At 43.9% G+C, this 576,716-nt stretch overlaps 1 protein-coding gene across 1 annotated transcript; it reads left to right on the top strand.

Annotated features, from left to right (window-relative positions):
• The first annotated feature begins 188,626 nt into the window (after positions 1-188,626).
• On the top strand, positions 188,627-486,257 carry EPAS1 (endothelial PAS domain protein 1). The gene is made up of 16 exons (XM_085612765.1): positions 188,627-188,925; positions 339,566-339,756; positions 376,837-376,988; positions 378,442-378,526; positions 379,709-379,827; positions 379,928-380,130; positions 409,027-409,133; positions 424,034-424,181; positions 437,051-437,253; positions 438,701-438,888; positions 447,112-447,225; positions 451,326-451,807; positions 465,599-465,722; positions 467,218-467,335; positions 477,154-477,312; positions 483,257-486,257. The coding sequence occupies exons 1-16, from the start codon at positions 188,900-188,902 to the stop codon at positions 483,406-483,408; spliced, it is 2,571 nt and encodes an 856-aa protein (XP_085468891.1). The 5' UTR covers positions 188,627-188,899; the 3' UTR covers positions 483,409-486,257.
• Positions 486,258-576,716: the final 90,459 nt, after the last annotated feature.

Raw genomic sequence — 576,716 nt, 5'->3', positions numbered from 1 at the left:
TACTTTCTCTCTACTATTCCCTCTCTACTACTCACTCTACTACTCTCTACTCCTCACTCTCTACTACTCACTCTCTACTACTCTACTACTCTCTACTACTCACGCTCTACTACTCACTCTCTACTACTCACTCTCAACTACTCACTCTCTACTACTCTCTCTACTACTCACTCTCTACTACTCTCTACTACTCACTCTACTACTCTCTACTACTCTCTACCACTCACTCTCTACTACTCTACTACTCACTATCTACTACTCTCTACTACTCCCTCTCTACTACTCACTCTCTACTACTCACTCTCTACTACTCTACTACTCACTCTCCACTACTCACTCTCTACTACTCACTCTCTACTACTCTCTACTACTCACTCTACTGCTCACTCTCTACTACTCTACTACTCTCTACTACTCTCTCTGCGACTCACTCTCTACTACTCTCTACTACTCACTCTCTACTACTCACTCTCTACTACTCTACAATTCTCTACTACTCTCTCTACTACTCACTCTCTACTACTCACTCTCTACTACTCTCTACTACTCTCTCTACTACACACTCTCTACTACTTGCTCTCTACTACTCACTCTACTACTCACTCTACTACTCACTCTCTACTACTCCCTACTACTCACTCTACTACTCACTCTCTACTACTCTCTACTACTCACTCTTTACTACTCCACTACTCTCTACTAATCACTCTCTACTACTCACTCTGTACTACTCTCTACTACTCACTCTCTACTACTCTCTACTACTCTCTCTCTACTATTCACTCTCTACTACTCACTACTACTCTCTCTTTACTACTCTCTACTACTCTCTACTACTCACTCTACTACTCTCTACTACTCACTCTCTACTACTCTCTCTCTACTACTCTCTACTACTCACTCTACTACTCATTCTCTATTACTTTCTCTCTGCTACTCAGTCTCTACTACTCACTTTCTACTACTCTCTACTACTCACTCTCTAATACTCACTCTCTACTACTCACTCTCTACTATTCTCTACTACTCACTCTACTACTCACTCTTTACTACTCTCTACTACTCTCTACTTCTCACTCTCTACTACTCTCTACTACTCACTCTACTACTCTCTACTACTCACTATCTGATACTTTCTCTACTACTCTCTACTACTCACTCTCTACTCTCTATTACTCGCTCTCTACTCTTTACCTCTCTACCTCTCTCTCTACTACTCTCTACCTCTCTACCTCTACCTCTCTACCTCTACACCTCTACCTATACACCTCTACTTCTCTACCTCTCTGTACATGCACACATATGCACATATATATATGCATATATATGCATATGCATTTATATATATCTATGTGTATATATATAGACATATATAATCATATAAATATAATCTGCATATCCATATAAATATAAATGCATGCAAACATATACATGTATGCATACATATGCATGGTATGTACATGAAAGTTTGAAAAACTCTAATACAAATATAAATGCATGCATACATATACATATACATATATGCATGTTATGTACATGAAATTTTGAAAAACACTAATAAAAGCAAAGCTACAAAGCTACCTAATTACAAACAGAATTGCTTTAACTTAAACGAGGGCGGGACCGATTCCATTTTCAATGCTTGTTTACTTTGATTCCATCAAGAAGGCATTCAAATGTGTCACACATTTTCCATAAATTCTGAATGGTAGCACTCTAGTTGCTCATTAGATCACTGTAGTAAAGCTACTGCTCACCAGGCAAGTCTGCTGCTGGTATTGAAAGTGCATGTTTAAGTCGGCATGTCAGAATGTTTTAATGAAATGGAAGAGGATTTGAGAAGTCAAAATGTGCCCTAATCTTTCTTTCTGCAGCACTTACCATAATTTCTATGGCAAAATTAACCCCCTCATTTTGTTCCTTTGCAAATTAAATGTTTTAAGTGTTACCACTTTATTCCAATCAAGATGGCATCAGGTGTGCCATACTTTTGTCATAAGTAAGACTGTTAGCGCTCTAGTTGTTCTTTAAAACACTCTGGGGCATTCTGTCATTGGGCTATAATTGAGCTACATCTCGGTGATATTTGTGCTACATTTGGGCTCTTTTGTCTCTGGTGGCCATCTTGGGAGACTTATTTGTTTTGAAGTTTCCTAATTTCCTCATTTACAACAGTCTCCTCAGTAGGAAATACTTTCAGGTTTTTTACTTTCATTCCATCAAGAAGGCATTCAGATGTGTCACACATTTGCCATGAATTCGGAATGTTAGCACTCTAGTTGCTTATTAGATCACTGTAGTAAAGCTACTGCTCACCAGGGAAGTCTGCTGCTGGTATTGAAAGTGCATGTTTCAGTCTGCATGTCAGAATTTTTTAATGAAATAGAAGAGGATTTGAGAAGTCACTCAAAATGTGCCCTAATTTTCTTTTTTCCGCACTAATCATAATTTCTATGGCAAAATGAACCTCCTCATTGTGTTCCTTTTAAATTAAACTACTCACTCTCTACTACTCACTCGCTACTACTTTCTACTACTCACTCTCTACTACTCTCTCTCTACTACTCTCTACTACTCTCTACTACTACTCTCTACTACTCACTCTCTACTACTCACTCTCTACTACTCACTCTACTGCTCTCTACTACTCTCTACCACTCACTCTCTACTACTCTACTACTCACTACTACTCTCTACTACTTTCTCTCTACTATTCCCTCTCTACTACTCACTCTACTACTCTCTACTCCTCACTCTCTACTACTCACTCTCTACTACTCTACTACTCTCTACTACTCACGCTCTACTATTCACTCTCTACTACTCACTCTCAACTACTCACTCTCTACTACTCTCTCTACTACTCACTCTCTACTACTCTCTACTACTCACTCTACTACTCTCTACTACTCTCTACTACTCTACTACTCACTATCTACTACTCTCTACTACTCCCTCTCTACTACTCACTCTCTACTACTCACTCTCTACTACTCTACTACTCACTCTCCACTACTCACTCTCTACTACTCACTCTCTACTACTCTCTACTACTCACTCTACTGCTCACTCTCTACTACTCTACTACTCTCTACTACTCTCTCTGCGACTCACTCTCTACTACTCTCTACTACTCACTCTCTACTACTCACTCTCTACTACTCTACAATTCTCTACTACTCTCTCTACTACTCACTCTCTACTACTCACTCTCTACTACTCTCTACTACTCTCTCTACTACACACTCTCTACTACTTGCTCTCTACTACTCACTCTACTACTCACTCTCTACTACTCCCTACTACTCACTCTACTACTCACTCTCTACTACTCTCTACTACTCACTCTTTACTACTCCACTACTCTCTACTAATCCCTCTCTACTACTCACTCTGTACTACTCTCTACTACTCACTCTCTACTACTCTCTACTACTCTCTCTACTATTCACTCTCTACTACTCACTACTACTCTCTCTCTACTACTCTCTACTACTCTCTACTACTCACTCTACTACTCTCTACTACTCACTCTCTACTACTCTCTCTCTACTACTCTCTACTACTCACTCTACTACTCATTCTCTATTACTTTCTCTCTGCTACTCAGTCTCTACTACTCACTCTCTACTACTCTCTACTACTCACTCTCTAATACTCACTCTCTACTACTCACTCTCTACTATTCTCTACTACTCACTCTACTACTCACTCTTTACTACTCTCTACTACTCTCTACTTCTCACTCTCTACTACTCTCTACTACTCACTCTCTACTACTCACTCTACTACTCTCTCCTACTCACTCTCTGCTACTCTCTCTACTACTCTCTACTACTCTCTCTATACTCTCTACTCTCTATTACTAATCCTCTACTCTCTACCTCTCTACCTCTCTCTACCTCTCTCTCTACTACTCTCTACCTCTACCTCTCTACCTCTACGTCCCTACCTCTACACCTCTACCTCTCTACCTCTCTTTAAAACACTCTGGGGCATTCTGTCATTGGGCTATAATTGAGCTACATCTCGGTGATATTTGTGCTACATTTGGGCTCTTTTGTCTCTGGTGGCCATCTTGGGAGACTTATTTGTTTTGAAGTTTCCTAATTTCCTCATTTACAACAGTCTCCTCAGTAGGAAATACTTTCAGGTTTTTTACTTTCATTCCATCAAGAAGGCATTCAGATGTGTCACACATGTGCCATGAATTCGGAATGTTAGCACTCTAGTTGCTTATTAGATCACTGTAGTAAAGCTACTGCTCACCAGGGAAGTCTGCTGCTGGTATTGAAAGTGCATGTTTCAGTCTGCATGTCAGAATTTTTTAATGAAATAGAAGAGGATTTGAGAAGTCACTCAAAATGTGCCCTAATTTTCTTTTTTCCGCACTAATCATAATTTCTATGGCAAAATGAACCTCCTCATTGTGTTCCTTTTAAATTAAACTACTCACTCTCTACTACTCACTCGCTGCTACTTTCTACTACTCACTCTCTACTACTCTCTCTCTACTACTACTCTCTACTACTCACTCTCTACTACTCACTCTCTACTACTCACTCTACTGCTCTCTACTACTCTCTACCACTCACTCTCTACTACTCTACTGCTCACTACTACTCTCTACTACTTTCTCTCTACTATTCCCTCTCTACTACTCACTCTACTACTCTCTACTCCTCACTCTCTACTACTCACTCTCTACTACTCTACTACTCTCTACTACTCACGCTCTACTATTCACTCTCTACTACTCACTCTCAACTACTCACTCTCTACTACTCTCTCTACTACTCACTCTCTACTACTCTCTACTACTCACTCTACTACTCTCTACTACTCTCTACCACTCACTCTCTACTACTCTACTACTCACTATCTACTACTCTCTACTACTCCCTCTCTACTACTCACTCTCTACTACTCACTCTCTACTACTCTACTACTCACTCTCCACTACTCACTCTCTACTACTCACTCTCTACTACTCTCTACTACTCACTCTACTGCTCACTCTCTACTACTCTACTACTCTCTACTACTCTCTCTGCGACTCACTCTCTACTACTCTCTACTACTCACTCTCTACTACTCACTCTCTACTACTCTACAATTCTCTACTACTCTCTCTACTACTCACTCTCTACTACTCACTCTCTACTACTCTCTACTACTCTCTCTACTACACACTCTCTACTACTTGCTCTCTACTACTCACTCTACTACTCACTCTACTACTCACTCTCTACTACTCCCTACTACTCACTCTACTACTCACTCTCTACTACTCTCTACTACTCACTCTTTACTACTCCACTACTCTCTACTAATCACTCTCTACAACTCACTCTGTACTACTCTCTACTACTCACTCTCTACTACTCTCTACTACTCTCTCTCTACTATTCATTCTCTACTACTCACTACTACTCTCTCTCTACTACTCTCTACTACTCTCTACTACTCACTCTACTACTCTCTACTACTCACTCTCTACTACTCTCTCTCTACTACTCTCTACTACTCACTCTACTACTCATTCTCTATTACTTTCTCTCTGCTACTCAGTCTCTACTACTCACTCTCTACTACTCTCTACTGCTCACTCTCTAATACTCAATCTCTACTACTCACTCTCTACTATTCTCTACTACTCACTCTACTACTCACTCTTTACTACTCTCTACTACTCTCTACTTCTCACTCTCTACTACTCTCTACTACTCACTCTCTACTACTCACTCTACTACTCTCTCCTACTCACTCTCTGCTACTCTCTCTACTACTCTCTACTACTCTCTCTATACTCTCTACTCTCTATTACTAATCCTCTACTCTCTACCTCTCTACCTCTCTCTACCTCTCTCTCTACTACTCTCTACCTCTACCTCTCTACCTCTACGTCCCTACCTCTACACCTCTACCTCTCTACCTCTCTCTACCTCTCTCTACACGCACACATATGCATATATGCATATGCATTTATATATATGTATGTGTATGGATATATTCATACATCTCTAAACATATATATAATTTGCATATCTATATAAATACAAATATAAATGCATGCATACATATACATATATGCATGTTATGTACATGACATTTTGAAAAACACTAATAAAAGCAAAGCTACAAAGCCACCTAATTACAAACAGAATTGCTTTAACTTAAACGAGGGCGAGACCTATTGCATTTTCAATGCTTGATTACTTTGGTTCCATCAAGAAGGCATTCAGATGTGACACATTTGCCATAAATTCTGAATGGTAGCACTCTAGTTCCTCATTAGATCACTGTAGTAAAGCTACTGCTCACCAGGGAAGTCTGCTGCTGGTATTCAAAGTGCATGTTTCAGTCTGCATGTCAGAACTTTTTCATGAAATAGAAGAGGATTTGAGAAGTCAAAAGTGCCCTAATTTTTCTTTCTGCAGCACTAATCATAATTTCTATGGCAAAATGAACCCCCTCATTTTGTTCCTTTGCAAATTAAATGTTTTAAGTGTTACCACTTTATTCCAATCAAGATGGCTTCAGGTGTGCCATACTTTTGTCATAAGTAAGACTGTTAGCGCTCTAGTTGTTCTTTAAAACACTCAAATACAGTCTCCTCAGTAGGCATACTGTCAGTTTTTTACTTTGATTCAATGAAGAAGGTATTCAGATGTGTCACACATTTGCCATAAATTCAGAATGTTAGCACTCTAGTTGCTCATTAGATCATTGTAGTAAAGCTACTGCTCACCAGGGAAGTCTGCTGCTGGTATTGAAAGTGCATGTTTCAGTCTGCATGTCAGAATTCTTTAATGAAATAGAAGAGGATTTGAGAAGTCTCTCAAAATATGCCATCATTTTTCTTTCTGCAGCACTAATCATACATTCTATGGCAAAATGAACCCCCTCATTTTGTTCCTTTTTAAATTAAATGTTTTAAGAGTTACCACTTTATTCCAATCAAGATGGCTTCAGGTGTGCCATACGTTTATCATAAGTAGGAGTGTTAGCGCTCTAGTTGTCCTTTGGAACACTCTGGGAAGCTGCAGTAGAACACAAAGGAATCAACTGACAGTCTCTGCCCTTGTTGGATGTACATGTTTTACTGAGAATGTCAGACTTCATTCTCACATGACTAAGAAAGATAATGTGAATTTACAGAAAATATGCTCTCAGTTTAGAATATAGATCACCTTCCAAACCTCTGTGGGAAAAGCATGTGAAAATAGTTTTCTCTCAAACATGATTCATGATATCCCAGCAGAAGGCTTTTTCACATGGTAAAATCACCTTAGAACATACCACAATTCCTAAAATGAGTATGGTACCATCAACAAATGATTTATAATGTAACTAAAGTATTAAAACCTTCTATTAACTGCAATGCATTTTAATGAGGTGCTATCATGTATATTGGCCCCAAGATGGCTGGCAACACTTCTTGGATGAAGTGCTGGCAGCCAATCAGATCTCACGATGAGATGTGTGGTTAGGCTCCGCCCAGATATATATGTGATTTTACTTTTGATTTTCTCAGGAACTACTGAACGGATTTACACCATTTCAGCAAAAGGCATGACTCTGAACCAAGGTCTACCTTTCTGCCAAATTTGGTGTAATTCCGTTCAGCGGTTCGGGCTGTAGCTGCATCAACAGGTCCTATGGGAAATTGCATGGGGAAAAAGCGTTTTGGGACCCCCCTTTTTTCTCAGCCCCTGCTTGATGAATCACCACGAAACTTTCAGGATAGGAGCGGACCGGAGCTAGCCAAAAGTTTGGAAAAGTTTGCGAAGATTCGTCAACCGGCGTCAGACTAATTGGGAATAGAATGTTGCGGATATCCTATGGAAAATAGGTCCTAACTATAACTACCTACTGGCGACTGCCAGTAGGTAATATATATATATATATATATATATATATATATATATATATATATATATATATATATTATATATATATATATATATATATATATATATATATATTCACCGAAAAAAACAAAGGTTACAGAGACGTTATGTTTAGGCTCAGGTTTCACACATGCAAAACCAGAGAAATTCAGCACCCCTGCAATGCACTGCTAATGACCTCACATATTACATCATTCATGACGTGGTCAGTGACATCACTGCCAACATCACTGAGGACATCTCAAATGATATCACTGATTACATCATTCAGTGACTGTTTTAAAAAAGTTTCTGAGTGTTAAATATGCATACCAAGGTGTATTGATGAATCAGTGGTTGTATGATTGCCTGTATGGATGTGTGATGGACTGTATAAGTGAGTGATTAGGTGTCTCAGTGAATGTATGGGTGAGTGACTAGGTTGTGTGAATGTATCAGTCTGTCCATTAGTGTCTAAGTGGCAGTATGGGTTGGTGTGTGGGTACCTGAGTGGCTGTATGGGTGATTGGTTGTCTGAGTACCTGTATGGGTGTATGGGTGTCTGTTTGGGTGGGTGAGCAGGTGAGTCAGTGGCTGCTTAGGTTATTGTGTGCATCTGTGAGGGGCTGTATGGGTGACTGAGTATGTGTATGGCTGTGTCGGTGAGGGACTGGATCTGTCAGTGGCATATGGGTGAGTAACTGCATATGTGAAAGGCAGTATAGTTGAGTGTTGGAGTATTGAGTGACTGTATGTGTGAGTGGGTGATTGTGAGAGTGGCTTTATGGGTGAGTATGTGCTTATGTCAGTGACTGTATAGGTGAGTGAGTATGTGTTAGTATCTGTATGAATATGTGAGTGTGTGTGTATAACTTTATAGATGAGGAAGTGGCTGTGTGATTTGCTCTATGGGTGAGTGAGTAGGTGTGTGAGTAGCTCTGTCGGTAACTGACAGTGTGTGAGTGGCTGTATGGGTATATAAGTGGATATATCAATAGCTGTATTAGTGAGTGAGTTATTGTATGAGTGGCTGTATGGGTGACAGCTGGTCGGTGGTGGTCTCACTGCCACTGTAATCCGCCCCTAAGTTACTGACCTGGGGAGGAGGTGGTGTCCTGGGTTGCGAGGGAGGCCATAGGGCCGCCCCCGCATAATTTTTAAATAGCATTTTTGCCCTCCATTTTTATACAGCAGTGTCCTGGTGAGGTGGCAGTGCCTGGGGCAGCAGGAGAGCAGCGAGGCTTCCCCACATATAATAATTAAGGGGGTCATTATGATGGCAGAGTGTCTGCCACTGCCTGCTGTGCGGTGGTGGTCCCTCCGCCATCGAACGGCTATTTTCTCCCCGCCATATTACGATGGTGGGGGAATAGATACGGAAGTGTGGCGGTCGTAAAAACCACCCGCTACGGTTCCACAAGGCGGTCGTTTTCCGGCCACCTTGCGGAATGAAAACATGGGCCAACATTGCCGTAGGGATTACGATATCCCTTTCCGTCGGTCTTTTCGCGGCAGGCTCCCCTTCATCCCTGGGCCTTGGACAAGTGCCCTTGGACCAGTGTACCGGGAGCACCTACATAATCTTTCACCATGTGGCAGGCACCCAACATACTTGGAGCTTGGATAAATACGTGGCACACCCTGCCGCAAAGGAGCACCACCCTAGGATGTGGGGGCCACGCGGTCTGTTATCGAGCAGGGTGATTTCGTGGGGCAGCAACAGATTTGGCATATCCACTGGCACAGCGAAGCCCATCTGGGGGTATTCAATGTCACAACAGTAACATCGCGTGCTCCATTTGGAGATAAAGGACACTACAAGGCCCATAATGCTCTGCTAGTCGCGGCAGAGCGTCCCATTCAGGGCATGCATTGGAGCATTTAAATGATGAGGGCTGTGTCCTATGCGCCTTCAATTGACAAAGCCTCTGAAAAGAAGTGGGGACACTTCGAAACGCGTCAAGCATGCATGGCACATTGAACTACTTGTTGTACTGGTGGACTGTATACCATAAAGGCTCTTTAGGAGCATGTTGCCGCTTGAGTGCTCCTTGCATATTGGGTACTTGGAGCTTCGATAAATATGCGACACACACTGCCCCGATGGAGCACCACTCCAGGATGTGGGGACCAATCTGTCTGTTATCAAGCAGGCCAATGTCGTGGGGCAGCAACGGATTTGTAGTAGTAATCCAAAAGGAGGAACAGGGGGCTATATTTAAGGAGGTCCAATGTACTTGCCCCAAAAGTCTATATCCAAAGCGGGGTACAGAGTTCCTCAAGTACTAGAAGGAAGAGATTAGCTAGGTAGATGGAAAGTTCAGTCAACAAAGGATTGTTGGAAATCAACAGGAGACCAGGGAAGTTCCCTTAGGTGGAACTAATTCTCTCACACACCCAGCAAGCTAGGTGTCATGCTTCATCATATGAGCATTGCCCCTCGTCAAGTCGGCGCTGCAATCCTTGACGGGCTCCCGAAACCGGGGCTCTTTGTCGGGGATCTTTTGTTCCTGCCGATATATGCTTGGGTGTAAGGGGCCTGGTAGAATGAATGTAGCAGAAAATGGAAGTTTATATTAAAAAGGGTTGGTCAGTCCTAACAGTGTTTTATTCAAAAGGTAGACTACCCTATTCAAATTGTGTAGAGTGGCTAGGTGCTAGAAATAAGGTGTCTAGACGTGAAGCTCTACTCTAAAATGATCGACATGTTTCTTGCCATGTTTGTCAGAAGGATCAGGGCAATTCATCAGGATCAGGAACTGTCTACATAAAAAGTGGTGATGTGTGCTCTACATACCACATCCAATGCTGCTGGCCTGTAGAAATAAAGTAACAACATCAAGAGTAAAACCAATTAGATCTCTTCAATGAGTACAAAATGTCAACAGTGGAGTTGCAAGAATCACCGTGCATAACGTGAATATAACAACCTGCTTCAAAGTGCACTATTTCAAAGGATAAGTGAACATGAGTGGGGGGGTGTATTAGATCTACTAATACGCTAAAGCCATTCTCAAGGACAGAGGGGGTTCACTCACCTAATACATTGACTAGACAAGCTAGCAACGGAGCTGGCGGCTATAAAGGACACCGATTGGGTCCTAGAGTAAAAGAGGGTAAAGAGAAACAACTACTGACAATCAAAGCACAAATGTGAAAAAGACAGAGCTTAGTATCAAAGTTATTGCCTCTAGTCAAGTTCACACGATGATATTGTCGGACCTTTAAAATGTACTGATTGAATTCAGAGCGTGTCTGACTGGAGCTCTCGCTCAAGCTTATGCCGTCGTTTGTGGTAACCGGCATGGTCTAATCCATTCGAGAATTGTTTCCAGGTAAGAGTAGCCAATCAAATATCAATCGACAAGTTTAAAAAAATATATTAGAAAACAGGGTACCAGAGGTACGAGTATTGGCCGTACTCACCAGCGCTAACGAGCGCTTCTCTTGCAGACCTACCCAAGCCGCCAGAGTCCGGGGTGGTAAGGGACATCTGCCGCTGTGGCTTAGATATACAAAAAAATGTGGGAGTGAGCCTGACGTACTACCACGTATCGTAACATCGCGTGGTGACGTGTCTGGTTGCTAGGAGATGAATGCAGACGCCGGGGCGTGAAGGAGTACGCGTCTCCATGGCGTCATCAAGTCGAATATCATTGGTTACTGGAAACGTAAACAGTAACGTCACGCTACAGTCTTATGGAGAATGTGGAAAATAAGATTCTCACAGGGTCTGTAGACCCATTCAAATTGGTTGCGCAATGTAGTCCGGCATCAGGTGTGGTGTGAACTACACTCGTCACACTCGACTAGGTATGCCAAGAAGTTACATGTATGTAAACCAATGTTGTGCAAAACACGGGGGCGTGTGGGGAGGTCTTATTGAGTGTAAATCGATTCTCTACACTCTATCTATAGTGGTGTTATGAATTGCCCTGAATTAGGTGATAATTCTGTGATAATCGATGCGCTACCTCTATTGTACCGTGCTGTCGTTGTGACTGATGTCTATTTGTTGAGTGGATCGCAATCGCCTCAAACGCTTGTTTGCGATACGCAACAATAAATGTGAAATAGTGTATATGATTCACTGATAGGCTAGCCCCAAGAGTAAATAACCAGGTGTCATGTGGATTATTCACTCAGAGAAAGGTACTCCTGGGCAGAGGATGGAGATATCATAATGGGCAGACAATGTGAGGTGGGCTGCTGGTGCATAGTTGATGATATTAAAAGTAGCTGGTCACAGTTCAATAATAATATATATGTTGATGATATTAAAAGTAACTGGTCACAGTTCAATAATAATATATATTGAGGTGTCACAGACCACGAAGCGGAGTATCCAGTTTATGGAAGAGCACTCCAAGGGATATCATCATTGAGTCCACTAGTGTCACATGACAGTCTATGTACCCATCTTTGTTCTACTCTAAACAAAGAAGTTTTGGAAATATGAGTGTGGGATTCTAGTATAATCCAATGCAATGAGTCGGGAGAGTGATTTGACTCCAAAAACTGCCTGTAGAGTTTGGTTGTGGTGCGTTGGCAAAGTATGTTGCTCCTGTGTTCTATTATGCGGGTTTTGACTGGCCGCATAGTCATACCTATGTATTGCAGCCCACAGGGGCACGTGATCAAATAAATACATTGTTTGGTGTTACAGTTGGTATGTTTCTTAATACTCCATTTGAAACTGGTAAGTAACGTGACCTCTTCGGTGGTTGTGGTTAATTCACAGACAGTACATGCACCGCAGGGAAAATGACCTTGGACTGGTGGTAAGCCCCAGAGAGTGGTCTGTGTTGGGGTAACCTTTTTTCTTGGTCTAGTGTGAATCAACATGTCTCGTAGGCTACTTGTTCTCTTGTAAGCAAATCTAGGTCTTGGTATTTGGAGATCTGCTGTATTGAGAATCCCCCAATGTTTCAAAATGGTTTTCTTGGTCCAGACTGAGTTGGGTGTGAACGAGGTTACACATGTCATGATGTCCTCAGGTGGTTTGTGGTGTACCTCTAAAAGGGACTCTCTTGGATTATTGAGGGCCCTCTTCATAGAGTCTCTTATCACTTTATGAGGATAACCTCTAGTCTTGAGGTTGGTGGCTAAAGAGGTTGCTTCTTCTATGTAATCTTTAGTTGAGGTACAGTTACGTCTAATACGTAAGAATTGGCCAACGGGGCGGTTGTCTCGAAGGGCTTTGGGATGGTGGCTTTGGTATAGAAGGAGACTGTTGCGATCTGTGGGTTTCTTAAATAAGCTAGTTGAGAGCTGTCCCTCTGCTAGTTTGATGTTTAGGTCCAGGAAAGCAACTATCGTGTCTGAGATAGTGTGGGAAAACTTCAGGAAAGGGTTCTGTTGGTTGATCCACTGTACGAAGGTGTTACAAGTATCAGTGGAGCCTTTCCAGAAGATTAAGATGTCGTCAATGAACCGTTTCCAGAGGACAAGATGTTGTCGAAATGGGTTACGGTCAGTGTTGATGATTTGTGCCTCAAAGGCTGCCATATACAGGCAGGCCAGACTAGGAGCAAATGTGCTCCCCATCGAAGTTCCTTGGCATTGATGGTATAGTTGCCCCTGATATTCAAAGAAGTTTTCAGTCAGTGCTATGGAAGCCAGGTCCATTATGAATGTGACCGGAGTTGGGGAAGACCATTCCAATGAGTTTAAGGCCATCTCCACTAAATGTGAGGGTATCACCCTGAGGAATATTCGTGTAGAGGGCCTCCACGTCAAGGGTTATTAGTAGATCAATGCAAGTAGGGTCTTCTATTGAGTCAATCGTTCTAAGGATATCTGTTGTGTCTCTGATAAAGGATGGTATTTCTCTCACCAAGGGTTGAAGAAAATGGTCCACAAATTTGGATAAGGGCTCAAGTATAGAGCCAATCCCTGAGACTATGGGTCTCCCTGGGACCGGACTGGTACCTTTGTGTATCTTAGGGAAGGTGTAAAAGTACGGGGTCCTAGGTTCTGTGGCGTTTAAGAATGCTGCTTCTTTTTTACTTATCCACCCATTGACAAGTGCCTCGTTAACTAATATCGAAATGGTATTAGCGAGGCGAGGTGTGGGATCAACAGAGATAGGGGCATAGTACCTATCATTGTTTAATTGTCGTTTGCATTCTACATCATAGTCATCTCTAGACTGGATCACAGTGGCCCCACCCTTGTCCGCCTGTTTGATGATAATCGAATCATCATTGGCAAGAGTGTTTGCCGTTTGTATTTCATTCCTAGATAAGTTGTGGAATGAGGTAGGTGAAGGAGTGAGGGCTAAATCCTTCAGTACCGCCTTCTCAAAAGTTAAGATCTCAACCGGGACCATGGCATTATGAGGTGTAAAAGTAGAGGGGTTACTCAACCCTGAGTCATTCTCCTGGTGGATTGGTTTGTCCAAGAAGTATGACCGTAATCTTATTTTGCGGAACAGATTTAGCATATTCACCGGTAACCCGAGGCCCATCTGGTGCCATTCAATGTCGCAGCAGTAACATTGCGCGCTCCGTTTGGAGATAAAGGACACTACAAGGCCCATAATGCTCTGCTAGTCGTGGCAGAGCGTCCCATTCAAGGCATGCATTGGAGCATTTAAATGATGAGGGCGGTGTCCTATATGCCTTCAATTGCCAAAGCCTCTGAAGAGAAGTGGGGACACTTCAAAACGCGTCAGGCATCCATGGCACATTGAACTGCTTAAAGTTATCGTGGTACTGGTGAACTGTAAACCATAAAGGCTCTTTAGGAGCATGCTGCCGCTCGAGTGCTCCCTGTACGTTGGGTAAGATATATATATATATATGTGAGATCAAGGCAGTTGATGCTGAATCGCGTTGCAGTTTAATTTGGGAATAAAGATCTTCATTGGCAGAAATCTCCCCGTGTCGGTGTCCGGTTGCATGTTGAAAGGAATCAGATGTGGTGTTTATATATATATATATATATATATATATATATATATATATATATATATATATAGTTGAAAAGCAAGAAGCACCATCGTGGCCGTCACTCCAGGCAGAAAGGATAAAGACCCTTGTCAGGCTGACGGTGTTCGCTGAGATCGCCTCCTCTGACAGGTCCGACGCATTTCGGGAACACCTCCCTTCCTCATGAACCTTTTCAAAAGACAAAGCGGCAGGCAATACGGCTGCAGGTAAGCCTTCTTTTATTTCATTGCACAGGAAGTCTGTCTCAAGTGAAAAGCAAAGCATTATGGGGCATGCAGTCCTTGAAAATTTGATAAACCCCCAAGTGGGGTACCAGCCACAGTGTCTTTAGATCAATGTTATTAAAAACAGGAGGAGGCAACAAAACACCGCCTACAGCCATCCACAAGGCAGCCTCCTGGCCACCCAAATCCTTTCTGCCTGGAGTGCCGGCCACGAGGGTGCTTCTTGTTTTTCAATAATATGTGGCTTTAACCCGGCCACGGCATGGCACTGCTGCTATACCCTTGCGGTAACCACTCCTGTTTCACTTGACAGGAACGCGGTTTGGGTGGCCAGGAGTGCACCATCTCATTAAAAAGGAGAGGCTGTGGTAGGAACGATTCCCACCAATACGGCACTGCTGCTGGGGCACAATGGAATCAGCGGTCTACCCGGAGCCCTACAAAGGGTAAAAACAATTGCTGCCAGAGAAGTCCTAGGAGCCCACGAGGGTTTGTACTACACGTACCAGCATGCTCCTGTGCACTATGCAAACACCCACAATGGGTGGGACAATATAAATAATCATGCTGGTCTTCCTTGTGACTCCCACGTAGCTGCCCATGAAGAAGAGGTTCAAATACCTCGAAACGCGTCGGCACCATGGTTTTAATTGCCGGGATGTCTCTGCTGGCCGCCATGATCAACTAAATAAAAACCTTTGGTTTGCAGCAGCAGTCGAGTGCGTCTGGATATGCTTGGGCATTTGTTTGAAAAAAAAATATATATATATATATATATATATATATATATATATATATATATATATATATATATATATATATATATATATATATATATATATATATATATAATATATATATATATATATTATCTACTGGCGGTCGCCAGTAGATACTTATAATTAGGACCGTGTTTCCAAAGGAAATCTCACTATTTTATTTTGAATAACCTTCGCGCCGGTTGACGACTCCTCGCGAAATTTTAAAAACTAATGGGGCGCTCCGCTGAGCTCCTACCCTGAAAGTCTCGGGGGGATTCGTCAAGGGGGGGCCGAGAAAAAAGGGGGGTCCCAAAACGCGTTTTCCCTATGCATTTTCCCATAGGACCTTTAGTCGAAGGTACAGCCCGAACAGCTGAACAGAATTACTTGAAATTTGGCAGAGAGGTAGCCCTCAGGTCAGGCATGTGCCTTTTGCATATATGGTGTCAATGTGTTCAGTAGTTCCTGAGAAAATTGCAGTTAAAAGCACATACATATCTATATGCGCGCACCGAACGTGCACGGTACATGCACGGTGCGCGCACCCTAACGTGCGCAAGCGTAATTCTGATTGGTGGATTTATGTCAGTCAACATTCGAATCGGTCGAAATCAGGAAGTGTCGGCCGCCATTTTGTTTGTTTTCAGTGCGAGAGTGGAAAAGGAAGGTGGCGAACGTGAAAAGGGGGCAGGGTAGAGAGTTCCTGACCCCCTAGCCTTTGTCAGGGGGTCCCTGAAGGACCTCGAAGGGTGACATTTTTTTTGATTTTTTTTTCAAAAAATCGCGGTGTGCGCGCACGGTGCGCGTGCCCCATCCGCCATTTTGAGTTTTAGAGCCCCCGTCCGCCATTTTGAGTTTTAGAGGTAGAAGAGAGTTAAAAACAAAAGAGGAAAACGTGAAAAGGGGGCAGGGTAGAGAGTCCCTCACCTTCTAAGCCTTGTCAGGGGGACCATGAAAGACCTCTTAGGTGTCAAAAAAAAAAAAATGTAAAAGAATATCGCGGGGTCCGTGCACGGTGGCAAAAAAAACATTAAAAAAATAGATTAAAAAATTAAGTGTTTAGATGTTGGTTGGCTCTAAAAGAGCCATTGTGTTTATTGAGAGTTTTTTGTACCTACAAGTAAGTACCGATGCAGAGTCTAAAGTTCAAGAGGAAGACTCTGTTGCCTCCATCAGTGAAATGAACACCGTCTCCTCTATAAATGCTTTGCATGTTGTAACGCAAGTTGTTGTGGTATATAGAACCCATACCATAGTCTCTGAGGAAAGCAGAAACATACTTATTGACGTGCTTTCTTGCTTTGTCAATCTGTGGACAATATTGGTTAGACCAGTTCCACTTTTGCCTTTGGCATATATTAGAATATACAAAGGTAGTTTGTGGAAAAAGTGACATCAATTGCACAAAGGTGTCCTTAACAAGCATTTCCAGACCTACCCCAGTTAAAGTGCCTTGGTCATTTCCACCACAGTGCACAATTAAAAGGTCAGGCTGTGGGAGATGTAGAAAGGATTTCACCAAGGGCATTAATTGGTGCCTCTCTGACCAATCCATTTAATGTCTACATTTGGCAAAGCAATATCTTTGAAAATACCTCTTTTTCTGCATACTTTTCACTCCAGAAGACATAGCTATGACCTACAATCCACACTGTGAACATCTTTCAAGGAGATCTGGATGCACTCAGAAGTTGTCTTTCAGTAGAATGGCAGTATGAAAAGAAAGATAGTTGTAAAATGGAGGCTTACATACTTGTTTTACATAAAAAGAGCTCATTGGCTATTTCAGATCATTCTACACAAAAAACTAGGCTGTAAGTTTACATTTTTAAAAGCATGTTTTGTATTGGTTCAGAAAAATGTGTACCCACAGAACATTACTTTAGATTTGCTGTTAGGTTTGAAAAGTCAAGCACTCTTGCTCTTTGGATTAGAAACATTGTGTGCTGAACTTCTGACCTCTCTGCTCACACCAGTGTTCCATGACCTGTTGCTATGGTAGCAGTCATGTTGGGGGTAGGAATCATTTGGAAAAGGGTTGAAATTTGCAACCAATAGAAATGTGTGTTTCCATTTGAAAAAATGTGGGAAGCACTATGATTTGAAGTTAACATGTATATGTGTGAAAAAAGAGAGGGAAACATTGCCTTTTACTGGTTCTGCTGAGAGGTGTACAGTTCAGAGATTCTGGCTCTGATAATCTGCTGTGTGAGTGCCACATTTCTTTCTCAACTAACTACTTTTAAAGGTGAGTTATGAATTTGAAAGAGGATGTATGTGGTGCATTTTGATTAAAAAAAATGTAAATGAGATTCTTGTTTTAAAGTTGTGTTTTACATTTTATGTTTTGGAAGAAATTTAACTGCCATGAACTTGTCAGATAATATGGAGTATGTCTTCAAAATAAGTCAAGGTATACTGGTATCACCCAGGAATTCTGTTTTCTGTCTAGAATGACACCATGAGACTGTGTGCACACAGGAATTTGTTGTCAGAGATTTAATTTGTGGTGGTCTGGTTCTGTACGACTTGCATTCGTAGGAAAGGGGCAGCTTGTTTTCTTGAACTGTGATGGTTTGCACTGTGTGGTATTTCAGATAGCAGTGTGTAACGCTAACACATTTAATGTCTCTAAGGTTAATTTCCTTTGCTGTAGTCTAATCACTCACCCAGGTTCCACATGCTCATGCTCTCAAGTAGCTGTTAGGACATGTGCTCTTTTCTACCTCTCTAAACTATAAGGAAAATGAGTCAGGCTCTTACAGTAAATATCACTTGTAAAACCATAGCGGTAAATGTGCTTTGAAATTGCCAATGAAAAATCCTTTTCTGCCTAGAATGACAACATGAGTCTGTGTGCACAAAGGAATTTGTTGACAGAGATTCAATTCGTGTTGCTCTTGTACTGTAAGACATGCATCCGTAGGAAAGGGGCAGCTTGTTTTCTTGAACTGTGATGGTTTGCATTCAGCAGAAATCACTATCTCACAAATGAGAGGCAAATGCTAACACATTTTAAAAAAAACAGGGTAGATTTTCCTTCCACACCTGCCATGGGTGAGGTAGATCCTACATGTTCCAAACTGCAATTAACCCTTACCCCACATCTACTCTTACATACATCTGTGCAGTCTTCATGCAGTTCTGCAAGCGTCCATACAGATCTCTCTTTCACCTGACAATACACAGTCTCCAGAAGCACGCTCTTAGAACACAGGCAGTTGCTTCTCTTGCACTCCCATGCTAAGTATTCAGCACTGTGTGGTATTTTAGATAGTAGTGTGTAACGCTAACACATTCAATGTCACCAAGGCTTATTTCCTTTGCTCTAGTCTAATCACTCACCCAGGTTCCATATGCTCATGCTCTCAAGTAGCTGTTGGGACATATGCTCTATTCTGCCTCTCTAAACTATAAGGAAAATGAGTCAGGCCCTTACAGTAAATATCACTTGTAAAACCACAGCGGTAAATGTGCTTTGAAATTGCCAATGAAAAATCGTTTTCTGCCTAGAATCACACCATGAGTCTGTGTGCACACAGGAATTTGTTAACAGAGATTTAATTTGTGTTGCTCTTGTACTGTAAGACATGCATCCGTAGGAAAGGGGCAGCTTGTTTTCTTGAACTGTGATGGTTTGCATTCAGCAGAAATCACTATCTCACAAATGAGAGGCAAATGCTAACACATTTGAAAACAACAGGGTAGATTTTCCTTCCACACCTGCCATGGGTGAGGTAGATCCTACATGTTCCAAACTGCAATTAACCCTTACCCCACATGTACTCTTACATACATCTGTGCAGTCTTCATGCAGTTCTGCAAGCGTCCATGCAGATCTCTCTTGCACCTGAAAATACACAGTCTCCAGAAGCACGCTCTTAGTACACAGGCAGTTGCTTCTCCTGCACTCCCATGCTAAGTATTCAGTACTGTGTGGTATTTCAGATAGTAGTGTGTAACGCTAACACATTCAACATCACCAAGACTAATTTCCTTTGCTCTAGTCTAATCAGTCACCCAGGTTCCACATGCTCATGCTCTCAAGTAGCTGTTAGGACATGTGCTCTTTTCTACCTTTCTAAACTATAAGGAAAATGTGTCAGGCTCTTACAGTAATTATCACTTGCAAAACCACAGCTGAAAATGTGCTTTGAAATTGCCAATGAAAAATCGTTGTCTGCCTAGAATCACACCATGAGTCTGTGTGCACACAGGAATTTGTTGTCAGAGATTTAATTTGTGTTGCTCTTGTACTGTAAGACATGCATTCGTAGGAAAGGGGCAGCTTGTTTTCTTGAACTGTGATGGTTTGCATTCAGCAGAAATCACTAGCTCACAAATGAGAGGCAAATGCTAACACATTTGAAAACAACAGAGTAGATTTTCCTTCCACACCTGCCGTGGGTGAGGTAGATCCTACATGTTCCAAACTGCAATTAACCCTTACCCCACATGTACTCTTACATACATCTGTGTAGCCTTCATGCAGTTCTGCAAGCGTCCATGCAGATCTCTTTTGCACCTGAAAATACACAGTCTCCAGAAGCACGCTCTTATCATACAGGCAGTAGCTTCTCCTGCACTTCCATGCTAAGTATTCAGCACTGTGTGGTATTTCAGATAGCAGTGTGTAACGCTAACACATTCAACATCACCAAGGCTCATTTCCTATGCTCTAGTCTCATCACTCACCCAGGTTCCACATGCACATACTCTCAAGTAGCTGTTAGGACATGTGCTCTTTTCTGCCTCTCTAGACTATAAGGAAAATGTGTCAGACTCTTACAGTAATTATCACTTGCAAAACCACAGCAGAAAATGTGCTTTGAAATTGCCAATGAAAAATCGTTTTCTGCCTAGAATCACACCATGAGTCTGTGTGCACACAGGAATTTGTTGTCAGAGATTTAATTCGTGTTGCTCTTGTACTGTAAGACATGCATTCGTAGGAAAGGGGCAGCTTGTTTTCTTGAACTGTGATGGTTTGCATTCAGCAGAAATCACTATCTCACAAATGAGAGGCAAATGCTAACACATTTGAAAACAACAGGGTAGATTTTCCTTCCACACCTGCCATGGGTGAGGTAGATCCTACATGTTCCAAACTGCAATTCACCCTTACCACACATGTACTCTTACATACATCTGTGCAGTCTTCATGCAGTTCTGCAAGCGTCCATGCAGATCTCTCTTGCACCTGACAATACACAGTCTCCAGAAGCACGCTCTTATCACACAGGCAGTAGCTTCTCCTGCACTCCCATGCTAAGTATTCAGCACTGTGTGGTATTTCAGATAGCAGTATGTAACGCTAACACATTCAACATCACCAAGGCTCATTTCCTATGCTCTAGTCTCATCACTCACCCAGGTTCCACATGCACATACTCTCAAGTAGCTGTTAGGACATGTGCTCTTTTCTGCCTCTCTAGACTATAAGGAAAATGTGTCAGACTCTTACAGTAATTATCACTTGCAAAACCACAGCAGAAAATGTGCTTTGAAATTGCCAATGAAAAATCGTTTTCTGCCTAGAATCACACCATGAGTCTGTGTGCACACAGGAATTTGTTGTCAGAGATTTAATTCGTGTTGCTCTTGTACTGTAAGACATGCATTCGTAGGAAAGGGGCAGCTTGTTTTCTTGAACTGTGATGGTTTGCATTCAGCAGAAATCACTATCTCACAAATGAGAGGCAAATGCTAACACATTTGAAAACAACAGGGTAGATTTTCCTTCCACACCTGCCATGGGTGAGGTAGATCCTACATGTTCCAAACTGCAATTCACCCTTACCACACATGTACTCTTACATACATCTGTGCAGTCTTCATGCAGTTCTGCAAGCGTCCATGCAGATCTCTCTTGCACCTGACAATACACAGTCTCCAGAAGCACGCTCTTATCACACAGGCAGTAGCTTCTCCTGCACTCCCATGCTAAGTATTCAGCACTGTGTGGTATTTCAGATAGCAGTATGTAACGCTAACACATTCAACATCACCAAGGCTCATTTCCTATGCTCTAGTCTAATCACTCACCCAGGTTCCACATGCTCATGCTCTCAAGTAGCTGTTAGGACATGTGCTCTTTTCTGCCTCTCTAAACTATAAGGAAAATTTGTCAGACTCTTACAGTAATTATCACATGCAAAACCACAGCAGAAAATGTGCTTTGAAATTGCCAGTGAAAAATCGTTTTCTGCCTAGAATCACACCATGAGTCTGTGTGCACACAGGAATTTGTTGTCAGAGATTTAATTTGTGTAGCTTTTATTGTGTAAGACTTGCAGTCGTAGGAAAGGGATAGCTCATATGATATGTTTTGAAAAGCTCTTAAAAAATATAGTAATATATATAAATTACATAAAGGTATTTTTTTGTTTGTTTTTTTCAGGTATTGCTGAACAACACTGAAATAAATTAAAGATGCCTATAAAATCAAGAAAGAGAAAAGAACAGCAACAACATCTATATTTGAAGACAACTGGACAAAAAAAATAGTTGAAGAACCTCATGTTGGAAAAAAGAAAAAGCCTTCTGGTAAGCAGACTAAGGATTTTTTTTTAAATTTCTTCAAGCAAAGAAAAAATGTAAGAAATATATCCACTGGAAATAGTGTTTCAAGTAGAAAACAACCAGACAATCGACAGAATATACTAAATGCTAATGTACAATCAGAAGTAAGAAAGAATGATTTAAAAAGAAAAATAGATTTTAAAAACATTCGTAGAAAAATGTTTGAGAGAAGAGTGATGTTCAATTTGTTGAAGGATGTGAAAAAATATAGGAAGAAAGCCAAATTTTATAAGAAAAGGAAACATATTGAATCAATTGCTGCCAAGGCTTTGGAATTAAAAAGAAAACTATTCATTTTAATTTTGAACAGGATCCGTACATTAGATAAATTACTGAATGTAATGAAGTCAAAAAGCAAAAAAAAAGATAAGTAAAAAAAAAAACTTTTGGAAAGTGTTCTTAGGAGAATGGAAGCATAGTTGAAGTACTGAACCATTTTTTAATGAAGAGAGTTATCTTCAAAGTAATAGTTTGCTGCATGCAGTTGACACTAGTGGTCGAGCTTATGAAGTTAAGGATGGTTGTGTAATGGAAAAGGAGAAAATGGGTCCAAGAAATGAGGAAGGAGTGTTAGCTGATGAGGTTATGGGGAGACGTCCTAAAGCCCCAGTGTACACTTGGAATTGTCGTAGTATTTGTACTGTACGACAGGAATCAATTGATAAATTTTGTGATTTTCTAAGAGAATATAGTAAAATAAAGTGTAAAACAGAAGATTAAGGTGCTTCAAAGACTAGATCCATGCAGAGTGAGAGAGAATACTGGTTTGCAAGGACATTCTCTGGCTTGTCTTTCTAGGAAGGTTTGCCAAAGTGTTTTTCACCATTTTAGGATGCTGGCTGTTCATCATACTGAAATGAGAAAGTTTGTGAGAAGATTGTATTTTGCTAAAAGTCCAGCTTTAAAGTTAAATGAGTTGAATAATGCTCTGTTCCGTGGATCTGTAACAGATGTGAAGAAGGTTTGTGAGGATATTGAGTTTTGTTACTTTGGTCCAGAGCAAGAAAGTGCAGGAAATGACACAGTTATTGAAGAAAATGTGGAAGAGAATGTAGAACCCACTGTTAGTAAAACATTTGAAGATCAAATGACAAAATTTACTATCTTCTCTAATGAAAGACCAAATATTACTTGTATTTGTTGCCGGAGAAGCCATTATAAAAATCAAACAAGGTATGTTGATCTCTATAAAAAAAGTGAAAAAGAAAATAATACTAAGTGGATGGATTTTGCTACATATTTGTTTCTGGAAAATTGTTTTGATTTGGGTGAATATCACCGTATTTGTAAATACTGTTATAACAAGTTAGAAGAAAATAAAATGCCAGCAAGAGCTGTACATAATAATTTAGAATTGGTTGAAATTCCTGCAGAACTTAGTGATTTAAATACGTATGAGTCTATACTCATTCAATGTGTCCATCCTTTTCAGACTATAGTTCGTATGGAGCCCAAAACAGGCAAATTACCTCCTTCAGATTTACAAAGAGGTTTAAAAGGAAGAGTTGTCTATTTGCCATTAGATTTGAAAAAAAATATTGAAACAATTGATGCAGATAGTTTGGAAAGTGAACCATTAGTTATTCTGGTTAATGGTGTACCTACAAAGAACAAGAAAATTTGGCAGGAGCTAGTGGATGTACGAAAAGTACAAAGAGCAAATTTATATTTGAAAAGAAATAATAAATGGTATGAATCAATTTATATGGAAGAAGATGAAGAAGTTTTACTAGCAGACTCAGGAATACCAACTGGGCAAATTGAAAAAGTGGATAAGTCAAAAGAAGAAGAAATTTATGAACATTTCAGCATACATCCTCTTCATTCTAAATAAGTTATGGGAAACACTATTGATCTCTTTCAGATGAAAAAAGCTAAAGGAACTCCCGTGAGTGTATGGGAGGAGAACTTGGAAGCTCGTTGTTTTCCCCAGCTGTTTCCTACAGGAAAAGGTGGACGATATGATGAACGTCCAGTACAGATTCCTGCTTCTGAGTATCGGACTACAAGGTTATATGCAGACGATCCAAGATTTCATCAAAGTATTCCTTATTTGTTCTATCTTTTATTTGAAAGTGACTTATCAGCACTATCTTATGCAGTAAATCACATTTTGAAAACTGGAGTACATCTACATAATGTGTCTGCAAAGGATTTTCTGAACAAAGTGCAACAGCGAGATGATCATTTGGAATCACAATTAATAAATCTGATGGCTTGTCAGCGTGGGACTAATGAATATTGGTACCGACGCCATGCAGAATTGAAATGTATGTTACGGAATTTAGGAACTCCTACATGGTTCCTTACCCTAAGCTGTGCAGAGTACGCTTGGGATGATTTACTGGATTTTCTTCGAGAGGCAAATTCAAATATTGAAAACATCCAATACAAGACAGCAGGAGAATTGTGCTCATTGGATCCGGTTAATGTTTGCAGATATTTTAATCACAGATTTGAGGCTATGATGTCCTTCATCTGCAATAAAAAAAATCCACCTCTTGGAGAAGTTGTGGATTTCTTTTGGAGAAAAGAGTACCAAGCAAGAGGTGCTCCTCATATTCATATGCTGTTGTGGATCAAGGATGCTCCAAAATTTGGAACAGATTCTGATGATGCAGTTTTATCTTTCATTGAAGGATATGCAACATGTGCTATACCTAAAAGCACAGAAGAAAAAAACTTAAAAGTGTAAGTTTTACGTTTCCAAAGTCATTGGTGTGGAAAATACTGTAGACGAAAGTACAAGAGTAAAGATAAATTCTACACAAAATGTCGATTTGGATTTCCACGACCTGTTCTTTCAAAAGGAAGAGTTAACAATTTTATGTCAGCTATGCGACATACTATTACAAGAAAATCGCCTAAGAATACCTACAACCTAAGAAGAAAAGAAGAGTCAAAATATATAAATGACTACAACCCAGTCATTTTATCCATGTGGAATGCTAACATGGATATACAGTATGTAGCTGACAATACTATTGCTGTTGCTCGGTATGTCACATCCTACATCACTAAATCTGAGAAAACGGAATTGAAAGAAATGTGGGAAGAGATTTCTCACGAGAAGACTGTCAGTAAAAAGCTATACAGTTTCAGTCTAAAGATGTTATCGCATCGAGAAATTGGATCCTACGAATGCTCAGATAGGTTATCATCTGCAAGTCTGTACTCCAAATCCAGAAGAATAATTTGGGTAAGTTTAGGCCTTGCAGGAATGAGAAATCGGGTACTGAAATCTATTCGAGAAATTGAATATTTAGCAGAGTACGAACCTGAAAGTACAGACATTTTAAGAACAAACATGTTGGACACATATTACCCAAAGAGAAGTCGTCATCTTGAGAACATGTGTCTCTATGAAGTGCTGCAGAACTACATTTATAAACGGAATGCCACAGAAAACATCAACAATGGAAAATATAAAGTCATTGGTGAGGAAGGATGTTTGGTAAAACAAACAAAAGGAAGTTTGATTAATCACAGAAAGCTGAGTTGCGACACTACTGACAAGAAAGAATTTTACCACTTGGCACTTTTACAGTTGTTTAAGCCATGGCGCTCAGAGGATGAATTACTTGGACATTTTCAAAGCTATGAAGATTTCTTTAATGCACGCAAAGATACCATCGAATGCAGTACTTTCACAACTTATGTAGAAATGTTAAATGAAGAAATTGAACAAGAAGCAACAATTGCAGCTGAAGTAGCTAGAGACAGTTCTCAAGACAGTCAAAGTTCTGGGACGCTCAGTCAAGATCCCCTAGGACAACCAATCGTAGAAAATGAAGCTGCAATAGCCATGACTGAAGTGGAAACAGCTATGAATCAAGCTCAGGAAGATTTAATAAACTTACCAAGTTTGGAACAGCAACTGAATGATGAACAAAAACTAATTTATGAGGAAGTCAGAAAACAAATTGATCATGGATTACTACATGAAAATAAAGAGTGCTCATGCACATCATTTGAACAAATCAGAATGTATGTGAGTGGACAAGCCGGAACTGGAAAAAGTTTCTTGATTAAAGTAATTAGAAGCTACCTACAGCAAAAAACAGATTCAACTTTGTCTTGTGTTGTTACTGCTCCAACTGGGTTAGCAGCATATAACATAAAAGGAATTACCCTCCATCGTTTGCTAATGTTACCAGTAGAGCACGAGAACAAAATACAATACCACAAGCTAACGGGAGAAGCATGTTTTGAAGTTGCAAGAGTATTGAAAAAAATGAAAGTTCTCATCATTGATGAGGTAAGCATGGTATCAAACTTAATGCTTGCCTTTGTGCATTTAAGAATGCAGCAAATTCTAAAGACAAACTATGACGTGCTATTTGGAGGAAATCATGTTATAGTTTTTGGGGATCTTCTGCAGCTCACTCCAGTTAAAGGACAACCAGTATTTCAAACCCTTACACATGAAGACACGAAAAAGTCGTTCGGAAGTATAGGTAATGTGAATATTTGGACATACTTTGAGTATAAAGAACTCATTACCAATATGCGGCAGGCAAATGATGATGATTATGCAAGTATTCTCAAAGATATCAGAATTGGACTACTCACAGAACATGGCAGAAAAGCTTTACAGAGTCGATTGCTATGTAATTTGTTCCCAACAGAACAAATTGTTCCAGAGAAAATATACAAGGAAATTGCTGGAAAAAATACTGTAATCTGCTTAATGCCAACACTACATAAATGCTCTATATTCAATCAAGAACTTTTGAAATTGGAAAATGAAGAGATTGTCAAACTGGAAGCTGTGGATAAAATACAACATGAAGGAATAACTATTATATTGACAAGCAAATTGACAAGTAAATTGGATTCTCTAGAGAAAAACATCTCGAAAACAGCCGGTTTAGAAAAGAATCTTTATGTATGTATGAACTGTCGAGTAATTTTAAGACGTAATTGGGATGTAGAGAAAGGTTTAGTGAATGGAGCTATGGATAGAGTTGTGGGTTTTGTTAATTACCAGAAAAAAGTTGGAATTGAATTTTTAACAATAAAATGTGATCAGATTGAAGAGGTTAAAGACATTTGTCGTTGTTCAGTTCGTTTCTTGCTTGTGAAAGACTTATATGTACGTAGGAAGCAGTTTCCATTTTCTCTAGCATATGCTGTAACTATTTACAAATCTCAAGGATTAACTGTAGATAGTGCTTTTGTAAACATTGGATCTACTGTGTTTAAAGAAGGTATGGCATATGTTGCTTTGTCACGAGCGAAAAAATTATCTGGTTTTTTCATGATAGACTTTGATGACTCAAAAGTTAGTGCTGATGCAAACTGTGTAAAGGAATATAATAGATTAAGAAGAAGCTATGCTCCTCATTTAGGTCAGTATCCTGTGTTTGAAAAACGTGTTGTTTGTCGGAAAAGGAGAATTGAGAATATCTGTAATGAGGATGTACAGAAGAGAAAACAAAAGGAGAGTGATGTGATTCCAAGCAAAAAGAAAAAGGACAATGTTGAAGAGGTTGTTGGTTGTCATTTTGAAAATAGCTCTGGTGTCAACTGCTACGCTAATGTAGTGCTGAATGTTATATTTTATCTTGAAAGTTTGCAAGAGCAGATAATACTAAATCATGTAAAAAGATTCTGTTCTCTGCTGATCTTTCTTTTTGAGAAGCTGAGTAATGATAAAACTAAAATAGAAAGTGCTTCTGATGTTAGAAAACTTTTAGATGTATGTTCAGGATGTACACAGTTTACTCAAAATGTCCAGCAAGATGCACAGGAATTCTTGATGTACATGCTTATGGTACTGGAAGATGAAGGGGTAGAAATAGAAAATATGTTTGGTCTCTCTTATAAATGGGAACATAGTTGTGAAAACTGTTTCAACACATGCAGCTCTAATGTTGATTCTGAAAGGTACATATATTTAACATTCCCAGAGAGTAAATCAGTGACTTTTAGCAAATTAGTTAAAGATGCCAATCACAACATGGAATGTTCTCAATGTAAATCAGACATGTTTTCAACGTTATTTTTAAATAAATATGGACAGTATGTAATTTTAATGATGCAACGTTGTAGAGCTGATGGTACAAAATTGGACTCTTTAATAAAGAAGTTTACAGGACATCAATTATCAATATCTGGAAAAACTTTTGTTGCAGTTGCAATAATTTTCCATGATGGACCTTCTATAACTTCTGGTCATTACACAGTTTATCTAAAATGTGAAAAAGGCTGGACACTGTGTAATGATTCTCAATTGATTTTCAAGCAACGTTTGCCTGCAGAATTACCAAATTCCTACTTAATTTTTCTGAAACCAAAATTTTAGATACAAATTGCAGCATCTGAACAAACCATTATTGCGATTTTATTGGATTACCATTGGATATTTTATCAAAAAAGAATTTAAAAATTACCATTTGGCCTCATGGAAAGGTAAAAATTTCTCTTGTGGACTTCTTTGACAGATATTATTTTGGTGTATGTGCTTAAGCAACAAGATTTACAGACGATATTTATTGCAAATAGTTATTGTTCTTAGATTATATTTTTATTATATATGTTACATTTCTATCAAGGTATGTTTTACTGAGAAGAGAGTCAGGGCTTTTTTTAAACAATCTTTCAGATTGTTAATTTTTTTGCCCGCTGTTAAGTGATGAATGCAATTGGTTTCACAATTTGCAGTGAAATTCAATATATTCTGAAAACAGCACAAAAAGGGCAAAAAATTACATTGTTAAATATGAAAATATGTGTACTGTATTCTAAAATGTATTATTAAATATTAATACTTTTGTTCTTTTTTTCAGATTGAGAAAAAAAATTTAGGAAAATTAATCCTTTTTTCTAGCAACTAAAAAAAAAACCATTTATTTATAATTAAGTTATTTTGTTGGTCAGGTAAGTTTGAAATATCTGTATTTCTCACCCCTTTATTTTCTTGCTCCCTTTTTTTCACTTCTCCTCACTCTGCTTTTCTCATTCCCCTTGAGGTCCCTCAAGGACCATGAAGGGTGAAAAAAACACAAGGGGTGCGCGCACCGTGCGCGCACGGCGGGAATTTTTTTTAAAAAAAATGATTAAAACATTTTTTAAAATGTAAGAGGTAAGGTGGCTCTAAAAAGAGCCGTTGTGTTAATACAGGGACAGAGGAAGGAGAGAATGGCAAAATTATATGGTGCCGCACTTGTGCTGCTGTATCTTATTATCTATTAGGGGAATACTGGACTCCCCAAAAGCAATAAGAGCATAGCAAGTATTGCACCGTATATGCACCCTCTCAAACATAGGGTGAATGTCCAGAGGAGCAGAAGAGGGTGACGCTCCCACTGCAGAGGAAGTGCTCGGCTGAGCTGCCGATGATGTACTCGGCTGAGCTTCTGCGGATGTGCTCGGCTGAGCTGCTGGAGGGGTTGCTCTAGTAGCTCGAGCAAAAGTCGCAGGATGTACATCCCTAATGTGCCTGAACATAGTGAAGATACTAAAAGAGTACTTCTTCTTAGGATCTCCTGTAGATAAGACACGCCCACAAAGTTTGCAGGTGACTTTTGGAGCATTGACTTTCTTCTGCCCCTCTGGAAATGTAAAATATTGCCAGACAAAAGAATCTTTCTGTTTCCTCTGTCTCTGTCTGAAAAGGCTCTCCAGCTCACTCCCAGAAGATGACTGCTGCTCTGCCATTGTATCACAAAAACAGTTCAGCTCCTTCTCCCAGGGAATCAGAAGAAATAATGAGGGGAATGGGTGTGGTGTTGGAAGTTTCCGGAAATGAAAGAACTTTAAACCAATGAAAAGTGTTGTTTCTTGATCACATGACTTACCGTGCGCACACGTATGCTTGCGGTGCGCGCACGGTACAAGTACGCATGCGCGTACGTAAGACGCGTGCATGCGCGTACGGAGCACGTGCGTACGACGCACGCGCGCATGCGCATTAGGGGCAAGGGTGCATGCGCGTACGGTGGACCTGCGTCAGGAGCACGCGCACATACGCAAAAAGAAAACGCGTGCATGCGCGTACGGAGCCCGCACGTACGCATCGCAGACGAAGTACGCATGCGTACGTAAATCGCATACGCATGCGCACACGGAGCACGTACGCATGCAAACTACGTGCACGCACCGTACTTGTACCGTACCGTGCGCGCACCGTAAGCTTACGATGCGCGCACAGTAAAAATCCCTTAAAGAAAAAAAAAAACAATGTTTAAAGGTTTGTAGAAGATATTAACTGTGCTGTTCAACTATATCTAAACATTTTTTTAAAAAAGGTGAGCCATTCCATATTGCAGGATACAGTAAATCTATGATTATATACATAGGTAGCATATTGTTAAAAAAACAAATCTCAAAAAAAGTAATACATTAAAAAATTAGCATTTAAAAAACCTTGCAAATTCACTGAAAAAACCATAGGTTTCACACACGTTATAGTTAGGAATTAGCATTTAAAAAACCTTTGAAATTCACTGAAAAAACCATAGGTTTCACACATGTTATAGTTAGCTGGACATTTCGCTCGTAAAAAAACAATGAAATTCCCCTCTTATAGTTAGTTCAGCTAACTATAACTCGCGCGCCCGCAATCCACTGCTGATGACGTCACATATTACATCACTCATGACATGGTCAGTGACATCACTGATGACATCACTGATGACATCTCAAATGACATCACTGATGACATCACTGATGACGTCATCCATGTGATATATTTCCACATTTTCTCACACCCTAACATAACCTTTCAAACACCGACTGAAAATTTCAGAGTTACATTCTCAAAATCATTCGTAATCAAATACCAATAACTAGATACTCACTTATTAACTCTTAGGTCTACATACAACTCCACTCATTCACATGTACAGTCACTCATACTTACAGTCACTCCATACAAGACTACCATATGTATTTAGACACCTATATAGACACTCACACACCGCCAATCATCCATTGAGGTACTAACACACCTACTCAGTCGTGCAAGTAATTAAACACAGTCCAATTTACTTACCTATACAGTTAAACACACTCAAGTTCACTTACTCTTAAAAATAGTACCACATTCTTACGCTCTTATACAATAATTGATACAAGCACACACGCATCCATACAGCCAATCTCACAATCACACACTCTCAAATATACCCACTTATATTCTCTTACACGCATATATACTGCCTTTCACATATGTAGTTACTCACAAATGTACCACTGAGATATACATTCAATCCCTAACACACCCATACATATACTCACTCAACCATACATTCCATCACAGATGCACTCTTAAAACCATGCACCCATAGAATCACCCACTGAAACACATCTATGCACAGAGTAACACACACCCTACCCACACAAACACACAGGCATACATACAGATACTCAGACAACCAATGAATAACTCATAAAGACACTCATATAGCTAATCATAAAACCATGGAGCAACTTAGACACCAACACACAGACACATACAGACATTTACACAGTTTAGTCACTAGTGTGCAGTAAGATACATGTAATGACTCACTTATAGACTCAGTTATGCACCACAGAAAATCTACCATATACACACTTGTACACCCACTCATTCTTCAACAGGCCTTTCCCTATATATATTAAACATATTAAAATTGTTAAGAAACACATACTGAATGGATGATGTCATCAGTGATGTCATCAGTGATGTCATGAGTGATGTCACTGACCATGTCATGAGTGATGTAATATGTGACGTCATCAGCAGTGGATTGCGGGCGCGCGAGTTATAGTTAGCTGAACTAACTATAACGGGGGAATTTCATTGTTTTTTTACGAGCGAAATGTCCAGCTAACTATAACATGTGTGAAACCTATGTTTTTTTCAGTGAATTTGCAAAGTTTTTTAAATGCTAATTCCTAACTATAACGTGTGTGAAACCTATGTTTTTTTCAGTGAATTTCAAAGGTTTTCTAAATGCTAATTCCTAACTATAACGTGTGTGAAACCTATGTTTTTTTCAGTGAATATATATATATATATATATATATATATATATATATATATATCACTCCAAAGTTACTCCTGTAGCGTCCTCAGCCATTGATTGGTGGCGCGAGACCGGCGGAGAAACCGGTAATCAGGTACATCGATGAAATTTTTGTGGTTTGGCAAGGTACAGAGAAAGACGCACTACTTTTTATAAAAAAGCTGAATAACAACGATAAGAACCTTACCCTTACATGTACCATCATCAAGGATAAAGTAGAATACCTTGATACACAAGTGGTAGTGAGAAATAACATCATCCACACAATTTTGTATCGCAAGTGTACAGCGGGCAACACCCTTCTCCATGCTCTGAGCAGCCATCCAGATAACCTCAAATGGTCTATCCCCTATAGGGAGTTGCTCAGAGCAAAGAGAAATTGCAGTTCTTCCTTGGATTATCTAAGTGAACAAAAAATCATGATTGAGAGATTTAAGTCAAGAGGCTATCCAACATGGGTTCTTAAAAAAGCAGTAGAGAGGGTGATGGAAGTAGAAAGAGCAAGTACCCTAGCACAAACTGAGAAGGTAACACCAGAAAATGAGAATGAAGAGGGCAAGAATACCCGTATGATTATGACATACAATGGCAACTCCACCCAGATACGTAAAATAATCAATCGACACTGGAGCATTCTCAAAAATGACCCTGTAGTTGGCAAGATCTTACCAGAAAGTCCCAGTATAACATACAGGAAAGGGCGCAGCCTCAGAGATTCCTTGGTGCATAGTGATCTGACTGCCAATTGGGATGAGAGGGGCATTGACTTACAGGGCTTCTTTCCATGTGGCCACTGTAAAGCATGTGGTAACAGTAATATGGTCAAAGAGTTTTGGAACACCAGCACCAATACTATGATAACTATCTCTCAATTCTTAACTTGCACTAGTACATTTGTCATTTATGTCTTGGAATGCCCATGTAATCTACGATATGTGGGCAGCACAACACATATGGCAAAAAAACGAGTTCTTGAACACATGCGGGCTATAACAAACAATGATAGACAATATCCTATTGCCCGCCACTTTGCCAGCCACCATTTTTCAGATCATAAGAAATTAAAATATTATGCCATTGAACAGATACCACCCAAAGCGAGAGGTGGAAACCGGGTCTTGAGACTTAGACAGCGGGAATCAAGACATATAATTGGCATGTGTACCCTTTTTCCGGGAGGCCATAACCTGGATGAGGAAATGGCCATACATTTGCAAGAGGAATAAGGGTCAGGATGATCAAGATTTTGGAATAATTTTTATGTTTTTGAATGATGTCTATTTCTCTTGAGGGATAATTTCATATGTGTTTTCTGGAATGTGTTTTGTTATACAATCTAATTGTATGTATATATTTCTGTATTTTTCTATTTCCCACAGGAGGAAAGGAAGGGAATTGTCGTTATTGGTGCCAACGAGATCCCTACCCTTTTCTTCAGACCATCCTTCGGTCACATGAATCAAGATAAGATTTTAACTTGCACTTTTTTGTGAACATATCGAGACTGCTCATTTGGGGGTGGTGGTATAGATGTATTGTGTTCATACATAACCGTGAGATCCTGGATGATGACAAATTGTATGTACAGATGGTCACTTTCTTATCGCCAATAAGATTGGAATCCCACTAACAAGGGTATTTTTTTATTAAATGCAATTCAAGGTATTATGACAGAAAGAGGGCACAAGAATGGATGTTCCACACATGCCGTAATGTTTATCATGAATTCTCTGAGGAATAGAGATGTTGTATTTGTTTGTTCTAAAACTGTAAACACCCACTAATAAGGGTTCTTTGCAATTCCTACTAAAGCGCAACCAATGGGGCGAGCTGACAAGTTAATTAATGGGTCGGGTGAGGCGAATAACGCCTTCATGCACATTATATCTGAATACGGGATACAATATCCACCCACCCATTAGGGATCAATGAATCCTCAACATTTTGTATATTTAAGTTTCCACACTTGTTAAAAAAGATAGGCGACTTTGGTGAAACCAGGGGAACTACAATAACCATCTGTCACCGTAACAAGGCTACGTCACGAGTTACGTAACCGGCACGATGGTTTAAGTCCACTTAGGAGTTTAATATGGGAAAGATGTTTATTTTCAATATTATTTCATTTCCTCCTCATCTAGTGGGATGCTTTCCATCGCATTACCGTGTAATCATGATATAATGACATTTTTTGAATCAAATGCACAATGCAAGATGGCGCTCATGTTTTCAGTGACCACTATGTACAAAGTCCTTTTACTGTGTTTACGATCCCAGTGATCGCGGAAATGTATGTATTTGCAAACTTTATGCACTATCGCTGTGTGAACAAGCCACTATGGTGGCGAAACGCGTCACAGCGGGTTTATGGCTGAAATAAACCCCCACTTGTTTGTGAACTGAGCTTGGTGTTGTTTGTGTCAGAAGACTCTGAGAGCGCGAGTGGGACCTCGTTTAAAAGTTATATATATATATATATATATATATATATATATATATATATATATGAATGCTCCAAGACTCATGTAACTCGCAGTGAAAGTCCAGCACTCGGAGGGTCGCTTCATAGATGTTTATTAAGCCACACAAGAAAACAGACGCGTTTCGGAAATTCCTTCGTCAGTGTTTACAAAAAGCGCGGTGAAGCAGCATTTTTAAATTAACAAGCACGTGATTACGGAAGTGACATTTGTATTCAAAGACCACTTAAATTCATATGTGAAAGTGGCGGCCATCTTGGCATGGTGTAACGTATCTACAAAATACTGGGGGAATCCATGGAACGATCCTCTTTAAATCCCAACATAAAATCACAGTATATCAATATATACACATATGCTTATGCTCAATTGTGAGTACTCCACTATCGCGCTTAACATATTTAACATATTCGGTGTCCACTAATGTGGAAAGGTTACAACCGACATGACACCGTGTATCGGTGTAGTCAAAATATAAAGCAGTGAAAACTACATAGTATATTGCCTCCTATCATGGCTAATCACTCGGAGCTAGCATCAGTGGATCATTCATCAACAACATAACACCGTGTATCGGTACAATTAGATATGACAATCTCAGTGTAAATACTCAATAGTATATTACCTCCTATAGTGGATCTAAAATGTAGGGCACATGATCGGCATCAATAGATCAGTCATAAACAACATCACACCGTGTATCGGTTAAAATCAAATATGAAAATTTCACAATATTGCATAATACATTTACTGCTATCACAGTTACCATATTTCCCACTGAAAATCAGTGAGAACAATGACAACTGTGAGTGAGAGGGTTTAAAAACATGGCTCTCCCCTAGGATGTTAAATCAACCATGATAATATATACTTTCAACAAAAAATGGAACAGAAGAACATAAAGAACATTCGGTTAGATCAACTTCCTAAGTGTACTGTGAGTTCCTCCCCGCTATTCAGTCCTTTAGGTGCCTTAGTCTGTAAATCAATGATATAACGGGATTCTAATCTACGTAGCTTTAGAACCCTGTCTCCCCCTCTTGCGTTCAAAGGGACTTGATCGACCCCAAAATATTGCAACAGCTCCCTGTTGCTTTGATGTTTAATCGCAAAATGCCTAGCAACAGGATAATTCGCATCCTTATTTGCTATGGCTCGTTGATGTTCGAGAATGCGTAACTTGACACTATTGATGGTGCTGCCAATGTATCTAAGCCCGCAAGGACAGACTAAACAATATACAACATGTGATGTAGAGCATGTGATAAATCTTTTGATCACTTTCTGTTGTGTGACACCCGAGATGTTATATGTGAGGACTCTTTTACTATTGGCACAGGCCCTGCATTTACCACACGGGAAGAACCCTTTCATCTCTTTAAAGTCCCTGTATTGGATGTGATTGGTGACAGATGGCTCTGGACTAATCGGTCCTTCAACGATCTAGCTTTACGGAAAGTAATCAGGGGTCTAGATGGAATATCTTTGCCTATTACTAAATCCGTTTGGAGGATATGCCAGTTTCTTTTTAAGCATACTTCTTAAGGTGTTCGCATCCTCTGAATATGTGGTAATCATGCGAAAGGTACCTGTGTCGGGGTCTACATTGTCCCCTACCTTTGCTTTTGTTTGTTCTTTGTTTTTAAAGAGCTCTTTGCGGGGAATTCTCTGTACTCTTTTATATGTGGTCTGTAACAGATCCAGATCATAACCTCTCGTCCTAAATCTAGCTATACAGCCAATAGCTGCTTTCTCAAAATCTTTGTCACAGGAACAATTGCGTTTTAGGCGGAGGAGTTCACCATACGGTATGCTGTTGATTAATTGGGGAGGATGGCAGCTATCAGCGTGTAGAATCGAATTACCCGCCGTGGGTTTCCTAAACAGTTCGGTCTCTAACCTGCCATCCTTCGCATACACTCTGAGATCTAAATAATTCACTTCCGATGGACTGATGTCATAAGTAAATCTCAGGTTCAAATCATTATCATTTAGTTCATGGATGAACTCCCTCGCTTGTTCGACAGATCCCCTCCACACCACGAAGAGGTCGTCGATATATCGATACCAGACGACCACAGATTTTGCCCATTTCTCCCTGTTGCCGGTCATGGCCACCTGCTCCTCCCACCAGCCTACGAATAAATTTACATAGCTGGGGGCGAAGCAGGTGCCCATTGCTGTACCGGAGACCTGTCTAAACAATTCATCCTGGAACAAAAAAATGTTGTTGAAAAGACAAAATTCGATAAATTCGATCAACATACGACTATGTGTCAGAAACTTCAATGGTCTTTTATCGAGAAAGTATTGCACCGCTTGTATCCCTTGTCTATGCTCTATGCACGTATACAGACTTGTTATATCTAAAGTCAAAAGTACAAAAGTTGGTTCCCATTGTACCTCATCAATATGGATAATGAAGTCTTTAGTGTCTTTCACGTACGAGGGGAGTTGTAGAACAGACTGAAAAAGAAAAGAGTCAATGTATCTTGACAAATTCTCTGTTAAACCTCCCTTAGATGAGACAATCGGTCTCCCCGGTGGATCAACCTGATTTTTATGGATCTTCGGGAGCTGATAAAATGTCGGTAACAAAGGATCATTATTTCTCAGAAATAGGAATTCATCAGTGTCCAGCATGGATTGGTCACGCCATCTATTAATGAGATCATGATATTTGGAGATACTCTCCTGATATTGTTCTCTCGTGGTTATTTCATAGGATTTGACTTCATTCAGTTGTCTTAAAGCTTCTCCGCAATATTGTTTCCTGGTTAGCAGCACGATATTGCCACCTTTGTCTGATGGCTTGCAAATGATTCCTTCCTCCTTGCTTAATTTGTCCAAAATCTCACTTTGCTCCTTAGGGAGATTATTCCGTCTGTTCTTATTCAGTTTCTTGTTATTGCGGAATTTTACAAGATCTCCTAGAACTGCATCCGAGAAAGTATCGATTGCGTCATAGGGCATTTGTGGATTGAATTGGGACAAGGGTTTAAACGATGTCACTGGTGCCGCCTGTTCAATGCCAACTTGTCTAGTTCTTGTCACCAAATCACTTCCTTCTTCGACAACATTTCTTTGTTCCAACCTGAGTTCTTCAAGTATTTCAAGCATGTTAAGATCTTGTATAGTGAGGAGGTCGGTATCTTTTTTTTTTTTTTTTTTTAAACCTTTATTCATCAAAAATAAGGACACAGCTATTCAGCCGACAACCCGGAGGTGCGGCAGCTTCAAGAGAGCAGTACAAAGAAGCATCCACAGTGCATAGAAAGGAGAAACAAAAAGGTTCTATTTTAAATAAACACAAACACAAACCAAACCCAAGCAAGGCGAAGTACACTGAATACACCTGGTGATTGCCCCTCAGGGGAGACCGGACCCCCTTCGTCTATCAGTCACAGCGCTGTGATAAGAGGAAAAAGGGGAAAAGCAGAGGCCCAAGAAGTCAATTAACAATCAAAACATATGTACAGAGCTGGAAAGAATGCTAAGGAGAGAGCTGCTCCTCGGGGGGATCCAGATCAGGGGCAAGGCATATGCCCCCCCTATATTGGTTCCACCGCCCCCAAATGGCATGCCACTTCCGAGGGCGCCCTCTAGCGCAATATACCGTCTTTTCCCTGAACATATTCCAGTCCATGTTTTCCTTCCACGCAGCCAATGTGGGGGGTCCCGCGGAGCCCCACAGGCGCGCGATGTCTCGCTTAGCCACCATGTTACCCAGAGTCACCCACTGGGTCTGTGCCTCATCGTGATCAGCAGGCCCCCAAACGTTCAGGAGACAACACCGCGCCTCCGGCTGCATAACAATGCCCGTCACCTCCCCCATTACCGCATGGACTCTCCTCCAGAATTCCATGATGATGCCACATTCCCAAATGATATGCAGGAAGGTACCCACCATACCACAGCCCCTCCTACATAAGCCCTCCTCAGAAAATCCCATATGAACCAACCTTGGCCCCGTAACATAGACTCTGTGGAGTATTTTGAGCTGCACCAGCCGCAGACGCGACGGGATCGCAACCTCCTTAGGAGAGGAAACCGCAGACTGCCAGTCCTCGTCATCCAGCTCAAGTCCGTCCCTAATCCATTGATCCCGCAGCCCCAATAGCAGGTCAGCCCGAACATTAATCAATTTCTTATAGATAAGAGAGATCGTACTCTCCGGCATATGGCCATCGAGGATTCGGTCCTCCAATGGAGAGGATTCAGGCACCTTCTCACCTTCTACAAGAACTGACCGCAGGGCATGACGCACCTGAACATAGCGGAAAAACTCAGAATTCCCCAACTCATACTCCTTCTGCAGCTCTTCAAAGGACTTCACCCTCCCCTTGATCAGCAAATCTCCAACCCTGGAGATACCGATCAAGTCCCATTTCTCAAAACCTTTGGTATGCCAAAGCTTCCCTAATTTGTCAGACTCAAACAACGGGGTAGCCAGGGTGAGCCTATCCTTCCAGCCCAGCGAGTCAGTCGCCAACTTCCACACCCGCACCGCCACCCCCGTGGGCCCTGTGAGGGACGAGTCCAGCGATCTCGAGTACAACGCTCGGTGATAATTACCGCCGCGCAACAACCATCGGTCCATGGCGTAGCCGGGGCTTAGAGCCGGACCATAGAAACCATGATTAATCGCGCTCAACTGGGTGGCCCAGTAATAGCGTCGAATGTCCGGAAGCGCAATACCCCCGTCGTACCACGGAAGCGTCAACTTAGCTATCGCAATGCGCGGCCGCCCATCCCACAACAACGATCGTTGGAGGCTCTCAACCTCCCGAAAGTAACTGGCCGGTACCCAGTCAAGAGTATTCTGCAAGGCGTAGAGGAACCGAGGAAGAGACATCATTTTGAACAAAGCGGCGAGTCCGAGGAGGGAGACCGCATCCTCCGCCAGGCCGCAACATCCCGCCGCAAACGCGCCAGGGGAGGGAGCAGGTTCCGCTCATACCGCAAAGTGGAGTCAGTGGAGATAAAAATCCCCAGGTACACGAAGCCCTGCTGGACGATCTGAATCGAACAAGTTCGCGGGACAGGTGGGACGTCGCCGCTCAGAACATACAAATATGATTTACTCCAATTGATGACGAGACCAGAGTTCTTACCAAAAGATGTCAGAACGTCACAAACCACTATAAGCGAGTTCTTGGGCGAGGCGAGATATAACAGGATGTCATCGGCATAGAGCGAAATACGGTCCTCGTGATCAGGCGACCATCTAAGTCCACGTATATCCGGGTGCCAGCGTATCCACGCCGCCAGCGGCTCGAGGGCAAGGGCGAACAACAAAGGCGACAGGGGGCAACCCTGCCGGGTGCCCCTCCCAAGCTGGAACGGAGTCGACGCTCGCCCATTTACCACAACACTCGCAAGAGGACCCTCATAAAGCAACCTCACCCAGCTCACAAAACCAGGGCCAAAGCCGAACTTGGGAAGCACCGCCCACAGGTATGCCCATTCCACCGTATCAAACGCCATCGTGGCATCAAGAGACGCCACAATAGCTGGTTCATGCAGCGTGCTCGCCCTGGCAATTACTCCATGAAGTCGCCTAAGGTTTAACGCAGTGTTACGGTGTGGGATAAAACCCGATTGATCCGGGTGGATCAGGTCTCCAAGTACCCTGACCAAGCGGCCCGCCAGGATTTTAGCCAGAATTTTCAGCTCAGCATTAAGGAGTGATATCGGCCGATATGAGGCACACTTATCCCGGGGTTTACCATCCTTATGGATCACAACAATCGTCGCCAGTCGCTGGTCCAACGGAAGGGACCCACTCCCCCGCGCCTCCACAAACATGGCGCGCAGGTGAGGAGCGACCCTATCCGGAAACAGCTTATACAAGTCAATCGGCAAACCATTTGGGCCTGAGGCCTTGCCCGAGTGCAGCGCGCGGATAGCACCCGCCACCTCATCAACCGTTATATCTCCATCGAGGTCATCTCTATCTACGTCAGAAAGGCAGGGCAGAGCGATGTCACGCAGGAGGTCACGCGAATCCTCAGTTGGCCTATCCGAAACCGAGGTGTAAACCATACGGAAATAATCCGAAAAACACTGTACTATACCCTCGGGGTCAACAACCACCTCTCCCCCCTCTCTCGTCAGCTCCGGCACCACTCTATTAACACGTTCTTTTTTGTCCAGCCACGCTAGGAGTTTCCCGGCCTTATCGCCAACATCGTACAAGCGACCCTGCTGTTCCCTACTGAGGGTCTTGGCGGCCTTCGTCACCAGGTCCCTATATTCCGCTTGCTTCAAGCTCAGATCATGCAGTGAGGCCGCTGTAACCTCCCCCTCCAGGGCCACCTCTAAAGCCGCGATCTCATCCTCAACCTGCATAACCTCGCCATCTCTCCGTCGCTTGGCGGCCACTACCAAGGAGAGGGCCTCCCCCCTCAACACGGTCTTAAATGCTTCCCACAACGACACAGCCGAGTCAACGGAACCCTGATTGTCCTTAAAATAGTGATCAACTGTCTTCAGCAGCACACTGCGCATCTTGGGATCACGGAAGTACCAGGGGTTAATAGGAGCAACCCTGACCCCTCCCTCGCGGCCGACATCCAGCCGGACCCACACTGGCAAATGATCAGATATGCCCCGCGCCATATGCCTAGCCTCAGATACCAATGAGGCGTGCGCAGCCAGAGTGAGCAGATAATCAATCCGAGAGAGACTACCATGCGCCCCGGAGTGGAAGGTATATTGGCTCTGTGTGGGGTGCCGGAGCCTCCAGCAGTCTACCAAACCGAATGTATCTATAAAGTCTGGAAGCCACTTCTGAGGCCCCCCGGTGTCCCTGGGCGGGTACCTATCCAGCAACCCAGAGCCGACAGCATTAAAGTCTCCCCCCACCACTAGCATACCCTCCAGGAGGTCCAACAAGGCCCTGCCCAGATCTGCAAACGTGGAGGCCTGCAGGGCAGGAGGGACATAAACCGAAACCAACACCAACGTTCTTCCCTCCCACCTCCCCGCCACCGCCACAAACCTCCCCCTATCATCAACAATGGTGGAGTCCACCTCGAAAGGTAGTGAAGCTCTAACTAGGATACCCACACCCCTGGAGCCTGAGGAGAATCCCGAGTGAGCGATGAATTTGTAACCTTTTCTATTAAGAGCATGGCAAGTATTACCTATAAGGTGTGTCTCCTGCAGTAGGGCCACATCCGGCAAAGACCGTTTCAAGAACTGCAAGACTATCCCCCGCTTAATACGATCTCCCAAGCCATTAACATTCCAGCTAATAATATTGAAGCCCCTACCCCCCATCCCCACACACAGAGAGGCCCACCCCACACCCGAAGTGCCACCAGTAAACAACCCTGACAACCATTACTACGCCTTGCAAAAACAAACCCCCAACAACAACCCCAAAATCCCAACTCCACCCCCCACCCTGCACCCCTGCTGCAGCTTACAAAGCCCCCCCAACTTGCAGTGTGCCTGTCGCCCTACCATAACGCAAAACTACAAAAAGTACCCTGAGGGAGGAAAGAGCTCCCATCTTCCTCCCGCAACCCTCTGTATTACTGCAATCAGCTCAAGTCATTGTCCGGAACCAAAGCAAGTCAGACTGGCCCCAAAGGCATCAACCCTGCCCATCCCGGTCACCCTCCACGTCTGTGGCAGCATCCCCGCCAGTCCGTCGTTGGGGCAAAGCGTCCAACCAGTCTCCGGCCATAGCAGGCGACTCAAAGAAGAAAGTCCGGTCCTCATACACCACACGTAATCTGGCAGGGAAAAGCATAGCATACTTCAGGTCCCGCTCCCGAAGACGTCTCTTCACCCCCAGGAAACTCTGCCTTTGCTTTTGCACCAGCTGGGTGAAGTCAGGATAGAAACTCACTGATGCGTTCTGATAAGGGACCGGGCCCGTCACCCACGATGCTTGCAGGATAGCGTCCCGATCTCGGAAGTGAAAGAGCCGGGCGACAATCGGTCTCGGAGGGGCTCACGCCCTGGGCCTCCCGCCAGGAACTCTGTGAGCCCGCTCGACTGCAAAAAATTTCCCAAGGCCCTTAGGCTTCAGATGGTTAAGCACCAAGTCCTCCACGAGCAGATCTGCGGAGATCTCGTCCGAGGATTCCGGGACCCCAGTAATGCGCACGTTGTTGCGCCTGGCCCGGCCCTCAAAGTCCTCCAGCCGGCGGGCGGAGAGGTCGTTCTCGGCCCGCAGCTTACGAACTTCGGTCTGAAGTTCCGAGACATCATCAGCGAGGCCTGTGGTCTTGAGATCAAGGGATTTAACCCGCTCATTAGTTTTGCCCAAATCCGCGCGGATCAGGTTGACATCCACCAAGATAGTATCCACTTTATGCGCCAGGGCATCAAACTGTCTCCCAATCGAGGCCTGCATCCCCTCGAGCGCACCCATGACATCCTGCAACGAGAGCTCCGAGGTCGGGGATGAGGCAGCCTTCTGTACGTCCAGCGACTGGCCCGATCCACCAGGCGATCCCTTCTGCCTGGTGGATCGGGCAGCCTATCCACCTCTGCTTTACCCGACATATCTGGCACAGAGCAATCTGGTGCAAGGAGACGACCCTCTCTCAGTCAGAGGGAACAGGAGAAGCCAGATCTGCAATAACCAGGCAGAGTAGGGCGCAAGGCGTCCAGAGGATAATAAAGCATCTGAAGGCACTCCCGGGCCAACGCAAACAAAGGGCGAGAAAGTGAAAGTGAAAGTACGGCGTTCTCCGTCTGCCAGTTCACACCTCGCCAGGCCGCTGTTGTTCAATTAGAGGCCGGGCATCCTGCCAACGCCAGCCCCTGGCATCCCTCGGAGATAGGCCTCAATCTTCCGCCATGCACAACTCCGGTTCCCGGTGGGCGATCCGAGCCCGGGCAGCATCAATCGCCTCAGCAATGAGTCATCTGCAAGATGCCGTGCATATAAAACAGGATTTAAGACAGGATAATCGACGGAGGGCGCGTGGGTCCCGGGAGCTCAAAGCTCACGCGGCCATCTTGGTCAAGCGCTAGGCTCCTCCCCCGAGGTCGGTATCTTTAGGTGTTGGCTTTAGTTCCAACCGACGTGCTTCAATGATCGATGGCTTCAATTTGAAACATTTATGCAATTTCAGTTTGCGGATAAATTTGAACAAATCTATCCTAGTCTGCGTGAATTCCATTCTCTCATTGGGGCAGAATGTTAAACCAAGTTGTAGGGTAGATTCCTCCGTAGATGAAAGTGTTCACGATGTTAAATTCACAATGGTAAGATTGTTTTCCACTTCTACCATCTGTTGCCCCTCTTGCCGCGTTTTCCTCTGCCTCTTCCCCTGCTTCTTCCAACCGCCTCGTCTCGTTGGTCGTCTCTTTCTGGTGGCTTGCTCTTTCCATCTCTGAGCCACGTTTGGCGGATTAGATTGAACTCCAGATGAAAAGGAGTTTTGGCTTGGTCATTGGCTGATGTTGCTCCGTCATCCCCTGACTGTTCATTTTCAGTAAGGTCTGATTCGGAGGTTTCAATTCTCGGGGGTGGAGGAGCGGTCTTATCTTTACGTAGTTCTTTACGGGGTGCATCAAATTTTTTGGCAAATGTAAGAATTCTGCCTTGAGTGTAATCACGCTCGTCTCTCTCGAATTTATCTTGTTTTCTTTGTCTGATCTTGAGTTCGTATTTCTGTAGACGTTTTTTCATTTGTTCTTTCAGTTCCTTAAATCGGTCTATGTCACTATCCCTACCAATCTCCGCTTCCAGCTTCGCAATCTCGTCTAGGGCTTTCTGTCTATCGCTCCACGCGAATTTGACCAGAATACCCAGCATCCCTTTACATGACGCCGCAGTATATTCGGCCCATTGCTCCAACAGCTGTGGATCAGGGTTCTCATACGCCGGTACCGTGTAGAGTCTTAAACCGCGGGGGACCCTCTCAACATCGATGTAATTCTGGAGAGAGGTGGCCTCCCACCATTTACGGATCTCTCTCTCGTAAAGTCTCTCCAATTTCACGAGTTGTTCATGTCTGAAATTGCGGATGGTCGGATTTGATGTCGTTGCTATGGACCCTGCTCTGGTCCTGTTCTTTTTGAAAATATCCAATGCTGCCTCACAGCGATCAGTTTCATCAAACATGCTGGCTTGCTTCAATGAGCGTGAGTAAGATTGCTTACTTACTCGCCATACCCTCACACGCCTTGTGCCGGAAAAAGATACAGTGACGTATTCGATGGGATATCACAGTCATGCAGCTTACCCGTCAACCACGGTCCTCGTGAGACGGTCCCTGACACTCTGTTCCCAGAATTTCAATCCTTCACTGTTGCTTCCGGACACGGTGCCCCGCTAATAAATCCAGCTCCAAGGTTTCACCGAAAACCAAGGCACTCAGAGGCGGGTGCTCGTCGTGGCAGTGCTCCACGTAAAGATGAATGCTCCAAGACTCACGTAACTCGCAGTGGAAGTCCAGCACTCGGAGGGTCGCTTCATAGAGGGTATGGCGAGTAAGTAAGCAGTCTTACTCATGTTCATTGAAGCAAGCCAGCATGTTTGATGAAACTGATTGCTGTGAGGCAGCATTGGATATTTTCAAAAAGAACAGGACCAGAGCAGGGTCCATAGCAACGACATCAAATCCGACCATCCGCAATTTCAGACATGAACAACTCGTGAAATTGGAGAGACTTTACGAGAGGGAGATCCGTAAATGGTGGGAGGCCACCTCTCTCCAGAATTACATTGATGTTGAGAGGGTCCCCCGCGGTTTAAGAATCTACACGGTACCGGCGTACGAGAACCCTGATCCACAGCTGTTGGAGCAATGGGCCGAATATACTGCGGCGTCATGTAAAGGGATGCTGGGTATTCTGGTCAAATTCGCATGGAGCGATAGACAGAAAGCCCTAGACGAGATTGCGAAGCTGGAAGAGGAGATTGGTAAGGATAGTGATATAGACCGATTTAAGGAACTGAAAGAACAAATGAAAAAACGTCTACAGAAATACGAACTCAAGATCAGACAAAGAAAACAAGATAAATTCGAGAGAGATGAGCGTGATTACACTCAAGGCAGAATTCTAACATTTGCCAAAAAATTTGATGCACCCCGTAAAGAACTAAGTAAACATAAGACCGCTCCTCCACCCCCGAGAATTGAAACCTCCGAATCAGACCTTACTGAAAATGAACAGTCAGGGGATGACGGAGCAACATCAGCCAATGACCAAGCCAAAACTCCTTTTCATCTGGAGTTCAATCTAATCCGCCAAACGTGGCTCAGAGATTGAAAGAGCAAGCCACCAGATAGAGACTACCAACGAGACTAAGCGGTTGGAAGAAGCAGGGGAAGAGGCAGAGGAAAACGCGGCAAGAGGGGCAACAGATGGTAGAGGTGGAAAACAATCTTACCATTGTGAATTTAACATCGCGAACACTTTCATCTACGGAGGAATCTACCCTACAACTTGGTTTAACATTCTGCCCCAATGAGAGAATGGAATTCACGCAGACTAGGATAGATTTGTTCAAATTTATCCGCAAACTGAAATTGCATGAATTTTTCAAATTGAAGCCATCTATCATTGAAGCACGTCGGTTGAAACTAAAGCCAACACCTAAAGATACCGACCTCCTCACTATACAAGATCTTAACATGCTTGAAATACTTGAAGAACTCAGGTTGGAACAAATAAATGTTGTCGAAGAAGGCAGTGATTTGGTGACAAGAACTAGACAAGTTGGCATTGAACAGGCGGCACCAGTGACATCGTTTAAACACTTGTCCCAATTCAATCCACAAATGCCCTATGACGCAATCGATACTTTCTCGGATGCAGTTCTAGGAGATCTTGTAAAATTCCGCAATAACAAGAAACTGAATAAGAACAGACGGAATAATCTCACTAAGGAGCAAAGTGAGATTTTGGACAAATTAAGCAAGGAGGAAGGAATCATTTGCAAGCCATCAGACAAAGGTGGCAATATCGTGCTGCTCACCAGGAAACAATATTGCGGAGAAGCTTTAAGACAACTGAATGAAGTCAAATCCTATGAAAGAACCACGAGAGAACAATATCAGGAGAGTATCTCCAAATATCATGATCTCATTAATAGATGGCGTGACCAATCCATGCTGGACACTGATGAATTCCTATTTCTGAGAAATAATGATCCTGTGTTACCGACATTTTATCAGCTCCCGAAGATCCATAAAAATCAGGTTGATCCACCGGGGAGACCAATTGTCTCATCTAAGGGAGGTTTAACAGAGAATTTGTCAAGATACATTGACTCTTTTCTTTTCAGTCTGTTCTACAACTCCCCTCGTACGTGAAAGACACTAAAGACTTCATTATCCATATTGATGAGGTACAATGGGAACCAACTTTTGTACTTTTGACTTTAGATATAACAAGTCTGTATACGTGCATAGAGCATAGACAAGGGATACAAGCGGTGCAATACTTTCTCGATAAAAGACCATTGAAGTTTCTGACACATTGTCGTATGTTGATCGAATTAATCGAATTTTGTCTTTTCAACAACATTTTTTTGTTCCAGGACGAATTGTTTAGACAGGTCTCCGGTACAGCAATGGGCACCTGCTTCGCCCCCAGCTATGCAAATTTATTCGTAGGCTGGTGGGAGGAGCAGGTGGCCATGACCGGCAACAGGGAGAAATGGGCAAAATCTGTGGTCGTCTGGTATCGATATATCGACGACCTCTTCGTGGTGTGGAGGGGATCTGTCGAACAAGCGAGGGAGTTCATCCATGAACTAAATGATAATGATTTGAACCTGAGATTTACTTATGACATCAGTCCATCGGAAGTGAATTATTTAGATCTCAGAGTGTATGCGAAGGATGGCAGATTAGAGACCGAACTGTTTAGGAAACCCACGGCAGGTAATTTGATTCTACACGCTGATAGCAGCGATCCTCCCCAATTAATCAACAGCATACCGTATGGTGAACTCCTCCGCCTAAAACGCAATTGTTCCTGTGACAAAAATTTTGAGAAAGCAGCTATTGGCTGTATAGCTAGATTTAGGACGAGAGGTTATGATCTGGATCTGTTACAGACCACATATAAAAGAGTACAGAGAATTCCCCGCAAAGAGCTCTTTAAAAACAAAGAACAAACAAAAGCAAAGGTAGGGGACAATGTAGACCCCAACACAGGTACCTTTCGCATAATTTGCACATATTCAGAGGATGCGAACACCTTAAGAAGAATGCTTAAAAAGAACTGGCATATCCTCCAAACGGATTTAGTAATAGGCAAAGATATTCCATCTAGACCCCTGATTACTTTCCGTAAAGCTAGATCGTTGAAGGACCGATTAGTCCAGAGCCATCTGTCACCAATCACATCCAATTCAGGGACTTTAAAAGAGATGAAAGGGTTCTTCCCGTGTGGTAAATGCAGGGCCTGTGCCAATAGTAAAAGAGGCCTCACATATAACATCTCGGGTGTCACACAACAGAAAGTGATCAAAAGATTTATCACATGCTCTACATCACATTTTGTATATTGTTTAGTCTGTCCTTGCGGGCTTAGATACATTGGCCGCACCATCAATAGTTTCAAGTTACGCATTCTCGAACATCAACGAGCCATAGCAAATAAGGATGCGAATTATCCTGTTGCTAGGCATTTTGCGATTAAACATCAAAGCAACAGGGAGCTGTTGCAATATATTGGGGTCGATCAAGTCCCTTTGAACGCAAGAGGGGGAGACAGGGTTCTAAAGCTACGTAGATTAGAATCCCGTTATATCATTGATTTACAGACTAAGGCACCTAAAGGACTGAATAGCGGGGAGGAACTCACAGTACACTTAGGAAGTTGATCTAACCGAATGTTCTTTATGTTCTTCTGTTCCATTTTTTGTTGAAAGTATATATTATCATGGTTGATTTAACATCCTAGGGGAGAGCCATGTTTTTAAACCCTCTCACTCACAGTTTTCATTGTTCTCACTGATTTTCGGTGGGAAATATGGTAACTGTGATAGCAGTAAATGTATTATGCAATATTGTGAAATTTTCATATTTGATTTTAACCGATGCACGGTGTGATGTTGTTTATGACTGATCTATTGATGCCGATCATGTGCCCTACATTTTAGATCCACTATAGGAGGTAATATACTATTGAGTATTTACACTGAGATTGTCATATCTAATTGTACCGATACACGGTGTTATGTTGTTGATGAATGATCCACTGATGCTAGCTCCAAGTGATTAGCCATGATAGGAGGCAATATACTATGTAGTTTTCACTGCTTTATATTTTGACTACACCGATACACGGTGTCATGTCGGTTGTAACCTTTCCACATTAGTGGACACCGAATATGTTAAATATGTTAAGCGCGATAGTGGAGTACTCACAATTGAGCATAAGCATATGTGTATATATTGATATACTGTGATTTCCCCATGTACGTAATTTTATGTTGGGATTTAAAGAGGATCGTTCCATGGATTCCCCCAGTATTTTGTATATACGATACACCATGCCAAGATGGCCACCACTTTCACATATGAATTTAAGTGGTCTTTGAATACAAATGTCACTTCCGTAATCACGTGCTTCTTAATTTAAAAATGCTGCTTCACCGCGCTTTTTGTAAACACTGACGAAGGAATTTCCGAAACGCGTCTGTTTTCTTGTGTGACTTAATAAACATCTATGAAGCGACCCTCCGTGTGCTGGACTTTCACTGCGAGTTACGTGAGTCTTGGAGCATTCATCTTTACGTGGAGCACTGCCATGACGAGTACCCGCCTCTGAGTGCCTTGGTTTTCGGTGCAACCTTGGAGCTGGATATATATATATATATATATATATTTATTGCTGCGACTCTCCTTCTCACATCCACCATCCAAAGAGAAAGACAGCACTCGCGGGGGCCGTTTCCAAAGTTCATTAACTGGAAACTGTCACGTAAACAAACAGACGCGTTTCGGTAACAACCTTCATCTATGTTTACCGAAGCGCCCGCCCGCCATGTTTTTAAACTATCATATTGTACACAAACATCGATGAGGGACCAACGTCAATCACGTAGTCTCCAACATTTCCTCCCCAATGTCAGCGCCATCTTAAAATGTCAGGTTACCAACAAGCCTGGGTATCTATACTCTACTTGCCAATGCGTGCAGAATAAAGGAAGAATTAATCCATGCACGTTAATCAAGCCCTGAATGGGCATACACTTGGAGAAATTCTCCAACAAACAAAACATGGCTAGGGCTGCCTACTACTAAATACTCTATACATTCATTAGCATGAATAATAATAACAAAAATACTGAGAGGGAGAACAACTACTGAGTCTATACATCTAGGGATACTATATATAATAAAATATACACTGCGTAATATTTCTACAGGAAGCATCCAAGGTAAAGTAACGGGTCCTATACTCGGGTTCAAATACAAATACAAAGCAATCTCTGCGAATATACATATATACATATATACACATATACACATCATATATACACAACATATACAATATATATACACCTTATATATACACAACTGCCAGATCGAGTGTCGTCAGACTATAGTGAAGGAAGGGGAAGATAGAATGATGGGTTTCATTCCCCTAGATGCACAGCTAACTCTTCACTACTATTGAGGCCCCATGGTGTTTTTGTTTGAAGATCGATAATGTACCGTGACTCCAATCTCCAGAGTTTAAGTATCCTATCTCCCCCTCTAGGATTCAACGGTACATGGTCCAAACAGAAGTAGCTCAACTCATCTCGATTGCGATTGTGAGTTTTGTCAAAATGACGTGCTACGGGGTAGGTCTCGTCTCCTTTACTGATCGCCCGCATGTGTTCTAAAATCCTGATCTTCGTAGGATGGATAGTGCTGCCCACGTAGCGCAGGCCACAAGGACATACTAGGCAGTAAACTGTATAAGGAGTGGTGCATGTTAAGAACTTCCTGATGTTCCTACTGATTCTCATAATAGGGATTTCATAACTAAGCACTCTTTTACTCCCTTTGCAGGCTTTGCATTTGCCACATGGAAAAAACCCTCCTAGTGCCCCAAAAGGTGATCTGGGGGCATCTCTCAGGTAACTGCACACTAAGTCATTTTTGATGGACCTGGCTTTTCTAAAAGTGACAAGGGGATGGGATGGAAGATCAGTCCCTATCACGCCATCAGTCTGTAAAATGTGCCAGTTCTTGCGCATTATCCTTTTGAGGTCCCCCGCATCCCTCGAGAAGGTAGTTATGAGTCCGAATTTACCCCCATTGATGGTATCACCCACATCCTGGATTTTTACACTTTTAAGCAAGTCCGCCCTTTTGATGACCTTCACCTTTTCAAAAGCTTTCTCAAGGACCCCTTTACTGTAACCTCGGGCTTCGAAACATCTGATGCTATCTTTGGCTGCCTCTTGAAACTCTTTATCATCTGAACTGTTCCTTTTTATACGGAGCAATTCCCCATAGGGGATGCTCCTAACCAGATTAGTGGGGTGGCTGCTAGAGGCATGCAGGACAGAGTTACACGCTGTCTCTTTGCGGAAAAGTTTGGTTTTCAACTGTCCTTCTTCTACAGTAGTAGGCAGCCCTAGCCATGTTTTGTTTGTTGGAGAATTTCTCCAAGTGTATGCCCATTCAGGGCTTGATTAACGTGCATGGATTAATTCTTCCTTTATTCTGCACGCATTGGCAAGTAGAGTATAGATACCCAGGCTTGTTGGTAACCTGACATTTTAAGATGGCGCCGACATTGGGGAGGAAATGTTGGAGACTACGTGATTGACGTTGGTCCCTCATCGATGTTTGTGTACAATATGATAGTTTAAAAACATGGCGGGCGGGCGCTTCGGTAAACATAGATGAAGGTTGTTACCGAAACGCGTCTGTTTGTTTACGTGACAGTTTCCAGTTCATAAACTTTGGAAACGGCCCCCGCGAGTGCTGTCTTTCTCTTTGGATGGTGGATGTGAGAAGGAGAGTCGCAGCAATAATTTAATGCGGGTACACCCCCGCACGAAGAAGCACCCGCCTGCGAGTGCACCTGACTGGTGTTTTGAAGCAGCAATATATATATATATATAGATATAGATATAGATATAAAATTTTGTTTCCCTTCAGTTCCAATTTCCCAATAGTAATCGGACACCGACACAAGGTACGACACTCCAATGGATATTTTTCGCACTTTTAATTATATCGCTGTAACCACTGGTATGGCTACGATACATTGATGGCATATTTATAATATGGAATGCAGGAAGTAGAATATTTGAACAATTTACAGCTGATACCAACAATATCCATCCTGCCATTAAATTTACAAGTAGCAATACTAAACAGAAGCATCATCTCCCTTTTCTGGATGTATGTATGTATGTATGTATGTATGGCATATTTGTATAGCGCGGGCTGTCACCCGAAGGGTATCCTGGCGCTTTTAGACAGTTATACCTACACCACACAACCTGCTTCAATGAAGCAAAGCAGATTGCTTTTCCAGTAGATAGTTATAGTTAGGACCTATTTTCCATAGGAAATCCGCAACATTCTATTCCCAATAAGTCTGGCGCCGGTTACCGAATCTTCGCGAAATTTTCCAAACTATTGGCCAGCTCCTACCCTGAAAGTTTCTAGTGATTCGCCAAGGGGGGGCCGAGAAAAAAGGGGGGTCCCAAACCGCGTTTTACACATGCAATTTCCCATAGGATCTGTTGTCGCAGCTACAGCCTGAACCGCTGAACGGAATGACACCAAATTTGGCAAAGAGGTAGTCCTCAGTTCAGACTCATGCCTTTTGCATAAATGGTGTGAATCTGTTCAGGAGTTCCTGGGTAACATGGTTAGTGATATCTATGGCCGGGGAGGATCCGCAGACCCTACCCGCACCGTAAGCGCACCCTCCCCGAACCGAGCGCGCACCCTCCCAATCACGCACTGAATGCTAATTGGCTGTCGAGTGTCTCTCTACATTCGAAACCAGGAACTGTTGGCGGCCATTTTCTGCCTCGGTAGAAGCGAGGCTGAAGAAGCAAGGGGAATAAGTGCGTAAAACATATAAAGGGGGCAGAGTGGAAATACTCTGACCCTCTAAAGGTGCTTAGGGCCCCCTTTTTAAAAAAAAAAAACGGCGAAATACGCGCAGGGTGCACGGATTCTCACGCGTTGGGTGCGCGGATCCACGGCAATGTTTTTTGAAAAAAGACAAGAAATCATTGGTTGTCTGACTAGTTTCTACACTGAAAGGTAGGGTGTATATTTCTGTTTTTTAAAGGTATGATTCTTATTGGTTAACAAAAATAGATTGCAAGGAACATTATATATGATAAGCTGATATGTTGAAAAGTCAAGCACACTTCCTGTCTTGTTTAGTAACATTGTGTGCTGAACTTGTGACGAGTGAGCTCAGTGCAGTGTTCCATGACCTGTTTCTATGGTAACAGGCAGAAGGCAGATTGGGGGAAGGGTTGAAATGTATTTCAGTTGGCAAGGGTTGAAATGTTTAACCAATAGAAATGTGTGTTTGCTTTTGAGTTTATGTGTGAAGGATTGTGATTTGATGTTTACATGTATATGTGTGGAAAATGAAAGGGAAACTTTTCCATTCTTTGTTTTTGCTGAGAGGTGCACAGTGCAGAGATTCTGTAAAAGAAAATATGGTGAGTGATTGATATACTTCTTAATCTACAAAAGAACTTGAAAGATGAGTTATTTAATTGTGAGGGGATGTATGTAGACTATTTTGATTTTAATCAGACTAATGTATTTCTCCTGCTAAAGTGTAGGGAGTACTTTTTTTCTCTACAATGTGTGTGCATGTAGAAACCATTCTGTGATATGCATTTGTGTTTTTCATGTGTTTGTAGACAGATAACTGTGCTGTTTTTATATTTTGGTAGAATTAGAAACCAGTCATTGTTTATGAATTTGTGAAATGAGTTATGTTATGTTTCTATACTAAAATGTAGTACTACTTCTAGATGAAGAAATGTGTTTTGGTATAGTGCAAGGGATAGTGTTGTTTGTCTAGAATCACACAGTGAGTCTGTGTGCATTTGGGAACCACTGTGAGAGAAGCATTTGGTAACAGATAACTGTTTTAACTTGTCATGTTGTTAAGTTTTAGTAGAATTAGAAGGCAGTTTTTGCTTATGCTTTGATTAAATGAGTCAGGCTTTGACACAAAAGTGCAGTCCTGAAATATGTAGATTGTGTGCAGTTCCCTTACCACTTGCACTGTAGTGAATGAGTTTTGGTAAACTCCTAGGGATAGTGGTGCTTGTCTAGAATCACACTGTGAGTTAGTGTGTATTTGGGAACCACTGTGAGAGAAGCATTTGGTAACAGTGTGTATTTTTTAAAACCTGTCATGTTGTCAAGTTTAAGTAGCATTAGAAGCCAGTCTTTGCTTATGCGTTGATTAAATGAGTCATGCTTTAACACTAATGTGCTGTACTTAAATATGTAGATTGTGTGCAGTACCATTACCTCTTCTAGACTAGTGAATGAGTTTTGGTAAACTGCTAGGGATAGTGTTGCTTGTCTAAAATCACACTGTGAGTCTGTGTACATTTGGATAAGGATTGTGAGAGAAGCATTTAGTAACATAGTGTGTTTGATGACAGATAACTGTTTTAAAATCGGTCATGTTGTCAAGTTTTAGTAGCTTTAGAAGCTATTCTTTGCTTATGCATTGATAAAATGAGTCAGGGTTTGACACTAAAGTGCAGTATCATATACTATTCTCTTCACTGTGCCAGAACTGAAAATTTAAAAGTTTTACCCAGGCACTAACCTACCACTAGTCTGATGATTTAGTCAGTTTCCAAGTACTCTTGTTGTGAACCATACATTACCACATAGATTGCTTCAAATGTCTATGCAGTATGCATGCAGTCGTCTAACATACTATACACTTGTCTTTCACATTTTCAATTCAATAGTCAGTATCCATACACTTCCAGGAAACACCCTGTAACTCCCTTTGCAGTCCTCTAGTGACCCATTCAGCACCATGTACTAATCCATTCACTGTGCTAAAACCTAAACACTTATAAATTCACCAAGATACTATATTTGCAGTACTCTAATCATTCAGTCAGTGCCTCAGTATTCATGCACTCAGCCAGGCCTTAGCACATGGACTGCTTCAAACCCCTATCCACTATGTATGCAGTCTTCTAACCACCTAGACACTTGTCTTTCACACTTTCAATTCCCTAGTCAGTATCCATACAGTCCAGCAAACATCCTGTCACTCCCTTTGCACTCCTCTAGTGACCCATTCAGTACCAAGTACTAATCTACTCCCTGTGCGAAAAGCCTACCACTTATAAATTCACTTAGGCACTCTCCTTGCTGTACTCTAATCATTCAGTCAGTACCCAAGTACTCATGCATTGAGCCAGGCCTTAGCACATGGACTGCTTTAAATGCCTATCCAGTATGGATGCAGTCCTCTAATCACCTACACAGTTGTCTTTCACACCTTCAATTCCCTAGTTAGTATTCATACACTTCTAGCAAACACCCTGTCACTCACCCAGTGTGTCTCCTTATAGTACTGTAATCATTTAGTCAGTTAGCATGTAGTCTTTTAGTGAGGTAGGCTTTAGGGCATGAACTGCTTCAAAGTAGTATGCACTATGCATGTAATGTTTTAACAATCGTCACACTTGTGGTTCAGGGCTATAGTTTCTTAGTCAGTTTTTATATAAAATGTGTTTGTACAGTAATGGACTAGTATAAATTTGAAAGTTATTAATATACATTTATTTGTGATTCTTTTTTACAGATACAGAACAGGAGTGTTTCTCATCCGTTTGCACTCTTCTCGTGCAAGATTGTTTGGATGAAGGGTCCTTAGGTGTTTCATCATACTTGCCGTGCCGCACGAGTATTTTTTGTTAGGATCCCCTCGTAACAGAACTCTTTTGCAAATCTTGCGCGTGACGAAGGTGGCATTGGTCTTTGTTTGACCCTCGAGAAAAGTACAAATTTCCACACCACTGAAGGAAAACGTTGTGAGCGTGGTGCCTCCTCCAAAAATTCATCCTTAGATTCTGTGAATATTTTAAAGCAACAACATTTACAGTTTTTGTAAGTTAAACTTATAAAATTTTGTTAGCTGTATGCATTTTATATATCTGTGATTTGTATCTTGTTTTTTTGTTTGAGAATAGAATGTTGTTTTTTTTAACAATCTTTGAGATTGTTTTTTTTTTGCCCGCTGTTAAGTGATGAGTACGATTGAAATCAATATTTTTAGTGAAATTTAATATATTCTGAGAACAGCAAAAAAGGCAAAGAAATTACTTTGTGGAAATTATGCTGTGTTGTAAAAAATGTATTATTACATGTTATAATTTTGTTTTCCTTTTTTTTCACAGATCCAAAATTTTAAAATAAGCAATTTTTATGAATTTAGATTGGAATGAAAATGTGAAAAAAATGTGTACCATTTTTTATTCCTATTACTGTGAAGGTAAGTTTAACTAAGTCTCAATATGCAGAATGAGGAGGTCTGCAAGAAGCTACAAAGTTGAAACATGTTTCTAAAAACACTCTGTTTATACCTATGTAGTTTTGAAATCTGACCATAATCAGATATCATGTGACCTGCAAAAAAAGAGATTTGAGGGGTTCATAATATTTCCCATTTTAGCTATTGATGGACCGCAATTATTTCAATCATTCTTCTTTGAACATCTTTGCAGACAAAACTCTGTGCTTAACTTTTATCATTCGCACGGAATTTTAAAAATGGAAATATGTCACTTTTTGTAACATAGTTATTGTGTAAGATACTCTTTCATATTTACAAAGAGAGGAAAAGGCACTCTGTGCACTTTTTATACTCCATGTAAATACAACCTCATCGTTTAGACCACTTTGTGTTGAAAGGGTGTTCTATAAGTGTTGTTGTGCATGATTGCACTTAATACTCATAGAACAAGACACATGTCTAGATTTATCAGAAATCATAAATCTCGATATGTGTGTGAATGGTGCACCATTCTAAAATTGGTGTAGGAAAGCACAACAAAGAGAATTGTTTTAATTTCTCCACATTTTTATATCTTCAATGCATGCTGAAATGTTCAGCATACATTGAAGGAGAGAAATGCATTTTCTCATTGTTTTTGTGCAGGAAGGTGTGTCTTCATGTAGAAAAACAAACAGCACATGACACAGATATCCAAGGGTGCCTGTGTCACCACATGGCTGCAGTTTAAGCAGCCGTGCAGACAGAAGCATAGATTTGCAACATATTTATGTACATATGTTGCATCCCTGTGCTTCGGAAGTACTACAGCACACTGCAGTTAAAGAGGTTACTGTGTGATGCTGCAGCACTTCCTCATAGTTCTGCACTTATACATTCACCATACGCTACTAATGCATTCATTCAGTCAATTACGTACTACACATACATTCATCTAAACTTTCACACACTAACAAAGAAATTTTGCTCTTTTTTAAACCAGGAAAGTTAGTTCTTACAAGAACCTTTTTTTTCTTCTTTTATAATTTTTGGGGGGTTTTCTGAACAATTTTTAATTTTTTTTGTTTTTTCTGCAAAAAAAAAAACAAAAAACAAAACAGGAGAAACCAAACAATGAACTTCAGGGAACAATAAAAAAAAAAAACTAGCAAATGTGACTTTCTTGCCGGCGGCAGATCAGATCGATCGACTGCTCACCATAGCACAAAGTCGCACTGCACTTAGTGCAGAGCACTTTTAAAAATTGAAATTGAGGACGGATGTCCAAGGTTTGGGCTGATGGATGCACTCTTGATGTGCTCGGCTGCGATGAGGTGGAAGGCGCAGGAGCAGGAGTGTTTCTCATCCATCGGCACTCTTCTCGTACAAGATTGTTCGGATGAAGGGTCCTCATGTGCTTCATCATACTTGCCGTGCCGCACAAGTATTTCTTGTTAGGATCCCATCGCGACAGGACTCTTTTGCAAATCTTGCACGTGACCAAGGTGGCATTGGTCTTATTCTGCCCCTCGGGAAAAGTAAAATATTTCCATACCACTGAAGAAAAACGTTCTTTGGGTAGTGCCTTCTCCAAAAAATCATCCTCAGAAATATGAGGAGATGCAGGTGATGCCTGCTTCCCTGAAGCCATTTTTGGTTGAAAAAAGTTAGAGCTAAGTGTAAACTTAGTCTAAAAAATCTTCTTCTCTCCAAAGAGATGGTTCTCTAAAGAAGGTCAAAGAAGAATGATTGAAATGGGTGGGGTCTTTCAATAGTTAGAAGAGGAAGTGTAATGAACCAATCAAATCTCTTTTTTTGCAGGTCATATGGGATCCGCGCACCCTGCGCTTATGCAGCACGCACCCAGCGTGCATCCGCGAAAGTGAATTAAAAAAACTTATAGGATTAGATGTAAAAATACATTACTTTTAAGACTAGTTTAGAGTTTGTCTTCAATTAATATTCACATGAAATACATATATATTTTTTTTAATGTTAAATACTTCGCAGGATCCGCGCACCTACCGCGTCATAGACGCAGATGACGCATTGCGGAAGCGCGTACACGTCACGTTACGTACATCGAACGTGTCGCGTATAGGCTGGGAGTCGCGTACCGGTCGCATTGGAATCGCGCACTAACCACGTTCCCCGACGCATACCATGCGCGGATGCTAACGCGTAGCAATCGAGAACGGTTCGCATAGGGTGCACGGATCCAAAAACATTGGAAAAATATATAAATTAAAGTTTTTAACATATAGTTAAAAAAATATTTTGAAAAATATAAAATATATGTTTGAAAAACCCATTAAGTTCAAATATTATTTCTTAATTTTTAAAAGTATTAATTGAAAAAATAAGTTTAAAAAATGGTGATAAAAAAGTATATTAAAAAAACGTAATTAATAAAATTGACACACTGAATTTGAAAAATATACAAATCCGATCAAAATCATTAAACATGATATCTTCAGAGATAAGTTATGGTTAGGAATTGGCATTTAAGAAACCTTTGAAATTCACTGAAAAAACCATAAGTTTCATGCACGTTATAGTTAGGAATTGGCATTTAAAAAACCTTTGAAATTCACTGAAAAAACCAAAGGTTTCATGGGACGTTATAGTTAGGAATTGGCATTTAAAAAACCTTAGAAATTCACTGAAAAAACCATAGGTTTCAGGGGTGTTATAGTTAGCTGGACATTTCCCTCGTACAAAACCCTAGAAATTCCCCTGTTATAGTTAGTTCAGCTAACTATAACTCGCGCCCCTGCAATGCACTGCTGATGACGTCACATATTACATCACTCATGACATGGTCAGTGACATCACTGATGACATCACTGATGACATCTCAAATGACATCGCTGATGACATCACTGATTTTTTAAATGCCAATTCCTAACTATAACACCCCTGAAACCTTTGTTTTTTTTTCAGTGAATATATATATATGTATATATATATATATATATATTCACTGAAAAAACCATAGGTTTCACACATGTTATAGTTAGCTGTACATTTTACTGATAAAAAACCAATGAAATTCCCCCGTTATAGTTACTGTAGGCAACTATAACTCACGCGACCGTAATCCTCTGCTGATGCTAATACTGTATTTAGACACTTATTTGCCCATGTCTTCTTCCATTAAATTTTAGCTATACATATATTACAAATATTTTTTTTTCATAAAGACACATATGTCATCAGCAGAGCATTACGGTCGCGTGAGTTATAGTTGCCTACAGTAACTATAACGGGGGAATTTCATTGGTTTTTTATCAGTAAAATGTACAGCTAACTATAACATGTGTGAAACCTACGGTTTTTTCAGTGAATTTGCAAGGTTTTTTAAATGCTAATTCCTAACTATAACGTGTGTGAAACCTATGGTTTTTTCAGTGAATTTGTACGTTTTTTTAAATGCTAACTTACTTTACGCCATTCGTGGCGTGCGCGCCCAGTTAACGCAGTTCGTTCCGTGCACGCACGGTGCGCTTCGCGCACCGCGCGCCCACTTTACGCAGTTAGTGCCATGCACGCACTGTGGTCACGCGGTGCGCGCAGCGCACCGCGTGCCCACATTATGCGGGATGGGCCATGTACGCACGATGCGCTTCGCGCACCGTGCGCACATGGGGGACATATTATGCGCATCGTTGTGAAATGTTTTGTTTATTATTTTCGTTTAGTTGTTAAGCCATGCACAAATGGTGCCATTCGGGCACCATTTGAACATGGGGTGGGGAGAGTGTGGATAATTTTTTTTTTTTTAAACAAATTTTTACCGTACGCGTACGGTGAGCGTAATCGGCGATTTTTCGGAAAAAAAAAATTTTTTTTTTGGCCTTGGGGGTTGTTTGGGGGCCCGTATATCACTGCTGGGTGATTATTATCTCAATATACTGCCCCTTTACACATTTTTGGGCTTCATTTATGCTGCCCCACTCAGAGTGCGAGAGAGAAAATGGTGGCCGCCGCTTCCTGGTTTCGGCCGATTCGAATGTTTACTAAGATCTAAGAGCCAATCAGAATCGCGCTCGCGCACGTCACCGTACGCGTACGGTAAGCGCACCGTAAGCGCACCGTAAGCTGGCTCAGATATATATATTGATTTAAAGGCTATTTTCTCAGAATCTACTGAACAGATTTACACCAAACCTACAAAAGGCACTTCCTTGACCTGAGGACTACCTCTCTGCCAAATTTCAAGTAATTCTGTTCAGCCGTTCGGGCTGTAGCTGTGTCTAAAGGTCCTATGGAAAAATGCATGGGAAAAACACATTTTGGGACCCCCCTTTTATCTCAGCCCCCGCTTCACGAATCCCCCCGAGACTTTCAGGGTAGGAGCGGAGCGTAGCGCCCCACCTATTTTGAAAAATTCGCGAGGATTCGTTGACCGGCGCAAAAGTTATTCAAAATAGAATGTTGCGGATTTCCTATGGAAACGTGGTCCTAACTATAACTACCTACTGGCGACCGCCAGTAGGTAATGTATATATATATATATATATATATATATATATATATATATATATATATATATACATATACACATATGGTACTGTATTCTAGTGATATAAATACCTTCAATTAAAAAACAAAGGTTTAAGATTAGTTACAGTTAGGAAAACGTTGTTTATTGTTTAATACCAAATTATACTACACAAGCCTTAGAAATTGAAATGTTATGGTAATAACTTAAAGTTATAATTTACCCCCAAGTAAAATTTACTATAGCTCAGACACCTCCCTACACGGTGTTGTCAACTTGCTAGCCAGACTAATTTAACAATATTTCTTCGACCATGCACAGTGTTCTCCTAAATTTTATCATTGAGATCCCATGAGTGTTGTTATGAATGCTATGATTTAACATAGTATAAGTGATGTAATATGAAAAGGGTATAAGAAGTTCAAGGTTATGCTGCGTGTTATAGTTTCTACCATTTTCTAATTCTTCTACTCCATCAGCACATCCACCAACACCCAGTCCATCTGTATCTCCACCTGTACCTGCTCTGATACCACGGTGAGACAGAACTATGAAAACGTAGAGCAATATGGCAGTATAGTAACATACTGGCTCCTCTGCCGTTCTTTCATCGTTGTGGAACAGAGAGATATGTCTATCCACTGTGAGCTTCTCATGGCTCACAAGTGTCTTCCCCAACAGCCTTAGTATTTTTTTTAATTGGTTCTACTTCTGTTTCCTGATGAGACTATTGTTTTGGTTGGTCATATTGACCTTGTAAAAAAATAAAAGCCTCAAGATGTATTTTTTTTTTTTTAAAGAAGAAAAAATTGTGAAAAGTTGTGTGCATGAGTTAAGCATATGTTTTATTCTGGAAGGGTAGCCTTCCCATATGTTTAACTAATTTTAAAACATTTCCCACGTTGCATGTTTGCTGTACTATGCAGCACATATGCAAATTGGGAGAAAAAATAAATTGACCTTAAATTGCCCCTTCCTCAAAGATGTGTACTGGCCAAATACCTGATTATGTGTAGGAAGAGACACCTTCTTGTACATGAACAATCACTTGTGCCGTTTTGTTGTTTCTCTGTGTGTTGAAGAATGCAGCACACATAGAAACAGCAAAAACAAGGAGAAATTAATAATTTCTTCTCGTTTTGCCAGGTTAGGAACAGATTTTCTCTGGTCCTATTTTTCACGCTGTCCCATATTTCCCCACCCTGGTAAATAGGGGGCAGCGTCAAAATGGGTGTTGTGGCGGAACGCCCACCGCAATACCCACTGCCTGCCCCTGTCATGCTAAGTACTGCATGAAAGGGTCCTTATTTACAAGGTGGCATGGTGAAGGGCCTATCGCCACCAGAATGCCATAAAAATTGATTTTCTGGTGGTGATAAGCCCTTGTTAATATGCCCCATAGACTTAAAAGAAAGTTGGACTTAAATGCAAGCCCTGTGTAACTCTGCATTTAATTGAGTAGGTGGCTGAAAGACATGGATTGCCGCAGACCTAAAGTTTCTGTCCTTGAGCCATTTAAGGGCTGAACCAGAAATGCCAGCATGTTCGAGTCTGGGCCAGAATACAGTGAGAGACAGTATCGAAAGCACCACTCCACCTTCCCTTTATCTCATTCTACCTCTATTGCCTCTTCTTTGCCTCTTTTAATGTCTTATTCGTTTCTGGCAACCTTGATTTCTCCACTTCTATCATCAACACCTGTCTCTCTTTCTCTCTTTCTCTCTCTCTCTCTCTCTCTCTCTCTCTCTCTCTCTCTCATGCACAAACCCATATCTCTGGACCTCCTTCTCCATTTCACTTCACCCTCTAAACCTCAGATATGTTTTCTCTACCTCCTTCATTATAGATCTTTCTACCTTGCCCTCTCTTCTCCTTTCTGTATCTCACAACTCTGTCTAAATCTATATAACCTCATCTCTCTTTCTCTATTTCACGTATGTCTCTCAACTTCCAGTTTTTCCTCTACACCACCTTTTTCTTTTGACCCTTTACTGCTCTCTCTGCATTCTCTCGTCCCAACTAATCTCTTTACCTACATCTTCCTCTGTTTTCCTTTCTTTATCTCTCCTTCTGGCTACCTCACCTTTCTCCATATACCTTACTTCTCTCTCTACCTATATATTTTGTATATCATCTCTAGCTCTACCATATTCTCCCTCTATTTCACACCTCTTTCTGTACTCTTCTCTTTAAGTCTCTTTTGTTCTCAGGTATCTTGTCCTGTCTAATTTCTCTTACCCCTAGGAAACTGTCTAGTGAGAGAAGTACATACCTATAAAGAGAAGAAGATGGACAAGGCAGGTAAAGAGAAATTAGAAGAAAATTATCAGATTCTAACAAATGGAACTGTTTGCAGCAAGAATGGCAGCTATGAAGGGGATAGATATTTTGATACAAACATCCGGCAACTAAAGTTACAATTTCAAATGGTATGTGCATATGTCTTATTTTAATACTATGCACTAAACCACTAATAGTCACACATAGCATATGTTCCTACAATGGGAGCAACAACCTGGTTAGACACATAAAATGGATCAAGCACATTTTCTGCTAGATTCAAACGTAAAAAGAAGTGACTTTATTATTGCTTATTTAAACTTTCCTTTGATACTATTTGGCTGGTGGACACCAGGCAGCTTGAGCTTAAAGCTGTGTTTGTTTGCCCATGTTTCCGAAGGTTGAACACAAAATTCAATATTATTTAGTATCACAAGGGCTTCAATGAGCTGAAAAGGGGAATGCATTCAAATGTATTCCATTGAAGGTGCCTCAAAATCTCGTGTTCTACAAATCCTTAAGATGTCACTGATGCACTCCATTTTCTTTAGGAGTAATACATTCTATTTAGTCATATAGCACTGAATATGATGCTCCTACATAACCTCTTTAAATAACACTATTTTATGATGTAGTACCAGTCCACCACCCACATACCCCCCCCCCCCCTTTACATGTACACTGGATCTTTGTCTTTGTCCCTTTAACATTCTTGGTTGTCTTTCGGCTGGTTCACGCTATACAAATACAATGTACATATATACATGGGTATAACAAAATTCATCAGTATAATTTAGTATACTACCTCGTGCACCGATTCATTTAATTTATTTTAGCATTTAAACACCTTTGAGGATATATTTTGATAGCATCTCCGGATTTTCCTTAGCAGTAAAGTCAACTATACATTCTCAACACAATCTGAATGAATGAATGAATGAATGAATGAATGAATGAATGTACTAATCTTTTGAGCACACATCTTGTTAACATCTTTATCAGTAAAGTCAATTGTACAGTCACCATTCAATTTAATGTGCAGCCTACCAAACTATTGAGTTGGTTGTCTTTATAGCAATTTAAACATTCTGTCCTGTTTACTCTGTATTTATTTATTATTATTAACATGATGCTACCAAAAATGAATTTATGAATTTTTGAATTTTAAACTATCAGATTCGAGCAACTAAGATAACGTGTTTATAGCTACAGACTCTTTAAATATCCATTCCTTAACTCAGTTTAAGCAAATGTCTAGCTATTTGACAGTTCTAGCGGGCATCTGAACCTTTTACAAATACACTAGTTACTTAGGGGCTTATTTAAAAGACCCTTGCGCCGTCGGTGGGTCACTTTTTATATGGGAAAAAGTGATGCACCGGCGATGCAAGAGGCCTATTAATAAGCCCCTAAATCAGCTTCTTTGCTTTAGTAAGTATAGCACTGAGGGGCATATTCACAAGACAATTGCGCAGGGTGATGCCGCAAGCAATTTAGCTGTGCCGAGCTGCGTCTTTGTCTAAGTGCAGGAATGCGCCGTGTTTACTAGAGTGTGGCGCATTCCTGTACTCACTCCTGCGTCGGCATAAAAACAGCAGCCTTGTGCCAACGCAGACTCCATTGCTCTATTGTGCAAGGATGCGCGTGTGGCAGGAATGATTGTTGTTGTGTAGGAAGGGACACATGCCGTAACATGGGAAGGGTACATGGTAGGTTTATACATATAAAACTCCACCCGAGGACTATGTCTATGGAGGTCCTTCAGGTGCAACTGTCATACAGCTCCTTGCAGTCTCCAATCTCATGTCTAACTGCTTTACACCCATGTTCTGTCAGGCTCAAATCACATCCAGCATTTTATGGATGGTATCACAACGACTCAGCTACACTGTTCTTTTGAACATTCTAGCACCATCCACACTGCACTCACCCAGACAAAACGTAATCACGGATTAATATAACAGTCAAGCAGATACTAGTTGTAACTGTAACAGTGTCACTGATGCCAAAATTCTTCCAGACCAAGCAAAAACAATCTAACTGTAATGCCTCCTAATGGGGGACACTTGTCCTAGGGTTGCTTGATCCCATGACAAGCTTCTGATGGACTTGTGAACCTCACTGGAACTGGTGCTCATCCTTTTCAATAAATGTAGCTGCACATACTCGGCAGCTGGTGGAATTTGAAACTGGTGGGGCGTATGCATAACGAATCAACGTATGCGAGCGTGCCCAAGCCCGACGGCAATAAGGGGGGTTCGGGGGGATCTCCCCCATGAAGACATTTTTAAAAAATTGGCATCTTTTTGGTGCGAGTTTCAGCACTATTTCTGCAATAAATGGGCTAAAAATTCAGTTCTAGGCATTCATAAAAGAAAACTCATACATTATATCAGAGAATTTCTGGGTTTTCAAGTCACACACACCAACAGGCTCGGCACATTTGTTAACTCGCAGAGGCGTTGAGACAGATGCACTGACACACACCACTGTCAGACAACTGACACTCAGGCTTGTGTAAGGAGAACTACACAAATCAGCATTCAGACACACAGGTTCAGAAGATACAGAAAAATTGGGCAAGTACAGAAGAGGGTAATAAAAAATAAGAAACACCGACCTGAAGGAATTACAGTCTTGCAAACAAACGTGGTACAAGAAGTACAACGTCGCCATAATGGTGAAAGGATAAGATGGCCATGTCAGGATTTGAACCTGAAGCTGGCAGAAATCACCCTTCTTTTTGCACCGCGGACATTACATCACAGGGATATCCTAGTGCCAACTGCGTGTTTGACCTGCAGAGCTACTTCAAAACACATTTGCATCAAGCACACGCAGAAGCAAAACAACTACTGGCGTCTGGCAAAGCCAATAGGCCTGGCATGCATTTTGAGCCTCAAATAAAACATAAAACCCTGCTGCAGTGTAAAATCAAACAAAACAATCTGTATGCAGTGTATTTAGGAGATAAAACATCATTAGTAATGATTCTAAATAGTTTTGAGAAAATCTTGCATTTGAAAGCGATAACATCTTCCTGAAACACATACAAAGCACTAGTGAAACGCTGTTTTGCTCGGCGACCCACCAGCCCCTTGGAGACCAGCTGGGGTGCTCGCAATCCAGCTAAACAAAATGGCAACCCCCTCACCACGAGAACTTCGAGCCAGGGACTTGGCCAGAGGGGTCATTAAGCTCAGGGTCAAGCAGGTGGAGAGGCTGTAGAGCTGCAGGTGCGAAGGTAGCCCGAGAGTCGAATGGAGTCTGGGGGTCCGGGGATACACCGGTGTGCAGGTCAGTAAGACGCTGCTCAGGAACGATGTGCCGGTTTTCCAAGGAAGCCACTTGCTGCCATGGGCGTCCGCAGGGGGGGGGCAAGGAGGGGCGCTTGCCCCCCCCCGGAGTGCCCCTCCTTGCCCCCCCTGCAGACGCCCTTGCTTTTACAGACGCTGTTTGTCTGTAATTCCGGGCCCTGCAGGGAGCAGAGCTGTTCCCTGCCAGAGGCCTCAACTCCCTGATGGCGGGCGCCTCCCACTCCTCCTCGCAGCCCCTCCCGCCCATTGTCATTCTGTCTGTGGCTCATTATCACATACAGAATTACAATGGCCAGTTTGGGCTGCTAAGGCATACTTCCCACCCTGGAACCTCTATAGCCCTTAGCTTAAAACAGAGGTATTCAAACGGTGGGGCGCGCCCCCCTGGGAGTCCATGGCTGCATTCCCAGGGGGGCGCGAATGCGTCTTCAACTAGTTGTTATTTATCACAAAGTGTGTGGAGCGCTTTGCTTGGGAGAACCTGATATCAAGTTAGCACGACAGCGTGTCCCCCCCTATAAACGGAATGGAAGTGTGTGTGTCCTTCAGTACGCCCCCCAGGCAGGGGAGCCACAGCATGCAACAGTCCTAGAGTTGAGTGCCACTTGGAGTCACCATCCCTCTGTATGCAAAATTGCCATCAGCCACTAAAGAACCCCCCCTTGCAAGGCCGCGCCTAAACGAAGCTGCCTGGCTAACAACCTGATCTATGTCTAAGTATGTGGGCCGATCCAGCCGATCGTTTGGAGGCTTGAAGACTCGCACTCCTGCGTGCATGCACAATACTGGTGTGTGAGCGCTGAAACTCTGGGCATGATGGAGGGGCAGCGCTATCTCCACTGCCGTCCTGGAACCTCGGAAGGCTGCATTACAATACCGCAGTCGAGCCCCAGAGTCCCTGAGAAACACTGCCAATCTCATCCCCAAGGTACCGGGAGTGCTATGGGCCCAGAGGGTGATGGTGGCACGTTCAATACAGCTGAAGCCCTTGATTTTATGAGACGCAACACGAGCGGTCTTCACTGTATTGTGCAGCGCCTCGTGTTCTGTGCTCTGTTCACCTGGATTGGGATTGGAAAGGTGAGCAGTAGGGGATGTGAAAGAACAGTAGTGTGCACGTGTGCGCTGTCCGTGGGGTTTCCCACCCTTCACACCACCAATTATGAAAGATGGATCAGTAAAAGGATGGATTGATGAGTGAAAGGGTGGATGATGGGCGAGTGAATGGGTGGATGGATGAGAGAAATGATGGATGGATTGATGAATTAATAAGTGAAAGGGTGAATGAATGGATGGATGGATGACTGGATGGATGGGTGAAAGAGTGGATGGATGAGTGAAAGGGTGGCTTGGGTGAAAAGGTAAATGGCTGGCTGGATGAGTGGGTGGATGAGTGAGAGGATGGATTGGGTGAAAGGGTGGATGGGTGATGGATGAGTGAAAGGATGGATTGGGTGAAATGGTGGATGGTTGATGGATGGATAAGTGAAATGGTGGCTGGAGGGGTAAAAGGGTAAGTGGTTGGATGGAGGAGTGGATGGATGGGTGGAAGAGTGGATGGATGAGTGAAAGGATGGCTTGGGTGAAAGGGTAAATGGTTGGATGGATGAGTGAGTGAATGGATGGATTGGTGGAAGAGTGGATGGATGATGGATGGATTGGGTGAAAGGGTGGATGGATGAGTGAAATGATGAATGGAAAAATAGACGTTGGATAGGTTTGCAAATGGTTGAAAAGGTTTGGATATGGATGGGAACACAGTTGGAAGGACAGAATGAATGGTGAAAGACTGAATGGTAGATGAAAACACTAATAGATAACAGAAAGTAAATTTGAAATGGTAGCTGTCAGGGGTTTGATGGAAGGATGAATGACTAGATCCCTGGACAATATACCTCTTCTGGGGAGGGTTATGATGACTTACTTTGCTTTCTTGGTGCCATAAGAGCTTTAGTTCAAAGTGGGAGGTATTTCAATTTTCTGGCTACTCCCTTGCCTATGTATTACTATTCTGTATTTGCTGTGTGCTTATGTGTGGGATCCATACATCATACATACGACATTTTGAGTGACACCCAACTACTACTTGAATATTACACTAGTAATTGTTTGCATGCTTTGTTTTAGGTGTAAGGTTTTAGGGAGAGCCTCCTAGTGCCATAAGCTGCGCTTGAGATGTATATTGTGTTTGTAACAATAGGCAAGGTGTCAAAAATAAACTGTGTAATAGTGTATTGACAGTGCGGTACAAAAGGGGGTGGTGATAGACGGAGCATCAGAACTAATCAAACACTCACACCCAGTCAACAGATCTGGGTTTGCTCCATCACCGTTCTTTAGCCCACTCTGCCACCCCAGTTCAGGCATGGCCATATGCAAATCAGTCTGACCCTGTGCCTCATGGGAACAGTCCAGCCCGAACTGCCAAGCCATGCCTTCCCTGGACCGGAAACAAGCTTCCTAGAACCGGTTTCTGGCATTTCAGCCGTCTTCAGCCAGGCTTGCTTGAATCCAGTGGCAAAGTGAGCAAGGGACTCACGTCTGAGCATACCCTGCCAACTTATGGCGAACAAAGCGGTACAAAAGGGGGTGGTGATAGACGGAGCATCAGAACTAATCAAACACTCACACCCAGTCACCAGATCTGGGTTTGCTCCATCACCGTTCTTTAGCCCACTCTGCCACCCCAGTTCAGACATGGCCATATGCAAATCAGTCTGACCCTGTGCCTCATGGGAACAGTCCAGCCCGAACTGCCAAGCCATGCCTTCCTTAGACCGGAAACAAGCTTCCTAGAACCGGTTTCTGGCATTTCAGCCGTCTTCAGCCAGGCTTGCTTGAATCCAGTGGCAAAGTGAGCAAGGGACTCACGTCTGAGCATACCCTGCCAACTTATGGCGAACAAAGCGGTACAAAAGGGGGTGGTGATAGACGGAGCATCAGAACTAATCAAACACTCACACCCAGTCAACAGATCTGGGTTTGCTCCATCACCGTTCTTTAGCCCACTCTGCCACCCCAGTTCAGACATGGCCATATGCAAATCAGTCTGACCCTGTGCCTCATGGGAACAGTCCAGCCCGAACTGCCAAGCCATGCCTTCCCTGGACCGGAAACAAGCTTCCTAGAACCGGTTTCTGGCATTTCAGCCGTCTTCAGCCAGGCTTGCTTGAATCCAGTGGCAAAGTGAGCAAGGGACTCACGTCTGAGCATACCCTGCCAACTTATGGCGAACAAAGCGGTACAAAAGGGGGTGGTGATAGACGGAGCATCAGAACTAATCAAACACTCACACCCAGTCAACAGATCTGGGTTTGCTCCATCACCGTTCTTTAGCCCACTCTGCCACCCCAGTTCAGACATGGCCATATGCAAATCAGTCTGACCCTGTGCCTCATGGGAACAGTCCAGCCCGAACTGCTAAGCCATGCCTTCCCTGGACCGGAAACAAGCTTCCTAGAACCGGTTTCTGGCATTTCAGCCGTCTTCAGCCAGGCTTGCTTGAATCCAGTGGCAAAGTGAGCAAGGGACTCACGTCTGAGCATACCCTGCCAACTTATGGCGAACAAAGCGGTACAAAAGGGGGTGGTGATAGACGGAGCATCAGAACTAATCAAACACTCACACCCAGTCAACAGATCTGGGTTTGCTCCATCACCGTTCTTTAGCCCACTCTGCCACCCCAGTTCAGACATGGCCATATGCAAATCAGTCTGACCCTGTGCCTCATGGGAACGGTCCAGCCCGAACTGCCAAGCCATGCCTTCCCTGGACCGGAAACAAGCTTCCTAGAACCGGTTTCTGCCATTTCAGCCGTCTTCAGCCAGGCTTGCTTGAATCCAGTGGCAAAGTGAGCAAGGGACTCACGTCTGAGCATACCCTGCCAACTTATGGCGAACAAAGCGGTACAAAAGGGGGTGGTGATAGACGGAGCATCAGAACTAATCAAACACTTACACCCAGTCAACAGATCTGGGTTTGCTCCATCACCGTTCTTTAGCCCACTCTGCCACCCCAGTTCAGACATGGCCATATGCAAATCAGTCTGACCCTGTGCCTCATGGGAACAGTCCAGCCCGAACTGCCAAGCCATGCCTTCCCTGGACCGGAAACAAGCTTCCTAGAACCGGTTTCTGGCATTTCAGCCGTCTTCAGCCAGGCTTGCTTGAATCCAGTGGCAAAGTGAGCAAGGGACTCACGTCTGAGCATACCCTGCCAACTTATGGCGAACAAAGCGGTACAAAAGGGGGTGGTGATAGACGGAGCATCAGAACTAATCAAACACTCACACCCAGTCAACAGATCTGGGTTTGCTCCATCACCGTTCTTTAGCCCACTCTGCCACCCCAGTTCAGACATGGCCATATGCAAATCAGTCTGACCCTGTGCCTCATGGGAACAGTCCAGCCCGAACTGCCAAGCCATGCCTTCCCTGGACCGGAAACAAGCTTCCTAGAACCGGTTTCTGGCATTTCAGCCGTCTTCAGCCAGGCTTGCTTTAATCCAGTGGCAAAGTGAGCAAGGGACTCACGTCTGAGCATACCCTGCCAACTTATGGCGAACAAAGCGGTACAAAAGGGGGTGGTGATAGACGGAGCATCAGAACTAATCAAACACTCACACCCAGTCAACAGATCTGGGTTTGCTCCATCACCGTTCTTTAGCCCACTCTGCCACCCCAGTTCAGACATGGCCATATGCAAATCAGTCTGACCCTGTGCCTCATGGGAACAGTCCAGCCCGAACTGCCAAGCCATGCCTTCCCTGGACCGGAAACAAGCTTCCTAGAACCGGTTTCTGGCATTTCAGCCGTCTTCAGCCACGCTTGCTTGAACCCAGTGGCAAAGTGAGCAAGGGACTCACGTCTGAGCATACCCTGCCAATTTATGGCGAACAAAGCGGTAGAAAAGGGGGTGGTGATAGACGGAGCATCAGAACTAATCAAACACTCACACCCAGTCAACAGATCTGGGTTTGCTCCATCACCGTTGTTTAGCCCACTCTGCCACCCCAGTTCAGACATGGCCATACGCAAATCAGTCTGACCCTGTGCCTCATGGGAACAGTCCAGCCCGAACTGCCAAGCCATGCCTTCCCTGGACCGGAAACAAGCATCCTAGAACCGGTTTCTGGCATTTCAGCCGTCTTCAGCCAGGCTTGCTTGAATCCAGTGGCAAAGTGAGCAAGGGACTCACGTCTGAGCATACCCTGCCAACTTATGGCGAACAAAGCGGTACAAAAGGGGGTGGTGATAGACGGAGCATCAGAACTAATCAAACACTCACACCCAGTCAACAGATCTGGGTTTGCTCCATCACCGTTCTTTAGCCCACTCTGCCACCCCAGTTCAGACATGGCCATATGCAAATCAGTCTGACCCTGTGCCTCATGGGAACAGTCCAGCCCGAACTGCCAAGCCATGCCTTCCCTGGACCGGAAACAAGCTTCCTAGAACCGGTTTCTGGCATTTCAGCCGTCTTCAGCCAGGCTTGCTTGAATCCAGTGGCAAAGTGAGCAAGGGACTCACGTCTGAGCATACCCTGCCAACTTATGGCGAACAAAGCGGTACAAAAGGGGGTGGCGATAGACGGAGCATCAGAACTAATCAAACACTCACACCCAGTCAACAGATCTGGGTTTGCTCCATCACCGTTCTTTAGCCCACTCTGCCACCCCAGTTCAGACACGGCCATATGCAAATCAGTCTGACCCTGTGCCTCATGGGAACAGTCCAGCCCAAACTGCCAAGCCATGCCTTCCCTGGACCGGAAACAAGCTTCCTAGAACCGGTTTCTGGCATTTCAGCCGTCTTCAGCCAGGCTTGCTTGAATCCAGTGGCAAAGTGAGCAAGGGACTCACGTCTGAGCATACCCTGCCAACTTATGGCGAACAAAGCGGTACAAAAGGGGGTGGTGATAGACGGAGCATCAGAACTAATCAAACACTCACACCCAGTCAACAGATCTGGATTTGCTCCATCACCGTTCTTTAGCCCACTCTGCCACCCCAGTTCAGACATGGCCATATGCAAATCAGTCTGACCCTGTGCCTCATGGGAACAGTCCAGCCCGAACTGCCATGCCATGCCTTCCCTGGACCGGAAACAAGCTTCCTAGAACCGGTTTCTGGCATTTCAGCCGTCTTCAGCCAGGCTTGCTTGAATCCAGTGGCAAAGTGAGCAAGGGACTCACGTCTGAGCATACCCTGCCAACTTATGGTGAACAAAGCGGTACAAAAGGGGGTGGTGATAGACGGAGCATCAGAACTAATCAAACACTCACACCCAGTCAAAAGATCTGGGTTTGCTCCATCACCGTTCTTTAGCCCACTCTGCCACCCCAGTTCAGACATGGCCATATGCAAATCAGTCTGACCCTGTGCCTCATGGGAACAGTCCAGCCCGAACTGCCAAGCCATGCCTTCCCTGGACCGGAAACAAGCTTCCTAGAACCGGTTTCTGGCATTTCAGCCGTCTTCAGCCAGGCTTGCTTGAATCCAGTGGCAAAGTGAGCAAGGGACTCACGTCTGAGCATACCCTGCCAACTTATGGCGAACAAAGCGGTACAAAAGGGGGTGGTGATAGACGGAGCATCAGAACTAATCAAACACTCACACCCAGTCAACAGATCTGGGTTTGCTCCATCACCGTTCTTTAGCCCACTCTGCCACCCCAGTTCAGACATGGCCATATGCAAATCAGTCTGACCCTGTGCCTCATGGGAACAGTCCAGCCCGAACTGCCAAGCCATGCCTTCCCTGGACTGGAAACAAGCTTCCTAGAACCGGTTTCTGGCATTTCAGCCGTCTTCAGCCAGGCTTGCTTGAATCCAGTGGCAAAGTGAGCAAGGGACTCACGTCTGAGCATACCCTGCCAACTTATGGCGAACAAAGCGGTACAAAAGGGGGTGGTGATAGACGGAGCATCAGAACTAATCAAACACTCACACCCAGTCAACAGATCTGGGTTTGCTCCATCACCGTTCTTTAGCCCACTCTGCCACCCCAGTTCAGACATGGCCATATGCAAATCAGTCTGACCCTGTGCCTCATGGGAACAGTCCAGCCCGAACTGCCAAGCCATGCCTTCCCTGGACCGGAAACAAGCTTCCTAGAACCGGTTTCTGGCATTTCAGCCGTCTTCAGCCAGGCTTGCTTGAATCCAGTGGCAAAGTGAGCAAGGGACTCACGTCTGAGCATACCCTGCCAACTTATGGCGAACAAAGCGGTACAAAAGGGGGTGGTGATAGACGGAGCATCAGAACTAATCAAACACTCACACCCAGTCAACAGATCTGGGTTTGCTCCATCACCGTTCTTTAGCCCACTCTGCCACCCCAGTTCAGACATGGCCATATGCAAATCAGTCTGACCCTGTGCCTCATGGGAACAGTCCAGCCCGAACTGCCAAGCCATGCCTTCCCTGGACCGGAAACAAGCTTCCTAGAACCGGTTTCTGGCATTTCAGCCGTCTTCAGCCAGGCTTGCTTGAATCCAGTGGCAAAGTGAGCAAGGGACTCACGTCTGAGCATACCCTGCCAACTTATGGCGAACAAAGCGGTACAAAAGGGGGTGGTGATAGACGGAGCAACAGAACTAGTCATAGTGTATTGACAGTGCCTTCTTTAAGAAAGCTGCAGGGAAAAGCACCTTTGTGACTTCCGTCAGCTAGTGCAACTCTCTGCGAAGCCCCCATAAGCAAAGTCAGATTCCATATTTTAAGTTCCCCTTGCTGAAACACCCATAATGCGTTCCCTACAGTGGGTTCATCACAGCAATCCTCCCTTTAGGTCACCTATGCTTGCCGCGTTACATCTCACAATGGCACTCAGATATGAGATGCTAGTAACAAAGTCTATCCGAGCAGATCTTCCCGACCACTTCTCTCACCAAACATGCCTGCCAGGACCATGAGTTGTAAACAAAACATCAGACTGGCTAACCCAGTGCAGTAACCACATAAATAGATTATTATCATATGAAATACCACAAAAAGACCTGCACAGTTTCTCAAAGCTGTGCGCATACCAAAAAAACGTGAAGTGCACGATTGCTTCAAATTGATATAAACTTATTTTGACTTGTATTTAAGTGGTTGTCTATTTACTTTCTTTTATACTATCGCGCAACTTCCTATGATGTTTCTGTAAAACGTACCTTTTATCCTGAATTTTCGTCCTGAATTTTGACCCTTTGTCCTTAATTTTTACACTCACCATCCTGAATTTGCAGCCACGTCAGTTGGTCACCCTACATTAACTGGTGAGTTCACTTCGGGGCGCAGCGTTCACACATGACGTCACCAAAAGTACAGAGTTCACCCGAACGTGTCTGCAAAGCATTCACCAACGCATCCATGGTACTTACAGTGTGAAACGCTGGGATGCGCAGATCAGGACAGGACTGAAGCCCAGAAGCTTGACTGAAGCACGCACCTCCACTAGCAGGGAAAAGACACGCTACAAGACGCGCAGGAACCATGAGCCTCCTTCCCGCCACAAACGTCCTGCTCAGTCCCATTCCAGAACAGGAATTTCTCAAGAAATCTTCTGCATGTGGGGGGCCCTTTTGTTGCCGATCTTCATCTCACATTGAAGTGACCCCTCAGCCAGGGCTTTAAAGGGGCCGGGTCCCCCGGGTCGCAGAGGACGTTGCAACGGGTCCTTATCGGGCTCTAACGTCATGCCCTTTATTCTGACATAAACACTGATCGATTTCTAAATAATGAATATTAAAAGGCAATCCATGTAAGCGATTTAGTTCCTGTTTGTGTTTGACGTTTTACTTAATATTTCATTCCCTTAGAGCGTTAAGGATTTCCCGGAGGTTGTGTTTCTGTATTTTTTCCATGTAGCATATTACGCTTGTAAAGCGCCTACTTTGATCTTAGCCACCACCAGGGCAGGTATGGGTTTTGGAGTGCCAGGGGGGGTAATTTTAGGGTTCAGGGTGAGTATGGGTTTTGGGGTGCAAGGGGGGGACATTTTAGGGTTCAGGGCGGGTATGGGTTTTGGGGTGCCAGGGGGACAATTTTAGGGGTGAGGGCGGGTATGGGTTATGGGTTTTGGGGTGCCAGGGGGACAATTTTAGGGATCAGGGAATGTATGAGTTTTAAGGGGCCAGGGGGTAATTTTAGGGTTCATGTGTGCTCTAATTGTGGTCCAGTTTCAAATGCAGAATTCACTACTTTTTTTTCTCAGCTTGGCCTGAGCATTACCCGATCCTGATTGTCTGCCATTTTAGCCCCGCCCCTATTGATTAACATTAGCCACGCCCCTTAATTTGCCAGGTTAGCCCCCCCCTGGAAAAATTTCTGCGGACGCCCATGCTTGCTGCGTCAGAGCAGAAACATGTTAAATATTAATCTGATGTACACACTGCAAGAGATGGAGCCGGCTAACTCTTAAAGCAGCAGCGCAGCCTGTAATTCACAACCAAGGTGTTCTATACTTTGTACAGTCACGATGTTTCAAAATACTTAGCAATTGCGCATATTTCATCCTGAAATACTTGGCATGTACCATGTTGTGTTTCTCCAAAATCCCCCGGCCTCGCCCCCCAAAAATAATATTTTTTTGCACTCTGTACAACGTAGTTCAATGAGTTTTCTGAGCTATAAGCTGAAAATAAATCTGAAATCTTTTAGAAATTTGGCGCTGAAACATCAAACCATCGACGGAGCACAATGATTCTTTCGAGTGTCGAACACATGCTTTCATCCACAACTTCCTCCAAAAAAAGTCACACTTGCCACAACATAGGCTTTTCTTTTGAAACTTGGCAGAGAGGCCAAACATTGAATGGGTATGAAATCGGACCTCTACACTCACCATTAGGGCCAGTTAGTTACACTCTGCAAGAATGTCAGAGATACTTAAGAGTGCAGGACGTCAGCACCCTCAGCTCTCGGTTCAGCACTTTGCATGCAAACCAAAATTCACGCACTACATCTACATAGTCCCTAGTACCTAAAGCAAATGCAATCTGTAGAGAGCACCGTGTAGGAAACCCGCACCCTTCCTTGATGTGGTGCCGTTCACTCCAGGGCAAGTAAGACGACTCCATGTCGTAAATAAAGGCAGGAACAGCACCAGCCGTGGAATGGGCTCTGAAACCAAACGAAACCGCTCCCTGCGCCTTTATACCCATGACCCTGTGAAGATGCAAGGATATCGCTGGGTCTCTCGCCCCTATAGCAGGGGCTTGGGGTGATTTTGGTATAACCTCCATTGCCTGGCTGAAACAGGAGCGCTGCAAAGCTGAGCTTCCGAACCATCCCATTTTCCAGGCTATCGACTGTGCGCACAGTGCAATCAATAAATCCATAGGAAATGCAGAGAGATTCATAAATCTTGAGGGGCCCTTCGAGCTTGCATGCAACTGAAAAACTGGGCTCACATTCTAAAAAATTCATGGACAGCGCGTGATTTTTCCATGCCAGGAAATGAGCTCTATCCAAGTGCGTTTGTCTTTGCCAGTTGTTTTCGGAAAGCCTTCAGTCGCGGCTCGCGGGGAGGGGGGGGGGGGATGTCGTGCGGGGGTGGGGGCCGGGGGGGGAGTGTTAAAATAAATTTTAAAAAATCCTACCTGAGGTCCTCAGCACGTCCGCGCTGCCTCGGGTCCGTCCATTGGCGCCTACAGCCCCTCTCAGGCTCTCAGCCAATCCTGGCGCTGCCAGTAGCGCCAGGATTGGCTTAGGGCACGGTTACTGCTCGCCCGCCTGCCCATTAGGAGACCGAGGTTTGAGCCTTTGCTCAACCCTCGGTCTCCTAATGGGCATGTGCCAGCCAGAGCAGACACTAGTGCGCATGACTGGGCACGGAGCAAAAATTTGCTCACCTTCCCCAATCATGCGCACTTGTGCTGCTGCCTGTTGCCCCTGCCTGGTCCGTCTGACAATCATGTCAGCCAACATGACGCCGGACCGCCCACCCCCTTCAGACTCTGAAGGGGGTGGGCGGTCCCACATCATGCTGACTGACATGATTGTCAGTTTTCCTTCTGCTTCTTTGAACTTAAGTAAACTGATTCAGTTTACTTAAGTTCAAAGACGCCGACGCTGTGGGCGATGCTGCGGGCGGGAGGGCTACGCCCCAACGCCCTAATGGACGCACCGCTACTGATTACTCGGTGGTACAACGTTTCCTCATTGGAACTGGGTCTTAGTCCATTCCACGCTCGTAGGGCTCAGCCAGAATGTGCATAACATGATCAGTGCCTTTGCACCATGTGCAGAATGCTGTTCATTTTGTACTGGGTGCACTGTCCCTGTTTGCGCCACTGTGCACCTTTCAGCAGTTGTTATGGGTGCAAACAGGGAGAGTGCACCCTATTACGATCAATGTGCTGCCCCCAGGATAGCCATGAAGCCATACCTGCCCTGGGACAAGAGATTAGTGAAAGGCTCTGCATTTTACAATGTAGGTGGCACCTACCTGCACTTCAAAGAGGGACAGAGATCTCTCACAGGTGGGTGCAGTGAGGGGCTGCATACGGCTGCCGGGAAATGCTTGGGGGTGTCAATGAGACCCCCTTTCCCACCTCCTGAGTGCTGCCCTCAGGAAGCAGACTGGCAGTGCGCCTCCTGAAGGCCTCATTGACTCTGCAATCAGGTACATAATGTAGCACGAGTGTAGAGGCAAAGTTTTTTCTAATTTACATGGGGTCACACCATCATGCAAATGAGAAAAAGTAGGGAAGGTGCCCTATGTGCACTGGCGCTATTTGTATTACAGAAGGGACAGTGTTCCGGGGTCACAGACAACAGGTGCACATGCCCGTTGCGCCCGCAGGGCACTAATTGTCATACAGACCCAGGGCTTTGATTAAGCTCCCCAGCGGAGCATTAATCCAGTTAGCTTTGTCCATGTTTACGAGGATTTTCCTTTCAGAACCACTCGACTCCTGAAGCACAGAATGGCAACCTCAAGCCTGCAGAGATATCACACCTTCCAGAATATGGCTATATGGCCTAGGTTGAAAATTCGCTCTGGTCACACACAGAACTGGGTGCACAGACATAATATCGAGTTGGGAATATTGAAGTCCCATAATATTGAGTTGGAAATATATCGAAGTGACAGAATATCGACTGCAAGAATATCGTGGACCAGAATATCGACTTTAAGGTAAGAAATATTGTTTTTGTTAATATCGAAGTTGGTAATATCGTTTGTAAAAATATCGTTGTTAATAATATCGATGTTTATATTAGTGTTTTGTATTTTAGTATGTATTTTAAATGTATGTGTTCTATATTTTTAAGTATTGTTTTTTTTATATATGTATTACATTTTTTGAAATTATTTTTAAAAAAATTAAGTAAATTTTGCGTTTTAGTTCTGTAGCGGGTTGTGGGTTTATAGGGGAATAGGGTGGGAAGTAATTTAATTCTAATGAATTTAATAATAATTTTTAGAAGTTATTAATTATTTGTAATTAAATTTTGTGTTTTTATTCCTTAGCGAGTTGTGGGTTTATAGGGGAATAGGGTGGGAATTAATTTAATTATAATTAATTAATTAATAATTTTTATTAATTAATAATTAAGTATTTATGATTTTATATTGTTAATTGTGGTAAATAATTTACAATTAATTAGTTATTCATTGTTTCTTAATAATAAATTAATTGGTAAATATCTTAATTGTGTTATGTTTTTTAGGAGCGGGTTGTGGGTTTATAGGGGAGATGGGTGGGAAGTAATTTAATTATAATTAATTAATTAATTAATTCTTTTTATTAATGATTAATTAAGTATTTATGATTTCTTATTGTTTATTGTGGTAAATAATGTATTAATAATTCGTTCTTAATTGTTTGTTAATTATTAATAATTCATTGGTAAATATGTAAATTGTGTTATTTTTTTAGGAGCGGGTTGTGGGTTTATAGGGGAGTAGGGTGGGAAGTAATGTAATAATAATTAATATATTTATATTTTTTATTATTTAATAATTATGTATTTTAAATGTTATGTTGTAAATTGTGGTAAATGATATGTTGTTATTTATTTATTAATTGGTTATTAATAATTATTAAAAATGTATTAATTATGTTATTTGTGTCATTTTTTTAAGAGCAGGTTGTGGGTCGATAGTGGAGTAGGCGGGAGAGTAATTTAATTTCAATATATTTTTTTATTTTTTTGTATTATAAAATGTGTTTTAAGTTGTTTTATACTGCTAATTGTGCGAATTAAATAATTATTAATTGTTTTTAAATTGCTTGTTAATTTTAATTAATTATTAATTAATTATGTTAATAGTGTCATGTTTTACAAGATTGGTGGTGTCATTTATAGGGGAATTTGGTGGGAGGCACTTTTTTATTACTTAATTGTTTGTTAATTAATTTTAATTATTTTGCGTGAGTGGGAATAGTAAATTATTCCCCTATGCAATCCAACACTTTCCTTACTGTTGCACTTGCTGGAGTGGTAAAAGTAAATTATTCCTCTTCGTTATCCAACACTTTCCCTAGAAATAGAAGAAACTTTATTGCATGATTTGTAAAAACCCTTGAAAACACTACAAATAAAAATGTTTCAATATGTAAAATTGATAATAAATCCCAGGTTCCTGTAGATAAAAACACTTGACATCCTAACATATAACACTCTATTGTAAGTGCACTATCCATAACTCCTATAGTTGTGATCCCATAAGGAGACGGCAGTCCTAGTTTAAAATAGCATTTGAGACCCGGATCAGCTAACCTGTGGGCTACTCCCCTTCTGATGACAATTGTATTTCATTTTTTGTCCAACAACTGTCTGTGTGCCTGTCCGCTCCGCAAAAGGTGTTAGTTCAGCAACTGATACAGGTAAGTAAGGGCTAAGTAAGGTCTAGGTCTCAGGCAGAGGAAGCGTTGAGCATCTCACCTTCGCGAGTTTTTTTGCAAAGCGATCCATGAACCTAACCAAGGTTCAATTTAAGATGAAGTTCCGGGGATCAAAGCAGGCTAACACTGCACCTCTACATGATCTGACCTCCTTGTCGATCCGACCCCTTATTAGTAGAGCCCTTCTTTCCTTCAAGAGGTTTGGACACAAACACAGTACATGCAATAGATCTTCCCTGTGTTGTCCGTAAAGCCGGCATGTTTCCAGGGCACAGTCTCTTTTCCATTTGGGAAGATGGCAAATCTTTGGAATCACCCCCATTCTTAGTTTTAAGAAGTGGAGCTTGGTGCATGCACTGAAGGTGAAAGTTAGATAACTCTGAGGTTTCAACTGTGCGTAAGTGCTGAGAGTCATCCAACCGTGACTTCTAGCAGAGAGACTAGCCATGTCTTTTGCTGAGGAAAGTCTTTTCGCGCTGAGTTTTTCTAGCCTCTTTAATTCGTTTTGGCCTGCACGTAAGTCCCCGAGCTCGCTCAGGCCGAGGATGCTAAGCCCACAGGACAAGTACCGCTGCCCCGCTGGCCATTGTCTTGTGTTCAGCTGGGCCCATTAGTGGTGAGCCAGACTACCCTCCTTTGATGCCCTCAGCTTGTGGCAGCTCATTAGAAAAGTCGGCATTCGACCCATTGACTGTCTGCAGATGCCGAATTCCAGCCTGATTTGTGCCGGAGAAGTGTGGGAAGGTAGCTGGAAGATCATTCTAAAAAGAATTTCGACTAATTTGTCTAGTTGGCCAGTGTCCAGCCATTTTAGCACCTCACTTCCGTAGGTTAGAGTTGGAAAAACCTTTACCTGGGCCGTCTGAAGGGTTGGAGCGAAAGTTGGGCCAAATAATTTCTTGTGAATGGAGCTGAGTGCAAATGCTATAGCAGTTCCTTTCTTTTTTTGTTCACCCAATTGTCTCTTGTATCAGCCATTGTTATTAAAGAAGACTCCTAAATACTTGTGGCAGCTGGTTTCTTCTATTCTTTCCAAGTTTAAGACCCATGCCAGCTTCTTGGGCCTTCCTGAGCGAACCGCCAGGATTTTAGTTTTCTTGTTATTAATCTGAAGCCCATTCCTGTTTGAATATACGGGGGTTGCATCCAGGAGCCGTTGTAGTCCTATCTTTGTGTGGCTTAAAAGAACTACGTCATCGGCATACAATAGGTTTGACAGGTGGAGACTACTTATTTTAGGTGGGTGCGAGACACTTTCCCTACTGTTGCACTTGCTGGAGTGGAAATAGAAATTTTTGCCCCTATGCTATCCAACACTTTCCCTAGTGTTGCACTCGCTGGAGTGGGAATAGTAATTTTATCCCCCCCGCTATCCAACACTTTTCCTACTGTTGCACTCGCAGGAGTGGGAATAGTAATTGTTACCCATCCGCTATCCAACACTTTCTCTACTGTTGCACTCCCTGGAGTAGGAATAGTAAATAATTCCCCTCCGCTATCCAACACTTTCCCTACAGTTCTACCTGCTGGACTGGGAATAGTAAATTATTCCCCAACGCTATCCAACACTTTCCTTACTGTTGCACTCCCTGGAGTGGGAATAGTAAATTATTCCCCTCCGCTATCCAACACTTTCCCTACTGTTGCACTCCCTGGAGTGGGAATAGTAATTTTATTCCCTCTGCTATCCAATATTTGCCCTACTGTTGCAGTTAATGTAGTGTAAAATGTAATTGTAAAAGAATAAAAATATTTTAATATTTTAATTTCATATATACTCTAATTTTTATTTTACTGGTATATCTATATATATATATATGACACGACACAGCATCTCCAGTTACCGGAGCCCCCGACCCTATAGGGCAGCCTCTAAAACATGGGCATGGAGCAGCCCATCATATTAATAGCAACGAAACAGAGGCCCAATACTGGTAAAAGTTTGGTTTATTCAGTCTTTATAGCACCACTGAATACTCCCAGTTTCCTCCTAACGTTTCGGCCTCCTGGCCTTGCTCACAGGTGGGAGACATGAGGTTCATGGCACCATTGTGCTCACGTGATGCTTTTAAAGTTCGTAAAGTCACGTGGCTGCATGTAAATAATACAACTCCCACAGTACACCACTAATATTATTATTATGCAAGCTGGAAGTCCCCATGGTAATTAATATCGACCCTTAAAGTTCGTACCTTAAAAGTAGTGCACTGTTGTTGGTGTGGAATAATGCATTCAGAGCAGCCAGGTGAGTATTTCTCGTAGCACATTGCTTCGTTTTTTTGGGAAAAGTCTGTAAAAAGCTCCATTTCACCAGCACGATCAAAAAATGAAATAATCCATTCTTGAATCCCTTCCAAACGCACGCAGTTGTTTTCACCCTTTGGCATCTCCTAAGTAGGCTGGGTGCGTTCGTGGGTCATGCTCCTCGTAATTTACGACACAGCATCTCCAGTTACCGGAGCCCCCGACCCTACAGGGCAGCCTCTAAAACATGGGCATGGAGCAGCCCATCATATTAATAGCAACGAAACAGAGGCCCAATACTGGTAAAAGGTTGGTTTATTCAGTCTTTACAGCACCACTGAATACTCCCAGTTTCCTCCTAACGTTTCGGCCTCCTGGCCTTGCTCACAGGTGGGAGACATGACGTTCATGGCACCATTGTGCTCACGTGGTGCTTTTAAAGTTCGTAAAGTCACGTGGCTGCATGTAAATAATACAACTCCCACAGTGCACCACTAATATTATTAATATGCAAGCTGGAAGTCCCCATAGTAATTAATATCGACCCTTAAAGTTCGTACCTTAAAAGTAGTGCACTGTTGTTGGTGTGGAATAATGCATATATATATATATATATATATATATATATATATATATATATATATGTATTTATCATGTTAATTTGTTTCTAACATTGTGGGGCTGATTCCGATCCTGTATTTTTTTTCCCGTCCGACTCGTATCGGTACATTTTTCCATACAAATCGTACAAGTCCCGTCCAACCCATGAAGTACGATTCGTACGGGAAAAATAAAACTTTTCCCGATCCGATTTGTACGGATCGGCCCGATCCTTACAAATCAGATCTGGAAAAGTTGTACTAGACGGACCCGGACACTTTTCCGTACAAATTGTAAAAATGCAGTCCAACGGTACTAGTACGATCCGGACCGGCTTTCCGATTTACGATTTGTACGGAAAACGTCCCGTACACGGGCAATGCCATCACCCGCTACGAAGCGAACTTTGTATGACTCGTATCCCGGGAAAAGATGTTCCCGGGGTGCGAGTCGTAAAGGGGTACGAGTCGCACAGGCATACACCCGCGTGCGTTGTGTATGTACGGTGCGTACCCCAACATTGCGTATGTATAGTGCGTATCCCCAACATCGCGTACCCCAACATCGCATACCCCAATATCGCATATGTACGGTGCGTACATACGCGATGTTGGGGTACGCGATGTTGGGGTACGCGATGTTGGGGGTACGCACAGTTCATACACGCTGTGGGTATGATGCGTACATACGGGGCTGGGGGTACGGCGCGTACATACGGGGCTGGTGTTACGGCACGTACATACGGGGCTGGGGGTACGGCGCGTACATACGGGGGGCTGGGGGTATGGCGCGTACATACGGGGCTGGGGTACGGGCATACATACGGGGCTGGGGGTACGGCGCATACATACGGGGGGCTGGGGGTATGGCACGTACATACGGGGCTGGGGGTACGGCACATACATACGGGGCTGGGGGTACGGCGCGTACATACGGGGGGCTGGGGGTACGGCGCGTACATACGGGGCTGGGGGTACAGCGCGTACATACGGGGCTGGTGGTACGGCACGTACATACGGGGGGGCTGGGGGTACGGCGCATACATACGGGGCTGGGGGTATGGTGCATACATACGGGGCTGGGGGTACGGCGCGTACATATGGGGGGCTGGGGGTACAACACGTACATACGGGGCTGGGGGTACGGCGCATATATATGGGGCTGGGGGCACGGCGCGTACATACGGGGGGCTGGGGGTACGGCGCGTACATACAGGGCTGGGGGTACGGCACGTACATACGGGGCTGGGGGTACGGCGCGTACATATGGGGGGGCTGGGGGTACGGCACGTACTGGGCCCCCTTTTCCTCGTGCATCGCGGCGTACTTAGCTTTTCCGGCACTTTTTGGCTCCCGTAAAAATATAGCCATGCGGAGTGCTGTGGGTACGAATCGTACTTGCTGGTCCGTCAAACGCTGCCTGACTCCGTGCGGACATCGCGTACGCACTGTCCAGGATCGGAATTGTATGTATTTTTTAGCCGTATGGTGTTTTTTACGATTCGTACGGAAATGGTATTTCTGTACGAATCGTACTTGCTGGTTTGTACGATGGAATTCCCGGGTACGAGTCGTACGGAGAAAACGCTCCGTACGACCATTTGTACCCGGGTTTTACAGAATCGGAATCGGTACCCTTATAATAATTTTATAATAAAACTATCTTTTTTTAATTATATGCATTATTGTGTTTATTTTATATTATTCTTTCAACATTTTAAAAAAACGATATTTTTAACATTTATATTTTTTACAACGATATTTTGTTCTATATATTTTTGTACTTACCATGATGTAGATAGGATGCCAATATTCTTGACATCGATATTTAGGTTTCGATATTTTGGGGCATCGATATTGTGGTCGTCGACATTCTGTCAGTGATTCACAGAACTGATTGCACGCATACCGCACCCTGGCCATCATCTCTAGTTTCAACAAGCAGGTTGTCTCAAGACAAGGGAAGCCTTCTTCTATTACACTGTCTGTTCTGGTGTTCCTGGCAGAATACCCCTCGTGGGTATTCTGGGAATTCCCAAAATGTTATCAAGGAACCAAACAAAAATATGCTGAAGAGCCCTCTCAGTTGCTTTAGTTGTACCCCACTCTAATCATGACCTTTTCAATCATTTATGCAGTCCATGTGCTCTTTAGAAAAACAAGAGTTTAAAATAGTTTTAATCTCGCATTCAGTGGCGCTGTCCACCATAGCTGCATCTAGAAATGCATTCACGCTTGGCATATGCAATGGAACTGGGGTGAATACTGGAAAAGGCAAAGATGGATGTGCCTTGCTAGAATAAACAGTTTGAGGCTTTTATCTAGAGAAGGGCCCACAAATCACTGTTGGAACATATTATGGGTTTTAGAAGTACTATTTGTGCGCAGGCATATCACAAGCTGTGCCTGTAATCTGGTGCTGCAGGCAAGTGTCAGCGTCACAATGTCCTTCTTTTCCAATTAAACCCCGAACTCTTGGGACCGAGCATCTGGGCAAAATGATTGTCACGCGTGCGGGTTGGTGACCTTTTTCCAATAAAAATGGCACTACTGACACCGATAGTACAGTCATCAAATTCAGCCAACTGCATTAATTAGGTCCTGTTGCCTTTGTGATCATTAGTAAAACTCCCAAAGTAAAGATGATGTGTCTGTTGTGCTCTTATCACGTGAATGAGTGTGAAATGCAGAAGATAGGCTACTAGTTTGAATCAAGGGACTCGTCTCTTTTTGTAAGTTAGGTATGTATGTGTCAATCATCAGTACTTACAGAACGGGCAGCAGCACATCTGAAAGCGATGCCAACGTCAATGACAATAGTATCCAGATCGGGCAATAAAAGGTGCAGGTTTAGAAAATGAATCCATTACTGCAAAGATTGTTGAATTTTGCCTTTGTAATGCATGCTCTGTAATGTTTTTCAGCGAGTCCACCAGTACCTCGCTAGTCTTTCGGTAGAAGAATTTACTTGTGCACAAACACTACATAGCTTTACATACTCCTCAATGTCGCTGTCCTCTGTAGATCATCAAATCTGATTTTTGGTTACCCGGGAGCTCGCCAATTAAACTTTCATGGCCTACTTTAAATTCTTTTCGTTGCGTCTGTTAGTCAGAACGTACACACGCACTCTTTTTTGCTCCATGTCCTTCCATCTAAACTGTATTTACTGTTTCCTTACGTTGTTTTGTATAGAAAATAGTTTACTTGCTCTCCGGGGAGTACAATGCATATTTTCTCAACCACTAAAATTGTTATTAGGCAGGGATATTATTTTTGCTGAGTAAGCATGTGTTTCTCATGAAACTTCACAAGTAACTCATACTTAAGGTAGATGAAGACACAAGTACTCACATGTATTTTTTCATAATCTTGCCTAGATATGTGGGTGTAATTAATACCTGAGAGAGGATTAAGACACAACGACTCATACCATTTAATAGCTTATTATACAATAGTCTGATTCCTGCAATTGTGCAATATCTTGCAAAAATTGAAACTGAAGTTAAACCTATTGATTGATGCCTATGATATGATTTTCATCCAAAAAATGATTCCAGCATGTACTGAGTGATAACATGCATTTTGAAACCTGTATCATTCTGGTGAAGATAACTTATTTGAGGGCCGCTTTGTGCAAAAACAGCCAAACAACGCTCAAAGACTGACCATAACAATTTTTCATACATTACACCTCTGTGGATTAACTCTAGGGGCTCAATTCACAAAGGCAATCTGAGACGAAAGTCTAACTTTATAACTTTTGGTATTCACAGAGGTCATTTACAAGTTGTATCTTTTTGTTTGCAGTGCCGCCGGAATCTCTGGCTTGGGCCGTACTCTCCGCACCCGGACTGTGCTCTCCTGTTCGGGCCGTACTCTCCAGCTCGAGCACGATGAAGTGTAAACAATGGTTCGGAATGCAATTTTTACAAAAAGGAACATTAGGAATGTGTGATAAATAGTGGAGGAGTTCATGAAAATCAGTTTGAGGAGGAAAAAGGGTGTGGCCGGACACTACATCATATCCCAGAAAGGTTTGCTCCTTTGGATCATGGTACATGCAGTCCACAATTTGCGCTTCCCTCAGTGTTGACTGTAGAGCCCCTTAGTGTTGACTGTAGTGTTGACAGTGTTGGCAATCCTAAGGCAGAGCACCCTGACTTAGTGTATGCATAATCAAACCTCCCTCGTTGCTTTAGTTAATGGGACCACAGTACCACTTTCTCGTCTTTGGACTGCAAAACACTGTCCTCTAATTAGTACAGTACATGGTCACACACATTATTTATAGCTGTTTTGCTGTGATTTATTTGCGCAGTGAGGCACTGACATGAAAATCAGAACAGTGTCGCAGCTCATGGATTCAAAAAAAGGTATCTTATATGCTATAATGTATTATGTATTATTACATTTCCCCCTGCACCTATTAATGCGAACACCCTTGATAAACTTTTAGGCTTTCAAGATACGAAGGGGTGAAACACGTGCTTGGAGTAAACTGTGCAAAAAGAACAAAAACAATGCTCTAGCAAATCATGACACATGTTAAATAATAGACCTATGGATAAAGCTTTGCCTCTTTGATTTGACATTCGTTGGTGCATAAATATGTGTAGACTTAATCTATGTTTATTCATAACTGTTTTACACTTGCTTTATTTATAATAAGGTGTATATTATGTTTAACTGAGTGGAGGCTAAACCCACTACTCATTGTATGACATATCCAAAAAGCCTAGCCCATACCCGCAATTTGAATGAATAGTTCTGAAAGTAACTAAAGGTCCCTCATGACGCTTGTAAAACATATACCTGAAGAAGCCAGCTTAACCACCTGGTCTTGTTCCCAATTTGTCTCTGGCATCCAAGCACACAGCGGATAAAGCACGCTTAGATATCAACTAGCGACTCGTAGGGCTGATGACAGGGCGCTAGCGGCGGCCACAGCATGGGAGGGTTTGGTGCAGGCCCTGCGCAATGACGCGATGGAGGTGGACGAGACGCCATCTGACCCCGAGGGGGACCCCCCGGTGCATTCTACCCACAAAAACACAGGGAATGGTTAAGTACTTCTGAAATGTACCCCAGACTAAATCCTACGGCCGGGAACAGTCGCAGTCGCGGGCGGGGGGGCACGGGTGGTGGGGAGGGAGGGAGGGTGGACTGGGGGGGTAGGGATGGAGGAGGGGTAGTGCTGAAGGGGGGGGACGGGGGTGGAGGAAAAACTCTAAAGCGGAACGCAGACGCCCTCCTATGTTAGTGGCAAAAGTGTAGTTCACAATATAGTTCGGTGTTATGATACCCTGAATGTCGCTGCCCGGCCTCCGGGATGTGGGCTCATGAGCTGTGTACGGCGGCCTACATGACCACGAGGAATGGGGCACTGGTAGAAGCGATGCAGGAAAAGTAAGAATGTACACTGCTGATAATATTGTTCTGCAATAAAAACGGTTTAAAAAAAAAAAAAATCCAAGCACACACGTTTATGGCTAGGCCCTGCACACAACCTGCCACAGATGACTCCTGCAGTGCACGGCCTACTGCCATACACAGTAAGAAATGGCTACACTGGTTGGCCTACTGCCAGGCCTGCACGCAACCCATCATGCATGAAGAACCCCCAGTGCACATAGCCAAAGTCCAGGCACAACAGGGTTTGCCAAGCACAGCTGTAGTTCTTTATTGCAGGATTCACGTTCTTCCTACTAGATTCTCAATCCTGAAACTCTAGTAAGGTTTGTGGGACTCTAGGACGGTGTGTAACCTGCCAAGCACACATTTTGTTTCGTTTGAAATAAGTAAGAGAGATATTAACTAGTCTGGACTGTTATCATTCGGCAAGGTGGTGGACAATGTGATTCAGTGATGCACCAGCAGGTATATGAATATTTCTAATTGCAACATGTCTTTTTCTAAGGATTTCTATCTTTCAAAATTGCAAAATGTATTACTTGGGATATCCTTTGCTTCCTTGGAAATAAGGATGGTGTACTCAAGGAAAGATGAATAATGTACTCTGGTCCCAATTCCTCACAAAAGCATCCAATGCAGAAGTTGAATCTAGCCAGAGCACTAAGAAGCGATGAAGAAATACTAGAATACTTTTAAAGGAAAACATTTTCCGTAGAAGGTTATGGGAGCTAGTGCATTATGGGTAATTAAAACCTAACACTTAACATTTTCAAAATAAAGAATGACCTAGATGTCAATCATATGATGAGGTATAATGCAATAAGAGCTCAAATTAGAATATGGCCGACCACAGATGTGCCCTATTCAGATAGGATAGCATGAAAATGAAGGGTGTAGGAGTGGCTTTGTATGAAATAATAGCAGTAATACAATCGATGTTCAGAGAATGAATACCAGACAAAGATGCTTTCTGCGGATTCTTAGTAAGAGATAATAGAAAAGCTATTCTCATTGGTGTACTGTGAGAGCCACCTTTACAGAGAGAGCAGTAAATAAAGATTAGCTAAAGCATTTCACACTGTACAAATTTAAGTGGAGCTGCCACTGACCATAAACATATGTTTTACATAGCATATATAGTAGTATGCATTTATCACTGTGTTGTACAGTAATTTTAAAAAGGAATTTCTCCTTAACAGTGCTCGGTTGGTTGAGAGATGAAGGATATGTTGCTAATGCAATTCGGTTGCTGTTTGTAGCGATAGTTAGCACACATACAGACCTCAGAAGGGAGCTCCTCACTGTATGACACATTTTGCTGACATATGTGAGGAGAAGCTTATCAAGAGAGTTTCAAAAGTTTCTTCAAAACAGAGCACTGCTAACCTATGTTTCCTGCAGGGGGGCAGCACAAATAGCTAGGAAGTGGTCCCCCTTAAAATAATGTCTGTGAGAAAGTGATTATTAATTGAGAGGTGGATGGTAGTCCACCATAAGTAATAATTTCACTATTCATGATAGGTCCAGTATTGGTTTTAGTAATTTAAAGCAGCACTCAACCCAGGTGGCTATGGCACAGAGCAGACAGGCTTAACTTGAGAAAATGTGGAAAGCGTTTAAAAGTACCAAAGCAGTTAAAAAATCAAAAACACGGGGGCGTGGCTAGCGGCCAGCGAGAATGGCTGCTGCCTGAGAGGGCTCCTGAACCCCAGCTAAAAATCCTAAAATATCCGCTACCATCCACTGTTCAAAACCGCAGTAATATAAAGTAGCTCACGCCTTACCTTCTCGGAGAGACTCAACAGGTGCAGCGACCCGGCTGGTGACTTCGGTGACCCCCTTGCTGCGTCCCTGACGAAGCGGTAATGGTGGCGATGGTGGACGCTTACAGAATGGAAGCGTCGATACTGCCCGGGGAACGGTGACAAAGCCAGGCAGTTGTGTGGTCCGCAGGGGGCCCCAAAGCGTTTTAGCCCTGAGCCGAGCCGGGTGCGGATGAGGACAGGCTGAACGCTCCCGCGCTGAGCGGTGCTGCTGTGAGGGGGAGGTCCCGGTGAGTGCCTGAATCACCTGAGCCCCGGTTTCGAGGCTTTTGGGCGCCGCTGTCATCGGCCGTGTTTATCCTGGGGGGCTGCAGACTGAAAGACTTCCAGCGGCGAGTGGCAGCATAGCGGGGATCTGGTGCCTGGGTCTTATCGCGTTGCGAGGACCGGCGCACGATTGACAGCCTGCGGATTGGAGGGGGCGTGGCAGCCTCAGGCCTGAAAATTTCTGCTACAACTGAGAGGCGGGGCGGGAGAACTACTTGATCACCGCTGGAGCGCAGGCCCTATACCTGAGGTGGGGCACACAGCGCGGACCTGCAGGTCCAGAGGATAGCGTTGGTGACTCTGTAAGAGCCCATAAGTAGTGGAAGGCACCGCCCTGTGGGACATAAAGCCCTGCGATTTGGTCCAGAACGATCTGTACTAGGGCTGGTGGCGGAAGACATTGGGGGGACAGAGAGCTGTGGCACACAGGACATTAAACCGAGAGGAGTAGGATGGCAATGATACATGAGCATGGCCATGTAATATACCGATTTCCAAAGGATTGAATACTGCTGATACATCCAAGTAGTGGCCCTGTGGGCCAGTGGCTGCACTGTGGGGGGCGTCTGCACTGGATCCCCGGGCCTACGTTCGGATGAGGCCATAACTGGAGGGTCTCTTGCCCAGCCAATTCTGTGGGTGCCTTGAACTTGGTCTGCACTGCCGCTAGATGGTGCTGCAGGCTTCAGTTCCGCAGAAGCCTTAGAGATAAAGTGCTGTGGATAGCGGGAGGAGAAGCTTTCTGCAAAATGCTGACGAAGATCATCGAGCCGTACTGGTGTGGGCAGCGGAGTGGGTGGAAGCCCAGCCACAACAGTCCATGTTCTGAGGCCAAAATACCCAGACTTCGAATCCGACGGTGATCCTTGGGAACCCAGTCACTCTTGTCAAAGGTTTGCTGTCAACTCTTCGGAACTGGCCCAGATTTGCACCTAGGAAGGCGTCCATTGCCACGAACCCATGGGCGCTTCGGTGGACTCGGTCACGGTGGAAGTCTCTCTCATCAGGGCTGACTTCCGAAAGATGGACGAGAAAGTCAAGGAGCTTAAGGTGGTCACTAGTGCCCTACAGTCGGACACGTCGGAACTTCAGACGCAGATGCTTGAAATGCAGAAGAAACAGAACAGAATGGAACGGCAACTGGACGACTATGAAGGTCGAGCCCGCCAAAATTACATTCGCATCTTAGGGGTTCCGGAAAGAACGGAGGGGCCGGCAGCAGACCTATACGTAGAAGATCTCATCACGAAGCACCTGCGGCCTAAGTCTCTGTCTAATTACTTCTCTATTGAAAGAGCTCATAGAGTACCAGGAGGTAGACCAAAACCAGGAGCACCTCCGAGGCCCCTTATTGCTCGAGTATTCAACTACCGAGATAGAGATGTTATACTGCAGACGGCGAGGTCCGGTCCTCCATTGAAAATAGATAATTACGAGGTGGCTTTCTTTCCAGATTTCACGGCCAAGGTCCCAGCCCAACGTCGCAGCTTTCAAGCGGTGAAGAAGGAACTGCGGGACCGAGAAGGGAAATACGCGATGCTCTTTCCTGCGAAACTGAGGGTAGAGTCGGATGGCAAGTCATGGTTTTTTGATTCACCGGATGCAGTCTGGGACTGGATGGAAGGATGGAGCACGGTGGGAGGCCAGAGACGTGAACGCCCTGAATGGACTAGCCAGCGCAGGGGTTTCTGTGCAGGCGAGACGCGGAATGGCCCTGCAGAGACAGAAGGTCCGCTGAAGGAACAGGAATAAGGACCCTTGGTATCATTGAGGGAGAGCTGGTGCCCAACTGAAAGCGCAAGTAGGGGGGATCGGGGGGGGGGGGTCGATATACCCATAGGGTGCGAGACTTACAAAAGGGACCCAATACAAGGTTTGACACCAATGGGGTTAATAAGATGTGATTAGAATGTGTCTGGACTATGCGATCAGTGGATGGGAGAAAAAAGTCTAGTTAGCTGTGACGTGAGCGGGTGGGGATGGGAGTTGTTCGTCCCGTGCATTCCTAGCATTTCAGGGGGGGAGAGAGGCACTCTGCCATGTTTGGGAGTCCACGGGCAGGGGGGCAGGGAGGGGGGATTGTTGAGGGGTTTGGGATTGGGGGGGTTTGAAGGTGCATCGTGCTGTTGATCGAGGGGCGGGGAGGGGGGGGGGACCAGGGGGCCGAGAATTGGGGGAAATTTCTTTTCTGACTGTGTTATTGGTAAGCAAGGTGATACTGTAATTCGAAGGCGTAAAGCAGTCATATTGACCATTGGACGGCGATTATTGAGTGGGCAGGTTCATGCTCTTTCCTGCATAGCGTTGGTCCGAGTACTGGCTTTGAGTAGGTTACACAGCAATGGAGTAGGATAGAGATCGTACCCTTTCAGTAATGTCCTGGAACGTCAATGGGGCTGGGGATAAAATGAAATAGGGAATAGTGCAACAATACCTGAAGAGACACTCACCGGATGTGGTCCTGTTGCAAGAAACGCATCTGTTAGGTCAGAAATCCAAGGCCCTTACTAGGTGGGGATACAAACTTCTGGTACACGCAGACTACACCTCGGGCTCGAAGGGGACGGCTATATGGGTGAGGAAAAATATGCCCCTTGTAGTTCATAAGACATGGGTGGATACAGGGGGTCATTTCGTGAGAATGGAGGCCCAATGGGATGGTAAAGACATAAACATACTCTCTGTATATCTACCACCAGCTCTGGGCAAGGCGGCATTGGAAGAACTAGGGAAAAGGCTGACGGGACTCCGGGAGGGCACACTTATAATGGGGGGAGGATTGTATGACATAATTTCGAAAGACAAAAATTCGACCTACAAAAATATCGCAACAAAAATATCGTGGTCAAGAATATCGACATCCTATCTACAACATGGTAAGTACAAAAATATCGATAATTTAATATCGATGTCAAAAATATCGTAATTCAAAAATATCGTTTTTTTTTTAGTTTAAAAATATATGTAAAATAAACCAAATAATACTTATAAATCAAAGAAACATAATTAAATATATTGTATAATATGTAAAATTTATAACAAATATATATAATTAAATGAAACTTTAATTAAACATATATATAATATATAATATATACACTTACTTAATAATTACTTTTAATAATAATTTCTGTAACATATAAATTATTAAATATTTATTTAAATTACCAATACATCTATACACATAAAACAATAACATTAATAAATATTAAATAATTACATATAGCAAATAATAATCATTAATTTTAATTTGAATTTTTTTTATTATTAATTATATATTACAATAGCTAAAATATTACAAAACATATTTAATATCAGACACAATAAAACTACTAGTCCAACTTCAACAAAAACAACAGTAAGGAAAATGTTGGATAGCGTAGGGGTAAAAATATCTATTCCAACTCCCGAGAGTGCAACAGTAGGGAAAACATTGGATAGCGTAGGAGTAAAAATTACTATTCCAACTCCAAAGAGTGCAACAGTAGGGAAAGCGTTGGATAGCGTAGGGGTAAAAATTACTATTCCAACTCCAGAGAGTGCAATAGTAGGGAAAGTGTTGGATAGCGTAATGGTAAAAATTACTATTCCCACTCCAGAGAGTGCAATAGTAGGGAAAGTGTTGGATAGCGTAAGGGTAAAAATTACTATTCCCACTCCAGACAGTGCAACAGTAGGGAAAACGTTGGATAGCGTAGGGGTACAAATAACTATTCCAACTCCAAAGAGTGCAACAGTAGGGAAAACGTTGGATAGCGTAGGGGTAAAAATTACTATTCCAACTCCAGAGAGTGCAATAGTAGGGAAAGTGTTGGATAGCGTAAGCATAAAATTTACTATTCCCACTCCAGAGAGTGCAATAGTAGGGAAAGTGTTGGATAGCGTAAGGGTAAAATTTACTATTCCCACTCCAGAGAGTGCAACAGTATAGAAAACGTTGGATAGCGTAGGGGTAAAAATAACTATTCCAACTCCAAAGAGTGCAACAGTAGGGAAAACATTGGATAGCGTAGGGGTAAAAATTACTATTCCAACTCCAGAGAGTGCAATAGTAGGGAAAGTGTTGGATAGCGTAAGGGTAAAATTTACTATTCCCACTCCAGAGAATGCAATAGTAGGGAAAGTGTTGGATAGCGTAAGGGTAAAAATTACTATTCCAACTCCAGACAGTGCAACAGTAGGGAAAACGTTGGATAGCGTAGGGGTACAAATAACTATTCCAACTCCAAAGAGTGCAACAGTAGGGAAAACGTTGGATAGCGTAGGGGTAAAAATTACTATTCCAACTCCAGAGAGTGCAATAGTAGGGAAAGTGTTGGATAGCGTAAGCATAAATATTACTATTCCCACTCCAGAGAGTGCAATAGTAGGGAAAGTGTTGGATAGCGTAAGGGTAAAATTTACTATTCCCACTCCAGAGAGTGCAACAGTATAGAAAACGTTGGATAGCGTAGGGGTAAAAATAACTATTCCAACTCCAAAGAGTGCAACAGTAGGGAAAACATTGGATAGCGTAGGGGTAAAAATTACTATTCCAACTCCAGAGAGTGCAATAGTAGGGAAAGTGTTGGATAGCGTAAGGGTAAAATTTACTATTCCCACTCCAGAGAATGCAATAGTAGGGAAAGTGTTGGATAGCGTAAGGGTAAAAATTACTATTCCAACTCCAGAGAGTGCAATAGTAGGGAAAGTGTTGGATAGCGTAAGGGTAAAATGCACTATTCCCACTCCAGACAGTGCAACAGTAGAGAAAAGGTTGGATAGCGTAGGGGTAAAAATTACTATTCCCACTCCAGATAGTAAAACAGTTGGGAAACCACTAGATAGCATAGTGATTCTATTAACATGATAACCAATTCAATAATTTCTTATAAAAAAATTGCATGTTAACAATGTTTTAAAAAAAAAAATATTATTAAATACCAATTATGTAAAATAAATATTTAAATAAATAAATTTAAATTACATCCCACACTATTCCCCCTTTAACACACAACACACTACACATAAAAATTCACATAATTAATTTAATTATCAATTAATCACTTAATAAAATTAAATCACCAATTAATTACTAATTAACAATTAATTAACTATAACAATAAAGAAATATTATTAATAAACTAATTATAATTTATATAATTAACCAAATAATAAAGTAATTTTACAATTAATAATTAATTAAAAATTAATTATTCTATTAATCAAATTAATTACCAATTATTAATTGATTACCAATTAATTAATCATAAATACCAATGAAACAATACATATTAATTCATTAATTATAATTACATTACTTCCCACCCTATTCCCCTATAAACCCACAACCCACTACACATAACAATTCACATAATTAATTTAATTATCAATTAATCACTTAATAAAATAAAATCACCAATTAATTACTAATTAACAATTAATTAATTAACAATAACAATAAATAAATATGAATAATAAACTAATTATTATGTATATAATTAACCAATTAATAAAATAATTGTACAATTAATAATTAATTAACAATTAATTAATCAATTAATTACCAATTATTAATTAATTACCAATTAATTATTCATAAATACCAATTAAACAATACATATTAATTCATTAATTATAATTAAATTACTTCCCACCCTATTCCCCTATAAACCCACAACCCGCTCTGATACTAAAACGCTAAATTAAATGTAAAATAATTATAAATCTCTAAACATTTATTTTTAAATGTATTAAAATACATTACAATAATCTTTAACATACAAATAAAATACATATTAAATGACATTACACTAAATAAATATCGATATTATTGACATCGAAATTTTTACTTACGATATTACTTACATCGATATTAATTACTTCGATATTATTAACTTCGATATTACTTACCTTGGGATCGATATTCTGTCCATCGATATTCTTGACTTCGATATTCTGTACCTACGATATTAAAAACACGATATTATTGTAGGTCGAAATTTAAAACTCGATATTTTGGCTAAACACCGGGGGGAGACTACAACATGACCTTAGGTGACACTGTTGACCGCCACCCACCGAAGTCTAGGGAAAAATCTAACGACCTAATGGCTGATTTTGTGAATGCGATGGGTTTGACAGATGTAGGTCGGGCACTTCACCCCACTGATAAATTATTCACGTATCTTTCGAGTGTCCACCGCAGTTTATCATGTATTGATTATTTCCTTACGCATCTATCCTCGATAGGTTATTTCGGCCATTACAAAGTTCTACCCAGAGGTATATCAGACCAATCCCCGGTTTGGACGGAGTATACGCACTGGGAACGACAACCGCGCACCACCATTGTCCTTAATCCATGGCTCCTACATATACCAGATATAAGAAACGAACTCCGTACTCAAACGGAGAACTATTTTACTGAAAATGTGGGCTCAGTCGATTCCGCACAAATAATTTGGGAAGCATACAAAGTGGTTCTTATGGGACAAGCTCTATCACTAAAGACGAGTTATATCGCAAAAAAGCGTGAACTCTTGGTCCAGGTAGAGTCCGACCTTCTCGAACTAGAGCTGAAACATTGACGAGACCCCTCGCCGGACACTAGCCATAGACTCCTACTGAAACAAGACGAGTACAGGATAAAAACCAGGGAACAAATGGTGGCTAAACATCGTGCCACCCAACATAGACTCTATGAACTTGGGATAGAGCTGGCAGGACACTGGCATGGTTAGAAAGGCGAGAACAGGGGTCTAGATGGGTACATAAATTGACGACAATAGGGGGTGAAGCAGTGCTTCATCCGCAAGAAATAGCAGACAAGTTTGCTGATCACTTTGAAACTGTGTACTCCCCCTCTATTCAATACACGGCGGAGGACTCCCGTCAGCTCCTCCAGGACGTTAATGTGCAAGGCCTCTCGGATGTGGAACGGGAAACCCTGGAGGCAGACCTTTTGAATGAAGAAATAAGTAAGGCCTTGTGGCAGTTTAAGTCCGGAAAGGCGATGGGGCCTAACGGCATTCCGGTAGAATTTTTGAAGGCTACTGCCTGTCTGACTGTGCCGCACTTGAAAGCCATGTATGAAGAAAGTTTGGAAGTTGGTGGGCTACCAGTAGATCAGCGGCTAGCCACCATCATGGTCATTCATAAGCAGGGTAACCCAGCAGATCACTGTGGCTCATATCGGCCAATCTCACTGCTCAATGTAGAGACGAAGGTGTTGGCAAAGGTCTTGGCGAATAGATTTATGTCAGTCATTACATCACTGGTCCACCCAGACCAATCTGGCTTTATACCAGGTAGAAACACGGCCCTTAATATACGGCGTTTACATAATGTGATGGCTCGTAGGAAGTATATCGAGGAGGATGTGGTGGTGCTGTCTCTCGACGCCTCCGTGGCATTCGATTCCATTGAATGGCCATATCTATTCGAGGTCCTAGGGAAAGTGGGAATGGGCCCTAAATTTATAGCCTGGGTAAAGCTTTTATATACTGGTGTGCTGTCACAGGTGAGGGTTAATGGTTTTACATCTAGGACGTTTGAGCTACGAAAAGCTACTAGGCAGGGGTGCCCGCTCTCCCCGCTGATTTTCTCTCTCATGCTTGTGCCTCTCGCGGCCTGGGTGCATGGAGACGTGATGGTGCGAGGGTTGCGCTGGGCAGATGACGTGGAAGATCGAATATCCCTCTATGCGGATGATATATTGCTATACCTGGCATCCCCATATAAATCGATCAGGGTGGCATTGGATATATTCACGAATTTTAGTAAATATTCAGGGTACGCAATAAATTGGCACAAGTCCGTATTGTTTATGTTGAGAGGCGCAGTTCCCCGCCTTCCGGCAGACTACACTGTAGCGGTCGCGACAGAGGGGTTCCGTTATCTGGGGATCTATGTTACCTCAGATCCGGCTTGTTTCTACAGCTCCAATTTGGCCCCCCCTTTGGCCCGACTACGAGCGGATGTAAAACATTGGAGGTCTCTGCCCTTAACGCTGGTGGGGAGGGCGGCACTCTTTAAAATGCTAGCCCTTCCTTGTTTTCTTTATATACTACACAATTGTCCCCAAAGGGTTCCGGACTCATATTTTAGAGCAGTTGAAGGGGAGATTCTCACGCTGCTCTGGGATGGCGGGGCCCCTAGAATAGCACTGCAGAAATTGACAAAAGGCTGGTACGATGGGGGCATAGCACTTCCTGACCTACAGCGTTATTACTGGTCGGCGCAACTGGTGACCGTCAATCACTGGATGTATCACCCCCCCAGATGACCCAGCGTACGCCGTGGACCGGTACCAAACCGACCACTCCGGATATTTGGGGCCCCTATACACTACTGACAGAAAAATAGGGGGAGGTTCTTTGGACCTACCCAACACACTTTGGAAATCTGGCGTGTGGTTACCGCCTGGCTGGGATGGAAGGGCGTTCTCTCGCAGGCTACACCGTTGTGGATTACCCAGAAACTGGGAATGCTGTGCTATCAGCCCGGGTTTGGTAAATGGGACCTCATCGGGATATCATCAGTGAGGGATCTGGTGAAAAAGGGAGCAATGCTCACCTTTGTTGAGCTTCAGAAACAATACTGTCTGGCGCAGGGTGAAGTGTATAGGTATTTACAGATCAGGCATGCACTAAAGGCGGCGTTTCCATCTCTTAAAGATATACCAGAGTCATCACCTCTGGAAGACCGCTTGCTAGACGGGCGCCTCACTTCAAAGGCAATATCTCTCACGTACAAAAAATTGAGTAATAACCTGCCAGACACCTTCCCGAAGCTCAGGGAGCGGTGGCAGGATGACATCGGTCCTATAGATGACGAGGATTCGCAGACAGCACTCATGTCCCCTCGAGAAGCGGCTATTACACAGAGATTTCGGCTGATCCAATTTAGGATACTTCACTGATCATACATCTCCGGGACAGTTTTGGCGAGAATAGGAACTAGACCTGACGACCGTTGTATGAGGGGTTGTGGACAGCAGGCTACATTCTACCATACCCTGTGGACTTGCCCAAAGATACGTGCCCTTGGGAGGGAGCCTCAGACCACATGTGTACGGCTTTGGGGAAGGAAGTAATATTAACGCCACAACTGGGACTGTTGAACGTTTGGGAGGAGACTGATCTTACGGAGGTTGTACAGCAATTCATGACACTGGGATACACACTGGTGAAACAGGAGCTGGCTAGAGGCTGGGGGGAGCGAACCCACCACTTGTCACCTTATGGGCCAAAGAAATGGATAGATGTATGCTGGCTGAGGTATTTAAAGCTAGGGGGTGTCCCAAGAAATGGGATAGGAAGTGGTCACACTGGAATAAACATCGAGGGGAGCCCTGTGTGTCGCCTACTGTTGAAATGGAGATGCATAGACCAGCAAGTCTAGTAGGAAATGTTTAATGTGTAACCAAAAGTAATGTCTGCTTACCAATTTTGTTGACATCCATGAATATGTTGTCCAATTATGTTATGTATGGCTGTGATTGAAACCAATAAATAAAGTTTAAAAAAAAAAACACAACAAAATAAAAATCCCACACCAATTTATAAAAACTGAGAATATTTCAAATGAAATTTTAGCACAAAAAAGCACAAAGCACCAACCGCAGGCAACTGGTTGCACTGGACTGGGACATGGGTAAGGTTTTAGGGCCCAGTAAAATAGTTACCTTCTGACTTAGAAATTTTCTGGAGAAAAGGTGGTTGTCAATGAGCCATTGGCAGGCCAAGCTGCAAGCTGGATCCAAGTCGAGGTTTGATGACTGTGGTTGCTGTAGATTGGTGTGCCAGTATGGTCCTCGATGAAGGCAGGAAAGCTCCGAGCAGATGAAGTCCGGTGTACATGCCCAGGAAAGTCTCGACATCGATTAGCTTCAGCCCGGGTAACTCTCAGTGAAGACCTCAACATTCAGACTTACAAACCTTTATGGAAGTCAGATCTCCATCAGCAGGGCAGATTAGCAAGCTGGATTCGACTGATGATTCACAGCTTTGGCTCAACGGCAGTCCTCTACAGTTCTTCAGAGGAAAAGTTGGCAAACGTTTCTAAGCACCAGCTTTTGCAGTTTTGGCAGGAGGAGTACATCCTGACACTTATCTAAGGCCCAGCACCTCAAGGACACCACTTAGGGATCAACACTCACTCCAGTAGAAGCTCCCAGCAGGGTCCACAGCAGTTTCATTCGAAACTTGTTAGCAGGCAGGTCCAGTTGAAACTTGTTAACTAGACTCAACAGTAAAGTGGGCTTCTTGCAGCGTTTCTGTGTCCCTGTAACTTTACAAGAGGTCAGCCAACTACACCTAAGAGTGCACTTCTTTATCCCGGGTACAAGTGGGAACCCGTTCAGCCATTTGAGTTCTCCTCACAGGTCACAGCAGCAGATGCAGTCCTTCTTCTGCCTTCCACAAGTCAAATACTGTTCTGAATAGGGCAGAAAGGGCAGTAGGGGTGCCACATTTATGCCCAGTGCCAGCTTGTGAGTGCAGGAAACTGTCCACTCCCACAATGGGGTTAAGGTTCCATGGGGTGACTCTACCCACTTTAGTAACACACCCTGTTTGTTTTACTGTAAACTATCCCACAATGCCCCTCTCTAAATAAACCAACATGTCAGAACCTTTCTTCCCCTCTGCAGAGCTCCCTGTGCCCAACCAGAGGTATGCCTATGATAATGGGCAAATCCTCCCTTGTGGTCATGCCAAACCAATTCTGGGGACAGCTCTTCTCCCACTGGGATTAGTGCCTGGCTGTCTAGCGGGACAATAAAGGGGGAAAGCGCAGGTGTGAGCTACATCTGCCTATGACAGGGTAGGGATACTTTGAAGTTAATTAAGTTCCTGGGCACATCCTGTCAGGGGAAGGTCAACCCCTCTCCCTTTGTCTCTGCTCCTTGAGCCACTTCACACCTAATGAATAAGCCATTCAGCTCCTGGATGACAGTGAACACTGGCAGGAAGGCACACTTAATTCAGGCAGGAAAATGACAACTTTCTAAAAGTGTTGTTTTCATAATAGAAAGATAAAATCGGTCTTGACAATTAGGTTGGGTTTTAAATTGCCAGTTAAAAGGAGTCTTGGAATAATTTTTCTAGTATTTCTAAAGTGAAGTTAAGCATTATATGGTTTTATAATGTAACCCAGTGCTTTCAGATAGGAAAAACAGCCTTGATACAGTAAAACATGACTGTGGAGGGTTTTCACTGCCAGGACATGTAAAACATAAAATACACATGCCCTGATTTTAACAAATCACGCATCCCGCCGTATGGGCACTTTGTGCCCATCGTAGGTGGCTGATTAGTATTAAAAATTAAAGGTTAGGCCTGGCAAGAGGATTATTTTGCCAGGTCAAATTAACACTTTTGAAACTGCATACCCAGCCTGTAAAGGCAGGTCTGGAGACTTGCTTTGCATTGTCACTTTAGCGGTGGCACAATATGTGATGCAGCACACTAGTGACATTAAAATTATATTTTATACCAAATACTAGAGCCTTAGAGGTAAGTTAAAAATCCCAATTATGAGTACAGCAATTTTGACTTGTTTTAGGGTTCAGAGCACATACACAGCAGTGTCCCAGTGTGCAAAATGAAAAAAAAACTGGTGCATCAGTACAGAAAAAAATGGGGTTGACCATACAAAAAGAGGCATTTCTTACAAAGTCATATTGGTCGGGGAACTTATAAATGGTGATAATGTTATAGGAGGGAAGATAAGGAACTTCTGGGGCCTCCAGACAAGTAACGGGTGGTCACAATTCACAATGGTAAGTATTTGATCGTGGAACAGTGCAGACATACAAGCATGCCTATGACTGGGCATAATACTATGCCTGGATGCAATTCACAAACCACAGGTGTAGTTTTATGCCTGGTAGTAAGCATACATGTCCCCACCCCTTTACAACCGTGTACTGGAGGAGTTGGGAAGATATAGTGCTCTAAATACAATTGTAGACGTATTAGGAGCAACTTATTATGCGTATTTTAGACCTAATTCTGCCAAACTTTGCATACATGGAGCTCTATACTATATAGAATAACAAACTGAAAACAATAGGGAAACAGGCACCATCTCAAAGACACAACTCACCGGACAATCATTACAAGTGGAAGCGCATAAGGGTAGCCACACCCTGGGCTCCGCCCTCATCTACTTGAGCTGCATGAAATCATGAAGACAGAAACCAGTTACAGCCCCAAGGATGTAGACCATCCAACTCCCCAGAAAGAAGAACTTCCCTGAGGAGGAAACAGCCATTGTTGTAAAATACATATTGTATCTCCACATGCCATCAGTGGAGCTGACAAGCCACCCATGTGACAGGAGGTTACAGATAGCATGAATTATTTCTAAGTGGAGGTATGCACCAGTGGGTGAAATAAAAAAAATGGCAGGATGAGAGGAGGTACCTGAAGAATATCTTTGCCAAGATAGTGGTAGCAAAGGCTGTATCTTGTGGTGGATCCAGAGCAGACATCCATTTCTTCCATTGAATAAGCATAACCTCTTCAACAGACACCCTGACCTGTTGTGTGGCCTGCCTGTACCAGGGAGTCCCAATGTCCAGCTAGGTAAAGTCAATAGACCTCTAACTATTACCTATCCCCTGACTCTCAACTCATGTCATCCTGTCCACCTTCACATATAAGCATACATCCCACACATGCTGTAGCCACGTAACCTGCCCCGTTATAAATACACAGATAAGGCAAGAAATATTCATGTTGACCTCTTCTGACTTACCTTCCTACAGTCCTTATGTATGTTGCATTGAAAGGGCCAGCAGCAGCAGGAGCACTTTGACAGGTTCTTTTCGATATTGTTGTTACTTACCAATGCTCCATTACTATCTAGTTTACATGTACTGAAACAATGTTCTACCTCAAAGGAAAGGTAACAATATACGTATTGCAACATCAACACTAAATGTACTTCTTTGTAGGACTTGTATTGGCAGCTACTTCCCACTATCTGTTGTAGCATGTGGACTGGCTTCTCACACCAGATAAATGACAGGGCATGGCTCGTCAACATGCATGTCAACCTGTAATTGTCCATAGCATTTTTAATCTGTTATTGATAGCTTGTATAATCCGATTGAGATAAAGACAATCAGTATGTTTGGTCCAAAGTGCGTTTTTTATTCTGTGACAATCTTTTGTTCAATAATTTAAAGCACAGCAGAAAGGTACCCGCCAAAACATGCTTTGTCCCACTCGGTGCACAGACCTGGGGCTTTCTACAGGCTGCAAATACATGTATATATATATATATATATATATATATATATATATACATACATACATACATACATACATACATACATACATACATACATACATACATATATATATATATATATATATATATATATATATATATATATATATATATATATATATTACCTACTGGCGGTCGCCAGTAGGTAGTTATAGTTAGGACCCCTTTTCCATAGGAAATCCGCAACATTCTATTTTGAATAACTTTGGCGCCGGTCGATGAATCCTCGCGAATTTCTCAAAATAGGTGGGGCGCTACGCTCCGCTCCTACCCTGAAAGTCTCGGGGGGATTCGTCAAGCGGGGGCTGAGATAAAAGGGGGGTCCCAAAACGCGTTTTTCCCATGCATTTTTCCATAGGACCTTTAGACAGAGCTACAGCCCGAACGGCTGAACAGAATTACTAGAAATTTGGCAGAGAGGTAGTCCCTATGTCAAGGAAGTGCCTTTTGTAGGTTTGGTGTAAATCTGTTCAGTAGATTCTGAGAAAATAGCCTTTAAATCAATATATATATCTGAGCCCGCTTACGGTACGCTTACCGTACGCTTACCGTACGCGTACGGTGGCGTGCGCGAGCGCGATTCTGATTGGTTCTTAGATCTTAGTAAACATTCGAATCGGCCGAAACCAGGAAGCGGCGTCCGCCATTTTGTCTCTCGCACTGAGTGTTATTTATCAAACACGATGCCCAAAAACATGTTACGGGGCTGTTTTGACAACTCCCTCCCACATAGTCATGTTGAGGGAGTCCCCAAACATCCCCCAAGAGCAAAAACGGTTTTAGTTTTTTTTCGGCAATTTCGCCGAGTACGCTTACCGTACGCTTACCGTAAGCGTACGGTAAAAAATAGAAATAAAAAAAACACTATCCACACTTACCCCACCCCCTGAGCTTTTGGTGGCCGTAGGTCACCAAATGTACAGGGCTTATTACATCAGTAAAAAAACTATATTTTGGCAACATGAAATTATAAAATCGAAATAAAAAAAACACTATCCACATTGACCCCACCCCCTGTGCTTTTGGTGGCCGAAGGCCACCAAATGTACAGGGCTTATTAAAGTTGATAAAAACCGTGCACGGAACGCACTGCGTTAAGTGGGCGCGCACGCCTCGAATGGCGTAAAGTAACTTAGCATTTAAAAAACCGTACAAATTCACTGAAAAAACCATAGGTTTCACACACGTTATAGTTAGGAATTAGCATTTAAAAAACCTTGCAAATTCACTGAAAAAACCATAGGTTTCACACATGTTATAGTTAGCGGAAATTTTACTGATAAAAAACCAATGAAATTGCCCCGTTATAGTTAGTGCTGGCAACTATAACTCACGCGACCGCAATCTTCTGCTGATGACATATGTGTCTTTATAAAAAAAAATATTTGTAATATATGTATAGCTAAAAATGTATGGAAGAAGACATGGGCAAATAAGTGTCTAAATACAGTATTAGCATCAGCAGAGGATTGCGGTCGCGTGAGTTATAGTTGCCAGCACTAACTATAACGGGGCAATTTCATTGGTTTTTTATCAGTAAAATTCCGCTAACTATAACATGTGTGAAACCTATGGTTTTTTCAGTGAATATATATATATATATTTATATATATTCACTGAAAAAACCATAGGTTTCACACACGTTATAGTTACGAATTAGCATTTAAAAAACCTTGCAAATTCACTTAAAAAACCATAGGTTTCACACATGTTATAGTTAGCTGGACATTTCACTCGTAAAAAAACAACGAAATTCCCCCGTTATAGTTACTGCAGGCAACTATAACTCACGCGACCGCAATCCTCTGCTGATGACGTCAGATATTACATCACTGTATTTAGACACTTATTTACCCATGTCTTCTTCCATTAATCTCTAGCTATGCATATATTACAAATATTTTTTTTTCATAAAGACACATATGTCATCAGTGATGTAATATCTGACCTCATCAGCAGAGGATTGCGGTCGCGTGAGTTATAGTTGCCTGCAGTAACTATAACGGGGGAATTTCATTGATTTTTTACGAGTGAAATGTCCAGCTAACTATAACATGTGTGAAACCTATGGTTTTTAAAGTGAATATATATATAGTTAGGACCTAGTTTTCACAGGAAACTCATTTATTGTTTTCGCAATAACTTTGGCGCCGGTAGACGAAACTTCGCGAAAGTTTCAAAACTTAGGGCCCGCTACGGTCAGCTCCTATCCTAAAAGTTTTGGGGTGATCCGCCAAGCGGGGGCCGCGTAAAAAGGGGGGGCCCAAAACGTGTTTTCCCCATGTTATTTCCCATAGGAAACTTTAGACACGGCTACAGCCCGAACTGCTGAACGGAATTACACCAAATTTGGCAAAAAGGTAGCCGTTGGTTCAGAAAGAACTCTTTTTGTTAAATGGTGTAAATCCGTTCAGTAGTTCTGGAGAAATTTAAGAAAGGAGGTGAAAAAAATCTATTTCCCATAGGAAACTTTAGACATGGCTACTGCTCTAACTGCTGAACGGAGTGACACCAAATTTGGCAAAAAGGTAGTGCTTGGTTCAGAAAGCACTCTTTTTCTTAAATGTTGTAAATCCGTTCAGTAGTTGCTGAGAAAATGAAAAAATAAAAGTTTTGATATCTATGGCCGCGGAGGATCCGTGCACCCTGCCGATCAGGAGCTGCATTCTAATTGGCTGTCAGCACTTCCAACCAGGAAGTGTTGGCAGCCAACTTGTGCCTCGGTAGAACTGAGGCACAATAAAAGAGAAAAACTAGCGCAAAAAGCAAGAAAAGGGGGCAGGGTATAAACACCCTGACCCCCTAGGCCTGCTCAGGGGGTCCCACAAGGATTTTTTTCAATCATCCGAATTCGCGCAGGGTGCGCAAATCCGGCCGAGAAAATAAAATGGGTGGGCCAGGTCCTGGGCAGTAAAAAAGTGTGTAAAAAAATGTATGAGTGACTGTATAGGACTTTTGGTGAATGAGTGGATGTGTGTGTAGATCTTTGAATTAGTGAATGGGTATGTTTTAACTGGTATTGGTGTGTCCATTGTTTTGAAAATTGTATTTTGTATTTTAGAGTGCGTGTATCAAAGGTTATATTAGGGTAAGAGGAGGTCTGCCACTCTATCACAAGGATAATGTCATCAGTGATGTCATCAGTGATATCATTTGAGATGTCATCAGTGATGTCATGAGTGATGTCACTGACCATGTCATGAGTGATGCAATATGTGACGTCATCAGCAGTGTATTGCAGGGGCGCGAGTTATAGTTAGTTGAACTAACTATAACGGGGGAATTTCTATGATTTTGTATGAGTGAAATGTCCAACTAACTATAACACTCCTGAAACCTAGGGTTTTTTCAGTAAATTTCTAAGGTTTTCTTAAATGCTAATTTCTAACTATAACGTGCCTGAAACCTATGATTTTTTCAGTGAATACATATATATATATATATATATATATATATATATATATATATATATATATATATATATATATATATATATATATATATATTACCTACTGGCGGTCGCCAGTAGGTAGTTATAGTTAGAACCGTGTTTCCATAGGAAATCTCAAAATTCTATTTTGAATAACCTTGGCACCGGTTGACGAATCCTCGCGAAATTTTCAAAACTAATGGGGCGCTACACTCCGCTCCTACCCTGAAAGTCTCGGGGTGATTCGTCAAGCGGGGGCTGAGAAAAAAGGGGGGTCCCAAAACGCGTTTTCCCCATGCATTTTTCCATAGGACCTTTAGACACAGCTACAGCCCGAACGGCTGAACAGAATTACTTGTAATTTGGCAGAGAGGTAGTCCGCAGGTCAAGGATGTGCCTTTTGTAGGTCTGGTGTAAATCTGTTCAGTAGTTCCTGAGAAAATAGCATTTAAATCAATATATATATCTGTAAGCGCGCTCCGTGCGCTTACCGTAAGCTTACCGTACGCGTACGGTGCCGTGCGCGAGCTCAAATCTGATTGGTTGTCACATGACTGTAAACATTCGACTCGGACGAAATCAGGAAGTGTCGGCCGCCATTTCGTGTGTTTCACACAGAAAAAAAAAGGGAGATAACGTGAAAAGGGGGCAAGGAAGAAAGTTACAGACCCCCTAACATTTGAAAGGGGGTCAAAGAAGGACACAAAAGTACGAAAAAACATTTATTAATTTAAAAAAAAATCACGGGGTACGCGTACGGTAAGCTTACCGTACGCGTACGGTAGAAAAAAAAAAAAAAAAAGAAATAAAATTCAGATTTAAGTGTTTAGATATTAGGGGGCTCTAAAAAGAGCCGTTGTGTTTATGAAGTGGTTTTTTAGTGGTACCTACAAGTAAGTACCGACGCAGAGTCTAAGGTTCAAGAGGAAGACTCTGTTCCCTTCATCAGTGAAGTGTACACCATCTCCTCTATAAATGTCTTGCATGTGTAACGCAAGTTGTTGTGGTAAATGGAACCCATACCATAGTCTCGGAGGAAAGCAGAAACAGATTTGTTGACGTGCTTTCTTGCTTTGTCAATCTGTGGACAAAAATGATTGGACCAGTTCCATTTTTGCCTTTGGCATATGTTAGAATACGCAAAGGCAGTTTAAGGGAAAAGTGAAAACAGTTGTGCAAAGGTCTCCTTCATAAGCATTTCCAGACCTACCCCAGTCAAAGTGCCTAGGTCATTGCCACCACAGTGCACTATTATGAGGTCAGGGTGTTGGATTTGCATGAAGGATTTCATCAATTGGTGCCACTTCAACCCTCTCTGACCAATCCATTTAATGTCTACATTTGGCAAAGCAAGGTCTCTCACCATACCTGTTTTCTCTGCATACTTTTCACTCCAGAAGACATAGCTGTGCCCTACAATCCACACTGTGAACATCTTCAAAGGAGATCTGGATGCACTCAGGAGGTGTATTTCAGTAGAATGGGAAAAAGAAATGAAAGACAGTTTGGAAATGGAGGCATACATATTTTTTAAAAATAAAAAGAACTCATTGGCTGTTTCACACCATTCTACACTAAAAACTAGGCTGTATGTGTAAATTTATAGAAGCATATTTTGTATTGGTACAGAAAAATGTGTTACCAAAGAACATTACTATGGATTTGCTGTTAGGTTTGAAAAGTCAAGCACTCTTGCACTTTGAAAATGAAACATTGTGTGGTGAACTTCTGACCTGACTCCACACAGCAGTGTTCCATGAGCTGTTGCTATGGTAGCAGGCAGAAGTCAAGTTGGGGGAAGGGTACTAGGCAGAAGTCAAGTTGGGGGAAGGGTACTTTTGGAAAAGGGTTGGTTTTCAACCAATAGAAATGTGTGATTACATTTGAAAAAAAGGGGGAAGCACTGAGATTTGAAATTAACATGTATATGTGTGGAAAAAGAGAGGAAAACATTGCCATTATCTGGTTCTGCTGAGAGGAGAGAGGTGTACAGAACAGAGATCCTGGTTCTGATAATCTGCTGTTTGAGTGCCACATTTCTTTCACAACTAACTAATTTTAAAGGTGAGTTATGAGTTTGAGAGGGGATGTATGTGGTAAATTAAGAAATGAATAATAGAATTGGAATTCCTTTTGTTGAAGTTGTGTTTATCATTTTGTGTTTTGGGAGAAATTTAAATGTAAGGAACATGTAAAATATTATGGACTATGTGTTCACCATAAATTAAGGTGTACTGGTATAAATGAGGAATACTGTTTTCTGCATAGAATCAGAAGATGACTCTGTGTGCAAAGAGGAATTGTTGTCAGAGATTTATTGCGTAATACTCTGGTAATTTTAGATTTGCATTAGTAGGAAAGGGGCAGCTATTTTTCTGCAGAAGCAGACTCTTTGCACACACCCAGCTGCTTATCCTGTAGAAACATGCATAGTATTCACAACCGAATGGGGTTTGAGGTTGCAGTGAGTAATGCAAATACATTCAACATCACTAAGGCTGGTTGCCTTTGCTGGAGTGTAGTCATTCACCCAGGTTACACATGTTCCTGGACTCAAAAAGCTGTTTGGACATGTGCTGTTTTCAGAATCTGAAAAGTGGATTGAAAATATGTCAGACTGTAAAAGTACTTATCACTTGCCAAAAAAAGAGTTGTAAGTATGCTTTCAAATTGGCAAAGAAATTTCGTTTTCTGCCTAATATCAAACCATGACTCTGTGTGCAAAGAGGAATTGTTGACAGAGATTTATTGCGTATTACTCTGGTAATTTTACATTTGCATTAGTAGGAAAGGGGCAGCTATTTTTCTGCAGAAGCAGACTCTTAGCACACACCAAGCTGCTTACCCTGTAGAATCATGCATAGTATTCACAACCGAGTGGGGTTTGAGGTTGCAGTGAGTAATGCAAATACATTTAACATCACTAAGGCTGGTTGCCCTTGCTGGAGTGTAGTCATTCACCCAGGTTACACATGTTCCTGGTCTCAAAAAGCTGTTTGGACATGTGCTGTTTTCAGAATCTGAAAAGTGGATTGAAAATGTGTCAGACTGTAAAAGTACTTATCACTTGCCAAAAAAAGAGTAGTAAGTGTGCTTTCAAATTGGCAAAGAAATTTCGTTTTCTGCCTAATATCAAACCATGACTCTGTGTGCAAAGAGGAATTGTTGACAGAGATTTATTGCGTATTACTCTGGTAATTTTAGATTTGCATTAGTAGGAAAGGGGCAGCTATTTTTCTGCAGAAGCAGACTCTTAGCACACACCCAGCTGCTTATCCTGTAGAATCATGCATAGTATTCACAACCGAGTGGGGTTTGAGGTTGCAGTGAGTAATGCAAATACATTCAGCATCACTAAGGCTGGTTGCCCTTGCTGGAGTGTAGTCATTCACCCAGGTTACACATGTTCCTGGTCTCAAAAATCTGTTTGGACATGTGCTGTTTTCAGAATCTGAAAAGTGGATTGAAAATGTGTCAGACTGTAAAAGTACTTATCACTTGCCAAAAAAAGAGTAGTAAGTGTGCTTTCAAATTGGCAAAGAAATTTCGTTTTCTGCCTAATATCAAACCATGACTCTGTGTGCAAAGAGGAATTGTTGACAGAGATTTATTGCGTATTACTCTGGTAATTTTACATTTGCATTAGTAGGAAAGGGGCAGCTATTTTTCTGCAGAAATTCCTATTTAATTCCTAATTAATCTTTCGGAAACCAAAATTTTAGAGAGAATCGGTAACATCTGTACAATTTAAATTTTGGAATTTTATTGGATTACCATTGGAAATTTAATCAAAAAAGAATTTTAAAATTATCATTTGGCCTAAAGGAAAGGTAACCAGATGTACTGTGGAGTTATTTGAGATATATTATTTTTGTGATTATGCTTCGGTAACAAAATTGTCAGACGGTATTTTTTAGAAATAGTTATTGTTATTAGATGATATTTTTTTTGAATATTTTGCATTTCTATAATGTTATGTTTAAGTGAGAAGAGATTCTGGGCTTTTTTAAAACAATCTTTGAGATTGTTATTTTTTTTTTGCCCGCTGTTAAGTGATGAATGCAATTGCTTTCACGATTTATAGTGAAATGCAATATATTCTGAAAACAGCAAAAAAATGGCAACAAATTGTTTTTGGAAAATATGTAAATACGTGTACTGTATTATAAAATGTTTTATTAAATATTAATACTTTTTTCTTTTTTTTCAGATTGAGAAAGAAAATTTTCGAAAAATAAAACCATTTTTTCAAGCAATTTCAATAAAATTTAAATTGATAATTAAATTTTTGGGTGGGTCAGGTAAGTCAGAAATTTGATGGTCCCTTTTTTCCACTTCTCCTCAAACAGATTTTCAGTATTTCGTTATTAATCCCTCAAGGACCTTGTAATGTGGTAATTGTTTTTTAGTGTTTTTTTTAAAAAAAAATAAATAAATACGCTTACCGTACGCGTACAGTAAAAAAAAAAAAAAAAGATTTTAAGAAAAAATTAAAAAAAGTTGAGAGGTAAGGTTGGCTCTTAAAAGAGCCGTTGTGTTCATGCAGGGACAGAGGAAAGGAAGAATGGGAATATTAGCTGGTAGGACAAATGTGCTGGTCTATTCTGTTGTTAATTAGGCGAACACTGGTCTCCCTACGAACAATTAGACCATGGCAATTTGAGCACCGCATTGTAACCCTCGCAAATCGATGGTTAGTTTCCAGAGGACCAGAAAAAGGTGAATCTCCCCCCACAGATGAAGGGCTCAGCTAAGCTGCCGAAGATGGACTCGGCTGAGCTGCTGTGGATGTGCTTGGTCGACTTACTGAAGGGTTTCCTCCAGTATGTCGAGCATGTGTCCTAGGGTGTACATCCTCAAGGTGTCTTAACATAGTGTGATTCCCGAAGGAATACTTCTTGTTAGGATTACCTCTAGAAAGTACACGCTGGCAAAGCTTGCAAGTCACTAAAGCAGCATTTACTTTTTTCTGGCCCTCAGGAAACGTAAAATACTCCCATATAAAAGAGCTCTTCTGTTTCCTCCTTCTCTGCCTGATGGTGGTGCTGCTAGCCTCACTCTCAGAAGAGGAGTGCTGGTCTGCCATCGTATCCCAAAGACAACTCAGCTCCTTCTCCTAAGGGATCACAAGCAGAAATGAGGGGAATGGGTGTGGTGTAGGAGAGTTCTAGAACTGAAAGTACTTTAAACCAATCAAAAGTTTTGTTTCTTGATCACATGACCCACCGTGCGCGTACGTTACGCTTACGGAGCGCTTACGGAGCGCTTACGGAGCGCTTACGGTAAAAGTACGCATGCGCGTATAAAAGACATGCGCACGAGCGCATGCACATAACAGGCACGCCCCAACACTTCCGCGTAACGTACGCGTGTAACGTATGCACTTACGCGCCGCGTACACAGTACGCACTTCTACGTAAATTGCGTAACCATACGCAAAAAGAGTAGAAATATTACGTACATTATGCAAAACGTACGCTTACCGTAAGCTTGCCGTACGCGCACGTAAAAAAAAAAAAAAATTGTAAAAAAAGAATCACTATGTTATACTAATATATCTTACCTGTTTGGTACAAAAAAAAATGAGAAAAAATAATATATTGCAGAATTTTTAAAATTTAAGCATAGTGTTTAAAGAGAATATAAAGTAAAAATAAAAAGATGTAAAAAACCTTGCAAAAAAAAAAAAAAATCACACGTTTAATATAAGAATTTGTATTTAAAAAACCATACAAAATCACTGAAAAAACCATGGGTTTCACACACGTTATAGGTAAGAATTTGCATTTAAAAAACCATACAAATTCACTGAAAAAACCATGGGTTTCACACACGTTATAGTTAGGAATTAGCATTTAAAAAACCTTGCAAATTCAGTGAAAAAACCATGGGTTTCACACACGTTATAGTTAGGAATTAGCATTTAAAAAACCTTGCAAATTCAGTGAAAAAACCATGGGTTTCACACACGTTATAGTTAGGAATTAGCATTTAAAAAACCTTGCAAATTCAGTGAAAAAACCATAGGTTTCACACACGTTATAGTTAGCTGGACATTTCACTCGTACAAAACCAATGAAATTCCCCCGTTATAGTTAGTTAAGCTAACTATAACTCGCGTACCCGCAATCCACTGCTGATGACGTCACATATTACATCACTCATGACATGGTCAGTGACATCACTCATGACATCACTGATGACATCTCAAATGACATCACTGATGACATCATCCTTGTGAGTGGCAGACCTCCTCTCACCCTAATATAACCTTTGAAACACACATTCAAAAATAGAGACTAAAATTTTCAAAAAAATGGACATACCAATTCCAGTTACAACAACCTCTTGAGTAATTCTAAGATCCACATACACATCCACTCATTCACGAACAGTCCTGTACAGTCACTCATACATGTACTCACTCATCATATGTACTCATACACCTATACATCCTGCTACACAATGCCACTCATCCACAGAGTTACTGACACACACTCACTCATGAAAATAAAGAATCAAACATAGATTTATTTGCATATACAGTTATACACACACCACCACACTTACTTCTACGGAAACTTACACATACTTAGTCTTTTAAACAATCACTTATAGAAACACATATTTATTCATACAGGAACTCTTTCAATCTCTCACTCTCACATATACTCACTTATATACACCAATAGTCACATATACTAGTTTAAAACATATGTAGTTACTCATAAAGACACTATTGAGACAGTCATTCACTCACTAACACACCCATACACACACTCATCCACCCATACAGTCCTGCACACATGCTGTCTTCAACACATACAACCAGTGAGTCACTCATTCATGCACCTATGCACTACGTAATACCCCCCACCAAACCATGCAGACACTCAGACTGATACTCAAAAAACCACCTAATATCCTATATAAACACCCATGTAGCTACTCACCAACCCATGCAGCCACTTATACACAAAGTGAGAGACTGATATAGATAATTACATATTTAAACATTACTCAGTAAGCCATATATTCACTAAGATACACTTAATCAATCAGTTATACAATCAATTTTTCAAAAACAAATCATCCATTTAGACACTTATATACCCATTTATTCTTCCATCGTCCGTGAGATATACATATATAAAACATATTTAATTTTCAGAAAAATACACATTCACTGGATGATGTCATCAGTGATGTCATTTGAGATGTCATCAGTGATGTCATGAGTGATGTCACTGACCATGTCATGAGTGATGTAATATGTGACGTCATCAGCAGTGGATTGCGGGTGCGCGAGTTATAGTTAGCTTAACTAACTATAACGGGGGAATTTCATTGGTTTTTTACGAGTGAAATGTCCAGCTAACTATAACGTGTGTGAAACCTATGGTTTTTTCACTGATATATATATAGATAGATATATGCGACATTTTAGAACATATTTAGAAACAATATATAAACATAAAGCTTGCTTACTTAAATTTCTGTATGGAATCTTGAAGAGAACCTGTTGTGATTTATGATGCTTGTATCTGCTCAGGGACACAGTACCCACCGTCCTCTGTCAAGTCATTAGCTGTACATTCTGGAATGTTGCCAGATGACAGCTGATGACTGACCTGAACGGGCGCACCGCTTGTTTCCCCCTGACCTAAGCATTATTTCGTGTGTTCGAATAATGCCTACAATAAATACTTTATTTCCTGCAATCTGTGTGGAATCGTCTTTACAAATTGGCCATTCCAACACAGCGGACACTTTTGAGCGTGCATTTCACCACATTCTGCTGGCGTTGAATTTCTACTTTCTGAGACTGCTCTAACACTCAACTGTATTGACTTTGCCACCCTCTACCAGCGTTTCTATGCTCAGGTCAGTGTTGGCGCTCCACAAATAATTCAAGGTGCAGAGGGACAGGCATTAGAAACTTTGTGACAGTTCAACTGCCACTTCTACGGTGCACAAGCCTGCGTTACGTCAGCTGCCTGCTGTTTGGAGAAGCAACTGTCAGTCCTTATCAGTTGGCTGTGTGCAGCTGGTTGTTGCTTAGTTACCGGGCTGCCAGCTGTGACGTTTTCAAGTTACGTGCCCATCATATTGGAAGCATTGTTAGGTCGAGCCTGCGCTAGCGTGCAAGCGCTGCTCTGGGGAATCATGATCTGTTGTAGTTCAGCACGGGAGAGAAGCCCCACCCATATTTTTGATTGGCTTGTGTCTTTGTCCTTCATAAATGCTGGCTTCTGATTCCTAAATAGGCTTGTTAGTCCCTCCTTAGTACGGCCAAGTCTTCATTTGTAACCTGCCATGGTTACTAGCCCCTTTACTTGGTTGTTACACGGTGCATGTACTATTTATTTATTGAGTTTTCCCTACATTAGGCAAGAGGACGTACTTTGCTAACATTTAGCATGCCACGCCCGCTTTCACTTTTGAAGCAGCCCAGGCGTTTGTTTGCAATGCTATAGGTCCTGCATTTAAATGCAAGACCTATAGCATTGCAAATTTTCTGTTTGTTTTATTTTGCAGTCTTCATTGGAGAGCAGCTGCGGTCCCCCTTGCAGGACAGCTTTGTGCCAATATCCAGGGAGCAGTCGTGTAACCGAGGTGCCCTCAGCCGGCGCTCGAGCTGTTTTTTTTTATTGCCAGCATTCTGTGTTTTTTTGTGAACTTGTCCGCGCCTCTGGGACATCTTTAGAAGAAGAATGGGGATGGAGGCCGGGAAGGACTATGACCATCTTTTCAAGCTGTTGATAATTGGCAATTCCGGTGAGCCGAGCCCTATACTTAGACCTTTTCTGTCCTTTTTCTGCCCCCAGCTCTCAGCTCACTTTCCCATTTGTTTTACCTTTATCCTTTTACTCCAGGTTACTCAGTCATTATTTTTTCCCTTTTCCTGATTTCATTTGTCTAGTTAAGAAATCGGTATTTTTAAGCCCCCTGTCAAAGGAAGGTCTCTCGTGAACTCTGTGTCCTGTGATTAAAAGCTAAAGATCCTGCAGTGTGCTTATGACGAGGAAAGTCTCGATGGCATGGCACAGTCACGTGGTGCCAGCAGTTCTAAGCAGAGCAGTCCATTTTCCCAGATGCATGCACGAGTAACCCTTCCATTTCAGTTTTGGTTGCCTCACATTCTGGTAAGTGTAGTTTATTAGGACTGCAAATCCCTGAATGCAAAGCAAACATTCAGCTTGAATGCAAACTAGCGCTTGGACCTGAACAACTTGAAAGCAAAGGTTGAATAGGAGACAGGTTGGAGGCGATTTAGGGTCTGTGGGTAAAAAGATGACGCGAGAGGTACTGACAAGAAGGCACTTTGGAGTTCTAATGAGACTGGGGTACCCCAGGGCAGACAGACGCTGCTGCTGTGGAACCAGTAAAATGATGGAGACCTCGTGTAGGTGTTACTGGTAGTCCACCACCAAACACATTGCAACCATCAGTTGCAATGGGTCAGCAGACACATATTTCACACTTGTTGGGATCGCTCCTTGGACTTTTTCAATGCTGAAAGTATAGGGTCATGAAGGTAATTACAAGGATCACAAAATGAACACTCTAAAATAATTACATTGGTGTGTACACAGTGGTTGTCACTGGCACAGCAAACCATGACATTGCAATTCATTTTCTGTGGTGTAAAGAAATACATGGGTAGGTGATGAACTACTTCCTCGTTTGCTTAAAAAAACCAGTTATACTTCCAGGTGAAATTTGCTCATAAAAAGGGGTGGTTTATCTTTAGAAAATTTAACTCAAGATAAAAAATTCAATAATAAGACCTGGGTGGGAATAAAGTCAGCCAATAATCGAGTGCAGATATCTCGATGAGGATGGGGTTGAGGCGGGGATGGGGTGTTCCGCATTGAGAAGCATTTGGAGTTTTACTGTTTGTGCTGTCCTGTGTGTGTTTGAAGGGACGCACCTCCTTGTCAGCTGGGGTGGGTCAGTGCTCGTGGGTATGAATGACATTGCGAGCATCTTGGGGAGTCTTTCTGAACCTGGGCACCCGATACCATATTGGAATGACCTGTTGGTCAACAAATCATATTAAAGGTCATTAATCTAAGTACGATTCTTGGTAGGAGGGTACTGTAGAGATTTCTCTTGTGGTAAAAATATGTTTATGTAAAGTAAATGGTACAGATGAAAGGCTGTTCAGAGTGAAGTAGGGCCGCATGGGATACATTTATTTTTGGAAGTATTAGGAGGAAATAAAGTAAGAAGTGGGAGCCATGTAGGATTTGGCTATCTCTTGTCCTGAAGCATGCTTATTCAACAATTCCTGGAGATAGTTGTCATTTATTGACATTCACATTCACAAATGGCCTTAAACCAACTGCACCAGTCTAGCGTGATAGTATGTAACATAGTCAGGCCCACTGAAATTATGTGGCAGTGAAGGGATAAAATATGCAAGAGGGTTGAGTAAATTATGTGGCAAGAAACGGCAAATTATGCTGTGTCATGCAGCATATTTTGTGATGGTATTACTTCTTTATTTTGTCAGTTCTACACTTTTTAACACTCTCTGGGCATAGGTGGCAACGGAGTCAACCTTTGCAAAGGGCCTTCCACTGTGTGACAACACGTGTCGCTGTGTTTATAGTAACCTTTGAACCATTTGAGCTACAAATGTTTTTTTTTTGTTAAAATCATTTTTTTTGTTAAAATTTGCAGATTAAACTGCAAAAAAAATACATGACAAATGCGGCAAATCCGTAACTATGCGAAAAACGCTATGGTCGCACAAGTGCATAACTCCAGTGGTCCTGAATATAGAAATAATACAGTTATAGCTCAAACGTTGTAGGGCATCTAACTTCAGATTGGAAAATATTGGGAAATACATTATTTAGAAAGGATATGCTGTGAAATTCGTATTTGAATGAACAATTGCTGCTCAATAGCGCAATACAATTTCAGAACATCCGGATGTCAGTTTCTCTTAATAGTAATAATCATGTAACTGTCCTGTATGGAGTCCTGTTAAGGAAGATGCCGATCTCGTGCTAAACGTTTTTATTGCCAAATGCCTGCTTTCTTTTTACAAGCAGGGCGGGACAATGGCGGCAGCTTCTTTGCAATGAAATAGGTCTTGCATCTACATGAGTTTGAGCTATTGGCATTGTAAAGGACAATGCCTTTTTTTTGTATATGTTAATTATCAAAATAGATAAATAAAAGGCATTGTCCTTTACAATACCAATAGCATTAACTCACGCAAATGCGGGACCCACTGCATTGCAAATGCTTGTTTTTCTTCATCAGTGGGTGTAGCGTTTGCTTCGTTACAGTTTCCTTTGAATTGTGGCCTCCGCTCTTCGCTGTTATTTAAGGTTGCCTTCCGTCACGGTGGGAATTCATCGAGAGGTGCTTTTCCACACCATTTCATTTGTTCTGGTTTCCACTTCTGACTCTTATGCACGTCTGGTACCATCGCTGATTGGCACAGTTTACTTTACAGTGCCAACAAAGTTTGCTGCACACAGCTCCGCATTTCTTGTGATGCCTTTTCTACTTCGCTGACAGGCACAGCTTACTTTACGGGCTGGTAAATTTTGCTTCAACTTAACTCCGCACTTCAGATTTTGCCATTTCTCCTCCACTGATAGGCACAGCTTTAGATGCCGGTTACACCGCTGCAGTTTGCAAAGCTGGCTACTTGAATTGTTCATCCTTCAACAATATATATATATTTCTGTTTCCTACCCACTGTTAACTGTTTGATACCTGCACGCTGACAGGCACAGCCAAGTTGTTGCATTTTAGACTTAGCCTCTTTCCATTTTGTTGGTTGTCTAAACTACACACATACGGCTTCTGGGTGTCTATGGAATCTCTCTCCTCCCCAACCATTTCTTCCTGCTGTTGGCCAGCCTGTGCCCAAGTAGGAGGGGTGGAGGGAATATTTCACAAATTACTTCTCGACTTTCGATGATGAAGAGGAGTTCACTGCTGATAAGAAATTTTCAATTCATTTACATTGCTTAGGCGTTGGCAGTATAAAAGTATACAACGGTATTAACCTCTTGTATGCTCATGACGAGCCCAGCTCGTCATGAGGCACAGTGGAGCTGTGCTCATGACGAGCTGGGCTCGTCATAAAGGTCGCGCCACTCCCACGCGTAATTGATTCCCCGCCTGTGCGGGAGAATCAATCAGTGGGCGGAGTCGTGACGAGCCCAGCTCGTCATGAGCACGGCTCCACTGTGCCTCATGACGAGCTGGGCTCGTCACGAGCCCAGCGCTGCCGCAGCCGCCCCCCGCACCGCGGGGGAGTTACTCCCACGGCGAAGAGGTTAATGAAAAAACATTGGGCTGTGGGGGAGGGTGATGTTTACACCAATGCTCTAGAAGATTTCAACAGTTACTATAAACCCACTATTTGCGTTGCTGTAGGCAGGTATACATTTTTCCACAGGAAACAAAGTAAAGAACAACCTATTGAAGATTATGTTTCAGCTTTAAAGAATCTGTCTCTCACATGTCGTTTTGGTGGCCTTCACTATGATCTTATTAGCGACCAAATGGTGATGCAGAGATCTAATTCTAGTATCCAGGAGAATTTCTGGGCCAAGTGTGAGAGTTCTTTACAAAATGTGATTGACATTGTTAAGAGGGGTGAGCTTACTGGTAGATATGCAAAAGCCGTTCTTGCGCAAAGCAAGAGAAAAAAAGAACAAGGTATTGTGGCTAAAATTGGGAACACCAAACCCTTTACTAAGCAGAAGAACTAAATGCCTAATAACAGCTCTGTTAATGATAAAATGTATGCTAGTTCAAGAAAACGTTGTTTTAGATGTGGTAGTTTCAATCATTTGGCTAAAGATAAGAAATGCCCTGCCAGAAAACAGATGTGTTCATTTTGTGGGGTTATGGGGCATTTCCCAAAAATGTGCCAGAAAAAACCTTCTGGTTCTGTTAAGTTGGTCAAGGTGGACCGTGAAGCTACAACTAGCACTTCAGATGAAGGCAACGTGAACATGTGTGTTCTCCATATTGAAGACGATCTAGTGTTGCAAATTGATACAGTGCAGTTAGCCAGGAAGAAGAAACCAGTTTGTGATATGTCTATTGGTGGAATTTACATCTCCATTGTGGCAGACTCTGGTTCTCCCTATGCAATTGTAAACAAACAGGTATGGGAAGAGAAGTTTGCACTGTTTTTAGGTGAACAGTTGGAGACGTCTGACATTACCATCCAGACTTTTACTGGCAATCCTATAGATGTTTGTGGCTACAGGAAGCTTACGTTTGATTTCAAAGGGAGGAAAACGTTGGGCAAGTTGTATGTGCACATGACGGGACCGTCCGTTTTAGGATGGATGGACCAAGGTAGTCTTGTTGTTGTTTTAGATCCGAACAGTTCTGATCCAGTCCTCATTGTCCAATCTGATGAAGAGTTTAGCAAGTGTGTGCTACAAAGGTTCCCAAGCATATTTTCAGAGGAAACAGGCCAGTTAAATGGGTTTGAATACAGGATTTGTGTCAAGAAAGGGCAATACCGAAAGTTCACAAGGTTAGGAACATCCCTTTTGCCATTAGGAATGAAATTAAGGTACAATTGGAGAAATTACTAGAAGAAGGTGTTTAGAACAAGTGGAGTCTTCAGAGGGGGTGGCTCCCTTGGTTTTGGCAAAGAGACCTAACTGCAAATTGAGGTTGTGAATTGACTTGCGCGACCTTAACAACAGCATCTTAGATCAATTCCCTTTGCCACGAATCAGCGAAATGTTAGCTCTCACAAAGGGTGTGAAGTTGTTTTCCACCATACACCTCAAGGTGGCCTACCACCAGGTTCCTCTACATCCTGATGATAAGAGCCTTACCACATTCATCACACCTTTTGGATGTTACAGAATCAAGAGGGTACCATTTGGTCTAGCCTCTGCAGCGGCTATGTTCCAGAGGTTGATGCATCACATTTTCAAAGGAGTCAAGAACAAACTTATGTTTCAGGATGATATTTTGGTTATGGGCAAGACCAGGGAAGATCATGACAAGAAATTGTCACCATTTCTTAGTATCCTTGAGTTTAAGGGTTTAACCGCTGAGCATAGTAAGTGCAAATTTGCTTGCAAAGAAGTGACAGATCTGGGACATGTAATTACTGGTGATGGTAGTATGCCTAAGAAGGAGTTACTGGATGCCATACGGAAGGCCCCAGGAACTGAGATGAACTGCGTTAATTTCTGGGTATCATTGAGTTCTACACCAAATTCATTAAAGATTTCTCATGTAAAACGTACAATTTGAGACAGCTACTGAAAATTAAGAGCGGGTTTTTGTGGTTGGAAGCATGTCACGAGATATTTTGTTCTCTTAAGGAGGAAATGTGCATGGCAGCCCCGTTACAAGGTTTAGATCTAACTCTATGTAACATTATCACCACTGATGCGAGGGGTAAAGGCCCGAGGGCTGTTCCCACCCAGAAAGATGCACATCGTAAGGGATGTACGGTTGCATTTGCTTCCCACTCTCTGACGCCTGCTGAAGTGAAATATTCCCTCATAAAGCGGGAAGGTTTGGCGTGTGAGTGGGGTTTGGGGCATTTCCGTCAATTTATATGGGAAAATAAGGTCATTTTGCGCAGTGACCACAAGCTTTTAATGAAAGTTTTAACCACTAAAGGACTCTATGCTGCATCTCCTAGACTTGCCCGAATGTTGTTTTTGGTTGTTTGACTTTAATTATGAGGTCCAATATGTACCTAGCGTCAAAAATGTGGTTGAGGATTTTTTGAATAACATGCCTGTACTTCTGTGTGATTTCAGCAACAATGCCGAGGAAGATTTCTGTGTGGCAAACATTCACAAAGAATTGCATGAAATATCTATGGCTGAGTAGAAGGAGGAGCAGAAACATGATGTGTTGTGTGTAAAGTTCTTGGAATGTTTTCAAGGGGTTGGCCAGATCTGTACCTAAGGAGTTGTATCCTTTTTGGGAGGTTAAACATGAATTGACAGAAGAAGGGGGGTTGTTATTGAGGAGTGGTAGAGTTATTCCCACATCCAAGTTAGAGAGAAGAATACTGGAAATTTGTCATGAGAGACATTTGGTTATTGACAAAAGCAAATGCAGGATAAAGAATTGGTATTGGTGGCCCGGTGTAAATATTGCTATAGAAAGGACAGTTAGGGACTGTTTTTTATGTGTGAATTCAGATAAGGCATAGGTCATGTTCAGTCCCCATCTGCACCCAATCACTTGTCTGAGTATGACGTAGGAGAGAGTTGGCATGGACATAATGGGGCCTATTCAGGAACAGGATGAGCAAGTGTTTGTCATTGTTCTTATCGATTATTTTTTCGAAGTGGCCTGAAATTGGTTTTGTGCATAAAGCAGATGCTAGCATTATTGTCAGGTTTTTGGATGACATATTCATCAGGGAAGGTTTACCCAAGTGCATAGTTAGTGGCAATGGTGCACAATTCACCTCTGACGTCTTTACTGCCTATCTATCTTCCACCTCATACTAAACACCAAAAAAAGGAATTCCTTCTCATCTCCCCCCAATCACACACCCAAGATAGACTTATGGCTGAAGCATCTAACTTCCTTTGACTGCACTCTTCACATCATCAACTCAGCGAAATCCTTGGGAGCCACGCTAGAGAATCACTTGAATATGCAAGTGCAAATCAATAATGCCACCAAGGGAGCTTATCATCAGATGAGTATCCTAAGGAAACTTGAACCCTTCCTGCCACAGACTGCCTTAAAAATGGCGGTACAAGCCCTAGTGCTACCAAGATTGGACTATGGAAGCACCACCCTATGCGGTCTTCCCAAATACAAGCTGGCCCCGCTGAAGGCATCTGTAGGAAGGTGGATATCTGACTATGGTTACCCCCAACTTTTTGCCTAGTGTCTAGCTGGTTTTTCGACTTAGTTGGCCTGAGATCCTGCCATTCAGGGTCTCAGGCTGTCTGCTCTCTCTTTAAAATGGACTCCATGTACCCTAGGTACATTCCCAATTGGTAAGGATCACCTTATTGGACCCTGTACAGAGTACCCTAGGTACCCAGGGCATAGGTGTACCCTAGGCCTCCCAGGGGCTGCAGCATGTATTATGCCACCCCTGGTCTGGCCTTCCAATCAGACACAACTGGCTGATCACTCAGCTGGGGCAAGGTCGTGTAATCACCCCTTGCTTAGATATAGTATGCCTATATCTACCCTTATATATAGACACATGTGTACCTATCAGTCACTCCTATGGCAGGCCTTAACAATCCTGGAGGCAGAGTGCTTGGTAACATGTGAGATGGTGCTCTAGCATGAGCTGAGCCTGTCTGCAGCTTTCGGAACCATGTCCTTATAGCTGTTCTATGATATAGCCTACCATATACTCTTAAAGTGCCTTATAATCTTAAACGGTTATGGTAACTATGGTTTGGCTTTATCAAAACATGTCGTGTAAGGTGTCTAACACTTTGGAATAATACCCCCATACCATTTCTGGTGATGAGGATATTATTCCTCCCTTCTAGAGGGAGAGACATGTTAAAATCCTACTTTGCTGTTTATCTCTAACCAAAGCCTCAGCATCACAAAATGGATGCTGCTGCCACAGACACAAGTCTGACCTCCTGCTGCTGGGAGTGATCCCAGCCAGGGAGGCCTGGACAATAGGTTTCCTGATTGGGGAGGTGCTAGCACCTCCCCAGACAGCCTTTAGTGTATTGGGGCAGGGTGGGCTGAAAGGAATGAGACATGCCTGGGGCACACAAGGTGTTCCTTGCATAGTCCAGTTCAAACCGGCGCTGGGGCACTCCAGCCCCAGCTCTGGCGCGAAACTGGACAAAGGGAAGTGGGTGTAACCACCCCCTCCCAGGTCCCACCCATAAGGCGTGACCTAGCAGGTATCCCAGCCCCCCAGATTAGTATAAGAGTGGGAGTTGGGCCTCAAGACTTTAGATTATCCTGAACCTGCAAAACTGAACAGAAACTCTGGACCTTCGACATTCGACAAAAGAAGAAGACTGAAGAATCTCCCTTGTAGCCAAGGAGTGGCTACCCTGTGCAAACAGGCACCATCAAGAGACTACCCTTTGCTTTGCGACCGTTCTACGAGGAACCGACTGCAGAGCCCGACCAGAGCCTTGACTTCCAGACTTCTCCGACCCTCATCCACATCTGCAGCAGAGCTGAGATCCGTGGAGGCGACGAGCGACGTGGGACCGGCTACCTGGGAAAAGTGGCTAGTAACTTACAGCGCAGCTTCTGAGGTACCCTCGAAGTTGTGCACCGGGGATTGAGAAGCCCCAACCCCAAGCACCATCTGCACCGAAGATCAGCCCCCCACACTCCACGAGTCCTGCGTGGGGCCCTTCAGCATTTTCCTGCTTGCCGCGTCTGTCCGGTTGCTTGCCCGCTGGCTAGTGGCCTCTGTGACGACGCACCCTGAAATCTTCTGCGCTGGTTTGGCTCCTCCAGACTGGCTCCCGCTTCTCTGCAAAGAAGAAGCACCCCAGACCTTCCTGGTCTGCACCAGAAGCAAGTCCTTCGTTCTTCGTGGGTTCCGCTTGCCAAGGCTTGGTGAGTCCTAGTCCAACTTCGACGCCGCCGACAGCAAGAGCCTTCGTGGGACAGCTCGCCTCCTGGTCGTCCTCGACGCTTCCTGGTCCTCCTGGCTGCAGCGACAAGCTTCACCTTCACCTGCAAGTCTTCACGACATCGCCTGGTTCCTTCCTGGTTCCACGTGGTCACTGGCTAGTGACCTTGACTCTGTCCCTTCTGCTTGCAGGTTTCTTCTCTTCTTGATCCCAGCCTTGGGATCCACCGGACACTCTTCACTGACTACCTGTCAGCATCTTTCTTCAGGCATCCATAGGAGTCGACGACGAAAACGACGCATCTTCACCCCTATGCACCCGCAGCCTGTGGGCTAGGTAACTTGGGTACTCCGGTGCTCATCAGGATAGTGACTATCCTAGTGTCTAGTTTTCAAGTCTCAACTTCCTAGCTACTCCGGAAGTGTCCTAAATCTACCGTTTTCTAAACTGTACTATTGCTATTGACTTTTACGCATTACGCGTGAGTGTTTCCACTCTGCACACGAATCCCGTGGGCCTCCCACTTCCTAACTAACGCTAGTGTAGTGTAGCCCCAGCGATTCCCTAGGCCTAGGCCTATTCTATTTCCGTGACAGTGGTTCTTATACCACTTACTTAGTATATGGTTTGCGTGGCCCCTAGGGCCTAACTGTATTACTTACCTGTGTGACTTACTGTATGCATTAATAAGACTGTGTTGTACTTACCTCTAATCTCATAAAGAGTGCTGAGGGTTTGCTTAGAATAAATACACTTTATTTTATATATATATCTGTTGTGGTGTCCTTTCATTTGGTATTCAAGGGATTATATATGGTATCACAGCTGGCTTCACATGCCATTCAGAGTTTAGTCTAAGACTGCTCTTGTCCATGCTACCACTAGGATAGCTGGTCTATAAGGTTGACTTTACAACCAATCACCATAAGGGTATTTGGACTGATATAAGGTGTACACTAGAACTAGTGACATCATACATCAGGCCAACTTCTCACATTGGTGAGCAGCGGTTGGGATCTGAGCTTGCTGTTGTAATACCATTGTAATCTTGAGATACTAAATTGAAAGATCACACAGATATTGTCTAGGTACATATAACATAGATTATTATACTTAAGTCCTACTGGACTTTGTAGTTGTAGGTTGAAGGGAGTAACACACCCTGACTACAACTACTAGAGAGGTTTAGTAGATACAACTAGTGTAGGTAGGTGCACACACCACACCCTCACTAGATCATGTCTCTGAGAGGAGATCAAGTAGATGCTCTCTCAGGAGGATCAGGTCTGCAAAAGATCCCCTCTAGATATGATACCTTAACATTCCAGGAGATGAGACACTTGTGTACCTCCAGAGGAATAAAACAGGGTGCAAACCCTACCCTCCTTCAGTTAAGACAACTCCTAGAGGAGTATGATGCTCATAGGGCATCTCAGGCAGGTGCCCTAGGCACAGAGGAGGGTCTACCCACCACAGAGGAGTCAGAGGAGACTTCAGATGAAGAGGTAGACAGCCAGGGCCAAGTAGGAAGACTTAGCCAGGCTAACCTAAGCTTACATGGGAGTTTGCATGGGGTCCCCCCATACAGACCCACAAGTAGGCTTACACAGAGAAACAGGAGGGACAGATCCCCTTCAAGGGAATCCATCCACTCCCATGTCTCTAGCATCTCTAATGCTTCCTCTCACAGGGGAATGACTTCACCTGAGAGAAAGGAGCATAAAGCCAGAATGAGGGAAGCTAATCTGAGGATTCAGAGGGAAGAAATTGCCCTTGCCAAAGAGAAGCTTGCTCTGGCTAGAGAGCAAAAATTGTGTGGGTCAGAACCCACTGGTGGCAGCAACATTCCTAGAGATAGGGATAGGTCTTATGACCATAGAAACCTAAGCAAGATAGTCCCCCCATATCAGAATGGGGATGACATCCACAAATGGATGACTGCTTTGGAGAGGGCCTGCAAAGTACAGCAGGTACCCCAAAGTCAGTGGGCAGCTATCTTGTGGCTCTCCTTTTCTGACAAAGGTAGAGACAAGCTCCTCACAGTCAGTGATGAGGATGCAAACAATTACAAAGTCCTGAAGAGTGCTCTGATAGATGGGTTTGGCTTAACCACTGAGCAATATAGGTTGTTGTTCAGAGACACCCAGAAGACACAGACACAGGACTGGTCTGATTTTGTGGGTTGTGCCACTAAGGCTTTGGAAGGTTGGTTAAATGGCAGCAAGGTGCAGGACTATACAGGATTGTACAACTTGATTATGAGGGAGCAGATCCTTAGTAATTGTCAGAACCAGCTTCTCCATCAACACCTGGTAGACTCAGATTTGACCTCTCTCCAAGAATTGGGAAAGAGGGCAGATAAATGGGTCAGGACCAGGATTAGGCCTAAAAATCAGGGTGGTGACCAAAAGAAAGATACCACCAAGCCTCAAGAGAAGGGTGGGGATAAAGCAAAAGAGAAATCTTCCTCAGGGCCCCAAAACTCCACACAGGGTGGTGGGTCCCAAGCTCCCTCCTCTACCACAGTTAAAAAGCCTTACTGCCATGTGTGTAAAACATCTGGGCATTGGAAAACTGACAGCAGTTGTCCACAGGCTAAAAACAAAACTGTTCCTCCAACTACTCCTGTCACACCACCTATTACTGTCAGCAGTAATCCCCCAGGTGGTGGGAGTGCCCCCAAAAATTTGGTTGGGTTTTCTTGGGGAACACAGAGGGATCCTGGCTTAGCCAATTCCCCTGCAGCAGCTACTCTTGTCTGTGATGGTGGCATGGGGTTTGCCAACTTCACTGCCTGTCCCAACACTTTGGGTAGGTACAGACAGGAACCCTACATCAATGGTAGAAAAGCTGAGGCCTACAGAGACACTGGAGCTAGCATCACTATGGTGGCCCATAGGCTAGTTCCCTCTGAGCAGCTTTTGCCTGGTTTCTCATACCAGGTCACTAACATTGATGGCAAACAGAACAGTCATCCCATGGCAGAGGTATGTCTCAGCTGGGGAGGTGTCACTGGCCCTAAAAGGGTGGCAGTGTCTCCAACCTTGCCTGTGGACTGCTTACTGGGGAATGACTTAGAACTCTCAGCTTGGGCTGGAGTTGAACAAGACACCCATTCCAAAATGGTAGGCCTTTCCAAAAAGGGTAGTGGGGTTGTGCCAGTCACAACCCCTGTCCAAGTAGCTTTCCTCCCTGAAAAGGTTGGAAGGGCAGTGGTAGCCACCGCCCAGGCACAGACAGACTTCCCTGTAGAAATTGGCAGAGCTGTGACAGTCACAGCTCAAACACAAACTGAGTGCCTTCCTGAAAAGGTTGGCAGGGCTGTAATGGTCTCAGTCCATACTCAGACTGACCTAGGTGTAGTGAAGCCTGAAACTATGGATCACTCCACACAAACAGAGAGTAGTGGGGAGGAAGAAAAGTCTCCCTCTCCCCAGACATTAGGAAAAGGTCAGCCTCCTCAGGGATCTGACCTCACCCCTTGTGAAGGAACTGCCCCAGAGGTAGCCAGGCCTGGCCTGGCAGAGCCTCTGATGTCAGTGGCCCCTTCCAAGGTGGGACCCAGTCTGGTGCAGGTAGCCTGCCTCTCTCTACCCTGCCTCAGTCAGCCCAGGGCTGCAGAGGTCAGGGAGGCCAGTGGACCCCAAGAGGGCCCCTGTCCACAAGAACCCCCCAATCAAAAGACTGAGGATTGCCTGGCTAGTAGCCCTAGCCAGGTGATGGGTAAAAACATTCCTGAGGGATCCCCTTTACAGGTAGTTAGGGACCTCCCCCAGAGGGATTCTGTTGGGCACAAGCAAACATGGGACCTTAAGGCCCCAAACCTGACCTGTCCCTCCAGTAAGCCCACAAAAGGGACCCAGCCTCCAGCTTTAGGTAGCCAGAGGCTGACCCTGAGAGCACAGTGCAACTCAGTTAGAGAAAGAAAGGCATCCATGGTGGAGGATGATTGGAGGAAGCTGAGGCCTCACTTTGAGGACACTCACTTCAGTACTCCATCTCAACACCAGCCTTTTATTTTGCAAAGACACACCAAAGGTAGAGATTCCCTATGGTGGAGACCCTATGATATCTTTAGGATGAGGGATTGCTTAGTGGACCATGAGACAGGGGGTAACCATGCCAGTGCTGGTTCTTCCTTATATGGCCACTCAGGCAATAGAGGCTTACCTTGTCAAGGCCAGCCTTATCTCCTTTCGTTTGGGGGGGGATTGTGTAGGAAGGTGGATATCTGACTATGGTTACCCCCAACTTTTTGCCTAGTGTCTAGCTGGTTTTTCGACTTAGTTGGCCTGAGATCCTGCCATTCAGGGTCTCAGGCTGTCTGCTCTCTCTTTAAAATGGACTCCATGTACCCTAGGTACATTCCCAATTGGTAAGGATCACCTTATTGGACCCTGTACAGAGTACCCTAGGTACCCAGGGCATAGGTGTACCCTAGGCCTCCCAGGGGCTGCAGCATGTATTATGCCACCCCTGGTCTGGCCTTCCAATCAGACACAACTGGCTGATCACTCAGCTGGGGCAAGGTCGTGTAATCACCCCTTGCTTAGATATAGTATGCCTATATCTACCCTTATATATAGACACATGTGTACCTATCAGTCACTCCTATGGCAGGCCTTAACAATCCTGGAGGCAGAGTGCTTGGTAACATGTGAGATGGTGCTCTAGCATGAGCTGAGCCTGTCTGCAGCTCTCGGAACCATGTCCTTATAGCTGTTCTATGATATAGCCTACCATATACTCTTAAAGTGCCTTATAATCTTAAACGGTTATGGTAACTATGGTTTGGCTTTATCAAAACATGTCGTGTAAGGTGTCTAACACTTTGGAATAATACCCCCATACCATTTCTGGTGATGAGGATATTATTCCTCCCTTCTAGAGGGAGAGACATGTTAAAATCCTACTTTGCTGTTTATCTCTAACCAAAGCCTCAGCATCACAAAATGGATGCTGCTGCCACAGACACAAGTCTGACCTCCTGCTGCTGGGAGTGATCCCAGCCAGGGAGGCCTGGACAATAGGTTTCCTGCTTGGGGAGGTGCTAGCACCTCCCCAGACAGCCTTTAGTGTATTGGGGCAGGGTGGGCTGAAAGGAATGAGACATGCCTGGGGCACACAAGGTGTTCCTTGCATAGTCCAGTTCAAACCGGCGCTGGGGCACTCCAGCCCCAGCTCTGGCGCGAAACTGGACAAAGGGAAGTGGGTGTAACCACCCCCTCCCAGGTCCCACCCATAAGGCGTGACCTAGCAGGTATCCCAGCCCCCCAGATTAGTATAAGAGTGGGAGTTGGGCCTCAAGACTTTAGATTATCCTGAACCTGCAAAACTGAACAGAAATTCTGGACCTTCGACATTCGACGAAAGAAGAAGACTGAAGAATCTCCCTTGTAGCCAAGGAGTGGCTACCCTGTGCAAACAGGCACCATCAAGAGACTACCCTTTGCTTTGCGACCGTTCTACGAGGAACCGACTGCAGAGCCCGACCAGAGCCTTGACTTCCAGATTTCTCCGACCCTCATCCACATCTGCAGCAGAGCTGAGATCCGTGGAGGCGACGAGCGACGTGGGACCGGCTACCTGGGAAAAGTGGCTAGTAACTTACAGCGCAGCTTCTGAGGTACCCTCGAAGTTGTGCACCGGGGATTGAGAAGCCCCAACCCCAAGCACCATCTGCACCGAAGATCAGCCCCCCACACTCCACGAGTCCTGCGTGGGGCCCTTCAGCATTTTCCTGCTTGCCGCGTCTGTCCGGTTGCTTGCCCGCTGGCTAGTGGCCTCTGTGACGACGCACCCTGAAATCTTCTGCACTGGTTTGGCTCCTCCAGACTGGCTTCCGCTTCTCTGCAAAGAAGAAGCACCCCAGACCTTCCTGGTCTGCACCAGAAGCAAGTCCTTCGTTCTTCGTGGGTTCCGCTTGCCAAGGCTTGGTGAGTCCTAGTCCAACTTCGACGCCGCCGACAGCAAGAGCCTTCGTGGGACAGCTCGCCTCCTGGTCCTGGTCATCCTCGACGCTTCCTGGTCCTCCTGGCTGCAGCGACAAGCTTCACCTTCACCTGCAAGTCTTCACGACATCGCCTGGTTCCTTCCTGGTTCCACGTGGTCACTGGCTAGTGACCTTGACTCTGTCCCTTCTGCTTGCAGGTTTCTTCTCTTCTTGATCCCAGCCTTGGGATCCACCGGACACTCTTCACTGACTGCCTGTCAGCATCTTTCTTCAGGCATCCATAGGAGTCGACGACGAAAACGACGCATCTTCACCCCTATGCACCCGCAGCCTGTGGGCTAGGTAACTTGGGTACTCCGGTGCTCATCAGGATAGTGACTATCCTAGTGTCTAGTTTTCAAGTCTCAACTTCCTAGCTACTCCGGAAGTGTCCTAAATCTACCGTTTTCTAAACTGTACTATTGCTATTGACTTTTACGCATTACGCGTGAGTGTTTCCACTCTGCACACGAATCCCGTGGGCCTCCCACTTCCTAACTAACGCTAGTGTAGTGTAGCCCCAGCGATTCCCTAGGCCTAGGCCTATTCTATTTCCGTGACAGTGGTTCTTATACCACTTACTTAGTATATGGTTTGCGTGGCCCCTAGGGCCTAACTGTATTACTTACCTGTGTGACTTACTGTATGCATTAATAAGACTGTGTTGTACTTACCTCTAATCTCATAAAGAGTGCTGAGGGTTTGCTTAGAATAAATACACTTTATTTTATATATATATCTGTTGTGGTGTCCTTTCATTTGGTATTCAAGGGATTATATATGGTATCACAGCTGGCTTCACATGCCATTCAGAGTTTAGCCTAAGACTGCTCTTGTCCATGCTACCACTAGGATAGCTGGTCTATAAGGTTGACTTTACAACCAATCACCATAAGGGTATTTGGACTGATATAAGGTGTACACTAGAACTAGTGACATCATACATCAGGCCAACTTCTCACAGCATCTCTTAACGCTGCGGCCAGACTGGTATCAGGAACTAAAAGAAATAACCCCATTTCTCCACCCTTGAAAGTTCTGAACTGGCTACCCTACGAGGCAAGAATACAACTAAAGATCGCCTGCATGACCCATAAAGCCCTGCATGGCAATACCCCTAGTTACTCAGCACAAAAGCTTGAGCAGTCGGGAGGATGCAGACAATCGCAAAGTGCGAGTTCAGTACTACTGAAACCACAATCCTTCCATAAAAAGAGACCTGGTTGCAGAGCATTCTCAGGGATCGCACCGAAGATTTGGAACTCTCTGCCTCCAGATGTACGCAGAATCTCCTCCTTTACCTTCTTCAAAAAAGAAGCAAAAATGCTTCTAATGAACAAATTCACATCGTAAGACTTTAATTTCTTTAATGACTACTAGCCACCTATGCTTTCCATATACCACTATCTACCGCTTTTGCATTGAATGGCGAATTTTGAATGTATTTATATTACCCCAATCATCTAATGTTTAAAACTGTGTATTGTAAAGTGCTCTGATACCCTCGTGGGTCATGTTCGCTTTATAAAACTTTATAAATAAATAAATAAAATAAATAAATCTTAACAGGAATAGGGTTGTTCACAAAACAACGTCTATCTATCATCCCGCAGGTAACGGTGCGGTGGAAGCGTTCAAGGGGATTGTGCAGCTGGCTTGCAACAACAAACTAGCTTGAAATTCTGAAATTCACAAGACCTTGTGGGTGTATCGCATTACGCCGTGCAATAGCACCGGTCTCAGTCCTTTTAACCTCACGAGGGGCAGAACTCCCATGTCCAAGGACAATGTAGGTTGATTGGCCGCGGCTAGAAGAGTAGATTGGTCAGCATATGAAATTAGGGGTAAATTGGAAGAGGCGCAGTTCCTGCGTAAAGAGGGTTTTGACAAGAAACACAGCCTGTTCACTTGAAGACTGGTGATGTTGTAAGAGTCAAGAAAGGTGGCCATATTGGTAAGGGCTAAAACAAGTTTTCTCAACTCCTTACTATTAGCATGGTGTTTTGTAATTTTGCCTGGTTGAGCGATGGCAGGGTTTGGCACTTCTCTGCTTTGGCTTTGTACAGACGTGTTGAGGTTGCTGAGCTTAGGGTGACCATGGTTCAACTGCTTGTAATGGTAATGCTGATCATACTGGCAGGGATTGTGCATCTGTTTGTGAAGGTTTTCAATGGGGGGGACGAAGAAGATGAGCGATTGTGTGTATGAACCTGAGACTCAGCAAGAATTGTATTGTGGTACAGGGTCATCTGTCGTTGAAGGAGAGTTGTCCAGAAACAAAACCAGTAGTGTGGGTCATCCTGTGGTCTGGCCCAGGAAACTAACAGATTATGTATGCGAATAGATATGTTTATATCATCTGTGGTTTCTCTCTGGTGTCCTTCAAGCACTGCTTGGAAAACATGTTTTCATTCTCTCTCAGGATTCCTTTCATTCTTCAATACCTGAAAATGTTTCTTAGGTTCCTGTAATGTGGTTTAATCCTTGAATTATAGTCCTTAGTGCACCTACTTGCATAGTCTTCATGGTTTCGCTATTTGTTTTTTATTCTGTAAGGAGGAAGGTGGGTTGTGATTTATGATGATTGTGTCCAATCAGGGACATCGTACACACAATCACCTGTCAAGTCATCAGCTGTACATTCTGGGATGTTGGCAGGTGACGGCTGATGACCGACCTGAATGGACGCACAGCTTGTTTCCCCCTAAAGTGAGAATTATTTTGTGTATTGGAATAAAACTAACAATAAATACTTTAGTTCCTGCAATCTGTGTGGCATCGTCTTTACAGAAGCACACAAAGTAAGGAACAGTAAACATGTTTGTCATACTATCATGAGTTAAAACAGGGAAGGTGTAGGGCTTTGTGTTATGTGTCTTTATATTGCAGGCAATCTCCTCTGTCTTGTTGCCTTGGTTACCTTCAGTGTTCTTAGAATGTTTTATGTTATGAACAACTCCGACACTTGAAAGACACTCTGCTTCATCTTTTAATAAACAGCTTGACTCCTATCACATCTTTTACAGTAATTTTTACTCAATTACAACAACTATTTTGGCGACGTTCTGGTAGTCCAATGGAGACAGCCAACAATGGATGAATCAACAAGTCATGCAGCTGCCACATTCCTACTGTTTCTATTGCACTCAACGTTGTCAAAGTCCAGCCCGAACTTCCAAGCCAGGTCCTCCGTGGGCCGGAAACAAGCATCCTAGGACTGCTTTTGGGGTTTCACCCCGCATCAGCCAGGCTAGCTTGAATCCAGTGCACATCGAATAAGGGACCCATGTCTGGGCATAACTATCCCACTTAGGGTGAAAAATTCAGCATAAGCAAATGACGGACTGAATGCTGACCAAATCAAACATTCACCCACAGTCAAGAGATCTGGGTTAAATCCATTGTTCTTTTGCTCACTATGCCTCCCCAGTTTGGACTGCCAAGCCTGGAACGGGATGGGTATACCCAGACGTTGGGTCCTTTGCTCGCTGTGATACCCGAGACCGGTCCCAGGAAGCTTGTTTCCATTCCAGGGAGGACCTGGATTGGCAGTTCGGGCTGCACTGTTTTCATGAGGGTCAGGGCCAAGACTGATTTGCATATGGCTTGGTCCAAACTGGGGTGGCATGGTGAGCAAAAGAACAATGAACTTAACCCAGATCTCTTAACTAAAGGTGAATGTTTGATTTGTTCAGCATTCTGTCCCTCATTTGTCTACACAGCAAACATCTTTGTTAGGCCATTTCTTTTCAAATCAATAATAGTACATGCTACACAGACATAAGAGATATCATCTGTATTACACTTTGAGTGACCAGGATGCACACTGGAAGGAAGATTCTGCATTTAGTTGGCAAATCGTGGTGATGCATACACTACGATAAATCATCTTGGACTCATAAGATGCATGGGGGAATGTACTGTATTTAGATACTGCATCACGCTGATTCACATACCTTACAGTTTTTCCTTCACAGTCAAAAGTTACTACTTTAACAGTGATGAAAACACCTTGCACAGGTCCAATAGTGGATATTCATTGCGGTACAAGTGCATCACAGTGATGTGCACACCTTTATGAACAGATATTATATTCACACATTTTAACAGTGTAATGTAATATTATCTGCATTGTGAGCACCCCACACTACATTAACATATAGTCTCTGCGGTATACAGAGGACAAGTTAAGTATTATTTTATTGTGCGGTATCTTTTTATCTAATGTCACACAGTATAGTAGCAAAGTATTGTTGTATGTGCTGTTTCTTTATCTATTTAATTCCAAGAATATCTAGGTCTTTTTATTTGCTATTTACTTGCTGGTGAAATGAAGTCTGCAAACCGCCATGGAGAGAATGGTTCGATGCTTTTCACACATACCTAGGAGGAATTGGTGCTTCTTGTTTTAGATCAGCAATTTCTTTTACTACAGTCTTTAGGATTTGAAGATAAAGCTATTTTCAAACCTGGAAACATCGGTTACATCGCGGTGTTTACACCACAATACCTTTACAACGGGGGTATTACAATGCAAGTCATTACAATGACTTGGGCTGGATGGCGCTCTAAGGTAAGGAATAGTGTGATTTACTATTCCAACACCTTCCCTACTGTAACGTAGGCTGGAGTTGGAATAGTAAATCATATTATTACTAAGTCCAGCGCCCTACAGCGCAAGTCGTTGTAACGACTTACGTTGTAATGCCTGCGTTGTAAAGGTATCGTGGTGTAAACACTGTGATATAACGTCTTATATTCTTGCGCAACATATACCATACTTGACATTAAATGAGAATAAAGAGATAGATGAATAGGTTGAAGTGATCAAGAAACTCAAGCTAAGATTTGATGTTCAACCCAGTTTTCTTGTTCTCAGGTATAGATTTTTTTAAAGAAATCAAAAGACGGATTAAGATGTAGACACATGTATCACATATATCTGTGATATAAGAAGGTTAGATGCTGATTGTCAATTCGAAGAATTCAGAGACCAATTGGTTAAGGGATCAATTCATCTGTAATTGCACAGACAAAAATATCCAGCAAAAACTGCTTTTGATGGGTAACCCATCTCTGGAGGAAACTATCAGGACTGCGAAGAGTTTTGAGACTTCACCCAATTGTTGACTATGATAGGGGGTTTCTAAGTAAATCATGAAGCTTATCAACAGCCTGTTATCAAGTTGTTCTTGACCCTGAGACAAGACACATTTCAGAATTTTTTTCACTTATAGGTACTTTCCAATAATGCAGAATAAACCTTGGGTCAGCTTCTGCAGCTGCTATTTTCAGAGGATTATGTACCAAATGTTCAGGGGAGTCTAAGAAGGGGTAATTTTTCAATATGACATTTTGATAAGCCTCTACAAGAGAAGAACACAACGGCATCCTTAAAGACATGTTAAGCATTATGCACAAGCGAAGAGTTATTCTCATGGTTGAAAAACGAATTTCTGAAGAACAGAGTAGAGTAATAGGGACATGGGGAGTCTGAGAATGGTATTAAATATAAACCTGGTTTGGCAAATGCATTTATTGATGCTATACCACCTGTTGACAAAGCTGGTTAAATTCTTTTACTGGCCTTCATGCGTTTACTCACGGTTTATCCCCAATTACGGCTCTCACATCAAAGAACTAACCAATTTATTACAACAACAAAATTCATTTGAGTGGGACAAAACATATCAAAAAGCATTCAGCTAGATTAAAAGTCGGGGTAAAGGCTGTACAATTTGCAAGTGCCAACCCCAAATAGAAGGTAAAAATATCCTGATAGGGCGACAGAGGTAAATGTGACATTTAAGGGATTGTAAAATATGTTTCTAATGTAACTATGCCAGTCATCAATTAGTTAATTTGAGATTACATTTCTGTGTATTAACTGTGCAAAGACTGACAAATACCCCCTCAATATCAAGAAATATTATAAAAACAAGAAATCAAAAATAGTTTTTAATCAGGGATGTGAGAAGTTGTGAAGTTTATCTTTTTACAACATTCACGAAGATCTGTGGAACTCTGCAAAAATCCAAAACTGTGCAAAAATTCACAGATTTTGCATACTCATAAATGTTAAACTCAAAAGTGTCAGTAATGTTTGCAGCAAAATGGTCAGAATTGTAGTGCCATACTGGATCACATCAAAAGGTTGACCGAAATATATAATTAGAACAGCAAAGAGAAACATGGATGGCTTTCAGGGGGATAATGCTCAGGCAGAAGAGAATAAACAAATCCGAGAATCAAGGAGTTTTTGCTATGTTTTCTCTCTCAAGGCCTCATGTAGGTAAATAAATTTTACCGTTTCTTAAATACCGAGCCGTACCGAATCGGTAAATTAGAATCGGTAAGTTATATGTAGGTAAAAATTCGGTAACAGTTACCGATTCGGTAACATTCGGTAATCACGAATCGGAATTCACCGAATCGGTAAATACCGAGGTGGTATTTACCGAATCGGAAAATACCGAGGATACTACCACCTTCCCTTTACTAAGAAGCTAATATTATTATTATGCTAATAGAAGGTCTCTTAGGCTTGAATAGGGGACCCCATACCTCAAAGATCAGCTTAGTGAAATCACATCACAGGAGCATCAGGAGTCTTCTCGCAGGAAGGCTCGTCTTCGGTCTGAATAATAAACATGATGTCTGTGATATTAAAAGCAACAACTTTCAGGTATTTGCAGCTGCGCGTGTGTTATGGCTAAATAGTGGGTCGATCAACCTAGAGTGGAAAACATGCATTGTGTAATAATCCAGACTGTTTGTCACACCATGTACAGACCAAGGTCGCTGCGCAGAGCTTGGGATGGTAACAACAGATTGCTCTCGTGTGAAGCAAGTCTCGAGTCAGCAGTTTATTTAAGAAATAACATGTAAACGCAGTGTCGTGTGCAAAGACAAAAAGATGGCTTTCTAACATTTAACGTGGTTATGCTAACTTAACAATGTATGTACGTATTCAGGGAGAACTCACTACACGCCCCCTTGATCGAAGCACTATTTAATAGGCAAGAAAAGAGAGAACGCAGAGTTCAGTTTCGTCAGAGCAGAACAAGGCGTAACCAATGCGGCGCCAAAGTCCGAAACTACAAAAAATAGCAGCATAGAATTCTAAAAAAAAATGCAAGTATATAAAAAAACTCAAAACGACCATCAGGAAGAGAAAAAAGAGAAATAAAAGAAATAAACGTTGCGCCAGGGTGCTGTCCAGTAGCACAGGCGCAATGGACGACAGTCCAGTTAATCCATGAATGTATAGGCAGCATATGTGGCCACTGCTTCCAACAAAAAATCGTTTGCAGGGCCATTAAAAGTCTCAGCCATCCAATTAAGTAAAGAAAAGGAACATACGTGTTCTCCAACCATCGGAGCCTCTAGCACAATCAGAGGGCACCCGGAATGTTCCTCCAAATAGCTCATAGCCAAGAAGTCGTAGGCGGCCGCAGAGATGTCCCAATTACCCAGGATACCATGCGCCGCACCACAGGCCATAATCCGGACACCAGAACAGGCCAACTCGTGAGACACTAAGGGCCTCATCAGTCGATCGAAATCCGGCACCGGAGACACCATGTTGGTCAAGCACAAATCCAGAGGCCATTCAAAGGGACAATCCAGGCAGTGAAATACAGGTTGTACGCAGGTGAAGTAGGAATACCTGAAGGATAATCCATAAACCAGGCTCAAAGTCGCCATTGGCAAAGTACCATAAAAGTCAAGCATCCTATCACGAAGAAGATGCAGACGGGACAGGTGCTCGTGTGGCACAGAAGGAGCAGCCATTCCGGAGTATAGAAAGGAAAAGCAGCACACCTGCCACTAGCGCCAGAAGCAGCGGGACACCTCCAAAGATGCTCGAGAAAAGTGAATGAAAAAATGCCGGAATCACACCAAAAATAGTTTGGAAAGAGGTCACGAGACCCGAGCCTACAAGTTTAAAAAAATGAGCCAGGCCGGTCGTGGACGAGGCATTGAAAATAGTTTGGATCAAAGAGCCGAAATGCCGGGGGAGGTCAGTATTCAGAAGCGCCTGTACCTCAGTGCGCGTATTAGCAACGTGAAGGACAAATGTTTCACGAGAGGAAGTCAAAGGCACCTCTTTTTGGGACAATAGCGCTCTTATTCTGCTCAACTTGTTGAACTCTGCTTTCAAGGTTGGAATCGAAGGCCAGATGGAAACATCCAGCCGCCCATGCGGGGGTGGAAAAAGAACATTATTGCAGCAGACAACTTTCTGCGAGACAGTTACTATGTACGGGATTCCCACTAACATCCCGCAGCAAGCTTCATTATTCAAAATTAAATAACTACCGTTTGCAAGCAGCGTGAAAGAAGGTGTAATCACAGGCACTGGGATACCTCGTAGGACGCACGCCAAATTCGGGGCTTGTACATTGCATGCGCCGTGTAATTGAATGTGCCTACGTACCAAGGAATGGTCTGGTGTTGTGGTACATTCCTCGCCTTTCAAATAAACCTCAGTTCCGTCCCTAGTACATCTATACGTAAAGGGGAGGGACCAAACCTCATGTATGAAAGCGGTGCCCAGCGGTTCATACCTAGACAAAGCATAATGTTTCATACAAGACGTAAACTTAAAAAGCGCGAAAGGGAGAGTTATCAATCCGTGTACTAACCACGTAGCTGAATTGATCTCCGCTACAGAGAAAGGCAACGGTTCTCACTTTTCAATATGTAACAATGAATATGTAGCATCCTTCATGGACATAAATCGCTGCTTGTCAGTAAGGTTAAAGGGAAGGAATAACGATGTAGTGTTCAGATAGTCCCAGGGGACCCTCCCTGCCTTTAACGTCTGCAACGTCCATGCAAACTGCATAACAGAACGCAACTGGTTTTGACCATGATATAAAACAGACATATCATCATGCACAATATCAACAACCGAAGAAACAATATTGTCTAATGTATAAATCCTAGAAGAGAGAGTGCTAATGCTATTATCTATAACGGCTAAAACCTTCTCCATGTTTGCTTGGTCAATAGCTCTCAATCTGGAAGCCGCCTCAATCTGCGACAACTTCCAGACTTCGTTGTCAATAGCATACGCCCACCTTTTGGTTCTGCCACCCACAGGACCCTTAACAAAATCATTCAAATCGGTATGCACATTGATGGAGTGGGTGGACTTCCTGTTCCTGTAGATGTGCTCTGTGTCAGCTGGTGGACAGATTGGGATATGTGTACCATCAATACAGCCGATGACATGGGGGAACTGTGCCATGTGATAAAAGTCTGTGTTTGTTTTCTGCAGTGCAGCCTGTGTGTTGGGGAAGCTGATGTAGTGGTGCATTCTCTGCATCATGGCATCCAGGAACTTCCTGAAGAAACGTGACAGGCAACTCTGGGATACACCACCCACCGCAGCTATCACCACCTGATAACTGCCGGATGCCAGCAGATGTAGGCTGCAGAGCACCTGCACATGTGGGGGTATGGCGTGCGCCCTTCTTATTGGCTGGTCCAGGAGTGGGTGAAGGTCCCTGATTAAGTCCATGATGGTTTCGGGGTGTAGCCTGTACCTCTCATGTATCTCTGCATCAGTCAGCTGGAATAGTGTGATGCGCTGTCTGTAGATGCGTTCCTCCCGTCGCAAAACCCTCAGTCCTGCTGCCTGTAGACGTAGGCGCCTTGCAATGACATACATAGCGGCCATGTTGTCCACGCTGTTGCATTTTGGGATTGCTTATATGCACTGTTGATGGTTACCACCTGCTTTCAATCCGTGTTAATTACCGACTCTTATTTACCGATTTTCTTGGATTTCTTAATTACCGAGTGCTCCTACATGTCATTTTAATTTTTACCACTTCATATTTACCACTTCATATTTACCGATTCGTTAAGTATGTATTCGGTAAATCTGATTCGGTATTTTAGAATTCGGTAAATATGATTCGGTATTTACCGCCTCATATTTACCGAAAAGTCGTTTTTGGACTCCTACATCTCACTTGTCTGAATACCGGTCGGTAACGGCATATTTACCGAAAATCGGCCGTTACCGACCGGTATTTGGCTACCTACATGAGGCCCTCAGTCTTCTCGTGCTGGACTGTACATTATGTCATTTGGTTCATTGGTGAAATGTTCCTGACAGAATCCTGGTCAGTTAACTGGGACCTGGCAGCACTGTAGGAACTTTTGCTGTTGACCTCCTGAACATTCAATAAAGTTCCTTTCTATCTATCTTCATCAAGCCCGTCTTTACTTTGTGGGGTATGTCAGAATTCATACAGGAATGAGATTAGGACTCAACAGGGCACATGTAGAAATAGCAAAGAATAAATCCAGCATTCAGCATAATTTCTAAATCAATACATTCACCAGTATCCACATTAAGTGGCAATGAAGAGACACAGATAACAAGAAGCGCAACACAATGGCATGGTGCTAATGATAGGCAGTATATCAAAGAAAGCACAAATTGGAAGTTTGAAAAGCTCACATGGGATAAGGTATTATAATAAATGTTGTACAAGCCATCAAATGAGTGGGCCAGAACATCAGTGATGCCAGACATATCGAATTTAACTTTTAGGTCTGGCTTGACAGCACAGCTGTCTGTTAGACTATTGTTAACAGATCTTTGAAATATGCATAGAATTGACTTTAGTTCCACCAAGAGGATTAATGCTCCCTCACTTCATGCTAATGGAAACTTACTGTATCATTGCACGCACTATGGAGTGCCTGTATTGCAATGCATGAGAAGCCATTTCACTTTTGAACAACGCACTCCATCATGACATTCGATTCTTCAACTCACACATGCTTTTGTATAGGAAAGCCGTCTTATTTTAATGTATTTTTACTGCAGCATGAGTTTTTCCATATTTTTGTCAAGTCTTGAGTGTAAGCCATTACCACCACTTTACTACCATCATCACTACCAACATTATCACCACCAACAGTACCAGCAACACCACTACCACCATCACAGTTACCACTATTGGTACCATAGCTGTTACCACTAGTGCATTTTCATGCATTACCATATGAAAGTCAGACTTATTGGCTTTGCCAATTGTTTAATTTGAGAGACAGAGACAGAGGGCTCTTGTTGGCTCGATAGGCAGAAGAGAAGGCTCTTGATGGCTTTATGTTATTCTTGGGTCACTAAGGCCGGAGTGCAAAGCCACTGGGGCTGGAGGGGAGGCATCAGTTGGGAGGACCGAATTTTTAATTCCTGACCTAACAGGAATTTGCGGCACCATAGCATATCACCCCTTTACTTGGCATATCAAGCAGCCTCGTTAGCTTGAAGACCACCAGGTGCATATTTTCTAGCACCGTGGCAGAAGCCCTGGGTTATAGGGGAGCACAATGGTAAATTTGTCATTGTACGAATTATCTGACCAATGTCCAGCGATACTCTGCAGCAACTCTCGAGAGTTTATATTGACCAGAACCCATGGCGCATTTACTACCATCGTATTTAACTGAGTAGAATCCGGGGGTTATTGAGTATGACCATGGTAAATGTAGCTAGCTGGGTTAATTTAACAATACCCAGCTACATTGGGCAGCAGCCCTGAGGAATGCATAAAGGTGAGCATACTGGCCTAGAGCATCACACTGGAGTATTGTTAGCATCTTTGCATAGTAAACAGCAGCTCTTGCAAGCGGATCATTATCCCAGATATCTTCAGTGGGAAGAGCTGCGCAATAGCATATTTAATAGAACGCACAAGCTGACTGACCAGCCCCTCTCATTTATTGAATGAAACTGATATTTAAGCAGCACCCCGTTACGTGTGTATAGGTTATTTTGTCTTGGCGACCACCATTTGCCTGCCACTTACCTGTGGCCGAGGGACCACTGATAGTTCATTACAGTTGATAGGTTTTTTGGGCTTATTGCTTAATGCACATATTTTTGTAACAATGTACTGTTTGTGTTTTGTTTATCGGAATAGTGCATAGACATGTGGGCGACATAGCCTAGAGGCCTTTGTTGAACAGTCCATCTAGCATTAGATTTTTAAGCCACGTGAGAGGGAGGAAGTAGGAATTAAAAAATTGGCTTAGGCATTCTCCGCTCCCCGAAACATTTTGAAGCTGGTCTCTTTTTCGGCATAAGGCTTGAGAAAATAAAAAAAAATCACCTTACCTCAAAGCGGTCCTGTTGGAGTCCATTTTGTGTAACTAGATGTCACTAGGTCAATGAGGTACCCAGTGGTGTCGCATGTCACTTTGGTGAGTGGGGGCCCGCTCCTTTTTAGAGAAGACTATGAGTTTTGAACCTCATTTCAGTTTCCTGAACATAGTAGAGACCCTCCCCCCAGAGTGTCATATTTATTGGGCCATGTACTGCAGTGATAAATCAATTACTTGAGACAATGTACCCTGACACATTTCTGTAAGGACCCTCTCTCTCCCATTAACTGTCCAACAGTTCATAATAGTGTACCTTTACTTCATGTATTCATTTATGGTATAGTGTTCTAATTAGGCCTAAATGTGCTTTTGTATGTGAATTTATCTATATTTGAAAATAACTACAGCACCCGGATACCATCATGGGTAATAAGCAGCACTCTGCAAATCCACCTCACATTGCGTTACAACTTTTTACTGAGACTTCTGACATACATTTTGTAAAGTTCATCCCCGCAGTATTCTGAAGTGCTCTCTGGCAAAATGAGAAGGACCCCATGGCACAAAATCACACTCAGTGACATCTGAGGGCGCTTAATGTAAAAAAGAAACTGGCTTCATAAATTGTGCTGAATGTGTCTGTGGCACTTGATAGCTTTAATAATGGGGTGCTCCGCAATAATTTGGATAATTTAGATGGGAGAATGCTGAAAGGCATTCGCCTGATTGGGATCTTTCTGAATTACTCACATTAAAACAACTAAAATCAGACTCCTAAATGTCCCATATAAAACTAATATTTACTGGTGTTTCATGGATATCAATACTTTCCCCTGTCTTTTATTCTCACTATACATCCACTAAGCTAACTTATAAATGGGAACCCATGGCACCCTGAGAGTACCTTTGACATATTTTATATAGACATCATTTTATTGAGTTTCACGTCAACACAACATGAATTAAGACAATGAACAGTGAGGCAAGAAAAAATAAGTACTACAAGCATTTGTTTACCTGCAACAAGAAAAAGCAATGGGTCCACATGCCCATTTTAAAATAAATAATAATAATGAAAATACTGAATGCACAAGACAGTATGACTACCTAGGATTTAGAGAATGTCTTAATGACTCCTTCTTAGCCAAACTCTCATGGACATGAAATCACTCTGTCGACAAACATCTTCGTTGGAAATCGCCCCCTGGCAGTGTTGGAATCTTTGGAAATGAAATCAAGGACACAGCTCCAAGTAGTACTTAATTTAGATGAAGTTTCTCGCAATTTCTTTAATGGATGCAACAAATTGATCTGCAGCCTGTCTCTGGTCCTACATTTAGGGGTACTTCAGATTCAAGTAGCCAGGTGTAATTGAGAAACAAAAGAGCTACTCAGGTAACAGAAACCACTAAAAGTATTTAGTGGTAACTGCACATTGGTAATGGCCATGTTATGTGAGAGAACCACCTTCCATAATATCTGCATAATACCATATAACCACCATGTAACCTGGCTGGGACCACCTCCCCAACAATTAGTCAATGTACTCGTGTAGATGGACTACAGCTTAACAGGGGAGATGTAACATCTTTATATCTGTTTCTGTGAGCTAGCAACATCTATAGACCTTCAATCAATCAATCAATCAGGGAATTGTGAAGTGTGCTACTCACCCGTAAGGGTCTCAAGGCGCTGGGGGCGTTGGGTGCAGCTCCTGTCACTCAAAGAGCTAGGTCTTGAGGGTCTTCCTGAAGACGTGTAGAGTGGGGGCACGTCTAATGTTGATTAGGAGCTCGTTCCAGGTCTTTGCTGCGAGGTAGGAGAAGGCTCTTCCACCCGTTCATGCTCTGCGGATGCGTGGGGTTTCGGCGAGATCAGCAGAACAGATGTTTCTCTTGGGTACGTGGAAGGAGATTCTTTCGTTGAGATATTGGGGTCCAGTGCTGTGGAGGTATTTGTAGTCGTGGGTGAGTATCTTGAAGGTTACTCTCTTCTCAACGGGGAGTCAGTGGAGGTCCCGCAGGTGTTGGGTAATGTGTGTTGAAGGGATTCTGCTCATGCACAGTACTATGCGCAGGAAACCAGGATCTCAGTGAATTGTGGTGTACCAAAAAACTCACCTCAGTACCTAGAACCCCTAGCCGACTAGCATCAGTGTCTCATTCGCTCTCCGTACCATATTGAAGCTACCAATGATTAGACAACCCAGAACAAGTGACTTAGAATACTCTCAGGAATGGTGGGAATCAAGAACACCTTTTTGTTGTTATTCTCATGTCAGTCCACAACGTGAGTAATCAGAGACACGGAAAAGTTTAAAATGTTTATTTTTAACTATGTGCTCTAAGATGCAGTACTTTGGCTAACATAAGCAAACAAATGATTAGAAATAAAACCATTTGCATTGTTACAATTCCATAAAACACAAAGGGAGAAATCATATTATAATGATAGTGGGAACAGGTCCTACAATAGCTTGTGTACCACCCTCCCCTGGCTAGTAAGCTAGTTTTATAATAATAATAGAAAGTCTCTAGGTTTGAATGGGGAACCCCATACCTCCAAGATCAGCTTAGGTGAATCACATCACAGGATCAGCACTGCTCTCTGTGTCTGGAAAGGTTTTCTCCAAGAGTGCCAGCATCATGCATGCAATGCAATATTAAAGGCACCCGAGTTTCAGATATTTGCAGCTGCGTGCTTGTTGTGTCTAGAGGGTGGGCCGATCAACCTGAATTGAACGGCATACATTGTTATTTGACCTTGACGGTTTCTGCGCACAGTGTTCAGACTAAGGTCGTGGTGCACGTCTAGGGATGTGAAAAAAAGACCGTTCTCATGTGAAGAAAGGCAAGCAAGCAGTTTTACTTATAATAACAGCTACCTGTAGTGTCGAGTGCAAAAGCAGCAAAGTGGCACGATGGCGTTAACATTTAAAACGCTTATGCTAACATAGCAATGTGTGCAGGCAAAACCCTGTCTTCACTACACCCTCCGTTGATCTGACCACGTACAAAATAGGGAATAAATGTAGGAACGCAGAGTTCAAGTGAGACAGAACCAAGTTCATATGTTGCCAATCCGTATAATTGGTAGTGAAAAGTTCGAAAAGTTTGTTGGGAAGAATTAAAAAACAAAAACATCAACCGGGGCGTTACACAGCCCAGTCTGGAGTAAAAAATAAAAAGTTAAAAAAATTCGAGTTAGCACGTGCGGAAGATGGAAATCTGCCAATTTAATCCATCAACATTTAGGCACAGTATGCTGCAACAGCCTCCAAGAGGAAGTCATTGTACTCTTCAGTAAATGATTCAGCCATCCAATCTAATAAAGTAAACGAACATACATGTTCTTCGATTACCGGAGCCTCTAGCACAATCAGAGAACAACTTTCGTGTTCTTCGAGATACCTTCGCGCCAGGAAGTCATGGGCTGCTGCAGATATATCCCAATTTCCTAGGATTCCGTGCGCAGCTGCACAGGCCATTATCCCGATACCAGAACAGTCCAACTCATGAGCCACTAAGGGACTCATCAGTCGATCATAATCCGGGGCAGGAGACGCCGTGTTCGACAGGCACAAATCCAGAGCCCATTCAAATGAACCATCTAGGCAATGGAAAACAGGTTGCACACAAGTAAAGTGTGAGAACCGGAACGGCAATCCATAGGCAACGCTCAAAGTGGCCAGAGGTAGTGTTCCATAGTACTCAAGCATCCAGGTGCGCAGTTGGAGCAGCTGGGGCAGGCTGTCGTGTGATACAGATCATGCAGCCATTGCGGAGCAAACAAACCAACAGCAGCACACCAGCAGTCAAGGCGAGGATTAACGGAAGCCCACCGAAGACGCTGGAAAAAATAGAATGAAAAAATGCCGGTATCACATCAAATGTTGTTTGGAACGAGGTCAAAAGGCCAGACCCCACAACTTTGAAAAAATGCGCCAAGCCAGTTGTTGACGAGGCATTGAATATAGTATAAATCAGAGCACCGAAATGAAGTGGGAGATCAGTATTTAAAAGAGCATGCACCTCGGTGCGGGTGTTAGCTACGTGAAGTCACAAGAGGAAGTTAGGGTGACTTCTGGAGTAAAAAATAAAAAGTAAAAAAAATTCGAGCTAGTGCGTGCGGAAGATGGAAAACTGCCAATTTAATCCATCAACGTGTAGGCACAGTATGTTGCAACAGCCTCCAAGACGAAGTCATTGTACTCTTCAGTAAATGATTCAGCCATCCAATCTAATAAAGTAAACGAACATACATGTTCTACGATTACCGGAGCCTCTAGCACCATCAGAGGACAACTTGCGTGTTCTTCGAGATAACTTCGCCCCAGGAAGTCATGGGCTGCTGCATATATATCCCAATTTCCTAGGATTCCGTGCGCAGCTGCACAGGCCATTATCCCGATACTAGAACAGTCCAACTCATGAGCCACTAAGGGACTCATCAGTCGATCATAATCCGGGGCAGGAGAGGCCGTGTTCGACAGGCACAAATCCAGAGTCCATTCAAATGAACAATCTAGGCAATGAAAAACAGGTTGCACGCAAGTAAAGTAGGAGAACCAGAAGGACAATCCATAGGCAACGCTCAAAGTGGCCAGAGGTAGTGTTCCATAGTACTCAAGCATCCGGGTGCGCAGTTGGAGCAGCCGGGGCAGGCTGTCGTGTGATACAGATTGTGCAGCCATTGTGGCAAACAAACCAACAGCAGCACACCAGCAGTCAAGGCGAGGATTTACGGAAGCCCGCCGAACACGCTGGACAAAATAGAATGAAAAAATGCCGGTATCAAATCAAATATTGTTTGGAACAAGGTCACAAGGCCAGAGCCCACAATTTTGAACAAATGCGCCAAGCCAGTTGTTGACGAGGCAAAGAATATAGTGTGAATCAGAGCACCAAAATGAAGTGGGAGATCAGTATTTAAAAGAGCATGCACCTCGGTGCGGGTGTTACCTATGTGAAGGACAAATGTTTCACGAGAGGAAGTTAGGGCGACTTCTTTTTGAGACAATAGAGCCCTTATTCTGCTCATCTGGTTGAACTCTGCTTTCAAGGTTGCTATGGAAGGCCAGATGGATACATTGAGTCTCCCATGCGGGGGAGGGAAAAGCCCATTCTTACAACAGACTACTCGTTGGGAGACATTTCCAATATATGGAATCCCTGCTAGAATTCCGCAACACGCCTCATTATTTAAAATCAAATAGCTACCGTTAGCTAATAACGTGAAAGTTGGCGTAATTGCTGGCAAACTTAGTTGTAAATAGCATATACCCATCTTTTGGACCTGCCACCCACAGGGCCCTTAACAAAATCATTCAAATCTACATCGTCATTTAATTTGTACAAATTAAGTTTAACTGACGACAAGGTGGAATGTTTAAGCCAGTTTTGACATAATTTTCCTACAGAATAGGTAGCCCCAGAAAACGATGTTGACACGAGTCTGAAGTTTTCTGCCATAATAACCATCCTTGAGGATCCAGGGTGGAAATATTAAAGGATGTATTAGTAATTAGGGACTGCAATTCATCAAGGGACATATCTGTGTGATTATCCCAGGTTGGATAAGCGTCCAGATCAGGAACAGTAGGGGCATTCATCTTTTTAGAAGTAGCCAATGCAAAGCAGGTGGTCTGAAAAATGGTAGAATTAAAAAATAACATATGGTTCGGGATAAGGCACGCACGATGCAAAGCCTCACAGCCTTGCACCTGCCAGGTTTTAGAACCCCAAACAGATTTAAGATCAATGGTATCTTTCCACAGCTCATAGCCCCCTATAGTTAATTCATCCATAAAGGACTTTGAATACAGTAATTTAGTATGCGTCAGTCTAACTTTGGAAGCTGACCCAGTAGATATTTTAAAATAAAAGGCTTCAGGTTTAGATACACTGAAATCAGTAAAATATGTAAATTGTTTCACTAGAGTTTTGGAACTGCCTTCAATGGGAGCTGGACAATGTTCCCATTGTGTATAATTAACAACATTCCTAAATGTATTTGCTTTATGCAGGAAATGATTGCCATAGTGTTGGTAGCAAAACAACTCTCCATAATTTGCTGTGTCTAAATACAAATCTTCAGCATCAAAGGCAGCATAATATTTCAAATCAGAAAAAAGAGCCTCAACGGCTTGGACATCCCAATCATCAGATCGTATGTTTTGTTTCACAACATCCCCCATAGAAACACGAAGTACATTGGGGACATTAATCACCTCTGTAGGGCCATGAATTTGAAATTTTACAGCATCCCATACAATCCCATCTAACACAGGCCAGGCTGTAATATTAACAAAAGTCTGGTCCCTCTTCATGATGTGTGATGAGGAGTGGGGTGCCAAAGTTCAATCAATTAATCTAATTGCAGATCTTTCAGTTAGATAGTGTCCATTCACTAGACGAAAAAGACAACTACAAATCCAATCGACATGAACAAAAAAATAGATATATGCACCAGGCAAATGTAAATCCAAGGGGGAATTAAAAAATGTCTTTTAAACCAAACAGCAAAAATTGAAATTTTCGACGGGGCACTCGATGTTGTAGAGTTAGTGTCAAATGAAAAACGTGACTGGTCAACTGCACTTGATTGCACACCAGGAAAACAACACATCTGTAGGATAGGTACACTCAGTATCTTCATGAGGACCACCAGCCGGTGGAGTCAATAAAGGATTAGTAACTGTATGCATCTCAATGGCAATGTCAGGCCTGTTCGTATTTGCCGGAGCCAAAACAGAATTTCTCAGCATTGCAGGACAAGAGACCGCTGGAGTCATACTAAGAAAAATCGGCCACTCGTTGTAGTTTGACATTGTCAATGGAGATGTACCTGTTATCCTTGTGACCAGGAAGTGGAGGTAAAATTACTGTTCCTGGTACCCTGCACGCCAAGCACTGGAACAGGTGCATGATAAGAGAGGCCAAACTCCTTCTTGTTCTCTACCTTCTCACGGACCAGGTCACCAACTCGAGGTAGCCAGCCAACTACCGGAATCTGAAGTGCAGGATCAGTTGTGGAGGGCAAGTGTTTCTTTGCAAGACTGTCTCGAGTCTCTTGTAGATTCTGTAACACAGCAGAATGATCATCTACGTCAAAGGGTGCGGCCGACGCCACCATGTCTAGACCATCAAGGTCCGGGACAAACATTTTATGCCAAAGAGCATTTCGTATGGGGTCCGCCCACCCAGAGACCTTCTAGGGAGATTATTAAGTGCACGTTGAACGCTATACAAATGGGCCAACCAGTTCCTGCCAGTACCTAAAACCCTAGCTGTCAAGGATTGCATTAAGTCACGGTTCATTCGCTCCACAACAGAATTGCCCTCAGGTCTATATGGAGAAGAAAATTTGACTTGGACCCCCAAAGATCTCATGGCATCCTTGTACGCTTTAGAGGTGAACGCCGGACCCTGGTCCGAATGGAGGGTACCACATGCAAAAATTCCCACAAAGACACGCAAATCCCTGATGACTGTTCGAGCATCAGCACTCCTTTGTGGCCAGACCCATAGAAAACGTGTGCATGAATCCACTGCAACTAAGATGTACTTATACGCAGTATCAGAGGAGAAAGGACCGCAGTGATCCAAATAAACACACCCAAGTGGTTTATTAGATATGTACAACTGTGTTTGAGGTGGACGCGCAGCAGTCGAAGGTTTAATCTGCTGGCAAATGTCACAAGAAAGGACATAATCACAAGTCTATTTATACAATCCGCACCACCAGTAACGTTGTTGTAAGATAGTGACAGTCGCAGAGACGCCTGCATGGGCTGAAGCCATACCTTCGTAAGCGGCTGTTATCAAGGCAAGTCTGCGGTCCGCGTTGGGAATCAACCTGTCACCAAAGTCGTTAATTCTCACATAGGGAACTTTATCAGGACTTAAATAAGAGTATTTAGAAGGGAAACCCAAGGGTAATTGTCACCCTTCTCTGTTGCAGCAATGGCTGCCAAGATGTCATCATCAATCTTACTTTTGTATCTTGTAACTGCTGCTACCAGATATGTTGCCACTGCGGTTTTCGCTGCTTCGTCAGCTAAACTGTTGCCAACAGCGTGTAACCCTATGCGCTTGTGACCAAGAGTATGAATTACATTCACGAGCGGCAGACATTGTTTAAGTTCTGCGACTCGAACCCAAAGCATTTTATGTTTGATTGTGCTACCTTTGGAATCACGATATTCATTTTGAGACCAAAAGAATAAATTGTTGTTGAAAGATTTAACACAGTAGTATGAGTCACTCACAATAAGAGTAGTCACTCAAGGATCAGCAAACTCCAGTTCAAGCACCAGAGCACGTAGCTCTGCCAACTGGGTGGTACAATTGCCCAATGTCTGCATATGCACGAAATCAGACTTGAATTCTCCATTCACAAAAGTACCAGCCACTATTGCACTGGCCGCTGAATAAGCATGCTTAGATTCCGTTGCCGGTTTCACCGAACCGTCAGTGTAAATGATACAATGGTAATCCTCAAGCGGGCGCAATGACAGAGGAGCTGGATGGACAAATTCATATTGCAAATACACCTGAGTCTGCAACGAGGGATCAAAGATGAAAGGGACATCCGGAGACATCAAAGAAGTGGCCCGTTGTATCCAACGTGGATGCAAAGCTTTAGAATTCAGTACACTGGCCTTCGTCACTGCCTCAAGGGCAGGATACGGTGTGACAACCAACATGCGTTTCCCTTGCGATAGCGCTCTCTCTTTCAGAATCGCCATCTGTACTGCAGTCAATACCTTCTCGACAGTGGAAAAACACATTTCAGCCGAAGTGTACAAGTGTGGCTTGTAAGCAATAGGGACGGTGTCCCCTTCATTAAATGTCAAGTACGTCAAACCCACTGCACCAGGCACAATTCTGATTGCGAGGTTTGTGTGGTTATCACGTGTCAATAAGTATTTAGAAGCAAGAAGATCAGCCTGCAAAGAGTGCAGTATAGCTGAATGTTCTGGCAGCCAGCTTGATTTGGCAAAAGTAGGTTGTACAAAGGCATATAGCGGCTTGATACGCTGTGCATAATCGGGAATGTAAGTACGCCCGAAATGTTAAAAACCCAGCAGAGATTGTAGTTTTTTCAGAGTTGTTGGAGCGCGCAAACATGCGCATTTCTCCAGGAAGTGAAGTGCTAAACCTCGTCCTTCGTTGTTGAGTTCATAGCCCAAAAACAACACTGTATACTCTGCAATGTGTGATTTCGCAAAGTTAAATTTGTAACCGAAGTCCGTAAACATGACAATGATGCGGTCAACGCGACACAGATGCGGCCATAATTCGTCATCTGTGAGATAAATATCATCAACATACGAGTACGCATCAGGGTCAATGCTCTCTAACAGAGAGACTACATGTGCGGCAAAGACTCCTGGATTGTTTTTGTAGCCCATGGCTAATCTTTTAAACTGTTTTTGTTTGCCGCCAGAAGTAAAGGCTGTCCATTGACTACTAATAGAGGACAGGTTATGGCTATAAAAGCCATTGGAGATGTCAAGTGTAGTCTTAAACCTTTTTCTCACGAGACTATCAACGATGGCAGAACTATGGGTGTTTTGTACCGCACACGTTTGACAATGCCGATAATCCAAAACTAGGCGGTACGACCCATCAGGTTTGGTTACAGTGAAAAGAGGATTATTCATGGGTGACACACATGTTTCAATTACACCTTGATATTCCAATTGTTCAAGGATTTCTGCGACGTGAGATCTAGCTTCTCGGCGCATGGGATATTGGGGTTGTGGCTGTGGCATGGAGCGTAACGGAATCTCATGACTTGGTGATAATTTATCCCACCCAACCTGAGTACGGTACAACGCCGGAGCAAGCACTTGTGCCCACTCCTCTGCAAAGTTCTGAGCTTGCTCCTTCGGCACAGTGTGTGCAAAATATGGGAGGATTACCTCCTCCCCTCTGGAAGCGGCCAAAACGAAAGCTGGGGGCAAGTCTGCCTCTGCTAACAAAATGTCATATGGAGAGGTCCGATTTTCCCAAAAAATCCCTTTTATGGTACGTTGTATGTCACCTTCAATTAAAAGGACTATGTCATATAGTCTGTCAGGGGGAGCCACACTAGTGTCAGCAGTTTCTACAGTAATACATGTGTCAGTTGCTGTCACCTTCAGATATGGGCGCAGTGCTTGCCGCACTATTGTAACCTCCGCTGCGCTGTCTAGCAGCTTTGGTGCCCATGTCAGGTTCCGAAGCTGTGTTCTCACTATCTGTGGCATACCTCACTGTTAGTGCAGCAACTTTCTTTTTCTGAAACGGAGGTCGCTGATGTGCAAAGTCGTCCTGCTTGCCGTTACCATCAGCCGGTCGAGGCTGCTCACGTCCTTGAGGGCCCCCCCCCCCGACCTCTACCACGTTCACCTCCGCCGGCTTGCGAGACCGATGTTTCCTGTGAAGAACAAGGAGAACGTTGTTCAGGAACCTGAAATCTATCAGGAGACCTAATTCTTGTGCGATCGCGCAATTCATATGTGCGTTAAGTAGTCACTGGTATTGGTGATGCGGGACATGACCCCTGTTTCTGTTGCTGCTTCCCCTGTTTCTTGCCTTTCCAATTTTGTTTAGGAAAAACAGGACGGTCGTCTTTTGTAGACTTAACCGTCTGAGTTTGCGGTTGCGCTGTTGATTTAGCAAAAGGCTTAACCCCCAAACTATTGCAGCCAATGGTCTTATAAGCCTCCGTAATGATTTTCGGTAACTGCCGTGGCTTATCGACGTCATCGACGAGGCGCTGCACATTCGACATCTGAAAGTTAACCGCATCTCCCTTGACGTTAGCAAGGATGAGATCAGCAACTATATCGAACACACCGACAAGCCTCATTCCCAACTCGACTGCCGCCTCCGGACCGTGTTCATCCTGAACACGCTTAATCATGGAGGGCAGTACAGTCATAGACGGTGTGCCGAAGCACTTCGCGTGGACTGCTGCAAATACTTTACCCCAGTTCTCACAATCTGTTACCTCTGGGACTAAGTCTTTCTGCAAACTAATTGTAAGGATCCTGTGTTTTTCCACAGGAGTAGAATTAGGAAATACTACTTCCAGCTGGTCAAATTTCTCAGCAAGCCAAGATGGCATGTCGTCCTTATTCTGGGGGCGCTTGCCCATTACCGAATTAACCATGACGGGACTAATAGTGATCCCGGCCGGTCCAACTGGTTGCGTCGCAACCCCAGGTGCCCCCACCTGGACATTGCGTGAGATGTATTGCACCAAAGCCCTATGCACCGCAATCAAGGCGGTATGTAGTTGAAGTAAGTCATCCACCGGGGCTTGCACATATCGTGGATGTGGTGTAAACCCGGCCAAGACTGGCCAAGTGGCCCCAGGAATGGACAAGAGACCTAACCGAACCGGAGTTACGGTGTGGGGGAGGGTGCCATTGAACCAAATAAGATGCTGCCAAGCAGAAATAGGAATTTCCTGCGTCCTATACGGCGTGTAATTAGCTGGAACTGCCGTAGGAGTGTATGAGTGAAACGTCTTATCATCCGCATTCACCTCCGGAAAAGTAACCCAAGAGTAAAAAAGCTCATTGGGGAACGATGCATCGGCACTCACTACAAAGATAATTGACATTCCATCGTATGGCACCCCGAACTGCGTCAAATGACGCCAGAGAGGTGCGCGACTATGCGCTGCAACAGCAACTTCAGCCATAAGGACGCAGAGAAGAAAAACAATCTATATCAAACTGTATCACAAAAAGGGTAAGTAATTCAAAATGAACCTTTTTAATTGTCAAGCTTGAATGAACCTATATGTCAACTATATAGGTAGGTTTAAACCGTCACCCCCGTCAACCAGAAACAAGAGTGAGGGTGTTGTGGACAAATTTAAGCACTACTAAGGCGTCTCAATCATAAGACCAAAACGTTAGGTGCGCAATGTTGCAGGGATTCTGCTCATGTACAGAACTATGCGCAGGAAACCAGGACCTCAGTGAATTGTGGTGTACCAAACAACTCACCTCAGTACCTATAACCCCTATCCGACTAGCATCAGTGTCTCATTCGCTCTCCGTACCATATCGAAGCTACCAATGATTAGACAACCCAGAACAAGCTACTTAGAATACTCTCAGGAATGGTGGGAATCAAGAACACCTTTTCGTTGTTTTTCTCATATCAGTCCACAACGTGAGTAATCAGAGACATGGAAAAGTTTAAAATGTTTATTTTTAACTATGTGCTCTAAGATGCAGTACTTTGGCTAACATAAGCAAACAAATGATTAGAGATAAAGTCATTAGCATTGTTACAATTCCATAAAACACACAGGGAGAAATCATATTATAATGATAGTGGGAACAGGTCCTACAATACCTTGTGTACCACCCTCCCCTGGCTAGTAAGCTAGTTTTATAATAATAATAGAAGGTCTCTAGTTTTGAATGGGGAACCCCATACCTCCAAGATCAGCTTAGGTGAATTACATCACAGGATCAGCACTGCTCTCTGAGTCTGGAAAGGTTTTCTCCAAGAGTGCCAGCATCATGCATGCAATGCAATATTAAAGGCACCGAGTTTCAGATATTTGCAGCTTTGTGCTTGTTGTGTCTAGAGCGTGGGCCGATCAACCTGAATTGAACAGCATACATTGTTATTTGACCTTGACGGTTTCTGCACACAGTGTTCAGACTAAGGTCGCGGTGCACGTCTAGGGATGTGAAAAACAGACCGTTCTCATGTGAAGAAAAGCAAGCATGCAGTTGTACTTATAATAATAGCTACCTGTAGTGTTGTGTGCAAAAGCAGCAGTGGCAAGATGGCGTTAACATCTAAAACGCTTATGCTAACATAGCAATGTGTGCAGGCAAAACCCTGTCTTCACTACATGTGTTAGTGTCAGGGGATGACGAGGATGAGTCTGGCTGAGGTGTTCTGTATGGTCTGGAGCTTGCGGAGTAGAGATACGTTGATCCCAGCGTAGAGGGCATTTCCGTAGTCTAATCTGCTGGTTATGAGTGCATGGGTGACGTTCTTTCTTGATCCAGGGGGATCCATTTAAAGGTCTTGCAAAGGATGCAGAGGGTGTTGAAGCAGATGGAGGCGATGGCGTTGATCAGTCGGCTCATGGTGAGGGAGGAGTCAAGTATGATACCGAGGTTCTGGGTGTGGTCCATGGGGGTGGGAGGGTTGCCGAGGGCGGTAGGTCAGCAGGTGTTGACCCATGCAGAGGTGGAAGGTCCGAGGTCGAGGACATCTGTCTTCTCCGTGTTAAGCTTCAGGCAGCTGCTGCTCATCCACGATGCAATGTCCTTCAATCTTTCCAAGAAGCTGAGTCTGGTGGTGAGGGCGTCCTTAATTAGGGAGAGGATGAGCTGGGTGTCATTGGTGTAGGATACTATGCTGAGTCCATGCTGTCTGAGGATGGCGGCGAGGGGGGCCATGTAGATGTTGAAGAGCTTGGGCCCGAGCGCTGATCCATGGGATACTCCGCAGTTGATCTCTATGGGTTGGGAGAGGAAGGGTGAAAGTCTGACTCTTTGGGTTCTGCCAGTGAGGACGGAGTGGATCCAGTCGAGGGCGGTTCCCTGTATGCCGGCGTCGTGAAGTCTGGCTGTACGAGTGCGGTGGGAGACGGTGTTGAATGCTGCAAAGAGGTCAAGTAGGATCAGGGCTGCGGTGTGGCCTTGGTCAAGGAGGGTGCGGATGTCGTCTGTGACGGGGAGTAAGGCGGTCTCGGTGCTGTGGTTGCTGCGGAATCCTGATTGGGAGGGGTCGAGGATGGAGTTTCCTTCAATGAATTTCGTTAGTTGGATGTTGACGATCTTCTTGGTGACTTTGGCCATGAAAAGGAGGAGAGAGATGGGTTGGTAGTTCTTCAGGTCCGTCGGATCTGCTGAGGGCTTCTTCAGGAGGGGCTTGAGTTCTGCGAGTTTCCAGTCATCAGGTAAGGTACCGGCTTTAAAGGTGGCATTGATGGTGCGTCATAGTTCAGGTGCAATGGAGGCGGTGGCTCTGTGGAAGATGTGCGGAGGGCAGGGGTCTGTAGGGGCTCCTGAGTGGACGCCTTTCATGTCCGATGCGGTGTCTTTGGTGGCGACTGGGGTGCAGGAGAGGATGGTGGGCTGGTTGTCGTTTTAGGGGGGAGGAGTAGGTCCAGTGTCTGGAGTCTGTTCGTTGAAGTTGTCGTAGAGAGATCTTATTTTCAGGTGGAAGTAGGAGCCAAGTTTGTTGCAGAGGTCCTGTGAGGGTGTGATGTCTGTGGCTTCGCTGGGGGGCTTGGTAAATTCCTGAATGATACTGAAGAGTTTCTTGGAGTTGCTGGCGTTGGCGTGGATTTTGTTTCGGATGAAGGTCCTTTTGGTGGATCTGATGAGTTGGTGGTATTCTGTCATGGCGTTCTTATAAGTGGTGCGATCTTCTGAAGTTTTGCTGTTTCTCCAGTTCTTCTCGAGACGTCTGCAGATGCGCCTGGATTCATGGAAGTCAGGGGTGAACCAGGTGGCCTTCCTAGGGCGCTGTCTGTCAGGGTTGTGGAGGGGAGCGGGCTTGTCTGCGCAGTTGGTGATCCATCTGTGAAGTTCTATGGCTGAGGAATTGGCATTAGTTGAGGTGGGGGGGCATCGCTGTTGAGGGTGGAGTTGAGGTGCTCCTCAGTGACCTTGCTCCAGTTCCTTCACGGAGGGCAGGGTGCAGGTTTGGGGGTGGTGGGTTTGTCGATGTGGAAGTGTATGCAGTAGTGGTCCATCCAGGGGGGTTGCGTTGTGTGGCTGAAGTGGATGTTGTTACCTCCTGTGAAGATGGGGTCAAGGGTGTGTCCTGCCTTGTGGGTGGGGGTAGTGACGAGTTGTTTCAGTCAGAGGTTGGCGAGGTTGTCCAGGAGAGTGGCGGAGCTGGGGTCGCTGAGGTTATCGAGGTGGAAGCTGAGGTCTCTGATGAGCATGTAGTCCATGGAGGTGATGGCTTGGGGCGCAATGAGGTCGGCGATGGTGGTGGTGAAAGTGGTTCAAGGTCCAAGGGGTCTGTAGGCAAGGGTGCCACGTAGGTTTGTTCTGAGGCTGGTCTGGATCTGGAAATGGAGGTGTTCGTGGTGGGCGGTGAGTCGCTCGTGCTGGAGGTCATGAGTCGGAGGGAGCTCTTGTGTGCAATGGCGAGTCCTCCTCCTGGGCGGTTGGGGCAGTCCTTCCTCTGTATCTTGTATCCATCGGGGATGGCGGTGGTGATGTCGAGGGCGGAGGTGGGGTTGGTCCAGGTTTCCGTGAGGAAGGGACGTCTGGCGAGAGGGTGTCGATGAGGTCCCAGATCTCCACAGCATGTCTGTGCAGGGAGCGTATGCTGAGGATGATGCATCTCAGGGCTTCGGGGGTGGTGGCGTCTGGCACGGGGTGGCAGCCATGGGGGTTCGGAGGGTGGTGAAGGACTGTCAGCAGTGTTTTTTTGAACTGGGCAGTGGTATTTATAATAGATGATAGGCGCTTGTGGTGAGTGCACCCGGTATTCGTGAGATTCTAAATCAGTAACGGTGCTAGAGGGTAGGGGAGAACCACTAGCCTCCCTAAAGGATTTGTGGCCAGAGCAGATACTGATAATTAGACAGTGTGCAGGTCAGTTTGCTCATAGCTACAAGTTAATAACTTTTCAGCTTGACATACCCCACATTGATGTTATATGATTTGCAACTGCCCATTACCACCTACCTGGGTCTTTGGCTCTGCATATCGCATGCTTTATCAGTAGACATCACAAAAAAACGGATTTCTATCACATATATATATTTTCACTACACACCACACTCACGCTAAAGCTACATGTATCTGATTGGTCACAAACGGATATTATAAGGCTAGTACTCACCTGACCTCACGGTGCATGCTAAGTACACTATAGCCTTGGGATACCACCTTCCACGAAAAGAACCCATAATTTGTGACACTTACCCTGGGAGCACATTTGTTTACAATGTTAACAAATGTATGCATTTTCCTAAATAATCAGTTTAACTAATGTAAATTACCATATCAATTTGTACCTAGCCGTGAACAAGTCGCATGTACAATATTACTAGAGGCGACGAAACACGTGTTGGCTTGGAAACCACTGTGAAGACTGTGAAATTGCTATGAATCAAGAATATTAAATTGAAGAAAGCTACAAGAAAGAAACGGAAAATCACTTATTGTGTTACAATTGTTACTTGATGTAATAATCTATGCAAACTTTATTTCTACGTGTGCTTGGGTACCCCAACTCTTGACTTTTGTTGCTCTGGCCACAAATCCTTTAGGGAGGCTAGTGGTTCTCCCCTACCCTCTAGCACCGTTACTGATTTAGAATCTCACGAATACCGGGTGCACTCACCACAAGCGCCTATCATCTATTATAAATACCACTGCCCAGTTCAAAAAAACTCTGTAACAGAATAGAAGGCTGCTGTGGTGCACCATGAATTCCTTTGAAAGTGTGTTAAGCAGTAGAGCTAAAGAAGCAGATGACCTCTTCAACAATAGGGATGATAACTCATCACCTTCCTCAGCCAACCCAGGGGCTTCATCCAGACCAAATGAAGGTCTAAAAAATAAATTCCAACGCCTAGAGAGGCTACGAAAAAATGAGGCATCTAAATGGTGGGACGGTGCCACCCTACGACAATATATCAAAATAAAGCAAATACCCAGGGGGCTCCGTTCCCAAATCCTACCCACATATGATGACCTAGACCCAGATCTGTTAACAGCATGGGAACAAGAATTGACAGAAAATTCCAATAAATTAATGGGGATTCTAATCGAAAATTGTGATAGAAAAACAGCAAAGTTACAGGCAGAAATAGAGACCCTAGAGGCAGAAATCAAATCACTTAACCTCCCAGAAGCAACCGAGAAAAACTATAATATTTTAAATGACATCTTGAAATATCATATCTCAGAGATTAAAGCACGCAAAACTAAGAAACTTAAAAGAGATGAGGCTGATTACCGTAATGGTAGGATCTTTACCTTTGCCACCAAATACGATCACCTTGTATCCAAGGATGACCCTACCAAACCCAAACCGGCAACTTCCGTTAGCTCTAGTAACACCTCACTTGACACCGCAGCAACGAGTGGATCAGAACAGGGGGACACCCGTACCGAACCCTCAGATTCAGAGAATCGTTTTTTACAAGAGGTGTTACGAATCAAGAAAGGGAACAGGGAACAGAACAAACGCCCCCTAATAAGCCCAAGACAAGGAGAGGGAAGAGAGGAGGTAGAAAAAGAAGAGAAGGCAGGAATGAAAACAAGGTCCTGGAACAGGAAGAGATAGATACAGTGAGCATAATTAATCTATCCACCAAAACACTGACAAACGATGATGAAGCTCTCCTTAAGAAAGGCCTCAACTTCTGTCCCAAAAGTCACGGAAATGTGGTGGATCTGAAAATAGACTTGTATAAATTTATTAGGAAAATGAAAATTAAAAAGCATTTCATGTTTGACAATGTAGTCAATAAAAGAAACACTGTTGATCGACAATTACATCCGTTGAGTGAGATAACTATTCAAGAAATTGTTGACACTAAGCTACTTTTGTCACTAACAGACTGTGAGGATGAAATCACAACTGCAGATATTGTTATGCGAGATCTGAATGTGATAAGTGATGCACGAGTGGAGAGTGGTCTAAAGGAAAAATCAAAATGGACACCCACGTTACAGAGTGGAAACAGTATAGATATTTTCTATAAACTAGTTATCTGTCAAGAATTCCTGTCATGCGAGGGAAGGAAAACATGCCCTTATGTAAACAGGAGAGCTGTTACATAACTCAAGGAAAACACGCCCTTATGTAAACAGGAGAGCTGTTACATAACTCAAGGAAAACACGCCCTTATGTAAACAGGAGAGCTGTTACATAACTCAAGGAAAACACGCCCTTATGTAAACAGGAGAGCTGTTACATAACTCAAGGAAAACACGCCCTATAAAGGGAGGAACCGGGAGGTACAACGCTGTCGGATATTGTGTTTACACCGACGTACCTGCTTAGTGAAGAGCAGTGTTCCGGAGTGGTGCTCCAGTAAGGCAAGAACGGAGGTAGGTCGAGTCGTTACTCCCTGGGCCGTGTCTTGCCCCATCGTCACCTGTGAAGGACCCGGAAGCTCTACCGGATAACCATTGAGCTTCGCTTTTTGACTCTGCTGAGTCAAAGCGCAGTGCGCTTTTGCTGGTTGGAGTCGTAACTCCCAGCCCGACCAGAGATACAGGGACTGCCAGCTGTAACGCACACCAGGAGGTGTTTGCCGCGTTACAGACTCGGAAGTCCACAGGATCGATCGAGCGGCTGCTCTCGGTTCAGTCTTCTTTGCTTGTGATTGGGGTATCGGTGACGCATCACCAGGAGGTGACTCCGCGTCCCGGTGCAGTCTGAGGAAGAGGTTGAGCGGCTGCTCCCTTCAGGTAGAGACCCCGGCTGGGTGTTTCCCTGACTCCTCGATTCTCCCCAACACTCTTCGTGCCCCTCGCAGCCTACCGATTGGCATTGTCGGCCATTTCATTTCTGCCCTCTGTTGGCATACGCCGGGATCGGCGTATATGCAGAGGACGGTTAGGACCATCCGTGCTGTGGGCTGGTAACGTACTTAGCCTGGAGGATTCCAGTGACTATAACCTTTGTTTATTCCTTGTATTATTTTTGCCTTCATTAAAATAACTAAACCTTCACAAGTGGTTGCGTTCTCATTATCGTGTCTGTTAAACGATCCTGAGACGTTCAGGACGTTACAAAATATCCGACCTTAATAACACTAACTGTCTCCCGGTCGATAACAGACATGGCAACACTTGATGATGTGCTGGCTGCTTTAGCGACCGTGCAAATCGAATTGGCTGCCTCCAGGCAAGAAACAGCCGATGTAAAAACCGAACTGGATGCTATCCAATTGGACCCGCTCACGCCCAGCACCTCCCTCACGAACCAGACCCCTGCGGTAGTAGTGGAAATGCCGGTAGCCGTCCCCTTGGCAACACCAGAGAGGTACAGTGGGGATCCTAACACAGTGCAGGTATTCCTCACGCAAGTGGCGCTACATTTATCGTGCAAACCAAGGGCGTTCCCCACGAGTCAGGCTTGTGTGGCTTTCCTTATATCCTATTTGGCTGGAAACGCGGCACAATGGGCCGTACCTCTGGTGAGCAGGGACGACCCCATCTTATGTGATTGGGGTGCTTTTCGCGAGGAATTCCTGAAAGTCTTCGACAGAAGGGCTGACTCGTACACGGCGGACCGTGAAATGCTTGAGTTGAGACAGGGATCCAACGACCTGGTGCAGTATCTCAACGCGTTCCGAAGGCTGGTTGCGGAAACCAAGTGGCCTGTTGCTAAACAGACGGCGCTCTTCCATCACGGGCTGTGCGATGAGCTCAAGGACGCCGTGGCTCATATTGACCCACAACCCAAGACATGTGAGGGCCTTATCAACCTGGTATTACGGCTGGAACATAGGCTAAGTGAAAGAAAGGGGGATCATGGGAGAAAAGGAAACTCCCTTCCATCCTATGTGACAGTGGGAAGTCCTGAAACTTCCACCGCATCCAAGGGAGAACCCATGGACATCGGCGCAATACGAGCGAGCCTCACAGCCACGGAGAAAGAGTCACGCCGTAAACAAGGATTGTGCCTATATTGTGGCAAAAAAGGCCACTACATACGTGAATGCCCTGCCAAACCGAAGACGTCACGTTATCGGGCCAACCGGTCGGTAACAGCCGTGGTGGACGTACCGGCGGAAAACTAGAGGACTCCCAGACCAAAGAAGGGGCATCTCGGAGTCACTCATCCATCCCTTCACTTTCCTACTCGGTCTCTAAGGGACAACGACACCTGTTTCTCACGGTGCACGTGGGAGTGCATGACCAGTGGATACCCGTTGTGGCCATGGTGGATTCAGGGGCCACTGGCATGTTTATGGACCACAACGAGGCATGCAGGCTAGGGCTAGTGCTTCTTCCCAAAGCTGTACCCGAAGACGTCTATGCTGTAGACGGAAGGCGATTGGTGACGGGGCCCATCGGGCAGCACACGGGGGTCCTTCCGATGAGATGTGGGAGGAACCATTTGGAACAAATCGATTTTAACATCATCCGAGCGCCCCAATATGGCGTCATATTGGGATTGCCGTGGCTACAGAAACACAACCCCTCTGTGGATTGGCCAACACATCGCATCGAACTGACCTCACCGTATTGCATCCTGCATTGTGGAATAAGAACGGAATCCCTTGACGCAGATGAGAGCGGGAGTCAGACGGTGGCTACAGCGGCAGAAAAAGATGTGACTCTCCCCCAGGCTTATCACAAATTTGAGGATGTATTTGATGAGGTGAAGGCGGAAGTGCTACCACCACATAGACAGTTTGACTGCCAGATCGACCTGGTGCCAGGGGCCAGCGTTCCCAGCGGCAGGCTGTATGCCCTGACGGAGCCTGAAAACGTGCATCTCCGGGGGTACCTGGATAAACTCCTCAAGCTAGGATTCATCCGCCCGTCCAAGTCTCCGGCCGCCTCGCCACTCTTCTTCATCCCGAAGGCTAATGGGGAGCTGAGAACCTGTGTGGACTTTAGGGCATTGAATGCGATAACCGTAAAGAATCGGTACCCCTTGCCTCTCATCAGTGTACTTCTGGAACAGGTCAAGAAAGCTCGTATCTACACCAAGTTGGATTTGAAAGGGGCATACCATCTGGTGCGCATGAGGGACGGAGACGAGTGGAAGACCGCCTTTAAGACCAGGTTCGGCCTTTTTGAGTACCTCGTCATGCCGTTCGGTCTGTGCAACGCCCCGGCAGCCTTTCAGTACTTTTTGAATGAGGTATTCAGAGAGGAGTTGGATATCTACGTGGTCGTATATATCGACGACATCCTCATCTATTCGTCCAGTGTGGAGGAGCACGTACACCACGTCAAAGCTGTGCTCCAAAAGCTGAGGGAAAACATGCTGTTTTGTAAACTCAGCAAGTGTGACTTCCACGTCACATCCGTGGAATTCCTCGGAGTGATGCTGAGTCCAGAGGGACAGGAGATGGCAGAACGAAAGATCAAGGCGGTGAAAGAATGGCCGGTGCCCCAAAGCGTGAAGGACGTCCAAAGTTTCATTGGCTTCGCCAACTTTTACAGGCGGTTTATAGATGGATTTTCAGGATTGGTGGCCCCAATCACACAGCTACTGAGGAAGTCCAAGGAGTTTGTCTGGTCCCCTGAAGCGAACAAAGCCTTTGAGGCCCTGAAAAGCGCCTTTGGTAAGGCGCCGGTGTTGGCTCACCCCGATCCGGATCTCCCCTACGTGGTGGAAGCGGACGCATCGGATGTGGCGCTGGGGGCTATCTTGTCCCAACGCAACCACGACACAGGGGTGCTTCATCCCGTTGCGTACATGTCCCGCAAACTCAACGACGCCGAACGCAACTACCATATTGCGGAGAAGGAGCTTCTCGCAATCAAGGACGCCTTCACCGAATGGAGGCATTGGTTGATGGGGGCAAGACATGTGGTATCGGTGTACACGGACCATCGGAACCTACAGTTCATGACGGCCACAAGACACCTTTCTCCCAGACAGCTGCGGTGGATGATCTTCTTTGCGGGGTTCAACTTCCGCATCACATATCGGCCGGGGACGGAAAACCGGAAGGCGGACGCCCTGTCCCGTCAATCTGCAGTTAAGGAACCATTGCCTGCGACCGAGCATTCCATCATTTCCCCGAGGATGATATTGGGGGTTATCCAACCGGATACTTTCCTGAGGGGAATAAAGAGAGGGATCAGGTCATTCGCATGGCGGAGGTGGCTCCTCAGTCACAGAGAATGGCAGCTGAAGGACGGGATACCCCTGAAGGGCAGGTGCCTATTGATACCCACGCCTAGGCTAAGGAAACAAGCATTCATCTGGTGCCATGACTCTCCATGCGCAGGTCATTTGGGCTTTGAAAAAACGGTTGCTAGCATGGGACGGCATTTCTGGTGGCCAACCATGAGAGTGGATGTCAGGAGGTGGGGACAGGAGTGTCCTACGTGTGCTACCATGAAGGCCGACCATGGCCGAACCCAAGGGCTCTTACATCCACTTCCGACCCCGGATAGACCATGGGATAGCATATCACTGGACTTCGTGGTGGGCCTACCGGTAGACCAGGGGATGACGGCAATACTGGTGGTGGTGGATTACTTGACGAAAATGGGGCACTTCATCCCCTGCAAGAGAGTCCCTACGGCCGGGGAATTGGCGTCACTACTCCTAAAGAATGTGGTACGACTGCATGGATTACCTGGGGTGATCGTGTCGGACCGGGGATCGCAGTTTACTGCGCAATTCTGGAAGACTTGGTGCACTGCGCTGCATGTTAAGACCGCCCTGTCCACCAGCTACCACCCTCAAACGGACAGCCAAACCGAGCGCCTGAACCAAACGCTCAAACAGTATCTGCGATGTTTTGTGGACCAGGGCAGGGAAGAATGGGTCGACTTGCTATGGGTTGCAGAGATAGCCTATAACAACGCCACTCACAGCTCCACACAGTCATCTCCGTTCTATAGCAACTATGGCCAACATCCCAGGTTCTTGCCATTTCTACATCCGTTCAGAGAGGACAGGATTCCCGCCACAGCGGACAGGGTGGCACACATAAAAGACACGTTGATGCGCTCAAGGGCTGTCCTAATAGAGGCCAAGAGAAGATACAAGGCTGCGGCAGACAGGAAGAGAAGGCCCGGACCACTGTACCGCACTGGAGACTACGTCTGGATTTCCACAAGAAACATGAGGTTTCGAAAGAACAGTGTGTTCCATCCCAAGTACATGGGCCCCTATCGAATTACCAAGTGTATGGGTCCCGTGAACGTGAAGGTGTGCTTGCCCCAGTCATTGCGGATACACCCTGTCTTTCATGTATCATTGCTCAAACCAGCACCCTCCAAGCCGTCTGGGACACCTAGGCCGGTATGCGTGGAGTCTGAGGTGGAGTATGAAGTGTCGGGCATACGGGCGTCCAAATGGCGCAGGGGGAAGCTGTGGTACCTGGTTGCGTGGAAAGGCTATGGCCCGGAGGAGCAGTCATGGGAACCGGCTGAAGGGGTTCATGCTCCGCGCTTGGTCTCCTTGTTCCATCGGCGTTTTCCTGCCAGCGCTGGACCCGTGGGGAGCCGCTGAGAGGGAGGATGTACTGTCAAGAATTCCTGTCATGCGAGGGAAGGAAAACACGCCCTTATGTAAACAGGAGAGCTGTTACATAACTTAAGGAAAACACGCCCTTATGTAAACAGGAGAGCTGTTACATAACTCAAGGAAAACACGCCCTTATGTAAACAGGAGAGCTGTTACATAACTCAAGGAAAACACGCCCTTATGTAAACAGGAGAGCTGTTACATAACTCAAGGAAAACACGCCCTATAAAGGGAGGAACCGGGAGGTACAACGCTGTCGGATATTGTGTTTACACCGACGTACCTGCTTAGTGAAGAGCAGTGTTCCGGAGTGGTGCTCCAGTAAGGCAAGAACGGAGGTAGGTCGAGTCGTTACTCCCTGGGCCGTGTCTTGCCCCATCGTCACCTGTGAAGGACCCGGAAGCTCTACCGGATAACCATTGAGCTTCGCTTTTTGACTCTGCTGAGTCAAAGCGCAGTGCGCTTTTGCTGGTTGGAGTCGTAACTCCCAGCCCGACCAGAGATACAGGGACTGCCAGCTGTAACGCACACCAGGAGGTGTTTGCCGCGTTACAGACTCGGAAGTCCACAGGATCGATCGAGCGGCTGCTCTCGGTTCAGTCTTCTTTGCTTGTGATTGGGGTATCGGTGACGCATCACCAGGAGGTGACTCCGCGTCCCGGTGCAGTCTGAGGAAGAGGTTGAGCGGCTGCTCCCTTCAGGTAGAGACCCCGGCTGGGTGTTTCCCTGACTCCTCGATTCTCCCCAACACTCTTCGTGCCCCTCGCAGCCTACCGATTGGCATTGTCGGCCATTTCATTTCTGCCCTCTGTTGGCATACGCCGGGATCGGCGTATATGCAGAGGACGGTTAGGACCATCCGTGCTGTGGGCTGGTAACGTACTTAGCCTGGAGGATTCCAGTGACTATAACCTTTGTTTATTCCTTGTATTATTTTTGCCTTCATTAAAATAACTAAACCTTCACAAGTGGTTGCGTTCTCATTATCGTGTCTGTTAAACGATCCTGAGACGTTCAGGACGTTACATTATCAATGATCTTGATAAATTTGACCTAAAGAAACACACACCACACCTAAGGAATGACAACTTGACACACAGTGAGAGACAAGCACTCAGGAAGTTGAGGACTGATGATAGCATTATCATAAAGGAGGCAGATAAAGGGGGCAACATCGTCATTATGTCTAACCTAGACTATGATAACCAAATTCTCTCACAACTGGAAGACCTGGAATGTTATGAACATATCACCACTAATCCTATTTGGAAACTTACAGATCACATTAATAGACACCTTAAACAGTGGTATGGCATGGGTATCCTTGACAATGACGAGTATAGCTACCTACAAGTTAATAAACCAAGATTCCCTTGTATATACACACTCCCAAAAATACACAAGAATCTACCTTTCCCTCCTGGTAGGCCTATTATCTCTGGGATAGAAGGACCTACTGAAAGATTGTCTGAATATGTTGACATCTTCTTGAAACCATTGGTATACAACCTGCCATCATTTATACGAGATACCAAACATATATTAGGTCTTTTAACAGACATAACGTGGGGGCCTGACATGACACTAGTAACACTAGATGTTACAGCACTGTACACGAGCATCAAAAGAGAGAGTGGATTGAAAGCCATTAGGAAGATTCTCAGCACTAGATCTGCAAGCACATGGGAACATACAGAAATGCTCATTACCATGATAGAACTTATCCTTGATAATAATGTTTTTCTCTTTAAGGAGAAATGGTACCGTCAAAAACAGGGAGTTGCCATGGGCTCTAGATTCTCTCCTTCGTACGCCAACCTGTTCATGGGATGGTTTGAGGAGGAGTGGATCTGGGGCCAACATGGATCAGAATGGACAGAGTTCATTCTCTTCTGGGGCAGATATATTGACGACTGCCTGATGATTTGGACAGGAGACGATGATAAACTGATGAAATTTGTGGAACACCTTAACGATAACACATGGAACATCAGATTTACACACGCACACAGCAAGGTGAAGGTGACATTTCTGGATACGGAACTGTATATAGAAAATAATCAGATCAACAGCAGATTATATCGCAAAGAGACAGCGTGTAATGCAATACTGCATGCGTCCAGCGCACACCCCAAGCACCAGATAAATGCCATCCCCTATGGGGAATTTGTCAGAGCTAGACGCAATTGTAGTGTGGATTCTGACTTCATAAAATGTACTGAAGAAATGACTAAACGCTTCAAGTCTAGAGGTTACAACACAAACACCCTAAAGAAGGCTGAATCTAGGATTAAGAGGATCAAAAGAGACACGACCCTAAGGGACACCACTAGTAGAAAGAAAGACGAAAACAAAGTCAGGTTCATCACGAATTTTAACAACCTTTCGGACGTGCTAGTGAAAAGTCTTAATAGACATTGGCACATCCTTAAGAAAGATGAGACCATGACAGGGGTGATTGACAACAAACCAGAGATCACTTACAGAAAAGGGACCTGCCTTAGAAGTCTCCTCAGCCCCAGCTATCCCACACCTCGTATCAGCAGAAACTGGCTGTCTACATACATGGTGGGTTTCCACAGGTGTGGACATTGCTCAGCCTGTAAATGGGCATACAGCAAGAAATTAGAACACGTGGGTCCTAATGAAAGAAGCTACAAAATCCTTACAAATATCACCTGTAGCACAAGCTATGTAGTATACATCATTGAGTGCAGATGTAACAGGAAATATGTGGGGAGTACGATACGTCCTTTACGTGTCAGGATAGGCGAACACATGAGGGCAGTCAAGCAGGGTGACCGCAGATATCCCATCGCGACACACATCCTTGAATGCCAATCCCAGGGTGTACACAAGGACTTCCTGTTCTATGGTATAGAGCAGACAGTAAGAAACCCCAGAAGGGGTAACAGAGAACTTACACTTCGCAGGAACGAAGCATCCTGGATCCTTAAACTACGTACGACTGATATAGGGATGAATGTCGATGATGAAATGCATTATTTCCTTGGTAAATAAAAGAAGTGCCTCATATGTAACCATATAGACATATCATCTCCTGTCATGTATACACAGTAATGAAGTATCTCTGATAACTGCATAAAATTTTTTTTTACATATGCTATTTAAGTGTTTTAACATATACGTATATGACGTTTTAAGATGTCACTCATCCCAGCACCTTAGCCACTGAAAACCATAATTTACATGTTTTCACTAAATTACACACAGTGGTATGTTTAGCCCTTCATATATATAAGTATTCTCTACAACTTCTGAGGTTCGCTGATATAGACTATTTACAGTTTATGCCCAATTCCTCAAGGTTTATGCCAGCTCTGCCACTTTATGGGCAATATACCCATCCCCCAAGATAGTATTAATATTTAGAAGAGCCTGTATATAAGTGCAGATTAATTCCTCAAGGTTTATGCCAGCTCTGCCACTTTATGGGCAATATACCCATCCCCCAAGATAGTATTAATATTTAGAAGAGCCTGTATATAAGTGCAGATTAATTCTGATATACGCCTGTCAGCTCGAATACAAACTTTGCTTACCACATTTGGCTTTTCTGTGTTCATGTTAAATATCGAGTTTAACTGACCCCAGCGCCTCACTGCCATTTTTTTCACTTACTAATCTAAACGGGGGCACATCCCGACCCAAGATGGCCGCCGCCTTTCTATTACATATTGCTGCAACCAGACATTTTATTTTAGATTTACCTGGTTTCGACACTCTGATAATGGCCTTTGAGATATATTACGTATCCATGGATATTTTAGGATACGATCACTAACTTTATCATCTTTATGAACACCCGAACATACTTTCTTCGCTGTTTCGGGATTTTTATCGTCACATACACGCAAGTAAACATGTACGTCTTGAATTACCCACACGATGTACATGACCATATTCTGACCGCCTATACACATTGATTTTGCCATTCGAAACAGTCCTAGACATGGCGCCTGCATTTACCTGCATTGTGTTAGTACACATGACCGATTTCCGGTCATGTGACTTCCGATTCCGAGTCAAATACATGCCGAGTGTTTTCTACCGGCAACTCGAATTGGAGCCAGACGCGGATGGGGGCAGTCTTTTATTACGGACGTACTCTCCACTACTCGGAGGTAAGAGAGTAACTAGCAGCACTCGGGACGCGCATATTGGGTCCTTTTGACCACCTATTAATTTAAATAGTGTTTCCTTACACGGATCCTATTATTTTGTCTCGTTGACCGTAGATGGGATCTTTGCTGTTATACTGAGCACAGCCACCTACCGAAATTGTTTACCTTACAAGGACCGGGCCCCCCCCGTCGCATGACTGTATGACCCGGAATTATCGTCATACCCTAAGTATGTATCTCTCCCTGGCAGATGCCTGTGACGATTATTATGATCTCAGTGTCCCCTTACGTGGGTACTCATGGCCACATGTACTTTTCTTTTTTCCCTTTTTTTACTCATTGCAGATACTGATAATTAGACAGTGTGCAGGTCAGTTTGCTCATAGCTACAAGTTAATAACTTTTCAGCTTGACATACCCCACATTGATGTTATATGATTTGCAACTGCCCATTACCACCTACCTGGGTCTTTGGCTCTGCATATCGCATGCTTTATCAGTAGACATCACAAAAAAACGGATTTCTATCACATATATATATTTTCACTACACACCACACTCACGCTAAAGCTACATGTATCTGATTGGTCACAAACGGATATTATAAGGCTAGTACTCACCTGACCTCACGGTGCATGCTAAGTACACTATAGCCTTGGGATACCACCTCCCACGAAAAGAACCCATAATTTGTGACACTTACCCTGGGAGCACATTTGTTTACAATGTTAACAAATGTATGCATTTTCCTAAATAATCAGTTTAACTAATGTAAATTACCATATCAATTTGTACCTAGCCGTGAACAAGTCGCATGTACAATATTACTAGAGGCGACGAAACACGTGTTGGCTTGGAAACCACTGTGAAGACTGTGAAATTGCTATGAATCAAGAATATTAAATTGAAGAAAGCTACAAGAAAGAAACGGAAAATCACTTATTGTGTTACAATTGTTACTTGATGTAATAATCTATGCAAACTTTATTTCTACGTGTGCTTGGGTACCCCAACTCTTGACTGTCAGCAGTGTCAGCAGGAGAACTGGCTGTGGGTGGTGTTTGGCGTAGCCAGTCAGCAGTTGTTCCTTCCGGGGTTCAGTGCGAGGATGTCAGCTGAGTCGCAGTGGTGGATGGTCGGAGAACCAGGGTCCCTGGCGCTGGTCACGTTCGGGTCATGGACGGGCGCAGACGGGCTTGCCTTTGAAGCGCCAGTGGTGTGGCCGCACAGCAGTCGCCATTAAATAGGGGAAGGGGAGGGAAGGGCAGCTGGGAGACAGGAGCGGGAACTGGAAGGAGGGACCGCGGGGGCAGCAGCAGCGGGAAAAGAGTGGCAAAAACGGGCACGGAGGACACAAACAGGAACAGAGACAGGAAATTAAGAAAGAGGGCAGAATAAAATGAAAGCAGAAGTTAAAGCACAAAAAAAGACAAAAAGACAGACAAGAGAGAAAACGGGCACAACACAAAGACAGACAACAGCGGACCAGAAAAGGAGAAAGGCTCTCCCACTGGACCACCAGAGATGAGGCACAGGCAGGAGTCTGTAGGTGGAGGAGGGCCTTGAATACCTACCTTGCAGAAAGGTGAAAGGGGCAGTGGCAGGGGCACAACAGCGGAGCTGCAGGGGCGGGGAGCTAGGTCTCTGACCAGGAGGTCAAAGGTCTTGCTCAGACGCTCACGCAGCGGCCACCATTAAATAGGGGAAGGGGGAGGGAAGTGCAGCTGGGAGGCGGGAGCGGGATCCGACAGGGGGGAGGGGCTGCGGGGCAGCAGTGGCGGCAAAAACTGGAACGGAGGACACAAACAGGAACAAAGTCAGGAGCCTGCAGGTAGAGGAGGGCCTCGAACACCTACCTTGCAGAGAGGTGAAATGGGCAGCAGCACAACAGCAGAGCTGTGGGAGGACAGCTAGGTCTCTGACCAGCAGGTCAGAGGTCTTGCTCAGACGCTTGTGCAGCGGCCGCCATTAAATAGGGGGAGGGGGAGGGAAGTGCAGCTGGGAGGCGAGAACCGGCAGGGGGGAAGGGCCACAGGGTCAGCAGCAGCAGGAAAAGGGAGGCAAAAATGGGCACAGAGGAAACAAACAGGAACAGAGACAGGAAATAAAGAGGGCAGAATAAAATTGAAACCTTGAAATAACAGATCCAGATCTCCTGCTGGTGAGCTTTGTGGAGGAAAACATGCTCCTTCACATGTCTCAATCGGGATTTAGAGCCAAACACTCGACAGAGACCGCCCTCCTCCTATCAACAGAACTGCTACGAAGTAAGGCGGATAAGGGTCACACGGCCGCACTGGTCCTATTGGACTTAAGTGCGGCGTTTGATACCGTATCACACCCCGTATTACTTGACCGCTTGAATGAAAAGGGAATAACCGGTCCTGCACATGAGTGGCTGGTCTCCTTCCTTAACAACAGGAGATTTCAAGTGCACTGCCCACCATGTAAATCTAGTGTAAGATGTCTCAGGCAAGGGGTTCCTCAGGGCTCAATCTTGAGCCCCACTCTATTTAATCTGTACATGGAACCCCTTGCCAAATTGGTGGAGTCATATGGTGTTGCAATAGTCTCTTATGCAGACGACACACAACTGGTGATCAATCTATCCCGTGATCCAGTTGTGGACGCTGAGAATTTCTCGGCCTGCTTGGTGGCACTTGACGGCTGGATGAAACAAAACTGTCTCCGCCTCAATGGTAATAAGACGGAAGTTCTTATTGTAGGCCCCTGCCCTTCCATTTGGACCTCTGCCTGGTGGCCCACGGAACTGGGCTTGGTCCCGGCCCCAGCAGACACAGTCAAAAACCTTGGCTTTCTTCTCGACTCTAAGCTAGCATACACCAATCATGTTGGGAAGGTTACCGGAAAATGCTATGGACTCCTGAAGGTCCTGAGGAAAGTCCTGGACCTTTTGCCCCCCAGCTCCGGAAAAACTATGGTACACGCCTTGGTCACCTCCCACCTAGACTATGGGAATTCCCTTCTATGCGGACTTAGCAATAAAGGCCTAGCACAGTTACAACGCGTCCAGAACGCAGCTGCTAGATTGGTCCTTAACCTCCCTAGGAGAGCCTCTGGGAAACATGCATTACGCTCCCTCCACTGGCTCCCAATAAAAGAACGAATCAAATTTAAAACTATGTGTATAACCCACCGTATAGCTCACAAAAAAGCACCTCCTTATCTTCAGGACCTGCTTCCAGTCTATCGTCCCTCACGTCCTCTGAGGTCGATGGGCAGCATGCTTTTAGTGGCGCCTCGTATACATAGAGCAAGGATGGGAGGTCGTTCCTTTAGACATCATGCCAGCAATGACTGGAATAACCTACCCATCGATTTGAGGATGGAGCCGTCTGAAACCAGGTTCAGACAGAGGCTGAAAACCAACCTCTTCCCCAAGCTAACTTCAGCATAGCAGGCCAGGCTCTCCTTCTGTGATCCAGCTGATGAGATGTAGATAGGGCCGTCAGCGCGGGGACGCACTGTTCTCTGTGCAACCATGCGCTTAACAAATGTCATTAACCTAACCTAACCTAACCTGCTGCATGCCCCCTGAATTCTCCTGATCAAGTTGAATTCCCATTCAGGTTGGTTCAGTCCATTTTCAAAGAGGTCAATACACATGTATTCATGAGAGAACGTTATATAAGTGGGGATGTGTGAAGCATCCTTTAATAAGGTCAGTTCCATTGAACTGAGTCTCTTAGTTACAGGACGGGTAATCGAATGATGTAGAAACACATAATGGAAGCAGTCTAATTTGTCTAAGTTGAATGCTAATTTACATGCAGTAAAATATCCCTTTGTACATTCACACAATACTGAACTACACTCCTCAGTGTGTCCGGGCTGGAAGGATTTGGTTCTACACAGGGCTTTAAGTGGGATGAAAAAAGTAGGGGGGGTTCCTCTCAAAGGGGCGTGGCCAATGTAATTAGGGGCGTGGCTTAAAAACATGTACGCTAAAAATGTGTGCTTAGCATAGTGTGCTGCCCGGCTTGTATTTTTCTGTTTCTGTCATTGCATCCAGATATATAATACAACAAGTAACATCATACCTACAACAAGTCAGGACTATTGTCAATGGTTGTTAGTTGCATAAGATAAATAAGCAGCAACTATGGCTTGTATATGATATTGAAAAAGCTTCCACTTAAAGCCCTGGTGACACCACGACAATGTTGCTGCTCCTCAGTTTCAAAAAGAGAAGGGAAATCCAGAGAGAAAATTACTCTCTTTAAAGGATTTCCCTTCCCTTACAATGCTCACCTGGCAAACATGCGTGCATGCGAAGGAAATAGAAAGCCAGTCTGTATTGATACCCATAGGTTTTAAGAATAGGAAATGAATAGCAGTGCCTGAAAGGATCATAACAACAGAAAAGAGTAAATTGCTTTAGTGTCTGCAGAGAAGATTTGTCCCCGGGGCAAACTAAGATATTTTTGGGATTATACTGGCCTGTTGGGAAGCAAAGATAACTTCTAATCAAAACAACCCGAAATCTGGATAGCAAAGAATGCTCCCAAACATTTCTAACCAGGGAAAGGTATGGCGCAGGGCCATCACAGACTTCTGGCAAAGTATTCTCTCATCGTTGGTCTGGCCAATACACTGAGCTTCCTCGCATCTGAGGCAGAGTTCAGATATAACGCCTTTACTTCACCCCTCTCATCCTGGCCCAACCTGTGGGGAGAGGAGAATTAGATCAGGCCTACCCAGTGCTTTGGCAGTTCTCTGGATATAATCCAGCCAAGGGATCTTTAACCTGTTATTACATTTTGAGTAATCGATGTTGAGCAATGCGTGTGTGTTTGCTTCAGACCGCCAGCCACTAGAGGAGCAGAGCAACTTTAATTTGATCTTCAAAAAATGGTAAGCCCAGTTCCTTGTGAAGAAAGAATTGTGAGCTGGTAGGGCTAAGTCCCAATTATCTTCTGCAAAAATGAATCTCCTCCTGTTGGAGCCTAGAGCTGTCCCGATAGCCCCATATGGCTGCACCATATGTCAAGATCGGAAGACAATTAAGTCTGTAAACTTCCAACACAGACAGAATGGGTTTACTCCCCACCCATGCCGCCAGCAGAACTAAGACTCCTAGAGATTGGTTAAACCGCAGGCAGCGGTTTGCAAGATATGGCAACCAGCAGTTCCAGGAATCGAGGGTCATACTTAGGTATGGAATCTGTAGTATATGCTGAGTATCGTCAATGCTTGTAGAATGTTCCTTTCCCTATGTTCTCTGTTGCCTTATAATTCTAGGTTCTCTTCCATGGCAGTTGCGGTTGGCTTCTGCTGTGGAGAGTCCGCTCTTGTGTCCTCTCTGTACTTGAATAAACCACCTTACAAGAAGAAAGCTGGTGATGACCTATTATTTACTACAATTTTGGCGACGATTCATCCTTCAACCCACGCTAACTATTCAAGTCACACGATGCTTCTATCACAAGAGCGGAGCATCTTCACTCCTCCACCTCCACATCGGTCTTCACTGTTGCTGTTTTCGGGCTTTCGGTCTCGTCACAAGGGACGTTGACGAACACCGGCGCAAAGGAACTTAGCTCCTTCTTGGTCTCGAGCTTTCCTGATATGCATGTTTAGCCACTGGATGTTTCTGGATGTGATGTGAGGTGCGAGGCTAAGCCAAACTGGAGGAGTCAATATCTAGCTCAAACTCTTTCGTCCTACTCACCGTGGTTTCAGGATCTGCTTCCTGTGGTGACCGGCATTGGAGTGACAGTTGCTGCGGGAGGAGCTCCATTACTGTCGGTGTCTTTCCCTCCTCTGATGACATCATAGAATCTTCTTTACGGAATCCTTCGTGGCGAGAATCCTGCGGCACTGCGACACTGTGAGAACTCTCTATGTGTGTTTTACGTCGAGCGTCTCGCATACGCTCCTACGTCTGCACGTCATCTACGTGGCGGCCATCTTTGGTTTATGCGGTTGCCAAAACAACGCCTGCTCAGCTACAGCGCTCCGTGATCTTTCGGATCCGCGCAGCATATTGCTTTCAGCGGCGAAGCACACGCCTTCGTGTGTCACTTCGTAAAGGTATTTGACTCTTCAGCGGCGATGCACACGCCTTCGTGTGTTATTTCGTAAGGTATTCGACTCTGCTGGTCTTCAGGGTGTGTTGGTGTCATACAGGTACTGTCGTTCTTTGCCCATGCTGTACTGCTGGTTCGTTTTCTTACTGGTGGGGAGAAGATAAGAACGTTTTTCAGTGCTCAGTGGACTCCGGAAATTAATTGTTTTCTTTGTGCATTTCTATTGACTTTTACACATAGTGCTTTACTTTGGGGTTTATTCTTGTTTTGCTTGCATTTCGGGCCACTATGACGAATGAAAATCCATCCATAGTTCTTCCTCCAAGTTTTCTGGCCCTTCCTGGACAACCAAGCATTTCTTGGGATGATTGGTTTCCGATGTTCGAGAACTACCTAGACGCTTTAGATGCACAAGATTATTCCGCTAAAAGGAAAAAGCACTTTTATTAGGTTCCTTGGGCAAAGAAGGTCAACGCATTTTTCGCTATCTACCACAAGCATTACAGGCAAATGGGCAACCTGTTCCAGACGAGTACAAAGAAGCTATTTGTCGCTTAGAAGTCAGGTATGCGAAGGAGGAAAACTTAGTCATGAATAGATATAGGTTCTACACCAAAAGTCAGAAAGTGGGGGAATCAATTGATGACTTTGTGGCAAGACTGAGAGAAATGTCCGTGAAATACAAGTTTGGCAGTATGACGGATGAACCTATAAGGGACCAACTTATTGTGCAGTGCAATAACAAGAAAATTCAAGAGCGTCTTTCGGCAGCGAAAAATCCCAATTTACTAATGGCCATAGAATTAGCTAAAATTGTAGAAGAATCACAAGGGTGCATGAAAGAACTAGAAAGAAAGAGTTCCAGCGATGTCAATGAAATCTCTGGTCAAGAGTTTTTGGAACAAACCAATGCCTCTGGAGAACAGGTCGACGTAGCTGCAGTAAAAAATAAGAAGTTTATAAAGAAAGTTCCTTCTCCCAAACCCCTCACTACACAAAAGTTGCCTTTATCTCGCTTGGGTAACAGATGTGGCAGCACTGTTCATTATTCTGACTCAAAATTTTGCTTTGCAGCCAAACAAGAATGCTTAAAATGTGGTCGCATGGGTCATTATGCGAGAGTTTGCCGCAGCAAAATCTCGTTCTTCTATTGCTACTGTGGAAGATTATGCATTGTTTGATGAGGATGGTGACAAAATCTTAGTTGTCGATGGTGATTCTACTTTGGAGTCAGTTGAGAAGCGCAAGGTTAGGCCTAAGGCGCTTTTCACCATAGACGGTAAAGAAATGGTTGATACAGGTTCAAGGTACACTATTATCCCACATGAGCTCTTGGTGAACAAGTGGGGTACCAAAATTATTTTACCTAAAGATATCTCCCCGGGGGGTTATCAAGGTGAGACCATTGATATCTTAGGGTACTTTACTGCGAACATTGTCTTCTCACATAGGAGCATACAGGGCAAACTTTATGTTTCCAAGTCGGGCCCAGCAATACTGGGTTGGGTTCATCAGTACGATTTGGGAATTATTGTTAATCCTCGTGCTTCCCCACAGGTGATGATAATCGAGGATAGTGGGTTAGAGAAAATTTTGGGAGATGCTAGCTCTGTATTTAGAGAGGGTTTAGGCCAACTCAGAGGATATTCTCATCGAATTGTCCTGAAGGAAAATTCTGTTCCAATACAACACAAGGCCAGGCGCATTCCAATAGTGGTCAGGCAAGAAGTTAAGAATATGATTGATGACATGCTTGCTTCTGGAGTCATTGAACCTGTAGAAGCTTCACCGTGGGTTTCTCCCATTGTCGTCACGAAAAAATCGGATGGCAAGCTCCGTTTCTGTGTAGATTTAAGGTCTTTGAATGATTGTGTGGTTGCGGACACTTTTCCCCTTCCTAACATATCCGAGTTGGTCACTACACTGCATGGCGCTAAAGTGTTTTCAAAGCTGGATCTCAGAAGTGCCTACCACCAAATTAACCTTCATAAAGATTCCAAGCACTTAACTGCCTTTATCACGCCTTTCGGCACTTTCCAATTTACTCGCTTGCCATTTGGGCTCAATTCGGCAGCCAGTGTGTTTCGAAGAATGGTGTCTGATCTTTTTGAGGGGGTTGGCAATACTGTCTATTTTCAGGATGACATATTGGTCTATGGGCAATCTGTGGAGCAACATAATGTCACTCTTAAGATTGTGTTAGACAGACTTTCAGCTGCTGGACTGACATTCGCAAGGATAAATGTAAGTTCTTGTCGGAACAAATAGACTACTTAGGTTACACTATCAGTGCAGGTGGTGTAAGTCCGAAAGAAGACTTGTGTCGTGCTATTCACTCTGCTCCTCAACCTCAGGACAAGGACCAGTTGCGGTCCTTCATGGGGCTTATTGAATACTACTCTAAATTTGTGAGGAATTTTTCTGACAAGACTTCCTGCATTAGGTCACTTTTAAAGAGGGGTGTTAGCTTTGTATGGTCTACTCAGCTGCAGGAGTCTTTTGAGGCTATCAAAAAAGAGATCTGTGAGGCAAAAGTTCTTACCCCGTTTGATATAAAAAAGAGTTCTGTGGTAACTGGTCTAGGGGCTATGCTTTCACAAATCTCTGGTCAGTCCGAGCGTACTGTCGCTTTCGCCTCAAGAACCTTAACCGAAGCTGAGAAGAACTATTTGGTTATTGGAAGGGAGGCTCTGGCCGCTTCTTGGGCTGTGGAGCATTTTAGGACCTACTTGTGGGGCATGACATTTGTGCTTAAAACCGACCATAAACCTCTCATTAAAGTTCTCTCTCCGGGGGGGACGGGTAAAGGCTCTGCTAGACTAGCTAGGCTTGCTTCAAAGCTCCAAGAATTCCAGTACACGGTTCAGTACATTCAGGGCTGGAGAAACACTCAAGCTGATTGCCTTTCAAGGTTGTCCTTGGATCGGCGGACAGTGGCAGTTCCGTCTTCGTCTGGGGATGACATTGCTGTTGCTTCTGTTGAGGATGCTGTGTTTGTTGGGGAGGGAGTTTTTCAAGCAAGTGATTGGGAGCGTGAAATGTCTGCTGATGCTACGTTACAAGAGGTTGTTAAGCTTATCTCACTAGGCTCCAGAAGAGAGAGTGCAGTTTCAGTTTCTGTGCGTCCTTTTCTTAAAGTTTTGGAGGACCTTTCTCTTATTAATGATAATCTTATTGTTAAAGGGGAAAGGTGTATACCTCCTTGTGGTTTGAGGAGAAAACTTTTGGCTCTGGCACATGAGGGCCATTTGGGTCAAACTCTCACTCAACGTCGGTTGAAAGACCACTTTTGGTGGCCGGGTATGGACTCCCAAGTGGTGGACTGGGTGGAGAACTGTTCTATCTGTAGGGAGGGAGAAAAGAGTCTTAAGGTGGGTCCCAGCACCTCAAAGAGTCATATACAAAACCCTGGTTCACCATGGCACAGTATTTGTTTGGATTTTATTGGGCCCATGGGGGAACTACATGAGAAGGATAGGTTTGCTATAGTGGTTGTTGACATTTACTCAAAATGGCTTGTCGTGGATTTCACCAACAACATAACTACTGAAAGAACTATTAGATTTTTGGGTAACTTGTTTAAGGATGAGGGTCTTCCTTCGGTCATCATCACGGACAATGGTACTCAACTCACCTCTTCTGAGATGCAGTCCTTTCTTAAGAGTTGTGGAGTTACTCATCATCGCACTTCCTTGTACAACCCACAAGGTAATGGGATCTGTGAAAGGGCCAATAGGGTGGTGAAGGGCATTATACAAATGGCTTCTTCCGATGGTTCTATTGTAAGGAAGATGGTTGATGAAATGTTGTGGGCCTATCGTACTACGCCCTTAGTGGAGGGGCAGCTGTCACCTTTCCAGATTATGAGAGGGCGAGTCCCTGGTTCTAAACTAGTACCAGCTTGGATGAAGCGTGTGGTGTCCTAGCAAAAGAATCCTTCAACCTTGTCTCCTACTTCTCCTCTTCGTCCTTTCCTTGTGGGGGATTTGGTCAAGGTCAAGAGTGGTAGAATTGCCAAAGGGCTATCTAAGTTTAAGGGGCCTTTTACTGTCAAAAAAGTTCTGGATCATTGTGTTATCCTCAATAATGGGGAGTGTTGGAATTTCAGACGAGTGGCTCTTTATAAAAGAGGTGTACCAACGCCCAGCTGTAGTGAATCTGCTCCCTTGGAAGAGAACAGTGGTTATCTCTTGGCGTCATTGCCACCTGAGCCTAACTCTGGGGTTTCTGCTTCTCATGTGGTTGGTGGGTGGGGAGATTCGTGCACATCTGGTGTTCAGTCTGTTCCTGATTCCATTTCACTACCATTGCCTTTGGCCCCAAATCGTGTTCCACGGTTTCAAAGGGCTCCAGCTTATTTGCAAGATTTTGTACGTTAATTTGTGTTGTTTTTTTTCATTAGAAAGAAAGAAGATGTGTAGTACATGCTGAGTATCGTCAATGCTAGTAGAATGTTCCTTTCCCTATGTTCTCTGTTGCCTTATAATTCTAGGTTCTCTTCCATGGCAGTTGCGGTTGGCTTCTGCTGTGGAGAGTCCGCTCTTGTGTCCTCTCTGTACTTGAATAAACCACCTTACAAGAAGAAAGCTGTTGATGACCTATTATTTACTACAGAATCTCACTGACCCTGGTGACAGTTCTGCTCTTAATGGCAATTGGTCTCATTTTGGCATGTTGCTTCTCTATAGCCATATATTGTCTTAACCTTTTTTAATATTAACCTTTTCTTTCCCGCCTGAGAGGTGACGGAGGTAACATTACATCAAACAATTTCAATTAACAGTGTAACCCATTTAGCTACACAATAAGGACCGGCAATCAGTGACTACAGTTAAGAAGAGTTATTACAAGTTAGCAGTCAAGTTAAGGTAAACAAACCTCAGCACCATGCTATAAAGGTACAGAATAACAACTGGGAAACCCAACCTCCTAAAGAGGTTTAGGCCTACCAGTACTAAGCAAGCAAGAATTTCAGTCACAGCAATAACAAAAGGTCAGTAACAAGATTTGATGCTCAGAGAAAAGTTTCTGGTTCTCTCTTCTCTAAATGAGTAAATCTAAAATCATCTAAGTTGGAATCCAAACTAAAAAAGATGGATGTATCTAAAAGAATGTCAAACTAGGGAAATTTAATAAATGAGGAAAATAAGGCAATGCAGGATAAAATATGAAAAATGGTAATAATGGGAAGGTGTCATCATTTCAGAAGGTCAGTCAAGAGTCTTCAAGGGTTAGGGGAATAAGTGTTAGCCTAAACCACACTTAGCAAAGAATCAAGTGGAAGCATAGAGGTCTAAACCACTCAAACTTCAAGGGAAAATATAGTAAGGGTCTGCAAAGGTCCTGAAAGCGTTCTGGGACCGTTCTCAGACCAGACAGTTACGACTAGGTCATAACACGAGAGCCTCTAGAGCAACACCCCTCTGTACGCACCATGAGGGGTTCCATCGTCCTTTTCCATTCTCACGTAAGCTGTAGCATTTACAAAATGTCCTACACTGGACATGGGAACAACATTGTCCTTGTTTACTCAGACCATGTTGCGAAAATGCTGAATAAAGCTCCTCAGTTAACACTCTGGCTCTCCATGTGCTTCCGTCAAGGTCTTCTTCTCAGGCTCTCTCTATCGTTAGTGCAGTACCAGTACTGTACCTATTTTGAACTAACAAACCATGGGAATTGCACCTGTGAGGAAAAGTCACTTAAGCAGAAAACAGTATTGCATGTAGAATGGAAAACGCCTAGTCAAGTCAATTTTAAAAAAGTTTTAAATCAATAGTGACACTTTGAAACCCAAATGAATGTAAAACATCTGTACATTAGATTTGTATTACATGTGGCTTACAGTAAAGTCTTGAATTATGCGTGTATGTCTAAGAACTACATTTTAATGCAACATGTGATACATTAGTGTACACATTATGTAAATCATTATCGTTTCTAGAGTAAGCACATTTAATAAGTAGGATGAACAATTTATCAACTCTCTAATATATAATTTAACACAATTAAGGCACACAGTATGAATAAATTCTTTAATCCTACTGTGAATGAACTTAATTAAGTCAAATGCAACACTTCACATTAATTGTTAGATCACACGCGAAGCATGTGTTAAGTGTATGTTAAGTATTTGTGAGGATAAGGGTGGAGCTAAAATTACGCTGCACCAATACTGTGGATATGGGAGTCAAGGCCTACAGACCTATTGCAAGAATTCCTTTTTCAGCTAAAGTTTTTGAAAAAATATTAAATAAGCAATTGTCAACTTTCCTCGCTGACACCCATGCCCTAGACCATTCGCAATTTGGTTTCAGAGAGGGTCACGGGACTGAAACAGCACTAATTACGGCAGTTGAGGAACTTAGATACATCTTAGATGCCGGAGGAAAGGCCGCCTTGATCCTACTTGATCTCTCGGCGGCCTTCGACACGGTCAATCACGGCATTCTTCTCACCCATCTAACTGAAGCTGGAGTGCACTCTTCAGCTCGATCATTGCTTGCCTCCTATCTGTCTAACAGAACGTTTACAGTAGAGTTGGGGGAAGCAAAATCAAAATCCTTCAGCTCCCCATGTGGTGTGCCTCAGGGCTCCTCTTTGAGCCCCACTCTTTTTAATCTTTACGCTAAGCCCCTTGCTGCTATTATTAGAAACTGTGGATTTCTGCCAGTCTCTTACGCCGATGACAACCAAATAGTGGTGTCAATCAAAAATAACATCAGGGACACAGCAGAAAAATTTCAAGAGTGCATGACACAAATTAACCTATGGATGCAGAGGAATTGTCTAAAACTGAACGGAGACAAAAGTGAAGTCATGATGCTAGGCACGGACATGGAAATCTGGTCCCCGGATTGGTGGCCGAATGACCTAGGCCAGTGCCCACGTCCAGTAAACAAACTGAAAAATCTTGGCTTTATACTGGACAATAAGCTCACTTTTGATGCCCAGACCAATAAACTTGCATCTACTATGCGGTACATTCTGAAAGTAATCAGGAAACTCTTGCCTTTTATTCCCCTAGCCTCCCGCAAAACGGTGGTAACTGCCCTGGCCTTATCAAGGCTTGATTACGGGAATGCTCTGTTTGCTGGGATCCAGGCCCAACACTTGGCTAAACTTCAACGCCTGCAGAATGCTGCGGCAAGATTAATCCTTGATATCCCTAGATCTGAGCCAATCACGCATAAATTAAGATCCTTACATTGGCTACCAATAGACAAAAGAATAAAGTTTAAATCTGTCTGCCTGACATACAAGGCCTTGCAGGGGACCGGATCTAAGTTTTTGATAGACCACCTGCAACTGTACGAGCCCCCTAGGACCCTTCGTTCAAGTCAATCTAAACTCATTCAGACAGCAAGATACAAGCAGGTCAGATGGGGGGGAGAAGCTTTCTGTTACATGCAGCAAGGGCGTGGAATCTCCTTCCTATCACTATCAAAAACAGCCCCTCTATCCTGTCATTCAGGAAAGAGGTAAAAACCTGGCTGTTCTCTTCCTTGTAGACCAGGCCGCTTACTTTTTCACCAGGTAGTCATTGTCTCTGCTCAGCGCCAAGACGCCTATGGGCACACGTGCGCTTTATAAATTTTTTAAGCAAATCAAATCAATCAAATCAAGGCTCGTCTCAATTTCCATTTCAAACACTTGGTGGAAGGTATCGGCAGATACATGGACTGCCAAACTGGCAGGGGGGTGTAAGGTTGTGAGCATTCTAGTAGCTGGCGGGGGCGGAGCCTTGGGGTGAGGGGAAGAGGAGGAGCGAGGAGAGAAGTGGGCAGTTAGAATAGGGACGAGGTAGAGATAAGGAGTAGAGAATAAAGCTCCTGAGAAATCGTAAAGGGCGTCTGTCATTATTTGTAGCACGATGCTACAACTGGCGACGAGGGTGGGATGAGCAAGCCCACACCAGTTACAGAGCCCTGGAGCGTGGTGAAGAACCGGACCTGCCTGAGGCGATTGAGCACCTCTGGATGCCACCAGTGACTACGGAAGTCGGGAGCCTACCCCGACCCCGCCTCGTGTCCCCAGAGTGAAGGAGAAGGTGCCTGACGCTGGAGACGCTGTCTCCAAAAGCCTGCCTGTAAGCGCTGTTGAGCGCGCAAAAAAAAAAAATAAAAGAAAAACGAAGACCGAAAATCCCTCGCTGCCGGCTAATCTCACGCCCGATGCGTGAGCTTTGGCAGGGTCGGCGCGCAAGAAGAGCGGGAAGCTGCAGAACAAGGCGGGAGCCCACCCCGACCTCACCTGGTAGCTGTCGCCGCCGTGAATGAGCAGGGACTGGAGGGTGCCACCCCTGAAGATGCCCGCCGGTGAGTCCAACTTGTAGTAGACTGAATGAGCCGGGAGAGAGCCTCGCGCGTGTGTGCAGGGACGGCGGCCATCTTGAAGTCAGGCAATCCTCCTGGGACACCCCCCCATTAAAGTGAATTGGCGGCCATCTTGAAGTCAGGCGCCTAGGATTCACTGAGGGAGAACAAACAAGCATAAGCATACCCAGGATAAGTCATCAACAAGCACAAGCAAAGCCAAGATAAAGGAACAAACAAGCACGAGCAAAGCCAAGCCAAAGGAACAAACAAGCACGAGCAAAGCCAAGATAAAGAAACAAACAAGCACGAGCAAAGCCAAGATAAAGGAACAAACAAGCACGAGCAAAGCCAAGATAAAGGAACAAACAAGCACGAGCAAAGCCAAGACGAAGAAACAAACAAGCACAAGCAAAGCCAAGACAAAGAAACAAACAAGCACGAGCAAACCAGAGACAAGTGTGCTACAAACGCAGGTGCGAGCACGCAAGCCGACTGAAGTGAACTGACCCGAGCGCACGGGATTCACAATGTCGAATCAAGGATCACCGACCCGACAGGAGGCCAAACCCATCGTCATAGGGCTGTCACATCTGCGCCCTCCGGAGCCCCTGACGCTTGTAGTCGGTAGCAGCATGGGCCCTCGTTGGGAGGAGTGGATCGAGGACTTTGAGGACTACATCAAAGGTTCCAAGGTCCTCGGCGATGAGGACCAACTGATTGCGCTTCGAAACCTCGTGGGAAAGGACATTAGCAAGATAATTAAGGAAATCCCAGCTGCGGATGCAGGGACGTACGCCAAGGTACGGGAAGCCCTGGATAAGAAATTTTTACACAAAAAAAATGTAGACTACGAGAGGTATGTGTTCCAGCGGGCGCACCAAGTAAAGGATGAAGCGATGAACACATACATAACCCGACTACGACGGTTGGCACGCCACTGCAACTTTGAAGCATTCTCTACGGAGGATGCCATACGGCTGCGTGTCATTGACGGCTGTCAATCTGAGACCCTCCGAAGAAAATTGTTAAAGAAAAGTCACACCCTAGACGAAATAGAGGAACTGACGAGAGTGCATGACCAGACCGAGGAGCAGGCCAAGACCATGGAAGCAGGGCGTACGGAACGCCGAGAGCAGATATGTCAGGTGCGAACCGGTCGCCCTCGCCGAGGGTCCAGGGAGCGCGGGCGACACGATCGGCCATCATCGCGCCGGCGCCATTCTGGGCACCGTCGACCGGACTCGGGGAGAAACAACAGACGACATGATTATGTGAAGAAGGCGACAGCACAAAAATGTTACAGATGCGGGTACGACTTCCCACACTCCAGAGTGTGCCCGGCTATGGGCCAGCAGTGCCGCAAGTGTGGTCGGAGCAGTCACTTTGAGGCCATGTGCGGAGAGTATCGCCGCGAGAAAGGAAAGAAACCGCCCGTGACGTCGCGGAGTGACACTTGCCGGCAACATGCGCGAGCGGTGCATGGTCGCCCAAAGTCGTCATCAAGATCATCGCACTCCAGCAGGGAGTCGCGGACATCGCGATGGTCGAGGAGATCACCCTCTCGGGACTCTAGATCGACATCAGACGAACAAGAATATTCAATTGAATACGCGAGCATGGTTGCCGACCCGGACCAACTTAAGAAATATTCCCGACTGGACATCAGCGTCGGTGGACATGCCACAAAATTTGTGATGGACAGCGGAGCGTCACTAAATTACATTCCGGTGACGGAGTACAAAAAAATGAAACCCCTCCCGCGCCTGAGTCCTGCATTTGTTCGGGTCTACACCTGGATGTCCAGGAAGCCCCTCCCTTGCCTCGGGAAGTTTTCAACTACGCTGAGACACAACACAATGTCAGTTCCCGCTGTGATCCACGTCATAGAAGGGCCGGAGGCTGACTGTCTCCTTAGCCTGCCGACGGCCGAGCGGCTGCGTCTGGTGGAAGTTCTCTATCGCGTCAGCAATGACAATGACATCGTGTACAGGCCAGGCAAATCAGTCAACGTGGCTGACTACAAGTCGCGACACCCCAGGGCACCACACTCACTTGGACTGTCCGTTGTGGAGGAAGATGTCCACCTTGGGGAGGATCAAGCGCGACCGCCTGCGGGCCCCCTGGAGACCACCCCTCATGCCACCCTGAAAGAGTATCCACAGTGTCCAATAGTAGGGCACGGTGATCTTCCGGCCCCGAGTCAGATGACACCGCCGCCGCCTGGAGTGTGGCACGAACTAGCCCTGGACTTTTATGGCCCAATGCAATCAGGCAAATATGTTCTCGTAATAATGGACGAGTACTCTCGGTTTCCCATTGCCCAGTTTGTGCCGTCCACCAGTGCTGCCGCCACCATTGCGGTTCTAGATGAAGTCTTTGCAGCCTGGGGTGTGCCCAAGGAACTGAAAACAGACAATAGCCCATCGTTCACTGGACGGAAATTCAGCGACTTTGCGAAATCCGTGGGTGTCCGGCTTCGGCGGATAACACCTGTGTGGTCACAAGCCAATGGCACTGGTGAGAGGTTTATGGCCATACTCAAAGAGACTCTCCAGCAGGCTACCTGTGATAGACGAGATTTGCAAATGGCTCTCAACGAAGTGCTTCGAGCATATCGAACAACACCCAATGCCACGACAGGCAAATGTCCAGCGACACTCATGTTAGGGCGCCCCATCTGGACGCGGATACCCACTTGGGAGGGGGCATCAAGACCGGTGTCATCAGGTCATCTTCACCAAGAAATAGTAACTAACGCTGATCGCGCTGACAAGGAGAGCATGAGAAATTCTACGGACCACAAGAGACGAGCCAGATCTCTCTCGCCTCGGGAAGGGGATTGCGTCGTGGTCAAACAAGAACCAAGTAAGGAAACGGACTGTTGGTTCCGGGCAACGCCCCTCACAGTCACTAGACGAACGAGTACTGCGCTGACGGCTGAGTCGGAAAACAGGCGCACCACTCGCAATGCCCCCCACCTTCAAAGATGCGGTCTCACCATGAAAGAGACACTCACGCTGGGGCCTACAACGTCTGTGACTGGACACTGTGAAGGGCATGGTCGAACACCTATAGGTCAGGAACGGGACGCTGAGGGCGGCAATGGAACTGTGTCTGAAGGCCTGTCCCTCCGGCCAAGAAGAGATATTCAAAAACCGAGACGGTTGATCGAAGAGATGTGAGCACTGTCACAAGCTTTAGTAACAAAGGGGGAGATGTAAGGTTGTGAGCATTCTAGTAGCTGGCGGGGGCGGAGCCTTGGGGTGAGGGGAAGAGGAGGAGCGAGGAGAGAAGTGGGCAGTTAGAATAGGGACGAGGTAGAGATAAGGAGTAGAGAATAAAGCTCCTGAGAAATCGTAAAGGGCGTCTGTCATTATTTGTAGCACGATGCTACAGGGGGGTCAGACCATCAAGCGGGTCAAGGATAATGTTTTAGTAAACATGTAAAAAATATATGGCAACATCTCTTCCCTGCAGAGACGCTCCCAGATGACTCCACGTGTTCGGGTCGGGCAAAGTCCTCGGGCGTCTGTCCACCTGCCCCACAAGCTGGAGAGCCTGTTGCGGGCCAGAGGCACCTTCCCCTTTAACCTCGTCCTTTGGCCAGGAGGCCCGTATGCACGTGTGTAAGCACTGTTCTCTCCTCCCTCCCCTGCCAACAGACCCACGCCCCCTCCACCACCTCCCAACCCTCCTGTCAACTCGGTTGACCCTGTCAAGCGAGCCTTAAAGGGGGCGTGGTTTGGGCGCCCGGCTCTTGAAGACCAGCCCTCGAAGGGGCGGACCTTGGCGGCCGAGATCACAGAGACCGCCCCCTTTGCAGGCGGGACATCACTTCTGGCTCCGGAGAGGCCCGTGACGGCAGGAGGCGGGTCCTGCTGGCTGGAAGGCTGGAGCCTGAACTGTCACCGTGCCCGCACCAGGGCCGCCCAATGCCCGGCGCCCTGCCCGCCCAGCAGCCCGCAAAGAGCACCCTCCCTCCCCTCCTGGCGGCTGTGCGATCCTCAGCAGTGTCCTGAGACTGTACGGCCGCAGCAGCTCTCGGGGAGCCCCGGACGAACCAGGACCCAGTGGCTGTGCACAGGCGCTACCCCGGACTCGACTTTTCTGACCCCGCAGTACTTCTAGCGGCTCAGCTTCATCATGACGGCCGAGAAGGAGAAGAAGAGGTAAGGGCTCCCGCTGCGGCACAACACCTCTCCCGGGGAGCGAAGCAGCTGGCTGTGCGCTGACTGGCTCTGGGGGACCCTGCCCCTTCCTATGCAAAACTGTGCTGGCGAAGTGGGCACTTATATGTTTGGAAAAAGCACACGAAAGACTGATCTTCTACATTCGTGATACACTTTTCGCAGAGTTAAAAGTGTGTAATACAGAGGACTGACACTTGTGTGACATTGTGTATTGCTCTCTAAGCTGGTCTTAATTGGATTAAATGGGTCACGACTTGCCTCTAGCATGGAGTAGAAAATATAAAAGAGCGTATGTGGTGCTTGCGTCAAAATCACTGCATGTGATTTTTTAATCCCCTTTATACTGTCTTATTTTTGTTTACATTGACTATTTCTGTTTACAATTGCATCTCAGTGTTCAGTGTGTCCATCGTCTGGTTAAGCCATGATGCATGTCGGGTCAGGTGTCCATTTTCCGCGTGAGCTCGGTTGCATGCCATGTTGGGGAGTTGCATATGCGTTAGCCATGGTGCATATGTGTCCACTATCTTACATAAATCTCCTTCATATGTTTTAGCAGTAATTGGAATATGATCATGACCCCCTATTGCCTGACGGACTGTTTGATTTGTGCTGCTCTGTATGTGTTTAGCGTTGTGGGTCTAGTAACTGACTATGTTGGAGGGCTCTGTTTGTGCACTGTAAATCGGCATATCTGGGATGTACATGGTGCGTCAGTGTCTAGCATCCCCTATAGCTTGGTTATAAGTGTTTACTTTATACAATTATTATGGCGTCATGTGCGTTACTGTCGCATCTTCCTCGAGTTATTTAAGTTGCCAGCATCCTCGGCAGGCCGTATGGACATGTTTCCAGTTTCCCTGTTGTGTGCCGTGTTTAGTGTGTTAGGGTGGTTTGTGTGTTCCACTTCGACGGAGCAGAGTTCACACCGCTGCCCTAGCTGCGCATTGAGTCCGTGGGAAAGTATCGGACTTGTTGCAGCCAAGGGCCGGAGCCGACTGATGTGAGGAGAGCAGAGCCAGCTCTCGGGAAAGGTGGGCTGGGACTGGGAGTTCTGTTCGCCCCCTCTGGACATGCTCGCACCACCGGGCCGGTCTCTGTGGGGGAGTTCTGTTCGCCCCCTCTGGACAGGCTCGCACCACCGGGCCGGTCTCCGTGGGGGAGTTCTGTTCGCCCCTTGTGGAGAGGCTTACACAACCGTGCGAGTCTCCATGGGGTAGTTCTGTTTGCCCCCTCTGGACAGGCTTGCACCACCGTTCGGGTCTCCGTGGGGGAGTTCTGTTCGTCCCCTCTGGAGAGGTTGGCACCACCGCCGTTCTCAGTTGGGGTGCTGAGTGCCCTACTGACATATGATTGGTACTGTCTGTTGTCCCGCCAGCGCATAGAAGCATTCATTCTGCTGCCCAGAAAGCGTTAAATACGAGGTGACAGACTCCCGATTCATTAGTCACAGCGGAGCCTTAGTCTCGGTGACGTCGAAAGCTGCCCTACTTGTTGCATATGGGGGCTGCTGTCTTAAACTTGTGCCGTTTAAATGAATCCCTGCGATTTGCAGTATTTAGGCGCACTCTGTGATGTCAGTGTGACGCCGGCAGTACCTGCAGAAGCTCGTGTCAGCAGAAAGCGATGACATTTCCCCCGTGCGTGGTACTTGGGTTTCGTGGCGCTATCCGAGTCACTTTAATTTTAAGCAAGCATCCGGAGTCAGGCACAGCTCGGTAAAAACCGTTCTTCACGGCTTCAGCGATCGCCCCCCACCCCATTCTGGGGTTCCTGGCCTCTTTTTTTCTTATTTTTTCTGAAATGCCATACTGGATTATGCTGCAATTTCTAAAAAAAAAAAAAAATGTTGCTGAAAAGGCAGCACGATTTACCGGCAGATCTGCGGAGGAATCAATGTAAGGTTCCCAGGCCGAAGGACCAGCCATAGTCCCGAGGAGCTGTAATTTCTCTGTAATTGATAACTTATTATTATTAGGGCTCCTGATTGCGAGTGGTAAACAACTTAAAACGCATATTAGTTCAGGTAGTTGGCGGTGAAAATGTTTCCTTTAAATGCATTTGAGTCTCCTTGTTGACTTTCATGGCTCGACGGGCAGGCCATCCAGGTCTGAAAGCAGCCCCCAGCATGAATCCAAACCTCTGCCCCCACAAAACAACCCTTGGCGACGTTCCACAGCTTAGTAATAGATTCCACGTTTGTGCCGTTGTGCTCTGCCCTAGCTAGGTGATAAGGCCAAGGAATGTGGTCAGGGTGGTAGTTTGTTCCAGTTTGGTTTTTGCCTGCTCAGAGGTAGACTTTTGGTTGGTAGATAATGCCCAGAGGTGGACTTCTGGTTGGTAGATAATGCTCAGAGGTGGACTTTTGGTTGGTAGATAATGCCCAGAGGTGGGCTTCTGGTTGGTAGATAATGCTCAGAGGTGGACTTTTGGTTGGTAGATAATGCCCAGAGGTGGACTTCTGGTTGGTAGATAATGCTCAGAGGTGGACTTTTGGTTGGTAGATAATGCCCAGAGGTGGACTTCTGGTTGGTTGATAATGCCCAGAGGTGGACTTCTGGTTGGTAGATAATGCCCAGAGGTGGACTTCTGGTTGGTAGTGCCCAGATATGGACCTCTGGCTGGTAGATATCTGCAGTAGTGGTTTTCCCCTCAGTGACTGAGATGCTGAATTGTCCTATGGTGGAGATCCGGTGGCAGAGCCCAGACTATTACTTGTTTGTGGCGTGGTTGAGCTGGGTGCGAGGCATGCACAGTGGTAGTGAAGGTGCTCTGCATGGCTTGTTCTCCAGTTCATCTGAAAGGCCCTACTTGCGTTTTAACTGAAGTTGATCAAATCTGTCAGTATAGGATCTTCCAAGATCAAGGAAACTTCCAAATCTTCTTCTGAGTTCGCTCATGTGCCGCAAGATTAACCTTCTGTTGCACCAATAATGACATCCACGCTTCCTGAGTTTCAGAAAAAAACTCAGACCTTCTCGGCTGTTTCTGGCGGTTTTCTTGACTTGTATGTGGCCTCTTGGGTTGGCAGTATGAACAAATGGACAGATTGTTTTGTTAATATTCGATTTCGGTTTGTTTATTTTGCTTGTATTGCACAACACTGCATAACGTAATTGCTTCTAGTAACAGAGACTTAAATAGAATACTTGACGGCAGTAACAATGCTGTGAGATGGAGGCTCTGGTATGTGCAACATGGTGGCATAGATTACGGACAAGTTACAGTGTTGAGGTTCCACATTTGCAAGGGGTAAATAGTTGAGGTTGCACAGTTGCAATGTTTACAGAGTTGAGGTTGCAATTACAAGGGTTACAAAGTTGAGGTTGCACAGCTAAAAGAGTTACGTAGTTAAGGTTCAGAGTTGCATTGCTTACATCGTTTATGGATGAACAATTAACAAGTGTTTTATAGCTAAGATTGCACAGTTGTAAGGGTTACATAGTTGAGGTTGAGATTGCCGGTACAAGTGTTCCATAGTTGAGGTTGAGATTGCATGTTCAAGTGTTCCATTGTTGAGATTGCCGTACAAGTGTTCCATTGTTGAGGTTGAGATTGCAGGTTCAAGTGTTCCATTGTTGATGTTGAGATTGCCGGTACAAGTGTTACATTGTTGAGGTTGAGATTGCATGTTCAAGTGTTCCACTGTTGAGGTTGAGATTGCCGTACAAGTGTTCCATTGTTGAGATAGAGATTGCAGGTTCAAATGTTCCATTGTTGAGGTTGAGATTGCAGGGTCAAGTGTTCCATAGTTGAGATTGCCAGTACAAGTGTTCCATAGTTGAGGTTGAGATTGCCGGTACAAGTGTTCCATAGTTGAGGTTGAGATTGTCGGTACAAGTGTTACATTGTTGAGGTTGAGATTGCCGGCACAAGTGTTCCGTTGTTGAGGTTGAGATTGCCGGTACAAGTGTTCCATTGTTGAGGTTGAGATTGCCGGCACAAGTGTTACATCGTTGAGGTTGAGATTGCTGGTTCAAGTGTTCCATAGTTGAGGTTGAGATTGCCGATACAAGTGTTCCATAGTTGAGGTTGAGATTGCAGGTTCAAGTGTTACATTGTTGAGGTTGAGATTGCCGGCACAAGTGTTCCGTTGAGGTTGAGATTGCCGGTACAAGTGTTCCGTTGTTGAGGTTGAGATTGCCGGTACAAGTGTTCCATTGTTGACGTTGAGATTGCCCGTACAAGTGTTACATCGTTGAGGTTGAGATTGCTGGTTCAAGTGTTCCATAGTTGAGGTTGAGATTGCAGGTTCAAGTGTTACATTGTTGAGGTTAGATAGTTAAAAGTAGAGATGTGCAAACCACTTCTAGCTCAAGCCTTTCTCGAGCTTGGCTCTCGCTCAGCTCGCGTTCCTTTTGGACCCTCGACCCAAAAACGAGCCAAGCTTTCATTTGGCATCTGTCTGCCACACACACCCTAACTGCATGTGCCAAGAATTAAAGACATGTTTATAACCGTTGATGTAAACAATGATAGGAAATGAGCTACCCATCTAGTGGCTGAATGACCCAGTGTACAACCAGAAAATCTGGGATTTATGTCAGCTTTCCCACGTGGCCAAATTGTGCAATCCTGGGGAAATATGTTATTCTCATTTTTCTCAATATTGCATTGGAGAGCATTTTTCAATATGTAAGTTCAGGCTGTGTGCAATACAAATACCTCTCTTGTGTTTGAAATAGACTACAGATTGAGCACTGTAACATTGCTTGTATTAATTGCCGTGTGATTAATGCCGATAATGCTGCCAAAGAGGAGAGTAAAGTCTATAGAAAATTAAACAACGGTTAGCAATATAGTGACAACCAGAAGCCCAAAATATAATGAATAATGGGAAGCCAGGACAATACCTAATCACGCTGCAATGGATACAAGCGATGTTACAGCACTCAATCTGGACTTCAGTTGAAGCCCCAGCCTAATTAGAAAATTGTCCTGGCTTCCCATTACCTATTATAGTTTGGGTTTTCAGTTGTCTCTATATTGTGTACCATTGGTTTTATTCTCTATAGACCGAACCCTCACCATTGGATAGCATTGTTCTTCCGGTCGGTTTTGTTGGTGCAGTTACTTTTTCTTGATAGGTGATTGTTTTGGAGCACGTCATGCTGGTTGGCTGCGTCACACTCCTATTGGCAGATCCTAGGAACGCTAAGTCACCCGACTTCTCCCACAACAGAAGCTATTGCTTGCCGTTGCGATGCCTAGACTCTCCACAGGCTAGCGGTGCACGATTGTCTTGATTTAACCACCCTTATTGGCCACTGATTTTTCTTTCTCTTTTTTTCCCTTTCCTTCCTTCTCTTCCCTCTGCTGAGCTTTCTTTACCATTGTTGTATTGCATCTCAGGCATGAATTACAATGTCCTCATAATGATCATATTATTATGTAAGGATTGAAACGTTGTCGACACCTGCACACTGACCCTATTTATTGTGTATACATTGAGTAAGGGGCAGCAGTGTCATGTTGTGTTTATTTTTGACCAAATATTTTCGTATCTCTGTCACAAACTAACGACTGAGTTACTTTCTGTTGTTTGTTGTTGTTGTTGCGGTCTCCTACCGATCCCAATTTTTTAGTTGACTTGATAAATAAACGTGCCTTTTAAATTATCCATTGAGGTTGTCTTCTGGGAACTATTCATTTTCCATGGCAATAGTTATTGTATGTTTTTGTTTAGGTTCCTTATAGCAATTTTTAATGTCTTATCGCAGTGGAAGGGCCCGCTTATTTTTAAGTTTATGTTTAACAACTGACACTTTTAATAAATGCTTCTTATCTCATGTACTAAGCTGAAATGCTTCCCAGTGTTAAAGAAATGTTTTTAATTTTGAACAGATGTTGTCCTATTTGTGTATGGTGTTTGTTACATTATTTATATGCACACGTTTTTTGGGCTCGGCTCCTGCAGCCACACCATTAGTACAGTTTTTGTTCAGCTCTCCCTGTTATTTTATTGGCTTGCACACCTCTGGTTACAAGGGTTACACAGTTGAGATGGCACAGTTACATGTGTTACATAGTTGAGGTTGCATAGTAGTTGAGGTTGCACCACTCAAATTACTTTCATATTTTCACTATACGAATTCACCACTAATCCTTTATGGGTTCCGTAGTAGCGTGCTACTCGCCTAAAAAGCGCTTCAACACCCCCATCAGGGGTAGCAAGCGCTACATGAATGCAAAACCTTTTTCCCTCTTCTATCCCTCCACTAGCCTTCTGAATCCAAATCAATGACTAACATAGCCACCACTCAAATTACTTTCATATTTCACTATACCAATTCACTGTTAATCCTTTATGGGTTCCGGTGTTGCGTGCTACTCGCCAAAAAATCTCTTTGACGCCTCATCAGGGGTAGTAAGCACTATATAAATACAATTACTGTACAATGCAGTTACAAAATGTAGCTTGTCTTGTGCTGCTCTAGCTGGGAAGTTTTCGCTTGGACCACATGTAGTAAAATTTACAAGTCCGAAACTAGATCAAATAGGATGTGGATAATTAGACACGGATGTGGTTACAAGATAAATATACATTTTCATTTTCATGCATTGAAGTATGACTTTTTACACTGCAGGCAAGTGCCAACAGTTTAGGAAACTACAAAATAGATCAATAGCGTCTCTCCTCCTTTTCATAAACAACCGCAGGGTGTTCTAATTTGGTTTTATTTGGAAACCTGGCACTTTTTACGTGTTAATTTTCCGTTTCTATCCTCCTAGAATTTGGTCCCCGCTTCAAGGAGCTGCATGAGTGATTTCCAATTTGTATTTTATTGGCTCCCATCCCCTGGCCTTCAGAGAAGGACTGCGGTACCTTTTCCAATGAGCTGCGATTATATAACACTGTTAAACTCCAAATACATGCACTTGAAAAAATGTATTACTAGCGTCATTGTATTGTTATTTCTAAAATCCCGAATGGCGCCCATTTTTTTTATCCACGGAAATCGGATTGCTGATTTGGAAAAGTAGGCCCCAGTGGCGGCTTCGGATGTGCTTGCTGCGTTGCCCAGAGGGATGCGATTAAATACAGTATTTTTCCATTCTGACTGAGACACTGGCGCCCCGCATTACCGCATGTTTTGTTGCGCACCTACATTACTGGACCCTTCGAGAACTTTTCCTATTCGGTCTGCGGTGACCCTTTGCTGGGTGGCGCATACCCCGGCGCTAATCCTTTAATTCTGATTGCGAAACAGGTTATTTCATGCCTGCTTCCAGAACTGCAACCCGCGTGCGCGCCTTGCATCACAATTAGTCCTCTGGCAGCAGGAACTAAGCTGCACTAATGTTCCGTTTCTTCATTTCACTTTTCCCTCCTCGATTAACCGGTGGGGTATTTTACGCACGCACGCACGCGCCACGCACGCACACACAAATGCTTCACGCTTAGGCTGCTTGCAGCCCGTGTTCCGCGATCCGCCGTGATGCCCAGGTTATGGGTGATGCTGGCAGGCCACGAGGGTTGCTTTGAATGTTCCGTCCTGCAGGCTTCGAATACTTGGACTTGTTTTATTTGATGGGGAAAGTACCAGCGCTCCTCAGCTGAGATGCATTACCAGCTTTGGGAGAGTACCCCTAAGTGGGGATGCACTGCTACCAATGGGAGAGTACCAGCTCTCCTCAGCAGGGACGCATTACTACCATTATGAGAGTAAACACACTTCTCAGTGGGGATGCACTACTACCTATGGGAAACTACCTGTACCTCTCAGTAGGGATGCGTTACTACCCATGCAAGAGTACCAGCACTCCTCACCGGGGATGCATTACTACCAATGGGAGAGTACCAGCACCCCTCACCGGGGATGCATTACTACCAATGGGAGAGTACCAGCACTCCTCATCGGGGATGCATTACTACCAAGAGGAGAGTACCAGCACCCCTCACCAGGGATGCATTCCTACCAAGAGGAGAGTACCAGCACCCCTCACCAGGGATGCATTACTACCAATGGGAGAGTACCAGCACTCCACAGTGGGGATGCATTACTACCAATGGGAGAGTACCAGCACCCCTTACCGGGGATGCATTACTACCAATGGGAGAGTACCAGCACTCCACAGTGGGGATGCATTACTACCAATGGGAGAGTACCAGCACCCCTTACCGGGGATGCATTACTACCAATGGGAGAGTACCAGCACCCCTCACCAGGGATGCATTCCTACCAAGAGGAGAGTACCAGCACCCCTTACCGGGGATACATTCCTACCAATGGGAGAGTACCAGCGCTCCACAGTGGGGATGCATTACTACCAATATGAGAGTAAACACACTCCTCAGTGGGGATGCACTACTACCTATGGGAAACTACCTGTACTTCTCAGTAGGGATGAGTTACTACCCATACAAGAGTACCAGCACTCCTCACCGGGGATGCATTACGACCAATGGGAGAGTACCAGCACCCCTCACTGGGGATGCATTTCTACCAATGGGAGAGTACCAGCACTCCTCATCGGGGATGCATTACTACCAAGAGGAGAGTACCAGCACCCCTCACCAGGGATACATTCCTACCAATGGGAGAGTACCAGCGCTCCACAGTGGGGATGCATTACTACCAATATGAGAGTAAACACACTCCTCAGTGGGGGTGCACTTCTGCCAATGGGAGAGTAGCAGCTCTCATCCGTGGGGATGTGTTACTACCAATAGGAGAGTACCAGCACCCTTCAGTGGGGATGCATTACTACCTATGGGACAGTACTGTCTCTCCTCAGCGGGGATACACTACTACCTATAGGAGAGTACCGGCTGTCACCAGTGGGATATGTTACTACCAATGGGAGAGTACCAGCACTCCTCGGTGGGGTGCACTTCCGCCAATGGCAGAGTACCAGCAGCCCTCAGCGGTGATGGATTACTACCAATTGGAGAGAGTACCAGCACTCCTCAGTGGGGTGCACTTCTGTCAATGGGAGAGTACTACCTCTCCTCAGCTGGGATGCATTACTACCAATGGGAGAGTACCAGCACCCCTCAGTGGTGATGCATTACTACCAAGGGGAGAGTACCAGCAACCCTCAGTGGGGATGCATTACTACCACCTATGGGAGAGTACTGTCTCTCCTCAGTGGGGATACACTACTGCCTATAGGAGAGTACCAGCTCTCACCAGTGGAATATGTTACTACCAATGGGAGAGTACCAGCACTCCTCGGTGGGGTGCACTCCTGCCAATGGGAGAGTAACAGCTCTCATCAGTGGGGAGATGTTACTACCAATGGGAGAGTACCAGCACTCCTTGTTGGGATGCACTTCTCCCAATGGGAGAGTAGCAGCTCTCATCAGTGGGGAGGTGTTACTACCAATGGGAGAGTACCAGCACTCCTCGGTGGGGTGCACTTCTCCCAATGGGAGAGTAGCAGCTCTCATCAGTGGGGATGTGTTACTACCAATGGGAGAGTACTATCTCTCCTCAGCGGGGATGCAATACTATCAATGGGAGAGTACCAGCACCCCTCAGTGGTGATGCATTGCTGCCAATGGGAGAGTACCAGCACCCCTCAGCGGGGATGCATTGCTGCCAATGGGAGAGTACCAGCACCCTTCAGTGGGGATGCAATACTATCAATGGGAGAGTACCAGCACCCCTCAGCGGGGATGCATTGCTGCCAATGGGAGAGTACCAGCACCCCTCAGCGGGGATGCATTGCTGCCAATGGGAGAGTACCAGCACCCCTCAGCGGGGATGCATTGCTGCCAATGGGAGAGTACCAGCACCCCTCAGCGGGGATGCATTGCTGCCAATTGGAGAGTACCAGCACCCCTCAGCGGGGATGCATTGCTGCCAATGGGAGAGTACCAGCACCCCTCAGCGGGGATGCATTGCTGCCAAGGGGAGAGTACCACCACTTGTCACTGGGAAGCAGATACTCATGAGCAGTGAGCGCACACACCTCTCTCCGTCATTTAGGTTTTCATGGAAAGTAAAAGCTGACTATATTACTTTTGATATTCATATTTATATGAAATATGGTATTATCTGAATATTATATTAAATCTTTATATTGAATTCATATTGATAGTCATTTTATCGAGCCTGGAAGAATGAAAAGCGACTTGACCCTGCTTCTCTTTGAACTTCTGGCCTGTGGAAACTCAAGAGGGTGGATACCGAGACTCCAGGCTGCCCAAAGGGCTGTCGTCGAAAGCAGTGGCATTTTCTTAGTTCTTCCAAAATAGACACGACTTTTGTTTAGCGCGGAAAGCTGGACAGGCCGCAAACTTTATTGCAAACGCTACGGGGGTAGTTTTCGTGCACTCCTTCTGCCAACAAGCCGCATTTTTCTATTTCATACGTATGGCCCTGGACGTTTATACTGAGTTTTATCCTTCGGTTGACTGGATTTACTTCTGGAATGAAGTCGTTTCACGCGTCATCTGGAAGCATTCTCTTCATGTGTTCCCAGTGTGCAGCACCTATAGTGGGGACCGTCTGTGAATGTCTTCTCCTCTGTGATTGGTGGCAGGCGACAGCAAACACTGCATCACTCCCTCCCCTGCAGTGAGTGTCCGGTAAACCGGGCAGGGTTTAAACCCACATTTAAACTGTGCTGGAACCGGCTCCTCTTTTTCATGCAATGAAACCCGTTCTTTTAACAGTTTCATGACTAAACTAATTTACTTCCACACTTCTATCGTACAGACCTAATTAACTTACTGAAACCAACTCTTATCCATACGCTATTTTTCTTTATTCATTTTTTGACGTTCGATAGCGCCTTAATCGCAACAAGGACTCTTCATGGTGCCCCAGAAGCAACAATGAAACAAAAACCTGATTTATGTTCGGGGGAGGTTGGTGGGACGGTTTATTTCCAGTGTAGTTGTGTGGTGGCTGTGAGAGATTTTACGATTGTAATACTCCGCCCCACCACTCCAGACTTTTATTAACTTTCTTTGAAATAACAATACTCGTTTTCCACGTGACGTTTATTATGGCATCTTTAAGTACGAGTGGGAATTTGCCTTACTAGAAAGGTGTTGACAGAAGCAGGGGTGGGTGTTACGTGACAGCTATTTTACGTAACTGAGCTTGATGACACTTTGACCTTAGCTAAGCTAGTTTATAGGCTCGCGAGCACAAATTAAACTGTAACACGTACGAGCAGGCGGAACAGCACATGTACTTCTCAGCTGATACTTCTAAGACAGACCGGAATTTCAGGAGGATGACAGACAGTCCCAGTAGCCTGAAGCCTAAAGCGTGCTCTCTGGCGGCGGGAGGCCTCGCTCCTCTGGACTGTAAACAGTGGTTAATTTGTGTAAAAAAAAAAAAAAACGCACCGGTGCTCTCGTCAAGAGGCAGCTTGTACCAGTCCATCCTGTTAGCGCCGCCTAAAACAAAACCAATTACTAACCATGAGAGTGGGGAGAGGATGTGGCGTAACGGCCAGAGATGCAGACTTTCAGTCGCTGGGGAACCAGGTTTGAGTCTCGGCATCGGCTCAACATCCTGTGTTTCTGGGCAAATCACTTAATCGCCCTGTGCCTACCATAAATGAATGCGTCCTTAACTGGTGCTCATGAAAAGTGCCGGTGTTGATGATATGTCGTTGGGGGGCACTGGGCGGCTCTCTAGTTTTACCCTTGCATAGAGCTGTGGAAGCGCCTTGCACTGACAGTGCGTGGCCATGGTTCCTCGCACGTGTCCAGTATGCATATATGTTATTTATTTTTTCACAGTCCCTAGGATTGTATTAAAAGGGAACTAACATGGATGGCCAGATATTATCAAGGTGCATTCAAGCCATTGAACTTCTCCTGCAGTCTCATCCATTAGGTGTTGACTAAGACAACACGCATGCACTGCCGCTTGCAAGACATGTATTTAAAACAAGGGGCTTGGAACCGGCCTGCTGCTTACCATTCCTTGTCAATAACATAGACAAAGAGGCGTCCTACCTATATATATCTTTAGTCAGCAGAATCTCTCCCCATCTAACAAATGGCCACTAAGACTCCTAAAGGCGCCGAGAAATAAAGACATCTATATAAACAGTCATGGTGTCTAAACATATAATGAACAAACAAACGTAAACTTTGATTTTATTTTTGTATTTTTTGTTTCTGATATTTATGTAAAAATGGATTTGATATCATTTATTTTCAAAGACCTACGCTCTTACATGTAGCAAAATAACAATACCGTGGAACAAACACCAAAAAATGTTTATACCTCTGAACATACAAGCCTTACATACTCTCATTCATACCTCATTCATTACCCACTAAAACAAAAACTTAAAATATAAAGAACATCAGAAGTACAAGATGTGTCTTGTGCCCGAACGGGCCTAGAGGACAATCATTCCTTGTGTAATGTCTTTTTTATCTAAATTTTGAATGTTACAACTTTCTCCAATCACTCTATTTATGCATTCCAGACAGTAGTGAAGGTCCTCTGATCTTATCTTTTGAGATTGCGCCGAGGCTCGTTTTGGTGATGACTCAAAAATCCTGGTTGCACCATCCTCTGGGCACTAAAAACATGTATTGGTCAGAGGGTATAGGTGCCCATAGTAAATTAAAGTGTAAGGACACTGACAAATTGACACTATTTAATGAGGGCGCACCTAGCACAACCTCATCCACAGGTTGGCGAGAGTTACCCTTGGACGGGATGATAGTCTGGATATGTGAATGTAGTAGTTTGTTGTGTTCCAGGCAGTATTTCTTATTTAGTTACTTAGATTCTTGAATGGGACGTGGCACTATGAGGCCACATTTTACTCTATCGGTAAAGCTGCAGAGATGTAGTTTTCATGTAGCCCGGAGAAGCTGGACTAGCAGTGCTGTGCCGTAGTCACACACAGTGCACACGGGCTTCTGTGGTTACTGTAGCTTGAATAAAGATTGTAGAGGAGTGAAGAGTGGGTTGTGGGGAAGTACTGAGTAGTGTGTTCTTAAGAAGGAGGCCAGTTCAGCCCCCGTCACCATCGGTTTCTGTGTTTCTGAGCAGTGTGGGCCCAGGGATGTTGTAGTGAGTCTACTGTACGGAAGAGGGCTGGGGGCAATTTTGTTGGTTTGCAAAGCGATGTGATCTGAAGTGTTGGGTAGTTAAATGCATCCTATAAGGACAAATGATCTAAATTTTGGGTCAATGATGAAGATATTAAATAGTGGTAAGCGGAGCTTGGATCTGGAGGAAATAGAGCTGTAATGAGTGATAGTTTGCCGGCCGGTGCAGGATCACATAGAAGGGTGAAGTGGTCAGCTGGGACCTTGGGTCAGGCTAAGAACCTGAAGCACTGCATAGCCTCACAACTCTCATTCACACTCTCCCAGGTCTGCCCACCCCCAGGACCTTGCTTGTTTCCCCGCACACTCTTATTGGTTGAGAGCCAGCCAATAGCAATGCATTATGTAGGAGACCGAGCTAAGCTTGTTTGCAGTAGTCATGACAACAAAGTACACTGCCTTGATCCCTAGTAGAATACCGACTCTGGTCGATGGGGCCTTCCCTCACTTGTGTCTGCAAAGGTTGCCCCTGCACTGATGTATTTCAGGCAGTTCTGGAGCGGCGCCAAGCACAACTGTGCAGTGCAATTTAGTCCCCAGTCACGTTTCCGTGTATCCCGAGGTAAAGAACTGAGGAAACAGTCTTTATGAATCACTGTCCATTCCAGACTGTGATTCCAAGCATCAATAACAATTACGCTTTAATCAAGACATCACAAATACGTCAAAATCAGAGGGAAGTGTAATTTCAGGTGACTTTGTCAGAAAATACGAACTCTCTGCCTGTGTTTCCGTATGATCTGCGTCATCGGAGAAACTCCAAAAGGCGACGCACGCACGTCCATGAACACGAGTCTTCCTTTTGACAGGATTCTACTTCTAGTTGTTTCACCTTTTGAAATGGTCACCATATTGTTTAAGCATCAGACGACCATATATGTGGTCTCTTAAGGTTGTAAAACACCAGACGCCTGCCCAGCTGCCTTGTCGCCTAAACCGCGCGCTCTGCAGCAGTTGACGATGGATAGTTTAAAGGGCTCGGTGGTAATTTCTGCGAAAATGGCCGCCTCTCTTGAAAATTGTATTAGTATACGTCTGTGCTTACCAGAATACACACAAGACGAAAGTGGCTGTTAATATGTTGCACTTATGCACTCTGCGGAAGAGCAGGGCGCGAGCAGCTGGATTTAAGCCACTTACAAAAAGAGATAACCATCTCCCGTGCGCTCCCGTGTCTTGGTAACAGCCTCCTTCCTGTTAGCGCCTGGAGACATTCACGCCGAGGTGAAGGCGCTCGCTCCAGATATCATCTTCTGCATTATTCATATGAGTTACAGTCTCGGCTTATTTACTGTATTCTGGGTTTTAGTCGTGTCTTAAAATGTATATATTTTCTAGTCCGAGAACCGAGAGAGCCCCTAACTTTTTTTGTTCATTGTGCGACATGACATATCACACGTTTCCAGTAGTCGCTTCAGTAGACACTGCTTTGTTTTTTTTGTCAAGGAGCAAAGTTGTTTTAGTTCCTTTTTATATTTGATCTTCGGTCAGTGAAGTGCCCCGGCCCTGAACTGTCGGGTGCGTATTTTTGTGCCAAGCCATCATTTTCCTTTGACTAGAAGAGTGTTGAGGGAGTTCCATCAAGTTTGAAAAAGAATCCGTCGTGTAGGAACTGCGCATCTTTAGAAGAGACACTCTGCGGAGCTAGTAAGCTTTCACATTTGAACTTCACTGTATACGCTTTAAAGTCGGGCATTATATCTGCCTCCCACTTCGCACTGTACGTTAAAACATGTCATCTTATTTAAATATGAAATGTTGAGTAATATTGTTACATTTCCCATCACCAGGACAGCATTCGGGTCCCTATCGACGCTCTCAGTTGACTTCTCCTGGCTGAGTCCACAAAATGTGTAGGTAGAGTGTAGTGCCACTGTGAGTGCAAGACGATAATGTCATATTTGACATACATTTCAAAGGTAATTCACATTTAATTTCAGATTACTAAGGTCGTTCTAGGCAGGAGGGGTCTTCCCTGAGACAGACGAGGGATGGCCTGCTGTTTCATTTTACAATCCTTTTTTTAGGTCTCGCCTGAGCCAGCGCTTTAGCGCTGCTCTGGCGAGAGTTTTAGTAAGCGGGATTTGGAAGTGCAGACTAGTGGCTTTTCAGGCCTCCAGCTACAGTGCATGTGCGCCGGGCGCGCGCACCATTTGGCAGCTTGCGTGATCACTTTCGTGGCCGCTTTGATGTTCTCAGTGAGCCGCGCGGCCACTGAGAACATCAAAGCGGCCGCGAAAGTGCACACCATTTGTCAGCCTGCGTGCCTCTCTCTGCCAACCCCCCTCCCTTATCCCACTTCCTGCTTGTTTTGTGTGCAACTCACATAGCCCTCAATCGGCCATAAGACCAGCATCTCGGCGATTTTGGTTGTCCGGGGATCGCATCTGTACTGTGGCACAGGCTACTCCAGTTCAGTTACTTGTGGCCTCAATATTTATCTATAGATGACAGCTGTAACAAACTCATGGAGTTAAAAGTAACCGCTTGAAATAAATATCAAATACATTCAGCAAATAGTATATTTGTCTAAGCCGTTGGTCTTCGTTTCTTGACCTGGGGAGGATGATGGTGTGTGTGTCGGTCTTGCTAAAGGATAGTTCGACCTCTGACATGTGATGTCAGCCCTCGTCATCGGACAACGGTGCACCCTTTCTCATTCCGCAACTCATTACTGCTTTTTACACTCTCACAAGTCCTTTTCCCGTTGCTATCTTCTCTCTCCTATTATTTCTGTACCCTCTCACACATGCAGGCTTTGTGTCCCCGCCCTGTCAGTGTTTCATCCCTTTCTCTCTTCTTGCGTCCCTCTCTTCATTCGCTCCCCATTTCAGACTGCTCTCTTTATCCCATTATAAATGTTTTCTCCCCATTCTTTTTCTCCCGCTCCCGTCCCCACTTTCTTCCCCTTCCCTCTACATTGTCTTCCTCTCCTTGTCTCTCTTTCCCTATAACCTTCCCACCTTTCGCATCCCTATTACATTGGCTATTAAATCAGTAGCAAGGGAAGTTTGCATAGTCTGGCTTCTGTTTCTATTACCATTGACGGTCACCTCGTTTGTGTCGATGATCCTCGACTACGTTTACGCGCAAAGCTCTTGTTTTTCTGACCAACTTTTGTGATAACCCTGATCACATGATCCGAATGGTGTTATATTTCGGGAATCAGAACTCTACGTGCTGCAAAATTAAGTTAAAGAGCAACTACTAATGTCCGTAAAGCCTGGCAACAGGACTTGTGACATGTTACGCTGCAGCATTTTGCATTTAGTTATGCGTTTTTATATAGCGCAAACTTTACCCGAAGGTGTCGGAGCGCTTTACAATAGGACCAGTTGCATTACAAAAGGATGTGCTTAGTTACAAACGAAAAGTTAAATAGGCTGGAAAAAGGCTGTGTTATAACGTAAAGCGCATATTCAGCTTCGGGTGTCTTGGTGTCAAATTAAATAACAGACGTTTGCAATTACCCAACTCAATGCACTAAGTTTGTCGGACCTCTGAAGGATAAATGGTTAAGTGGACCCACTAGGAATCAAGCCTGTCACCATGAAGCCAAGCACATCGCTCTTTGCAAATTTAGAAAATATTCAGGTCTCTGAAGTCTCATGTGTCTTAGTGTCTAGACGCACTGAAAGGTCTAACTTGCTCTCACTTATTATACATGTGCATTCACTAAAACAACAGCCACACTCATGCCTATGCGCAGCTTCCCCCGAGAATCGTTTGTTAAACAAGCATTGGCATAGCCAATAGGTCGCGCCTTTGGAACCTTATAAGTATTTGGTTATGCAGTACAATATCCTAGGTGCAAATAACATCAACTGTTGCATGTCTAAACACTTATAAGGTCCCAAAGGCGAGACCTATTGGCTAAGCCAATGCTTGTTTTATTTGGCACTGTGATTGTGCTGCACTTTGCAGTGTAAATGGCCCTTGTTTCTTGCCAATGTGTAGATTCGCCTCATTAGGCTATTTTTAGAACACAGAAGGATGATGACTGTCAATACTCTTCATAGCTTTTTTTGGACAAATGGAAAACATTCTGATAATAAATCAATATGATTAGAACATCTGTTAAAAGAAAAAATCCGGATATAAAATCACTTCAGAATAAAAAAAAAAATCCCATCTGATAACGTTTGCATCAGTCAATTCAATGTTCTGTACATTTTAGGAAGCCCTCTGAGAACATTTAAGGTTGATACCAACTATATTTTGCCACTGATATTTTGTGTTTCTTTTCCCTTAAGATAGACTTGAACGTTGGGCCCATGCCATGTGCAGGAGAGAACAGTGTCACCTCTTAGTAATGATGGTCCTGATGCAGTATATCTTCCTTTACTCAATTCTATACAGGGCAGAGCGATGTGCTCCATCATCTTCTCATGACAAGAGCGTGCTGAGTCATAGTACTGGTGGCAAACATTTAGAATCATTTTACCCAGCATATTGTAATTAAATATTCATACATGTGCTGAAGACCCCCCCTCGGCAACCATTTCAGATGTTTCATGTGAGGTTGGCGAGTCATGTTAGCTCTCTGTAAGACACAATGTTCTGTCATGTCACGTTAATGGTATTCCCAGATGTTTTTTGTGGAAAGCCTTTTTTTTATTTTTAGATTTTTGCCATAAAGTAGTCCTACCTGAAACAAGCAGGCGAGTGCATTGAACAGAATAAGTATCAACTCGAAGATCATGTGCTATAGATCAAGCAGTAGTATGTGTGTGTGTGTGTGATCCATTTGAGACAAGATACCAGAAAGCAGGGTGTGTTGGGAGGGAGGGCATGACTAGGCAAAACCGCGTAGAGGTAAATGATATATCTTTACATTAGACCTTCTTACACTTTTGGGCCCAACAGATAAAGTGTTTTGCCCAGAATTACATAGTTTGATCAAATGCATGTGCAAGAATTAGAAAGTGGGTCTTCAAGTTCCTCAGTCATCAATTAGACAGTATGCAAGGGGCAAAACATCTATGCAGTGGTGGACAAAATTATGTGGTAGAGTTGTCCGAATTGCTCATCAAAGAGAGGCAGATTATGTGGCAAGGAAAGGCAAATTATGCAAAAGTTGTTAAGCGGAACTAATGCTACTCATTCTGTGGCGTTATTGTCTAGCCATTTTGACATTTGATAACCTTGATACAAAATAGGTTGCAGTTCTCTTACAATACGCAGGCTTTATAACAAATACCAATATACAGCAGATCCTATTCAAAATGTTATTCGCAAACACCTAATAATTTAGTGTTGCTTGAAAGCACATGAGCATCATTTCATTAAGATTGCCCTTTCTGCCTCACAGAGAAAAGCCGATTTTGTGAAACATAAAATGTTAGCAGTAGAAACAGGCCGCCCTTTGTACACTTTCTGTAATGAAAGTATGGCTCATTGTGAGGCGCATTCCAAATATCTCCTAATAGTTTTCTTTAGTTTTGAACCTTCTGTTAACAAAGGACCTAGGTAAGCACAGCTTTCCATTTAGAAACATTCATGCAGAAAAGTGTAGTTTATTTCATATTTACTGTGTGTCTCACTAGCAGTTACTTAAGGATCAAAGACTAGACCTTAAAAAGAGATGAAAAATGTACGAATTCTTTTGAAGTCCAAACGCCAACTTGAAATAACTGCTGCTTCCAAATCAGTTCTTGGAATGTAAACATGACATTGTGTGAATAATGAAACCAAGTATGTTTATGACCAGAATGCAATCCTTCTTCAAACCCATTGTGGATTATATTTAAATTTGTGGTGTGTCCAGCCAGAGACAAGTCCTTTGCCCAGTCCTTCAGCTGGGAAGTTTACACTTGATGGACAAGACTGTCACCTATTCATTTGCCTGAATGCAGTGATCAGTAGCTGCAAGTGAGGAGTTAACTTTTCTAAAATGTCTGGCTCAGTACTGTACCACATGCTCAGAATCTAATTAGCTTTTCATCTGCTAAAGGTAATGCCTTGTTTTTCACACGTGTCACTGAGCAAGTGGTAGAGAGTTCCACTAAGTTGATGCTTGCACCAACAATGAACAACTATATATCCAGGCCATTTATGACAAATTTGCAACAGTCTTGTCCCGGATGATGATGGAAGGTTCTTGTTGTTCTGAACATAGAAATTGTAATAGAAGAGATGGTTTTAATGGATGACAAATGCTTTCAAAAGCATTGTAACTACCAGTACAGAGTACTTTATGAATTATAAAAGACTGTACCCCAATGACGCTGGGGTGCCCTGCTCTTGCGTGTAAGGCCTTACTGAAACCAGTTCCCAAAGTGGTAATGTGCTGACATTTCTCTCATAGCTGAGTGAAGCTAATACCAAGCCAATGCTTTACTTTACCTTTAAACACACTGATAATAACAGGCTGCAATACTTGGCTGTTTTGATTTGTAAGTAGACTATGTCAGTAAGAGCTGAGTCAGTGTTTACATTGTTTGTCGCACGGACAATGATCAAATGAACAATGTATTTAACTGAAGTGTCTTACAAATATGTAGTATAGATGCCAAACTAATGTAGTAAAGGGGTATGTATATTTTTGGATAATTATTGTTACATATACAGATACATGTAGACCCCCCCCCCCTAAGAAACGATTCTCTATTTTTTAATTACTATTTGTTACTTAAGATCTGAACTTTAACTAGTTTATACTCCTCTTGTATCAGTTATCCCAGGCTACAACTTCAAAAGTTTGCTTCGTCAGTAAGATGAAACGGCTTACAAAACGAATAAATAATAAATGAATTCAAATTTGATGGCGTTCGCTGTTGACTTCTTTATTTGAAGGTTTCTTTGTGTTTTTTCACTTTTTCCAATTCTTCAGACACATGTAGGAAGCTCAACATTTTAGTATGTGGTTAAAAGTGACAACCAGATTACGTTTTATTGCATTTTGAAATACTCTGAAAAACACGTTATTTGTTTGCTGGACAACTGTTTTTTTTAAGCCTTTGAAATCCTTCAATTCTTGGAGGTTTTCAGCAGGATAGCAAGGCAGGTTTCTTGTGCCACACAGAGGTCGGCTTTCGTCACTTGCTGTGGGTATCTGCTCAATGATATATTCATCTCTGATGGACCTCCGAAGATGGGCCTTGAATATCTGAACATATCTCTTTAGGGATAAAACTGAACCTTACATGTGCATTCTACGGACTAATGCAAGTGCAGTATTAGTGATGCCTCTGAAGGGATGCTTGCATGTGGTTGCTGAAAGAATTAATTCCTGTGTGTGGCTCTTTTTTGTGGGTTTCTCTTGCATGAAGAAGTCTTTCAATAATCATGACCTCCAACCTCTATGGGGATTGGTAGGCATGTACATACTGTCAACCATAGGCTGCGTCCCCTTCTTGTAATGTACGCTGAAGCCACTTCTTCCTCTCCACAGTTTCCAAAGCGTTTTCTGCCCATTTACAGCTCTTTGCTGTCTCGCGATTCCATCCTACTTTTGACTTTGCTATCCCTCTTGGTTTTCCTGACAGTGCGTGGCTTGATGGCAGTTTTCTCAGTTTTGTGGCTTACTGATGAATTTATTGTTATTGGTTGGCCTATGCTCTGGTAATATTAATGCCTGTTTTATCTTATTTTCTCTGCCCATTTGTATTTGCTTAGTTCTCCGTTGTACTCTAATTGGTTAAACTGAATTGCTGTAACGCCCCAGAGTCATGTTGACGCTATTTAAAATCTCATAAATAAAATAAATGTAGGAAACTTGTGGTCCCAAGAAAGGACAAAAGTCCTTAATGCCATCTGTAGCACTGCCATGTCACCCTAATGAGGAAACCCTCTGTCACTTCATGGGCTGAAGCCAGAAGGACCTGACACACAGTTCCCAAAAATGCCCCCATTTTGGAGTCCATTCACAAAGCTCCAGCATAGAACCTCTGTTTGTAATGGAAAGTATGAACTTGTTAAAGTGGGTGTAATATCTCATGGTTGAGGGACAAGTGAGTTGTGAAAAGGCCTCCCTCCCTAGTTCATATTACTTATAATTAATATGTATAATACAAATAGAATTAATTCATAAGGTGTAAGAAAAAAAAAACATTTAACCAATTCATGGGAAAAAACCAACGAATGCCAGATTCTAGTAAACATCGATATTCATCCAGATTTCTTCTCAGCATTTGGCGAGGCATTCTTTATCCTTCCCAGTCTTGTCCAACAGCTGACATTTTTGGCATGGCTTGACGCTATATCCCTGCCAAAGAGTGGTGAATGGAAATCTCGAATGCCTGAACTATACAGCTGTGTCTTACTATGTATGAAGCTTTCTTATGATTCCAAGGAGTGTGCACCCTCAGGTTATCACCAGTTCCAGTAGGCATGTGTTGATCCTTGCTCTGCATAGTCCATTGTCCCTAAGACACTATTTCTTCGAATCCTAGCTGTCATTTATAGTTTTAATTAGAGTCATTTGCCTCCGGTCTTGCGTGGGTTTTCTTTAGATATTAGTTCTTAGAATCTTAGTTTTTAATTACAATCCGTTGCTTAATTACAGTTGTTGGCTCGAGGTTGCATGTGGGTTGTTGTGGACATTAGTTCCTAGAAAGTTAGATGTCCATTATATTTTTGATTATAGTCAGTTGCTTGCACCGCTGTAGGTGGTTTGTTTTGTTATCGAGGATGATCTGTCTTCTAGCCGAAGTAATTTATCAAAAGTCACCTGTTACCGAAAATGTACCTGCAAGTTTCCCCTCTAGTGTACCTTTTAATATTTATTTTTTTACAATTCATAATGTTGCCTTTCAAAAACGTTAAAGGGTTGATTATATAAGTAAAACATTGAAAAACAAGACTGTTAATATGTATTTCCAAAACACATTTTTCATGTAGCCTACTATACTAATAAATACATAATGTTAATTAAAGCAAAAAGTGAAGAAAAAAGTGCACTCTCTAAGCGAAAACACTTGGGTCCAATTCGCAAAGACATTTATTTTAAAACTGAAGTAGTACCATGCTAGTATTACTTCACATACTACAGGAGTAGTAATTTGGGTAGTGTGAACCGGCCCAAACTATTCAGGGATATTGGTAGAAACACACACGACTGGGCCCCCTTTGCACTTGTACTAAGAGTCATTTGGACATTCCAGGGCCCATTCACAAAGGCCTTCAAGAGTACTTACAATAGTACTCCTCTAGTACTTCTTCAGGTATTCATAAATATCTTTGTGAACTGGTCCCATTGTGTTTGAGTGTTTTTCATTCTGAGCAGTATTGTCTTTGTACAGTCAGGACGTGTTTCACCTACAAACTGTTTGTAGTGGCTTCAGTCCAAGAGCCCTAACTACCACTATGAGGAACAGTTCAACTGTTTGGGTGTTTCCATTTTCAGATTGGGATTAGTGGTGTCCCATTTATTATTTTGTAGGGGTGTTGAGTTCTGCTGATGTTAACTCTGTTGCTACTGTTTCTGCGAAACATGCTGCTGGGGTCTCTGTGACATTGCTGTCTCATGTTTAGAAGCATGTAAAGTGTTGTCTGAATAGATTTAAGAAATGACCTTTCATCAATGTGATTCCTCCAGCTTCGACTTTATCCCATCATTTTCCCACAGAATTTGTAGTTTGTTGATTCTACGTTTTGCGTTTCAGTCAAAGTGGCAATGTCCTGGCCCTTTGGACTGTGCAGGAGGGTTGCCAAGTTTAAAGGTACTATCATTGTGAAATAAACTCTGCCCTTATTTCAGATTCGTGGCATGCATGGAAAATAAACAGATTAGCAAAATACGCTGTTTCTTTCACATGTGACCTGTTATTTTTACTGCTGCAACGCACCACATACAATAAAATATGAAGTTAGTTGATCAAACATAAAAGCATAGGATTTATATGTGAAGGATATCTGTATTCCTCTAAATATAAAGGTATGTGAAAAGAGCCAGCGTTAAAGGCGCATGGCTGCTATTCATTTTTTTTAGAAAATCTGCTACGGCTTTCATTATTTTACATAAGGTGAACTGTTGGGTTTCATTTATTAAATGTGTGTTGTGTGTGTGCCGTGTGCGTGTGTGTATGCTTTTCTTACACACACTTATGCACGGATCATTCTATATATTGTACGTGCATTATAATATTATTGTTTGTATTGTACTGTTAGTCTTGACTCTGCGGTGCTCTTGATTCTACAGGAGTTAGGACCGCAGATGCAGGGAACCGGAGCTGGCGAGGCTGCGTCCTACCTTCACTCCGTATGCTGGTGTGTCGATCTTAATAAAAGCTATATCAAATCAATTGTTGCGGATTTGATCATTACAACAACCCCGCTCCATAACCATGTTTAAGGTCACACCGTAGAGACAGGCATGGTGTGCTGTGGAAAAGGCTGACGGTAGTCTGTAGTTGGATCAGCCTCCACCTCGGACACACAACATCCATCTCAACCCCAGCGATGCTGAGCTGCTGTCCGCTTCACCCGAGTCCCTGCTGACCATGTGAATTTGGGTCCCCTGTCTGATTGAGCACGTATTCTGTCAGAGAGTCTCCACCTGGTCTCTTTATACAAAGGATTCCCAAGAAACACTTTATTCTCAGTGGCCTGCTACTTTCCTTTTGGGAGTCAGTGGCCTTGATTCTGTTCTTGTCTACCGTGACAGCACAGCAGTGGAAGTCCTAGCTTGTTTACCATCATCGTGATTTCTCAGCACTTGAGAAAAGAGTTCTTCGTTGAATGCCATTGAGCAACATCATGGCTCACCTGTGGCGTGAGGCTACACAATGAAGACAAAATAACGCGCCCACTCATCACTCAGACATTCTGAAACTGAGAAGATGAATGAAGGTGAGTGAGAGCAAAGCGCGTCTGTTTACAAGTAACTACCTTAATCCATACTGCCTGCAGTATGACCACATCTAACACTGTTAATGTAAATACAGGTGACACATGGCATACCTGTGTAGGTGAATTATCCACTAAGAATGTGGAGCACTATTTTCACATCATAGGTTCCACTGCAATGTAACATTGTAGTGTGCACCCTTTCTAGATTGTCATGAGGAAGTGAAAGAAACACTTCATATTCTAGGGGTGTAGCCACAATCATGAGAGGCCAATGCTCAAGGAATCTAGCGCTGCCTGGATTGAAATGTCTGGCAGACCATACACACTGTAGAATGTGTTTTTTAGGTGTTGCTCTGTGTTTACAGTATTCAGAAGATTAGAGTAATTCTGCATTGAAGAGAGTAATGATAAGCACTAAAACACTTTACCACTAATTAACTATATGTGTTCACCCCAGTCAGTGACCCAACATCCCAGTCTGACAACCGTCCAGTCACCGGCTCATTATCTCACGCCGTGCTTAATTTGAGTCTGTGGTTGCAGGTGGAGCCCAAAAGTACTCATTTTTGGAGAGTGGCCCTTACTTTTCCTCATCAGACTATGACTCCGAGCAAGAGAGAGAAAAACACCAAGGGAGGAATGGAGGAGGAAGACAAAAAATAGAAAAACAGCGGCAAGAAGAGACGTAGGGGTGAGAACCTGCTAGATTGAAACAAAGGGACAGGGAATGTAGGGTGTTGGATGAAGAAGGCTTGAGCTAGAATCAAAACTACCACAGTCTTGGTATTCGGCACTACTGAAATTGGTCAGTGTCTGCCATGGATTTCTGAGAAAAACTTTGGGCACCGGCGGTTAATATTTTATGAAGTAAGTACGGCTCTCACGCCTGACCTCTTACCTACACACCCACCAACAAACTTGTTAGCTCTTTTACCCACTTCTTTAGCAACTCATTTATTCACCTGCTCAGTCTTTTATTTAACCAATCACTCCTTCACTTATTTACGCACTCACTCATGGTTCTCAACCCAGACATGCATTCAGTAACCTGCACATGCGTGCACTTAACCCCATCGCTCACCTGCTCATGAATCTGTCGCTCAACAAACCACTTGTCCACTTCCTTAACATGTAATCACTGTTCTTGCCTAAAGTGTCGAATAGCTGTGAGGTAAGAGTCAGTATATCCATTTTTTGTGGATTTCAGGGTTTGAAGGTTCCCGTCTACTTTCACTTTATAACTGGCGATTTTAACAAGACATTTAAAGCATAATACGTATGACGTATTTATTTCATTAAAATAGTTTTACGTTTAAGGTTTACAGGTCTCAATTTTGATCCAGAATTGGGTCTTTGTTCTACTACAGAACTGGGTCTTTGTTTCAATCCAGGACACAGGCCTGGAGGTCTGTTCTATTTCAGATGCGGGATCTTCATATTAGCACACAGATAGGTTTTTGTTGTGATCCAGAGTCGGGGCTTTGTTTTAATTTGTAGCTGAGTCCTATATTTCAATTCAAAGATGGGTCTGTGTTTTTATACAGATGTGAGTCTTTATTTGGATCCAGAAACATGATGATAGACATTGAATGGCTCAGTAGAACCATTGGCGTTAGGAGATTGGAGAATGCTGACCAGCGTAGTGTTTTCTGGGTTTGTCGGTAACTAGTGCTTAGCCAGTTAGCAAAGCTCCTGAAATGGAGTCAAGAGCAAGTCAAATTTCTAAGCGTTTTGCCCTGAAACTAACCACAGAGATTGAAAACGCAGGTGGTAAACCCCACAGGCAGCTGTTAAAACAGCCTAGGGATAGAGGTTTAAGTCTGTTTTTGATTTTGTTTTTTGTTTATGTTTTAGAAGCAGGGCAGGCTAGAATCTTTACCTCACCAGGGTGCCCATTCTCATGGGAAGAGGTAAATCCATTGAATATCTGGCAAGTTTTTAGTACAAAAGGCATCTTTCAAACAAAGAGATCCCTTTCACTTTAAGGGAGGATTGCTTGTGGTGCCATAGTAACTACAGGATTCTACTGTCATCATACTCTCCATACTTATTGCAACACGTGAACCACAAGTAATTTTAAATATGGAGATGATGATATTGATTGCTTCCTTGCGTGGACCATCAAAAGAAATTGTGATTTATTTAAGGATCACAGGTAAATCTTCTGGACTCCTGATTGCTTGCAAAAGGCAGTGGCCGAACAACACGGTGGTCCTCAAGACAGGTGTCCGACAAATTCTGACTCGGACACTTGCGTCTGATTGCACTGTACTTGGGATTCCAAGAGTCGCAAAATGTAATGCATAACCTGGGATCTTGAGGAAGACAAACTGCTACAAATGGTAAAACATGCACCAATTGAGAGCTCAAATTCTAATTGTATGTTGTCCCACTGTCCAAGTAGGAAAACTTGAAATGGTGAAGTAATTGCACACCCGGTAAATAGTGCACACAGTAGTGTTAGAATTTACCAGGTGCACAGTTACCACCCGATACTGTGCAGGTCTTCTAATGATTCCTGTCTCTTTGGAAAATAGTATGAACTCAGAAGCCAAGGGCTAATTTACCATACTTTTAAAGCAAGATTGCTTCATTAGTGTTACCCTAGCTGTGTTAACATTATTTGATAGTGCTATATGAAACTCTGATACTGAATATGCATGATTTATGTACTCCCGCCTGCTCAATTTGAAGGACTTGCATATTAATTGTAGGCCTACATACACATACATACACATGTATTTAAGGTGAGATTACAAAATAATCTGCAACCTTGATTGATGCCCCTGGGTGTGCTGTTATGGCATGCACGTACAATACAAAATGTACTGCTGCTCGCTTGATGCCTCTGTTCCGCCACACGCACATCCTGTTTACATAGGTATTGTGTAGGATGCTCTGTGTGTACGTAAGGACTGAATGTGTACATAATGTAGCCCTGGTTTCTCCAACGAGTGCCTCATGAGCTACTGGTAGCTTTTCAGCTACCTGTAAGTAGCTCTCCTACTTAGTTAGAAGCGTTTGCTGGGCTGAATTAATATATGGATGTCAAAATTTGGAATTTGTGTATATTCAGAACTCATAAGCTGATGTTTGGAGAAAAATGGGTAAAATTTCAAAACCTATTTAAAGCTGATATTTGAGCAATAAATCATGTGGTGTTTGCAGACGTGTTACCAATGTCCTACCCTTCTTGCCACAGGCATTGCAGCTATGACTGTAATGCATTTTACATGCAGCGGCGTGTGAAACTCACTAAGCCTTTTTCGGTCTCGCCTGACCCAGCGCAGACATGAACAGAGGCCTGATAATAAGTCAGCTCTTTTCAGTAAAGAGACCTGGGTTCAAATGATGTTGGTAGAGCTTCAACCATAGGAAATTCCTGGAAATATGACTAGACAAGGTGTTGTCTTTCCAGGAAAAGGAGATCGGTTTCCCATAACACCTCTGCCACTTTCGGGGTGCCACGCTTCACTACCCTTAAAAAGAAACAATGCCATTTTGAAACCAATATGACAAAAGACTGTCTCTGATGTAGTGTTCAGGGAATGTGTCAGACTGCTACCTTTTCTAAGAGGGACTTTCTGGCCATTCGGTCAAGATTTGAGTTTGATGAAGGACTAAGTTTGTTATTTGAAAAAAGTGATGCAAATGTTACTGTATTCAGGCTTCCCTACCAAGAATAGCGTGTGTTTGGCATGCAATAGATTTTGGGGTCGTTTTGTGCTGGGGTCGTCTTTGAGAGTGTTCGACCAGTATTCCTGTTTTTCTATTTTTTATTTGAAGGGGTAGATACCCCACAGACCCGTTTAAACATGTATGTAATGGACTTCAGGTATCCATACCAACACTGTAAAATACTGGCTTTTTAGCATCACTAGGACCCTAACTTAATGGTTGAGACTGGCCCTGAAAATCAGGAAGGCTGGAGACTTGAGTTTGCTCCCTGCTGCCAGCATGTTATTTTTTTAAGCGTTATTTATAAAACACAATTGTGTAGATTCTGATTTGGATATATTTATGCCTGTTTGGGGCAGGCTGGTCTATGCAGCAGAGTGGAAGGCTCCACTCTGCATTGTTAAATACATTTGAGAAACATAGAAGGAGTCAATAAGGATGATGAGCCGCTATCCGTGCTTACCTTTATTTACAACGTCACCAGCAAAGACGAGCATTTAATTGTGGAGCCATATTATAGCCGCAATTCTCAATGTTGGTGTTTTAAACTTTTATTCACAATTTTATTCTACTTGCAAGTACACATATCCAGTTATGTTGCTCTCTCTCATTATCCCCTGCACTCTTTCTCCCCTCCCACCTCCCCAGTCTCTGTTTCTTTGTCTCTCCCCGGTAATGACATTTATGTAGGCTGCTGTAAATGAACATAGACACATATGTCACAAGATACATTACAGAGAAGTGAAGATACTGGGACTTTGATGTCTGGATTGATGAATCATCAGTGATTAATTTAGCTTTAATATTTTATATACATGGAAACTGCGAAGACATTTAAAAGCATTCAAAAGAACTTTCAGTGAAATGTATGTCAAACTTTTAGGCAATACAATATTTATGCATAACTTCCATTTCAGGAAAGGGTTACTGTTTTCTAGCATTGTACGTCGCTGGTGTTACTATGGAGCACTTCTGTGGCATTTATTTTATAATTCTCAAATGGATGAAAGGATGATTCGTCTGTACTGGGATTTCCACCTTAAATCTTCAGGTTTAGTACAGATCTTTACAGAGTTCCCAGTGATAACCGTGAAGTTGCCCCCTAGATTAATTTCAGACGAAAATTTGAAGATAGCTCTGATTTTACCTAAAACGGATGGCCCTCACTTTTGGTCTACAACTATTTTTTTTCAGGGAAAATATGTCTGATGCAATTATTTAAACATTTTTTAGTCGGTTCACAGGGGATCAAATGTTCGTTTGCTTATTTCACCCAAAATACGGAAAATTGGTACATTTGTCTCCAAATGTTTGTACATTTCATCAAAATATTTTTCATAGATTTTAAAGCGTCACATCAACCTAATGTTTAATCAGAGTAGGAACAGAAAATGCGAATCCTGATTCACAAAATGAGGGTTGGTGGTATTTCATTATGTATGAGTACAAATGAGGACATTTCACCAACAATATGGTAATGTCACAGTAGGACGTTTATAGGGATTCTGAGCATTCCTATGTGGGCAACTTGCAAAATTAGGTGAACTCTCATAAGCTCCGAAGTTTGTAGGTACTGAAACTCATCTTGCAAATAGTTCCCACTGAGGAAATACACTTCTATCAGAGGCAGGAGTAAATGCATTTCTGTTGGAGGTTTAGGAAGTGGACACCCGCGTGGGAAATTAAATGCTAATAGAGGACTGAATTACTTATTGTGCCACTTAAAAAAAGTAACACTGCAAAACATAACTGCAGGTCTGCCATTGCAATCTGTGTGTGCAGTTTTAAGCTCTCATTTCGAGCCGGCAAAATATAACTTTTTTTAGGCCAAAACCATCCTTTTTGTAATGCTTATACGTTACCCCTAAAGGTAGCCCATAAATGCCCATAGAGCAGTGCCCAGGGTATTTATAAGGTGGGTCATGTATATTTAATGTTTTACATGTCCTGGCAGTGAAAAATCTCAAAAGTCTTTTTTCACTGTGGCAAGGATGGCCTCCTTTAGGTTTACACTTTTTTACCCCTACATTTAATAAGGGCAAAGTTCAGTTTGGGAGAAGCTACACAAATATTTCAAAGATTCCTTTTAATAGTAATTTAAAATCCAACTTAACTTAAAGTTTGATTTTAATTTAGTGTTTTGGAACTTACAAACGAAAGTTGTAATTTTCCTACCTAAAACTGCCTTCCTGCTAGTGCTCAGGTTTTACCTGGCCCCTCTTGGCTCCCTGGAGTAAGATGTGTATTGCTTCTAGACAGTAGAGAAATGGCCTGGACTGTGGGGAGGTGTGGGTCTTCCTGACAGGATCGCTGGTGAGTAGCTGTATCCCTGTCCTGATTAAACTTCAAAAGAGCCTGCCCTGACACACATAGAATAACTTGACAGCCGGCCTGCCCCAGCCTTTATTTCACTAGCACGGCTGGAGCTAAACCCATGGAGAGGAGACGATTCACCAGAACCAGTACAGGAGGTAGACAAAAGGATTGCCCCCACCCACGTCTGGCACAAGGCATAAAAGTGGCATCCCCAGGGTCTGAAATTAGATCACTTTAGGACATTTCAAAGAAAGGAACTGGACTGGTGGACCTGCTGATTGTTATATGAGAACAGCCTTGAAGACTGGACCTGCTCTCTCCCTCTTGTACCCAGCATGAAGAAGGGGACTCAAAAGGTCATATGGCTGACTTCCTGTTAAAGCTACAGGGACACAACAAGCTGCCAGAGGCCCTTTCCTGCAACTGCCTGGCTGGCCAGGACAAGAATCTGCTGTGGCCTCTACCTGCCAGCCTGTGAGTCTCCAAGTGCCTCCCTGAGGTCTCGGGGAGCTTTAGAAGTGTACTCCTGTGGTGCAATGAGACTTAAAGACCTAAGGCCAGGAGGTAAAATCTGATCAAGACAAACCTTGTATCTGACCTGTTGCGGTCAACGTCAAATTACATCTAGGTCCTGTTCTACCATGCCCATTGACTGTTACTAGCACTTTGTGCTTCTTGGTTCTATATTTTATCAACCTTCAACCTTTCCTCTTATTGGATCGATGTCATTTTGGTGTCATCTTGTTTATTAAATTATTCTCTATTGGTATTTTTGGGGGGATTTGTTATTGCTTTGCCTTTTGACATTATTACTGCTTTAGTACTGCATAAATACTTTACGCATTGCCTGTAAGTTAAACTTAGCTGTTTGTGTCAAACTACCAGAGGGCTAAGTACACGTTTTTTTGGTAACTTTTGTGGTTCACCCTGACAAGGATTGTGACTATTAATGGAGGTGGGTTCTCACCCCCTTAACTAATACTGCCATCTCTTAAAACCCCCATTTGTAATTGTGAGTGTAATGGAATGGGTTTCTGTATATGTACATTTTTTTCAGTGAAAACAATTTGTGTCCTTGCATATTTGGGTCACATTCTGGCATGCAGGATTTCCCCCCCTTGTGGGAATTACATGTGGTTTGATGTTAGATATTGTGCAATCCAGGGAGTCTAAATATGTTTCATGTATTTCCTGCAATATTCGTGGGGATCCTTTGTGAATAACTTAAAAAGTAAACAATTGCTCTGAATTCACAATTAACCTTAACGCATGAAATTGATTACTTTTTTTTTACACTTGTTCTTTGGTAGTTGGGACTTAATATCGACGAGGAGTTGTTTGAAGAGCATGTGCAATGCATAGCTTGCACTAAAGATGCATGCTGTGGTTCCTCATGGCTGCATTTAGTCAAGGGTCCCTGTGCTTTAAGAAGGAGCTTCCTTCACTTGTAGGAGAGTCTCTTGGAGACAGCAAGATTTTAAGGGATGGAAAAGAGTATGCCGTTAATATTGGTCCTTGAGCTGATAAATCGTTGGCACAGCTTGCACTTGATAATGGGGCATATTGTTAAAAAAAGCTATTTTCTGTAAGAAAAAAAAGTTACAAGTTAACCTGAGTGAATGAATTATGGCATGTTGATAATTTTCCAGCATATTAGCCTGATCCTCCATGAAAATGTGACAGTCATAGACACAGATGGCACAGTTGATGTCATGTCTATGATACGAAGAGTATGCTGTTCCCCAAGGGTGGACAAGAAGTACAGAGGCCGGAGGAGGGGAATCGGAACTAGAGTCCTCACACACCCAGCAAGTTAGGTGTCATGCTTCATCATATGGACTTGCTCCTTGTTGGGTCGGCGCTGCAATACCCGACGGGCACCCATAAAGGGGTTCTTTGGCAGAGATCTTTTGTTCCTTGCCGTATGGTGCTGTGGGTGTGAGGGCCCTAAAAGACAGTGTAGACGTGACGTGAGTGAGTGATGTTAAAAAAGGTTGGGTAATCCAAATACATTTTTTATTAGGGTGGTTATCCACCTTGTTAAAAGAAACGGAGAGTGGCCGCTCTCTGGCTATTTTAGTCCAGTGGAGCTGAGCGCAACTCTTACAGTGTGGTCGCCATGTTTCATACATTACGGTCAAATATGATTCATTGCATTTCATCAGGACCTAAGTGCAAAACTATCTACACGTGGTGGTGGGTGGAGGAGTTCCTACCTAACACTCTTCATGGTTGGGAGCACGAGGTCCCGCCAATCCTAGTTCTGACCTAAAGAAGGGTGACACGAAAGCAGAACAGGTCACTAAATACATCGATCTAGCAGGAGAGTCATGTCATCCCTTCAGCCTCAAAACAGTTGTCCATCTGGTATGTGCATAATGGTAGTGTAAGGCACCCCTTATTTAAAAAAAAAAAAGTATTTTAAGAGAGTGACTGGAATCAGATAGCGGTTAAAAGAGAGACAAATAGTAAAAACATGGGATCAACCCCTGGAAGGGGAATGGATAGACCAGAGCGCAGCTCACCTATCTGGGTGGTAGCGCTTACTCCATTCAGTCTTCCCAGCTCCAGACACCAATGTGGTGGTGCCCTGCAGAGTAGGAGGCAAAGCAAAAGACAATGCGATAACTCTTGTTGCCTGTTCCAACACCGTAGTGGAACTTGGCCTGAAGTTGGGTCCCAGTAGGAGTCCCACTGATAACCACTCCCCTATCGCACAACTCGTGTTGACAGGTTGGCCCCCGTGGAGCAAAACACGGTCCGTGGCGATGCCGGCGGGTCTACCCCCAGTGTGACTGAAGGGAAGTCCCGTCCTGGCATACCCACGTCTGCAAGTGCGCCCACGTAGTCATCCGTAACCCGAACCACACAAATGTCCGCGGCAGGGACCCAGATGATCTCAAGACATCAAAGGGTCCAACCCAGATGGACCCATTCGGTCCGTACACCAATGCTGCTAAGTAGCGGCCACAAAGACACTCCCTCACCTGTCTCAGAAGGATGTACACCAGTCATCTACCCCGTGCCGAGCCGAGAAGCCGGATACTGTGAGAGCTAGCACCCGAGTGGTACTTTTGACTCTTCCTCATTTCCCGCGGCCACGGTGCATGGTGGTTAGACGTCACGTCACGTCACGTCGAATCACGTGGTGAGGTGGGCGTCAGAGGAGTCTAAGCTTAGTCGGCCTTAGAGGATACGGCGGCCATCTTTGAGTGTAGGGATGTTGTGTACAAGGTGGTGAGAAATAGCCCAAGGCTAGCTCATGCCTGTGTCTCCGCTGGTCATGCTGTTGGTATAGTTTAGATAGCAAAGCGGTGGTCGTTCACCGTTCCGGGAGTACAATGTGTGTACGTAGTCATAGAAGCACTACATTCGGTTGTTCAAAATTTGACACAAGTGTATATGACACAGCAGTATATACAAAAACAGTGTTTTACTGTTGCCCAAAAGTAAGGCAGTCCCGACCATGTACATAGTAACCATTATACGTGTGTACCCAGATGTTTGTGTGGTACAACATGTCTGTGAGTTAAAGACACAAGACCCATTGGCTCCAAAAGGTATGTGTCAGGTATATATTCATGAAGATTGGTAATGACAGTGGTCCTGGCAAGGGTAGGGAGGGCTGCTGAGCCATTGTAGGGGCCCCCGTAGAGGGTATCAAATGTAAACAGGCCGGGAGGGGGGCTATCTCCCAGTCAGTGCGGCCCAAGGTATGTCATCATTAAGGCCGAGTGAGTTGGTAGATAGGCTGTGCACCCATCTCTGTTCATTTCTGAAAAGGGCCTGTTGTGTAATACTGCAGTGTGCCTCGAGGACCAACCATTTGAGAGAATCCGCAGAGTGGTTAAGGTCCTTGTAGTGTGTGTACATCTTAGTGGTTACTCTCATGCACCTCACATTGCTTTTGTGTTCACTGATTCGTATCTTCACCGGCCTCATTGTCATCCCCACATACATTTTGTCACAGGGACATGTGATCAGGTATATACACTTGGGTGCATTGCAGTTAGTGTGTCTCTTGAGCCTCCACGTGAATGTGTCAGTCAACATGATCTCTCTGGTGTAGCTAGTCTGCTCACAGGTGGTAGGTCCCAAAGTGTCCTCTGAACCCCTTGTTCCTTGGTCTTAGGCCTGGTATGTATTAGATTCTGTGTACGCTTAAAAGCAAACCTGGGTCTAGGGAGGTCCAGGTCCCCTGTGCTCACTATTCCCCAGTGCTTGTTAATGACCTTCTTGATCTGTGAGGAGTGGGGTGTGAAAGAAGTGACACATGTTAGAACTTCAGTCTGTTCTTTGGTAATGACGTGCAGTAGTGATTCACGTGGGTTATTCATGGCCCTCTTATAGGAGTTCCTGACTTGGCGTGCCGGGTAGCCTCTCTCTCTCAGGTTTTGTTGTAGGTGTAGGGCCTCTGTTTTGTAGTCAGCCAAGGTGCTACAGTTCCTCCTAATGCGGAGGAACTGCCCAAACGGCAGATTGTCCCTGAGGGCCCTTGGATGGTGGCTATTGAATAGAAGGAGACTGTTCCTGTCTGTAGCCTTCTTATACAGGGTCGGCCTCAAACCTGCATCAGCAAGTATTATCCTTAGATCAGTTGATGTCATGCACAGGACACGTTGCAGTCAACAAACGTAGACAGGAATGATCGTTTAATTCCCCACTCTACCGCTTCACATGCACACTCTACACCAAGGAATGAGCATGTTCTATTTTCGAGGACGGTTCACTTGCTGATAGTAGCAGAGAGCACTGCCTGTAGCTATCTCTGGGTACAGTAGCGTGCCAGTAGATTGGCTGCTGAAGCCAAGGAACGAGGCCAGTGATTGCGCTGATTGAGACAGACAAGTTAGTCTGGTGAAGCGGGTTTGGTTGGCTTTCAGTCAGTTTGTGTTGCTGGTTTGAACTGTGCATAATTGCTATTGCATACATTAGCTATATATCTTATGTTGTCAATTTCTTGTTGTCACTTTTGCCATGGATATCTGCCTATATATACATTGTTACATTTACAAAAGGGATGAAGGTTTACAAAGGAGATGGCCAGTTACACGTAAGAATATTTGTTTGGTATGAAATCTCCTTCACATTTAACAGGGCCAATTTACAACACAGAGTCTTGTTTTGGAAAGATATTAAATATGGTTTGCTCAGCTCAATAATTAATTCGGGTAGTTGTCACAACATCTCTGTAAAGCAGCTGGCAGATGGATTAAGGGATAGTTTTTGCTGTGTATGTTATTTCCACCAGAAGTAGGTTTTCTGTGAAATTTTCACATCTCTTTCAGTGTATTGACGGGGCTCATGAATTTTAAATCTGGGCTTTGTTCAGGGCTTCCCAACTTAGCTATTTTGAACGTAACCAAGAAACTATTTTCATTGTGAAAATGCGCCCTTCTGATGCGCAGCGCGTTCGGAGAGTAGCTCGGTGCTCTGTGCCGGAGACTGATCTGACGTCCATCTTATATTTGCATTTTCTGGCTTACCTGTATTTTTCGATACATTGAGCTTGGTGGATTTCCTTGTGTTTCTCATAATTATATAATTTCCTCTGGGTTTGTATTTGTTGCTGCAGTGAGTTAGTTCTTGTTTACGTTAAATGCTACTAACAATACCTGTGGGCAAAAACGTGTATTGATTTCTCTCCCTACATTGTTGACCTTCGTCATTAGCGAGGGTGCATAACAATGGAGGGTAAATTAACAGCCATTATTGACCTGCAGGTCAGGGCAGTAAAACGGGTGCCACGCACCCCCCACCGCCACTAAAAATAGGGTGCGCTGCGGTAACAGGACCACACTTTCACCTGAATGACTGTAAAAAGCGGCTCCGTTCTCCCATGGCGCTCCCGCAACCTCCTCTCAAGTACTCGCATTTCATAGGTGGCTTCCCCTTCCGCTAGTTGGGAGGAAAGCCCAATCAGCCAATCAGCCAAAGCAAAGCAGGAAAACCTTTTTAATGTACTTTGGCTGATTGGGCTTTCTTCTCAGCAACAGCAAAGGGAGGAGCCTCAGAACCATCTGTGCACTGGTGGCCGCTTGAAAACAGTTTAAGGTAGAGCTGTGGGAGAATGGAGCAGATGTATTTTTTTTTTTTACACCATCATTGAGGAAGACGGTGCTTCTGCTCCCGCAGTGCTATCTATTTGCCCAAATTATGGATTTAAGCACAGATCTCTGTCCTGGGGCTGAATGTTTGACATTGTTCAGCATTCTGTCCATCAATGGTTCCTTTTGCATTTGTCACCCCGAGTGGGATGTGTATGCCCAGACATGCGTCCTTTGAAGAGAGGTGATACCCTGAAACCAGTCCAAGGATGCTTGTTTCCAGTCCAGGGAGGACCTGACCAACAGTTTGGGCTGGACTGTTTCCATTGGGCACAGGGTCAAGACTGATTTGCATATGGCTGGGAACAAACCGGAATGGCATGGTGAGCAAGAAAAACGATGGATTTAGGCCCAGATCTCTGTACTGGGGTGAATGTTTGACATTGTTCTGCATTCTGTCCATCATTTGTCCTTTTTGTCTCTATTTGCCCACAGCCTCTGGGACGGATGTTGGGAGCTGCCATTCACAGTACTCTCCCTTTGTGGGCCTGTACCATCAGCTATAGCCAGCAAAAGGAGCGATCTCACTGGCTTGCTAGCTCCCACGTTCCACTCTGCGTGCAAATGTGCATTAAGACAGAAAACCTACATCTACTAGGACTATCTGACAAGTGTATTTATGGAAGATAATGAGACCTGTGGTGAGTGAATCATGAATAATCACACACAATTTAGCTGCTGTCTTTGGAGTGTACTTGCCATGCATTACATTGTTTTAAGCCACCTTTTCCTGCGTTACATATTGAATGCAGTGTTTAGCCCTAACTCCAACAAAAAGGCATTGAGATGACCATTTTACCACAAATCGTCAGGGAGAATGAGTACCATATAAATGCAATTACAATTGTCTGAAAACTGTTGTGAGATTCGAAATGATCACTAGATTGAGAAATAACTTAAACAAGTCTTGCTTGTTTCACGTTATCAGCATACATTCAGGATTTGCAGCGTATCATCAACTATACAAAACGTTTTACATGTTTATTAGTTATACATTTGACACTTACAGTGTAAGCCAATAAATGCATTTGAATAATAAGGTTTCAACTTAATAGTGTTCTGATAGAACCAAGAATATGCGTAAATGTTCCTGAATTAAATGTTATAAAATATACATTCTAAATGCAATTGCAAGTGTTAGGAACAGTAGTAACGTGATTTTGCTAAAGTTGCAAATATTGAAGTCACATTTGCAAACTTGATCTTGAGGGGCATGGATGCATTTTTTTTTTTTTAATGAATGATGTTTATTGAATTCAAGAATAATAATGTGAATTTTGCCTAGGGCTGTGTAACTGCAGATATAAATATTAAGGTTGTCCTTGTACAATCTTGCAACACTTTGTGAGTTGCAAAAAATTAGAGCTAGCACAAATTAATGTATTAGATTTAAGAGATCCGTAATCCAGGCTTTCTCCCTCATAAATCATCCCCTACACTCCTCTTCCTCTTTACTGAAAAAGGAATACATTATGCCACTTTACATTATATATGCAGTAAAAAGTAAAAGAAACCATAAGAATACACACAAAAAGACGCCCCCTTTTCGATGGTTTCCGCCTTGTTTTTTGGTGTTATTTTATTTTTCCTTTTTTTGTTTGTATTTCTAAAATTTCTGTATCCTGATAACTTCTGAGGTGCACTCAGTACTTTGTCAATTCGGCTGAGCCCCAGGGGGCCCATTGCTTCCTTGATGTTGTTGAACATGTATATATTAGCGGCCGGCCCTGGGGGTTGTAGGCCCATCTTTGTATTGAGTTTTTATGTGCAATAAAGGTTTTAAAAAAAAAAAAAAAAAAAAGAATACACACAAAAAACCGCCATCGCTCACCAATACTGAACACCCGACTTTTATTGTTCACGATCCCCACCCCGATTGTGATCCGTGGGCCGATCAGACATCAGTAAACATAAAAGGTAGGGATCACAGTATCCTCCCCTTGAGCCAGTGTTTTCCTAGGTGGGCGGATCTATCAGTTCATCCACCAGAACTAATGGCAGCCATTGTGCTGTTTATAATCACTATGCTGGTTGCAAATTATTGTTCACATAGGAAGCAATGGGCTAATCTAATAATATGAGAGTGATAATTTGCACTAATCCACCTACTAAAACTGACGGTCCTAAATAAATTGATGTAGTTCAGTCAAAATCACGATGTGTTCTCAAAATACACATATATTTTGGGTCCCAGTGTTCAGTAGTTTGATCTATTTCTCAGTTTAAATTTTGTCTCATTACAAATTAACATCCATAATGATTAACAAAGAGCTGAGAGTGCCACACAAGGTCAATAGTTTTGCTTCCAGTAAGGACATATCTTGCAGGTGAGAGGGAGGTGGCAGGGGATCAAATTAAAAGCTGACACTGAAAAAACAGACTCTGACTCTGGGGTGTGAGTTCAGAAGGGAGTACAAAGGGCCACAGAGGCTACTCCTCGACCATTACCATTTTGCCGGCAGACAAGGCAACCACCTGTAGGACCTCTGCTCGACCCTTGCTCTGCCAGACAGCATCAGATGCTCCCAAGCTGTAGATTGGTTGCACTTCTTCTGGTACCCAGGGACAAAGCTCCTGTTGGACAGATGCTAGTGGATACTGGGAATGTCAAGGGGGAGTGTGAGGCCACTGAGACGATTACAGTGATTATTGCCTCTTCCCCCTCCTCCCACCTTGCTTCCTTTCTGCACCCTTCTTCTCCCTTCTCCTCTGTCTCCCCCCAAAATAATCCGCACTTGACAGATACCTAGAAGATGTTATACAGCATGATATTTCTCATTGTAATGAAAATATAACATTTTCTCCAGTCAGAGGAATTTAGTTTATTTTCCTAACTCATTCAGACATCTCTGACCGCTTCCCATATCAGACCAGTAAGGTGTGGGTTGAGTTTACAATAGTATATAAACAAACATTCATTTCATGCTGTATTTGAAGCAAATGAGATTCATGACTAAAGACCACAAGCCAAGGTACCTCATGGAGGTAAACACCTAAAATGTTGAAGAGGTTTCTTTACAAAACCGGGAATTGTAGTCTGCTTTTATTTGAAAATTCTTGCATCTCATGCAGTGGAGATCTGCCAAGATTTTAAACTGTGGCTTGCACTTTGAACGGTGACTTGCATTTATTTCACCCCCCCCATCACTAATCTTCTGCACAGTATAACAGTTTTCATTATACTAAAGCTCTTACAAGCAATTAGTCTCTGAAATAAACTAATCCGTTTTGGAATGTTTTTTTTCCTTTATATATCACAAGGAATTTGCACTCCGGAAAATGAGAACTTATAACTATTCAGTTTTTTAACCTTAGGTTTGCCTGACCACAAACCCCATTAAAATGAATGCACATGCACTTCTATCCATTCCAATCACTGCACACATATCTAAAGTCGCAGAGGCACAGTTTGCTAGCGCTGCTTCAAAGCATGTGCCTACTTGGCCATGCTGTGTGTGTGCATGAAAAATCTGAGCCACTTGGTGTCCACAACCTGTGGCATATTTACACTGTAGTTAACTCACTGCCATTCCCTAAATACGTTTGACTAATGCGATGATGTGTAAGCAAATGCAAACTGAAAGCTAATACAATCTTCTAAACTAGGGACCACATGAAAATGCATTATTAAAACAACAGGCTTTGAAAAGCAATCGCATTTTGTACTCTGTAAGGATTGACAGCAATTGAGAGAATAGGAGCTTTGTACTCCCTTGGCAATTTCAAAATCGCTTGAATTCCTACAGGTGTCTTGTGTTTTTTGGCAGTGAGCTTTGAGTCCTGACTTCAGTGCACATGCAGCCTTGCAACAGAAACCTATTGGTCGGCACCAATAGGCTTGAACAGATGATTTGATAAGGTAGCAGCAGAAAGGCTGCAATTTCATGCACACAGGCTTGCCTCGAGGTTGAGTTGTTACTACTAAGCTGGCTTTCATTTTGTTAACTGTCCTCAAACTCTGAAGTCAGCAAGCATTAGCAAAGCCAATAGATTTAGCTTGTGACAGAGCTACTGTCTTTGCCAATATATTTTAGCCATGCAGTACACCAGTGTGGCTACTGTTCAACATGGCTAAAAGTTAGTGGGGTAAAGGAGTGTGGCGTACAGTGGATTGTTGTTAAGTGTTGTAGAGTGGAGTGTGGAGTAAAGTAGAGTGGAGTGCTTTGGAGTGGCTTGGAGTGGCATAGAGGTGAGTGGCGCAGAGTGGAGTTGTGTGGAGTGTTGTGGGGGAAGTAGAGTGCTGTAGAGTGGAAGGGTGTAGAGTGGATGTAGAGTGTCATGGAGTGGTGTAGAGCAGACTGATGCGGCATAAAGGGTGTTGCTTTAAGTGAAGTAGAGTGTTGTTGAGCGGCTTAGAGCAGAGAAGTTTGTTATAGAGTGGAGTAGCGTAGGAGAGTAGAATGCCATAGAGTGGAGTGGCATAGAGTGGCATGGAGTGGAGGGATAGAGTGAAGTAGTGTATCGTAAAATAGAGTGGAGTAAAGTGGCATGGAGTGGCATAGATGGTGTTGCTTTGATAGTCGTCGAGGGGAGTAGTGTTGCAGGGTGGAATAGAGTGGATTAGAGTGCTGTAGAGTGGAGTAGAGTATCATAGAGTGTAGTTGCATACAGTGCAATAGATTGACAAAGAGTGGTGCAGATTAGAGTGCAGTGGCACAGAGGGCAGTGATGCAGATAATAGTGGCACACAGTTCATTGGTGGGGAGGGCAATGTTGCAGAGTAGGGTGGCGTAGAGTGGAGTGGTGTAGAGTGGAAGTGTGCATGGTAGAGTGCAGTGGCATAGAGTGTAGTGGCAGAGTGCATTGTGTAGAATGCTGTAGAGTAGAGTGGTACAGAATAGAGTGCAGTGGTATAGAGTGGCAGAGAGTGCAGTGTTGCAAAGTAGACTGATGTAGAGTGCAGTGGTGTAGAGTGGCATAGAGTGCATTGACATGGAGTGCAGTGGCGTAGAGTGGTGCAGAGTAGAGTGGTGTAGAGAGCAGTGGCAGGGAGTACAGTGGTGCAGAGTAGAATAGAGTGGCTTAGAGTACAATAGCGTAGAGTGCAGTGGCTTCTAGTGCAGTTGTGTAAAGTATTATAGAGTATAGTGGCATAGTGGCATAGTCTGTTGCAGAGTAGAGTAGAGTATAGTGGCAGTGGGGCAGAGTAGTTGCCATAAAGTGCAGTGGCATAGAGTGTATTGGTTTTGAGTAAGGTGGTGTTGAGTGCACTGACGTAGAGTGCAGTGGTGCAGGGTAGAGTGCTGTGGAGCGTAGAATAGAGTGGTTTAGAGTAGAGTGGAGTGGCGTAAAGTGGAATATGCATTGTGTGTAGCATACTTCCATTACAGACAACACATCTTCAATTGAAATCACAATTACATTTGCACAGGCATACAGGTTTACTGATAAAAGTATACAGCACACAAATAACGTGTGGAAATATCATCACCTAGTGCATTGATATGTTTTTATAGTTTTAAAATATGTATTTCCACCACACTATTGAATTACTAAAAAATGTGATTCCTTTGGGATTTTCTAATTCTGAAATATCTACACAGTTAGTTTACAGACATTAAAATTTTGTTGTGTGGTTGAAAAAAAAATAACATTATTCAACCTTTCTCAAGATCTGCATCTGAGCCAGCATGATGGTCACATAAATACCCTCACTTTGAAGTCCGGGAAAGAAAAGTAAACAGCAAGCTTCCTGGGTTACAAAGCCTGTCACTTGACCTCTGTCTTTGAATGCACAGCAAATGTGACAAGATAAGAATAAGATTTAAAGACCTGTTTACTGAAATCAAGCACTGGTGGACGAATACAGTAAATAGGGTTTGGGCAAGGGAAGGTACAAACTCGAAGTGGACAGCCAGCAAATGGCAAGCAAGCAAATATGAGTAACGAACCACAAAGGCAATGGTAAACAATGGACGCAATGCATTCCCATGGAGGCTCTCCGAATGTCTCCAAGATAATATTAATAATAATAAAACATTTATAGAGCGCACAGCTCCCTCAAATAGAGGTGTTCCGGTGCTACGCGGATATTGCAGAAGAGGACTAGCCAGCCAGTAAGGCTAACCTTGTAAAAAGAGCCAGGTTTTTAGGGTCTTCCTGAACTCTTGCTCCGACTCTATCTAGCGCACACGAGGTGACATAGAGTTCAACAGTCTAGCGGTCCTGACCGTGAAAGACCTTCCCCCATGTCGGGTCTTAGGATAGCAAGGGACGCAGAGCAGTCCCTGGTAATTAGATTTCAATGTGCGTTTCCTGGAGATACGGGCTGAGCCTAAGCCTGGGATAACCAGGGCCCATGTCGTTAGCAATTCAGACAGCTTTGCTGTCTGGTAGGCTTCAACCTAAAAATGGCCTCAGGGAACGAAAGCATGTGCAGTGTGTATTATTACAGTGACAAATGCACAAAATAAATGTTTTTATTTGAAATTCTACATACAAGAAAGGCTTACCTTTATCTATAAACGGTTGCTCTACCAAACCATCACTAAAGCGATCTTCGTGTCTCCTGTTCTATCACTTCCTGTTTCCAGGGCTGGTGCTGGATCACATAGTGGAGCACAGCCTAAATTTGAAAACTGCTTACAGGAAAACTGTACATGTACTATAAATAAACCCAAAGTTTTTGGAAATCTAATGGAAGTCAGAACTATAATAGTAAGTGCCAATTTATTTTACTAATAAACGTGTACCGTTCCTCTAACTGAACCATTTGCATATTATCCTACAGACAATCCTATTGTTGCAACAACAGTTCCTGGAAACGCTTCTCATCTTGGATCCTCAGAATTCAGGCTTCTAGCCCAGATGGGGCATGAAACTACTCTATACTTTTGGGGGAGGGGAGTTGTTTTCAAGGATAACACCAACACTGTAAGTGCCTGCCTGTCCCTTCCTCCTATGCTGAATCCACAGGTATTTTCTGAGCAATTGAAACAGGGAGACAACTAACCTAAACCTGCTAATATTATCTGTACTAGACTACTGGAATTCCAGGGGATCTGAGTTCAGATGGTACAAAACACTGCTGAAAGACTACTAAGTTGCATAAGGACTGCCCTCACTTTAATGGCCCAAATTCAATTAAGAATCCTGTATATGTCACATATTTAGAGCAATAAACCTCTCCCCAATAAAACACCCTGAATTTGGCACATACCACCCTGCTCTACAAATGTCCCCTTTCTTTTCACACCATCATCAAAATATAAGAGAATGGTGAATCAATGTTTTTCTCCCAGACTCCAACACGCTCTACCACACACTCTGATTAAGGTCTCATCTGAGCCAAAAGGTCCCCAAGTTATTCTTCTGCATCTATCTAGAGTCCCCTCAATCAGCTATTAAAACAGTATGAATGGTGGCCCAGAGTGGTTCCTGAATAAAATGAGTGCTAGCTGGAGTCAAAGCCTTGCTTCACAGTGGCTGTTTAAAGTTGCAGCCTGTGATTAGAGTCTCTTGCCAGAGAGGCGGTGTTGGCTTCCATTTTGAACAACCATATTGTGTGTGTGGCAAAGTGAAACAACTGTACATCATTGTGCATATAGAGTAAGGGACATTGTACAAGTAAGTGGCTTGCACGCATTCAAAGTAGACACATCTCTTCGATTAAGGTGATGGTGGGATATGACTATATGTAAGCAGGCATTGCTTTAATCAGTTGTTCACCAGTCAGCAATTTAGTGATCAGTAAGAGGTAAAACAAAATATGTGAGTTAGGGTTAGGGGCTGTTACAGTTAAAGTCCATCTGTGACAATGCACAAGAATTTTCATGGAAATGCTAATGGATTTCCTGTTTGTAAGCAGGAAGAAGGACCCAGTAGATGGAAAGCTTTGGATTAAGTTGATTTCCATTATTGTTATTTTTTCTGACAACCAATGAAAGGCCTAGCCTGTTGTCTGTGTCCTTGCTCTACAATCCATCAAGGTAGGTCTTAGGCTATTCTGCTCAACCTGCAACGATTCATGTTGTTTTAGAAGGACTGAGTGATGTTCGTAGATGTTTTCTAAATGCCTGTGGGGTACCTAGATCACAAGGGGGCTGTTTTGAAGTCATTGGAGTACTGCAATGATTTTATCATTCTCACGATATCGAGGTAGAGGCTGCTCAAGCTTACTACAGCACTGATTGCTGAGCTCTGGTGAGGAAAAGCTCCATGGAGACCTCAACGAGTAAGACTTATCTTGTAAGTGGGTAGATTTGAATGATTCCGGGTTGGCATTCTTGAACATCTCTTTATTGGCTAACCCATACCTTACTTTGCCTCCATTAAACTTGGAACTGTGTGGGCTCATCTAGTTCTCGGAAAGCGTTTCCTGGTTTAGTTAGGCACATTTATAGGTCTTCTGGTATGTTGATACACCTATGGGTATTTTGTATTCTGTCAGTCCCCCCGTGATGCAGTTTTTCTTACAGACACCCATTCAATTGAAAATCCTTAAATCAGGAGTGCAGATCATATATCTTGCTTTTTAACATAAACTATTATGTAATTTTTGTGGGGTGTTTGGCAAGGTGGTGAGACGCCCCGCTGCATCAGTTCTGAGTGGATTGAATTCAAATGGGTTCTTCCTAAGTTATTAGTGTTCCTCCTCTCTTCCTCCTGGGTAACCCAACCATCTTTAATATTAGCATGAAGATAATGCCTTCACTCACTTATGGTGCACTGATGTGGCTACAATACAGTGTCCATGTTTTAATAACCTCGAAGCTTCAGCAATCCTCTTGCTGGAATGAACTCGGTCTAGGTTACCATATGTGGCCATGTGCTGCGTAGAATGCTGTGTGTACTATCAACTATCAAACATAACCCCGGTCTGCTCCAAACCTGGAAGCTAGTCAGAAGCTTGAATAAAATCTCGGGTCCCAGCCTAGAGAGCTCTCTTCGGAGTAACCCCATCAAGAGACCAATTTCTCTGGATTTGGAAGAATGGACAGATTCCATTGGCAATCAACTTATATCTGCCATAAACACACTTGCCCCAACTAGAAGGATAAAAACAGGAAATAAGGGCAAAGGCTCCCCCTGGTTTTCAGAAGAACTCCGAGTCCTGAAAAGTACACTCTGCCACTTTGAAAGACGCTGGCGCAAAGCCTATGAACCTCCAAGCTCGTGCAGAATATAGGGAAAAACTCACTGCCTATAAAAAGACCTTGCTGAGCTGCAAGGACAAACACTATGAGAACAGGATCCAGGTGGCCACTAACAAACAAAAAGAAACATTTAACATCCTCAATGAATTGAGCCAAAAACAGGTGCCAGCCGCCCCATCTAGTAAGGAATCTTGTAACAAATTCTTATCCTTCTTCTCGGGAAAAGTCCAAGACATTCTGACGGATATAAAAAACTCCCCCTTTAAGCTCCCCCTTAACATGGAGGTGGAGTCACAAGATAAAGGAGCTGAGCTGATCTCCTGTTTTCAGCCCCTTGATTTGGAGACACTGCGAAGCATCGTGACTAAAACTAAATCTGGCTCACCATCAGACCCTTGCCCTCCAAAGATTTTTAAACTGGCCCTCCCAGCAATTGAGGAAGAAATCCTGGCCCTGTTGAACTCCTCACTGGAATCAGGAAAAGTTCCATCTCAATTCAAAGAAGCTAGAGTTATTCCCCTTCTTAAAGAGACTGGGGCTGACGTCTCCAACATGAAAAACTTTAGACCCATATCTCAGTTGCCCTTTCTAGCTAAAATATTGGAGCAATATGTTCTTCTAACCCTCTCCAGATTCATGGAGTCCCACAGCCTGCGTGAGGATAGGCAGGCCGGCTTCAGGGCTCATCACAGTACTGAACTGGTGATGCTGTCCATACTAGACGAAATCAGGACCAAGGCAGACAACAAAAAACCTTGTGTCCTAGTCCTTCTTGACCTGTCAGCAGCGTTCGACACGGTCAATCACCTACAACTCCTGGACAGAATTAGAGCTATCGGCATTGGAGGGTTGATCCTCCGCTGGATTGAATCATTCTTGTCAGATCGCACCCACAAAATCCAGATGGGGGACCTGACGTCAGAGAGGGGGTTCATCCCCTGTGGTGTCCCCCAGGGATCGGCACTATCCCCCCTCCTGTTCAACATCTACCTTGGACCCCTGATCAAGAAGCTCGCCACAATGAACTGCCAAGTCTTCAACTACGTGGACGACACACAAATTATTGTCCAGATAGATAACAGCACGCAAGCACACGATAGTGTAAAAGACATCTTGAGATTCGTGGTCAGGTGGATGACCACCAACTCACTCAAGATCAACCCAGATAAAACAGAGGTGCTAGCCATCACTAATAACAGCAACCCTTGGAACTCCCAGTTCTGGCCCGACGAGCTGGGCACAATCCCTGCACCAGCCGCTATGGTAAAAAGTCTGGGAATTAAAATCGACGCTAATCTCTCCCTGTCAAACCAGATCACCTCCATCTTCGGGACCTGCGTGAGCTTACTCAGGCGATTAAGAAGACTCTTCCCCCATCCTCTCTTTCCCAGCAATGAGAACTGTTGTGTCCGCCTTGATCCTGGCTCGGCTCGATTACGGTAACGCACTGTATATCGGTCTGCCAACCTCACTTCTGCACAGACTACAGGTGATTATGAACGATGCAGCCAGATTGATCTTTAAACTACCCAGACACACTCGTGCCTCCCCCCTACTTCAACAACTACACTGGTTACCCATCAAGCAGAGGGCCAAATTCAAAGGCCTCTGCATTACACACAAGGCCTTGTTTGGGCAAGCTCCCAATTATATCAAGGAACGCTTGACAACCTACACCCCCTGTTGCACTCTTAGGTCCTCTACGGAGGGTCTATTAAAATGCCCACGCTTCCATTACTCCTCGAAAGGGGGTGGAGCCTTTTCCACTCTCATGCCTCAGATATGGAATAAACTGCCAAGCGACTTGCGCTCTGAAAGTGGTCTCCTCCCCTTCAGGAGGAAACTAAAAACCCTCTTATTCACGGAAGCCTGGGCCTAATGCCCATGCTCGCAATACTATCACACCCTGGCACTCCCGTTGTTCTGTTTGCAGCGCTTAGAGACCGGTTGGTATTAAGCGCTTTACAAATTCAAATTAACATAACATAACATACTGTGTTTTAGGTCTCGCCTGCGACTGCGCATGCACTGCATGTGCTCTTGCATGCAAGAGATATTGTACACAACAAGGGGCTTTCAGCCCACCCATTGCTTAGCATTCATTGGCTTTATTGTCACTCTTATTTGCTGCCTTCTAATTGTCCAGCGCTTTCTGGCTTCACTTTTTCTTCTTTTGGCTGGAGCATGGAACAACTTAATTGCTGTCCTTCCACTGAAAGCGTTGTGATTGAGGTACTATTTTTATTTTTTCCTCTTCCCTATTGTCCTTGCCATTTACAGCTGTCTTACTATGCAACACACACTTCAAAGAAACCCCTTTCTCCTGTGAAATGGATGTTTTTTGTTATCTGTTTTAATTGGGCCAACAGATGCTATCTGCTTCCAAACCTATTTTCACTATTTTATGGGCATGGGCACAATTGCTTTCTTTATGTGATAGTATTTTTGTTTGCCAAATGGCATGTTTTTTTTTCATTTTCACACATGGAACCCCGGGGTTTTTCGCTGAGACTTTACAAGCATTGGCAAAACCAGTAGGTCTTGTCTTTGAGACAATTGGCTCTGCCATTGCCTTTTGTTTATGCTGTACAGCATGGGCATTGCCAACTGCGGTATTGATATGTTGACATGTTGTATATCAGTGTGGCTGCTGTGCAGTATGGCTAAACATAATAATAAAAGAAGACTATGATGCATTCAGCACTAATGCACTTAAAAAAAAAAAATCAGCGCATTAGCCCTGGCTGCATCATAGCGGTTTTTAGAATTAGTTTTAGCCACATTGCAGAGCATCCGTGCTGTTGTCCAGCATGGCTACAAAACATTGCCTCAGCCAGTAGCACTCCTAGGGGAGACCTATTGGCCTTACAATGCTTGTTGTTTTCTGGTTCTCAAATACATTCTTTTTGTGTCGTTATCAATAAGTAAATGTCAAGTCCTGACTAATAAGGAAGTCATATTTATATTTTTGTAATAGTGGCTTGAACTGTTTAATGATCTCAAAGCCTTCCACAATCCTGACATTTCTTCTGACCCTTTTAAGTTACTAACTAAAAGCAGACTATCTCAGTTTCTTCATTTGGCTAGTTCAGATCTGGATCTCTATACTCTGTACAGTGCTGCCACTGCTGGGAGTTGCAAAGTAAAATATCTGGACCTGGTCGTTGATAGAAGGCATATGAAGCAATGCTGACTGACTGTCGTGTAGGAATCCATTGACCTGAAAGGTATTGTAAGTTCTGTAAGCTAGCCTATGTGTACCAGGCCTACAAGAAAATATGTATTCAGGGATCTGACAGTGACCAGAAAAATGTGACTACATTGATAAATCTAACCCGGTGGGGAAGGTGATTGTGAATTTGACAGAATTTTGCTGTTGCTGGTAAATTGCTGAGATAATTTAATTCATTGTAATGTCAATTTTTATTTAGGGACTCATTTTGTGATGTTCTTTTTATGTGGTTTTAATTAATCAGTGTAATTGTAATTGTATTTATATAGTGCTTACTGTCCCTGACGAGGCGTTGCAGCGCTTTTCGGCGAGAACTTTTCTACAAACTTCACTATAACTTAATAATAAATACATAAACAACTAACATTTATAACTGACTTCCATTTCCACTGCAGCTTTCCAGTTTTATTTTAGCCATCCCTTGTTCTTAATTATTGCTCATAAATGCCACCCAGCTTTGCACGCGGGTCTGTTGCCATCTTTTTATGTTTCATGTAGGCAGCATATTTAATATGTGAGCTTCAGCCCGCTTATAGCCTTCCCATTTGCTGGCTCCATGGTCGCTCTAATATTCCTTCTCCCCATTAGTCCAAGCCATGCAAGCACCATGCCTCTTCCTGTGTTTAGCCCTCCCCAAGAGCATGGACCAATTACTACTATCCATTTTAGGAACCGTTTCAGGACCTACTTTTTCTTTGCTTATGAGCTCTTCATATGAACGCTTGTGTTTTCACTCACTCCAAGCTCTGTTTCTGTAAACAGGCCTGTCAATCTTGTTCTCATCTTGTCCCATTTGCTGTGCATTCAAAGATTGAGTTCAAATGTCATACGCTGTATTCCAAGGGCACCTGTTTGTTTTCTTTATATTACTTCAAAGTGAGAGGATTTTTAAAATGTAAATGAATGTCCTGGTGTTGCTTGCAGATTCAACGGCGGCCGGGCGGGGACAAGAGACTGCAAGGTTCAGTCTCATCTGCGGGAAGCAGCTTCTTGCCTGGCGCTCAAGTTGACACTACAAGTCTCACCCTCCTTGATTACTCGCCAGTGCCACCGCAAGCTCCTCAGCAGTATCAAGGCACTGCTGCGGCTTGCCAGTGAAATGTGCAGGCTTTCCAACCCCCTCCTTTTGTATTAATTATTTCTACTATTCGCAATCGAAGCACTTTCATCACTCTCCTCGAACTCAAAGCACAGCGTGCCATTGAGGAGCGGCAAGACAAAGTTTGCAAGAGCCATCTGTTGGAGAGGCAGGCTCCACAAATGAGCAATGCATAGACCAGCAATGGCAAAGAATGAGCTCTGACACTGATACTTTCATCACAACTCCAGGGTTCAGTTGGTAACAAAGCAACACTTTTCAAATATTTTAAAAAGAATGCGTGGCAAAGGCCAGCTTTGGCGTTTGTGACCACTGCCATAGTGTGCACCCAGAAACTACAACAATACTTGCTTTCCCTTGCCATGCAACCCAAACTGAGCTGTCTTTGGCATAGTACACCTTAATTATATGCGCAAATGTCGGTCATTCACCCTCCTCTGTGTGCCTCACAATCGGCCAGTAGATTCCACAGGTTTAAAGAAGGTTCAGCTTTCCTCTTCCACTGTCCACTGGCTGTTATTTTTTTATAGCACTGCATAGTGTCTAGGTGCTTTTAGTTCTCAAAATGGCGAGGGAAACCCACAGCTCTACTTTTATTTATGCGGTTACCGCGCCACCCCAGTAGGCGGCATTCGAATACACTAGAGGTCAGTATTCGGCTAGAGGAAGTGGGCTGCTTTCTGGGCACAGAGCACATACATTGCAGTGGCTGAGTGTATACATGATTTTGATTTCCAAGTACATGTGTGGGTTGAGTACCATTTCATGTGCTACTGTATATTAATGAGATGCCCCTGCGGCACACAGTATACCATCCATGGATGAAGGAAGGGGGTCTTGCATGTGGATGGGCTCTAGAGTTGTGTAAAGTTGCAGGATTGGCATTCCCTCACGTTTTGCGAAGTTATCTGATAAACTTTGCCACTACATAAAACAAAATAAAGTGGGGCAATATCTACAAAAATTTGCTTTTTCTTCATGAAGGACCAGCAAAATCCATGTGATGGTTTATTTTGCAGCAGCATGCTTCGATCTCGTGCTGCAAAATGTGAGTATTTGCTAGGAAAAAAAATCACCTGAGGCATAATTAAGAAAGAAGTGCAGAAATCTTGTACTTCACCAGATTCTGTTTGAGGAATAAAACCTTAACGCACCCTCGGTGCAGCTTGCGCTCAAGGGTGATGCTCTATTTGTTGACCAGCCTGTACTCTGGTGGAAGAATTCTGAGCTGCCAAGCGTTTGAGACTAAGATGGCGCTGTTTGTGTGCCAGAATGTAGGCCCTCTGCTGAGGCTCTCCTCCCTCCGGTACTGACAGCATGGACTTACAGGTTCACGGTTTGTGTGCGCTTTAACTTCTGGGCACTGTTCCTTGACTGTGTTGACTTTTCTTTGTAATGACATCTGGTTATTTTTTTATAAACAGGCGGTGAAGTTACTTTCTTGCACATATGATGCATGCCACAGGATTGCAAATGTTGCAACACTTGGTCCAGATAAGGCTCACTTTTGGACCACCAGAATCAATGTGCTATATTTCTAAGATCATATCTCCTCTCGCATCAGTATCACAACCAGCTCTGACTTTCATGCTTTCAAATATGGGAACATCATGCATTTTTTTAAATTTTCTTCCCATGTGTCATTTTAGGCAGTTTTTTATAGCCTGTATTGTCCAATGAGAAGGTCTTTTAGTGCTGTGTGCATGGTATTACGGACAATGTTTAATATACGGTATAATTCATACCTCTGTAACTTTACAGGGCAGAGGGTGATGTTGTGCTGTCCTCCCTTGCTCCTGTCTGTATTTTCTCCCTCAAGTGTATTCCTGATCGTTTGCTCCGAATCTTTGAATTCAGCTTGTTTTCTCTGTAAAGCGCTCTGATACCTTAACGGGTCACGTTTGCGCTCTATAAACAGGGCCGGACTGGCCCTGGCAGGTTGCTTCTCCACCGGCCCTAGGAACGGGAGGAGAGGGGGGTGTTAGCCGATAAGCACAGCCACCGCTTTTCTTACAGAGGGCCGATCCTGCTGCACTGCAGCAAAACCGGCACCCTGGAAGAAAAGTGGCCCCCTGCGGCCACAAAACCGGCCCCCAGCCCTCAGGCCCACCTGGGGAAAATGCCTGGTGCCCGCTACGGCCAGTCCGGCCCTGTCTATAAAACACAAAATAAATCAATGAATATCATGTCTTTAGTTGTAGGACTTGCCCAGACAGTCCGTGGACAGGCACTGGCCTCTATTAGTAGGTGTGGTGTAAAGCGTGTAAATGGTATTTACTGTAAATTAATTTCATAAGGCAGGTGGATCTTGCCACGTGCCGGCTAAACCTGCATGTATTTGGTGTGTCCTTGGGTTGTCTGTGTGGTGAAAGTGATGGCTGGTTGGTACCCACGAGCTCTCGCCTCTCGGCTTGAGTGCATAGTGAATCACGTGGGACTGCATTATCAAGAACTGTAGTGTAAGGGAGCTGTAGCGAGCAGCTCGTTTCCCTCTGGATGAGTGTGGTAGGTCAGTGTTGTTATGGACTGCTCCAGTGAATGACTGAGCTTTTGACCCCTGATCTCCAGCATGGATTCTGTTGGTTTCTGTTCTACCACTTGAGCTACGTATGGATTGTTCATGTCTATTCAAGTAATAAATGAGTCGAACCAGGGAGTGGGCTGCTTTTTTGAATAAATGTGCTTCTAGCCTTTGGGGAGCAGGAGGAAGTGCGTTATTTAGGGCTGGATAAACTAGGAAAAGAACCTCCCGTAGGCTGGAAACAAATTCCCCTCGCTTCTTGTTCTTCACATGTGCAAGTGCGTTGAGAAATCAAAATAAAAGCCAGCAAAATCTGACCACATGAGAGTAACACCTGGCAGTCGAGTGACTGGGCAGTGAGAAGCAAATACTGCATCCAGAGTGATACCTGCTAGGCTTATAGGAGCGTCAAGTAATGGGTGCAGCTCCAGGGTACTCCGGTGTTACATTTTATTTTTACATATATGTGTTATTTTCTTCAGTTTCCAAGCCACTATCTTGTAACAGTAACCAGTGCAGTGAGAACCGACACCGCTGAGTTGTGCATATGGCTGCATCAGTTCCCGAAGCAGTGTTATACAAGCTTCGCAAACACAATACATCTACATTGTTATTAATACACAATCGGCCATGTTGCAGTGTAATACAACGTCCATTTCCACTGTCCCTCAAAGGCCCACCATTTCAGACACACAGTCTCTTTGTACGCAGAAACCACATTTGGGGTTTTTCAATCTGCACCATCATTGTTTTTTCCAAACTCTCAGGACAAATTCTAGAAAAGTGAGTTTCAGTGCGGTCTGAAATTTAGTATTGTTCCGGCCCTCCTGGGCCGACTTTGGACACCTGTGTCCTACAGCTTTCCGGATCCAGTCGCTTTCCTCATGGTACTTTCTAGGGTTCTGCCCAGAACTAGACATGAACAAGATGCTGAGCACATCTTGCACGTACCATACGAACCTGCAGAACGTGTCAGATCCCTCCTCTTATAGGGGACCTGCATTCCTCCGACCACATGCTGCAGTGAAAAGAAGCATTTATAATTGTTAATTAATTGACAGCTTCTGCTGCTAATATGCTTATTCTAAAAATGCAATCATTTTTTGATCACTCTTCAGAGGTTTGATGGCTTACTTTAAATGCTATCTCTGAATATCCTTTCTGTGTAGTCTTCGTATGTTTCCATCAATTTGCTGCTTTAAAAAAATGCATAGCGGATTCAGTGGATCCTGCAAGTTGTAGATCTATTTAGACCATCGCACCTGCTGCAGCTCATCTCTGCCATGTCCTGAAAAATATGTGCCCACATCGGCCCCACCCTGATGGAACATCACCCACTCCCCTTGCCAGTCTGCATTATCTTTAAAACCAGCCACGTCACTTAAAAAGCTGACCTGACCAGCACCCCCGCCTATCTGGCTGACAAGCTCACCATCTCCGGTGGTTCCCAGCACACCGGCAGCCAGGACACCATCAGACTAGAGGCAAAGAAGTGTAAGAGAGAAAAAAAGGACAGCTGGTCTTCTCCATCTATGCATCTGAAACACCATTCCTGTATTCCTAAGGACTGCTTCAGCCCTGCTCCAACGTAGGAAGAAGCTGAAGATGCACCTCTCTAAAGAACACTACATCACGACGTAGCGGCAGTCCACTTCTGCTCATATAGCTCTGCTAACTCTTCAGGCACTTGTTGACTGTGCGGCCCTGTATAGGCAGGTAGGTGCTGCGCTCGAAGCTCCTCGCTGTCAACCAGTATATTTACTGCTTCTTGAGCTGCTGCTGTCCCGTTTCAGGAAGGTTTTGTTTGAAGCCATATGCTTGGTTCTACCAACAGTCTGGTGGAGAAGATACCCACATGTTATCCAACCTAAACACTGTGTTAATCGGATCAGATGCTCCTACCCATATCACGTATCAGCAAGGGGGTAGCTTTTCTGGTCCTATTCTACCAGGGAACTCCGCTGTCTGCGCTTGCTAAAGACATCTTGGGAACTTTCCGAAAGTTGACCTAGCAATGCAATCTGCCTGTTGCTTGCTACTGGATGTGTGGTTTGTAACTCACGTTTTCTTGCTTTCCATTTGCTGGCTGTATTTGCTTTAGGCTGTCCAGGATCGGTTTGTCCCTCCCATTGCCAGAGCAGTGTTTATGATATTCTTCCATGAACTAGCTTTCTGTAAACAGAATCTTGTTCTCATCTCATCATGTTTTCTGGTCTTTCACAGTTCGAGGTCAAATGTCACGATGTGTCTTTGAGGGAGACTGGTATTTATTTTGCTTTTGGCTGACTTCAAAGTGAGAGTGTTTATAGGAAAGAGTAATGCAGGTGGCTTTCCCCATGGAGTAGGGGGTCACAGTTCTTTTAAAGGCTTTCCCGTTATATAAGAACACGTGGTCCTGTGGAAATCGCTGTCACCCACACTTCTGGTAGTTTATGCTTACATATCTAAGTTGCTTAGAAGCACAGTGGGGCGACTATCAGGTACTTATAATGCTGCCATCTCCCCATATGTTTTTGGGTGATGCAGGAAGCATCATGTAAAAGCATTAGCAAAGCCAATCGGTCTGTATCGCTTTTACGTGTCGAGACCAATTGGCTTGGACAACGTTTGTTAAGAGTTAGTTGCCAGACAAGTTCAGCAACCAGTGACAACAACTTATTTGAGGATGGCCTACACCCTGTGCATGGCTTGCTCGAGCATTGTACATCACATGACATTATCGAAGACTGCTGAGAAAACCTATCTGCTGTACAGTAAAAAGAAAACACTCCCCACAAATGCATAGAAACTATTTTAAGTTTTATTTCTTCCAAGCAGAAAGCATAACTAATGGTCCGCACTAAAGAGACTGCCAAGTCCAGCAAATTTGACATCTATAAGTTATTGTGAAGCATCCGTTTTGCCACTAGATCCGTCTGTCTTTCCCCATTACTTTGAATAATGTAAAATTGTAACACTTGACCTAAAAAACCAACTCTAGCTGCGAAAACAAAGAGTAGATCAATCATATTGAAAGATTTTAAAACAAACATCGTTTGGAAGTTAAACTTTAAAAAAAGTGCAATGTACTGTTGGCAAGGGGAAGCCAAGTTGCAGGAGCATGTGCGGCTGGGAACTTGCTTCGGATCAGCTGTTAGTTGGGGTATGAACCGCACTAGTCACTTCAAGAATCAACTGACCGATCCTAAATAAATAAAGTTACTCTTTTTTCTGCATTCTGTGTTTTCATTTCGATAGTCAACACAGACAGGTGTGGTTAAAAGCCGATTAGAAGTCTTTTGCGGTCAGTCATTACTGTACCGACCCAAAGCGAGCAACGTCTCTGGTGACCTACACGCAGGAAAACACTGTGTTTTTGTGGCTTTCAATTATAATGTCTTGTTATGAGTGGCTTTAGTTTCAGCAAGTTTGCCAGACACTAGCCCATTTACTTTTCACCTCATGTCTTCCAGTTTACTCCTTAAAAAATAAAAATTCTCTTCCTTTTTTAAAATACATGCATCCCAGCTAGCATGCAGGCCCACTGCGCACTAATGAGATAAGGATTGCTAAAGCCAATAGGTCTCGCCTATGCGAGATCTGTTGGCTTTGACAATGTTTCTTAGCCATGTTGCAACATGGCTGAAAGTAAAGAAAAAAAGTTCTATGACCAAGCCAGCGTTGACCGTGTCATAGTGCTTGTCTTTTTCTTTTTACTTTCAGCCATGCTGCACTGAAGCCAGTGCTGCTGTACAATATGGCAAAAAAAAAAAGTGACAAAGCCAAAAGGTCTCTCACACAGGCAAGACCTTTTGGCTTTTCCAGTGCTTGCTGTAGGAGAAGTTTGCTCAGTCATAGGGCAATGCAATGTTCCTTTCCACCTCTTTCATTGTCAACGCTAACAAGGCTTTCTGTTACGAGGGACTTCCACCTCATTACATATTCTCCGTAGAGTTAGTTTCAGACCAGAGTCTGCTTTCTATTCTTTCTTTCTGTAAGCCTCATCCGATATTTTTACATGGCATCATTGTGTAAAGGGCCAAAGCCACACAAAAAACTACAGTAATTATTGCCTTCCTCTGGACACATGGATCTCACCCATGCCTTTTGCATGTAGCATGTCCCTAGAAATGAAGGGCCCCTGTAAGTATGTAAGTTGGAGGAGTCGATGTCTGGACCTGATGTCATCAGAGAAGTTCAGAGAGATGCCTGTGAGCGTTCCAATGTCAGCATATGTTTAGAGACTTACCGGTGGGTAACCGAGCATCTTCTCTATACTGCTTGAAAGTTGCACCCTATGTACCAGATCTGGAAGTAAGGCGGGGTAATAGGGAAGAAAATGACAGGTGGCAGCAAGAGCGTAGCCCAGGTTGCATTGTTGGGTGTATTGGCCATTTTCTCCAAGATGACAATCTGTGTATGAGACGATTGAGCTGTGTTAAGAACTTCCTAAGTGGACATGATAGTGTCTGATAGCAGAGACGCCCTGTAGTGCACGCACTGCCAACTAGTCATTAGACATGCTGCTGGCATCACCCACTATGCTTGGTGGGGTTCTTTTGATGTTGTGTTGCATGCAGACTTGGGCTGGAAGGAGTCAAGAATGGCACAGGAATCGATGGCAGAAGGGAGATCTCTGCACACACGAGTTTGTTACTTGCATAGAGTTTGCATGATGTAATCCAGATGCATCTGGATGTGGGTAATCGTATTTTTGGTGCTCTGTCATTGTTAGTGTTTGGCGGTAGCACGCAAGTGGTATTTTCTATTGATTTGTGCTGATTGTAATACAAAATGATAAATCCCCTCATTTTAATAGACAAACGGGCGGGGTAAGATAACAACGCAGCGGCGTGTATTTAAAGGCAGGGTTCCTTTGTGAGAAAAGTGACCCAGTGTGTTAGGTTGGACTCGAGAGATGATTTAGGTTGGGTTGAGAAGTGGGGGTATATCCGGGAGTGGTAAATGATACGTGGGGCTATATATAGCAGTGCTGTGTCGAGGAGTCAAGTGGAGGCAGATTCTAAGAAGCAGAGGAAGCACTTGTGTTAGGGGTGGTATGCGACTTTTCTTCCAGTTATTTATTCAGTCACTTAGAAGGGGAAGGGTTTTGATGGAGAGAGAGGCTGCTTTGTGTTGTGCAAGAAAGTCAGAAGAGACGAGAGTCATGTTGTCTTTATTTTGGGCATAGATGTGACTGGGTCTTCGGATTCTGCACCACTTAAGAGGCCTGATGGAAACCTCAGCTCTCCTGGAAAGCTGTTGTTGGTTAGTCCTTTAAGCCGCTAGGATCATTGTTCAGATGCACAGTGTGCTCACTTTTAGGAGACTGACTAGTCAACTGGGACCCACTTTGATTTGATGGCTTTCCTTTCACTTCTGGTTTCTTGTGGGTTCCACATGTGGCTGGGAAGGGGCCCACCTTAAATCTTAAACCTATTCTAATGAGTACGGATGGAAATTAGGCTGGATGCACTGATTCTGGGTTTTGAAAGGCCTCACAGTTTATCTAATGAATGTATTTCCTAAATTGACCTGAACTAACATCACACGATTTGCTGCTGTTTACGTTGTTGACACTATGAAGTGTGCCGTCCAGATTCTCTGCACAGCTACTTTCTCTTACAAGTCTTTCTGGGATGGGTGTGATTCACTGACGGGGTTCCCGGAGTAGTGCTTTTTCCAGATTGGCCATCTGCCCCTTCTTTCCACCTTGGACTTCAAAACTCTGGTGGATGTCTTGAGCTTTCTTCAGCCGTGTAATGTGCCTGAGTGTGCAAACTGGTGAGTTGCAAGTTACTGATAACAGTGAGCTTTACAACGCCTCTTTATTCTTCATTACGAGGAAGGTCCTCGGAGGAAATAGAGGAGTGCAAATCCAGATATCGTGCCCAAATCAGACTTCAATAGGTAAACACAAGGAGAGAACATGGACATGAAGGCTTTGATATGGCAGGAACCTCTTGTCTGTCTCGATAAGACTCTGACCTAGAAGCCAGAATAGACTATAATCGACTGCTTGAAGGCAAAGTGTCTTGATTACAGCAACGTTGGTAGAGTTATCTCCAGCCACCCTGTGATGTCAAAAAGAGGGTTTTGATTTTGTGCATCTTTTGGACTCAGTCCCTTCAGTGCCTTGTGGGTTGCATGAGAGAATTACACCACATACCCTGCCAACACAGATAAAGCCAAGCTCCTATACCCTCAGAGAACGTAGAGACTCCTTAACAATAAAACCACTACGTTTCTACGACATCCAATGAAGCTATAATTAGGCACAGATATACCATTTGGGCATTTTAGGAACATGTCTTCCTCATTCGTACAAACATTGCTATCTGTTAAACTTCGCTAGAGATGGTCTGCTCATACTTTATTCAAAGATGAACATTTTTTGTGTCAGTGTCTCAGTATATGTTTGCCTTACCGGCACCCATCGTCATTACAGGGGCACAGGAGTGGGTAGCGTTCATCTTCAGAAGATACAAGTCTGGAATTTAGTTTTCATCTTGGTTAGGCCACTGGACCGGAAAGAGTAAAGGGAAACTCTTAATTATGCCCACCTTGTTTCACCCAACGCAAACTTTCTGACTATCCTTGGGGAAAAACCGAGATATCAGAGGAGGAGGTAGAGCTCATTTGACTGCAGGGGCTCAACTGGGTCACTCCATCTTTCGGCTTCCTATCCTAAATCAGCTCATTACACAGGGAGAGGTCAATAATGAGGCAATAGAAACGCCAGACAATCCTGCCTATACCATTGGCGACCCTTTGCTGAACTCATTGCAAAACCCATTCTACCCTAGACAAAAGTAGTAAACAAACTAACACTTGCTTAGGAACTAGCCACTTGGAGACCACCACACGAGAAAGCCTCAGTCCCAGGCAATCAGAAAGGCAGTTACACCCAAGATCAAAGTATCCACATTTCGGGTAAGCCAACGAACAAATAATGTATAGCTCCCAGATGGCCACACTCTTTCTAGACACTGTATATATCTAGTTGACTGGAACGGAATACAAATTGAAGATAAACCTGTAAGCTGAAACCTGCGCTTTGGAAGAGATTCAGATTCTCGAAGACCGAGCAGGCAAAGATTCCATTTGCGGGTACCCATGGACGTCAACTGGAGTCTGTGCGCACAGCTAGTGAGTGCTTGATTATGAAGATGGCTCAGCCGAAGGAATTTGGTCTTGAACATATCTAGATCTCAAGAAGAAAAAAGGTAAACACTGGAAGGTGAAGCTAGAATATCGACCTGGCTTGAAATACAGTGCCTATGCGCAGCACCTTGTGCTTCTGGAAGTTGCCCATGCTCAAATCCAAATCTACTGGACTTGCCCTCAGGAGCAAGCTCCACTGATAAAGAAAATAGGGGAAACCCTTCTTCTGAAAGCCCAGCAGAAGAGCTACCCTGCCCCAACTGCTATGGTTGAAAGAAATTTACGTGTTGGTGGCGAGCAGTATGGCTTGGTTCTGGGACGCGCAATTTAAGGACTAGCTCAGGTTTTCAGATCTAGTTCAGTCTTCGAATTTTCTCAGCCAAGCATCCTAAAGGTAGTCTTGAAATTTGCTGGCTTTTACGTGCAGCGTGCTAAGTGATCTGAACATAATGTAGAGCAGAGGGCACGGTGTTTATGAGGATGCCTCTCTCTGTGCTTCTGAGATTGGTGACTTTGCTTAGTCAAGCTTCGGTTTATTAGTGCTGTAAAGACACCAGCACAGCACAGCCATGCTCGCGTAAAAGAGATCACACTTTTGGATCAGTGCTGACGCTCGAACGTTTGGGCATGAGATCCCTATAATGTTATGCAGGGATATAAGGTGAACTCAGGGAGTTTTATTTTCATACATTAGAAAGCACAGACCATAATTCACTATATTTTGTATTACTGTGAGCGGTATGTGTGAATCTGCATACGTAATGTGTTTGTGTAGCCTAACTGGCCAACGTGCTATTTTTATTACTTTATTTGCCCAGTTGTAATGTGTGTGATGTTCCAGGACAAGGGCTCCTTAGAAATGCAAATTAAATGTAAATATATTCTGCATGAGTGAGTGGCTCTGTAACTGGGTACTTAAGCTGCTTCCCAGGGGCGTTCTGAATCTCAGAAACTATTGGGTGAAAGGCAAATATTTCTGCACTTTCCAAAACAGGAGAATAGATTATTTGAGAACGAAAGTACAGGGCTGGCGTACTTCTTGTGCGTGAACTGAGCTCCCAAAAGGAGTGCCCTCCTGTGTGTACTGCGAGATAGAGACGCATGCGCAGAGAAAAAGCAGTGTGTGCAGGGAATTGGTAGATGGAGCAGTGTGCAGAGAGCTGAGGGATAGAGCAGTGTGTGCAGAGAGCTGAGATAGAGCAGCCTGTGCAGAGAGCTGAGAGATAGAGCAGTATGTTCAGAGCTGAGAGACAGAGTAGTGTTTACAAAGAGCTGAGAGATAAAGCAGAGTGTGCAGAGACCTGGGAGATAGAATAGCCTGTGCAGAGAGCTGAGAGATCGAGCAGTGTGTCCAGCGAGCTGAGACAGAGCAGCGTGTCAAGTGAGCTGAGAGACAGAGCAGCGTGTCAAGTGAGCTGAGAGACAGAACAGCGTGTACAGCGAGCTGAGAGCTAGCGCAGCGTGTGCAGAGAGCTGAGAGATCGAGCAGCGTGTCAAGTGAGCTGAGAGACAGAGCAGCGTGTCAAGTGAGCTGAGAGACAGAGCAGCGTGTCAAGTGAGCTGAGAGACAGAACAGCGTGTACAGCGAGCTGAGAGCTAGAGCAGCGTGTGCAGAGAGCTGAGAGATCGAGCAGTGTGTCCAGCGAGCTGAGACAGAGCAGCGTGTCAAGTGAGCTGAGAGACAGAGCAGCGTGTCAAGTGAGCTGAGAGACAGAACAGCGTGTACAGCGAGCTGAGAGCTAGAGCAGCGTGTGCAGAGAGCTGGGAGATAGAGCAGTGTGTGCTGCGTAGAGAGCTGAGAGATAGAGCAGCATGTGCAAAGAGATGAGTTAGATCAGCGTGTCCAGTGAGCTGAGAGATAGAGCAGTGTGTGCAGACAGCTGAGAGATAAAGCAGTGTGTGCAAAGAGATGAGAGAGCAGTGTGTGCAAAGAGATTAGAGAGGGAGCAGTGTGTGCAGAGAGCTGGGAGATAGAGCAGTGTGTGCTGCGTAGAGAGCTGAGAGATAGAGCAGCATGTGCAAAGAGATGAGTTAGATCAGCGTGTCCAGTGAGCTGAGAGATAGAGCAGTGTGTGCAGACAGCTGAGAGATAAAGCAGTGTGTGCAAAGAGATGAGAGAGCAGTGTGTGCAAAGAGATTAGAGAGGGAGCAGTGTGTGCAGAGAGCTGAGAGATAGAGCAGTGTGTGCAGAGAGCAGTGTGTACAGAGGGCTGATAGATAGAGCAGTGTGTGCAGAGAGCAGTGTGTTCAGAGAGCTGAGAGATAGAGCAGCGTGTGCAGAGAGCAGTGTGTACAGAGGGGTGAGAGATTGAGCAGTGTGTGCAGAGAGCAGTGTGTTCAGAGAGCTGAGAGATAGAGCAGCATGTGCAGAGAGCAGTGTGTACAGAGGGGTGAGAGATAGAGCAGCGTGTGCAGAGAGCAGTGTGTGCAGAGAGCTGAGAGATAGAGCAGTGTGTGCAGAGAGCTGAGAGATAGACCAGTGGGTGCAGAGAGCAGAGAGATAGAGCAGTATGTTCAGAGAGCTGAGAGATAGAGCAGCGTGTGCAGAGAGCTGAGAGATAGAGCAGTGTGTGCAGAGAGCTGAGAGATAGAGCAGCGTGTGCAGAGAGCAGTGTGTGCAGAGAGCTGAGAGATAGAGCAGCGTGTGCAGAGAGCAGTGTGTGCAGAGAGCTGAGAGATAGAGCAGTGTGTGCAGAGAGCTGAGAGATAGACCAGTGGGTGCAGAGAGCAGAGAGATAGAGCAGTATGATCAGAGAGCTGAGATATAGAGTAGCGTGTGCAGAGAGCAGTGTGTGCAGAGAGCGGAGAGATAGAGCAGTGTGTGCAGAGAGCAGTGGGTGCAGAGAGCTATGAGATAGAGCAGTGTGTGCAGACAGCAGTGTGTGCTGAGAGATAGAGCCATGTGTGCAGAGCTTAGAGATAGAGCAGTGTGTGCAGACAGCTGGGAGATAGAGCAGTGTGTGCAGAGAATGGAGAGATAGAGTAGTGTATGCAGAGAGCAGTGTGTGCAGAAAGATGGGAGATAAAGCAGTGTGTGCAAAGAGATGAGAGAGCAGTGTGGTGTGTCCAAAGAGCTAAGAGATAGAGCCGTGTGTGCAGAGAGCTGAGAGATAGAGTAGTGTATGCAGAGAGCAGTGTGTGCAGACAGCTGAGAGATAGAGCAGTGGGTGCAGAGAGCTGAGAGATAGAGCAGTGTGTGCAGAGAGCTGAGAGACAGAGCAGTGTGTGCAGAGAGATGGGGTACAGAGTTGTGGGTACAGAGACCTGAGAGATAGAGCAGTGTGTGCAGAGAGCTGGGAGATAGAGCATTGTGTGTAGGGAGCTGGGAGATTAAGCAGTGTGTGCAGAGAGCTGGAGCAGTGTGTGCAGAGAGCTGAGAGATAGAGCAGTGTGTGCAGAGAGATGAGGTACAGAGTTGTGGGTACAGAGACCTGAGAGATAGAGCAGTGTGTGCAGAGAGCTGGGAGATAGAGCATTGTGTGTAGGGAGCTGGGAGATTAAGCAGTGTGTGCAGAGAGCTGGAGCAGTGTGTGCAGAGAGCTGAGAGATAGAGCAGTGTGTGCTGACAGCTGGGACATAGAGCAGTATGTGCAGAGAATGGAGGGATAGAGTAGTGTATGCAGAGAGCAGTGTGTGCAGAAAGCTGGGAGATAAAGCAGTGTGTGCAAAGAGATGAGAGCAGTGTGTGCAAAAAGCTAAGAGATAGAGCAGTGTGTGCAGAGAGCTGAGAGATAGAGCAGTGTGTGCAGAGAGATAGAGCAGTTTGTGTTTATCTTGCTTTTGGCTGACTTCAAAGTGTGAGCGTTTATAGGAAAGAGGAATGCAGGTTGTTCTCCCCATGGAGTAGGGGTGTCACAGTTCTTTTAATGGCTTTCCTGTTAGATAAGAACACGTGGTCCTGGCCAAATCACTTTTATCTGTCATCTGACTGTCACCAACACTCCATATTCTTGCATATCTAAGTTGCTTAGATGCACACTACAGGGGTGTGGAATTTAATAAAGTATCTACTTGGGGCAGGTTGCTTCATAAATTTACTTGTCCTGTAACAAAATCCACTTGTCCATTTGGTGCCATGTAGAGCGACAAATTATGGCAGCAATCTCATTATACAAGAACTCTGATAAAGCCTCTCTGATTATGCCAGGGCTCATACTATAGAAGTGTTTCAATACTTGCAATCCGCTTATGTTGCCACGTTTCCGCAGATCTACATACTGGGGCTGAAGGTAGTGGTAAGCAATATTTCCAGCAATATTTCCAGGGTTGGGATCCCCTTTTGAGTCTGTGCAAACTTACTAACTTACATGTTTTGAGGGTTTTCAACAACTCTTCTCTAATCGGTTCCCATACTGAGAAATGTTGGCAATTTACTCCTGATAATGGCAGACTTAAACCTTCTTCCAGAGTTGGGAAAAAAGTGGTTGGAGGAAAAGTGAACTTGAAAACACTTGAAAACACTCAGATTTTCACACGAGCAAATCTACAGATGCAGATTTGCACATGCTAAAATGCAGTTCACAAATATTTTCAGGGGGTACTATTTCTTGACCTACTTCTGTAAATTCTTGGAAATGCAGGAAAGGCGTATAGCTGCACCTAATGCAAGGACATATAACATGGGTGCACTTTTGAGACTTTCTTTAATAATTGGACCCCTAATTTGGGCTGGCGTTGACCGTGACCTTTTGAGTTTATTACAATTCTGTCTCTCTCTCTCTCTCTCTCTCTCTCTCTCTCTCTGTATCAACTGACTTAACTGTGAGTGACATCATTCTGCTCTTTCACAAGGTGAATATCGGCACACAAAGTAGTTTTGTTCAGTGACAGTAACTGTGGCCGTGTGTGCTTTTTGAGACCAAAAACAACCTTTGCTTTTGCCAATGTTTGTTATAATGGTGAGGGCCAGGCAGCTCCCACACCAATACAAAAGCCATGCCAAAACAAGTCACACATTGACAAAACTAAAAAGCTGAACACCAATTTCAGACCTGCTGGCTTTGCCAGTGCTTGTTTATTGTTGATTCCCATAATCTTATTGAAACTGGTTACACTGATTTTCCACTGAATATTTTTGGGAAATGCTAGCATGCATCAACACGTTACTAAACGATGCTGCAAACAAATGGTACCTAAAAATTGACAGTGGTTCAATGAAATGTTTTAATTCCTGCTTTCATTTTTTTATGAATTTTTTTTTAAAAGCAAAGAATTATCAATCTTGCTTTCAAGCTTATGCAAATATTTGCATCAAATCAGAGCGCATTCTGGGAGCATTACACATAGCCTCATATTGCTAAACTTTGAAAACGTGTGTACACATTTTTATACTGGAACCACTGTCAGTAGTGCAGTCAGAGCTTACAACATTTACTTAGAGCGCTCACCCTAATAATAAAGGCTTTCAATTAATTAACCATAAATACAAGTTTCAACAGCATTAACATATGGACAAAAATATTACCTTAACTGCAGACAGTGAGGTTTGTGCTGCAGGGTGTTGGGCCTACTTGTCCCAAGGACAGAATACACATGAATTAGGTACCAGGCTAGCATTAGTAGCAAGTGGTCAACATTTTTGTGCTACTCGAGGATGTCCTAAGGACCACAAGATAGCACCACTCTTTTTGCTTAGTCCTGGGGCCCATATCTGATTAAATAGTTTGCCTATGGGCTCCTGTGCCTATTTTAAGTCATTTTTATACACTAGAACTCACCACTCATACTGCCCACCTGCACTCATCATTTACGGCGTCCTTAGATCAAAAGATCCCCGCTAAAGAAGCCACCAGGCCCGTCAGGCACTGCAGGGTTGGCCTGACGAGGAGTGCCCAATGATGAAGCATGACACCCCAACAGGTTTGTGAGAGCATTACGATCTGAATTACAGATCTCTCAGCTACACATACTCTGGCTAAATAGCACAAATACGTGTGTCTGTCTGGCAGAGGAACTACTTCTCAAATCTGATAATCCTGATGTGAGTCCCAAGCTGGCCAGACCTGGCCCATATCCGTCCGTGAGGGGCAGGACTTGTGCCACTGCCACTCTGCTGTTGAAGCTGGGCATGCGTGGAAAATATATGTAGAATATACAAGGAACTCTGCTGCTGCATACAGAAGTTCTTTCATGTAATATGTCCAGCTGTCTGGTTACTGACGCCTGTCTAATCACAAGTGCGGGTACCTCACATAAGCTGCAGAGCTTTACAATGAGTTAAAGTGCCAAGACCTGTCAAACACCTCCTCAAGTTAACCACTGATACTAGCTCTTCATGTGGAAGCTGGCCAACTGGCTTGTCTTTGACTATATATGCTCTCTTCCCTGCTATTTATGGATCTCAGCCTTTCTTAAACAAGCTTTCTCTGGCAGTGCAACAAGGATCCGTAGCTCCCAGCCACCAGCTCTTGGCGCATCCTCGAATCGTGCCATGTTTAAAAGATCTCAAGATCCTCATATCTAAGAGACATTTTGGATGAAGCTATGATCAGTTCTCTGCATCTCTGTTTTTTGATTTATCCAGTCTATCCAGATAAAAGCTGGCTAGACATTTTCCCTTACTTGGAACTGCTGGATCCGTGTATTTTCTTTGTTGCTTACCCATTGTTTTTATGATGATTGTTATCCGTCCTCTCCTTCTTGTTCACCTGTAAAGCACTCTGATGGCCCTGGGCGAAGGTTCGAGCTTTACAAAACCACGAAAGTAAATAAATACATCTTGAGTGTATATATGTTTAGTTATTAAATTTGGCGCAATCTTGTAACAAAAGCTGCTTCATTCATTATTTTCTGAAGCTGTTCGGGATCGCTGTTAGCCGTTGTTAACCTAATTTATATTATAAAAGCTATAAATGACCTATTTTATAAAAAGAGATCTCTGCTCGGAGGTCGAACTGAGCAGGAACATTGGAAATATTTATCAACCTACATCAATTTTTTTGCGAGAAACGTCTCAAGCCAAATTATGGGTACTGTTTTTTATCTCTTTTGCATTGGTTTTTATGACCGTTTACTGCTAGAGATTGTATTTTTTTTCTTTTGGATATGTGGGTGCTGCCACAAAGCACTGGCTCCGCATGGTGGGATTAAACCAGTCTCTGGATGAACATTCCCATCCCTAGGCTCCTCATTGCCCTAGTCTTGTTTCTTTACTTTCCTATTGTCCCATGAATCCTTTCTATCGCCAAAAGCACTTGGAGAAGGCCTTGGGGAAGCAGGAATCACCTTACAAGCAATCAACCTAACCATCCCTGCTACAACATTTAGACCCTTCCCTGTGATAACATTTATAATAATAATAATAATAATAAAACCATTTCTAAAGCGCCTGGTTACACTAGCATAGTGTGTCCCCGCGCTGACAAGAGCCACTCCTCCCTGAAGGCCGAAGTCCGGGACATGCCTGGGTTCTGAAAAAAGAAAGGCTATCATTTACGTGGAAATAAGTAAGTTTTCAATTTTAATCTGAATCTTGCTTCAGAGGGTTCCATGCGTAGATCAAGAGGACGCCTATTCCAATATTTGCTGGCTAGAAATCTAAAGGAAGCGCCTCCAATCTTGGCCTTGCGAACGCGGGGAAGTTGGAACAACATTGCTCCAGCAGATCTGAGGTTACGGATGGGACGGTGGAGAATAAGAAGGTTGCGCAAATATCCAGGTCCTTTTCCCTGGGCGATACGATGAGAAAAACAGAGAGCCTTGAACCTGATTCGCTCCTCAATAGGGAGCCAGTGGAGTTCATACAGTGCCATTTTACCTGATGCTCTACGTGGGGGGTTTAACACCATGCGTGCAGCAGCATTTTGCACGCATTGAAGTTGGTGAATACCTTTTTTACTGAGACCCAGAAGGAGAGCATTGCCATAGTCCAGATGAGGAGTGACTAAGGCATGAATGAGTGTTTTTCTAACACTGATGGGAAGAAGATCGAGCACTTTACGGAGTGTTTTGAGTATTCCAAAGCATTTGCTCGTGATTTTGCTAATCTGATGCTTAAAGGAAAACTCCGAATCCAGCATAATCCCTAGGTTTCTAACAGACTCCACCGGGAGGGGAGTTACCCCTAGTTCCGTAGGCCACCAGGCGTGCGACCAAGCGGAGGGGGATTTACCAATCACTAAAACTTCAGTTTTGTCACCATTAAGGCGCAGACAGTGGTCATTCATCCACCCTGCCACAGAAAGCATGCAATTTGAGAAATTGGTGGCCGCCTCTGCCTGATTGTGAGTGAGTTTGATTATTAATTGGGTATCGTCAGCATATGTGACGATATCCACTCTAAAGGGTTCCACAATATGAGACAACGGCTCCATGTAAAGATTGAACAACGTAGGGCTCAGACTGGAACCCTGAGGAACTCCATGTCTGAGCTTTCTGAGGGCAGATTTATAAGGGGGACAGTGCACATGGAAGCTCCTGTTTTCTAAAAAGGATTCAATCCATTCCAGTGCAGATCCCTTCACTCCCATGTCTGAGAGGCGAGACAGCAGCGTTGAGTGCAGCACAGTGTCAAAGGCTGCACTAAGATCTAATAAAACCAACGCTGCCGTCTGCCCCTCATCAACTAGTTGTCTCAGACACTCAGTGGAAAAGAGAACCGCTGATTCTGTGGAGTGGCCTGCTCTAAAACCTGACTGTGTTGGATGGAGAAGAGAATTTTCCTCAACAAATTTCATAATTTGTATGTTTACTACCTTCTCTACCACTTTCGCACAGAACAGGAGAAGAGAAATAGGGCGGAGATTCTGTAGTTGGGAAATGGGCATTGCAGCTTTTTTCTTCAGAGGAATTACTTGAGCCCTTTTCCATACATCTGGCACATAGCACTCCTGAAGAGATAGTGTGATAAGGTGTTCGATCTGATCAATCATGCCTTCGAGGACACCCTTACATCGCTTGGGAGAAATCACATCAAGTGGGGAACCCGACTGGATGCTATTTATAATAGTGAGCAAATCCTGCCTTTCAGGGATTTTAAAACATGTCAAGAGGGGTTGTGAGGCATAATCATTTCTCATTGTTATGTGTTTATTTGGCGGGTTGTTAGTGAATGTGGAATGTATTAAGTCTACCTTCTTCACAAAAAAGTCCGCAATATTATCTCATAACTCATTGGAGTAGGTATCTTGGGCCACTAATCTGATGGGAACAGTAAGTTCTTTATAGATGGAGAAATGTTCTTTAGTGGGGTTTTTTGCCAGTTCAATCCGTTTCTTAAAATGAGCGCTTTTGGCTGCTCTTATTAGTTTGTGGTATATTTTTAATTCTCTTTTATAGTTCAACATGTCTTCTAGAGAATAATTTTTCCTCCAGTTACATTTGGTACAATTTCCCCCTTGCATGTGGTACCATTAAGCCCCTCCTTACCTGTGGTAACATTAAGCCCCTTACCTGTGGTAACATTGAGCCCCTTACATGTGGTACCATTTTCCCCTTACCTGTGTAACCATTAAGTCCATTACCTATGGTAACATCGAGCCCCTTACCAGTGGTAACATTGAGCCACTTACCTGTGGTAAAATTGAACCCCTTTCCTGTGCTGTGGTACTCATACGCCTCTTACATGTGGTACCATTAAGCCCCTTGCCTGTGGTAACACTGAGCCCCTTACCAGTGGTAACATTGAGCCCCTTACCAGTGGTAATATAGATCCCCTTACCTATGGTAACATTGAGCCTCTTACCTGTGGTACCCTTAAGACTCTTTCCTATGGTAACATTGAGCCCCTTACCTGTGGTACCCTGAGGCCCCTTGCATGTGGTACCCTGAGGCCCCTTGCATGTGGTACCCTGAGGCCCCTTGCATGTGGTACCCTTAGGCCTCTTACATGTGGTACCATTAAGCCCCTTACCTGTGGTAACATAGAGCCCCTTACCTGTGGTAACATTTAGCCCCTTACCTGTGGTAACATTTTTCCCTTACCTGTGGTAACATGGAGACCCTTCCCTGTGGTAAGATTTAGCCCCTTACTGTGGTAATATGCAGACCCTTACCTGTGGTGACATTGGGACCCTTACCTGGGGTAACATATAAACCCTTACCTGTGGTGACATGGGGACCCTTACCTGTGGTAACATATAGACCCTTACCTATGGGGACCCTTACCTGTGGTAAGGGTCTGTATCTCAACCTCTGTAAGGATTATCATGGTAGTGGCTGTAACACTCACCACCTCTGGCTCTGTGGCATCAACTGCCTCCTCTGCTGTAACTCTCACTGTCTCTGGCTGTAACAATCACAATCTCACACACAGTCAGCAACCACCTCAGCCATGGTGCACTCCACTGTCTTGCCCCGTGTAACATTTACCCAACTCATCCGATGTAACATTCTCCTGCGCTTTCATTGCATCATTCATCATGTATGCCACTGAAAGATTACTACCTCCAGATGTAACATTCACCATTTCAATTCTGGAAGCCCTTATTTCCCATCTCTCTTGCATATCTGTACTTATCTGTAGGTGTGTGTGGAGTAGACCCACTGAGGGGGCAGTGGAGAGCTGATCAAGGGCAGCAGTCTTGAGTTCTGACTCAGGACCAGTCACAGTGATGCAAGGATGCTCTTGAGTAGTGAATGCTATTGTGTGGAGATGTAGCGCGCTCTGAAGATGAGGGTCTTCAGCCTCTGTCTGAACTTCAGAAGGGTCAGGGAGGTTCTGATGTTGCTGCAGATGTTCCAGACCCTGGGGGTATAGATGAAGAAGGATTGTCTTCTGGTTTTGCATTTTTGCAGTATTTTGGTTCCTGGTGTGTCGCTGTCCGCCTGTGGTAGTTAATTTGGTGGCCAGGTGTGGAGTGGTACCAGTTATGGTACGTGATGTCTGGTGCAGACCCACGTGGTGCCAGGACGCTGAAGCGAGTCTATCTGCCTCTGCATTTGAATCACAACAGGTCCTGGCTTGAGATAGGCTAGCGGGTTTCCCTTCATAGGAGTCCTGCCCTGCTGTGCCAAGGCGCGGCCTACAGCGCATGGCAGATCAGTGGGCATCTCGTGGAATCTCGGATTTTCCCTTTCCTCTACCTTTGTGTTGGTTCATTGTCCATTAGTTCCTCTTTGACGTTTAAATACACATGCAAAACTAATGCTGTTTTTTTTGTTGTTTTTTTTAAATAAAGCAAAACAGTTTCCTAAATCAGGAGGTTTCCGTTCGGTTTCAGGCCTTTCAAACTTCAGGAATAAAGTGTGCATGACAGGAAAGATGGCAATCTTATCTGGTGGTCGCACATGGCCCGTGTTTACTTGATGCGGGTCACATTCATGAGGGGGCTTCGCGGGCTGGGCCCTTCGTACACAGTCCCATTCCAGGCCCTTCGGGCTCCTCGTTGGCCAGTGGCGCGCTCCGGAGCTCGCCGAAATTGTTTTGAATTCGGTCTCTTGGATTTTTTTTGTTGTTTGTGTAAGGGGAAATTCAGGCATTTCTGGCGTGCATCGCTTTCCTGCTCCTTCCACTAAATGACGACTGTATTGTTTGTATTCTTCTAGGAAATGAGCAGACTGGATGGGCTGGGCTGGCAGTGCTTATCCGCCATCAGTTTCTATATTTCTGTGTGGTTTTTTTTCTCCTTGGTGCCAAAGTCAAAGCCATGGGCTAGACATTACACATACAAAGCGAGGGGCATGCCTGACCCACTCAAATGACTTTGACCCTGATGTGACACTTCCTCAGCTCTTTGTAAATGTCCCAAAGTGGAAAACTGTGCCCAACTATTGGCATAGAATCCGAATTTTGGCACTAGTTCTTCATTTGAATTTTTTTCACTAGGCAGTGTGTGCAACTTGCAATGCTAAATACCAAGGTTCCATTTTGACCCCATATAATGTCGTAATAGGTGCCCAAAATCAGCTGGCGATCCGCCAGCTGTGGTACAAGCCCTTTTGGGGGAAGATCTCTATTCTCACTCGCCCGACTTCTCCATCTGAAACTGTTCGGAAACGTCTTTTGCTGGAACCTAATTCTCTGAATTTCATGAAAGGTCAATAGACTCTCATGCGGGAAGGTCCATACATTCTTGTGAGGCCTAGTCATGCTCTCATTAACTGCGCTTCAACTCAGGTGTGAGCTTTGTCATGCATGCAGGTAGACTGTTCTCTACAAAATAAAGATATATCAAGAATAAGATATATTTGCACATAATTTAGCCTAGTCAGCTTCTTTGCTTAGTGGACATAACTTGCATTTCAACATATTTATAAAATGAGCAGAATCCGTCATATCAAATAAATAATTATCACACCTTGGAACAGAAATCCATCCACTACATAAGGCAGTAAAGCTATTCATGTTTAAGTTGCAGCAGTGGTGTAGAATAGACAAATCACTAGCATTGTTCACAGGGTGTGCTTTGGGTCCTCCCCTTTCAACCGAAGGCTTTGTTCGACCAGTCTATTGCAGCCAATTGGCTCGAGATTTTGTCAATCACTTTTTGGAGTCATTGACAAAATCACTCCAAGAAGTTATTATTGGAGTATTTATCACTTATGGAATGCAATTGCTGTTTGAGTGTATCCTTCCACCTCTGGCCGCACGTGCATATCCCTGCCTAAGGGACTACTTCCGAGCTATAGCTCTGTCTTCTTGCTCCTCCTGGCGCCCTCCTGTTTGTCTCTCTCTGTGTTAACGCTGAGTGTGTTAGCACGTTAAAGCCCGATCTATTGACTTTGCCAGTGCTTGTTTTAACTCTAGTTGTTTTTCAAGCTCTTGTAGTATAAGATCGGCTATGAAATGCTCAGCTACTTGTACTGAATTAAAATACCACAGCAACCAAGCAACTAGTGTTGACCTAAAAAATTGAATACAAATACCTATTTTCTCTGGGTGCTTGTGGGAAAGTCGTATGTTCTCAGAAGATTTTGATAAAACATGTTGTCTAAAAACACATTTAAAAATGCCCCATACCTATGCCTACATACTGTCTTGGAGCCCGTGCACGAGCCGGGCATTATGTAATATATGATAATATCTCTTCAAAAATCAAAAAACGTTATTTCCTTAGCGTGTGGAAGCTTTGACATTAATATGTCACATTAAACCACTGCACTGAGAAGTACTTTATTAAAAGTGATAGTTTTTAAACATGAACCATTAGTCAAATACGAGGCAATAGAATTGTCATGTAAACCCTGTACGTGGCCCAGAGTATCATAAAGCAATATTATAGTCTATTAAATCATCATCTGTATCTATATTCGGTCGGATATTGACCATGAAAGCACAGTAAAGTCACAATCAGAGATGTCACACACCAGTAAAATCACAATAAAATATCATATTTAAGCAAAAATAGTTGCCCTCCTTAAAAGTAATAAGTTAAATCAATACAAATGGCCCTACAAAGTTGATTGTACCTAAGTTCCACATTGCCTATACCCTGTACGTGCCAAGAGTATTATAGAGCAACATTATAATCTATTAAATGAAACCCCATAGGTTTTTGTTCAATTGGTATTGTTAACTCACATACTGGAAAGTGTTTTCATATACGATAATGAAGTAAAAGAGTTTTGGTGAAATAAAATATTTGTCTAAAATCACACAATTTAAGCAAGGACGCTGAGATTCACTCAGGTTTTCTGATTTTACTTTGTACAAATCAGCCAGCAAATGGTTATCTATTTATATTTCCTTATGTTAAGGCTTTGTTTTTACCTCTTTGTGTACTTTTCTGAAGTACTTTTATATTACAAACTGGACTTGAAGGCAATGAAGCTCTTTACATGAGCGGCGATTACATTTCACAAGGTCACCATTCATTGTTTTTAAGGATGGGAGATTAAGTGATTTGCAGACACCCAGGATGTTGAGCCGATGCGGAGTCTTAAATCTGGTTCTCCAGGTCCAAAGTCGACTTTTCAGCCCTTAAAGCCACATCCATAGTACAGGAAGGGAGGCAGGGAGGAGCCACCCGAAAGCCTGGCTCGTTTTGGGATCGAGATTCCAAAAAGACCTCGAGCTGAGCCAGGCTGCAGGCAGAAGTCTGACTCGAATTTTCAGTGAATTGCCAACCTCTAGTTTGAAAAGTGAGTAAAAGTAGGATTGGAAAATTGGTGTATTTCTGAAATATATGTACATTCAATGCACAGTTTTTATCTGTATGTACATTACACAACTGCCTTGCATGGGAATGCATATTAGTAACCAAAACATATGCAAACTCTGGCCAAGCAAAGGGTAAACTTTTTTTATACATGTTTTCTCTTAATTTTGTGATGGTTATTCCGGACATACCGGAGGCTGATAAAATGACTGTACAAAGAGTATATCTCCTGTATCTCTTGACAACCAAGGCTTGGCTGATGTCTGCTGATCCCTTCTTTACATTCCAATGCTATCTGCTCTTTCTTCAGGTGAGATCCACCTTCAAACGAACTAATGCGGACAAGAATCTGGGGAAAAGATGGGCTGTGCGTGCGCTTCTAAATGCAGCCTTCGCTTCGTCAGGATCTAGCACATTACATACACATTAGGAAGGAGAAAATGACAACCTCTCGCTCAGAAGCCACCATCTTAGAAGCCGAACTGAAGGACTGTGCACCCTAGAGGTAAAAGTATCCACTCACAGATAAAGGGTACGGCGAGGGCCCCACTGAGTGCAACTCTCACAGCCCTGTGCACAATCTCACTCTAAGCACAGTCAGTCCCCTTAGTAGGATCACACATCCGGATATCATAATTTTCTAAAACACTAAGGTGTCGATTCCGATCCTGGAAAAACCGGGTTCGAACCGTCGGTCAGAGCGTTTTCTCCGTCCGACTCGTACCCGGGAAAAAAACATTACAAACATGCAAGTACGATTCGCACGGAAACACCATTTCCGTACGAATCGTAAAAAACACCGACCGACGAAAATATACATACAAATGTGATCCGGGAAAGCGCCGACGTGACGTCGGGACGCTTTCAGGCAGCGTTTCACGAACCAGGAAGTACGATTCGAACCGACAGCAGTCCGTACGGCAATATTTTTACGGCACCCAGAAAGTGCCGGAAAAGCGAAGTACGCCGCGAAACGACCAGATTAGGGGGCCCGGTACGCGCCGTACCCCCCCCAGCCCCCGTGAGTACGCGCCGTACCCCCCCAGCCCCCGTGAGTACGCGCCGAACCCCCCCAGCCCCCGTGAGTATGCGCCGTACCCCCCCAGCCCCCATGAGTACACACCGTACCCCCCAGCCCCCGTGAGTACGCGCCGAACCCCCCCAGCCCCCGTGAGTACGCGCCGAACCCCCCGTGTATGTACACCCGTGTACGTACGCGCCGAACCCCCCGTGTATGTACACCCGTGTACGTACGAGTCGTACCCCCACCCGTGTATGTACACCCGTGTATGTACGAGTCGTACCACCACCCGTGTATGTACGGTGCGTACCCCCAGCGCGTAGCGCTGGGGGACTCGTACGTACACGGGTGTACATACACGGGTGGAGGTACGACTCGTACGTACACGGGTGTACATACACGGGGGTACGACTCGTACGTACACGGGTGTACATACACGGGGGTACGGCGCGTACTCACGGGGGCTGGAGGGGGGTCGGCGCGTCTGCGGGCACATGTCTCCATGGTTGCTATGGGAGTTCGGTCCGTACGGTGCATTTTCCATACGGTTGTAACATCGGACGCACGGGACGGATCGTACTTGCGCGCTCGGACTTCACTTTTCACATTTGTACGTAAAATCGTCCGGGGATGTGTCGGAGACTTTTTCCGACCCGAGGACGTGTGGGGAAATTTTCCAAATGCGATTCGTATGGACTTTTTCCCCATACGAATCGTACTTTGCAGTTTGTACGCTACTTGTACGATTCGTACGGTAAAAAGACCGGATACGAGTCGTACGGGGAAAATTTTTCCAGGATCGGAATCGGCACCTAACTGTTTGCCAAAAACTCTGGAAACATACTTATGGCCTTCCGTACTGCACCCTTCCCTGGACAAGGCAGGTACAGCGCCGGTGACAAAAGGGTAACCTTCTCTTCCACACAGAAGAAATACAGCAAAGACAGTCACAGAGCAGGATTCTCTTCCAGACCGGCCAGGTACCGTTGTAACCTCCACCAACATATGGAGAACAGGCAGCGCACAGACAGCTGATTGGAGTCACCTCACACTCACGAAAGGGACAGCAGGTGACAAAAGGGCAAGACTCCATGCCGGTGGAAGAGGTGAACAAAGCGATACCAAAGGGGATGATGGACGGAGCATCAGAACCAATCAAACACTCACACCCAGTCAACAGATCCGGGTTTGATCCATCACCGTTCTTTAGCTCACTCCGCCACCCCAGTTCAGACATGGCCATATGCAAATCAGTCTGACCCTGTGCCTCACGGGAACAGTCCAACCCGAACTGCCAAGCCATGTCTTCCCTGGACCGGAAACAAGCATCCTGGGACCGGTTTCGGGTTCATAACCCTCATCAGCCAGGCTATCTTGAATCCAGTGGCAAAGTGAGCAAGGGACCCACGTCTGGGCATACCCTGCCAACTTAGGGCGAACAAAGCGATACCAAAGGGGATGATGGACGGAGCGTTTGAGCAAATCAAACACTCACCCCCAGTCAAATTCGTGCTCTCCATGCCACTGGAATCAAGCTACATGCTCTCCATGCCACTGGAATCAAGCTACCGTGTTCTCCATGCCACTGGAATCAAGCTATTCTCAGTTGTCACCCCGAGTGGGACGGGTATGCTCAGACGTGAGTCCCGTGCTTTCCATGCCACTGGAATCAAGCTATCCTGGCTGAAGAGGGGTGAAACCCCGAAACCGGTCCTAGGATGCTGGTTTCCTGTCCAGGGAGGACCTGGCCTGGCAGTTCGGGCTGGACTGTTCCCATTGGGCACAGGGTCAAGACTGATTTGCATATGGCTGGGTCTAAACTGGAATGGCATGGTGAGCAAAAAAACGATGGATTTAGGCCCAGATCTCTGTACTGGGGTTAATGTATGACATTGTTCTGCATTTTGTCCATCAATAGTTCTTTTTGCAGGTGGAAGAGGTGAAGCTGATGCATTGGCAGGGTGTAAGAGTTGGCAGAAGCAGCGCGACACAGGCGTGGTAGTCTTATAGGTTTTAATGGGGAGTATTCAACTGTCTCCGTGTATAACAAAGAAATGTCAGAGTCAGACATCAAAAGGAAATACGACTAATGAAGGGGGTGAGGCTTGTGCTTCTTTCTCCAGGGGGATAGGTTCTCCCTCTTTGAAGATGCTTGTCTTGTCCCCTCGATCAGGAACCAGGTGTCCAGCGGTGTCATGAGGGTAGGGTAGAAAAGAAAAGAGACCAATTAGGAATATTGTGGTCTTGTTTCGGTTAGGGGAAAGGGCGTGCGGGATGTCACCAGCTATCTTATCGTAGATCGTGAAGGGAGGGGTTCCACCACCTTAAAAGGGTTTGTAGAGAGAGAGAGGGGGGCGCGCAGAGGTCAGGTTTCCCCACCGGGCAGCCCCACTCCTCCTGCGGCTCTATGGTCGACCCGCCTCCCGGTACCCAGCAAACGCTGCCGTACCTGTTCGAGCCACCGTCCTCCGGGACCGTGGCAGGGCGCTTCACAGGGTCGTTGGCCTCCAGGCTCCTCTGTACTTTCGTCCTCCGTGGTCCCCGATACCACAGGATTCCTCGCGTCCTCGTCTCTTCTCCGTTGTTCGTCTCGTCGTTCTCCTTCCTCCTTCCCGATGTCGAACTCCTCTTCATTGGCTGCTGGTCTTTTAACGTCCGATGACGCGAGGTGGCTCCACCCCTGGGGGCGGTGCCCGTAGTCCTCCGTCTGATCCTGAAAGGGCCAGTACCCGGAAGGAGGGGACTCTGAAGACGCCGTCCAAAGCGTGGCAGGGTCCGGTGACTGAAAGGCGGAAACATCGGTGAGTGGAAGAGGAGAAGGTAACACCGGTGTCCCAGACCCCGGCCCCTGACACAGGGCAAGCTTTTAATGCACACAGACAGGTGCAGCACAGACTACTGCATGAATAGGAATAGCACAACCACCCTTGTGTGAAGCTTACCATGGGCTTACCACAAGGGATGCACACAAGGATGGAGGTATCATGGAGGGCGCACAGAGAGTTGTTAAGAGTGCTATCGATGAGAAACACTGATTGAGGAGGAGCTCACCTGGTGATGGGGAGGCCCATCACTCACCGCCTCTCACTCCCTCCTAAGATTGTGATTGCATCAGGCCCCATCCTCGTCAGGGGCTCCACCTCTTCCGACTGTTGAGGGCGGAGTCAGGCATCACAGGAAGATGGCTCCATTCTCTACTTGGCCATCTGCTCAGTGTCAGTGGGAGGCTGGGAAGGCTTAAACAGCTTGGCCCAGGCCTGTGCACCTGCCCCAACAGGATGCTAGAACACGTCGACTCTTCCAGCCATTCTTTGGGAGGCTGTAGAGAGGCTAGCAAGGAATGGCCGGGCTCCAGTGCCCAGAGCCAGGAGTCCAGAGGCATGGTCAGACATTGATTAGGAGGCACACTGGGGCCTAAGGAATGCATTGGCTAGACAAAGGTAGAAGCGGTGATCACTTTGCACCAGTGGTTGAAAGTGGTGGGGACCGGCACACGTTATTGAATAACATGACTAATTTTTCATTATCGGAGTTTGACCCAGAAAAAGACAGAGAAAGACAACAGAAGGAGAACGGAGGAGGAAAGAAAGGATAAGAAGACGATGACAAGCGATGAAAACAACCAGCATTGGCATAGCCAATAGGTCTCGACTTTGGGACCTTATAAGTGTTTAGCCATGCAACAGTTGAATAACTAACTAAATACTTATAAGGTCCCAAAAGCGAGACCTATTGGCTATGCAAAGCGGCCGTGCGGCCGCGAAAGTGAAAGTGAAAGTGATCGCGATCACGATCAAACATTAAAGCGGCCGCGAAACCGAAAGTAATCGCGGTAAAGCGCGGCGCGCGCGCCCGTGCACATGCACTGTAGCTCTAGGCTGACCTGGTAGCACTTTTTGGAGCCCTCTCAATAAGTCTCGCCAGACCAGCGCACGCGCTGGGTCAGGCGAGACCTAAAAATGAGTAACCTACAAGAGTGAGATAAAGAGACAGGAAGTGGAGGGTAGTGAGAGAAAGAGGACTGAGGTAGAAGAAAAACCTTTGGCCTCTGCACTTTTTCTAAACAACTTTAGTTCTTCTTTGAAGTAAGCCAGTCTGTTCTTCCTACTGCCCACACAAAAAATTAAAAATAAAGTGGGTCTAACCAGGCCAAAATTTATGAGCTCCTTGTGCAAATAACCAGTGGCTCTCGTTCCACCATGGCCTCTTGCTTCTTTGAGCCCTTTTCGTGCAAGGGTGTGTGTTCAGCTTACACAGTTGTTCACGCCCTATAGCGAACACCTGTTTTTGGCCACTACAAAAGAATACACTTTTCACAGATGGAGGAAAGCCATCTCTTGTAGAGTTGCAATATTTATTTCCTTTTAGCAGTTTGATATAGCGCAAACTTGTCCCAAGGCTCTTCATATGCACCAGACTACATTGTGCGAGGGCCGATTCATTTAAAAAAAAAAAAAAAAAAAATGTTAATGCATGTGGAGATTAAGGGCCTTACTACGAGTTTGGCGGTCCTCCTGTCGGCCTGCCACCACTGTGCCAACAGGAGGACTGCCAAGCCCGTCAAGAGCCTACCTGCTGGATTACAACTGTAATAAATGGAGGGCAAGCAGTGCTGTGGTGATTTCACGACAGTAGCTGTATATGGCTCATAGGTGAGCCCTAACTGCAGACGTCACCGTGACGTTGCCTGTAGCACGTTCCTGCATGGTGTGGCATGCATGCCACACCGTGCAGAAACTGGGGTGCAATTCTAGGGAGAGCACAAAATGGGCATACCCAGGCTGAGGAGCAACGGGGGGCCTTGTTAGGGCCCCCTTAGTTGCCTCACCGCCACTCTTTTCATGGTGAGCTCACCGCCATGAAAGGGGCGGTGGACAGGCAATACGTAATATGCACAGCGGTGCCGCAACGGCAATGTCAGCATATGGCTGCCCCCTTCCACTGCTCGATCACCAATGGATCCTAGATCCCCAGCGGATGCGGTGGTCCTGTGGCGATCTGACCACCACACTCTGAATACTGTGGGCGGACCCAGGGCCGGCTTTAGCGCCGATGGCGCCCTGTGTGACAATCACTTTTGGCGCCCCCACACCCCTTGACTACCTCTTCCGATTCTCTCTCTACCACCTGCAAAAGTGCCCCTTATCTCTCCCATCATAAGATATTGCTAAACACAGCGCCCACCTGAGGTCACAGCGCCCCCCTCCACAGGTCAGCGCCCAGTCGCACTGCCCTAATGCCGGCCCTGTGCGGACCCGTAGTGGTGCTGGTGGTCAGACCACCACCACGAGTATGGCGGTCCTGTGGACCGGCGTACTCGTTATAAGGCCCTTGCTGATTTGCCCAGAATTACAGAATGTTGAGCCCACGCTAGGACCCCTGGTTCCCCAGTTCCAAAGTCGGCTGCTCAGGCGGTAACTTTGTATCAGTTGCGCTGAAGTACCACTACCAGCAAGGAGGGGCAATGGGATCACATAATTTGTGGGATAGCGTCATAACTTTACCACTTTGTATCCTGCTCGGGCTCAGTCAGGGGCAGCTGAAAATGCTCATTTTTAATCAGGGCCGGCTTTAGGGCGGTGCGATCGGTGCCACCACACCGGGCGCTGGCTTCCGTGTTTGAAAGATTATTATGCCTTTGAATCAGCTGCTGCAGCGTTTCTTTCCCCGCAATTACCAGGCCTCACATAAATGTCAAGATAACTCGTGTGATTAATTATGTTCCTGGAGAGAGATCAGCATTTTGTATAGTTGTGGTTTTGACTTAGGTGAAGTTAGTGCAGAGGGTTAATATGACTGCTGCAAAGAACGTGTACCATGTAGATTACAGATGTAAACAGATCAGCAGGTTACTTGCAATGTATAATTTAAAGTCCTAATATAGAATAGTGAGGTATTAACTTTCATCCTAGAACTGCATACACTCTGCAAAGTACAGAACATTGATCAATGTTGCGAAAAGGGTTAATTTGGCTAGAAATCGATTCTTATTATTAAAGAAAACTCCCAACTATGCTGTTTCTTTTTCGACTCTGAGTTTGTGCTTCTCCACACCAAGCACTCTTAAACTATACTGCCTACCAGTATGGATGACATGTGACTTCTACACTTTTAGTCCTTTGGCTTACGTAACATTTCCTACACACTGATTTACACACGTATGATTGAATGTCTGTGTGTAATGTGCGTGTGATGCAAAGTGCTCAGACACCCTACACTGGTATGAGTGGCGCTATATAACTAATTCAATGCATCTGAGAGAGTGGTTATGGAGACTTGGTCACTGTTAAAGGGTGCTAGTGAGAGAATCCGTGGTGGAGGTGGTCATTGGGGGGGCGCCAACAAACATTGTGGCACAGGGCGCCACCAGCGCTAAAGCCGGCCCGGTTTTTAATCAAAACGCAGCTTTCGGTGAACGTTATATGTAGGATGCACGGTGAGGATCAGTGTTCACTCCTCCTTAAATGCAGACACCGGGCAGGTGAGAGAGAAGCTTTGTAACTGAAGACTGAGCAGCAGTCAGACATCTCAGTGGGTTGAGCTTACACTACAGAGATATTTTCATGATGCAAAAGAAATTCCTGGTAGTTCACCGATCCTTTTAAGCTGATAAAAACGAATGATGTTGAGTCGAGTAACGAGATGCAGTTCAGCTGGTGTCTGTTCTACAAATGGAATCAACGAGATGGCTTGTCCGATGTCACTTTGTTGGGAGGGGAGCACCGTTTGTAGCTATTGAATGCAAAATAAAGGCGCATTTCTTCCGAGAGCCATTAACAGATCGAAGCTGAAGTTTCCCCCTCGCTCATTGGTGCATCTCTGCTCTGCACTGGTACTTGCCCAATGCTGTGGTAAAAAGAGAAACGAGTAACCGGTCCCGTCAAACTCACAGCTAGGGGCGTGGCTACCTGTGTGCAGCAGGTGCAGTGGCACCGGGGTCCAGAGCTCTAAGGGGCTCATTGAACCCTATCAATTGCTAAATCTTACTGGCTTAACAGCAATCGAAGCGCGTGCTCGCACCAGAGCCATTGTTCCCTTGCGGCGCTATTTGCGCACGTCTACCAATAATTCGCTCATTAATGGCTCCGTTCCTGTCAGTTCTAGAAGTTTAGCTGACAACGTGCACCCCGCGCTTATTATTTGCCAATTATGCTAACCCTAAACACGGTCATTATAAAAACGTAAGATCCGACACGAGCGGAAAAATCGGCCTCGTGGTTATCTGCTTTCCATCAGGTGCACGAAGTCCTGGAGCGCGGCCCCTGGCAGCGGCGGACGCAGCCTCCTCGTCCGCGGCAGCGCTGGGAACGTGCCCCGCTCCGTTTGGCCTCGGTGACCGAGCTACGCTTGTTTGCTCAAGTTCACACAGACTTCTTGCCAGGCCTGCCCAGAACGCTGTCTCCGCTCACTTCCTGTGCTCTTGCATAATACTTCCTTGCTTCTGTTACAGCAGCGAACATGGGCTGGTCACCATCGACTGACCACTACACAGGGGGATGAAAGAGGCCAACGCCGGGGGGTTTGCGCCCTCAGACGGCACTGACCGCTGCACAGGGGGGATGAAAGAGGCCAACGCCGGAGGGGGGGAGAGAGGGGGTTGCGCCCTCAGACGGCACTGACCAGTGGCGGAGGGGGATAGAAGAGGCCAACGCCGATGGTTTGCGTCCTCAGACGGCACTGACCGCTGCACAGGGGGATGAAATAGGCCAACGCCGGGGGGTTTGCGCCCTCAGACGGCACTGACCGCTGCATAGGAGGGATGAAAGAGGCCAACGCCGGAGGGGGGAGGGGGGAGGGGGGGGGCGGGTGCGGGGGAGAGAGGGGGTTGCGCCCTGAGACGGCACTGACCAGTGGCGGAGGGGGATAGAAGAGGCCAACGCCGGGGGGTTGCGCCCTCAGACGGCACTGACCGCTGCACAGGGGGATGAAATAGGCCAACGCGGGGCGGAGGGGGATAAAAGAGACGGGGGGTGGGGGGGGCGGGCACCCTCAGACGCCACAGGTGAAGTGGTCCGACATGTCAGTGCGCAGCAATTATTTCATTTAATTAGACTTGTCAGTAACATTCACCAAGCAGATTTATGTGATTTATATGGGCACAAATAGAGTTTTTGTCATCTGATTAACAGCTGTAGAAAAATGCGTGGGGGAAGGAGGGCAGAAAGGGTACCGAAGGGGCACCTACACCAATACATCTCAGCTAAAGGGCTTCAAAAATCTTTGAGCAGAACTTGTAACAATTTTTTTTCAACAATTCGAAACAAACCATACGCTCATGTATGTTTACAGTAAGTGGTCCAGGAAGTGTGTCATGGACCCTATTGCAAATAGGGAAAAGGGGCCGTCCTGCCCTTTGTTCGACAGGTCAAGATGGACGAAATTGGTATGCAGTTGGCCCCGGTGCCACTGCTCCAGCTGCACCAATAACTTTCCTTGCACTGTGAACGCTCGTTTAACTTTTCACCAGGAATCGGTGCCTCTGGCTGCAGGCGTCTAGGCGCTGGTCTTGTGTGATGCTTCAGATCGGCTCTAGTCTCTGGGATATCTTGGGAGCCTGTGTGGTGTGTTTTTGTTTTTACAAAATACAGTCCCAACGTCTCCCCCCTCCCCCCCCCAACCCCCACGGACTGCTGAAGCCAACAGATGCCATCCAGACCAGTAGGTGTGTTCTTATTCAGCTTTGTTTCCCCTGATGGGATGCACTCAAGTGACCACTCCCTGCCGTGAACATGCCAAACAATGCAAACGAGTGTCAACATCTTAATTAGCAAATTAGGGAAAATTAAAGACTCTTATCGGATGTTAGGCGCTTCTCAAGAACAATTGCTTTAGCTAAAGCTAACTCATCAAAGACACGTTTTGGCGCTTACTTAGAAGTGTGTGATTTGTGGCAGTGATTGAAGTGCTAAAACTGGCTTTCCTTTGTCCACGGACAATCAGGGCGGGGATTCTAAAGGGCAATCAGGCAGTGCCAGAAGGGCTGGTCTCACAGGTCAGTGTGCGGGGCGTTTTTGGCTGTTTGTGGGCCTGTTTTGTGGTCTGGTGGGCCGGTTTATTCTGTTGCTTATTTAGATGTTATCACAAACATTGCCCACAGCAAGCCTGTAACCATGCAATCTCACATACCTGAGGTCCCGGAGACCCATTCCAACAACCAGGTCTTGAGGGCTATTTGGAATTCTAAAAGTGAGGTGATGGTCTGGAGGTGCGTGGGGAGGCTGTTCCAGGTCTTTGCTGCGATGTGGGAGAAGGAACGTCCTCCACTACTACTTTGGTAGATGTGGGGAATATGGGCTAGTGAAAGGGAGGGGGAGCGTAGTCTTCACGACGGTTGGTGGAAGTTCAGGCGGTGATTAATGTAGGTAGGTCCTTGGTTGAGTAGAGCCTTGTGTGCCTGGCTCAGCAGTTTGTATTGGCAACTCTTTTGTATGGAGAGCCAGTGGAGTTGCCTGAGGTGGGGTGTGATGTGGATTCATAGGGGAAGGCCAAGAATGAGTCTGGCTGCGGCGTTCTGTATGGTCTGATGTCTCTGTGGACAGTCTTTTCTTCAATTTCTCTATCAGGCACTAGTTTTGCATTTAGTCATGTAATTCTACCCATCACCTTAAGGCATGTCTTGTACTCAGTTTGGCTTACTTAGAAAACATGCCCCTTGGACTTCTAAGGCCACCCAAGACCATTAGAGATAATTTCCACATATACTGCATCGAGTACCACTATGCACATTCCAGGAATTTGATTGAATGTGTTGTACGGCTGGCAGCAGCATTATTAAAACAGTGCCCGTGGGAAGTGAGAGCAAAGCACTCTGGGTTCCTTTCACCAAGGATTTTGTGCACCTCAGTTTGTCTCAGGTGCCGCAAAAACAGTACTTTGCAAACATAAATGCAGCATCCTGATTTAAATGTTCGGGTTTAGTGGAACCTTGCATTCCTAAAATTGTTTTTATAAATATGGAAAATTTGCAGGAATGTGGATTTCCACCCCTGTTAATTTCAGGCGAGGGGATGTAGGTGGTCTTTAGGGTAGCCGTCCAAAGTACAGTGAAACCCACAAAGAAATAGGCAGGGCCACTGAAATTATGTGATATTGCGGCTCATTTGCTACATGATCCACTGCCCGCTTCATAAACTGCCGATTTTATAAAAAAAAATGTTTCTAGCACAAACGGATCAAAAGTTATTAGAAATGTGGCTGTGGCTGTACTTGTTGCCACAAAGTGGAAGACCATTTGCAAAGTTTTCTGTTGCTTATTGCTTTATGTGGTGCCAAGCTGGTATTAATGAGGTGCTCGTACATGTTATCATGGGTAAAAATGACAACACAATATAGTAATACTATCATAAAATGTATCGCATTATGCTGCATAACTTGGCATTTCTTGCCACATAATTTAGTCAACCCTGCTGCATAATTTGGTCCTCCACTGCCGCATAATTCCAGTAGCCCTGGCTATATAGCCTGTAGGTTGCCGCATAATTCCAGTAGCCCTGGCTATACAGCCTGTAGGTCTGTGGGTATTCATAATCATTTTCATGTAGTTTTTACCACCTTGGAAACATACAAAAAAACTATTGCGTCCAACATATCGGCAGGACCCACATATTTAGTTCTTGAGAGAACGGGTTTGTGGAGTATGAAAGATTTCCTTCTTTAAACAAAAAGAAATTCCACAAGAGCATTTTGTACATTGGAATACTCCTGCAAATGTACTATCGGCATTGACTTTCCAGGACACTCTGTGATTCTTTGTAGATCTCAAAAACGTTGGAATTATTATTGAAGAGAAGGAGTAAACCTGCAGGAGTAGATTTGCGACTTAACCAAGCTGTCCTCTGTCAATCTAGCCCACTGGTGCGCATTTTAAGGGCCCGTTAAGGTCAAACTCATTAAAATGATTGCTGCGTAGGGTGGGAGTTTGTCATGGCAGGAGATGGTGTAAAAAAGTGTATATTGCTACCAATTGGAGAGAGCTGTTGTTCTTGCTGAATAGCCTCGAACGCCAGTGCTGTACATTGGAGCCCGGTCAGTGTAGCCTTGGCTCTGTGACATACCAAGCCGTGCCAGGAATGACACCCGTGCCCTTGTTAAGCATTACTGCCCCCTGCTCTTTCTGTCAAGGTCAGTAACTCGTTGGGTGATCTGTATACTGGACACCTCTAGCATGCAGCCGTGACATAGAAGACGGACTGTGACCAGTAACGCCGCGGACTCTATGGTCTCTGCCCACTCTTTGCTCGCGACTTTTTGAACCATCTTGACAGCTTTTCTCTTGTCTACAGACCAGCTGGCTTCTAACTCAATAAAAGATCATTTAACACGAACAGCGCATTTCCACGACGATTTATCATAGTTATTATTCGTTTTCACAGCAGTTATGACATGGTTGTTTCAGCCAATTGTATTGGAGGCGTGTCCGTGTTCACTGGAGGTCAGCCCAGTGGCCTCCAAAAGGAAGGGGCATTAATAGCAAATGCATAGTCTGCTTCCGCGGTTTATAAAATTGAACACGTTTAATTGACGACTAACATATTTCAGTCATAGTTATTAACAATTCTGTGTTTAGCACGGTGGCTGGTGAGTAGTGAGCCGACCTCCCACTTAATCTGCTTAAGCGAAGGCTGGCAAAAGCGGAGGTGGGCTGGTGAACTTGTCCCCAATAAAACGTTAATTCGTCATTTGTGGCCACTTCCTTCTCCAGACAATGTGCTAAGAAGTAATGGAGAGAGAAATCATGCTAGAGGGGTGTGGGCATAGGCAAAGGAAAGCGAGAAAGTAAAATCATGGAAAGATGAACAGCGGGGAGAACAGAGAGAGAAGAAACAGGAAAAATGTGCATAATCGAGGCAGATAAGAAATATAAAAGAATGGGACGAAATATAGGCAGAAAGTTAAGAGCAAGGGAAAAAGATGAAAGGAATAACAGTGGAAGGAAATAAAGTAAAGGCGAAAATTATGATGGAAGAGTGAGAAGAAAGGAGTGAAAGGATGGAGTGAAAAGGTGAAACAAAAGATCGGTGGAAGGGCAAACGGATGGGTGAAAGTGAAAGGATTGAGAGGTAAAATTGTATAAATGGAAGGGTGAAGAATGGACAGATGGTGAGTGTGAAAGGAAATACAAAAGGATGAATGGATGGATGGCGAGATGAAGGGATTGGCATATGAATGGATGAATAGCTAAAAAGGTGAAATGATTGATGAATAAATGGAGGGATGGAAGGAGGATGAAAGGGAGCCCTCCAATGTAAGGTCAGGTTTGCTTGCTTCGCACCCTTGGTGTAGAAGTATGGTTCGAGTGAGGGGTATATTAATTTTCTGGCTACTCTCTTGGTTTAACACCTTTGTGAGTGCCAGCAGAAGCAGCACCCTATATGTTTATTTTCATCAGAGGATTGTATATACAGGATGTGGCTACACAACAGTACCGAAAAACATATAGCTGATCCTAAACAAAACTGTACATTCGCTATCAACTTAACTCGGGGCTACTGGAATTATGTGTCAGGGGAGGACCAAATTATGTGGTAGGGCTGACTAAATTATGTGACAAAAAAAGAATATGTGGCATAATGCAGCAGATTCTGTGATAGTATTACCTCATTAATTTGTCAATTTTACACATGCAAACACCATCTGGGCAAAGGTTTCACATAATTAGTACAACTTTGACTCCCAAATGCAAGTAACCAAAGGGTGACCAGTCTATCTTTCATCGTGCAGCAACTTGTAATGCTGAGTTTCCAGTAACTTTTGATCCATTTGGGCTAGAAACAATTTGTTTTGTTAAAATCTGCAGATTATGCAGCACACTATGGATTATGTGGTAAATGCGGTAAAGACATACTTATGCTGAAAAATGCAGCAGCTGCAAAACTACATCATCTCAGTGGCCCTGATTAAGCTGCAGTTTAATTGCACCCTGCCTGGTACACAAACATGCAAACAGTAGGAAAGAATTTCACTGCTGCTTAAAGTGAAGTGGCCCAAACACTGTCTAGGTGTTTATTTTACATAAGCATGACACCTGCTTTTGGCTCGATGGTTATGGACAAATGGAGAAGTTGATTTTTCACGTGATATGGTTTTTCATTTAAGCTAGATGAACTGATGGGACGCTTGAGAGCTAGTCCCTTCGTAATCTCCCCTGGTGAAAGAAAATCCAGTTGTACATGGGACCCGCGCTGCCACCAATGTGTGTAGAAGGCATGCGGCGCCTGGCTGTGCTTCAGACGTTTATAGGTGGTGCTAAATTACAACACAGTGGGGAATTACCCTTCTGGTGGGCGGTAATGGTGGTTTTGGTATTCTGTCTTTTTGTCCGCGTTATGCCATTAGCCCTGCTGGTACTACAAACAGCCAAACAAATCATTTAGCATTTATCAGCAATGCATTCAGTTCTTTTTACCACAGAAAGTACATTTTATCCTGGCGGTAAATAAATTACACAATCCAGAAATAAGTGAGGACCGAATTGGCCGTCTCTAGAGCTCTGCTTCAAAACCCCTCCCTTGTCATTCATTTCCTTGATAATTTGAAGAGGTGTTAATTATTTTCCAACTCAGTGGTATTTAATTTTTAAGTTCTGGAAGGATGAGCGGGTGTTGGGGAAGCCAGCAGGTACTGGGGAAGCCTCCGACCTTGGAGTTACAGACCTTTCAAATGTTTTGCATTGCTGTCCTCGGCTATCCTAACAATTCACCCAGTGCATGCACAAAAGTGATGATGCAGTCTCTTGGGCGGGGGTAGATAGTTTGTAGAAGGAGACTTCCCTCAAGGAGATATAGGTGCATTGTTGATGGGATCACATCTGCTCATAGGACGCAGATAGTGATAAACTGAAGTTTTTAGGTCTAACCCACAGACTGCTTTTAGTTGTCAAAGATCTATTACGTACAATATCAGTGCTCATAATGAACTTTGGGCCAGCCCATTGCTTATCATTGGTTGGCTTCCTTGTCAATCTCATTTGCTGAGGTCACATTTGATGGCGTTCCTTCACGTTTTTGTACTTGTCTCTCCTGTGAAGCATAGTTTGTTGACCATTCTTTTGATTCAATGACTTGTATCCTTCCACTGTTTTCTTTCAGAGAATGAATTTTTCAGTCTTAACTACAGACAGGTTTAGCTGTCTGTTGGCAAGTCTTGTTGTTTGATATACATAATATATACTTAGATTGAGCTTTGGGTCAGCCTCTTTCTCATGATTGGATGGCTTTTTTGTCTGAGAGTTTGCTTTTGATATGACATTTTCCCTCCCTAGTCTTGTGTTTACTGCCCAGGAGCATTTCGATCTCACAGTATTCTGATTCTGTGACTTTGTATCCTTCAACTTTTGACTTGATAGAACTCCATTTTTTGAGTTTGCATTTAGCAGTTCATGAGAGTGCATGTATTTCCTTGCTCTCCGCCCCACTTTTTTCTGTATGCCCATGCACACTCAATTTTTACTCTCTGCCCCGCTCCCCAGCCCAAGTTTAATTTGTTTGTACTTATTTATTTTTTTGAGGGCCCATCGGCTGTAATTGCTGATGGGCTGCTTCTTTCCTTTACGTGCAGATGCATGTAATATTTGTGTTTCTCCCATTGCACTCTATTTTTGCTCCCCTTTCCACCCCACTTTCATTTTGTTATGGTCTGCTCAGCTGTCCCCAGACAATTATGCGAGGAGCACTGGATAGGGGCTTAGGCTCCACCCACATGTTGGGAGTCAGGAGTATATGCTTTGTTTGGGCAGAAAGTGTGTGATTCCACTAAAAAGTGCTTGGTGTCCAAGCAGCTGTAATCATGTTGTTCATGTTTTCTAGCTGCCTGAGCTTGCACTTTTAGGGGTACTCATATTACATTGTAAATCTACTAAAGTGTCTTCGATAACTAAAAAACGGCAGGTGGTTTTCTGTGGCAGCAGCACAAATGGGCGTTGAGAAATTATTAATCTACATGGATGTTTAGGTCTGGCCTGAAAGTTCAACTGTCACCAGACCATTTAACCTTAAAACTTGTTACTCTGCAGTTCTTTGCTTCCATACAAAACATACCCATTCCCATGCTATTTACTTGTAATGCTTCACAATCCTTCAAAGCCAGACCTATTGGCATTGCCAATGCTTGTTTATTTAATGAGTGCCTGGCAACTGCCTGTGCTACTGGGCTGCTCCTTTTGTTTCTTTTGTACTTGCATGCACTTTAAACGATTAAAAAGCTACCATACTTAATCACTTAGTGCGTGTACAGGTGTCACTGGGAACACAAGCCAATGTGTCATAAGGCATGCGCATGCTTTGGTGGCAATTTTGTAATCGGTTTTCTTAGACATCCATCGCAAGATTGCCAACCATGCATGTGTCATGATGCAGCAGCTGATAAAAAAGCACAGGAAAAAGCCGTAGCTTGGTAATTTAGAACCTTTCTTTTGCTTTCAGCAGTTTATGGGTGAGCATGATCTTTCCTGCTCTTGCTACCCTGCAGTGTCTCGCTGTTGCTCTACCATCCTCAAGTTCATCCTTTGCTTCCTCTTTTTTTATTCCTGCCACCCCTGCAACTACCCCTGGGGCTCTTCTGTTGCACCACCATTCCTCCCTGCCCACCATAGTTGGCTGGCAGTGACTTCCACGTCCTTCTCCACACCCCGTTCCTCTGCTGTTCCCCTTTCCCTCCATACCCTGTTTTTTAAATTGAATAAATAAATATATATATCTGTTTCTCTCTCTCTCTCTCTCTGTATTTGTATAGATAGATAGATAGATACATAGATAGATAGATAGATAGATAGATAGATAGATAGAAGCATCTCCTTTACCACAAAAAGCATTGGCAAGCCAAAAGATGAGACTTGCTAGTTTTGCATTTGTGTGTCTTATTTATATTTGTAACAATGGTTCTTTTATTTGGGCCATACTCAGTTGCCAACAAATCAAAATACAGCCAGTGTATTTGCAACAATCCGTCAAGTTAATAACCACCAAGGCGACACAAACAATGTTTTAAATAAACTACCAATAGCCAATCAGTATTTCTAAACTAGCCTGAAAAATCAATAGTGCAAACTTGTGCTAGTAGTAAACACAGATGAGGGACTGTGCTCATGCTCCTGTCTGTGCAAGAGTCTGCGCTGCCCACAGCCACACTGGCAGCACGCGCTGTGCAGCTCGGAGCGGATAAGGAGAACAGTTTGTTTGTTCACTGGTTGATAAAATAAATATAGACCATCTTCAAGTGGCTGGGACAGCGGTGAACCGCTGCCCTCGTGGACCCTGACAGTGCAGTGAACTCTGTGTCAGCAGCGCTCGGACTCTTGCGCAGTGTTTGCAGCCCTTAGAATGCATCAATGGGAAAGTTACCGGAAGTGTGACAATTACTCCTTCGTTATTGCGTGCGCACGTTTTCCCTGTTTGAAATGCATGCCACGCAACAGATGAGTTACTCCTTGAAGATGTAGTTCTTGAGGTGAACTCAAGGTTACTCAAGGTTGCTTGTGCTTGAATTCCATCCAGGTACTGCTGCTTAGACTGGGCAGACTACAGATGAGGGTTGGCCAGGTTGTGATGAAGAGGATGGAAGATGTGCTTTCGAAAGAAGGCCATGAAGGTGGCTAGCTGACCATGCAGCCCTGAGAGTCCATGGCAGTACATGCTCTTTAGACTGAAGAAGGTATTGTTTACTGTGCCATAGGTAGTGTGTGTCCTATGATGGCGGCCGCGTACCCTAAGGAGATGAGTGAAAAGAATTTGTGAAACTACTTTCGTTAATGGGGGAGCTCTATGGTGATGATGCACCACAAGGACTGCGTTCTAGGAATTCCCTGACACCATCCTAAAATGAACTTGGAGATCTGATTGGTGTTCAGATGTGTTACCCAGATGAGTTTCCCTCAAACATAGGAACTGGAGCTGGGAGGGCTTTCAGATGCCGGAACCTTCAGATGTTAACTCTTGGATACGTAAGTTCATAATACTAGACCGGTTTTAGATGAAGCAGTGCGGACAAGCTGAAGCGTAGCAGGGAGACATAGCAAGAGCATAACCAGGCACCCGGATGAGTGTACTCTAATGATAAAAAAAAATGGATCACTCAGTAAAGCGAAATGCCCAGTTTCATCTCCCACGGATATTTGATTGTTGTTGAGCAGCATGAGTTATGGCCAGTGCTCGAAATGGAAATCTAGAAGTGCGTATACTCCTTGTCCCAGAGTAACTGTTTGCTGCTGAGAAATGCTGGCACTCTGCTGCTAAATGCATTGGCGCAGTGCTGAGAAGCGCTGTCCTATCCCTTCCAAATGAACCCAGTGCAGATACTGGGTCCCTGATAGTACCTGTTCATTTAAAGCACTGGTTATTGCTCCTAGGGGCTACTCCTGAGGATCGATGCATTTTGTTTACCTAAGTAGGGGGAGGCATTACCAGTAGCAGTGGTGGCTGCTGTGGCATTTAAGTGGTAGGGCCGAGCGGGGGAGTGCAGCGTGCTGGAAAGAATTCGAAAAATAATGCTTACCTGCATTCTGCAGCATCAGTGCTCTTCGGGCTTCTGCTTCTCGACTCCCAGCATGCTACAGGGTCCCCTACGCCAATCCAGACGCTGCTTCCATGCTGGTATTACCCAGCTCACTAAGGGACTACGACCCTCTGATCACCTGGCTGTAAAGCACAGCTCTGTTGGAGAGATCTAAGTGCGCAAGACGGCCAGCTCAACTGTCATGCGCACGTAAAGCAGTGCCACCACTCATTCGCCTTCCTGCAGCTGTGTCGACATATCAGAACGGATGGCCCCGCCCTCGGCTCAGCTCCAGGAAGCAAGCGAGGAAAAATAAAATGATAATAACCTTTGTTATTATCATTTCATTTTTCATTGCTCAAAAGCAGTGGGGCGAGGCTCCTCCACCTTAGCAGAAGAGCTGCGGCTGAACAGTAGCAACATAGACCTGGGTAAGGTGACAGTAAATAAGGCCAGTGCTAGCCCTAATGACTCAGGCTGCCTAAAATGACTAAACAGGAGAGGGTCCGACTCCTCTCTCCTGCCCCAGCAGGCACCTGAAAGTAATCATTATAAATCAATAGTATATGCAGTGCCCACCTGAATGAGTGGGGGAGGGCGGGTGGACAGCATTTACAAGGCACTAGTTCAGCAGGAGCTGTTCTTGAGCAGCCACAGCTCACCGAGCAGCCCTGACACTCCAGGCTTCATGCATGAAGAGTACATCTGAAAAGACGTGTGACGCGGGAGAATGGCGTTACTTTGCTTGCATTGAAGTTCAGGTAAACATGACATGCATCAAGAGCATCGGTGAAGTACGTCAAGTCCTTGCAGTCCAGTTCGGCCTTACAGTAAGCAGCATTTTGTTGCGTGATTCAGGGTAAGGCGAGAAAACGGACTCTTTGCCCGGTGCTCCTGGTTTCTCAATGAATGTTTGCTGGTGTTTGCTTGGCAAGCACTGGCTTGTGAAGCCTGTGTATTGCTTGTTCCTCTCAGTATCCCAATACCTCACTCTGCCTGTATCCAGGTTAAGCCTCGCCTGCTGGTAAGCTGTGTATTCTGCCTCCTCTTCTGTGTTCCTTCTGCCTCATCCACTGCAGCGCCTGTCACCCTGGGGTGTGTCGTTGAAGGCTATCCAGTGCTTCTTTTTATCTGTTCCTTGAATTTAGGCTGTCCATTCTTTTGATGGTGGATCCTTTGTGCAAGTCCTGTAATGAAAGCACCTGCAGTGATAAAGGGCAAGAGAAGCCATGATCAATAAATGATGAATCATAAGTTGTGCAGCTATTTCCACTGGAGGTTCTATGTGGCCAGAGAGACTAGTACCAACAATTTTCAAACATTTGGTCTCCCATCTTGTCCCCTGATCCGCAGTGACCTTCTCAACCCTGCCATGCCTCTGTCATCCCGTGTGGACCACTGCATGCAAATCCGTGATTGTTGAAAAGCTAGTTGCAGTGGAGCTATCCCTTTGAGATATCATGCTGCACATAAAATGACATTTTAGCTACTGTGAGACCTTAGTAGAATAAAGGAATCGGTGCGAGTTTTTCCCGTAGAGGTTCTCGGAACAAATTACCATTTGCTCACTGTTGCCACATATGGATGTTGAGGTTCTATTGGCCGTGTGGGGACTCCACCGGACCCAGTGAGGCCAGGAGTCCGTGGTACCACCAGAGAGGGAAATGCAAACCTGCATGTACAATTTACAAGAAATCTACAGGCTACAGTGAGCGCTCAAATGACCATTAGTGGTTCATTTGTGTAAGCCTGTGAGGTGACCATGCTGTAGTTAACATCTTAGTTTCTACATTAGTGTTGGAGAGAATGATGACCAGGAGTGGAAATTAAGCCACAACAGCTTCCATGTCCAGAGAGACGCATAGACATATTTTTGTTGAACTGTTCATTTAGTTGCAGCAAATGTCCTTTAGGGGATTCCACATTCTTGCATTTTCCAAATATGAGAAAGGATCCACCCTGCTCCTCACAGAAATCTCGGCTACCTTTGCTGTGAGTGATTGTGCTCTAGGACTTTAAATAAGTATTCTCTGATTAGCCCTCTACAACATTAGATTTACCTTTGTTCAAGAGTTTATGTTATGTTATTCTATATGTTTTTGTAGAGCGTGCTATCTCCCGTAAGAGTATCTTGGCACTGAGCAGGTGTAAGAGCATCGCTTTGAATGGCCAGGAGTGTTACTTAAAGAGACAAGTCGTCAGCTTCTTGTGGTACTCCAGAAGTGAGGAGGAGGCTCTGATGTGTTGTGGAAGGTCGTTCAGTTGCTGATTTCTTTTCAAGACGTAAAACTTTTAGCTCAAACAAATAATATCCCTATATTCACATGTAAAACCTCTAAATGTTTCACTTCGATATGAGATACACCGGTAAGCCTATGAACTGTAGTGTTGTGTCTTGTGAATTTAACATAACTCTTGCATCTAAATGGAATTCTCCTAAAACAGTAATTTCTCGAAGAAGCAAAGGGACCATATTGTCACTTACAAATCTTTACTCAGGGTTTCTTCCGTGCTCCCCAAGATTCCAGAATCAATGCTCATTCAAAGATGTGATTAAACAGATGATTGATGGGACACTGCCAATTTTTACCTGAGAGTTTCCAAGTAAAATCTCAAAAGAACATCCTAATCTCTAGGCATATTCCCTTTAAACATGATCACAAAAATACAGATGTCACATGAACTAGTCCAATAATCACATGGGCATTTCACTTTGTCTGGGATTCATCAGTGTGAAGTTGCTGAAATTCTTTGAGAGGTGAAGAATGAGGGAAACAAATTCGATGGAAATGGACACCGACAAATAAAAGACTGAAGTAAAAGTAATGATAGCAACTTATAAGAAAATAATTTGGACACGAACTGTCTGCTACCAAATGCAAATAGTAATGAATTAACATTAAAGAACATATTGGGGCAAAATATCATTTAACATTTGTAAAACTAAGATGTCAGGTCGTTAAGCAAATACAAAGTTTTTACATTTTTGTAGTGAACTAGATATAAACGAAGACAGTGAGTCTTTACGTCTACATCTATAATGAAATCTGCAACTACATTTGAGTTTAAGCCTAATTTGTTAGAAAAATGTAGCCGTAATATATAAATGAATGATCCACTATAACTGGCAAATTTAAACTTTTCTTTGTGACAATCCATAATAAGGACTTTCATCAGCGTGGCTGAGGGATTTAGAAATCACATCATCACCAGCCTTATCAGTACATATTTCAGGGAATGGTTTATAAAAATGAGTCCGTCTCCCATCAGATCACAGCAGTTGTAAAACAGATCGCTCACCAACTAATGATGCTTAGATTGATCGTTGCCCATTCCCCATTCAGGTTACAGGGTTGAACCCACCAAGGCCTTAATGCTATAATGAATTAACTATTTTAACTTAGTTCACGTGGGATCACATAAGAAGGATATTCTTAAATTGCAGTTCTTGAACGAAAAGTGGCTAGACTTTGGGCCCGATTCGGAGTTTGGCAAATGGGATACTCTGTCACAACGGCGACGGATATTCTGTCTGCCGAATTTGAAGTTCCATAGGATATAATACACTTGTAATACGTCAAACAAAAATTCCATCTAATTTGTGATGGAGTGAACCGTCTGTCAAACCCTAAGTCAGGCCCCTTACCACAGTCCGGAGAGGTCTGATCACATGATACCAGCTCTCAACTTCCCTCGCAACGGCGACGGATATTCTGTCTGCCGAATTTGAAGTTCCATAGGTTATAATACACTTGTAATACGTCAAACAAAAAATCCATCTAATTTGTGATGGAGTGACCCGTCTGTCAAACCCTAAGTCGGGCCCCTTACCACAGTCCGGAGAGGTCTGATCACATGATACCAGCTCTCAACTTCCCTCGCTCCAGAAGAGTCTCAGAATTACTTTGAACTTTTCTGCATCATTTTCAAATCACAGGGATGGTTGGGCCCTTTCTACTTGCAAACGTTAATATGACTGTATACGTCTGTGTGTAACATCAGATCTGGCAAGGCAAATGTGATTGTTCAATTCAGAGTCACTCCAAAGACGCGGTAAAGATAAAGATGCACTTTCAGAACACCAAGAGCCTCACATTGTAAATCCCTTAGTCTGGACCTGAGAAATCGACCTAGTTACGCATCGTTCAGAAGATGTCTGAAAATAAGCCTAATCAGGCAGGCAGTTTTCTGCCGTCTGAGACCATCGCTAATTCCTAATGTGGACAGTTTCCCCATACAGATTGAGACAATCCACGAGACAGCTTGGCTAAGAATGTACATCCCTGGAACTCCTTGAAGCTGCTGTCTCTTGCATTACTGTCTCAGAAGTGCTTTTAAAAAAGACTCAGTGCTATCAAGTGGCTTTTGCACACAAGCCAGTGCTACACAAATAAATAAAATAAAAATATGTTACTTTTTTGGCTGCCATTTGATATTTTCAACCTCAATCCCTACTTCCGTTTCAGAGAAACTACATTTAAACAGGGCCTTTTTCAAACAGCAACAGATGAAAGGAAATAGTTGAACATCACTTTGAAGCTGAGCAGCAATAGTCCCATAGGTCACAGGTGATTGTAGGGGAGGGTGAATTTACGGTGATTCACAGACTTGCCAACACACACGGTGCCACTGTATGTCACACAGTATTGACTCTGCTCATAAGTGTCCCAATGAGGAGCTGACGTTACACGATGGGAGGTAACGTGAACTGCAACCCACCGTCCATTGGGAGGCAGGGAATTTGCAACCATCCCACTAGGACAGCAGCAGTCTTGGAATCTTTTATTTGAGTTTTTTGGGTGGGAAGGGTCAGCCCTTAGCACAAATCCCTGCCCCCTCATGTCTCCTGTGAGTAGGGGGTTCAAGGCCACTTGCCCATACCAGACCCTGCCTCTATAGCCCCCTCCTGTCACACAGTGAGATGTATCCCAAAGTATTCACCTGAGTGCTTATGTGGGCAGAGAGTTCAATGCTACAATTTTGACATCTCTTAAACTGGGGAGGTTCACTCTACCCCATTGATTCATGACAATAATCTGTGGTCTGCAGTTTGTGAAGTAGGGCTGGAGCACAGCTGTATGATTCACACTGTGAAAACCCTTGGGTCGCATCGCGGCTTTTGGAAGATTACATTGAAGAGCCTGTTGTTTATGAATTCAGAGCGACAACCTCATCATTATCCTCGCGAAGTAGTCTTTAATATCTTTACAGCACGAGCCAAAGAGTACTGGCTGAAGCCCACAGAGCAGGGTGGTGTCCTTAAACATGTTTTATCAGAGTAGAAAGAGTGAAGGAAGAGGACCCAAGGCCACGCCCTCCCCTGGCGCAAATAGAGCCGTAAGGACGCCATGATTTTGTTTTGGAACATAGTTTGTCAGTCATGTGCCTGAGGCAAATCCTTGTGAATCTGATGAAGAAGGAAAGCCGGAGTTATATAAAGCGTATTTACTTCCGCGTGTCGCAACCAGTTGCCTAATCTTTTAATCAGATCCAACGGCTTCTTTGCCATCTCTGAAAAAAGAGTTTCTGAAGGATGAATCACCTTTAGTGTTGTCTTTTGTGAAGGTGAATTGTTAATGTTGTTGTTATTGTTAATTGACATTTGTATAACACATATTCATCCATTAGTGTGGCCCTAAACATTTGATCCGACTGGCGCTCCCAAGGCGTTTGTGTACTCTTTTCACTGAAGCGAAAGGTGCAATGTGCGACCGGATCGCAAAACATTTTTGTATGGCGCTATTTCTTATCCTTGGTGGTAAAGAAATGCAGAGTTTGATGCAAACATCTTTTTTCGCCTTCTTATGAAAGCAATATTGTGGTAGTGATGTGTTCTGTTGTTTTTGTGTTGCATACTGCAATGTGATGTTATTGCGTTGTGTTCTGGCTGTTCTGTTGTGTTCTGTTTCAACTGTTATGTGTTGTGTCCCATAATTTTGTATATTATATTCCTTTTTTATGTTACTTTGTTATGTTCTGTTGTTTACTTTAGATATGTCAACAAATACTGTTGAATTTACAGCTAAAAGTAGCACATGCCCTTAAAGTTCCTGTGACAAGCAACCATTTACTACTAAGGTAGTCAATCAGCGCTGCTTCCGTTCTTCAACTATTGAAGACCCCATCCAGCCAAAAATGTGGCACAGACAGTGTGTGAAACAAGCACTTGCGAGGCACACTTTATGTGATACATCCCCAGGTGGGTACGGTTCAGACTTGCCCACATTATCCCTGAGGTCGGTCCATTTGACTCGCTTGCGTCGATAATGGCGGCCCTTATCGGTCTACGTCAAAGGACGGGCCAAATGGTTGAGTGGTTGTTAAGTAGGCCTGGTTTCGTTCCCTCTGCCGTGCAGCATAATGAAATAAAACACTGAATTATCTCAATTAAATGTCATTTTGGAAAAACACTGTGATACAACACAACAGCAGGGCTGCCATTACCGCTTTAATAGGCAATGTGAACACTTAGCTCTTTTAACTCACTCCTTTTCAGGCGTGTAATTAAAAGGTTATTTTTGAGTGAAAGAACTGCTTTCTAAAACAATGAAGACAAAACTTTGAACTGTCAGTTCTACTTATGAAGCAAACTAAATAGGCCATTAATATTCATCATTTTGCATGCATAGTATGTACATGCCAACACCCAGAAGCAACAAAGAGGTAGATTTTTGCCAGTTCAAGAAGAATTAATTTGTCAAATACTTGGAGTGGAATGCAGCAGAAAGGAGAAAGTAAAAAACGTTCATCATCGTCATCAATGTTCAGAATGAGCAATGGGTTGTGCTAAAGGATGCTCGTCTAATCTTATTTTAGACACAAGTGGTCCTAATGGGGAAAATGTAGCTCTTGGCTTCCATGGCACCCGTAATAGTGAAACCTGTTGACAAGTTAGGTTCGCTATGCGTTTTCTGCATTGATTTATAATTAGCACACATGAATCCCATTTTGCACAGAAGAAACTAGGATTCCAACAATACCCGTGAAACAATCCTATAAGGTGCTCCTCTATAGTGGCGGCACAGTGAAAGTGACAAAGTGAACAAATAGTGTGTAAATGCTATAATATTAATATATATATATATATATATATTACCTACTGGCGGTCGCCAGTAGGTAGTTATAGTTAGGACCACGTTTCCATAGGAAATCCGCAACATTCTATTTTGAATAACTTTGGCGCCGGTCGACGAATCCTCGCGAATTTTTCAAAATAGGTGGGGCGCTACGCTCCGCTCCTACCCTGAAAGTCTCGGGGGGATTCGTCAAGCGGGGACTGAGATAAAAGGGGGGTCCCAAAACGCGTTTTTCCCATGCATTTTTCCATAGGACCTTTAGACAGGGCTACAGCCCGAACGGCTGAACAGAATTACTAGAAATTTGGCAGAGAGGTAGTCCTCAGGTCAAGGAAGTGCCTTTTGTAGGTTTGGTGTAAATCTGTTCAGTAGATTCTGAGAAAATAGCCTTTAAATCAATATATATATCTGAGCCAGCTTACGGTGCGCTTACGGTACGCTTACCGTACGCGTACGGTGGCGTGCGCGAGCGCGATTCTGATTGGCTCTTAGATCTTAGTAAACATTCGAATCGGCCGAAACCAGGAAGCGGCGGCCGCCATTTTCTCTCTCGCACTGAGAGTGATTTCTAAAATATAAAGCCCAAAAACATGTAAAGGGGCTGTTTAGACAGCTCCCACACACATAGCCATGTTGAGGGAGTCCCCAAAGATCCCCCAAGGCCAAAAACGGAATTTTTATTTTTTCGGTAATTTCGCCGATTACGCTTACCGTACGCGTACGGTAAAAAATTAAAAAAATTATCCACACTCTCTCCACCCCGTGTGCAATTGGTGCCCGCAGGGCACCAATTGTGCATGGCTTATTAGCGATGAGATAAACTAAAATATTTTTTAAAAAAATAATAAAAAAAAAAATTATCCACACTCTCTCCACCCCGTGTGCAAATGGTGCCCGAAGGGCACCATTTGTGCATGGCTCATAAAATATACAAAAAATTAAAATATTACCTTTCAAAACGAAGTGCATCATATGTCCTCCATGTGCGCACGGTGCGCGAAGCGCATCGTGCGTACATGGCCCATCTAGCGTAACGTGGGCACGCGGTGCGCGTAGCGCACCGCGTGCCCACCGTGCGTGCACGGCACTAACTGCGTAAAGTGGGCGCGCGGTGCGCGAAGCGCACCGTGCGCGCACGGAACGAACTGCGTTAAGTGGGCGCGCACGCCACGAATGGCGTAAAGTAACTTAGCATTTAAAAAACCGTACAAATTCACTGAAAAAACCATAGGTTTCACACATGTTATAGTTAGCGGAAATTTTACTGATAAAAAACCAATGAAATTCCCCCGTTATAGTTAGTGCAGGCAACTATAACTCACGCGACCGCAATCTTCTGCTGATGACATATGTGTCTTTATGAAAAAAAAATATTTGTAATATATGTATAGCTAAAAATGTATGGAAGAAGACATGGGCAAATAAGTGTCTAAATACAGTATTAGCATCAGCAGAGGATTGCGGTCGCGTGAGTTATAGTTGCCTGCACTAACTATAACGGGGGAATTTCATTGGTTTTTTATCAGTAAAATTTCCGCTAACTATAACATGTGTGAAACCTATGGTTTTTTCAGTGAATTTGCAAGGTTTTTTAAATGCTAATTCCTAACTATAACGTGTGTGAAACCTATGGTTTTTTCAGTGAATATATATATGTACACTGTGGAAATATGGATTTTTCTGGTCAGTTATGTCCCCTATCTTGGACCCCAACGGTTTCATGTATAAATCACAAGTACATGTATGTTCCCTCCAGTTCCAGTTATGAAGACGCAAACACATGTGCGTCCACCGCCAACTTGTCCTCTTTCAGATCCGCCATGAATGGGCCTGATATTCCATTCCTAAGTACGAAAGGCCACCGGCTTTATATGGTTCACTTATGACATTTTACAGTCCAGGCAAGTAGGCCCTGATTCTGCCATCAAGCTTTTCCTGCCTTCTGTCTCTGAAAGCTCCAGTCCGAGCTCGCATCTGTATCCATGAACTTTGTCCTCATTCTCTGCGCAGCTAACGGTGCCTGACATCAGCCTGTTGCCTGCCAAAAACTGTATTTCACCTTCGAGATTATCTGTTCCGCTCCCTACCCAATGCATTCCTGTCTAGTAGTTTAAGTAAACATTTCTTCCAGCTACCGAGCAAAAGGCCCGGCTTCTCTGTCTTTATGCAAGTAATTCATAGCCCTGTTACTATGGAGGATTTCTGCCCCCGCATCTAGTGTAGACACTTAGACGCTTGTACACGCACTAACAGTCAGTATAGTCAGTATAGAATAAGATTCTACTCTAAGAGACCTCTCTTTTTGGATAACACAGTTCTTTAAACATAGGATGTTAGATATGATTTGGGATTAGGTTGACTTGACCATCTAGACTTCTGTCGCCACATGTAGAGCTAAATGTCAAGTCCCCTTCACCCCCTAGTTGCACGTCAATCACACGTCATGCTGCTGCGCGCGCATTTCTGCCAAGTATTTCTGCTGACATTGCGAAATTCTTTCATGGAACCACCCTATTATGACATCATATCTGATGACGTTCTCTAGTTACGCCCAGTTACACCCACTTTTGCTACGCATGTATGTTTTATCTTTACTATCAATTGTTACGCCTCCTGCATTTGCCTCACTGTAATGCCTATTGTATAAAAATGATTACTTATCAATAAAGTACGGTCTTCACTTCCTGAACCTTCGTGGTGATGGAATATGGAGCTCATCAATTTAAATTGTTTTGGAATAAAGCCCGTTCCGAACCTCTAATACCACGGATTCTGCCTCTTATTTTACTGAGCTATTGTTATAGATTTTCCGCATCAAATTAAGTTCCGGTAATTAAATTATTTACCACATAAATGGCGCCCGAATAGGGACACTTTCTCATCTCACGCGCCGGCGGTGCGTTGCAGGCCCGGTCTCCTGTCACAGCTGGACGGACAACAACGCGTACCCACAGGATTTCCTGTATCTCCCTCCTGCCGAGCGGGGGTAACTGAGGCTGCGATCAACACCCAGACGAGGCGGTGAGAAGTGCGAAGTATCCCGACCAGAGCCTAGCTGAGAGAGCAAGATCCGAGGTATACAGAGGCCCACCAGTTTCCGAAGTTTCCGAAGTTTCCGAAGTTTCGAGTCGAGTCCAGTCCGGTTCAAGTTCAGTTCAGTTCCGAGGCCTTCCGTTCCGAGCTACCCGGTGAGTACCATTATCGGGGAGGCGTTCTGACGTGCACATAGGTTGTGCCGGTCAAGACGGGTTTGGGTACACAAATCCGGTCTGCACTGTTTCAGCAGTGTATCTGTACTGTTTAGCAGTATATCAAGTATGTCTAAAATATAATTCAGAATTACCTAGTTAGTATCGAGTATTATGCTTAGTGACAAGTTTCCCTAAATGGCCATCATTTGTCTATTTCATTTAAATGTTAAATGTTAAAATGTTTTAAATACGTTCTGTATACTGTGGTGTGAATGACTGTTCATTGTTGAGTTTTATGGTATTTAACGTGTTCAAAATTAGGTATCAGATCAGTTCTCAATATGCCGCTCTTTTCGAAATTAAGACAGATCAAAACTAGAAAAGGGGTACTCGAAGAAGCTGTTCCCATTCCTCCTAGGGACACTCCAGGGTACTTCATGTATCATAAACATGGCCTAGACGCCATATTATTTCTTGATCTATGGGTAGACTACACCAAGGAATTACCAGAAAGTCAGAGGTGGCCCGCAGCTGGGACCTGGGATGCAGATTGCATTATGAAAGTAGAAGAAGAATTATGGAAAAAGAAAGCTAGACAGTCACAGAAAGATGCCATTGAATTATGGCGTAAAGAATCATATAGACGCACAGAAAAGGCGCTCAGACAAGAAGAGAAAAGTAAGGAGAATTCAAATAAAGTTCGAGAAAGTGTACTAGTTGAAGAAGGTACTCGAGTAAAGTCAGAACAAACAGACAGACAAAGAAATGCCCTTGTGAATGGTATGTATCCTCTTCTGGCCGAAGGATTACCTAAGGCTACTCTGGAGATACCAAAAGACTTGCCACCCCCATTGTTCCCGATAAAAGTACATCCCAAAGGGCATCCCAGATCCGCAGAAGATGTTTTTCTTTCCTCTTATTTAGATGACGCAGCTCCCGAGTATGCTAATGCTGCGCCACATAGACCGTCTGCCGAGGGGGTTCAACGCCAAGACCCTCCTCCGTCTGTACCTCTACAACAGCAAACCCCGACACAAGTTCCGGCAAGCACATCTGTTTCTACATCTGCATCCACACCTATGGTTGCTATAACACGTTCAACGAATCCTTTCACATCCAGCACCCCAGGTGGTGCTACCGGAGGTACATCAAGCATTTTTTCTACGCCGCCTAGAACAAATAAACTTTCCTTTCAAGAATTAGCCCACCAACGTACACCCAAACTAGTAACTCCCAACACGCTCAAGGAACTTCTAATAGATTGTAGATATGACCCTGTGCCCGGAAAAGGGGACGAGATGATGCTGGCATCATTACGTATCCGACGAGCTGCAATATACTTAGGAAAGCTACCAGGAATGACTGCACATTTAGAAAATATATATCATTTTGTTCAGTCAGGGCGAGACCCTGAGAGTATTACCAGAGCCATGGAGTACCAAAAGGTGGAAATCCAGGGGGAACTGTTACGTTTCCTCATAAACTGTGTGATCAGAAATCAAGATCAACCAGGGGTAAGTCCGGAAGAAATGCAAATTCTTACCACATGGGGTAAGAATATATCAGAGGGGAGACACGATAAACGATCATGTATAGTAGCTATGAGCCGAAAGATCCGCAAAGAAATAGAACGAATACACGAGGAAAGATTAGCATTAGTCGAACCAGAACAAACCGAGGATGAGGAAGAATTAGAACTGCCCACAGGACAGTTAGAAACCATGGCCTATGTAGGTAGAGGAAGATCTTGCAATAATACTAGATGCTTTACTGATCCGATATGTCCGATACGTCCAGATAATAACAGAAAATTCCAAACTCCTATAATAAATACAAGGTCCCCCGAACATTCATTCCAAGCCGCAGACAAATTACTCCGAGAACGAAGGGGTTATCATATACTCGATTCTATGGACGAACAAGAATTAGCCAGGTCAGCCGTTCACTGGGTTGATAGTCCTGGAAAATATGGTGATGATACACTAGCACATACGTTTTTGAACCTCGCCCCAGATGAACAGCGTTTAGCTGGTATCTATATGATTCAACAACTCCTTATATTACATAAAAGCCAACACTCCGATCCTGGCCCCTTACCTGATATATTGACTGAATTACTCACGAATAAATGGAGAGGTTCCGGTACTAAGTTAATTAGAGAAATACTAGAATCCAGAAAGCAGTACATCCTTTTTGTATGTCCTGAACATATCTCACTGCCTATCAAGGAAAGAACGACGTATTACATGGATAGACAGAATCCCTTACGCGAAGTGCACCCGATAAAAAGTGATGACAATGAGTTTAAACGTGTGTTTGTATACATACCCATATCCAAAATAGAACTATTAGAAATGAAGAAAGTGGTACCCAGTCATGACAAAGACCCAGCGGGTTTCCACCGTGAAATTAAAGACATGTTGCTCATGGGAGAATATACCTATCCCGACATTATGACAATATTGAAGGTATTAATGCCTGCGGGCATTTACGAAAAACTCAAGGAAAAGGATTGGGAGGTGGGAGACCAGAAGATAGATTGGACAGCATTAGAAAACGAAGAAAAAGCTCGAGGTCCAGGTTCAGAGCTCGGGGACAAGACCAAAGCACTACCAGGTCTACTAGTACAGGTACTGCCACGATTATTAACTACGAAAAAGGAAGACTGGGGTGCAATCTCAGCCTGTAAACAGAAATCAGATGAAGACACTAGTGATTTCTATTCCCGATTTGAGAAATGTTTTGGTATAAATAGTGGAATAAAAGCAAGTAGCGAGTCGTATCCACATCTGTTTGTGACAAAGTTAGTTGAAAATGCCTTGCCCCAAGTTAAGAATAGAATATTGAAGTTCGAGAGTACCTGGCAAGGTAACACTCCGTCACAAATGTTACAAATGCTACAGTACCATCACAATAGAATCAGAGAAGAACAAGAACATGAACATAGACGCATGAAAGACACAAAAATGAAAATGCTAGTTTCCCAGACAGTTCCAGCTGACGGTCATAAGAAGGGTATAACACAGTCCAGTGTTTCAACAGGTCCTGTAAAAGGGACATGTAACTATTGTAAACAGCCAGGTCATTATGTACACGATTGTCCAGTCTTAAAACATAATATCGCCATAGGTAACACAAAAGAAAGACCAAGACCACTTAGACAGGATCAGAATCAACAAGGAACACCGCAGCATGCACAGTCCATGCCAGCTCCGCAACAGTCTATGCCAGCTCCGCCACCGCAGCCTATTGCTGCCACACAAACAACGACCCGACAGATGTATCAGACCGCACAGTATGACTATCCTGATTATCAACGATACTCATGAAACAGCCTAGAGAGGGAAGTTGGCTTACCCCTTATTGAGGTCCCTGTAGATCAAGAAGGACCTTATGTACACAGTGAATTGTTAGGTCAAGATAGAAAATTCTTACTTGATACAGGGGCAAGCCGAACAACAATAAAACGTAGTGAAGTTCCAGGGGCACCCCTCTCAGGCTCACAGAATATTTCCCTTGGCTTTTCAGGAAAACCTATCATTAACGAAGTAACACAGCCTCTTCCACTTACGATCGGTCCCTTGACACGAACTACAGATTTATTACTTACTAAATCATGTCCAGAAAACTTGTTAGGTATAAAAACTTTGAAAGCTCTAGGAGCTATAATATGTTGTTCTCCGGAAGGAGTAAGATTGTTCTTACGAGATTTCAAAGGGCACTACGTGTCCCGAGACATGGATCACCGACTGCAGACTTTACCGACACATTTATGGGCACAAGGCCCTACAGATGTTGGTTGCATGAACATTACACCATATCGAGTCACACTAAAGGCAGGAGTGGTACTTCCACGAATGCGACAATACAAGTTACCCCCAGATGCTGTAGTGGCTTTACTACAAATCATTGACGAGCTTATTACCCAAGGAGTGGTTGTGGAAACTGACTCCAATGTATGTAATTCACCGATAATTCCGATTCTTAAACGAACCGATCCAACAGCCCCGCCAGTATATCGATTGGTTATTGATCTGCGCGAATTAAATAAATGCATAGTACCACAATACCCCGTAGTCCCAGACATTTCTTCATTACTGACAGCCATTGATTCCGAAGCAACATTCTTTACTGTAATTGATCTCAAAAATGCCTTTTTCAGCGTCCCAATAGATCCGGAAAGCCAATACTTGTTCGGATTTAGTTTAAATGGACGTAGCTTTAAATTCACACGCGCACCTCAAGGATTTACCGAAAGCCCCAGCATCTATAGCCAAGCACTGAAACGAGAACTTGACAGTATCCACATGCCAGTCAACACTGCCCTGCTTCAATATGTCGATGATCTGCTGATCACCGCTAGAAGCGAACCTGAATGTGAAAAAGCCTCACTGACGGTTTTACAATTTTTGGCCGAAAAGGGGCACAAGGTGTCCCCTTCTAAGCTGCAATTCTGTGTCCAGCGAGTTGTTTACCTTGGTCACTCGCTGTCCAAGGAGGGAAGGCAGCTTACACCAGATCGCATCCAGCTAATTGCTAATATGCCAGTACCCAAGACACAAAAGGAGGTGCGGGCTTTTATAGGCCTCACTTCATATTGTAGGCAGTGGATCCCTCAGTATGCATTTCTAGCAAAACCACTCATTCAATTGACAACACAGGAGGCAGCCACATCGACTGTTCTCCCTTGGACTCAGGAACATACACAGGCTTTTGAAAGCCTAAAGAAAGCCTTATGCCAAGCACCTGTTTTAGCAACACCATGTTACAATAAACAGTTTACACTCTTCGTTACAGAACGCGAAGGTACTGCCTTGTCAGTACTCACACAGGAACAAGCAGGATCACACAAACCATGTGCTTATTTTTCTAGTACATTAGATCCCGTAGCTCAGGCTTTGCCTGCGTGCCTGAAATCAGTGGCAGCAACAGCTTTAGCAATCAGACAAAGCGATGCCATAGTATTAGGACATCCATTGACAGTACAAGTACCACATGCAGTAGAGGTTCTCTTGAACCGCACACAAACACAACACTTGACTATAGCACGACTTACTGGTTACGAATTAACATTGTTTCAGCCACATATAGAAATCAGACGTTGTAGTACATTGAATCCTGCCACACTGTTACCTATAGATGGAACAGACCCACTAGCACATGATTGTATTGAAGTTATCACTATCACGACGAAACCCAGACAAGATTTGACAGACGTCCCATTGTCAGACCCAGACCTGACGTTGTATGTAGATGGTTCATGTATGAGAACAGGTACAGGAGAGCTAGTGGCCGCTTACGCAGTCACAACAGACACTGAAATCGTTGAAACAAATTGCATAAATACCTTGTCCGCTCAAGCCGCAGAGCTCATCGCTCTGACACAAGCCTGTATTCAAGCCACAAATAAAAAAGTCAATATATACACTGATTCACGTTATGCATTCGGAGTTGTACATGACTTCGGCGTGCTGTGGCGAGAGAGAGGTTATTTAACTTCTCACGGTGCCCACATTCAGCACGGACCCCTCATTCATGCCTTATTAGATGCAATACATCTACCCACTGCAATATCAATTATGAAATGCAAAGCTCATACGAAAGTTACTGATATCATTTCTCAAGGCAATGATCTAGCTGACAGAACAGCTAAACAGACTGCTCAAACTCAAACATCCGACATGACAAAGACAATAGTCCCGACACCAACATATTGCATGACGGTTAAGGATCCCGCTCTTGACGTAATCGACATACAGACACATGCTACACCAGACGAAATAAAGAAATGGACTGAATTAGGAGGGATCCAAACGGATCAAGGATGGATGACGAAGGAAAAATCTGTGTGGTTCCTTCCTGATTCAATGGTCCAAGTTATAATTAATACTGTACATAGTCCAGCGCATCTAGGAGAAAAAGCTATGCTAGACAGCATTCAACACATTTGGTTCAACAAACATTTACGAGCCGCAGCTAAACAAAAAGTTCGCACCTGTATGATCTGTTGTCAGTTTAACCCAGGTAAAAGCATTCCCGTAGAACAGGGTGGATTTCAGCCTCCTGATCACCCTTTTGAAGTCCTCCAGATGGATTATATCCAGATGGAACGATGTCGAGGATTCAAATATGTTCTCGTAGTCGTCTGTGCTCTTTCCCGTTGGACAGAGGCATACCCGGTTTCAGATTACACTGCCCGACTACTGCCAAACAGTTAGTTCGAGAATTCTTCCCACGGTACGGTTTACCACGTGTTGTCTACTCAGATAACGGCCAGCCGTTCTCATCCGAACTAATGAAACACGTTTCACTTTTGTTAGGCTATCAGTGGAAATTTCACTGTGTCCGACACCCCGAGGCAGCAGGTCTCGTGGAAAGACATAATCAGACCCTGAAAATTAGATTGTCCAAAATATGCAGAGAGAAAGGTGTCGACTGGGTAGTAGCTTTACCCGTTGCACTCTTTTACATGAGAATGGTAGCACACTCTCGAACAGGGCTATCCCCTTATGAGGTGATCTTCGGTAGACCACCAAATATGTGGGGGACGCCTATACCACGCAAAATAACTGATATTGACTGTAATATGCTGACAGATTACTTGGCTTCCTTGATGTCTGCACTACAATCTTGTCGTTCACAGGTAGCTGCAGCCTTTCCCGACAACACCGAGGTGAAACCCCATGACGTAATTCCAGGAGATTTAGTTTTAGTGAGGAACTTTGATCGGAAGTCTCAGCTGGATCCTAGGTGGAAGTCGCCTCCACTCGTATTGTTAACGACGAGGACAGCCGTGAAGATCGAAGGTCGCAAAGGCTGGATACATTCAAGTCATATCAAGAAATTTCATGGACTACCGTCAGACGTAAACGACACACCTTGCGTGTCTTCCCCGATTGACTCAAAACTTCCTTTGGTTGAACTGAGTAACCATGAACAATACAAACTCAAACTTAGGTCTAACAAGTCAGGCAATTTGATTGTTTAAGTCCTCTCCAAGGTGAATCGGTCGAATTTGTCTCTGACATGTACTCCTTAGACCTGTGTAGAGAAAGAAACAGAAGGATAAAGCCGAAACGACATGCGTACTGTAAATCACTGCGTAGTCATTGCACAGTGACGTTATTAATTTTGTTTTTCTTAAGTCTTTTAATAATTACTGCAAGTATATTGTTGCACACATATTATCCTATTTCTAGACATGTTTATAATGTTACTGCTGAACATTCTTTTAGTGAATTACCTCCGCATGAGTTGTCCTATAGATTTGCGCTGCGCAATAACACTTTTATTAGTATGTTACATCATTCCCATCAGGTTAGCAATGCTACAAATTGTTGGATATGTGGCCGACTCCCTCCCTATCAGAACTATAAGGGAATTCTGCCTCTCTTTCCATACCCGTTCACACACAACGGCTCCTGTGGAGCATGGTTTAGTTTAATTAATTCCCTAGATTCGAATTCTGCAGGTTACCAGAATAACTGGGTATGGGGAAATCTGAACTTAGTTTTATTCAAAGTCTGTCACCCTAACAAGGAGGGACTTCCCAAAAGAACAGGAACTGATCTAGAAAATGAAGTGTATGGATTAGGTAATTTTACGCTTAATCTCATGATCCTGAATGTCGAATCCGAAGCTACTCCAATTTTACCCGCCATGTCAGTATTTCCAGTTAAAGGTGAATTATGTGTAAGAAAGAATGGTTCCATACATATGGGCCATAGTAGATGCACCAATGTAATAGAATTTAGTGATCAAGGCAAGTCTACATTTAGAGCTTCCCGCCATTCCTACTTCATATGTGGTCAGACGGCATACATACGTCTGCCTCTAGATTGGGATGGTACCTGCTACATCGGATTCCTTTTGCCACCTGTTTTCCTAGCTCCTCCTGATTATCACAGAAACACTCATTTAGTACACAATAGAGAAAGAAGAGATCTCCCAATAGTCGATTACACTGAGACAGCATGGGAAAAATACACAGATTTCAATAAAGGTCTCTTTCCCTATATAGGTACAGTTACCAATAGTAAGCTGATACGTAGATTAACCAGAACCCTTGAAGCAGTAGTGAACGAAACTATTTCCGCCTTAGGCAATTTAACAGAAGAGCAGTCTGCTATGCGGATTGTTGTGCTTCAAAATCGTCTTGTCCTTGACGTCATCCTGGCCGATAGGGGCGGAGCTTGTAGGGTCATCGGATCAAGTTGTTGCATTTTCATACCAGAAAATTCGCCATCTGTATATAAAGCCATAACTCGCCTTCATAAGATTGTAAGCCAGATACACCAAAATCCAGGCACCTGGACTTGGTCCGGTTGGTTTTGGAGTGTATTATCTACCTTTGGATGGAAGGTCCTATCCTTCCTAGGTATTGGCTTTCTCATACTATTCAGTTGCTGCTTATGCCTACAATGTGGACCAGCGATCTGTGGTCTGTGTGCCACATCGTGTACTCCACCACCAAGATTTCATTCGTCCCAGAAGAAAAAAGAAGAACAAATGATGCTATATGAACAGATCGATGGATTGATGAAGATTGATATCTCTTGACGGGCAAGTAGGGGACAAGGAGGGAATGTGGAAATATGGATTTTTCTGGTCAGTTATGTCCCCTATCTTGGACCCCAACGGTTTCATGTATAAATCACAAGTACATGTATGTTCCCTCCAGTTCCAGTTATGAAGACGCAAACACATGTGCGTCCACCGCCAACTTGTCCTCTTTCAGATCCGCCATGAATGGGCCTGATATTCCATTCCTAAGTACGAAAGGCCACCGGCTTTATATGGTTCACTTATGACATTTTACAGTCCAGGCAAGTAGGCCCTGATTCTGCCATCAAGCTTTTCCTGCCTTCTGTCTCTGAAAGCTCCAGTCCGAGCTCGCATCTGTATCCATGAACTTTGTCCTCATTCTCTGCGCAGCTAACGGTGCCTGACATCAGCCTGTTGCCTGCCAAAAACTGTATTTCACCTTCGAGATTATCTGTTCCGCTCCCTACCCAATGCATTCCTGTCTAGTAGTTTAAGTAAACATTTCTTCCAGCTACCGAGCAAAAGGCCCGGCTTCTCTGTCTTTATGCAAGTAATTCATAGCCCTGTTACTATGGAGGATTTCTGCCCCCGCATCTAGTGTAGACACTTAGACGCTTGTACACGCACTAACAGTCAGTATAGTCAGTATAGAATAAGATTCTACTCTAAGAGACCTCTCTTTTTGGATAACACAGTTCTTTAAACATAGGATGTTAGATATGATTTGGGATTAGGTTGACTTGACCCTCTAGACTTCTGTCGCCACATGTAGAGCTAAATGTCAAGTCCCCTTCACCCCCTAGTTGCACGTCAATCACACGTCATGCTGCTGCGCGCGCATTTCTGCCAAGTATTTCTGCTGACATTGCGAAATTCTTTCATGGAACCACCCTATTATGACATCATATCTGATGACGTTCTCTAGTTACGCCCAGTTACACCCACTTTTGCTACGCATGTATGTTTTATCTTTACTATCAATTGTTACGCCTCCTGCATTTGCCTCACTGTAATGCCTATTGTATAAAAATGATTACTTATCAATAAAGTACGGTCTTCACTTCCTGAACCTTCGTGGTGATGGAATATGGAGCTCATCAATTTAAATTGTTTTGGAATAAAGCCCGTTCCGAACCTCTAATACCACGGATTCTGCCTCTTATTTTACTGAGCTATTGTTATAGATTTTCCGCATCAAATTAAGTTCCGGTAATTAAATTATTTACCACAACACACACATATATATATTCACTTAAAAAACCATAGGTTTCAGACAGGTTATAGTTAGGTGGATATTTGACTCGTAAAAAAACAATGAAATTACCCCGTTATAGTTAGTTGAGATAACTATAACTCGCGCGCCCGCAATCCTCTGCTCATTACGTCACATATTACATCACTCATGACATGGTCAGTGGCATCACTCATGACATCACTGATGACATCATCCTTGTGATAGAGTGGCGGTCGCGCGAGTTATAGTTATCTCAACTAACTATAACGGGGGAATTTCATTGGTTTTTTACGAGTGAAATATCCACCTAACTATAACATGTGTGAAACCTATGGTTTTTTAAGTGAATTTGCAAGGTTTTTTAAATGCTAATTCCTAACTATAACGTGTGTGAAACCTATGGTTTTTCCAGTGAATTTGTACGGTTTTTTAAATGCTAAGTTATGTATGTATTATAATTTTTTGATATATTTATTTTTCAATAAACTACGTATTAAATATTTTTTTTTAATGGTTTTTCACCGTGCGCGCACCGTGCGCGCACCTCCGTGATTTTAAAAAAAACATTTTTAATGTTTTTTTCTGCCTTTAGGGTCCTTCAGGGACCCCCTGACCAAGGCTAGGGGGTCAGGAACTGTCTACCCTGCCCCCTTTTCACGTTCGCCACCTTCCTTTTCCACTCTCGCACTGAAAACAAACAAAATGGCGGTGACACTTCCTGATTTCGACCGATTCGAACGTTGACTGACATGTAACAACCAATCAGAATTACTCTCGCGCAGGTTAGGGTGCGCGCACGGTGCGCGGCTATAGATATGTATGTGCTTTTAACTGCAATTTTCTCAGGAACTACTGAACAGATTGACTCCATATATGCAAAAGGCACATCCCTGATCTGAGGGCTACCTCTCTGCCAAATTTCAAGTAATTCTGTTCAGCTGTTCGGGCTGTACCTTCGACTAAAGGTCCTATGGGAAAATGCATGGGGAAAACGCGTTTTGGGACCCCCCTTTTTTCTCGGCCCCCGCTTGACAAATCCCCCCGATACTTTCAGGGTAGGAGCTGAGCGGAGCGCCCCATTAGTTTTGAAAATTTCGCGAAGATTCGTCAACCGGCGCCAAAGTTATTCAAAATAGAATTTTGAGATTTCCTATGGAAACACGGTCCTAACTATAGCTATCTACTGGCGACCGACAGTAGATAAAATATACACATATATACAAACTTATTGCCTATGCAAGTATGACAAACTTGGAAAGCCCACTGGGGCTGGATTGGAAAAATCTTGCATTATCATAAGGAGTTAATGGACTATTTATATTGGAACTATTGATATTCAATACCAAAAGATTTGGGACTGATACGGCCACTTGGTCTGAATTGTCAAAATGAATTTTATAAATTAGAATTGCACAAAATTAGTTTGACCAAATGAAAAGGTTTTATGATCTATATGCACTTGAAATTGTTTAAAATGCTTTTGAATTACGTGCATATCAGCCCAAAAAATGCTTAGGTTTAATGAATTTTGTTCATGTTATGCTTATAGTCACCACTCCAAAATGGCTGCTATTTTGCTTATACTCCTAGATGTGGTGCAGTAGTCCTATGTTTATGTGACGTGTGAACCTTTGATATGTACCTTTGGAAAACAAACAAAAAATGACCCGTTAGAAAGGAGCGGCTGCTCCGAAACGCGTCGGGCAATTTTGGATGGATTGGGGCTTGGTCGTTCTTGGTAAGAGAAAATTCTGAGAAGTTGATTTTATATATATATATATATATTTATATATACACATACATGTGACTGTTTGTGAACAGTATGCGTCCACGGACCCAGTAACAAATTTAAAACAGTCCACAGTAAGAGATTGTAGATGTTTCGACCAACAATGCTAAATTAGTTGGAGAAGGGTCATTATCGGGACAGAGTGTAGTAGGATGCACCAGCAAGGTTGTGGCATTAGTCCTACAATCATGGGTATGTATGTAGTGATGTATCATCAGAATAGCTCCAAAGATTGGGCACAAAGGCAAGTGACTTGAATTGAAGGAAAAGCTATAGAACTTCACTAAAATATATATTCTTAAATTGTGAGTCCAGAGACACCAAACTCCAATTTTCTATCTGCTCCCAATTGGAAGTTACACTTGTACAGGGTTACAAGGCAGCTCCAATGCTAACCTATGGGAGAGATAGACCTTGCTGTAGTGAAAAATGAATGTAGTCGTTTTTGACTACCAGGACATGTAAAACTCAAAGGTACATGTCCTACCTTTTAACTACATTGCACCCTGCCCTTGAGGATATCTAGGACCTACCATCAGGGTTGCCTTACATGTAATGAAAGGGAAGGTTGGGGCCTGGCAAGTAGGTGAACTTGCCAGGTCAACTTGGGAGTCTCAAACTGCACACACAGGGTCTGCAATGGCAGCCCTGAGACAGGTTTGAAGGGCTACTCTTTGGGGTGGCACAATCAGTGCTACAGCCCACTAGTAGCCTTTGTCAAGTTAAGTCAAATAAACTTTTAGAAGACTTGGATGTACAGACCCTGGGCACATGTAGTGCACTGTACTAGGGACTGTCCAATAACAAAATAGGCCAATCATGGAGAAACCAAATGCCATTACATTTAAGAAACAGAGCACATGTACTTTAGCACTGGTCAGCAGAGGTAGAGGCCTAAAACCAGCCAAAACTAAGTTGAAAACAGAGGAGGAAGAAGGCAAAACATTTGGTGTAACCCTACTAAAAGGGCCATTTCCAACAATCACTACTTCTGTATATTCAAAAATTATGGAAAGTTTTTCTTAAATTATAAGCCAATAGACATATACGTCTCATCACAGAAGAATGCACTTTCTGATACTATATTAATCCCTATAAAGCGAAAGATAATGCGTACTGGACAAACAACAGGAATTGTATCCAGTGGACTCATGGCAATATTTCACATTGGAGATAATATGTATTCATATAATTGCAGTCTCCTGTTTGTGACCCATGTGTTCCAATCCGTTATAACTGTCCAAACCTTTTTGTGACAAAGCTGGATCCTTCCAATTCTGTTCTATCGATTTACAGTCTTACATCTATATACAAAATTCCATCGGCATCAGGATTGGATGGACTTGGGATATATGCACTTTATGACTACTTTTAACCTCGGTGTTCGTTTTTTGTTGGAGAATGCTTCTCCTATTGTTATATTCTTACTATCCTAGATGTCTTAATGAATGTAATGATGGCATTTTACTGTTCTTTTCAGGTTGAAATCCTTTTTTTGTTTTTATTCCTTATGCTGTTAGTTGCTTTCTGTACCTGGTCCTTGGTTCATTGAGGTTATTTAGCATCCTTCTTTAAATATGGGTAATCTTAAACTAAATGATTCCTTCCTTTTTTTATATATAGTCTCCTCTGTCATCACCTACTACCTTCCTACTTTTACAAATAGGTGGCTATGACCATGATCACTGGTGTTGTCCCTCATTTGTCTGCAACTGTTATTGCTGTTGTTGTCCCTGCCATGGCTACAGTCATGGTTGTTGCCATAGCATCATGGTGTTGCTCTTGTGGCTGCTATTTTTGCTGCTGTTGTCCCTGCTGTTGTGAGAGATAAAGGTGCTACTGTGGTCCTTGCAGTGGTGCAACTCAACTGCTATTGCTGTTGTAGTCCCAGCTGTAGTTGTTTGAGTGGTGGCCGGTGCTTTTGTTCCCTTTGTGGTGGCAGATGCAGTCTGTGATGTGGTTACAGCTGTGGTTGCTGTTGATGTTCCTATTGTGGTGGCACAGGTGATTACTACTTAAATCCCTTCTGCAGCTGTGGTGAAAGCTCTCCTTAGTGCCGTTATCTCTGCTTAGCTTTCAAATACTACTGCAACTTTTATTGCTGCTCTCATATTGACTGTGGTCACACCTTTTGTTGCTGCATAGTCCCTACTGAGGTAGAAGCTCTGCCATGGTGGAAGCTGTGCTTGCAATGGAGGTCCCTACTGTAGTTGCAGCTGTGCTGACTGCTCTGGACCCTGCTGTGGTGGCAATAGTTGACACTGCTTTGGTTCCTGCTGTTGTAACAGGTGTAGTTACAGCTGTCAGGGGGAAAGGGGAGAGGATGTGGCCTAACGACTAGGGCGGTCGACTTCGAAGCTGGGGAACAGGGTTTGAGTCTCGACAGACGCTCAACATCCTGTGATTCTGGGCAAATCACTTAATCTCTCTTTTTGTAAACAGGTGGAGGAAGCAATATGGAGGGAGTGGTTGGGGGGTACGTAACATGGAGAACCAGGTTGGTGGCATCAACACAAATGGTGTGGGGGAAGCAATACAAAGGGTGGGGGGGGGGAGTACATGACCAGAGAGAGAGAGAGTTTAATCTGGAGCGTGGTGGAGAGAAGAGAAACAAATAGGCAAGAGAGAACAACGTTAAACTGGGGGGAATCACATAGGCAAGAAAGCAGTGGGGTGTAGAAAGAGAGCAAGGGCATCACAAAGGTGGATGGGGAGAATCACACGGATGAAAGAGAGCAACATGAAGTTGGAGGGGGAAAGAGAAGTTCATGGTGGAGACAGCCAGAAAACACATGTAATCTCATGAAGTGTTGAACTAAACAAAAAAAAGTACTGTTTGAAAAGTATGCAGTGGAAGGATACAGGTAATGGCAGCATTCTCCAGGGGAAAGAAAAGAGAGGAAAGCCCACAAGAACTAGCTAATAAAAAAAAGTACATGAGAGTGACAATAAAGCCAATGATAAGCAATGGACAGTGTCTAAGCTCACTGTAAGCTGATAGTAGGTCTTTTCGCATACAGACAACTTGCGCTGTCTGGTCAGTGAGACCTAAAAATTAAGCGTAGCAAATGTCATACCATGGTTTGATAACCAAAGCTGAAAAGAGAGAGTATGACAGAAGTTATATATATTTTTTTAATTTGAGAAACTGTCATAGTGCTATTTTAGCACATTCTCAGGACAATGAATAATTAGCAATAAATATTCTGCACAATCCCCAAATACATAGGCTAGTATTTTAGCAACTTTAACCATGGTGTTGCACAATTGTTTCTTGTGTCGCCGGGGAAAAAAATAGCTCTGATGCTTAGATGCATCTCTGTGAAACTGTTGGTACTGTCTTTTTCTTGTTTTGAAAAATGTTTGTTAGAAGATTTATACAGGGATTTGCATTGTTCTTTGAACATTATTATAACTGTACTTTTTTGCTCAACATCTTCAACTTCTGAATTTCTAGGAACCTTAAACTTGACAACTAGAGGATTGCATCTTGTATATACCGCTTTATGATATGTAGGTTCCAGGCCAGAGAAAAAGCCAGGAAATGAATCTCTTAAACATATTTCTATATTTGTTGTAAGATTGTGACTTTTGTTTAATTCACAAAGGAGCCCAGGGCAATGTTTGGGAAGCTGCTGCAGTCACAGTTTCCAAGCAGAATTCCTGGAAATATTTTTGCATGGTGAAATGGACATAGTGTACACATACACTGATGGAAATAAAACACACAGTGCAATTGCATGTCAAAACTCTGTTTTATTAATCTTTTTCTAGTGGGAGATGTTTTTCCCTGAAGGGAATGCCATTCCTAAATAATTCTATGAAATTTAGGCTTTTTTCCTGTTAGACTTGGCATCTTTTGGTGTGATTTCCACTGTCTTTTTGTTTCTGACCTCCTGTTTTTGACTATGTGCTGCATTTAGTTTGTTTGCTGGTTTTAGGGTACTTCACCACTCCTGACCAGTGGTAAAGTGCTCATGCTCCCTGTTTAAAATGTATTGGTGATTGGGTTATCCATGATTGGCATATTGATTTACCAGTAAGTCCCTAGGAAGATGCACCAGGTTTGCCTAGGGCCCGTAAATCAAATGCTACTAGTGGGCCTGCAGCACTGGTTGTGCCACCCACATGAATAGCCCTGCAAACATGTCTCAGACATGCCACTGCCTTGTCTGTGTGTGCATTTTTAAACTGCAATTTCGACCTGGCCCATCCCTTCCCTTTTACTACATGTAAGTCGCCCTTAAGGTAGGCCCAATGCAACCCCATGGGCAAGGTGCAGTGTATTTAAAAGGTAGGACATGTACTGATGTACCTTAAAAGTGCAATACTGCTAATTCCAATTTTCACTATTACAAGAACTCTCTCTCCCATAGGGTAACATGGGGATTGCCTTGAAATATCTTTTAAGTGTAATTTCCCATTGGGAGCAGATGGGGATTTGGAGTTTGGGTCTCTGAACTCACATTTTAAAAATAAATCTTTTGGTGAAGTTGGTTTTTAAATTGCATGTTTGAAAATGCCAATTTTGGAAATTGGGCATTTTCTTGCCTAACCATTCTGTGCCTCTGCCTGTCTCTAGAATGCACATCTGGGTTGGCTGACAGTTGAGCTCTTGTGCATTCACTCTTGACAGTCGCACATAGGGAGCTGAAGTGTGCCTTGCATATCCTAGCCCATCACCAGACTGATGAGCCTTCCTGAGCTAGAATGGTGGGAGGGGTTGTCACTGACACCTGAATAGGGCTGAGACTGACCTCGCACAAAGCTGTCTCCACTCCGCCGTAGTGTGTCTAAAGCAAGGTCTGCAAAAGGCAGTGTTTTGTGCTCTACAAAGACTTTCCTTTGAAGTTTCCCAACTTCAAAGGCAGAAAGGGGTATAAGTATTGCACTTCTAATACCCCAAAATCAGAACGCTTCTAGACTGAGGACATTCTGCCAGGAAGAAGGGCTGGGTGCAGTAGAAGGGACAGCCACTCTGCCTGTTGCTTTGTTCTGCTGGCCTGCTGTTTGCTACTTCTGCCCTAGGAGTGAAAGGACTAGACTTTGCTTTCTACATCCTGCTTCTAAGGTTCTCCAAGGGCTTGTGTGTGCTTGCCTCCTGTTAGGAAGTCTCAGGGCCATTAGAGACTTCACCTGCCAGTGCCTACGCTGAGAGTCCTGGCTTTCCATGTGGTGCCAAATCCAGTTCATGGGCCTTGGAAGTGTAACCTGATGATCTAAGGGGAAAATCCACACATCGACTCCCAGCGCCTGTTTCTCAATACATCACTGCAAAAGATCGATGCATCGCCGCTGCCTGCACAGAAGCATGGTTTCTGCTGCTACCGCAGCTTTCACCGCAGACCCCAGCTCGCTATTGCAAACCGTCATAACAATCGGCGCAGCGTGAGTCCCGAGCACAATCTCACGAATGTCAGTGGCACCCGCTGTGACTCAGACGCAGCACCGGCTCGCGTCTGAGGAATCAATGCAGTGCCTGCTTCGTGGCTGTGAAATTGACACAGCGCCTGCATCGCCATTGTCTCTTCGACTGGATTTTCGGCGCATAGTCCCTCGACACCGACTTTTCATCGACACTGCACCACAGTAATGAACTGAGACTGCGTGTCCGGAAACCGACCAATCACCTCCCCTGCCAGTAAGGAACCAACATCACCTTCCCTGCCAGTAAGGAACTGACGCATCATCCCCCTGCCCAGCAGTGAGGAACTGACACATTTCTTCTCCTGCCAGTAAGGGGCCAACGCATCACCTCTCCTGTGTAGTAGGAAACTGATGCACCGCTTTGCTCTTCCGGCGCCTACCTTCCCTAGGCCTTGCACCGTCTTTGATTTTTTACGCTTCTAAGGTATTTTGTGCTTAAACTAACGCATCCATTGATTTCTATGGACTAAACTTGCTTAATCTTTTAAAAGCGATATCTTGACATGTGTATGTTGGATTTTTGTTGTTTTGGTCTTGTTTTATTCCGATAAATATTGGCTATTTTTCTAAACTGGTGTGAACTCCTTTTGTACGGATTACACTGTGTTACTGTGTATGTGGGTACAAATGCTTTACACATTGCCTCTGAGATAATCCCGACTTCCTGTTCCAAGCTACCAAGGGAATCAGCAGCGGTTATTTTAGCTGTGTGACTCCCTTACCCTAACTAGAGTGAGGGTCCCAACTTGGACAGGGTGCAAACCACTGCCGACTAGAGACCCCGTTTCTAACACTTCACAAAAATTTCCATCCTGGACATGGATTTCCTCCTGATAATAGTAAACAGCTGATCATGTAATTGTGGGAATAGTTGGTGGAAACGGTCTTGAGTACCGACACACAAATGTGACATTATTGATGAGAATAAAGTGGCCAACGCATTCCTTCTCTGGAGTTTGCATTCCTGCTCTGGGGAGAAGATTTATTCACACATACTAGTACATGAGAGTAAATCTATTCACAAGTGTAAATTCACCGTTAGTTAATCCCAAATATGTAGTAACACCTGTAATGCTGGTCATTGCCTATTTGCACACCTGAATGGATTTGCACACCTGTATGGATTTGCACACCTGTATGGATTTGCACACCTGTATTGAACTTGGTTTTGGAATTGTCTCTGAGATTCGGGGCGTGGGACCCACCTGCCTTCTTTAGTCCACACATTTCGTATTCCTCTCCAGTGGGGAGATTGAAACGCTGTCTTGGGTTTCAGGTTGGTGTTTGTCAGTCTCATCTTTTTTAAATGAACAGCGAAGGTTTTTTTGCTTTCAGATTGAAAGCAACGCTTCCAGAATGTTTTGCCTGACCTTGCACGTTGTCCCTTCTGGAGGAAGAGTCGTGGGGCCTCCCACAGTCCCTGGAAAGGACATACACACAGCCCTTCCTACGGAGGCTGAGACGTGACATTCCAGGCATGGCTCTTCCTTATAACCGTGGGATGCATTCTTTCTGCTGCAATATAACCTGAGACTTCCTTTTATTATTTTTAAATCGAGCCTCTGTTGAAAGATTCCAAACAGTGAGTTTTATGTCTGTTGGGTTTAAAACTCTACCCAGCTCCTCCATGCAGACCCATCTTTGCATATTTGCCGATGGGACACATGCTTTTATCCCATTCTTTGTCAGCTAACTGTGGTGCCAGCTCAGCATCACCGAGGCTTTACTCCTGCTGAGGACAAAATGAATGTGTCTGGCTTCTTATATGAATAACATTCCTTTCCGAGGAGGGGGCAGGCCCCTATCCCATTGGTCATGCCTCCTCTATAGAACACCCATGACCTGGTGAGTAAAACAATGGGAGTACCCTTATCCCCTGAAAATGTACACACCACTCCTCTCCGTTGCCTTATACTGAGTATGCACTTCATGAGCGCTCATACATACGTTCCCTTCCATACTGCTTTGGGGGATTGCGCCCAGTGTGTAGAAACACTTGTACACTGTGGCTATGAATTTTCTTATGTGGTTCGCCTACTTTCAGCTTCACAGATGCCGGGCCATGCTGCAGATGCATGCGGTCTGACGCAGTTGATGTTTGAGACTAATACAACTCCAGAGGGAGACCACATGGCCATCTCAATTGTACTGTAAGTTCAGAAAACATGGAAAAACTACCTAAGGTACCTTGTGCGTTAGTGCTGTTTGACTAAACAACAACTCTCTCTTGCTCTTAGTCTCTCCCACTTAATCCCCCACCCAAAAAATAACCTGTTACACCAGAAGAATTTATCATTTGATCAACAAGTAAATACATTGCCCCGGCTAATTAAAAGACAGTCATCTGCGGATGGTGTTCAATGCATGGAATACTCACTTTTAAGTTATAGTTATTTGCTACTAGTGCAAGCCTACAAAACTGAGTAGTAGATGTTGTAAATGTTATATTAAGTGTTTTTGTGTTATAGTAAGAATGTTATGCATTTTATTATATTCTGCAAACTTAAAAAAGGAGATAAAAAGGCGACTAACAGATTATTGACAAAAACTATGTTGTGAACTTTTTTGCCAGTTCTCACAGATTTTGTTGATTTTTCATGTCCAATGAAAGATTATTGCACAAGGAGTAAATATCGGTAGAGTTTCTTCCCAGTGGTGTTTATTACTGGGAGAGTTCTGGGTTAGTTTGCTCTTAAGGGAACTCATACTGGGGACATTTACTCTGACTATGGTATGTTCTTAGTGGAGTTTATTCCTGATGGAGTTCATTCCCACTGGAGTTTATTATTGGGGAGTATTTACCGAGAGCAGCCAATGTTGTCAGGAAATGGGGGAAGAGGAGGCATCAAATCCCAGTCCCACGCATTTTTAGGGTCCTGCACTCCTTCTGCCGAATCTTTTTTTAGATTTCGAAGCAGCCGTCTTTGTGCATTTAGGGCAGCTCGCATGGCGAAAACTATAGTTGGTGCCAGATGTAAGATTTGCTGTGTCTCCATTCCTGAAGATTTATTTTTTATAACATAGAAATAAGTGCGCATGGTATGTGGGCTCAGGATGATTTTCTTTCTGTTTTGTTTGTTTTACGCTGGCCGCACAAAACATTCTAACATGTCTGAAAGCAGCATGGCCTTGGTGGAGCTTATTGCAATAGGAATATATTTCAGGGAAAGTGTGCTCCCTGTATAGCTGCCCCAGGGTGAGTTTATTTCCTGTGTGGTGTAGGACTGCTATTGGAGTATAGGACTGGAGAAGTATAATTCAGGGGAGGGGAAGTGTGAACCCAATGGGAGAATATTCCGTCCAGACTTTATTCCAGTCTGAGTTTCCAGGTGGGTGGCATATGACGTAAACACGCCCCTCTTCTAATCAGCTTTACATAAGATATGCAGTTTCAGAAGTATCAGAACATTGTGCTTATGAGGGCCTTGTTAACTGCATTTAGCCATGTAATATGGTTTATCGTATAAAGAATAAATATGTTTTAGATATTTGACTTCAATCAAATTAGCTTTATTCGGTTTTGAGAATACAAACCATAAAATCAGGTGCAATAAAAAAAAATCCAATAAAATCAACAATAAATACAGATAAAAAGTTGCAGAAAACATCAGCAAGCCTCGAAACCGATCTGAATGTGCAAGAACGGCTTATTCAGTACATCATGACAGATAATAGGCGCCACAGAACTTAATCACTACTTTTCCTCAGCGTTACAGCGACTTTCAAGAAACTGAGTACACTAAAAATGATATCCCCCGAGAGTAAATACATAATAGCCAGCCTAACTAGGATAAAATTTGCCCGTTTCAAAATAAGGACAAGGTATGCCTTCCGGGGGCATCGCATAAAAATTGCAGAACATAGTAAAATGCAGAGTATCCTGCGAATACTTTATTGTTGCAGCCGCAGGATGTAAATGTATGCCCCCTGTTCTTACCCCGGGGATAAACTAACAAAAAAGGGAAATAAGTCGAATCAAAACCTTGTTAACAGAAATCGATCATGCCTATTCTTAACAAAAATTAGATAAGGTTCTGCAGTTAACACTGTCTACAACATAATATGTCGTGGGGCACAGGTCTGTGCTCGTGCAGTCCATTCTCTATCCATAAGCCTTTGCCTGAAAAAGTGTTCTTTCACCCAAATGTAATCGGCCTTTCAAATCCCATCCGGCGAGCTTAATAGGTCATCCCTACCTAGATTCTGATATACATGAGCCAGGGGATAAAAAGTGTGTGATCGAGGGACAAGTAGTCTTTCAGAGTTTCCTTGCTTAGTTTAATACCAGGCCTTTACCAAATATTCAGCCAAAGTGCAAGAGGGCGGAAGGCTGTGAGATCTGATATATGGTCTTTGCCTAGTTCCTCATACACCGAAAAAGTGGGAGTACTTTGTGGAAGTCACAAAAGCCTCCTTATTAACATGTTTTCTGCTATTTCAACTCGGCCTGATTAATGTTTCCCAAGATTCCACTCCCATAAGTCACTTTGGAGATATATTTTGCACTACAAAGCTGCAAGAGGGCCTTGATGGGTCTGCTACCCAATCCTGTAGCAAAGCTAAAAACTGCAGCATTTGCACGTATAAAATCCTCCCTTTTCCTATTAATTAGAGCATACCAACTTATGTTGAGGTGAACAGCAGGCTCAAGTATGAAAATACTCTTGTCTGGGGGAGAACACAGGATCCCAAGTTAAACCTAGTTGATTTGGTGGAGCGGGGGTTGAATACCATCACAAAGGATTTCTTCACATTAATCAATAAGTCCGGCTCTTCCATAAACTTGCAGACGGAGTTCAACAGAGACTGCAAACCTCTAGGAGTTGCAGCCACGAGGGCCGCTTCATCTGCGTGTAATAAAACCGGCAGACCACGTGACCCCACTTGTGGGCACTCTGTTATCAAATCAACCAGGGCTTGCTCTAAGCTAATAATGTACAAGTTGCAAAGAAAAGGGGCCAAGATACAACCCTTTTGCACACCTCTATTAATGCTAAAACTATGTGAACACTGTTAAGTCTTTTGAAAAACAAACTGAAGCCTTGGTATCCCTATGAAGATCTCTTATGAACATTATGAAAGTCCCATGCAGCCAATGCAATTTTCTGTCGGGTGTATACCTTGGAGGAATCTGACCTGCAGGTTCTAAGTGTTCACACAACATTACAAAGATGTAAACAGATCTGACAACCATTGACTGTATTCCTGGCACTGCCTTTAGAATTTGGAGATTAAATGATACTTAAATACAGAGAAATTTCGATAATTTGCCAACAGCAATGCAGGAGTTGGTAGCAAAGTGTGTAGAATTAACAAATTTACATTCGATGGAACAGCCTAGCACATAGGTATAGCATTTATTTGATAGAATATTAGATTGTTTACAGTTTAATGTAGCACAAACTCACCCCAAGGGCCCTGGAGCACTTTACATGAATACCAGGTTACATTGCGTTACATTTCAGTGATTTGCCCAGAATCACGCGATGCTGTGCCTACTTCGGGACTCGCACCTGGCTCCCTAGTTCCAAAGAGGGAAGCTCTGATCAGGCCACATCTCCTCGCTGGTTTAGCAGAGTATCGCTGCTACTTGTATCTGCTGCACTTATTTTAAGTAGAACACACCCTGCTTAGTTTTTACTTTTACCGTCACTTTGTCGTGAAGATTCTAGATAGGAATAGATATTTTCACCTATTGGTGCAATGTTTCTTCAAACCAGAAGTTCTTTTTTTAACCGTGTAGGGGGTCTAGAGTACTTTCATTCCATCATGTCTGTGGCTGTACAAGGCAGTTGTTTGTTTGCTGACACAAGCTTACCTGTGATGTTGTGTTATGTACAACACATGCATTCGGTGTATGCACAGTGAACAATGAAATGGATATGTTACTGCTTTATAACAATGTTAAACAAAAACAACTAAGGGGACAACATTAGGATTAGAACACCACCTAATAAAAAACTTCTTCCAGATGCTGTTTCTTTCATCATATGTATAATTTCCAAGGCCAGAGCAAAGAGGCAATTTTACGGCTGTGCTGTAGTTTGCATTTCTCCTATGCAAACTAATCCATCATCTGGAGCATAATGTTTATTAGAAAATAGCAACATAAAGCTTTCTCTAAATGTACCACATAATGCCACATCATTTGCCTTTTCTTGCCACATAATTGATCTGACCCTGCTACATAAGTTGGTGCTTTGTAAGTCAATTAGCCTTGATCAAACCACCAGGATTGGAAGTGGCCCTGTAGTACGGTGTTGCTAAGTGTCAGAGAGCTGTCAACAGAGCATAGAAACATCCTGCAGCAAAAAATGTTTGCTCCAAACTGTCATGTTGGCTTGGTGACCCTGACAACCACCACCTGCCATACCCACCAGCACTGCTCTATAGGATAGCACACTGCTGCTGCTGATGGGAAATACAAAGGAAAAGTGGAGGAGATATGCAGATGGGGGCAACACCCAGTTTAGTAAACGGTTTCCCTGTACCAAAACGCAGGCAAAAAACATGGAGGCAGTGTGCAGAAGCCAATCACAACTTCCATTTATGGTTCGTACCTGGCTCCCATTCAGCCATCCCACAGAGCTGCTCTTCGCTGAAAAAATAAGAGTCCTGGGAAGGGTTGCACCAAAAGGACAGGTGTCAGGGAGGCGAGAACAACTATGTTTTTTAGGATGGGAATTTTACTGCAGGGCATTTGCCGATGCATAATGTGCATTGCATCTGTCATTGACCCGTGGTATGTGGACCTCGTGCCACTGCAATCTCACTACCTGACATTTCAACCATTGCTGCTCAATGGGATAACACACTGCTGCTGGAGCAAAGGGGGAAAAAATAAAATAAAAGTGTAGGGCACATTCGTTGGCTCTTTGGTATGTGGTGCCCCAGTACCAAACCCATTCCAAAAAAAAGTGCAGCGCTCAATGAGACACTCCACAACATGAAAGTGATCTGAAGAAGCCTATCATAGCTTCATTTCTGGTTTGCGCTTCACAGTCTGCTGAGCCAAGCAGGCCACCATCCCTGTGATTTTAGCGATTCCCAATGGGTAGCAAATTGCTACCTACCTCATGAATATTAATGAGGGATGTCAGTTTGCGGCCCACTGGGAATCGCAAACAGTGTAAAACATACTGTAGTAGATCGCTTTGCAATTACCTAGTTGTAAAACGCAAAAATGCGCGATTAGGTAATTGCAAACACAAACGAATGTACATCTGGCCCTAAATATCTGCTACCCGCCTAGACGTGTTTGGGCACGCTTGCACTTTTTAACGCTTCCTGCAGTGTGCAGCTCAGCTACTCCTCGTGCACAATTGCAATAAATAAAGATTGCAGGGCGAGCTTTGCTGTGTTTCCCTGGTGCCGCCAGTCAGCGCCCCTGAGCGGTAATTTGCTGAAAGATGGAAAGAGGAGAGCGTCTGTTGGGGGGGTTCTAGAGGGAGCCGAGAGCCCCCAATTATACATTCAAGTGAGAACAAATTGAATTAAAAAGCAAGGATGTTGTTGAGTCCCATAGGAAACGCTGCCGACTTCCTTTCGATGATCATTTTCGTGACCCCGCCTTGAACAAAGAACACGACGTGTCCCATTCCCACCACTGGAACTGGTAATTCAACTTTGACACAGATATTTAATTCCCTCGTGGCACCCTGTTATGCTGCGAGTTGGCGCGGTTTCCTCAGTTTTTCTGTTTATGAACGAATTCTGCATTTTTGAACTTGTTTAAAATAACCAGCAGTTGGGACATCAAAGTGTCACTGCTCTGTCGGTCTCAGAAGGGACGTAGAAACAAATGAAGGAGAAGCGCAAAGTGACGTTGTCGCCGCTCCCCAGCGTTCTGTGGGTCTTTCCTTGGCGCATGGAGGGCGGGAAAGAGGGCATCTATAACTGTGAGCCTGACTGGCTGGTGAGTCCAGGGTGTGTGAAGGGTAATGGTGCTGTCTGTGTGAGAAAGGACAGCGTTCTCGGTCTATTTAAATCATGTGAACATAACGTGTCTTTTGTAAAGCGGCAGCGCACATCCGCCTGGGGGGTTTCACGGCTCTACACAATAACAGATGTTTGTTGTTACCCAACTCAGTGGTACTTACTTTAGCGACCTGTGGAGAATGAAGGGTGATGGGAACCCGTGACCAATGGGTCAAACAGGGAGTCTATTCAGTGGAGGGACTATTTGTGCAGCAGTGGGTGGTTTATTTCTGCGTTTTGTTATTTTGGGTAAGTAAGTGAGTCTGTGAGATAGGCAGGATGGTTGAAAAGTAATGCCAGCTCTTTAGCGAAACTTTGTAAATGCGTATTCCTTATACTTGACCCCAAACCCCTTTTCTCTCAGAGTATTCATCTTTTTGTCTGGTCAGTGGCGGTACCTTTTTGCCAGCGTTTTAATTATGTAGCCAAATAAGGACTAACATCATGTACATTCCCAAAGAAAACATGTTTCCAGATACTAAACAAAACCCATGTATATGCCAACGGCTGTCAGTCACTGTCTATCCATTCGAGGCCTAAATAACTGGCTTTGTAATAATTACTTGTCTTTCCTATAGAGCTGGCTACCGTGAGGTCAAACCTGTGCTCTTCCGGTTAGACGCAAATAACTCAGAAACGGCACCATTTAAAAGTGGCACATGGTGCATATTATTAAAAGGAACTTTGCTACCACTCGTATTTTTGAATACCCGTTGCTCGTGCTTGTGAAGCCCAAATCAAACTCCGAGGCTCCAAATGTATGGGTCTGGAGTCTCTAAGTGGCACTTGTTGGGTAGGGGGAGGCAGTTGGCAGGTGGGAGAAAAAGGAAAGAATAAGGTAAGCCAAGGTCTAGTAAATAAAAATAATTGAAATGAGCCAATGCACTCAATGAAGAGAATGAATGAGTAAATAGAAGCCTTTGTGTATAAAAATAAACTTGGATGAATTAATTGAGACTTTTGAATCACAATGGATCATAACGGTGCAGTGCAAAAATTGTGTTGTCAGTAATCGAATGGTGAGACTCAGATGCAAAACAAAAGTGAAAGAACATGAAATCAAGGATAATAGGCCGGCTTAAATAAAGCACACATGTGAAAGACCACAATCCATTTGAAGCTTCCCGACACGGAAATATTGGTCTTGCGTCAACGGAGGCAGTCCGTAGTAAAACATGAAGTCTCCCTTTCAGACTATCAATGGCACACAATACTGAGGACAAAATGTAGACAATAAAATCTCGACATGTAAGTCTAGATTCTCTGTACCCAACTCCACACATACATGATGTGGTGGTATACATATCTTCAAGATACATAGCTGGGAAGTTAGGAATAGTAAATCTATGCTTCCCTCTGTGCACTTACCTTTCAATACTTGGTCCTTTGATATTCTGTCCTTCATATTCTTGTACTACAATATTCTGGGGGTCGATATTCAGTAGTACAACCATCGGCCATTGACACTAAAGATGAAGCGTGGTCGGTTATAATTATGGAAACTACAGGAGAAAGACGAACACCGCCTCTGTTAGGAAAAACAAGTTATTTTCCTGTTTATGATTTCAATATCTGAAGTACTTCAGTGTCCATTGTGGAGGCTCCTTAGTGACAGCGGAAGTGGGCTGACAAGCACCCAGTCTCCTGTGCAGAATGCGTGGCTGGGAGATTGCTGAGCCCTGGGTGCTTCTCTTGATGAAGGTTGTCATGGCAACACTCATCTCCTAGATGAGATGCTTGTGTTTTTTTCATGAAATAGTCATTATGTGTACATCTTTTGCCATCACTGCCTTTAGAAATTAATGCACCATTGTCAGCATTTACAGTTAGCTCTCCGACACAATGCTAGTTTACTGACTAAATGTTCTATTTAGTTCAGGTTTGGTTTAAAGTCCTCTTTCTTAGTGTAAAGATGTGTTTTAACCAGTTTGGTATTTTATGGTTTGTGTTGACCAACAGGTAATCACATTTTGTGGTATGGTAGGAGAGGTCTAGCTCTTTCCTTGGCCTATTATTACGTTTACATGATTCTGCTGCAGCTGATTGGTGGATTTTAGTGTTTCAGGACAGATATTACAGGTTATAGTGACACCAGGACGTGCTTCAAGCATTCTGCTCAGATGCTAGATTCAGAGTTTTTTTAATCAGTGGAATCCACAATAAGCTCCAATGATGAAACAACTTGTGATCAGTAGAAAAAACAAAGGGGTAGTATTTTAAATTGTGCATGGGGAAAGTTGGGACTCCAAAATCACACATTTCTTGAGTTCTCATTAATATAGCACCCACACCATGACAGAACCACGTGTCTCAGGTGCACAACTGACCTGGAAATTAAGTCAGCATTTTCATTTTCAGATTGGAGATACACAGAGGTGTAGGAAGAATGCTATGGTTGTGTTTTTTGTGTGCAATATTTGGAATTACTGTTGAGATCGGTAGAAGTGAATTAATAGAGGTCCTGATGAATGCCCCTGAACCTTAGACAAGGATTATTTTGAGGACAGAAACATGTTGACCAATATTGAGAACATCATCGGTGTTAGATAACTTCGTCCCTGTGTTTTCGCTTATGCGTATTTTTAATCCTGACAGACAACAATAAAGCATAATATCTTGTTTGGAGTCAGTTTTCACCACGTTTTTTAGGTCTCGCCTGGTGTTAGCAGCGCGCATGCGTTGCCCTCGCCATGCGAGGGCCTTTTGGAATCAATACGGATTCCATGTGCAAGCGTACGTGTGGACAAAATGTGCACGTGTGTGGACAAGAGATGTGCATGCGCATGCATGTTGTCCACGCGTATGGACAAGAGATGTGCGCGCGCATGGCGGCGTGCTTACACAGCCTTATTCTGTCCTAACAGCCTGCAGCAGATTTGCATGGTGGCTACCCCTCTGCACGCGCCCGTCTGCAACTAGCACGCCGCGCGCGCGCACACACACACACACACACACACACGCGCACTTTCAAGCCGGCAGTACACCATTGAAGCAGGCGCACGCGCTGCCCTAGCCAGAATATCGAATGGAGTTTGAGAGCCTTTCCCAGAACCAAAGTCCAGGCATGTTCAATTAGAAACCTATATATTGCATGCAGAATATGTGGCTGACAGGAGTCCTGAGTCTCAGGCTTATGTGTTTTCTTAAATAAGATCACACAGCTGAAGGACCTGCACCTGAGATCCATGTTATTGCCAAATTTCAATTTCTGGCATGGCTGGGCAATGTACAACATCACTGTAGGAGTTTACTCTCAACTCTGGCTTCAGCTAAGAAGGTTTTGAGACAAGCGTTCTTGGATTAAGGAGTGCAAACAGCTCTAGCAAGTCACAAAAGCACTGATCCACAATCCTTCTCTGGAACTCGGAGATATGATGACGTTATTAGTTTTTTGTAGCGCGAAAACTAGTCAGTCTTATGTTTTGTTAATTCAGATTTTGTTAAACTGGTCTCTGAGATTTCCCATATATTTTCCCTTTCAGATCGAGACTAAATATACTAATACGTTTTGTTTCTGTTCAAATTAGGGGCATCACTGTATTACAGAGATTATAGTGCATCTAAGTCTGTAAGAACTTTTAAAAATGTTCAGTGATTAACATGTGGTCGAGTCTCTGTATAAAGGAGTCTTATAACTAGTCACTACCACTCTTATGTCTCAGGTTGAACAGTTTTAAACAACCTTCCAAAACTCAAACCATATGCCATGCATACCAGTTCTCATACTTATAAATGTACAGACATACATGCAGACAAGCATCCCCACCCCTCCATTCTTTATTAAATTTGGAATTCTAGAGAGCCTGAAGCACTTTTTCCAGCGTCTTTTTAATAAAAAAATCACGGCTCTTCAGAAACAAATAGCACTTTTGTATTTTTTTTCACAATGTTCCATTACTTGATCTTGTTTTAACACTAGGAAGACCTTAATAACTTTTACTGTTTTCCTCCCACTCCTTTCAAGTTTGTAAAAAAAAGTGTTCATTTTTTCACCCCTCCCAAATACAAAGTTTGTTGTTTTTTCCGCCCTTGCATAAAAAAAGTGCCCGAAATAATGACACGAGAGACGCATGAAAAAGTCACTAAATTGTCACGGTTACTCCTAGTCTACAACATGCAAGGTCTCGCCTACTTCTTCTACTGGGCTGCCCGCCGCAAAAATAAAAAAAAGTAAAAAATAGAAAAAGCAGGAATAACCCTTTCCTTTACCCACCCTATATTTCTCTGCTAACAAAATATAGCGGTAGATAAAGGTAAACAGATCCCCCTGACCACTTATGCAGCTCACACTTATATTTCGCTGTGGTCTTGCTGCTGCTTGGCCCACTGAGATGTTACTTACTTGTAACAGTCATTCTCTTGATTACACATTTCCAACAGAATATCATACTTTCAATGTTCCTGGATGGCAGTGGAATAAAGGAGCAATTAGGTTTAAAAAAATGTCTGCATTATAGTGCCCTTTACACTGTCCTTATGCCACCCAAAAAGCCTTAGTGTGGTTCACAGTTTGCTCATTACAACCCTTGTCTACCATTTACAGGCATCACAATCCAACGGGATCTGGGACTCCGTTTAAGGCGCAGATAGCTAACGATAAGTGAACATCTAGATTACATAGTCAAGAAAACGCCTCATTCACATTAACTGAAAATATACTTTTGCATTAAAAATCTATAGAATTAATTTCCTGAGGGAAGTGGAATTTCATGTGCCCAGACTACACTGATCTTCCTAGAAAGTGTGTTGTGAATTCCATTAGGGAGCCTCGCAGATGCTTGCAGACAAATCACTACCTAAAACATTTAATGTTGAAGCTTCCTTTTAAAGCCTGTGCACACTTGTATTTACTGGGGACACATTGGCAAAGTGTAAACCACAGGGATATTTACCTGTAAATTAACTTGGATTATTCAGATCTTGTTTCCAGCTACCCTAAATGCCTATAGCATTTAACACCCACACCCATATTATAGAGGATGAGGACCGAAAAATATCTTCCAAAAACAAACGTTTTAGGTAAACAAAAAGGGGGCATTAATAATGAGCATTAACTCATTCTTAAAAATGAAAATGGTTTTTTTCCCTTAAGTATTTTCTATGTTTTTAATTTATGTATATATTAATAGTGAATCAAAATAGGTTCTCAGTCAACCCACCTGGAAGCATGGAATATGAGTAAATGTTAGCAGAAGCAGAACCTGTGACTTTGGAATTTACCAACAGTCTACATTGATGAATGAAGCAGTATCGCTGTTCTCTTTGTGTCAATCTAAAATGCAAAGTAAGGCTTTTGTGCTAAGAGAGTCTGAAAGCGTGTAATCACCTTTTTAAAATTTCAGTCTGCTACAAAAAGAAAATTCAACTGTCAACCCCTTGCGCACAGTGCCGATTTTCGCCCTGTGCGGCCGATTTACATAGTGGGCAGGATTCGGACGGCGTCCTCTGCACACACCTACCGTGACGCAGGACGGCCGGGGGCCGTCATGCACACCGAAGAGGTTAAAACCATGTTCCTGCATTGGTTCAAAAGGCACATCAATGCTTTTCGATAAAACCAACTGAAGGAGAAATGCAACAGGAACTAGTAAAATCCATTTGAGACGGAACAAATGGAGAAGGAAAATGGTCTGGTATCTGGGGCAAACCTAGTGTCCTCCTAGGAAATGCAACAGGCACTAGTAAAACCCATTTGAGACGGAACAAATGGAGAAGGAAAATGGTCTGGTATCTGGGGCAAACCTAGTGTCCTCCTAGGAAATGCAACAGGCACTAGTAAAATCCATTTGAGACGGAACAAATGAAATGGTTTGGTAACTGGGGCAAACCTAGTGTCCTCCTAGGAAATGCAACAGGCACTAGTAAAATCCGTTTGAGACGGAACACATGGAAATGGAAAATGGTCTGGTATCTGGGGCAAACCTAGTGTCCTCCTAGGAAATGCAACAGGCACTAGTAAAATCCGTTTGAGACGGAACAAATGGAAATGGTCTGGTAACTGGGGCAAACCTAATGTCCTCCTAGGAAATGCATGTCTTCCTGGTGTTAGGTACTGATCGTTAGTACAAGGCTTTCAAGCAGACTGAAAACAGTCTTCAAGAACTTTGCCAAGCTGTCTGTTCTACAAGTGTCATGCTAGATACAGGATCTGGGCAGCAGACATTTTCTGCAATGTGCCTTTACAAGCATTATTAGGTGCACAAGACGTACCAATAGCCTTGATCACAGCTGTGTCATGAGGACTAAAGTTGGCCAACGGATTCTGAAACACTTTGACAAGAAGTACTTCAAAACAAGCATTGACAATGCAATAGGTCTCGCCTTTGATTTACTTAAAGACATTTGCTTTGCTAATGGTATTGTATAGCAAAGCAAATGGCTTTAACTTAATGAAAGGCGAGACCTATTGCATTTTTAATTCTTGTTGTATTTTACTGCACCTTACCATGTATCAGACTTTGCATCACTCAGCACACTATTTACTCTATAGAGGCATACTAAGATACACTAAAACATTCAAAGAGCTCCTCCCAGTTAGTGTGGGAGTTGTAGCCCACACCGAGACGTGCTTTTGTGGTGTGAGGAGAAACCCTATGATGAAGCATTCCACCCTAGGTGGGTTTCTGCCCTAATAATGGAATAACCCTTTCCATCTTAGGTTTCATTTCATTCTGTATTTCTTTCGACCGGGTATTTTGTTATGTTCATTCATTTGAGATGTCATCAGTGATGTCATAAATGATGTCATGGAACATATCATGAGTGGTGTAATATGTGAGGTCATAAGCAGTACATGCCGGGTACGCAAGTTATAGTTAACTCTGCTAACTATAACGTGAATTTCCGTGTTTTTTCTCTCAAAACTTTAATGTAGTCACTTGCATATTCACCTAACTATATAACACTACTTTAACACTTGGTTACACACGCTTACTTTATATATGCTTACCTTGTGACGTAAAGGCATATTCATGGTAAAGGCGTGCGTTGTGAAGGCAATGCGTGGTAAAGGCATTGCATAGTAATGGATACCTTATAAAGCCATTACGTTGTAATGCCCACGTTGTAAAGATATTTCCCGGGCCTGTCAGTGTTCAGTGTTCTCCTGTCAAAATGCAGTGTTACCCAACGCGAGGGTGACTAGATCTTCGAGATCAAAAACCGTGACCGGCTAAAAAGATAGAAGTAGGAGTACACAATGGCAGTGTTTTCGATTAGGATAGCGCTACACTAATAACTGTACACTAACGTAGGACTGTGGTATGGTTCAACTCCCGGTACATCGTTGTCATTCACATTTAGAGCTAAAATCAATAGATCCACTTCACAAGTAAAAATGATTGGCATTTACGGTGTAATCATATGGGGAAAAAAAGGCAATTTTTGTATCTGCTTTAAAGGTTGGGTTTGTGAGCTGGAGTTAGGAGAGATGCTGAGCCTGTGAGACTTCCTGGCTTGCCCTAATATTTCTCCAGAAAGGTGACGCTCGCTTTGCAAGCAGCCAATCAGCATGTTTGTAAAGCTTTTAAACTTTTGTGCCCGGTGCCTTTTTTAAAATTCTATAATAGGTGCTGCATGCCAAGCTCAGGAGCTACCACTTCTGTCAGAGTGTGAAAGGGCATCACATGTGCTGGGGGAGAGAGTGATGCCTGCTGTCCTAACCCACTGCAGTGAGAAAGGGCTCTTTGGGATGTACATATGAACAATATTTTATTGGCATTGCTCATGGTCACCTGAATGTTACATCAACACCGGGAAATGTATTTAATTGTGGTAAAAATGTCGGGACACATGTACAGGCAATACAGAAACTGGGACTGTCCAGGACATCTGGTCACCCTACCCAAGGCTCATAATTGCAGTTCAATGAGCCTGATCTCCTCACTTTTCTAATGCATCTACGACGAAGTCCCAGAGCTGCTTTCATGTTTACCTAAAAGATGTGTTCATTATCGTTTTCCAAAGATATTCATTGTTTAATTTTTCCATCAATGCCTACTCTAATTGCTAAAAGAATAACTATGTCATATTTATTTTACTTTTTATTGTTGACTGATATGAGTATAGCTCATACTGTGAATTGAACCGCCTCTTGGAGTTCTAGAAAAATAGCTCAGTGAAGTAGGTATTAAATAAAAAAATTAAAATTCACTTAAAAGTGGCCAAGGAGGCAATCAAATCCATAGGAGCTGGTCCATATTAGAGGAATATAAAAGTTTTAAAGTTTCGTCGAAAAGTCAGGATGCAAGGAAGCTTTCTGATGTGGACACATTCGATCGCACATAGAGTCGAGACACCAAAACCACCCCCTTCCCTTTTAAATTTGTACTTCGGAACAGTAAGCTGTTCTTGGTTACTGGATGTCTGAGCATGCGCTGGCATGTAAGGCGTTTTGTTGCCTGTTGGATAGGATGCATGGGCATCTTGAAGATATTTGAGTGTCTTATAGGGAAAAATCTCTTCCCCTCCATCAGTAGCTGAAGACTTGACAAATCTTGGGATATGGAGTCAGACGTAATGTAATGTAATGTAATGTAGGTACACTTGTATAGCGCAACAGTCACCCCAAGGGTATCCTGGCATCAGACGAACTTCTCAAGAAGTTCTTAAGGTATGCATTTTGCACACCTTGAAATGGGGCCATTTTGTACGGTTCAAAAAAAGAATATTCACATAAACCAGTATGGTATTGAACAGTACCCCTACAGCTCCTTTGTGTGTTTGCTAATGAAAGACAGGGCACGTCCTAGTGTGCAGAAGAGATTGACGCAATCCTGAATAACAGACCCGGTTTGTCTATTAAGGTTAGCTTGCATCTCAGATTGTGGCACTTTGTTTGCGACGGTCTTCTTATGGCCAGTTCTGATGGTGTGGTGTTATGGAAGAAAAGGCAGAGTCCTTTGACGTTGATTGAAGAAGGTTTTATTCTCAAATAGTTGTCGGAACCTGGAACGCATCGGGCAGCGTCCGATCATGGCAACCATTCAAAGGAGGCACAGCCTCGTGAAACATCCTCGCGCTGTACTCCAGCACGAGGATGTGCATCAGCATATAACATGTGGTTGGCCTTTATGATGCCTTAATGATCTGACCTAGGCCTTCTAGCAGTGTCTAAGTTTAAGCTTGAATGAGTTTAAGCAGTCGATGATCCATTAGTTTACACATTTTGTGGTGTCCCTTTGACATTGTGGAAAGCTATTCCTTAGGCACACCTAACTGCTCATATATGTCTGTGCCTTCAGCATAGGAATGAAACTATAGTCTTTTCGTTCTGAATAGCATCAGCATAGGTTTAATGAAGATATAGAAGACCATGAAGACAATGGTGAACCTTTGTGCTGCTCAGCTGTGAAATGATGACAGGCAGTCTACCATTTTAAAACTCTGTTCTATGCTCGCAAGAGTGATCGGAAGTTCTACAGGGTGAAGTGGCACATCTGGGATACAGCGTGAAGCCACTTAAGGAGGAGAGACGGGTCAGATGTGCCAATGGTTTGTGCAATGGCTTGCCATGGCTCAGCTGTGTCATTTTTGTTGTTATATTGATTAGAACTAGACCTTTTTTTTAAACCTAGTTCTAACCCTGGCAATCCAATAAACAAATTGTGAGCCCTCTGGTCAGTAGGGTTGGAGGGACAAGATGGGGCCAATGGAACCTTTGTGTTGGGTCCACAAACAGCAATAATTCTCCTCTGGGTTTATCACTATCTCCAGAAATCAGTCTATTTTCCATTAACACTCAATTCTAAAGGACTCCCTGAGTTCATTTATTTTTTCTACTACTCCTGATGTATGAGAGCTGAATTCAGGCGTTTGAAAACCCAGACCCAAGATTAAATCTCTGAAGTCAAACCTCTCACAAACACTCTTCTTTCCCTCTCTTTCCATTTCTCTAATCCAAAAACATGTTCCCAAGACTATTCAGTCATGTTGTTTTAACATTTCTATAGCACATCGTTCATAATGTGGTTATAGAAATAAGCAAACTCTTTTAACTCACTTTATAAGGCAAATTACCAAAACTATTCAAACAAATGTCACATTGCGAAATGTCGGTAAGCTTACGAAAGTCTTGAAGCTTAACGTTTTCCATTACATGCCTGCTATATGCGCCGTGGTTTTCTATGTTGGTCATGGACACAATGGCAGCTGTTAATTTTTTTAAAGTAGTAGGACATAATACTTCTCACAAGTTCACTCAATTTCTTTTCCCAAATTTGCCTTGGATGCCCCCCTATATGTTAAGATTATGTCACAAACTACCTCCAGTATGCCACGGTGTGCATTTTGACATTGGTATCCCCCGCCAAGAATCTAATAATATAGGTCAGTACCAGAATTTTGCCATTGATACTGTCCCTGTACCATATGACAAAAATTAACTCGGGTATCTTGGAGCCAGCATTTTATAATGGTGTGCTCCTCTGCCTTGACCCCCACCCACAATATGCCATGGTTGCCTTCAGTTAGGCCATGAGTTACCTTGAGTATACTAGTGATATCAGTTTCCCATAGGTGTCCTTTTATACTAAGTATTACCTCCTATAAGCCAGTGACAGCATGTTACTTTGGGCGCCCCCATAAGACAAGATTTGTCTTGAGTATGCCATGGCCCGCAGTAGAGTCACAAGCATAAAAAACACTCTTAAATTCACTCACTCACACTCATACTTACTCCATCTCTCATTCACCATCTCTCTCCCACACTCACTCTAACACACTCACTCATACTCTCTCACTTATTCTCACTCATCTCACTCCCACTCACACACAAATGTACTTACACTTACTGATTCTACACTGTGACTCACACACATTTGCCCCTTCACACCCGCTGACTCTCGCTCACAGCTGCTGGTGCACAGAGGGCTCTGCTTTGTACTCCTGATGTACAGGCACTCTTCTTTAATAAATAGGATTTAGTAGGCCCCAGAGAACTTTGGCCCTGGTGCAACTGCACTTGCTGCACCATCAATAACTACACCTCTGACTCACTCCCAGTCACACTCTACTCACAGTCACCAATTCTAACTCACTCACACTACTGTCTTACACTCCTTCAACACTCAATTGCATTATTCATATTCACTCTCACTGTGTCTTGCCATCACTCAATCTCATGTGCTCTCATTTACTCTCAAATACACTCCCAAACAGGCATTCACACAGTAACTCATCCAAAGAGAAACTACACGCTTTTAATTACCTTGCTTTCTTTGCTGGTAACTCAGAAGCTCCAAGGCAACTGCAGGACAGGAGTCCAGCATGGGAACCAGCAAGACCGGATTCCCAACGGGGAGACCGACAGAGCACTAGGACCGGGACTAAAAATGGAAGACCTATCTTGGGGGCTGAATTAACTTTTGGGTGGTCAGCCCTTCCTCCACCAGGCCGCTTAAGTAAATTACCCAGTGGCCATTTAAAGCATTTACAAGAACCGCCATCAAGGCGGTTCCTGCCCATGCATTGCAACCTTTCCCGGATGGCTCCGTCCGGTAAAGCTACAGTGTTTTTTTGTATTTTCAGAAAGAATATCCCAAACGGGATTTTCTTTTTGAAAATGAAAAGAAAATACTCCTCCCCCCCCCCCCCAATGCCATATGAGGTATGTCCCATTGGAATGGGGGAATTGAGCACGTTTGATTCTCTATTACCTCTAGGTATTTCCTGTCTGTGAGAGGCACTGTAAAATGGCTATATGTTCTCCCATCTAAATTAGGTGGGTGAACATACAGCCAATTCTCCGACAACCCTTACTTATCAGACTGTCTAATGAGTTTGATCATGGAGGAGACGGAGTAGGCTCTGCTATTGTCTATGGTCCGCCCGCACTTAAATTGGGTGGGCGGACCAAAGTCTTGCTGGGGGGGGGGGGGGATTCTGTCATCATCTGGACGGAGTTCCCTTTCTACCAAGACCTAAATTAGACAAATAATACTTTTTCAAGCTTTTGGATAGGACTAAAGCACAGCCCTATCAAAAGCTGGGACAGTACTTTGGATCTTGTCCATACTGCTCTTCTTGATCCTCATTGGACTCAAGGATATACTAATGTGCACCCTGACAACCCCATTTTAGCAGATACAGAGTTGCCCAAGGCATGCGCCGTATGTCTGGTAAATGATATGGATTGTGCCTGAGTGAGTCTAAAGTATGTCTCTCAGACATGTGCAATCCTGACATCTACCTACAGAGTGTTTTTGTCGATGGATTGTGCATCAGCCCTGTCGGCCACTCCTCCTCCCCCTGTTATCAGTAGCTTAAAGAGCATAAAAAGGTTGTTGGTGTTCACTGGTAGTGTTCATGAAAATAGGAATGTCGTTTTTTCAGGAACGCTGCTAAATAAAATGTCTTGCAGTTTGGGCACAGTCGAGAGGCATTGTGTGGCAGCTTACAGGTGGCAGGGCTGCGCCCTGAATCCCCTGCTAAGGAGCCGCCACTGGGCAGCAGAAATCGCAGCTGGTATTCGGCACTTTTTGATGGTGTCTAATGGCACCATTCAGTGTGTCCGTCTCAGCTGTGGTGGCCCATTTAACAGCCTTTGAATGAAGTTCACAGGAGAGCACACCTTGCTCTCTCAGAAACTGAAAAATGAACCTGTGTGTCCACCCCAGAGTTGTACCATGGTCACAAGAAGGAAGCTTTGGTCCTCGAGAGGATCAGTCTAGGCTGCAGGAGATGCCAGTATTTAGATGATCAGTCTTCACCTTTGCAAGATTCATAAATGGGATAAAAGCTTCAATATGTACTCTTATAATTTACTCTCTGAACCTGGTTCAGAATGGACAATAGAAGATGTTTGGAAGAGTGTGATATTAACAATAGTTAATGATAGCAGTGCACAGTCCTGTAGTAAGCTTTGACTATTGTGCTAAGGATTCGTGCAGACAGGCTTCTAAGAGCTATACGAGATTACCCATAGGCACATTGCTTTGGGTCATGCAACATTCAAACACGAATTCACCTACACCCTGATATATATATATATATATATATATTGAGTTTAGATTCTGTAGTTAATGATGCCTGTGACCATGGTTATCTGTATTATGGTGAGATTCCTTGAGTGGCCTTCGTGCAATATTTCCTTTCCTTCTCTTTGGTCGACTAAGGCGTGATATTAGTTACTGAATGTAGTTGGACAAGGCATCTATTTTGGCCATCTTCAGTCCGACATTTAAAGCACTGACGCAAGCGGTGAGGAGCTGAATGCACTTCAAAGTTGGAAATCTATAATGCATTTTCTTTGCTCCTAAAAAGACATGGAGGAAATTGACGTATAATTTGAATGACGTTGGTAAGAGTGTACCGGGCACATGTCTTGCTAAATACAGAAGCTCCAGTCACTGTAAGGGAATTGCATGTTGTGTTTTTCATTCCACAGCTCACAAATTTTACATTTACAAATTGTTGTGCCGAAGTAATGTTATCAAGGAAAATTCTCGATTCATCTAAACAATAGGTTTCCAAGATGGTTTAGAAATGTAGGGAATACCATTGCACAAAGCTTCCATGATAATTCGCTTTATATCCTGGATTAATTTATTTTTGTTGTTGCTAAAGAAATAATGCTTAGCCTGTCATCAAAAAGATGTGTAAGTGCTGTTTGTGATGTAATTCGCGGGCGCAGCTCATAAAGAACGAAACCCCACGTACTTATGTTAACTTGAAAATATCTATCCTCAAGGTAGGGTTGCTAAAATCAATCAAGGGAGGAAGGACTGGATGAACTCTTGTAATTACTTTGTTTATATTTATGGTTTTCTATAATACCTCCCTTGTCAGGTGTAGAGAGCAGGACTGACAGTACAGCGTCGCTTGCCAACAGCACCGGATGGTGTTTTAATGAGAACAGATTGGGTAGGAAGTTGTGCATTCACATGGAGGCGTCTCCAGGTCCTATAGCTATACTGCTAGCCGGAGATGCTAGTAAAAGTGGTCCAGGCAGCAGGAGTCAGGTAATGTGTTCATGCTTTTTCCCAATTGTACGTGAAACCTAAGAGACAGCGCAAGCTATCTGTTTGCACAAGACCTACTGTGAACTCACCAACATCTTACAGTGGGCTTAAACCCCACCCATTGCTTACCATTGGTTGTCTTTATTGTACCGCTCATTTCCTTGCTTCTTATTCAATGGCTTGCCTTTTCCATCTTGTGCTTATCCCTGCCCTGGAGCAGAGCCTCTTTATTTGTGTCCTTCCATTGCTCAAATTTAAAAAACGACTTTTTTCGTTTTGAAGAAGCACTCCAAAGGTGCATATGTTTTCCAGCTGTCTCCTTTGTTTGATTCTCTTCCCCCCACAATGTGTTGCTCTCTCTCATTCAGACGCTTTTCTCATCCCCATGCTGCTCTCCATCGTCTGTGTGCTTCTCTCCCCACATTCTGCGCTCCGTGTTGCTCGCGCTTGCCAGAGAGCACCTGGGGTATTCCCTCCTTATTGCGTTTCTCTCTAAACCTGTGTGTGCTGCTTTTCGCTACCTTCCCCACCTGCTCCTGCGTTGCTCCCCGACCCCCAACATGCCTTGTCCTCTTTTTAACTGGTGTTCTTGCGCTCAAACATTTATTTAACAATACAAGCAGCGTCTGCCATCTTGAATTGGTAAATAAAAAATTAAAGCAGATGTTGCCCGTCTATCATTCTGCTGATGAGTGGGTGCACCAGTAGAATGATGCGACCCCCATCGCACTTTTTTTGGTTTATATTTTAACGCTGTGCAGCACTGCCAAAAGCCATTGGCATAGCCAATAGGTACCAAACCTCATGTATGATCCAGTATCAATATGGGTGTGGGCTAGACACGTTCATATGTGCCTGCATGGGTGAATATGCACCAGTTTTGATGCATCTCAGTTCAATTCAAATAGAGTAATTCCAGATTTAAAAACCATGAAATATTTAAAACATAAAACAATTCATTTCATATCCCAGGTCATCTTTTTTATCTTCAAAAAGTTACATACCTTGGAAGCATATTCCACTAACTGTAAAGTTTAACGTTTATTGTAATATCATCAAAACTATGGAGATATTCCGCCTCTGGGTGCCTTTTCTAACTCATTACTGTTGCTTGGCTTTTCTAGAACCTCCACCGTATGGTAATTTAGCAAACGACCTTGTGTATCAACAACTTGGGGGTCATCACCCAATATGATACATTCCCATAGAGTTTACAGAAGCCCCATGGCAGCTGGCAGAAGGTTACTGTTGATATGATGTGATTCCACATACAAATATTCGTGCAGTGAACCTGTGGTCATCTTAAGGATTCAGTGACATTGTCTGCACTGAGGCACACCTTTAACTAGGTGCGCTGGGCACAATCAGAGACATTGCGTCCTATTACTGATAATGCACGGCAACTGGAGCAGTTGCATTAGTGAAAGATGGACCTGCTAGTTGAGGGTGATATCGGCAGCTGACCTACACTTTCAAGAGGGACAGAGATCCCCTTGCAGGCAATTAAAGTGAGTGTCTGCACCCACTTGCATGGGTATGTCTATGGAAGGGCCATGTGAAGCCATTTACTTGTCCCAGAGTACCTCAGTGTGGTGCACAGTCAAGGCACCTCTGATGACCTCTTCTCCTCTGTCCATAATACAGCATGGCCACAGAGGCAATGTTTGGGATCACATCCACACAACATGTGTGCTAGCATCATCTGCATTCTAGAAAGGCCTGTGGAGGCGTCTACATCACCTGTGATACCAAAGTGCCCTCTGGGTTGAAAAAGTGGGGCACTTTATGTAATATGGCTTCTAGTATGAATTCATCACAAATTTAAAGCCAGTAAGATAAAGCTGCCTCCTTTCAATTGTTTTATCAACCCTACACTGTGTCTACGTGATGAGTTATGAAGTATAGCCTCAAACTCCCCAGCGGGTTCACTACGTGCAAATACATTTCTCAACACTTCACACATTTGAACCTTCAGAAGATTTAGATATTTTATAGAAAAAGTTTGGTAAAGTTTTTTCAAACCTAATATTTATCAGATGATTTAATCAATGGCACTCTTTCTGGTAAGAGAATAAACAAGAAGACGCAGCCATTATTCTTCCTCATGTTAATTATTGTATACAGAAGGACACTAAATCCCTTCCTCTAAGAAAACAAAAGCCGGAGTGTGTAGAGCTTGTAGCATTCCAGGTATTTTCCCAACTACAGTGTCCCTGTTAGATTCTTGGAAATGCTGGTCCAATGCAGGTTGCTTCCTTGTTTACTCAACAGTGATGACGTAAGCACGCTCTGGCTGGCTGTTCAGGAATCTTGCCTTACCTGTGCGTGCTGCGCTCATGCAAGAACTGGCATGTCCACATAGGCCGGTGCCGCTGAGCGGCCCTTACCTGTACCCAATCAGAGATCTCATTCTTCATAGTTGAAGTCTCTCAGTTGTCAGGAGCTGCTCTGTGCCACCTGAGCCCTTGCCAGGTTTTTGTAATTTCATGACTGTTCACGTGTTCCTGATGCAAATATAATTGTGCTTTTATAATTGCAATTAAACAGTGATGATAGTTGTTGAGCAAGTACCCACGGCGAGTGAATAGACAAAGAGACATCTCTAGCATGCACAGGTCAGATTGGGGCGGCTGCGCTGTGCTTTGCCCTGTTTCCGATGAAACGGAAATAACAAAACAACCACTGGCAAAGCAAGTAGGGCTAGCCTTTCTAATGCGAAAGCCAAGCTGTTGTTTTTTCCCAATGTTTGCCTTTTTGTATTATTTTTATAAAATAAAAGAAAAAAACATTTCAGAATATTGGAGAAAAAGCAGACATATATCTTCTGGTATCTCAATACTGTACACAGAATTCAATGTTTCCAATCGTTATGAAATTAAGGATTTGTTTTTCAAAAACCTTTCACTACGGAAACTCAGAACATAATTTTAAAAAAATGAGGAAGGACCCTAATTTACCTTTCACACTATTTAGCCATTTGGTCCTCTGTAGTAGCCCAGAGAGCAGATTTCTTGGCCTCCAGGGGAAATATCATGCGAAGTACATCTTCTGCCTCTGGCACCAGGTGAGTGAGTGAAGCAGATTGCATTACCCCAGTACCATAAAAGGCTTTGCATGCCAAAGCTTGTACTTTCATGCTATATGTGAAATGCAGGACTTAAAACAAAAACAACTCTTAAAGTTTGCTCTTCCGCCACACCTCTAAAAAAAAAAAACTATTGCAGTGATTGTACAAACAAGCTGCCAGGGGTTGGGAGCAACACAGCTCCAAGGATGTTTAAATTGAGCAAAGTAGTACACAGTGGAGAGAGCTAAAACCCACCTGTTGTCTCATGGAGTGCTGAGAGAACAAGAAAGTAGGGGCATATGTATCAAACGATTTTGGATTCGCAAACGCTGCGATTCGCAAAAAAACAGCGTTTGCGAATACAAAATCGCAAAATGAGATGTATAAGCCATTTTTGCATCGCATTATTAAGGAATCGCTAATTTTGCGATTCCTTAATTTTGCGTAAGCATTTAAGGAATCGCAAATTGCGATTCCTTAAATGCTATGTAACACGCACCCAAGTTGCGCGATTTCTCCTTAAGAAATCGCAAATTACCACCAACTTCAAGTTGGTGGTAATTTGCGATTTCTTTGAAAAATGCACTTTTTGGCATTTTTCCAAAGTGCCATGTGGCGCACATACATGCCCTTAGGGCATGTATGTGCGCCATATGCGCACACATGCTAATTTCAGGGGTGCATCAGGGTGTCATCATGACACCCTTGCACCTTTGAAATTATTCTCAATTTGCGATTAGCAAATTGCGATTAGCAATTTGAGAATGACTTCCCATTAATTGTTATGGGCCTCCTGGCCCATAGGAATGAATGGGAAGGTATTCCTTAATTGCGATTTCGCAATTTGCTAATCGCAATTGAGGAATATTAAGAATTCGCAAAATATGTGCGAATTTTTAAATACATCCCGTTTTGCAATTCTCAAATAGCGATTCTCAAAAAATCGCTATTTGAGATTTGCAAATGGAGATTTTGATACATATGCCCCGTAGTTCCCTAAATGTGAGCAATGGAACGATACAAGTCAGTCAGTGAAAAGGATTGCAAAGAGTTTATGCTCCAGGGGAGGGACAGACACAACAAGAAGAGGAAGGCTAGCCATTGAATTAGCAGCAAACAAACGTGTTACCATAAAGCTGACCAATGGTAAGCTCTTGGTGGGCTGTAAGCCCACTGTAAATTCACAACATGTTTTGTGAGAGGCATACAATTGCAAAATATATAAAAAGGATAAAATACGTTGCATGTCCTCATTGTTACCAAATAGATTCCTTGGGTGTGTTGAAAAATGTTGTGTCACTTTTGGAATTACAGTTCTAAGAGTGAGATTTCTGCACATCAGAATCTGTGATTGAAAAGTCTTATAAATCCAGTCTGGAATCAGACAATTGCCGCATGTACGAAGCTGGTGAGATGTCCTTTTACTTGTCTATTTGATTTAGGCACTATGTTTTGAGACAATTTGCTGCCTAAATGTACTAAATCATCTCCATTTTACAGAACTTGAACCAGTTGCGCCACCATTTTTTGAAGTCTAGTAGGTCATTCTCATAGAATTGCTTGGTTTAGTGTAATCGAGACATTGACAGGTGTGGCTATCCCAAAGTATGTGGAAGTTAGGAGTTCACTTTTATGAGCCTGTGAGGTCAGCTGTTCTATAATCCAACTGACTTCAAAGACAGAGCCCTACTTATGGATTTTGGGTCCATTGTTTCCTCATCTCTGCTGCAGATCTGAAGGTACATTTCGCAACAGTGTACCTTGCCTCCCCTTCATAATGAGCATCCCAATTCACACCATCCACCAGGCCCAATACAGAAGAGGTTGCTGTGTCTTTCCCTTCTCACTTACCCACTCGATGTGCACAGGCTGAAATCTCATCCCGATCCCCTCGAGTCTCCGCTCGCTGATGCTACATTAGAAGGTGGCTCAAAATCTGTGAAATGGTGGTCCAGTCTTTGTGAGCTTTCTCTTTTGTCTATGTTAGTACCTCCATTCAGCTTTTTACACTCAGCAGTGGAGATTGCACTCTATGAGTATGTATGCTAATGATTTGCTGCCTTACAAACAAAGCGAAGAGTTTTTGATATCTGTTCATGCCAATCAGGTTGGAACTGCTTTGAAGATAGGGCCTCTCCGAAGGGATGACAGGCTGGGGGAACTCAGTGTCGGCTATCTGTTTCCTCTAAGAAAATTGTCAGTAGACCTTTCTCTTGTTGCTTAAATATTCTGTAACTATTCAGTACCCACCATCGTGTAAGTGCTGTGCGACAACAACCTATGATGGATAGGGTGAAATAAAGCAGGCAGACAGTGAAGTATCCGCAAGAAAAGGCCCGACCCGCCACTCTGGAAACTGCTCTGTATCTGTACAAGATCTCAGTTCTGCATCAAGAAGAGTCTGAAGCTACCATTAATGCAAAAAGAACAATTGATGGACAGAATGCAGAACAATGTCATACATTCACCCCAGTACAGAGATCTGGGCCTAAATCCATCGTTTTTTTTCTCACCATGCCATTCCAGTTTGGACCCACCCATATGCAAATCAGTCTTGACCCTGTGCCCGATGGGAACAGTCCAGCCCAAACTGCCAGGCCATGTCCTCCCTGGACTGGAAACAAGCATCCTAGGACCGGTTTCGGGCTTTCAGCCCTCATCAGCCAGGAGAGCTTGACTACAGTGGCATGGAGAGCACAGGACCCACGTCTGGGCATAACCGTCCCACTCAGGGTGACAAATGCAAAAAGAACAATTGATGGACAGAATGCAGACAATGTCATACATTCACCCCAGTACAGAGATCTGGGCCTAAATCCATTGTTTTCTTTGCTCACCATGCCATTCCAGTTTGGACCCAGCCATATGCAAATCAGTCTTGACCCTGCACCCGATGGGAACAGTCCAGTCCGAACTGCCAGGCTAGGTCCTCCCTGGACTAGAAACAAGCATCTTAGGACCGTTTCCTTTTTTAGTTTGTTTTAAAGTAAGCAGTATCCATGATCCCAATAAACTTTTTTTTAACATTCAGAAATGGGAATGGGGGTCCGTAGCTTTTCAAAGGTTTACAACCACTATTTAGATCATAAACGATTGATACATATGAATATAAATGACTATTTGGAAGGGACACCCACAACACCCGCTTTCCAATGAGGAATTCCTCATCTATTTTGAACCTCATTTTATGAGTGGGTAAAAAGATAGACTCCTAAAATAAGTTTCATGCATTGCTAAAAACTGTTTTTGGACACAAACTCCGAATCGCAGCTTTTATGACTGAAAAATTGCTTCACACATCTGGCCTCAAATCCAGAAACCTTATGAATATGTTCAGTGTGGTAATTTACTGACACGGGATGCAGGAACATGCTTGCTGTGATGCATTTCTGTCCTTGAACCAGTGTGAAATTTGAGGTCAAGTATAAATAATTTTAACCTAGATTCTATCTTTGTAAATAGTTCTATGGAATAATTACCCATTCTGTCTCTTTATTTCCAATTACGAATTGGGAATCTACTAGGACAGAAGACATCTTTTGGCAATGGCGTACGTAGTTATAAACCAATAAATAACTACGGGGGGCATTTTGTGAATATGAGCCAGAAATTTAGTTCCTACATTCTGATTTTAAAAAATGCAAGACTTTCATATACCCCACAATTCTGCAACGAGCCATGGATAACTTCTGTTTTTTAATCAACTGCGGCAAGTAAAGCTTGCCTTTGAGCTAAACATAGCAATTCAATTAGTAACACCATAGTGTGGCCTTTTGAGGGTCTATGTCTCCCATTCTCTTTCCCAAAAGAGGCACAAGAGTTTTTCCCTTTCAGCCTGGATCTCATGATAGTGCTCAAGTGGATGAGGCTAGTCAGCCTTACTCCAGATCCAGTTTAATATCTTTCTATACTTTATGGTTCCAGAGATTAAAATGTTTAAATACACAACTGGCCGGCTAACTTTAGGTAGCAGTTTCCTAGTTGCTACTGGGAACTGGCGAGTTCTATGAATACTCTTGGCTGTAGTCTGAGTCGTGATTCCATAGGTCCATGGCCCCAAGTTTGGGGCTCTTCGGGAACACAAAGTACCAGACCATTTCCATCACCAGCAATGCCCTGGTTGTGACCCCACCTAGGAGACCAGTTGGAGCAGACATTGTTCTTTCAGTGACCCTCATCTGGGTCTCCTCCTTTTACAGACTACAAAAGCAAAGTGACCGGTTAACTGGACAATGTTACGTTGATTTTGAAGCAGTTCTCTGGCACCCTGAAATCATATTTCTGTGGGTTTGATTCTTGGTTCAATTTTGTGTGCTAGTTGTTTAAAACATTTGCATACGTTACACCATTATTAGCAAACTCCCAACTGCCCCATCCGCTGCATGGGGGTTGATCCCAAGGGTGGCTGAGAAACCAGGATAAAGCACCGACCTTTCAAAATAATTTATTAAATTGCAGCCTTGGGTTAGCTTTGTACAAATCTAGATAACTAAGGTTTGAAGTTATCTGAATAAAGGCAAGGGTGCCCAATGTTTGCCCTTCATACTACTATTGCAGATAGGCGGAATGTTGTTTTGAGTGTAGAGCACCACGGCATCACCACTTTAAAGATGTTGCATTCATGTCTGAGTGTGGTATTACCGCTTGATTAGGAATTTTCTTCTACAGAAAGGGGAATTGCAGCATACATCTGTGTTTCTGCACTGCTCTCCACGTCGTTTTATGATTTCTAGGTCATTTACCAGGAATATATCCACAACATTACACCTTAATGAAAACACCTCAAGGTGTTCTACCTGGTAAATATGCCCCAAGAACGTAATTGGGGCTTCAGAATAAGTAATTCAGAATCTTCACTAAAGTTTGGGGTGACCAGACGTTCTAGATTTCCCGGACAGTCCCAGTCTTTCAAGAACTATCCGGGCTTCCCGGCACTTACTAAAAAACGACATGCCCTATTTCTCAAGAAAGGGTTGGGTGAGTGTGCTTATTAATTACGCTGTCATGCAAGCTCCCATCTTCACCGGCTCTCATATCACACCTTGTACAGACCTTAAATATATTAGTCACCTCCTGTGCTGCCTGCCTCATTCACCCAGCACAGCAGTCTTCAGTAATGGGTGTAAGCTTTGGATGCACCCAGGTTCAGCAGACTGACTGAGGGAAACATCAAAACATGGGGAAGAAAGGCTTTCACACTATGGAGTTCAGCTGACAGAGGTTAGCAAACAATTATATATACTGTCAGTAAAGGGTCTAGGATGGAAAACAAATAGTCCCCATTATGGATTTATGGACACCTCTTCACCACCATGTTCTCTGCTCCTAGAAACACACATTGAAGCGTATTCATTCCTGTTTATCATTTGATTTGTGATACTTGTAGTCTTGTTTTAACTTTATAAACAAAGTACTACTAGTCCCAGAATGCAAAGAAAACCAGACAGATGGCACTGCTCGTATACGCCGTGAGCGAACGTAAGCTCGCCATTCTCGTTCTTTGGCACGGCACAACATTTTAAAATGAACAAAGTGCACAGTCTCTAAAACAGTGGTGTTTTTTCTCATTCCTACGCGTTGACTTTTTTTTGTATGTTTGTGGGATGTAGCTCATGGTCCTCCTGTTGTGATGGGGTGCAGAATTGTATTTCTTCAGCTCCATGGCTGCTGCTAACATCCAGTCCCACTTCTATGTCTCTGCCGTCCTGTTTTTTGGTTCTGAAAATGTACACGATTTTTTCCACCAATTTTCGTTAATTTATTCCCAAGTAAAGGTGAAAGTGATTCAATAAGTTTGCATGAAATGATATTGTGGAGCTACAACGGAAATGCTTAGTTAGAATGAATTTCTAGTTAAGTTTTTCATTTTTTTAAATTGTGAAGTATTATTGTTTTCCAGGATTGTGTTGTAATGGTACAGGCTACTTAATCAGCTTTTTGCTTTGTGTCAGTTGGTTGGGAACACCTGGGTCTAAGTTACATCATAGTCAGATCAATAAAATACATTTAGATTCTCCATGTTGGGAAAACTCGGACATCTCAAAGAGGGCAGACAACCTCTTACTTTGATAGTATTCTAGCCTTTATCTTGGTCTGAATTTACTAACTCACTACAACTTTATTTATAAAGCGCTATAGATATCAGCAACACAAACAACATTCAGTGTAGGCGCTTGTATGTTTTCGTATACCTTTCCGTCACAATCTGTCCAATCAAAATCAAGGTATCTCAGATGTTCCCAGTATATTGTTTGACTGTGTTCATCGTCTTGTTTCAGACTCAAAATATTGTTTTTCCATTATTAGCCATTTGCATGTCCCTTTTTCAGTTTAATGCATTCACGTGCTTTTTGTTGTGACTCTGCTACAAATAGGTTTTTTTGCGTGTTCCTGTGTAATACTCAGATGGGACACAAAAAAGTTGCACCAAAGCTGCCACAAATTTTGTCCGCACCCAATGAACTGACTGACATCCTTCCGCTCTTACTAGCAATGGGACTATTTTTGCAGCTTGCAGGAGCAATATGACACACACTGTCTCCCATACGGGACATGCACTGGGAGGCGTGCCATAGAGTTTTTCTTGACTCACATCGGTCCAACGCATAGTTGTCTTATCATAGGCTTCATTCTGTAGGAAATAGCAAGTCTGAATATGCCATCTATTGAAAAATTGTGCTTGGTTTTAGTTGATAAAAATATTGCTCTGACAACTGCTGCACACCCGCTCAAAAGGCTGCGCTTGCTAGGAGATATTGTAAAAATGTATCCTATCTTTTTTTTCCCAGAAACAACTCCGAAAGACGCAAGGAGAAATCTCGAGATGCCGCGAGATGCAGGCGGAGCAAGGAGACAGAGGTGTTCTACGAGCTGGCCCATCAGCTGCCTCTGCCCCACAGTATTAGCGCACACCTGGACAAGGCGTCCATCATGCGCCTGACAATCAGCTTCTTACGCACACACAAACTGTTATCCTCAGGTGAGTTTAAGGTTATGAAGCCAGAGCTGATTAACTGTTAGCAGAACAGCAAGTGCCTAGGGCTGAAGCAGGGCGCCTCACCCGGCCTTGTAAACCAGCTCATCCCTTTACTGCTGTAGGCCAGCGTACTGTGGCACGGCCATCATGTGTTTGGTGCTTACTTTGTTTGAACATTGTGTACATTTGATTTGATATTCAAGATGCGCTGGCAGTGAGGCGCCTGCTGCTTGTGCCATCAATGGTGGAAATCCAAGTAGACCAGTTCCACGGGATTCTACTTGTTTTGATTAAGGTACAGCATACAGGGTTAAAAAAACACACAAGGGAAATTCCATTGGTTAAATAAAAGTACCAGTTGAAACAAACAGGCATCATTTCACTAAGACCTAGTTTCAAGATGTATCTGGAACAAAATGGAAGGCTCTCCATTGTAATCCACAATCTTCATGCAGACAAGCACGCGCTTCTGAACTATGAATCTAACAGATTTGTGGGTGTTTTGGGTATGAAAGGTCTGTCAAACCTTTCCCAAGTGCTGCAGGCCAAGTTCCTGAAGTCTGTCCTTTTTAACATACCCTTTGTGTGAGGACAGGACCCCATAGGCAGTGATTATTATTATTATTGCCCGTCTGCGCCCGTCAGCGCTAAGGAGGCGCGGAGGCGGGAGACCTCGCATGAGTTAAAATCTACTCCACACCATTACAGGTATGTCGTCCGCACCCATACCGTCAAGTACTGTACCTTATTCAGATTGCCATAAGGCCTCAGACCCTGGCAACCAGCCTGACCCCGTTTGCTGTGAGCAAGATACCGTTGTGTCATCTTCTGATTCTACTACTAAGATATCTCCTAATTCTCCGGTATTGCGAGGTGGTCTCATCAATGCCCGTTCGCTTTGTAAAAATGCCCAGAACATACACCATCTAATTATTGACAATGAGCTCGACTGGCTCTTGATTACAGAAACCTGGCTTAAGCCTTGGTGTAATCCTGACTTAGCCATAGCCCTCCCGCAAAGCTTTTCTATCCAGCGTCTGGATAGAATCGAACAACGGGGAGGGGGCCTTGCTATTATGTATTGCAGCCCCTTAAAATGTTCTTCCCATGAATTGGCTGATATTAAAGGAGCGGAAGCGCTAGCCTTTTCCTTGGGTATCCATGACTCATTCACCTTTTCGGGTGCACTTATTTATCGCCCTCCGGGTCCCCCGAAGGAGTTTCTAGAAACTGTGGGAGAAGTGTTAAGTGATTTAGCGCTCAGATTTTTCAACTTTACTATACTGGGCGATTTAAACCTACACCTTGATTCTCCCAAAGCTCCAGGAGTTGATTGCTTTATGGATATCATTAATATACTTGGACTTACTCTTTTGACCCATCAACATACACACTTAGGAGGCCACTTATTGGATTGCATCTGCTCCAATTCCACTAGGCTTGCAGTTAAACCTCCTTATCCTCAGATTTGGTCCGATCATTTCTTCATTCCGTTTCATATTTCATTAAATCATAAAACTCTGGCTACCATTATAAACAATACCATAACATCTAATTTGATCTGCAAACCAAACTGGAAGAAATTACCTAGTAGATCTGATGTGATCGATGCTCTTGTAACTAGCATACCGGTGTTAACAGGTAACACCTCTGCAGATAATCAAAATCTCTGTGACTGGATAACCACGGCAGGTCACCGATTAGGCCCTACCAGCTTTAAGAATCCTACTTCTACTAAAAATAAAAGGAAGGCCCCCTGGTTCTCACCTGTTTTGAGATCAGAATTGGGAAATCTAAGAGTATTGGAACGGCGATGGCGCAGGCACTATGAGGTCACTGCCCGCGATACCTACAAACAGGCTAGAAGAAACTACCATGCAGGCATAAAGTCAGCTAAAAAAGCTCACTATTTACAGGCCATTGCTATGGCAGCCCAAGAGCAAAAATAAATTTTTAAGATAGTTAAGGATTTTATGAATCCATCAGTCCTTTTGCAGGAGATCCCACCATCTCAAAATCTCTGCAATGAAATATCAGACTATTTTGAGAGCAAAATTCTTGATATTGTGAGGACTTTTCCCCCAGTGTCCCCCATCCTAGGAGCTGTTGAAAGAACGGAGAGGATGAAGTCCCCAAATTGCATGGATACTTTTGTTCCTGTTTCCCTCGAAGATACCTCTAAAGCTATTCTTGCTAGCAAATTCGGATCCCCCTTTGATCCATGCCCTCCCTTGGTCCTACAGACCCTAGTAGTAGCAATTAATCCCATCATCAATGGTATCATCAACTCATCCTTAGCTACGGCAGATGTCCCCAACGACTGGAAGCTCGCTGCTGTCAAGCCGCTCCAGAAAAAGGCACTAGCCGATCCAACCACCCTTTCCAACTTACGCCCGATCTCCTTGCTCCCGGTGATGTCCAAACTGACAGAGAAGTTCGTGAATAACCAACTTATGAGCTTCCTGGAAGTAAATAATATTCTACATCCAAATCAGTCAGGGTTCCGGTCAAATCATTCTACTGAGTCTGCCCTGCTGTTTACAGCAGAGACCCTTCGTATGGCCATTGACCAGGGTAAGAAGGCTGTTCTAATTCTACTCGACCTGTCGGCAGCCTTTGATACGGTCTCACATAACATCTTAGTGGACCGTTTGGCTGCCGCAGGAGTGGATGGGGTGGTTCTGGCTTGGCTTAGAAATTTCCTTAGGGACAGATGCCAAATCACAGTGCTGGGTCATTACCAATCTGAAGCTAAGGTCCTCAGCTCCGGAGTCCCCCAGGGATCGAGTCTAAGCCCTATACTTTTTAATCTGTATATGGTTCCCCTGGTAAAACTGATCACTTCTTTTCAGATCAGTACAATCTCGTATGCTGACGATACTCAGCTTATCCTAGTACTGGACAGGGAGCGGGCTGGCGCTGAGGAAAATCTTAACGAGTGCCTAGCAGCAACATTCAATTGGATGACTGACAATCACCTTAAATGTAATGCTGGAAAAACGGAAATCCTGCCATTTGGAAAGCAAAATTTGTTTTCCCCGAAAATCTGTTGGCCTGATGATGCAGAAGCCCCCCCTAATACCATCACATTGGCCCGAAATTTGGGCATCAAGTTTGATAACCAACTGTCCTTTAAACAACAAGCGGTTGCCGTAGCTGGCACATGTTTCCACATAATAAAAGCATTAAGGAAGTTTTTTGATCTTCTTCCGTTGCCAGCTAGGAAAACGGTCGCAGTGGCCCTAATCACTTCCAGGTTGGACTATTGTAATAGCTTATATGCTGGAGCCAATAAATCGGTACTTCATAGATTACAAATGGTCCAACATGCAGCGGCCCGCCTAGTACTACGCTGGTCCCGTAAGTCATCGGCCTCAGCAGCGCTGAATGCGCTTCATTGGCTTCCAATTGGCAAAAGGATTCTTTTTAAGATCCTTCTAATCACTTTCAGGGCTTTCCATCATCAAGGACCTAAATACCTGCGTAATGGCTTTAGACGATACCATCCGGTACGTTGCCTAAGGTCTGTGGGTCAGAATCTGCTTGTAATCCCCAGATTCAAGCTAACAACTAAAGGTGGCAAATCCCTTTTTGTGTTGGGTGCCAAAGCCTGGAATAAGCTTCCTCTCTCCTTACGATCCTTGTCTCATGAAACCCAGTACAGGAAGGCATTAAAAACTTGGGTATTTTCCCTTACCGATGCAGCTTGCACAGCAATGGTGTAAATATGTAGTGTTTAGCGTGAATTGTGTCTCTTCCCTCCAACTTGTCCATCTGGGTTGGGTGAGCGCCAAGATACTCCCTGGAGTGATAGTAGCGCTATAGAAGTACATTTTACATTACACATTACATTACATTATTTATTTTTTTACTTATGTTGTTCTGAGGTGTACAGACCTCCCCCCGCATATTAGTGTATTGTTTCCCCCCGACCATGGGTCTCATATAACAGTATGTTGTGTATCTCTTATGCGGAGGTCGGCGACATGACAGAATTCTGGTCCTTTCTGGAAAGCAGAAACTGGCTGGTTGCCAGTATTTTTGGTCAAAACCGAAGAAATTCACAAGGTCGAGGGAAAACTCTTCAAGGCCCTCTCATGTGTCAGCAATTGCTGTTAGTTAAACCATTGGCAACCGGGCAATTGGAAAGTCCACCAGTGGCACATCACTCGAGGCACTTCAAAAGGACTATGGGCAGAGCACCCTAAAACCCCTCAACGCCCCTGCACTCTACCCATCCTGGAAACACACACTAGTATCCTCAGCAGGGCACACAGAAACATTGACAGAAGACTTAACCGCAGTATTCGTTAATCACACTTTCTGCAAAGAGAAAATGTTTGGAATTTGATCTTTAGCCAGCCTGCACATTTCTAATTGTTGCCTCGTAATTTGATCCTTGTTTTTTGTTCTTTTTGTGTACACACAAATGACCTAACCAGGGTTATCTTTAAGCTTCCCAGCTGTCTAAAGCCCATAACGAATATATTTATGTTTTACCAAAGATGCAGTGTATGAATAATGATTAGGTAGTTATTTAGAGCAGATTTTCCAGGAAAGGGATATGAACTTTTAGAGTATGTGTTAAATGTTTAGTTATTTACTTCTCACTATTGCAGATAAACACATTGGCATTCATCATTCCGATCATATCCAAATGTGTGACTTCATGAACATATCCTACACTGTGAATTTTCTCTGAATTATACCTTTTAAAATCTCTTGACAAAGTCAAAAGAATGAAAGCAGAAACGAGCTGGTGATAAAGAAATGAAGCTATGATGTTGACTCTGTGTGTTTACCTATACCCTCCTTGCTGCATAATCTGTAAAGCGCTCCGATACCCTCGGCGGTCATGTTCGTGCTATATAAAACTTTATAAAGAAATAAATAAATTAGGAGTGGGGCTGTCTGGGGCTTATTGATTTCAGGGTGCCTCTTTTTGAAGCATCCTAACCGTGATTTCAATCATGTTTGGAAGCAGGAGGGCACTTCTGAGAGTTCGCTTAGTATGTAATTACTGGAGCCACCCTCCAGGCATTATGATGGAAGGAACATGGCTGGAAATGATGTCCGTTTAGAAAGCACATGTTTGGAAGTTAAAAATAACGGTTTTCACGGTGACCCTTGCCCTCTCTGATGTCTGCTGCCTTCACGTGCTCCCTCCGATCTGGGATTGGACTTTCCTAGCCACTGGTCTGGTCATGCATTGTTGTCAGGACTCTACCAATGGAACATAGCTGCACCCTGTAAATCACTCATGCACTCTTTAGCGCCCAAAGGCCATCCGTTCCCCCAGGGTTGCTCTTGCTTCTCCGTTGTCTCGCTTACACCTTTCTGTATTGGTCAGGAGGCTAGACATAATGACTGAGTAATTCATCTCTATTTTTTATGTAACCCTATCAAAGATCTTAAACCCCAAAATGGCTGGTGACTTCTAGGTTTGCCCATAAAAACAGCTTCCATGTATTTCTAGCCATGTGGCACATCTGTGGGTAGAAGTCGCGGGCGAGCAACCGAAGGTTTAAGTCTGGCTCGAGCAAGACCATCACCTCTGGCTCGTCTTGTTGTTCTTCTGTACCCTCACGCCTAAAACGAGCCAATCCCAGATGTGAGCACAATCAATCCAAAGCACACATCCCTTCTAATCCTTGCAGCGACAATATTCTGCCGAAACTGTTTTCTAGGCGGTCATCTTTTGAGCACCTACCCTCTCTTCTTAATCATATGGCATGATCGAGAGGGGAGAGAAAAGTGGGAGAGGAAGAACCAGGGTAAGAGAGGAAGAGAGATGCTGCAGAGGAAGAAGCTAGTGGTTAAAAAGACAGAGGGCATATAGGGGTACTGGTGACTCTGCCTGGTGAGAGGCCTGAGAAGAAAAAAGAGCGGAAATTGGCACAGAGAGAATTCAGAAATGAGAAAGGAGAGAAAGCAGGGGGAGAAAAGAAATGCTACAGAAGAGTGCCAAGACTGTAGCAGGCTGGTGTGAAAGGAAGGTGGAGCTGGTGCAGAGTCAGTAGTGTGACTTGTGCCTGACGATGACTACCAGAGCTACTGGTGTGTCAAAGGCAACAGCCTGAAACAGCGAGTCCATATCCAACTATAGGCCAGGCTACCTTTATTCTTGCACCCCTTCCAGACAAGCCTCCCCCCCGCCCCCGCCTCCTTCGACCTGGCACAGCAGGTTCATTTTTTTTCCTTGCTCAGCACGTGTTCTGGCTCTAAGAGCTAAGCCGCACCTCGCCGTGAGCTCTTCCCATAGATGCTCTGGCTTGCTCACTTCGAATGGGCTTGGCAGAAAAATTCATGGTAAGTTAAAAGAGCTATGGTAAAGGTTTGATGTGGCACCAGGAGTCGAAACGTGAGGCCAAGACACTGATCGAAATAAAATAATTTAGAAACATATTTATTAGTAAACAAAAATAAAAAATAAGCATTGAACTCGCCCACCACAATGCAGACAAATGTACCTGCTTGTGTGATGCGCGATAATCTATGACTGACACCCCTCCTCGCTAATTTATTGTTGCTAAATTGAGGTACAATATTCTATATTTTAAAATATCTAGAGAAGAATAGACTATTTTATATTTTGAAATAACTAAAACAAATATCTGACAATATTTCTGATATTCTCGAATTGAGATGATATCATTGGTGCCTTTGGTCGCCGCATGGAATTGCACCACTTGAACTGTGAGTAGAATGAAGCACCAGTTCCATATCAGGGCCTTTGCTTTTGATGTCCCTGGCAGAAACTAGATTGAAATGACAGACCGGTGTCAGGGCGGAGCCGGCCATCACTCCACACTCCTACAACAAAGTTATTACTTGCTTTGCTGTAAGATTACAAAGTTGTTACTTCTAGAGAATCAGGAAGAGAGTCACAATCTATTTGGACTGACATGCTTTGAGTAAAGTAAAGTGGTGGTAGTGATAGTAGTGAAACTAAAGACAAAGGCATTTATTTTGGACACGACAATATTTAAGAACTAGAACAGTGCCCCCTTTAGAGGTTGATTAATCCAGTATTCACTTACTTGAAGACCCATGCGAGACAGCTGTGGATAACGCACAGCAGTAATGCATAGAAGAGGCAAGAAAAAATCAGCTGATTGTGGCAAACGGTCCACCACTGTTAATTGCATTGAAAGAATCCTTGGTGGAGAACAGTCATTAACCAATTTACATAGTTGCATCAATCCTTGTAATCGGTCTCATGATCACCATTTTACCTTTTTTTATAAACATTTGGACACGGGTGACCGTGCTAAAGAAAAGGATAATCTTTTGTATCAGCATAAGGAAGATTTCTCAACCAATCACAAGATGCTTAACACAGCATCTAGTAGTCAACTTCGAAAATAATAGAGGGACTCACGCTCATTATAGGACTTCTCAGTTTCTTTGTTAGTCATCGAGCCTAGACTAAAGTGTAATCCCGCAGAGACACTCTACATACATAGAGCGAAGAGTCCCGATGAATGGCAGGAAGGGTAAAATGTCTGCCACTGAGTGTGCTGAATTGTTGACTTTGGCACCGTGTTTATATCCTGGAGCAATGTGTGGCAGGTCCCAAAGGAGGGTACATTTCGATGTGATCTCTGTGGTAGTCCATGTTGGAGCCGAGGACAGTGACATATGTAGCGATGACTCTTACACGTCACATACACATGCGCTCCACACACACGCACACACACACACGCACACACACACACAGGCGCACGCTCACACACACACACACACACACACACACACACACACACACACACACACTCTCTCTCTCTCTCTCTCTCTCTCTCTCTCTCTCTCTCTCTCTCTCTCTCTCTCTCTCTCTCTCTCTCTCTCTCTCTCTCTCTCTCTCTCTCTCTCTCTCTCTCTCCCTCCCTCCCTCCCTCCCTCCCTACCTGCGAGCAAAGGATGGCGATCTTAGCTACAGCATCCTTGGTGTTCACTCACAGCAGCAATGATTTGTGGTGTTGGTGGTTATCCTAACATAAAACAATTAATTAACCGCAGACTTCACTGATTTAAATCACAACAAATCATATGTGCAATCAGTCAGCACAGACACCATCAACCATCCCCCGCCCCGTCCTCACCTTAAAGATGAATACTGAATAATGCTTTATTACTGTACGAGGTCGTGAGATGCACTGTTTTCCTTGTTCTCTAAAGTGGTTCATTGCCTCCCCTCTCTTTGCTAACTGTGCTTTTCATGTCCACCTTCCTTTCTCGGGAAGCACAGAGTATTTGGCCCCCACCGTGGCTCGGCCGGTTCTTCTGCCAGGCTTCACTTTGCACCCAGCCCCCACTCGCCTCCTTACGTCGCTCTCTTGACAGCACCCTGGAGATTGCAATCAGCCTATTGATGAGGTCATTAGTGATTTTGATGGAAGAAGGCGTGGGAGGGAATGTAAATTACATGACTACAACTAAGTCAAATGCCTGCGGGTAGGGACAGGTCTTTATCCAAGGAGGAGCCTACATTATCCTGTAGAAGACTCCCACTGAAAACAGGTCCTATCTTATGGGAGGCCCATTGAAAACCTGGCTTTGTTTTTGTCACTGTTGTGTTTGAGTCCAGTGTGGCCTGCCCGGTGTGCGTGCATCGGGGCAGGTAGGCGGATGTAGTGCCCCCGCTGTCGCATCTTTATAGCACTGTTGGAGCGCCCCTGGGAGGAGCCAGGGTAGCAGCAGACATGCCCTGCCTCTTGTCTTGCTGCCCTCTAGGGCACCTCCCATGAACTAGTTGCACTGCAGTAACAAGTGCTCCTCTCTGGTCCCTCAGGTTCAAAATCTTGCATTCTAGAGCTAAACCAGACATCTGACTTAAGCCAGCTTTGAGCGTTCATTGGCAACCAACACCCCAACGCCTCGCAAGCACATTTGTAAAAGTCTTAAAATAGATTTTTCAAGATGCCTCGGTTTTGTGAGAATAGCAGAATACACAAAACTAAATTGTCAAAGAGTCCTTCATATCGAAGATTTTACATGGACTATTAACTAGCTATGCACAAGATGTTTTTGTACATTTAGTTGAGTTAGGTGTGCCTGGTTATGTTTTGGAAGATCTTTCCAGACCCATTAGCGGTTGCCCCAGATCTACGATTCTCTTCCCACATTTCCTAATTTTGTCTCTTTAGTAGTATTGAAACATACCATCAGCATACAAAACCTAGGCTTTTGCAGATATGTCCACCGTAGGATCCTCCTGCCTCTGAAACAGGAGCTATGTGGCTTCCCCTATTGTTAACTTTTCTGCAGTCTTTTGGGTTCTTGCCCAAGGTGTAAGCTCTGTTTGGATTTGTCCTGTTCCTTCACATTGTGGTATGTCCTTGTCTGCCCAGAGTGGTGCCTTGACATGGTCTGCTTTTCTGCTCTGGCTCGGCCCTGCTTGTGAGCTCATCAGGTTCTGTCTGGCACTTCTAGTTGTGTGACCTGGGATCTGGCAGAAGCTTCTGTGGACTCCCCATGCAACATCCTGGGCCTAGTGGGTGCCTGCCTTATGTACCTCTCATACATGTATGCTTACTTATATGTGTCTTCGCATGAGCCTACCTGCTAGCCCTGCAAATCATGTCTTTCAGGTTTCTCCCATCTTCTGTTCTAGCCATTGTCTCACGTTTAAGATGCACGCAGTCGCAGTCTTTAAAGAAATGGTATCTGAAATGTCCTGAAGGCCTCAAGTTTACTAGACAGATTTTAGATCTGAGCCGTGTTCCCTTTTTATCAACAGGCCAGATAGTCTCCACTCAAAAGTATTTTGCTTTTCATTTAATCTTCAATAAGTCATTGTTGAGTTTGCGGACACTAAATGAAGTAGTGTGAAAAGAGTTGCTCGCTTCACTACCTTTTCTTTTGTGACATGTGCTGTCTTACTGCGGGATTCCAAGCAGTCGTATAAATGGACCACTGTGAACTCTGGAATGACCCCACTAAAGCCATAGTCAAGATTGGCATCCATGTTGTATTCTCTGTCTAATGCAGCACAGTTTCATGCTCTAGTACCACCTCAATAGCTGAGCATCAGAAATATCCACCCTCACTTCCCCTTCCAACTCCCAATCATGCCCTGATAATAAGCATGTGTGACTGTTGCAACAGCCTCAGCCACCTTCCCACAATACACCAACTCACCAATTGAGGAAGGGATGTACTTTAGAAAGCAAATATCTACCTACTAAGGCATACATCCAAATTTACCTCTTATCAAACCAGTGAGCCATCTTCAAAACACATGATCAAGTACCAACCTCTAGCCTGGTCTTTATGGCATGCCAGTTGCCTTATTTCTTTAACCCTGACACATTCTCACCCACTGCATTCCTGCACATACCCTATGTGGAACCAATCATCATCTCCTCATGGTTACCTTAACCACGGTGTATTTTATCGCATACTTGATCAGTCTTTTTGCTTGTCTTCTTTGTTGGCAGACTTTAGCCACTGAAATGTGCTTAATTTCTTACCTCGCTACTTTCAGTTTCTTCTCAAAGCACTTGGGAACAAACCAAAAAATTAACACAGATGACATTAAAATACCCATGTCCTGCCACACCTTCTCCCGATGTTCACTGATACTATACCCCTTTGTATATTCCGGACAGTATTAAGTGTATATATTGTTATGGTCTATAGCCAACCCATCAGTGGCCATCATCAACTCTAAATGTTATCCACCCATACTATTAAGGTCCTCATGTACGAAACTAAACCGAATGTGTGAATGTGTAGATGAGTGTCCATGTTGTGTAAATAAACACACATACAGAAGTACCAAAGCCTGCGCAAATACACATTGCCATCTAATTGCCTTGTATTTACAGGGTCAGTGTATTTTGATGGTGCTTTTAGTTGTCAAGATCAGACGCTTTGCTATCAAGGATCAGCGGCCCAAGAAACTGTAGTCCTCTATGCAGTGATTAGTTTGTGACAGGAAGATTTGATATCTCTTGACCATGGGATTCCTTTCTCCAGCTCAACTGATTGAAGTGTTTACTCAGGTCCTGTTTTTACCAAAGTGTTTAGTGCTTGATGTCATGTCAGCAGACCTATTCCAGGTTAGGAGGCACAATTGTAGGGATACATTTGTCTGGTTCCCTGGTTAGAATGGCCCGGTACTTCTTACCTGTCATTAATATTTGTGAAACAAACCTAGCTCATCTCTTCCATCATGTATATTGCTGATGTTTTTCACCCTAAACCTTCACTTTCCCAGGTGAAACAAATTAAATTGTACCTGACCTTACTTTTTAAATTCTTTTGTGATTTGCATGTAATTGTTTTACTGATTTTGCTGAGCAGGAATACAAATATAACAACCCACAGAAAAAAGCTTCAGAAGGCTTTTTTCAAGCCAATTTTCACTGCACGTCCTCCAACCAAGACCATACACCCCAGTGGTATTGCCTCTTCTTAAACCTTTCCTCTCCCCCGCCCGAGCCAGAGCCACACCAGGTTTGGCAGCTGACATTGTGCTTTGATCAATGCAGATGGCTAATATTGGGTGAATAAGGTTATTGTTTTTTAGACTTGGCTGCAGCATATTAGTAAAAGGGAGGTTCCAAAAAGTAGATTTTAGAGGATCTTCAAACCCTTAGACATGTTGGACAAGCAATTTCTCTGAATCCCTCATTGAGGAAAAGCAGCAACACTGGACCTCAACTGCAATTAAGTCCTTGGATTTAGGATCTATAATGTATGAAATCTTCTCCATTGATAGCAAGTGGCACATCTTTTGAGCCATTTATTAGTGATTGTTGTTATGTTTATTCTTCAATTGCTGGTGTCACTTGCATCCCATCAGAAAGCGTTTTTAAAACAGTACCCCCCATTTCAAATGCAGGAGGAAGGGCCTGGTCATTGGTTAGCCACATTGGATTGCTTCTGTCCATCAAAGAGCAGTGCCAAGTCCCTTTTGCACACTGTCTAAAACTTTATCATTGGTGGTGCGCTTTTTTGGACTGCTCCGCAACATGGGGATTGTGCTGCCCCCTCCCACGATTGCTCCAACAGCGATATGATTTTCCATTTTCAAACTTTTGCAAGCCAAACCTTGTGTAGTGCCTTTGAGATCATCCCCTGAAGTACTTTTGAGGTTTAATGTCACAGTTAAGCAATGCATCACATTAGGTAGAAGGTCCATTTCAATTATGTTTACCGTGGCCTGCCCAAGATTTCAAATTCGAGCTTGAACTCTGGATTGGATAAGCGCATACCAACTGTCTCGAGCCTTTGGTTTGGAGAAACTTCTCAAATAACATTAACCAGCTAGCTCTCCTTGATCAGTAGGCGCAATGCACCACAATGCATAATTTGATAATAGTTCTATTGCATCACCACAAAGTCTAATTTGACTTATTCATGAGAATACAAGGGAATGGGGACTGTCCACTGTTCTTGATCAAAGGGACCCTGTTTCACTGTGTTCTTTTCTCACAAGTCAGATTTAAGCTCAGATGTTTCTCCTAAAATTCTAAACATACCCAGGTTATTCCAAGGAAACGTGTTAATAGTGCCACCTTTTGTAACCATCTTGATAACATAGTTAGAATGTCAGGACTTGCAACTGAATCATTGTTTATTTCCATGTCTACCTTCAAATTTACATTATTAAACCCAGAACCCATTTGTTGAGTTTGGTCACTTGCACTCATATAGAATTCTTTGACACCCTGAACAAACGAGCAATTTGTTCATGAAAATGAAATTTCTACTTGACTGCTCTTTTCGGGATCCTGAGAACCCGAATGTGGCTGGTGCCAGAATCACCTGTTCGTGAGAACAGGGATGCACATCCCTTCTTTGCAGTAACACACCTGCCAACAGCCACTCCTTTGCCTTTGGCATGGCTCGTCTCCACCTATGATGATGTTTGCTTTGGAAAAAAATATTTCTGTATAAACACTACATCGACCTTCATCTGTTGCCGCTTCATAACAGTCTGAGTGGTGCATGCCACAGCACTTCCATTTCAAATGATATCTCTATTTTCTGTTATATAATCAGCAACATTTCTAATGCCTGCTGTAAAATTTAAATACCTGTTATATATAATGTACCGTAATGGCTTGTACTTTATTCTGCTTTTCCGGCAAACATTTAACCAATCTGTGAAGTCGTCAACATAGCGTATATATGGATTGTAAATAAGGATGCTATAGTTTGGAAATGTATTTAAATAGAACACTTCCTCATATAACCGTGAGAGTAAGGACCTGTATTTGACGCAACAGTATAATGTTTACTTTTAAACCATCCTGCTTCAAACATGCAGAACTCAGATTTATAAAATTCAGATGCATTCTTAAAATGAGATGCCGCTACCTCAAAATGTCCTAAACCTTTGTGATTTGGTACCTTTTTGCACAGTCTTTGACAATGACCTCAAGTGAGTATTGACTGACGCAAATGGTCCGATTGATTCTTTGGGGACAGATGTGCTTGGAAGACTGGACCCCTTCTGTGTGGCCCTCTTCAGGCTCCTCCATGGAATGTGCCTGGAAATACATCACCTGTCATCAGCACCACGCCGCGGGGAGTTGAGCGGCCATGCTCATCTTACTCTTTATGTTATTAATAGCGAAGAGGTGATGAATGGCTGAAAGTTGGTTTCCACTTTGAGAACTCTTTGGTAAACATGCAAACAGTGAAGCACAACAGTCAGACCTAAACAGAATGAAAGGATGATGACCAGTCGTAGACCGTAAGTGAGCGTGGTTTCTTGTAATCACCCCTACTTGCATAGTAAGGAAAAGAGTATCAACTGAACCTCATTTGCCTTGGTAGAGCTCCAGGGTAAATGCCCCTAAATGGAGACAGACACATTTCGGAAGTTAGATGTAGAGTTCATAGTATGGGTAACAAGAAGAAGTTGCTGCAGGATAACTGAGGAAAAATTAAAAGTATGAGGTACAATAATGCATTTGAATTGAAAACCATTACCAGTTTCTCTAATTATGAATAACCTGAATAAGCATCACCTCAGAGCACCCCTCCCCACCTGATTCAATAGCAAAGGAACCACTGAGTTTTACCTGCGCCAGATATTCTCCTGTGGAATGGCACTGTTGTGGGTGGTTCAAAAATCCAGGTCTCGAAGATTGCATTTAAAAATGTGTAAATAAATTCCAGACTAAATGTTGTCTGTGCCTGTCTAATCTCGCATAACGCCCAGTATTTTGCTAGAGATTGCGCCATTATGCCACGCTGTATAGTTGAGATTGTCTTTCGTGGGAGCACAAGAACAACATGACTGACCGAAGCGCGAGCGTCTGTTGTTTGCATCATGCACAATTGTGCTCTTTTTCATCTCAAAATGCAATGTTGTGTTTAAAATAGATGCAGGGACACATTTCGTACTAAACAATAGCCCAAGCTGCTTGTTTGGTATTCCACATCATTTCTTTGGAATTTCATTCAATTTTCACAGAGAAAACTATGCAAATTTAGTCCATGTTTATGTAGAAGGCAAAGGGAATGATACATGTTTTGTCAGCTACTGAGCTTGGAGTATTTAGTTGTGGGGATAATGCTTTTGGAAACAAGATGGTGGCTTGCTCTTTGAAGTGCTGCCAATAACGGTGTACAGACAGTCGTCTCAGCTGGAAATAGAGCGCATTGTATGGACCAAGTAACCTTATACATAGTGAAGCAACACCATGTCCCAGAGGCAGCTGCGTAAGCTGCGCGCGCTCTGCCGTGCTGTGGTTGGGTCTCTGGATCTCAACATCCACACAAGAGCTTATGGCGTCACGAGAGTCTTGCACCATCAAACCCTCATGAAGCTGTAACACAACACTACACTTCACTCTTTCACGTGGTTAAGAAGTGGGAGAACCTTGATGTTCCTTGGGCCAAAGTAATGCGATACCACGGCCAATAATACTTGTCCTGCCTTCAGTGAGATATTTAGGGGTCCTGTGTCCTCAGTGGGTCAAGGTCACACAGTAGAGCAGTGAGCCACCTGTCACTAGGGTACAGTGTTACTACCAAGACGCCATTCATCAGGAGGCAGCAACAGAATAACAGAGTACACCACTGGACGTGCCCTGGGGAGTCCACGCACCAGACTGCGCATGCGCTACGTATTCATTGTAAACATCCGGCAAAGTTTATTTGGCACATTTTGTCTTTCCACTTACATGCTTTTATTCTAGGCAAAATATAGCAAACAACACAACACAAAGCGGCAGTTTTTGGAAATGTTTTTGCAAATGCAACAAACTGCAGATTGCACTACCACTGCAAGCCCTAGCGGTGTTAGAATTTGGCTGCAAGCTTTGATCACTTCAAAAACTAAGGGGCATATTTACAAGAAAGTGACGCATCTGTAAAAATGCGTCACTTTCCCTGCGCCACCATTAGAAACCCGTGCGCCACTATGGATGCTATGGATTTACAATACGGTGCACCATGGCACAAAGATTAACAGATGCGTCAGAATTTCTGACGCATCTGTTGACGCAAAGTCACGCATTGCTGGAGTGGTGTCGCAAGCACAACGCAACTCCAGCAATGCAGGGGGAGGCCTATCATCATTGTGCTGCATCACTTCTTACGTCTGCTTCACAACCTAGAAGTGGCCTAGAAGTGGCGTCCTAGAAGTGGCGCAGTGAAATCTTGTAGATTTCACTGAGTCACTTCTACGAGGCATACTTGCGTCGGAAGGCCTAGCCTGCATACATTATACCTGACACAGGTATAATGTGACGCAGGGCTTTACAACGTGACGCATCTCCCTAGATGCGTCACGTTGTAAATGGGCCGCATTTTTACGCTGTTGCTGCGTCACGAAAAGTGACGCAACAGCGGCGCAAAAATGACGCAAGGGGCTTGTAAATCTGCCTCTAAGTTTTTTTAATGAACCAAATGCACAAGCATCACACACTTGGATCCGTTTCACATAATATTGCATTAACTACGAACAAGGAAGATAGAACTGAAATAAGAAACAATTATCAATAGACTTGTTTGCATTACTTTCAGGCACAATTGGCCTAGATATATCGACTTGGGGATATTCTGAGATCTTCTTATTAAGCTGAACTGAATACTTATATTTTTCTTATTTTTTAAGTTCTTTCTGGAACCCCTGGTCAAGAAATGGCAACGTGTTTGTTAAAATGTTTTGCAGACACGTATGTGTGGCTTTTCTGCACCTTTCATTGGGGTCCAACAATGGGCTATGAACTGCCAAGTGGAAATCTGGTACTATTTTCAAACGTGGCAGTGCACATTTTTCAGGGTTTTTGGGGCAATTTATTGTGAGTATCAGAAATTGTTCACCCATTCCACTCTATTTCGAATTAGTTATAATGCATATATACATGTCATATTTTTATAGTGTGAATCAAGCCGAAGAAAACGCAGCGGAGCCTTTGGTAAAATGTGTTGGATCAAGACTGTCCCTTCAGCAAGCACAAATGTACTTTGGAGTGCATGTTAATTAAAAATGTGCAAAATGCACACAAGGTTAGTTCAATGTGGGCGTTGCAAGTTTCCATCCACAGATGCAAAGCCCTAGATACAAGAATAGCTTTGCTTGTGTGTTCTTTCAAAGAATAATGTTCGTATTGTGTGGTGTGTATCAATGGTAGGGTATCCCAGGTACATGGGCAGGAACTGTGGGTGGGTGGGCAGCCGCCTCAGGGGTACCACCACTATGTATCCTTGTGCCCGTAGGGAGGGAACGTCCACCGCATCACCCAGGTGCCTGCGTTCATCAGTCTTGATCAAACCTGTACAGCTTGTCAAGGTAATGATAGAGGTTCAGGGAGACAAGCAAAAAGGACACATGGAGCAAAAAAGGCTGCCAGATAGTGCCGCCTAAGCAAATCACAACCGCTGAGATACTGCCTTTGACCTACATAGGAAAGAAATGAAAACCCATATTCCAGAATCACACAGATCATCAGCCCAGCAGCTTGACATCAGAATCATCTAAAACACTAGGCACTGCAAGGGTGTATGGGAACCAGCAGAGCACAATATCACTACTATCTTGAAAAGCCTGATTTAGTGAGAAGTTACTAGAGGAAAACATCTTCAAAGAATGTTTACTTTAACATATATTTGTTACTGGAATGTGGTGTGGATGGTATGTGCTCCCATCTACATGCCAGTCTGTGTGAAGCTGCACTGTGGTATCACAAACTGTGGTAGTGACTTCCCACTTTAGATGTGACACTGGTGTTTTGGGGCAGCACAATAGGCCAACAACCTCAACTTGAAGAAGTGTTTCCTTAGAAGGCGTACAGAACTTTTGAAAAGTAGCTTAAAAAGGAAGGGTCACTTTTTGTTCAGTGAACTTTCCCTTCCTAAAGAATTGCTAATTCGAAGGGGGCTTGGAGTGCATGTATTTAACCAGTCTGTTTTATTGCCATTGTTTAAGTCTGAGTTTGAAACATGATAACTTTTCCTTCCATGGCCTTGAAAAGGAGCTATTGTGAGGAAACTTTAGCCAGCAAAGGAAGGCAGTGGGTCATTTCCCATCCATTCACCACGAGGTTTTATTTTTATATTTTCATCTCCTCTTTTGGAATCCTGCCAAAAAAATGAGCTAAGAGGTTTGGAAATGCCTCGTCTCCTGGAGAAGCTACTTTTGTCTGGTGACCAAAGTATTGTTTCCCCCAGCGCTTGAGTCTTGCGTGGAATAGAAGAGGTTTGATAACCTTTTGGGTGACTGCAGATGTCACACTTTATTATTAGATGTTTGTTAAAACGAATGAAGGGTACATGCTCCAAAGGAGGCGTCCATTGGTCACTGCAGATAGTATCAGCGACAGACTCGATTACCGTTGTTACTCTCTTGGCATGAAGCCAAGATCATGGACGGGAGTTTCTTCAGACGCATTGTTGAAGTAAGTGCTTATCCGCTTCTCAGGCATCTTAAGAAGGTGAGACAAACAGAAACAACTAACTGTTAATAAAAACCGACAGCAGCATCATGGCTTTCAGGGTCAGTTTAGAAAGAAAAGAAATTGAGTCGGTTTATCCGTTGCATACAATGATGCCCACATTTGTGTGCATCATCCACCTAACACACGACTCAGACCCTTAAAGAGAGCGGAACCCTTATCTACTAACTAGGTAGACTCTCATTATATTTGGCCATATATCATAGGTTATCTTTGTGAAGCCTAAAAGAGAATTACAACCACAACTTCCTGTAACATAACCTGTCAGAAGTGGAGAATTCGTGATATTTATATTTATACATGGCAATTTTGTCCTGATCGCATATAACTCTTATGGTCTACAACACAACCAATTTCCCTTGGTCTTCCATGATCAGGGGGACAACAAAAGATCGCATTTATTTGGAACAGAAACAGAAATATACTTCTACCAGCAGCTTTGTATAAGGCGACTACAGAAGCCCACGCTCCAATTAGGAAACGTGAAGTGATCCCTATAAAGGATCGTCAATATTATTCCAGGGGCGATTTTACATACCCTCTGGTTCTGGCAGACAAATTTTATGTCTTGATAAAGGTGATTATAAGAAGGAGTTATCACTGAAACGCGTCGACGCAACCTAAAGCGTATAATTCAAGTCTCCAACACCATAATAGATACGCTGATTTGGTAGTGATACTACTCTGGTGTCATTAGAGCGGAGAAAGAATATACAAACCTGTATCCAACAAATGTGTGTTGTAACTGTTCTGTCTGCTTGTAATTGTGCAGGTCGCAATTATATATATTGCCTTAATTTTATCTTGTTTTAGTTCAGGGATTTAGTTTAGTTATCCCTATTGACTTTTTTAAATATATTCAAATAAATGAATTTTTAACTTTTCCATATTTTGTTGTATGTATTTGTTAAGTCATAAGGTACATTATTTTATACCTGTTTTTTATTTGTGCCTTAAGGGAACCCTTTCTCTTACCTACATCATCCACCTAAACCAGAGTTCAAAGGATTGTACATGGAACATAAGACATGCATCTATGCATACATGCTTCTAAAGATGAACTTGCAATCTGGAAGTTAGCTTACATAAATACTGATCAGTAGGACTGTCAACATGCTGATATGTCTGCAGAGGAAATTGGCCATCTATGTTGACATCTTGCATGCACAGTTAGTAATGGCAGAAAATTGTTTGATAATTTGTAGGAAGTAAAATTTATGCCCAAAAGAAGAACTAGCACACTTTTAGTATGTGAAGTCAAATACACCTATCCGATCACCCACAGGTTTCATTTAATCTGTGGTTGAACTATACTGCAGGCAGAGCATAGTACCATAGTTTCCAGTGAATCCCAATGGCCAGAAGCAGAAGAGAGGCTTTCCGAAAAAGGAGATGGCCATCCAAACAGTGGCGGCTCCTCCGTTATGGCGGAAGAGCGTGCTCCCCCCCCCCCTTGCCAGCAGCTGCAATGAAGAATTAAATGATAATGCAATTCTTTTATTATCATTATAGTTTTCTTTCCAGAGCTGAATCTTTAGGGTGGGCCTATAGTCACCCAGCACTACGGCAAGAACAGAGGGGGAGTGGTGGGCATTACTGTCAGTGAGCATGTCTGTTTGACCGGCTGTCTCAGGACGGCCAAATCGACATGCGAACTGACATCTCTCCAACCCGAGCTGGATTGCCGGAAGGATGGAGAGAACAGCAGGCTCCCAGTCTCCGAATGGAGCAGAAAACCAGCCTGCTCAGGCCAATCCCAGTGCTTCTCTCACCAGCATGAGAGAAGCGCCGGGATTGGCGTAGGGGAGCCTCAGTCTGTGCACAGCAGTCAGCAGAAAAGCATTGAGCGGCAGCCAGGTAGGTTCTTTTTTCGTTTTTTGTCCCCCACGCTGCCAAAACACTTTCACACGAAACCAGGTGCTACTACATCTAAATGTCATTCGTGGATGATGATTATGGTGAGCTGTAAAGAGCATCTCTCCTTACACGTCTTCAAGCATGCCTTGTCAATCCTGCTGTCTCCCAATCCCACTGAAGAGATTGGATATTTATCTGAGAAGTTCTCACCCTCAGTGGTTATCTCATCAGATGTAAGCCTGGCGACAGTCTTACTTCTTCGCTCTGTTATTTATCTTAAGACGATGGTTGATCCAGCAAGAGGCTAGCACTGGGTTCTGGGGCAGTGTTGTCCATAATGTCTGCTGCTGTGCTTTCCAAATATGCAACATATGGAGAAGGATCCTTTATGTGAATACAAGTATCCACTAAAAAGTAATGAATAAGGTAGCATGATTAACATTTGTGGCCACCATGAAAGTGCATTTTTAAGCAGTACCTTTCACCTTAGTTCTGATGAAAGCATCTGACCAAGGTATGGGAGCTGAAAAATGTTGACCTGTGTGCTAATGGAAATATCAACTCTCATCATAAGATTTTAATCACTTGAAATGAATAACTAGTGGTTTTGTGACTATTTGTTCAATTTTAGAGTCCATGATATTTTGCTAAGAATGAGCCCTTCATGATCACACTCTCCTAATCTGAGGATCAGCACAGTCAGGAACTAAATATAAGTTTGCAACACCAGCTTGATTTCAAGTAGACAGGGAGAGGGGTGAGAGCATCTTGCAATAGGGATAGTTACCCCTGTTGTATTAGCTGGGTGGCTGTGTATTATAATTGGAAAGTATGCCAATGATGACATTGAGGTGACTCCAGTCTAGGATTACGGGTTGCAGTTTAGACTCGCCAAAGGTACCTTTTTCCAATTTTTGGGTGATGCATGTATGACGGTGGATTTGCAGGTTAAATCACATGGTATGAAGTGGTTGTTCATAGGATGTTAGAAGAAATAACTCCATAACCCCAAAAATAGATGTTTGCATGTGATCAGCTACTTGCCACAATATGTTTTAACTGCTGCTGCAACAGACACATAACACTGAATGGTAGATTCTGAATCTTTATATTTTGATGTTTGGTACTAGTGAATTTGATTGAACGAGCCCCCTTGATTTACAAATGAAAAACATCATGTGATGGTGTTATGGCTACTGGGATGTTAATGAAAGACTAGGCCAAAATCAGAAGGGAGAACCTTTTGGGTCCCCTGAAGAGTCGGGCAATTGTTTCTTTTGTATGTATGTTGATTGTTGAGGGTGCAAGCCTTGTAGCATTACCCTCACCTCCTTTGTTTTTGTAGTAGAGTTCACATGGCCAAAGTATAGTCTTCTCAACACTGCAAAGGCAGCCAGCCCTGGGTGTTGATGGAGCCCAGAATATGGGCTGATGTGCAGTGGAAACTGATCCCGGGCAGTGGTCGTGGGGCAAAGAGGTGGGGGCTTAAAAAAGAAACCGTTACATAATTGCCGGCTGGCAGGCGCTTCTCCTCCGTCCTCTCCTTCTGTGTGAACTGAAAGAAGAAATCACCCAGGCTCCCCTAAGCCAATCACAACGCAGGTGTCACCATGACAACAGCGTTGTGATTGGTCTGATTGTTCTGCACCCAGCCTGTGTACTATAACCCAGTGGAGAACATGCTAAATGCGTATGACTGTTTGGCTCACTTAGAAGGGACCCAACCACTGCTCCCCCTGCTCTGTGGGCAGCGAGGCCCGCCCGCCGCACAAAACTGCCTCAGCACGGAAAGTTAAATGATTATAAGATCGTGTTATTATCATTTTATTTTTCCTTTTTTGCAGTGTTGAAAAATAGTAGGGTGATGCTCCTCCTTAGCGGAGCCACTCTGCTGATGTGGTGTAGTATGGTGCAACACATAAGAAGTTCAAGTCAGCTATGCAGATGACTGCTGGGAATGATCCACGCACTTAAAGCAGGACTTTAAGGCTCTAAATGATGCCATTGGTGTACGTTCTCTGTATAAGACCTCTGTTGGGGTGGTGTCACTGGGCACTAAAAGGGTGTTGGGGAAATATGGGTAAAGAGGTTAGGCATTGTCACCTGCAAAAAAGGATAGGGTTGAGTTTATAGAAACATGTCTGATTGAAAATCATTTTAGGGCATGCTCCATATATAATTGAATATTGTGGCATGCAAGTGACACTAAGTCCAGTCACTGGAGACATGAACATTGCACACAAACACATATGAATTTTTGTTGATGTTCATTCAGCGGCTGCATGATATAACTATCACTTTTTGTGCCAGCAAAGTTGTCGTGTACATTCACCATGTGCATCGCAGTTGACTTGTACATGGACTGAGTGCCAGCTGTGGAGATTAAGGAATATTATTCAGTGGATTTTGATGGCTGAAATGTCACGTGTGCAGTATTTGCATCAAGTGCACATTAGGAAAGATGAACAGCATGTAATGTCTGTGTCACATGTTGCCTGTCCTGCATGGAGTGTAGCATGTTGGCACACCAATGCCTGCAGTTGCTGAGACACTTCAGTACTTGACGCGGACACCAAGGACTGGCTAGGAGTGAGATTCCCACAGTGATGCAACCGGTGTGAGCAGTGCCAGATAAAGCCCTATGGACGCCCATTGGCAATAGAAATTCCGGGGCTCCCCTTGCACATTCATTATCTTCTAATAAACAATGCACCTGATTTGTTTTAAAAAATTGACAGCTGCCAGAAGATGAGCTTTTAAGAGACAAACTGTTATGTGAATCTGGTGTCTCTGGTTTATGTACTTTAAGTTGTTAATGGGTACAATACAGTAATAAGATCAAATCAATATTATTTTGATCCGTTGTCGTGGGCCCCTAAATGAGTGGGGCCCATAGGCTGGTGCCTACTTGGTAATCCTGAATTGGGTGTGAAAAGGTAAGTGGCCAGGGAGTTCAGCGTGGCACGCAGTAATGGAATGGGAGTGGGTAACTCTTCTTGCGAGCTCACCCTCCCAATAAGATACCTTGGGAAGCAATTTATTTCATCACAGCTTTGCCTACTATACCGAAGTTTGTGAACTTTTTACGCTATACCTCTATCTCATTAATTTCTGTTTACCAGGAGAACCTGGTCCTGACATTGATCCAACTGTCACAGGATTGCTCTGATGAATAACTGTGCGCCCTTGGAGTGTATCCAAATGTTCACTCCCTGTCGGGATCTAAGGCTTCATAAATTCATCAGTCATTAACAAGGTTCAGAATTGATCAATCTACACTTTTGCACACATCACATGATTTTTTGCCTTTGTAAATCAAGGGAGCTCGTGCAATTAAATTCACTATTACTGAACACCCAAATACAAAGATGCAGGCATCTTCCTTTCTGTTGTGGCAGCAGCTACCAGTTTGTGGTAACCCACTGTGGTAAGCAGCTGATCAAATGCAAACATCTATTTCTGGGTCTAAGGAGGTGTTTCCTCTAAGATGCACTGCTCCATAACAGGGCTTTCCTAGTTTATCTGTAGGGCTGCTTTGATTTTCACAGTGGGCGTTCTAAATGGGAATGAGGGGAAGGAAGCTTTGCCTTGTACAAATACAGACTTCTTAGACTGCAGGCTGGTTGTGATTGGGATCACAGGAAGCACAAGGCACAATAGATTCATAATGCCGCTTCCAGGCTGTTCTTTGGTTAGTACGCTGCAGAGCAGTGTTTCATATGTATGGGTTGAAAAGGTAAATTACAGGGTGGGCTATTAGCTGTTCATTAATCTGTTTAATCAGCTAAAATGATATCCTGAATACATGAGACCAACGTTAAGGTAAGAGTTGTTGCTAACACTCATGGTACCTTCAGTGGCATGCTGAAAGTACGTGGCGTGGAGTTCTATCACTGTGGCAATGTTCCATCCTATAGCATGAAGGCATGAGGTTTGCACCATACACGTTAGCCATGCTTCTTGTAACTCCTGCCTGATAACAGAAGCGGGGGCAGCACTCCTGCACCACTGCAATGAAGAGGATCCCTTAGGTGGTGGTTAAGGTAATGAGAAGTTTGACCATTGAACTTTAGACCCCTCCCCCCACTCCAGATGGTAGTTTTGGTCATGACCCATGTGCCTCTTCCAACAAAGACCTTCCCTGACATGGTAGGTGTGGTCATGAGCCACCTGCCCAATGAATCCCACCCCATGCGATATTTCTGGTAATGGGTTATCTGGCCAATTGCAGCCCCTGTTTGAGTACAGTCTGTAGGTGTTAGACCTGGCATGCTTGTCGTGGTTTCCTGCTAACCTTTTGCCTTCAGACATCCTAATATTGCTGACTTCGTTTTTGCTGACCTTCGGACTCTGTGCACTTTACCACTGCTAACCAATGCGAAAATGCTTGTGCTCTCTCCCTAAAATATGGTAGAATTGGCTTATACTCAAATGACATATTTAATGTGCCTGTAACTCCCTAGTAAAGTGGCACTACCTTTGCCAGGGGCCTGTAAATTAAATGTTACTGGTGGGCCTGCAACACTGATTGCGCCACTCACTTAAGTAGCCCTTGAAACATGTTTCAGGTCTGTCATTGCAGCCTGTGTGTGTGCAGTTTTAAACTATCAATTTGACCTGGCAAATATAAACTTTTTGATAAATCTATGTGTATTACCCACACCAATTGTTTAGTTTTAGAAAATTAATGTTGCTGTACTAATGATTGTCAATGACTATTGTAACAATTAGCCTGCTCTTCAGGGTGGTGTCTCCCTGACACACTGCAACTGATAATCATCTGTATTTCAAGTAACCCTTGTCACTTGCAACCTGAGTGCACAACTCTAAAATTCTTTCGAAAGATATGTTTCAAAGCTTTAATCATCTGAATTCAATTTTTAATAAAGCACTTCATATACAATATACCACTGTTGGTGTTCAATTATATTTAAACTTTCATGCTTTTGTATTTGACAGTATAATAACCCCTTCCACGCTCATGATGGAACCACGCCGTCATGAGTCACGGGCGGCGTGTGCTCATGACGGCGTGGTTCCGTCATGCTGCGGCTGCTCCGCATGCGCGGCACTAATTCCCCGCCTGTGCGGGCGAAGTACTGAGTGGGCGGAGTCGTGACGGAACCATGCCGTCATGAGCACAGCTCGCCCGTGACTCATGACGGCGTGGTTCCGTCACGAGCATGGCGGCGCCGCGCTCACCCCGAACCCCCCCAGCGCCGCGGCGGAATTCGCGCCGCAGCGAAGGGGTTAAGGTACACTTCCAGAAAACAAATCACACATTTTTTTAAACAAGAATCTGTGGTGTTTTCCTTCTAAAATGTTGCCCAATGCATTTCAGGGTCTCTGCCCCTTCTTCGGGGGCCACTGTAACAAATGTAAAAAAACACTTAATAAGGGGAAGAAATATCACTAATTCTCTTGTTGGTTCTATGACCAGGCAGCTTTTCACATTGTCATACATAAACAACTGTAAATGTTCGAGTGACAGACCCTGAACCATTCTTGAAGATTCTGAAACAATATATAGTTTCAGACTTAAGTAGTTTAAGTCTGGAACTATATATCTTTTAATGACAAGGTGAAAAGCTGCCTGGTCAGAGCACCAACACGAGAATTAGTGATATTTCAACTAATATTTTATATTATTTTATATTATATTATATTTATATATCATAATATAAAATAATATTCTGTATAATTTTATATTATGATATTTTGCTCCATTGTGGTCGGCCTGAACTTGTGACTTTGACCCTGTCCAGCGTGAGCAGATATCATGAGTTGGCGCTTTGAGCTTTTGGTACTATTTTCAGTGAATTCTTTAAAAAGTAATCTCTCCGGTCCTCCAGATTGGATTTTTGTTGTTTTGATATAGTTTTATTTTTTAAAGTTTGCTCTATTTTCTATCCTGGTGTGGGATCCCTTTTCTGCTGTGTTTTTCACTTTGTTGCTGTTTAAAGTGTTGCACATACTCTTTACACATTGCCTCTAAGTTAAACCTGGCTGCTCTGTGCAAAGCTACCAGGGTGTGAGTACAAGTTAATTTGGGGTTTGCTTGTACCGTACCCTGACAAGTATTGTGGTTGTCTCTTGACCAGGGCTCACACCCTACTCAACCAACAACCCAATTTCTCCAGGTAAAGGTGTGGGGTGTGCCCTGAGAGGTCCACTACCCTACTGAGGTTGAAGGGTCAGAGATGGTTTGGCGCTATCAGGCAAGACAGGTATTGTTAACTCTGTTCCTGCAACCAGATCAATTGGGTAATATGCTGCCTTCACTGTTTGCCTCCACTGTAGTAACAAATACCGCTCCCCCACAGTGATAGTACTCATATCATTATGAAAACGTAATGCGATCCAGCAGGACATCAGAAACCCGAAAAACAACAGCCCAGATGTGGGCATAAGGAAGAACAAGTATTTGGTTGCATTTTATTTCCAGGTGAGCCAAGCCCTTTCATCCCCTAAATTTATTATTTTAATTAGTTTGCAAAGTCTCATTCCGTGGGTACATTGATCCCTGTCCCCAAAGATTACATGACACTGTTTCAGCAGCGATGTTCCTTCAGCACAACTTCACGGGTGGCTTTTTCACCTTCCACTTGGTGTCAGCCTCAGCGATGCATCACATTAGTGGCGTCTTCTACAAAGAAGCAAGAACTTGCTGGTTCTTTGTGATGGTCCCAGTTATTGTGCACAAAACAGAATTAAACTATTGTTAATTGGCTTTATTGTATGTATCAAAAGCATTTAGACCATAAGAAAATTACTCTGTAAATGATCTTCAACAGAATCCATAAAAGTGACCAATCTTTGTCACCCTTTTCCCTTTGTAGAAGAACCACATCTCAACCCGTAGCTATCAGGGTAAGTTAGTGATTGACGGTTCATGAAGTTTAGCATTATGGCGCCGGAGGAAGCCAGCATTTAAGTTAGTGTGTAATGCTAAAGCAAACACCTTTATTGACAAGAAAAAAAAAAAAGTGGGTGTGAATCTGCACATGTTTGTGGGTCAGTTGATGCCCTGCTCGAGCCCAGCTTTCATCATCCATGTGCCCATTTGTCACCATAGAAGCCTCTGACTCGCCAGTGCTCTGTATTAACGCCTGTTGGCACTACTTGAAGGTATCTGCCATAGAGCGTACCACAAGGGAGCACTAGGTTGCAGTTCTAGATGTAGGGTGATGTCAAAAAATCTAATTTGCCATATACATTAGTTATAGCTTTATCTGTTTCATATATATCTGAATATTTATATATACACACACACACAGGGTTTTAAGTGGGATGAAAAAAACTGGGGGTCTCTCAAGGGGGCGTGGCCAATGTAATTAAGGGCGTGGCTTAAAAATACATAAGCTAAAAATGTGTGCTTAGCATAGTGTGCCGCACGACTGGTATTTTGCTGTTTGTCATTGCATCCAGATATATGATACAACAAGTAACGTCATACCTACAACAAGTCAGGACTATTGGCTTGTATTAATATTGAAAAAGCTTCCACAAAGCCCTGGTGACACCACGACAATGTTGCTGCTCCTGAGTTTCAAAAAGAGAAGAGAAATCCAGAGAGGGAATGACTCTCTTTAAAGGATTTCCCTTCCCCTATAACACTCGAAAAAAAACGGAACGCCTGTGCCAGGGCACAAAACAGAGTCCGATAGAGACCCGTTTCGAGGCCCCCTTTAAAAAACTGCCGGTGTACACCGGTATTAGTAAAAGTTAGGCGTACTTCTTTTGGAGGAGAATAGTATTTTGATCTCATTCTAGATTTGCAACTCTTTACTGTGCTATAACATGAGTCAATAAATCGCCTCAAGTAAACAAAAACTCGGCATCTCTTTAAGAACGAAGGGATTGTCCTACACTATTTCTAGAGAGATGGACTGCTCAGTACCTACAGCATCCTTCCACATGTAAATATGGCTCCCCCTTTCTCCACTGTATTTTAACACCATTGAAGAAGCACCGGAGTGTGCTGTAAGTACACCAGAGCTCATTCTGCTGGCAGTGTTGAGCGCAGAGGCTGTTACAAGCGAAGCGCTCATACAAGGCTTTGTTTGTTATAGAGATTATAGCGCATTGAAGGAGAGTGACTGGTAGCTACAGGATGGAGCACTACATCTCCCGAGCTCTGCTCCTGAGAGCGCGGCAGCGCAGAGTCCTGATGGGAAAGCATGACATCCGAGCAGCATGTTTGTTTACTTAGACATTCTAAAGCATTATAGCCATTCACACATTCTAATTTTCTGCACGTGACATCATCGCGCTGTTCTCGAGGCACAGAAACTGATTGCGTAACAGCTGTACAGGAATTGCAGTCGTCTTATTATTTGGCGGGTAACTTTTGTATTCTCTTTTTTTCCACATGGTCATGATTCGTCATGTGCCAAAAAAATTACAATTGCTTTCCTGATTGGCTCACGAATAACCAAGAGTATTTCTGATTGGCTCGTAAATGTCTTTCCTGCTGCCATAGCATAGTGCCTCAAAGTGTTGCATCAGGTCTTGAAGCAGCAGGTCATTGCCGGAGGTCACTTTCATCACTATCCCTACTACCCAGTGGTGCTTTAACATTCGCTCAAACAAAAGTTCAGAGTTGGGGTACTGCCACCAATCCTACATCGCGCAAGATATATGGATTGTGAAAACCCCAAGCCTCACACAAAGAGCACGTGCAGGAAACAGGCCATGCACATTCAGCAGCAGAGCGACGAGGGAGCAGTTTGTATGCAGTGTGCATTTTGGCGCACATTGTTTCAAACGTATCCTAAAGGCATAGTGTGAAAGCACACTGTCATTTACAGACAACACATTCTCGATTGAAATCTACACTAAATTTGCACAGGCAGTTCTACTGATGAAACTACATAGTGCACGAATGACAATGTGTGGAAAACGAGTTTCAGTGAATATTTATAATTTGAAAATCACCAAGTAAGGTGTCTCAATTTGTTTTTTTCCTATTAAAATCTTTGTTTTTATTACACGTTAGAATTAAAAATGTGCCTCATTTCTCTTTCTTGCAGCTGATACATTTTGAAACATTTATATAGTTAATTTACAGGTATTTAATTCTTGTTGATGCAACACAAAAAGATGATGGATGGAATGTTGAGCATTGTCAAATATTCACCCCCAGTCACAGATCTGGGTTTAATCCATCGTTATTTTGCTCACCACGCCACCCCAGTTCAGACCTAGCCATATGCAAATCAGTCTTGACCCTGTGCCTCATGGGAACAGTCCAGACCGAACTGCCAGGCCATGTCTTCCCTGGACAGGAACCAAGCATCCTAGGACCGGTTTCGGGGTTTCACCCCTCTTCAGCCAGGATAGCTTGATTCCAGTGGCGTAGTGAGCACGGGACCCACGACTGGGCATACCCTTCCCACATAGGGGGAAAATGCAACACAAAAAGATGATGGACGGAATGTTGAGCATTGTCAAACATTCACCCCCAGTCACAGATCTGGGTTTAATCCATCGTTATTTTGCTCACCACGCCACCCCAGTTCAGACATAGCTATATGCAAATCAGTCTTGACCCTGTGCCTCTTGGGAACAGTCCAGACCGAACTGCCAGGCCATGTCTTCCCTGAACAGGAACCAAGCATCCTAGGACCGGTTTCGGGGTTTCACCCCTCTTCAGCCAGGATAGCTTGATTCCAGTGGCGTAGTGAGCACGGGACCCACGTCTGGGCATACCCTTCCCACATAGGGGGAAAATGCAACACAAAAAGATGATGGACGGAATGTTGAGCATTGTCAAACATTCACCCCCAGTCACAGATCTGGGTTTAATCCATCGTTATTTTGCTCACCACGCCACCCCAGTTCAGACATGTGCAACATTCTGTCCATCATCTTGTGTGTTTTGCTGTTCGCCCTATGTGGGAAGGGTATGCCCAGACGTGGGTCTCGTGCTCACTACGCCACTGGAGTCAAGCTATCCTGGCTAAAGAGGGGTGAAACCCCGAAACCAGTCCTAGGATGCTTGATTCCGGTCTAGGGAAGACATGGCTTGGCAGTTTGGGCTGGACTGTTCCCATGAGGCACATGGTCAAGACTGATTTGCATATGACCATGTCTGAACTGGGGTGGCGTGGTGAGCAAAATAACAATGGATTAAACCCAGATCTGTGACTGGGGGTGAATGTTTTGCCAATGTGCAACATTTCGTCCATCATCTTGTGTGTTTTGCATTTAATTCTTGTTGCCATCCTATAACCTTTCCTTTCTCACTCACTGTACCCCAGCAAGAGTGACACATTGTTCACTTAAGAAAAAAACTCTCACTTTGTATCAGAGAATGAAAAGTAAACACTAACAGCTCTCTTATAAGAATAAGCTGCTATTCGTCAGAAGACAGCCTGACCAGTGACCCCGTCTCTGAACGCATTGAAATACCATAAGATATAAGCAATCTTTAAAGGCATCTTTAAAGCTCCTTCGGCTTTTGAAGTACACTATGGGTATTTAGGGTGTCCTTCAGCACTCCCAGTACCCCTAATTCCAGCGCCTATGTGCCATAGTATTATATGTTTTCGGTAATATGTATTTTATCTTTTTTTAAGCTTAAAACAGTTCTTGGTCTAACACATTTCAAGTCCCCTGCAATGTAGTTATTTCCAAAAGTGTCAAATGAAACTTGGCTTCAGAGACCTGTAATATAGGGTCAGAAAGCAGAGGGGAGGGGACTGAGCTGTCCATCCTATTTCTATACAGATTGCGTTCAACTCACTGAGCTATACGGCTGGCTGGCGCAGTGAAATGTTTTTGCCTAACCAGTGTTGTCAACAGAGCAGAAAGCTTTCATATAAAACATGCCCCGCCATGGACTGTTGTCATCACTGGTGTTTATCAGGTGATCAGCAGTGGAGGCCTCCGCCAAGCCAAAACATGTACAAGCACAGGCGCCTCTCTCCTCTGCACATGAATGCTGTTTTTCAAGTCAACATATAAATATAGATCTTAGTACCGACGGTGTACGCTCTATCTTGGGACACGCGTTAACAGAGATAAAAGAACATTTATTCAAAATTGCCTTCTGAAAATAAAAAGTTTACCACTGCATTTATTGAGGAGAAAATGTATACCATGATATGACCACACCCAGATCAGTGGCGGCTGCCAGCTATGAGGACTGTGTGGGAGAGGGATGGAGGAAAAGAAAAAAGAACACTTACCTGGCTGCACACCTATTCTAGTCCCAATCTCCTTCTTTCCTGCAGAATGGGCCCTTAACCAATGTTGATGCTTCTCTCATGCTGTGACAGCAGCTCCAGTATTGGATGGAGTGGGCTGACTGGACACTCCTTCAGGCCCTGTAGGCCTGTACTTGGTCTCCACCCAGCTGTCTAAGACAGCTAGGTGTAGAGTTTCAAAGTGCGCTTGTCACTTTGGCTGGCGCAAGAATTCTTCGATAAAGTGACATGCGCACTTTGGAGCACCCAGCCAGCCACTGCTTCTGTCCCTCTGCTGCCAATCGGCAGCAAAGAACACGCCCCGTATGTCTCTGGGCTCAGGCTGCTGCAATGCAGTGAGCGCACACAAATAAAATGGCAATGTAATCTTTTCATTGCCATTTTATTTTTCATGCGAGGTTTGCAGGGGGCGACTTTCCCCTGCCCAAGTGAAGAAACCTCTGCTCACTCAGACATATTTACCCGTCTTCAAATGATAGAGGTATAACTTAACTAATACAAAATTAAAATTTTCTCCAGATTGTTGATTTGGAGTAAAGAGGTTTTAAAAAATTTGTACTACTGTTCTTCGGTGGTTTCATTTATAATTTTTTTTTTTTCACAACACACATTTTCCACAAATTTGCCATCTATCAGCAGGAAATTGGTATTGTGTGTGTTAGTTTCATTTTTCTAAATCCCAAAATATGTATTTTACAATGTATAAAAAAATACATTTAATTCAGCCTACATTTGTGTGCTATTTGAAAAAAGTCTACTGCTCTGAATAAGTCCTATATAAAACCTCAGAGAGGAGACTTAGGGGCATATCAGCAACACCTAGCGATAATTATCGCTCAGCGCTCTTAGCGTGAGGATAATTATCGCCGGGTAACGTGGATTTTTATCGCTGAGATAGCGTGCTATTAGCAACGCTTATCTTCTCAGCGATAAAAATCCTCACGCTAACTGCCTATCGTGAGATTATTGCTGGAAACCCAGCGATAATCTCACGCAATGTGGCGTTAGCTTGTTGATAGGGCCCCACAAACTTAGCCATGATATCCACCTTCCATAGGATATCATGGCTAAGTCAGTCCTGAAGCAGGCGTAAGGAAAGTAGCGATAACAGGGGTTATCGCTACTTTTCCTGACACTATGCTTCATAGCGTGGGGCTTGATGATAGGAGAAATGTCGCTTAGCGACATTTCTCCTGTCATGATAAGTCAGGAACGCCCACTTTGCATCTCATTAGAGATGCAAAGCTGGGCGTTAGGAATCCTGACGCTAAAGCAAGGTTTTACGCGTTAGCGTGACCTTGCTAATTAGGCGATAAAATTATCGCCGCTTTTCGGCCGAAAACGGCCGCAAAAGCGGCAATAATTTTTTAGCGCCTGCTTGTAAATATGCCCCTAAATTTGTTTTCTTCATTTTTAGAAGTACCTACTTTTGGCGTTACTGCTCTAAATATTGTACACGTGGCAGATGAAAAATAGGACAGTCTAAAGCCACATGTTCCATTCAGGGCATACTGTGAGCCCAGCCAAAGTTGGGCCATTCGAGACTACAGATGCCCCTGCAACAGAGGATCAAAACGATTCAAAAACAAGCTTCAAAATTGCTACTTCCTTAGATTTGGCTTCCTAAGTTTTTAGGTCTCGCCAGACCCAGCGCATGCGCTGGTCTGGCGAGACTTATTGAGAGGGCTCCAAAAAGTGCTACCAGGCCAGCCTAGAGCTAGAGTGCATGTGTGCGGGCGCGTGCGCCGCGCTTTACAGCGATTACTTTCACTTTCGCGGCCGCTTTGATGTTTGATCGTGATCGCGATCACTTTCACTTTCGCAGCCGCTTTGCATAGCCAATAGGTCTCGCTTTTGGGACCTTATAAGTATTTAGTTATGCAACTGTTGCATGGCTAAACACTTATAAGGTCCCAAAGGCAAGACCTATTGGCTATGCCAATGCTTGTTTGATCTGTGTCACAGATGCTGCCACAAAGTTCAATGAACACACAGAAAAAGGCAATAGAACCATTAACCTTGGGTTAAAAGGGCATAACCACATTGAAATAATTAGGTAACTGGCTAATGAAAGTAAAGCTTAAAATAGGGGAGGACACAACCCCGACTTATGACATGATGTCCCATCATGTTCTTTGTAAAAACTCTAGGAGCCTTTCAAATTACCAGACAGATATTTTAATAAAGTGGCGTAAGTGACCTCAAGAAATGCAAAGTGGTATATGGGCTAAATGTTTCTTTCTATGTAGTGCCCTTTCTCAATCTACTGCTACATAACTGACTGTACCATGTTCTGATCATAAATACCGTGGCATGTGCTAAATTCGAAATGGGTCTTGGGAATATCCATTCCACCTATTTACCATCCCCAAAATTGGCCCATGTGAACCTTGCAAGACATTTAGAGCCAAATTTTGGAGCAGCAATATTATCCCCCGTGCCCTTTGGCGGCCATCATCTTGAATATGTAGGAAACATATTCAAATACTCCCAACAAGATGAACCAGCAAACTTCTAGTGTGTAACACTGCCATTTTTCACAATAGGAATTGTGTTCATCAGGTGCTTGACTACATTAAAAGCCTTGCTTAGCCGGTCCACACCTCCACTCAGATACAGTTGGCCAATCACTTGCAGGCACATGCATCATGCTAGGATTTTGCGAGTCCTTAATTGCGAATATTAAGGATTCGCAATTAAGGACTTGCAAAATCCTATGCATGTAGGAATCGCTATAATGATAGCGATTCCTACACATTCCTTATTTGTGACTCGCAAATAGCAAGTCACAAATAAGGAATTGCTTCCTATTTATTCCTATGGGCCTGTAGGCCCATAGGAATGAATGGGAAATTGCAGGCGCAACTTGCGAGTACCAATTGGTACTCGCAAATTGCTCATGCAATTTCAAGGGTGCCAAAAGGACACCCTGTTGCACCCCTGAAATTGATCTGTGCACAAATGTTGCGCACACACATGTCCCAAGGACATGTGTGTGTGTAACCTACAACTTTGAAAAATGTACTTTAGTGCATTTTTCAAAGTTTTTGCAAATTACCATGAAGTTCAACTTCATGGTAATTTTGCGCCCCCTAGTAGCAAAATCGCTTCTTCAAAGTGGTTCTTGCATTGCATTTAAGGAATCGCAAAATGCGATTCCTTAAATGCAATCGTAGTTTGAGAACTCGCAATTAATTGCGAATTCTCAAATTGCGAGGGCCTTGTCCCTTGATGCATCGCAAAAGCTAATTTTGCGATCGCAAACGGCCGGTTTTTGCAAATCGCACCGTTTGCGATCGCAAAAAGCTTTGATGCATGTGCCAGATAATCCCTAATATGCATTTTAGGGGCTATAGAAAGGGAGTCTATCATTTTTGGTCTGACTGTCAAATCTAACATCAAGTCTCAGCTAACATTTCCAGACTTGGATAACACGTTGCATCACAATGTGACTGAGAGCGAAATATGAAATACTTGTGAAGAAGGCGTTGAAATAAGGCGCTCGTGTCCATGAGGAAGGCAGTAGACTGACTGCAAGCGATATCATTGTGGTCCTCCTCAGCTTCCTCCCCTAGTCAGAAGTTTTCAATCTGCAAACATTCAGCCAAAGAGAAGAATACTCCGATTAAACACCGAACAACTCTTGTTGGAAATCTGTACCATAGCCTTCAGAATTGATTCCTGCCGTCCCTGCTCCCTTCACATCACCAGCGTGTTGTGGAGGGCAGCCCAGGCTGTGCAGGGTGGGCTGGACCCAGATATTTTAGGGCACAGGTTGAAATAAAATCTGCAGCAGCATGTGTGCAAACACGTTGAGTTAATAGTAGGTACAACCTTCCGTAGCTTGATGTGTGCTGTATATGCCAGAGCCGCCTGCACAGTGTGCTACACATTTACCACTACACTCCTCACGAATGTCAATTACATCACTTGCTTTACATATAGAAGTGGGTCATTTTTAGCAATTTTAGGTCTTACTCTGGGCATAATGTAAATGCAACAGGATTCTTGTGAATCTTCTGAGGCTTTTCTAACAAAATATTTTTGCTTATTTTGCACCACAGTTATTATGAGGACTTTAAGTTCCATCTCGGGTAGAGAATGTGGCCTAACGGCTAGGGCATCCGACCTCGGAGCCGAGGAACCGGGTTCGAGTTTTGGCTGGGATGCTGAACATTCAGTGATTGTGGGCAAATCACGTAATCTCCCCGTGCCAAACAAACATGAATGTGTCCGTCTGTAAAGTAACTGGTGCTCATGTAAAGCGCTCTGATACCTTCGGGTCTAGTGAGCGCTATGTAAAACTCCACACAATTTTTTTTTACGTTTTCTGGACAAACTGCCTCATTATTCCCACTGTACCCGGGCTATTCATAAAGGTAATTTACACCTGTGAGTTATTTACATGTGTAATTTACTCTTATAATTTTGAGTAACTTTACTACTTACTTTACCATTTGCGAGCGTAAAGTTACTCAAACGTGTACACTTGCGCATCTCCACCACCCCTCAAACAGGGGTTGCAGACAAATCTACAAGTGTAAGTTTTTACAAGTGTAAGTTGCTTCAAGGAATTTAATCTGATTCCCCAGATAAACTCAGCAGTCTCATCTTGCTATTTCCAGATGAGAATCCTGAAAAAGGTTCTCCTCAGCCCTCTCCATCATAGAGTCATCGTGATGAATGCTTTAATCATGTCCAGACTTGACTACTCTTAAAACATGTTATTTGGGCTTTGCTGCCTCCATTGTTCATCATCTGCTCAGTATATAGCGGTTTTGCTGATGTTCACCTTTAGGAAATTCCACAGGGTCTCTCCAGCCTGCCGGAGCCTACTTTCTTTGGCTGAGCACAAAACTGCTGTTCTTATGTCGAATTAAATCCCACCTTGTATTTCACTAAGCATTTAAGACTCTTCTCTTTTATTAGGTTTTTGAAGGGACAGAATTCACTTCTTAGCACCACGAACCTCCTGGACGTTCACTTACACTTTATAAATGTCCATTCACCCTTTCATTACGGTAGCTATTCATATAAAAGTGACATTTGGGGTCTGTTCCATAACCACTATATTGGCTGTACCTAAAGAAGTACGAAAGTTCAGGCTTTCTGGTCAGCATTCCTTGTCAGTGTTTAAGTTTGAGATAATATTGCTCCAAAGTCCTTTGTATTCCTGGGTATGTCCATGTGTGGGGACGAGGGTGCATTTTCAAGCCCACTTGTAATATAGGCAAGTTTACCGTCTTCTGGTCCACATGTAATCAAAAAAGTTGAAAAAGGGAACTCAATGTCTTCCTCATCGTTTAGTCACACAGAAAATCATAGTGAAGGATTAACTTGGTCAGACAGTCGTGTTAGCGGTTGCCTTCAATCATCACAAGTGGTTACGAATGGGTGAGACTCGTTTGCAAGGGGCGAAAGCATGCACATGAGGTCCCATCGCTTGTCTCTATCTGCTAAGAATTCCAAATCAGAATTTCTGGTCAGTGCTTTTGGAGAGCACGGAGGTTCTGTTTCATTGTAGTTCATGAGACATGGGCATGGGTAGATCAAAGGGGAAGGGCGTGGGTAGATAGATAGGGGGCACAGAAAACATCTCCTTAGTATGGAACGCGAGGGAGATCTCCCTTCTCCAGGGGTTGGCATTTTCATCCAGTCGTCCAGTTTATTTGGAAATTGACGGACGTGTGTGAAACCTGTCCACCATGCACTTTGTCACAACTGTCCTGGCAGTGAAGGGTTGGTTGATGACATCCGTCTCCACACAAGAATTAACACTCAGTAGAAGCATTTCGTTAATTGTACTGTAACGAGGGCCCTGTCCGCCGTACGGCCCTGCGTCGCGTATGATTGCCTCGGAGAAGCATTTGGGACCCAGGATGGAGCAAACGCTGTTTGTTAAGATTGGTAAAAGTGGTTTCCATCTTTCCATTTGCATATCATATCTTATGTAAACGTGGGATTGCAAAGTGTATGAAGATTAAGGTCATCATTAAAATCATAGGGAACCTTTTCCCTGTACAGTATAGAAAGTAAAATGTGGCTTGGTTATATGTTGGTTATAATATTGTGCTGTTTTCCCTTGTTCATTGCAGTCTGCTCAGACAAGAAGCCTGAGATCGACTGCGACAAGCAGGTTGACAATCTGTACCTGAAGGCCCTGGAAGGCTTCATTGCTGTGGTCACCCAGGATGGAGACATGATCTTCTTGTCAGAGAACATCCAGAAGTACATGGGGCTCACACAGGTAGTGTATGAATACGAATACACCATACGTTTTGCATTAAAACCTCTATCAGAATACCCCTACAACGTAGACATGTATATATGTAACCAGGCAAATACGTTGGACGGATGTGGTGCTCGTCCACCTATTTTTGAAGACGGACGCGCCTCCACTGCTACAAACAGGTGATTGCGGAGTGCCCTGAAAAGCATAAACTATAAATCATTCTGTACAACTATCTTCATTTAGGGTAAATATTGCCCTGTAAGATGATGCGCTGGTTATCTGTTTTATTAGCGGGCAAAGTGTTTCCTCATTTATGATAAAGACTAGGGTTTAGTCTTAGATGGGACTGTGTTTAATTATCACAAGATCTCTTCTTGATCTCCAATTAAATAGCTTCACACTGGTTGCACTGGCTCACGACAAAGTGAATTTTACCTTTTGCTCCGTAAGTTCAAATTCCAAGCGTGGCCAATGCCTGCCAATATTTTTTGTATTCATTTAGAGGTTTCGCCCCGGTTTCTTGGGTAGCAGAGCCTCTACCCCCCCCCCCCCACTAACCATTTGGCACTATAGGAAAAATAATTGTTTTTTTCCTGATTTAATGGGTATGAAACTCTAAGTTTTGTAGAGTCATTAGGAAAACATCTTGGATTTGAAATTGAGAATTGAGTCTATTTTCAGGGAGTCAGGTGGCATGACAGTCTTCTTTGCCACCTGGCACCAAGAAATGTGCGTGATCCGAGCTATTTATTGTGTAATAATACAACTTCCTTATCTTCTAACTATTTACTAATATACACAGTCTGCCTCATTACATTGCTTTGAGATGCACCTGGAAAAGGTACTCTTCATTGTCACTCAGCATGAGGTACAAAGACTTGAGATCTTGGCTAGTTTCATTGGTTGTGCTGAAGACCACTGAAAGAGGAGTATCTTTGGATTTTTTGCAAAAGTTGTCATCTCGAATGAGACTCAAGTAAAGATGGAAATTGAGTTTAGACCATCAGTAATTGCCTTGAAGATTCAAAGAAGGCACACGGCTCCTTGAAGCAGACTGGACATGTTCAAGGAGCTCCACAGGGTCTCCTATCACCGTGGAATAGTAAGACCTGTTTCTTGGCTGTTGTCATTGTATGCGTCAGGCTTTGTCATCTTGATGCAGGTGTTGAGATCCTTCTTCGCATTGCCAGATGGAGAATGACTGGAGTGGAACATTTTGAACATACTTGTAGTATACAGATGGCTTTGTCAACTAACCAGCATTGTTAAAGTGGTGTTTCTGATTCTCAGACTTACATCTATTTTGCCTGTCACCTACAATAGCATTAGGCAAATGACGTTATATTAAAAATGTGCTGTGAACATTTTTTAAATTGATCTTTCGTCTGAGACTGCTGCACTTAGCCCAGGAGTAATCACATGCATTGTGAAATAGCTTTCATGTTCTGTTTGTGTTTTTCATAATCAGGTTGAGCTAACTGGACACAGCATCTTTGACTTTACCCATCCATGCGATCATGATGAAATCCGAGAGAACCTCAGCCTGAAAACCAGTAAGACATACATCCGGATGCAGTCTTCACACGTTGTGTTATACTATATCACTCACAAACCGCATCTCGATGCGGGTTCCTAAATATGTCACAACTGACCACATTCAGCACAAATGCACAATGCCAGTGGAATGTATGACATTACTACGCCAGCTATTACTACGCAGTAGGTTACAACGCGGTCGTTACAACGACTGTGTTGTTACCACGTGTGGCTTTACATCGCATATCGTTTCTACGACTTGTGCTAGATGGCGCGCTGGACTTAGGAATAGTATAATTTACTTTTCCTCCTCCAGTTAGCGCAACAGCAGGGAATGTGTTGGACTTAAAATCCAACACATTTCCTGGTGTTGCACGCCACCTAGCGCAAGTCGTAGAAACGACTTGTGTTGTAAAGACACGCGTGGTAACATCGCGGTCGTTGTAACGACCGTGTTGTTACCTACCTGCGTTGTAACAGCAGCGTTGTAAACGCTGTTTCCAATGCCAGTGCATTCACTTCTCATTGTGTCTATGGTTATCCCACCTACTGCCTTGCTCTGAAGTTGACTATTACATGCATCTGAGTAGCATTACCTTTTGTGGTGAATGAGCAAGTTGTGTTCATAGTTTTGTTCTGATTTCCCTGTATTTATTGATGTGATCTGGTATAGCACAAGCCTTGCTCAAAGTAGTGCTGTGGGTGGACAGAATACATGTTCTGTAAGGTTCCAAGCATCCATTTCCTTACTTTCAAGCTTTTGCCATACAATAAGATGTTGCAGTTGTACATATAGCTTATTCCCTGTCATTCCTGTACTGTTGAAGCACCCAAATTGCCCAGCAATCTGGGCACCATTTCTCATTTAGAGCTTTTATTTTGTAATCACATTTGCTTGTTACAACAATCCATCACAAACAATGGGTACAATCACCAAATGAGTGTGCACCACATGAACTATCACGTCTAGAACATCCATTCTACCATAGCCGACTACTAGAGCCAGACAGGATGAATTTAATATTTTTTTTAAGTTGTACTCTAATAAACAAAGGGAAATTGAACTTTGTGAAGCCAGTTAGATAAACTTATGCCAACACCATATGTTAGGAGTCCTATCGAATGCATGCCATATATTGTATGGTAAATGTAAAGAGTGAAATTTAAAACCAACAGAGTTTGTTTCATTTTTTACCCAGATGCAGGCTTTGGAAAGAAAAACAAAGATGCAAACACAGAGCGTGACTTCTTCATGAGGATGAAATGCACGGTGACCAACAGAGGCCGGACTGTCAATCTGAAGTCTGCTACTTGGAAGGTACTGGTGCAGAGCGATGCTTTGAGAGGCTACATGTGGCTTTGTTGTTCATCAGCCGACACACTGTACTGAACTCTTGCATGATTCCACTTGCCACCAGGTATTGCACTGCACAGGACAGATCAAAGTGTCCAACATTTGCCAGCCTAACACAATCTGCGGGCCCAAGGACCCTCTGCTGAACTGTCTTGTTATGATGTGTGAGCCCATCCAACACCCATCCAACATTGACATCCCTCTGGATAGCAAGACATTCCTGAGCCGACACAGCATGGACATGAAGTTCACGTACTGCGATGATCGGTAAGACACAATTGTTCAGTGCTGCCGTATATATATGTAGAAAGTCTGATCCCAGCAGATAGAGGTGACCTTAATCGAGGGCTAAAATTAGAAGGCGGACATTGATGTGCTCATTGCGATTCATTCACGATCACACCATGATTTTGTGACCCGGACGTTGCAAATCTTTGTGAGATCCTGGCTCCTGATCCCTGATGTTTGGCATTAGGCCATTCAGGAGCTACGAAGTGGGCACCTCAGTTGGACAAAAGCAGAAATCAAGAATGTTTATGTCTGTGAAATCGGTGCTTGTACTCACCACCCTGGTAGTGAGTTCTACAGTGATGGACTTGCCATAAATTCCCGGCAAGCCCTACACCTACTTGGACTACCAAGTGCATTGACCCCCTTGAATGCTTTCTTAATCCCCTTTTATGGAGTGTTGTTCATTAATGCCAGAGGGGATGAAATTGCCTGGAGCAATAATAAGTAACGTCACTAAAACCAGTTTTAAGAAGATCCTTGAAATGCACCCATTGTATATTGTATCAAACACAAAATACAGGGATGTCTTCTTTCTACTTGTCTCTCAGTCTGCTGCCATAACATGGACCACACAAAGGTGTTTATCTACATCTAAAACAGGCAGGGTAGAGGGGTTTACCTACTTACACAACCACAATCAAACACACAACTACTGAATAAACTAAGGAAGATAGATTAGACGAAGAAAAGAGAGAACATGCTTCTGCCAAAGCATGGCGGACATATACTTGCAATAACAACTAAAATTGAACCTAGCAGCTGGTGTCTGCCTTGTGATTATATTGTACATAGTGTGCAGTTTTAAAGATCCAGGGTGGCCACCACATTTAGAACCAATGTTCTGCCATGTTACAATGGTAAAGCAGTGATACACTATGGGCAATACCATTCTATGATGGTTGCCTGGTTGGCACTGACTCGTGAGCTGTAGCATTCTCTAAACAATTTAAAGAAGAGAAAAAGAAATAGACGAAAAGGAACATATAAAAGGAGAACATGGAAAACTAAAGAACTGGTCCAGCAGTCCTGGCACTGAAGCATTGAGAGAAATGGCATAATTCATGGGTCAGTCATAGGGTAATGGAGCCAGTGCCTGAAGTGAGCTTACCCATTGCTCCAGCCTGTATGCTGTCATGGACAGGAGAAGAGAGTACATTACATTCATAGAGGTCATTGTCAGTATAAGGCTGACCCAAATCCACTCCTTGAATGTATATGCATAAAAATATCACTACAAGGATATGGCAGATAACTAAACCTCTCAGGTCTTCCAAAGAAATTAAAGGAAGAATAATTATAGTGCAAATCTAATACCCCTGGTCGTAGGAGAATCAATAACAAACTCCTTGCCTACTGAGATAATCTTTGAGATTTCCTGTGACAAAATACATGTCTGCAGCCTTTAAAACGGTGCAGCAACAATCCACTCATAAGGGCCTTTTGGCTTAAAAGTGTGCACTTCATAATAAATAAATCAGGCCTAACTGCATTTGGCATAACTTTTCACAATAAAGAGATCCGACCTATAGCATTTGATATCACATTTTCCAATTTACCCATCATGCCTCGAAAATCTTTGCCTGCCATTTGCAATGCGTCTGTTCCCATTGTGGAAAGACAATGTTAGAGGATTGTGAATACCCACTGACTTTTTGCGTGTTGACTGTTTACATGATTTTATATGAATAGTGACTCCCTCAAACACAGACCATCCTTTTCTAGCCATAACCCTGACTAACAGATGTAGAAATGTTGAGCAGATTTTTATGGGGACATTATTGAATTTTTGCAAATAAAATCCTCTATGTTTGAGATTTGATTTCATTTTAAGGCCACGATTCCAAGTGAGGAGGAAATCCTATACTGGCAAGTAAAAGGAGGAGATGCGGCTGAATTGAGTTTCTTCCCACATAGGTAAACCTCATCTTCCTGTTTCTGCATTCCCCATTCTGATCTTGCCCCCTCCACCTGCCCATGGAGGTTTCATAAGGTATGTCGCGGTGAAATAGCAGCGTGATCAACCAGGCAAAAATAGGAAATTGCCACTGGATCGAAGCTTGGGAAAATGCTGCTTGTTGTACTTAATACGTCATTGTTTTGGACTGATAAAAAAAAAAGCAAGACACCACCTATTATGGAAATGAGTGCCTTTTTGAGACAAAAACATATTTTTGCTTTTAATACTTTTTTTGGGGTTTAGAAGAGACCCAACAGTTCCCCATTAATGACGTTCTGCAAAAGCTATGGCGAAACAAAACGAATGTGGGCGAAGCCAATATCAGACTTTGCCAGTGCTTATTTGCGTCTCATTGCCACTGCTGTCCTTCTATAGCATGAAATAGAGATAGACCCTGTTGTGGGCAACTGTTGCCAGCCTCGTGTATTCAGCTACGTCTGCATGCACAGGTTTATGTATTTTGAACTGAGGGTTTTTTTTTTGTTTTATTCTGGGGGGTTTTCAAAACCATATTCGTACAAAATGTCTTCCTTTTCTAGTCTCCTCCTGTAAAATTCGAGTGCAATGATGCGCTGCCCTGCACTTTTTAGACTAGTTTATTTGGGAGTGAGATTTAAAGTGCAGATATCAGTGTAGAAAGCACTACAAATGTTTGAGAATATTCACAAAGTTATGACTGCTGGCCACGTCATTCGCTTTGTATGTGCCTGAAGAAGACTCTGGCTCGTCCCCGGAAACACCTGAAACTGCCCTACTAAGTGAAACTAACCAACGCAGCAGTCCAGCGTACTTTCCCGTAGTTCCTCAGTCACAGATGAAACATTTGCATGCATATGTTATGTGTTTTACTCTCTGGATTGTTGTTAAATCATGCATAGGTGGTGTTGGGCATGAATCCCTATCACCAGAAAGAAGTGTCGCGGCCCATATCTGGACCCACCTGAACAAGAGAAGCATTGACTACCCCTTCATTTCTCTGTCTGGTGCTGGTGGGTGCAGCATCCATGCAACAAGTGATGCTTGGCGGGAATTAATGATCTGTCCTTTTTCCTTGAAGAAGCCAGACTATATAAGGCAGGTGTGGAGGAGTCATTGGCAGAAGCCAACACCCACCTGGCACAGGGGGCACTGCTAAAGGGACTGACTTCTATCTAAGGACACCACCACTGGAGTGATTGATTGATTGGAATGGATTGGATTGGATTGATTTGGAGTAGCCACTAGGTGCTAAACTAATAGCTTCTTTCGCCTTATGGAACTGTTGGCCCTGCTACCTGCACTCCACCAACATTGACCCTGTTTTCAGGTTAGGTCGCGCTCCACGCCGCACAGCACCACCTGTGTGTCCGTGTCGTCCAGCTCGCTGCCGCTGCTGTTGTGAGTTCACGGCCCCGCTCTCCTAGCAGCCCTACTACCTTAATTTTTTGTGCCTCTGTTCCTGTACTATTTTAGGGTTCTGTTGCCTTTTCTGCTCTATTTACCCATTTCCTGCACTGTTTATTTTATTGTGATCCCCCCTTTTGCCTTCTGTATCCCGCCCGCTCGTCTTTTCTGCCGCTGCATTCCCTGTGGCCCAGCCCCCTGCTCACCCATTCACCTCCCCGCTCCCGCCTCCCAGCTGCTCCTCCCTCCCACCTCCCCTTATATGGCAGGCGCTGCGCGGTGAGGAGATCGACCCTTGACCCTGTTTTCAGGTTAGGCCGCTCTCCACGCCTCACAGCACCACCCGTGTGTCCGTGTCGTCCAGCTCGCTGCCTCTGCTGTTGTGAGTTCACGGCCCCGCTCTCCTAGCAGCCCAACTGCCTTAATTTTTTGTGCCTCTGTTCCTGTATTATTTTAGGGTTCTGTTGCCTTTTCTGCTCTATTTACCCATTTCCTGCACTGTTTATTTTATTGGGGCCCCCTTCTGCATTCTGTATCCCGCCCACTTGTCTTTCCTGCCGCTGCATCCCCTGTGGCCCCGCCCCCCTTCTCGCCCATTCGCCCCCCCGCTCCCACCTTCCAGCTGCTTCTCCCTCCCACCTCCCCTTATATGGTAGCTGCTGGCGCACCGAAGGCGCTCCTAAGGCAAGCCCGTCTGCGCCTGTCTGCGCCTGGACCGCACCCAGCGCCAGAACCCCGCAATCGCCACGATGCCCGCCTCCACTACGATGCAAGCATCCTCCTCGCACTCAACATCGGACGATCACACACCTGCTTCCTGGCCGCCCCGAAATGCACACAAGGATCCTTCTCCTGCCAGAATTGCAGCTTCACCACCACCCGAGCCGCAAATCCACCCACCGGGAAAGAACCCAACTACCTCAGATGCATCCTTCCCAACACCCGCTCCGCAAGCAAACACGCCGTTAAACTCGGGGACCTACTCGACTCAACCTCCCCAGACGTCGCCTTCCTGGCGAAGACCTGGCTGAACCCCTCCTTGGCACCCGACATCGCCATAGCCATTCCGGACGGGTACAAGATCACCCGCAGGGACCCCACCAACGGAGTAGGATGAGGAATCGCCATCGTCCACAGGTACACCCTCAGAGTCTCGACCAACACCGACGACACCCTCAGCACCGCCGAACACCTGCACTTCCAGATCCAAACCGATCCCAACACCACAGAAGAACCATCGTCTACAGACTCCACGGACCCCGACTACAGTTCAATGACTCCATCACCTACTTCGTCAGTACACACGCCCTCGCCTCCACAGACTACATCCTTCTCGGGGACCTGAACTTCCACCTTGAGAACAACAACGACCGCAACTCCAACACCCTGATCGACAACCTCGCCAAACTCGGACTCAGACAACTCATCACAACACCCACCCACTGCGCCAGCCACACGCTGGACCCCATCTTCTCCGCAAGCTCCCACGTCTCCTTCAACCACACCACGGAACTCCACTGGACCGACCATCGCTGCATCTACTTCACCTTCCGGAAACTCACCACGCACCACTGCACCCAACAGATCCCCCGCCGCTGCTGGAGCAAAGTCACCAAAGACCAGCTAACCACCACCCTCGCCCGAAGCCCACCCGCCGACCCCACCGACACTGCCGCCCGCAACCTCAGACAATGGATAGACGACTGTGCCAACACCATCGCCCCGATCAAGAAACCCTCCAACAAACACACCAGCAAGAAAGCCAGCTGGTTCACTGAAGACCTCCAGGCCTCCAAGCAAACCTGCCGAAATCTAGAGAAGAAATGGTACCGTGAACAGACACCGGACAGCTACGCAGCCCACAAGAACGCCACCCGCAGACACCATCACCTCATCAGATCCGCCAAAAGGGCCTCCTTCAAAGACTGCCTAGACAACAACGCACACAACAAAAAAGAGCTCCTCAACATCGTGAAGGAATTCTCCAACGCCAGCTCCAACATCAACGACATCCCACCTTCGCAAGACCTGTGTGACTCCCTTGCCACCTTCTTCCATCGCAAGATCGCAGACATCCATGACAGCTTCAACGTCACGACAACCACTGAGAAGTCCGTCCCCACGGCAACCATCCGCACCGACCCCCTGCTATCCTGGACCAACATAAACGACGACGACACCATCAAAATCATGAACACCATCCACTCCGGATCTCCGTCAGACCCATGCCCACACCACATCTTCAACAAAGCCAGCACCACCATCGCACCCCATCTCCGGAAAGCCATCAACATCTCCTTCGAGACAGCAAACTTCTGGAAGCACGCCGAGATCAACGCCTTACTCAAAAAACCCAAGGCAGACCCCAAGGACCTCAAGAACTTCTGGCCCATCTCCCTGCTCCCGTTCCCGGCGAAGGTCATCGAGAAGACCGTCAACAGACAACTGACCCACTACCTCGAGGAGAACAGCATCCTGGACCCATCCCAGTCCAGGTTCCGCATCAACCACAGCACAGAAACGGCCCTCATCGCCGCCACCGATGACATCAGGGCCCCGCTGGACAACGGAGAAACCACGGCCCTCATCCTCCTGGACCTGTCAGCCGCCTTCGACACTGTCTGCCACCACACCCTACGCACATGCCTCCACAACGCTGGGATCCAAGACAAGGCTCTGGACTGGACCACCTCCTTCCACTCCGGCAGAACCCAGAGCGTCCGCCTCCCCCCTTTCCGCTCCGAAGCCACTGAGATCATCTGCGGCGTACCCCAGGGCTTATCCCTCAGCCCAACATTGTTCAACATCTACATTGCACCGCTTGCCCACGTCACCCGACTGCATGACCTCAACATCATCTCCTACGCTGATGACACCCAGCTGATCCTCTCCCTCACCAAGGACCCCCTCACCACCAAAAACCAACCTCCACGAAGGAATGAAAGCCGTCGCCGAATGGATGAAGAACAGCTGACTGAAGCTACACTCAGACAAGACGGAAGTCCTCATCCTCGGCTCTACCCCCTCGGCCTGGGAAGACTCCTGGTGGCCAACCGCACTGGGAACAGCCCCAATACCCACCGACCTCGCACGCATCCTTGGGTTCATCCTCAACTCTACTCTCTCCATGACAAAACAGGTCAATGCCGTCTTGTCCTCCTGCTTCAACACCCTCCGCATGCTCCACAAGATCTACAGGTGGATCCCCACCAAGACAAGAAGAACGGTTACCTAGGCCCTCGTCAGCAGCAGGTTGGACTACGGAAACGCCCTCTACGCAGGAGCCTCGGCCAAACTCCTTAAACGACTTCAACGCATTCAAATCGCCTCTGCACGCCTGATCCTCGACATCCCTCGCCGAAGCCACATCACAACCCACCTGAGAGACCTGCACTGGCTCCCCGTCGACAAGAGGATCACCTTCAAGCTCCTCACCCACATACACAAGGCACTCCACACCACCAGACGACTCAGCTTCTACACCCCCAACCGCCAGCTCCGCTCCGCCGACCTCGCCCTCGCCACAGTACACCCCGCATCCGTAGAGCAACCTCCGGCAGCAGATTGTTCTCCCACCTCGCCGCCAAGACCTGGAACACCCTCCCCATCCCCCTACGGCAGACCCAGGACCTGCTAACCTTCAGAAGACTCCTCAAGAACTGGCTATTCGAGCAGTAGCAGCACCCCCCCCCCCCACAGCGCCTTGAGACCCTCACGGGTAAGTAGTGCACTTTACAAATGTTCTGATTGATTTGAAGTATCTCAACTTATGTCAACGCACTTCTGTGTCATAGCAAACATGTATGCATGCATGTGCGCACACAGACGCAGTTATTGTCAAACAGGGTTTAGCTGATCTTCACATTTTGGCCACACTATGAGTTCAGACTATTTACTTTCACTTTAGGGTTTCCGCTTGGCTCATGTTCCAGATTAGAATCTTGTTTTTGGTATAAATCCTCAATGTGCCAAAACTGCAGCCCTGAGAGCCCCTATCAATCACATACAGTTATTCAGGAATGTTCTGTGTAAACAGCACTTAACATTCTCAAAACTGAGATGCAGGCATTGAGGGAAATAATTTTTTCTCAAGGATATGTTGTTTACAGTAAAAATGCTGCATTGTTTTTAAGTAAGCTGAACTAACAACATGTATGGAAAGTGGATGCTTTGAAAAGCACTCGAGTGGGAAAATTCTAATTCAGGACTCACGCGAGCAGCGACATGAAGGGGCCTTACTGAGAATAGGGAGGCCCGGCGCCCACTCACTTCCTGTCAGCTCTAGCCCCCCCCATGTCCCCACAGCCTATCCACTCACTGCCAATAACCACCATATGTACATCTGCAATTAATAGAAAAAGGGATGTTTTAAATTGCTAACCTTTGCATAGAAAATCATAACCAACGAGCTATTAATTATCACAGTTGGCTTTATACAAATAGGGCAGAAGATTTGGCCTAATGGCCAGGGCTGTCAATTTTGTTGCTGAAGAGTGAGGTACGAAGTTCAAGTCTCTGCCTCAGTTGACCATCCTAAAAGTTTGGTCAAATCATTTAATCTCCCCGTGCCTAAAATTGTGTCATATAATCTGATGATCATGTAAAAGGTTCTCATGCAATTGAGCCAAATTTGTGCTAAATAAAAACCTGCAAATGTTTTTATTTAGCACGAGCTTGGCCCAATGGTATTAGAACACTTTACATGATCAAATCTACACACACATATATATATATATATATATATATTTAACCTACTGGCATAGGGATTTTGAACACGACTAGACAACAGGACCAAATTACACCAAATTTGGCAGAAAGGTAGGTCTTGGTTCAGAAATGCCCTTTTGTTATTTGGTGTAAAAACCATTCAGTAGTTTTACAGTTATTAAAAGAAATCCAAATATGTATATCTAGGGACGCAAACCCTCTGCAAGCCCTCCTGATCTCATGCAGAGATCTGATTGGCTGCCAACACTTCAACCAGGAAGTGTTGGCAGCCATCTTAGGACTTGGATTCACCTGAGTCCCCAAAGAAATGTTAAAAAAAGAGAAGGGGGCAGGGTAGGAATGCCCTACCCCATGGGACCCTGCCAGGGCAAAGAAGCATTTTTTAAAACAAAATCAATGAAAATCACAACAGATTCACAAATTTGGCAAAAAATAAAAATAAATGAAAAAAGCGCAGTCTTCTGCACTTGTTCATAATATAGCCCCCGGGTAGGCCAGGTCCCAGGGGCATGTGGTAAAAAAGGAGGGGGTGCATGGGTCCCCCCTCCTATGGCTCTATTGAGCTCAGGGGACCATTACCTCCCCCAGGATTTATTATTATAATGGAAGGGGTCCTCACATCCCCCCCTACACGGGCTCAAGGGAGCCCCATGGACCATCACCTCCCTGGGGCTCTGTTTTTAAAATGGAGGGAGGGTGTGCGGACCCCCCTCCTGGGGCTGTTTTGAAGCCCCAGGGACCACCACCTCCCTGGGGCTAAAACAAAATATGTAAAAAGGAGGCCACATGGACCCCCAGGTCCCAGGGACCATCACCTCCCTGGGGCTAAAACAAAATATGTAAATGGAGGCCACATGGACCCCCAGGCTCCAGGGACCATCACCTCCCCTAGGACTATGAAATTTTGATAAGTGGAAGTGGCCACAACGTTCCCCTCCCAGGCCATATACAACCCCAGGGTCCACCACCTCCCGGGGGCCGGCTCATGCCAATGAAAGGACGGGATTGCGTGGCCTCCCCACTCACACACCCACTCTCAAAGGTTACAGGTTACAGGTAGGAAATAAAAACAATTTTAAACTTTGAAATTCTCTAGAAAATCAAAGGTTACAGGGACGTTTTAGTTTGGAAATAACATTTTAAAAAAAACATAGAAATTCACTAAAAAACAAAGATTACAGGAACGTTATACTTCGGCTTGCATTTCACTCATACTACAATATTGAAATTCATCAGCTATAGTTACCTGAGCTAACTATAAGTTTGCTACCCCGCAATGCACTGCTTATGACCTCACATATTGCATCACTCATGACATGGTCAGCAATGCCACTCATGACATCACTGATTACATAATCCACAGAACCACTAGCACACCCACTCATACCCCCAAACAACCTCACATACATCCACACACACCTACACAATCAGTCACATACCCGTTCACAGACCCATAGAACCGCTCACACACCCACTCACTCATCAGTAAAGCCACTTACACAGTTAATCACTCATCCATACAGCTACTAACAGAACTACTCACTCACCCATACAGCCACCTACACACCCATTCACTCACCCACACAACTACTTACATACCCATTCACACATCAATACAACCACTCACAAAGATGCACACTCTCCAAAATTGCTACTAACACACCCACTCACTTAGCGAAAAACAACCACTCAAACAGCCACTCACTCACCCATACAGCCATTCACCAACTCACACAACCACTCACACAGCCACTCATCTATACATGTGATCACACCCTCACGTATTCACCCATACAGCCACTCATGCAACCAGTCACTCAACTAAACAGCCACTGATTCACACACCCACTCACTCACCCATACAGGTACTCCACAGCCACTCACTCACTTTCACAACCATTACATATGCATTCACACATCCATACAAGCACTCACACACCCACTCACTCACCTATACAGCCACTCACACAGATTCTGACTGTGCAATATAAGCCACTCACACATCCACTTGCTTACCCATACAGCCACTCAAAGAGCCACTCACTCACTGATACACCTACTTACACACCCAGTCACTCAACCTTAGAGCCAATCACACAACCAATCAGTTAACTAGAACAGCCACTTACAAACACTCACCCACCCATACAGTCACTGACACAGCCACTGAGTGACAGATACAGCCACTCACACACTCATTTGCCCATACAGCTACTCACATACCCACTTATCTGTGTCCTCCTCTTCCTTTAAAAAAATATATATGGTAATTTATGAAGCATATTGAAGTTTACTTTCCTGGATGATGTCATCAGTAAGGTCTTTTGAGATGCCATCAGTGATGTCACTGACCATGTCGTGAGTGATGTAATATGTGAGGTCATAAACAATGCATTGCGGGGGGCATACGTTGTAGTTAGCTCAGGTAACTAAAACTGATGAATTTCAATAGTTTGTACGACTGAAATGTGAGCCTAAGTGTAACCTCCCTGTAACTTTTTTTTGTGTGAATATGTATATATACATCAAAGAAGGGTGAAATGATTTGCATGGAGAAGCATGTGCACCTAGTTTCATGTATGTTTTTGAAAACAAGAATTACTTGAATTTATAGTTGCTTTAGCACAGTTTGCTCTCCCAAAGAACTCTCATTTCCAAACTGTACAGAACAGAGCAGAACTTGTTTTCCAATTTTGCAATAATCTGGTTAAAACATGTTCATCTCCATGTCATACAAAGAATATTCTTTTTTTAAGTTTAAAGAAAAGTTTATTGGAAATAAACATAAGATAGAGCAATAATACAATACAGTATAAATCAATGGTACAAAGTAGAAAAAATATTGCGTACAATAAGGAAAGAAAAAGTAAGAAAAGGAGAGAAGAAAAAGGAGGTAAGAAGGAAAAAGAAAGAGAGAGAGGAGGAAAAGTAAACAGATAGAAATATCATATGCTTATATCACTGAAAACATTGGTCTACTATACAACACAAATATCATGTTGATCTCACTACTACAAACTTAATTATATATCGAGAATAAAGCACAAAATACAAACATATTAAACTGATTATAATCTATGGAGGCTTGGAAACTTCTTCTATAACTGGGGTATGCGATGGCAACGATTGAGCAGACACATTTAGGAAGTTAGTCACAGGCAGCCACAGTAAGTCACGTTTAATGGCTAATGTAATCGGGTGAACATAGGCTCTATCTAATCGATGGTTATAACAAACTCCATACCACCAGGCCTGAAAAGAAACATTCGAGGCATTTTTCCATGATTTGGTAATTTGTTGAAAGGCAACAGCAATAAGTAAATCAATAATGAGGATATTAAGGGAGGTGGAAGAGGACCAAACCTCCGCAACACTACCGAGAAAAATATGGACAAAAGAAAATGGGATTTGCGTATGAAATATTTTATTAATTTGTTGCCAAAACCTAGACCAAAATTGATGAATAACTGGGCAAGTAAATAGCATGTGCATAAGGTCTGCAACCGGGGCCGGGCATGACCAACAGGTAGAGGGAGATAGATGATTAATTTGATGTAGTTTAGCAGGAGTGAGTAAGAGTCTGTTATATAAAAAGAACAGTGTTTGTGTGGTATTTGCTGCCCTAGAAGATTTCCGAAGTTTAATCCAAATTTTATCCCAGGTTGAAGTGGAAAAGGATGTAGATAAATCAGACTCCCAACTAGACTCAACTGCCGATTTATTACGGGACTGACCAGTGGATCTTAATTTGTTATAAATTTGAGAAGCTGAAGTGTTCCCTGTTAAGAATGAGATTGGAACTGGAGAGGGGGAGGTCTGCACAGAAGAAGTCATAAGTTTATCGTAAGAACTTTGAGCAGCTAGGGTCAGTAATATATATTTAGGGTGATACGAAGGAGGGAGGGAATAACACGATTGTAGTGTAGAGAAGGGTATACAGGTATCACCTAGAAAAAGCTGATGAGTCCACTTAAGACCAAGATTGAACCAATCCTTCCAGAAAATAGTCCGGTTTTTAATCTTAATATGATTGTTATACCAAATCGGAGAACGTAAGAAACTATTTCGGACATCTAAACCATCTAACATAATAGGATGAAATATTTTACGCGTATGCATAAGAATGGGGAGAGAAAATTTTTGGGGAGTGTTAGATAAAGACAGAAATTCATCAAATGAGAAAGGGGTAATGAAATGAGATTCAATTTCTACCCACAAAGGCAAGGACAGCAAATCTGTTGCATTCTGTGATAGTACTGCAGAGGAATTCTTCAGGAAGAAGGAGGTATGATAAGATGCAAAGTCGGGAAAATTAACACCACCCAAGTGTTTAGGTTGTTTGAGCTTGGAAAAAGACATCCTAGACTTTTTCTTTTGCCACAGAAATTGCGAGAGAATAGTATATATTTTTTTGTACCAGGATTTGGGAATGTTAACAGGAATATTGGACAATAAAAATAAAATTATAGGAACCAACATCATTTTTATAGAGTCCAATCTACCCCACCAGGATAAAAACAAGGGGTGCCATCGCGTTGTAGAGTCGGATAAAGTTGATAGAAGATTTTTAAGATTGAGCGCTACAGTATCTTTAATAGATGGAGTGAACCATAGGCCTAAATATTTAATCTTCACAGGGCTCCAGTGAAAGGAGGAAGATACAAAGTCAGCATGGAAACAATACTTATTTAATGGAAGAATTTCGCATTTGTCTACATTCAATTTGTACCCTGAGACCGAGGAGAAATTAGAGACTTCTGAGAGGAAGGCCGGTAAAGAAGATTGGGGGTTAGAAATAAATAAAAGAACATCATCGGCATAAGCTGAGATTTTTAATTGCTGATCACCATATGGAAAACCAGTGATGTTCTTGTTCATCCGGATTTTAGATAAGAAGGGTTCTAGGGTCAGGATAAATAATAGCGGAGAAAGAGGACAACCCTGTCTGACTCCTCTGAGTAATGGGAAAGACGAAGAAACTAATCCATTAGCCAGAATAAATGATTTTGGGAAAGAATAAAGCAATGAAACATAAGATAGAAATTTAGGGCCGAAACCAAACCAAGTAAGGGTCGAAAAGATAAACTGCCAGTTAACTCTATCAAAAGCTTTCTCAGCATCCAAAGCCACGGCTGCTAGTGAGGAGTGATGGGAATGAGACTTACTAAGTACATTGAAAAAGAGACGAGTATTATCCGAGAGGTGGCGACCTTTAATGAAACCACATTGTTCTTTGCCTATTAAGTGGGGTAAAATATTATCCAGACGAAGCGCAAGAATCTTCGCGAAAATTTTATAATCCAAATTAATTAAAGAGATAGGTCTATAATTTTTACATAGGGAATGGTCTTTACCTTCTTTAGGGAGAAGACAGATTAGAGCCTCTTGAAAAGAACCGTCAGAACTCCGGGAAGCAATAAAGAATAAGAATAATTTAAGTAATTTGGGAATAAGTAAATTAGAAAAATGTGTGTAGAATTCTATTGTAAAGCCGTCCGGACCCGGAGCTTTCCCCTTTTTGAGCGACTGAATAGCCTTAAGAATATCTTTAGCTTGTATATCAGATTCTAGGGAAGAAAAATCCACGTTCAAAGAAGAAGGAGGAGGAGAAATGGAGGCTAAATATTGATCAATATCAGATAGAAGGGGTGGAGACTCTGGGGTATATAATGTTTTGTAGAAATTGGAAAATTCCAAGAGAATGTCCTCGTCCCTATGAAGCACAGTATTAGATGACGATGAGATAGATTCAATTTTGGTACGTTCTTTTTTAACCTTGAGGTACTTAGCCAGGAGATTACCGGATTTGTTTTGTGCAGTGTAATATTTAGCACTAGATTTAAGCAAGTACAGATTTGCAGAGTCAGTAGACACTTTGTTAAAAGAAAGCTTAGCGTTAATGAGTTCTTTTAGAATAGATTGGCTATTTGACATGTAATAAAGGTGTTCTAACTTTTTAATTTGTAAGTTGAGTGATTGAGATGAAAGAAAGGCTGCGCGACGTTTCTGTGCAACAAAGGATATGATGAAGTCCCTAGAGGCAGCTTTGAAGGAGTCCCATATAAGCTGAGGAGATAGTTGAGGAGATTCATTCTCCTCGAAAAATAAGGAGGCAAACTCGAGAAAGGCTGGTGTGAATTTAGGGTCCAGTAAAAGGGAATTATTAAACCTCCAGCGTCTGGACCCTTTAGTGGGAGGGAGTAGCTCCAAACTCAAGGAAACGGGGGCATGATCAGAAATCACTATAGATCCTATGTCCGCCCGGGAAGTGTGTTGAAGTAGGGCCTTGGAAATAAAGAGGTAGTCTATTCGGGATTGTGAGGAATGGGCAGGTGAGTAGTAAGTATATTCTTGAAGTGTGGGGTGGCAGAGTCTCCAAGAGTCTACAAGAGCTCTTTGAGAAATAGTGGTAGTGAATTGGGAATGTGCAGCGGAGGGGACAAATTTGGATTTAGAATGCCTGTCAATAAAGGGGTCTACAACCATATTACAATCCCCACCAAAAACCAAATATTCGTCAGTGCATTGCATTAAAAGAGAAAGAATTTGGGGCCAGAACAGTTTATCGTGTGTAGTAGGAGCATAAACATTAAAAATAGTGAGAGGAACCTTATTAATCAGCAAAGAGGTCATAACCCATCTACCATCAGAATCGTTGTCTTGCTTTATGAGATGAACATCCAAGCGTTTATGGCAAAGAATGGCAACCCCATTGCGTTTTCCTGAGCCCGGAGATGCAAAAACGTGGCCCACCCAATTTCGCCGTAGTTTAGTTATCTCAGTATCCTGTATATGGATTTCCTGCAGAAGAACAATGTCTCCTTTTAAATTTGCAACATGTGACAAAACTCGTTGACGTTTGATAGGAGAACCCAAACCTTTAACATTCCAAGAACAAAGAATATTCTTGATGCGCCCAATATCCGAGTATGACTCGAAAAATGTAAGTATGAAGGATTTTATATGTGTCTTTACAAAACTACACACATGTTTTTTTTTCCTTACAAATGTGACAGAAACATTTTGTGGAAAAAACATCTGTCCTGAATTCCTTGAGCCTGGAAGTGCAAAATGGGTATACATTTGAATAGAGATTATGAAGTCGCCTGTCACACACCAGTATTCGTGTGTCTGCCAAAAAAAGACTTTCAGAAGAAGAGAAAAGGAAGCCCCACTAATTATAGGACAGTTGTCCTGGAACTGCAGCTGATGCGGGAGAATTCTGTGCTCAGATTTGTACATCACCTCTTCCAATGAGACCCCATCGTAGCATATTATTATTTATGATTAAAAGCTAGCTATGTATCTGGAACTCAAATAACCTCTACCGGAACTACCCATTTTACGGTACAGCCATTGACATCTACCCAGAGAACTTTGGCCAGTTTAGCAGTGCTGCTGTTCAGTGCCTGAGACTAGGTGGCCCATTCAGCAGAGAATGAACCATGGTGAATCTCTCCGTGCTGAGGTGTCCAGGTTTACATTCAAATCTCCCATCCTTTCTAGTTTAGGTGCTGGATATTGAGGTCAATGGTGAGTACGATGAACTGGATACTGAGTGGTTGCACAAATTGTCGATTAGCCAATTGGCCTAATTTTAATACTACTGTGCTGTGATGTTTACTGCTGATAAAATTGTTGAATGTTATGATTTTCCCTTCTCTCTTTTATATTTTTTTCTCCCCTTTCCGTTGTCCTCTATTATTACTTACTTGCCCATTAAAAACAAAAAACAAAAAAACCTAACCTCTCCCAATGATGTTACCTTTTCACGTTTCGTTTGTCCATGTTTCTTTGGGCACCTTTAACATTTATCTCACTGAATATGATATGTGAACTGTAATTGTCAGCCTTGAAAAAGCCCCCGGCCTCCTGGCAACCAGGCGAAACACGTGTCATCTGTTTTCCTTCGTTTTGTTTGAATATATCTCTGTATTAAGAAATAAAACGGCACATTAAGCACTGAAAAGGACTTTGGGAATTATCATCCAGGATAATATTAGCGATCATCAGGCACAGACCTCCTCCCCGGTCTAATTTCTTGATAAAAACAGAGGCTTTTGGGTGTAGCCATTTGGGAGTGCCAACCACAACATTTGGGTCCTGTCTTCTTTGGCGAGAATCCTAGTACCATCCACCCATAGCCTACAAAATACAGGATATTGAGGTCGGTCTGAATCATTGTCGGACATGAGAGTGTCCAAAATTTAGCTCTTCCAAATGATATTTTCCAGATGAAGTCCAGACTGCGTCCATACACCTGTGATGGGTCATGAACAAAATTAGTGAATTCCATGAACCCTACAGTTTTCAAGAAGTGAAATTAGTTGATATCCACAATCTCCCAAGCAGACCAAGTCTAGTAGTACACATTTTCTAGGCTGTGGCAAGGTCTTGCATAGGTATACACACCCTATGTCCAGGAAGACTGTACGTGAGAGTAATGTACAAAGATTTCTATTTGGGGTTCAGTGACAAAATGTGTACTAAAAAAATCACACCTTTACTCCATTGAGGGAAACACACAAAAGCTTAAGTTTGGAATATTTTCACTCTCCTCTCGTTTCCTTAACTCTTTTTGGCCCGAGCAATGCCAAGCCTACCTTCAAGATCATCTGTTTGAAGGCTAAATAAATGCCTGAATGGAGGAAAGTTAAATAATAAAAGTAGAGGGGGAGAGCGAATTAATTGTGCACACTCGAGAAGGGTACACAATACAACTTGGTTCAAGGGCATTAGTACTCCATGCTCTACATCCCTCCCAGTAAGCCTCAACCAAACACCCTTTGGTCTTCTTTGTAAATCTCGCCCTTGATGCTAGATCCCCAAGCTCCCTCCCCTTCATCTCAGTCACCAGCACCTACGGTGGAGCCGGCATCATGGGCAGCTCTCCACCTCTTTGTAGAAGGTGTCTGCTATACATCATATCCGTGTTCTCTACATTGTAGGGTTCCTTTTGAAATTAATCCCTTTGTCAACATCTACAACTAGAGCAGTAACACGCGTGATCCTGCTACGTGTCTGTCCTGCACAGGGCATGGCATTTGCATAGGCAATCACGCGTGTTGCATGAAAGCATATGAAGTGCCTTCTAACTGGCGATAGCTGTCCAGTGAAAGAACCACATAACATAGCATTCTGTCCTCAGTTTGGTTGTTGTAGGGGTTACCATAGTGCCTGTACTGTTGACAATAAGGTTTGCCTTTACCACTCTAATGATCATGTTCATTGATCCCCCATGAGGGTCTCCGCACAGAACTAAAGTTCTTCCTTACTAGCTTGCAATTACAATGCGAAACAAGCCCCTTTACAACCAGAGTGAACCCCTCACCACGACTGCTGTGGCAGACTGGAAGCTTGAGGTGGACTCGGTCCACTTCCCAGTGGCCAGTTTCCCTTATCCTTGTTCTATGAAACTATGAGCCATATCTAGAGTCAGTAGCTGAATCGATGTGATCCGCAGAGCGGGACTGCAGGGTTGCTGTTCAAGAGACGTGCATACGAAGCTGAGGGGAAACGGCCACTACAACGCGTCCGTTTCCACGCATGACAATAACCACGCATGCATTACAATGCATGCGTGGTTACAATGAATAGCCTTTACCACGCAAAGGCATTTTCGTGATAAAAGATATGCATGGTGATGGCATTCCCGTTGTAACGCATGCGTGGTAAAGGCATGCGTTGCAACGGAATGTGTTGTAACGTCATAAAACCGAAGCTTAGCACCACTTACGCTCCAGTAAGATAGCACAAGCCACAGTTCACGGGTTCTAGTCCTGGCAGTTCAATGTTTCGTTCCTTCAAGGTTCATAAACTCAGAATAGTTCAATTCCGCACAGTCACGCTTCCTATTAACATTACTAGGTAATGGTTGTTCACAATATATCAAAATAAGCTGCTATGTATATATGGTTTTAAAATGTTTAGATTTAAACGCTTCACCCCAAGTATAGTTTTTAATTACTGTTAGAAAAGTATTTATATATGTTCTCTAATAATCAAATGGTTTCAGTCGAAAGCTCTAATAAGTAAGCATAACAAAGCATCAGGAAGGAGGCTGCGGAGTCTGTTTTGATTCAACATTTTTGTACAGACACCCCCAGGCATAATCACTCCTGCTCCAGGCTCTGGGTGACATGTGAGGCTCATTCCTGTCTTCAGGTGGAGGGAACCATTGTGAGTGATAGTTCGCTTACTAATGCCCCACTGTCAGCCCAGTAAGGAGATGAGCCCACACCCCTTGATCATTAACAATTTGCTTATATCACAAAAGCTGCGAAATTCGAGTTTTTAGGAACATGTTAGTAGGTTTTGGTACTGATCCAGTAGGAATGTTGTTCAGCCTTTTACGTCCTGAGCACAATTTGTTTCCCCCTATAGATGCAGCTTTAAAGGTAACATATCCGGAAGAGTATCATGCTCTTGCGGGGTTTGGAAGGTTCTACTTCCGGGGGTCATGGAGGAGGTGGGAGAGTCAATTATTGAAGGCGTCCCCGTTCCTTCTTTTCAGTACTCCGTGGGGTCCGATACAATAAACCCCCTCAACGACGTAGTAGCACTCTTCAGACGTGAAGAGACGAGTATTAAACAATGAAAAACTTAAGAATGAAGTCAATAAAGGCACAAATACAAATAATGAAAATAGTTTTAAAAAACGTGACTAATGGGTGAAAATACTGAAAGTCTGCAGCCAGGGCAAAGAGAAGGGCGAGTGCAAGTGTTCATGGTGATAATGTGCACTCTGTGTTATGGTGAACAAAGAGGTAGGAGTAGGCCGAGGTGAATGCAATAAATTCCAAAAGAGGAAGTGGGGCAGACAAGGTTCACGCGAGATGTCTTTGCGGAGGAAGCGGGTCTCGAGTTCAGAAGTTGAAGTATGAGTGTAAGGACAGTGGTTGAGGTTGAGGAGGGATGTCAAAGGCGCTGCGGTGTGAGGTCAAGGGCGCCTCGAGTGGCCGCGCGGCAGACTTCATATATATATACTGTATGTGAACTGCTGGCAGACTTAGCGGTGAGAAAACCTTTGTGGAAGAGCTTTAATGAAAACCTATTTAAATGAATTAACCCCAACGCATTACGGACCTCAATCCTCCACTACATGGGCCCAAATAGCAGCAGGGGCTCCCGTTCGGTTTTCACTGGTGAATACCCTCTTTGGATGCAGCCATTGCAGGCTGTAATAGTGCCCCTTGCAAAAAACACGTGTGCATAGCACAGGCACTAAATTCTGTTAGTTCACGAACCAGAGAATCTGCAGCAGACAAACACAAAGAGGGGGTTCACCTACCACTCTGTGTATTTCTGTGTTTCCCTGCAGGTGGCGCTCTATGATTGAGCCTGGCTCTGAGGCCCCAGGAGGGTGGTCTTGCATTTGAGTGGGGTCAGAGATCCCATCCCCCCACTCAGTGGAGGGTAATCTGCAATCACGTCCCCTCTGTGAGATGTCTCATGAATGCTCCCTGGGACCCCCAAAGCCGCCTACAAAAAGTCCGCCTTTAGGGTGAAATAATTGTGCACCAACTTCTAGGCGCTGGTTGTTAGCCACCCCCCTATTGCCTTCTTGGCAGTGTGCCTGCATCTGTAATATCTTGAAACGCTTGGGCAAAGGCTTGCTTCTGCGTGCATGGAGATACACAGAGGGGGAAGGCCCACAGCACACTGTAACAGTGTTGGGTTTGGACCTGCACAGTGGGCACAAGGAGCAACACAGGCATCTGCGGACCCTTCTTCAGTAGGGAAGTATTCTAAGACTGCTTAAACTGGTGAAAACACTCAGTGCCCCTACAGGGTCTTCCATAGTATAGACCTTGTCATGGTGAAATATTGGGCTAGGTTCCATGCAGTCGCTTCCTACTAAGACATTACTGGCACATGGCAGGACGAGAAAAACGATGAAAAATGAATACACAATACAATACATTTTTTAATCTAGCTGCAGACCGCTTTGGCCGTCTGCCGTTGAACGTCTTTAGTACACACACATACATAAAGAGTGGGCTTTGGGCCGGCTCCCTTCAGCCACTGGCTTGTTTGGGCCGGCCTCCTTCTGGTGTTGCTTGTTTTGGCTATCTTTCACATGGTGTATCAGTCCAGAGCCCATTGTGCAGCTATATATTTTGCAATAATGATTTTATATAGCTGACTGATCAAAAAGAAGTGCATTTCACATATGTTTCACCTTCATCTAAGAGGGCCAAGGTGCCAATGTAATGACAGTAAATCAGATTGGCATTCAGTGAGAGTCACCCGTGGTTTAAAGAGCCCTTTTTCATTTACTGCAATGGCGTCATTTACATGCAGGTATGTTACTAGCAATGCATGTCCATTGAGCGGCAGCACAACACAAATGAAAGAAACTTTAAAATAAAATAGGATTATTGCTGAGCATAGCATCACCTCTTTCTTTTATCGTGGCCTTTGTTTTAGTAATGTTTTCTTGAAATGTAAACCTTGTTGGACGGCATTACGCTGGAATATGAAGGATTTAAATGGGACACCATGTAAGTTTTGTAACGCCAAGCCACCATTGCACAGAACCCCGTGATGCTTTGCATGACCTATCCATGGTGCAAAGCATCATTATATGCCACTATGGTACACTATGATGCTTTGTACCACTTATCTCTGTGGTGATCTGTACATTCACTAACAAGTAGAAAGACTGACCACAGTGGAAGAAGGATCCCGTTTCACACATTTAAATGTTGCAAACTCCTACTTATTTAAAAGTGCTTTTAAAACCTTTGTTTAGACCGGTGCAGTACTTTAAAATTATTTAAATGCCTCAATTTAGTCAAGAAAAGCGTATGTGACCAGTTTTAATCACATGCATCTGCTGACTATAAAGGGACCTCCAATAGAGACACACAGAAGAGTAATAACCATTATGCAGCGCTTCCATCATTAGTGTAGAGCACCGTCTGCCTATGCACTCTGTGCGCACCTTTTGTCAATGAGCGCTTCCATCATTAGTGTAGAGCACCGTCTGCTTACACACTCTGGGTGCACCTTTTGTTAATGAGCTCTTCCATCATTAGTGTAGAGCACTGTCTGCTTACACTCTCGGGGACACACCTTTTGTCAATAACTGCTTCCATCATTAGTGTTGAGCACCATCTGCTTACACACTCTGGGCACACCTTTTGTCAATGAGCGCTTCCATCATTAGTGTAGAGCACTGTCTGCTTACACAGTCTGGGTGCACCTTTTGTTAAATAGCTCTTCCATCATTAGTGTAGAGCATGTCTGCTTACACACTCTGGGTGCACCTTTTGTTAAATAGCTCTTCCATCATTAGTGTAGAGCATGTCTGCTTACACACTCTGGGTGCACCTTTTTTCAATGAGTGCTTCCATCATTAGTGTAGAGCACTGTCTGCTTACACACTATAGGCGCACCTTTTGTTAATGAGCTCTTCCATCATTAGTGTAGAGCACTGTCTGCTTACACTCTCGGGGACACACCTTTTGTCAATAACTGCTTCCATCATTAGTGTTGAGCACCATCTGCTTACACACTCTGGGCACACCTTTTGTCAATGAGCGCTTCCATCATTAGTGTAGAGCACTGTCTGCTTACACAGTCTGGGTGCACCTTTTGTTAAATAGCTCTTCCATCATTAGTGTAGAGCATGTCTGCTTACACACTCTGGGTGCACCTTTTTTCAATGAGTGCTTCCATCATTAGTGTAGAGCACTGTCTGCTTACACACTCTGGGTGCACCTTTTGTTAATGAGCGCTTCTATCATTAGTGTAGAGCATCGTCTGCTAACACACTATAGGCGCACCTTTTGTTAATAACCTCTTCCATCATTAGTGTAGAGCACTGTCTGCTTACACTCTCGGGGGCGCACCTTTTGTTAATAAGTGCTTCCATCATTAGTGTAGAGCACCATCTGCTTACACACTCTGGGCACACCTTTTGTCAATGAGCCCTTCCATCATTAGTGTAGAGCACTGTCTGCTTACGCACTCTTGGGGCACCTTTTGTTAATAAGCTCTTCCATCATTAGTGTAGAGCCCAGTCTTCTTACACACTCTGGGCACACCTTTTGTTAATAAGCTGTTCCAACCTTAGTGTAGAGCACTGTCTGCTTACAGAATCTGGGGTCGCACCTTTCGTTAAAAGTGCTTTCATCATTAGTGTAGAGCACTGTCTCCTTACACACTCTGGGCGCACCTTTTGTTAAAAAGCGCTTTCCATCATTAGTGTAGAGCACCTTCCGCGTACATAGTCTGGAAAATATTTTCTTTTATTATATTGTTCCAAAAAGTATTCCTGTGCATATCCTTGTGTGCTTTGGCAAAGTGGTTTTGCATTTTTGAATAAAAGAAATTAATAATACTGAACTAAAAAATGTACAAGTCACAAGTATTTTCAATTTTAAAATCTCCTCATACCCTTTTAGCTTATTTCACAAGGGCCTCTAGTAATTCTCTCAAGTACTGTACTGTTTCTGCTCACTACAAAAGGACTTAGTACTGACCTGAAGTGGGAGACCTTTAGTGACAGCATAAGATAATGCAATCTTTGTTCTGACTTCAGAGGGAGAAACTATTAACAAGCAGAGGTACTGGATTATTTTTAATGGTGTCAGAGAGACTTCCTATAATACCATAAGGTACTGCACAACGTCAGCTCACTTTAGAGGGACATCTAGTCAGGACTTGTTTTTATTTATTTTTATTTTTATTTTACAGTTTTATATAGCGCGAACCAGACCCGTGAGGGTATCAGAGCGCTTTACAGGATTGAGGGGGGAATAAGACGTAGGGATGGGAGGGATCACACTGGCAGAGAAAGGGATACAGGGGGAGATTCAGTTTCAAGTTCAAGCTACCTGAGGGAGTACTCTTCTACTGCTTCCACAGCAAGGTACCAACCGTTGAACATGTGCAAGGTCAGATCTCACATTTTCTTCCTTGCAGTGGAAACAATCTCTAAGTGACCAAGCAACCTTTCCTCCTGTATTAGTCTTGTGGGCCTAACCCCTTACTCTCTTTGCACCACTCGACAAGATCCAGAACTGCGCAACCGGAACTTTGTACAGTCTACCAAGCATACTCCACCTCATCATACCTTCACAGAGCCAGCTGGAGTATTGCCAAAAACAGGGCCATACACACTATTGACACTTGTATTTAAGATCGTAGATGGCATATGCCCCCAGCTACATTGCAGACATCCTATGACACTACACCCTGCCTCGGAGACAAAGACCATCTAACTATAAACGTTTAGTCACTCCCAACCCAGCCTGTACTGACGTCAAGATCTGTCCTTCGCCCGTCTGAGCCCTCTCCAGTGGAACTCTGTATTACCAGGCTTCTAAGTAACTTCCTCTGTCCAGGACTCCATAATGACTTTGAACGTCGTCGATTGGAGCTTGAAAGGCGCACATGAACACTTCCCTCCTCGTCATTCTGATGGAAGTGTCTGTGTTTCATATCTTTACATTTCATTTGATGTAGAAATCTAACCATCTTAGATTTATACTTGTCTCCACCAGTGATATCCACCCAGCAGGCAAAAATAACTACTACTGTATATCTGTTCTGTGTTAGCCACCTCACACTAGTCTGGGATCAACAGCTTTTCTCTTGTAAAACTTTCTATCTAAATGTTACTGCTGCTAAAAGAAATTTATTCAAAGTGCACCCTGAGCAACTAGTAGCATTAGTATAAAGGAGCAGATTCATACATCACTGATGAGGAGCAGTGTAAAGGTAAAGGTTTATTGTGATGTACTGAGCAGTAGAGTGATGGTGAAAACATGCACAAATCGTTGTGGTTCAAATCTCAGCATGTGCTTAGATTAATGAGTGATGGGACAGAAGTGCCAGGTTTTCTAAGCAGTGCTCCAAAGGTGCCTGACACACAAGTGCAAATCTGAATAAGCATTCAAGAGGAATGAGTTGTTGGGCGGTGAGACGCCTAACAACTCAAATTAAAGCTACACTAATGATTTCTGAGCAGTGGGGCAAATCTAAATAGGCAGTAATGATTAATGAGCTGTGGGGCAAATCAGAATATGCACTGTGGATGACTGCGATATAGGGTAAATCTGCACGGGAATCACAATGGTAATCATAGTTCTTAACATATGGTATGCTTTTTCTGCACGACAAAGTCCAATTCTGTGTAATGTGTGTACTGGAATCATGATTAAAAACTTGACCTGTTGCAGACACTCTTATAACAATGGTGCCCTTTGCTGTAATGTGTGTGCTGCAATAATGGGCACTGGAATAATGTCCGTAATTGTGCAGACCGGTGCCCACCACAGGCAATACTGTGCATTTTGATTACACTATTGGTATGATTGTTTGAGGCCATACTGGTAGCTTGTAAGACTATTGTAACCTGACTGCATATATCCATGCATTCACTCTTTAATCCATTCATGTACTCACCAAAAAAGTAGGTATTCATCAGTGTACTCAGTTATTCAATTATTTATCCATCTGTGAACTCACCGTATTCTTACAATCAGTTACTCATTCATCCATACTGGGGCTCACACACCCATCCTGCCATTGAGTCATTACCTTATTCACACCCTCATCCTTCCACACATACACACCCTGTGTGAATGAAGAATCACCACGCCTATTGATCCTGACGGTGTATGTTTTTATTTTTATTCTCTACTAGTCTTCTCACCATTCATGTGTGTATTTGCCAGTGTTGCAGAGTATACATTGTTGCAGGTTAATACCAGAGACATGTCCTTTCAAGGTGTTGCTAAAAACCGAACTCTATAAATTTGTTTCCACCTATAATTTGACACCTGTAAGTATGTTCATCACACGATTTGAATGGAAAGTATTTTACTTCAGTTTTGTTAAGTAATAATATACTATTGCTGAGGGAGGCATTTAATGAAGCACATTATTGAGTTACAATACTTTGATGCATCAGCAGAGTAATTAAAAAGGTTTAAATATGATTAAAACAGATTATTGCAAACTATTTTAAGATTTTAATCCCAGATTAGTTTACTAAGAGTCTCATCAGTTGGGAGCATTGTCTCATTTTTGCATCATATCTCTTGATTCTTCTTGCCTAGGGCATTACTGCCAAGCATATTTTTTAACAATATCAAACAAGTAGTAATAAAAAAGAATAGTCTTCATATGTGCAGCTGGCACATTTTAAACATTCTATAAAAGACCGGTCTAATGCTTCATAAGACATGATCGGCTGATAGCTCACCACTTCATATTACTTCCCCCACAAATTTTATGGTGCACATTATTAGGGCTCACAAAAAGCAAGTGGTCTACACAGCGGTAATGTTTGTTGAGTGCTTCAAGGACAGGCCTCCACTTGGGATTTTCCGTTGAAATTCCACAGATGAGGAAACATCCTTTCAAGCAGCACTGAAGGCAGAACTGCTGGCACATCTTCAAGTGCAGGAATCAAGGGATATGCACAATTCAATCACCCTAGATCATGTATTTAGATACTCTGTTCAATCTTGTGCACAATTAAAATATGCAGGGGCAGGACAAGTGGTTCCTGTCTGGGAACCTCAACCAAATTCCATCCCAGTCAAGTGAAAGGTACACCTGAAACATAGAATTGAAAGAAGAAACCAGCTCTGTGAACAATTTGATGGTAGAAAGCCGTGTTGGAAGTGACGTCACCTGTGAACCTTTTGGTATGGGATGCTTGATGCTTTATTTAAACTTACCTTGAAGTAGGAAGGATAGTGCAAGTGTTAGTAAGAATGTATAGGATCAACAGTACTGATTTTGGAAAGTTGAGTTTTTTAAAACTGGGCTTTAACTTTTGGGGTAAATGTGTTTCTGCTCAGAAATAATCAAAATGTATTTTCTAAATTGCTGTTCACATTCTTTTCTCTTTTAAATTTACTTCACTTCTTTCATAACCATGGCACGCTTTCAACCACCAAGTTAATTATGGAATAGTTCCCTTTGGGAGTGGTCTGATGCAGTAGTAGAGTCAGATCAAGTTGTAATTACGAAGCCTGAGATTTTTGAGGTTCTTGGACTCGTGCCTCTTGTGTCGTAAGAATCGCTGAGGGCTCAAACAGGGCATCTGCATGTTTGTAACATAGGTTGATTTAATTATGAATTTAAATGTTGGTCTTGTTATTATTCTAATTAGGTGTTGCTGTCACTATTTTACCAGGGTGATTGAATCATGTTGTGTCAAAAGTTTGTCTCCAGTTGAGTCAGAGAAGTGAATGCGATGACGCAAAAACACATCATCAGTGCCTCGTCTGAACATGCTGTCTTTAAGTATAAAGGGTTACCTGTCTCTCCAGAAATCAGGCGATACTGGCAGGTACAAGGAGTATCAGGGAAAGACAGTCATTTAATGGTAAAGTTAGTAATAAGAGGTTAATGCAAGTGTCTGAGGTACTCTACTGGTGGAAGATTGACTGTTGATATTTGTGTCAAATTAACATCCAACCATTTCTTATATCCATTCTAAAATCTATTATAAGTGCTTGATTACTGTCTAGCACTTCACAGAAAAACATAAAGAGCTTAAGTTTTCAGAGCTACAGAAAGCATTTGATCCGCATGGTCATACAGGGTCACTTGTGAACGCTTTGTGATTTATACATGCAGTTTTTGTTGCTGATCATTTTGTGGATTTTCTCTTGCCTACATTTTTTACCTGACCCCTTAATGATTTATGCATCATCATTATTTATTTTAATCACATGCACAATGCAAAACTATAAAGAACTGGTCAAGGAATTGGAGGGGTGAAATTTTGGCCAGAGAATGAGAAATGATTTGGGAGACAGTAATCAGTACAGAACCAGTTGGAGCATTTCCCATGTACCACAATCATTATCATCTGCTTGCTTTCTCACATGGTGTGGATGAAATGATGCTACTGTGAAGAAATTTAAATAAAAAATACTAAATGCAAAAAGAATTTGAGACTTATGTTAAGGGCACTATAACCGAAAATACTTGAAACATGTTTTCATTACTGGGGAAAATCAATGAAACAAACAAAGTCAGGCTAGATGAGGAACACTTATGAAGAATTTGGGGTTTTGTTTGATTATCTTTCTACAGGCTTAGTGTTCTTTTATTCTCTTATTGAGCATTCTAGATATTGTTGAGTAGTGTTTAATGATTTACCTTCAACTCAAAGTGGAATAGCCCTGTAAATGTCTCAAATAGATCTTGTTTTTCCTTAAGAGGCAATTACAGAATTCTGATAGGAATTTTCTGCATCTTTTTATAGTTGAGGTTTTTTTAATTTAATATATTAATTTGTTGATTAACTTTCAACTGATGACAAATGCATTTTTTTTCTGATACATTGTGTTATTTAATTCCTCTCGTGAAAACTACTAAACTCATTCTGCTATCAGAGGAATTTTACCAAGATCAGTATACTCGCAGTGGTACAGCAAATCAATAATGTGTGTCTTCTGCTATGTCCTACCCATTTGACTATTTGTCATGAATACAGCTCAGGACAAAGTCCTGATATTAGTTGGCCAAAAAGTACAATGCCTTTCACAAAAGCACTACTAACCACTGCCTTTTTGAACAGTATACTCCATATTCATTCGGAAAGTATTTCTGCGGCCAACCTGCCCGCTATAAAGATGCATGTATTAACAATAGAAATCTAAACTACAATGCAGTGTGCAGCAACGTGGTAAATACAGAAAAAAACTAATGAGGATTACAACCCTGTCGCAAGTGTGTGCTGTGAGTACGCCCACTGGATAAGGCACATAGGGACAAATCCATTGCACACATCTGCTTGTTGTGTTGCCTTTAGGCAATGGGGACAAGCCTCCTGCCAACTCTAGCCTCTCTATGGCCAACACATACAAGCAGGTAATGAAAATAATGGCTGGAGGGTACCCTCTCAGTTCATGGCACTGGCCTGTTAATTTGAATGTCATATAAGCATCATCGTGAGAAGTGACATCAATAGACGTTCTCCGCCACACTCCTTGTGAATGTGTTCGATATGTAATACCACCATATTTGCAGCTTGCTGTTCTGCAACTGTTATTTAAAACCTGTCATTGGTTCATTGCAGACAGATTGCCACTGACATTCTTTTAGACTCTCCGACACCCTATGTATGCCCTTTAATGCGCTGTTAAAAGTTTCACTCAGTGTAAAAATGAAACCAAGTCGAAAGGCAAAGAAGACCTTTCTAAACAGAGTTGATGTAACAATTGTTGACTTAACTCTTTGGCCCAATTATTAGTGGATAGAGATGTACTAGGATGTGCCCATGCAGAATTCTCCATTGACCCCCACAGCTATAACGAATTCTTTATTATTATGAATACCTCCACACTGAGCCATTAAAGCTAGCCATGGTCTTTTTGAACTGACTGATGCAATAGGATGCTATGGGTGGAGCCTAGCCTTTGCACGCATGTGCAGATTGATTAGACGGCCATTTTAGCACTCTGCAACGATCCAGATACATAATATTTGCAAAGTCCAGCCGGGGAAAGGAGGGAAGTTCAACAAACTATCAGGCACATTGCAATTAATAAATCCCCCCTCCAGCAAGCAGCAGCTCCTGCTCTGAAAGTCTAGGGGTGGCTTGCCATGTGAGGCGCGTTGCACTAACTGTTCTTCCAGAAAGCTTTAAAATGACCCTTGCAAGAAAGCGCAGCAAGAAACACAAACCTGCTGACGACATTACCTCCTAAAAAGGGTGACCTAAATTCAATTTTCGTAGTAAATCCAGATTATATCGAAAACTGGCTACTTCTAGCAGACTTTTTGTGTTTATAGTACTAATATCCTTTTCCTTTTAATTTTTGAAGAATTACTGAATTGGTTGGATATCACCCAGAAGAACTGCTCGGCCGCTCAGCATATGAATTCTATCATGCTCTAGATTCGGAAAACATGACAAAAAGCCACCAGAATTGTAAGTCCTCCAATAGTGGCATTGTTGATTGATTATTACTGTTTTAAAAAAAGAGCAAATATGTCTTGTTGATTGGACCGAAATCCTAACAGATGTTTTCTTTTGATAGTAACTGATGCATGTGTGTATACTAAATAGGGTAATGTGTGTGTGAACTAAAAAGAGTAGTGTGTGCATGTGAACTGAAAAAGGTGAGAAACAAAATATGCTAAAACAAGAATCTTACTTGTACTCATTTTACATGTTAAACAAAGTAATATCTAAAGGCAAACGTGTCCAGGCTAAGCAGTACTCGTTTAATTTTTAGGTGCCACTCTGTTTTTACTTCCTGAGTGAAAACCCCAGCTGATAAAGCCTCATAAAAGTTTCTTAGGGACTCAGACAGAAAAGGCTGGTCATTGGTGACCACCATCGCCACCATCAGTGCACTACAGCCCATCAGTGAACGCGTGGCGAAAGTCCAAGCAAGCCAACTTGAGGCATCCCTGTACCCCAGCAGTGTGTACCGCAGTGGTACCCTCTCTACCAGGATTACCAGTGATATCCCCTGCATTACTACGTCTACAGTATTCCATCGTGTACTGAGATGGATGGAGGCATTTCCAAGTCCATCGCGTGCCAGTTGTGTTCCCATTTCTGGGAGTGTGAGGGTGCTTCTTCTGTAGGCCCTATATGGATGGGTTCTATCAGATTGAGGGTGGGATCTGCAAGACCCAGTTGTCCAATGACCCTGACAACTTGCATGCAATGCAGAGTGCCAGATTTGCATGGGCCAGTTTTATCACGGCGGCTCGATTGAATGGATCATTTTTCATACTTAGATTCATCACACGATGTACTGTAGAGTGCCACATACCCCTACACTATACATGAGCAGCATTTTATACAGTTGAGGCCATAGACTGAAGCAGTTGTGTTTTCAGCTTTGCCCTCTGCCATAAACAAACTTAGGGGTGCTGCTTTTGAAGTACTGATGTAGCCTTCAGGCTATCATCAGTCTTTACAACTAAACATATTAAAAACGTCTGTATCCAGTTAGAGACAACATGGGCCCAAATCAATGTGTTTGAGAGTTGATAAGAAGCAGAATGCGCCTCTATCGATAGCATGAACCAATTTAATGGTATCTCTTGAATGAATGATGAATACGCCTACAATTCATGCTGCTGCTTCTTCAAAGTTTTGACACTATTTTGATCCACCTCATGGCTGGAAAATCTGTGTAAGGGAAACTCATGGCCCCTTTATGGAAAAGAGGAACACAAGTAAATGCTGACAATGTAACATTATGCAAAACAGATCATGATTTAATTACATTCTACCTCAAACAAAATATTGCCAATAATCTACCATTTTGCTTCTTCTCTTGCTACTACTTCACTGGAAACCAGAAACGTCCACAGTCTGACATACAATCAAATTAAGTGACGGAGCAGGCATGGATCTTTTTAGAGGACTAAACTATTGTGCATTAGTAGAGGATGTCTTTAGGCCTTGCTTTCACTTTGTTAGTGGCCTATCACATTGACCCTTGGCGTAAAAAAGTCTGATGATGTCGTTGTCTAGTGATGCAGTGGACATTGTCTCCCAGTCACTCATCTCCTGCATTGCATGAATTTATCAGCCCCACCTTTTTGGATTGAAACTGCTTTGGGTTCAATATTTAACACAGCATTGACTGCTCCTGTCTCATCAACAACTTTTCAAGTCAACCCTCTTTTAGTTGGAAATACTCTCTGTGACCCACCCTACACTCCTTCAACGCCAGCCTTAGCCCATCAGTAGCACCAATTACGCTGTTTCTTTTAAATTACATCTCGCTCCCCATGAGTTGAGACTGGCTAGCAGTGCTTTAATGTCCATAGGAGCCACATGAAATAATAGTGTGTAGCAAATTCACCTTTTTACGTGGTCACCCCAGAATGTTTCTGGACCCTATTTATGCTGGCTTTAAGGCTCTGTGCTCTTTACCACTGCTAAACACTTCTAATATGCCCCTGCTACCTCTCTAAATCATGTGTTGTACATTACAACTCCCTATTAGGCCTATTTGACTTCTCTATAAGTCCATTGTAACTGGTGCCTTAAGTACACCTATGGCATGCAATGTTAAACGTCATATGTTGCCTGCGGTGTGTAATTACACCACCCACATTTATGACAACAATAGGTTTATGCCATGAGCACTATTGTGTTCTTCAAAGCTTCAATTTAAATGCAGTACAGTGACACATGGCAGGGAAAAATGCCTTTGGCATGGAGGACAAGCCAGTTTTCATATATTCACAAGTCTCCCCTAAATTGTCTTGTAAGTACACAGTACTTCCACGGCAATAGTGACATAGAGAAACTCTTCTACAGGTTATTTCTGTTAGGAGATAAATGCATTAATTGTGTTAATCATATTCATATAATGTAATGATGGTCCATATTCATATGGCACAGCATATGTATTGCTTCAAAGATAAGGTGCTTCTATGCAATGATGGCGCAGTAAAGGTGAGTAAAGTGCGCTTGTACAATATACAGAAATATATGCATGCGACTGATTGGGACAGTATGATGTTACGCATGGCACTCATACCATGAGTGTCAAAAACTACTCTCAAAATGAAAAATCAGTCCACATATGTTGTTGACATTTTGAGCCCTGTGGCACAATTATTTAGGTCGGGGTCATCATTGAGACAGAATAAAGGTAGGAGGCACTAAGGAATTGGGGAAAAGAGACCCACAACCATAAATACATCAAACGCAGCTCCAAGGGAAAGTCTCAGTGAACTGTATTAAATAAGTACATAACTGTGCCATAATTCCTTATAGGCATGGCTGTAGCTTGTGTCTCATCTGAGCACCAAAAATGAAGTAAACATGCACTTTAGGCTGCCTGAGCCAGACCTAGCTTAAAACCAGTTCTGCTCCTCATCACACCTCTGGAGCAGGACTACACATCTTTGGCTGAGAGAGGTAAGAGCTCTGACTCGGAGTCTCTTCCCTCTGGACCCTGGAAAGCTAATGGGTATTTGCTGCTGAAACCTCAGCAAGGTTTAGGTACCTGGGAGGGGACAGAAACAGTTAGTAGAATAAAGGGCAGCATTAGCACTACCTCTATTGACTTGAAAATGCCAAATAGATCTTATACTATTCATCTCCAGAATACTCCTAGACAGCTAGCCTCCATCGGCAGTAAGCGGGGAAAACAGTTTTGATCCTGTCAGGTAGAAGAGTAGAGAAGCAAAAACAGGCCAGCCTGGATGCAGTTGGCCCTGCCATCTTGAAACAGTAAAACAAAGAGATGGTGCTGCAAAATGAGGTGGGATGACAGCAAGAAGATGTTAGGAATGCATGGTAAAATTCCTCCAGTCACTGGATAGTGCTCAGGACAAAATCTGACACCTTCCACACCACCTCCTGAGGACATTCCTGGGAAGACTCCATATAAAGAAGGTCCTGTTGGAAGAAGTGTACAAGCTCCTAGCTCCTGCTGGACGAAAAGCACTCACACAAGGACCCAAAGACTCCTTAATCCTGCTGGCACTTAGGGACAGGAACTCCTCTGCAATGGTTAAGTGTTTGGGCTTCTATTTAACTGATTCAGAGAAACAAAGCAAAAGGAGTCCTTCTCCAAGATGGGCCAGCTGACTAAAGAGGACTTGCCGCAACAGGTGACCTAGGTGCCCTTAGGGGCTAGAGGTGGCAGTACTGAGCGGAGGAAGCTTCCCCAGCATTTTCAGACTAGGTCTGAAGGTGAAACTGGGACAACTCGCTTGGTCTATCCAACCTCTGCTCCATCAAGGTCACCTGAAATTCTGCCTAGGTCTCTGTCCAGCATGAGCAGTTGTTTTTCCATAGCCCTTGACTTTTTTCTGGGAGCTTTTTGCCATGAAACTTTAAAAATCCATATATCCAGCTCTCCTTAACGTTTGTTGATGATTTTGGTGTCTTTCTTTTTTTTTTCAGTCCTCTTTCGCTTTAGGTTGACACTCTAAGACCTTACTCTGTCTATGCCCTTATCTTAGAAGATCCACCGAGCCTAAGGCATAGTTTGCTTTTTCTTCTTACAACACGACTGTCAAGACCAGGTGCTGAATTACAAAAGATGCGAGTAGTCGTAATCATAGTACAAATCCCTGAAATCTAACTTTAAAGAACCTACATCAGTCACCCCTCTTGTTCTAACCACCTTACTAGTGGTGCCCATAACTTATATCTTTTCTTTTCCAAATCCGTCATATCCAAAGAGTGTATTTAATAGACTTTATCCAATCCGTAGTCATCGGTGAAAGGTTACTTATCCATTTTCTACAGATCTTCCTACGAGCCAGAAGGATCATGTAAAATAGCAGTTTTGCTCCATCTTTGTTGACTTTTGCCTCCCAGTGTACCGAAAATAATAAGAGATAGGCTTGCCTGAACTTCTATACCAAGAATGTCCATTAAAGCCATAGACACGTCCTCCCAGAATTTTTGAACTCCTGAACATTCCACAAACATATGATAGTTCGCTGCTTTTTTTAGGCCACACTTCGCACACCTCACCACTACACCTTTCCCCAACTTCGACAGCCTGAGTGGGGTCCAATATACCCTGTGAAGGGAGAAAAGATGGTTTCTCCTTAAATTGGTAGGATTGACAGTGCTGTAAAGAAGATTGAAAGATACTTGCCATAAATTGTCTAACTGGAGCTCTGGCAAGTGTCTTTTCCACAGCTTCTCCAGCAATCTGAAGTCTCCATCCACCAAATTGATCATCAGTCAGTAGCATCTAGAGACCTCCTTAACTTTTAGTGCCCCGTGATTTAAAGTTTCTTCCAACACATTTTAAGCTCCTGTCTAATGTCTGGAACCAGCTTTTTACTTGGAGGTATTTGAACTTTGAGATTGTATTATACAGAAGCTCACAGAGCACATCCCACGCTATCAACCGACCCTCCTCCACCAGTTGACTCCACATCCAAATGCCTGCCTCTTTTAACGGTGTCTTTGTGCTAATTAAATGTTTCCCTATTTTTCTAAATTTGTTTGGAAATGTTATGGTGTTGTGTTTTTTACTTTGAAATCGTTGGTACTGCTTGAACTTAGTACACACTTCCTTGGGAATTGCCTGATGCTTGTGCAGGGCCAGCCTTGGAACCGAAACCGGCCCTGGCAAACTGCTTGGCCGGACCCCCTAGGGTAGATGAGGGGGGTGCGGCCAAGCTGTTTGCAGGGCCAGATTCGGCCGATTTTATTACAGGGGGCCGGATTGCCGGCCCCGGTAACAAAAACGGCCCCACAGGGGCCTAAAACCAGCCCTCAACCAGGCGGCCCACCAGGGAAAACGCCCGCTGCTCGCTACGGCCAGTCCGGCCCTGTGCTTGTGCCATAGCTATCGACAGTTGAGCAGAGATTCTCTCAGAACTGTGTTTTGGCGTAATAGAGTGAGTTTCTTTGATAGGGGTGTCCACTCTACCAAATGAATAACCCCATTTTAACCGACTTAGTCATTGGATAATAAAGAGACATCACTTTGATGTTGGACTCTACAAGAACCCAGTTATGGAGCCAACAACTTTTGCAGTGTTTTCTGCTACAGAAAGGAAGACTTGAAATCAGCTGTTATGTTAAACTACTAATTATTCTACCTGAAGCTTTTAAGTGAAGGAATACACATTCAATTTCAGTCTAGAGGGGTCTAATTAACAAAAAATAAAGGACCAGTATGTGGTTCAATCCATTGCCCATGGCTGAGGTTAATTCAAGCATGTCTTCCCTTACTTTGTTGTTTGCTGTAGTAGCACACCTGACAACTCAATGTGCTACAGAGTGTCTCAAGAGAGAAACGTGAAATCAACTGGAAAATTTAAGTCATGTATGACTTAATCATGATTAAAAAGTGAAGAACCAATGCCCATAGTATGGACCCAGCATATATGAGGACATTGTTTTTTTTTCTTGATTATACAAAACCTTTAACCAGCATAACTCTCAGAGACAGGCCGATGGAGTTAGATCTCAAATCTTGTATGTTGAATTCATGGGTAACAGTGACCATGTTCCTCATATTTTGGGGTGTTTGTCAGAAATGTATTCAGGACTTAGTGTTAACTGTTTGACACCTCATCCTTACAATCCTTATTACTCAGTTCCTAATCATGTATTCCTTATTTTCTATGTTACCTGAGTACATTGAGTCACAACATTTTCACATAATTATTTTGAATCTTGTCGAAACAGGTTCGTCTCGACCTCAAATTGTGGGTTTGGTGACTAAGTGGCTGATTGGCTAATTGCCCGTGAAATCTGATTATGAAGTGTCTTGTCATTCCCTTTGCCGGAGGGAGTCTCTTCTGTGGTTTCCAGCCATTCTTTCTGACTGAGGGAAAATCCACATTGTGTAAAAGAGGAGTCGGGCACTCTTTTCTCCGCTGTCGTTGACATATTTTGGTGCTGACTCTGAACAGGTCATGGTTCTGTGGGAGTTTGTAGTCCTTTTGGTAAAACCATTTTGTGAGCTCTTATGGAGTTCATGGGTGGCATTTTGTAAATCCAGGTATTTTTTCTGTTCTAACAACTCAAAGGAGATGCAGGCTCCATAAAAGTATGGCCACTGTTTTAATAGCAGAATCAAATCTAGACAGCAACACCAGCTAATCCATGCCAAGGGCAATGTTGAGCAACTGTCTGACTTTCCCCAAAAGTCCTATTAGTAATTAATATCTCATAGTGAGTATGATCTTTTGGGCTCTTTCATGCACCGTAGCTGGTGTCCAATGAGAGCAGTCTACAGTGGAGGTAAATAAATGATAAGATTGACATTGGGCAGTACAAATGCAAAATCTATGATTCCTTTAGGTATTGGGACTCGGAAAAAGCTGAAAATATCATTTAAGTTGTAGAAAGAAACACAAAAGCATCCATGTACAGACAGTTTCAACAGAGATGTTTTCTGTTGTGTTCATAAATGCCTGTTGCAAATGAAGATTGAATGCTCAGGCCAGCAATCAAACAGCAGACTTGTTATGCCCCCATAAAAGAGCCATATTCGGAAACCCTCATTCACTATGTTTCTCACTGTATGTTTGTAGTGATTTCCGTCATCCATAAATTGTTTAATTCATTCCTGGCCCTTACCATGAGAGCAGAGTTATAATACATCTGGCTTTCATTTATGCTTCAGAACATCCACAGCTAAACTGAAGTGATATTTGTAGATTGCCAGGTGATGATATGAAGCTAAAACATGCTGTGCCACCATAACAGCAGATGTGTTCCAGTGTAGTGCAAGGAAAGGCACTAAAACCCCACAACCAGATGCAAAGACAGATGAGATAATTGATTCCCACTTGCTGCGCCAGCCCCTGGAACAACCTCCCAAGTCACTGATGTAGTTCAGATCAAGACCCACCTGTCTAACCCTTTGATTCTCTCTGTCACCCCCATTCTCCATCGCACTGTTTTCGTTCAAAGAAGCCTGAATGTCAAATCCATGTTCTAACTTGCTTCCCTTGTATGATGCATTCTAAACCTGCTTCTTCCTGGAATTCATCTTTGCATTCTTGACTGTCCAGTCTCAGCCCCACATACTTTGAACTATGCAACCACTATGTAGCCCATACAACTATGTGTTACCCCTCTCTATATCCACTACATGTATGTAACTTGCTATGAGTTCACTGACTTGAACTATTCAACTTTTGTTATCTCCACCCACTTGCTTGTAACAATTGATTTCAACTCATTATTAGAATCACCTTGGCACTATGTTTTTCATCCTTCTTCCTTTGTGTATAGGAGAAATTAAGTTTTGCGGTGTGCACAATATAAGCAAATTCAACGTAAACACCATCCACATTTATTAGTTAGGTAATTTATTTTTTACAAAGATACCAATCTCATGAGGCAAGTTCAGAGCACTCTTTGATAGTACATATTTTGAAAAGCAGGGTGAGGCTAGTGAATAATATGACACCTGCATTGTTGGGTATGTGGGGCTGCGTTTATCTGATACTGTTCCTGGCACTTCCTATTAGTTAATTAACTCTCTGTTTAGAAAGATTTGTTGCCAGAATAGGGATCCGTTTTTACACTCCCCTAGCATCTGTAGGAGTGGTTCCGCCATTCCAGATGGGGCTGGAAATGGAGGTAACAGCCCTATCTGGATTTCAAATTGTGGTGTTTGACATGCACCGAGTCTTGTGTCGCATGCACTGAGCCTTGGTGGGCACGAGTTGTGTAATATCCTATCTGCAGATGATCTGCTCCTATTAAGCTGTACCCGAGTAGGTCTACAAAGGCTGATTAATAGGCTCGCCGAGTACTCGGTTAACAACCAGTTGGAAATCAATCTAAAAAAGACCAAAGTTATACCCTTAGATCGCCAAATATCTAAAAACGGTAAATGGCGCCTATATGGGTTCAACATTGATTACACTGTAACCTACACAGACCTAGGGTTTAAATTGGACTCGAGGGGCTCCTTTGTTGCACAAAAAAAGCCATTACTGCAAAATCAGATCCATTACATTTTGCCTTCTCCCATTTGAGGAAAAGTCTGGGGGGCACAATTGAAATGCTCTGATAACAGTGTTAAAATAAAGAGGTGGGAGAATGCTGGGTGAAGATGCTAATTTTCTGCAGAAACAGATAAAATCATTCTAAATAGAACTAGGTTTTATGACATGGGTAAGGGCACACCCCAATGGGATTTTATTAGTTTAATATTCAATGATGGGTTGCTAGGGAGCGGAAAAGAGAATTATTGACCCCAATTCCAGTGTTATGGTGAGATGGTTACATTCAGCGACTGCTAGGGGATGGGTTTGAGTGACCCTCCCCTATCCCGTCTTTGCTTTGATGCTCAGCATTGGTTAATATAAACAAAGCACTCTGGAGTTTCGATGAGGAAGGATTCAATATTTATGTTTATTTGCTCAGTATTTCTGTTGCTGTCAGTACAATCTTTTTGTCCTCAGAGAGGTTGATATAGATTGAGCCATGACTTTAAATTAATAATGTTCTTTCACAAAGTCGCAGGCCATTCTTCCCCTATAACGCCAACTCACTACCTAACCCCTCACAGGCTTACTTACATACAATTGTTTCTGTGACTTAATCTTCTTTGAATGCAAAATCAACATTTGAGAACAACAAAAAACGAGTTGTGCAGTTGGAAAAAAAGCCTATGTGTTCTATCTAGTGAGTCAACATTTTCTGAAGATTTGTCCAGCAGTATTTACAAGCTTTACCCATCATACGAATTGTCCAGTGCCTAACACCGTAGTTACATCGTAAATCTATTGAATGCCATTATGGTTACACATACATTTGAGAAACGTGCTACACCTTGTGATATCAGAAACCTATTGTTTTCTAGCCTGCATTTAGGAATGACACTTGATTACAATTACAGTATGAAACCTAGCCTGCACATTTCGCTGTGTTTGCTCAGAGGCAAGGGTACTGCTACTGTTCTTGTGACACTGGAGAACATTAAGTTATTTGTAAAAACAAGGTTAGAGCGTAGAGTGCTGTTCTGTAGTCTAGCAGGCCCGTCATTATGGCTAGTATTGATAAATAGCTCATTAGGAGGACAGTGTAATTACATTTCATTGGCAGAGCAGAGGACAGAGACTTCTGTGCGCTGCCATTAAAACATTTCCATGGTTTTCAATACACAAGTATTTCATTCTTTTTTTTTTAAGTTTCAAAAATAGGTTTATTTGAGAAAATTAATAAGGTAATAATAACAATACTCCGTACAAATAATGATTCACCATTGCATAAGTACAAGAAAAGAAATGAATAATAGCAATGGTATACAATGAACCTGAATGATAGAGAAAACAAAATAAGTAATATAATACAATTGAAATATATTCTTAAATCTCCATTTTCTTTAGCTCAAGAAGAATAATAGTGTGCAGTGTTCAAGCTTTAAATCTCTGAAACACAGGCATTATGAGCTTGTTAACATCATTCCCAATGGTTATCTCAAAGGTTTGCTGCAGTAAATGCTTTGCTATAGGAGTTAGTGGGCACGCCATTCATAGATCAGACTCTACGTTTGCTGCACGGCTAGTTACAGATTGGCATGCATTGTCGTTCATGGGTTTCACTGTGTTACATGAGTGAATCAGTTGATGTAAAATCGTGGTTTGCAAAGTTGCAGCCATGTCCCCATTTTCTAAATTATAATGAGTGTGGGAATTTGAACTGAATAATATTCTCCAGCCTTGTACACAAATTAATATTGAATATTGACCCGCAGTGTTGTGATTTTGGGTAGACTCCTAGTCATTTCACTTTTCAGTCAACTGGTGTATCGTAAGTATTCATGAGCAAGTGAAACCAATGGTGATGTGATGTCACAATTATGTCATTGATGATGTAATTTGTGATGTCATCTGTGGCATTGTGTCTGAGGTAATGAGCCTCCTAAAAATAATTGCGTCCTGTATACATGGTATTCATGGTTTAAGGAATGGAATGTGACAAACCGTGACAGTTGACTTTGTTTTTTAGATGTAGCTAGTCCCACTTGCATTGCACTTCAATCACTGCACAGGAGAGGGAGTGACAAACAGGGCCAGACTGGGAATGCAAACCGGCCCTGGCAATTGAGTCGAGCCGGCTGAGGTGGGGGGGGGGGAAATGGGTGCGCGTGTAAAACACTGCAGCTGCTTTTGTTACAGGAGGCCGATATTGCAGCTAAATTGCATAACCAGCCCCCGGAAACAAAAACGGCCCCCAGGGGTCCAAAACTGGCTCCCACCCTGGCGGCCCACCTCGGATACGCCCGGTGCCCGCTAAGTCTAGTCTGGCCCTGGTGACACATCAGACAGTCATAGTATGAGGCCATAGAATTATACTCCTCTGAGCTGATCTAAGATCTGCTTGACACTGTCTCAAATCCATGGCTGAAAGAGATTGTAAATTAGCCACAAGTTGAAGCGAGCTGACCTGTAAATAGTGTAAGCAGTAGGTCTTGCAAACAGCTGGGTTGTCTTCCCAAACTGAGCAACACTAGGCGATTGAAATCAGATTTGGCATGTGCAGCGAGGTATGGGCGCTTGTTATTTGGTGTAAATGGTGCTGAGATGTCTGCAATCTGAACTCTAAATCTGACTGGTTATTCCAAGTGACACCTTTTTGCCCAGCTGCCTTGCTATATGGTTTTAGTTTGCTTCTTTACTGTTTTGTGCAGATTGGTCAAGAAGGGAATCAATTATAGAGGGAGGGGTCCAAAACCTAATATTCCAAATTAAGTACCTAATGGGAAATTACCTATATGCAATTTTATGACATTTGCAGACCCGAGGAAGATTGATGGATAGCATCATCTTGTTTTGGGTTGAGAGACCAGGGAAAGTGGCATAGTTGCCATGTCCAACTCAGTGGTTGGATCAGGGCACAACATTGAGGGATAGAAAGGGCTCCTCCTTCTCATGTCAAAAATATGTATTTGTTGTGTGGATCTGGCAAACATGTCCATGGAAAATATGCTAATTTTGGACCACAAATTTAAACTGAGGGTGGCAAAGGTGCTTCAAATGAGTCTGTAAAAAAATAGAACATTTGGGAGGGCATAGTGGTCACATAGCAGAGCACTGCTGAAGGCTGTCCCTCTTGCCTTCTGAACATTGCTACTGACACTGCCTATCTGAAAGAAGGGGAAGATAAGAGGCGTATCCCAGAGGGACTCTTCCTCCTAGTTATGTATACCTCAAAAAAAAAGGAAGCCTGCCTGTTTAATGTGTGCTACCCCCCTGCAGGGTGGAGAAAAAAACATTAGGCATTTATATATAAGCTTCACCCACCAGGCTTGCCCCTTGGTCGAAGCTTCATCATAGGGTTCCGCCCATTCTGCTGCAGAACGCGGCATGCTGTGACCTGAGAGTTACACAGGATGCTCTTGGTGATGAAAAGAATAGGAGTAGGAGTTTTTATTTTAATATGTAGTGGAAGGTTACAGATATATAATAGCAGAGTTAGCCTGCCAAGGAGATGTCAGAAAACAGGATAACAGGACGCTTCTGCGGGTTAAATTGGTAAGGCACGCTGTACAAAATCATAATTAAAAAACACCTCTAAGTGAAAGTCCATGTAGGCTCGAACTAGTTTCTTGCTATGGTGAGCACATCTAATTAAAACAGTGATCCCTGTGATGTAAAACATAGAAACACCAAAGCACACTTAACACAACAAAGAAACTACATACAAAATAGGTCCTCTGGTGGCAAGGCGAGCCTGCAGTCACACTCTGTGAGATAAAAAAGAATATTTTATAACCATCAGATAATGCTCAACAAAGTAAGGTTACTCGGAGAGATAGTTGTGCTACGTGGGCAAACAACGGCTGTGCCATACACACTGCTTCAAGGCTTCCCCTTGGGTTGAATCACTATATGAACTGCACCTGGGCCTGTATATTGCCATCCATGACTTGTGGTGCTTTTAAAATACTAAATCAGGTGAGCGGGCACGTAGACTGGGTGTCCTCGCGTCAGCGGTGTAGAGCAGCGCCCAGCTAGACCGCTTGCTCTGTTACAATATGGCGGCCACTAATGGTTTCCTTTGCCTTGCTGCGGGCAGCAGAATAGTGAAAACTAGATTAACGTTGCCTCATCTGCGGGGACCCATATGATGGGAGGTGCTATTGCTGTTGGAGTATGAATAAAATATAAACCAGCATGAATGGTACACCATTCGGAAAGGCTCATGAGGAGAATCAGAAATTTCAAAAATATTAATATATTAAGGAATCTGCAAAAATATTCACGACATGAAGTTGTAATAACTACCAGCCATCGTGAGGACAGTGTGTTTCCTGGACATATTGTAAACATTATTCCTTTTTGTGATTTAATCTATAGATCTCTAAAATGGTCCCTAACTTAATAAAATATAGAATATAAGTCAAACAGCAACAATCCAAAATCAAGGAGAGAGGGTATTATATTGTGAATTAGCCCCAAGTGATGTTGTTGTTGAGGCCCTCGTTGTGTGTATTGAGTTTGAACACCCATCGTTGTCCTCGTTCAAAAAGTCTTGCTTTGCAATTCGCTGTCTCGTTAATGTGCTCCAGGACCACCCACTGGTAGTCTGAAACTGTATGGTTTTTCTCGATGTAATGAGTGGACATTTTGGTTGTTACTCAACCACACCTGAAATTACTGCTGTACTCACCTATTTTTGTTTTTTACCTTCTGGGTAGTCATCCCGACATAGTGTAGGTTACAGTGTCAGGTAATCCAGTACACTACTCTCCGTGTATTGCAATTAGTCAGATTTCTCAGTTCTCACGTGGTGGTGGTGGTGTCGAAAGTTACTAATTTGGTACTCTGTGTTAGTGACATACATTACACCCACCACACAGGTAGAGGCCAACTTCTGGAGTCATTGTCCCCTGTGTCTGTCTGGTGTCTGTTGTAATTTTTGGGGGCTTGTGTGTACCAGCAAGTCCCTTAGACGTTTGCCTTATCTTTGGGAAAACATGGATTGTGGTAGATTGAAGGGACCACTATTTAGTACCCCTTAGTGTTTATTAATAATTGTGTTCACTCTGTCAGAAGTTATATTGAATGTGAGTATGCAAAAAGGCCTGTCCTCCTTTTCCTTATGTGGGACTTGGTCCAACAAGGCATCTTTATTGTTGTTGTGTGCCCTATTTATTGCCTGTGGGTAATTTCTGGACTCAAGTTTGGTTGCTAAGTGCTTTGCTTGTACCTTGTAATCCCTTATGTCTGAACAGTTCCTCCTAACTTCTGTCATGGAGTAGTAAGCAGTTTTTTGCCATCTGATTTTTATGTGTGGTTGTTGTGAGGGTGCCCTGGTCTACTATTATGTTAAGGTGAAGGAATACCATTTCTTTTTAGCTTGTGGTGTCTGTGGATTACATTTTTAGCTGTTACCTCATTGCCTTCCCATATGACCTGGACATCGTCAATATACCTCTTCCAGAATTTTATTTGGTTCAAGAAGGGATGCCCAGGACTCAAGATTTTGTGCGTTTCTAAATGTTTTTTTATATATAGTGGGAGGTTAAAAATACCTGCCTGGTAGGCAATGCTTTAATCAGATGATATGAAAAAAGCAGACAATATAGTTAAAACATTTGGGGAGAAGTAGAAAGTATGGGTTACAATGCCCCTTCCTTTCTATAGGTCTACATGGTTAAAGCCTCTTCAGGACCAAGGATCTAACTCCCTGATTCCAATCCTAAATCGGTAGATTTGACGCAGAGTGACTCTGTATGCTAACACAAAGTTAGCACCAGACCCGGAGGAACCCCATGATGAAGCATGCCACCAAGGGGCAACCCTGGTGGGTGAGGGTTATATCAAAAAAGCCTAGCTCTTTTTCTCAATCCTGCAGGGGGTTCGCACACATTAAACGGATGGGCAATCTTTATTTTGAGGTATACTGGCAGTGCCTAGCGGACACTGGAGTAGATGTAACTAGCTTTGTGTGGGGGCATAGCAGGTACAACATGTGACTAAAGGCTGCCACTGTGGCTGTAGGCCATGGCCATGGCATTGTGAGATACTGGACCCACGCCTGGTTGTACTATTCAAATAGTGCAAGATCAAGGCAGATCTGTATATGGTTGCTCCCTGTCTGACATGGCACAGTGAACAAACAAATGATCGACTAGAATGCGGGCAAGATTAATTACTAGCAGCTAAGATTAACTCAGGCAGTCTACCCATCACTTGTTTTCCTCAATTGGAGCCATAATCTTTGCAAATACAATATATATCATCCTACTGCATGTTTCTGTACTTGTCAGACATAATGGCACATTACCACAGTTGGATCTGACTTTGCTAACCCATCGGATATTTCTTGGTAGTGTGTAGTCTAAATGACAGTAACGTAAAAAATAATTTTCCACTCTTGTTTGGTTTCTCATTTACTAGTGTGCGCAAAGGGGCAAGTGGTCACCGGTCGATATCGTATGCTTGCAAAGCACGGCGGCTATGTGTGGGTGGAGACGCAAGGGACTGTCATATACAATACCCGAAACTCGCAGCCACAGTGTATTGTCTGCGTCAACTACGTCCTAAGGTAAGGCACTACAAGAGGTACGCTTAATAAACAATTACAAAACATATATGAAACGAGGAGGCAGCACAGTATCTCTGGAGGGGCTTCTGGTTGGACAGGAAGAACCAACCAGCAAACAAATATTTCTGAATCAACAACATGCAGCAGATTGAAATAATGCCATGAACACTGTGGTTGCAAAGCTGCAGTAGTCTCTTGTTCCTGAAGTCTCATGGCTCAGCATCTAATCCTCTTTCAGCTTCTTTTGTAATTATCGCCCTGGTCGCTGGGGCTCATTATAGGCCTAAGGGAAGCTGACCTGGAAACACTACTTTGGGGGCATAGTGTGTGTTCTCAGACTGCTCTCGATTAAAACTCACCCGAACATTATGACATTATTTCGCAAATGTCATTGTGCATGACTTTCATTCACAAATGTACAGAAGTGCTGAAAATAATTTTAATATCACTGTGACTTTGAGAAAAATGAATCTGAATATGCTAAGGTTCAAAATGTCCTGCTCATTTCGGACGCAGAAGCTGAATAAACAGATATGACTTAAACCTTTGTAACTTTGGGAATCATGAGCAAAGGCTTTGAAATACAGGTTTATGAAATTTGCCTAATTTGCTTTTTGCACAATTATGTCAAATTCTGCAACTATTAGGCAAAACTCATGAAATACAAAACTGACATTTACCACTATATTTTAGTGTGAAAAGCATCCTTGCGTCCATTTTGGAAGAGGGGGACTTCCTAAGAAGTGAGAGATTTTTCCTTCTTTTGTGTAGTGACAATCAGCGCATAGGGTGCGCTGACATCATTACACTAAAGTGAAACTAAAAGAAGCCAATGGACTCATTATACTTTCACTGCATCAGTGCTCGGGGGGCTCATCTTTGCCCCTGAGAACTAATTGGGGTGGATGAGGTATTGTTGGAAAGGGGGAGAATCTCCCCTTTCAAATTATACCTCTCCCTAGTGGATCCCTGCTTGGGGATCGCTGTAGAAGAGCGATCCCCAAGCAGGAATCCACCCCCTGGCACCAGGGATTTTGGTGGGGCTACCCCTTGACCAAGGGCTTGTGCTCCCCCCACCCAAAATGCAGATCAGTCATTCTGCCCCCACCCCTAAGAACTGTTATGACGGCTTTCTGCCCCCCCCTTGGTGGGCAGATGGGGTGATTACCCCCTCCCCGATCTACCCCCCTGCCCAGGGGGCAGAAAGTCCACTTGACCTCAGGAAATGTAATATTTATTTTTTAATGCCCCCACACCAATATGAGAGATAGTCTTTCTGCAACGCAGGGGGGCAGAAGGGGTATTTACCCCTGATCTGCCCACCGGGGGTGCCTGGAAGCCCAGTAGACACTAGGGTTTTAATTTTAGAATAATTATAGGAAGTGGGGGCTGCCCATTCTGGGCATGGCAATGTCCCTACCCCCACCCTCAAAAACTATAGTGACAGTCTTTCTGCCCAGAGGGCCGATGGGGGTGATTACCCCAATCCCCCCCCCCCCCCACTCGGAAGGGACAGAAGGCCGACTAGACACCAGCAAACTTTTTTTTTTAAATATAGGGATGGGGGCTGCCCACCATGGGCATAGCCAAGCCCTAAACCCAACAAGAGAGATAGTCTTTCTGCCCCCACTGGGGGTGGATGAAGGTAATTTCCCATTACCTTCATCTGCCCCCCACCCCCAGGGGGCGTAAAGCCCACTAGAAGCCTTGCACCACTTGTGTTGTTGTGTCCAGTGCCAGTGATTGGAATGGGTCAAACTGAGGTCAATAAGAGCACTTTTATCGTCACAAGTGGGGCAATGCTGGGTGGTAGGAATGTTGTGGATTTCACCAAATTGCAGAAGTTTCCGTCACAGAAATGTAAAGAAAATGTGTGATTTCAGTCAAAGTTTGAGGTTTGCATGGTATTGTGGGCAAAACAACCTCATGGAATCCACTCAAGGCGCACCACCCTGGACTCCCATAGTTGTCTAGTTTCCAAAAATGTTCTAGGTTTCCCTAGACGCTGGCTGAGCTAGGGCCCAAAATCCACAGCTACCTACTTTGCAAAAAATGGGTCAGTTTTGAGTGGAAAAATGTGATGTATCCATGTTGTTTTTTAGGCCATTTCCTGTTGCGGGCACTAGGTCTACTCACACAAGTGAGTTACAATTTTCTTTCAGAAGACTTGGGGGAATGCTGGGTACAAGGAAGTTTGTTGTTACCTGCAGATTCATGTACTTTCCTTAACCGAAATGCGCAAGGAAAATTAGTTTTTTTTAGTCAAAGTTTGAGGTTTAGAATGTATTCTGGGTAAAACAATCTGATGAAAGCCACACAAGTCACATCTTGGATTCACATAGATGTCTAGTTTTAAAAAATGTACAAGTTTGCTAGGTTGCCCTAGGTGCCGGCTGACAGACACTTTTATCCATTTTCCTATTTTTACACAAAAACTCAAAATGTAGCTTTATTTTGCCTTTTTGTCTGTCCTCTCCAGGAGAATCCACAAACCCTTGGTATTTTTAAAATCCACAGGATGCTGGAATAAAAGACACAAATTTGGCATGGACACCTTATGTGGGAACACGTTTTAGAGCCCTAAATGCGAACTACTTCAAATTGCAAAAAAAGTGCTCAGCACTGGGGGGAAAGGCCCAGCAGCTAAGTGGTTTAGGAAGAATTTAGTCGTTGACTGAAGACCTCATTGGTCTCAGCCGATTAACCTACACAGTGGTTGAGTACCCTCAAAATAGGGAATTTTATCTCTAGAAAGGTTGGATTAAATTTAGATCCTGTCGTCAATGTGTGGTGTTGAATAAACTGACATGGTGCACATGCAGCTGTCCCCGAGACGGGCTTGTGGTATTGTTTTTTTACCTCTTGTTCTGACAAAAGGGGCAGCATAATGAATGCCAGGCCAGTTTGACTGCATTACTGAGGTTTCTGATTGGATTTAAAGTTCTCTGCCTATACACATTTGCATCAGTTGTGCATAAGCAAACACAGTCAATAAATATTTTTAAATCATATACCAAGTACTCACTGGCTCACCTGGTCCTAAGATCAAATGTCACGTTATTAACTTGTATTATCAAGCACAACCATCAAATTCCACCTAGAAAGGTTGTGAGCACTGTGTATGCCCCTTTAATTTACACCAACCCATGATGTTGATTCTATACTGCCCTCCAGTGGGTAGATCTGAGAACACCTGCATAAATAGACAACAATAAACTTGCACTTGCCTACAAATCCTCACATCACACTAAAATGTACCTCAATATTAGAGGTGGGCAGCCAAGGTCCGCGCAGGTAACAGTGGTGGGGCCGCATGGGGGGGGATTTCGATGGACGATGCAGAGGGGGAATTGAATAACTAATTAATTTTCCCTCTGCATCGTCCCTCGAAATCCCACCTTCCCCACACTGCCCCACTGCTGTTACCTGCACGGACCACGGCTGGAGGTGGGTGAACAAACAGATTTGCAAGGAGAGCCAGAGTCGCGCCAATGATCTGGCTCGGATCTTAAAGCCGGTTCACAAGCGGAGCCCTGAACATGTTTTCTTTCTAAATCACACAACAAACATCACATAAAATATGATAAACCTGTTTCAAAATTCAAGGAAAGTATATTTCCGTAACATGAAGCTTTGACATTAATAAATCGCATTATAGCACTACACCAAGATGTACTTATTAAAAGTGATAATTTTTAAACATGAGCAATTAGTGCACTAAAAGTCAAGACAATTGTAATGTAAACACTGTACATGACTCAGGTTATTATAAAGCAACATTATGGTCTATTAAATTAAGCACAATAGTTTTTGTACAACTGGTATTCTGAACTCCTATATTTGAAAGTGCTTCCATATGTGATAATGAAGTAAAAGGTTTTGGTGAAATAAAGTAGTTGCATAAGATCCCACAATGTAAGCGGCGAAGCCATGATTTACTGCATTTTCTGTTTTCATTTTGTACAGATTAGCCAGGGAATGGGTATATATTTGTCTTTCCTTATGTTAAGGCTTTGTTTTAACATCTTTGTGCATTTTTCTGCAGTTTTTATATAGGGTGAACTTGAACCCAATGTGTTGAAGAGCTTTCTTTACATGAGCATTAGTTAAATTATACAATGTCACATTCATATAGGCGGGGGAGATTAAGTAATTTGCCCAGAAACACAGGATGTTGAGACGACACCAAGACTTGAACCTAGTCGGCAGTTATGGCCATAATGCCACATCCTGTGTGGAGAGAGCCAGGCAGACAAAAGCCACATGAAAGCTCGGCTCCCTATGAGCTCGAGGTTCCTACAGAACCTTGAGCTGAGCCGGAGCCAGGCTCGAGTCTGACGCAAGCATTTAGTGGCTCACCCAACTCTACCTAATACTGCAGTTTTTTCTTTTTCAACAATTAGAGAACAACCTGAGAAGCATTCTTATTCTGCAAGACTCTTGTGTGTTATGTACCAGTACAAACATAGCTTCTTTATGCCGTACTGCAAAACTGATTTACTCGCATTTAAGGTGAAGGTTCTCCAAGAAGGATTAGCTAGGAAAGGTACTCCAAATTCATTCAGTTTTTCTCTAACTGGACCCGTTAATCAATGTGTAACATTTCCCAGGAAGAGGGAGAAGGGAGGGGGAGTCAGGTTCATTTGTTATTTTTTTTCTTCTTCAAAACCCAGTGAAAAGCAACAGAAAGAGCTCATTTATTTGTGGCAGGTAAGCTTGCATGAATGGCTGCATCCCACATATCAGTAGTAGGCAAGCCAAAATGGATGGCTGCATCTCTTTCCTGTCTTAGTCATGTCAATTGATTTTATCAAGATGGAAGTGACCCATTACCGCCTAGCGCTTGTTAGAACTGGGGGTCTCTAGTTGGCTGCGGTAGGTACCTTAGGCCAAATAGGGACCCTTGCTTCTAAGTCAGGGAAAGGAAGGACACCTTCTCAGATAGCCCCTGCTCACCCCCTCGGTAATTTGGCACGAGCAGCCAGGCTTATCTCCAAGGCAAATGTGTAAAGTATTTGCAACCATGCTCTCAGTAACACAGTAATAACACCACAAAGGGACTTCACACGAGTTTCATAAAAAACAATTATATGTTTATATAAAAAGATATACGATGAGACCACACGATAAAAAATCCAACATATGCGTATTTATAATATTCCACCTTGCCGGGTATTAGGCCAGCAAGCACTGGTAGGTTATTGCAGTATTAATGAGCCATTGTCGATGATCTAATGCAGTCCTAATGCAATGCTATGCAGTTCGTAATGCAAGACCCAGGCAATTCTTAATGCACCAATCAGGCAGTTCGTAGTGTGAAAATAATGCAATTCGTAATGCAACAATAAGATAGTTTGTAATGCAAAAATAAGGCACTTCGTAATGCACCAATCAGGCAGTTCGTAATGCAAAAATAATGCACTTCATAATGCAACAATTAGGCAGTTTGTAATGCAAAAATAAGGCACTTCGGCACCGATCGCCACTCTTACTGACTCGCGGTCAGCTACTGCCAATCCATGCCCCCAACATTGTAACAATGGAAAACGAAATGCGATTCCACACTCTGGCCCCGGTACTGCCACTCCTCGGCATGTACGGGCCGCGATATGGACTTGAGCAGAGGCTCACGCTGCAAAGAGGGCAAAGGCTGAGAGCGTTTCTCTCGTAGCCCACACACCACCCCAGGCACAGACACGCGCGCGCTCGCAGAGCATTACCTTGGGGGTGCGATCTCACTCTCCTCGCGACTTGGACCTCCTGTGCGACTTTGTTGATCTTGGGCATTGGAACTCAGGCCCCCCTCACCCCCCGACGGGGATGGTTCGAGGTCCCTCCTTGGCAAAGGCAGGCTCGGGCCAGCGGCGCAGCTCCTCTGGGGATGCCGGTCCATGCTGATGGCAATGACGAAGGTCTCAGGCTGCAACAGGGCACACACACACTGCGTCGCTGAGACTCACTTAAGCTCCGGGTGCACACGATCACAGGGCAATCCTCACAAAGGTCTCAGGCTGCACAAAGCACACGCACACAACGTTGTTGAGACTCTTTTGAGCTTCAGGTGTACACGATCACATGGCAATCCTCACAAAGGTCTCAGGCTGCACGAAGCACATGCACACAGCGTCGCTGAGACTCACTTGGACTCCGGGTGCACACCATCACAGGGCAATCCTCACGAAGGTCTCAGGCTGCACGAAGCACATGCACACAGCGTCGCTGAGACTCACTTGGACTCCGGGTGCACGCCATCACAGGGCAATCCTCACGAAGATCTCAGGCTGCACGAAGCACATGCACACAGCGTCGCTGAGACTCACTTGGATTCCGGGTGCCCACGATCACAGGGCAGTTCTTACGAAGGTCTCAGGCTGAAAAAAGCACACACACACAGCATCGCTGAGACACACCTGGAAACTTTTATGTTCCTGAGTTTCCACAACAGGGCGCCAGCTTTCCTCGGGCCCTTGGGGACAAGTTACTTCAGGACACAGCACACAGCAAAGTCCTTTCAAGCAGGGGGACACAGCACACAGCAAAGTCCCTTAGCCTCTCCTTGGTTAAATCAGCAAACTGCAGGCCTGCCCCAGAACACACAGCAAGGGTCAGTCCTTTCCTTCAGTCTCATCAGCTGTTTCTTCCTTGGCAGAGGTTCCTCTTGACCAAAAAGTAGTTTCAATCCTTTTCAGTCTCGATCAGTCCAACGTTCAGGGGTTTCAGCTCTCATAGTTATACCCCTAAATGTCTTTGATGTCTTTGTGTTCAGGGGGGCACTAACACCTGTCCAAACCAGTTCAGATTGTCTCCCTGCCAGTGACACCTTCTTCCTTTGATAGTGGGGGTCTGGATCCTCAATCACTCAGTAGGAGATGGAGCCATTGTTTTATGGCGGCAGCCCAGGCCTCTTCACCTCCAGGGGCTACTCCTCCCCCTACACTCCAGATTCAGGTCAGCCTGTTGCTGTCTCACCTCCTCCCCTGGGTCAAGACATTTCCCAGATCCTATCACTTTCAAATCCAGACAGTCAATCCACAACCAGGCAGAGACACACAGAATAGTTAGAACAAAAAAACAGCCATTTCTAAAAATGTGGTTTCTAAACACGCAATTCAAAAAACACCTTCACAAAAAGGTGTGTTATTAAATTGTGAGTTCAGGCACACTAAACTTCACCTCTCCATCTTAAGCCTATCGGAAGATAAGCTGGAAACATATTACACAGCCTCCCCCATTCTGTCCTATGGGCAAGATGGCCTTGCAACAGTGAAAAATGAAATGGAGAGTATTTCACTGTCAAGACATGGTACACACCTTAGTACATGTCCTACCTTTCACATACACTGCACCCTGCCCAGGGGGGGTACCTTGGGCCTACCATAGGGGTGTCTGATGTGCATAAAAAGAGAAGGGTAAGGCCTGGCAAGTGGGTGCACTTGTCGGGACAACAAGGCAGTTTAACAAACTGCGCGCAGGCACTGCAGTGGCAGGCCTGAGTTCTCTCTTTAGGGCTACTTGTGTGGGTGGCACAATTAGTGCTGCAGGCCCACCAGTAGCCTTTGCATTACCAGCCCTGGCACACATAGTGCACTTTACTAGGGACTTTACTAGTAAATCAAACATACCAATCATGGACAACCAATTACCATTACACTTTATACAGGGAGCACTGGCACTTTGACACTAATCAGCAGTGGGAAAGTGCCCAAAGCATCTAAGTTGCCAACACCATGTCAGAAAAAAGGTCTAGGGGGAAGGAAAAAGTTTAGGGAACTTTAGCCAAAAAGGGCCAGTCCAACAGCACTGTTTTGTGGCTCAACAAATAAGGCTCCAGACAGTATGTCAGTACTTGGAAAGTAATGGTTTACAGTTTTCCCACTAACTCTGCGGCCTCTAACATAGGACAGTCTCTACAAACCTACATATGGCATTTTTGGTGGTTGAGCAACAGTAGAGTCTAAGTCTGTGACCAGGGTGAGCCAAATGTTGTTCCCCCAACTGCCAAATAATAGTTTTCGCCCCAATAACTATTTCTCCTACAAGGAACACACTGCCAAGCAAACCAAGGCTCCATAGTACTGGCTCTCAGACCTCAAAAAGTGAAACCATTTCTCACGGAAAATGACTTTAGAAATACTGTCCCAGCTCTCTTGCTTCCTTTTATAGATGTGTGTCCTTGGCCTCCCTGATACCCATTGCCAGCCCCAGAGGCCTCCTTTGTGCTGCAGCGTGTTTCACCAAAGGCAAGTAGAAATTTAACCACATCACCCTATGGCTTCTAGGAATGCATACAATCTGCTTTTGGAGCTTGTGGAACTCAATTGGCTCCTCCCCCCTTAGGCTTGCATTATCTTTAAGATCATCTAAATTATTAACAAGGCCACCAGAAATTGCACCCTGCCTATTTGTCTTAGAAAATATTCCTTCTGGTGGTCTGCATCACACCTAAAGTCAGGACATCACTAAAATGGAGACAAATAACTTCACATAGAAAGCATACAGAAAACTGACTGCCTCAGATTTGGAAAAACTTCTCCATGAAACATCAGAACTTTTCCAGCCCTCCTCATGTTCAGAAAGGAAATTAATACCTCTTCGAAATACACATCTTGACACTATATACCCTTTCTCCCACCCTCTTGCATTATGTGAGTGAATGTCTGTAAGAAATTGGCTTATTGTTTTGGTCGGGTGACTACCCACCTCAAAGGATAACAACAACCCTTATTGGGAAACACTCAGGCATTCAATTAACCTGAGCCTAATCCCTGGTTGCTGGGGCACAGAGCAGATGGGCGTAATTTAGGACAATGTGTATATTATTTATGCAGTGCCAAAATGGTAATACACTCAAAATGCAAAAAAATGTAACTATCAAAACAAATTAGAAAAATAGAGTAATAAACAAAATGACAAAAGCTCCCAAAAGGGAAACCAGAGATATTAATTTTTTAAGTTTTAAGTAGATAATAGCACCAAGAAGCATAAAGTTCCAATGATGATGTTGACCGCGATAGAGAACAGCTCATATACATGAACCAGGTTTGTTCTGGTCAGAGATTTTAACCTTCTGACTTTAGTCCTATAAATCCCAATCCACCACAGGAGTACACTTCTAAAGCCCCCCAAGACCAAGGGTGGGCGTAGTGGGGCTACGTGGAGCAGCGCATAGTGTGGCAAAATCTACGCACACTCGCACGCTCCCCGTAGCCCCACTACGCGCTGCCCGCCTCCCGCCTGCCCTAATTTAAAAATAATTAAAATAAGTGTAAAAGTAAACATAAACCTCTTACCTTAAGTGCGGCGTCCTGGGGCTCCCTCTTCTTGCTGATGGTAACTTCTTCACGCAAATGCGCATGCGCGGACGCCCGCGCATGCGCATTTCTCGCGAGGAATGCGCATGCGCGGACGTCCGCGCATGCGCATTTGCATGAAGAAGTTACCGTCAGCAAGAAGAGGGAGCCCCGGGACGCCGCGCTGAAGGTAAGAGGTTTATATTTACTTTAACCTTATTTTAATTATTTTTAAATTAGGGCGGGTGGAAGGCGGGTGGCGGGTGGCGGGCCGCTCTGCTTTGCTACGGTGTGTGCGTAGCGCTGCCTGCTTCGCCTACTTCGTAAATGGCGAAGCAGGCAGCGCTACGTGCATTCCGTGGACGAAGCGGAGCACGACGCCCAAGACCTCAAGTTAGACTCTTGTAGCTTTGTTGTCTTCTTGTAGCTTTAATAGGAGGTCATAATTGTGAACTCTGGATTCCACATCCTTGTTCTGGGTGAAAGAGAGTGCAGGTCCAGTTCTTCAGGGCTGTTTTTTCAGGTCGCTGAAAGCAGGTCCAGTCTTCTGATTTTCTTCAGATTTAGGAGTGTTCTGAAATGGGTGCCTCGGAATGACACATTTTTGCCTGGCATGAGCCAGTGAGTGGGATTGATTTGTGGGCATGCCCTAATGAATATGGTAAATGTTTCTTGGGCCAACTCTACCCACTTTGGGCATTTTCAAGGTAGCAAAAGTCTTCACTCACATTAATCTTGGGCTCTGAGGGCTAGGTGTGCGATAATCCTAATGATCCCCACATCTAAAACTAAAGTCCAGTTTGGGGCTGTCACTGTACCCGCAATAATTCCATTGACAAAAGTCTAATATAACAAAAGTAGGGTTTTCCAGCAACCAGTCAGTGAATATACAAGAACGCAAGAACTGTTATGTCATCCTGTTTCCCTTACTCTCAAGTATGCCTAGGTGTTATATGTAAAACCCACACCAGAGAAAAAAAGTCTGGTAGAACAAAAGTAGGGTTTTCCAGCAACCAGACAATGGACACACATGAAGTGTTTTGGCATCCTATTTCCCTTCCTTTCAAGTAAACCCCCATTGTTGCATGTAATCTCAGCAGACCTGTCAAGCAGGATTTGACATTGAAGCAGGATTTAATACTGTAATGTCAAAAAGGATGCTCAAAGCTCCAACTTGCATATTCTGGGTGGTGCAAAGGAGTCATCTCTGCTTCTTTAAGTCAGCCTATTTTTTGCTCCTTGGAGGCACTTTGCACTATTTTCACACCTATGCAAATGCTAATTACTGGCTGGCAGAGTGGAAGAGCAACGAGGAGCTTCAGGCGGGAAAAGAAAGACAACTTTCTAAAAGTAAATTTTTCTTAATAAAATCTGACTACACCATTGAATTGAATTATTTCTAATAACTGCTAAAAATAGTTGTTTAGTTATTGTTCTATATAGTCCCATTTCTGAGCTGAATGGACATCTAATCCTCACTAGATTAATAGTGTACAAGGCATGACTTATGTGAATAATGTGCATTGGAGTTAACTCCCGGAGACTGCACATCTACTGGAGCTCATTGGGCCTCTACCAGAGCTAATTATGTTACTGACACCCAGTGAGTCAATAAAATACTTCAAGATGATGTCTAGATGCTAGAGCTAAGCGGACAGCTAACCCTCACTAGGTCAGTGGGATGAGGGACTATGAGTCTACCAGTGCTACTTAAATATCCGTCCCTCGCTAGCTCAATTACCTAAGTTAAACTGAAGAGAATACATTGACTTCTACAGATGATAAAATAACTACAATATTTAAATTGAAATGCCTTAATATGACAACAAAAAGAAACCGTTCTTCCATGGCAGTTTGATCACAGCCCCCACTCTGCAAAAAGTACTATGTATAATATCGAAGGCGGGGTTTTCATTATGCATTAATAAACAAGCAAACGGCCTGGCAAATACATGCTTATCTGCTGTCGATGTCTGCAGAATGGCGATTGCCCTCCAAGAATCTGATTAATCTGGCCAATAGCTGTGGGTCTGTGCACTGCAAGCAAGCTGCCATTGCAGCCTCCATGGTTCTTATTCCCAGCCGGATAAAACACATTGTCGTCTAAGGGTCATTGTACACAGGCATATGCAGATATAATGAGGAAGACACTCGGGATACTGTCCACATCCTCTGCAACATGTTCACAATTGCGACAATCTCCACAATGCAGTTGTTTTCAAAGGTATAAGTTGAAACCTGAATCAAATATATTTTATTCGAAGGATTGTTTCATGTGAAGATCTAGGTAAGACCGAGCGACAGCAAGAGGAGTTCAGCCTAGATAATTTTTGAAACGACTCAGTGCTTTAAGTGTAAGAGTAAGCTGTGTAGGCTTGCTTAACTTGTAGTTTGAATTGCCCATTATCTATCCCTTTTCCCCAGAAATCATTCAACTGCGGTTAATCTAGGAGAGTTTAAAGATTTATAATACCATTATTTTTGTGAATTTTTTAATTGGCTTGATGCTCTTGCTATATGCATGTTTTTAAGAGCCCACTGGTGCATTTCTCAGGCGATAACAATACTTAGAAAACTGAGCGACAGCGCATGTGGAAAGGTTGATCATTCCAAACTCCAACCAAAGACCTTCCGAATAGCTTCTGATTGCTCTTGTACCAAGTTGAGGGGCAATTTGGTGCCCTAAATTGGAGCACCATAAATAATGGCTGGTTCCAATTCAGCTCTGAAAATCTGCAGCACACTCTTTCTGGTAGGGCTGTGAAGCCTATTGCTTATTGGGATTAATTGATGTTGCAGGAGCTGTGCTCGACTTTTTATGGCTTTCAACTGATTATTTAGTGTAAGTTTTGAGTCGATCCAGATTCCAAGATAATGATAAGCTTTAGTTGTCTGGATCTTTTGGTCGCCCAGATGCCAGACACAGTTAGATTTCACAGAACCAAGTTTCATTAACATTGTGTTTGTCAAATTCAATTTAAAATCATTTGCTGAATTGTACTTAAGAAGACCATCAAGCGCCCTTGTAGCCTGTATTCGGTTACATCTAAAAGTGCAGTACATTCAGCATACTGGAGCGATGGAACATGGCACCAATAGTTTCTGGGGGAATTCAGAAACCTGGGTATCCAAGGTTTATCCGAAGCTCTATCGAATAAAACCTACAAAAACATCTCAGGATTCCGAGGAAATCCCAAATTTAAGACAGAAGTGGGCTTACATCTACTCCATAGGATTGCAACTTTGTTTGTGAATTTGTCGAAAAATGTTACTTTTCCACGTTCCTGTATTGTAATAGTGTACAGGATACCTGGGACAACCTGGTCTGATATAGCAAATACAAGTTCCAACAGAACAGTCTCAAAGACCTCTAGATATACTTCAAAGGAAACAAAAGTGTTATTCTAATGTTATATGGAATCTGAGATAAAAGGCTTCAGTTGTGCATGCATTTTGGTATAACAAAGGTTAGCAATAATATTATACTGTGATACTTCTGTAGAAGCTTTTTAACAATCCAGTGTCTATATATTTTAAAGGTCTCATCTTATTTTTATCTGGTTTTTTTTATGTTCACAGTGAAATTGAAAAGACAGACATAGTTTTCTCCATGGACCAGACAGAATCGTTGTTCAAACCACGCCCAGTGGCCATGAGTTCCTTCTTTGACGGTGCAGTGCCAGACAAGAGTGACTTCTTGTTCACCAAACTGAAGGAAGAACCTGAGGAGCTAGCACAGCTGGCGCCCACACCTGGCGATGCCATCATCTCTCTTGATTTTGGTTAGTACCATCCTCTGACAGATGTACCTAGTGGGTGTGCACTAGTTGTGCGTGGAGCAGTAGGTCACAGAAGAATCCTCTTCTGAGGACGCCTTATATGAACATGATCTCCAGGAGCCAGGACATCACTGCAGCACCAGTGTGTAGCTAAATGTAGCTAAATGAACGAGGTAGTACAAAGTGAGACATATGGTGTGGTGTTTCCAGGTAGCACTGAGCACTGAATCCTCTCTAATCACTGATTCGCGAAAATACCTTTGTACATATACACATATACACTCAAATGTTTGGTTTTACTTTTACAAATTGAATGCTCAAAGAGTTCTCGGTGCACTCCGGAAAAGCTCGGACAGTGGCAGCTTTTCAAGAGTAATCACAACCATTTAGCAGTTAAAGATGTATAATCAGATATAGTTTACTATTGCAGATGTTCAAAAGCTTACCAAAACTGCATATGCTGAAGTTTTGGGTTTTCATGTGAAATCCCTCCCCTTCTCCCCCAGTAATTTTGGAGGGCACCTCCTTATTCTTAGCATGGATAGAGTTTTACTCCTGCCAATGAGAGGAGTCATTCTCTAACCATATCTGTGGCAGAAACGAGCTTTGGAAAGGTTTGTAAATATTCACAAACTTGCAGGTTTGTGGCTGTCCTAAAGGTCCAAGCATTTCCTTCTTGTAAAACCCAGTCACCACCCCTGGTACACATTTAGTCTCACTTGATATTACAGCAATAATACTTTTAGTCATTTGTATATTTAAGAAGAACTTGGTTTTGTGAATCAAGCTCAGTATGTCTTGCTGCCACTGTTCTATCTCACTAAACAACATTACTCGCAAGGATAACATCTTGGTATTTGATTCACAAAATCATGAATAATGGGATGTAGAGACTTGCCGAAGGGATTTACTCACTCAGATATTCCACAAATTTGGTGCAATTTCTATCGGAGCCAATTCTGTACTAAGCAAACATTTGTGTGTGTTCCAGGGAGTGTTGCCAACAAATATTGGTGAACTCCTATAAGCTTGGAAGTTGGTGGTAACACAACAATTTGCAAATAATTACTTACCTAAACATGCTTGTAAGTTTCCTACTGGTGGGAAGGAGTAAACAAGTTTTAGGGTGGGAATATTAGGTGAGAACTTTCAGAGGTAATGTTTTTTCAGAGGAAACGTATTTGCCACATAAAAAGCACTTTTCAGGTATTAGAGAAAGAGACCTCCTGCTACGTACATGGGCAGGTGAAAGCTCTTAGGAGTCTGAAACATATCTCTAGGAAATATTAATGAATTTCTGAAAAGTTGAAAATTTGCTTCCATGGTCAATGGAAAGCCACTTCAACGCAGCTCTACACGTTTCGTCGCAGTGGCGGTGTATGTATGTCTGTGTCTTTTCATAGGAATCTGTCTAAAGAAATGAATCCTAATGTTGTGATTGACTGTGCAGGTGCACACACTTTTGAGGAGCCATCAACTTACAGCACAGTTGGGCGGAATCCGAACAGCCAGTGGCCGCCGGAAGCTAAGAACCGCAGTCCCCAATCAGAAGCTTTGAACATTCCTTCATTCCAGTCACCAAAGGTTGCTCCCGGGAGCTGTACTCCAAGCGCAAGTAGCAGCAGCAGCTGCTCTACGGTGAGAAGGACCCTACACTAAATTTTGGCACTTTAGTGCATCATTACACATTGCAATAAGAAATATTTATTTTTCTGTTTAGATTCTAGATCAAACCATTTTGGACACTTTAGTATAAGGGTTTTCAGAGCCCAGTATATTTATCCCAATTGGCACTGGGCCTCACCTAGCAACTGAGCCATTTCACTGCCTAGTTGTTGCAATTGGTTGTCCCCTAGTGGTACTTCAGGTATACCGCCGCCTACAGCTGCATTAGTATAGAATAGGCCCTCCATAAGGTACTAAATAGCAGTGATCCCTGATTAAAGTATATTCATTGAATGCAGTTCATGGATTAGAATTATGGCTCATAATATGGAGAATTTGTTTACTGGTTTTTATATTTTGCCTGTGGAATATATAACTTGACATATCAGGTTTTTTTACATTCGATGATCACTAATGGTTGTCTTTGACCCCTTTGTTCCTTCTATACGTTTGGTCCTTATTCTTTTATATTTTGTTGAAATGCTATGAATAATAATTTGACACTCTAAAACCCACAGTTATGAAACACGGGAATATTGAATACGAGACTTGAATCGCTAAAAACAATCTATATGTGAAGCACAGGAACACCGAATACAAGCCACAAAGGGCAGCCCAAAAAACAGGAGCCTGTTAATGGCAAGCAAACATCGCATTTTCCTGTTGTTTCTATCAAACTATCACAGTCATTTCCAGGAAAAGTGAAAAACGGGGTCAACATTACAAACTTTGGAAAAAACGAAAGAGCAGAGTTGTCCTAATATTCATTTCCTATAGAAAAAGGACACCATTACGGGACAGCGACTGCGAGCACCCAGGACATTTATAAAAAGTCTAAATTGTATGGAAATTTCTTAAGTCACGAATAGCCGAAGAGGAAATAGCCCGACCTTTACAGTGTCCATAGGTGTGGTGGTCCTTCAAAGTGTACATAAACCTTGGGTACTTGCAGTCAGAGAGCTCCCACAGGTTAGAATTAACGCCCTGTCTCATAAACCCTTTTGAACGATGCTACTCATTTTTGTGAATAACAGATATCCCTTGGTTCAATGTAACACCTTCAAAGCATCCTGGGGCTGTCTTCTTTCTTGGTGATCACTGCACAAGCAGTAGACACTTGTCTGGCACTAGAATTCAGGAAAAATTCCTGGTGTGGATTTGTAGAGTTTTGCAGTGGGCATGAGAGCTCCAAGGGGTAATTACATTTCTAAAGAGTGCTATGTAAATGTTTCGACTCCCTCATAGTCAATGTTATGTTATGTTATACTTTATTTGTAAAGTGTACGTACACCAGATTGGTTTCATGGTGCTACTCTATGGGTGCTGGTCTGAGATGTTACTCGTATGCCAGTCTAAATAGCAATGTTTTTAGGAGTCTATGAAAACTCATGAGGTCTGTGCAGGATCTGATTTCTAGAGGCAGGGAGTTCCAGTATCTGGGGCCTAGTATGGCGAACCTTGTTCCACCAAAACGTTTCAGTTTGAAGGAAGGTATAGTCAGGAAATGCAAATGGGCAGATCGCAGGTTGCGGGTCGGAATGTATCTTTCAATAGGGCTGTCAATGAATTTGGGGTTTCTACCATTCAGGGACTTAAAGATAATGCACCCCACCTTAAAGGCGCATCTCTGAGTTATGGGGAGCCAGTGCAGCTTCCTTAGAAGAGGAGTGACATGTTGATGCCTGTTTTCCTGAAAAATCAGTCTGGCTGCCTGATTCTGTACTAGTTGAAGACGGTGGGGGAGATAAGCGGAAATGCCGAAGTATAGAGAATTGGCGTAATCTATATGGGATATCACCATAGCAAGGACTGCCTGTATATTTGCTTCCTGTGTATGGAACCTGCTAATTTGCCTTAGTTGGAAAAAGCATGTTGAAATTACAGATCCTATTTGAGTTTTCATTGTGAGGTCATTATTAATTTGACCCCCAGAGTTTTGGCAGATATGGAAGGAGTAGGGGGCTGTCTCAGCTCTTTAGGCCAGACTCCAAGGGTTTAAAGGACCTCCTGTAAGAATCACTTCCGTCTTATCTGGATTTAACTTCAGATGGTTGCTGTTCATCCAGCCGCAGATGAACAGCATCGTTTTCTGGAATTCATGGAAGGATGTAGGAGAGTTACTGATGGAGAACACCAGTTGGAAGTCGTCCACATAATTAAAGGTGTGAAATTTCCTTTCTTTCAGGGTGTGGATCAGAGGGAGAAGGTACAAGTTAAACAAATGAGGGGAAAGTGAGGAGCCCTGAGGAACACCGCATGTAGTTCTCATCTTGGGGATCGTGAATTGGCTTAGGCAGACCGCCTGAAATTGGTTTCTTAGAAAGGAACTGAGGGCTGGGCCTTGAATTCCTGCTTCCTTGACACGGTCGCCCAGGATATTGTGGTCGACCATCTCAAATGCCGCGGAAAGGTCCAGCAGCACCAGGGCTTGCGGAGAGCCCCTATCAGCCTTCTCCAGAAGGGTGTCCAATACTGTCAGTATAAATGACTCTGTGGAGTGAGCTGGGCGGAACCCTGCTTGATGTGCGTCCAGATAATCGGACTGCTCCAAAAAGGCAGATAGACTTCTGGCCACATGGGCTTCGTAAGGTAACAATGAGATAGGGCAGCAGTTGGTTAAGATTTTAGGGTCCGCTCCTGGCTTCTTTAGAAGGGAGATGACAGTAGCCTCCTTAAAGGTGTCAGGTACATAACCCTGGGACAGTGACTCATTTAAAATGGACATAGCTGGACTCGAGAGAGCAGTAAAGGCTTCCTTTAGGATCCAAGGCGGACAGTAATCCCTAGGAGAGACAGATTTTACTTTTGTCAACAAGTCCGAAAATATTTCTTGACTTATTACTGGAATCTGTTCCAGAATGCAGGAGTTCTTAGGTATTGTTGGACATGCAGGGCTCGAACATATAGGGATACTCGCTTTAATGGCTTTGAATTTATCGTTGAAGAAGTTGTTTAAGGAATTACATAGTGTTTGCGAGGGTGTGGGTTTTGGTCTCACTCTGTCGGGGTTAGATAGTTCATTAACTATCGAGAAGATTTCTTTTGATCGATTTGAGGAGGTGACAATTTTTGATGAGAAATATTCAGCTTTTGTGGCCAAGATAGTTTTTTTGTAATTTCTAAGTGCTGCTAAGTAAGTGCTTTTATCATCAGGCAAGTATTTACTTCTCCACCTCCTTTCAGCTTGTCGCAGAGCTAGTTTTAATTCTTTAAATCAGAGGAAAACCATCTCTGGACCTCATGGCGGCGTGCTCGATGTACTCTCCTAAGTGGGGCATGTTTATTGCTAGCTGTCAGAAGCCAGTCCGATAGGTCTTTCTCACTCTGGTTGATGGAAGATTGGGTAGGTGGAATTGTGTTGGTCAGTGTCTCTAAGAATTCACTTTTATCAATAGTGTTCCAACTCCTAACTGATCCAACATCAGGTAAGTATGTTTTAGGCCTGGTGAGATTATTAATAGCAAATTTTATCAAATGATGATCGGACCATATATAGGGAGTGACCGCTGGATTGGTCATAACCAGATTGGCTGACCATGCCTGGTCTAGTGTGTGCCCTTTAATGTGTGTAGCAGTGGTAATATGCTGATTGAGATGGAGCCCTGTGAGTAAGTCCGTTAATTCACCTGAATGAGGACCACCTGATGTTTCGTTGGCCCAGTAATTGAAATCCCCAATCAACAGTATTTTTGCATAATTTGTTATTAAATGTGGCATCTGTTCACTCAAAGACTGTGGGAACAGTGGCATGCTCTGGGGTGGTCTATAAAGTAGGACACAGACCAATGGCAACAATCTATTCACAAATATATTATAAATGGCCTGAATGTGCTTTTATTTGTGGTCCATGAGGCCAATTCCTAATCACAGTGTATCTCATCCTTTTAGTCTGGTCACATGGGTATCCTTTTAGGAATTCAGTAGTACTAATGGGTTAACAAAGGATCTGTGTATTAAGACTTTGAGTTGACCCCTGCACCATGTGTTTCAGGTTTGTACTCGAAGCTTTAAATCATAAACATATACTTCTTACACTATGAAAAAACATTTTAATTTACAATACACAAATAATGTATCTGTAACTAATTGTTAAATAGACCCATTACTCTGCCTCAAGAACCTTATAGTAAATTACTTTGAATTACAACATTTGCACTTCTGGGTGGCCGCAGAATGTTTTTAATCCCTTTACATTATTGTTTGAGAGGAGCTTCATAATGTCTTTCAGACAATTTTCTCCTATTTTCCACAAAGGTTAGCCTTCACTGCTGTGCCATTTCTGCTTATTTAAGTAGACTTGTTCTTGAGTGCGAATCAGACCCAGAGAGCATCATAGGAGTTTTACACAGATAACTAGAAAATGTATATGATTAACGAAAATCAACCAGGTGGAAAAATTATTTGGTGAATTCAGAAAATATTGTTACTAAAGATATTGAGGAAAATGGGAGATGAGCGACTAGATACAGAGCTGTGTCTATGTGCCAGGCAAATCATTTAATGTATATACAATGAACTTAGAACAATAGGGGGGATAATTAACTAATACAGGTATGCACACATTCTAGTCAACCAAACTGTGCTGCAATGAACTTATGAATTAAAACCAAGGGCTTGTGAGATGCAAAATAAATTTCCTTTCAGATGGGGTAGCCTAAATCACTACTTTTGCATAACAAAAAGTATTTGGTAATGGCCGCACCTTTGATTGTTCATGTGTCAAGAATGATGTTAGTAGGAGCCTCCACTCACCAGTGCTCTAATTAGACACACAGTCCCTAGCGTACAGCTTACGCCATTGAGAGCTTCCTCGAGGTCTCAGTAAGACTATCTGTTTCCAGGAAGCAGGGGTTGAATGACACCATTGAGGAAAAGCCCTTTCAAGTCCAAAACATGTTCTTCACGCCAGTGGTGTGCAGCTTGTTCTCTCTCACTCTAGTATCTTGAAACCCTCTAGAAGATTCTAGCGCTTTTACCTATTTGAATGTATTCAACCCAGCTTTCCTTAATAGCTCACAGCTTCTGCTTAGATTCATTGAATTTTGTCATAAGCAAATTTTAAAATATCTCTGTAGCACAACAAATAACATTATTTTGAAGCTGTTCAGGTGCGAGAGCACCTCCATTAATAGTCCTGACAGAATGTGCCTAGATCAGTATCCAATGTAGAATTTGTGTCAACAGTTTTATAGACAGAAAATGTGGAACCCCTGTACGTGACAGCTGCTTGATGCTAACAAAGATCCCCAAAAGCCTACAGAGCCCCTAGACATACTTCATAACACAGCAAAATTACCAAATGCATTTTTAGAAAAACACACGTATGTTAGGGTCCTTCGTTCATGTCAGCAGCGGTCCATGGAGGGAGTTTCGTGGGGCGGAAAGGCGGGGTGGGGGGTACTAAACACCGGAACATGGATAATTGGAGGTAAGTAAACAATTAAATAAATAAAACGAATTTCGTAGCGCGCGCTGCACCGCATTTTGTGATGCAGGGCGCGCTACGAAATTCGTTTTATTTATTTAATTGTTTACTTACCTCCAATTATCCATGTTCCGGTGTTTAGTACCCCCCACCCTGCCCCTCCCCCGCCCCGCTTTCCGCCCCACGGAACTCCCTCCACGGACCGCTGCTGGTTCATGTATATATTTAAGTGAGAGCTGTTGATAGTACATACATGTTTTAATATCACTGACACCAATTATCTATTTTTTCTTTATGTTTGGTGGTGAATGATTTATAAAATACCCGTTTTTTTAACCTATTTCTATCCTTTGAGAAGTGATATTTGGCGTGAGTGTTAAAGCTGATTGTGAGAGGTAACATCTTCCTCTTGACTGCAAGGACTTAGTCAACCTGGAAAGGAAAGCGTAGAAAGTAGGCATGATGTGGTTTTGTTAGAGTGCCTGACATTTGGTGATTAGGAGACTTAGATTAAAAACTTGGACCTTTCTGTTTGCCATTGCATAGTTTCAAGTTAGGAATACCTCGGAAGTAGTTTAAAGAGCTCTTGTTAATGAAAGCATGCCTTGCCAGACCACTGACAGTACAGCTTTTGAAACTCAAGATAATCACTAACTAGGGGCCATTATATCAATACAGCATAAAATGTTGCTTTGTGTATCTTAACCAGAAACCATAAACTATCCTTCCTGATAAACTTGGCATCTCCTCCACCTGAGCTGTGTCAGCGCTCTTCTTTCCCCATCTTCAAGCGAGATCCAGTAGACATTTCGCTCACATGCCCTGAATCAAAACATTTCCTCCTGTCCAAGACTTGAATGAGTTTTGAGGTCCATGCTGTCATGCCTTTCCTGGGACATGTGTGCTTCTCTATAACTTTGTCTAACCTTGGTGAATTAGCTGTTCTGATTTACATATGTTAAGTGTTTCTCTGCTTTCGTTTCTTACCACATACTCTGTACAGTGGCACTATTCTATGAGTCTAAATCACGTGCTAAAAAAGCAAAACTAAAAATATTATTGAAACCAGAAAATGACAGCCAGTTGGAGAAAGGTTTCTGTGCACTTCCTCTCTGACAAAATGGTGTATGAGGCAGTGCATACAGAAAGGCATTGAGGCATATTGGAATAAGGCCTACATACATAGTATTATGTTTTGTAGAAACCTTTGACTTTTGGTAACCATGTCGCATGTTTGATATAATGCCGTATAATACTGTTTAACACCAGGTTTTCTCAGAGGGTAAATTTGACTAATATCTGCATAACCCTGTATTTGTAAAGCTATGCTGTCTTTGTCTCAAAGAGTCTGTAAAGCTATGCTGTCTAAAGCTATGCTGTCTTTGTCTCACAGAGTCTGTAAAGCTATGCTGTCTTTGTCTCAAAGAGTCTGAAAAGTTATGCTGTCTTTGTCTCAAAGAGTCTGTAAAGCTATGCTGACTTTGTCTCAGAGTCTGTAAAGCTATGCTGTCTTTGTCTCAAAGAGTCTGTAAAGCTATGCTGTCTTTGTCTCAAAGAGTCTGTAAAGCTCTGCTGTCTTTGTCTCAAAGAGTCTGTAAAGCTATGCTGTCTTTGTCTCGAAGAGTCTGTAAAGCTATGCTATCTTTGTCTCGAAGAGTCTGTAAAGCTATGCTGACTTTGTCTCAGAGTCTGTAAAGCTATGCTGTCTTTGCCTCAAAGAGTCTGTAAAGCTATGCTGACTTTGTCTCGAAGAGTCTGTAAAGCTATGCTGTCTTTGTCTCAAAGAGTCTGAAAAGTTATGCTGTCTTTGTCTCAAAGAGTCTGTAAAGCTATGCTGACTTTGTCTCAGAGTCTGTAAAGCTATGCTGTCTTTGTCTCAAAGAGTCTGTAAAGCTATGCTGTCTTTGTCTCAAAGAGTCTGTAAAGCTCTGCTGTCTTTGTCTCGAAGAGTCTGTAAAGCTATGCTGTCTTTGTCTCAAAGAGTCTGTAAAGCTATGCTATCTTTGTCTCGAAGAGTCTGTAAAGCTATGCTATCTTTGTCTCGAAGAGTCTGTAAAGCTATGCTGACTTTGTCTCAGAGTCTGTAAAGCTATGCTGTCTTTGTCTCAAAGAGTCTGTAAAGCTATGCTGACTTTGTCTCGAAGAGTCTGTGAAGCTATGCTGTCTTTGTCTCAAAGAGTCTGTAAAGCTATGCTGTCTTTGTCTCAAAGACTCTGTAAAGCTATGCTATCTTTGTCTCAAAGAGTCTGTAAAGCTATACTGTCTTTGTCTCGAAGAGTCTGTGAAGCTATGCTGTCTTTGTCTCAAAGAGTCTGTAAAGCTATGCCGTCTTTGTCTCAAAGACTCTGTAAAGCTATGCTATCTTTGTCTCAAAGAGTCTGTAAAGCTATACTGTCTTTGTCTCGAAGAGTCTGTGAAGCTATGCTGTCTTTGTCTCAAAGAGTCTGTAAAGCTATGCCGTCTTTGTCTCAAAGACTCTGTAAAGCTATGCTATCTTTGTCTCAAAGAGTCTGTAAAGCTATGCTGTCTTTGTCTCAAAGAGTCTGTAAAGCTCTGCTGTCTTTTTCTCAAAGAGTCTGGTTGGAGTCCTTGTTCCAAAAGGCATGTCTTGAAGAAGTATTTTGTTTGGCACTATTCATCATATAGATTGTGTTCCTTGTTCATCCTTCTTAGTAATCACATGGTGGTTGTTTTTCCTAAAGAAGCACATTGACTCATTTGGGTAGCTCTAAAGACCAGCCTTGTTCTGTTGTTTGTGTTTTCACTTCTAGCCAAGCAGTCCAGCAGATTATTACACAGCCTTAGAGGAAGATCTTAAGGTCGAGCTTATCGAGAAGCTCTTTGCTATGGAAACTGATCCAAAGTGCCAGTGTAACGCCACTAAGGTGAGCTCGAGAGATCACAGACGCTTAGCTTATCCGCTGAAAGTATGGTTTTCGTTGATCACAGAGATATTGACAATAGAACAGTTCGATGGTCTTTATTTCTCAATGCAGGTTTCTTGCCTAGAAATATCTTGGTTACTGTAATGTGAATTAGGCAACAAAAAAGAAAAAGGTTTTGCTGTGCAGAATTGTGCTAAAACCGAGAACTCATGGGCCAGATATATGAAAGCTTTTTTGATAGGCCTCACACAGAGCTGATAAAAGTAAGAATTTGTCATAAGGGTTCAGTGTGCGGCTATGGAGAATGAGGACACTGTACTATCCGTGTGTCATCACATTGTGTTGATTTTTTTTTACTCCAGGGGATAATAAAGCAGCAAACATTTGTGGTCTACTCAGAAAACTGCAAGTTCCTTCAATGTGTATAGTGATTAATTTTCTACCATTTCAGGATTTTTACGTTTAATGACTCAAGGTTTTGACTTTGTTGCATCCTCTTGAAGGTGCATGAATTGACCATCTATAATCTTTAACCATGTGTCATTTTGAAATGCTGGCATTATTGCCAACCTTTCGAAAGTCACAAGCACCTGAGTTTTGATGCATTGGATTCTGATAGCTCGCCTGGTGCATAACCCGAGTCTAATCCTCCGTCCCCAGGATCATGGTTACCTCCCTGTGGTTATTGTGTTGTGAGCCATCACTAAGAAGGTCAGCTAGATAGCCTCCACAATTGGCTACTCCTTGCCCCTAAATCCCCGGCGCGTTCACCTATAGCTGAAAACTTTACTCTGATTCTGCTTTAGGATGGGTAAAATCTCTGTCCATCTCTCCAACCCAGAATGCACTGCTTAACGTAAGATGTGTATAAGGTTCTCAAACATACTTTAAGCTCCCAGAGGAAATTAAATCTTCAAATTAATCACTTGTCAAACCTCTTCTTCAGTAACAGAGAATGCATTGGGCCGTTTACTCTTATTCTGCCATTGCAAGTGAGCTGATGCACCGCCTCCATTCGGTTCACGCTTTCCACCTTTTCCTTGTCCTGAGCTTGCTTCTCTCAGCTGAACATCCTGTGTTGAGGCTCCTGCCTTATTGATACCCTGTGTGATGTCTTCCCCATCTTTACTTATTGGTTTGAACGGTCCCTATTTATGATAAGCCAGAGTTCGTTAAAATAACCCAACTTTCCAGATTGCCACGGCATTCCATTCTATGAAACTGTAACCTTTTCTTATAGTAGTGAATGCATACAACTGAATTGAAGATCATTATTTTCAAGCAGTCAGCATGGTTAGACTATTGATGCCCAAAGAATGGAGAAAAAAAATACATAAAATGGATTTAAGATTGACTATCTTAACTATGAAAGAGTGCAGTATAAGAGGTCAAAACGCATTTTTTTTTTTTAATGAAGTATGCCTTGCACAACTATTAATGTTTTACAGGGTGTCTGATCTCCTAACAAAAAGTGCATCCATTTATCGTTTTTAAAGAAAGAATTACCAATTGGCTTCCTTAGACTGTCTTTTATTTCCTGGAGAGCCTTCAAACCCTGGAAAAGGAAGTGTAGTGACATCAAAGTGGAACAGCCACCACTGGAGCTATTTAGAAAGCAGCTTAAGACTTGGCTGTTTCCACTTTAAGTAGCAGGATTACCCTGGTTCGAGTTCTCTCTAAACCTGTGGTAACTTTTCCTCGGTCTGGGTCTGCTTAGCGCCAAGACACCCTTGGGTAATGGCCGTTTTATAAAACGACCTCATTCATTCATTCAACAATATCTAGATCTGTTTTCGTAGTAAATCTGTAAAGTAACAGGTTGCTTCTTTTGCTGGTGGAAGGTAAAAGCACATGCTTGTGCATTGCACCTGCAGTGATGTAACTGATTGACAGACAACACCTTCAGACCTCCTCTGATGTAAATGGGTGCATCAATGGTTGTTGTCTCACAAAATGGGGAACAACGCAAATAAAACAAGCTTTGGCAAGCAAATAGTTTTTGCCTTTGAAACCTAGTAAATTTGCCAATGGTTAATATCAAAACCATTGATCAATCCACATCATTTTGCAGGCACATGCCATGCTTGCACACAGCTACAAATTGACGCAGGTGTTTTTTTTTTTTTAGGTCTCAGCTGAGACAGTGCATGCCATACCACACAATAGTACACTAAACAATAATAGGCCACATTGACAGAGCTGATCATTAAAAGTTAGGCCATACTATACCACCCCATACTATACAATAGCAGGCCATACCATACCATATACCATACCAACCAAGTTGGATCGGTAACTAAAAAGAAAACAAAATGTAAATCATACCATACGATACCAAACTTTACAACATAACTAAAAAAACATTGATAAAGCCAATATAGCACAATATAGGCAAGACCCACTGACTTTGCCAATGCTTGTTCTGCTTAGTTACTGAACAGAGCTGGATAGGTAACTAAAATTGAAAAAAAAAGTGTGAAAGGTTTTTTAAAGGGTGTACGGAAAGCAACAGATGGTTAGAAGCAACAGGGGAGATGAAGCAACGGGCAAGCCAGTAATGGGAATTAAGGGGGTGGGAAGGAGAAACAATTGGTGAAAGGAGGCGCAGGTGGGGGTAGTAACATGGAGGTTGGGGTGTTAAAGCACCGCGCGGGAGCAACATGGTGCCAGTGGGGAAGAAAGCCCACGGGTGAGAAAGCAACAGGGGAAGGACACAAGAGAAAGTGCAACATTGAGGGGGCAGGTTGAAGCTCACTTTACAAAACAACAGAGAGCAACGTTGAATTCTGGGAGAGAAGGACATGAGTGAGACAGCTCTAAAAACATGCACTGCCATGAAGTGCTTAACAGAAAAGAGAAAAGTAGTGCTTGAAAAGCAAGCATTGAAGCATAGCAGCCAAGGAATCAAAATTGGTGGTAAAGAGGCAATTGTCTACTGGAGGAACAGACACAAGAGTGACAAACTGGGAAATGAATAAGAAGCAGGAAAATGAGAGGAACAAGAGATCCAACTAATGTTAAGCAATGGGTGGCTCCAAGCCCCTGTATGTTCTTGGTATGTCCGCACTATGTCTTGCAACAGACAGCGCATTACCTTATAGTAGGAAAGACATAAAAATATGCTTGCAGAAAAGTCCAAAGACCTACATAATTTTGACTGGTAGAGCAGTTAAAACATTCATTATCAGGAACATCATATTTTATTGCTGAAAAAAATGTGTGCCTCCTTCAAACAATTAGCGTACAACTAAGAGACGGTGATTGCGCCAAACGCCAGTAGGAATGTGGGGTGTGAAAGTAGGGAAAGCATAAGGTGTACGCATAAAGATGCAGAAATTAAAAAACTACAACCAGAGACGCATTTAGGAGGCAATCAAGACACAAATATGGCGGCATTGTTTTTCATAGTTTGCTCGAATGACTGTATAGCCCAGTTTTAATGTACGTAAGGGGAAGAAACAATCTTTGATGTTTTTTTGGGGGGGGTGGGAGGTCGTATTCCTGTCCCTGCACCTTCATCTCTTCCCACAATTGCAGCGCTCCTGCTTTGTGAAAGAACACATCATATTAGTTTGACCTGTTCTACTGCATCTTAAGGGATCGGGCGTTTGAAGGAAACCTTTTATGAACGGCTGGTCAAGCTAAAGTAGAAGACATTAATTTTGAACCATTTTTAATTTCGGAAATGCAGTAGTGCAATCAGTATTTCTCGGCTTTTCACATGCAAGAGATTAAGCTAATTTAAGTCAGAGCCATTCTTTTAAGTTACTGATGAGAAATGGTGCAGAATCATGTTTCTCAGTTTTGCTAGTGGCATCGTTCTATTGAACATGCACTCTTGTACCTTCACGTTTATCCCAGTACCAATTTAGCATTATTCTTGTGCTGCTGTTTTCACTTTATTTATTTAAAAAAATCTAATTTGTATGTATATCTTTTGAAATGAAAAGGCTTGAGAGTCAGGCAGATAGCACATGACTTCAAAAGAGCTGCACGCCATGTAGTGTTTTCCCAGAAGTCTCCCTCTGAAAGGACAGAATGAGTTTGGCCTCACAGATATCAGCCTTGTCCATTGACCTTTTATATCCCTTTACATGCAGGCTGAATTTAATGAACTTGATCTGGAAACTCTGGCCCCCTACATTCCTATGGATGGAGAGGACTTCCAGCTGAACCCCATTTGCCAGGACGAGCATCCTCACTGTGAGAAGGGACAGAGCAAGCCGCAGAGCCTCAGGAGCGTGGCTGCCTTCTTCCAGCCCAGTGCTGCTCCGCCACAGAACCGTTTCATGCCGGACAGATATTGCCAGCAGATGCAAAAGGCTAGTGCGAGCCCCTGTATCGATCCTGGGCCACCGCTACGTTTTAACAGTGAAACAAAATCACCGCTGTCACCTTACTGCGCGCTAGACAGAAACCCAATGTCTCCAGCGGGTGGACAGTCCAAGGCACAATGGCCGCCTGATCTCCCAGCACACTACATGCCTCCAAAATGGCGGATGATGGATCAGTATGGAGGATCATTAAATAACTCGCCGCCAGGACCTACGATGCCGGCACACATGTCATTATTCAAACAGAGGTAAGGATCCTTCCTTTCTTAAAAAGACCACTTCGCTTAGGGTGCTAGTGGCATTTGCAGTAGGGGTAAGAAAACTACATTTTACTCGCCTATAATGTTTGATGTAGTGGAAGGAAGTTAGCTGATGTGAAATGCATGGCTGCTTGTGTGAAGAGGCATGAACGTTTAGAGAGATCAGGATATTTTCCATATCGGTATAAGTATATGGTCCTACATGGCCATCACGTATTCTGGAGACAGCATAAACAACAAGGGGAGAGGTAGAGTGGTGTGAGAATGTCCCCAGAACCCCAAGAGGGAATTACAGGAACAGATTCTACATGTTATTCTTGGTCCAAATTGCATGAAATGAACATTTGTTTCATACAGGAAAATGATTATTGACGGTAGTAAGCAAAATACTGGACTACACTGTTGTAAATGGAAATTCACTTTTAATTTTGTAAAACAGAGGGTTATTGGCAACATTCATTTCATTATTAAAAAGCACTTTCTGCCTGTAGAAGTCGGAAATCTTTGAAGCTGCTACCAGCAAGGTAACACTAACAACGGGCCCTGATTGCAGTTAGAATGATCAAATTCCGTGAATAGACTCGTGGCTAAATAATGTGCAGTGGTTAAGAGCTGGGATTTTTGAAGCTACTCGTGCAAGGTGCAGCTAACTGTAGGCCTTTGTGCAGTTATACGTTTCAGATTTGCTTAGCTTTCATTAAGCGTTTACCAAATAAACCAAATAGCAGTGGTGATCCTTTGTGATTGGTTGGAAATGCAACGTTCATGCGTAGAAACTAATCAGCTTCAGAAAAGCTAATCAAGCTGAGACTCGTCCTCCTCCCCTTTTTCCCAGGAACTATAAAACTCTGCAAAAATAAATAAATAAATAACCGGCTAGAAACTGTTCAGCACAACCAGTTGGGCTCCTCGCGCCAGCTGAATCAGTCAAACGGACTGCAGTATGATTTCACCTTCTCTTTGGAGGAGCCAGACTTTCAATGATAAGTGTATGGTGAGGTAATAGGTCCTTACTTCGCAATATTTTATCTCGGGGGTCATTGCATCACAGTTATCACATCACATGAGTTTTTACATCACAGATCTTTACTTAACAGTACTTTACACAGGGAGTGCCTTTACTTTGTAGGTGCGTTGATAAGTATACGTTTTCACCAAAACACGCACGCACATATACATGCACACATATGTATAATTATATATATTTATAAATATATATGCATATATGTGTACACATAACTATCTATATTCAAATGTACGTTTTATATATGTATACATGTATATGTACATAAATATACATATTTATATTTTACATATATGTATGCACTTATGTGTATATATATTCAGTTATATATTTGATTAAGATTAAATATTAAAGTAGAATTAATTTAATGTTAAATATGAATTATTATGACTTAGAAATACATTGTAGTTTATTTAACTAGCTTTTTTTTTAAACATTTGATCATTATAATCATATTCCTGAACCATACAAATCTGTTCTGTCCCCATACAATAAACACCCATGAACCCTTCAAACGTCTTAGTACCCCTATACACTACCCACCCAGGAAACCTAAAAAACCCTTTCTAAACAAATTGACTACCCACCCCTGAACCCGCTACTACCTGTATTTACTACCCATCCTCGGATCCTTAAACCTCTTAATACCTCTATGCACTCCCCACCACTGAAGCCTAAGAACCCCAAACTGGTCTTATACACTACCCATCGCTCAACCCTAAAACCCCTTACTATCCATATACATGACTACCCCTGAACCATAAACCCCTTTATTAGTACACTACACTAACCACCCCATAACCCCCAAAAAGCCTTGCTATCACTACATTCTATCCATCCTTAAACCCTAAAAACTTCCTGATCCCTAAAAACCCTTTACTACCCTTGTACACTACCCACCTCTGAAGCCTAAAAAAAGATACTCCCTCATGCACTACCCTACCCATCTCTGAACTATAAAATTCCCTTACCAGCCACAAAAACAAACCTTAAATATAAAATACCTGTATTTTTACTATCGTTTATAGATTAATTTAAAACATTTGATTAATCTATACTTATAATGAATATCAACATTTTGAATACACTAATTTGTTAAATTAATATACCATTTTTAAATAAAAAATATCTATTGATTATATTACTTAAATTAATATTTATAATAGTTTTAAAATACATTTAAATCCACCTTTCCTTATCATTAAATATGTATAAAGAGTTATGGTACAACACAACAACATCTGCCGATATCCACAGATGGCACGCACACCCCAATGTATAGAATTTCAATCATGTTTCTTTAATCTGCAACAAAAACACTGTTAACATTTCGGCAGCCAAGCCTGCTTTCTCACGAGTAATTTTAGAATGGAATGGTCAAATAATCCCCATACATGTTAAATCGCAAGGTTATTTTATATGAATGCATCTGATCTATAATCCCAGTGTGTGTACTATTTATCAGTAAACTAGCCTCTAGAGTGACACATGTCCCCTGCTGATGTATGTGTATGGTAGTGCTTTGTGACAGTTTAAGATGTTCATTGAGACTTGACTTCACAGTGATGGCTTAGCATAGTTCTGTTTTATTACATACGGACCAGTTTCCTTAGAGGGAGAGGATGTAGCGCAACATCCAGAGCTGCTGACTTGGGAGCCCGGAATCCGGGTTTGAGTCTTGGCATTGGCTCAACATCCTGTGACTCTTGGCAAATCACGTAATCTCCACGTGCCCATTGCCAGCACCTAGATACCCTTATGGGTGATAAGTGGTTTGTGTAAATCTGACATTTGCACTAAAATCTCTTTCCAGGTTCACGAAAGGTGTTTTGGTTTGCAATAGACTAGACATTTTACTTAGTGTTTAGAGTAGTGGTTCAGGGCAAAAATATCTAGAGCAGTAGGCTGGTTCCTAAGCTTACCATCCCCACCGGGTGGAAGGGCACTGACACTTTTGTTACAAATATATTCCACCAAGTGTGTACTCCTTGCAATTTATGGGGTGTAAATTTGGGGAAATAGTAACGCAAAGATACTTCAAAGAGAGAAAAATTACTTCTGCAGAAGAATCTTTACAAACCCTTTATCAACCCCACTGTTTATGTGCCACTAGGAGCTTGGCCTAACTTAAGTGACTGCCTTTGCACTCCCCACTGCTCCTCTGGTTATGTATTAGGAGCATGGACGAGGCCTCACCCACAAGGAGCATAATTGCAGATTGTTTGGCTTCTGACTAAGGCCTCCTCATCCCCTGGTTGGCGTTTGTGAAAAGGACATTGGAAGGAATTGGCCTAATGAATATTTCTTCGGACATAGCCCCAAGTGCTGTCCCAGGCAGGAAGCAAGCACAAGCTTTACTGATAGAGCAATTACAAGCTGAGAGGATAAATGTGAAAGCCCAGAAACCAAACGTTGGGAGTTATTTACACCTTAACCCCGGGGTCGCCACCACTAGTTACCTGTGCAACATCAGCAGGAGTTGGGAGTGCTCCCTATTATTTCGATTTAGAGCTGGCACAGTGAAATACTCTTTATGCTTCCCTCTTGGGTATCAGCATGAATTTGACTCTAGAATATGTCCTTGTAATAATCTGTCAATACAATCAATGATTCAGTTTCTCTTTTTCTGTGATTGCTGTAAATTGTATACCAAAATGTTTTTAGTACCTCTTAAGAAGCTCAGCAATTTTTGAAAATATTCCCAGGCTTACCATTCTCTCCAAGAAATGTCAGATAATGAAATTTGCCACTGTGTAGGTTTGTTTCTACTGGCAGCAATAGGATAAAGGAGCACTGTCACTTTGATTGAATAATTTGAAACATATGAATTTTTTAAACCATTCATTTTATTCATGATTTTATGGATTTTATCGTTGTTTTATGAACAAGTAGGGTTTTTTTCTGATTGATTTTATCGTTGTATGTATTTGTGTACTTTAATGGCTGGCTTTTTTCATCTGAATAAAGTTAATTCAGATTCTGATCTAATACTTAGAGTAGTGGTTCAGAAGAGACAGGGCTATCGACTGAGAACTATCTCTAACGTGATAAGTGAGTGTAGTAGTTTATAAGGTTACAGTGAGCTCTGTGCTGTACGTCCCTCACCTGTGTCACATTCTTATTTTTAAATAATTTAATTGATATTTTATGATGTACATTGCAGTTTACTTTGCTGTATAATGTCATCAGTAATGTCATTTACGATGCCATCAGTGATGTCCCTGATCATGTCATGAGCGATGTAATATGTGAGGTCATAAGCAGTGCACTGTGGGCGTGTAAATGATAGCTCAGGTAACTATAACTGCCTGAATTTCTATGGATTTGTGTGTGTAAAATCTGAGCCTAACTATAACGTCCCTGTAACCTTTGTTTTTTTCACTGAATTTCTAAGGGTTTTTTAATTACATTTCCTAACTATAACATCCCTTTAACCCTTGATTTTTCAGTGAATTTCTATTGTTTTTACAAGTTCATAAACACATTTTATTAACACATTTATTATTATTATTCATTTTAAAAGTAACAATTAACAAATCAACGTAAGGTAGGTATTGTTGGGGAGAGGATATGGCCTCATGGCTAGAGCGGTCGACCTCGAAGCTGGGGAACCGAGTTCGAGTCTCGGCAACGACACTCAACATCCTGTGATTCTGGGCAAATCACTTAATCTCCCCGTGCCTAACAAAAATTAATATGTCCATCTGTAACAAAACTAGCGCTCATGTTAAGCGCTCTGATACCCGATGTCTCGGGTCTAGTTCATGCTATATAAAACTCAAAAAAAAAAAAGGTAACTTATGTAAACTTTCTATAAATGCAATACAGCAAGTCTTTCTCTTTTTGCATTCATTTTATGGATCTGTGGACCCCCCGCGATGCCATCACAAATTTGACGCAATTCCAGGAGCACACCCAAACCTCAACTTCTCATTGAATACAGTAAGTCTCCACCCATCCACATTGCAAACCACACCCTAAATCAGTTATTTAGGTTTCACATCTCTCTGAAAACCACAGCCACCATTGTTTTTCTGGCTTCCCTTCAAATGAAGAGAGTTTCAAAGTTAAGATGTCCTCTGCTGAAGATAGAAGAGAAGGATGAATAAGAAGACGACTTATAACCTCCATAGAATTCCTCCGACATTTCAAAAATATTTCTCCATCCCTTCAGGAGAAAAGAAAGTTCTTCCAAAATGTGTCCAATACAATATATGTAGCAAAAAACTGTCAAGAAGTACGGTGAAAAAATATTCACATTGCACATTCTCTTTTTAGAAACAGGTGAAAAACATACATACAGGACGTATCACATGATGATAAGAGAGAGGGAAGGTGGTGCATCATCATCATCAACAGCTGGACCATCTGTGGGTCCCTTACCACCTGACCAGATGGTTACCACCCTGCTGTTTCACCAAAACTGCAAGAAATGGTCACTCATTGTGGCAAATGCCATGCCAGTTGCACTAAAAATGTCATCTGTTGCCTAGTTTATAAATGCTGTCAGAAGCATAATTGTAAAAAAAAAAATTAACCTCACTATTCCATCTTCCATTCCTCTTTAAACACAAATCAAATATAGATTATATTTAACTTTACCTCTTTACTATTAGATTACATAATATAAGCTAGTGTGTAGCTACATAAGTGGTTTTGTCAGTGTGTAAGAGGGTTTCAAGTGTCTGAGTATGGGTGTATAAATGGGTATATGAGTGGTATGTCACTGGATGTGTAAGTAGCTGTATGGGTGTGTGACTTGGTGTTCTAGTGACGGTATGGATGTCTAATGGGATATGTAAGTGGCTGTATGGATTGGTAACTGTGCTAGTGGGTGTTTGGGTGAGTAACTGTGTGTGCATGTGGTTTCATTAGTGTTGGTTACATAAGTACTATGTGGGTGTGTGAGTTGACGTGTAAGTGCATCTGTCGTTGTATGACTGGGTGTGAGAGTGGCTGTATGGTTATGTAAATAGGCATGTGAGTGGCTGTATGGATGGGTGACAGGGTGTATACCTGGGTGTATCCGTGTGTAAGTGCATGTGTAACTGACTGAGTGCTGGGTACATGAAAGGCAAAATAAGTGTGTGAGTGGGTGTGACAGTGCCCATATGAGTGTGAGAATGGCTATTTAAGTGAATGGATAGGTGAGAAAATGGGTGTCTGAATAGTTTTATGGGTGTGTGACAGACAATGTATGACTATATGAGTGGTGGGTACATAAGTGCTTTTATGGGAGTGTAGCTGGGTGTGTAAGTGCCTGCCTGACTGTGTGAGTGGGTACAAATTACATACTATTAAATTACATATTACAAGCAAGCACCCCCATCTAATTTCAAACACATTCATTCATACTGGTTCAATAAAATAACTATATTTTCAGTATGGCAATTCCTCTTCCTCCTTTGCTGTCACTATATTTTTAGTTAATGTTCTCATCTAACCTCCCTTCTATTTTGGCTTTTACTGAAGTGTCTGAAACCTACAAATTTTCTTTCTTTTTATATACAGTTACAGTTTTATTAAATATACTTTTTTATAGTACAATCTAATAAACATACCGTAAAATGTCTTTGCTGCTGTCCAACTTCTAATTTAATATCTGTTAACATCTGTTTTCCACTGCAAATCTCAGGTCAGAAAGATGGCAATCCTCCTCCAATCTCAGTAGAAAAGTACCAGTAATGGCTATCCTTCCCACCGCACTCTCACTCATGCTACTGTACTTAGCAATCACAGACTTCCTTTCATCTTTTATATTTGTTATACCACTTCTGAATAGTCACTATTTTTGATCCCTTTCCATGTTTCCTGTAAAGAAGCCCAATTTAGTAGGTTTTTCGTGGATCCATTGTGGTGCTCAGCACGGCCCCAGTGTGGACGCAGTGGATCTACGTGAAAGCCCTTAAAAGCTTTCAACAATATGGTGTTAATGCTTTTCATTTATATTTTATTTTGTAAAATATTGTCAATTACGAGACATATACTCCCTACTGAGCAATTTGTGTACACCAGTTGGCTTTTCAGTTTCACACCGCAGTCTCTTTTGTTCTCTCCCCCTCACACTCTTTTAGCTCAGTTTACATGGTGACCATGTTCCAATAGTCTCTGCCTACCAGTAGGTTGAAAGTTCACAAGACTTTTTCTCAAGAGCATACAACTTCATATACTGTAGAAGGTGTGGTTGACTGTTTTGCAATTCCAAGCATATCCCAAATAACAACTCACAGCCAATGACAGAGTCAGCTACTTTCTCTCTTAAAGTCACAACCTAATTTTAGTTCCCTGAACATCTCCACCATCGAATCAAATATGTTCTTTTATTTTTTGCTTGCTGTCCTCCATTCTAACTGTCTTTCATCTTGAAAACTGCCTCATTCTGCTGCATACTTTTCCTGTGTGTTACTCCTGCTTGTCTCCAAAATGGTCAGAGTCTGAATTTTGAGCCATAGTTCTGTGTTTTGGGCCAGAGAGAGTGCTAGAAAGAGTTGCATTGACAGGGACCTAGGTTTACCTAATGTAGATATGACTTGGGTTGGCCAGAGAGGGCTAAAGTGGCGTCAATTGCTGCCTTTGGTTGAAAGCATTGCAGATTGCTAACATCCAGACCTCATGATTGTGCACTGCAGTGGCAATGACCTAGGCAAAATTACTGGGTAGGGCTGGAAATCATAATAAAGTATACATTTGTTAAACTAATAACTCTTTTTCCACCCATATAGTTCCTTAGCGTTCTTCAACATTTGCCAAAGACACAAGTGGCAGTGGTCATTCCAATTTTGTCCGCAGATAGAGAAAACCAGGAAACATGTCAATAAAGCGGTTTCTAAATTTCTACCGGACCACAGCATGGGCTCTACATCCCATAACAATTTACGCTTTGACATGGACGGAATATATCGATAAGACTTAGTCCATTTCACAGGCACAGGCAACAGGGTGTTCCTCAAAAACATAAAGAACTGCATTCTGTTGTATGTGTAGTTATCCTCTATGCACCATAAGCACAAAGCCTCTTTTCAGATCCAGACCCTTTTCCAAACTACTGGTTCTGTTTGTTTTCAAATTCTTTTTTTTAAGTTCTCACTCTGATTCAGGCATCTGCTGCAGATCCTCAACCAAATGAGGGGTCTGCCGGCTATGTTATAGATGGATCCACAACTGATCAGCATATCCATTCCCAACCAAAAGCACACATTCAATACAAAACAACATCACATTTAATACAGACATATCCTATTGCAATTCATATAACTGTATCACTGCCTGCGTTTAGGTGTGTAAGTAGATGGGTAAGTAACTGTGAGTGTGTGAGAAGATATATGGGGGTGTGAGTGGGTGTGTGAGTGAGTGTGTTAGTGTATATGTGGGTGTGTAATGGCGTGAGAGCGGCTGTGTGGGGGTGTGAGTTGGTGTGTCAGTAGTTTGATGTATGGGTGTGTGAATGGGTATGTAAGTGGGTGTGTGAGTCTGTAAATTGGTGTCTCAGTGGCTGTATGGGTGTGTGAATGGGATTGTGAGTGCCTGTCTGGATCTGTGAGCGAGTGTGTGAGTAGTTTTCTGGGTTTGTGAGTGAATGTATCAGTGATGGTATGAGTGTGTGACAGGGTGTGTGATTGTGTTTGAGTAATTGTGTGGGGATGTGTGAGTGGGTGTTTTTTTAATTGAGTCTGGATCTGTGTACTTGTGGATTCACATAAGGCGCTAGTGCCTGGGTGTGTGAGTGGGTGTGTGAGAGTCTGTGCAGGTTTGAGAGTGAGTGTGTGAGTGTGTGAGTGGTTCTCTGGGTCTTTGAGTGGATGTTATCAGTGACTGTATTGGTGTTTGAGAGACTGTATGGGTGTGTGAGTGGTTGTGTGGGGGTGAGAGAGTGTGTGTGAGTGGGTTTGTGAATGGGTGTATGTTTTTATTGGGGTCTGGATCCACGGAAACTGCCGCAGATTGACCCGGGGGGCACCACAGTGGATCCACAGATCCTCACACACCCCCCCAAAAATATTTTTGCCTAATTTCTTCCCTGTGGGGGTCTCTCACAGACCCCTACTTCCGTCCCATGGGCTTAGGAATAGGATACCTTTACCCAGACCCATTCTATCAGTTTTAAGTTTTATTCTTCCTATCCGGGAACTGAGTCCCAATACACAAAATAGAATCCCCAACTTTCCTCGCAGTTTGCAGTAAGCCAATCACGGCATTGCTGTTGACACGTGGATATGCTTATCTAGATATACATAAATCTTTTTTCCTTAATAACTTCAACACTACTGAACAGATTTACACAAAATTATAAAAAGCATTCTTTCTGGGCCAAGATTTAGCTTTCTGCCAAATTTAGTGTAATTCCGTTCAGTGGGTTTGGGCTGTAGTAGTGTCTACAATACTATCAGAAATTGCATGGGGTAAAAGTGTTTTGCCCCCCCTCCCCTCTTTTTCTCGAATCCCACTTGTTGAATTCATCAAACGGTGCCAAAGATATTAGCAAAACAAAAAAGTTTCCTATGGAAACAGAGTCTTAACTACACCTACTGGCAACTGCCAGTAAGTAATATACTGTAAACATATACACACATATATTACCTACTGGCGGTCGCCAGTAGGTAGTTATAGTTAGGACCCCTTTTCCATAGGAAAACCTCAACATTCTATTTTGAATAACTTTGGCGCCGGTCGATGAATCCTCGCGAATTTCTCAAAATAGGTGGGGCGCTACGCTCCGCTCCTACCCTGAAAGTCTCGGGGGGATTCGTCAAGCGGGGGCTGAGATAAAAGGGGGGTCCCAAAACGCGTTTTTCCCATGCATTTTTCCATAGGACCTTTAGAACGAGCTACAGCCCGAACGGCTGAACAGAATTACTAGAAATTTGGCAGAGAGGTAGTCCCTAGGTCAAGGAAGTGCCTTTTGTAGGTTTGGTGTAAATCTGTTCAGTAGATTCTGAGAAAATAGCCTTTAAATCAATATATATATCTGAGCCCGCTTACGGTACGCTTACCGTACGCTTACCGTAAGCGTACGGTGGCGTGCGCGAGCGTGATTCTGATTGGCTCTTAGATCTTAGTAAACATTCGAATCGGCCGAAACCAGGAAGCGGCGGCCGCCATTTTGTCTCTCGCACTGAGTGTTGTTTATCAAACAAGATGGCCAAAAACATGTTACGGGGCTGTTTTGACAACTCCCTCCCACATAGTCATGTTGAGGGAGTCCCCAAACATCCCCCAAGAGCAAAAACGGTTTTATTTTTTTTTCGGCAATTTCGCCGAGTACGCTTACCGTACGCTTACCGTAAGCGTACGGTAAAAAAAAAAAAAAAAAACACTATCCACACTTACCCCACCCCCTGTGCTTTTGGTGGCCGTAGGCCACCAAATGTACAGGGCTTATTAATAGGAAAAAAAAACTAAATTTTGGCAACATGAAATTATAAAATCGAAATAAAAAAAACACTATCCACATTGACCCCACCCCCTGTGCTTTTGGTGGCCGAAGGCCACCAAATGTACAGGGCTTATTAAAGTTGATAAAAACCGTGCACGGAACGAACTGCGTTAAGTGGGCGCGCACGCCACGAATGGCGTAAAGTAACTTAGCATTTAAAAAACCGTACATATTCACTGAAAAAACCATAGGTTTCACACACGTTATAGTTAGGAATTAGCATTTAAAAAACCTTGCAAATTCACTGAAAAAACCATAGGTTTCACACATGTTATAGTTAGCGGAAATTTTACTGATAAAAAACCAGTGAAATTGCCCCGTTATAGTTAGTGCTGGCAACTATAACTCACGCGACCGCAATCTTCTGCTGATGACATATGTGTCTTTATGAAAAAAAAATATTTGTAATATATGTATAGCTAAAAATGTATGGAAGAAGACATGGGCAAATAAGTGTCTAAATACAGTATTAGCATCAGCAGAGGATTGCGGTCGCGTGAGTTATAGTTGCCAGCACTAACTATAACGGGGCAATTTCACTGGTTTTTTATCAGTAAAATTTCCGCTAACTATAACATGTGTGAAACCTATGGTTTTTTCAGTGAATATTTACTATATACATATACACATACATACATTTACTATACACATCTAGATGTTGAACAATAAGAAAAATGCTTACCTGCGAATTCAAATACTTCGATGTAAAGTACTGAAAAACAGAACGGTGAAGTAAAGACCCTGATGTAATTACCTGTTATATAAAGCCCTACAAAGTAAAATCTGCAACGAAATGGTGGCATTCTGTGAACTTGTGGCAGCGGAGTTGGTCTTCTAACAGACCAGCTGCTGCATTTTAAATATGTTGACGGTAATGAAGACAGTAGAACAGCATTCCAAGATACACCGCATTGAATGTTAAGGGCATTTATTGAGCACAGAATTTACCATTAGGATAGCTTTTTCGAGATAGATACTAAGTAGGATTGGGAATTTTAGCAATAGGGAAGACTGCAAATGAGACCGCAGTTGACCAAGTCCCCATGGTCTAGAAAACTTTTATAAGTATGGGAGCAAAAATGGAGTGCTTCAGTTCAAATTAAGCTAGACATGTTGTGAGCTAAGTGTCAATGGATGTAGGCTGGCCCAAGCATGATAAAATTAAAGCAGAGATAAGAACCATATTCTTGGTTGTATTGAAAAGATGATGAACAATGCTTGTTGCTGAAAAGTATGCTGGGAATTGAGGGAGCTAGAAGCATGATACAAAAAACGAAGGGCTGCAGAGCAAAAATTGTCGGGGAATATCATAAATGAACACCATTTATTTAGAAGAGAAGGTTGCTGGGGCAATGATTTGGTGATGTTTTGCAGGGAAAATGGTGGGTTACTTAAGAACCACACACCCACATTCAGACTGTTTCAGGCATCATAGCACAATGATATGTATGGTATCAAAAGATGGTGGCACATGTAATAAGTTCACAATGCTAACGTGCCTGACGCGTGCTGCACACTATTGGACATTCACTTTTTATAGATGTACTGATTCCATTGTTCTGCTTGGGCAGAAACCTGCTTCATAGGAATTTAGTAGATGGGAGTGGTCAGCGAAAGCTTGAACATGTTCGGTTACACCCCCTTCCATGAATTTCTCAAAAAGCAGCAAGTTGGAGAATAGTATATGCAGCTCAAAGGGACATAACAGAGATGTTGTGGGCAAACGTGTTAGAATTGACACTTTCTGCTCCTGTAAACACTAGTAGATAGATGTTGGAGGCTGGTTTTGAACATTGACTATTTTCCAAGAGGTAAATGAAGAAAAGTGTGTCATTAGTTTAAAGATAAAGTGTCTGACCAGTGTGTGAAACTAACAGCTGTAGAGTTCTTGTTACAATAGTAGGAAGAGCTGGTTGTGATAGAGCTATGCCTTATTGTATATTATCAACCAGTTAGACAAACAACATAGCCAACCCATTGCCAAGGAACATGGAAGTAATCATGCAAATTTAGTGGGATTGAATAAATAACAGAGTTCTTAAAGGACCACAGGCTGTTTCTGAATGTCATCTGAAGTGGTTGAAATTATTTGTTCCTGGAAGGTTTTCCTAATAGTACACATGGGTGTTTAGTACTTTCTAGCCTTGCTATGGTGAGCTAGTGTGCCAGCAGGCAATAATGATTACTTCTTTTTTTCTAGATATAGAGTATATTTTCCTATTTGTTCTCATTGTTTGGTGTATGAATTGAATGAGATCTAAAAGGAACTAGTATTGAAGTTTTTGAAATCTTAGATGTGTCATTGAGACTAAATGTTGATGTTAAGGGGTGGAAGGAGCACCAGATATCCAACTACAAGCTTTGTTCCATAATCCTGCTATGGTCCAAGTTTTCAGCTTGGTAGTGGGGAGATCAGTTAATATTACAGTGTACACCTATATTGTCTGTTCTAGTTTAAAGTGAGGAAATCTTTGACATCTGGAATATGGTCTGAAGAAAGTGAAATGTAGACCGTGATCGAGATTTTGTGTACAGACTGCCATTGATTTTGATAAATCTGGACAATAGGTATATGGGAGGCAAAAATAAATAGAGTAGTTTACCCTAGTGATTAAGTATTAGCAAATTATGAGGTGCTGAACTAAATAGGAAAAAGTGGGGTCAGAACATCTGCCGTACCATTGGCACATGAGGAGACAAGTAAAGGTGATTTCTAAACAACTATTACAGTGGTGAAAGAGGCTGATGTTAAAGAACCTGTCACTGCTAAGGTGCTCGTTATGAGTACGTCAATAAAAAAAAGTGCTAAGAATACTAAGCGTCATTACTGCAGCTTTTAAGGGCAATTACAAAGTTGACATCTGGAATGAAGAATAACACTAGGAAACTGGAGTTTCCACACTATTTGTGCATGAATTAACTGAATTGCAGCCTCTGGTATCCCATGCCATATTATGGAATGGCTTTTTTCTACCCAAATCCAAATTAAGAGGCCACTTGTAACGAGGGCCCAAAACTTTGTTTGAGGCTAGAGGTTACTGGGTACGGGCATGAACCTGTAAATGGGAGGTGTACATCAGAACAAACCTCCTGCCCCGACCCTGGAGGATTGTTGATAGAAAAATAGAGATAAAATATAGCAAAGGCAAAAGAAACTGATTGAATAGATATGCAGCAATAGGTCAATAAACTAAGCTTCCTCTGGGTTCTAGAAGTTGAGAAATGTAAGTGATCCTAAGGTAGATAAATGTCAAGGTAAGTGTGTAAGGATTTCACTGGAAATGACTGATTATTCATGAAGGGATTTTTTTCCCATTGGCAGGTCCTTGGAAAGCTTTGGACAACGGGGCAAAGATGTAAGCAGTGAAATGACTGCCTTTTCTAACAATTTAAAAAGGAAGCGGCAATTGGAATATGGGGATCCACCATTCCAGCAATTCTGCGTGGTAATTATCTTGTTTTTAGTTTGTCTATATTTTCCAAAACAGTGTACCAACAACCACCTTGTCTGTACAAAATAACAATACATTGCTTGCTCATATGGTCATGTCAGCAATTCTCACTCCTGCTGCAATATTGGGCTCGCGCATGTCATACAAACCACGAATGGTTCAAATAAAAACGCTAGGGTAAAACTCATATAGGAAATCACTAGAAACACCGCATTGTCCATAACTAAAAGTGTTATTACGCACGCAGGCCTATACAGGTTATATACATACTGAGCTTAAAAAAGTAAAATGCTTTATACCTCGTCTTATCTCTTTGCTAAAGTGTACTGGGACCCATAGGGCGTAGCTTTGTTTCCTTGAGGGATAGATGGGTCTGGAGATGATTTCTGGCTGTATTCAGCTGGGAGTGAAAGCAGGCATTAAGCCTCTGGTGCTCTAGTGCAACATGCATCCCGTCCGCTTCTACGCGGGCTGCAACTCACCAATGGATATGTGAGGGCACCACTGCATGTATCCCGGGCACTGCAGGGGTCCACTTGGGAGGATTTCTGACAACCTGCTGGAAACTGGGACCTGACATACGAAGAACTTCTGGAACCCAGATCCTTCTGATCCTGGTTCTGTTCCAGCATTGGTTGAAAATAGCCTTATCATTATTCTTATATTATGGAGAAAGATGGCTGTTTGTGTTGAGCACTCAGTGCTCAGCCTCTTTTGTGGCCTGCATGCCATCTCAGACTTTCCCTTTTCTGAGGCTCCTTGGTGGAGGACTTAATCGGATTGAATGATAGTACTAATTATTATTTACAACTCTTACAAAGGTATAGTAATAATAAGCAAAATGCTTGTGAAATATACAGGTAATAGTGCTTTACATTTATAGATTTCCTACGTTAAAATGGAAGCGCAGAAGGAGGTATCTTGACTTGCTGTTCAGCCATTCACCTTCTTGGCGAACATACATTTTTCTTACACTCTGAGACAGTTATCAAAGTTATTCGAACTGATACATTTGTATTATTTTTTTTAAATAATCTTTATTGGGTTTTTAAAAGGATATACAAAAAATCACCAAGTGGTTGATTCAATTAAGAAAGCACCATTCATCGTTCCCACCCGCAGATGCACAGCATATATGAACTAATGAAACTTTTGCGTGCCGTGCACCGGATGACCCCATAGTGGATATTGTTTGTGGCATTAGGTCAAAGCACAATTTTTAGTAGATGTATGACTCAACGTTTGGGAGCAGAATTACATCCTTTGTGAGTTCTATTGATATGTTGCCCTAATAGACAATTTTGAGAAGCTAGATTTACCACTTTGTGTTTCAGGCTAAAGAGCCTTGAAGGTAATATTTTGTTTAATAGGTACCTCTCCCACCTCCCCTAGATCTTTACCACAATTTATAAAGGCAGTATCATATAAATTAGACACTGCTTCATTAAAACCTAAATACTTAAATATTGTAACCAAAATTGTTTTCCAGGGAGGATCATCAGACTGCAGCGCTTCTCAGTTATTGTGGAAAAGGATGAAGTCTCTGAAACCGGAACAGCCTACTTTGATGACACAAAGGAAGTCCCTCAGTACAAGTGTCCTTACAGGTGAGCTACTGCGGCAACATACATTTTTCCTGGATTATTTCAGTACCTTGTACAGCAAATACTAATTTCAAACTTAATGTAAGGAACACAGTGTTTCCACAGTGTTTCCTTTTACCATCTATAACCTACAGTAACCACTGGATTAACCACTAACCTTGGGTCTTGGAGTAGCGTTCTACTCGCCGTAAAGAGGTTCAACACCTTGTCGGGGATAGTAAGCACTATATAAATCCAATTACAATTACAATGTTAAGAATTTTTAATTATATATAGCTTCTTTTAAGGATGTGTTTTCTGTGATCTCTGCAAGCTTATAGGAAGGGGGTGGTGATAACCTTTATTTCAGAATCAAAAGAAGTGAAATGAGGGCAGGGCCTGGCCTTGTGCAGATGCTCACATTCTAAAGGAGCTCTGCTGAACAATTTTATGTAGCCCAATTTTATGTAAATCAAGTTGCAGCCATCACCACACAGTAGTAGAACATAAGCTCTCAACTACAGATACTCTGTGGGACTGTTGTACCCAATATTGCCAGCACTGTTTCTTCCCTGAGGCAAGTTATCACCAGAGGGGACTGGGAAGCTGGTGGCGAGCCAGAGGAAGAGTAGAGTTGCCACCTTTAAACTTTACCTTACCTGTGACTTGCTGGCTGGCCTGGAGATTCCCTTGTTGAAGTGAGGAGGTGCTGGTACTGCCATGAACGCTGCCCTGGCCTAGTATGCTGCCTCCTCCTGCTTGTGTGAGCTGCGCTCCATTCCCTGTGGCAGCGGTCTCCCCAGCAGTGCTGAAGGGAGCGGGAGAAGAAATGAATGTGAGCTAGACATTGGCGCTCCCATCCCCCACATTGCAAGAGGGGCATGGAAGTGCCGGTGTGCATCAGCCATTTTAGATCGGGCTTGACACCCGATATTGATGTCATAATGAATACCGGGTGGTACCATATTTGCCATAGTGTTGAAGATGACGCTGAATATTGTCTTTACCATGAAGACCCAGTGCTGACTGGTGGACCCTCCCTTGTTCTCAGCGTAGCCTGCGTGTGTGATTGCCACGTTTGGCTGGGCTTCCATTGGAGTTTGGTGCGCTAGCAGTGCCACAGCTCATCTCTACTCATAGGACTATTGAAATAGCACCCGATAAATTGGCTCTGTTATCTGCATACATTGCTTTTATTGGACAGGCGCTCCACCTGCTTGTGTGAACTTTCTCCAAATACCTCTGCATACTGTGTTCTTAATATGTGTGCATGTCTGCAGGAAAGCCATACAGACAGCTTCTTTTTTCAGAGGCGTGTTGGGAAAAATGACTCCGTAATACGCAGCACCTACCTGGTCCCATCATGACAGCAGCAAATGGGTACCATCATGGCAGAACTGAAGACCATTAAGCTTTTAGCCATGATAGTGGAACAAACAAAAACATATGTTCACAAGGAATTTAAAGCTAGACATGCAGACCCGGCAACTTTCAGATTGCAATTGGACTCCATGGATTGAAGTGTATCATCCAAGGAGTAGAAGCTGATACCGATCCCAGACTGGGGACTGGACATGTGGAATCTTCAACAAAATGTGGTTGCACTGGAAAATCGTAGCATGAGGGATAATGCCTACATGGTTGGACTTTCTGAAGAGGAAAAGGGAGAAACCATGCAAGATTATTGGAAAGTGTGGCTTCCACCCTTCCTTAATATCGAATTTGATAAAGCCTTGGAGTTTCAAAGGGCACACAGAACCCTTGTCTAAAGAGTCACCAAACAAGATCCGTCCTAGTCAATAACTGCATGTCTGCCGCACCATGGACAACCAAGGGCAATACTTTCGGCAGCCAAGCACCGCGGCCCTTAGCAGTAAAAAGACCACAGGGTTTCTATTTCTGCACACTTCTCACAGGGGGCTAATGTCACATGCAAAACGTTCTTGACTCTTCATCCTCTTCTTATGAAGAGATATCAGGTACCGGCTCTTGGATCCTTCTGTGATGATTGTTGCCATTGATGATAGAACCAGGGTATCACAATACCGGTGAACTGAAGTGTTTGTGGTCCAGAATATAGGCGGGCGCAAGAAGGCAGCAGCCCCAAACCGATCCTCGAACTGAGGACTCTGGAAAACAGTGGAAGACATACGAAGAGGATTACCATCTGGGTAGAAATAACAGTGCTTCCGGGAAACTGGCTCCCTCTTTAATGAAAGCGACTAATCCAGATCTCCCCGAAAGAATAAGCAAGCATTGACCTCTATTTGAACGGCTGCTTCATCTACATATGGTGACCAACGCACTTACACATCCGAGGATATAAGCCTCTTTGCTTGCTGTATGGTATATCCTTGTTCCTATCCTTGCCTCCCATGTCCTCTAATACACCACACAAATATTCTCTCAACTAGTGACTCCTTCTATCATCTCCTAAGGATCTTAACGTGCTTTCGATGCATGTCAAAGTCTTAACATGCCTAGAAACTCAGAAACATAGACACAATTCTAATCCAGGAAACACGCCTATTAAATACTAAGTCACAAAAACTCCAAAGAGTCTGGATTGTAAAGATGCTCGCTCTATCAGGGCCGGCTTTAGCGCTGGTGGCGCTCAGTGCGACAATGTTAGTTGGCGCCCCCAATGACCACTTCAACCACGGATTCTCTCACTAGCACCCTTTAACAGTGACCAAGTCTCCATAACAACTCTCTCAGATGCACTGTATTAGTTATATAGCGCCACTCATACCAGTAAAGGATGTCAGAACACTTTGCTTCACACACACATTACACATCAATCAGGCAATCAGTCATACATGTGTAAATCAGTGTATAGGAAAGGTTAGATAAGCCAAAGGACTAAAAGTGTAGGAGTCACATGTCATCCATACTGGTAGGCAGTATAGTTTAAGAGTGCTTGGTGTGGAGGAGCACAAACTCCGAGTCGAAAAAGAAACCGCATAGTTGGGAGTTTTCTTTAATAATATGAATCGATTTCTAGCAAAATTAACCCTTTTGCAACATTAATCAATGTTCAAATGTATACTTTGCAGTGTGTATGCAGTGCTATGATGAAAGTTAATAGCTCACTGTTGTATATTAGGACTTTAAGTTATAAATTGCAAGTGACAAAAGGATGTCTCTTTTAAAAGCAGTAAGCTGCTGATCTGTTTACATTATACGCACTCTGTAATCTACTTGGTGCACGTTCTTTGCAGCAGGCATATTAACCCTCTGCACTGCCTTTACATAAGTCAAACTACACAAAACTCTGATCCCTCTCCATGAAGAACATTAATCACAGGAGTTATCCTGACAATTTTGTGAGGCCTGTTAGGAAAGGAATGCTGCAGCAGGTGCTTTAAAAACAAAATAAACTTGCAAACCTGGCACCCCTAGGATGCATCACCCGGTGCAGTGGCACCGGTCGCACCGCCCTAGAGCCGGCCCTGTGCTCTATGCAGCTGGTTCATCATACAGGAAAGGAGGCACGGCGATACAGCTCCACAGGAAACTGTTGGCTAGTATTTACAAGACCTGGTCTCAGTGGTTAATTCGAGCCAGTGGTTTCCGGTGCTCGGCACCGGCACTTAAATGTCAACACCCTGCACTTGCGGCAGTGTACCACAAGGTGGCGCTGTCTGAGATGACCACAACAACGGTCAATTATTAATTCAGTATACATTAAAACTGACTATTACCTGCCGTCCAAGCAATTTATAGCTCTGGGGGCCTGGAATAGTCCGCATTGTCACACTTGTAAGAGTGTGATCGTTAGTAGTTATGTTGTTACTATCATTGGCAGCGCTAACAGGGGCAATGTGTGGTGCAAGCTGCAGTGGCCTCCTGACGAGACCCCTGGCATTGCTGTTTTTACAAATTAAGCGCTGCCTGGTCTGAAACAGCGGTTCAGTTGTCAAACAGGGAATCCTTTCTTCCCAGGTGGAAATAGGATCCATATACGCACCCAAAACCAACAAATCTCCCGTTTTTGCTGAAATTGGCAGGCAGCTAATATTGCCCAAGACCCGATAACTGACAGATCTGCCCCCCTGAAAAAAACCGAAATAACAATAGGCTGTTAATGCAGGACTTTAACAACAGCAACTGGAAGGGCAAATCCAGGTCCCCTACAAGCCATATATGGAGAGGCCCTCAGCAGGCGCCCTCGGGTATTACATTCACGCAGAGCTCGACTTGAAGTCACTTATCACATCAGAAGGAGCCATTTATTTGCACTAAAGTAACTACACGGCGCGAGAACACTCCGGCAAAAGTAATCTGAACACTGGGCCTTGGCTGCTGTTTGCTCTTGATTTACTTATGGGTGGAACTCAGTGCGGCTATTGCACCTGTTTTGCAAGAGTTAATGCCTCTGGCAGACTACTTTGCATATACATGCTAATAGCCCACGTAAGCACATCCGGGAGTTTTCACTCCTCTTCTAATTTGCACTATTGTATGCGCCCACGTTCACACAAGTCCCTGAGTCTAAATGACTCTTGAGTGTGTCAGTTACGCATAGCAGCACAATCATTATGTCTGCTGTAACTGTCTTAAAAGGGATGCTGCAAGTGCGGAAGTTGCAAACATAAATGGCAGCTACCCAAGATTTTCAAAAGATAGTTGACAGGAAAAAGGGAAATTAAATTAAAGTGCATGATGGCTGCAGGTCAGCTCCATGTGAAAGGGCCTGTGTCAGTCTTACGCCTGCTGTGAGGCAGGCGTAAGATATTGACGCATTTGCACCCTAGAAGTGGCGCAGTGAAATCTTGTAGATTTCACTGCGTCACTTCTACGAGGCTTACATACGTGGAAACGCCCACCCTGCATACATTATACCTAACGCAGGTATAATGTAGCGCAGGGGTTTACAAAGTGACGCATCTGCTTAGATGCGTCACTTTGTAAATAGGGCGCAACAGGAGGCATGTTTTACGCCGCCAATACGTCACAAGAAGTGACGCAACAGAAGCGCAAAACTGTTGCAAGGCCTCATAAATAAGGCCCTGAGTGTTTAAGTCTAAGTTCCCAGTCATTTTGATACAACCTGCAACATTTTTGAGAATGCCAATAAACGTGCGAGCATGTGAGTGTCACCTTCACTTGCATGTGTTATCGTCGTAGAAAGGCTTCTTCCACCCCATGTGAGAAGAAAAAAATCACATGCACAGTTCAGCCATGATGAAAGAATATTTGGTGTGAATAAACCTATTTATGAGGCCAACCATTTTTATTTTGCACTCATAAATGCGGAAGTTACGCTTGGGTGTACAAATATGTTTCAAAATCAGGCCTATATATCCATTATTTATGCAGAAGATAACTTCATTGACTACAATGTCTTTCAGTGTTAATGTGTCATACCTTTGAGATGCCTCATCGACTTGTGGACACAAATTCAAAGGCCTGCTACAGCGAGGTACCATTTTCTGTTGCTTATAAAACATTTGTGTTTAAATTATCCTGCCTCCCAGTATCTAAATAAACAAGCATTTGCAATGCAATAGCTCTCGCATTTGCCAGAGTTAGAGCTATTGGGATGGTAAACACAAAAGCGGGCACCATGCTGAAATAAAGCACGGTGCCGGGGTTGCAAACATGAAAGTGGGTGCGGTGCAGAAACAAAGCGTGGCGCCTGAAAGTAATCCGCAGGTCGGCCCACATGAAAGCGGACGCCATGCATATACCATGAAGCGGTGCGACCGTGTACAAAAAAGTTATGTGCGTGGCGGCCAATGAACTTGGTGCAGTGGTGATTTGCATATGTTCCATAGACTTGCATTGACAGAAAACATATGCAAACTAATCCTGAATTTATGTTTCAGCATTATGCTGCAACTGACTCTCTTTTCTAGGAAGAGCCCTGGTCAGTTGAAATGACAATTGTCTTTACTTTCCTGCATTGCTGATTGCTACAGTGCATTAAATTCTAGTCTGGCTTTGGGCGTCCCAACATGTTGTATTTCATGTTTAACATATCACTGCAGTAGCAGCCGCTCTAATGTGAGGTCAGGGCAGTATGGTCAACTTCCACTGTATCTTGCTCTGAAGAGTAATTTACGATACCGTGTTTAGATCACAAGAGCTCTCAGCTGGAGTATTGCTACTATATACAAAGGCTACCACTGGATGAATATTTAGAGACCACATCTGGCATAATATATACAATTCTGAAGGGTATATGGAGGATTGGTCTTGCCTTTCTAGGCCAAATCGTTCCCTACCAGGGATGAGACTTCTAGTGCCCTGAGTCTGCTATGATGCTTCGATTCGACTGCCCAGTTCTTGAGGCTGCAACTGGAGCATTGAGTCCTGCTCTGGAGGACACAGATGGAAATTTGTGTAGGTCTGAAAAGGTCATTGGAGGGGTAACCTGGAGCACTGTGCCAAGTGCCTGAAGTGGTGATTGGATACATGATGGATGGCTAAGTGCACTGGGATTGTATAAAGGATGACAACACTGATGCTGTACAGCGAATCACAAACTAATGTTTCAACTACAGCTCCCAAAGAATGCACATCAAAAACCCTCGCTCCAACCACAGTATCACCACAGTATCACAAATTCGAGTGACTAAAATGTTTGCAGGGAGGGGTCTCGTAAACACCTTCCCCCCAAAATTACAACTCTACAAAGCATCCAAGCGCTGCCCCCCAAGACATCAAATAACCACAACTGGGAATTAGTAAGGGCACCCCAAAGCTGCCACCACCAAGCACCGGATAGATGCCCAAGGGGACAGACAGTAGCTGACCCCACAGATGGTGATGAAATTCAAAGCTGTTTTTTGTCGATTTCTAGGACAGCTTGTGTTCAGTTAGGGTGATTTTTGTTAATCACTTTAGGGACCCAGAATGGGCCCTGATGCTGCTGTGATCCTGGGCAGGTCTCCTACACTGGAAAAGAGGTGCCGATTATTCACAAATGAAGCACTTCTGCCTCGGAGATGCCCTGTGGGGCTTCTATAGAGGCGCGTCTGGCACGTCTGGGCTGGGGTATACGGGGTGGAGTTTCTGCCTTCAGTAATCAGACTTCGAATCTTAATGTTTTTCAAGACCCCTTGCAGCTATGAACGCCAATCTGGGGGGAAATGAACCGAAGAAATAGGAGAACTTAAACCAGCAAGGTTTATGAAAATTCTAAATCATGTTTTAGCATGAACTCAATATTCTGGTAAAAGGAAACTTACTTCCAATTTTAGTCACTAGGAAAAAAATATTTCCACAGACTTTCCCTGGGCTTCTAGCATTTTCCCAAGTAAGCGGTTTTTCTAAAGTTCAGGAATGTGCCCTGGGTTTAGTTTTCCTTGGAGCTCTTTAGGAGGGCGCGCGCCTTGCACCAGTGCACTCTGGCTCACTGACCGACCTCACCACCCCGAGCATCGGCGAGTGCAGCATAGACGGAGCTCAGACAGGGATGGAACCTTTCTAAGGATGAGAACTTCATATGCCTGCATATTCCAGGCAAGGAGCTCTTAGAAACTATGTTACCCCTTTTAAAAGGGATTTCAGGCATGCTCACCACTGCGCCCGGCTCATTAACGCTAGTAAGGAGAAGAGTTCCCAGCTCGTTATAATAGATTAACAGTTGGTCTGGGACACGCTCTTCCAAGATGGATGAGCAGACAAAATGGTGTTCAAAATCTAGATAACAGAATTCATTGAATGCACCCCTTGTCTAACAGCTATTCTCCTCCAGAATCCTAAATCACAAGCATTTAAAATGAAAACTAGCAAATGCGAGACCTTTGTGCCACTCGTGCTTTAGCTGTGAACATCATAAGCTAAAACGTGGATGCTGCAAGGGCTTAAAAAGTAAAGAAATAGATGTTTTTTTCTATTTCTTTACTTTTTAAGCAATCGTGGCACCCGTACTTTAGTTTATGATGTTTACAGCTAAAGTTCGAGTGCCGCTATTGTAAGCAAATAGGAGAAAAATGAAGGACACACGCTTTTTTTTCTGTTTGCTTACTTTTGGTACAATGGCGGCACCCACGCTTAGGCTTTGAACATCTTAAGCTAAAGCGCGGGTGCAGAGATTGCTTAAAAGGTAAAGAAATAAATATAAAAAAGTATTTTTTTTAAATTTCTTTGCTTTGCTTTTGAAGTAATCACGGCACCCGCATTATAGCTTAAGCTGTTTAAAGCTAAAGCGCGGGTGAAGGCACGGAAAAAAAAAGGTAATAAATGTTAAAAAGGCATGCGGCTGCCATTATTAGTGCTGATCCTGCTAGTTAAATTAAAAAAAATACATTGCGGGAGACCGTGTCCTGCCCTGCAAAAGCAGGCAGGATAAAGACCATTAACAAAAGAGTGCTCTGTGGTTGTAATTGAAAGCTACGGAGCAACAACACATGTAAGAGGGGATGTCCTGATGGGAGGTAACAACAGGAGACAGGGAGGTACTAAGGAGGGACTAATTAGCCTATTAACAAATCAAAGGCCAACCATCCCAAAGGACAGTGACAGGAGCAAATTAAAAAGATGGTTGGAGAGTTGGCGGACCTTACAGTCCATACCTGAATACAGCATGGCTCGAAGAGACAGCACAAGCGCTGCCTAGGCGAGAACTAATAAACTGACCTAGTGTGTCCCAGAAGAAAAGTCTTCATGGAAGAGGAATATCCAAGAATAGCTAACCTGAACTGATTCACTTTTTTAGGTGGCAGATACATTTACCTAAAGTAGCAAAGATTGTTCAAAGAAGTGGTAGCCGAACATGTTGGATATAAAACCATTGTACAACTGTTTAAAGGCAGAACCCTCTCCTATGTCAAAAACTGTAAAACAATGTACCATTTAGCAAATGCATAGTTTAGATCTGTACTCTCAACATCATTAACAAGTTTATTAATGTAAAGGTGTAATTCATTCAGAGTAAAATACCCATTCACAAAATCAGAATCAGTGCACAGCCACTGTGTGCCACACAAAATACCACTCAAATTGTATGCAACGGTCCATACAACAAGATTTACAAACTGTGCTTTTCCTTCACTTGGACATAAGTATATTGCTCCCAGTTCCCCAAGCTTTTTTCTGTTAGTCTTACTGCTGTCCCAGGTTTAAATTACATCTGGATTTCAGAGTCACAAAAGCTTGTCACTAGTAGTTTCCAGAAGTAAGGCATGCTCACCCTCATTTGTATTGCTTTTTTCTATGAGAAAGCATGTCTTACTCCTAAGTAACACATAAGCCTACAGTAAGACTCAACTACTTTTTCCTGATTGTCTGCAGTGTCATCAATCAGTGGAGAAGTGTGGCTCAATGATTAGAGCGGCAGACCCTGATGCAGAGGTCTAGCCCGGGACCAGGGTTCAATTCCCCGCCTCGGCGGGTCTTGGGCTCAAAAATTCCACGGACCTGATAATTCTTGCCTCGGTGCCTATTCCAATCATGGAGTCCCACTCTGCAACTCTGGGCAATAGCTTGCTTAATCTCCACAACGGCCCCCACAACGCTAAGGATGCCTGGCCTCCACCTTGGGGGTGTCCAGGAGTGGACGCCTCACAGGGAAAGCCAGGATGGGTTCCACAGCTGTATTCGTACAAGCGCCTTGAGACCCTTGCGGGTGAGTAGTGCGCTATACAAGTATCAATTTACAATTTGTAGGGGTAAGGCAGTAAATTTATCTTGGAATTCTGAAACATGCATACATATGGGAAGTGCACTCCTTTCAATGATCTGATTCTTCAAAAATCTGAACATTTGCAAAATTGAAGATGGACAATGCAACAGTTGTGCCCAGTGCAGTTAATGTTTATATTTGGGTAAAGTAAAATGTAATTACAAGATGATTGCTCTACAAATAATCAAATGTCTTGTTTATATTTTAGATGAGTATGCCTGTGACAGACAGAGAAGATTAAGTCAAATGCAGGAGCAACAGCACAATCCTGGAAACCAAACAAGTTGTCAGAAAGCAGCATTCTCCAATTCACCTTTCAACACAAACTGTCCAGACTTTCACGCGTCACCATCACGCAAAATGAATGGTACGTTTTACCCATAAAATTGGGTCTATCCGAGAATACAATTGCAGAGAAGCAACAAAATACAATACTGCGATTTGAAAATATGATTGTTGTTTGGCATTCTCAGTGGGTGCAGGGATTCGGTCACTTTCCTTGTACCGCGCCAACATTGCTGCATCTCCGTTAGGACCTTCCCAGCCACTAATAGAAGTGCATTGCTCTACTGTTTCTGCCGTGCTTGGACTTACGGAGACAATGCAGGTCATATCAACACAATACAATGCAATATGGTAACACTTTGTAGGTAATAGATTTTATATTTTAAGAGTTCCTAGAACTTCACATATGTGTTGTATCAGTTTTTCACTATGATTAAGGATGTCTGGGCCTCCAAAGCAGTTGCATTCAGATAAATGCTCTGCTACCATTTTCAAGTAATACTATTAGTAGTCCTGGTCTGGTTTTGCTACCAGTACTTGAACACCAGTTGCTGTTATTCAGGGTTCTTCACTGTGACTAAATATTCTGATAATCAACTGTAGTGATTCGTTTTGCTTTGTGACTGTATCAGTGTACCTTTGTTATCGTATTCGACTGACAGGGTCAGGTAGTGTGATTCTGGGTTTTACTTGCTGCTGTGGTAATTGTGTGTCTCAGTTGTGTGTGTGTGCGTGTGCGCGCGTGTTTGTGTGTGTGTGTGAGTGTGTGTGTGTGAGAGAGAAGGCCATCTCTCTCTAATAGTGATGTAGTTGACTAATTTTCAAGAATTGTAGGACTTTGAATTGAAAAGATTTGCTGTTGCGTTACTGGAAAGGTCATAGGTTATTGAGTGTTGGATAATTGTGTTCCTCGGGTATTCCTGTGGGCTTTCAGTTTGCTCTTCACAGAATATTCTCAAAACAATGGTTCACCTGGAATTCATGCTTATGAACTTTGTAGATAGACAAAGAAATATATTATAAGCATACAATAATGTAGTAAAATCACTAATAAACTATAGCCTTATAGGTGCTTTTAATAAAACCAGAAAAGTACAGTAAAAGTATAGTATAGCAAGTGTAGTAAACGTAATTTCTAAAACACATAGACATTTTTTCAAATGTTACATAGAGGGCAAAATAAGCTGATAAGTCCACAAATGAATGCTGTGTCCTAAGTGGCAAAAACTCATGGCAGTGAACAAGTGCCAATTTTATGTACAGACAACAGCTTTCATTAATTGTTTGTACATGCACACATATGCAAATCAATGAAAATGACAAATTATTTTAAGCCAGTGATAAGTAGTGTGCTTCAGTGTTAACAGGAATTCAAACTGTAAATAAATGTCATAACTCTGAATTATTGGTTTTACTGCATTCATTGTACGCTTAGAATGTATTTCTTTGCTGGTCTACAAAGTCTGTATGCATGAATTCCAGGTGAAGCATTGTTTTGACTATATACTGAATGCCCGGATTCTACTCGATTAGGGCTGCTCCTTTCACATATACTATATTGTTTACAGAATAGCAGTACATATTTTCTATCTTGTTGTGTGGCATATTAGGAAATGATGTTTTCAGGCCCTTGTTTTGTTCTATGTTTGTTTTCCTCGTTGGCCATGGTGGCTCCTATAATCCTACTGGTCCTTCTTCATGAGTGTAGGACTCTTCTTACTTCTTGTTTTACAGCTGATTTCCTTGGGTTTTAACTTCCCTTCTAGGACTGTTAGGTGTCACAACTTATCGTTGTCTCACAGGAACAAGTCTGTTTGTCCACAACAGATGTTATTGTGTCTGTGTGGTCTGGCTCTGTTGTTAGCTATGGATTACATGCTTGGGCATTTCTGCTAACTTCTCCTTTGTTTGGTGCGTTGATCAGCCTGTGGTCTGTTCACTTTCTAGCAGATCACACACTCTGTCACTGATTAACTTTGCACCTCTCCTTATTTTGTTGACACCTCTCCTTATTTTGTGGACCTAGAGAGTTGTTTTTCTTGATTCTTTTACATGTTATTTGGCTTTTTTTTTTTTATTATAAATTAAAGCAGGTCTTTGTTCTCTGTCTCACTTCGCATTGGGACAGGCTGTATGGTCCACTGTATTGATTAATCTCATCATATTGTGTTTCCCATCACTTCTTAGCTCTTTTTCAGTTGATGTGTTAAGTTTCTAGTTTCCTATTGTTTATTTGCTGCTTAGTGTTTTGTGTTTTTCTGCTGTAAGAATAACAGGTGCGTAAGGAGATTTAGGAGACCAGGGAAGGCTGGTTAGTACCTTATGTTGAATTTTTAGATGGTCCCTTGCTGCCTTTTTGTGCTGACCGTGAGTGTTATCTAGTGTTTTGCATTTTATTGAAGGGAAATAAAAGTCTGTGGTTTTTCTTGTTAGTTGTATGTTTTTATTGGATTCTTAATGCCTTTGTAGATTGGCTGCATATGCATTTCATTTCGGGCTTTAAAGATATCCATTGTGTTTGCAATCATTTTTCCAGAATGGGTTCCCAGCTTGTTGCTTTTTTTCCCCTCTGTGGCCCTCATAGCAAGTTGGAGCAAAGGAAGGTGCTATATTTACCACACGTGGTAAAACTCATTATCCCAGGATCGGGTATTTACAACTTGTGGTGAAACCTCCATTCTGAACAAGAAAATGAGACCTAACGTGCCAAATCGGTTTTTAACACACCAGGGGCCAGATGTAGGTGGCCAAATAGTTATGTTAATTCGGATCTTTTATAGCGCACGGCTACTCCGAAGAGTGTCCCGGCGCTTTGACAAAAACCCGAGAGGTGAGGCCAGGGCAGATGAGAGCAGACAAAAGGGTTACTGGGCAAAGAGCCATGACTTCAGCTCCTTCCTGAAAGTCAATAAATTATTGGCTTTCCTCAGAGAGACAGGCAAAGAATTCCAGAGTTGAGGCGCCAGAAGACGGAAGGAGCGACCTCCGATTCTAGCCAGTCTGATGGAAGGGACAGAGGCCATGGACAAAGATGTAGATCTCAAAGTTCTGCTAGGAACATAGAAAGCCAAGCGCTTCCTGATGTATTTGGGCCCTACCTGATGGAGTGCCTTAAAGGCAAGGGTTAATGCCTTAAAGGTGATCCTTTTAGACATAGGGAGCCAATGCAGACTTTTTAGTAGGTCAGATGCTCTCGCTCTCCGCTGAAGACCAAAAATGGCTCTTGCAGCGGAATTCTGCACAATCTGCAGACGTGAAAGGAGAAATTTTGGCAGTCCCAGATAGAGCACATTCGCATAGTCAAGGCGAGAGCCTATCAGGGCCTGCACAGTGATCTTTCTATGCTGCAAAGACAACAGCGGAAGAAACTTGTGCAACATCTTCAAGATGCCAAAATATTTTCCCGCAAGCCCAAGGATCTGAGGTCTGAAGGAAAGACCATCGTCAATCTGAAAACCAAGATTTTTAGCCTTAGACGAAACATCTGCCGGTAGAAACATATCGGGGGGCCACCAAGCCTTCCATCTGGGGTCAGGGGAACACCCAAAGAAGAGCAGTTCCGATTTATCGGAATTACATTTAAGACTGTGCTGTTGAAACCAGTCAAAAACAGCCCCCAAGCAGTCTCTGATCCGCAGGCCGTCAAAGTCTGAACCCTTAGCACAGGTAAAGAGGAGCTGGGTATCGTCAGCATAGGATATGATCTGGGCACCAAACGAATCCGCTACTGCCGCCAGAGGAGCCATATAGATATTAAAAAGGGTGGGGCTTAAGATGGAACCCTGAGGCACCCCAACCTCCAATGGCGGCATCTCGGCGGAAAAAGGTGGCGCCCAGACCGTTTGCCGGCGGCCGGTCAGAAATGACTTAAACCAGTTCAACACCGTTCCCCGCAATCCGATCTCCCAGAGTCTTGAAAGGAGACCGTCATGGCCGCCGACAAATCCAGCATTACCAGGATGGCCTTTCCTCCAGTGTCTAATACCTCCCTGATGGCATCGGTGATTTCAAGAAGAGCGGTCTCCGTGCTCATATAGCGATCGGTACCGCTGAAATTAGCAGAATTCCAGCGTTACCGATCGCTATTTGGAGCGCAATGTAGGTGAGTTTAAACCTACAAGCAAAATAAGGAATCGCAAAATTGCAATACCTTATTTTGCTCTTGCATTTAAGGAATCGTGAATTGCGATTCCTTAAATGCAATGTAAGTAGAACAAAAATAAGTGCACTTTAGCCTTAAGGAATCGCTAATTACCACCTACTTCAAGTTCGTGGTAATTAGCAATTTCCTTTAAAAATGCGCTTTTTTGCTTTTTTTAAAGTGCCATGTGGCACACATTCATGCCCTTAGGGCATGTATGTGTGCCACATGTGCACACAAGCACATTTCAGGGGTGCAACAGGGTGTCCTTTTGACACCCTGGCACCCTTGAAATAGCGCCCGCTATTTGCCATTCTTTAATACCGAATCGCTATTAGTGAATATCTTCCTATTCATTCCTCAGGGCCTCCTAGCCCATAGGAATGAATGGGTAGGTATTCCTTATTAGCTAATCTCAATTTGGGATTCGCTATTAAGGAATGTTAAGGAATCGCTAATATTTTAGCGATTCCTACCTAAATTCAATTTTGCGAATCCTTATTAGTGAATCGGTAAAATTCGCTATTAAGGACTCGGTATTTCGGTTTTACCTACATCGGGCCCCAAATTCCTTATGTTTTGCCTTTTTCCAGGCTTTTTCCCCCAATGAATTCTGCACAACAGTACACATACAAACACCTGGCCAATAGGCAGATATAACCATGTGGAAATGCAACTTCTAATTAAGGAACAAAAAAAAGCTGTGATGAATTCTGTCTGGATTTAAAAAAACACTGAGCCACTTAATAGTGTATCAACATTCTGTCAGGTATTTCTGTGCAAGCACTAAATTAGTCCATTGGCACAACGGGCCAGATGTACGTACATTAAATTTGGTAGAAGAAGTCTCAATTTGGGAAATTAAGCGAATCCAATGGTATGTTATGAATCAACCCATGTAGGAACAGGTTGGTTTACAAAATACTGAATCGCATGGTGCCACAATTTTACCTACCTCATGAATGTTAACAAGGGTTGCGACCCACTACTATTCACTGCCATCACAGGGGTGGTTGCATGCTGAGGTCAGCAGCCCACCATGTCTGTGATTGTTTTTAAATAAAGCTCTTTTTAATTAAGCCTGTTTTTCTTACAGAAAAGCGGGATCCGTTTACAAAAACAAAAACTGAAAAGTTTGTAAAACTATTTTTTAAGATTTGGCAATGATCCCATCAACCACTGACTACTCCTTGGAAATGTTTTTAGGACAATTCACAAAGGGTAATGGGTGCCCTGATCGACCCTTCCCCTTTGCAAATGAGTAACTACCTCATTTGAGGTGTCAGTAAAATATTAATATTTTGCAACCTCATTTCAGTCACAAAACATTATTATGTACCATTAGGAATCACTGTTTGAAAGGGGACACTTTAAACATGGCCGTTCCAATTAGCAATTCTTTATGATTTCCTAAACCAATTTAGGAATTCGGTAGCATGTTCCCAAATTGCTAGATGGGTTCAGTACATTGAAAGAATCAATTTCCTAGTTGCAAACCCTGTGATTTACCAAGTTGCAGGGTTTGTGACATGAAAATGCGTTAGTGCATCTATTCCTAGATGTGTAAAAGGACTAAATTGTCGGAGCTAAATAGCTAGTAATACAATTGCAATTTATAACATTTAATATCAAATTATGTCCATATTGGGGCCAAACATGTAGCAGATTATGCTTGCACAGTATAAATTGTACAATACTTTTAAAATGTAATTTTGGTATTTCTTGGCCACAGTGCATTTGCTCTGTAGAATGTTTGTGAGAAACTTTTTGTGTATGTCTTGATGTCTATTGTAAAATGTGTGTGGTAAACTATAATAAAAGTGTTTTATTTCAAAGAAAACCAACATAAAAATGTGTTTTTCATGCAAACTTTTTTTCATTGTAGACGTGACAAGTCGCCTGCTGGGCCCATCTTTTGAACAATTTTTGCTGCCTGAGTTGACCAGATATGACTGTGAGGTTAATGTCCCTGTCCTTGGCAGCTCTACACTTCTGCAAGGAGGAGACTTGCTCAGAGCTCTTGACCAAGCTACCTGAACGTGCCTGCAATAGAGCTATGTCTGTTACTGTTCAAACAACACCGAGTTTGAAATATATTTTTGCAAGTAGAAAATGTACTGATACACTTTTGCAAGCTGTACTTACCAGTTGAACGCGTCCACAATACCACATAGTGGCCTTCTGAAATTACTCACTTTATTCATATTGAAAAAAACATATTTGTTTTATCTACTGAATTGTTTCTTTATTTTAATTTAAAAAAAGCTATTGAGAAAGTTTATATGATTTATGTGCTTGCCCCAATGTTGCTTTTCACATTCTGAAGAAATATTAATATTGATGTCAGCAAAATCTGTGGTGTCTATGCTTAAGAGAAAGATGCTGGCTTCATGACTGAAAAAACTTGTTTTATAGCTAAATGTTGAAAAAATAACATTATTGAAAGATCACCACACATTTTACTGGGCAGCTGCATTCATATACTCAGTTTCACTCTTCACCTTTCATGTTTCATTGTCTTAGGCACAAAATTGTTGATGTCTTTTTTTGTACCACACTGGCCTCCTCCACTTTGCGCATTTCCTTCCATCTGTTGCAAAATGTGAATGGTGAACTGCAACATATGTGGCCACTTTTGAAAGTTGCACACTGTAATATTCTCTGTCTTTGTCTGGGTGAGTCTTTTGATATATGAAACAGATGGAGCTTTTTCAATTTATATTTAGGATATGCACTGATCTTATATTGGTACTTTCTTATATCAAGATAGTGGCATAATGGAGTCCTGGTAACCTGTACTCTTTTGAAGAGCTATTTAATTACTTCTGATAGTATTTGGGTTGTGTATCCAATATTATAGAGTTCTAATGTTCTTTCCAAAGGCCAGTACTAGCTTTGCTAACTACCAATGGTGAGGGTTTTTGCTGCATTGTTCCTTAACGTAAACAACACATTATTCATGATGCTAAATCGGTGGGGTGATCTCTGTTCAAAAATGCCTGGTCTGTTTTGCACTTTGACAAAAATATGCCAATTAGGTGTATCATAGTTAGCTTGTTCTCAGCTTGCATCCCTCTTGAGCAACGGGAACACATGTATGCAAACCACATATTGAACTCATCATGTAGCTGACATTACGTTGATAGACTTCACCCTAAGGAAATATCTTTGTACAATTATCAGTTTCCATGTATTCCCTATGTACTCTGTTGTCAATTGAATGTACCTTGTTAACTTTGTATGTTGCAGCTGTTTTGTTGCTAGCTCTTCAGGTGCAAATATAGCGTATATAATTTATTACAATATTTTAGAAACAAAAACTTAATTTTTAAACCCAAAAGTAAAATCTATTTAGGATCAGATAGAGTAATGGAAATTAAGAAATTATAAGGTCTATGTTACTAATTCAGATTGTATTTTTTTTATTGTATAAGCCTTGAAATGAGGTGGAAAGGTCAGGACAGAAGGATCACTGTCAATAAAGCCTCTCTTGTGAGGACCTAGTACGAAAAAGGTCATGATGTATAATCGAATTCAATGTCCCTTTTTGGAAGGGACTTTCTGTTTGTGGATGCACTCTTTCTTGTCCTTCTACAGAATCATTACTCTTCTTGGACAAATACGTCTTGGCGTCCAGTGAGTATGTCTTTGTAATGTATCAAGCGGTCTTGTAGCAGTAGATGTTTTTACGGCTTAAAAGGCATATTTATGTCTAGATGTCATTAAGCTTTTCAGGGATAGGGAGGCTTTGCGCGTGGCCAAAGGATAAGTCCAAGGCTCGTGATTTTCGTGAGGATGAGCTGCCAAACCAATACTTTAAATCTAAAAAATGGAGCAGATCAGTGTCGTAGCAAAGGTGGAGTGGGGGTGGGTGGTTGTTCTGAGTTTTGGCGGTGGCTCCCCCGCTCTTACATGAGTTTGCTGCGGGGCGGCAAGCGCAGAATTCATCGCGGCCCCGCATTCTTCAGCGCGGCCGCGGGCGGCAAAGGCAGGAACCGCCACGGCCAGCAAAGTGCGTAGCTACGCCACTGGAGCAGATAAACATTTAATGACTCCTAAACTCTCGAAAAGCCTACCAAGATGACATTCACAGCGTGGATAACTAAAAACTCTTCATTGGACACATTCAAATATTACGCCTGCCACCATGAACTCCTTTAGGAGGTTCAACATCTCAGCCATAAGCCTTACATCTATTCCATAATTATTATTACCTAGATTAGATCCTGCCAGGGCATTAGTGATGGAGCGTGTACCATTTAAGGAGTGCAGCAAAGAATATTTTGCACTCTGAATAACACGGCTGGAGGTATTTGTCACCGATCACACCTGATGCCCAGGTTGTGAAAGTAGGCTTAGCAGTCAGCTATTGTTCAGCTAGTTTTATTCCATTAATATAGATCTAAAGAACTGTTAATATGCCTGTACTATAATTCCATAGTGCATTCACAATATTGAAGAATTAGAAATAAATATGTGGTGAACCTTAAGGTATTTTGTACCGAAAAGTGTTCATGTATTTGGAACAGACCCTGGGTAAGTGAAAAAAATGTGTGATGCTTGGTACAACGGCCATAGTAGACTTGGAGTGGTCGATGTTGGCTTGTGCACTTGAAGGGTTAATGACACTAGTTCTCTGACTACTTTGTTTCTGTTTGTGTAGTTTCAGTACTAAGGGTGCTATACCTTTTCGGTTTATTAAACTATCTGAGGCTATTCCAAGCTTTTGTTTTTTTAATCAAGCATAATATCTGGCAAAAATATTTCATAAACCATCATATGTCTGAATTCTTACTGAATTTGTTATAACTGTTTTAAAACTTTCTGTTGATAAGGACATGTATTTTGACACTGTTACCTTATTAAAATATACTGATCTTACATTCCATTTGGCTCCTTTGATGTGATGTCATTATATGTAAAGCAAATAATATGTATTAAATTATTTGTAGAAAAAATGTTTGCATTGATCTTTCAAAGTGTGATGTAAAATCATAAATGGCTTGCTTAAAGTTCATTTTTGAAGACATTGTTCTGCTTTGTTTCAGATTTTCAAGGCAGATGTGCAAAAGGCAAGCATACATTATAATATATAGTTAGTAAGTCATATTGAAGTTTGCTTTGCTAACACTGTAGATGGTGTAAATGTTATTGATCTCTGAAATTGAGGGGCTAAAATCCTTACTGCAGAAGCACTGAAGCTAACGTATTCCACATAAAGTATGTGATTCAGAATCACCAATATTATGGCTATTTAAATTTTATTCTAATGCATGCCATCTCTGAGCACCATCAATGAGGAAATCTGTTCTATTTAGGTAAAATATACATGGGGGTCTAGAGACTGAAGGTAATTAAGGCAGTGTTCTATAGTAGATCTACCAGGCGTGAATCAGTTCTTCATCATGCTAGCCTTTGGAAGACCACCAATGACCTAAACAGATTTCACAAAATAATGAGTCCTTATACACAGCCAGTGAGGTACCACTTTTGAAGCTCCCTGGCACGTGCCAGTATATTATTGTAATGATGAACACCCACACTCCAAAGACATGAGTAGCTTCCTATAGGTCTGACTCGTCATGTATTTGATGTCCCTCTTGTGGCAGTGCCAAGACATCATAATCTATTACTTGCAGTGTGGCAACGTTATTGTGCCTACTCGCTGTGAGAGGACTGCCATAACAGCTGATTGCTGGGGCCAAATCCTGTAGCTGCGAGACAGGAAATTGGTTTGTGAGTCTACACTGGACAGCAGGAAAGAGAGCAGATCTCCATCTGGAAGACACATATTGTAGTCAGCAGGACCAGAAGTGTGCTCAGAGGCTTACCAGTGATCATGTTCAAGCAGAGTGGAGAAAGCCCTGCAGCGATGTGTGCACACCCCCGGTCTCCTACCATTGTGGCACGAGATTCTCCTTTTATCTATGTGTTTTGAGAACCTGAAAGCAGTGCGTAAACATGCACTTTGCACTTATAGCCCTTGCTTACGAGAAGCAAGGCTGGTAGTAAAACAGACGCAGTTACTGCCAGCCTTGCCTCTTGTAAGCAACAACTATAAGTACAAAGTGCGTGTTTACGCACCGCTTGCAGGTTTTCAAAACACATCAAAAATAGGCATTGTTGTTGGAGGAGCCAAGATGGCGACCGGGAAGGCAGCGTAGACTCCCGGCTCCGTGAACCTCCGCATCCCGCACGGATATCCTGCACGAGATCCTCAACCTGTGCTACGTGGTCGTGTTTCTGAAGGAGAGTGGCACCCGACTGTGTGACTCCGAGGTTTCTGGCTGCGGTATCGCCGGAGAAACTTTCATTTGAACTTTGCGGCCTGTGCGGCCCTGGAGCCGGGACCTCAAGTGGACGCTGTGGCCGGGTGGCAGTTCAACAACAGCGGCCTGTTGTGACTGGGCGGAGGCGTTCCACCGGAGCGGTGCCAAACTCGGCCTACATTTCGTCGTGATCGTTTCTACTGTCAAGTGTAGTGGACCGAGTGCATGCCCGTGGGTGCAATTCTCAGATCCTCCGGTGGCTGCCCCTGCCTTTGATGGTGAGCTGCCCGGCCGCCGCCCGTATCCTGCCCTGATCATTGCGGGCCGCCCCCCGGATTTTTACGGGAGCGGGTCCGTAGTGGGGACGACTGTTGCCCGTGACCACGCAACGGATAACTTTTCGCCTGCCCCGGAACCCGGTCACCAGCGACGTGGCCACCGAGACGCTTGTCCCAGGGTCCCGGCCCCGGTGAGGGTCGGGCATACTTGGCGGCCATCTTGTTGCGATGAAGCCTACCATCCTGTCCGCTGGGTCGCAGCGGGCTTGTGAGAGTGCGACTTTTGGGAGTGTGGCGGCGCGATCGCAGAGAGCTGTGCCGGGGTACGGCGACCTCCTCGAGGCCCTTGGTGCTCTTCACTCCTCCTTGATTCATGGTGTCAGGGTCTTGGGGGGTAAGCTCGACGGTGTGGCGTCGGCGTTGGGGCAATGGCGGCCCGCCTGTCCGCACGTACACAGGGACTACCCACACTGCGCACAGGAGGACACTTTGGCGGCCACCCCTGAGGTTAGTGCACGGCTGGACACTCAGGCCAGTATGCTACAATGTGTTCGTCCAGCTGAGGGCCTGATCTGTCCTGGAGGCATTGGACCTGAGTGGGATGTGGTAGCCTCGTCCCGTACGTGCCATCCTGCGACCCAGGGACAACTCCAGCAACTATTGTCTGCTTTGGCTGCTTCTGCCTTCCTGGACCTTGAGTGCAGTGCATATCCTGGGGCAGCACTGGGAAGCCTGTTTCTCCACGCTGCGGACTGTGTTGATGCTCAGAGACTTCCACCCCACCTGTGTGCGTCGTTTCTCGGACGTTTTTGGACAATCCTCTACCTTGGAACGTCGGATATGGTGCTGGGTCGAGGGGTAGGCATGGGCAGAATTCCAAAGAGTGGTCAGGGATAAGGCTGACCCTTCAGGGGTGGTCATCTAGTGGACGGGCGGGCTCAGGGGTTGCGTGCTCTCCTGGCATAGCTAACAGCATAATAGGTGCATAATGCTCCCCATCTTTCTTTGAGAAGATCGCTTTTGTGCTGTTTATTGTTCACTTTGGGGGAAACTTACCGTGCGGGAGGGAGAAGCCGGGGGTATGTTTTGAAGGCCCTCCTCCAGTTTATTAATACTTTCTCTACCCCCCCGTCTGGTGGGGTTCTTTTCCTACTTCTTTTTCCCTATTCTCCTATATTTCGGGTCTGGTTCCAGGGCGACAGGCACACTGCTGGGGGGGGGCCGTACTCATCTGCAGAGGTGCAGGGTGGGGGGTTGGGGGAGGGGATTCTTTCGTCTTTTATCTCTTTTTCTATGGCCTCCTTTTTCTTCTCTGATTCTTTTTGTTTTTCTTTTTCTGGGATCAGTGTGATACACCTCCTTTGCTATGACTCGTTGCCGCTCCATGTGTACCACAATTTCCGGGGTGCTCTCCGGGAGTTCTGGCGGGGGACTGCAGGCGCAACTGCTTATGATATTCTTCCTCATCCTGATGTTCTTGTGTTTGCGCCATTGACCTAATAGATTGCTGTAAATCGTTTACGTCTATTACTCTGCATACCTGTAATTGCTGTTTGAAAATTGTCTGGCACCTGATCCTTCTGCCTCGTTTCATTATAAAACGAAAACCTTTTTCTCCTGGTGCCCTACTTACGCTGTTCACAGTATTAGCATCACGATTCTGCTCCCCGATGTGCTGCCTGTGTTTACACTTGCCTGTTTTTGCTCTGATTGCTTAGCGGCCGGCCCCGGGGGGTTGTAGGCCCATACTTGTTCTCTATTGAACTGTCAATAAAGGTTTTCAAAAAAAAAAAAAAAAAAATAGGCATTGTTATTTACAATGCCAATAGATTAAACTCTCGCAAATGCAAGACTTAATGCATTGCAAATGCTTGTTATAAGGAGCTGGTGTGGGGGCTGGGCAGTGGGGTTTAATGGCCTGTGTAATTAAAAAATGGAGGAGCCCAGATATCCTTGGCTTGGTTCGCCTTAAGAACTTACCGCAGCAAGAAGGCTAGAGAGGGATTGGCTACCGAGCCAGTGACGCCCTCTGCCTGGGGTGTGCCGTTATCACTTCAGTCAGGATGTACCTGTAAATCCCATCATGCAGGGCTCTGCTTTGTAACAAGTCAGGCCTGGTTGAAGGTGGCACCGATGGCAGTGGGTTCTTGGCACCTGGGAGCACAACTTTTCCTCATTTTATGTCTGCTAAGAAGACAGCCGCTGTGCTGCTGAACTGTTTTTCAGCAGACGATTAGAAGCAAAGAAAGTGTCTATACCCTCACACCTCAGCAGCTAGCACCACTCGACCCGTTTCTAGGAGCCCTGGGGATGTTCACTTGTACAGCAAGGCAGCGAATCCAGAGACCCAGGGCTACTCTGTGACCTGTGACCCGCAGGTTCCTCTGTCTAAATGTCAGGGCTTGTAATGCAAGGCGGCACTGTATCTGTTCTGAACCGTTCCCTGCAGGCCAGGACAGAGACAGGTTAGGGATGGTCTACGAAGCCTGCTGGGTCCTGGGGTCACTGGTCTGGCTGCACCCTGCCAGTAGAAGGGGTGGAGCTTCAGAGTCTGAACCCATCGGTAAACCTGTCCTTTCAAGAGCTTTCCTTTATGCCAAATAATAGCCAAGTATGTGTCCAGCGAAGTGCTCCAGATGTATCTGAACTCTCTAATGTGTGTTTACTAGTGCTATACATAGACCGCGAACATAACCGCAAGATCGGCAGAGCCATGTAGGCCTACACCAAAGAACAATTTGCAGAGGAACTCAGTTTTATCAAGAGAGACAATAATTTTCAATGCAATAGGTCTGATTGCATTGCAAATGCTTAAGTTTAAAACAGCGCGGCGCCACTTGAAATACACCGCACTCGTTTTTTTTTTACTTTAACACTGAGCGCGGTGTCCTTGAAGCGGGTGCTGTGCTCAGTGTGAAAGTTAAGAACGATGGGGAGATGGAAGGTGAACGCGTGCCATGCGCCGGTTGTGCTAACGCAGGGAGCAGTACGCTTGCACATCTCCTGTCCTTCGTATGCGCGCACATCTCCTGGCCCCCTTCCAAAATGAAATCGACAACAATAGATCTCGCCAAGCGAGCAGCGCATGCGCTGCGTCTCTAGGCGAGACCTAAAAACAACAGGGGAGAAGAAGCTTCAGTCGGGTAGGAGTTCCAATGTGTATCCTACTGGAGGGAGAAGGCCAGACCACGTACTGGTATGATTCTAAGCCAGGACTGTGGTGACACAAAGAGAGACTGGCTAGAGTGGCGTTGGCTTAATTATGAGCACTGTGGGTCCCGTTTCATTTTACAGTGCTTTCGTGAGCACTCAGAAACACACATAGACGTACTGGGGCACAGCAAGTAGCTGCTGGTGACCACATTTGACTATATGAATGTGGACACGTGTCTCCCCCATTTGGCCCTAGAGGGGAGATTCTGCATAAAAAAATCTCAAAACATGGTGAAAATCAGGAGATGAATCAACTAGGTAAATTGAAGGCTATTAGGGAAGATGAGATGAGATACAGCAGGTAACCTTCCTAATAATCCTAATTATAATAAAAGTGACTAGACAAAAGTCATATGTGCGGACATAGTGTAGCAGCATGTACCCACTAGAACCCCACTAGAAGCTGCGTGTTATAGGTACTGTACTAATTAATTATGGAGAACGTTGGGCACCAAAGTAGAGGCTTTATTTGTATGAGAAGGTTAGGTAGTGGAAAAGGTACAAATCAGTCCTGACTCATCTATCTAAAATTAGGTTTTATCCCATGCCGAAGATAATGAGGGCTGAGTTATGAGCAGACATTACTCCCATTCACAACGTGCTTACCACATGATGTATAGATTGTTGTGGAATCATGAATGATATTGCTATTGTGTTCTTTTAAAATCCTCACATCTCTTGTATAACAAGGCCTTCCAGCATGAGCATTAGCAGTAAAAAAGGGAACTACTGGAGAGGCTGGGGGAAAAACAAATAAGGATTGAGGAGTGCAGGGGACCTATGCAAACAAGCCTCCTGGGAAACGTTTAGTGTAACCCCAACTGGCATACAACTACCTTAAATAGCATGTGCTGCGGACCTCATATCCTGGATACACTAGAGGCTCGGCTGTGTATCTATGATAACTCCTCAGAAAGGCAGCCATGTTGGGTGAGGCCAAACGCCCACAGGTACACTGAGGATTTGACGCACATATAATTAATACCTCATACAGTTGGAACAAATAGAAAAACCATACTAAATCAAATAATTCAAAAGGAAAAATAGCTATGTCAATAAATAACTAAAATAGGCAAAGTAAGAAAATGATGCCTAGCCATCAAAAGAAAAGAACATGGAGAGATACAAATGAGAAATATATATTTGTGATATGGGTTCAATGTGGGGAGGCGAGCCTGTGTCAGATATGCGTCTATGTCCTCCATCTCCAAGGGTTGCTCGTCATAAAGGCGAGCGTAAAAAGTGCAAAATGCCTCAGCAATAGCGGCATTGTCCGTGAGCAGTGTCTCCATCTGGTCCTTAATTTCCTGGACTCCCTCCCGCTGTCTAGCCTTACAGAGTTTGTGTGCTAACAGTCGCCCGCATTTGTCTCCCCTCACATAGAAAGAGTGTCGCAAGCGCAACGCTGCGTATTCCGCCTTGTTGCGGTCGATGTCAGCCAGCTGCGACCAAACCGCGGTCAGTTGATGCCAGATGCGTGGGGCACCAGTACGTCGATGCATCTGTTCCAGTTCGCGCACTTTCTGAGTGAGGTCCTCTCTTTTCCACTTGCGCTCTGCATTGTCTGCGGAGGATATAGTGATTATTTGGCCCCCGACAACCGCTTTTAGGGCTTCCCACCTAGTGGACATGGGTGTATCGGGGTTGTCATTGTGTAGGAAGTAATCGTCCAATGCACGCTGTATCTGGGTGACCGTATCTGCTCGGTGGAGAAGGGAGTCGCGTAGGGGCCACTGCCATGACGGCTGTTGGTTCGGTGGAAATTCCAGGGTAGCTATTACTGGGGCATGATCAGACAACGCTGCAACCAGGATGTCTGTGGACATTGTGATGTCCCGAAGTGTTGTAGAGCCCAGGAAATAATCCAAACGGGCATAGGTTTTATGGGCATTAGAATAGTATGAGAAGTCCCAGAGCTGGGGATGGTAGTGTCGCCATAAGTCCACCCAACCTAGGTCATCTAGTCTAGAGAGCCCTGCACACGAAAGAACACCTACCTGGCCTGTGCGCTGCGCCGATCTGTCTAGCTCATTGTCGAAAAATAAGTTGAGGTCGCCTCCCAGCAATATCTTGCGCTCTGGGGTCGCCAAGGCTTCGCTAAGAGCTTCATGTAAAAAGCGTTCCTGGCCGTCATTAGGTGCATAGATAGACCCTATGATTATTGTTAGACCCCTAACATGAATTGGTGGGTAAGCAGTCTGCCTTTTATTTCGGCCTCCTTCTGTATCACCTTTCCCTTAAAAGTCCTAGAGACCAATATAGCCACCCCTGCAGTCTTGGAGGGTCCAGAAGAAAAAAGTTGTGTCGGAAAGGCGCGGAACCTAAGCCTGTGACTGTCTCTCGGAAGTAGGTGCGTCTCCTGTAGGAGGCAACCTTAGACAGCACCTGTGCTGTCTAAGTAGGAAAGAATCGCCCTGCGCTTGATAGGATTATTGAGCCCTCTCACATTAAGTGTGAGGATTTTAAGAGTGGTTGGCGACATCTAGGTCAAGGGACCGGGTGCGCTATAAAGTACGCTGAACACGAAGCTGTGTGTGATGGTCCAGGGCAAGTGCAGGGAACTCCCAACATAGCCATTGCAGAGATGTAGGTACCTGGATTCAGTTAACAGAGGACCCCAAAAAGATGAGAGAAGAGGGTGAAGGGAAAGCAAAGAACCTGCAAATAGAAAGCAAAGGGGACAACAGGTGCCTAAGAGAGTCTGAAATTCGGTTATCAGTCCATCATCCATGGAAGATCAGAATAAGAGTCTACAGGGGAACAGTGTGTCCAAGTGCACCCCCCGCGCCTCCGACCACCCAAGTTACAGAGTAAATGAAAAGATATGTGGTCCAGGCCCATTCATGAGGTCGATGTCTTGGCGAGGGCATCTGGCAAGGCATCTAAGGTCGCCTGCTTTTCCTTTCTGATTTCGGCAGGATAGGGTCAGTTAGTGTGGCGCCTCCTCCTCTGCTGTCTCCATCGTGGTCGACTGTCGTCCGACCCACGTTCCAGAGGGTGGCCGCCTTCGTCATCCTCCGGAATGTCGATCCCTAGTAGTCTGCTTGCTTCCGACAAGGAGCGGAGTTGATAGAGCTTGCCGTCATGTCGAAAGATGAGGCGGAATGGGTGCCCCCAGGAGTACGTAATATTGCGTTGGCGTAAGTCCGATGTGAAAGGCCGGAAGGTCTTACGCTTCTGGAGCTTGAGGGCAGCTAGATCTTTATAGAGGACCCGGGTCTGATCTCTGAATGTGTTCGGGTGCAGTGTTCTGGCCATACGCAGAATCTCCTCTTTGGTGCGGAAGACTTGAACGCAGACTAGGATGTCTGCCGGTGGGGCAGTATCAGAGCGGGGGCCCACCCTTTGTGCTCTGTCCAGTTTGAGATCAGTGTCCAGTGGGTTACCCAATACATGATTAAAGAGTTCTTGCACATAGGTGAAGATGTCGGCAGCCTCTTTGTAAGTTCTCACCCCTCGAATTCTAATGTTATTGTGACATGAGCGATTCTCAAGGTCTTCAAGATGTGTTTGTACTCCACCTGTTGATCATGTATCCGGATGACCAAGGCAGACACCTCAGGGGGGTCCGCTGCCACTCCGCACTGGGCACGAGCAAAAAGTTCCTTAAGTGATTTGTCCTTTTGCCCCAGGTGGAGGTCATAGTCTTATCTCGCCAGGAAGGCTGTGCGATGTAAAATTGAGGCTGTGCGTCTCCTTTCAGCACCTCGCCGAGTGTGTAGCAAGAGTGGCGGGCGCCGTGATAACCTCCTAGTTGAAATGCAGCAGAAAGATGGCAGAATCTACTGGGCAGACACACAGGCAAGCGAGTGAAGGCCTCAACTCAGTGCCTGCCCCACTGTGTGCTATGGGAAGGGGAACCCACCGACCAGGGGGCCACACACGTCTCCCTCTCCAATACGTCAGAGGTAAGCTCTGTTTTGCCACCTCCCTCGGGCGGCTTGCCAGGCAGGCTGCGAGTGGGTCTTCCGCTGTTATTGGCGTTGGGAACAGGGCACTCCCCGGTGCGGGAGAATACGTCCTCGCCTCAAATGCTGGTCCGCTATTGCAAGGCTATCCAATTGCTGGGGGAGGGCGAACACCGTCTCCCCACTCCAGTGCGCAGCAGGCCCTCAGAGCACGTTGCGGGACAATCAGTCTTTGCCCCTCATCCTCAAAAGTGTCCCTCTCCTGGTGTTCAACTAGGGCTGTGGTTGAGCGGAGGGCTCCTAGGCGCGCCACAAACCGCACCGGGACCTGGCCGGGCCGCTTCCGTGGCGCCCGGACCCCACCCTCTAACGGCAGCCGCGCTCACATACCCCCAGCCCCAGCGTCGAGTTCAGCTCGGACGACTCGCCCCTTCACTGCAGCAGGGGGGTCCGACAGACGAGCCACCAGAGGGAATGACCCAGGTATGCTGCGCCACGTGTGAACTGTCGGCAAATGCGGCCTTCCCTGATGCCCTTCACTGAGGGGATGTTGTGGGATCGCGTTGTGAGCCTCGTCAGTATGGAGGCCCAGTCCCCCGCGTGCCTGTCGCTGGCCGGGTTGCGCTCCGTCGACTCACCGCCCTCCAGATGCGTGTACCGGCATACAGCCCTTCGCCCTTGGTGTAGCTCCCTGCCAGTGCAGCCCCCTCCAACCAGGTCCCCGGTCTGGCGATGTAGCACTAGCCCGCGGCCTCCCCTGGATCCGTGCCATGAAAGGTCGCAGTGCGAAAGCTGCCGGCCGAGGCGCCACTCCCCCACCCACCTCAGCACCGTCAAGAAGACAGTGGCGCAGCTCACCGGGGCCAACCCCACTCACCCTCGCCCCATCTGTGCACCACTGCGCATCCTCGTAGGGCCGTTGGGATTAAGCACGGTTTTGCCGCGGCTCCGCACACTGCCACAGGGCCCAGCCACACCGCGAGCCTGGTCCGTTCCGGCACTTGCCACCTTCCATCGGGGAAATCCAGGGGTGCTCCCAACAGGTGCTCTGTTCAGGCATCAGATGGTGCTCAGATCAGGGCTGTAGGCGGCCAGGGATCGGTGCTTCCTCGGATGGTCGGCGGGAGAGACACGGAGATGCGTCCTACCTCGCTGCCATCTTGGCCACGCCCCCCTCGTTAAGTACATTTTAACCTTGAAATAAAAAGACAAATCCGCGCTGGAGCAGGGTGCAAAACAGAAGAATTGTCTGAAAAAACTCCTCTTGATCCATATAGTGCCCGAAGGTACTCTGCTGGAAAACAGGAGGCTGTGACTCAGCAGTAGGACCCAGAAAATCCAATTCAGAAGGATTCTTCAATGGAGGATCAGTATAAATGACATCCATTGTAGAAGACGTGATAGTAAAAACAGGTACCATGTCAGTTAAGTTGTTGGTGGAGGACTCTGTTCCCACCCCAGTTAGGGAGTACCAGCATCGGGGTGCTCACAGGCTGCAAAGGAAAGTCTTGTGGAAAGGTATGGACACTCTGTGACATACTATGGAGAATCGGCCACATGGTGTAGTTTTACATGTTCTATTGAGACAAAGCCTTTATCTTTATATCCTGGTGGTGGTGGCAAAATCAAAGTGTGTTTACCTTGCACGTCGAGGACTGGAACAAGAGCATGGTACGTTTAGCTGAATTCCTTTTTGATGGCCACCTTTTCCCAAACCAGATCTCCAACTTTCAGAACCCAGACGGAAACCGGAAGTGGATCTTCAATACTCGAAGAGAGAGATGGATGCAAGTATCTGTGAGATTGAGCGTCACTGAACTTTTGTAGGTCCTGTAAGACAGCATAATAGTTATCTCTGTCAAAGGATACGGCTGCCGCCATTATGTCTAGACCATCAAGGTCTGGAACATACATCTTGATGCCAAGCCGCACTTCTTATGAGGTCTGCCCACCCAGAGATCTTTTGGGGACATTATTTAATGCTCATTGAACCCCATAGAGATCGTTCAACCAACCACTCCCTGTATCTTATACCCTCGCTGTCAAGGAATGCTTTAAGTCACTTTTTATTCTTTCCACAACAGAAATGCCCTCAGGCCTATACGGTGAACAATAATGCATTTGTACACACATGGACTTCATCGAATCATGGTACGCTTGAGAAGCGAAAGCTGGACGTTGGTCCGAGTGGAATTCACAGCAGGCATAAGTTCTGATGAAGACCTGCAAGTCTCTAAAAACTGTGCAAGCATCATCCAAGCGCTATGGCCAAACCCAGAAGAAACAAGAGCAAGAATCTACTGCAAACAAAATAACTGTGAATGCAGTATCTGAAATCAGTGGACCACAGTGATCCAGGTGAAGGCTGCCAAAAGTTTTATTAGAAATAAAGAGGTCTGTTTGCGTTGGACGACACACAGTAGAACTTTTAATCTGTTGGCAGAAGTCACAACAGAGAACATATTTTCTAGTTTGTTGGTTTAAACCCTGCCACTAATTACGTCGCTGTAAGAGCGAAAAAATGGCAACAACATATGCGGCTACATTCAGATCCTGTCTGTGGTCTGTGTTGGTTATCACTCGATCGCCATCACCTGGAATAGGGACAAAATGAACATTATGGTCATTTAACTGATACGAATATTTAGACAGACAGCCCTTCGGTAAAGAGGTGCCGTTTTTAAAAGCATTCATGTCAGCCAAAATATCATTGTCGACCCAAGTTTTAGAGCAGGTTACCGCTGCTATTCTAGCTGTGGCTACTGCAGATTTGGCTGCTTCATCAGCCCGAGAATTTGCTGCAGCATGTGCTCCCACAAGCTGATGACTCAATGTATGTACAACATGAGTTTGTGGCAATCTATCCTTAAGATCTGCCACTTTAACCCAACGCAGTTTATGCTTGATTGTGCTACCATTGGAATCTTTGAAGTAATTTTGCTGCCAAAAATGTAAATTGTCATTAAAGGATTGAACACAATAACACGAATCACACACAATAAGCGTGGGAAATCCAGGATTTGTATTTTCAAGTGCAAGAAGTAAAGCCTTCAATTCAGCCTACTGCACATTGAGGTCTCCGAGAGACTGTATGAGAATCATATGGGGTGAATACTGCCTCGTAGAGCCTGTGGCAGGCTGAGCTTACCCGTCAGTATAAATTAGGTATCGATAGTGGTCAAAAGGATAAACTGAAGAAGGCAAAGGATACAAATGTTCATATTGCAAAATATTTTGTGTTTGCAGAGAAGGGTCAAAGAAGAAGTCTGCATCGACAACTGTTATGGACATAGCCCATTGTCTCCACCTAGGATGGATGGCTTTTGCAATAGGAGCACTGGCTATGGTGACAGCCTCTAAGGCAGGCACTGGAGAAAGGACAATAATGCATTTTCCCTGAGCAAGTGGCAGTTCTTTAAGGATGGCCATCTGAGCAGCAGTCAGTATTATTTCAGTAGAAGCAAAACACATTTTTACAGGGGAATATAAATTTGATTTATTTGCTATAGGTACTCTTCACCTTCGTTAAAGGTCACATGTGTAAATTCAATTGCACCAGGCAAAAAGTGGATGACTAAATTCATGGTATTAACATGCGTATATAAGTGGCGTGTGTTTCAACGTCTAGCCGAAAGCGGAAAAATCAGGGCATATTAAGGCATAAAGTGGTTTAATACGTTGTGCATAATCAGATATGTATGTTCTGCCAAAATCTGAAAATACCAGCAGGGACTGTAATTTTTTACGTGTGTTTGTAGGTTGCAATTATGCACATTTGTCCAAAAAATAAGGCCAAGTCTCTTTCCCTCATTCATAAGTTCATATCCTCAGAAAAGACACTTAGAAATGCAAGGTTTGATTTTTTTATAAGTTAAACTTGCAGCCAAGTTCAGCATATTGCCATACCATGCAATCCATTCTCGCCAGGTGAGGGTTCAAATCATCGCCCGTCAGGTAGATGTCATCTACATAGGACAGAGGTTAAGAATCAATTTCATGAAGAATCAACACAATTTGTGCAGCAAAACCCCCCAGGCTGTTGTTATAGCCCATTGGAAGTCATGTATACCTTATTTGAAAGCCTAGGGCGCTAAAGGCGGACCAGTCATGGCTCTCAGGAGCCAAACTGTGACTGCAAAAAACATTGGAAATGGACAAAGTGGTTTTATATTATTTATGGACTACATTATTGATAAAAGCCTTAGTGTGGGTATTTTGAGCTGCAAATGTGCGTGCATGACTATTCAAATGTCTGTAGTCTAAGACAATGCGATGGAAATTATCAGGTTTCAGAACAGGAAAAAGAGGATAATTCATTTGAGATGCACAGGGTTCAAGTATTCCCTGGTAGTCCAGTTGGGAAAGAATTTCTTTAATGGGTGCTCTAGCATCCCATTAAATAGGATACTGTGGTTGTACCTGAGGTGTGGATCATATAGGAATAACATGATAAGGGGACTCCTTCTCCCAACCAGTATGGTTATGATAAAGAGCAGGGGCCGAACAAGAAACCATTCAGATGCATAAGCCTGCTTGATTTTGTCAGGGACAAGGTGTGAGAAAGGAGGGAGAATGACATCCTTATCTTGCAGGCATGGAAGAAGAAAAGGTGGGGGCCTATCGATCTCCAACAAGAGAATGTCATAAGAAGTAGTCAAGTTGTCCCAGAATATTGCTTTAATGGTACGTTTAATGTCCCCTTCAATTTGAATATCCAAGTGAAATGGTCTAACCGGAGGGGCTATGCGGCTATCCGCAGTTTCAACCGTAATAAATGTTTCAGTTGCTTTCGCTACCAGAAATTGGTAGAGATTCTGTGGTCCAAAGTGACTTCTGCTGCACTGTCGAGTCACTGCCCAACTCTTGTTCAAGAGGAGGGTTCTCACCGTCTGTGGCATATTTTGCAGTTAAAGCTGCAACTTTCTATTTCTGAAAAGGAGGTTTATATGGAGGAGGTCGACCCTCCTTCTTTATCTTCACCTCAGACGAGCGCTGTGTCTACCTTGTTGGTTTCACATACTCTTCTTGTCTGCAGTCAGATCGACCTCCTCTGTCGTACTGTTGGTCAGACGAGTCCTGAAAGGAATGAGGAGAACTGGGATCAGGAATCCGATACCTATCAGGAGCTTTGATTTTAGTGCAATCACAAAATCATATCGTCTTTCAGAGGACTCCTGGGGTGGAGAACCTCTATACTGTTTACCTTTCTGTTGTTGTTTAGATTTATCCCATGGCAAACTCATGTGCAGGTCTGGCATACTTGTCAGATCTAGGCTTGTCAAGTGGCAGTACTGACGGTCAGGTTCCCAAACTATTGCACCCTAAAGATGTAAATACATTAGCTATTATGACAGGCAACTCGCGTTCCTGGTCGGCTACCGCCCCATGGCAAGTCGTTGGTGTCTAGCTAAAGACGCTGCTTCACCGTTAACATTAGAAAGAATAATTTTGGAGACAACAGGAAAATTATCCACAAGTTTCATCCCCAAATCTAGGGCAGGACCTGCCCCATGTTCATTCTGTATTAATTTGAGGACATTTGGTAGAACGGCTATGGAGAGGGTGCAATGGCAAAGAGTGTAAACATTGGCAAAAATAGTCCCCTGGTAAAGCAGTCTGCTAAAGTGGGAACCAATCCAGTGGGTAAGCATGTGGTGAGAATTCTGTGCTCGTCTTGTGGTCCCATAAGGGGAAACACAGCTTCAAGTTGATCGGTTACTAAGATATACTTACAGGTACAGAGACTCTGCCGTTAGTGTGGAGACCTCCTCACAGAAAAAGATAGGAGAGGTGGAGGAGGAACCTCTGCACAGATATGAATGAATAGCATTTCGCAGTATGTTTGTATTACTACTGTAGTACTACAAAAATACTACAAAATGCAGTCTGTGAAGAGGCCTCTCAGTGTGCAAATGAGACCATAAAATAACAGGAATTATTAAGCCTTTTCAGCGAGGTAAATAATACTCAGCCACTTCTTGAAATGAAAGAAACTCCACTAGCATATAAAGCTGACATCTTGATTCAAAGTTGGAAATTGGCTCCCATATGGTAATTACTGTATTTGGGTAACATTTCTGACTTTCTTGGAGTTCACAAAGAATTCCAGGAGTGCTTCTGTGAACCTTTGACTATTGCAGTTTTCCAGAAGTATTCTCATGTAGAAAATGTAACAGATGTATATTTCTGAATAGGAAAATGTAAAGCACTCCAACTAATTTTCGAGACAGCAAATCAATTTACTCCTCCAATTAATATTTGTAAATCTACAACCAGTTAAGGGTGATAAAATACCTTTAATGTTTCTGTGAATGCCAACAAACGTGCCTGTGTGTGTGCATCAACTTTTGGCAACGTCCATGTGAGAAGCTGGCTTAGTATATGGTGCTCACTTATGTAAGTGTAGCACCTTGCACTAATACAGACAACCCTTATGGTGATTTTAGTGGACTTAGACAAACTTAGAAAGCTCTCTAAGTGGCAGCTATGGAGACAAGCCTTCAGGCTTAGTCCAGAAGGAGTATAACGCAGCTTGTTTTACCAGACCTTGATCTAATTGGTATAAGTTAAGTGAAAAAGTACCACACAGTGTATTTATAAAAATAAATATTTATTATAAGAAACTCACTAACACATACCAATATCTCCTACCCAGAGATATAACACAATGCACATAATACTTTGCAAATGAAACAGGTAAGTAGCACAAATACACAGTGATCACCAAGGGGGGACCAGACCATATAATAAAATAGTGCAATGCGAACCACGACTCCAGACTAGAGTGGACCCAGAAGACGTAGACAAGTCGGTCACCCAAGGAACAACCCAAGGTGAGTATCTAGCAACCCCACGGAGGTCGTGTGCAGAGTGGGAACACGTCACATACTCAATTCAAATCAATGGGTAAGTCGCGGTTGCAATTTTAAAGAAAAAGGATCCTTCCCAGTGGACCCTAAAGAAACACCAAGGAAGACAGAAGGTTGGAGAGTTACCCCACCTGTAGATACCTCAGGAACCAAGATACCTACACCAGGGAAGCCGGGTGCATAGGTGTGAAGTGACATCAGAAACTGCTGTCGAACCCACTGGAGGACTTCAGGAAGATGCCCGCTGACGAAGAAGGTGAAAGTGTCCGGGGGAACCCAAAGGTGGATTCAAGTTGAGAAGTACCTGCAAGCAGAGGGGACAGAGTCTTTGCCACTCTGGAGTGACAAGGAGGCACGGAAAACCAATTCCCACCCATGTCAGGAGGTGCAGGAGAGTTGACGATGACCTTGGAGCTGCAGCTGTGTGGACCAGGCGACGCTGAGGAAGACCAGGAGCCTTTCAAAAGCTTTCCCACACCAGATGTCGACAGCTGAGGTTTCGGTGTCCGTCGGGAGCACCAACAAGCCTTGGCAACCGCAAACAACGTGGTAGGTGAAAAAGTTGCAGTTTCGGGACCAGCAATGTCCAAGTGACTCACCACGAGCAGGGGAAGCAACTGAAGCCAAAGAAGACCCTCAAGAGGACCCACAGGCCAGAGGCACAGGATTCGCAACAGGACCTCAAGCAGCTCACCAAGGATGCAGGCCCACGGTGCAAAGGATGCATTGAGGACAAAGTTATTGGCTGCAGGAGATGCTTGACGCTGGAGATTCTTGGCGCTCGAAGATCTCTGGTGAAGACAGTCAACAAGCCTTGACAACGGCAAGTCAGTGCGGTGCACAGGGGTTCAGTTCCTGCGGTCATAATGAGGGATACTGGCCTAAAACTAGGTGAGAAGACAGTGCAGGCCTCGATGGAGTTGTAGAACCATGACCTGTATTGCTGAGCCTTTCAGAGTCTGTGGGAGCCCAGGATCAGCAGTCCGGTCAGTTGCGTTGCGGTGCCTGCAGATGCATGGAAGTGACTCCTTCACTTCAAGGGAGATTCCGTCAGGTGTCTTTGGTGTCCACAGGCCTTGGAAGGTTTCTATATGGAGCACAGACACTGATATTGCAGAAGCCTTGCAGGACGATGAAGCAGGCATAGAACCGAGGAGGAATGGAAGTGTCATGCATGGATCTTTATTTTCTGGCTACCCAACTGCAGCATGTGGTCCAATGGTTAGATGAGGAAGAGTTTGCTGGCGGGAACGCATGGGACCACCTCCCTACCACAACTTCTAATGTTGGGAAATATGGTCCCCAGCTCCATGCCATATGTGGTTGAGCAGGTATGCCGGGCCTGACAACGGGTGATCCGGAGGGTGCTGGGTAGAGCCCCGTTTGTGCCTGAGTTATGCATTTGAATTCTGCTGCCCTTTGTACAGGTTACCCGCTAGTTGACAGTGGAACAATGGAGAGCGTGGGGCTGTGAGAAACTACAGAATTATATTGCAATGATAGATTTATCACCTTAGCGGATGCAATAGCAAATTTTGACTAGGGGTCTGGTCGATTCCAACAGTATACAAAGATGGCAGCCACAGTGAGGTGTATATGGCCCTCGTTTCTAGAAGTGCCGAATGTCCCAGGATCTAGTTGGACTACTTGGCCTAGTGAGCGGGAGGCAACCGGTCTCACAGATTTACAGGGCGCTACGGGAGGACGTTCCTACGTCTGCACTGGCGATTCAGGGTAAATGTCATGACGTCATAGGAGAACAACTCACGGAAGCAGTGTGGCGGGCAGTTGAGAAGGAGGTGTCAAAGACAACAATGAATACTGCTTCAAGCTCATTCAATATAACTTTGTATACCAGCTTTACTTGACACCCTAGCTAATAGGTACTATTTGCCAAGTATGTTTGTCTTCGTGTCCCCGTTGTAGCAGGCAGAGGCGGGCTTTCTGCATATGATATAGGTGTGTCCACTGGTACGGGATTATTGACAGAAAGTGAAGACAGCATTGGGACGAGCATATGGTTGATTGATTGAAATGAGTATAAGGGTATGCCTGCTAGGATTAGTTTCCACGCGCAATAAGAAACGGCTTAGCAGGTGATTTATACTACTGGAGCTAGTTTTTGCAAAGCATAGGATTGCAATTAGATGGGTCTCCCCAGTCCTGCCATTGGTATCAGAGTGGCAGCGGGAAATGGCTGAATGGGCCGGTGCAGAAGAAAGACACATATGCTCAAACAAATGTCAGTGCATGGTGTTATGCCAAAATTGGCAATGCCACGCTCTGACATTATTAAAGAGCAGGGATGCACCTTATTTATAAAAATGTGGCGCATCCCTGCATTTCCCCTACCGCTGGCATTAACCCCTTGCCTGCTCATGACGGAGTGGTTCCGTCATGCTGCGGCCGTTGGCGGCCGCTCCGCCCACGCGGCGCTAATTCCCCACCTGTGCGGGCGATTAGCGCAGTGGGCGGAGACGTGACGGAACCACTCCGTCATGAGCACAGCTCACCCGTGGCTCGTGACGGAGTGGTTCCGTCACGAGCACAGCGCCACCGCAACTCCCCCAAACCCCCCCAGCGCCGCGGCAGAATTCCTGCCGCGGCGAAGGGGTTAAAAAAGCTGCCTAGCGCCAGCACAGGTACCCTTGCGCCATTTTGTACAGATGCCTGCGCAGCAGCCGTGATGATTTGCTCTTTCTATGTGTGCATAATGCAGCACACATAGAAAGAGTAAAATACGAGGAGAAATTCATTATTTCTCGTTTTATCACTATTACTTGGCCTTAGTTTTTGGCGTTCCCCCAGCCTTGTAAATCTGGGGCAGCGTGGAACGCGGTGGAACACCCACAGCAGCATCCATTGCTTGCCCCTTTGCCCCAGCAGACTGCAACGGAAAGGGGCATATTTACACCAGGTGGTGTTGAACCACATTAGGTGGCTTAGCGCCACTATGTGAATATGTCAAATGGCGCTACCCCACCGGAGCGTCAGAAAAAGTGATGCTCCTGTGGCGAAAGGTACGTCACTTAGATGTACAAATAGCTTGGAGAACAGGGACTAAGAGGATACAAGTAGCAAATGTGATTAAAACTAAATAAAGAGATGGTTTACTAGTAATGAGGTTATTTCTAAAACGAGAAAAAATAGGTTGGAATCAGTTGGCATGTTCAGGGAAGAATAAATTAGGGTCTGGCTTAGGAGCAGCACCTGAACACTGATATTAATCGTGTGTCTTTGAGTATACGTAAATAAATGCATTCAATCCGTGTTCGAGCACAGAATCACCCACACCAATCAGATGAGCGAAGAGGGCGGTCTAATGCAGAAGTAAAAATCACTAAGGAACATCCTGATAATATGATTGTAAAAGGTGATATTTCCTGCTGGTTTGTCCACTCTGTGTTAGTGCTGTAGACTAGATTTTAAAGTTGTTAATGAGCTAAAAATAGGAGAATTACACGTTTCTGGTCTTACTGGCAATGAATTTGTTTGTTTCATTTATTTTACGCAATTAGATATTTTCGGCTAATCGATGCGCCATACTCTAAAAAAGCCCATTGAGAAATGCCAATATATAAAACGAAAAAGCCTGAAAATATTACTGAAACCCCAGGATGTCACATAAATCATAATAAAATGCGCCTCTGACTGGACGCCATGCTGCGCTCGCGCGTCACCGCCCACTTCTCGTGGCACTCGAGGGCTCGCGCTCATTACACAGCAGCGGCAGCAGCCAGAGTTCATTGACCCCTCCTGGGCTTTCGACATGCTGTGGAGCGCCCATTATTTTCCCACGTTTGATGAAGTTGTAGTTTTCTCATACGGCACATTCTTGGAATGTAGTGAAACTTTGTAAGAGGTGTTTCTTTCATCTCAGAAATATAATTAACCTGACCTGCAAAATAGAGAGTCAGTCTCTTTCCCGATATGATCTTACAAGACATTGTCTTTCATAAAGTTGTCTGAAATGTTTTGGATTTCCGTTTTGATTTTGTTTCTTCGTTTTTACAATTGTAACTTTATTATTTGTATTGTATTCATGGAATTGCATCTGTTTAGCGCCTTGTAACCCGTGATAAGGAGCCAAAGCGAAAGGTAGGCGAGGCGACACTCCAACTTGCCTAGCAGAGAAGTTTAAAGTCCTAGAAAAAAAAAAACACACTCTTAAAAAAATACTCACTTCAGAAATTCCAAAGTTCAAGAAGTTAACAACAAACTTTCAGCTAGTCATCTTCAGGTGTTGCGCCAGGAATTTAGAGCAAAGTTCCTGTAGAATCTGGAGCAATGTTCCTGTAGACTAAGGTCAGTACTTGGCATTCCCAGGGCACAGGCTGTCATGGCAACGCTCTAAGGGGCATATTTACAATAAAGTGGAGAAGCGGTGAGTTAAGCCAAGACGGCTAAAGACACGCTCTGTCACTTTAGAAACGTAGGGCTTCACCATATTTACAGGAATATGGTGCAGTCCTGCGTTTTCCTCAGCGCTGGGGCTAAATTAAGCTGCTTAGCGCCAACGCAGGAACCATTGCACCATAGTGCAATGGTGCCTGTGTTGAGGGGAAGATAGTTTACGTGCAGGAAGGTCCCCCTTCCTGCACATAAACAATCTTTAAATGCCGTGTTTTAACTTCTGGGGGGCATATCAGCAACAACCGGCGATAATTATCGCTAAGCGCACTTAGCGCTAGCAAAATTATCGCCGGCTAGTGTGGATTTTTATCGCTGAGATAGCGTGCTATTAGCAACGCTTATCTCAAAAGCGATAAAAATCCTAGCGCTAACTGCCTAACGTGAGATTATCGCTGGAAACCCAGCTATAATCTCCCGAAATGTGGCGTTAGCTTGTTGATAGGGACTCACAAACTTAGCCATGATATCCAGCTGCCATAGGATATCATGGCTAAGTCAGTCCTGAAGCAGGCGTAAGGAAAGTAGCGATAACAGGGGTTATTGCTACTTTTCCTGCCGCTATGCTTCATAGCGTGGGGCTTGATGATAGGAGAAATGTCGCTTAGCGACATTGCTCCTGTCATGTCAGGTCAGGAACGCCCACTTTGCATCTCATTAGAAATGCAAAGCTGGGCGTTAAGAATAGGTGCGCTGGGGCCCCTGGAACTCCTATCGTGGCGGGATTTGCGCCCCGCCCCTAACGCGTGACTCTGCTGAGGCCCTGTCTCCCTAGTCTGCGCATCTCCATGATTCGGTGTTATCGGGATAACTTTGTCTCTGCCCCCTGCCCTTCTCCCCCCTCCTTCCATTGTAGTTTGGTAGGCCCCTCCCGAGGGGAGCGCATAATGTCACCTGGACTTTTGCCGCCTTGTGGGGTTTGTTTCTTTTTTCATTTAAAATGAAACCGTCATGTGGGATGTCAAGGCCTATAGCCGCAAATGATATTTCGGATCCTTGGGACCTACACTGCTTGCTGCTTGTGTTTATGCCTATATGTTTATGACCTTATTGTTTTCTAGCGGCCGGCCCGGAGGTTGTAGGCCCATACTTGTATATCTATTGAAATTTGTAATAAAGGTTTCAAAAAAAAAAAAAAAGAATAGGTGCGCTAATGCAAGGTTTCACACGTTAGCGTGACCTTGCTAATTAGGCGATAAAATCATCGTCGCTTTTCGGCTGAAAACGGCCGCAAAAGTGGCGATAATTTTCTATCGCCGGCTTGTAGATATGCCCCTATGTGTGCTGCTTAATGCAGCACACATAGAAGTTGCAAAACTGCATTTTTCAAAAATGATTGTTTATATGCAGGAAGGGGAACCTTCCTGCACATAAACAATCACAGCAAATTTGCTGTTTCTATGTGTGCTGCACAAGGCAGCACACATGGAAACAGCAAAAACGAGGAGAAATAAAGCATTTCCCATCGTTTCGCCTGTTTAAGTCCAAGTTTTCCCTGGTCCTTATTTTAGTGCTGCCCTTGTACATAGTGGGCAGCGTCAAAATCAATGGGTGTTATGCAGTGGATCATCCTCCGCAACACCCATTACCCTTCCCTTTCACGCTAAATACAGGGTGAAAAGGTGCCATACCTACAAGGCAGCGTTAAGCCACGTTAAGTGGCTTAACGATTCCGAGTGTCCATGTAGATGTGACTGTGAGCTACCCAGGCAGGCAGAGGTGAGGCTCGGTCACTGGAAATGTTGTTTAAGGTCTACCCAGGAGCGGCAGAGGGTCAGTATAGTCATACCCTGATTGCAGGCTGTTGGTGTGAAGCTCTAGACTGAGTATCTCCTAGTAAAGTAATGTGGCCAAGCGGGCAGATGCAGAGGGTCATGGAAGTGCACTAGAGGCAATTCAAGAGAGAACAGTGGAGAAGCTTGCACTGGTTACTGGTAGCCAGCCTGAAACTCTATTGGATCAACCAGGAGTTACAGATGGAAAGTCCACAGCATGTACTCGCTATGGGCAGACATGATGAATTGTCCAGAGGGACATCTCATAAATGCCATAAAGTATTTACCCAGGAACAAGGCAGGAGTGACCAAGGGCATCCACTGCATTCAGATCATCATGTTAAGTGATATAAAGGAAGTTCAGGGAATAAAATTACTTATAGGCTTTCTTAGACCTGGCATCTTTTGGCATGTTTCCCCTGTCTTTTTGCTTTCAGACCGCTTGGTTTTGACTCTGTTTTTGCTGGTTTAGTGCCTCTGTCCACTTTCTCACTGCTGTTGAGTGTTAAAGTTGAAGTGATCATATTGTAAATTGTATTATCGATTGGTGTTTCCACGATTGGCATATTTGATTTACTGGTAAGTCCCTAGTAAAGTGCACTTAGTGGGCCTGCAGCACTGATTGTGCCAACCATACGAGCAGCCTCAAAATGGGTTCTCAGACCTGCCACTGCAGTGTCTGTTTGCAGTTTTTACTGCCATGTCGACTTGGCAAGTGCACCCACTTTCGAAGCCCTAACCTTCCCTTTTATTAGATGTGAGTCCCCCTAAGATAGGTCCAAAGTATCCCTATGTGCAGGGTGCAGTGAATTTGAAAGGTAGGACATGTCCTGGTGTGTGTGACATGTCCTGATAGTGAACTACAGCGTAATTCTTTTTTCACAGTTGAAAGGCTATCCGTCCCTTAGGATTGTATGGGGAATACTCTGTAACATTTTACGAGTATATCTTCCCATTGGGACAAGATGGAGAAATAGAGTTTAGTATGCCCGAACTCAGAATGTAGAAATGCATCTTTTAGTTAAGATGATTTCTATGTTCTGTGTTTGAAAATACCACTTTTAGAAAGTAGGTATTTTCTTGCTTAGACATCCTGTGTGCCTCTGTTGGGTTGTGGATTGACTGTCTGGCTTTGGAGTGACAGGGACTGGGGATGTGCATTATCTTCAGACAGCCACTATGGGGGCTGCGTGTGTCCTGCCTTTCCTGGATGAGTCAGGGCAGGGCTGAATAGACCTAGACCGCATTTAGAGTAGTGGGAGGAGATTTTCTTGCACCTGAATGGGCCTGGTCTGCCTTGGACAATGCTGTCTCCGCCTCCTGCTGGGAAGCTGGGCCAGAGAGGTCCAAACTGGTTTGGACTAAGCACAGACACTCTCTGCCCAAGAGAACAAAGAGAAACCCAGTATAGATATTGGGCCCCAGAACTTTAGAATTTGCTTGGATCAAGGAAACTGCAAAGAAGAAGAGCTGGAAGAACTGCCACGAGGCGAACTGCCCCTGTGCTGTGTTGTTGCTTTGTTGGGTTGGCCTGCAGTTGCTGCTTTTGTCTTGGGCTGTGATAGGACTGGAATAAACTTTCTTTACTTGTTGCTGAGTGTGAGAAGTTGGCCTGGTATATGCTGTCCATTAATTAAAGTGGGCACCCTGTACCAGTCCAAACAACCCTTAAGGTGATTTAAGAAGTCAAAGATAACCTTAGAAAGCCATCCAAGTGGTAGCTGTGGAGAACAACCTTCAGGCTTAGTCTTCAAGGAATGTTAAGCAGCTTGTTTTACCAGAATGCAACCTTATAGTATTGGTTAAATGGAAGGAGAACCACACAGTAGTTATAAAAATATGTATTTATTGATATAACACTCTTTACGTATGACACAGTATCCTCTGCACGAGGATACTCACTAAGCACACCATACTGTAGCACAGAAACAATAGTAAACAGCACTAATACACAGTGGGCTCCAGGGGGAGACCAAACCATATTCTAACATAGTGGCACAAGAACCACAACTCGGGTCAAGACAATGTCTAGAGGTTGTAGAATCACTGGGACCCCAAGGAACCACCCAAGGTGAGTAAGTAGGGATCCCGCGGAGGATGGGTGAAGTGTGGGAACACGACCGCGTGCCACGTACAACTCTATGGGAGAGTCACGGTTGAAGTTTTAAAGTTTAAGGACCCTTCTAAGTGGACTTCGAAGAAACCCCATGGAAGTTAGGAGGTTGGAGAGCTACCCCACCCGTGGATACTGTAGTACCAGAGTTACATAATCCAGGGAAGACAGGTGTATTGCTCTGAAGTGGCATCGGAAACCCGTCGTCGATCGTTATGGAGTACTGCTCGACACACTTCGTGGGACAGCTCGTATCCGGCTCCTGGTTGTCCTCGACATCTTCTGGTCCTGGTGGCTGCAGAGTCAAGAACCCCCTCAATGCACCTGAAGCACCCCACAATGGTGGGCATTCGTCTACGGAGCCCCTGGTCACTCCTGAGTGACCCAGACTCTGTCCCCTTTGCTTCCAGGTACTCTTCACCAAGAATCCACCTTTGGATTCTGATGGACACTTTTTTCTTCCCAGCAGTGGCTCTTCTTCGAAGTCCTCCATAACGATCGACGGCGGTGTCTGGCGGAAGCACCAACAAGCCTTGGCAATAGCAACCCATGCAGAAGGTCAAAAAAGGTTACGGTTTGGACCAGTCAAAGTCCAGGGGACTCACCAAACACAGGGGAATCAGGGCAAGCCTGGAGCAACCAGGGGAGCCCAGAAAAAGCAAAGTTGACCCTCAAGAGGACCCACAGGCCGGAGGCACAGGAGTCGCGAGGGAACCTCAAGCAGTTTGACTAAGCAACAGCCCACAGAGCACTCGGGGCAAGGAGGCTGGAGTTCTTTGGTGGAAATGATGCCAGATAATGGGGCTACTCGGAGCCCAGTGCACTTGTTTTGGAAACGGCAACAAGCATATGTACTTGCAAAAGTATGCTGTGCACAGGGGTAAGTGTATTGCATCCCCCACGAGGGATTCTGGCCTCAAACTTAGTAAGAGGGCAGCTCGGACAATGAGGGACTTGGAAACCCACTTCCTGTATTGCTGGAGCCTTCAGAGTCCATTGGAGCTCAGGAGCAGCAGACTGGTCAATTGAGATGTGGTGCCTGTGGTTGCAGGGGAGTGACTCCTTCACTCCAAGGAAGATATCTTAGGTTGTCCTTGATGCTCCTCAGGTCCTACATGGAGCCTGTATGGTGCATAGGCACAGATGATGCTTTGGATGGAGAGGGAGACAAAGTCAGGCCCAAACAAAGTCCAGTGAAGTCCAGAGTGTTCACACCATCGCAGGTCAGTGGTTTCTTGATCAGAATCTTTTCCACGTCAAAACTAGGGTCCTACAGCTAGGTAAGCCCTTTTGTACCCACAAGAGAGGATTGGACAGATTTAGGGGACCGTCCCAGGGGATGGTCTGGACAGTCAATCAATCAATCAGAGGAATTATAAGCGCACTACTCACCCGTGAGAGTCTCAAGGCACTGTGGAAGGGTGTGGGGGGGTAAGCAGCTCCGTTCAGTCAAAGAGCCAGGTCTTGAGAGTCTTCCTGAAGATGTTCTGGGAGGGGGCGTGTCGGATGCCGATCAGGAGCTCGTTCCAGGTCTCGGCCGCGGTGTAGGAGATAGTTCTTCCCCTTGTTCAAGCTCTGCGGATCAACAGGATTTCGGCGAGGGCTAGGTCGGCGGATCGGAGGTTTCACTTGTGTGCGTGGAAGGAGATTCTCTCGTTGAGGTATTGGGGTCCGGTGTTGTGAAGGCATTTGGTGGTGTGGGTGAGTGTCTTGAAGGTGATTTTTTCTATGGGGAGCCAGTGGAGGTTCGGCAGGTTTGGGGTGAAGCGCTCGTGTCGAGGGATGCCGAGGACGAGTCTGGTTGCGGTGTTCTGTATGGTCTGGAGTGTGCGGAGCAGAGACTTGTTGATCCCGGCATAGAGGGTGTTTCCGTAGTCCAGTCTGCTGGTTATGAGTGCGTGGGTGACGGTCTTCCTTGATTCGGGGGGATCCATTTGAAAGTCTTTCGGAGGATGCGGAGGGTGTTGAAGCAGCTGGAGGCGACGGCGTTGACCTGTCGGGTCTTGGAGAGGGAGGAAGCTGGGTAGATGGAGCAATCCAGTCTACGATGGTCTGGATTTTTCTCTGTAGTGGTTGAACTTGGCCTCCACCCACAAGGTGGCCCAGGTACACAAACTTGCTCTGCCCTATCTGGCACTTAGTAGCCTTGATAGTGAGGCCTGCTTTCAGCAGAGCCTCCAAAACATTCTTCAGGTGAACCAGGCGATTCTACCAGGTGAAGCTAAAGACAGCTATATCATCAAGATATGCTGCACTATAGGCTTCCAGGACTGTAAGGAATTTATTCACCAGCCTTTGGAATGTGGCAGGTGCATTCTTCAAACCAAAGGGCATCACAATAAATTGATAATGCCCACTAGGGGTTGAAAATGCTGTTTTTGTTTTGGCATCCTCAGCTAGTCTGATTTTCCAATAGCCAGCTGTGAGGTCAAATGTGCTCAAGAACTTGGCTGAGGCCAAAGTGTCAATAGGCTCATCTGCCCTAGGGATTGGGTGAGCATCAGTCCTAGTGACTGCATTGAGTCCACTGTAGTCAACACAAAACCTCATCTCTCTTTTACCACCCTGGGTGTGAGGTTTTGGTACCAAGACCACTGGACTAGCCCATGGGCTATCTCAGGGCTCAATTACTCCCAACTCTTGCATCTTTTGGACCTCAGTCCAGATGCAGTCTCTGACATGGTCAGGCTGCCTGTAAATCTTATTTTTAACAGGTATACTCTCAGCTGTGTCCACTCCATGAGTACACCAGGTGGTCTGACTAGGAGTCAGAGTGAACAAGTGTCTGTATTGATTGAGGACCTTCCTACAATCAATCTGTTGCTGGTCAGTGAGGCTGCCTGCCAAAGCTACACCATCAACTGACCCATCATCAGGGTTCTGAGAGAGGAGATCAGGGAGAGGGTCACTCTCTTCCTCCTGTCCATCATCAGTTGCCATGAGCAAAACCATGTCAGCCCTGTCAATGTATGGCTTGAGCCTGTTCACATGGAGCACCCTGTGGGGCCTCCGGCGAATACCAAGCTCCACCAAGTAGGTGACCTCTCCCTTCTGCTCAAGGATGGTATGGGGTCCACTCCATTTATCCCGGAGAGCTGCTGGGGCCACAGGCCTTTAACACCCACACCTTCTGCCCTGGCTGATATACAGTCAGAACAGCCTTTTGGTCATGCCAAGCTTGTTCCAATTCTTGACTTGCTTTAAGGTTTTTACTGGCCTTCTTCATGTACTCAGCCATCCTGGAGCGGAGACCAACTACAAAGTCCACTATGTCTTATATAGGAGGTTTGAGAGGTAACTCCCATCCTTCTTTAACCAAATACAAGAGACCCCTAACTGGATGCCCAAACAGAAGCTGAAAAAAGCTGTAGCCACCCCCGTCTGTTGGACTTCTTTGTAGGCAAAGGGAAGGCAGGGCAACAGGACCTCCCATTTTCGCCTCAGCTTTTCTGGGAGGCCCATGATCATGCCCTTGAGGATTTTGTTGAATCTTTCAAACCAACCAATTGCATTGTGGGTGATAGGGTGTGGTGAACTTGTAGTTCACTCCACATTCCTTCCACATTGCAGTAATGTAACTTGAAGTTTGTACCTCTGTCACTTAAGACCTCCGTTGGGAAACCCACTCTGCAAAAAATTCCCAGGAGGGCCCTGGCCACCACAGGATCTGTGGTGGTTCTAAGGGGTATTGCATCTGGATACCTAGTGCCATGGTCCACCACCAATAGACAGTAGCTGTGCCCAGATGCAATAGGAGGGTTCATGGGACCAATTATGTCAATCCCAACCCTCTCAAAGGGATCCCCCACCACAGGTATGAGGGGGCCTTTGTGGTACCACTTGACTTAACACTGGCTTGACAGGTGGTACAGGAGCGACAAAACTCCTTTGTGTCTTCTGACATGTGAGGCCAGTGAAACCGGTCCTAGGATGCTTGATTTCGGTCCAGGGAAGACATGGCTTGGCAATTCGGGCTGGACTGTTTCCATGAGGCACAGGGTCAAGACTGATTTGCATATGGCCATGTCTGAACTGGGGTGGCGTGGTGAGCTAAATAACGATGGATTAAACCCAGATCTGTGATTGGGGGTGAATGTTTTGCCAATGTGCAACATTCCGTCCATCATCTTGTGTGTTTTAAAGTGAGGAACAAGCCTGACCCAAGTCTTACTTTGGCCTAGGTGTCCTGTTAAGGGAATATCACGTGCTAGGGTAAGTAGGAAGCCCCTAAACCTCAGAGGTATGACCAACCTCCTAGTGGCACGAGGTTTGGGGCCTCTACCCTCTGAGTATAGGAGTTCCTCATCCCAATAGATCTTGTGAGATCTACTGACACTCTCAGCAACCTCAGCAGCAGCTTGCTGTCTGAGGGGTTCAAGAGAGGTGCTGGTTTGCTGCTCCAAACTCAAGTCTGCCCTGGAAGGGCCCCACGTCCCCAAGAACTCAACCTGATCAGCTTCCAGTTCCTCTAAGACAGTTCCTTCACAGGGACTAAGATCATCTCCCTCAAGAGATTGATCCTCACACTGAGTTTTGGGGGAAGGCACAGCCTTACCCCTCCTGCTCCTTCTCTTGGAGGGCCCTTGGTCCATGTTTCTAGGATCCAAGGCCTGTTCAGTGTTCACCATCTCGGCCTGTGACCTGGTCACAGCAAACACATCTGCAGTGATGCCCAGCATTGCTGTATACGTCCATAACTCCACCTCAGCCCAGGCTGAAGTTTCCGAATCATTGCCCAACAAATATATCACTGGAAGGTCTGAGCTAACCTCAACTTTCTTAGGGCCAGTAACCCCTCCCCAGCTGAAAGTAACAACTGCCAAGGAGTGATAAGCCCTGACATTGATAGCATTGGTCACTTGGTACATTTCTCCAAGTATGATTATGTCAGGGCCTACAAAGATTCTCTGTCACCATAGTGACACTTGCACCTGGGTCCCTGTATGCCATGGCCGCCTTACCATTGATCAAAGGCTGCTGTCTGTATTTGCCCAGGTTACTGGGACTGACAAATAAGGTGGCAAGATCCATGCCACCATCACAGACAAACACAGTCTGAGCTGGAGTTCTGACTAGGCCAGAACCCATCTCAGAGCCCAAGGTTAACCCTACTAATCCCTTGTACCCAGTACCACCATCTATACTAGTGCTCGGGGGCACCGTTGACTTAGGGGCAGGGGTGGTAGGAAGATTGTCCTTGGCTTTTGGACTGTCGGCATCTCTTGTCCAATGTGTCTTCTGTTTCCAGAGATAACTCCAAGGTTTCTTTTTGCCTTTACCTTTGTTGGATTGTGACTCCCCCCTAGATGCATGTTTTTGGGGACCTGATGAAGACTTTTGAACTTTACTCTTGTCCCCACCCTTATCTGGAATTTTAGCATCTTGCTTCTTTTGGTCACCACCATTGTTCTGGTTTTTCCGCTTCACCCTGGTTCTGACCCACTTATCTGCCTTATTTTCCAATTCTTGGGGAGAAGTCAGATTAGAGTCAACCATGTACTCATGCAATGACTGATTTTGGTAATTATTAAGGATCTGCTCCCTCATAATCAAATTGTACAATCCCTTGAAATCATTCACTTTGCTGCCAAGCAACCAGCCTTTCAGAGCCTTAATGGCACTATCCACAAAGTCTACCCAATCCTGATTCTCTGTCTTCTGGATGTCTCTGAACTTAATCCTATATTGCTCAGTGGTTAAGCCAAACCCATCAATGAGAGCACTCTTCAAGATTGAATAGTTGTCATCATCCTCTTCAATAACAGTGAGGAGCTTATCTCTACATTTGTCAGTAAAGAAGAGCCACAAGATAGCTGCCCACTACTCTTGAGGGACCCTCTGAACTTTATAGGCCCTCTCCAGAGCAGTTATCCATTTATAGATGTAATCCCCAACGTGGTAGGGAGTAGGGGTGGGCGGAATTTGCGAAATTAACTTTTGCAAATTATCGCGAAAATGCTAAAAATCTCCGCAAACACGCCGGAAATATCGCGAAGACGCAGAAGTTTTTTTCCCGCCTCTTCGCGGTATTTTTTGCATGATCACGGGTCGCCAACTTACCCATGCGGTTGCTCACGGGCGCGGCCATCTTGTTTTCACTTGTCCCGCCCTCTCGCGATGCTTACTTCCTGTTACGGGTCGCGAAATGCATGTTCGCGCCCGTTCGTGGTAGATATTTCCTGTTCGCGACTGCTTTTACTTGATCGCGTTGCTTTTTGCTTGCTCGGGGGTTTAAACCCACTTTTTTTAAAATCTTTCTTATTTATTATTTCTCTTACTATTTTCCAGCTTCTATATTTTTGTTTTTTGTCTCCTTTTTTTTGTTTTTTAGCTACTTTTTCTCTTTCTATTGCCTGCTATTATTTATTTCCTTTACTTCTTTAATTTTATTACCTTTTCTTACCCCAGAACCATGTCTAAGGGTAAGGCTGGTCGCCGTCGCAGCCAGAGCCGCGACCGCCTTCCTTGCGGAAGGCGGCGCCCACAAGGGTTGCAGGCACGGGCCTTATTTGGGGAGGTGGAGTTGGCTGCACTAATTTTCTTTGTGCAGCGCCACCTCCCCTCAACCCTGGCAGCAGGTGGCAGGCCTGGGTCTGGGTACTGCCTCCGGGAGCATCGGCAGCGGTGGGGAAAGGTGCGCTGGGCAGTGTCGCGCTTCTCTGGGGTCCGGCGCACCCAGGCGCAGCTGACGCACCGGTGGTCCGACATCCTGGACCGTGAGCAGGACCTGCTGGACCTGCTAGGAGTGGAGGTCCCGGGGCTTGGTGAGTACCTATTTAATTATTACTACTTTGTGTCTGTTCTTCTGCTCTGTCTTATATATTGCGAATATCTTTTTTTTCTTCCAACCAGCTAGAATGTTGCTGCTTACATTCCAGGTTAATTACGTTTAAAAGTCTTCTGTGATTTTTTATGACACAGGTGCTCTTCTGCGCTACTACTAATCTTACTTGTTTGCAACTTTGCGTTTGCGCTCGCTTAGCGTGATTCTGTACGAGTTTATTTTAGAGAAATTAAGTTACGTAATGCTACAGTGACTCTAGTCCACTCCTTACTTTGTCCTGTCACTAATAGATAGGGGCGGATTGATACTTCGGCTTAGGTACTTTGTAAGTATGAGTTTCTAATTTGTTAGTGGTATGCGTGATGCCCCCTCAGTTACGTGACGTGCTGCTAGTACGGCAGTCTTTATTAGAACCTTTTCTAGTTTGTTCAATGAGTGGTGGTAATTGGCTTAGCACTAGCAGAACATCAGCATCAATCAACCCAAAATTTGGTGTATACAAAAAATGTAGTCATGTGTCCTCCATTTGACCATATGCATTGTTGAGGAATAAAAGAAGTGGAAATGCATACTTAATGTACAATTGGCATGCCTGGAATAGGTGGGCTAGGTTGGGTGGTACGTCGTACTTAGGCTTAGTTGTAACTTAGTATTCTGGAATCAGAATGGAAGACTGGATTACTGTTGATAAATAGTAACTTAAGTAGTCGATCCGCGAATCCCCCAATACTACTTGTTGACCAGATGAGATCGGTCAATTTAGTTGTTTCAATTGTTGTTTACATAAGTGTTTTTTGACCGTTGTTGAAAAATATTGTATTTGTTTGACACCATCCATCAATGTTTGTCTCTTTCTTATATCTTTCCTGTTCATCAGCACCCAGGGGCAGACAGACAGGGAGTTGGGGTTCGGCGGGACAACAGTCCGAACAGCACCAGGAGGACACCAATGAGGGCTCCTCTGCTGGCCCCAATAAGTCTTCTTGTTTTTAATAATATTTCTTATTCCATAACTTTTACTGCACCATATTTTTCACGAACTATTGTTTCAGTTTCCAAATGCTATTTTTTTACCAACAATTATCCTTCGATCTGTACGGTTTCAAAAATCTTATCCCTGCCTCTGCTATGATGACTCTCAGTACTACAACTACTAATACTATCAGTCTGTCTGTACTGTAGTAGCTAGTCTTGCCTAGTTGGCCAGTGCCACTCTTTATGTGAAAGGTTGTAATATAAAACTCATATTCACCAGTAGCTCTAGCCATTGAGTCCAATCCTTTGGGTCGTCGTCTTGTACTACTTCTAGTCTTATTGATCTTAAGTCTTTGTTAATCTTGAGGCTTTGAAAATTCACAGCAACAAAAGCCCAACCAGATTTATTACTATTTTGATATGATAGCCTATGGGACATACTACTACTGTTGTAGGGATCTTGCACATACACAGTCCTTTGCACAAGAAAATAGGATGTTGGTGATGGTAGGTTGGACCTTCCTCACACACCTCAATCAGAAATTCAGCACCCACCACAATTCCACTGCTCGACTATAGTACTGTCTTGTCATAACTATTAGGTCTCCGAACCCTCCCCCCAAGATACCCAACAAGTAGACAACCCAGAACATAACACACCCAACCTCTCAGTCGTGGAAGCAATGCACATGCACACCCTTACTTTAATTTGCTCACTCGTGTAAGTTAGTCCACACCAAATACCACCAAGTCTATGTAAATTCAAAATGTTTATTTTGAATTGAGAAGTTCTGTACATTGTTTTATTATAAAATGCAGCACCAACCGGAAAATCAATAACATTAAAACAATAAACATTGTTACACTTATACAGTTGGGAATTAAATCATGATAACTGAACAGTGGTGAAAGGCAGCACCACCATCCCCTAGGAATTTAGTTTATATAAATTTATAAATGAAGATGTGAGTGAAGGGACCCCTCACCTTAGGAGAACCTAGTACTGGTAGTTGTTGCATCATTCAGAAGCTCTGCAAAGCTCTGGTTCCTAGAAGGGAATCTTCCGTCTGTAATGCGAAAAATGAAATGGTGTGCGTTAGTATATTGCAACTTGCAAGCATTTCTCAGCCGTGCCAAAAAGGGTAGCATTTATGGATAAGCAATATGGACTAACAGTACACCAGTACTTCCTAAAAAAGTGGCTTGTTAATGTTTTTGTTGACCGCTTGTACGCAGCGCGTAGACTAGACAGTAGCAGTGTGAGGCAGGTCATGTGGGCTCAAAGGTGTCTTATACAAGAAGCTGCAAGGTAACGTCACATGTGCAAAAATAAAAGACACAAAGGTAAAATGGTAGCATGGCTCGGGCAAATTAAGCAAAGGCTACAATGACCGTTTATAACTATTAGTGTCTACTCTACTACTACCTGATTTGTACTAGTGATGTATGTTAGTAATAACTCATTTTTCAACCTTGCTACAGATCAATCGGGGGGAGGTGTATATGACGCCTAATAAATGTGTAATGTTTTCTAGGCGCACTACCGACCACCATTGCCGGGGCCAGCGAAGGCGATGCGGAGGGCGAGGATGCGGCAGTTGCTGCAGATAGCAACGGAGCGGAAGGGGGAGTGGCAGCACCAGTGGCGGGCGGTGGTAAGTTAGAGTCATAATCCTTAACTATTGTTGAACTTGACAGTACACTCACTGCAAGGGTGTACTGTATGTATATGTATACTGTACTGTTGAGACTTAGGGCCCCATTAGGATGGCGGGCGTATTGCCCCCGCCGGGCCGGCGGTATTCACCGCCGACACCACAGGGGCAAACCTCCCGCCATCCCTGTAGAAAAGAGTCAGACCCCCCCCATATGTCGACCAGGCGGAAAAGGGTTCAATATGGCGGTGGTGTCTCTCTGAACACACCACTAGCCATATAATCTGCATTTTGGAATGCCTTTGCGTGGCGGCATTGTCGTCCGCCACGGAAAGGCATGCAGACATTGCAGAGTATGCTTGGGGGCCCCCATGGAGGGTACCTACCTATGCTATGGTACCCCCCCTGCCTTTCAAAGCAAAAGGTGACAGGCTCCATGCGGGGCCCATCATGCTGTGCTTGGAAAAGCAGCACAACATGTATTTTTAGCATTGCTTTCGGCACCGCCAACCAGAATGTAAAAAAAACAGGATGCGTCCGCCACTGTGCCGGGCGCATCATCCTAATTAATTGTCCCCACGGGACCCCCACCCTTTTTAGCATGGCAGCCGGACAAAGGCCGCCCGCCATCCGATGTCGTAAGTAAGTATGAGTTGTTGGGGACGTTTGAAGAGTGAACTAGAAGACTAGAATCCCTTTAATTTGCATAGGAGCAGGAGTATTGAGTAACCAATGGCCTCATCTATCTGATTTCAACTCCGCTTTGAAAGTTTTATGGAGAAGAGCACCTGGTGCACTGTTCAACTAAAAAGTGAAAGACGGGTGGAAGTAAGAAGGACGGGCGAGATTTAAAATGTTATGTACTACTGTGCTTTATAGTGCTACTCTACCATGCCACTATGTGTATAAATGATTAACTTGTCTTACTGTTTTTCTAAGAGTATATTTTACAATTGCCTTGTTTTTTTCTTTTTGATACACAGCTACTCCTAAACTAAACCGCAAGGAGTTGGCCGCCAAGGCACGGCGCCGGAAGCTGGAGGCAATCCAGCGGGAAATCCTGCGCCTGGTGGTCTTAGCTGAGGAGGAGGAGGAGACTGCGGCAGCAATTCAAGCCTCCTCCAGTGTCCCGGGCCCCAGCCACCGCCCTCCAGCGGTACGGCGCTGCCACCGTAGTGCCATCTCCGGTGCCCCCCCCCCACTGTGGCTGCAACTGCCGTGCCCTAAGACGCCGCGTCGCCCGTCTAGAGCACCAAATGCGTGTCCTCCTTGAGTCCCGCCCCACACCTTAGTCCCTGTCATTAAGTTCTGCCCCTTTTTTAATTCTTGTTTGGGTGGGTGGGATCTTGTTTGGGCGTTGGGTTTGGGATTTTTTCTTTACAGACTTTTTCTCCTATGGACAATTGGACATTGGTTGGGGTTAGGGAGGGTGGAGGGTCAGCTTTTGTGGGTTTAGTTTATTTTTATTAGGGAAAATTAAATATATTTTTCTATGGTACATGCAATGTTGTTAATGTTTTGTAGGTGGAGTAACTGTTTTACATCACACTGTTTCCTTGCTGGTGCATGGCCGCCCATAGCCTGTGTTTGATTTAAATAATTGGCTGACTGTGTAAGACACAGATAGATGCGACACACCTCACTGATTGACTTGTCCTTCTAGTACTTTCAGTCTGTCCTCTAGTCTATGCATTCTTTATCTGGACTGGTGTGTGAAAATGAAATCATTGACAACATGTCCATTATTACTTCTGCCTCCCCCAAACTTCTCTCTTACCTGTGCTTGATGTTTATGTCCAACTGTGGCACAGCAATGGCTGCAAGGTGAAGATGGTTTCCTTTTTCTAACATGCCATGATTGGGGTGGTGGTGGTGGTAGTATAGTAGTAGTAGTAGACACTGGCAGGGCGGCAGCATTTGCAAAAAAAGAAAATGAGACAGTCAATCGCCTTTGAGAGACTGTTAGAGGAGTAGTAGAATGAAGTACAGTACAGAACTTACCGAGCAACAATAATATGCTCAAATATTAGACAACAGAACATAATGGTGGTTGGGATAGCCTACTGGACAGAGTTACAAACTATAGTTGTGTCGAGTCACTTGACTAGGCCTACAGCCTAACAGTTAGTGCTGTATATGAGGAATGACAACAAACAAATCCAATCAATGCCGGCAATTCATGCTGAGGTATATGTTCCTTTGTTAAATAAAATAACCTAAAATATCCTACTCATGGGTGGGCAAGCAGAAGAAGATCATCGCTCTGCCTTGAAACTGAAGTACTGTTGCTTTCGCCACATCCGCCCCAGCAAGTGTGTGATTAGGTATTGGTGTACATTTAATTTAGTCACACCTCGATAATAAGTCACACAGCCCGGGGGAAGAGGGTTAGGGTTTGTTGAATGGATGGGAAGGGGGTTTTGGGAAAGGTTTGACATAGAAAAACAGTATGCATGGACAAACAAACGACAATCATTGAAGACTACCATATCCATATGTTAAGGGAGAAAAAGGAAATGCATGCATGATGATGAGAGACCCGGATTACATACACTTCTAGTTCTTGTTCTGTTGTTCCGGCCTTAATACTTTTACAGATAGCAAATAGAAATTTTAAATATTGGTAGAGAAGAATCGTAAACAGAGAGCAAACCTAATGATGATAATAACAGCTCCAAGAACACACTGTTGTAAAGATTGTATACAAAATATTAATCAAATTATTTAAAAGAAGATAAAAGTGGATACTGTTACTGTGTTATCCTGGTAAAAAATGTGGACTGGATTTGCATCTCAGCATTCCTCTTGGTCCTCCTCTCGTCCATCAATCTTGGGTGTGTCGCCTCGCCACTCGCCACTGCCCGGCTGGAAACAAAAATGTCGATTTATTGGTAAGGTAAGTGTGCCTTGTAATGTTTTCCAAAGTATAGGGCAATTGTAGATGGAAAACCAAAGGGGATTTTGAGAAACAAAGTTGAAACAAATGCACAAGTTATGGTGTAGTGCAACAAGAACACTTTCCAAGGTGGCATGTATGCATCATCTCTACTCTAGTCTGTTTCCAGCATTGACCTTCAACAATAACAGGAGAGAGCAGGCCCACAGTGCTTAGCAGTAGCACATCCTACGTTAAGACTTTAGAGTACTTTAAAAAAAAAATTTTTTTTTAAAGAGTTGGACAAAGGCAAAGCACATTATCCATTCCAAACATAGCATTTTGCAGTTTAAGTTAGTAAATCAATGCACCGCAGTCATCCCACCGCTACACTCTATTCCACTTCTACAGACATTTGGGTCTGCTGTGGTTGTTGTTGACGTGTTTACCTTTAGGCTTTTAAGTTTATGCCACTCATGAAACGTCCTCCTGACTTCATCATCATCTCCGATACTTTCACTGACTGACTGTGAAGATCGGCCTGCAGTAGAAGTAAAATTGTTATTACACAACAAGAGTAGAAATATTATTGACTTGAGTCAGTCTTTAATGTGTACAGAAAGATAGATTACTAGTACACTTTGACTTCACTTTGTGCACAACAAACAAACAACGAAAACACAAAGACCAATCGCTCAGAGTCAGGTGTCCAATGCATGCCATTAATTGTCATTACCTGCTCCTTCTCATCTTAAGTTAACGGGCCGTCTATTTCGCCATCATCATGATGGGCGGTGCTGTTGTGTCATCAAACTCATTGCGCAGATATAGTGAGTCCCCTTCCTGTATTGAATTAAAAGCAATTTCTTATTTGCAAGAAGGGGAAAATTGAATTCACCTTGAGTTAAGTTTAGTGTGTTCTGTAGAAAGTTGATTAGTGGCAGTGCACAATTACAGAAATTCATGCACAACAAACACAAAACAATCATTCAGTCTGCGACTCTGCGCCCAATGCATGGCATCAATCATTACCTGTTCCATCTTATTTTCAGTTAATGGCCAGTCTCTCTCGGCTCTTAAACGGAGGATAGCTATAGTAGTCATCTGATTCATGCTCCACTTCTTTTGGCAGGACTAGGAAAGTTTGATTTTTTTCTTGTAGTATTTTACCATCATCCAATCATCATTCATGAGGGCAATGGATTTGGGTGGGAGATTCAGTATGATGGAGCGGAGGAGCTGGATTCGGAGGACTGTACTGTCAAATTGCAGACACCTGACAATTGTATATTAAATAAGAAGAGTAAAAGACGGTGGTAATGGATTTGTTGTGATTCACAAGTTTGTAACCGGAACGACAGACACCCAAATAACGGTGGGAAAAAAGGGAGGAAGACCGTAAGTGCAAGCCTAATTGTCAGGGAAGTATAGCTCGTCCTCAAACTCTGGGGGGTCAGCCAGTAGTAGGTAATCATCATGTGACACACTACTTCCGTCACCTGAGCCGCTGTCCTCCTCTTCCTCCATTGCTTCATGTATTGTGTAATTCGGTGGTATGAAGTGCTGATTCATTTTGATCATTGTTAACCTCTCCACGTTTTTGGGCGAGAGACTGGTCCTTCTCAATGTTACAATGGAACCAGCAGCACTGAAAACACGTTCGGAAGAGACACTTGCGACAGGGCAAGCCAGATAGCTTATCGCCAGCCTGCTGAGCTGTGGCCATTCAGACCTTTTCCTATACCAATACTGCAATGGGTTTTGATCAATGTACACCTCTGTTGGGTCGTCCAGATAGGCCTGGACCATCCGTTCAATGTTCAGGGTTGCTGCTGGTAAGCTTTCGTGCTGTTTTTTCTGTGCATCAGCACTGTGCTTATTAATGCCTAACTTTACATACCAATCGTGTAATGATTGTACTCGGCCTAATGATCCAGTTATTGTTTCTGTGGTCGATAGTGATGGTGAGTGTTGTGATCCAAATGCACTGCCCTCAGCCGACGAAGTTGCTCTTGATCCTGCATGGCCTGCTTCAGTACTTCTTGTGGGTTGATCTTGCGGGCTTTTAATTAGCAGCCGTTTGTTTTCCAACTTACTGGCTGCTTTAGCTATACAATTTTTGTAGCGGGCAACATCAATCTCGGAAAAAGCAAAGAATGTCTTCAGTCCAAATTTTGCACGTGGATCCAGAATTGTGGCACAAATGTAATGTTCTTGTGACAACATTTTATTTTGTATCCTTACATTTTCAGCTAAGCGCCGGGATAAGCTCTCCACCAAGTCATGGGCTTGCCTTTTGTCCTCTACACCTTTGTATGATTCAGACACATTATTCAGCTGATGCTCTAGCATTTGCAATAATGGGATAGCTTGGCCCATTGTACAGTCCTCCTTGCTGACTTCACGTGTGAAGACCTCAAAAGGACACAGCATCTCAGTCAGGCATTTAATTAGGCTCCATTGATCCATCTCAAGGTTCATGCCTTTAACAGTAGCATCCCCGCTTCTGTTCCAGACATATTCATGGAGTGACCTGTACTGCTCATACAGACGATCAAGCATGTAATACGTTGAGTTCCAACGTGTTGCCACCTCCTGGATGAGTGCCTTCACTGGCATCCTATGTTCACGTTGGATGATCCTCAGCTGCTTCCGAGCTTTAAAAGAATGGCTGAAATGAGTGCATATTCTTTGGCAGATGGCCAGTAAATTGCTGACTATGGGTTCTTTTTTCAGAAAGTCTTGAACTATAATGTTTATGCAGTGCGCCAAACACAGAACCCTGAAATAGGAACCAAGTTCCATGGCCTTAAGTACATTACTGCCATTGTCTGTGGCAACAAAACCAATACCAAGCCCTCTTGGCCGCAGCCATTCCAAAACCTTGCTGCGAAACTCGTGTAAAATGTTTTCAGCCGTATGAAATTTCTCCATGGCGAACATGGCTACAGTTGCATGTTTCCGAGTACCTTCAAAAATTGCAGCTGTGTCAACAGCACCTCGTGCAGATAGCTTATCTCTAACCCCCATAAAAGAGATCCAGTGTGCAGTGATGCACATGTAATCTGTGGCTTGGCAACTGGTCCACATGTCTGTTGTCAGGTGGATATTGTGCACAGCACTCTGCTGCAAAGCTTGTCCAACCAATTCCAGCACATCATGATGTAGTGCCGGAACAGCAATTGTTGTGAAATAGGACCGGCTGGGAACCTTCCATTTAGGGCAGATGACAGACACAAATTTAAGGAAACCCCCCCTCTTCCACAAATGAAAAAGGAAGAAGGTCCAGCGCTAACATTTTAGCCAGCTTCACATTGTACAATCGTGCCGTTGGGTGGTTGCGTTGGAACTGCCCCTCCAACCTAAACTGCTCTCAATGGTAGGCTGGATTACTTTCCTTTGTGGTGCTGTTTTCATTAACCCACTAAGGCTCATCGACAAAGATTGTCTCATTGCGGTACTCGGTCGCCTTGGTGTCTCACTCTCAGCCTGACTCAGAGTATGGCTCTTACTGCGGGGCCACTCTGATGTTACTGAGGAGGATGTGGGCGTTCCCACTGCACTACTGGGGACAGGGCTAGAAATTCCTCCCTCTTCTTCACCTGCCACCGCAATAATATCGCTCCCTGATTCATCCTGACCAACTTCAATGGGTTGAGTTTTTCTACTTTCTTTTAACTTAAGTAGGTGATCCTCCCACACGATAGTGTGGTGTATTCTGAGATGACTTGCTTGTCCTCCGGTACCATAGTTTGTACCAAGCTTACCACGCCGAACACCTTGCCGACAAATTGAGCATATAGCAACGTTCTCCTCCTTGGTGCTAACAGAAAAGAAGTCCCAAACTGGGGAGGAGAACTTTCTGGCACTGCTGGATGTGCCACTTTCAATACCAGATGAACTGGAGAGTGTGCTTGAAATGTGACCCTGTGCACCTAGACTGTGCCTTTTACTACCACTATCTACTGAGATGGTTGAGCTGGATGTAGGTCCCTGCCGGGCCTTGGAAAATATGGCAGCTGGAGGTAGTGGTGGTGTAACCTGTGTTGGTGATATCCGTGCTACATCCCGCTCAGTAGCAGCCTTTCTGGTTAGGGTGAGAATGTTGGTCTCCAATCCCTTTGGGGCGGGAGTAATGTGCGTGATGACTGGCTCGTCTTCATCAACATCATCATCACCCCCCTCTTCTACATCTACCTCCATAACTCTAAGTTTTTCTGGGACCTTCCTTTTCAGAAGCATTGTCTTGTGGCGTATATCACTCTCAGACTGAGCTGGTGGGAGCTAAGTGGCATCACGATCATCAGAAGCGGGGCTTGAAGAAGAAGATGATGGACTAAGCCTCCATTTCCTTGCTGGTGGTCTGGAAGACAATAGATCTTCTGAAACAGTGGTTTGACTTTGCTCCACTTTGTCTGCAGGAAGCTCGATTTCCTGAAATGCCCCTACGTCAGGAGCAACAACTACTATGGTGGGCTTATGCGGCCGCTGCTGTTCTTGTTGCGGCTGCTGCTGTTCTTGTTGCGGCCGCTGCTGTTCTTGTTGCGGCTGCTGCTGTTCTTGTTGCGGCTGCTGCTGTTCTTGTTGCGGCTGCTGCTGTTCTTGTTGCGGCTGCACACTGATCTGCTGAGTTTGCGCCTGCGTTGAACTTGATTGTGTACTACTTTGCGGTAATGACATTTCTTCAACATCGCTGCTTGTTAGTAGACTGGCTACCACTGCGACACTAAAGCCCTTGGGCTTAGGTTGATGGGGTTGGACCGCTGTGCTGCTCCCAGCTTGGTTACCGGACAACGCTGCTGCAGGCGTAACTTTTTTGGTGCCAAAAAAAACATTGGCCGGCACACCACCAGTCGTGGTTAATGGCACTTTCTTTTTCTGTTCCTTCTTCTCACCGACAACTTTCTTGGTACTGGACCTGGTACCTTTCTTTGGGGCCATCTTCTTCAGATGTCAGGCAGGATGCAGATGCACAACAAGTTCTGGTCACACGTGGACGTGATGCGCAGCAGGACTTCTGTCTGGCTGGCAGTACAACGGGTAGCCATGTGATGCTGATGACACCTCCTCCTCTGTCTTTTGTGCACCTAAAAGCAAATAAGCCAGGAGAAGAACATCAGTGAAATGTTGCATTTGTTGTTGTGGTTCAGTTCCTTAGTACTGTACTAGTGCACACAAAAGATAGTCTAGCCATTTATGACTTTTTTTTAAACTAGGGCTATGTTATACTACTGTGTACAGTCACACACTACACTCTCAGGAAGGATAGGAAAGTTAATAATAACCACCAAAATAAAAATGTAATTGAAGTGGGGTGGACCCTATTTGCCATTAAATTATTTGAGCATCTCAGCATCCATGGAGCTGCTGCTGGCAAAGGGGGTGGATGGATGGAAGCAGTAAGCCAAATAGCCAATAGGAAAACCATGCAGGTCTATGGCAAAAGCAGGACACTAATAACTCCCAGTCCAAACACAAAAAAAGACCACCACCCACATGGACACTCACAAATCACAAACAAGCCGGGGGCCTGGGAAACACCAGGAGCTGACAAAAGGCCTATAAAAGCCAGGTAAAGGATGCATGCTAAAGCACACTGCTCTGCCTTTTTAATGCAACAAAATGGAAATACGAACATTCACAGGCCCCAAAAAGGTCTGCAGGGTGCATGCATTGCACACCAACACACCAGACACATACAACAAAAGCATGTCTTTAAGACAACCAACATCAGAAAGGCCACCCCCAAAAACACACTTCCCCAACTCAATCCAATGCCATCCATGCCCTAAATGATGTCTAAAAATTCAACAGACCACACAGAAAACACTTGATTAATAAAGCTGTGGCTACCTGCTCTGATCCTAGTGGATGAAAGCAGGCCTGTTGGCAGACAAGGCCAGGCAAGCTTGCAGGCCTAGGCTTCAAAATGGCCACCAGCCACATGGCCAGGCCCAACAACATCAGAAAGGCCACCCCAAAAAAAAAACACTTCCCCAACTCAATCCAATGTCATCCATGCCCTAAATGATGTCTAAATTCAACAGACCACACAGAAAACACTTGATTAAAAAAGCTGTGGCTACCTGCTCTGATCCTAGTGGATGTAAGCAGGGCTGTTGGCAGACAAGGCCAGGCAAGCTTGCAGGCCTAGGCTTCAAAATGGCCACCAGCCACATGGCCAGGCCCAACAACATCAGAAAGGCCACCCCAAAAAAACACACTTCCCCAACTCAAACCAATGCCATCCATGCCCTAAATGATGTCTAAATGCAACAGACCACACAGAAAACACTTGATTAATAAAGCTGTGGCTACCTGCTCTGATCCTAGTGGATGAAAGACGGCCTGTTGGCAGACAAGGCCAGGCAAGCTTGCAGGCCTAGGCTTCAAAATGGCCACCAGCCACATGGCCAGGCCCAACAACATCAGAAAGGCCACCCCAAAAAAACACACTTCCCCAACTCAAACCAATGCCATCCATGCCCTAAATGATGTCTAAATTCAACAGACCACACAGAAAACACTTGATTAATAAAGCTGTGGCTACCTGCTCTGATCCTAGTGGATGAAAAAGCAGGCCTGTTGGCAGACAAGGCCAGGCAAGCTTGCAGGCCTAGGCTTCAAAATGGCCACCAGCCACATGGCCAGGCCCAACATCAGAAAGGCCACCCCAAAAAAACACCCTTCCCCAACTCAATCCAATGCCATCCATGCCCTAAATGATGTCTAAATTCAACAGACCACACAGAAAACACTTGATTAATAAAGCTGTGGCTACCTGCTCTGATCCTAGTGGATGAAAAAGCAGGCCTGTTGGCAGACAAGGCCAGGCAAGCTTGCAGGCCTAGGCTTCAAAATGGCCACCAGCCACATGGCCAGGCCCAACAACATCAGAAAGCCCACCCCAAAAAAACACACTTCCCCCAACTCAATCCAATTTCATCCATGCCCTAAATGATGCTTGAAAATGAAATACATTAAAAAAACACCAAAGGAACAGTTGCTTCATCATGCATCATTGAAATAGCCTCAATAGTGCATCTCTCAGAGGAACATGGCGGCCGGTTAGCGCTGGTCGCGGGAGCTCCGGACCTGGACCGGGAGAAAGATAACCACGGATGACTAATCGCTAGACGCCACTTCCAAAGTTAAAAGGTGCGAGAGATGAATAAGTTTTCTCTTTAGATTTCTTGAACTAAAAACCCCCTTGTTGTTGTTTGTCTTACGGTATGCATTCGAGACGCAGGCGGTAAGACCCGGGAGGCTCGGCCACGGATGGGGGCGGACGCGTCTGCTGAGCTGAGCGTCAGAGTGCGCTGTACGAGGTAGGCCGGCGGTGGATGCCGAGCAGATCTTTGGAGACGGAGCAGAGCAGCTGCTGCCAGGATCGATTTTCGGCCGCTCCAAAGTAGCAATATTATACGGTCAGTGACGGGAGAGTCTGACAAAGGATATGTGACTTCTCTGTTATGGCGGTCTACTGTTGCAGCTAAAGGTTGGGAGAGCCACGGAGCACACGCTGTGTCTATGTTGTTGTTCCATACAGGTATGGACACTCTGTCAGAGAAGGGATCAACTGTAGCTGGTGCTGAAAGCTTGGCTTGCAGCAAGAGGGACCAAAAATTGAAGGGGATTCAAGTAGGAGAGACAGGTGAAGAGGAGGAGGGTGTAGGAAGGGAGACATCAGAAAGCGGTACAGGTCCCCTGACCATTGAGGGGGCAGGTACGGCCATCCTATCACCTGGAAAATCTGCTAAATCTATCCCAATAGCCCAGAGAAATAGATACCAGTTACGCTCGCAGATAGAAAGTGAGCTGCAGTTTGCCCTCTCTGGTGAGGCCAGCACAGTAATTCCGATTACACCTAGGCAGAGGAAAAAGAAGGAGAAGGGCGGCAAGACGGGAGAAAAAAAAAACGACAGGTTGTAGGAGGCCGAGCTCCCTTATTTAAGTCGACTCCCTCCTTAAAAACCTTCTTTAATATTATGGAGCAAGCCGCTATTTCTAAGAACAAAGTAACTCCTTCCGCCGCACTTCCCTACACACTGGACCCCTCCAGCTCATTTAGCATCCCTAGCAAAGAGGCTGATAATCAGATAAACCTGGATTCAGTGCACCCCCAAGTACGGACTGAGAATAGATTCTCTCCCTTGATGGCTGAATCTAATGTGATGGCCCAGATGGCGCAGACAACCCCTCCTGCTGAAATTACTTCTGAACCTCGAACCCCGATAAAATCAGCCCACTTGCCAATACCAAGCCCACAAAATGAAGTTATTGCGATGGATATGGTAGACAATGAGAGGTGCTACCCAGTGGGCTCAGAGGATGGAGGTAGCCAGCTCTCACAACTTCTACAATCTCTCCGCGGGGAAATACTGTCTAAGTTTGAAATTTCTGAATCCAACCAAAAGGAGATAAATGAGAAGTGTACAAGTCTGGAGCAGAAGCTGGACGATATCAGTAATCAAACAAAGGTATTGGAGACTGAGGTTGCCACTTTGTCTCAAATCACTCAAGACCATTCTAAAGACATAGTGGATTTAAAGGCTCAGAATAAACTACTACAGACAGATATCGAAAGACTAGAGTTACATGCCAGAAGAAATAACCTCAAATTTTTGAAGGTACCTGAGGGGGCGGAGAATGGTGATGTCAAAACTCTGATCTGTAAGCTCCTAAGAGAGGGGGTATTAAGAGATAAACCCGAAATCGACCTTGAAAAAGAAATTCAGAGAGCACACAGAGATCCCTATAGGCAGCATCCTAATAGGAAAGCCCCCAGGAAAATCTTGGTAAACTTTCAAACATATGCAGTCAAGGAGTTAATTCTGAGCCGCGCATTAACTGACAAATCCCTACACATAGAGTCCACTAAGTACCTTATTCGCTCAGATGTGGGCCGGGCTATGGCACAGAGGCAGTGGGAGCTAGGTTCTAGGATGCTTGATCTGAGAAGTATGGGAGCTCAAGTACAAATGAAGTTCCCAGCAGCTTTACGGGTTGTCTGGTGCAATAAAACACACATTTTCACATCTCTGCAGGAAGTGGACACATTTCTGTCCGATATTAGAAAATCCCCCCACGTTTAAAAAAAAAAAATAATAAATAATATATATATAAAAGGGTGATTTTCCTTTTCTCCTCCGATAAAGTTGGGATGAAGAAAAAAAAAAAAAAAGAGAAGGGAGTAGTATAAAAAAAAAAAAATGAACGGGAATGAGTGAGGGGGGGAAGGGGAGTAAGAGATGAGAAAATGGGTATAAGGGATGAGAAAATGGGGGAAAGCAAAAAAAAAAAGGCAAAGAGTAAAGGAAAATGGCGTATAACTTTACTACAATCTTAATATCCATGGATGTCCTATCCCGGGTGGGTCCTAGTGGCTCCCGACAGGCGCAAGATCGCCAAAGAACCGAAAGGGGGGGGTTCCTCAAGGGTGGAGGGGGGTGGTAGGAGGGGAGGGTAAGGGGAGCAAAAAAGAAAAATTTCCTCATATAAGTATGGACATGAATGTATGGTATGAAATAGGGGCAAGAATAGACTCAGAAGGTAGAACGATCCACCGTAAGAGAAGCTCAGGGGAAAAAAAAAAAAAAAAAACCCTAGATGAGCAGTATGCCCAATAGAGTTAAAATTATTAGCTGGAACGTTAATGGATTCAGAGGCAATAGGAAAATGGCTAGAGTTTGTGAATTTTTAAATAAAACAGAGGCGGACATTTGCTTACTGGAAGAGACCCATCTGGAAGCACATGAGTGTGAGGCAGCGTTTGGAAAATATAAGTGGATTCAAGAACTACGCTGCTCAAAACAGATAGGAAACACTAGGGGGGTTGCAATTATATTCCGATCTAATAAGGGGATTAGAGTTGAAAAATCTGAGACGGACCACTCAGGGAGATGGTTAGTTATATCTCTCCTAGTTGAAGGTTCTCCATTAGCCTGTGCAGTCTATTATGGGCCCAATCAGGATGCATCTGGAGCTCTGACACATTTAAAAACTAGTCTCTCTGCCTTGACATCACCAGTGGTGCTGGGAGGTGACTTTAACCTGGTGTTGGATGAGCATTTAGATCGCACATCTAGGGCTAAATATATTCCTCCCCGAAAATCGTTAGTAGAGTTGAAAAATATAATTAAAGATTTCAACTTAATAGATATTTGGAGGGTAAAAAACTGCAACAGGAAGGACTTTTCTTTTTATAGCCGAAAATACAGGCACCACTCGAGGATCGATTATTTTCTTTTGGACCAAGTCCTGTACCCTGATGTGGAATCTGTAATATATATCCCAGCCATACTCTCCGACCACTCTATGGTCGAACTGACCATAAATTTGAAAAAGGAAAATCAACAGAGAAGGTGGACATTAAATAGGTCCATACTACTACAAGAGGAGGTCATAAACAACTTAAAATTGGGTATAGAGGAATATTTTAGGCTCAATTCCGTAACAGTAACTGATCAGATCACTTGGGAAGCATTTAAAGCTTATATAAGAGGTACCATAAGTGCATGGACGATCAGGAGGAACAAGGCTAGAAGACGGACCGAAAGAGAGAGCCTTGTTAAGATTAAACAAAAGGAAGAGCAGCTACAGCAGGCCTCTATAGAACTTCAAAACAATATACTTCTTATTCAGAGTGAGCTCGATGATCTACGGGCAGAATATCAGGCAAGTTTAGATAAAATCTTAAAAGATAGGTGGGATTCTAGTAAGCTCCAGAATTTCTCCTATGGGGAGAAATGCGGCCTGGAAAGTTAGAACTGATAGAGTTCGAAACCAGATTGGGTCTATTATGCTTCAGGACACAGGAGTCATCACGTATGATGACGCCCTTATTAGAGAGGAGGCTAGATCATTCATGCAAACTTTATATAAAGAAGATGTATGTCCCTCCATCTGGAAAATAGAAGACTGGCTAAATCAAGTAGAGATCCCACGGTTAACAGAAACAGACTGTATCTTCTTAACTTCAAGTATCAGGGAAGAGGAAGTCTCCGTCCAGATAAAAAAAATGGCTAGGGGTAAGGCAGCAGGTCCGGACGGGCTCCCAATTGAATTGTATCAGATAGAGTCGGAGGAAGTCGTCACTGCCTTGACGACTCTGTTTAATAAAATTTATCTATCGGGTGATACTATCCCGGATACCTGGTCTGAAGCGACAGTCACTCTGATCCTGAAGCCTAATAAAGATCCTCTGAAAATTGAATCTTATAGACCAATCTCGCTGCTGAACACCGACTATAAAATCTTTGCAGGGGTCTTGGCAGCAAGGTTGGCCAAAGTCATCAAAACAATTGTGCATCAGGATCAGAGAGGTTTTATTCCCGATAGGCAGTTGAATGAGCTAACCTTCCAAGCTATCGCAGCAGTAGATGTTGCAGTGGCTAAGAAGCTCCCGTTGACCCTTACGGCAATTGATGCCGCTAAGGCTTTTGATCAAGTAAACTGGTCATACTTATGGTTGGCTCTAACTAGGTTCGGACTTCCACCCAATTTTGTTTCAGCTGTCCAGTCCCTATATAAGAGCCCCAGAGCAAAAGTTTTGGTAAACGGAGTGCTTTCAGACTGGTTCATAATCTCTAGAGGAACGAGACAGGGGTGTCCCTTATCACCTCTGTTATTTAACCTTTATATTGAACCTTTTGTATGTCAGCTCAGGGCTGACCCTGGGATCCATCCTTTTAGAATTGCAGACCTAGAATTAAAATTTGCCCTATACGCCGATGATCTTCTTATGTTTACTTCAAATCCAGATGAGGCTATTCCAAGACTGTTTGAGCAAGCAGAATTGTTCGGAGAAATCTCGGGGTATAGGGTAAACAAAGATAAAACTGAGACCATGCATTGGAACCAGACACGAGGGGTGGCCGGAGCTAAGACACACATGAGGTATCTGGGTATAATTTTGGCCCCAAATATCTCAGAAATAGCCAGAATAAATTTGATGAGGGTTTATAAGGATGTTTGTGGTTTATTGCAGCGTTGGTCTGGTCTCTCTTTGAGTATTTTTGGCAGAGTAAATCTAATTAAAATGGTCATTCTGCCGAAGATCACTTTTTTGTTTGCTTCTATTCCACTGCCATTTCCAGCACCAGATATAGCTAAAATACAGGGGAAAATAGGCTCCTTCATATGGAATACTAAGACACCGAGGATCTCCTGGAAAAAGTTGAGGAGAGGCCTCGATATGGGAGGGCTGACCCTACCGGACTTACTTGCCTATTGTCACTCTTTTCATTTTAAAAACTTCAGAATGTTAGCCGGAAAGACGGATGCCTCCTCTTTGGGTCTATTGTTTCAAGCCCTATTACACGGTATACCTCAGGGGCAAGAACACTTTCTATTTAAATATGGCGATCCACGGTTTTTTAAGAAAGTCAGGCTAAAAATTCTTGACACTGCTCTTAGGAACTGGTTGTATGTCAGAAAGATACTAAAAATTCCATACTATGCTCCTCAGGCCCCGATATGGGATTCCCCGGGTACACCAGACTGCCTGAATGATCAATTATCCCGTCCTCTTAAAGTGGCAGGCCTATTTTTCTGGCAAGATCTACAGAAAGACTCGCGGCTCCTGAATTGGGAATCTTTATCCTGCCTGACAGGTGGGACGCTATCAAGGTACAAATACTATCAGCTGTCAGGATGGTGGGCAACAAAATCTTGGGGAGTTGAATCACTGAACCCTAAATTTGATTGTGTATCTAGGAGTGATAGATGGAAGCAGGAGGTATCCTTTTGGTACTGGGCCATCCTTGAGTCGGAACCAATAACAGAACCCGAACTGCATAAGCTTTGGGGGAATGCTATAAATTCAGACTCTAACCTCATGGAATTATGGGGGGATTCTTTTACCATGTTACATGCAGTGGTCAAATTAGCTGCACTTAAAAGAAACCATCTATATACTGCATATAGAGCCTATATTTCCCCAAAAAAGCTAACAAAGATAACAGGCCTTTGCCATCTTTGTCCAAGATGTAAAATGCCTGCAGCTGATGACTGCCATATGTTTATAGATTGCCCTGAGATAGTAAGCTATTGGGCCACGGTGCGAGATTTTTTAGCTGAGGTATCACATAAACATATTGAAGTCACGCCAGAAATGATTATATTTGGATTGCACACAGATTACCACCTCAATGACCCGACATCCAAATTTATCTTTTATGTGGTTATTTTGGCAAGACGAGAGATATGTAGAGCCTGGAAAAGCATAAAGGCTCCAACTTTTACAGAATGCCTGAAACATATAATATATATTAGTGAATCGGATATGGCTTGTGACGGAAACAGCTATGAAAAAATTTGGGCATCACTTGTTACATGGAGAAATAGATAAAAAACATTCCAATGATTTAACCTGGGCACTGTTGGTTTGATCCCTCCAAAATAGTGCGGGGTTATCCGATTGCGCGAAAAGGAGTGGACGTTCAAAAACAGTGGTTGCTTGTGGGTTTGAGCCTCTCTCTCTCCACACCGGTCTCCAACATCAGGGCCTGGTCATTTTGATCGGTGGAGAGGGATGGTGGCCACTCATCAAGAATGCCCATCTTGGTATATGAGGAAAAAAAAAACAAACAAAAAAAGAAAGCCCACCCCAAAAATCCACAATTCCCCAACTCAATCCAATGCCATCCATGCCCTAAATGATGTCTAAATTCAACAGACCACACAGAAAACACGTAATTAATAAAGCTGTGGCTACCTCCTCTGATCCTAGTGGATGAAAAAGCAGGCCTGTTGGCAGACAAGGCCAGGCAAGCTTGCAGGCCTAGGCTTCAAAATGGCCACCAGCCACATGGCCAGGCCCAACAACATCAGAAAGCCCACCCCAAAAAAACACACTTCCCCAACTCAATCCAATGCCATCCATGCCCTAAATGATGTCTAAATTCAACAGACCACACAGAAAACACGTAATTAATAAAGCTGTGGCTACCTGCTCTGATCCTAGTGGATGAAAAAGCAGGCCTGTTGGCAGACAAGGCCAGGCAAGCTTGCAGGCCTAGGCTTCAAAATGGCCACCAGCCACATGGCCAGGCCCAACAACATCAGAAAGGCCACCCCAAAAAAGCACACTTCCCCAACTCAATCCAATGCCATCCATGCCCTAAATGATGTCTAAATTCAACGGACACACAGAAAACACTTGATTAATAAAGATGTGGCTAACTGGCCACCTGCTCTGATCCTAGTGGATGAAAGCAGGCCTGTTGGCAGACAAGGCCAGGCAAGCTTGCAGGCCTAGGCTTCAAAATGGCCACCAGCCACATGGCCAGGCCCAACAACATCAGAAAGCCCACCCCAAAAAAACACACTTCCCCCAACTCCATGCCCTAAATGATGCTTGAAAATGAAATACATTAAAAAAACACCAAAGGAACAGTTGCTTCATCATGCACACACCCATGAGGCCATGCCCATGACTAGCTCGGGCCCACTACTGACTACTACTACTACCAACAACATTTTTAAAAAAAAGGAATGATGATAGTTAGCAAAAATAAATTGTAGTTACAACAACTGCAATGCCCACAATCAAACAGACACAACAACCACTTACTTGTAAAATATCCTATTCAAAAAATCCTCAAATCCAATTGCAATGATGCAGCAGACAAAAAGAGTGATCTTTCCAGCTCAAAATCCAAAGGCAGAATGAGCAGGAGATGGACAAAGCACTGGGAGGAGCCTGCTGGACAGGAACAGGAAGTTGGAGATTCTGTGTCACTTCCTCCCTCTCCCCACCTTTTTAAAAAAGGACTCCTTGCACAAAAAAGGACAGCCAAATGTCAATCTGAGGATGTTTTCATCCAAAATCATCATTTGGAGCAGGTTTCATGCTGCTAGAGCTGATATTCTTCTCCAAATTGAAAATTTTACATGTTCGAGTTCTCGAGCTTCACATTACTTCCGCCGGATGTCGATGGCGTGTCAAAAATGACATGATCGCTTTCTCTCGCTCCCTGTCGCGTTGGATATGACGTGTTCGGGGTCTCTCTCTCCTTTTTGCATTCGATTAGACGTGCCCGCGTCCTCACGCTCTCGCTCGCGGTGTAGAATGACGTGTTCGAGATCTCAATCTTCTCATTCTCAAGAATGACATGATCACGCGACAATGCGAGCGCGAACTGTTGCGAGACAGCGCAAAATGGCTACCAACAATCCAATATCTCGTGGAGAATGCGACCGGGTCGGGAAAACTTGTCAGCGAACGCGGGGATTCAGGTAAGGCGATCGCGCGCACGCGAGAATGTATTTTTTTACAGCGCGAGCAAGAAACAAATTATCGCTAAGCTGCGGAATGCGGAAATTTTCACATTTTCACGCTTTCCGCGGAACGCGAAAATGCCAAATTATCGCAATTTCCGCGAACGGAACAGAATTTTGGCCCAGGCCTAGTAGGGAGGGACAATCTTGATCAGGGTCCTATGGTCAAAGCAATGTTCCTTAACTCTAGGGACAATGTTGCTGACACCATGGGACTCTAGTCCCAACTTTTGTCTAGCTCTCTGGACTTCTAGGGACTCTTTAACCAGGGCCAATCACTGTTGCCTGAGCCTAAGCTTAGCTTTCTCAAGTTGAAGAAATTGGCACTCCCTGTCATAAGAGCGGTCCCTCTTGCTAGATACAGAGGTCCCTACAGACTGTCCTGAGTGGTTAGAATCTGCAGAGGGACATCTAGATCTCCTTGGTAAACTCTGCACTCTTCCAGGAGGGGTGAAGAGAGGCTCCCCAGAGCCCTCTCTATGATCCTCTGGAAGATCTGAGTTATTCAGGTGGAACCCATCTTGGTACCCCTGGTCAGGGTTAGATTCTAGGCCATAAAAGGTGTCACCTCCTGATCAAGAAATGCCTGGTTTAAAGGCGCCCTAAAACATTACAATCACATAACCAGGCTCGGTCCACTAGGTAGACCAGGAGCAACATGGCCGATTTTAGCCAACTACTTACCTCATCCTGACATTGAGGCAATGTCAGATAAGGAATTACTTAATCAAATACAAGAATTGATAGAATTACACAGTTAAACCACAACTGTCTGAAGGTCCTGAAAAGAACTTAATTAAACACAATCCTACATCTTCTAAAGTGGAAAAACAACAAACAACATTCAAAAGAGAAACGTTCTCAGTCCCGAGGTAGATCTCCTCAAAAGGAGCACTCTGAAAGGAGGTATAACCTCAGGAATAGGGATAATTTGAAAAAACCTGACCGGAATCAAGGTAGTGATACACGATCCTCTCGTACCTTTCAGACATCTTCACAGACATCCAAAAGAAGAGGACGGTCGGATCACAAAGAAGAACGTGTGAAGTCCAGAGACGATCAACACGTTCAGAAAAACAAACCAAAACCTCAATTCACTAAGCAAAAGGTAGCAGGTCTGAAGATCAGACATGCCGAGAATTCTGAGACCACAACTCAAGAACGGAGACTGGGCTCAGACAATTCTGGACAGTGCAGCAGAAGTCACAATAGTTCGCCAGAATAAAACTTACCACCAAAATTTGTCAGGGAGTGCCCACATGGCGAAGACATCATTATGCCAGCCTTCTCCAACCATGTTCCTATAAATTTAAAATATACTTATGCCAGGAAATGGGCAGTAGCCCAGGCCCCAGCATTATACAAAAATCATGTAGGATGGGATGAGGACTCACCTCACCATAAAATCCAATTAAAATGTCAACCTACTGCACAAAGGCAGTACCCACTTAAGCAAGAAGCTAAAAAACAGGTCAGGGAGATCTTAGATCAACTCGAATACCAAGGGGTGATTGAAACATGCACCTCATCAATGAACAATCCTTTATTTCCTGTTCCCAAACCAGACAATACATATCGTCTAGTTTTGGATTACAGACACCTGAACACTTGTTCTAAAACCTTTGCTGTGTAAAATGCACACAGTACAGCATTAATGAATAACATTGTGTGTTTGAAATATAAAACCACATTGGATATTTCAAATGGTTTTTTTGACAAAACATAGCACCTGAAAGTAGGTACTTGACAGCTTTCTCAACAATGGAGACACAGCGTCACTTCTGTCGACTCCCACAAGGTTCAAGAACAGCCCGGGGTTATTCTCAGCAAGAGTAACAGAGTTGCTACAAATTTATGATGACGAGGCATTGTCATATGTCGATGATATCTATCTGACAGATAGGCACTTGAACAGGGTGAACACCATTATACTGGGCTTCGCCTCTGAGGGTTATAAATTCAACTTAAAAAAATCTAGAATTGCCCATCTCAATGTCCTTTTCCTAGGATATGAGTTTTCAAGTGAAGGCAAAAGCCTGGCAGCTAAATTTTTAGAAAAGTGTGCGATGCTCCAACCTCCAAAAACACTGAAAAATTTACAGTCAATTCTAGGTTTCTAAATTTTGGAAGAACTTACATTCTAAATGACGCAGCAAGGGTTAAACCTCTCTACGAATTAATCAAGCCTGATTTCAAAAACAAAGATTGGACACAGGAACACACAGAAATCCTGCGTTCACTTCAAGCTGACATGTTAGCAACAAATCACTTACAAACACGTGTAAATACACGCAATTTAGTGATCCGAATAATTTCGGGTCAATGTGGATTCACCTACTTAACTTTTAATGAAGGTGAAAAAGTACCAATTGTATACAAATCACATTTGTATACACAAGCGGAAATGCGCTTCACTTCGACGAAAAAAATTCTGACAGCAGTTCAAACCGCTGTAGCTAAAGAAAGAACTCTATCTCAGGGAAAACGCATTATTGTTGTAACTCCAGTACCAGCCTTAGAGGCGGTAACAAAAGCGAGCATTCCGAATGCAAAAGCTTTACATCCAAGATGGATACAATGGGTTAATTCTCTTGCTGTAACAGATGTTGAATATGTTTTTGATCCTAATTTAAAAACACAAGCATTCCTGCAATACGAACACGAATGTCCTCTGCCTATTGAGATTCTCCCTCTTGACCAGTATGAATTTATCATTTATACTGACGGATCAGCACAACCCGCTACCTGGAGTAAGCAAGCTTACAGTGCAACATGCGCGATCGTTAAAGGTCGTATGCGCAATGGTAAATTCCGACCGATGGTCACTAAAACACAATCTCTAGGACATTGTACAGCTCAGTGAGCTGAACTACAAGCATTCAAATTGGCACTTGAAAATACAGACCGCGAATTCCCCACAATTATAGTGTGTGAATCTTTTTACTGTGTTCAATCATATAATGAATATTTACAGAATTGGCTTCAGAATGGTTTCAAAGATGCTAAAGGTGGCACAATCAAGCATAAAACGCTTTGGGAACATGTAGTTCAGTTGCGAAATGGACTACAAAACACTCACGTGATACACACGCTGAGTCATCAACGTGATGGCATTCACTTTGCAGGGAATTCATTGGCTGACAAAGCCGCAAAGCGGGCTGTGCAAACGGCTTCCGTAGCTGTGATCACTCGTTCAAAAACAAAAATAGACAGTGAGATGTTGTTGGCTGTCAATGCTTCAAGCAAAGGCAGTGGTGCAGCGTTACCTAAAAAATTTCCACTCAAATACTCGTATATAATTGATGCGAACAACGATCCGTTTGCTCAAATCCCTGGAGTGGGGGATAGGGTAATTACAATTACAATTTACCTGGATGACCTGCAAAGGGATGGCAAATATAAATATATCATGGTCGCAGTAGATTCTTGCTCAAGGTTCCTCAGCGCTCGGCTGACGCTCGAACTGTTATAAAAGATTTGCGAGTCTTTATCGGCACATACGCAATAGGCACGCTACATTTGAACAGGGCCCTGCGTTTAGCTCTCGTGCTTACACAGAAGCCATGGTCAGTTTCAGCGTTGCATTGCGGTACTCCTCTCCATTCCACCCTGCGGGAAATTCTGTTGTGGAAAGGAAAAACCGGGACATAAAGCTAGGGTATTAGGTTCGGGTGATGGGTGGGTTAAACATCTTTATGGGGTCCAACGCTCATCAAACAATTTGCCAAGAAGTTCTCTAGGAGGGGTCACTCCATCTGAGGTCCTATTTGGGACAAGAATGTGGGTTCCTGATCTTGAATGCAAAGGCACAGTGGTGGAAAATAAACCATTTGATATCGAAGATCATTTACAGTACTTAAATGAACTAAGATCGAAATAAAGCAACATGTTCCTGAAGCCAACTACCACTGGGGAAAATCCAGCCATCCCAGCAAGGCCTGTCTGGATCCCAAAGCTTGGGGATTTAGTCAGAGAGAAGATCGCGGACAAGAAGGAATTTGAGCCTTCTTACAGGCAACCGGTACCTGTCCTAGCAATCCATGGATCAAGAACAGTACTTCTGCCGCCCCTTGCTGGAAAAAAGAAGAAAAGATTTGTGTCCATCGACCTCATCAAACCACACTATGAGGCCGATACTAAGCAGTAGGCCATGTGGACTCCAACCAAGTAGCAGACGCACTGCTTTAGCTACTATCCAGGAGGTTCAAACTGAAAGAGTCATCGCCATTGAGAATCCAACAGTAAGAAATTAAGGACTAAGCAACAATGCTATGGAACTCATTCCTCTTGAAACCCAAATAACAGTTTGTCCCGATACACCGGTCTACACCAACGTAGCAAGTGATCCACTGGTTCCAGCGATTTCAACGAATCCTGATGCAATTTCAACCATTGACAGAACTGCCTTTGATACGTTTTCTGAGGATCCCAGTGAACCTGAAACAACGCCAGCCAAAAGAACTTTCAAAGAACAAGCACAAGATTTCTTTCATCACGTGAAAAAGACTTATCTGGTTTCACCATGGATTGAACTATGGATTATTTCTGGAATAATTTTCTTTCTGCTTTGGCTAGCTTTAGTAATGACTCTGAGCATGCTGATAAATGGAAGATATATTCACTTGGACACAGGAAGTAAAAATGTGAACTTACTTTTGAAACCAAACAAATCACCCCATCGTGAAGCAAGAGACTTGTCAGCAGTGAACATCACAGCCGTTCCTATACTAGGTGGTATAGTTTGGGACAAAACGGATTATGATATATTCGGTCCGTCTGAACATTTGAAGATTCCTCACTTATTTAAAATTTCATTAAGTGACTTTATTACCTCCAGTACCTATTCTGATGATTGGGAAATTGAGACTGTTAATAACTACTTCCGGGCGTAGTACTACGCTCCGCCCACGGAGTGTACATAGCGCTGCCTGCTTCGCAGTTTACGAAGTAGGCGTAGCAACGCACATGCCGCGGCAAAGCAGAGCTGCCCGCCACACGCCGCCCACCCGCCCTAATTTTAAAATAAATTAAGGAATTTAAAAGTAAATTAAATACCTTACTTGCGGTGCAGCATCCCGGGGCTCCCTCTTCCTGCTTGACCGGCAACTTCTTCTCACAAATGCGCATGGTAAGGTATTTAGTTTACTTTTATAATACTTTAACTTATTTTAAAATGAGGGCGGGAGGGAGGCGGGCGGCACGTAGTAGAGCTACGCGGAGCGCGCGAGTGTGCGTAGATTTGGCCACACTACGCGATGCTCCACGTAGCCCCACTACGCCCACTACACCCAGAGTTATTAATAACATGATGTCTGATCTAGAAAGGTCTGCTGCATTCTCTAACCATGAATGCTTAGAGGGTTTAACAGACTATGAACAGCTTTTTTGTTACAACCTCTATGGTCATCATTTCTTGCATATCTGCAACACCTAGAAATGTATTTATGTATAACCAATGGGAACATTGTCCTACACCACCAAGGGGTAGCTCAAAAACGTTTGCAATGAAGTTTCCATATTTTTCAGGGTAAAATACATCCAATCCAGAAACGTTTTACTTTAAAAATGTAAACAAAACAGGGACGAAAAATATGTTAACCAATACGAAACAGGTTTATTCTGCAGCCTTTATTGCCCAACTGTCTAGACCGGGTTTCGACTTTTGGAAAGACACAATTGACACAAAATCTGTCTGGGGTACAAAAGATTGGCAAGTACAGGGGATAGAAGCTTTGTTTAGAGCCTGCATCATCCCACAGCAGATAATGTTTTTGAACAACACTGTCCAACAAATGTCTTGCCTTGGGTTAGCCAAGATCAAAGACATGAAGAAACCGTCCATACCTACACCTGCAAGTAATAGCACTACACAGGGGGTGGTCGACGTACATACTATTTTACAAAACAACAGATCAGATTCCGAATGGAAAAAATGGTTGCTCTGGCCCACAGACACAAACATCTGCCAAGAAAGATTCTTGAACAAGATACAAGGTCTAACAATCAATAGGCCAGACCCACGCTATGTTCAAAGACAGCATCCAGGGGTAGTAACAACATACAGTGTAGGAAAATTATGCCTTGATTGGCTACAGACATCTACACTAGAGGATGTGAAACAACACTTATCTTTAATTAAAGAAGACGTAGACCTTAGGGAATTCTTGCTAGGTCCAAGAAAACCGTGTCAAAAACATTTCATATATGCCGGCATCAATGCTGCTTATAATGAAATATGGAAGGTTACCCAAGCAGGCGCTGCAGAAAGAATACAAGAAATTGATTGTATTAATTTAGAGAAATCTCTTGCTGTGGTCGACAATGGGTTAACGACTCTGTCATTCAGGATATATTCATTGGCCAACATTGCATCCTCTGCTATAGACATTGTGGAACAAGATTTGGTCCTGCTGCGTCAAGGCCAGTCTCAATTACGTTCTATTCTGTTATTAGGCTGGACGCTACAAAACTTGCATGCAGGCTATGTGCCTTGGCGTTTCATCAACAGATCTTCTCTGTTTTCTGATTACAATCTCACTGATAAACAGATTGAACTGGCACAAAGGGGAGCAAAGTATACAGTGCTGAGCATTGAAAAACAGGGGAAATTGCCATTTACGGTAGCAGAAAAACCAGCTACAGAATGGATCATACATGGCAAAATAACTCTGCCTGTTACAACTTTCTAATTTCAGTATTGCCTTAAGCACATGCCAGTAGGCAAATATGAAAGGTTGGGTAAAGACTACATCAGGACATCCTGGGATTCAACTTGCACACACAGATGTTGGAGTAGGGGGCTGTGAAAATGCACTGAGCGGTTCACTCATATGTCGGGATATTAGTTTACACGGGGCCTGTAGCAGTTCCACTGCAAATTTATCCTGCCACCTGCAAGGTTGGACAACTTTCAAATGGCAGTTACCTCATGTTGAATGATCAGAGCTGTTGTGGCATGTTGCCAGGTATCCCATATCTAGTAACGGTTACTTCCAGTGTCACTTGCTGTATGCAAGTCTTGTTCCCCCAAATAGACACAGTCAGGGAGTTGCCTTTATGGCCTTCACTGCACATCTCTTCTATACAGATTGATACTTTAAGCAGAATAAAAGCCATTCTTTTACAACAATCCGTGCCTTTGACCTCGGCCAAAGAAACCTATGATCTACAAGTCGCAAGGACTTCGGCTGAGATACAGGCTCTGTTAAGGACAAATTGCCCTACACATTTCACAGAAATGTTGGGACGTATCTTAAACATGTCTGATACGAGCGGTATCGTGCATGTATTTAAGACTGTATGTTCGGGACTGTTAACACCTTTTCAAGCAGTCCTCGGAATCATTCCAAACTTCATGCACTCGGTGTTTGGTGGTCTGCCGCTAATTCTACCAATCGTCGCAGGAATCCTATTTTTATTCCTACTGCTGCCATTCCGCCAGCGTCACGCCCTGCGGCTTGGGGAATGCTCTCCTGGAAAGGAAGTGTCGTGAGCGCATAGTACAACTATTGGGTTTACCTTGTCTACGAGTACTAAATACCACATGGTTTCTGTCGTTCAGACCAATCTGGCAAGATTGCATCTTACCTGTTCTACGCTGCCTGCTTTGCTGTGAAGAATGCGTGCTGGACATCTGTCTAACACTCCCATCAGTCATGCCAACGGATATCGATACCATGCTAGACCCGATAACGGCCCATGTTCTGTGTTGTCCCCAGAGGCTACCGATGCTGATGACGGCATTCATTGAGATCTCACAGACGCAACATGCTACTGCTGAGTTACGAGATGAATCAACAGGCACACAGGTAACATCGGCAACGAACACTGCTACTGACGATGCATCACATCTATGTGCAGTTAGTCTTCTAAACGAGGTAATCGACCTATCACCAACAACGGTAGACAACTTTTTGTCACAGTGTACCATATAATCTATGAATTCAGCCTTCATCATTTTTCCCCCCCCGTAACAAAAGACAACATTTTGAACTTTCCTACGTTCACTTTTGTGAATATTGACTTTTTTCTTTTATGGCTAAAAGCTCTGCTTACAGTAGAACTATTCATAGAGAACAGACTTCTTTGATACACTTCCAGGGACACATTGTCACCTTTCTTCGCATTTATGTACCATGACATGAAATGGCTTTGAACCTTTTTCTTCTGTATTTACGAACCATTTCATCATATGCATATATGTATGTTCATTCATTTAGCATCCACTTTAAACATATGCTTAGAATGAAACATTGCTTTGATATGTACAGCACTTTTGCATTCCATTTTTATCTGAAAGTTTTAATATGAACTCATTTTAAATGTTCTTTTAAAAAATGTTTTTAGTGGACATGTGATACTCAATTTTCTGTGTTTAGCATGTTTAGCAATATCGATCATTGGTCAATGGAGTGGGTGTTGTGTTTCGATTTAGATGCCCGTACATAGGTTTCCCTGAATCATGTCCTTATATAGGCACAATTCGCATTGCCCTTATTTAGGCATAGAATCCCAGTCCTTATTTAGGCATTAGCCATGCAATCCAAATACAGGCATGGTCACCTACATTCGTCCATCCCACGTCACAACGAGTTCCTAAAAACCAGACCCTTAAGCCGTTGGGACTTTCCCTAGCTAGGATTATTGATTTCTCCAAGAACTCATCTATTATGCATTAACTACTATTCCTTAGGGTTTCATCCATGACGTCTTCCTCTGCCCGACTTTACGTCAATGCTAGCATTCCTAATCACCTTCCAGGTATAAATATACCTTACCTTACCATGGCAAACCACGGCACGGCTCAGCACAACTTGACTGCACGGTTCGCCACGGCAAGTTTGGAAGAGACCATATCCCGGCCTGACGCACTGACCAGACGCTGTCATCCCTGCTCGTAGAGAATCCAGCTTCCAGTGTTCTGACTCCCTTCGCGGGGTGTTAGAGTTTTAGACCCGGAAAGAGATTCCCACCTCTCTCATTCTAAAGGTATGGAGCTGACTGGAACCTAGAGGGACTCTTGGCATACAAACGTAGTATATACCATACTATATAAAACAGCACCTACTTTTACCTCGCACTACACTTAGGTTAGGTACACTGGGGTAGAACTATTTAGAAGCATCAGACGAGTATTCACTTTTTAGCCTGTGTTATTTATGTATGTATATATGAACATATGTCATAGCTAAAAGACAATGCAATTGCAGTATTATTTCTTCTTACTGCTTACACTGTGCGTATTATATCTTGCTTACTGTCTAATGATTGTAACAGCTCATATCTCTTACACAATAAACAAGACTGTTCAATAAATCCTTTTATTGAAACGCCCATCTATCTATTTCTGTGTAACTCTGGAGAAACTAAGCATGCACGATTGACTGAGTGAAACTGTTATCTATTATTTCCACGATTTTGAGATGCATTACGATTCTAAGAGAAACAAAGTTGTCATGTTTATGTGGTTGTCAGAAACTAATCCCTTCTTGTTCATTCGAGAAGTTTCTAGTGACCTCTGAGTTAGCTGGCACACACAAGTAATTAAGTTTAATGTACTCGATAGGAGCATACTGACCTTAGTCCTATGCAAAAACTATAGTGTTTATTATTGTAATGCGCAGAGCTTATAAGGGAAATAGGAACTACACTATAAGAGGGTTGGACAAATTCAGGGGACCCTCGCAGGCCACGGTCTGGACAGTGGGGAGGTTACTCCCATGTCTTTTGTCCAGTTTCACACCAGAGCAGGAGCCAATGGCGCCCAGGACTGGTTTGAACTGGACTATGCACAGGGACACCAAATGTGCCCCTCATGCAGACTTTCGGTGGCTGGCAAGCGCACCCACCCAGGCCTAATACACTAAATCCTGTCTGGGAGGTGGTCACACCTCCCTGTGACAGGGTGCCTATTGTTCTGCCTTCCCCTGCTCGAGCTTGGCTCAGCAGCAGGAGGGCAGAAATGTGTTTTGGGTAGGCAGCAACCATTTTGGGCTGCCCGGGACTAGAAGGCTGGTACCGGGAACACTAGGGACCTCACAAAGCACGTTTTTGAGGGGTGACACCAAACACGATAGGGTTACTTTCAGCCGTTTTAGAGTTGGTCATCACGCGGTCGCATAATGCCACTCTATATGTCGTAAATGGCTGCAGCACTAACAACCCAGGAGAATGGACTCCGTAGGCTGCAGGAGTGTCCTGCTCATGCAACTTAGAACCAAGCACCTTGCCTTCGGGATTGTTAAGGCCTGCTATAGGGGTGACTTATAGGTTTTAAGTGTAGTGACCCTTAGATATAGAAAACCTTTATCTTAAGTAAGTGGTGCACGCGCCAACTTACACAGGCTGCAATGGCAGGCCTGTAGTTACATTTTGCATGGCCTCTCATGGGTGGCATAATACAAGCTTCAGCCAATGGGTGGCCTCTGGGGCACCAATGCCCTAGGTACATGGGTACCATATACTAGTGACTGACAAGGGTGCCCCAGTATCCAATCTGGAGTGTACCTCAGTACATGGCATAACAGTTTAGGGAGAAAACAGATAGACTGGGGTCCTGATCAGCAGGATCCCAGTCAGACTAGTCAAAAACAGTATAACATGAAGCAAAAAGTGGGTAACCATGAGAAGCAGATCTTACTTTCCTACACTGAGTATCTCCAAGGGCTTAAATTAGAGCTTAAAATAGAGCTTGCCTCCTGTTCACGAAGTCTCAGGGACATCAAAGACTTCACTAACCGTGGGTTTCAGTTGCCACAGAGGCGTAAAGCAGCCAACACCGCTGCAGGTTTTGTGTCCTGAAGGCACCGCAGAGGGCACCGCCGCACTTTGCACTGCAACCCTGGTCTCACTGATGATGACGACTGCCACAGCCACTTGAGCTGCTGCTTGCACAGCAACCTGTGGGCACCGCACTCAGCACCGCCTCGCTTCACTCTGCCGCCCTGGTCTCACTGACGATGCCGCTGACCGCGACACCTGTGACCGCACTGAGGTTTGGGGGCAGCGCTCATAAGTTACACAACGCACCACCCGTCCCACACCCCGTTCTGAGTCGACAGATGCCAGCTGCCGTCAACCGGCACTGTCGCTTGCACCGTGACCTGTCAGCACTGCCACGAGCACCGCCTCACTCCACACCACACCCTGGTCTCACTGATGGTCCTGGACGACCGTCACGGAGCAGTTGCCAGCACCGTGACTTGAGGGCACCGCACGTCCGCATCGCTACGCTTCACACCACAACCACGATGGTTGACACGACCAGCTCGCACCGACACGGTTGGCCGGAACCAAAGGTATTGTTTACGAGTATGCTAACACTAAAGCCGGCCCACACCGATGCGGTCAGCTGGAACTGTTGGATTCTGTATTCAGCACTGCTGTAGCACCAGACGGAGCTACTGACTTCAAGGAACTGCATTTTAAGTCATACTTGCAAAGTGCCTAATTTTGATTACTGTATGTTGGTCTTTTATTGTTTTGGTCTTGTTTGCACAGATAAATATTGGGTATTTTTTAAAAACTGGTGTTGTGTTCTTTTGTAGTGTTTTCACTGTATTACTGTTAGTTATGTGCAAATGCTTCACACACTGCCTCTGAGGTAGGCCTGAATGCTTTTGCCAAGCTACCAAAGGGGTGAACAGGGGTTATATTAGGAGTGTATCCCCCTTATCTTGACCAGAAGGAAGGGCCCCTATTTGGAAAAAGGTGCAAACCATTGCCAACTTGAGACCCCCATTTCTAAAAGCCATGCTCAAGATGAATGCATCCATTGTCAAGGCCCTTTAGAGTTTACCCATAGCCAATGGTGAGGCACTCAGCTGGCAAGGCCGCTGATCGATTTGCGGGCCTCCACCGTCTAAAGCTACCTAAAATGACAGATTACGTAGCTTTTGCTTGAATCATTTGTTTGTAGGGTTCAAATACTGTAATTCTTTAGTTTGTCAAAACAAAGCAGTGGATCTGGTCTGCATAATTAGTTAGGGAAAAGCTAAGTCTTTACTTCCAACCTGAATTTCAAATCACTTTATAGGTTCCTTGTTTTTGGTGGAAAAGATTTCCACAGTATGTAGCGACCAAGATTCCATCGATGCTCTTCTTCTTGTAAGGGAGGGATGGGTACCACACGTGCTATTATAGTCTAAAGTGGTATTTTCTGTATCCTTGGCCTTTTCCCTCGATGAACACCAAACCCTTGTCTTGAATAGCCATGTGAATGCTGTAGAGTACCTTGATGGCAGACCATCTGGCTTTTGGCAGTCATTGCATTGCCTGAAACACTGTTGTGATCAATTACCAGGGGCGAAGGTGTGGTAGACTTATTTCTGAAGCATTTTGGTTCATGTGGATACGAAGTCATGACAGGTACAGGCCATTTGCATAGTCTGCAGGTGGTATAACAAGGGTGGTAATAGTCTGTAGTTTCTAAGGAGATCCTACATGTGAGAAGATGAATTTGAGGTTTCACATTGTGTAGAATGTGTTTTTTGTTACTTGGTTCTCTTGAGGCATCAAGTAAGGTACTGAGTCCCTTATCACTTTTAGATTTGTTTTCACCTTCATTTCTCACTATAAATGTGGGAGAGAAAAACCATCTCTGGGGCCACTGTCCATTTGAGAACTCAAAATTGATAACAACTGTCATGGTGACCCTACCAGTGACGATATGTTTCGCAATAGCATCACATAAAGAATTGCATCATACTCATATATGTTAAGTCCGAACCAAAACTATCAATATAAACTATGATTTATAAAAAAAGAAAGATTTAAAATATATATAAAAGAGAAACAGAATGCTATTAATTTTCTAGTACAGTTGCACATGCAGCTTCTAGGCACTTGAGGACATGGTCCAGGGATTCAATGTCTTCTTGCTAAGCATAACAGTGTTTGAACGGTGAGGAGTCTGAATATTTTTCAACACATTTTTTAAAACTACAGAGGAGCAAAAATTAAATAATTCGGAAAACCACGTTTTTAGGATGAACTAAAAATTAGGAAGGGGGTCTCCAATTTTTCAGGCTATAAAACCAGTGGCAGTACTTAAGGAGTGGATATTAAAATGATAGAAAATCATAAAGTCGCGAGGAGCATTCACACGGACTAGGAACACGTCTCCTCCAGGACATCAAAGACGTCTGTGTGCTCGTGATGACTGATGGGGACCAGAGACTCCTGCGCGAGCCTTTGATGTGTGTCTTCCAAATGGAAAAACACACCGACCTCTGTCTGCAAATTACCAGGCTCTGGGTGCCACGCGGCTCATCTAATGTGCCTTGCTTGTCTCTGCTTCTTTGAATTTATCCATCAAGCAATTATTTACTTTTTTCGGGAAACTAGAGAGAACATTTTCTCCCTTTCTTTTGAATAGAAAGTATGCACAAGGCACATATTCCTTCTTCATTTTTTAAAAACTTTTTTAAGAACAGGAAAGAGGATCCCCAATAATAGCAAAAAAAACATTATTTTATGCTTTCTAAAGGTAGATCTACTAAGATTCCACACCATGTATAGTATCCTTTAGATCAAACGGTAAACTTGCAGTCATGCAATTTAGCTGCACAGGCTTACTTGAGAAGGTGCTCAGTAGATCATCTGGCCAACTTGCAAAATGAGCCATGTGTCCATCTATGTACTGAAGAACATACATCTCTAGATTAGACCCACAGCAACAACATCTATTAACATGTCCCCAACCAAACGCTCTGAAGAATATAAGCAGGACGCATTTACTAAGGAAAGCTTGAATTGTCACAAAATGGTGGGGATCTACAGAAGCGGGTGGTGCTCATACATGGTGTCTTAAGCACTGAAGAGGAAGCTCCTAGGATGCTTGGGGGTGCTACTTTGCGTAACTTTACGGCTACTATACAAATCAGGATTTGCACTAGAAAGGAAATCCCAAAACAATACTTTACACCGGTTTTCCTACTTTTATAACGCAAATAAAGCTCAAAGTGTTAATAAATCTACCCCTTAATCATGTCAACCAGCGTTGAAGAAAACTACACCGTTGACACCTAAGGCCAGGATCCCATATCTGCTGATGCCACTTTCAACTGCATCTGAGAGGCGTATTCAAATGAGTTCAAAAGAAAAAACAAGCAGTGCTACAACCCATTAAGTCTCAATGTATCCGGACTACTTTGTGAGCGACATGCACCTATTGAGCAAAGGTACAGTACTCGGGGTGGAAAGCTTCCACATGAGTATGAAACGGCTAGTCTTGGTTCTGATGCAAGCAGGCCACTGCGTTAAAGCTGTAGGTTGAATCATGAACGAGCGGAGCGGCCCTGCCCACCATATAACAAGAAGCCCTAAAGTTATAGTAACCTAAATCCCTGGTGTTGCTTCAAGATGGGCTTTGTTGCAACCAAATAAAACGTAGTGCAGTGTAGATTATTTTATTTACGTTTTTGGTTATACTGCAATTCGAAACAAGCATTGGCATAGCCAATAGGTCTCGCCTTTGGGACCTTATAAGTGTTTAGCCATGCAACAGTTGCATAACTAAATACTTATAAGGTCCCAAAAGCGAGACCTATTGGCTATGCCAAGCGGCCGTGCGGCCGCGAAAGTGAAAGTAATCGCGGTAAAGCGCGGCGCGCGCGCCCGCGCACATGCACTGTAGCTCTAGGCTGGCCTGGTAGCACTTTTTGGAGCCCTCTCAATAAGTCTCACCAGACCAGTGCATGCGCTGGGTCAGGCGAGACCTAAAAATAATACAAAAGAAGAATGAACTGTACAGAGTCCATTTGCCATCATGGAATTTGGTACTTAGCATTTCACAACACCGCACTGAAATGTGTATTACAAATTGTAGTCTCTATTATAATCCCACACCTCATGGAGGGTCTGGGGTTGAAGTCTTGTTATCATCTTCATAAAATTCCTGCCATTTTCCCCATATATGGTCATGTTTGTTTGGGCATCAATGGTCCTCGTAAACCTGTTTCCACAGGTTTCGGCAGTGGTCAATCTAGCATCTCCTTTTTGCGACACTTCTTCGATCACCCGCCATGATTGAGCTCGGTCTCGTTTGGGAATTATTAGGTGCAAGGCTAGGTTTGAACATCTTGAATGAATGCAGTAATGATGGTAAGACCATCCTTCCTTCATTTCCATCAGTGTCACTGGTGTCAAAGGAGATCATAATTATCATGGAATGGAATACCGCAATATAAATTATAGTTTAGGAATGGAATTGACACTTGAGCCTCTCAGAGCTACAACTACAATTTCTCAAACCTTTGTTCTAGTTTTCAGAGTGCCAGGATCTGCTTGTTCGTAAGGGTGAATGTGACTAAAGTGCCCAATAGCATCTCTCAGTTTGTTGGCTTGGTTCCCAAAAGGTGGAAAATAAAAAGCTGGATTTTTCAGATAAGATCAAGAGAATAATTTGTGAAAAGCGGACGCCAAAAAAGTGAGACCAATTAATTAACATAGTTTTCTGTCTTGCAATGCAGGGAACATTTAATAACTGACAATAAATTGGACTGCGTTTCAGGTCTTCGTGTTATGCCTTCAAGTCAACTTGAGTGAAATTTTCAGGCATGAGCATCATTTTGCGAGGGTGACCCATCTGTTCTCTGATCTTAAGGGCCTTCAGAATGTGTCCTAATGACCAAATGAAGAGGGAGTGGTGGGCACTGCCTTCAGTGCCCATGACGGTTTGGCTGGCCGTCTCAGGTCGGCCAAACCGCCATGCGCACTAAAGCTCTCTCCAACCCAATCTCTGTTTCCCGGTTGGAGAGAGCAGGCACAGGCTCCCAATCTGTCTGGGAGTGCAAATTCACGGTGCGTATGCCAATCCTGAAGCTGCTCTCAAGCATGAGAGCAGCTTCAGGATTGGCTGCAGGGCAGTTTGGGAGCCTGCGCCTGCCTGCAGTGAAGCAAGAAGAGCGCGACGCTGGCGGGTGGCAGGTAAGTTCTTTATTTTTTTTCTCTATCACCCCCATCCACCCCGCACCCTGCCCCACCTCTTTTCCCTGACACAAGTCGCTCCTGATGCTGCTTCCTCCTTATGGCTTTCTGAGGCAGAAGGTTTGCTGCCCAAGCTTTCATATTGCGTGCTTGTCGTTTTGATCTTGCAGTGGAGCAGGAGGTTGATGGGGCCTCTGAGCGGTAGGTTTCATCTTCTGAGGTGTGGTCTAGACCTAAGATCGATAGCACCTTTTAAAGAGTTTGAACTGCATGAGTCTCTTTATTCCACACAAAAAGAAGACAGAAAAGGGTGGCCCCCATCAATATCAAACACTTTTCTCTCGCAGTAATTTCGTGCCCAGCCGCAAAGTTTGGCGTTGCTGGAGAGAGATCCTGAAAATTGCTAACCTTGGCATCCTCAAATGCCATGATACACAGATCTCTGACAGCAGCCATGATTATTTTGTTTTGTTCATAGGGTTTTTGCTGGCCTGCCTGCTCTGTGGATACGTTCTAGAGGAATGTCTTTGTCCACCTGCTCTGGTACCGCCTGCCAGAAGAACCTGACAGGCACATCTTTGACAGCAGCCATGATTAGTTCTTTCTGTTTATAGGAATGAAGGTAGGTTAGGATGTCCTGTGGTAGGCCTGGGGTTTTCACCGGCCTGCCCACTCTTTAGGTACATTCTAGAGGAATGTCTTTGTCCACCAGCTCCGGTACTACCTGCCGGAAGAGCCTTGTCATGTATTCCTCCAATTTGTATTGAGACAGCTTGTAACGGCACACCTCTGATGCGTATATTGGAACGGCACAACCTGTTTTCAATGTCCTCTAGGCAGAAGGTTAAATTGTCGTTTTTATCTCTCAGGTCCAACAATTTCCGCCTGCGTTCATCAACTTCCTCCTCTCGCCAGTCGCTGGATTGCAACAAGGTGTCTAATTATTGACCCCGTTTTCCTAGTTCCTTCTGAATCCCTTTAATGTCAGCAGCCACCTCGAGTCTGAGGGTTGCAATATCTTCTTGCATGGCCCCAAAGAGCTGCTCCAAGAACGTTGAGGGTCACCGGCTCTTCATTCGCTGGAGCAGCAGCCTCAGGGGATATGTCCTGGGGAGAAGGATCAGGCGGCGTGCCAGGCCAGTGCTCAGGTTTCTTGGCTGAGGGTTTTGTCAGCATATCTTTAATGGTTGCCTCTTTCTTGGTGCAATTTGCTGCCATAATGTGATGAGGAGTGCCCCAGGCTGACAGCGGGTGGTTATGGGGCTCAGAGTATGCTTTCAGAGGCACAGAGGTAGCGTTGTGGTCCTCAGGTGTCAAACCAGAGCCCCAGCTTCGGAGCCATGTTTCCCTTCAGGTATAGGAGACTTGCTTATGCCACGGCCACCATAGTGCATGTTCAGGGCTTAATAGCAGCTGCATCAGGGTTAAAATGGGAATCAAGGACCCACTTCACAGTTATTCTTAAGTAGTAGTGTGAGAAAGTGCCCTCTTTCTGCATGGTTGCCCCTACTTTTTGCTGAATTGCTGATGTGCTTTGACTGAGTGTGCCCTGGGCTCCTGCTAATCAGGCTCCCAGAGCCTATGTTCTTTCCCTAAAACTGAATTGAAGCCTAACCCAATTGGCATCTCTAGCCACATGTCAGACCCATGTAAATGGTACCACAGGTACCCAGGGCACTGTGACCAGAGAATGCCTCTAAGGGCTGCAGCACTTATTGTGCCACCCTTAGAGGTCCTGTACCCTTACACATACACACTGCCTTTGCAGGCTGCATGTTTTAGTGCAGAACAAAATGAAAAGGCGACATGGCACTGTGTGCCATGCCTCCAATCCACTGCCCTGGCATAGGTCAGTCTCCCCCATCTGGGTGCACTATTCCAGAGGTGAGGATACAGGTGCATGAGCCCTGTACCCCTACAGTGTCTAAGTCCATTCTTAGACATTGTAAGTGCAGTGCTGCCATTAAGAGTATATGGTGCCGGGAGTTTGTCATTACGATCTCCACAACACCATAATGGCCACACTGAAAACTGAGAAGTTTTTTATCAAACCTATCAGCACATTCAACTCACACTGATTCCAGTGTGGGATATAATGAAAAATGAACACAGAGGGCATCTTAGAGATGCCTCCTGAAACTGACCTACCACTAGTGTCCAGGCTGAGTGGCTGCTTTTAGCAGCCACCACCAGACATGTTTCTGGACCCCTGGGTCGAGAGCCTGCTGCTCGACGCAGGGGTCAAGCACAATGCACATCCTGGGACGAGGTGCCAAGTCTCCTCCCCCAGGATGGGCATCGTTCACAAAGGGGAAGCTTCAAAGGCTTGCCGCCTTTGTGAGCTTCCCCAGGCCACTTGCTGCTCTCAGCAACTGATCCCCACTGGTTCTGACCCCCACTTTGGGTGGGAGAACCAGCGGGAAAAACAAGTGAGGAAGAGAGGTGTGCCCACCTCTGCCAACTCCACCTCTCAGGTGGAGGAGGCGAGGTGAAGCACAACTTTCAGTCCACGCCATCAAGAAGATTGGGGGACTCAGCCAACCAGGGACAGGCTCATGCCCCCCTCCCACTGGAGGGTGGCATAATAGGGGGTGTACCCACCCCAGGAAAGAGACCCATTGGTCCCTGCCTTTTACCTATCTGTAACACCCCTAAATTTAGTATTTTGGGGCCCCCCTAAACCTTGTTTCCTCAGACAAGAAGAAACTACAATAATAAGAAGAAGGACCGAACAGCCGTGCAGCAGCTAACAAGAGGAAGACGCCTAATGACTTGGCCCCTACCCTACCGGCCTGTCTCTCCCACGAACCTGCTCCTGCGAAATCCCAGTGTGTCTTGCAGCCAGCAACCTCAAAAACCCCGGAGGACCTGCCTGCCTTCAACTACAAAGACTTTCCTTCCTGTGTACACCGGATTTGTTCATCTGCAACCTCTGGCCGGACACTGCGGATCCGCCCCACTCTGCACCCGCCATCCACAGCCCGAGCTTGAGTGGGCAAACACCACGAGGAGGTAACCCCCGTGATCCTGACTCGAGATCTGGCCACCCCTGACTTGCCTCAAGCCTCCAGCCGACGCCTGCATCCTAAATCCAGAAGGTCCCCCCAACTGCGACCAGGAGCTGTTAAGAAGATCCAATCCCAAAAAGCACCCCTGCACCCGATGCCCCACGGCCTTGTGTGCCCAAACCGACGGTGCCTAACCAACCCCTAACTTCCCATCCTACCTCTCGAAGTGGTGGTCGCACCCAGAAGACCTTCATCCCCGAGCCTGCAGGGCCTTTGCAAACCGGAGGTTCCCCATTGAAACCAACGGGGCGCCCGACATCGAAACAGCACCCTGCACCCGGCCGCTGAGGGTGCACCTTTGGTGCTACTTTATTTCCCCATTTGCCCTGAGCTAAAGTCCAGGAGCTTTGATCCCACAACCAAGTGGCCTGCTTGCCAGCAGCCACCAACCGGAGGCCCCTATCCCCCATTGGATAACATTGGGCACCAGCACTCTGCACTCGGCCGCCCTAGTGCTGCTGAGGGTGTAACGAGAGTGCATCCTTGACCCTGGGGGAACCCTGGTTCTAACCCCAGAAGTATACTCACAAATATGGAACCTACACTAAACCGGGATATACATCGTGAGCATACCCCAAACCATTTATTGGCTCTAATAATTAAGTACTAGCTATTCAATGCTGTACACACTGGGTGCTCCTATCCCTAATTAAAAAATTCCTCATACGTGTCTGACCCCAGTACATAGATGGACTTGTACATTTCTCACACTCAACATTTTTGCACATCACAATAAACAAAACATGTGTGAGGGTAATGGAGTCCCCTCACGGAAACACCACCATGGGAGATACTGATAGGTTCTCATCAGTGTTTCATCACTGGCAGCCTCCACAATCATAAAGAAATAATGTGAAAAAAATGTGCACAAATGAATTGAAAGTGAGAAAAGGTAAAAACATGTACTAAGAAAAGCATTCCCCTGCTAACCAATCCTGACCCCCTACTATCAAAGCAAAAAATCCCACTCTTTTTTGCTCTTACAAACTAAAAACGAGCTAAACAGTCACTGGCACAACCATCAACTTTTAATCACTGCCGTGTGTTTGCTCAATTTAAGAACAAGACATACAGTCGCACTCCATCAGTTCTTATGGAAAGCCAACATGTTTCATTGCCTTTTAACAGATTTCCGGCAATTTCTTCAGGGCTAGGGGTCAGTCCTCGCCACACTGTTAGTTCAGTTATGTACCTGGGGACAATAGACACAGACAACACGTAACACAACGTTAGGCACGGCGCACGATTCAAATCACTCTATGCAGTGCATGTTTTTATATGACTTACTGTTCACATATACGGAATATTTACCCGGTGGTTGCCCACACCTTGCATACCCGCAGCCACCTTTCCTGGCAATGTGTACGCGTCCACACCACCACCACGTAGTTACTAAGGTTGCTATCTGTCAACCTGGAAAAAGATATAGACCTTAATTGCTGGTGGAATAACACGGATACTTCGTTCACAATGTAATCCGGGATTCACTCCACTCACATATCAAATGCAACTGGGGTGGATGTCTGCATGTATGTGCCCGCTTAGATACAGACCTCATTTCAATCATCCCCTTTCATGAGGAAAAGGCTGTAGCTAACGTCCCTGTTCCCATGGACCAAGCCTAGCTTGTCCTTACACCCACCACCACGAGTCTGCTATACTCCCCGCTTACCGATATTTTGCTAGCGTCTGGCTTCCAACTCCACACTCACAGATTCTGTTTCCTCTGGGTCTATATAAACCCATTGTATCGGGCGCGAGTGCACGCCCGCCCTCTTCTGGTATTCCGCGGTCACGTGACCCTTTTCCATGGGCGCCATCTTTGAACGGGGAGAAATGTTGGAGTGTGGTTTGAAAAACATTAGGTTATCAAGTGTTGTGAAAAGGGGCAAATGCCAGGGTGTGATTTTACAAGACATTGGGTTAGTATGTGTGCCAATTTTAAAAGACCTCTATTATTGAACTGGCACTACCGTCATTGCTTTATCACTGGTTACCCATAGATCTAGCTTGTATACCAATGCCTCTCTCATAGTGTGACGGCACTAAAAGGTTGACTCTACCATTGTGCCCCATCGAGTGTTATGCTCCGGTGTGCTCAGATCACACACTTTCCTACTGTATGATGCAACTACTTCCAGTCCATGACATGATGCACCTAAGTGTGAGTCCCCACCTCATTCCATTCAATTACATCATTAAGGCCCTGTTGGTCCACCCGCTCCTGGTAGCTCCAACGAGCCTCTTTGGTGGCGAGTCTATTCTCAATGTTATACGTGTCTCCCACTACTCTCTCAAGTACAACCCACTTAATATCTTTGTAGTGGTGTTTCTGTTCTTGGAAGTGACTCACTAAGCGTGTGGTCAGTTTTCCCCCCTTAAGGGTACTTAGATGTTCTTGAATTCTGATCTTAATTTTCTGTGATGTCAATCCAATATAGTGCAACCCGCATGGGCATGTCAGCCTGTAAATGACATTTGACGTGTTGCAATTGGTAAATTTGTTCAGATACCAAGTTCTGCCGTTTATCAGTTGCACACTTTTAGTTTCCCCTGTGAGTTCACATACAGAACAAGCACCACATGGGTAGTGTCCCGATGGAAGCCCCGAGGTTTTTAACTCATGAGTTGGGCGGGAGTGCACCAACTGGTCATGCAGATTTCTCGATCTTTTAAAAGCAAACCATGGCGGTGGCATTTCAAAACTGCTTGTGCTCAACAAAGGCCAATGCTTCCTAATGATCTGCCGTATCTTAGTAGATAGGGGGTCAAACGTGGTGACTACCAGCAGGCAGTCCCCTTTCTCCTTGACTTTTCTCTCCAATAGGGCCGCTCTGGGTGTATTGAGTGCCCTTTTCCTGGCTTTATTGACTACTTTCTTTGGATATGCCCGATTTACAAGTTTGACTGCCAATTCAGCTGCCTGTTCAGCACATTTCTGAGTAGAGGGACAATTCCTGCGATAACGCAGGAGTTGCCCCACGGGTAAATTATCCCGGAGATCTCGGGGATGAAATGATCTATAATGCAGGAGAGAGTTTTTGTCTGTGGGTTTCTGATGCACATTAGTGCAAAGTTGATTTCCTCTTACACAGATGTCCAAGTCTAGGTAAGCGGCTGTGTTCCTACTGATATTCCATGTGAATTTGAGGCATTCATCAAGCCCATTGAGCCAATCCAGAAACTCCTTGAGGCTCGACTCTGTACCTGACCAAATGCAGAGCACATCATCTGTAAATCTCTTCCAGAGACAGATGTTATTCTGGAAGGGATTAGATGAGTGATGATGTAATTAGCTTCAAACTGGCCCACATAAATGCAGGCCAGACTGGGGGCAAAAGTTGCCCCCATCGAAGTACCGGACACTTAGAGGTACAGTTGATCTTTATACGCAAAGAAGTTTCTCGTCAGGGCTATCTCAATACATTGGAGTACAAAAGATTGTGGAGTATCGTAAAACCACTCGCATTCCCCCAGTGCCCGCACTGCTGCCACCAGCATGGCGTCCTGGGGTATGCTTGTGTACAATGACTCAATATCAATCGTGACCAAGAATTGTTGCTCAGGGTCATATTCTAGTGTCTCCAAGATATTCAAAACATCCGTAGTATCTTGAAGATATGACGGTTGGGTGACAACACATTCCCTCAGAAAGAAATCTGAGAATTGCGACAGCGGCTCCAACACGGACTGGATGCACGAGAAAATCGGGCATCCCGGTGCTTTGTGTATCTTCGGCAGTATATAGAATGCCGGTGTCCCGGGTTTTAGATAAAAACTCAGCCTCTTTAAACGTAATCCATATCCTTTCTTTGGCCTCTGTCACTACTTTGATTATTAGTTCCTGGAGTTCCCTCATGGGGTCACGTGTGAGAGGTATGTAGTTTTGACGTGCCCCAAGTAGCCTAGGTATTTCTGCCTCGTAGTGACTACTCTTTATCATTATCACCGCCCCACCTTTGTCAGCCGGTTTGATGGTCAGTAATGCATTATTTTGTAAGGACTTCACTGCTTTCCAATCAGTCCTGCTCTTATTGTTAAAAACGTGTTGATTCTCGGCTTGTTCTAAATTACCGATGTCCTGCAATACTTTCTGCTCAAAAACCTGAACTTCAGGTCCCATTGAGCTGTTAGGGGGGCAGAATTGGGAAGGACGGTGTAAATTCATGGAAAAAACCAAAGGAGGGCCACACTCCTTACCTTCAAAAAACTTCCTCAATTTAATCCTCCTCATAAGCTCAAAGAACTCACTCCTGCATTTAAAACTATAATGCATATGTGTGGGTACAAACCCTAGTCCTTTGTTGAGGACCCGCAGCTCGTCATTCTTTAGTACACAGTCAGATAGATTCACCACTATGTCATTCACTTGAACATTTACTTCAACATTCACAGGAGTGTCCTGCCCTGACTGCGTGTACTTCTCGGGGAGTAAGCCTGCCATGTTTGATTTAAATTTTGGCGTGCCCTGCCCCTCCCCTTTAAACCACACTCCAGCATTTCTCCCCATTCAAAGATGGCACCCATGGAAAAGATCACATGACCGTGGAATACCGGAAGAGGGCGGGCGTGGACTCGCGCCGGATACAATAGGTTTATATAGACCCAGAGGAAACAGTATCGGTGAGCGCGGAGTTTGAAGACAGACACTAGCAAAATATCGGTAAGCGGGGAGGAGAGCGGACTCGTGGTGGTGGGTCTAAGTACGAGCTAGGCTTGGTCCATGGGAACAGGGACGTTAGCTACAGCCTTTTCCTCACGAAAGAGGATGATTGAAATGAGGTCTGTATCTAAGCAGGCATATACACGCAGACATCCACCCCAGTTGTGTTTGATATGTGAGTGGAGTGATTCCCGGATTACATTGTGAACGAAGTATCCGTGTTATTCCACCAGCAATTAAGGTCTATATCTTTTTCCAGGTTGACAGATAGCAACCTTAGTAACTACGTGGGGGCGATGTGGACGCGTACACATCGCCAGGAAAGGTGGCTGCCGGTATGCAAGGTGTGGACAACCACCGGGTAAATATTCCGTAAATGTTAGCAGTAAGTCATATAAAAACACGCGCTGTGTGGAGTGATTTTAATCGTGCGCTGTGCCTAACTTTGTGTTACGTGTTGTCTGTGTCTATTGCCCCCAGGTACATTACTGAACTAACAGTGTGGTGAGGACTGACCCCTAGCCCTGAAGAAATTGCCAGAAATATGTTAAAAGGCAATGAAACATGTTGGCTTTCCATAAGAACTGATGGAGTGCGACAGTATGTCTTGTTTTTAAATTGAGCAAACACATGGCAGTGATTAAAAGTTGATGGTTGTGCCAGTGACGGTTTAGCTCGTTTTTAGTTTGCAAGAGCAAAAAAGAGTGGGATTTTTGCTTTGATAGTAGGGGGTCAGGATTGGTTAGCACATGAATGCTTTTTGTAGTGTGTGTTTTACCTTTTCACACTTTCAATTAATTTGTGCACATTTTTTTCACATTATTTCTTTATGGTTGTGGAGGCTGCCAGTGATGAAAATCGGAGCACACTGATGAGAAGCTAACAGTAGCTCCCATGGTGGTGTTTCCGTGAGGTGCCTCCATTACCCTCACACATTTTTTGTTTATTGTGATGTGCACAAATTTTGAGTGTGAGAAACATACAAGTCAATCTATGTACTGGGGTCAGACACGTATGAGGAATTTTTACATTAGGGATAGGAGCACCCAGTGTGTACAGCATTGAATAGCTGGTACTTAATTATTAGAGGCAAGGAATGGTTTGGGGTATGCTCACGATGTATATCCCGGTTTAGAGCAGGTTCTGTATTTGAGTATATATTTTGAGTGGAGAGCGACCTGCGCTATATCCCTCTGCAGCTCCTTTTGTGAAAAGGTCTAACCCCAGAAGCTCAACTCCAAAGACCGATTACTTACCTGGTAACCGTTAACTTTATTTCTCTCCATAGGAATCCATTGACTGTTTTTCTCTGAAAAATGTTTTAAGTGTGGAGTTAATTTGTATGGAAACCTGAAAAATAACAACTGTGCAAAACTGACTTTAATTACCTTTTCTCTAGGAAATGTTCCAGTGTGATATCCAGGCATATCCCACTGAGTAAAAAAAGTGATCTAATCTAAAAAACAGTAATCTCAAAAGTAACGTAAAAGTAATTTACCTGTCATTTTCATTGCAAGATCAATACAAAGTATATGTACAGCATTTCACAGTCTTGCATTACCAGTAATTCAAACTGTAACCATTTCGAAGTACATTTACAATTGCATTTCAAACTGTGTATTCACTTCAAAGTATTTATCAACTTACCTGTGTCAGGCTTGCTTGGTTCTAGAAAATAAAATAATTAAAAGAATATTTTAATACAAAACCAATTGGTCTGAAGTTCAGTCTTTGAGTGTGTGAAATCATTTGCTGATTGAGTGGGTACAACAAATGCTTAACACTGTCCTCTGATACTGCCTTACTGCTCGAGCACACTACCACAAATAGAGATTGAGGTGCGATTTAACTTTACCTCTGCCTACCTTTGGGGTTCCACTGGACTCTGTGCACACTATACCTCACTTTGGTATAGTATATACAGAGCCAGTTTCCTACAATTCATGGCAGTCTTGCCCTCCCAGGGTGCAGGCATTGTGGGCCCAGGGAGCTTAGGTTTCCAATCTACCCAGGTCAAGCAGCATGGTAAAGGGCCATCCAGCCGGTGCAGTTCACTGTGAATGGTTCCAGATCCCCTTGCGATCACTAGCATTGGGCGTGAGGGAGATCGGAGCAGACAGCTGACTGGGTCTCTTCATTCACAGGGAGGGTGGAGGATACACTGCAAGCGAAACAGAAGGCAGTTTCCTACAGCCACCTCCACCTCCCAGCCAGAAGCTTCCAGATGGGACCGCTCTCTGCACTCAGCTCCGGGCGCACAACTCCGGCTCTTGTTGTGCCCCGGGTCACGGGCCCTCCCTAGCACCACTTGATCACTGTGCCTACTCTCACTTAGGGCCCGTCCACTTCAGGTTGCCACACAGCAGCAGGTAGTCAGCCCAGGCTAGCCACTATTCAGGAAGGGTGTGCAGTCCCTTTCAATGGCTGTAATCCTCCTTGTGCATCACTGCCCTGCTGAAGTATGGCACCAGTAGTTATTCTGTAGTTTGCCTTTGAAGTGGGGGTCGTTCAGAGGATCTCCCTTTGAACCACAGATGTCTCTCCTAAATTTGAGTCCTGTATGCCATGGGGCTGCGGAATGGAGATCTTAATCTTTAGTGGGGAGGTGATCTGGCTCCCAGAGGCCAAGTGTCAACACCTCTTCCTCCAATCTATCACGCCAGGCCCTGAAATGGCAGAGGTCTGTCATTCCAGTAGCATGACCAATGTTTTATAGATGTCACTGGGGAATGCCCAGATTTGCTCCCCAGCCTCCAGTGTGAACTGGAGTCACGCTAAAAGGCACACAAATAGTTTAAGAGTGGAGAAATACCCACTTTTTAGGAGAAGCATGTCTAAGCTAGTCACGACAAAACCACCTTTACCACAGGAAAGGGTTTGCCATTGTGAATCCAATGATAGAAAACATGAGGAGGCTGCTTCACCTCAATCTACTATTGCAGCCTGAAGTAATTTCAACCATTTTACCATGTTAGCCTATGGGAAGAGCAAATCTCATAGGGAGTGAAAACACACATGGGTATTCCTCACTGCCTGGGTGGGGAAAACACATGTACCTGCCTGGTCTTTTACCTATCGCTAGCTTCACCCCTTAAGATGTAGCCTCAGGTGCTCTAGTGGTCATGAAAGGTCCTCTCAAGATGGCTTTTGATTTAGAAAGGCCAGCATGAGCAGAAGCACAATTGTGCACACAAAGACATGCAATAGCAGGCTGCACACATGTGTAGAAACCACAGGTGCAAGTGCGCACACAAGCCTGCAATGGCAGGCTGAACACATGTTCGAGCACTTCATTAGTGCGAGTGCGCATACCGGCCTGCAATGGCAGGCTGAACACATGTTTTAAAACATTTGGTAAGCACCACTTCCTAACTCGTGTAAGAAGAGCGCGCGAACTTTCACACTGCATTTACAGTGGGAAAGTGCCCCCCTAAGGCCACTACAAGAGAATCAGCAAAACCCAGGAGGAAAAAGCAAAACGCTTAGGGAAACAGTACCTGAAGGGTGTCAGGACTAACACCAATTATCACACTTCCAGAGCTGGAGTACACATCTTTGGTGAGTTGATGACTCTGACTCAGGGGACAATGTCTTCTCTCTTGGCCCGAGAAAGGTCAATGGGTGTTTACAGCTAACTACCTAGTAGGGACTTGCTCTCCAGGATTGAATAGAAATAGATGGCAGAACAAAGAGCAGCCTTATCACTTGGAGATGCCAGGGAGGGCCCTCCTAGACAGCCTAGCCCCAGCCACAGTAAGGGGGGAAACCAGTTGAGCCTACTATCATACCTCCAGGGCTGGAATACACATCTTTGGCTGTGCGATTTAATAACCCTGACTCCGAGGATAATGGTCTGCCTCTGGGCCTAGGAACATTCAGTGGGTGTTAACTGCTGACCACTTGCCAGGGATTAGCTATCCGGGAGTGAACAGGAACAGGTGGTAGAACAAAGGACAGCTTTAGCACTATCTCTCTTGACTTGAAGATGCCAAGGAGGTATTCTTCTATTCATTCACAGGCCCCTCATGGACAGTTAGGACAGTTAGAAAAAGGCACTGCTCACAGAGGAATACTGACTCCTGCTGGAAGAAGATGACTCTAACATCGACTCAGGGACCCCTGAATTCCACGTGCACCCAGGTGCTGGAAATGGGTTTCATGGGCCAAGTTGTTGGCCCCCTCTTTACCTGGTTCATGGACAAAAAAGGCAGAAGAACTCCTGACACCAAGAGGTCTTAGCCGCCTAAAGAGAGCTAGGCCCTGCAGAGGACCTGGCTGGAGGGAAATCCGGTGCCCAGACCTTGCCCTAAGGAGCTAGGGCTGCAAGATTGACAGGGTAAATTTTCCCAGCAGTTGGAAACCACGTCAGAAGGTACATCCAAACCAGCTCCTATCAGCCTAAAATTCTGCCTAGGTCTTGGCCCCCAACTAATTGTTCTTCCAATGTGCTTCACTTTATCTAGGTGCTTTTTCCCTTAAACAGTCAAACTTTAATTTCCCTGTTTCTCCTTAATCTATTCTGATGATTGTTGTGTCATTTTGTTCATTAAATTGTTCTCTAGATTTCGAAATTAGTTTGGGAATTTTACTTTAAAATCGTTGATATTGCACGTCTCTGGGGATTGCCTGGTTCTTGTGGCATAACTAGAAGGGCTTGAGCAGTGTTTTTCTCAGTACTGTGTTTTGACCAGTGCTTAATTTGAGCCAGTGGTTTCCGGTGCTCGGCACCGGCACTTAATCCTCAACACCGGCGCTTATAGCAGGAACTGGACCCAAAGGTATTTTTTGGGGGCTTTTCATGAGCACCAGTTAAGGATAATAATAATTTTTTGTAGGCACGGGGAAGATTAAGTGTTTTGCTCAGAATCACAGGATGTTGAGCCTACGCCGAGACTAGAAACATGGTTCCCTAGCTCCAAAGTCGGCAGCTCGGATCGTTATGACACATCATTTCCCCACTTCTACGGTTTCACGGTTTGTGGTTAGTTCTGTTATAGGTGGTGCTAATAGGAGCAATGGGCTGGGGCAAACTGCCTCTTGATGAGAGCGCCAGCACTTATTTTTAAAAAAAAATATCCGCTGGTTTTGACCTAACGAAGGAGAGTTTATCCGTTGGTAGGAGTACCCTGCTCCCAAATTAGAAACCCAATATCTGGCAGTAAATTATTCTAATCCACTCCTGCACAATCTTAAAATCCTGTCCTTCAACCTTTAAAATCACTGTTATTGAACTATTATACAGAAGTCCTTACAAAAGCATATAATCCACCTGCACAAATAAGGGATTTCAAGATACGCTTATGGTAGACAATTTTCAAAGTTGTTTTCTCTTATAAATCCTCGTCTCTCTAATGCATTCAACCACTTGTCCTTTGCATACCAGTTGTTAGTGAAAATAGAGACATGGCAGGTTCAAACGAAAAGATAAAAACACTTACTTGTTGAAAACAAAATCTATTTATACTACAGTTAAGCTTATCAGATATGAATGGAAGCAGGATACAAGAGAATCAGACCACAGATGAGGCACCCTGGGTCGGCCCACAGTACACCATGTCACAGCTGAGTTAGATACAACACCTAATTCCTTTATCTGTTACCCCTGCACCCACACAAGTGCCCTTCAGGGAAGAAACAAAAAGGGCAGCATTGCCCTCTGGTGAGAGGATTTAGTCACTCTCCACATCACTCTGAGTGACACTATACACTAAAGAGCACTGTTCCTGGTCAGAGAGTGGATCATGCAATCCACAACACAGCCCTAAAGATTGGTCGCAAAACAGAATCTCCAATGATGGGGAACCTGGGTGCCTAGAAGTCTCTTCTGTAGACCATAGAGATGACTCCTGATAAAGTACTGTGGAATATTACACGCCTTTCTGACATGCAGAACACCCAAATAATGAGCTGTTACTTCTATATGTGACTTGTAGCTGCATCAGTCAGTAAGAACCAGGAAGTATGGATGAAAAGTCTCTGATGCCGTCTGTTTTAAGACTACAAAACAGTCCACTGTCCCAGCGGGAGAGGCCACCAAATATTTTCAAAAGTTGTTATTAAAGATGTACCTGTTTGAATGGTGGTTCTGACAGGGAATGTTGTTCTTCCTAGCACCGAGTCTTCTATTAGGATGTCTCAGTGAGCAGAACACTCTTGTAGTATAGTTCCTATTTCCCTTATAGGCTCTGCGCATTGGAATACTATACACTATAGTTTTTGCATAGGACTAAGGTCACTATGCTCCTATCGAGTACATTAAACTTAATTACTTGTGTGTGCCAGCTAGCTCATAGGTCACTAGAAACTTCTCGAATGAACAAGAAGGGATTCGTTACTGACAACCGCATAAACATGATAACTTTGTTTCCCTTAGAATCAGAACACGTCTCAGAATCGTGGAAACAATAGATAACAGTTTCACTCAGTCAATCATGCATGCTTAGTTTCTCCAGAGTTACACAGGAATAGATAGACGGGCGTTTCAATAAAAGGGTTTATTGAACAGTCTTGTTTCTCATTTAAGAGATATGAGCTGTTACAATCATTAGACAGCAAGCAAGATATAATACGCACAGCGTAAGCAGTAAGAAGAAATAACACTGCAATAGTATTGTCTTTTAGCTATGACATATATTCATATATACATACATAAATAACACAGGCTAAAAAGTGAATACTCGTCTGATGCTTCTAAAATAGTCCTACCCGGTGTACCTAACCTAAGTGTAGTACGAGGTAAAAGTAGGTGCTGTTTTCTCTAGTATGGTATATTCTAAGTTTAGTATGCCAAGAATCCCTCTAGGTTCTAGACGGCTCCATACCTTTAGAATGAGCGAGGTGGGAATCTCTATCCGGGTCTCAAACTCTAACACCCCGCGAAGGGAGTCAGAACACTGGAAGCTGGATTCTCTGCGAGCAGGGATGACAGCGTCTGGTCAGTGTGTCAGGCGAGATATGGTCTCTTCCGAACTTGCCGTGGCGAACCGTGCAGTCAAGTCGTGCTGAGTCGTGCCGTGGTTTGCCATGGTAAGGGAAGTCATATTTATACCTGGAAGGTGCTTAGGAATGCTAGCATTGACGTAAAGTCAGGCAGAGGAAGACGTCATGGATGAACCCCTAAGGAATAGTAGTTCAAGCATAATATATGAGTTCTTGGAGAAATTAATAATCCTAGCTAGGGAAAGTCTCATTCAGCTTAAGGGTCTGGTTTCTAAGAACTCGTTGTGACGTGGGATGGACGGATGTAGGTGACCATGCCTGTACTTGGTTTGCGTGGCTAATGCCTAAATAAGGACTGGGATTCTATGCCTGAATAGGGGCAATGCGAATTGTGCCTATATAAGGACATGATTCAGGGAAACCTATATACGGGTATCTAAATCGAAACACAACACCCAATCCATTGACGAATGATCGATATTACTAAATGATAACATGCTAAACACATAAAATTGAGTAACACATGTTCACTAAAAACATTTGTAAAAGCATACTGAAAAGTCTTTGTTAAAAGTTTGCTTCACATGAAATGCAAAGCAATGTTTCATTCAAAGCATATATCAGCAGTGAATGCTAAGAGAATGAACAGAAATATATATACACATATGTAATGAAAATGGTCCAGGTTTACAGAAAGGAAAAAAGTTCAGAGCCATTTCATTTCATGATTACATAAATGTGGAAAAAGGTGACTATGTGTCCCTGGAAGTGTTTCAAAGAAGTCTGTTCTCTATGAATAGTTCTACTTTAAGCAGAGCTCTTAGCCATAAAAGAAAAAGTCAATATTCAAAAAGGGGGATCTTAGGAAAGTTTCAAATGTCGTCTTTTTGTTTTGAAAAAATGAAGGCCGAATTCATAGATTACATGGTACACTGTGAGCCAAATCAAAAGTTATTTGAAGATGCTGGGGAAAACATGAAAACCTCTAATCCTGTAGACAAAAAGTCGTCTATTGTTGTCGGTGATAGGTCGATTACCTCGTTTAGAAGACTAACTGCCCATAGATGTGATGCATTATCAGTAGCAGTGTTTGTTGATACCTGTGTGCCTGTTGATCCATCTCGTACCTCAGCAGTAGCATGTTGCGTCTGTGAGATCTCAATGAATGCTGTCATCAGGATCGGTAGCCTCTGGGGACAAAACAGAGCATGGGCCGTTATCGGGTCCAGCAGAGTATCAATATCCGTTGACATGACTGATTGGAGTGTTACAAAGATGTCCAGCACGCATTCTTCACCGCAAAGCAGGCAGCGTAGAACAGGTAAGATGCAATCTTGCCAGATTGGTCTGAACGACAGAAACCATGTGGTATTTAGTTCTCGTAGGCGAGGTAAACCCAATAGTTGCACTATGCACTCACGACACTTCCTTTCCAGGAGAGCATTCTCCAAGGTGCTGGGAGTGATGCTTGTGGATTGGCTTGCCATAGCATAGCAGTAGGAATAAAAACAGGATTCCTGCAACGAGTGCTAGAATTAGAGGCAGACCACCAAACACCGAGTGCATGAAGTTTGGAATGATTCCGAGGACTGCTTTAAAAGGTATTAACAGCCCCGAACATACGGTCTTAAATACATGCACAATATTGCTTGTATCAGACATGTTTAAGATACATCCCAACATTTCTGTGAAATGTGTAGGGCAATGTGTCCTTAACAGAGCCTGTATCTCAGCCGAAGTCCTTGCGACTTGTAGATCATAGATTTCTTTGGCCGAGGTCAAAGGCACGGTTTGTTGTAAAAGAATGGCTTTTATTCTGCTTAAAGTATCAATCCGCATAGAATAGATGTTCAGTAAAGGCCATAAAGGCGACGCCCTGACTGTGTCTATTTGGGGGAACAAGGCTTGCATACAGCAAGTGACTCTGGAAGTAACCGTTACTAGATATGGGATACCTGGCAACATGCCACAACAGCTCTGATCATTCAACATGAGGAAACTCGCATTTGAAAGTTGTCCAAATGTTGGATTAATCACAGCGGCTGGTGAACCTTGCAGGTAACCACTACAGGCCCCGACATATGAGTGAACCGCTCAGTGCATTTTCACAGTGCATTTTCACAGTGTGTACCGCTAATAAACACTTCACGCCCCCACTGCAGCATCTGTGTGTAAGGTAAATCCCAGGATGTCCTGATGTATTCTTTACCCAACCTTGCATATTTGGCATGTGTTTAAGGCAATACTGAAAATGGAAAGTTGTAACAGGCAGAGTTATATTGCCATGAATGATCCATTCTGTAGCTGGTTTTTCTGCTACCGTAATTGGCAATTTTTCCACTTTTTCAATGCTCAGCACTGTATACTTCGCTCCCCTTTGTGCCAGTTCGATCTGTTTTTCAGTGAGATTGCAATCAGAAAACAGAGAAGACGTGTTGATGAAACGCCAAGGCACATAGCCTGCACGCAGGTTTTGTAGCCTCCAGCCTAATGACAGAATAGAACGTAATTGAGATTAGCCTTGATGCAGCAGGACCAAATCTTGTTCCACAATGTCTATAGCAGAGGATACAATGTTGCCCAATGAATATATCCTGGTTGACAAAGTCGTTAACCCATTGTCGACCACAGCGAGAGATTTCTCAAAATTAATACGATCAATTTCTCATATTCTTTCTGCAGCGTCTGCTTGGGTAACCTTCCATATTTCATTATAAGCAGCATAAACGCTGGCATATATGAAACATTTTTGACGCGGTTTTCTTGGACCTAGCAATCATTCCCTAAGGTTTGCGTCTTCTTTAAGTAAAGATAAGTGTTGTTTCACATCCTCTAGTGTAGATGTCTGTATCCAATCAAGGCATAGTTTTCCTACACTGTATGTTGTCACTACCCCTGGATGCTGTCTTTGAACCTTGCGTGGGTCTGGCCTATTGATTGTTAAACCTTGTGTTTTGTTCAGGAATCTTTCTTGACAGATGTTTGTATCTGTGGGCCAGAGCAACCATTTTTTCCATTCGGAATCTGATCTGTTGTATTGTAAGTTAGTATGTACGTCGACCAGCCCCTGTGTAGTGCTATTACTTGCAGGTGCAGGTATACACGGTTTCTTCATGTCTTTGATCTTGGCTAACCCAAGGCAGGACTTTTGTTGGACAGTGTCATTCAAAAACATTATCTGCTGTGGGATGATACAGGCTCTAAATAAAGCTTCTATCCCCTGCACTTGCCAATCTTTTGTACCCCAGACAGATTTGTGTCAATTGTCTTTTTCCAGAGGTCGAAACTCTGTCTAGACAGTTGGGCAATAAAGGCTGCAGAATAAATCTGTTTCGTCTTGGTTAACATATTTTTCGTTCCTGATTTGTGCAAATTTTTAAAGTAAAACGTTTCTGGATTCGATGTGTTGTACCCTGAAAAATATGGAAACTTCATTTTAAACGTTTTTGAGCTAACCCCTTGGTGGTGTAGGACAATGTTTCCATTAGTTATACATAAATACATTTCTGGGTGTTGTAGATTTATGCAAGAAATGATGACCATAGTGGTTGTAACAAAAAAGCTGTTCATAGTCTGTTGAACCCTCTAAGTATTCATGGTTAGAGAATGCAGCCTATCCTTCTAGATCAGACATCATGTTATTAACAGTCTCAAAGTCCCAATCATCAGAATAGGTACTGGAGGTAATAAAGTCACTTAATGATATCTTGAATAAGTGTGGAATCTTCAAAAGTTCAGACAGACCGAACTTATCATAATACGTTTTGTCCCAAACTATACCATCTTGTATAGGAACAGCTGTGATGTTCACTGCTGACAAGTCTCTTGCTTCACGATGGGATGATTTGTGTGGTTTCAAAAGTAAGTTCACATTTTTACTTCCTGTGTCCAAATGAATATATCTTCCATCTATCAACATGCTCAGAGTTATTACTAAAGCTAGCCAAAGTAGAAAGGAAAATATTCCAGAAATAATCCATAGTTCAATCCATGGTTAAACCAGATAAGTCTTTTTCACGTGTTGAAAAAAGTCTTGTGCTTGTTCTTTGAAAGTTCTTTTGGCTGGCATCATTTCAGGCTTGCTGGGATCCCCAGAAAACATATCAAAGTTAATGAAATAGCGAGAAGCAGTTCTGTCAATGGTTGAAATTGCATCCGGATTCGTTGAAATCGTTGGAACCAGTGGATCACTTGCTACGTTGGTGTAGACCGGTGTATCAGAATGAACTGTTATTTGGGTATCAAGAGGGATGAGTTCCATAGCATTGTTGCTTAGTCCTTCATTTCCTACTGTTGGATTCTCAATGGTGATGAGTCTTTCAGTTTGAACCTCTTGGATAGTAGCTAGAGGAGTGCATCTGCTACTTGGTCGGAGTCCACATGGCCTACTGTTTAGTATCGGCCACATAGTGTAGTTTGATGAGGTCGATAGACAAATCTTTTCACCTTTTTTCCAGCAAGGGGCGGCAAAAGTACTGTTCTTGATCCGTGGATTGCTAGGACAGGTACTGGTTGTCTGTAAGAAGGCCCAAATTCCTTTTTGTCCGCAATCTTCTCTCTGACTAGATCCCCAAGCTTTGGGATCCAGACAGGCCTTGCTGGGGCAGCTGGATTATTCCCAGTGGTGGTTGGCTTCAGGAAAACGTTGCTTTGTTTCGATCTTAGTTCATTTAAGTCCTGTAAAACATCCAAACGATCTTTAATATCAAATGGTTTATTTTCCACCACTGTGCCTTTACATTCCAGATCAGGAACCCACATTCTTGTCCCAAAAAAGACCTCATATGAAGTGACCCCCCCAGAGAACTTCTTGGCAAATTGTTTAATGAGCGTTGGACCCCATAAAGATGTTTGACCCACCCATCACCCGAACCTAATCCCCTAGCTGTTATAGACCGCTTTATGTCCCGGTTTTTCCTTTCCACAACCAAATTTTCCTAAGAATGGAATAGAGAGGAGTACCGCAATGCAACGCCCAAACTGGCCATGGCTTCTTTGTAAGTCCGAGAGCTAAACGCAGGGCCCTGGTCAGAGTGTAGCGTGCCTAGTGCGTATGTGCCGATAAAGACTCGCAAATCTTTTATAACAGTTCGAGCGTCAGCCGAGCGCTGAGGCCACATCTATAGGAACCTTGATTTAGGTGCCGATCACGATCCGGTAAAAAATTCCCCCGTGCGACTCGTATCGGGTCTTTTTACCGTACGAATCGTACAAGTGCCGTACGAACTGGCAATCACGATTCGCATGGTAAAAAGTCCATACGAACCGCACTGGGAATCATTCCCCACACGTCCCCGGGTCGGAAAATGTGTCCGACACGTCCTCGGACGATTTACCTTACAAACGTGAAAAACCAAGTCCGACCTAGGAATCACGATCCATCCCGTGCGTCCGAGGTTACAACCGTATGGAAAAAACACCGTCCGCACCGAACTCCTACAGCAACCATGGAGACATGTGCCCGCATACGCGCCCAACACTCCCCCCAGCCCCCGTACGTCCGACACGTACCCCCCGTATATGTATACCCCCACCCGTCTAGGTACACCCCAGTACGTTCCAGTCGAACCCCCACCCCAGGACGTGTCGTACCCCCCGTGTACCTACACCCCAGTACGTGCGAGCCACACCACCACCCCAGGACGTGTCATAGCCCCGTCTACCCACACCCCAGTACGTCCCTGTTGTACCCCCACCCCAGTACGTGTCGTACCACCGTCAATGTACACCCCCCCACCCCAGTACGTGTCGTACCATCGTCCATGGACACCCCCCCACCCCTGTACGTGTCGTACCCCCGTCTACCCACACCCCAGTACGTTCCAGTCGTACCCCCACCCCAGTACGTGTCGTACCACCGTCAATGTACACCCCCCCACCCCAGTACGTGTCGTACCATCATCCATGGACACCCCCCCACCCCTGTACGTGTCGTACCCCCCGTGTACCTACACCCCAGTACGTGCGAGCCACAACCCCACCCCAGGACGTGTCATAGCCCCGTCTACCCACACCCCAGTACGTTCCAGTCGTACCCCCACCCCAGTACGTGTCGTACCCCCCGTGTACCTACACCCCAGTACGTGCGAGCCACACCCCCACCCCAGGACGTGTCATAGCCCCGTCTACCCACACCCCAGTACGTTCCAGTCGTACCCACACCCCAGTACGTGTCGTACCACCGTCAATGTACACCCCCCCACCCCTGTACGTGTCGTACCCCCGTCTACCCACACCCCAGTACGTTCCAGTCGTACCCCCACCCCAGTACGTGTCGTACCACCGTCAATGTACACCCCCCCACCCCAGTACGTGTCGTACCATCGTCCATGGACACCCCCCCACCCCTGTACGTGTCGTACCCCCCGTGTACCTACACCCCAGTACGTGCGAGCCACACCCCCACCCCAGGACGTGTCATAGCCCCGTCTACCCACACCCCAGTACGTTCCAGTCGTACCCCCACCCCAGTACGTGTCGTACCCCCCGTGTACCTACACCCCAGTACGTGCGAGCCACACCCCCACCCCAGGACGTGTCATAGCCCCGTCCACCCACACCCCAGTACGTTCCAGTCGTACCCACACCCCAGTACGTGTCGTACCACCGTCAATGTACACCCCCCCACCCCTGTACGTGTCGTACCCCCGTCTACCCACACCCCAGTACGTTCCAGTCGTACCCCCACCCCAGTACGTGTCGTACCACCGTCAATGTACACCCCCCCACCCCAGTACGTGTCGTACCATCGTCCATGGACACCCCCCCACCCCTGTACGTGTCGTACCCCCCGTGTACCTACACCCCAGTACGTGCGAGCCACACCCCCACCCCAGGACGTGTCATAGCCCCGTCTACCCACACCCCAGTACGTTCCAGTCGTACCCCCACCCCAGTACGTGTCGTACCCCCGTGTACCTACACCCCAGTACGTGCGAGCCACACCCCCACCCCAGGACGTGTCATAGCCCCGTCTACCCACACCCCAGTACGTTCCAGTCGTACCCACACCCCAGTACGTGTCGTACCACCGTCAATGTACACCCCCCCACCCCTGTACGTGTCGTACCCCCGTCTACCCACACCCCAGTACGTTCCAGTCGTACCCCCACCCCAGTACGTGTCGTACCACCGTCAATGTACACCCCCCCACCCCAGTACGTGTCGTACCATCGTCCATGGACACCCCCCCACCCCTGTACGTGTCGTACCCCCCGTGTACCTACACCCCAGTACGTGCGAGCCACACCCCCACCCCAGGACGTGTCATAGCCCCGTCTACCCACACCCCAGTACGTTCCAGTCATACCCCCACCCCAGTACGTGTCGTACCCCCCGTGTACCTACACCCCAGTACGTGCGAGCCACACCCCCACCCCAGGACGTGTCATAGCCCCGTCCACCCACACCCCAGTACGTTCCAGTCGTACCCACACCCCAGTACGTGTCGTACCACCGTCAATGTACACCCCCCCACCCCTGTACGTGTCGTACCCCCGTCTACCCACACCCCAGTACGTTCCAGTCGTACCCCCACCCCAGTACGTGTCGTACCACCGTCAATGTACACCCCCCCACCCCAGTACGTGTCGTACCATTGTCCATGGACACCCCCCCACCCCTGTACGTGTCGTACCCCCCGTGTACCTACACCCCAGTACGTGCGAGCCACACCCCCACCCCAGGACGTGTCATAGCCCCGTCTACCCACACCCCAGTACGTTCCAGTCGTACCCCCACCCCAGTACGTGTCGTACCCCCCGTGTACCTACACCCCAGTACGTGCGAGCCACACCCCCACCCCAGGACGTGTCATAGCCCCGTCTACCCACACCCCAGTACGTTCCAGTCGTACCCACACCCCAGTACGTGTCGTACCACCGTCAATGTACACCCCCCCACCCCTGTACGTGTCGTACCCCCGTCTACCCACACCCCAGTACGTTCCAGTCGTACCCCCACCCCAGTACGTGTCGTACCACCGTCAATGTACACCCCCCCACCCCAGTACGTGTCGTACCATCGTCCATGGACACCCCCCCACCCCTGTACGTGTCGTACCCCCCGTGTACCTACACCCCAGTACGTGCGAGCCACACCCCCACCCCAGGACGTGTCATAGCCCCGTCTACCCACACCCCAGTACGTTCCAGTCGTACCCCCACCCCAGTACGTGTCGTACCCCCCGTGTACCTACACCCCAGTACGTGCGAGCCACACCCCCACCCCAGGACGTGTCATAGCCCCGTCTACCCACACCCCAGTACGTTCCAGTCGTACCCCCACCCCAGTACGTGTCGTACCCCCCGTGTACCTACACCCCAGTACGTGCGAGCCACACC

This window comes from Triturus cristatus, chromosome 6, assembly GCF_964204655.1.
Source record: "Triturus cristatus chromosome 6, aTriCri1.1, whole genome shotgun sequence".
In the NCBI taxonomy this organism is placed as follows: domain Eukaryota; kingdom Metazoa; phylum Chordata; class Amphibia; order Caudata; family Salamandridae; genus Triturus; species Triturus cristatus.
The sequence above is the reverse complement of the archived record's forward strand: the minus strand, read 5'-3'. Positions and strand labels throughout refer to the sequence as shown.

What these genes read in the sequence shown, in the direction of transcription:
- EPAS1 (XM_085612765.1), top strand. Translation starts at nt 188,900, where the DNA reads ATGACGGCCGAGAAGGAGAAGAAGAG. An exon ending in TGAAGTCTGCTACTTGGAAG is followed by an intron (nt 379,828 to 379,927) that starts GTACTGGTGCAG and finishes ACTTGCCACCAG; the next exon opens with GTATTGCACTGCACAGGACA. An exon ending in CATTCCAGCAATTCTGCGTG is followed by an intron (nt 465,723 to 467,217) that starts GTAATTATCTTG and finishes ATTGTTTTCCAG; the next exon opens with GGAGGATCATCAGACTGCAG.